The sequence below is a fragment of the Triturus cristatus genome, chromosome 1_1 (genome assembly GCF_964204655.1).
Source record: "Triturus cristatus chromosome 1_1, aTriCri1.1, whole genome shotgun sequence".
Taxonomy (NCBI): Eukaryota; Metazoa; Chordata; class Amphibia; order Caudata; family Salamandridae; genus Triturus; species Triturus cristatus.
The window spans coordinates 11741107-12288736 of record NC_140579.1 but is presented as its reverse complement, the minus strand read 5'-3'; the positions used below and the strand labels follow the sequence as shown (position 1 = coordinate 12288736).

The window sequence follows — 547630 nt, the reverse complement described above, 5'->3', positions numbered from 1 at the left end:
TGTGGTTTTGAAGGGACTGTCGCTTGGTTTTAGGTGTGACTGTGGGTGTGGTTTGGAAGACATATAACAGCTGCGTAAGATTATTCATTTTCAGCACATTAATCCTCCCTAGTCGCGAGATATGTTGCCCCTTCCACTGTGCCAAATCATCAAGGTTTGCGCTTTCAGACGCGGCCAGTTAGCATCAAGAGTCCACCGAGCTAGTAATGTGGATAGCTAGGTAGGTTATTGCCTTTTTGCCCATTTCTTTGGGCAGCCCTCTCTCATACACTTTTCACGTGTGGGGGAGGGGCAGACTGAGATTCTGCAATTTATACACATTCACCTTGAACCCAGAGACCATTTCGAAGTCCCTTAGGCATGGATGGACCCCTCTAAAGGCATCTCTGGTTCCGGTAGGGTCAAAAGGATGTCATCTGTGATGAGGCTAGTTTTATGCTCCTCCCCTCCAAACAGCGCCCCTTAACCTCTGGGTGTGTTCAAATGTGTGCCGCGAACAGTTCTATTGAGGAAGTAAAAAGGAGGCGGACTTGAGGTATCCCTGACGCGTGCCTTTACGCAAGAAGAATTGATCAGAGGACCTCCCAATCACACTGATACGAGCCTTTGGGCACGCATGGTGGACTTGTATCCAGCTTTGAAATGTGTGCCCAAGATTTACTTCGTTTAGGATGGCTTGAAGAAAGTCCCAGCTCACCCTATCAAACACTTTCTCTGCATCCAAAGATGCTGGGGTGCAGGTATCAGCGTTTACCACACTTTTCTATTAGATTGGCAACTTTCCGCACATTATCCGTGCCTTTGATGAACCCCGCCCGGTCCAGTTCCATCAGAGCCGGCAGGACTTTGCCTAATCGTTCAGCCAATATTATAGTGAAAATCTTCACGTCAGTATTTCAAAGTGCTATTGGTCTGTAGGATTTTCAATCTGTTTTCGTCTTGCCCAGTTTAGGGATCACGCCAATGCCGCTTCTGTCATTGTGGGAGTCGCCATTCCCATTTCCTGAAATGAGTTTTACAAGATCGCTAGTTTCAAGAGCAAACGTTGAGATGCTCCCTAAAGAAAGGCCTTCTCGGGCCGTCCGGGCCTGGGGCCTTATGTGATGTAAGGGTCTTAGTCACAGATAGTACCTTCTGGTGTGTTCTAGGCTACTCCAGTCATTGCTTCCACTCCAGTGGAACTTGTGGTAATGGGAGTTGATCGAGATAAGAAGCAATCGCTGCCCTGCCTTCCCCACCTTATAGAAGTTGAGGAGTACCTCTTGTTTCTCCTCCTCATCATGTACCTCCCTCCCCTCAGGAATCCTTTCAATCCTTGCTCTCCAAATTTTCTGGACAATAGTTTATCTGCTTTATTTCCCTTTTCATATAAAGGTTGTGAGAGCTAGTTCTTCTTGAAACAATAATGCTTTGAGTCGGCTAAGCTTGTTGAAGTCTGCCTTCACATTTGGAATGGAAGGCCACAGCAAGCAATCTACATTCCCATGCAGAGGGGGAAACAAGACATTGTTGCAACAAGTGACTAACTAGGAAACGGACAAAATATACAGAACTTCAGCTCGCATTCCGCAACAATCCTGATCACTAAGCACCAAATAACTCCTGTTAGAGAGAATTGTAATGAAGGGGCGAATACGGGAACCGGGATTCCTTTCAAATATTAGGCCAGATTGGGTACTGAAGTGTTACGTGCTCCATAGATCTTAACATGTCTGCAAACACGTCAATAGCCGACAGAAGAGTTGCATTCCTCTCCAGTAAGGAAAACTTCCTTTATTGGCTCAATAGAAAAAGGGAGAAACCATAATTCATGAATGAAGCTGGTTCCAAGGGGTTTAAATCTACCTGCAGGGAAATGTTCCATGCAAGCTGTGAAATGAAAATGTCGAGATCGGCAGTGAAATAACACTGTGTATTAACTACACAGCCGAAGGCGTTTCAGCTATGATGAATGGAAGTTGTTCTAATTTTTCAAAATGCAGCGTTGTGTAGGTTGCGTCATTCATGGCCATCAATTGTTGATTGCGTGTTGAATAAAAGGCAGAAATAAATCACTGCAATTCAAGTAGTGCAATGGTGCACACCCACTTTGAAGTGTTTGAAGCATCCCGCTATCCTGCATAATAGATCTATGACCATGATACAATGGGGTATATTTGCAAGCCCCTATCGCCACCACAACTTCACTTTCCACTAGGTTGTGGTGGCGATAGGGGCTTCTACTTCTTTACAAGGAAGTGTTAAGCCACTTAACACGGCTCAACACTGCCTTGTAAATAAGGTACCCTTTCACGCTATTCTTAGTGTGAAAGGGGTGGGCAATGGGTGTAGCTGTGGGCGTTCCACCGCAACACCCATTGATTATGATGCTGCCCCATATTTACAAGAGTGGGGTAAATATGGGGCAGCGCCAAAATTAAGACCAGGGAAAACCTGGTCTTAACAGGGTGCGAGGAGAATGTTTAATTTCGCCTTGTTTTCGCTGTTTCCATGTGCGCTGTATTGTGCAGCACATATGGAAACAGTAAAACGCCTTTGATTGTTCATGTGCAGGAAGGTGTCCCTCACTCCACATAAACAATCATTTAAAAAAAATGACGCTTTGCAATTTCTATATGTGCTGCATTAAGTAGCACACATAGAAGTTACTAAACGTCATTTAAAGATTGTTTATGTGCAGGAAGTGACACCTTCCTGCACATGAATAATCACTCCCCTCAACGCAGACTATGGTGCAAGGGCGCCTGCGTTGGCAGCTACATTTTGCTAGCGCAAGGGGAAACGCAGGGCTGCACCATATTCTTGTATATATGGTGCAGCCCTGCCTTTCTAAAGTAACAGAGCGCGTCGTTAGACTTCGTGGCTTAACGACACGCTTCCCCACTTTCCTGTATATATGCCCATATGTTGACAGATTGCTTTGCACAATGTAAATAATAGATGATACAATGCTATTTAACCCCTTCAGTGCCACGCCCTTTCCCCGCCCTGTGCCGGGCGTTACATTAGCGGGCGGGGTTCATGACGAGATAGTCTCATCATGGGCACAGCACAACCGTGCTCCATGACGAGATTATCTCGTCATGGGCACTGAAGAGGTTAAATTGTAAATATGAGAAGGCAAGGCATTAATGCTATTGTCAACAACAGCAAGCACGTTATCTAAATTATCATGATCAATCTGTCTTAAACGTACAACAGCTACCATCTGGGACACTTTCCAAATGTAATTATAGGCAGTATATATAAATCTTTTAGAACTAGGAGATTTTGGACCTAAAAGAAAATCTGATAAATTAATGTATTTTGACAGGAGAGAAAGTTGTTGTTTTACTGCAGACAATGTGGAATGTTCCAACCATTGTTGACATAACTTTCCCACCAAATAGGTGGTAACAACACCAGAATGTTGTGACTGGGAATATCGGGGGTTGGGTCTACTTGATTTGAACCCTGTTGTGGAATTAAGAAAACGAGTATGACACTCATTAGTGTCCACTGGCCCCAGTAACCACCTGTCAGAACCTGAAAATGTGGAATTAAATGCACCATTCTGCACCATGCTATTGAGTTGTACTTCAATTTTACACAATAGGAACACTGTCCAACTTCCCCCCAAGTGAGTTCTAAAACCTAAAGAGACAAGTTCACATATTTTACCGGATATGAGACTTCAGACCCCACGTCATATTATTTTTAGTTAGCTCCTACCGTGCCGAAATACTATATGCTTACCCAAACTACGCTCATGTATACTGCTTCGTTTGTCAACCAGTTAGCCTTTAAAGACTATGATCACAGGAAGGACACCATTGATTTTAAATCAATTTGAGGAACCAAATCTTGGCAGGAGCAGTGATCATAAACATTATTTTGAGGCTGTCTAATGCAGTATCTGAAATTAGTGGACCGCGACGATATGTAACTAAACGGACAATGACTTATGAAACAAAATGATAACACCATTCTTGTTGTTCACTGCCGGAGAGCAGAAGGTTTCTCCTACTTATTGTTTACGCAGTGAAGACAGATCTTGTAGACTAAGGTGCGTTTCTTGTAACAATGCAACTTGACATTTCAATCTCGCTAAATGAGATAAAACACGTTTTTTAACAGGATTGCGAATACCTTTAACATTCCAAGAGATTATGTGAAGACCACTCATCCCTGAAAGTTAAATAAGAGTAGGCGGAAGAGTAAAGAGAAGTCAAAGAAGAATAGATAGAGAGAAAATAACGATAAAAAGAGGATTGATAGATATAAATAGTAAGGAAAAGCAAGAAGAGATTGAACCATAAAAATGTAAGCCAGAGCAGGTTCAGGGAGCAGTAGAGAATCAGACGTTGAGAAGAAGAAAAGGGAGATCGAGAATGGAATAAATGATATAAATGTTGCCAGAGCGAGGAGGGGAAAAGGGACAGGAAAGAAGGGAGCAGTGAAAAGAAGATAATGATAGAGGAAGAAAAGTAAGAAAAAGGAAAAGAGAAGAAAGAGGAAGAAAGAAGGGGACATTCTACCCCAAAAGAAGGCATCGAAAAGAGGATGACAGAAAGCCAGATGGCTTTAGCCATAAAGAACAAATCACCAAGAGACATTAATGTGGGAGGGGGCGGCAGGGAACAAGACACCCACACGCACAAGAGACACTGATAAAAGAAGAACAGGTCACCGTGCAATAAAAAATAAAAAACATGCTAAAAAGAGAAGTTCGAAAACGGAAGATGACCAAATGAAACAAAATGAAGGGGACCCAAAGCACACACCATCTACAATAACATCCTCACCCAACCTTCCCCACGCCCCCGGCTCCTCACCCCCACGGGCTGGGATACATTCCTACGCCTGATCTGCCCTCCTTCCCAGGGCTCCCCACACCCTCGTCCAATGGCTCACCTTCCCTCGGGTTCACTCTGCAGTGGCAAGCGCTGACCTCCTCACTCCCCCTCCCCATGCCCTGACCCTCGGGCTGCTCACCTCGCAGCTGGCACCAAAGGTTGCACACTGGCATGCTATCCTCTGCAAGGCGGCCTTTCTTGCCCAGGGTCTCTAGGCGCGCCGGTGCATGGCCTCGGCCGGTCTCGGTGCTGCTCGCTGAACGCCGGGCACAGGTGCTGCCACCCCTCCTGCCGCCAGTGATGCATGGTGCTTCTGTAACCCCTTCGCTGCAGGACTCGTGGGCACTGTGCATGCGCGCGCATGCGAGCCTCCGGAGGTGCCAGATCTGGACTATTAAAACAAGCTCGATTCTCCTGGAAAAAAAGTTCTAAACAAGCACAAGACCTACCAGAAGAGCCCGAAACAAGGCCGACCCCACACAAAGACGAGACTGGGTTAGAATGGAAAAGAGTATAAGAACAACCATTCAGCGTGCATCACATTATATTTAGCACGCCTCAGTCGTTCATGCGCCAAATCCCTGCCAGGGGCCGCCACGAATATGTATTGTATCCGATTCCTCGTGGTGGCCACTGGGGTTTGGTGGCCCTGTGCAGGTGCACAGCTTGCACATGCCTAAGGCCGCCCCTGATCCGGCGACATGCTGTACTAGAGAAAGGCAACGTAGCACACCACCATAGTCTAATAATACCCTGAATTAACCATTTCCTTGGGTATTATCCATGGATTGTAAAGTTCATAGAAAGATGCACATCATTGTCCAATGGAAATGGTTAATTCGGGGTATTATTAGACTATGGTGATGTGCTACGTTGCCTTTCTAGTGGATTTAAAATCTTTGGATTCTCCATAGTTGCAAAGATATTTAATACTCTTAGTGGATGAGTATTTGGCTTCGTGTCAGCACCCAATACTACTGTTTGAATTCAACATTACTTATGTACACTAAATGATGTGCAGATCACTTCAGCATATCTACTAAGTTTTTCTGTAGACATGCTGTACTAGCGTCAGGAGTGCAGCATGTCAGAAAATGGTGAATTGGGGCCTGTCCCTCACGCGTCCTTATGACCCATTAGAAGCCACGATAATGGAAAAGGACCGCCTTCCGTCCTATCTGAGCTTCTGATTGGGCATCAGGGTGTGAGCCTCGCTCTGGCGCACTCTACTGAATCTGGGAAGTTGGGCATGTGCATGTTAGGACTGCATCGGGTAAGTTTCACCTTAGGTGTATGTCTGAGAGCATGTTCATATTGTTGGTGTGTGTCTACATGCCTGCACCAGTGTATGTGTAATTGAATGTGTGTATGCGTGAGATTATACAAAATTGTATCAGCATACGTTTAAAACTTGTCCTTCGTGGCAATGCTACCTGCGTCGCTTCCCCTCGTCCCTTCACCCTGGCAGTGTCGTCTAGGTCCAAATAATAACTTCACAGGAAGCTACAAACAAGCATTTACAATGCAATGGTCTCGGCATTGGTAAAGTTAGAGCTATTGGCATTGCTCATGACATTATTTTTGTTTATGTTTTTGTTTTTCAAACATTTAAAGAAACGGCATTGTTATTTACAATGTCAATAGCTTAATCACTCTCAAATGCGAGACCTTTTGCATTTGCACTCACACACAGAGCCACACACACACAGCCACCCACACACAGAGCCACCCACACACAGAGCCACTCACATAAAGCAACCCACACACAAATAGAGCCACCCACAGAGCCACCTACACACACAGATACCCACACACACACAGAGCCACACACACAGAGCCACACACACACACAGAGCCACTCACATAAAGCAACCCACACACAAATAGAGCCACCCACAGAGCCACCTACACACACAGATACCCACACACACACAGAGCCACACACACAGAGCCACCCACACACACAGAGCCACTCACATAAAGCAACCCACACACAAATAGAGCCACCCACAGAGCCACCTACACTCACAGATACCCACACACACACAGAGCCACACACACAGTGGCTTCCACAAACCTTCCAGCACCTGTGACGAGAAAAGCAATAAATCATCAAAATGCAAGTTGGGCGGCACACTACTCTAAGCACAGCTGTTTAGCTTACGTGTTTGAAGCCACGCCCTTACTTACATTGACGACGCCCCTTTGAGACCCCCCCACGCCCAATCTTTCATCCCACTTAAGGCCCTGCCTGTAACCCTTAAATTTCAACACTGGAGAATACAGGGTTACTTCCTCCTAGAACATAGACGTCACACAGAGTAGTCCAGCAGGCTTATGAAAGAACTTTTGAAGGCACAAGTCGGAAAACAGAGGTAATTGCTGTTTACGACTTGTCCTGTCTGCATTCATTAGGTTACATTTAAAGTTGTATGTGTATATTACCTTTAGACACCTCAAAAGCAAAAAAAATGGCAGAGTCCGCGTAGTTGTTCTAAAAGAGTAAACTGTATTTTTTTTTTTTTATATAAAAAGTATTGTTTTCTAAAAACCCAGGTTTGGCTGGAGATGTAGCTTGTGACACGGCCACACAACAGCTATGTTTATAAGACTGAGACACCTTAGGTTTGTCTACGTGGGCAAGTTGTTATACTGAGCGGGTACTGCGCCCCTACAAGGCAAGTAAGGTAGTAGCCTCAGGGCACCATCTAGTGGTAGCACTGAATGATTGTATGGGGAGCGCTCCAACATGCACATTTGATTTCGCCTGGAGGACTGAAAATTGTTGTAACTTTGCTATGCAATTGGCTCTATAAAACTATACAAAAGTGGATAGCAAGGTCATCTCAGAAATGAGGGTTTAGGCGCTGATGGAATTGGCAAGGACGAGGTTGTGATATTTTTAGCCACATAATTTCAATTATTTTCACAGAGAGAGAACAAAGACCTCGCTCAAAGGCGGCCACTGCGCAACCTTTATTGAGGCGAAGAGGTGGCTGAAGGCCGTCCGAGAACACGCTGCAGGAGCTCAATGGGGAAGGGGGAAAGAGGCAATATTGGTTGGGGGGAGGCCCGCTGGGGCCGCCGATAAGCATCGGGCTCGCCATAGAGCGTCAACCCACGAAGAGGCGATCCACCTTTGAAGCCAGGACCTGCCCCGCTGCGGTGAAGCACCGAACAATTTCCCGTGTTAGGTGAAGCGGAGCTCGGCTGCATGACGTCTCGTCCACCCTAAATGCGGCGTGTCCCTCCTGCGACAGACGGCCGCGGTACAGCAGTTTTTAATTAAACTTAGACAAATGAACGCTTAACCCCACCCTCTGCTCTACTCTACAAGTTCGGATCATGACATAACAGGGAAGTGAAAGTGCGATTGAACGTAGTTTCTAACTGTGTCAGCAAAGAGACGACTACGGTTCTAAATTTGTAAAGTTTTCCTGTTTCGCTCTCTACCGTAGCCCGATTCCCTATGCTCATGGTTCCTCACCGCGCTAATGATTCGGGTCACAGTCTGTGGTTTCCGCAGAAACCTCTTGAGGTTGAAACCGACCTGGCCACCACCTCAACTCTCAACCGCTTCACCTGGAGCGACCAGAATGCAGCCAATCGACTCTTGCGACGTCATGCGACACGCGCATCACGGGACCTCGGGCCAACCAGAGTCACGAGATTTTGGGCTAACCACTACACCGGCAACTTGGGACATGCGGAAAAGAAAAACGTAGCATCATCTCTACGAACCCCCAAACGATTTAAAATTGAATCTTTTACTTGCCAATGAACCTCTGTTCTGCTTTTTTCAAATTGCAAATGAACTTAGTATACGTCTTAAAAATTCCGCCAAGTATATTAGACTTGTTTACGCTTTGATAGTCGCGAAGTCTCAAAGAAGCTGCCATGTTTGTGTCAGGCACAAACTCACCATATCGTCGGCCCACAGGTGGCCAAGTAAAAACTTTACGTGTAACAGGAGTACTAGGGCGATGTTTGAAGAGATTAAACAACGATCATTGTCACATCAAACCTTGTAATGTTTGCGTATGGAGACGAAGTTATACCACGCATATTTAGAACAAAACAAGTGTTTCGGTATAACTCCCGTACCACAAAGAACAGGAACAAGGAAAGTGGCTGCAGTGGTTGCAAATTCTAACGTTACCGATTTAAAATCTCAGGGTGAAACAAGGCAGAGCAAAAGGCACACCACTGCCTTTCTCCGAGGTCAAGAAGAAATGCCTCGGAGAAAGGCAGCGGCATTTTCGGATTCGGGGGCGTGTTTGTCTTTTCTCTCCTCCAGCCATTGGCTGGAGGAGAGAATGAGACTTTCTTTAAAAAACACGCCCCCCGATCCGAAAAGGACGGGGCCTGATCTGAGTGACGGGACCTCTTCTCCAATGGCTGGCCAGCATTCAAGAGGCCAGCCAATGGAAAACAGGGGAGAAGAGGGGCGGGTTCAAGCCCCTCTTCTCCCAGTCATTAAATCTCGCGAGCGAGACTGCGCAAGCGCAGCCTTCGCTAGCCGAGACCTAAAAACATTTCAAACGTCCCCCCCACCTCCCCCAAAACATAATATTCTGCCAATGCATGCACCACGGAGGAAAGTCGGTACCAATGATAAGGGTCATGCATCCGGTTTCGATGGAATGCTACAGACAGATGGATATAAGACTCTGATACCGTTAAATCTCTTATGTGTAAAATTGCAGTTTCACAATGTTTGCTATTTTCAACAACAATTAAATCTGGCTGCAGTCCTGAGCGGAATCGGGTGCCTTATTGAAATGTAATGCTAGGTGACGTAGCAATCCAGCTCAACATAAAATCTCCATTTGCAGCCTCAGCTTTATTTTAAAGTGTCCAATGGGATTGCCTTTGAGTTTAACAATCGTTGACATAGGTGCTGCACTCGGTGATAAAAATAGAAGGTTATCACGGAATTTTTTGTGTATAAAGGTCAGGATAATAAAGGGCATTGGAACCCAGTGAAGCGTGGCCCAGACAGAAGGGCTGACAAAACCAGCAGATCCACGATGTGAAAATAGATACTGCGAAGGAGTTTACTTACTTATTCTGTGTCATAAATGTACATTAAAATGTATTCATGTGTGTGGGGGTGGGAGCGCATCCGGAGGGGGTTACGTTCATGGAGCACAAAAGAGCTGAAAAGCAGTTGCAGAGGCCAGTCTTGCGGTCAGTTTCTTCCTTCCCTTTGTTTCTCCCTCTCCTCTTACTCCTTTTCTCAGCTTTATGTTGTTTTGGCCTTTTTCCATTCTCTCCTTTTTCATGTTCCTTGTTGTGCCATTGTCGACCCTTTCACTTTCTTTCTTGCTCTCTTCACTTTCTTGCTTTAAATCTCCTCTTTACTTTTTTCATAATCGCATGTTAGCACCCTTTTTCCCCGATGCCTCCCTTTGCATCTCTAATGAGATGCAAAGTGGGCGTCACTGGGAAGTACAGCCTTGCACATATCACTGATGTGCACATCGCGATATTTACAAGGCTGCCCCAGCATTTTAGCAGACGTTAGGTTTTTGGAGAAACCCGCTGTTTTCTCTAAAAACTAACGTCAGCTAAAATCCTGACTTACCCATCCCTAACATAGGGGGTGGATTATGCTGCTACGACCACAGGGTCGTCTCGGCAAGGTTATCGCTCTTTTGCAGGGAACATTGCTGGAAAACCAGCGATGTTCCCTGCAAAACGGCGATTTCCCCCGCTATCTCTGGAACTTTTATTGCCCTGGAGCAACGCGTTGTTGATAACGTGCTACCAGGGCGATAGATTCCAGAGATAGACGGCGATGAATAACAAAGCGCTAAGCGCACTTTGCGTTATTCATCGCCGTTCCTTGCTGATATGCCCCTCCCTTTTTCTCGCCTCTCCTTTTGTTTGCTCTCCTCTTTCTTCACTTTCTTTACATGAGCCTCTTCTTTTCACTCCATCCATTTTTCTCCCACTTCTTTCATTCTGCTGTCCACCTTTCTCTACATCTTTCTCCTCTCCCCTTCCCTTTTTGTTTTCTGTCTAATTTTCCTCTCCTACTTTGTTCTCCCTCATTTTCTTTTTCTTGTTTTCTTGAATTTTGCTCATCTTTCCTCTTCTCCCTAAATGTACTCCTAATGCACTTCCCATCTCTTTAACACAGAGCCTCACAGCATATCTAGTTCCACACACCTAAATTCCTCGCATACCTGAAAATAATTGGTCCACCATTCTAATATTCTTGAGAATGTAGATATGTCGCAGCATCACAGACAGCTCCCGCCCATCATCTGAAATCCTCTCTTTTACACCACCCTCATGCCACCCTCCCCATTACTTCACTTCCTCATGATGGCTCCTCTCATCCCCTCTCACATTTAACAACAAGGTCCCCCTTCCTCTCTTCTCTTCACTCTTTTCAATTTTCCCTCCAGTTGTAAACCTCTAGTCCCCCTGTCTCCCTCCCCCACACTCCCCAATTCACCCCATCACCAACTACTATACATGGCTCCTAACAATCTAACAAAACTTCCAACATGGCTTATTTGATTTGCTCCATGCCTGGTTCTTCCCTTTGAAATCTATTCCTTGCCCCTCAAATTTGCCCTTACTCCCGTAGGGACGAAAATTGCTTTCTTTTGCCCCTATGCCTTCCCTTGCTGCCACCATGTGTCTGGTGAAGCCCTCCATATCCTGACAGTCCCACCCCATGATGGGCCACACTTGCATTTTGTCCTTGAAACGTTTGTCGTATCTTAGCCAACCATCACCCTGATACTCCTGCTGCGCCTTGTGTACCTTCTGTTCGTACAAGATCAGTGTCGCTGCGCTCTGGGGGAATTTCTCTATGAAGACGCATGCCAATGTTCTGAATGCTTTTAGCCAATTTTCTATGGACCCCTCTACTCTGGTTTTCCGGGTGACCCTCCTGAGTTGTTAGATCTAGTCCTGCCTGCTGCACTTCTAGTAGCATGAAAATGTCAATGAATTCCTTTCTCCAAATCCTCTCCTTAACTGTTAGTGGGATGAGGTTAGCAAGCCCTAAAAGCTTTGTGGTTGTGGGAGGGTCGCTCAGGGAGGGACGCCAATTTTCACTTGCTGGCTTGCCGTTAGTGTCTAGTCCCCCCATCTTGTCGGCACTTGAGCCCTCCACCCCGGGGGCCCCTGCACCCTCATGTGTGCTTGACTCAATTCCTGCCGCTTCCCCCTGCTGCGCCTGGTTCGCCGCCCATGATTCTTTGCTTGCAGCCCTTTTTATGGGACTACTCTTGTCCGCCCTTTTTTCTGTTATTGTGCTACCCCTCTGGGCCTCTGTGCCCCACGGGGTGTTTCCGGGGAAGGGGGCGCCTACTCCTGGCCACTGCCACCATGGTACCCATGCTTTTGTGTGCGCTGTACCCCCATTCCAGGCCTCCCCTCGGTAATCCTGCCGTCCATGTGCCATGGCCCTTGCATTGCTACATTTTTCACCCGCATCTGAGTACCCATGTTTATGTTTTGGCTTGGGTTTCCCTCCACCTTTTGACCTTTCCCGCGCCCTCACTTGCCGCTCAGTGCGCCCTGCTCACCACTCTCTCTGTCGTCTTTGCCTTTTCGTTTCCCGTGGTTGTCTTGAGGGGCTGCCGTGTTGGCTACAGACCCCTCGTCGTCACTGCTCTCCTTAGTCTCAGAGCTATCCACCTGCTCAGGAGACGCAGCCCTCTTGCTCCTGGCTAGTGGGGGGTTGCTGTCCCGCTTCACTGGTCCCTTTTTCCCTTTGCAGGGGTCGCCATTTAGGCTGCATGCCCGAGTCCCCTGGCTTCCTGGGGGGTGATGCCCGTCGTTGATTTCCTGTGCCAGGGGGGGTGATTGTGCCTGATTGTGGCCCACTGGCCCTCTTTATCCCCCCCGCCCTAACATGCACATCCCCTGATTGGGAGGACCACGCCTGCCCTTGGGGTAGCAATCCTGGTCGCCCCCTCTCTAGCCTTCATTTACATCAAGGGCGGGGGGAGGCTTTCCGCCCCCAAATGGCATTACACCCAGGCTCTCACCGGGTCCGGCTTCGCCTCCCTAGCCCCTGTTTCCATTCTTCACTGATGGAGGCATGGGCATGGGGGTCACAATAGTTCAGGACATTAATAAGATCTCAGAGACCAATCTGGCCAGTGTAGCAAGGGAGTGTCAGAAGCTCATGAAGTTCTGGGTTCACCTCCCTCTTTCCATCTTTGGTAGGATAAGTCTGGTCAAGATGGGGGTGGTACTCCCTAAAATTACCTTTCTTTTTAATACTATCCCACTACACTTCGATAAATTGCTTATAGTCAAGCTTCAGCAGGCCATTAATTCATTCATATGGGCTTATAGAGGAACCAGGATCGCCTGGAAGGAGCTGAGACGTAGAAGGGAGAAGGGAGGACTTTCGTTGCCAGACTTGCAATACTCTGCCTGGGCCTTTCAATGATCCCATTCTAGGATTTTTTTTTTTAAACAAGCTTTATTGGGTTTTTGTTTTTCTTTACTGTATTTTTGTCATACATGAGACGTGATACGTAAAGTAATTGCACAGTAACATTTGCTATGACTTACATTGCCTGTTACATACATGATTACGCCCTCAAACTCGCGTGTTTCAGAAGAATGCTTCATATATTTACTGATGTGGGGCTAAGCTCTCCTACAGTATATTACATAGGTCACTTATAAGAATGATTACACTAAATCAACACCCTCTTGCCCCTCCCGCCACCCTGCTAACACCCACCCTCCTCACGTAAGTGGTTCTGGCATACATTACCTTAACTTAATCAGACAACTCCATACAGTGCAATTACTCTACATACAATTCTTGACCATACTGCACCTTCTGTAACCACCATGGATTACTGCTCTTCTTTTCATACTGTTGTAGGTGTTATTGGGTTCTTGGAACTGTGGAAAAATCGTCCGGGTTGGTATTTGAATAGGCTTCCACCATTGCATCCCATTCCAAGGACATTGGATTTTTCTGGAGGCCGTGGGCCTCTTCTCTGTGCAATGACATGCTTTCAGCTCCTGCCCACCTAAGCAATTCGTTATGCCAGATAGATGTGGTGGGGGCTCTGTCTGTCCTCCAGCGCATAGTGATCGATCTCTTTGCAACTATAAGCGCCAAATCTAAAAAGCGTATTTGTACCTTGTGTGTTTTCGGCTACCTACGAACTCCTAGTATGTGCTCTAGAGCTGTGTCCCCCATGGACAGGTGCGTGACATTCTCTATCTTTTGTTTGACTCCTCTCCAGAACTCCACTAGGCCTGTGCATGTCCACAACATACGTAGGAGGTCTGCTTCCGGTAGTTTACATTGGGGGCATTGATGTGTCGTTTCGGGGTACATTCTGTGTAGTCTGCGCTGGATCAGGTAGGCCCTGTGTACTATCATGCATTGGATAAACATGAACTTGGCATTACGCTGTATTTTCCGGAGATATTCCAATATGTTACTCCATTCTTTTTCCGTTAAATCCCATCCCAGATCTGCTACCCATTGTGCCCTCGCGAGATCTAACTGGACTCAGGCATGTGTGCGGATGCTAAGGTAGAGCCGTTTTACTAAGTGGCTTCCACGCCCCATGCAGTAGAGCGATTTTATAAACGCGTTTGATTGGGGTTCTTCCTTCTGCGGAGCCCAGTGTCTTTTAACATAATAGACTAGGGCAGCATGTGTCACGTAGAATGGGCGCTCCCGTAATACTTGTAAAGGTGTCATGATCCAGAAGTGTCCCATCGCCAGAGAGTGCCCCAATAGTCTCCACCCCCGCATCTGTCCAGGGCGCAAGTGCCTGCTGCGTCAGCCTGCCAGTCGCCAATGGTATCCCCACCAGGGTATGTTGTTGGCATACCCGCCACCCTTAGAAGTGTATCGCCCCGCTTTTCCCCAGCAGTGGAGCGCTGTTTGTAGGAGGTATGAGAGTCCTGGGGGTATTTTTATGTGTGGGAGCAATAAGGTGTGAAGTGTCCCTTGCTCAATGTGCCTAGTGCTATAATCGATCTCTTGTATGTTGCGGCCCTCAGTCCAGTATGATAGCCATTGTGCTTGACATGCATAGTAATAAGCCCTCAAATATGGTGCCCCTAGTCCGCCCTCCCGCGTGTTCATTTGGAGTTTCTTAAGGCTTATCCGGTGTCGACCCTTGCCCCTTATTAAATCTATGAGGATAGTATCTAATGTATTAAAAATTGTATCCCATTCTAGGATGCTTCTAAAAAGTTCGGAAAGTGCCGGGGTCAGTGCAATGTTTTATGCAATGTTAAGGGGTTCTAGTTTGTCTCAAGAGGGCTTCTTGTTTAAATTTGGAGAACCTAAATTCTTCAAGAAGATCACGTAAAAGGTCATATAGGGAATGGTAAGAACATGGGCTGATATCAAACGGTTGACGGGTCTCAATTATTTCTCGAGTCTGGCCCCCTGTCTGACTCTCCCGGTGCACCGGAGTGCCTGAATGACAGACTAGCACTATCACTCACTATCACTGGGTAGAAGGTGTGGGGGGACTTGGCTCAAGAGGGCACCCTCTTATCTTGGCCATCATATCAAAACATGACGGTAGGGGGTTTACCTAAATTTGAGTACATCCAGTTGCAGAGTTGGGCCCAAAATGTGAAAATACCCATTGGCATAGGTAACACCTTAGAGGAACAGCTGGTGGTTAGACCTACAGGGAAAAAGGAGGCCTCCACTTGATACTGGAGCATCGAGGAGTCGATCGATGGGGATTTTAAATTGGCCGAAAAACTGTCAAATGAACCTTGGGAACACCTGTGGGAAACATCCTTTTGTATTTTGTTTGCCACTGTAAAACCAGCATGGCTGAGAAGGAATCATCTTTTTACAGTTCATAGGGCCTATTTAACACCATTTAGGCTGTCAAAGATGTTGGACAGCCCCCCAGTCAGCTGTAAGAAATGTGGCTTGGAGAGAGCCTCTGACATACACATGTTTGTGAAGTGCCCAGCTATGGCGGAATTCTGGGAAAAAGTAGGTAAAACCACCTCAGATATTCTTTATTTAACAGGTTTTATATAGCGCTGACTAGACCCAGAGGTATCAGAGTGCTTTACAGCAGCTAGAAGAGGTACAGAGAATAAAACGAGTACAGCCATGTCAAAACAAAAACCATAAGGGCCAACAAAAACAAAATGATTTAACCTAAGACTTAGCATAAATAACGAGAACAAACTGTATGGGGTGGGAGGGGGGAAGAGGAAAACAAAGGGTGGAGGCTAGGAGGTGAAGGGGGTGGGAGAAAGTGGGAGGGGAAGTTCAAAGAGGCGGGAGAGGGAAGATAGGGGCGGGTGGATGTGGTGAAAGGGAGAGTGGAGAAAGACAAGGGAACTGACATGTAGAATCTGACAGGGGGCAACTGGGAGAGTGTCGGAAGCCAAGCCAGGGGAATTAGGGACCCCAATATTTGTTGAGGTGATTAAGTTTAAGGTCCTTTTTGAAGCTGAGATAGGAGGGGTTGCAGCGCAGGTCTTTGAGGAGGTTGTTCCAGATGCTAGGGGCGTTACCAGAGAAAGAGCGAGCTTGTGTGCGTTTCATAGAACGAGAGCATTGGTACTTCTCATTGGTCAGAAACAGCCCGCTTTGTCGAGTTTATCAGTGAGGTACGAAGGGGAGTTATGGTGAAGGGCTTTATGAGTAATGCATGCAACCCGGAAGGAGGATCTGACTTCGACAGGCAGCCAGTTGAGGGCTTTGAGGGTAGGGGAGATGTGTTCAAAGCGTTTGCAGTCGGAGATAAGCCTGGCAGCAAGGTTAAGCACAGTTTTGAGTGGAGTGAAGTGAATTTTAGGCGTACCGGAGAGGATAGCGTTCCCATAGTCAATTTTCGAAGCGGGTTGCTTTTCGGAGAAAAGAGAATGATTTCGGTTTTATTTGGGTTGAGTTTGAGATGGTTATGGTGGAACCAATATTGGATCTTAGTTAGAGTGTTGTTAAGGTGTTGAACATCAGAGCGGGACTTAATCTTAAAATAGAGTTGCGTGTCGTCGGCATAGAGGTGTTATTTGATACCTGCATTTTTAAGAATGAGGGTTAGCGGTTCCATAAAGAGGTTGAAGAGGGAGGGGGAGAGAATAGAGCCCTGGGGAACACCGAGGGAGATAGGAGTGGGGTGAGAAAGGCTGTGCAAAATTTTGATTTGTCGGGTTCTCTGCTTGAAGGAGGTGAACCATTGGAGAGTATTATGTAGAGAAGAGTAGTTGACAGTGTCAAAAGCAGCAGAGAGGTTGAGAAGGATGAGAAGGCAAGAGTCACCCTTGACGAGGGAGTGGTGGATGTCATCCACTATGTTAAGCATAGCAGTTTACGTACTGCAGCCTTTTCTGAAACCAGATTGCAGAGAGTCCCGGAGATTGAAAGAGCTGATGTGTTTTCCAATTGGAGAAGGGCACGTTTTTAAAGGGCTTTGGAGGGAAGAGGGAGGTTAGAGATAGGTCTGAGATTACCAAGGGTTGGCATTGGGATTTTTGAGAATTTGAGTAATTTGTCCAAACTAGAAGGAGGCAGGGACACACCCCGAGCCTAAAGAGGAATTGATGATAGTGGTCCAGAAAGGAGCAATGATATGTTTAAGATCTTTGATTAGATTAGAAGGGAGGAGGTCTTTGGTGTGGGAGGAAGGCTTAAGGTTAGTGATGATGTCATTTACTTTGAGTTCAGAAACAGGGCGGAAAGTGTTCTAGAATGCGTTGGTTTTTGCTGGGGTTTGTTGGGGTGGATTCTGTAGGAAGGGTGTCAGGAGGGAGAAGTGAGGGGTCAGTGGGTGGGTTGATAATGGCAGGAGAGTCCGAAGTCATGTCAGAGGAGGGTAGAGGGAGAGTAGAGAGGGGAGTTAAGAGGAAGGATTGATCAATTTTGGCTATTTTTTCGGAGAAGAAGTTTGCAATATCTTCACAATTTTCAATGGAAGCCTTAAGATTTGGGGGTGCAGAGGATGTTTGGTTTTTGACAATGTTGAACAGTTCTCTGGGTCTATTTTTGGCCCAATCAAGTTGTGCGCGGAAGTTGGAGGCCTTTCCATTCAGGATGTGCTTCTTGTAATTGGACCTAGTGGATCTGAGTAGGGCAATAATGGTGGGGGAAGGGTGTTGCCTCCACGTTCTTTCCGTAAATCTAAGAGAGCGTCTTTCATTGTTGAGATCTGAGTTGAACCACGATTTGGAAGGGATATTTCGTATTGTTTTAAGCTTGGGAGGGGCAAGTAGGTCAAGCACCTCTTTAACCGAATTATTGAAATGGTCTGTGAGGTCATTAGCGTTATGGGAGGGAGGATTAAGTAGACGTTGAGCTTGCAGCCTAGACTCCAGTTCGCCTGGGGGGATATGATTAAAGTTTCTGGTCAGTTTCTTGTGTTTAAGAGGTCATGGGGAGAGGGAAGAAAATGTGGAAGAGATCGTGAAGAGAATGAGGCGGTGGTCAGACCAATTGATGGAGATGATGTTGGATAAGGTGGCCAGATTGTTGTTAGCGATGATGGCGTCAAGAGTAGCCCCTTTGGTGTGGGTTGGGGAAAGGCAAAGTTGTTTAAGGTCATTGATCTCAAGAAAGTTTGAGAGTAGATTAACTGTGGGGTCCTTAGTATTCCAGTGGAGGTTGAAGTCACCAAGGAAGAGATTATTAGTGAAGGAGAGAGGATTGGGTGAGGAGGTCCGAGAGTTCCTCTGCGAAGGGAAGTGGATCACCAGGGGGATGATAGATGTTATGCAGACGAATTGGGGGAGAACCCTGGGCTTTAATTTCCGCACCCAGGTATTCGAAGGTGGAATGGTCTGAGTTTTTAACCAGAGAGATTTGTAGTACATTTTTGAAGATTAAGGCTAGGCCACCTCCTATTCTGTCCGGCCTGTTTTTCCTGAGAATGGAGACCCCAGGGGGGACGAGCAAGTCAAGGATAGAAGCAGAGTGGTCCTTGAGCCAAGTTTCATTAAGGAAGGACATGTCGACGTTTTCACTAAGGATAGTTTCTGCAATTTCAGTTGCATGCCGGACAGCTGATCGGCAGTTAACCAACATGCAGGCAAGGGATTTGGGGTAGAATTTGGGAGGGGGACATGGTTGGGTAGTGTTACGTTGCAGAGGTGGTCTAGGAGAGACAGGGGAGGAAGGTAATCTGCTAGTCCCCAGAATCACCGGGATGGTAGAGAGGGTGACGGAGGGTCAGAACAAGGGGAGTTAGGAGAGAAGGGGTTACAAAGACCAGGGCGGACAGAGGAGGATAGAGGCCTCGGGTCTTCAGGGGGCCTATGATTGCAATTGCAGTGGGGGGCGTTGTTACTAAATTGAGGATTGGGGTGATTTGTAATTCGGGTCCAGGGGATTAGTGCAGCTAAGGAGGTTCAACGAGGAGAGGGAGATGAGATCTTTTCGAAGTCCGGTGAGTTCCGACGACAGGGATAGGAGATAGTTTTCAATGTTAGATAGAGACTGGGTCAGGAGACTGAACGGGGAGTGGGAGAGAGGGTGGGAGGGTAGAGAGGATGAACCAAGTTAGTTGTGATAAGAGGTCTGAAAAGTGGGATGGGAGGGAGGCCAGGGGGAGAGAGAGTATTGTAGGAGGTGAAGGTCGGAGGGATGACAAAGGGGTCAAACAGGGCATTACTAAAATCAGGATACATGTACTGAGAAGGAGAAGCACAAGGGGGAGAGAGAGGAGGGGAAGCAGCTTGGTTAGGGGGAAAAGGCTGGGGAAGAGGAGGAAGGGGAGTGGTGGAGTTGGAGGTAGGAGAAGAGATGTCATTAGGGAGAGGGAGAATCAGGGTAGTTGCGGGGGGTTTAGGGCAGATTGGAGGAAGGGAAGTCATAAGCAAGAGAGGGGGAGAGGGGGTGTGAGAGGCATGGGTTGGGAGGCAATATTAACAAAAGGCATAGCTAGAGGAGGGAAGGTAGGTGACGAAGGATTGGAGAGGGAAGTGGTGGGATTAAGGGTAGGTGAGTGAATGTGGGAGTGAGTAGGGGAGATCGTTAAAGTTGAAGAGACGTCAATGGGAGGGTAGGACATTGAAGTGAGGTTGGGAGACCTCGTAATCAGTATTACTAACTTGGGGGAGGGTGATCGATGGGGAGGACGAAAGGGAGTGTTGGGAGAGGGAGACTGAAGAGTGAAGGGGTGGTTTAGACAGTAAGAAGGACAAGGAGTTGAAATGTTGTTCGAAGATGGAGTGGTGGTTTTCGGAAGCTTGTATGAGGATGTAGCCGGATTTAAAGATCGATATGTCAATTTCTCCGGGAAAAGCAGGCGAAGGGGAGGTAGACAGTTTTAAGCCACATAGTATTTTTCAAGATTTAGTGATGGGTAGGTGGTGTAAAAAGATGCCTTTCCATTTGGAGGGGCGTTTTGAGCAAAAGATGTAGTTAGTTTTAACTAAGGAGGTGAAGCTGGTGTAGTTGTTGACGAATAAAGTTTCTTGATGACACCTGAGTAGCTTGTGTTTATAGTTTTTTTTGCATCTTGGAAAGATTAGGAGGGTAAAGAATGGACCATGATGCAGGGCCTTTTCTAGATATGGGGGAGACCTGTAGGAAGGGGGATTGGATGAGGGGGGCATGATGGTTCAACTGAGAGGCGAGGGCAGGAAGTTAAGATGCAGTGATCAAACAGTTGCATATAACGAGAGACCAGGATATGCTTAGTGAGCGTGTCCACGAAAGGGGAGGGGGAGGAGGAGGGGCCAGAGTAGTGGGATAATTATAGTAGAGCAGAGAGTGAATAGCAAAGAGAGTGACAACAGAAAGAGATAATATAAGGATAATGCAATGTACAAGTATTGAGAAATAAGATCAACGAGTGGACAGAGGTAGAGCTAATAAGGGGAACAGGAGGATCAAATGAAAGGTCGAGGAAGGTGGAGGTGTCAGGGTTTTGAACAGTATAGGAGATCAGAAAGGAAGAAATAGTCATCCGATAAGAAATAGCAAAATAAGGGAATATGCATAAATTACAATACAGGGAGAAACAGACAAAAAATATCAAAACAGATTACAATTACAATCACCAAACCGAACTCTTAGGCGTGCTGGAGGATCAAATAAAAGGCAGAAGGGAGATAGAGGTGTCATGATTATGAACAGTATAGGAGATCAGAAAGGAAATAATAATCACCAAACAATTAGTAGCAGATAAGGGAATAAGCCTAAATTACAAAACAGGGAGCTAGGGACGAAAGACACACTAAGATATCAACAAATTAAAGTTACAATCACCCAGCAAGAAGAGTTCCTCAGAGCAGCAGCATAGGAAGGACAGGAATACGTAATGTAAAAACACCCACAGACTGTTTCTAGGCCTTCAACTTCAAATGAATCTGGCCTTGATCATTTTCGGAATAGCTAGTGAAGATACTACACCATGTTGCGTTTTGGGACATTTCCTGTTGCAGGCACTGGGCCTAACCACACAAGTGAGGTACCATTTGTATCAGAAGACTTAAAGGACTGCTGGGTGGAAGGTCGTCTGTAGCCCCCCACAGGTTCCAGAACTTTCCATTACAATAATGTGAGTTAAATGTGTTTTTTAGTCAAAGTGTGACGTTTGTAAGGGATTCTGGGTAAAACAAACTGGTGAGAGCCACGCAAGTCAACACATTCTGGATTCCTCCAGGAGTCTAATGGTCAAAATTGTACAATTTTTCCAGGTGTCCTTAGGTGTTGGCTGAGCTAGGGCCCAAAATCTACAGCTAGGCACTTTGCAAAAGAAGGTATGGCTTCAGTGAAAAACTGTGAGGGGTTCATGTTGCGTTTTGGTGCCTTTCCTGTTGCGGGTCGTAGCTCGACACATACAAGGGAGGTACCATTTTTATCGGGAGGCTTAGGAGAATACAGAATAGTAGACAGGTGTTATTACCTATACTTTTTCTCTGTATTTCTGCCTTCTGAATGTAAGCCAGTGTATTAGAAAGAAGACATTTTGAGAAATGCCCTCTAACTGACATGCTAGTATGGAACCCATAAATTGGGAGACGTGCAAATAACCACTGCCTCTAAACTTCACATCGTGTGCCCATTTCAGAAATACTCAGTGAGAGGGGCACCGCTGCTGCCAAGATCCGCAGACTGTAGTGTAGTTCATATATCCCCAATAGGCTCTGTGCATTGGAATAATATACACTATGGTTTTGATATAGGACTGAGGTCAGTGTGTCTCTATCGAGTACATTAAACTTAATTACTTGTGTGTGCCAGCTAACTCAGAGGTCACTAGAAAACTTCTCGAATGATCAAGAAGGGATTAGTTTCTGACAACCGCATAACCATGACAACTTTGTTTCCCTTAGAATCGGAACAATCTCAGGACCGTGGAAACAATAGATAACAGTTTCACTCAGTCAATCGTGCATGCTTCGTTTCTCAGAGTTACACAGAAATAGACAGATGGGCGTTTCAATAAAAAGGGATTATTGAACAGTCTTATTTCTCGTGCAAGAGATATGAACTGCTACAATCGTAAGACAGAATGCAAAATAAAATATGTACAGCGTTAGCAGTAAGATAAAATAATACTGCAATAGCATGGTTTGTAGCTATGACAGATATTCATAAAAATACATACATAAATAACACAGGCTAAAATGTTAATACTCATCTGATGCTTCTAGCAAGTTCTACCCCAGTGTACCTAACCTAAGTGTGGAACGAGGTAAGAAGTAGGTGCTGTTTGTCTATAGTCTAGTTTAGCTATAGTTGTCAAGATTTGCCAAAAGTCCCTCTAGGTTCTAGTCCGCTCCATACCTTAGAATGAGTGAGGTTGGAATCTCTTTCCGAGTCTCGATCTCTAACACCCCGCAAGGGGAGTCAGAAACACAGGAGCTGGATTCTCTGCGAGGAGGATGACAGTGTCTGGTCAGTGCGTCAGCCGGGGACTTGACTTCCTTCCGAACTTGCCGTGGCGAGCCGCGTCGTGCAAGTAGGCAGCCGAACCGTGGTTTGCCATGGTAAGGGAAGGTATATTTATACCTTGAAGGTGTTTAGGAATGCCAGTATTGACGGAAAAAGTCAGGCAGAAGAAGGTCATGAATGAACCCCTAAGGAATAGATGTTCATGCATAATAAATGAGTTCTTGGAGAAATCAATATCCAAGCAAGGGGAAGTCCTAAAGGATTAAGCGTCGGGTTTTCCAAGAACTCGTTGTGACGTAGGTGAACGGATGTAGGTGGCCATGCCTGTATTTAGTTAGCATGGATAATGCCTAAATAAGGGTAGGATTTCTATGCCTAAAGATGGGCAATGCGAATTGTGCCTATAAAAGGACATAAATCGGGAAACCTATATACGGTATCTAAATCGACACACAAGACACAGTGGGAACAGACTGCCTCGCTTATAGAGCGGTTGCGAAGACAGGAGGGATGAGTGCAGGACGTGGATGATTGCTTGGACCTGCGGTGAGTCCCTTCGCTCCTTTCACAGTCTTGAGCGGCCTTGACGGCCGCATGCACTACCACTGTGCCGGGAGGACTGTCTTCAACGCCACTGAGCATCCGCTTGCGATCCTGCATGGGTCCCAAGTCGGGAGATCGCGTTGGCTCCTTCGGACATTCAGCAACAGTGTGATCCTTTTTGTTCTTGTAAGTCACTGATGAGTTGCGTTTGCTAAGCGGGAAGCAAGCAACCCCCTGTATTTGTTTCACTGGTTGGGCAGATTTTCTAGGCTGCGACTTACTATGTGCATTGAGGTTTCTGTGGATGATGTGAGGCTGCCCGCCGCCGCTTGACCTTGGAGGACCTGGCTTCTACAGTCATCCCTGTGCTCTGTGTTGTGTGTGCTCTCGGCGCTTTGAGCTGAGAATGTGATCAGCTGTGAAGTTGAATAACGAGGGAGCTTTTTGGTGGATTGTATCGCGGGCCTTTTGTTCGCCAGGGACTTGAGCGCTGAGGGCTGGTGATTTGTTGAGCTTCACATTGGCATCTGATTTGATGCTTTGGCAGTGCTTGCCCTCCGGGCCGCCCGCCATCTTTCTTTCTTTCTTTCTTTTTCCCTCTTGCAGACCGGCCGCCACATCTGTAGCCCCAAGAGGCTTCATGAGAAGCTCACCCTCCTCCCCCCAGATCCGGGTGTGCAGGCGGGTGTGTCCCCTGCTAAAGAAGCTCACTGCTTTCTCTCTCCAGACCGGAGCCACTGCAGCTACGAGGAGCTCTCTCAAGCAAGCAACAACAATACATTTAAAAAATGGAGGGGTCTCTCAAGTGACAACAACAAATGCTAAACTGGAGATTCTCTCCTAGTGGGTCACCCACAAACAGGCAGCCATTCCATGGCTTGGGTCATTCTTCTCCTCTTTCCCATGACACAGGAGCCCGAATCCCACTACATTAAAAAGTAACAGAGGACTTCCGATTCATGACGGCAAAGGCTTGCAATACCTCCATCAGGCACAATGTGTAAAAACAGCAGCCATCTTGTAACGGCTCTGCCATTCTAGCTCTTCTGCCTACTTAGACTAAACAAACTCTCTGTGCAGCCCCCCTCTCATTCGTCTCCTCTAATTTATCGCCAAACATATTCCCTCCCCACTGGTCTGCTATACTCCCTCTCTTCTCCCCTGGAAACACTTCACCAAAGCTACTCCTCAAAAGGAGAATGAGCCAGCCCTTCCACCTATATCAAGCAATTTCACATTATGGCTGGACCACACATGATACCTGCAGGAAACAACGCACACGCTAGTCAATACCCCAACAATCTTTCTAAAAATGCTTCTAAAATCTTCAAACGCAACCTTCTCAGAAATAACCCTGAAACACTGTTCCTGGATCCCTCCATCAACGCTAACAAAAGTTGCAATACTCAATGACCATATTTTCTTCACTACAAAAATGGCCAAATGGCGAGCTGCCTTCTCCAAGTTAATAGCCATCCATGACAAGAAAAATCTTCCCTACAGAACCAGGATTATTACAACACCCGCACAAAACCTTAGACCCAACCTAAATATAACTTCCTACAAAAATGGCACTGTTCTTTTTCAAGCAACGTACATGGACTTAGAATTATTCGACAAATACTTTCCCACGCTAAAAACCCTCAAAAACACCTCGCCCAATGTCCCCCTGGACCTAACCATTCCCTCTATCCCTATTCCTCCAGATTGTTATCGACCCTCACCTTCACCTAGAACCCTCGAAAGAATTAATAACAACTCACCTCCATTAGAAGTCTCTCCACGAACAGCCCTACACAGAACCATCACTAGAAGTAACAACAACGCTCCACCCTTAACGCTCAATTGCCGACCCTCCTTAGTCCCACATCCTACCACCACCACTATCACCATATCCCCCTCCCCACTCCACAACCCTTCCCCGACCGCCGGAGATATTCACCACGACAAGTCTATCCTAGCAAATCGTAAAAAAAAAAACATACCGAGCACTCCCCATTCATTTTATATTACATCTTCCCCAACCACTCTTACCTACCACACTGCCGTCACAGGCAGCGAACCCTCCAGCAATTCTTTCCCCATCGCCAGCCCTCTCATACACAAATATTTTGATGTCTCAATTATTTTTCTCAAACTCTACTTTCTCACTTAAGGAAGAGGAAATCACCCAAAAATATTTTTATATTTTTGCTGTATGGTAAACTAAATTCTATTTTGATATGTCCCGTCAAACTGCCTACCTCACATCCACCACATCAGCTCCCCCCTCTGGACCAAAATCATCAATGCCTCGCTAGCGCAAGGTCACATCCCAGACTGCCTAAAAATTGGATGTCACCCCTATCTTTAAAAAACGACAGCAAACCCCTCCGACCCTAATAACTTCCGACCTATTACCAACATTCCCATGCTAGACAAAGTCCTGGAAAAATGTATTCAGCAACAACTGAACCAACACATCACAGACTTCAAACTACTGAATGACTGCCAATCGGGCTTAAGACCCGGGTATAACACAGAAACAGCAATTCTGCATATAGTCGATGATGCCCTCCTTGCTCTGGACCGTAATGAAACATGTCTACTAGTCCTGCTCGACCTCTCATCAGCCTTTGACACGGTCAATCATGACTGGAAAATAGGATGGGCTTTTCTGGCACAGTCCTTAAATGGTTCAAATCTTTTCTGGAAAACAGACCACAAGCGTTCATGGTGAACAAAAATCTCTTTGCTGCTTCTACCAACCACTAGGAGCACCTCATCTCCTATCACATGTACGCGGACGACACTCAACTCTACATCAAGATTGAAGAGATAAAGATAATGAATCAAGCTCTCGAAAGACCGTCAACTGGCTGACAACCAACTTCCTCAAACTAAATGCACAAAAAACGTAATTTTTCTTAATCTCTCCTCCTAAAAACTCTCTGAAGATAAAGAAATGGACCAAGATGATCACGGCCCTAAATTGCATGCTGATTCTGGTGGACTCCACCAAATCGCTGAGAATTACACTGGATTAAAGCCTTAACATGCAAATGCACATCAACCTGTTGGCTAAAAAGTCTCGTTTTCACCTCAGATATCTCAGAAAAATTAAACCTTTCATCGAGATCACTGACTTCAAAAAATGGCAGTTCAAGCTTTAGTCATATCGAGGTTAACCCTGGGCGTAGTGGGGCTATGTGGAGCATCGCGTAGTGTGGCCAAATCTACGCACACTCGCACACTCGCACGCTCCGCGTAGACCCACTACGGGCCACCCGCCCTCATTTTAAAATAATTTAAAAGCATTTTAAAGTAAGAGAAAATGCCTTACCTGCAGTGCGGCGTCCCGGGGCTCCCTCTTCCTGGGTCAGCGGCAACTTCTTCTCACAAATGCAAATGCGCGGACGCCCACGCATGCGCATTTCTCGCAAGTTTGCCTTAGGAGCGCCCGTGAGTTAAATCTGTTTTTAGTCAAAGTTTGACATTTGTAAGGGATTCTGGGTAAAACAAACTAGTGAGAGCCCTGCAAGGTAACCCATTCTGGATTCCTCCAGGTGTCTTTTTTTTTAAACATACTTTATTAGTTTTCCATTAACTCCCAATACAAAGCATTATCACATTTCTATGATTACATTGTTACATATCTTATTTGTTGATATAACATCACCAGTCTGCAGTGTATAGTAGACAGTTATACAATCTGTAAATCTCACACCAGGTAAACATGTACATTGGAACACCCAATTTATCCAGATATTTATATTATGAGTAAACTCATAACTAACGTGAACTAACTAAAACCCCAATCCCCCTCCCTCCAACGTTCTAACATTCTGTTCCAGACTGAATTGTTTTTACCGTCCTATGTCATTAGCATGAGACTACCAGCTATTGTGGTTGTGTCCCCTAGCCCGGTAAGCTACACAGTGTGTTCTTGCGTGCTTTGGTGCCAAAATAATCTACTGTTTGTTCGGGGTACAAGATGTGTGATCAGGGGTTATACCTTAGAAGGTTTCCCACATTACATCCCATTCCATAGATATCTTCTTCTTTCGCAACCCCGTGTCTCCTCCCGGCAGATAGCTGCACTTTCAGCCCCCCAGTGCAACATTTCACAGTGCCAGGTGTATATTGAAGGAGGTTTTTGACGACTTCCATCTCATAGTTATGGACCTTTTTGCCAGAATAACTGCAAGGTCAAGGAAACGGAGTAGGACTTTATGCGAGGCCGACCGCCTCCTGAGACCCAGTAGGCACTCTAGCAGCAAAATACGACCGGAATACATCTGGAGGCTTTTTAGCCCCGCAACCGGCATTCTGATAAGGAATAGTCGCTATAACAGAAGCCCTGTGAAAACATTTGGAGACTATTTTTAAATAGAATTTTAACCAGCGCTAGAATTGTCAGGGTTTACATATCCATTGGCCCCTCTAAAGGACAGAAGTGAGAGTTCATCCTTGTTTCCAGTCTATCTATGACTGTTGATTTTGTGAAAGAGACGATACACTGTTCGGGAGGAGACCGATCCCTTTTTATAAATTCTTCATCACCATTTCTGATGAAAGTGTTGGGAGACACCGTATGGTATTTCAAAGCCTGAAGAAGGTGGTCGGACCATTCTATACCACCGAAACGCGTCGCTACTTGTTTTTAGTACCAAGTCGAACTGGTTCTGGCTGATATAATAATCACGGAACATCAATGAGTGTTGAACCTGTTATGATTTTCTAATAATGCACTTGGTGCTCTTCATGTGTTTACATTTTTGATCAATTGTATTCTCCCAGTTTTTCTTAAACCTATTGAAGAATATTTTAACATGCTGTGTTGATACTTGATTCATTGTATATGTTGTATTTTAGAATTCTTTTCACCTTAACTAATGATTTATTTAATACACCTGTATGCTTTAATTGGGTAATGCTCTATAATCAATAACTCCAAGGGTCTCCAGCAGCTCAGCATGCTGAATGCGCGCCTCTTCTAGAGGAGCATGTTTCGCGGGATCACTCGCTGCTTCCTGCTCTAACCCACCCAAGTCATCCTTTAATGATTTTGAATTTTTATGTACTTCTTGTCTCGCACCCACTGTGGCACAGACCGCAGTTTCCCGAATTACTGGCTTGAGTGCATCCCATTCTACTAAGATCGAGGACGTGGTATTGCCGTTCTCAGAAAAGTAGTTCTGAATTGCAGTAGACAGGGTAGAGCGGAACACAGTATCTTCTATTAATTGTGACCATAGCCTGCATGTGGGGATTGGGGTGGGGACTCTACTCCAGGTAAAACGGATTTCTAATCGGTTATGGTCTGATAACGTTTAAGCTAAGTATGTGGCATGTGACACTTGCAAGGGTATGGAAAGGGAGCCGAGAATTCTATCAATTCTTGTATGTAATCGGTGGACTGGAGAGTAGAAGGAGTACTCCTTGTGAGCTAAGTTTTTCAGGCGCCACATATCACATAACGCCCATCCATCCACCTAATTGCAAAGAGCCTCTGCCTGTTTAATGGTTCCTGCGCCGTGGAGGGGGGTGTGTGAGCGATCCAGCTCAGTAGTCATTACTGCATTACAGTCACCGCCTATAATCCACGGGAATGCCTCCCAACCGGCTAAGATCGTATTTAAACCCATGAAGTATCTATTCTGGTCGAAGTTGGGAGCATACAGATTTCCCAATACAATATGTCTGCCGTCTAGTGTCTTGTGAAGGAAGATATATCTGCCCTGCTGTCAACCCGTCGCTCTATTTCCACAAACGGGACCTCGTATCTGATCCAAATTGTGACACCCCTGGCAAAAGCAGAGTTTTTAGTGGAGTATATTTGTCCCTTCTATTTCTTTTGCATTTTTGCAGCTTCTGATAAAGTTAGATGGGACTCCTGTAAGAACACTATTTGCGCCTTGTGCCGGAGCACTTGAGCGTGCACCCTGTGTCGTTTTTGTACTGAGCCTAGACCCCGAACATTCCATGTGATTAAGGTTTATATGTTGAGCTTATGCATCTGGTAATGTAAATAGCATGAGGGCCCAGGGTACGGGCAGGGGACCACAATGTAGGATGTGACATCAGTTGTGTGTTAGAACTCAGTAACCCCCAGTGAACTTCTAATACAGGGCCCAACGGTTAACTATGCCGGGCCAAACCATTAATACATCAAGAAAGATTTTGCTGCATTCAACTAGTGCATGCGCATTCGGGGGTTCATTGCTTTTGCCTGACATGGTGTAGTATCTACCTATAATGGCTCAACAGAGTCCGGTACTAATTTAAAAAATATTACATTGCCATCTTAATTACGGAAAAAGGATATACATGTCCATAAGAGTGTGTGCCATCCCCGCTACTGTTCTATAGCTACATGTGGAGGCAGGACAGTAGCTTCCAGACTTCAACAGCCCAGTAGATCATCTGCGGTCTGGGGCGTCGTGGTAGGGAACAAGGCGAGGCTGCCATCTGAGTCAGAGCGTACAGCGCTTCCTTCCAGAGAATCAGAGTCCATACGCAGGGTAACTTCCTTGAATGTGGTCGCTGTAGCCCGGGATTCTTCTTTGCTTTTCTGCACCTGTTCATGGGTGGGTCTGCGGGCCGATGTGGAGTTGGAGGTCTTCACATTGCGACGCAATCGTCATCCTTGCATTCGAGTGGGATTTCTTGGTTGACCTCGAGGGGTAGTTTTGGGCAATAAGGTTGGGTCCATGACCTCTCTCCACTCCTCCACATCTTCTGGGCTTTCAAAAAAGTAAGCTTTTTGATCATGTATAATTTTAATCGGGCAGGAAATAGCGCATACTTGAGGTTCATATCCCCCAGTTTCTTTTTGACTGACTGAAATGAGGATCGTCGACGCTGGACCATGAGGGTGTAGTCTGGGTATAACGACACTTGACAGTTTTCATAACGAATGTGGGGCTGCTCTCTTGCCTTTTGAAGCAATACATCCCGGTCTCTGTAATTCAGAATTCTGACTATCTGCAGCCTCGGTGGACTTTAGGTATCCCAGTAGGTATTCTATGGGCCCATTCTACACAAAAGAAGTTCAGGCACTCGGAACCACTGTTCCATGAATGTGGCGGTGTCAGGGCCTTCACTGTGCTCTGATAGACCTATGATGCGTGTGTTGTTTCGTCTAGCTCTGCCTTCCGCATCTCCAACTCTATCTAGCAGGCCTGTTACTTGTCGCTGCAATGTTTGTATTTGTGGCGCGTGCTCCTTGTGCTGCGGTATGATTTCTGCCAGTGTTTCACTATTCATTTTCACCTTTGTCGCCAACTTAGTATAATCGGCCTTAAGCAATGTGAAGCCAGTGGTGAGCGAGCCGATCTGTTGCTCTATCGCCCTATGGGACTCTTTGACTTCCTGTAATATTAGATCCAGTTTGTCCGGAGGTGCAGTTTCTTCAGTAGGTGGTATACAGGTGAGTGAGGGGGGGAACGTAGGGTGTTCTTGCTCATCTGTGGACTGCGAGCTAGTGGCAGCTTCCCTTTTGGCCTCCCCATAGCTCTCGATGTATAATCCACCAGGTCGAAGGAGTGGTACTTCCATTGCTATCCCAAATTAGAATTGTGCTAGGCGTGTCTTTGTCGTTGATTGCAGTGCAGGCACCCGGACTATCTTAGTTTTGGATTTGAAACCTCTATTCGCAGACCAATTTACAGTACTATTTGGATTTCTTCCAGCAGATGCAGTTGCGGCCCGTCTCCCGCTCCAGGCTTCCTTGCATGAGTGTGGGCGCTATAGCACAGCTCCGTATTCCAGGCGCTTAGTGTTCTGATCGCAAGGCATTTAATATTTACTGGATTTTTATTGTGCGCGAATGTGACCCAAGGGTATCAGAGCGTTTCACAGTTACATGAGGAAATATTTTAGAATACAGTAGGTATAGCAGCATTAAAATATATATATATATATGATTCCTGTAAATGACTTTCTTAACATTTTAAACAATAACAGTTACCTGAGGTAAATATTTTAGAAGACAGTAGGTATAGCAGCATTAATATATATATATGACTCCTGAGCATGACTTTCTTAACATTTTAAACAATAACAGGTTTAGGATAAGCTTAATTTACCCAAGGTAAAGCAGTGGTTCCGATGTGTCCTTTCGTGTGTTGAACATCATTACTACCACGATCCATTGATTGTAGTATTGTACAGCCTAAGAAGTCTTTGCCTCTAACTGATGAGCTTATCTTTACATTTGTCTTTGGTTAGTATTGATGTCCTTTGTGGTCTTTAAGTGCAGGATGCATCCCTCTATGACAGGGCTATGATACGTCTGTCTTTATACCACAATGCAGATGATGATTCGTCTTGTCTAGGGAAGGAACTTGGGCCCCGATTCACAGAACTAACTTCAGACCAAATCCTAAACTTACTACCATTTTGGTATTCACAGAATGCACTTACTACTTTTGGCATTCACAGAATGAACTTACTACTTTTGCTATTCACAGAATGGACTTACAACTACTAACTTTACGTCTGCACTCGGGCCGGAATTTCCACCGCCGAAGCGGAAATTCCGCATCCGGAGCGGGAAGTCTGCTTTCGGGCTGGAAGCTCCGCTCCCGGGCCGGAAGCTCGCTTCCGGGCCGGAATACACGAACTGTGGCCATTGATCATTTTAGCCAAGAGTAAACACCTGTCCAAGTACCTACCACCCCCCACCATGCATCAGCTGACACACTACAGCCAATCCCAGCCAACAGCTCCAGTTTGCCATGATGTTGCAAGTGCCTACCATCCCTCACAATGCTCCAGCTGAAGCCAATTAACACTAATTGAGCCGCACCAAAAAACATTTAAAAGCAGCACACATTGAAGGAACAGGTTTGGCCGCAGAGAGTTTGTGTTCACAATGCTGACACTGCCGGAGAAAAATGGAACTAATGAGGAGGAAGAAGAATTTCACTGCAGAGGAGACCACCATGCTTGTGGAGTTTATAGTGAGGCACCACAAACGCCTCTATGGACTCCCACCCTACTGCACCAGTGGCACACAAAAGGCAGCCCTATGGCAGCAATTAGCCACTGCTGTCACAGCATTGGGGGAGGAGAGGCGCACAGTCCAGGAGATCAAGGAAAAGTGGCAGGATGAAAGGCAGAGGCTGAAGGAGAAGTACTCCAGGATCGAATTAAACAGGATCCTCCCTGCTGCATACTCTGGACCCCGCATCCGTCTCACCCCACTGGAGGAGGATATCCTGACCACAATACACCCCCACATGCTCCATGGGCTGCCTGTTAGTGACGTCCGCTACGTGGTACCAGGTAAGTGGGATGAAAAGAAAAAGTGCAGAAAAGATTGTCTGTGTTGCACTGTCATTGTGAGTAAGGAAGTTGTCCAAAGTGTATATAAAAATTATAGTCAGTCAGAGACTCATGTGTCACCCTCTGTATGTAGCACCACAAGTCTCACAATCCTTTGCATTAGAAATGGCAAATCCCTCCCCCACTTTTGAAAACATGGGCACTGTACTGTTGCCGTAATACACAACCCTGCTAAGTAGCAATTGACAAATATTAGCAGGGATGCTCCAGTAACAATGCAACACGCAATTCAACTCTTGCGCAACCGCGGATGCGTCACATTTAAAATGCGGTGCACTGTGGCGCAGGGATAGACAGATGTGTGTTGCATCTGATGGCATTAGGGGGGTGCTTTGCTGGAGTAGTGTCGCAAGTTTGACGCAACTCCAACAATGTCCATGGACCGCCCATACCTAACGTTCTGTGCCACTCATTACGTGTGCTTCAAGCAGGCGTAAGGTTGTGTAGCAGCAGCCTATGAAAAGTGACTCCGTGAAATCTCGTCGATTACATCACTTTTACGAGGAATATCCCAAAGAAACGCCCACCCTGCCTACATCTAAGCTGACGCAGGTTTAATGTTGCGCAGTGCTTTACAACGTGACGCATCCCCATGGATGCATCATGTTGTGAATAAGTCGAAATGTGTCACCTGTATTACACCACCGCTTTGTCACAGAAGTGACGCAACGGCGGTGTAAATGTTTTCCAAGGGGCTTGTAAACCTGCCACAAATTATCCAAGAAGTAAATCACCCTGTGCCAGCCTAAATCACAAAGCAGAAGGTGAGAGAATCATCAGATCAAAATTGTCCTACTCCTATTCTGTTAAACATTTCTCACCCTGCCACGCCACTACATCCCCAACGCACCACTGCTCCTCCCTGCCCAGTCTGCGGCAGTACTGCACAACACTGTTAGCATGCAGAAGAAATGGGGAAATGACAGAAAAGTTCCACAAGCACATTTCCCATTTGGTTACTTTTCTCTCTTCTCACCCATTGACACATTCATCCAGAGCACAGACAACTGCAGTAGCAGAGGTCCCTGCATCTACTGGGAGGAATCGACATCGTCCAGAGCAAGGCATACCACCCTCACCAACTGGTAAGTCAAACTGGACAGGAGATGGCCAAAATGCATACATTGTCAGGAGTGACAGAGAGACATGTAGTGCCCACATATGAAAGTCAACCAGAGATGAAAAAATAGCTTCATTACGATTGGAGTTGTCAATGGACATCCACCTTTAGCAAATGATATTTGTGAACAGCGAAAGACAAAATATAACATGTCTTGGCTCATCATACCTTTGTAATTGTGGAACATGACATGTTTTTCACCAACAGTCCCAGACCTGGGAATCCAATCCTGTAATCGAGTGCCACAACTAGTCAAAAGGGTGTCCCCACTATGTTGTAATAGTGTCTGTAGACCTAATCAAGAAATCCAATTTGCACAAATATGGTAGTGATGAACAAGAAGTGAGATATCAGGGTCAGTAGTATTGACAATGCATCCAGTGTCCAACTTCGAATGTTTCCAATATAGATTAAATGCCCAGTCCACACAGCTGGTCATGTACCTCTTACGTTGGCTGGCTTTTTTGTTGGCCATGAACAAAACACGATAGTGGTCCTTACCTCAGGATTCGTAGACATGTCATTGTGATATAGGTTGCATCTAGGTAGTGGGCCCATTCTAAGTTATATGTGGGATCACTCATGATATAAAGTATAACACACTTCTGCAACGCTGGTGCCCCCAACTGATTGTGCTCATCCTTTGTGCCAGAAATGTAGTGCATCACATGTGGCTGCAGAAATGTAAAGTTGCAAAACACACTTATCATTGATCTAAGCTCTGGGAAATAATGGCAAGGATGGAATTGGCCAGCTATAATTTACTTGTTGCAAAGGATGCACTGGGACTGCTTGGTCAGGGTCAGGTTCGGTATCCTGAAATTATATCCTCAATGGTAGTCAGGCAGGGGTGGGTGATGGCCCCCTTTCTGTTTCTCATTTACATAAATGACCTTGAACCGAGCCTCTGCAAAGCAGGGAAACATCTCCCCAAAGTTAAGTCAAGGGCCTTGCCCATTTAATTATACACTTATGATGCGGTCCTAATTTCAAGATCTGCAAAAGCTACAATGTTTTTTAGACTCTTTTTATAGTTTTATGAGTGCGCTCTACCTACAAACCAATCTCAGTAAATCCTTATATTAAGAGTATTGGTCCCAAAAATTTTAAAACCTGAATGTTTCATCTGGATGGTACAGAAATTCAAAAGGTCAAGACTTTCAATTTCTTAGATATCTTGCCTGACCTAAATGTAACTCAGCGCAGTCTATTCTCAAATAGGGTCATCCATTCCCGAACTGCTGTGGGGACTATCCTCACCTTTGCACACCAGCTAGGGCAAAAACCGATGCGCAATATGATTAGTGCACTTATAAAAGCAAGTGCACTTCCTTAGCTTTGTATGGAGCTGGGGTGTGGGGGTACAAAGGTGTAGGCCCTCTTGGGAAGGTTTAGACAAAGTTCCTTAGAAGTCTCCTTGCTGTTCCACAAGCCACCCCCTTTTTAGGTCTCGCCTGGCATGGGCTGCGCACATGTACAGTCTCGCTGGAGAGATTTAATGATTTGGGGTATTTTCTGTAAAGGGCATTAAGCCCTGCCCCTCTTTTCCATTGGCCGGCGTCACCGTTTATGCTAATCGGGGGCCAGCCATTGGAAAAGAGGAGTTTGTGACGTTTTCGTTCAGCTTTCTGAGCCGTCCCATTTGGACGGGCTCGTCTGCCTTCCTTCTGCCGTGAAAGCTTTCTTATCTTTATGGGGCCATGTGTTTCAAACACATGGCCCCATAAAGACAAGAAAGCTTTCACAACGCGTGAAAGCGGACCGTGCTTGTTATTTAAATTCCTAGTTCCTTCTGCTTTCTCAGCGGCCTGCAATTCTAAATATTACTCTCTGTAAAACAGGAAGCACTGGTGTCTGTTTTTACACACAACGCTTGAATTGCACCACCAACATGCATTTAAAGCGCAAAGCTAGGATAGGAAGAGAGAAAGGAAACCGGATGGCTTAGGAAAGAGGTGTGGCACTTAACTAACCACCCCGCGGAACCAATTGGAGCTTAGCTCTTTTCTGTGTAACTGTTCGGATGTCACAGCTGCGCAATCGTGCGTGGTTCATTGAGGCCGCAGGCATCTTCTAGACATGGCTCGCGGGGCTCGAAGGGCTCTAATCTTTGCCTCCCGCTGGCTCAGGTAGGCGCATGCTCTTTATTTGTAATCAGTCCAAAGTTGGCACTTGATTCAGGCCTTATTGATGCTCGCAGACCGCTGGGCTTGGCTGAAAGCTACACTGTGCCTCATATCTAATGCCAGGCCGAGACACAGCACAGGAAGTGGCCTTTCACCACCAAGGCTGCAGATAAGACTTGCAGTCACACCAGAGGGCACTTATATGGGCAAAATTATGAGCCTCGTGTGCTGTATCTTTCATATAATGTCCTTTGAAATGGTGTTCAGCAGATAGGTGACTCAGGCTGTGTGGTCGTGTGTGTCAAGAATGTTTTCATGCAGTTACCATGTCACTGCAGTGGTGGATTGTCAACAGCAGTGGCATTGTCTGTAGTTGATGCATCAGTCTACGAGGGGATGATTGACAACCAAGGTCATGTGTAAAATTGTGCACAGTTGACCACTGGGTCTGCTCGTGGACTGTCAGCATTTGTTGAAGACTTTTGCTACACTTAACGCTTCATTCCACGCGTGGACACTGAAAGAACGGAGCGTGGTAACATGTCCAGGATGTGTGGTGTAGAAATGATGCTTCAGTCTGCTTGCGGATTGTCAACAAGGCTGTATTAGTGTGTGTGGAAGATATTTGCTAATTTTGATACGTCAGCACACTAGTGAAGGTGCTCTTAGAAGGGGTGAAGAATCAACAAAGCCTCGTAGCAAGTAAACGGTCTTTTAGAGACCTGTGAAGTACTCGGGGGCGGCTGTGTGTCAGCCCGGGAAGCTGTCTCAGCCCGGGCTGCCACACAAAGGGGGGGGGGGGGGAGCCCAATGGGTGTTGCGCACCTGGAAGGAAACATTCAGCTTTTCATCCTTCTGGAGAAGATACAATAATAAATCACGAAGATCAGTGATAAACAAATGTTATTAACGGTGCAATGAATTGATAAGATCGTGGATGCAAGCGCATGAAGACAAACATTATTTCCACTGCCCCTGCGACCCCCATCCTCCCCTGTTGCCACCACGGATGCTCCTCTGAACCTCCAGATGGGCGCATGCGCCGGCGCATCTCAAGCCCTCCCCTCCCCCTGCCATTCTACTCTTGGAGTCCACCGCCACAACACTGCTCGGAACTACCCATCTCAAGTCAGTTTGCAGTGTCACAAAGCGACAATCTGGCATTACAAAACCCGCACACAATAAAAAAGATAAATGCAGTTCAGAATAATCTCAAAGGGATTTGACAAATTACGCATGCATATTCATTCAGTTCGAAACCAGGGCTGCTGTGCAAATTTGTTTTATGTGTAAGAACTAGAGCACATCCGTGATCTCTACCTAAACGGGTCCGCGCTCCAGCTTTTAAGCAAGAAGGATGGTGGCGGAGGGTGCATTTGGGCAGTCGGATGTCACTCACAGAAGTGATAGGGAAACTTGGATTGTAAGGCTGTGAGAGGAACAAGAAGAAAGATTCGGGAACCCATGTTCAGAAGCATGGCAGAGACAAAGATCATTACTGCAGTCTCTTTTTGGACAGAATTTACGGGGCATTCACCACTATCCATGGCAGCGCTGAATTTCTCATGCCAATAATTCAATTCCTGCTATTCTCACAACTAAATTGTTTACATTCTGAAGCTAGGCTTCTAAATAGTAGAAATCTCCCCTTCACATGTTAAGTAGCTCATTAATAGCTCCCCAGCAGTAATGGGTAATTAGCTTAGTCAATACTTAAACCTTGCTTTGATGGGTATTAGCTATTTAGCAGATTCCAAACGTAACCTTCAAAAGTAAGCATTGGAAAAGACAATATGTCTGGACTTTGTGACTTGTTAACAGTGCCAATGCGTTTGCTGAAGCTGTGCAGCAAAGGAAACAAGCATTGAAAATGCAATAGGTCTCGCCTTTTATTAAGTTAAAGCCATTTGCTTTGCTATACAATACCATTAGCAAAGCAAATGGTTTTAACTTAATCAAAGGCGAGACCTATTGCATTTTGAATGCTTGTTTTATGTGCCATTCTGAGGGGGCTGTGTACTCCCTGGAGGACAAGATTAAGTTGGCCCCTTTGTTGCTTTGGGTCAGAATTTGGGGTAAAAAGGGGGCTTCACAGTCAAAAGATGATCTGGAAGATGGTCTCTCCTTGGATCATGCTTTGGTGGTCTCCTAGATTAATTATGTTAGAGAAGGGTTTATGGGCCTGAGTTTTGCACAACTCTATTGCAACCAGAGAGATATTAAACCAAATATGGTGAAGGAGGCATTCAGGGAAAACCAGCATCGGCTCCGCCAGGCAGACTTTGACAAACTAAGTAGTAGTGGAAACTATAACTATTAAAACATCACTGGGGTTTGAATTTAATTTGATCTCAATTTCTGATGCAAAAATTAGGTTTTTGCTTATCAGGTTTTGTCTTAATCTTCTTTCTTAGTGACCTTTCCCAAAGATGTTGATCTGCCATACTGCCCTTGTCATGATTTATCAAAGCAAAGCACTGTGCACTTTACTCTATTTTGTCACTTAAATTCTCATCCCCGGTAGCGCTTCCTAAAACTAATTCTTTGCTCATCCAATATTAGATCTCAAGTAGAAGCGTTGCTTTGCTTGCAAAGGCTGTGTGCGATGGATCTTTGTGGAGCTAAACTTTATTTGTTGTGCAATTAGGATCTATATGGGGCTGTTGGATGAATGTTTCTGCTATATGAACTTTGGTGACCCTATGGATTGGAATTGACCCGCTTTCAATTACGTTTTTACTGTTCTTTAATGTAGTTTTATGATTGTACTCTTTCATTCTTGAGATATGGCTTGAGATTAGCTGAATAACAATCTTTCGACTGACTACGCATATATATATGTCATTCATTTAATGTTAAACATTTTTCCCGTAGTTAAATATATATGTGTGTGTGGGGTGTTCTATTTTAAGTCACTGCCTCTATTAGTTTCTATAGGAAGGCATTGCAGTATGATTGGTTGGTCATGTGGTATGCGGGACTTATTGCTCCTTTTTGGCTGCATAAACTTACTTTCATAAATTTGACCCCAATTGACATGTAGGTCTACACTTCTGCATGAATTTACACTTGCAAATGGTGAACAGCCAAAAGTACTAAGTTACTTTAAACTGTAAGAGTAATCCGGTGCACCTTACTCCACTATTCTGTTTAAGCCCCTGTGCTTTTGTCTAAGTACAGATTCGTTGGTAGCACTGATGGGTTTGAAGTACAGTTCAGGAGCCAACAGGCTGGAAAATTTGAACAACTGATTTGTGGGATTATATTGCAGCAAATACTAAGGTGTACTTAGTAATTCTGTTGTCGACAGAGAAGGCATTAGCTGGACATGGGATTTAGAAGGCGTTAACCAGACATATCATTTAGGAGGCTGGTAATTTTGATGAGTAGCGAGTTTCCTGTCTAAGCCCATAGGACAGTATACATGTTGATGTTTCCTTGTAAAAGGATGTAGGTTGGCTGGTCATAAGACCTCAGTTATGATGAGGGGACGCAGGTGTGTATCTTTGACTCTCAAATATAATAACATTTTGAGCGTCAGTTAGTTGAGTCTTCATTTAGAGATCCCATCTTTTTCTTTACCCATATCAGTGTCTCTTTCAGTTCTCTGCAGAGCATCCTCCAAATTATTTTGAAAGAGGTTTTAAAAAAACACATCTAATGACATGGCCTGTACATCACAGCTGAAACTCTGGACTTATAATTGATGGGGATTACTTTTATCTTTACAAATGTGCTTAAAATCTGAGTCAGCAACCTCCGGGTTATGGGTTAATGGCATGCTTAGATGATTATCACATTTGAAGAAGACTTAAAAAGTCTTGAATAAGCCTTGACTTGAAGAACAACTCATGCATCTAATCAGAAAACATCTAAGCTCTTTTGCTACCTAGTTTTGTCTCGAGTCTGGATCGTTCTGAGGAACCTGTTAATGCTGTAAAAACTGTAGGGCTGAACTTCCTCTACAATGAACAATATAGTGGTAGTGAGGATCCTGGCACGTTTCACCTTTTGGTTCTGCCTGAAAAAACACACAAACTCCCTCCTCACGATCAAGCAACTTCCTCCTGCTCATTCGAAAATCCGTCAAGCAGATCTGATTAACTCTTTCAATAAGTCAATTTATACTTCTTTTACAGGGTTCTAGTGACCTTCCATCTGTTTTGTGGCAGCTGGAGTATTTTTTCATGCCTTTCCTTCTTGATTTTTCTCTTTTATTTGATTTTTTTCTTGTGTAATAATGGTCTACTGTTTTTTGCCCCTTTCCCCATTTCTTTACACTTTTCATGAGCCTTTTCTAGTTCAGCTTTTGCTTTTCTTTGTGTGACACGTCAGTGCCACAGTCAATTTAGAAGCTGCAGACAGAGCAGTGGAGAGTGACAGCAGTGGAGAGTGACAGCAGTGGAGAGTGACAGCAGTGGAGAGTGACAGCATGTCACTGGCATCAATGATGAATCAAAGCCTTTGCTGGGAAATTTGCAGATAGTATGTGTGACACAGAAGAGACAAACCCCGACATTGGAAAAGACACATTTCCGAAAGACAGGAACAAAACACAGACTCGGCAAATCAGTCGCGTACAAGAAGACCTAAAAACCTTTCAACATCAGATAACAAAAAGCACCTGCAGAAGACAGCTACTTGGAAAACATTTTGCTCAGTTTCCACCTGGAAGTGGTTTGAGGTTATTTTTCCTAGGGCTGGTCGAAGGGTTGGTGCGACCATTCCTTCTTTGAGGGTACAAGTGTTTGTCTTTGCCCGGCCCTGTAAGCTATTCCCGGTTCAATGCAAAAGACAATCATAGCCATTTTATCTCATGATCCTGGAAGGAAAAATCATAGAAATGGTTGGATAATGCCAGCGGGCACTTTTCTGTGTGTAGCTATCTTCTCTCTGTGTGAATCTTGCATAGCATTGATTTGGCAGAATGTGTTGTTTTCAATAGGAAAATTGTTCAAGTGGAAACATTATCACTCATTTTGAATGAAAATCTGTTAAACAGAGCAAGCGTTCAAGAGACGGCTGATTCACAAATGACATGCTGTGAAGACTCTGACTAGAGTTGTGGCTAGTGGTGCTGTTACTGATGTTGGATTGAGTTATGGGTAAAAACAAGCCCCCCTGACTATAGACAGATAAACCACAGTCTAAAGACCAAAAATATGAAGTATTAATATCCATACATCAACTTACTCTACAGAAGATTGACACTGAAATGTTAGGAATATCTCAATAAACCTGTGAATCTGTAAATCACCCAAAGCTAGAGATGTTAATAAATGAGCAGTACCAACGACGGACTGAGGTCGCCGCACTTCGCTGTCCAGTTTCCTCCCTATTTTAAGGATTAGTGCACAACGAGCCCTGCGCCCACCATCGTTAGGTGCGACTGCAAACACAGAATCACAAAAGAAAATTAGTCCGGCAAGGTATGAGGCCTATGACTTCAGTGGATATCACATCCACGGATCATTGACAATTAGCCCTGATGAAGTGCAAGCAATCAATCTGACCAAAACGCGTTGGCTGGACGATGCTATTTTGTACGTCTGGAACAAAATTGATGATGAAATTGTATACCTTGCCGGACTCATTATCTTGATAGTAGCGAACAAATTACTATCATCGGTGCACCATACCATACATTTTCTAAAGCTAGAGACTTTGTACTTATTCGTTTTACATTCTTGTGTAGTATGCCTGTACTTGTGTGATTATAGAATGTGTTCCAAGACGACTTATAGCTTAAGATCTCGTTCTTTGAGGTTTAATTTAAGATTAGCCTCTACTATTGCTACATTGTTTTGTTTACAGGATAGTGGGTAACGTATGCCCCTCTAAATCTTAGTCTAGGTCAGTAGTAGAACAATAAACAATTTTCATTGTTACCAAGATATGAGCATGTCTCGACATGTTTCATCCATCTTTGTTTCTGTGGTCTTCCTCAGGAGGATGGGCTCTCTGCTGTTGTATTGTGATGAACACATTCAGAGAGCAGAACTTGCAGGCGTGTATTGTACGGAAGTTCTCCAACTATTTATCTTTGGTAGAAAGTGACCACTTCCTTATAATGTGCCCCCGTTACTATTATTTCACTAGAAATAATTTCTTCTTTTTCCAAGCTTCTTTTCTTGTTACTTAAATCGTTCAGATACATCAGTGCAGCCACTTCAGACATACTACCTGTGAAATATTTCGTGTATGCAATTGACAGACACAGACACCACACCATCTTGTTACATCTACTAGTAACCAATATGCCAGTTTTTTCTAGCACTGCATTCAAGCACATGTATGACACAAGCGACCCCAAATGTAATAAAGCAATACAAAAAAAGACGAGAGGGAGAACAGTTAACGTTCATGAAGTCAGTTTTTTTCTTGTAAATAAAATTACATAAATACATTTTTTTCTTCTCAAAATCGCTCACATCTTTAGCATGGACATTGAAAAATAACACAGACTTTATTATGCAAAATGCAAATAGAACATCATGATTCTACATAGGAAATGGTGTGGGTCTTCCCATACAGGGCGAGTGCCCAACTGTGTGGGTGGCACGTGGGAGTATTCTACAAGAGAAGGGGTTTGATTATTTAATAACAGGACTCTTCGGATAGCCATCTGTGTATACAGATTCTCTCTTAATACATTGGGTGTGTTTCCCAAACTGCAGGCACAAAGACAAGTAACATTGGGATAGTGGGACTTTGATATCCTGCATGAGAGACACTGGATATGGACATCCTAAAAAAGCGCCGAGGTCTAAAGGGGGAAGTACTGAAAGGCAGTACAGGAATCTGTATATCACTGGCTTTCGGCAAAACTCAGGTGGGAAATCACCCACCAAAATCTGAAGAAACTCCACTGGCTCCCAGTCAACAAGAGGATCACCTTCAGACTCCTCACCCACGCACACAAAGCCCTGCACAACCTCGGACCAAAACTCATCAACCACCGCGTCTCCTTCTACACTCCTCCTCGCACCCTACGCTCGAGCGGACAAGCCCTGGCAGCCGTACCTCGCATTCGCAAAGCCACCGGAGTTGGGATTTGTTTCTACCCTGAGGCTTAGACCCCATTCCCCGAAGATCATTCGGCGTCGAGGCAGGCGCCTCCGTCAAGGCCGACGTCGAGGCAGGTGCCTCCGTCGGAGTACACGTCGAGGCAGGTGCCTCCGTCCTTACAGGTCTCCAAGGCTTTGGAGAAGCCAATAACGTCGAGGCGAGATTCCTCGTCGGGGTCTAGACCTCCGTTCAGACCAAGCTCTCTGTCGCCAACGAGGCTCTCGACGTCGAGGCAAGAAAAATCTCCAATGATCCACGCGGAGTCAAGTCCCAAGTCTCCGGTGATAGGCCTATCACCGTCGAGGCGGCCCTCTGCAGTGGGTTATCAAGAGGTGTCGCATGTTTGCCTAACTATCAAGCCAGTCTCAAGGTGCAAATCCCCTCATAGACTGGTGTATACTACTTCTGAACATGATTCTCCACGTCCCATCTCTATCTCGCCTTCAGGATCAGAGGGCTCGAGATCAAGATCCGAGTCACCGGAAATTCTACATCAATCTCCAGTGCCTACAATGGAGCATAGTTCACAGGAAGAGGACAATGCTATACCTCAAAGTCCTGAGAAAGAGAGGCCTCAGGACTCAGCTATGTCCTACGCAGTTAAGGCCTCCCTAACAAGGCTGAGAGACATGGTCCTCCCATCGAGAGCGGTCAGATCACGTTCTCGAGAGAGAGAATTTCGACGTCGTTCTCAAACACCAAGGAGACGATCCAGATCCTCCTCTCACAGAAGGGAGTCGACCAGATCAGGGAGAAGGCGCCGTAGGACCCCCTCATCCTCTCCGTCAACTCGGTTATCCAGAAGGGATTATTCGCCTACACTCTCGGATACACCACCTTCTAGGGTATCTCCGGTGGAAGATATCTCTACTTTCCAAGAGGTGTTGTGCAGAGGAGCTACAAAACTAAATATCCCAATGCCGATTCAGGAGACCACCTCCTCCATAATCTTTGAAACCCTGCATGAGAGAGCAGTGTCACTCCCACTGTTGCCATTAGTCCCTGGTTTGCTGCAACCAGTAATGGATATTTTTCTCACACCAGCGGCCACCAAATCTGCGCCGACGCGGATTCTGAAAAAATATCGTCCGGCTCCGGAAGATCCTCGGTTTTTAAAATCAGATCCTCCACCGGATTCTGTCATCACCGCTGCTGCCAGAAAAACGCATGCAGTAGTTGGGTCTTCCACGGTGCCTCCAGATAAGGACAGTAAAACGCAAGACTCGTGGGGGAGGAGAGTTTGCGGCTCGGCATCTTCAAGCTTAAAAGTGGCCAGTGCCTCAGCGCTTCTGGGGCGCTATGACAGATCATTGTGGGACTCCCTCCAGAGGTTTATTGAAAAAGTTCCATCAGAAGATAGACGGGATTTTGAGGAGATTTTACACGAGGGAAGTCTGGTCTCTAACCAGGTAATAAGTGCAGCAGCGGATGGAGCAACCCTGGCAGCGCATTCATATGCCCATGGCATCACGGTCAGAAGATCATCATGGCTAAGGTTAACGGCTCTGAAGCCTGAAGCTCAGGCGAGAATACTGAATCTGCCTTTCTCGGGTAGTTCACTTTTTGGGTCTCATGCGGACGAAGAAATGGCTCGCATGAAGGCAGAGCTAGAGACCATGAAAGCCGTGGGCCTTGAAAAAAGAAAGGAGTTTCGACGCTGCAGGGGGAACGATAGGCGTAACTACCAACAGAGGGTTCAAACCCCTCAGTGGCAGAAGAACCAGGACCAGCAAGGTCAAAAGAAACAGCAATACCAGTCCTGCAGATCATCCAGGGGACGTGGTAACAACAGACAATCAAACGCTGGAAACAAGGCTCCAGGGAAGCAATGAGAGACCGCTTCCTCCGATGCTGTCCACCGCTCCGGTGGGAGGAAGTGTTGCGCATCATCTTCCAGAGTGGCAATACATCACAAAGGACAAGTGGGTTCTAAATATACTGCGTCATGGATACTCGCTTCGTTTCCGAAGTCACCCTCCATCGATTCCTCCTGTTCATTCATCTCAGCATCTCAAACAGCTAAGAGAAGAGGTGGCGACTCTTCTACTCAAATCTGCAATAGAAAAAGTGCCCAAGTCACAAAGAGGAAGAGGAGTTTACTCCAGATACTTCCTGATCCAAAAAAGGAGTGTGAAAGTAGAGTTCAGACCCATATTGGACTTAAGGATACTAAACAAACACATCAGAAGGGAAAAATTTCGTATGCTGCCGCTCCACCAAATATATCCTCTTCTCCGGTTGGGCGATTGGATGTGTTCGCTGGACCTTCAGGACGCATATTTCCATATTCCCATCCTAAGGAGTCATCGAAAATTTCTCAGGTTTGTGGTGGGGACCTCCCACTATCAGTTCAAGGTTCTACCATTTGGCCTGAAGTCAGCTCCTCGCGTATTCACCAAATGCATGGCAGTAGTAGCGGCTGCACTAAGGCGTGCAGGAGTCTTCGTCTATCCCTATCTAGACGACTGGCTAATAAAGGGTCCATTGCCTCAGAATGTTCGATCGCAGCTGTCGCTTTGCCTGAATTTATGTCACAAGCTGGGTCTCAGAGTGAATTCCAAGAAGTCCAACTTCTCGCCAACACAAAGAATTCACTACCTGGGTGCAACTATAGACTCCGTAGTAGGAAAAGTGTTTCCTTCGGAGGAGAGACAGTCATCCATTATCCTCAAAGGCAAACAGATTATATCCAACAATCTGTCAACGGCAAGACAAATCTCGTCTCTGCTAGGGGCCATGGCATCCTTCATTTTCCTAGTGCCCAATACCAGATTAAGGATGAGTCCTCTCCAGCAAGATCTCGAGGACAAATGGGATCAAAGGAACTCCCTGTGGGAGGAGAAAGTTTGCCTTTCCTCAGCGGCCAGGCAGTCAGTCAAGTGGTGGTTGAAGCCACTAAATCTACAGGTGGGGATTCCCTTCCATCAATAACCCCCAACTCAGACGTTAATCACCGACGCATCCCTTCAAGGCTGGGGTGCGCATTTCGGACCTCTACAAACTCAGGGACGGTGGTCCAGCAGCGAGCAGTTGTACCACATCAACATGCTGGGGCTCAGGGCAGTCCACCTAGCCCTCAAAGCGTTCCTGCCTGCGATCAAGACGAGTACCATTCTAGTACAGACGGACAACACCACCACAATGTACTACCTGAACAAGCAGGGGGGTACTCGATCCAGGACGCTCTCGCTGGAAGCTCAGTCCCTGTGGCACTGGATCCTAGCAAGGAACATCTCGTTGAAAGCGGTGCACCTGCCAGGAGAACTCAATGTGCAAGCGGACTTACTCAGTCGTCATTTTCAAGAACCAGAGGACTGGGTACTAAACGACGAGGTGTTGGGGGCGTCCGCAAGTAGACCTCTTCGCAGACGAGCACAACACAAAATGCCGAGGCTTCGCCTCAAGATACTATCGGCCAGGATCCATAGGGAATGCCCTTTTGATCAATTGGTCAATGACATTTGTGTACGCTTTTCCGCCTCTCCCACTAATCCCCAAGGTAGTGACCAAGCTGCAGAATTCATCTACCAAGATGATCCTCATAGCACCGGACTGGCCGAGGCAGTGGTGGTACACGGATCTCCTACACATGTCGATCCGCCCTCACAAACGACTGCCGTGCAGGCCGGACTTGTTATCCAAGATGCAGGGGAAAATTTACCATCCCAGCCTTCCCTCGCTGAGCTTAACTGCATGGCTCCTGAAGTCCTCCAGTATGGCCATCTGAACCTTCCCCAGGAGTGTATGTCCATACTGAAGGAAGCCAGGAGGCCTTCGACAAGACACTCTTACCTCTGTAAGTGGAAAAGGTTTTACATATGGTGTTGTCAACATCACTATGATCCTACAAAATGTCAGGAGGATGTAATTTTGCCCTATCTTCTACTCTTAGCGAGGGCGGGGTTGACATTTTCATCCATCAAAGTTCACCTAGCAGCCATTACAGCATATAGGCGCTCTCCAACGCAGCAGTCATTCTTTAAGCTGCAGGTGATTAAGGATTTCTTGCAGGGTCTCAAGAAAGTTTATCCTCCTGTTAGGCCTCCCTCACCTTCTTGGGAGCTAAACTTGGTTCTGTCAAGGCTCATGAGTTCGCCTTTTGAGCCTATACATAAGGCTACCTTACAGCACCTTACATGGAAAACAGCCTTTTTAATAGCCATCACTTCAGCACGGAGGGTCAGTGAGATACAGGCCCTTTGTTCTAAAGAACCCTATACTATGTTTCATCTTAATAGGGTAGTGATGAGGACTCATCCATCTTTCTTGCCAAAGGTGGTGTCGGACTTTCATGTCAATCAAACCATCTCCTTGCCTACCTTTTTTCCCGACCCCTCCTCGCCAGCGGAGAGGGCGTTGCATTCTTTAGATGTCAAAAGGGTCCTAAAATTCTACCTAAATAGGACTAAGGCTGTCAGGAAATCTGACCAATTGTTTGTGAACTATGGTGTTGTCCGCATGGGTTTTGCTGCATCCAAACGTTCCATTGCTAGGTGGATTGTTTCATGTATTAAATTGGCCTACCAACTGGCCCAGACGCCGTTGATGGCGCGCCCTAAGGCGCATTCTACAAGGGGAAAGGCGGCTACCGCTGCTTTTCTCAATCATGTCCCACTCTCCGAGATCTGCAAAGCAGCTACTTGGAGATCTGTCCATACCTTTACCAGACACTATTGTCTGGATTCGGACACCAGAGCAGACACTCGAGTAGGTCAAGCCTCCTTGAGGAATCTGTTCAATAATTAAACAGTTTCATGTTTTTTCTTGCTCCATGTATAGTACAATTCTTTGCATTTGCCTGCAGGTGGAAGGTGGGCTTGCTATTCTATTCAGTGCTTATGACTATTGATGAGGATCCCCTGGAAGAGAAGGATAAGTTACTTACCTGTAATCCTAGTTCTCTTCCAGGGGTATCCTCATCAAAGTCATAAGCAACCCACCCGCCTCCCCAGGCAAATGAGAGGAGTGTATTATATACCACGGAAAAGATATATCTTTGTCTTTAGGACTACGGTCCCGCAAAGAACAACTGACCCAACTGTCACCCCTGAGGCATGATGGGATACTACAGTCAGGGCTGCCTTAAAGGCACGGTGCCAGTTTTTACCTGTACAGAGCTTTTCAGTCTCTATGGTATTGTATTGCAATGCAGCCTGCAGGCTAACAATGTTTTTGTGGTTCTGTGTTTCTCACAGTGTTCTCTTTTCTTTCTCATGAGTGTTTTTACCTCATTTAAAAAAAAAAAAAAAGATTTAGGTGTATTATTATACCTATATGTTTTATTGGGTGTTTATATATACATTGTCTAGCCTTTTATGGGGGCTGCATTTGCTTGGAAAAAATGATATATGTTAATACATATACAGAGCTGTATATATGTATGTTTTTTACATATATAATTTTATTATTTCCGGGGTCCCCGCACATGGGCGGGAATATTCAGTGCTTATGACTTTGATGAGGATACCCCTGGAAGAGAACTAGGATTACAGGTAAGTAACTTATCCTTATTATGAGTTGAGGGACTGATGTTCCCTACTTTGGCAAAGGGTATTGTTCTTTAGGGAGTGGTAAAAGATGCATGCTATCCGTCCCACGGAAATGAATGGCACCAGGTACATTTTAAAGAGTGCTAGAAGAGAATGCATTATTGTGATACACACCAGCCCACCCAAAAAGCATTTCCCGCCCTAAAATAAAATCATCCACAAAGTATTTATAATTTGTACACACTTACACATTTTAACAGTTGTTTTTTTCATTTGGAAACTGTAATTTATCTGGAGCGCTGAGGCACTGGAGCAAAATATAGGGCACGTTAGCAATAGTGCCTGCTTAGCAGACTGGCACCACGGGCACAAGTGGGCAAATTCTTATGAATGAGCAAAAGACTCTGGCACTGGATGTACAAGGACTGAAGCTCTCCTCTGGTCCTTGGCACAGTTGCTGACATGGCAGATTGTGTCACCAACAGCTTCTGATAACGTGGCAGGCGTGTAGAGGCGTCAGAAATGGCTGCTCTTGCCAAATCCCATAGAAATTCCTTGTTTGAAGCAGATCACAAGTAGAGTTTCTCGGCATTGAAAACAGGAAAATTGAAGTGTGACCTGTTTGAGCATCTGGCAGCCTTATCTTACAACAGGGGTTACAGCCCAACGTGAACTGTTACGGTGAAACTGCAAATTGCTACATTAAAGGCTGTCACATGGCAGAAGGATGGGGTGGAAAGCTGTTGATTCATATTGATCTCCCCAACCTGCCTCTTTGCAGAAGTGATACAAGACTGGATGGTAATTGAGCAGGGTAAAAAAAAAACAGTCATGGTGAGAGGCTGGTATCGGTCTGAAATTGAAAACAACATGCTGATATGGAAATAGTACTTTTTTAAACTAAGAAGACCAGCCATGCAAAGGCCAATACCCTAAACCCAGAGCTTTTAGGGACTCGGGATAGGGGGGGAAAATATAGAGGTTTGAAAGATTTATTGAGATCAAAGAGGTGGTTTTAAAAGTAGTACAGCTACCGAGATAACTGGGCTTGTGTTTTCATACCATCCAGCAAATGGCACTAGACGCAGGCACGCCAATCTAAGATCCCATGCTAGAAACTGGCCAGAAGCATCTTGGCCGAAGGGTGCAGGAGCTGCTAACAGGAGGTTATGATGGTATAAGGAGATATGTTTAGGACCATTGAGAAGTAGAAGGTAGAGGAGGCTCCTCCACCTTCTCTGTTCTTTCCACCCAGATTTCAAACCCCGTTGGGGGGTAAGGAGGTTACAAAGAGAATGCCTTGGAGGTCAAGTGCCACCTCTTAACGAATATAAACATCCCGCCCCCAGTTATCCACGTCATTCTTGTTCCTGGCCATGACATCTTCTTCGTTTTGGCAATACCGGTCTCGGGCTTTGCTGTGCCCCTTTGGCTGCCGGTTGTGATTCTCTTGTTCAGGCCCCACTTCATCCCAGGAACCCTGCCGCTGGTGCCGAACAAGGCCACTATGGTACGCTCCAGGCCCCCGTGGGTCCGGCTCAGGGTCCTCTTGCGGGTCTGTCTCGATGTCCATGCATGAGTCGCCATGCTCTGTGCAGGCTGAATCCCGGCTGCGTTGGGTCTCCGAGTCAAACGTCTCCTGTCTGATTAAGCCACGGGTGACACTGTGGCTGTGTAGCTGCCCGGAGCAGAGGTGGGTGCTCTTGCACAAGGCTTCCTGGTAATCGTGCATGCCCATTCTTTGGTCCAGCGTGTATTCGGGCCGCTGATCCCCGTGCACTAAGAAAGGCCCCTTGTTAGTAGAAGCAAGCATTTCCCACACCATGCAAAGACAAAAGAACAAAGGACAAATCTGTTAGCAGACAATCCGGTAACCAGAGTATCACAAAGCTAAAGCACGTTACACAAACAGTAGCAGAATTCTACTTGGGATACTTATCGCCTCCTTAAATGTTTTTTTAAAAACTTTCAACATTTGCCTCAAAACAACAAAAGGTTCTTGACCCAATCAAAAGCATTTCATGAGCTCCACCGCTGTGATGGAGGGTTGATCCTTTGGTATGCGGATATTCAGAGAAATTAACTGTTAGAACAATTTAGATGTCGCTGAATGTGGTTTTTAGAACCCGTCTTCCTGTCAGGAGATTCACTCAGAAAGAATGAGTGTACTAGTGTTAAGTTTAGTATCCGCCCATTTCTCCTTTTTTGGTTTTATCTAATGGAAATTAACTTTATTGAACATTAGCTACTGAAAACATTGATTTCTGTTGTCAGTAACAAACGTTATTTAGGTTATTTATAGCAGTGAGGAACTTAAATGCAATTAGTCCTTCTTGCTCTTTCGCTCCCTTCTTTTCTGCAGTAATCTGGCAGACTCGACCCATTTGTGGTAGCAGAAGAGGTGGAGGTGGGATAGCAGACATAATTAGATGCTGTGAATAGCAATATGATATGCAGCCAGCATGCAAGGATGCAGAAACATGCAGGGATGTTTACAGTGCCAATTCAGGACAATGAGCACATGCAAATGCAGAAAGCATCTGTAAAAAGACAGTTTTGGCATTGTCTCATCACACAATGACGGAAGCAAAATGCTGTTTACTGATCTTGCAATGAGACATACCCGAGACCACACAGGACATGAGCAAAAGCACTCCATTGTCACTATGCTATCAAAGTGAGATGTCAGATGTGTGAGATCAAACAGTGTAACAGAGGTGGATCCAACAAGCAAGGCTCCTGTGTGCCGTTTTGTAAACACTTCCAGGCTACCCATGAACACAGACTTCTGACCTAACCAGCGAACACATTAGTGATGATTTAAACTGTCAACTATGTGGCATCTGGAGAGGATGGTACATTACCCCAAAAAAGGAGAAACTGAAGACCAGGTGAAAATATGGTGGACGACTTGGATTCAAGTGTCATGGCTCCCGTCTTGCGCCCGGAAGAACTAGCAGCTTACCCCAAACATGGGAAGAATGTTGGTGCACAATGCCCTCAGGACAGTTTTCAGGACAAAAGACCCAGATATTATTTTTAAAAAGTGGGACCAGTGGGGTGGGGGGTAAAACATAACTAGACTTCTTGATGCCAAACCTGGCAAGAGTGTTGGTCTTGCTTTGCCACACAGCCGACAGTCGCAGTGCTGCTTTCTAATTTTACTCGGTTCTAGGATCAAAACCCACCATGGAAATTGGCGCGTCTTTCACATCTTTCTCTAGAGCTTAGCTGTTCAGTGGAAAATGTAAGTTGGAGGCCAGACGCCTACTAGGCTACAACTGATGCCCACAATGCTGCATTGGAGATAACCTTCTTTTCGTTGTCTTAGGTGCCAGCCAGAATGTCCCATCCCAAGCTGGTAATGCCAGCACCACTGGGGCCAGCTTTCTCTAGTTTTGAACTGCACTAATACAGCACCCCAGCACCGGAGACTTTGCCAGGCTTAGCAGGAGCGGACCGAATGTCAAACCCAACACAACAGGGTTATCTCACTGGCAGCAGCAACGAAGGGTAAGGGCAAGAAAGGGTGGGCTTAACTTCCAAAGAGGACCTCTATTTTCATTTGATGCTGGTAAAGAGGCTAATGAATTTCTCCTCCTGAGGGTCAACGACTTAATACTTGATTGAGGATTAGCAGATTTGGTTCCTGTTAGACCTGCCAGCCCTTTGGCGGTTCCCTCCTCATATTATTTATTTTTTCCTTTCCCTTCTCATTTTTTCTGTCCACTAACTACTTTTTGGGTGTTGATGTAGAGGCTCTGGGCGCCTCATCCTTACTACCTGAGGGAGAGGCGCAAGGTGCTTCACTGTAAAAACAGGGAGAGGGTGGTTAGACTCACAAAATGGTGGTTCCAACTGTCACCTCAGCACCTGGGCCATAGGCTGCCATGAGAGGTTCCAGAACCTTCTGGACCACTCTGGCCAGTCAGGCCCCAGGTGATAAATAGAGGTGGGGGCAGGGCGGCCATTTTAGGAGTGGGATGAGCTGTGAGGCAGTCAGGAGTAAGGCACCTGTGTGGGGAGGTGGCTGCGCTGGATAGGGAAGTGACAGGTCTTAGGGTCTGCGCGTCTTCCAAAATCAGCTGATACCACCCCCAACCTTCTGACCGGTCCCTGAACACAGCAAAAGACTTTGGGGGTCATCGTTTCCCTGAGAGCCTCAAAGTGGACAGAATCCCGGAAGATTGGGACCCAGGAGAGAGTCGCCCTCAGGAACTATCTGTCCCTCATACCTAACATTGCCTGGGATCCCTAGACAATCTGGCCCTAGCGACTGCCCACTGTCCCTGGCTATTGGGGAGGAGTCTGGGCTCTATACACGGAGATTAGCTGACCTACCTATCAGCTGTGAGGTGGGACCTGCACCCTTAATTTCAGCCCCATCACCATTCCTTACCAGGAGTATTCACCGCTGCGCCCCCGGGGTCGATAGATTGCCTGTGGCTATCAGGGAGTGATGTGTGGTCATCCGGAGATCTGGGGGGAAGAGACGGAATCTCTCGCAGATAGTTGGCCGGCATCGCGTAAGGCCGCTGAGGAGAATCTCGCAGCAAGGAAGTGCAGGGCGGATCTGGCCTGGAGGTCGCCGCCTAGAGTCACGTGAGCGGGGCCGATGCTGTAGCGCCGCCCCGCTGGTGTCAAGTGTGGGAGGATTTCAGTTGTGTGGAGGCCGCGCCCCCGCAAGCCGCGCTGCTACTGGCGGCTGCGGGAGCCCGGAACTGTGGACGCGGAAGCTACTTGGGCCAACCCCTGATCTGAGGAAACCGCGGAGGAGCGAATCCAGAAGGTGTGGGAGCGAGGGAGTGAGGCCCCCCACCAGCGAGGCTCCCACCAGGAGGGGAGCCCCACTCGCAGGGTAGCTCTTGGGGGAGGCGGGTGAGCGGTGGTGCTCTGTTGTTCACCTTTCCCCCTGTGAGGGCATCTCATCAGCGCAGCGAGCTCCGTCTGCCCCAAAGAGGTGGGCACTCATCCTCCGTCTCGAAGGAACTTCGCGAGAGGAGGACCCCAAAGAAACAGTAAGCTGGGCCTACAAAAAGGGGTGGGGGAAAAGAGCCAAGAGAGGACAGCAGAGCCCACGAGAGCCCGCAGTAACAGGCAGAAGATGTCCAGTTAGCCAGATTGTTGGGCTTTAAGGAAACCAGGGCCCAGGTTGAAGTCAAGGAAATAGTGATTATGCGCATAGTGTGTAAGACAGCAGCCCGAGTTTTGGTAACAGTGAGGGGTTGGGGGTACTGCCTATCTGGAAGGGAATAATCTGGGTGATAAACAACCTACCCCGAGACTGTATAGCTGTCACTAAGCAACTGCCAGCCGCCTGGTCATTGTCTCGCTAGTTTCTGAGAATAATAAGTTAATTGTTAGAGACAAGATAGGAGTTGGAGCATGTTGCCAGTAGGGAATCCAACTGCCAGGCGAACACTGTGCAAACTAAATGATTTCTTGAAATGGTGTAAAAGATAATTGTTGTGTAAAGTAACGTAAGGAAAAGTATTGACTATTTAAATATGATGAAATGTTCTTACCCTGAAATGTGATCCTGAATAACCCTGTTTGAGAAGACAAGATAAAGACTTCTAGTAAACTTTAAATTTAATCAGTGTAGTGACCTTTTTTTTTTCAGTGGTGCTGCGCCAGGTTGTGAGCTGGGTGTGATGCAAGCACGAGATGCCATGTTGGGATGAAAGCCTGTTGGCCTGAGCCAAGCTACCTCTAGGACGTAGGTCCAACAGTTCCATTTTAAGTTTTCAATGAATGAGACATTCAATTAACCCTTGCACCTATTTGCACACAACGTGAAAGACAGAGGTCCTAGTACTCACAGAGATTGCATAAGTGTACGTTTACTTTACGTCCAAACCCAGCCAGATTAACACGTGTCAGCTAAGATGAAGCCTTGTTCACAATAGCGAGTGACATTTTCTTTTAAAAATTAACATCAACAAATTGATCAGTATACATAAGAGAAGTATTCTTTTGCAGATCACTGTGTATTTAAACATTGATCATTTGCACGCTGCATAATTCGCTCTCAAATATGCAAAATACGATATACATTTTTGCAAAATGCCCATTAATTAATTCCTTCACTGCTGAAATTTTGAAACCAGTACATCAAATAAGTATGCTTGTTTCCTAAATTACACCACAGTAGTCACATTTTTTGATACTTGCACTGTTAATTCGACCGTCATCATATCAAATATCTGAATTAGTTCATCCATTGCCAAAAGTGTCATCCAGAATTCCGAAGCAGACTTGGCCGAAGACCGTTCAAGGCTCTACAAAATGAGGTGAAGGCCGCAAACAAAGGAAGAATCTGAACACATTCCACGCCTCCTTCTCCAAAACAGAATGAAGCATTAGAGGGTCTTATAACTGTAATGCGAACAATTGGTGTACATACCGAGTTGCCCATACCCCAAAAGGTATGTAGGGGGCATTATTTTTGCAGTACATAAATGCATACTGCAAAATATCAGGGTTATTATAAACAACAAACCCAGTTGTCCAATGTCTTGACACTTCTATCCAGCACATGGTAGAGATCACAATCTATTGGCTTACTTTGTAATAGATTCTGTCCTGTATAACATTACAGAGGGAGACAGAGTAAGGGCATTAAGAATACCAGACTCAAGGTATATATTGGTGTTAGTTAGCTGACAGCCACATGGTTTGAATAGAGATGCGAAGTTACAAATATATTTATAAAGAAACATAATTCTCCCTTATCTATTTTGGGGGACACCAAGTTTTTTGACTTCAATGTTTTTTATTTGCACAACATTGATGGCTCATATATGGCTGATTTGAAATTTGACTAGTTAGATTGCCCACTTGGGTGTCATTGTGCAATTGATATGCTGAATCGATGAATAGACTGATTTGAAGACTTGATACTCTGGGAATGGATGAACATTTGATGTAAACAGTGCACGTGTCACATAATGTGTCCAGTGTGATGTGAATGAAAAAACAAAAATACTTATTAAATGAAATGGTTTTGAAATGTTGATATTGAAGGAGGTAATTCATGGAAATTTTCATAAGACAATGGAAAATTGTAATTTGCACATTTCAAAGTAAATTACACATTGAGCAAATGAAAAAATGTTTAAATATGCTACGTACTGTAAAACAGTAGGGAATATGCTACTTACCAGTATGCATCTGTTCTTGGCATGTAGAGCTGCAGATCTATACACTGTGCATAGATCGCCATCTGGTGTTGGGCCCGGATGTTTGCAGTTTGTTTTTCTTCTTGGAAAGTCTTTGGAAGTCACGAGGTTGGTGACTCCTCCTTCGGTCCGTATTGCGCATGGGCTTCGGCTCCATCCTCAGATTGTTTTTCGCCAGCAGGGAAAGATGGAGCGTAGTAATAACAGTAAAGAAACTCATGTGTGTTGTATCTAAATAAGATAGACTGTATAGACTGTAACGGATACAGGTAGCCGTGGAGGCGGGTGGGCGTGTATAGATCTGCAGCTCTACATGCCAAGAACAGATGCATACTGGTAAGTAGCATATTTCGTTCGAGGCATATGAGCTGCAGATTATTCACTGTGCATAGACTATATAGCAGTACCCAACCCTAGCGGCGACCACCGGCATCCGTTGCAGTTGTTTGGAAAAGTGTTTTTAGTACAGCCTGGCCCACATTAGCTTGTTGCTTGGTTTGCACATCTACACAGTAATGTTCTGTGAAAGTGTGCGGTGTTGACCATGTGGCTGCTTTGCAGATGTCATCTAAGGGTATGTCCCCTAGAAAAGCCATAGAAGCCCCTATCTTCCTTGTAGAGTGGGCTTTAGGGGGAACAGATAGCGTTCGTTTTGCTTTGTGGTAGCAAATCTGTATGCATTTTACAATCCACCTAGCTATCCCTGATTTGGAGATGGGGTTGCCTTTATGTGGTGGAGAGAACGAGACAAACAGTTGTTTGGTCTTTCTGAAAGATTGCGTTCTTTGGATATAGTAAAGCAAGGCCCTTTTAACATCGAGTGTATGTAGAGCCCTTTCTGCAACAGTTTGAGGTTGCGAGAAAAAAATTGGCAATTCTACTGATTGGTTCAGATGGAAGGGGGAAATGACTTTGGGTAGGAATTTTGGGTTAGTGCGAAGTACAACTTTGTTGTGATGCATTTGTAGAAAAGGTTCTTGTATAGTGAACGCTTGTATTTCACTGACTCTTCCAAGGGAAGTGATAGCCACCAGAAAAGCTGTTTTCCATGTAAGGAATTGCATCTCACATTTATGCATGGGTTCGAAAGGCGGTCCCATTAGCCTTGTGAGAACTATATTTAGGTTCCACACAGGTCAGGGTGGTACTCTGGGTGGAATTACTCTTTTGAGACCTTCCATGAAGGCTTTTATGGCAGGCACCCTGAAAAGTGATAGGTGCTGTCTGTTTTGTAGGTAAGCAGCAATTGCTGCGAGGTGTAACCGAATGGATGTATATGCTAGGTTACACCTTTGTAGATGGAGCAGGTAACATATGATGTGCTGTATGGATACATCTAGAGGGTTGATTGTGTTGTTACGGCAGTAAACAACAAATCTCTTCCACTTTGCGGCGTAGCATGCCCTAGTAGTAGGGCGTCTAGCTTCCATGATAATGTTCATGCAATCAGGGGGAAGGTTGAGGTATCCGAACTCTAAGATTTCAGGAGCCAGATCGCAAAGCTGGGTCCGGGTGCCTGATCTCTCCATGGTTCTGGGTTAGGAGGGATGGTGAGAGGTGTAACTTTTGGTGTGGTACTACCGAGAGTTGTAGCAGTGTGGTGTACCACGGTTGTCTGGCCCATGTTGGAGCTACCAGGATGAGCGTGAGGGAATGCTGTTGTAGCTTCCGCACTACTAATGGAATTAGCGGGAGAGGCGGAAAGGCGTACGCAAATTTGCCTGACCAGTTCATCCATATCGCATTGCCTTTGGACAATGGGTGTGGGTATCTGGCGGCGAAGCTTGGGCATTTTTTGTTTTCGTGGGTGGCAAAGAGGTCTATTTGAGAGTGCCCCCACCTTTGAAAGAATGGGTGAAGAACTTGTGGGTGAAGTTCCCATTCGTGAATTTGTTGCGTTTGTCTGCTGAGCAGATCTGCCATGGTGTTTTGTATTCCTGGGACGTGTTGGGCCAGGAGAAAGGTTTGTTGCGGAATTGCCCATCTCTATATGCTCTGTGCTAGTTGAGAGATCTGTGGAGAGTGTGTGCCCCCCTGTTTTTGAATGTAGTACATGGCAGTCATGTTGTCTGTGCGAATGAGGACTGCCTTGCCTGAAATCTGCATCTGAAAGGATTTTAGGGCTAGAAAGATTGGTAATAACTCCAGATGGTTGATGTGGAGTAATTTTTGTTGTGGTGTCCATGTGCCCTGCACTGTGAGGTGTAACAGATGAGCTCCCCAGCCGGAGAGCGATGCGTCTGTTGTTAGGATTACCTGTGGAACGGGGTCCAGGAACGGTCGACCTTTGGAAAGGTTTGTGGTGTTCCACCACTGCAGAGAGCGATGGGTGCGACCGTCTACCAACACCAGATCTGTCAGTTGCCCCTGTGCCTGGTTCCACTGGCGTGCCAAGCACTCCTGGAGTGGACGCATCCGGAGTCTTGCGTGAGGTACTATGAAAATGCAAGAGGCCATCATCGCTATAAGTTGCATAAACACTCTGGCTGGGAGAGAGTGTTGAAGTATGAACCTTTGACGCAAAGCCTGGATGCTTGCAATCCTGGCCGGATTGGGATAGGCTATGGCTTTTGAGGTGTGTATGGTGGCGCCGAGGTATTGCTTTGTGTGAGACGGTACCAGGTGGGACTTTTGGTGGTTCACCGTGAAACCTAGCTGGTGAAGCAGTTGGATTGTAGTGGCGGTGTGTTGTACACATTGGTTGTAGGACGTGGCTTTTATTAGCCAGTCGTCTAAATAGGGGAAGACGTGGATGTGTTGTCTTCTGAGGTGTGCCACCACTACTGCTAGGCACTTGGTGAACACCCTTGGTGCTGTTGTGACCCCGAAGGGGAGAACTTTGAACTGATAGTGTTGGCCGTCCACTACAAATCTGAGGTACTTTCTGTGCGCAGGGTGTACTGGAATATGAAAGTATGCGTCTTTCAAGTCCAGTGTGGTGAGAAAATCGTTCTGGGAGAGGAGTGGAAGAACTTGTTGAAGGGTTACCATGTGAAAATGGCCTGAATGTATGTAAGTATTTAGAGGCCGGAGATCTAGAATAGGTCGTAGAGTCTCGTCTCTTTTTGGTATCATAAAGTACAGGGAGTAGACCCCCTAAATTTTGTTGATTGATGGGGACTTGCTCTATGGCTTGTTTTTGCAGGAGGGAGATTACCTCTTGTTTTAGCAATGTGGCATGTTCTTGCGACATTGGGCGGTGCCTGGGTAGAATATTTGGGGGGGTAGATTTTAATTCGAGACAGTACCCTGAACGAATAATTTGGGACACCCATCTGTCTGAGGTGATAGACTCCCAGACGTGAAGGAAGTTTTGTAGTCTGCCCCCGACCGGAGTGGAATGGTCTGGGGGGAGCGGGGGGAAGTCATTGGGTAGGCGGTGTGGCAGAGCGGGCAGTGTTAGTTTTGCCTCTGCCTTTGATATTATTTCCTCTATATCCGCCTCTTTGATAACCCCTTGTGAAGGTAGACTGAGGAGGGGATTTGTAGGATGTGGAGGCGCTATCGGAGGAGTAGCCCCTGCCAGTGCCCCGAAAGGACGAGCGGCGAAAGGAGCGCCTAGGAGGATGGGATTGTAAGGCTACCATAGATTTCGCCTTATCTGTATCTTTTTCATCTTTTCGAGGGCCTCGTCTACTTTTGGACCAAATAAATGTTGCTGGTCAAAAGGGTGATTCAATATGGAGGCTTGTACCTCCGGCTTGAAGCCTGAAACTCTGAGCCAGGCGTGGCGGCGAAGTAGTACACTAGTGTTTATGCCTCTGGAGGCTGTGTCTGCTGCGTCCAGTGCACAGCGTATAGAGGTGTTGGTTATGGTTTTCCCCTCTTGAATTAGTTCATTAGCCCTATTCTTGTATTTGTCTGGGAGATGGTGCATAATGGTCTCCAGCTCATCATAGTGCGCTCTGTCGTACCTGGCCAACAGCGCTTGTGTGTTGGCGATACGCCATATATTGGCAGCTTGTGAGGCAGTGCGTTTTCCTGACGCGTCTAGGAACTTGGACTCCTTGTCAGGTGGTGGAGCTTCGCCTGACGACTGAGAATTTGACAGTTTTCTAGCTGTGGATACCACTAAGGAATCCAATGGTGCAGGTCCTTTAATGTAGGCAGGATCTGTGGGGATGGCCTTATATTTTTTCTCTATTCGGGGGTTTAGGACTCTAGCCCTGACTGGGTCTTTAAACACCTCTGTCACATGTTTGACTACCCCTTTGAGCATGGGTAGTATAGCAGTAGATTTATCTGCAATATCAAAGGTGTCCAGTAGGAAGTCTTCCTCAACTGGGTCAGTGTGTAACTCCACCCCATGATAGTGTGCCGCCCTCTGGAGTAGGTGGTGAAAGCCTAAGGAGTCCTCTGGTGGGGATGGCCTGGATGGATAAATGTCATCCTGTGGAACATCTGGGATGTCTGGATTGTGATAATCATCCCATGGGTCTGGGGATCCAGGAGGGGTGGGGTCTTGTGGGACCATAGTATGGGTCCCCTTGGTCATCATGGTCTGGAGAGGGGGTTGGAGAGCGATGAGGCAAGGGTGGAGAAGGTGGAGGGGGCGGAGATGGAGAGGGTGGAGGAGGTGGGGAAGGCACTCTGAAAGGGGAGGTAGCACAGTCCTTCCTCTTTGGTGGTGGAGGTGGAGCTGGTTTTTCCAAATGTCTTTTCTTTGAAGACAGTGCCAAATGTCCAGTCTTTGGATCTTTTGTGAGGGTCTTTTGCAAAGGATCCGGCCTGAATAGTTCCTCCGGCACCGATTGATCGGTCGGCGTCGACGTTTTCGGGGCCGACGTTTTTTTAAGCTTGTCTGTGCCGTGCTTCTTTGGAAGTTCCGATTTTTTGCTCGGTGCCGAGATAGGCTTCGGCACGGGAGTGTCGGTGCCGGGGGCTTTATGGTGTTTGGTCGGCACCGAGAGGCCGGGTTTCGACACCGATGGCTTCGGTACGGAGCTTGGTGTGGAGGTCGATGTCTTCTTCGGTGCCGAAGGGTGTTTTTCGGCACCGCTAGTCGACTGGCTCGAGCCCGAGCCGCCGGAAGGCTTATGAGACTTCTTCACCGGGCCCGAAGGTGGGGTGATATAAGCAGGTTGTTTGGTCTTGCCTAGGCCCGGAGGCGAAGGCGTGACCGAAGCCTTTTTGGGTGTGGGCGCGGGTGTGGGAGGGGGTAGAGTACTCACGACCCTCTGCGCCGGGGTGATGTCCTCCATGTCGGAGTCGTCGGCTTCGGAAGCACTGACGAGGTCGTCTTCATGTTCGGTGTGCTGCTGCCCCGGAGCTTCGACGTCGTCCCCGAAGATGTCGAGTGGAGCCGAGGTCGAGGAGTGCGCCATGCTGCGTCTAGCCCTTCGATCTAGAATGGTCTTTTTCGACCTAAAAGATTTGCAGGCGGGACAGTCTCGAGCCTCGTGTTCAGGGGAGAGGCAGAGGTTGCACACCTGATGTAGATCGGTGTGGGGAAACTTAGCCCCACATTTAGGGCGCTTCTTGAAGGGAGTTCTTTCCATCAGCCGAGACCGGAGTCGGGATAGGCCCGAAGGCCGCCGTCGATGCCTGGAATCGAAGAAGTGCCGAGGAGAAAAGATGATGAAGAAGATTTTATCTGAAGGATCTCGATGAACGAGGATTTTTCGGCGATGGTTTAACTGGAAAAGTTTGGAACCCGATGGCGGAAAAAAACAATCTGAGGATGGAGCCGAAGCCCATGCGCAATACGGACCAAAGGAGGAGTCACCAACCTCGTGACTTCCAAAGACTTTCCAAGAAGAAAAACAAACTGCAAACATCTGGGCCCAACCCCAGATGGCGATCTATGCACAGTGTATAATCTGCAGCTCATATGCCTCGAACATTATGTTATGTTTATTGATCACGATGGGTGTATGAAAACATTGTTGAAACAAAATGGTGTTTGCTATTATGAACAAGACTACAAAGAAGCTTAGATGCTTTAATTTGTCTGTGTGCAGGTGCAAAAAGAAGCTGCTCTCATAAGTACTGGTGCCTCAAGTCTTTTACCTGGTAAAGAGGGTTGTATATATATATATATATATACACACATACATACATGTATGTGTGTTTATATACATTACATAAATGTATATAGATGTATATATAATTATATACTTTTAAATACATCAAGCTCATCACGGTTAAAGGTTTACACGTACTTCTAGGATTCTAAAGTCTTTCCTCTATTTTAATGAATATAAACATTACATTTAGCCCTATGACGCAGGACAAGGTTGGTGCAACGTACAATAACATGAATATTCAAAAGACAAAGCAGTTTCCCTTACCTAATGTTGATAGAAAATGGATCTCAAGTCGAGTAATGAAATGTAAATTTGGCCAGTGAAGGTACCTTTTGAAAATGACAGAAAACCCGACGCCCGGTACCCCCTAACAGCACAAATTTCCAGATCTCAAGTTCTCTTATTAAGTAGGCAATCCTGCACCCCTGCAGAAGCACACCTCAAAAAGAGGTTGAGGACTTTTCATAGTCCTGCATGTATGTATTTTATATTTGTAGGGGATCCACATGAAAATAAAAACTCACAAAATATAATCTGCCAATAATTACACACAACTCTCCCCACAAAAATGTCCACCTGGATTTTATTTCTAAATTCAACCAAACTCAACAGGGTAATTTACTATTCCGAGTCTGATTCCAGCATAGTTGAGTTTAGGTGAAGGTTTTGTTCTGAAAACGTTTATTTACAAAATATCATTGTATGATCTATATTTTCCCGTGCGACTGTCGGTAGAGTCCCAGCAACGGTCTTAAAAATGTGTCTTTTTTAATCCTGTCAGGTTCAATATGAGCTTTGTCTTATAAAAGTGCCCTAGGGCTTGCCAAAAGCTACCCACACTGCAGAAGCAGCTTTACTAGGGAAGCCACTTAGTTGTAGGATATCTTAGAGATTACTTAGGAGTTTTTTTGCCGAAGGTTGGAGCTTTGCCTCCGAGAGAGACAGAAACACAGTCAAAGGACACAGATAACAAAACACAGTCTTAGTATTGTTTTTTTTTTCAAAAGAAACACAAAAAAGAAAGGCATTGTTCGAAACATTCTCTTTTTTTTGCTCAACAAGGGATACAGTACGTCCAAACCACAACTCAAGGGAGCTCAGCATGATTTTTTCATTTCTTTCGGAGTAATCAGGTTGTCCTTGGTAACACAACTCTGTATCAAAACACAGCTTTCTTAACGGACACCTTTCTGCAAGGGACTGTGTTATACTCTAAGAAATGGAATAATTCTATAGACTAGCCTTAAGTAACATAGTTGTTTCAATGCGTAATATTAAGGAATTGAGCCAACTGAGCTGCTTGCCTAAAAGAACGGAGTCCCTCAAATCAACTACCCTTAATGAATCAAATCATGTCATTGGCCTTCTGCAAGGAATGGTGCTGTTCCACAGGATAACCTTAAGGACGTGCACCACCCTATTGGCCAACGTTCGGGAATGGTGCCCACTGATTGACTTAGCGCATCTCAGGTAATTCATGGTTTTTGGAAAGCAATTCTCCTGGATAAAAAGGTGATGAGGTATAGCCTTGTGTTGACTCCTCGCTTAACCCCTCTCTAGCGTGTTCCTCCTGAGCATTTAGCTCGCTCTCCCATCACCCTTACACTGCATGATCCTCCTGGTCTCCCCGCCCACTCCAGAAGCCCAGGTTTCGCTTGAGGGAGGTCAGCACGTGTACTTGGAGGTTGGAGACGGGGGCAGGGCTGGAGGCCAAGGCGGCAGTAGCCATAGTGCGGTTCAAGAGTGGGTTTGGGGGATTGCTGCTGGGGGGATGGGTGGCTTTCCAGTATGCTTCCAGGTATTCGGCCAAATGTTCGCAGGCATCTTCCAACTGGTTCTCATCTAGAATGATGTCAAACATTTCCTGTACGGAAAAAATTATATTGACATCAGAGGGTTATTATGTCAGTAATTTACACTAAATGTGGCAGACCAATAGGGTACATTACTCATACAGAAAGAGTTTCCCAATATAGGTTACACCAAACACATGGACATGTCACACGTATAAAGATATCTCATTCATTTGGGTATATGCCAGTTACAAATGGCTGTTTTACCAATGAAGGCATATGCTCCTTATGCCCGAATATGGCATTCATAATCTACAGTCAAAAACTTTCTGTGGCCACCCACTTTGTCGGGATTAAGACTCTGAGGACGACATCACACAAGCTCTAAAATGCCAGCCCTCCTCCTGCCATTTCAGGTTTCAATTTAAATACCGTTTGAGCAGGATCTGCAGACACCCAGATTTTCACACAGCATAACGAGATTCCTCAAGAGTAGGATATAGTGAACTGTCATGCATATTTTCCTCCATTATATTGCTTATCTTGTCTCTTTTGCATGTCATGGTATCTCCCCTATTCATTCTCCCTTACCTCCCTCCAGTTTCCATCTTTCCGTCCTCCTACTTTCTCCATTTCCAATTCCTTCCTAACACCTCTTCATCTATCACACTTTTTCCTCTCCACTCCATTCTTTCTCCTCTTTCCCATGTATCTCCACTCTCCCTATCTACTCTCATCATTCCTCTGACTCCTTCCCCACTGTTTTCTACTCACGCTTATTTGTTTCCATCCTCTCTCATCTTCTTACCTTTTTAGTTGATCTCTCCCTAGTCCTCTTCTATTCCTCCTTCCAACCTCTCTCTTCTCTCATATCCTGGTTATCATTCCATCTGTCTACCCTGTTGATTCTAGGTTCTCCTCTTTCACCATCTTTTTTCTGCTCCTTCTTCCCCTATCCGTTTCTCTCTGACCTTCATCTTTCATCCTTATCAATCTCCTCTGTTCCTTTGCTCTTCTCTTCCTCCGTTTTTTTCTCATTCGAGTCTGTCCCCATCTCCTCTCTGCTCTCCCTTCTCTACTCCTTGACACGCTCTCTTCCCCCCCCCCTCCTTATCTCTTGCCTTGCTTCCACAGCCCCATGATACTGCTGATTGCCTGATTTAGGAGACACCCCTCCATGACCCCTGTCTGACCTTGTCAAAGCACCACACATGAATCCTCACATGCAGCTTTCATACAGGCTTCTTGGCAGTCTCAAAGCACCACACATGAATCCTCACATGCAGCTTTCATACAGGCTCCTTGGCAGTCTCAAAGCACCACACATGAATCCTCACATGCAGCTTTCATACGGGCTTCTTGGCAGTCTCAAAGCACTACACATGAATCCTCACATGCAGCTTTCATACACGCTTCTTGGCAGTCTCAAAGCACCACACATGAATCCTCACATGCAGCTTTCATACAGGCTTCTTGGCAGTCTCAAAGCACCACACATGAATCCTCACATGCAGCTTTCATACAGGCTTCTTGGCAGTCTCAAAGCACCACACATGAATCCTCACATGCAGCTTTCATACAGGCTTCTTGGCAGTCTCAAAGCACCACACATGAATCTTCACATGCAGCTTTCATACAGGCTTCTTGGCAGTCTCAAAGCACCACACATGAATCCTCACATGCAGCTTTCATACAGGCTTCTTGGCAGTCTCAAAGCACCACACATGAATCCTCACATGCAGCTTTCATACAGGCTTCTTGGCAGTCTCAAAGCACCACACATGAATCCTCACATGCAGCTTTCATACAGGCTTCTTGGCAGTCTCAAAGCACCACACATGAATCCTCACATGCAGCTTTCATACAGGCTCCTTGGCAGTCTCAAAGCACCACACATGAATCCTCACATGCAGCTTTCATACGGGCTTCTTGGCAGTCTCAAAGCACCACACATGAATCCTCACATGCAGCTTTCATACAGGCTTCTTGGCAGTCTCAAAGCACCACACATGAATCCTCACATGCAGCTTTCATACAGGCTTCTTGGCAGTCTCAAAGCACCACACATGAATCCTCACATGCAGCTTTCATACAGGCTTCTTGGCAGTCTCAAAGCACCACACATGAATCCTCACATGCAGCTTTCATACAGGCTTCTTGGCAGTCTCAAAGCACCACACATGAATCCTCACATGCAGCTTTCATACAGGCTTCTTGGCAGTCTCAAAGCACCACACATGAATCCTCACATGCAGCTTTCATACAGGCTTCTTGGCAGTCTCAAAGCACCACACATGAATCCTCACATGCAGCTTTCATACAGGCTTCTTGGCAGTCTCAAAGCACCACACATGAATCCTCACATGCAGCTTTCATACAGGCTTCTTGGCAGTCAGCCTTCCTAGATGCTCAATGATGCCACACAGGAGATGGAGACAAAAAGGTACGGAGTCGCTGTGTCTCTATTGGGCAGTGTTCTCCAGTATCACTGCTGTCCTCCTGGTGTCCGTAACCCAGTATCCTGGACAGTTACGGGTTTGTGGGGTAAGTTCGCAAGAATGATTCCAAGTACAGGGGTTGGATAGGGAGCTGGCTGTTCAATGCAATATTCCATCAAAGTCTGTTTCATTTACTGTGCAGTGATAACAAGGGACTGCAGTGTGGTGATCCCGGTCTCTCAGATAGGGTTTCTATATTCTCAACAGAAAGTATTGGCCAATAATCATGATTCTTCAAGGGCTAGGAGCAAATGTATCGGCAAACTGGAACTAATTGGATGAGCGTTGCTTGGTAAAAGATGGCAGTCAGGCAGGTTGAGAGGGGTCTAATCACCCAGAAGTCCAAGCGGAGGTGTCGCACCCTCATGATTTCTATTATACTCAAGTCTATGCACAGTATATGTACAAATTCTTGTACCTTCCAGCATTACTGGACACTCACCGACGCCAAACAGTTAAGATGAGGCGCACCAGAGCAGCTGCATTTCCAGAGATCAGGGGTCTTGGGCACCTCCGCCGGGTAAGTTTGTTTCACACGATGGGTTCCCTTACCTTAAATCCACTACAGTCAAAAGGAGGGAAACCAATGTCAAGTCATTGTCTCTTGAAGTGTTCGCAAATGCCTTGCGCCCAACCAAATGAGTAATGTGGGATCTATATATCTTTAACCGTAGAGATTACGTACCTTCTCTGCATGTTTCTCTTCCAGAAGAAAACCCAACCTACAGAAGATTTTTGTGGAAAGAACACCGGTCACTGCCCAGAATGTATAAATTAGCCAGCATCATGCCACATATCTTCCTGGAACATTCAATGAAACATTTCCCAGGCACGATTCCATCAGAAGCTCACACACGACACATGGCTGAGCAATCAGAATGCAGGGCTACTGTCCTATGATATTGGGAACTCAGTTTATTAATATATTCATTTCATCCTCAAACAGGCAGTCACTTAAATCTTGTTACTGATGGTGCACTTAAAGACTCAATCTATTTCTCTGACATTTGGCACTCTTATTTCCAAGGTGTAGTGAAAGGATTATGGTACTTAGCCTGTAAGTGTCTATTCTTGGCATGTAGTGCTGTAGATTCACATGCTTTGCATACTCCTGCCATCTAGTGTTGGGTCCGGATGTTTGCAAGTTGTTTTTCTTCAAAAAAGTGTGTTCCAGTCACAAAGTATGGTAACTCCTCCTTTCGGTGATTGTGCGCATGGGCATCGACTCCGTTGTTATATTGTTTTCCCGCAAGAGCGTGCGAATGGAGTAAATAAGTGTAGTACAGAGATGTCCATGCGTATGTAATGTGAATAGTAAGAACTGCAATAACCAGAGGTGTCCGGGGAGGTGGGACTGTGCATGTGAATCTACAGCTCTACATGCCAAAAATAGATGCTTACAGGGTAAGTAACATAATCCGTTCGAGGCACGTGTGCTGTAGATACACATGCTTTGCATAGATTGTATAGCAGTATCCTCCCAAATCGGTGGGTAACCAGTGGATGTTGCAGTTGTTTGAAAACGTGTTTTTAGCACTGCTTGTCCCACATTAGCTTGTTGACATGCTAACACATCCATACAATAATGTTTGGTAAGTGTGTGTGGTGTACACCATGTGGCTGCATTACATATCTCAGCTATGAGAATGTTACCTTAAAAGGCAATCAATGCTCCTATTTTGCGAGTAGAATGTGCTCTAGGAGGTATAATTAAAGTTCCTTTAGCTTTAACATAGCGAGTTTGAATGCGTTTAACAATCCATCTAGAAATACCGGATTTAAAGATAGGATTTTCTTTGTGAGGTGGAGCAAATGCAACATAAAGTTGTTTTGTTTTACGAAAATCTTTTGTTCTAACAATATAGCATAATAGTGCTCTTTTGACATCAAGTGTGTGTATGGCCTTTTCTTCTACTGAATCAGGTTGGTGGAAGAACACAGGTATCTCAACAGATTGGTTAATATGAAAAGCAGAAATTACTTGTAGGAGGAATTTTGGGTTTGTACAAAGAACCACTCTATTTTTATGAAGTTGAAAGAAAGGTTGTTCTGAGGTTAATTTTTTTTAGTTCTCTGCTATGGCACAGAGGTCGATCAGTGTGAATCCCCGTATTTGGAAGTATGGAAGGAGTGCCTGGGGATGAAGTTCCCATTTGTGTACTTGTTGACACATCCTGCTGAAGAGGTTGGCAAATTGGTTGTGCACGCCTGGAAGGTGTTCTGCCAGAAGATGAATTTTGTGATGTATTGCCCAACGCCAACTGCTCTGAGAGAGGTGTGACAACTGTAGAGAGTGCCCCCCTCCCCTGTTTTTGTACATAGTACATAGCTGTAATATTTTCTGTCTGGACTAGGACAACTTACCCTGTGAGGTGAGGCTGAAAAGCTTTTAGTGCTAGATGAACAGCTAGGACCTCCAAGTAATTGATGTGGAGACTCTTGTGTTTGTTGTCCCATAAGCCATGAATTGTTGGATGCTCGAGATGGGCACCCCAACCTGTGACAGATGCATCTGCTGTTAATACGACTTGTAGAATCGGGTCAATGAAGGATCGCCATTTTGATAGGTTTTGTGTGTTCCACCACTGCAGAGAGCAATGAGTGTGTGTGTGTGTACCAACACTAAATCTGTTAATTGACCCTGTGATTGATTCCACTGACGTGCCAAGCATTCCTGTAGAGGACACATGCATAATCTTGCGTGAGGCACTGTTGCAATGCATGATGCGATCATCCCTAACAGCTGCTTGAAAGTTTTCACTGTTAGGTATTGGTTGTTTTGACACTGTAGTAATAAAGTTTGAAAGTTTTTAATTCTGGCTGCTCTGGGAGAGGCTAGAGCTGTCTGCGTGCATTGACTGTAAATCCTAATTGATTGAGAAGGTTATGGTAGCTTGAGTGTGTTGTAAACACTTTTTCTGTGTATTGGCTTTGATGAGCTAATCGTCCAGATATGGGAAGACATGAATTTGTCTGCTCAGATGAGCTGCTGCTACTGCTAGACATTTTGTGAATACTCTGGGTGCAGTAGTCACTCTGACTGGGAGTACTTCTAATTGATAGTGATTTCCTGCTATCACAAATCTGAGATATTTGCAATGTGCTGGGTGGACAGTAATATGAAAGTATGAGTCCATTAAGTCTAGTGTGGACATAAAGCCAAAGTCGCCATGTAGAAGTGGAAGCACTTGTTGAAGGGTAACCACATGGACATGTTCTGACAGTATGAATAGGTTTAATGGTCTGAGATCCAAGATTGGTCATAGAGACCCGTCCTTCTTGGAAGTAAAGTGAGTAAACTCCTTATCCTTGATGTTGTAATGGAACTGGTTCTATAGCTCCTTTTGTTAGAAGAGCTTTTAGTTCTTGTTTGAGAAGCTGTTGGTGTTGTAGAGAGAGTTTGTTAATGCGAGGTGGCATATTCGGAGGATTGCTGGTAAGCACCAGGCAATTACCATGTTGGATAATACCCAAAACCAATCTGTCTGATGTTATTGATTGCCAAATGGGAAGAAACTGTTGTAATCTTGTAACACTTGTAGAATCCTCTAGAGGGAGATGATAGTGTTTGTGTCTTGTGTGAAGGTGCAGCTACATCTGTGGTGTTGGTTTCGGAGCCTCCTCTGTAAAAGGAGCGACAAAAGAAACCTCTGGTAGAAGGAGATTGAAGTGCTCCCATAGACTTGACTACTTCGGTATCCTTTTTCATCTTTTCAAGGGACTGGTTTATTTGAGGCCCAAAGAGGTGTTCCTTATCAAAGAGTGCTTTAAGAATGGTTTGTTGCACTTCTTGTTCGAAACCAGAAATTCTGAGGCGTGCATGTTCTTCTAAGCATAATGCTAGTGTTGATTCCTCTAGCGGCAGTATCTGTGGCATCTAATGCACACCTGTTAGTGGAATTGGAAATACGTCTTCCTTCCTGCACTATTTCCTGCCCCCTCTTTTTGTGTTCTTGTGGGAGATATTTCAATCATTCTTCCATCCCATCAGAGTGAGCTCTATCGTATCTAGATAACAGACAATATACGCAAATGGTTGGCTGACTGAGCAGCTACTCTTTACCCTGATGTATCTATAAGCTTGGATTCTATATCTGGAGGTGGTGCCTCTCCTGAGGTTTGTGAACTTGCCGTCTTATGGGCATTAGAGACCACTAAGGAATCCAAAAGCAACTGGCCCCTAATAAAAACTAAGTCGGGGGGGGGGGAAGGGAGTTTATATTTATTGTCCATCCTAGGTGTTAATATACATGCTCTAACTGGGTCTTTAAAAATATAATTAGTTGCCTTCATCATACATTTAAGCATAGGTAACATCTGTGTTGTTTTGTGTATGTTTCTTAAGGTTTGGAAGAGGAAATATTCTTCCAGTACTTCTTTGTATAAAGGCACTCTGTGGTAATTAGCTGCCCTAGCAGTTAATTACTGATATGCTGTATTATCATCAGCAGGGGAAGGTTTTGCTGGACATAGATCAGGGTCTGTATCTTGAGGTGGATCTATGTTATAGTCATTCCATGGATCTGGTGGCGATTGATTAGAATTGTCGTCACCTTCTTCTATATCAGTATTTGTGTTAGGAAAATCTAATGGTGTAATGTGTAGAGAAGAAGGTGCAGGGGTTGGGGGAATGTGACTAGGGCTGATAGCTATGTCCTTTTTCTTCTGTCGAGGGATTCTGTATTCAGTGTCTATCTTCCTCTTTGAAGGTATAACTGGTTTAGCTGTCCAGTATCAGGTTTTATATGAATCTTCATCTGTTTAGGATCCAGCTTTTCTTTCATTTTTTCAAAAATCGGCTCCGGTGGCTTTTGGGAGAGTCTTTTTGTTTTGGTGCCGAGCTGGATTTGTCTTTTTTCTCTATCGATCGAGATTTTTCGGAACCAAAGGGGTATCATCTAGGCTCGGGCCTGAGCCAGAAGGCTTGACTTGCTGTTTCGGTACTGAGCCAGAAGGCAAGCGTTTGAATTAGAGTCTCAGTACCGACTATCGCCTGATGGCAGTGGTGGTCCAAAAGCTTTTTGGCTTAGTGGGCACTGGTTTGGTGGGTAAAGGGGCTTTGGTACTAACAGCACCCTGTCCAGCCGGAACGTTGTGGGACTCAAGTTCGATCTCCAACTCAGATTCGGAGTTCTGGAGGGAGAAGGCCTTGTCTTCGTCCGCTGCCATCTCTTCTTGCTCAATATCTTAACCGAAGATAACAGGGGTGTCCTCGATCCTCTGCCGCTGCATGTCTCTTTGTCGTGCCTGACGGTCCTGCAGAGTCTTTTTGAATCGGAACAACCGACACATGTCGTAGTCTTCCTCTTTATGGTCTAAGGAGAGACAGAGGTTACAGACCATATGCTGGTTGGTGCGCATATATTTGGAATGGCATAGAGGACAGAATTGAAACGGTGTCCGTTCCATCGGTGGAAGGCTGGGCGCTATGTTTTGAAGTAGAAGCCGATTGACAAAACAGCTAGTGCCGAAGACCGCAGTTAGAGTTTTTTTATTTATATAGTTAGAGTTTTAATAAATTTCTACATGAAAAGGTGGAAGACGCGATCGAAAACAATACAAACGAGGGTAGAGTGAATTGCGCACCGAAGGGATTCCGATTGACAATGGAGTCGATGCCCATGGGCACCGAAAGGAGGAGTCCCCTTACCTTGTGACTGAAAAAGACTTCTTCGAAGAAAAACAACTTGCAAACATCCGGACCCAGCACTAGATGGCAGGAGTATGCAAAGCATGTGCATCTCCAACACACATTCCTCGAACAGTATCTTTTTGCTTAGTCCAGAGTGCTTTCTTCTTTGGGATTAGTTCTTAAATGCTGAACTTTAAATAGTTTCATTGGTCAAAAGAGTGAGAGCTCACTAAGCAGAGCTTAGCTTGACTCTAAAGGAAAGAGTAAACACAGGTTAATTTAAACTGGGAAAATTAAAGCCTTCCAGTAAAAATATCTGTTCTATGCCCTGCTGTGGTAAACTGGTTCCAAGAGGCTGCTTATCACTTTTAGCCAGTCTGAAAAAAGAGACAGTCAACTGACAAGTCCATGAGCTATAAATTAAATGCAGAAGCAGAGTGCAGACTGAGAAAAGGCAGACAGAGTGAGGACATGGCTCCCAGGATCTATTGAACAAGGATCTTCAAGAGCTAACTACCATATAAATTGCTCCCCTCTGACATACAATAAATGGGGCGAAACACAGCTAAACGGAAGCCTTACTTCATAGGTTGGATTGTTTAAGCGTTCCTAGAGCAGTCTCTTTCACATTACCATACGGTATCTCCGCTTTACTCAACAAGTGGTACTGTTTTAAGCTGTTACATTGAGAGGTACTGCTCTTGTCACCAGAGGACACCCCATCACACCTACTGCCATTAAGGTACTTACCGGAGGACATTCCGTCACCATGTCATTCAAAGCAAGTACTACTACCTTTACTCACCAGAGGATCCCATTCAAAAGGAAGAATGCTGCCCTGGCCACTGGAGGACACCCGTTCACAATATCACAGCAAAGCCCTGCGCTACTCATCAGATGACACCATGACACCCTATCACACAGAGCACTGTTGTACTAATTGGAGACATCCCCTCGATCGACACACACACTACTGTGCTACTCACCATACGATACCTGTTCACACTGCTGCCCTGGCCACTGGAGGACACCCGTTCACAATATCGCAGCAAACAGCCCTGCGCTACGCATCAGATGACACCATGCCACCCTATCACACAGAGCACTGTTGTACTAATTGGAGACATCCTCTCGATCGACACACACACTACTGTGCCACTCACCATACGATACCTGTTCACACTGCTGCTCTGGCCACTGGAGGACACCTGTTCACATTAGCAGATGAAGCTGGCCTACTCACCAGAGGATATTCATTCATTCAAACTATGACACGAAGCATTGCTTTCCTACTCAGTGGAGTACAAGACTGTAGTGCTTCCTATCAAAAAAGGACACCAGGACACTCCATCACATGGAGCATTACATCAGACTCACCTGGTCACCTTATCACATGAGTCAGTGGGTTCCTAATCACCGGAGGAAACCACCTTGTTACAACAAGTGCTGCTGCTCAACTCACCGGAGGACACTGGGCCAACTTATCCGCTGCAACCATTTGTACATTGAGGTGTTTGGCCTGGGACTTGCCTCGAGATTTGATAAGCCTGTGGAGCACCTGTACGAAAGAAAGGACAGTGGGCCAAACTGGAGGGCTTCCGTGCTTCTCTTTCCACCTATCACCATCTTCCTTTGGCATGCGCTTTGCTAGAATTGTTGCCCTATTATTCAGAGGGGTGATGTACTTTGTATTTGTTCTGCTTTTGAGACCCCCCCCAACATAGTATTTATTATAAATGTATGGTTTGCTTAATATTTCATTGATTATATTTGCTACCTAGTTTAATGCTTTGATATAAGTTGATAGTGCATCAACGGTGAATATGAATTCAACAACCAAAAGTGATTGATAAAGTATAGTTCACTTAGACAAATTTGCAGGAGAAATCCTGAAACGGGGGTGGAGCCAAATGTTCAGAATTACTACTACCACAAATGAGCAGTAGTACATGCAGCGCCACCTATGGTCAATCACTGGTACTGCAACCGGTACTGCAAGATCCTCCCCTAGAAAACAAGGGATGCAGGGTCTTGAAATAGAACCCCAAAGGAAATAATGATAAATTAAATTAATTTATTTCGACTTTTTAAATAAATATATATATCAGATTACAATGTAAGCATAATTTAAATACAAATACTTTACAATAAAATATGTTATTAGCTTTTCGCATTGAAAAATAACTGCAAGTTTATTTTTTTAATAATTGCATTCTTTTAAATTATTTAGATAAGTAACTTTTGTTTTAAGTTTGAATACCTAGTTAATACATACTTTAGATGGATTATTTTTTTAATAAACCTTAAAATATGGTAATTTAACATATTTAAATTAAATAATTAATAAAAAAATTAAGTTAATAGTTCTGTAGCATTTTTTCTTTTGTTCTACATTTTACATAAATATATCAACAATATTTACTTTAATATTTTACATAAACATATTTTTATTAATTTATTTTAAGTTTAATATATTCTTTTTTTATCTTTTCCCTATTCTTTACCATAGGAAGAGCTCTGTCCCCGAGAGCATCATTTCCTAGGGGTTTTTAAGTAAAGTCTCTATCTCAATTATTTTCTATGGTTGGGTGTTACAATATACGTACGTGATTAGCCATGTGTGGAACTGGACTTACTTCAAATCTCAGCTTAAGTATATTTACTACTGTTTTGGGTCCTTTTTGGCTGTAGTAGCTTTAGAAGTGCAGGTTGTAAATAGCAACGGGCTTACTCTTGTGGGTAGGTTAATGTCCCTCCCTAAAGCTGTCCTTACTCTTCCCTAAACTTCTCCAATTTCACAATAAGTATGCTCCTTCTTTCAGCCGCTCCCCTTGGTTCCTTCCTCATTTACTAATAGGGCCTGACTACAAGTCAGCCATTTTTTTACAACCATAAATAAACCCTTGTTTACGCATGGCTCGGAATTACAAGTTGAGTGTTATTCAAAGCATCTGATAATAAACAGATGTCTTAAATACCTCAACCTTCGTTAAATTTCTGCAAGGTAAACCTGCTGAAATTTAACAGGAGGAGACCATTGGGCAATCACCGTATCAAGTGGATTTTGGTACACTTAACACCAAAATCTGCACGCTATTCCCCAGAAATTCATGACATTTATTGCACTAGATAAATAATGAACCCTATGGTATCGTTAGTTATCTGGGGCCAGATGTATGACCTTTCCATTTTGCAAGTTGCATATTGCAACGTTTTGCAAATCACAATTTGCGGCTCACAAAATAGAATGTACAACAGTGTCTCACACACTATTTGTGATTCCTAATGGGGTCGCATATTATCTGAGGCAGGTCACAATTTGCGACCCATTGGGAATGGCCAGCACTCGCAGAGATGGTGGCCTGCTTGGGTCTGCAGACCACAATGTCTGACTGCTTTTTCCATAAAGCAGGTTTTTTTGTGAAAGCACCTCGTTTTCCTCAAAGTAAAACAGGCTGCATTTAAAAAGTATTTGAAAAATATTATTGCATCTTTTAGACTCGTAAAAAATATTATCGCATCCATTGCCAAAGGGGAAGAGGTTTGTGAGTGGCTTACCACCTACTTGAAGTAGGTGGTAAACTACGAGTGTTTTGCGACTGCAAATGCGGTTGCAAAACAATAGTACATACAATTCTGACTCACTATTAGGAAGGGACACCTGTGAGAAAGTGGCTCTGTATATACTGTTCCTTAATAGGTACAGGGTGTACAGAGTCCACAGACCCCAAGGGTTTAACAGAGGCTAAAGTTAGATATAACCTTACTCTCTAAAGTGGTAGCTTGGTCGAGCAGTAAGGCAGTATCAGAGGACAGTGTAAAGCATTTGTTGTACACACTCAGTCAGCAAATGGTTCCACACACTCAATAACTGAACTCTAGGCCAATGGTTTATATATAAAAAATATATGCTTGTTTTATTTTAGAACCAACAATTGGAATTAAAATATACTTTCTCGACAGGAGATGTTTCATATAAATACTTTTGTATATGCAATAGAGTTTAGTAAGCAGTTACAAGTAGTTGCAGTAGGCAACTCTATTTCTAAACACAACAATACATTGAGCTCAACGATAAATTCAAGATATTTGTAACAGATTACTTTTTAGATTACTTTTGTGATTCCAGGACTGGATCCTAGATTCAGTCCTGGGTCAGTTCTCAGAATCAAGTGATGGAAGTCGACTTAAATACTGTAATGGTTTTTAACTAATATTTAGCTATTTTAAAAGTTGACACTTAGAAAATATTTCAGAGAAAACAACCAATGATTCCCTATGAAAGAAAATGCAGGTTACAGGTACGGTACGTTCTCGTTACTTTGTAATCCAGTACTGGGTGCCTAGACTCAGTACAGGGATATTTATCCAAAACAGGTAAGCAATTACGTTTTCAGATATTATACGATTTTTGAAGAATATTTAAAGATTGCAGAAATCGACACTTAGAAGAAATTTCACAGAAAAACAGACAATGGTTTCCTATGGAAGAAAATCGAGTTAAGGGTAAGTACAGTTGTAGAGATTTTTCAGAGTCAGTGCTGGGCACCAAGATCCAGCACTGGGAGTTCACCTAGGAACAGGTGAGTAAATTTGTTTTTGTCACTCGGCTGATTTTTGGTGAATGTTTGAAGATTTGAAAAGTCCACACTTAGAAGAAATTTCAGGAAAAAGCCAGTCAATGTTACCCTATGAGGAAAATAGATTTTGCGGTTCAAGGGTAAGTACTCGACTGGCAGAGTTGAGATTCTGGGCACAGACTCAGGGGTCTCCCAGGGTCAGGTAGGTACAGTTGGTTCACCCTCAGCGGCTCTAGGGCGGCCGGGTGCAGCGAGAGTTAGGCCCAATGTTATCCTATGAGGGATAGGGGGGCCTTGTTTGGTGGCTGCTGACTGGCAAGCCACGCGGCTGTGGGAGCTGGGCTCATGGTCACTTACTCAGGGCAAGTGGGGTAGTAGGAAGGAATAGAGTTTTCACTGCCAGGGCCACTCGGGTGGCTGGGTGCAGAGTGCTTTTGAGCCGTCGGGCGCTCAATGGAAGTCAATGGGAAATCTCCGGTTAGGAAAAAGACTGCAAGCTCGGGGACGAGGACTCTTAAGGTGCCACCACCACTTCGAGAGGTAAGTTGGGTAGTTGGAGGATAGGTAGGTACCCCGGGTTTGGACACAGAGGGCTGTGGGGCGCCGGGTGCAGGGGTGCCTTTTGGTGTCGGAAACTCTTACCCTCTGTTGATCGCGGTTGGGGTGGCACACGGTTCTGAGGCTGCAGGCTTCGTCAGGATTGTCGAGGGGGGTCCTTGGGTGCCGGACTCGGGGTCGCAGTCGCCGTGGGGTCGTCCTCGTGGGTTTAGTTCACTCCGGCACTGGTCAGGCTTGGCTGGTGCAGAGTGGGCCGGGATCGCGGTTCCGGGCTGCTGCCAGGGGTGAAAGGACGTTTTTGAGTAGAGCCTCTACTCATGGGAGTCCCAGGGGATCAGAGTTCAAAGGTAGCCAGGTCCTCCGGGGTTTCTGAGGGTTCGAGGCATGTGGGCTGCTGAATTCATATCTGTGCATAGATCGCCGCCTAGTGTTGGGTCCGGATGATTGCACATTGTTGTCCTGGAAGAGTCTTCGAAGTATCACGAGATAGGTGGCTCCTCCCCTGGACTACAGTGCGCATGGGCATCCTCTCCATCCTCAGATTGTTTTTTTCCGCCATTGGGTTCGGATGTGCTTATCTTAGCTCAAGTTCGGAAACTTTAGTTTAAGGCCAAAAGGCCTTTAGATTTCGTCGGTATTGTTCGCGTTCGGTATCGACCAGTTTATTTTGTGTTTTAGTAACTTCTTCACGCTTTTCAGATCCGCTTCGGTCCGAACATCGATCAACGCTCGACGATGGAATCGAGGACTCCTTTCAAGAGATGTCCTTTATGCCATGCGAAATACCCACACGTAGATGTCCATCCGGTGTGCAACAAATGTCTCTCACCGGGTCATGATGAGTCAAAATGTATGGCCTGCGCCGGGTTCCGCTCGAAGAAGACTCTACGGAATCGACGGGCAGCAAGATTGGAGGCACAGCAATCGGCGCCTGCCCCGGTCAACATCTTCAGCACCGAGGATGAGGAAGTCGAGAGCGTAGAAGACATCGACTCCAGCCATGCTTCCGAACGTGAATCCCGATCGGAAGACGATGATGAGGTGATCTTCGAGGACGAAGACGTCGCCGGCGAGGTAGGAGACGACGATGAGGCCCTTGGGGCCGAGGAAGATAGCTCCAGCGAAGAGCTAGGCCAACCCGTCGATACGGAGGCCGAGAAACAAAGTCTTCATAAGGCTCAGGTCGAGGGATCGCCTGCGGGCCTTACCCAAGATCAGTCACACAGTTCTTCGGCCCCGCCTCAAGGCCCGGCCTCGAACATTTCACAGGAGCCATTAATATCGAAGACGACTGGATTTCATTCAGTGAAACCGAAACCATCCGTCGCACCGATTACATCGAAACCGAAAGTGAAACTGGTTCCGATCGGATCGAAGGCCTCGAAGCCCTCCACTCCTTCGACGCCGGCGCGGGTCATCGGCACCGAACACACCAAAAAGGACTTCGGTGCCGAGCTCACCAAGACGGGTTCCGGCACCGAGTCAAGGAAGAAGGCCCTCGGTCCCCACAAGGTGCCTCAGCCTATGGCACCGAAGATTGCAGCCCATCCCACCAAGGTCATGGTGGTCGATCTGTCTGCGTCAACATCAAAGAGTGCGGCGCCTACCAAATGATCGGCTCCAAGGAGCATCGATACCAACCTTCGGATCGACGACCCAAAGACTGGGAAAAAATCGGATACCGCATCGACGCCTGCCTCCAAGGTGCCTATCGGTTCCAAAGCGCCATCTGCGTTCACATTGCAACAGGTCTCAGCGTCGTTGCAACGCATCAGGGACCGGGCAACCCTCGAACCTAAGTCGGGTCCCGAAACGCGCAAGGTCGCAAAAGCACACTCGGCGCCGGCGCACATCACATTTGGATTGCCGCCGCCCAAGGCACCGAAGATGTTCGAAATTCGGACACGTGTCCACCAAACACAGACACTATCCGCTGGACAAATCAATATCGAGCCTTCGCAGGAACACTTTATCGACGCCGACACTGGTAGGCTGCTGCTCCGCAAGCGGAAAATTACACCAGAGAAGGGTTTGGACTCATACAAGATTCCTTTGAAACAAAAACTGCCAGCCGGTTCCACACCAGTGCTTCACAAAACCTTTCAACCCTACCTTCAGGACCCACCGTCTTTTTCTCCTAAGCATTCGGAGGCAGAGGCCGGAGAGGACTATATAGGGGATGATACCACTTACCCGGTGGATATCGATCCTGATGACCACATGCAAGACCCAGATCAGGCATGGGGAGACCCCACCAACCAGGGTAACGCACCAGATGCTCCTGACACGCAGCTTTATAATATAAAGACATCTCCCACGGAGGATACTGCTGCCTTTAATGCTCTCATTGAACGGGCTGCTGCCAATCACGGAGTGGAACTCCATTCTGACACTGTAGAGGAAGATTTCTTAGTGGACACGTTCGCCTCCTCTGAGAAAACCGTCAAAACTCTGCCAATGTTGAAGGGGGTTCTAAAACCTGCAAAAGACATTTTTAAAGAAACAACCAGGGCACAGGTGTTGAACCCCAGAATCGAAAAAAAATACAAGCCAGCACCCGGAGACCCTATGTACAATAAGGGTCAGTTACCATTAGACTCCATGGTTGTTTCTAATGCTCGCAAACGAGCACATTCACAAACAACGGGTGATGCTCCTCCCCCCGACAAGGAGTCCAAAGTGCTGGAGACATCAGGCAAAAGGATAGCAGCGCAAGCAGCAAACATCTGGCGCATTGCCAACACCCAGGCACTCCTGGCCCGTTATGATAGGTCACACTATGACACACTAGAATCACTGCTACAACACTTGCCAGATGACTACAAAGAGGCAGCGGAGCTCCTTATCAGAGAGGGCCAACTCCTTACAAATGCGTCCATCAAATGCGCATTAGATGCAGCCGACACTGCAGCGAGGGCGATCAACACTAGTGTAATGTTGAGGAGGCACGCATGGTTGAGAATCTCAGGCTTCAAACCTGAAATTCAGAACAATATCTTAAATCAACCGGTCAACCCAGACTTTTTATTTGGCCCCGAGGTTGACACTACCCTCGAAAAAATTAAAAAAGACACTGAAACTGCAAAATCAATGGGGGCTCTGCAGTCGCAGCAGTTTCGGAGTGGCTCCTTTCGTCGCCCCGGGAATAGAGGAGCAGCTAGAGGTCAGGGGTCCCAGCAGCAGTACAATAAAGGGGGTACACAAAGTACCTATGATAAAAACAATAGAGGTGGATATCGTGGATCCAGCACCAAAGGCAGAGGACGTGGGTACGGCAACACCAGGTCCTCCCCCAAGAACAAACAGTGACGCCTTCTCCCTGCCCCCGACCACATAACACCTGTCGGGGGGAGACTCCAACAGTTCCTGTCAGTCTGGAAGTCCATCACCACAGACAGGTAGGTCAGGGAAATTATCCAGTACGGTTACTGTCTCGAATTAACGTCCACTCCACCCAACATACCGCCAAAGCACCGTCCTATGTCCGTAGAGCACTTGGCATTATTGCAGCAGGAAGTACTAAGTATGCTGCAAAAAGGGGCCATAGAAGTCGTGCCCGTCAACCAACAAGGGACAGGAGTGTACTCTGTGTACTTCTTGGTCCCAAAAAAGGACGGATCTCTCAGACCTATACTAGACCTGAGACCCCTCAACCACTACATTCTGTCAGAGCATTTCCATATGCTCACCCTACAGCAGGTTCTGCCGTTACTTAGTCAGGGAGACTTCCTAGCAACACTAGATTTAAAGGATGCGTATTTCCACATACCCATACACCCGTCACACATGAAATATCTCAGGTTCACTATTCAGGATCAACATTATCAGTTCGAAGTTCTCCCCTTCGGAGTAACAACAGCACCCAGGGTCTTTACCAAGTGCCTAGCGACAGTGGCTGCACATTTACGGAGACAGCACATTCACGTCTTCCCTTACCTGGACGACTGGCTTGTTCAGGCAAAGTCTGCCCAGCAATGTGCCAGCCACATATCCCACACCATTCACCTTCTTCACAGTCTAGGATTCTCACTAAATTATCCAAAATCACATCTTCAACCCGCACACGTACGCCAGTACCTGGGCGCGACCATAAACACTCTGACAGCCACAGCTCAGCCAAATTTAGTAAGGATCAACAGCATGCAACTGCTGATCACAAAGTTCAAACCTCAACACTCCCTTCCAGCGCGAGTGTTCCTGCAGTTGATAGGCATGATGGCCTCCTGCATCTTCATAGTCCCGCACGCGAGACTACACATGCGCCCGCTTCAGGAGTGCTTGGCACGTCAATGGAATCAGGCTCAAGGACAATTAACAGACCTAGTGTTGGTGAGCGGTCGGGCATACAACTCTCTGCATTGGTGGAGTCCACAAAACCTTTGCAAGGGCCGACCTTTCCGAGAGCCTGTCCCACAAGTAACACTGACGGCGGACGCATCTCTCCAGGGATGGGGAGCTCATGTACTCAATTACACCGTGCAGGGACTATGGACTACGCAGCAAAAGAAGATGCACATCAACCTTCTAGAACTGCTGGCAATCTTCCTATCAATTAAGGCATTCAAAGTACACTTGTGCAACAAAGTCGTGTTGACCTGGACGGACAACATGACTGCCATGTACTACATACAGAAGCAGGGAGGAACACACTCTCCACAGTTGTCTCATCTGGCTCAGAGCATGTGGAAGTGGGCCATTCAGAGGAACATATTCCTCATGGCGGAACACCTCCCAGGCAAGGACAACCAGATGGCGGATCTGCTCAGCAGACACAGCCACCAAATGCACGATTGGGAGCTACATCCATCAGTACTCAAACCGTACTTCCAGCAGTGGGGTCATCCAGAGATAGACCTATTCGCCACAAGGGAAAACGCAAAATGCCGAAACTTTGCCGCCAGGTTCCCGCACCCACAGTTGCAGGGCAATGCGATATGGATGAACTGGTCAGGCAGATTTGCGTACGCTTTTCCCCCAGCACCATTAATACCGCTAGTGGCACGCAAACTGCGCCAACACTCACTGACACTCATCCTGGTTGCTCCAACATGGGCACGCCAACCATGGTACACCACCTTTCTAGAACTTTCCGTAGTGCCGCATCAAAGGCTGCGGATCACACCCAGACTTTTAACGCAGAACCATGGCGAAATTCAGCACCCAGATCCGCAACAGCTGAACCTGGCGATCTGGCTCCTGAAGTCTTAGAGTTTGGCTACCTAAACCTACCACCTGAATGTATGAATATCATCAAGGAGGCCAGAAGACCCACAACCAGAGCTTGCTATGCGGCTAAATGGAAAAGGTTTGTCATTTACTGCAACAACAATGACATTAATCCGCTGGATGCATCCATTCAAAACATCATCTGTTACCTATTACACTTATACCGATGTAATCTGGCATACAGCTCCATACGTATAGATCTAACCGCGATAACAGCCTATCTTCAGAACAGGCAGCACCTCTCTTTATTCAGAGTGCCTGCCATCAAAGCCTTTTTAGAGGGACTCAAACGAGTGATTCCTCCAAGACACCCACCGGCACCAGTGTGGAACCTGAATGTGGTCCTCACCAGATTAATGGGTCCACCTTTTGAACCTCTACATTCATGTGAGATTCAATTCCTCACCTGGAAAGTAGCTTTGTTAGTGGCGATCACTTCGTTGAGAAGAGTTAGTGAACTCCAGGCACTAACCATTCAAGAGCCATTCATACAGGTTCACGCAAATAGGATTGTACTACGTACCAACCCCACGTTCATGCCTAAAGTCATATCACAGTTCCACATGAATCAGACTATTGAACTGCCGGTTTTCTTTCCTAATCCAGAAAATGTCGCAAAGAGGATGCTCCATACACTAGATCTAAAGAGGGCCCTCATGTACTATATAGACAGAACAAAGGATTTTAGGAAAACACAACAACTCTTCGGAAAGAGAAACTTTAAGAAAGAAAGAGAATAATAGACGAGAAAGAGAATTTGAAGAAGTAGAATTAGAAGAAATGAAAGATAGTATGTATAGAAAAGCGAGAGAAGAAGAAATTGGGGAAACAGAGATGTGAACTAAAAATCAATGAATTCATTTTCTTATCATAATAAATTTACAAAATTTGAGGTATTGAGGTGATAAAATCACCAAAGGGGAATTGATGGAGCAGGTAGTGCAAAATTTTGAATACCTCCTCTATTTTTGCATGAAAATACTAATTATATAATCTATTAATTATAATATTATTAAACAAGTTTTGCATGTTTACTAATCAACATTATTAATACGAAAATACACATGGGATTTGCAAATTGCATAGCTAAATAACTCTTATAACTAAAATCTGTACGCATATTAACAATAGTATATGTAGTAATAGAATACTGCATGATATATGTTGCTTTTGTGATGTTTGCCTTCCCGATTGGATCGAAAAGGTGAAAATAATTGCTTTAAATATTCTTTTGTGTTTGTTTCGCTTAAGTTGGGCCCGAATCTAAGATGGCCGCTGTCATGACACGCAGAAGTGGCCACTGTCTCATGAGGCGCGAAGTGAGCTGCGCATGAGCAAGAGATCTCCTAAACCTCATAGCGACCTTTGCACAGACTGTCCCCGGTCAAGGAGACAAAACGGGATACCCGCTAAGATACGGGAAAAATCAACCTTACAGTAAACCGGAACAAGCCGATACTTTGTTAACCAATGACCTCACCCCTCGAACTTTACTGAAAATCCTGGGATAGTGGTCGTACGATCTCAACCAGCCAATCACGACTGCTCTAAAGTTTAAATTTGTATTTTTTATGATTTGTTTTATTATAAAAAGGCTAGTAGAATAGGGAGGGCTACCTATCTACCCTTTACCTACAGCAGCAGCAGCGGATGCCACGTTCGTCGTGACGCCTTTTCTGAAGATCTCGATGCTGCCCGACTGCTTGATGACTACAAACTTTTTCTAAAAATCCACAGACTATGAGATATGCTTGCACAATTTCTGGTTCTTTGACAAATTGGGACTGTAGCGTGCTGAGCAGAGGACTTTGAGCTTTGGCCTGCTTTTCGGACAATTTACGACAAATTTTGGTTATGCAGAGCCAATGAATTAGAGGACTTCAAATAGCCAGATTAGGTAAATATGATGTTCTGCGATTTATTTGAATTGATCTAAATTCTAAACTTTGACGAGACAAATGCAAATATTAATAATTATGAACAATTAGATAAACAAATATTGATTATCAAGAAATATGAGTTTGTGGTTTCATTAAGGGATATAAGGATTCTGAATCTTAAATTGTGTTTTAGCTGGTTCTAAATCACCATCAATCAATCCAACTAAAATGGTCCATTGACCAAGTGGGTGGAGTGCCTTGATGTTTGAGATTAGGGATCTATAGTTGAAGGATATTAATGTATATTTTGTAAAATAACTTTTCTCACTCGATAGGTTATATAAGGTATTTCCCCCCACATGTCCAGCGCTTGAATTACTCAACCCTCCTGTGCGTGCAGACTCGTGAGAGAGACGTATGAGTGTTGGTGTTATGGGCCCCACCAATGATTGCGTGTGTGAATGAGTTAGTGTGATGTCGGGTCTGTGACGCAGGGAGGGTATTGGTAAATGTTGATCTCCATTCCTCCCGGTCTCGCGCTGGATCAGTTATCGCGCTGGCTACTTTTTGGGCTTATTTTCACCAGTTGTGCGCAAATTTTTAGCTGGGGCGCCGACACGTTGTCACTCGCAGGGCAGGCAGCATGGACGGGAACCAAGCAGCAACTGAGCCAACCAGTGGTGGGCAGTGGAACGAATGTCAGCAGCCAATGAACGCGAAGCACGCTGCATGGCTGAGACATCATTGGAGGAGGACACAGCATTGGTGTGACGTGCGATACTTTCCAGACATTCTGAAGGCAGCAGTGCGTGTCTGTGCATTGCAAGTGCAAGCGCGCCTGCTGCTGTTGCCAAACTTCACCCTAGCTTAGTGGTGCACAGGAGTGTTGGGCACAGTCTGTGGGTAAGAGTGCCGTCAATCTAGTAGTGCCCGAAAGCGCTAACAATGACGGCCCTGGGAATACTGTTTGCCCATCCCCCGCACGATTTATTAGAAGATCCGGACAGTCTCTTGCGCGCCACATGCTCTCCTCACTCAGGCTCTCACCAGTTTCAGCGCGCGTTACGTAACTGACTCTCTACTCAGGAGGAGCGTCTCTCTCCTGACTCCTGGTCGACGTCGACATGTGTGGTCAGGCTATGTGTTCGCCCACTCGCAGGCCGCATCAGGCAGTTTTGCTCCTTGTAATGTGGGGTGATGTAAAATGCACTCCTCTCTGTGTGGTCTGGTGCCCTGCTGTCACCCACCCGTCCAGTACACTGTTCTGCACCGTCTCTCTCAGGTCAGGCTGTGTGATCGCCCGCCCGCAGGCCGCATCAGGCAGGCTTGCTCCTCTCTGTGTGGTCTTGACCCCTGCTGTCACCCACCCGTCCAGTACACTCTACTGAGTCTGCACCGTCTCTCTCAGACAGTCATAGGCTAAGGCTGGGCTCCGCTGACCGCTCATAGCTGCCTGTACTGCTGCGCACCTCGACGGGCCTGGCCCTGCCGCAGGCTGGCAGTTTTAGGCTTGCGTGCTAATATTCCATCGGCATTTCGAACTATCCTAGTCCTTCCGCACTGATCCCGCGGCCAGCCTGGAGGAGGCCAAAGGCGGACTCAGTCTCACTCACACGGCGGGTCCTCACGGTTGGAGAGAGACTCAAGACTAGTAGTGTCTGTGGCACTGTGACTGCAGTCGCAGACAGTAGCAGGCACTGGTGGTTAATCTTCTCATCGTCTCTCGTGCATGCCCGCGTGCACTGGGCTGCCTGGCCTGGGCTGGCTGGCCTGTGTCTGCAGTGTCTGCTGCCAACAAGTCGTGGCCTGGCCCCAGCCTTCAATCCCTGTCCTTAAATAGCTGCCTTCTTCAACTTCAGGAGAACGCAAGGAGTGGACCAGGATGGTTCGGTTGACTGACTGTGTCCTGCCCTAATCTAAGTAAGTGACATCTCATTTCCTTTTTATCTCTCCGTCCAGGCTATCTATTCAGTAGGAACTTGTCTAGGTTGAGATTCATGCTACAGAGGGAGGGTGACTTTCACCAGTTGTCCCGGCAGATTTCTGCAATTTTGGCTCATGTCCCGCTTTTTAGGTCTCGGCTAGTGTAGGCTGTGCAGACATGCGCGGTCTCGCTAGCAAGATTTAAGGAGTTAGGGTAGATTTCTCTAGTGGGCTTTAAGCCCCGCCCCTCTTTTCCATTGGCTGTCGTCACCATTTATGCTAAACAGTGGCCAGCTATTGGAAAACAGCGTCTAGTGACGTACACTCTTCTCTTTTAGAGTCGTCCCAGTTGGACTGGCTCGGTTGCTTTACGTTTGTGGTAAAAGAATTCTTATCTTACTGGGCGTGTTTTTTTCTTTTTTATTGGCCTAAGGGATTTTTTGGGGGGGATGTTTCTATTTCACTTTGTTTTTGTTTTTTTTGCAGGCGGACTTAATCCTGTTTTCGACTGTGTGGTTTTCGTATATCGAAGGTAAGCGATGTTTGTTTTCGTAATATTTTCTTTCTGTTTTCTTTCTAGGCGGACCGCAGCCCGTATCGGAAGGACCGAGCGGCGACGGCTGACTGCTTTCGCCGGTATGTACGCAGCCCTGCCAGCATCTGTAAGGTAAGCGATGTTGGCTTAGTTTGTTTCTGCTAATGTTTTTCTTTCTTTTACAGGCGGACCGCCGGAAGGACAGAGCGGCGAGGACTGGGTGCTTCCACCGGTATGTATGCAGCCATGTCAGCATCTGTAAAGTAAGCGATGTTGGCTTTGTTTGTTTCTGCTAATGTTTTTCTTTCTTTTACAGGTGGACCGCAGCGGGTGTTGGAAGGGCAGAGCGACAAGGACTGGGTGCTTCCACCGGTATGTATGCAGCTATGCCAGCATCTGTAAGGTAAGCGATGTTGGCTTTGTTTGTTTTTGCTAATGTTTTTCTTTCTTTTACAGGCGGGCCGTCGGGAGGACAGAGCGGCGAGGACTGGGTGCTTCTACCGGTATGTATGCAGCCGTGGTAGCATCTGTAAGGTAAGCGATGTTGGCTTTGTTTGTTTTTTCTAATGTTTTTCCTTCTTTTACAGGAGGACCGCAGCCCGTGTCGGAAGGACAGAGCGGCGAGGACTGGGTGCTTCCACCGGTATGTATGCATCCCTGCCAGCACCTGTAAGGTAAGCGATGTTGGCTTTGTTTGTTTCTGCTAATCTTTTTAGGTCTCGCCTGGCGTAGACTGCGCAGTCTCGCTGGCGAGATTTAATGAGTTAGGGTAATTTCTCTAGTGGTCTTTAAGCCCCGCCCCTCTTTTCCATTGGCTGGCGTCACCATTTATGCTAAACGGTGGCCAGCCATTGGAAAAGAGCGTCTAGTGACGTACACTTTTCTCTTTTAGAGGCGTCCTAGTTGGACTGGCTCGGTAGCTTTACATCTGTGGTAAAAGATTTTCTTATCTTTATGGGGCCATGTGTTTCAAACATATGGCCCCATAAAGGCAAGAAAGCTTTGCGAAGGACGAAAGTGAAGACTGACCGTGCCTTAGCAGCTCAGCGAGGCGTGGCGAGACTCCACCCCCTCTGCCATGGCATTCCCGCACACGCGTTCGCGGCTCCTGACGTGCTCTCCGAGGGAGCCTTGGTGTGCTGCACGTTTGTGTAAGTTATGTGCTTTTTCGCTGTACACTTGTCAAGAGGGTGGTGGGCATTGGTTGGGGGTGTCAGTTGATGAAGTTGGGGAGCGGGGTCACCTGCGTCTGGCCCTGCACGCGCTGTAAGGTGCGGATTTAAGAGAATGTGGCGTAACCGCCAGAGCGGCTGACTTTGACGCTGGAGAACCAAGCTCGAGTCCCGGCGTCAGCACAACATCCTGTGATTCTGGGCAAATCACTTAAACTTTCGGTGCCTACAGAACACGAGTGTGTCCTTGTGTAATGTAACTGGTGCTCATTTAAAACGCCTCGACGCCTTCGGGTCGAGGTAGCACTATACATAACTGCACAACAAAGTGCATGTCAGGAAAGGTGTCAGCGCTGTGCAGGCTCTTGGACCTCGGCGTGCCCTATGCCCCCGCGGTACCGTGTCGATTAATGTCCCTACTTATCCAGTATTGGTGTATCTTTCATAGATTCACATGCCTGAATCATTCCCCGTCGCCGAGGCGGGAGTCCCCGGTAAATAAAAAAGTAGTGCCAAAATGTTAGTAGTAGTAGTAGGCCCAAAGAAAAGGCATAAAGCCTATATCTTAGCAGCCTATCTACCTCATTATGCAAAAGAACCAAGAATTTGGTAACAACCAATCAGACACCAGCACCCTTCTAGAACCCTCTCAGCAGAGCCAGTTCTCCTCAGATTTTCACCGCACGTCGTGTGGAAGGGAGTCTCCCTGAGTGCCTCTCAGTTTTTCAACTTGCTTCAGCATGTCTGACAAGAAGGCCTTGTTTAAGTCCTGCAGGACCTGCGCCAAAAAGAGAGTCCATGTTGATGATCAACATTTAGACTGCATCTACTGCCTCTACCCTAAACATGAGGCAAAAGATTGCAAGATTTGCCGCACCTTCCCTACCAAAACTCTTAGGGATAGGGAGGCGAGAGTGCTTTTGTGGCTTAAATCCTCTTTGGCTGAGGAGAATGACAGACCCTCTACTTCTAGCAAGAGAGCTAAATCGCAGGACAGCTCTTCCAGTGAGGGTAAGAAGTGCCAGAAATCTCATCATTCTACTTCTGATTCTGTTCAGAGGAGTCCCATCATTTCCTCTGAATCAGCGCACTCTCCTCAGGATTCTGCGGTCAAGGCTAGGACACAAACTGTGAGTAAAAGCCTTTCAAAATCTTTGGATTTCTCTCCATCTACGATTTCTGTCACCTCGTCTGCTTCTTCATTGACGGAAACCATCACGACGACGGCCATTACCTCTCCTATTCTGTCAACGAGGATTACTATCCTCACAAAGAAGCCCGTCGTCGAGGTGTCGTCGACGAAGTCCTCGTCGACGCAGCCAGCATCGACGATACCATCGACGAAGCTTTCATCGTCGAAAAGAGAAGCGTCGACGAAGATCTCGTTGTCGGAAGTCCCGTCGACGTCGAGCTCGTCGACGAAGATCCCATCGTCGAAGACCCCGTCGACGTCGGCTCCGTCGCCGTTGAACCCGTCGACGAAGGTTCCGTCGACGTAGAGCCCGTCGACGTCGAGCCCGTCGACGAAGACCCCATCGACGACGAGGATCCCATCGACGACGATCCCGTCGACAAGTCCGTCGACGATAGCCCCGTCGATGATGACCTCGTCGACGATGGACACTAAAAGCCTATTAACATCAAAGGAAATGGCGCCCGCTCATTCCACTCCTATTTCCATCAGGACTTTTCAACTAAAGTCTTTTCAAAGGCAGGAATGTAGCGATATATCACCGCTTACTCCCTCACATCTCCTAGAAACATATGTGCAGGGTGAGGATGATGATTATGAGGATGACGAGGACGAAGGGCCCTTTGGGATCGCTCGCCATCCTTCTGAACTGCATATCAAGTGTCAAGATGACGATGATGATGAGGAGGAGGACAATTATCAGGGGCATTACTATCAGGATCCGCATCATAGACCTCGCTACAGACACCCTCGTCAGAGCGAGATGTCACATCTGCCTCCGACTTTAATTCAAGACCTGCAAGCCATGCTTGCAGATTATAAACAGCGTTTTCCACCGCAACAAGTCATTCCACAGGTTCCGCGGACTGCGCCGCAGCCGGACCCATTGCCTTTGCCTGAAGATCCAGCCGCAACTCCTTAACTGCCTGATCCTCCACAGGACCCGCGTCAAGGTCAAGATTCAACCTCTGAGGAGGAATTCGAAGAGGGGGAGCTACCAGACCCAGCAGACCCTTGGGATTCTTATATAATCCCTATGCCTTCGTCACCCACCCCTCTACCATCTGATTCGCCCCCTGAAGATATAGGGGGGTTCCATAACCTTATGCAGCGCGCTGCGACCAGGTTCCACTTGCCGATTACCATTGAACAGTCTGACTGTTTTCTTCATGACTTTAAAGAGGAGTCAAGAAAGGTTACAAGAGCTATCCCTATCATTGACTACATTTGGAAGGAAGGAGTAAAAATTATGAAAAACCCAGCATCAGTGCCAGCGGTGCTTCCACGGATTGACAAAAAATACCGTGCTCCTGCCAACAGTCCTTCCTGTCTCATTGGCCAGACTCGGTCATCTCACAGGCAGCCCAACAAAAATCTAGGAATCCGGCAGCACCTATCACTACACCACCGGATAGGGAAGGACGACGCCTGGATTTAATTGGCAAAAACTTTCAACGATGGCAGCTGCATCCATCAGGGCAGCCAACTCGTTGGCGATAATAGGGCGTTATGACCGCCAAATGTGGTCAGAAATGGCAAGCTTTATTGACCTTATCCCAGAGGACAACAGGCAAGACGCTCGGAAGGTTTTGTTGGAGGGTGAGCGTGCAGCATCAGAGACGATCGACTGCGCTCTGGATATCGTAAATACTAATTTTCGCCAGTTGGCTGGGGCAGCTGTTCTCAGACGCCAGGGTTGGCTTAAGGCCACCACGTTCAGACCAGAAGTCCAAACAAAAATATTGGATATGGCCTATGATGGCGAATCGTTGTTTGGAAAGCATATAGATGACGCACTCCAAGCAATAAAGACCGATACTGATACCGCAAGATCATTGGGCTCCTTGCAGTACAAACGAGGTACCTTCAGAGGAGCAAGAGGCCGTGGATTTTCATCCAGAGGAGGTTATCACAACCAACAGAATAGGTACCAGCCTCAGTATCGACAATCCTATCAATCTTCCTACAGACAAACCAACACGTCTGGTTTCTCTCATCAAGGCGGACGAAAAAGATCGCAGAATCAGGGAAGAGACACCACAAGGAAGCAATGATTTCTGCAGGGCGCCTTCCAATCCTTTTCCCCTCCCTGTGGGTGCGAAAATTTCAACTTTTGTGAGCAAGTGGCAAGAAATTACGTCGGACCAGTGGGTTCTGGACCTGGTTCACAACGGTCACACCTTAGAATTTGTCACCAAGCCACCCAACACACCACCCAAGGGACCCCCTCCCCCTCGTCTTCACTTACTATTCAAAGAAGCTTTAACGATGCTCCTCAAGAACGCAATCGAGAAGGTTCCTGCACTTCAAAAGGGGACGGGTTTCTATTCCCGCTTTTTTCTCATCAAGAAGAAATCAGGGGAGTGGCGTCCAATCTTAGACCTTCGCAATCTGAACAGATTCCTCAAGAAGCAGGGATTTCGCATGGTCACTCTAGCGGAAATTCTAAGTTGCCTCAATGAGGGAGATTTTCTAGCCTCTTTGGATATGGAAGACGCTTACTTTCACATCCCAATACATCCGAAGCATCGCAAGTATCTTCGCTTCACAGTGGCTGGCGCCCATTACCAGTTCAAAGTGCTCCCGTTTCGGTTAAAATCTGCCCCAAGGATATTTACGAAATGCCTAGCTCCAGTGGCAGCAGCGTTACGATCCCAAGGAATCCAAGTCTTCCCATATTTAGACGACTGGTTGATAAAAGGTCCTTCGGAAAGCTCAGTCAAGACTGCCGTGACAACATCTCTTCGTCTGTTCCACTCTCTGGGGCTTACGGTCAACAGGAGCAAATCTCAATTACACCCAAGGCAGATCCTTCCTTTTCTGGGAGCTCTGCTAGATACCGTCCCCTGCAAGGCATTCTTATCTCACGAACGACAGGTTCGTCTTCAAAAGTTAGCAATCCTGATTTCCAAAAGAAGTTTAGTTTCTGTCCGGATGTTCGTGTCGCTCCTAGGGATGTGCTCCTCTGCAATACACCTCGTCCCTCTGGCACGGCTCCGGATGCGACCCTTGCAGGAGGAGTTACACCTTCAGTGGCAGCAGGCGATGGGTTCCTTCGACGACATCCTCAGAGTCACTTCAGGCATGAAGAGCGCTCTTCGTTGGTGGTCCCACATACCCAACTTAGCAGAAGGGCTCACTTTCATACAAAAGATTCCAGACTTTGTCCTCACTACGGATGCTTCCATGGAAGGTTGGGGAGGTCATCTCCAAGACTTGCAGATACAGGGGAAATGGTCTCCAGAGTACAAGAACAAACACATCAACAGTCTGGAATTGCGAGCAATTTTCCTGTCTCTGCGAGCTTTCCTTCCAAGGATTGCAGGTTCTTCGGTTCTGGTTCGGACCGACAATACCACCAGCATGTTTTACGTGAACAAGCAAGGAGGGACAAGATCAGCAACTCTGTCCATAGAGGCTCAGGAGTTATGGGAATGGGTCACACTCCACAACATAACCTTCAGAGCATAACATGTCAGAGGTCTCTGCAATACATTAGCGGACACGCTCAGCAGATCCCAATCAGATTGCCACGAATGGGAGCTGGAGCAGGCTCAAGTGCTCAGAGTATTCAGAGCTTGGGGAACACCGCCGCTGGATTTGTTCGCCACAAAAGAGAACAAGAAATGCCGCTTTTATGCCAGCAGATACCCTCAACAGGGGTCAAGGGGGAATGCCCTGTCCATGCGATGGTCAGGGATTTGTGCTTACGCTTTTCCCCCGATACCTCTAATACCGAGGGTCATACGCAAAATGAAGTTGGAGGGCTGTCGTCTCATCTTGATTGCTCCCAGATGGCCACGCCAATACTGGTTTCAGGAGCTTCTATTACTATCCCAGGACCAGCCGACCCGTCTTTTCCCGACGCCCACAATGCTGTCAAGGAACAGAGGTCAGGTCCTCCACCCGGACCCTCAGTCCCTACATTTACACGCATGGCTCCTGACTTAGAATTTAAGAACCTGGATATCCCTCAAGACTGTAGGTATATATTAATGAAATCACGAGCCCACAGCACGATAAACACTTACCGTCTAAAATGGAAACGGTTTTGCTGTTGGTGTGAAGCAAACCAGGTGCACCCGGTGGACGCTCCTGCAGAACAGATCCTCCCTTATTTGTTACACCTGGCAAGATCTGGACTTTCTTTCGCTTCAGTCAAAGTCCACTTAGCTGCACTTTCCAGATTCAGAAAGGGTGCTCATGGCAGTTTATGAAAGGACTTTTCCGGGAGTTTCCTCCGGTCAGACTTCCGCCACCGGAATGGGAACTCAACACAGTCTTATTGCAGTTAATGAAGCATCCATTCGAGCCCATCCACAAGGCTGACCTCAAATTCCTTACCTGGAAGGTTGCTTTACTTCTGGCTTTAACATCAGCTCGACGAGTGAGTGAAATTCAGGCATTTACTGTAAAGGAACCTTTTCTACACTTCACTCAAGACTACGTGCACCTCCGAACTAATCCAACATTTATCCCTAAGGTGCCGTCACAGTTTCATCTTAATGAACCGGTGACGTTAAAAACTTTCTTTCCTAATCATCTACTCCAGTGGAACGAGCCTTACATTCTCTCGATATCAAGAGATGTCTTAAATTCTATCTTCAAAAAACAAAGAACCTTAGAAAGTCCGACCAATTGTTCGTGGCTTATGGCCAAACTACCCTGGGAAGGGCGGTGACAAAATCCACCATTGCCAGATGGATAGCATCTACAATCCTTTTCTGCCATGACAAAGCTCACAGGCCATTGTTACGGAAACCCAAGGCCCATTCCACGAGTACAGTAGCAGCGTCTACAGCATTGTTTGCTGGTGTGACTCTAGAAAATATCTGCTGTGCTGCGACATGGAAAAATGTCCACGCTTTTACGAAACATTACTGCCTCCAATCTACGCATCGAGACGATGCAGCAGTTGGACAAGCTGTCCTGCGACATCTGTTTCTTTGAGATATCTTCAGGTACCTTTTTCATATTTTAACATGTAATATGTGGATAGCTTTGGTATGACAATGCAATGTTTTACAATAATGATTTGCTTTCATTTTCAATGTTATTGCATTACATGCTGTTTTCTCTTTATAGATTGCATGTTTCGAATTTTAAGATTCTTTTCTTATACCTCTTGTTAACAAGCTGTGGATGCAACTTGGGAGTATCAGCACTAGTCTCCCGCCATCCGCCATCGACGGTATACTTGGTGTACTGCTCGCTATTCTGATTCAGGCATGTGAATCTATGAAAGATACCCCAATACTGGAGAAGAAAACAAGTTATCCAGTATTGGTATCTTTCATAGATTCACATGCACCCACCCTCCTCCCCGTAGAGTCAGTTCTCTATACTTTGGGACGTTTACTTCCCACTTGTGCTACGAAAATCTGAGGAGAACTGGCTCTGCTGAGAGGGTTCTAGAAGGGTGCTGGTGTCTGATTGGTTGTTACCAAATTCTTGGTTCTTTTGCATAATGAGGTAGATAGGCTGCTAAGATATAGGCTTTAGGCCTTTTCTTTGGGCCTACTACTACTACTAACATTTTGGCACTACTTTTTTATTTACCGGGGACTCCCGCCTCGGCGACGGGGAATGATTCAGGCATGTGAATCTATGAAAGATACCAATACTGGATAACTGTAGTTACAGGTAAGTAACTTGTTTTCTTCCCTGTGCTGCCCACCGCAGCATGGCTGTGCCATCAGAGGGTGCTGTGCCCCCTGCGGTGCCTGGTGCCCCTGCAGCTTTGCCATGCGTGCAGTGCCCTGCGTCCCTGCAGCGTGTGTGCCTCTGCCACCTGGGCAACGGATGCAGTGCCCTGCACTCTTGCAGCATCTGCCATCTTTGCAGTGCTGTCGGTACAGCGTCCTGTCCCTGCAGCCTCTACTCGGTGCAGTGCCCTGCACTTCGTGTCATCGGTGCAGTTCACGTGGCCATGCAAGCTGTGCCATTGATGCACTGGCCTTGGGCACTGCAGCTATGTCATTGTTAGTCTTGCACCAGATGTCTGTCACCGCCATGTTTGCACTTTTAGCTACAAGAAACCCTTGTGCAGAAGGAGGAGGAGCTGGCCCGGCTGCACAAGGAGAACAACAAGCTGAAGGAGTACCTGACCTCCACCTACATGAAGAGCCTGGAAGAGCGAGCCAAGGTATGCGCGCAGGGCCGAGCTGCGCCTCATGCTTCTAGGGTCGAACAGGAGCAGACGCAGGCTGAAGGTGCCTGAGGAACGGCGTGGGTCCCAGGCGGCACCCAGCACATAGACATGTTGTTACCTATACTGAAGTGCTTTACCTCCCGCGGTGAGGGGTGTGTGTGATACCCCGGTGCACCCTGGAATTGTGGGGCCACCCCATGCTCCTGAACATAGATATAGGGGGTTAATGCCAGTGTTGGGGGTTTGCAAGGGGCACAGTTGCCCCGGCCTGGGGAATGCACCTGCTGCAGAAGCCCATTCGCTCTCTGCTGGTACACCTGCCCCTGCCCCCTCCCTGCTGACAGGCCTTGGGTGCGGGGAGGGGGCCCTAGCTTGCAGGAATGTCTGGAACAACAAAGCCTCGCATGTCTTTGAAGTCCTCGGGCCTGCATTGTGCTCTTATCTGCCGCATCTTACAGTGGGGCCATTAACTAAGCACAAGGCCCCCTGGAGGGGGGAGACTGTTCACACATCCGATCGGGCCCCCATAGGCCACTCTCCGGCCCAGCCAGACTCCACTCCAGGCAAGAAAAGCAGCAATTACTGAGCCACCCAGAGCACGCACAACTGCAATCCGGCCCCTGGCTATGCACCTCTTAGGAAGCCGTTACACCCACGGGCACACGAGGCTTTCGCCAGCTGGGAGGAGCCGGCGTTATCCGGGAAGTTGCTTGTATCCCCTGCTAAGAGCAGGAGAAAGTCCCTCTATCTACCTCTGCAATAAGGAATAAACCAGCCTCGGCGGGTGGGCCCTCTCCCGCCACACGTGCCACACTCTGCTTTATAGCGCCTTGTAGGCACCTCTGCTGTTTCTGGCACTTGGAAGAGAACGCTCCATTCACAGAGGGTTTGCTGTGACTTACTCTCGTAGTAAACCTGGCGTACTCCCGTGTTTCAAGAGTAAGCCGGGAGTAAACCACACCTACCCATAGTTAAACGGTTGCTTTATTGCCCAAGTATTAAGTGCCATTCAGGCCAGCGCTACAGTCCCGATGGGTCTGTAATCTGGGGGCGTCCACCCTTGGTCTGTGGAGGCTGGGGATGTTCAGATATCCGGTGACAGCTACAGACAGTGGCTGTGATCCCCACGTAGGTAAAATGTTGGCAAAGTTACTCCTCGTGGGAAAGTGGGAAAACCTGGCACGGGTCCTGCCTTTGTGGAACACAGTTGGCCACTAGGATTGTAATGTGAACAAGCATTGGCATAGCCAATAGGTCTCACTTTTGGGACCTTATAAGTATTTAGTTATGCAGCACAATATCCTTGGTGCAACAACATCAACTGTTGCATGGCTAAACACTTATAAGGTCCCAAAGGCGAGACCTATTGGCTATGCCAATGCTTGTTAGAGTGTGTAGACGGAAACCATTGAGAGGAACTTATTGGGTGTTGTAAAGTTGTACTAGTTAGCAGCTGTTATAAGTAAGAAATTTAATTAACAGATATGATGCTGGTTTTAGAAATAACCTTTTTATTTATTTTCTTAGTGCTTCTCTGTTTCTATGTTGATAGGAGTGATCATTCTGCGGAGCACCATTGTAGGAGAGTAGGATCTGCACTTATGTTGCCCCCACTTTTCTGATGTTTACACTGGTTTCTGGCTATAGTCTGGCAGGGCCCCAGCCTCTCTGTTCTCACTAAACAACTTGGAGTGCATATTAGATGCACTAGTAATTGGATACTGTGGTACCTTATGAGCCCCTAGTATATGGTACCTTAGGTACCAAGGGCATAGGTACTTCACAGGACTACCAGGGGCTGAAGCATGTATTATGCCACCCCTGGGAAGCAGACTAAATCTGACACCACAGGCCTGCTACTGCAGGTAGTGTTAGCACTCCTCACGGAGGTATAGGTTCCCTATATCTCACCTTACACACACATCAGTCACCCCTAAGGCAGGTCCTAAAAGGGCAGGGTGCTTGGTTTCCATGTGAGGGGGTGCCTCTACCTGAGCAGGGCCCCTCTGCAGCTCTCAGAGTCCATTCTCTGTGGCTGTTTGTGGATGCGGTTAAACCATATACTCTTAAGTGCATTATAACCTAGCGGTAAATGCTAACTTTGGGATGGCTGCAACAAAACATGTTGTGTTTAGTGTCAAACGCTTTGGAATCATACCCCCACACCAGTAACTGGTGTGGGAGTATGATCCCACCCTCCTAGAGGGATAGACAAGTACCCACTGTGGAAACACAGTAGAATCCTGAGATGCCACCAGCACCAGCACAGACACTGGGCTGCCCTCCTGCTGCTGACCGAAACTCGCACTGGAGGAGGCCCAACAATAGGCATCCTGTCACAGGGAGGTGTAACCACCTTCCAGACAGTATTTAGTGTACTGGGGCTGGGTGGGTGCACTCCTAGAGTGCTTTGAAGTCCTGCACTGGGGGAGCAGTAGGCTCCTCTGTGCATATGCCGGCTCAAACCGGTTCAGGGGCTACCAGCCCCTGCTCTGGCGCGAAACCGGACAAAGGGAAGTGGGTGTAGCCACCCACTCCCCTGACCCTCCCATAGGAGTGGTCATAGAGCTAGTCCCTCCCTTCCTTTCAGTATAAGTTAGGGAACCCTTGCCATTGCAAACTAGATACCCCTGGACGACGCTCTGACGAAGAATCCTGGACCTTCGACGTTCCACTACCTTTGAAAGACTGAAGAATCTCCCTTAGAGTCAAGGAGTGACTCCCCTGCTTGGCAGGCACCAAAACTTTGCATCATTGGTCGAAAACGTTGCCGCTCCCGCCGGAGTCCGAAGTCCCTGCAGCCCCGGAAGTAGATTTCCTGACTTCTCGATGGCCATTGTGAGTCCCCAGCAAAGCTGAGGCGAGTGGACCCCACGAGTGACGAGGAACAGCAATACCCGGGTACCGTGCACTATTGTTGAGTGCAGCCCCTTCACAACGTTCTACGAACCTGTGCTTTGGACCACGTGTGGCCGAAGCCTCCAGCAGGATTTCCCTCGAAAATCAGAGGTCTACCTCGTCCCGAGTGATCCCTTGCCGGTTGGCTTGTGGGTCTCCTGAAGACTTGTCCACAGACCCAAAGGGCTCCCCTGGTTGCTCCAGGCCTGCCCTGACTTACCCTCGCTGGGTGAGTCCCTCAGACCTTGCTGGTCTGCACCGCTGACTTTCTTCACTTTCCACGAGACTTGCTGTTGCCAAGGCTTGTTGGCTACAATCCGGTTGCCGACACCTCAGTAAGCTGCAGACTTCGTGGGACACTCCGAATCCAGCTCCTGGTTGTCGTCGACGCCTCCTGGACCTCGTGGCTGAAGAGTCAAGACACCCGTGATTACCTGAAATCACCTGACATCTGTGGGCATCCAGCTTCCTTGGCCCGGGTCACTGGCAAGTGACTTTGAACACTGTCTCCTCTGCTTTCAGGTCTTCTTTCTTCAGAATCCAGCCTTGGATTCCACCGGACACTTCTCCTGTCTTCACAAGCAGCAAGTCTTCATTGGCTCCCATGGAAAATGACGCCGCGACCCGACACCAAAAGACACCTATGCACCCGCTTCCCTGGGTGAGGTAACTTGAGTACTCCCGTGCTCCTGTGTGTGTTGGCTCTAGAACTACTTACCCTGTAAGGGACTTGCTTGTAGACTCTCCCGAAGTATCCTAAAACTTTTAAATTCCAACCGCAACTTGCTCCATTGAAGTCTATTGGGATCTGCGGCTGTGTTCTCACACTGCATGCGTCTCCCGTGGGTCCTTTACTTACCTGCCTTGGGTGGATTAGTGAGGCCCCGGTGCTTCTGAAGACCTTAGGCCTTCTCCCTTCTCAAGTCGTTCTTATTATACCTCTTTTTTAGCATATGGTCTGGTATGCCCCTAGGGCCCCAGCCATATAAGTGCTTAATTTGTTGTGAAATGTTGATTTGTGCATATGTCCTTGACTTCTAATCTCATAAAGAGATCAATAGAGTGTGTCTAGTAATAAATACATATATATTTTATATATATACACCTGTGTGGTGTCCTTTCATTTAGTGATTCAAGAGATTATAAGCAAATCTTCTTTGGCTTCCATAGAGAACAGCGACGCAACCCCACACCAAAAGACACCTATGCACCCGGCTTCCCTGGGTGAGGTAACTCGTGCACTCCGGTGCCCTAGTGTGTGTTGGCCCTCGAATTACTTACCTTGTAAGTGGCTTGCTTGTAGACTTCCTCGAAGTACCCTAAAACTTTAAAAATCCAACCGCGACTTGCTCTATTGTAATCAATAGGGAACCCGCGGCTGTGTTCTCACACTGCACGCGTCTCCCATGCGTCTTTTACTTACCTGCCTTGGGTGGATTAGTGAAGCCCCAGCGATTCTACAGGCCCTAGGCCTTGTCCCCTTGCAAGTCGACTTTCCTAAACCTCTTTTTTAGTACATGGTCTGGTATGCCCCTAGGGCCCCAGCCATATTTGTGCTTAACTTATTGTGAAACGTTCATATTTGAATGTGTTCCTGACTTCTAATCTCATAAAGAGATTAGTAGAGTGTGTCTAGAAATAAATACATATATATATTTGATATATATACCTGTGTGGTGTCCTTTCATTTGGTAATTCAAGAGATTATAAGGTGAAACAAGCTGCTTTACATTCCTCTGAGACTTAGCCTGAAGGCTGCGCTCCATAGCTACCACTAGGATAGTTTTCTTTAAAAGGTTGTCAAACCTATCTACCATAAGAGTTGAATTGTACTGGTGCAAGGTGGCCACTTTAACTAGTGACCGGCATATACCAGGCCAACTTCTCACAACCATTGATGTAAAATTGTAGTCCTTCTATTTTTACCAAATGTCCTTGTTTTTAGTTGTTGATCTGGTCACCCTACACACAGGGTGTGTGTGCACTGACCAATTCGTCGTTCCAGCCAACCTCATTTGTTAAATTATTCCAGGGGGGCTGCTTACTTAAGGTATCTCTCTGGTCTGGTCCTATTTTCGTTATGGATATTGGCTGAAAGTTGGAAGGACACCACATGTGAAGATACCCGAAGGCGAGGGGCAGGCCTGTGGAATGCATGTGTGGATGTGAAAGCATGGAACTGCCTTCCCTGTGTTAGTGCCTTTTTCCATGGGACACGTGTGTTAATTTGCCAAATCATTAAAGGGAAAATATGTAAATTGTATTTTTTTTTATATTGGACTTAATGGGTGGTAGTTTTTTGAAAAAGTTGTCAAAGCAGGTTTTGTGTTTGGGTAAAATGATGCCTTCATAAAATGGAAGGCATTGAAGTTGCACCTTTAGCATGTGGGGGAATAACCTAGTTAGTCAGTAACCTAGTTAGTCAGTATGCAAGTGACCTCATGGCGTGTGCCATCACAGCCCATGATGTCACAAGGTGTGGCATCACAGTCAGTGACATCACGTGAAGTAACATCAGATAAGATCCCACACATTTGTTTTCTAGTATATCATGAGTGCATTAAGAACATTATGCGATTTAACAAACTGAGCTTTAGGCTTGTGCTGCAAAAGTGGCGCAATCCCAATGTAAAATGTGGAGCTCAACAAATAGGACTAAAATTGTTTTTAAAACCCTGCCATAAAGAAACTGGCACCAAGGAGAAGCATGGTACTAAATCTGTTATGCTTGATTGGTTGCAAAGTCTGCGTTGTCTTATATTTTATGGGGCTAAGACATCTGCAGAGGTGCCCAGTCAAAAATCGGGGAATAATAATTGGTGAGAACTCTGGAGGTGAATGCATTTGTCGGAGAGATCTCTGCTTTGTGTAGTCTCAGATCTGAATCAAAGTAGTGTAGAAGGTTAACGTGTCTCCTGCAAAGCACATCATGTAATATGCAGATGACAGATTTTTCTTTTAATGTAGCTAGGTTAGTGGGCTACTGCTTTGAACACAGATTCTTTTGTTCCTTGCAGTTCATCATTAGTAAGCCTTTTACTATTGCACAGTGAGCTATGTGTAGCTACTACATCTTTTAACCTTCACAGAGTCACGCGACACATCTTGTACATTGATTTACACTCTTGCATGATTTATTGTCAATGTGTCTGTTATGTAAAGCACTCCGATACCCTGCATTGCGCTATATAAGAAATAAAATACTGCTTTTTAAATTGTGTGTAAATACTGGGACAGACCAACACATCTGACATTCTTATATTTCATGCACTTACATGAAGGGACTGAAAAAAGTCAAGCGTGCCTCTCAAGTACCTGTGAAGAGATGAGCTGTGTACTTTTGTTTTCCTCCATTGCATTTACATTTAAGTGGGAGGTTCCAGGTCATTCGATCATAAGGAGGCCTGATGGTCCCTTAACTTGGCCTTTATCTATAAATGAAAAACTGGGACTAGACAAAACATGGATCCCTCCAGCAAATACATTATCCTCAAGAGTTTTCTTACCAGGGGCATATGTGCAAGGAAAAAGAGCATTCTGGATGTTAAATGAGATGTTGTTTACAAGTCTAATATGCATTTTTAATCTCGATACATCGTGCATAACGCGCAGTCATATCATATGCATGGCGTTCTAAAGGGGTGATGCTGAATAGACTAACTCTGGCCTATTCTGTCGGGTGCATGTTCCCAGCGTGCTAAGTATTGAAATGTTGTACTAAAGGAATGTGCTTTGGGCAACAAACGGTGTAGGATTCATTTTGAGTTCTGTATTGGTTCAATAAAAAGTGCATAACAATCCATTAGATAGGGCTATAGATTAATGTAGGTTAATGATGTAGCAAATGTTAACTTTGCATGTTGGGAGTGGCATTTTATTGGGATTAACAGCACTTGTGGTGTAAAATGCAAAGGGCAAAGCTTGTCTGCTTGTCACAAACTTGAGAATGACATGGAAATTTGAGTAAGTATGAGGGGTATTCCATTAGGATGTATTCATTTTTGCTGAGATCACTAAGCTGTCCTTGTTTATTATAAATAGATTGAAAGCTAGAGCATACCTTTTAATACTCCCTGAAGAAGAGGGAGTCACCACCCTTTGGCCCACCCTCCATTTCAAAACATGACAAATCCCACTCAGACTCAATTGTCAGCCCTAGAGTAGCATTAAGGGAGGTGCCCAGTTAACTCCTTCCCACTATTTTTATATTGAATAGAATGTATATTTGTCCTTAAAATTGTTTCTGATGACTATTACTGCATAATTTGAGACTTGCTACTTTGGGCTGGTTTTTGGGCTGGAACTGGTCTGCGTTGGGCTGAATTTGGGCTTATACTTGAGCGGCTTTGGGCTTGGGATGGGTCTCAAAATCTGGCAACACTGACTCCATATATCTATATTTTTTTAAACCTAAATATCTCTGAAACTACTGAACGGATTTACACCAAATTACAACAAGCATTGGCATAGCCAATAGGTCTCGCCTTTGGGACCTTATAAGTCTTTAGCCATGCAACAGTTGCATAACTAAACACTTATAAGGTCCCAAAAGCGAGACCTATTGGCTATGCAAAGCGGCCGTGCGGCCGCGAAAGTGAAAGTGATCGCGGTAAAGCTGGTAAAGGCTGGCCTGGTAGCACTTTTTGGAGCCCTCTCAATAAGTGTCGCCAGAGCAGCGCATGCGCTGGGTGAGGCGAGACCTAAAAAGGACTCTTTCTGAAACAACATCTAGCTTTTTGCCAAATTTGTGCGATTCCTTGCAGAGGGTCGGACTGTAGTTGTGTTCCAAAAAATGAAAAATCCCCATAGACATAACATAGGGGAAACGTGTTTCGGCCTCCCCCCCCCCCCCCCCCATTTTTCTTGGTGCCCGCTTGACAAATCATCCTGAAACTTTCAACACAGCAGCTGACACAAAAAAGGGAAGTTTTGTGAACATTTCGTGAAGATTCGTCAACCGGTGCCAATGTTATTGGCACAACAAAAACACGTTTCCTATGGAAACATTGGTCCCAACTATAACTATTGGCAGTAGGTAATACACACTTATATATATATATTCCAGAATATATGTGCATGAAACGTGACTGGGGCGCAGATCGCTTCTATTCTTTCAATATGAACCAACTGCCTCCCAAAATTCTGCACCGACAGATGCAGAATGAGTTTAGCTGCCGACTTTAGGACCTGGGCTCCAGTCTCCACCGCACCTCCTTACCTTCGGTGATGTGATCTTGATGTAGACGGTGATGGGGGCCAGCGAGGTCTTGGCTAGCTGTGCTGGGTGGTTAATTGTATCTGCATCAAGGGCCACCAGCTGTAGGGTCCTTGCCAGCTCAAATATCCGCTCTATCTCACTCTGCACCTCGGCTAGGGGGAAAGAAGGGAAAGTTGGGGCATCACAGATCTTCATTGAGAGTCATACATTTTGAATAGGGTAGCAAGCTGAGAGAATAAAAACCACAACACGGCTGTCAGGTACATGTATGCTGTGAATTCGTAATGTGCGTTAGCACAAAAACGTCACACTACAGTAAATTAACAGTTCATGCAGAAAAAAACTTCACTATTTGAACAGATTCCTCGACATTTCTTGCCCAACTTTTGCCTCAACCTGAGTATCAGTGTCTAGACAATAGTGTCGTGTATACGCATGTAAAGATCTCGAAGCAGCTGTCTTACAAATATCTAAGATTGGAACTTGTCTTGCTCAAGCTGTGGTTGCTGCCTTTCCCCTTGTAGAGTGCACTTTCAGCTTGCCTGGCAAAGGTTTTTTTGGCAATTTGTTAGCACACAGAAATACACAAGACTACCCATCTCTCAATCCCTGCCTTAAAGAACCACAGTTTATGGAAAGGTGGTTCGACGTGTGAATACCTTTCGACTTATCAAGATTAAAACACAGCACTCTTAACATCAGGAGAATGTAGAACTCTGTCCACTGCTGTTCTAGGGTTAGGAAAAAAGTAGAGCGTGTGATAGATTGGTTATTATGAAAATCTGATACCACTTTAGATAAAAAGGAAGGGCGCATATGCAGTTCTACTCTAATATGATGGAAGATTGTGAATAGCGCTACAGACAAAACCTGTGACTCAGTAACTCTACGTGCAGATGTAATGGCTATCAAAAAAGCTATTTTCCAAGACAAATGTTGCAATGTTGACTTACGGATGGGTTCAAATGGAAGGCTCATCAGTTTTGATAGCATCAAGTTAAATTCCTAAGCAGGTGAAGGGCTCCTGAATGAAGGAAAAACATTTTACAGTCCTTCCAATAAGTCTCTGACTCAAGGACTCTTGAAGAAGGATAGTTGCATTGGGGGTTTTCTGTATGTGGTAATGACCGCTAAGTGTTCCTTAATAGAGGAGAATTGTAGGCTTGACCCGGCTAAGTGAAGTAAGTACAAAAGGATGACGTTCTCTTATACATTCATAGTGTCATGCCCATTGTTAAAACACAAGATACACAAGTGTTTCAACTTAAGGGCGTAACATGATCATGTGGACGTTTTGTTGATTACTTTAAGCTGTTCATACAAGCTTCAGGAAGGTTTCGATGGCTGTATTGAGTTATTTCAGGAGCCATGCTGCCAAATTCAAGGATTGGATCGTTGGATGCAGAATCTTGTCCTGAAGCCTGGCTAGGAGATCTGCCCCAAGTTATAGGAGTCTGTAACATACCATGGATAACTGGAGGAGATCTGTGTGCCACCACTGTCTCGACCAATCTGGTGTAATCAGTATCATTCGGATGTATGATTTCGGTAACTTCCGAGTTGCTCGTGGTATGAGTGGTAGACAAATGGAGTTGACCAGTTGGTCAACAGGACATTGCCCAGAGACTGCTGTTCTGGTGCCCTGGATGCGTTTTCTCTACATTTTTTGTTTTGAGCTGTGGTGAATAAATCTAGCGTTGAAGCACCCTATTCTTTGAAGATATAATTTACTACCTTGTCATTGAGAACCCACTCGTGATTTTCTTAGTGAAAAAAAAAATGAAGTCTGCTTCTACATTTTGGATTCCCAGAATGTGGAAAGCTGTAATTGATAACCCTCTTGCTAGTGCCACATTGTATGAGCTTGTGATCATTTCAGGAGGCCTGGGGCACGCGGTAGCATACCCCACTCTCACCTTGACCAAGGCAGCACTCTCTCACAGCGCTTAGAGACCGCACGGTGAGAACACGCTTTATAAATAACAATTACAATTACAATTGTCCTAATCTTGTTCCACCTGGTTTGTTGATATAGCACATTGTAGTGCGGTTGTCAGTTTGGATCATTAGGTCTTTGGAAGTGAGACAGGGTAAAAAAACACTTGATAGCTAGATGTACAGCTATTGGTATAATACATTTGTACGATAAGATTTTTCTCGTTTGAGACCAAAGTCCTTGAATTGTGAGGTGGTCTATATGAGCATTCCATCCTATCAGTGAGGCGTCTGATTCTTCTGAAGGGCACTCCTGCTGGCAGATTCTGAGACGCGATCCACCACATGAGGGAATGGCATGCAGTCACTGTTAGATAGATCCGATCTTTCCAATGCCAAGTTCTCTGTGACCATTGATACTCTAGGCCAGGGGTACTCACAAACTTTCTCTCGGGGGCCAAATTTACAGTGTGGTTTGTGGCCGAGGGCCGCACCGGTGGGGGCGGGGTCAGTGGGGGAGGGGGCGGGGCTAGAGCAAAAAAAAAACTGTGACCATGAGGTTGAACACAGGCCCCTATCTATCTATCTATCTATCTATCTATCTATCTATCTATCTATCTATCTATCTATCTATCTAGCTCTGTCTCCCTCTATCACTCTCCCTCTCTCTGTCTCCCTCTCTCTCTCTATCTATTTCTCTCTCTCTCTCTCCCTCTGTCTCCCTTTCTCTCTCGCTCCCTCAGTCTCTGTCTCCCTCTGTCTCACTCACTCTGTCTCCCTCCCTCTCTCTGTCTCAGTACCTCCCTCCCTCTCCCTCCCTCCCTCTGTGTCTCCCTCCCTCTCTATGTCTCAGTACCTCCCTCCCTCCCTCCCTCTCCCTCCCTCTTATTTCCCTCCCTCTCACTCCCTCTGTGTCTCCCTCCTTCTGTGTCTCCCCCCCTCCCTCTGTCTCCCCCCCTCCCTCTCGGTCTCCCTCCCTCTCTCTCTGTCTCCCTCCCTCCCTCTCAGTCTCCCTCCCTCCCTCCCGGTCTCACTCACTTTGTTTGTCTCCCTCTCTCTCTGTCTCCCTCCCTCTCTCTCTGTCTCCCTCCCTCTCTCTCTGTCTCCCTCCCTCCCTCTCGGTCTCCCTCCCTCCCTCTCGGTCTCCCTCCCTGAAGGACCACAGTCTTAAGAATTCCACAAAGTAGCTTGGCAGGGCCATCGCTAAAAAACAGTGCCCTATTACTGGACTTATTGGCCGGAGCAAGCCTCCAGTCTCATTGAACCAATTACTTTGGGAAACTAGAAAGGTAAGGGGCTCCCCATTCTTTTGTCCAGCTTCTTCCAGACAACTGGGACTTTAAGTGCTCAAAGTGTTAGTGTGTTCCCTAGGGCTTCAAGAGCGTTGTTATTCTCAAGCCCCGTCATCGAGTTGGGAGTCCCACAGTAACCAGAAACAGCAGTGTAGTGTCGAACAGAGTCTGAAAAAGATGTACACGTTGTCACTTTCGTAGCCTGCCCAACATATTCAAAATGACCCAAGCGTAGGCCAGAGGCATAGGGTCAGAGTGAACAGCATTCGTCTCCCTAACTTCTGTCTCAGAGACCCGATAAGCTCTGGTCAAATATCTTCTGATTAATCTTTTTTTCTTAAATGTCTTGTTAGGATTCTCGGTCTCGGACACGGAGGTATTCTTTTTCACCTTTCTCTTAGGTTGTCTCTTTAGCTCACAGGACATTTTGCTCCTAATATTTCCTTCTACATGTCTCTCTAGCCCCCAAGAGCAGTGCCTTCCTTAAGACTGTTAAAGATGTGGTGGTCTTTAGGTGGGAGGCAAATTTTGAGGCCCTTTTGAAAACATTGAGCCCTTCGATTACCAATTTTCTGATCCTGACTTTTGGAAACGAAGTCGACAGTTTGCAAAAGTTCCTGAATTTAGGACTGTGTGCCCTTTCAGTTGTACACCTGCACTACCCCCCCCCCCCGCCCCCTGTCCGTCACCTCACCCCGCGCTGAGTCAGCTTCCCTGGAACCCAAACCGCCGCCGCACCCAAGTACTTCACAGGTCTTTTAAAGGCCAAGTCACTTGTTAATGAGGCTTTGCTGTATTTCATCTCTTCTTAGCGCCCCTGCATCTCCACTCTGAATGAGCCGTACTATGAGTACCCGTGCTCTAGGCAAATTTGGAGAGCTCTCATGTAGAGACAGATATTTTGGACTATGAAAACGCAGGATGCCATCTACTGTGGAAGAAATGCTATCTGATGAAGAGTTGGCTGGACATGTTGCAGAAACTGTGCATTTCGTCTGGACTGATGATAATCTCTCCGCCGAAGTAAACACTTTTTACTTTTGTGTGTCTATTGTTGCCCCTAGAAACATTTAGCACTGAGCTGGTGCGGAGATTGATTTTTCTGTATTGATTTGCCATCCCAGTTTTGATAATAGCGTTATGGTTGCAAAGTCTTTTTTTCCTTCCTCTGTTCTTACAGTCTGCCTTTATTAGCCAGTCGTCCAGGTATGGATACAGAAAATTGCCTTTCTTTTGTAGGTGTGCTGCTACCACTGCCATGCCTTTGGAGAAGGTTTGGGGGCTTATTTTAAGCCGAAAGGAAGCACAGCATATTTATAGAGATCTGTTCCCACTAAAACTCTTAGAAATTGTCTGTGACGATGAGCGATTGGATTGCGAACGTATGCGTCTTACATGTTCACTGAACAAAAACCAATCGTTTTTTCTTATGTGTAGATATATTAGCAAGAGGGACATCATCCTGAATCTTTCCTTTTTTATAGATTTGTTGAGGAGTCTGCGGTCTAGGATAGGCTGAAACTGTTTGGAATGACTTTTCTTTTGCACCAGAAAGTATCTTCAGCAGACAGCTTTGCTGACCCGATTTGAGGGGCCTCTTTGTATTTCTCTTGTCTGTAGAAGAAGAAAGTTCTCTTACGATAGGTTGTCTAGATGGGCCATTGTGACATGTAATGGAGGAACTGGTGGTGGAGTGTTTTTGAAACCGAGTGCATACCCACTTTGTATGATATCTAATGCCCATTGATCTGAGTTGATAGTTTTCCACTGTTCCAGAATGAATGTCACTGCTCACTCCACAGACGTGGGAAACTTTGGAGGGGGTGGATGACCCCCAAAGCTTGTTATGAGGAGTTTTTGCCCTTGGATTGAAAAGGCTTGGATTAGGGGATCTCCCTTATTGATAATGGCTTTGATATGGCCTTTGTGATGGACGGTGCTGCTGCGGGTAGTGATAAGGCCACTTAGGAGTTTGAGCCCTATGGTAATATAGCTGTTTGTCTCTAGACTTGCATTGCTGCTTGAATGACTTCTTCTGTTCCTCTAGGCCGACCTCTTTTACTGTTTCTGCCTAATTTTTCAATCCGAGTACCTCCTCTTCAGTATGTTGGCTCAATAAAAAGGAACCTGAAAACAGGAGAATCGCAATCTTCAACTGGGCGACAGGATTCAGTGATAATAGTCTCAGCCATGATGTTTGACTTAGTGAGATGCAGTGACACAATGAAGTGATAAAGAGTTCGACCAGGTCTACGGCAGCACTAATCGACTAATTTGAAACCAAGTGCCCCTCATTTACCATTTCTAGGTAGTCTTGTTGCCTGTGGGTTGGTAAGTCAGACTTGAAGGCCTTCATTTCATCCCATATTTCGCAGTGATCTCTGCCTAGCAATACAGCTGTATTGGCGTTTCTTAAATGGGTGGAAGCTGTATCCACACTTTTTTACCAATGGCATCCATCCACTTGCTCTCCTGATCTGGAGGAGCCATGGATTCAGGAGCAGAAGCATGCCTTCGACTTACCGCCGTTGCGATTATTGAATCTGGTTTCGGATTGGACTGTCGAGAATCAGGATCTTGTTGTGGAGGCCTATACTCCTTTAGGAGTCTTGTGATAGCAGACATAACTGTGGCTGGAATTAGGAACCTTTCCTCAACGATGTCTATAAGACCAGGAAGAAGAGGTCTTGGCGTCGACCTGGTTTGAAGAGTTTAAGATTACCAATATTGTTAGTTGAGGTGTATTCACAGAAAGATTTAGCTTAGATGTACCTCCTACTGAGACATTGTGAAAGGTAATGATATTGTCCAGGGGAGATATCCCAGCCGGAGGCTGAGGTGCAGAAGATTGAGTGTATAATCATTTGGGGTGGATTAAGGTGATCCTGACCTTAATCTTGAGCATCAAGGGGTCCTCAATCCTCTGTTAGAAGGTGTCTGCGGCGACACAGACGTGGCCCTAGAAAATTGTTGCACAGGGGACAGATTCAAAGGACGTAATGGATTCTGTACAGAATTGTCCCCTCGACGTCGAAAGAGATGAAAACAACTTTGTGCAAGCCCTCTTTGTGGGAACTGGGGTATTTGGTGGAGAAAAACGTCTCTTCGATGTCGAGTGATGAGACTTTGACACCAACCAGTGGGATCTTGATGTTGAACGGTGACTTTTCGATGCTGACCTTGAGTGAGATGGCAGCAGCGTCTTAGTCTTCAGCATCGACAGCGTTGCTGGTAATTCCGCCCTCGACTTGGACATTGAGCGATGATGATGATGGCGCATCGATGCCGACCCTTCTTTTGAAAGTGAACGATACGGGCGAAAACTCTCAATGGCGACGTCAATGTGCTTGAAGTTGGCAAATGACATCAAGGAGAAGGGTGTTGATGCTGATTTTGCGAGGGAGATTTCTTGGCCTCAGATCTTCCACCGTGGGAGTCCATTTCTGATTTTTTAAACCTTAACTGCAGAATGGTGGGAGGATGATCTTTCCATTCACTTCCTTTCTTATTCTACCTTCATATCCTGCATCCAACCACGCAGTCTGATACCCTCTCGGTCTTTAAGCATTCTTTTTGACATTTTACAACAAGTGTCACATTCTTTAGTGAGGTAGGTAGGTGACAGGCACACTACACAGACCTTATGAGCCTCAGAGCTCGCCTTCTTTCTACCACATGATGAGCATTTGGTAAAAAGAGCAGGCATTCTGACAACAAATGCTGTTAGAAAATAAGAAAAAACGAATGTACTTGACAGTGGATGTTGAGTACAATGCTTTTACAAGCACTGAATTTGTGATGGAAAAAGATTTGTAGGTGAAGACACCTGAGGTGTTCCGAGATTCTGCGTGAAGGAGACGGAAAAAAGAACGGACACTCTCAGGCAAGTTGCTACTATAGTGCATTGTGGGATAGGGGGCTTCTAGGCGCAGTCCTCTTTTTTAATCTCATCAGTGGTAGCCAATCCGGTTGCTTTTCCTCTTCATGCTGTTTTTGTGCACAGGCACCTGTTTCCATGACAAAGTGTTGAGCATTCAAAGGCTATACAAGAATGTTTCCAACAATCCTCTTACAGCATTCAGGAGGAAAATACATCTCTGACAGACGGAAAATGACTTTCAGTGGTGAACATTCTTCAGGGACTTCTTCCTGAACTGTTAATATATATTGGAGGAGGTGTTCCGGGGTCAGCGCAGGCAGCGGAGAATTATTCTAAGTTTATGACTATCAATGAAGATTCAACGAAGCAGGAGTGGGAACAAAAACAAATATATAACAAGACAAGACATCTTCATAAGAACAGAGGAATGCTGATAAAATTCCATGGTTAAAGCACTGTGAATGAATGAATAGGACACAGATACATACATATGATGCCTGATGAATATACATATATATATATACATGTTGTAGGGTGTACGCACACACAGGGAAGCAGATAGAAGACAGGAGTTCCTATTTTATACCCAAGGAAGGGGTGGGACAAACTCTGGGGTCTGGACTGGGCAGGTTTCCAGTGCCGTCACCTGAGTAACCCCCCTAGATGGTGTGGGCATCCTACGCCGCAGACTCATGGAGAAACCCTTACCCCCAACAATTCCTGTGTCTTTGTTTCATATCTGCAAGTTGTTTTTCTTCCGAATGTTCTCCCTTTATCACCGTTTTCCTATTTTTCTTTTCCTCCTTGGTCCATTTCTATGTCCCTCTTTCACTTGGTCCGCGGCAAAGTCTCCAAAAATAAGTCCATATGCTCACCACCTGCACAAATTAAGCACTGATTACATACTCCAATGGGCAGTGCTTTAAATGGGCCACTGCGGTCAAGTTCTGAGTACCTGCACTTATTTATCTTGAGAGGGAGAGTACCGGCGGAGATGAAACAAGGAGCGACCTACTAATCGAAAGCAAGAAGTGAAAGACAATATGAGAGCAGGGAAGAAGAACGAAATGAAAGACTTAAAAGGAGAATGACAGGGAAAAAGAAGAGAGTTAAAGAAAGAGAGGGAAAGCGTGACCAAATTGAAAGAGAGGAGGAAGAACTAAACAAGAGAAGAAGTGAGAGCAAAAGGCAAGAGAGTGATCTAGACCAGAAGAGGAGACGAGTTAAGATGAACTGAAGGGAGAAAGCAGGAAGAAAAGAGTAAGAGGAAGTAAAGAGTAGGGAATGAGGCGGATCTGGGAGGGAGGAGGGGAGAATGGTGGGAAGTGGAGTAATGAGTTGAAGAAAGGGCCGGATACGAGCAGGCAGCGATCCGCTTAAGCATGCTCCCGCCCCGAGCCCCGGGCTCTAATCCGCCCGCGCGCTCTAATCCGCCCCGAGCCCCGGGCTCTAATCCGCCCGCGCGCTCTAATCCGCCTCCTCCCAGTTGATAAAACACAACTAAAACTGTTTCCCTATCAGAAGTACCTGTTTCCTTCTGTCCCGTGAGCGACGCTCCTGTGTCTGTCTGAGCACCCAGACAAACAGTGATCTGGAATGAGACGGGTCAGTGGCTCAGGAGGGCTCGCGGGGGGAGTGTGTGTGTGCGCTGGATGAAGGTTTCACTGCTACTTAAAGAGTGTAGTTAAGTAGGAATGAAATGAATTATTTAGCACTGGAAACAGCTGCTCGCGGGGGGCGGATCGGAGCAAAAGGAAAGAACGAGGGAATGAGAGCGCGAGGGAGAGAGGAAAAGGAGGCGAGGTGAGGGAGGGGGGAGAGGGTGTCAAGGAGTGGGAGGGTAGGAACGGGCCGGCGGAGGGGGGCTGGGTGAGTAAAGAAAATCAAGAAGTAGATCCCGAGAAAGGGAAATACGCATGGGGGCAGAAAAGAAAGAGTGAGTGAGAAAGAGGGACAGATAAGAAAAGAGAAAGTGCCGAGTGGTGCAGGAAGGAAACCAAAGAGGGACAGTAAAGACAAGGTGAGGGATGAATAGTGTGGCGGAAGGAATGAATTTGAGAAAGAACCGGAGGAGCGAACGAGATGGGGGGAGCCAGAGAAAAGAGGCCGGTGGGTGACAGAGAAAGGGGGGCACGATAGGACAAGTTTGTGGAGTGCTTTACTGCAAAACCTTAAGTTTAGCAATGTCTCTCTTTAAATAGACACATCAATAACACCAATGCTAATCAAAATTCAGATGTATGGCAAGAAAAAATATAATGTAATCCGTGTATAAAAAAAAGTACAGTAACGTTTTAATAAAGTTGCTTTAGGCCCTTTTCTAAAATTCAAAGACAGCTCGTTTAAGCACATGGCCTTCGACTTCCTGATGCCGCACCTCTCTATGAAACCGTGCATGGGCGCGTAGCTGCGGCAGGTTTTTTGTGTTTTCATGTTCAGATGTAATTACCAAACCTCTTGCCATTAGTGAGACCAGACGAGCTGCAGGTCAGAAGCACAATTACAGATGCTCTCTCGGCCCGAATGTGGCTGAGGGACACACACGTGGTCATGTATGGAGAAGCGCAAGTCAAACAGGAAATGTAAAGTGTTATTCAGACCAGTTCCACACACAGCACTTCCAACACATTCCAGAAAGCAGTCACAACAAAAATAATTGAGAATTGGTGGCAGCTTACGGAGGGGCTGATGACTCCCTACATTCTAAACATTGTGTAATGAGAAAACAACACTATTGTCTCGTTCCCGAGCTACAGGGACTAACGAGGGTAAAGAGAATGTCTCCGAGCTACAGGGACTAACGAGGGTAAAGAGAATGTCTCCGAGCTACAGGGACTAACGAGGGTAAAGAGAATGTCTCCGAGCTACAGGGACTAACGAGGGTAAAGAGAATGTCTCCGAGCTACAGGGACTAACGAGGGTAAAGAGAATGTCTCCGAGCTACAGGGACTAACGAGGGTAAAGAGAATGTCTCCGAGCTACAGGGACTAACGAGGGTAAAGAGAATGTCTCCGCGTGCCTTGTGCTCGGCTGGCGCCTCGGGCATGTTTACTGCGGGAACACATGGCAATGCAAAGCCATCAATCAAGCAGGATGGTTCTGTCTCCCTTCACGCCCAGGGAGATGCGAGCAGAGCATCAAAGGGCTGGGTGAGAAGGGAGGGGGGAATGCAAGGGTCAAAGCGGGCGAAAGTGAAAGTAATCAAGCAGAGCATCAAAGGGCTGGGTGAGAAGGGAGGGGGAATGCAAGGAGCAGAGAGCAGCTGTGCACATGCATGCCATCGTGCACTCAAGCCCTAGGCCAGCAAAACCATGTGGGTAGCACTTTTGAAAACCCACTTACAAAATGTCTCAAAGAGACAGCTTTCGCTGTCTCAGCGAGACCTAGAAAGACAGTGCGTTTGTAGTGTAGCAAAACGACCAGTGGAAAAGAAGTAGAAATAACTTACCTGTAGCTTTGATGTCAGTTTTATATGTGCATGTTTGTCATAATCCTGCTATGTAGTGGATTGATCTGTAATCACCTGGAAAAACTTTCCAATAACCAGAAATAGCCTTGTGCACGCCGACTTGGAGGCATATTTGTAATCTGATGTAATGAAATGGAGCCCCACAGTGCACTTCAAGTATGAGGTATCTTCAGACTTTTTTGTAGAGTGGTAAAGTACGACCAGCTAAACATTTACAACTTTTTTTACACTGAGTGGGTCCAAGGAAAGTCTAAACTAGACAAATGCTAAGGGGGCCATCAGCAAAGGGTTGTTCGACTGCTGCTGCAAGCAGCGAAGGTCGTCCCAGAGCCAGGTTGAGTGGGGGCAAAAGGGCACTTCATCGAGGGCGAGAGTAAGCACTAGCCCCGCTTTCACTTATTGGGGGACGGTGGAAATCATGAGGTTCGTTGATAAATCTATAATGGGCATAAACCTACACAACTAGTGTTCCAAATAAAATAACATTTTATTTTGCATCATTCAAAGTAAGAAAGCAGAAGGCTCCGGAATGAATGTAGTACCGCAACCGACTTTTCACCCAGAAGCAATAATCACCTGCTACAAACCCACACAATACTGATCACTCTTCTACAAAACAAAGTCTCACTCCCACCAAAGCCCATTCTCTAAACTGTCTACTAATAACTGCTCGATCCCTCTCTATGAACAAACATCACATCGACTAAGACTTTGTGACTGATGCAAAACCAGACATACTAGTCATAACTGAATCATGGTTGGGCGATGATATGGCTCCAGTCCTGCATGAAGCCGTTCCTCTAGGCTATCAAACAATCACCCAAAATCGTATAGGCAAAAAAGGAGGTGCTCTAGCTGTTTTCAGGCAAACATTACAGATCACTAAAGTTGACGACATCACCATAAAGAATTGTGAAGCTCTTCTCACCAGATGTAATCCTGCACCGTCTTCCTGCATCAGATTGTCCACAAACCCACACACATCGCTGGACATATCCTATATGTCATTTTTGCTAATACCGAACTAGTTACCTTTCAAACTATAACTCCGGTCACATGGTCAGACCACCACTTGCCTGCTTTCCAACATAAAACAACACTAAGTGACTCACCTAAAACTACCTATCGGCCGTGGAACAAACTCAATTTGGAACACTTTGAAACACAACTATCATCCAATACAAGTCTAGACACAATAAATTCTGTTCAAAAACGATATGAGTGGCTACAGGAAGCTTTTGACATCCTGATACCACTCAAATCCACACAATAGAACAAAAGAAAAAAAGCACCTTTGAGAAGCATAGAGATAAAGGACAGAAAACAACAAATAAGAAAGCTGCAACGTACCTGGCTCAAAACAAAGCCAAAGAAGACAAACTTCACCTACGAAAGATTCACAGATTATACAAGTCAGCTATCAAAAAAGCTAAGAAAAGGTTATATTCAGACAGAATTCAAAATGCTAAATGTGCAAATAAAGAATTCTATAAAATACTCAATGAATTTTGCAAACCGAATTGCCTAGAAGGAACTCATCCTGTTACTCAAGATTTCACAGAAAAACTGGCAAACCATTACGCTGACAAAGCAGACACGTTGGACTCTTCAACTGGAATGCCCCTAAGACATTGGAAAATCGCCAATTTTCAGTTGTCTCAGAGCCGTGAATCAGTGGATGACTTGGAGCCATCTCAAATTGAATACTTCGAAAACGGAAATACTCATGTGTGGTGATTGGAAACATTATGACCCGCTTGCCGCCTGGCCTGATGAACTGGGATCACCGCCTAAAGTATCGTAGGAAGTAAGACACCTCGGAATGACCATGGACTCCAAGCTGTCGATGAATGCCCAAGTGGACAAACTAGCAAGATCAGCTTCATCACTAGAAAAACGCTGCCACTAATTTTCCCACATTTGGGATTTCTACACAAGGTCCAAGCTACCATCTCCCTCGTTCTGTCTAAACTCGATTACGCCAAAAGCCTCTACCACGGATCACCTTTAACAACCATGAAAAGGCTACAACGGATTCAGAACTCGGCTGCCAGACTACTCTTGCATATCAAACCGCAACACCACATCTCACCTGCCTTGAAAGCCCTGCATTGGTAACCGGTTGCCAGAAGATCAACGTTCAAGCTGCTTTGTATTATCCACAAAGCAATACATGGGATGGGACCGCTCTTCATCAGGAATAAAATCACAAAATACATTCATCATAGGAACCTCAGCTCTAGAGTGGCACCCCGCCTCAAAATCCCAAAATACAAGAAAAAAACATGGGTGGCACATCCTTCTCTGTTCAAGCAGCCAAACTATGGAACTCTTTGCCCCCAACATAAGATCCACCAACTTATCTTCAGAAAACTACTCAAGAATTGGCTCTTCCCCACACAAGCACAAGACGCAAACGGAAATTTACAGCATATCCCTCTGTATATAAGAACTTATTTTCACTATAGATATATACCTATCTTTGTGTATTGCTTTGTATAAACATGTAGAATAATTATGTTGTTGAAAATAAATAAATAAATAAAAATCATCTTTGGTCTACATGTACATACTTCCATTGTGCATCCATGTACCTTCCATGTACTTGGATCTGTGTATCTGTTACTTTGCTCCTGAAAAAGCATATTCAATAAACTACCCTATTTCTCATCCTGTACCTCTATCAATATCTTTAATCTACATATACTTACCTCCCTTATGCATCTCTATACTTTCAATGTACTTATGGATCTATATATTTATCACTTTCTTCTAATTTAGCATTTCAAATGCACTACCCTATTTCTCAGCCTATACTTCTCTCAATATATCCTCTACATCCACTCTCTCCTTTAGCCCAAACCCCATACGACTACTATGATCCCCAAAATAACCCTTTCTAGACTCTCTCCTACTCTACCCCTCCTTGCATCATCTGACAACTCTTTTACTATACGGATCCCCCAAAACAAACCTTTCTAAACTCTCCCCTCTGACTCTTCCTCTCAAAAAACCCTTTTTACTCATCCAAAAGCCTCCTCCTACTGCTATGACATAAAAATAAATCCTTCTCTCTTCTATCCCTCCACTATCCTTTTCAATCAAAATAACAGACGAACACGCATATTTCACTCTACTAATTCACCACTAATCCATTATGGGCTCCAGAGTAGCGTGCTACTCGCCAATAAAGCGCTTCAACACCCCATTAGGGTTACCAGCGCTATATAAATGCAAACCTTTTTGCTTTTTCTACCCCTCCCCAACTCTTCTCAATCCAAATAACCGACTAACATATCCACCACTCAAATGACTTTCATTTATTTATTTATTTTATTTACAGAGTTTTATATAGAGCCAGCTAGACCCGTGGGTATCAGAGTGCTTTACATACACAAAGGAAAATAAAAATTGCATTACATCACAGGACATGAGGATGCATAAAGATAAAAGCAAAGACAAAATACTTAAGTACCCAGTGAGGGGAGAAAGATGCAGGTGGTTTTCCCCGTCAGATAATCTCCATCCTTGCAGGTCAGAGTGAGGGGAGAGTCCATTATTGATGCCTGGGTTGGTTGACTTGGTCGGTAAAGTATTGGTTGAGGAGAAGGATTTTCAGGTCCTTTTTGAAGCAAGTGAAGGAGTGGTTGCATCTGAGGTCACTAGGGAGTGCGTTCCACATACTGGGTACGTTACCAGAGAAGGACCGGCACCGGGTCGTTTTCTTTCTCAGTTTCGGGGGGATGAGAAGAAGTGAGTTGGTGCTTCTCATAGTTCTGGATTTTCCTGCTTTTACTAGTTTGCAGTTTAGGTAGTCTGGGGATTATGTTTCACTCTACTAATTCACCACTAATCCATTATGGGTTCCAGAGTAGCGTGCTACTCGCCAATAAAGCGCTTCAAAACTCCATCAAGGGGTAGCAAGCGCTATATAAATACAAACCTCTTTCCCTCTTCTATCCGGCAACCTACCCTTCTCTATCCAAATAACTGAATATCATATCCACCACTCAAATCACTTCACATTTCACTATATTATTTTCAACACTAATCCTTTATGGTTTCCGGAGTGGCGTGCTACTTGCTAGAAAAGCACTTCAACACCCATCAGGGGTAACAGGTGCTACATGAATACAAACCTTTCTTCCCCTTTTATCTCTCCGCTATCCTTCTCACTCCAAATAACGGACTAACCTATCCACCACTCAAATTACTTTCATATTTCACCATACTAATTCAGCACTAATCCTTTATGGGTTTCCAGAGTAGCGTGCTTCAACACCCCATCAGGGGTAACAAGCGCTATATAAATACAAACCTTTTTTTTTTTCCTCTTCTATCCTTCTGCTATCCTTCCAAATCCAAATAACTGACTAACCTATACACCACTTACAATTTACTTGCATGTTTCACTATACTAATTCAACACTAATCCTCTATGGGTCCCCGAGTAGCGTGCTACTCGCCGAAAAAGCGCTTTGACGCCTCGTAAGGGGGAGTAAGCGCTATATGAATGCAATTAAAATACAATTACAATCCAATATTTAATTACACACATTCACAATTAGAGGCACTTGAAGATATAGTTATTAAGACCAGAACCACAACATTAATTTGGTTATGCGCCAAAGTGTGTATCCAAAACCAAGTTTCAGGAAAGATGTTTAGCCACCAGACTAGATCTGCTCTAGGAAAATGGCATTTCACCTTTCTAGAGATTGAGACCCGCACACTCTCCAACTCAATTTTAGAACCACGAAATGCGGCTCACTGTTAGATCAAAACTTCTCAGGACCCACATTCTCAAGCCAATTTTAGAACCACTGACAGTATTCCTCATTGAACGCTGCCTATCCATGCGGGAAACAATTACAAAGCTATTTGAGAGGATTCTGACCACAGGCGACTTCAAAGACAGCTGCCACATCTGAACCAGAGGATTTCTTTTCCTCTAGTTTCAGTGACTGCAGAGCTACTGGATTTCTGGACTAAATGGGATTACAGATAAATCAGAAGATGATGCCAAACTGTTTTTTGTTGTTGAAGAGTAGTCCATGTTCTCAAAATGGGATCTTATTCGACATATGCCACTGAGTCAGTATCAACCAGGCCTTTTTCTACTGGAGAAAGCTTAGAACTGTGCAAATTCTGCCTGCATGCTTCAACACCCATGTAATCTTCAATTGTGCTGTGAAAGTCGAAGTCATCACTGCTTCTGCAATACCCATGTTGCAGTTCCCCTTCGCCCAGAGTCAAGGGATGTACAGTGCCAGCAGGTACTCGTATCTCATGGTACCGGACACTTCCATTTCGTCTGAATTGATGACGTCTGAGTTCATTGGTAAATAACTTCCACTCAATCTGTACATGTCAAATAAAATTCCATGTCATCATTTCTTCCCAGTGCTTAAATGCCAGCATTGTTTGTCCTGCGTGACAAATACATGTGGCATCCAAGCATGTAAAGCAGGGTTGGCACCAAGAATCTATCAAAGATTTCCATGCTTTAAGTTAATATGTCATCTAGTGTTTTATTGGGAAATTGCCTTCATTGTACAGATATTTACGAAGGCGGGAAGGAGGACGTCAGGTAGGAAACATGACTGCCACAATGCCATCCTTCACAGGTTTGCACGAAACGCCTTTTGATCATTCGGATATCTCTCGAAAAACGGAGCATCTTTTATCAGCAGATTCCTGTACGTATCACTTGCATGGCTGGTGTCTGAGGTCCTAACCCACCCAGGCGTCAGCAGATTCATGTACGTATCACTTGCATGGCTGGTGTCTGAGGTCCTAACCCACCCAGGCGTCAGCAGATTCCTGTACGTATCACTTGCATGGCTGGTGTCTGAGGTCCTAACCCACCCAGGCGTCAGCAGATTCCTGTACGTATCACTTGCATGGCTGGTGTCTGAGGTCCTAACCCACCCAGGCGTCAGCAGATTCCTGTACGTATCACTTGCATGGCTGGTGCCTGAGGTCCTAACCCACCCAGGCGTCAGCAGATTCATGTACGTATCACTTGCATGGCTGGTGCCTGAGGTCCTAACCCACCCAGGCGTCAGCAGATTCATGTACGTATCACTTGCATGGCTGGTGTCTGAGGTCCTAACCCACCCAGGCGTCAGCAGATTCCTGTACGTATCACTTGCATGGCTGGTGCCTGAGGTCCTAACCCAGGCGTCAGCAGATTCCTGTACGTATCACTTGCATGGCTGGTGCCTGAGGTCCTAACCCACCCAGGCGTCAGCAGATTCCTGTACGTATCACTTGCATGGCTGGTGCCTGAGGTCCTAACCCACCCAGGCGTCAGCAGATTCATGTACGTATCACTTGCATGGCTGGTGCCTGAGGTCCTAACCCACCCAGGCGTCAGCAGATTCCTGTACGTATCACTTGCATGGCTGGTGTCTGAGGTCCTAACCCAGGCGTCAGCAGATTCCTGTACGTATCACTTGCATGGCTGGTGCCTGAGGTCCTAACCCACCCAGGCGTCAGCAGATTCCTGTACGTATCACTTGCATGGCTGGTGTCTGAGGTCCTAACCCACCCAGGCGTCAGGCTGTTAAACACACACCCTCACAAATTTGGCCATGGCATCTCACAGCGTAGGTAACAGAAAACTCATAATAGGGGCTTTTCAGGAACATCTCCACTAATGCTTCAAATGAAAAGTAAATGTTTTCACAGGACAAGGCACCGCTCTCTTTTTCGGCTGAATTCAAGAATTCAGAAAATCAAGCCACAGATTTGATTAAATTATGGGTTATAGTTCCAGAATTTATCATTAATGGGGAGCACATTGAAAGCCTTAATAATGGACAAATGAGTTATTATATACAAGGCTTGTATGACAGTATCCAAAGGCAGAAGAACGCTGATAACTGTGTTCACGAGAGAGCATCAATGGGTGTCCCTTGATGGTTATAGCCATCTCTAATGCAGGAAGTAACCTAGTGCATGCTTCGATCTGAAGGAGGCTGTCATCATTTTCACAAGGAAGACCGTGTGACGTTCAAATGATCAGATGGATGGCACTGCATGGCTGTCATTGCTTCCTGTGTCATGTGGCACACAGGAAGCAGGCAGGTATCCCACCCCCATATGCACACGAGATTGACTGGCATCCAGTGCCCTCACTCTCTACATCTCCCCAGGACCACAAATGCAACATGGCTGTCAAGAACTCAAGCTACACCATCGGGTGGCAGTTGGTGGAATGCACCAGTACAGTTTTATGTGGATATGTGACATCACGGTTTCCAATTACTTCCGTAAACCAGGAGATAGCATTTTAGATACTGGAGAAATCATGTATTTCTGGTTCACAGATGCAAAGAATCCTAGAGAAGACAAAACATGTCCCCTTCTTCTCCTTACCTAGACTGGAGCGGGTGCTGGAACGCTCAATGATGGTATGTTTGCTAGGGTTGTTCAATACAGAGCGATTAGCCAGGGAGATGTCGGCTGTAACACGTGTAATGGAGATCCTAGGAGAGGACATACATAAATCAAAGGTAAATTATTAGGAAGATCATACAACAGAGCACTCAAGGGTTGCTAAGCAGACCCTAGTACTTACCAACTAGACCCCGAAGAATGCGGTCAGCTGCTAGGACTCTCCAAGCGGATGTCAGGAATTGTTCTAAATTGCTACCTTTGAACATCTCGGGGGCGGGGGGTTGTGGTGGTATTTGGCTGACATACCAAAGGAATTGTCCAAATTCTAAGAACCGGTAGAAAGAAGGCTTTGGCGCAACTTTACCAAGGATGCCCGATAACACAGCGTGCGAAGCTAAAGGTTGCTCTGCGGTATACCATACTGATGTCAAACAGTACTTCTTTGGGTAGTTACAAACTTCAACATTTGAATGCCTTTGCCCACCTGCATGGCCCACTTCTGGCACAACTACCATTACATTTCTTGGACACAGTTCAAAGACTATAGCAGGGTTATAAAACTTTTTGGGCATAACAGCTACTTATGGTCAATGAAACTCTTCCAGAGCTACAACTATTTTAGGTTTTGTAATAATGTCCACATCAGACAAGATTACATTATAGGCCACCTTATGCAAGATTACTAGCAGTGATCACCTCAGTGCGTCAGGCACGGCTGCCAGCAGTAATGTAAGAAAATGAGTTACTTACCTGTAACTACGGTTATCCAGTATTGGTATCTTTCATAGATTCGCATGCCTGAATCATTCTCCATCGTCGAGATGGGAGTCCCACTGTAACATAATCAAGCAGTGTTTAAATAATGCCATAGGCTATAATGACCCTGGGCCATGCATTACATAGCCTATCTATGTCCTTTTAAAAAAAGGAGTAAATGTTGAATGCAGCCAATCAGCTGCTTGCACCCTGTAGAACCTTCCCAGAAGAGGCAGTTTCCCTCAGATTTCTCCAGTACAAGTGAGAAGTGAGTATCTTGGTAAATAACAAGGAAACATCCTCTACGGGGAAGAGGGTGGGTGCATGTGAATCAATGAAAGATACCAATACTGGATAACTGTAGTTACAGGTAAGTAACTTATTTTCTTATCCGGTATTGGAGTATCTTTCATAGATTCACAGGCCGGAGTCAGAGCAGCAAGCAGTCACCTCCAATAATATCTTGTCTGTTGAGGATGGTGGGTGACTTTTTTTTTTCTTAAACATAGTGAACTCCAAGTTTGAGGTAATGCCAGAAGCCATTTAAAGGCTGTACCTATGCAAGCTGTTTTTTGTCTTTTTTTCGATAAAAGGGGTCGGAAGAAAAGAAATGCACCGAACACAATCATAAGTTATCGCTTATATACGCACATTTTCATATACAAACCAATAGCAAAGGAAAAAAACTGCTTAACTTGTTATACACTTTATCTAGTAATGCTTCACATCATTAAGAACATGTAAGCATATGAAATCACAATGAAAACAGAAGACTCTTTCTAAATATTAGAAATGAGTCTTACCTTAATGGAAGAAATGGCGAAGTACCGCCTTTCCAACTGCTGCATCTGCATCTGCATCCTGCGCGGACTCCGAGCAATAGTGCTGCGTGAAGGTGTGAGTGGCCCTCCAGATTGCAGCACGACAGATCTTTTCCAAAGTCACTCCCACGAAGAGCTTTTGCTGTCTTTTCCAAAAGTTTGTTAGCTTTGATATGACAGAACTGTATCACAGCCGATATCAATATTGCGATAGTGGCTTTTGTTATTGCAGTCCCTTCTCCGCCTTGGCCATAGGCAACTAAAAATTGATACATTTTTCGAATGTACTTAGTTCTCTGAAGGTAGAACTTAAGGCAACGTTTGACATCCAGCATATGTAGTGTTTGCTCTACAGGCTTTGATGGTTGCGGAAAGAAGGACCGGAGTAGGATCAGCTCACTGAGGTGGAATTGTGATGGGACTTTAGGAATAAATGTAGGATTAATTAGAATCACAGCATCTTCTTTAAATATTAAAAAGGGCTTCCTAATGGTTAACGCTTGGATTTCGCTTACCCTTCCGGCTGAGGTGACAGCCAGCAGAAGAGCGAGTGTCAATGTTAGAAATTTCAATTCAGCTTTATAAATGGGTTTCAATGGTCTTCTCATGATTTGTGCAAGGACCCCGGTGAGGTTCCATTCCAGCAGAGGAAAAGTACAGAACAGCCCCTTCACAAATTATTTGTTCAGGCTTGAGGCACAAAGAGAAGTCCCTCTGGAAGCTCTTCTATAGTGGGAGATGGAAGCTAGATGCACATTAACTGAGGCGAAAGCTAAACCAGATGTTGCCAAGGAAAGGAGATATGGTCAAATATGCTGTGGGGATACTTCAAATAGATGCAGGCCATTTTGTTGGCACCAAAAACAGAACCTTTTCCATTTTATGTTGTACCTTTTATTGGTACTTTCTGCTCTAGATCTCGAGAGGATGTCTCTACATTCCTGCTGAATATTCACGTTCCGAAATTACAGGGACTCAGGAGCCAGGCATGCAAGTGTGGAGACTCTGGATTTGGATGGCACACCTGTCCGTTGTCCCTGGTCAACAGAGAAAGCAGACGTATGGGTCTGGCTTCTGAAAGATGAAAAAGTTCCGGGAACCAATGTTGCCTGGGCCACCTGGGTGCAATCAGAATTAGGCGACATCTCTCCAGATTCATTTTGGTCAGAACTCTGCGATGATAAGGGGATACCGACTGTATCCCCTTATCATCCCCGGTATTGGCCTCCTTCTCCTCCCACTTCTTCAAAAGATTTATGTGGTAGGTCTGCCCTTGGCTATTGGTGTGGGGTACCGCTATTCGATAAGAGACCGGAGTGACCCTCTGGGTCACGGTATACAGTCCTTGCCATGTTGCCAACAGTTTCTTTTCCGAAGAGGGCAACAGAATCAACACTTTATCTCCCACTTTCAACTCCCTCATTTGGCTGGTACGGTCATACTGATCTTTTTGGTTAGCCTGTGCTTTCTCCATGTTTTGATGAACAGTGTCCCACAAAGTCGCTAAGGTTTCTTTCAGGGTGTGTATGTAACCTAAAAGAGGTTTTCCTTCGTCCTCCTCTTCAGTCCACTGTTCTGCTGCCATTTCTAATAACGTGCGAGGGGTGCGTCCAAACAGGAGTTCGAAAGGACTGAATCCTGTGGATTTTTGCGCGTGTGTTCTGATGGCAAATAGTACCAGAGGCAATTTCCAATCCCAGTCTTTTCCTGTGTCCCCAATCAGCTTCTTCAGGATGGTCTTGATGGTTCGGTTATACCTTTCCACCAGACCATCCGTCTGGGGGTGATACACTGAGGTTCGGATTTGGCGTACCCCTAGTAGTTTACAGATTTCTTTCATTAATTTGGCCATAAAAGGGGTTCCCAGGTCTGTTAACAGTTCTAACGGGAAGCCTACTCGGGAAAAGAAAGAAATCATAGCCTGGGCTACGGCTATCGTGGTCATACTGGTGAGGGGAATGGCCTCAGGATAACGAGTAGCATAGTCCACCAGGACCAAAATATACTGGTGGCCCCTTGCTGACTTTATTAGTGGCCCCACTAAATCCATACCAACCCTCTGGAAGGGAACGTCAATGATGGGTAAAGGACACAAAGGTACCTTTTGGTCTTTAGAAGGATTGATCATATGGCACTTGGGACAAGCTGCACAGAATCTAGCGGTCTCTCTATACACTCCTGGCCAATAAAATCGTTCTAACAGGTATTTTAGGGTATGTTCTTGGCCATAGTGACCCCCTCCCGTGTGGCTATGAGCTAACTGCAGGGCCTGTTCCCTAAAAGCTATCGGTATAAGCAATTGTTCATACGTCCGACCTGGATCACTAATGGCCCTATACAGCAGACCTTTTTTTACAAAAAAATAAGGGCCTACCTTGTTGGGGTCAACTTCCTGAACATGCTTCCAGGCTTGTAACAAGGTGCTGTCATCTTTCTGTGCTGTTCGAACGCTGCAGGCGGGAGTGTTGCTGTCGTCTGGGAAAGAAAGCATACATGAAGACACACCAGGACAGGCTTGCGTGTACTGTTCTCTATTCCTTCTTTTCTCACTACGGGATTTCTTTTCCCTGTCTTGGGGCCTAGTTATGGATTCAGTACAGAACGGGGCCTCTTGTAGCCAGTCTACCTCATCCCCTGACTGCATGAGTCCAGTTAAATACTCATGAAAAAGGGGAAGGTCTGTACCTAACAAAACTTTTTCTGGTAGTCCAGGTACTATCCCCACTTTTCTCACTTGGGGGTAACCATCTATCTCCATGACTACTTCAGCTAAGGGATAGGCCCTAACATCGCCATGTACACAGGACACAAGCACCGTCTCCCCATCACACTCTTTTGCCCCCGGAAGCACTTCTTTGGCTATGACGGTGTGGTGACACCCTGTGTCCAGTAAAGCGTCTATTGGTCTCCCATTTATCCTGACAGCTTTCTTATACCTCTGTCTAGTGCCTCCTGTCAATAACACCCTTCATCGGGACCACCCAACCTCCATGGGCTCTGTGTGATCGGTGTTCAAGGGGCAATTCCGGGCTATGTGTCCCCACTCGGCGCAACGAAAACACTGGGATCCCAGATGTGCTGGGGTTGATCTTGGGGTTGGTTTGGGGACTGGTTTTGTAATGGACAATGGTCGTCTGTCTCCTTCACTGGAGGGTTTGGAAAGGGTTTTTAGGGAGGGTAACGGGGCTCTGGCTGTTTGAGCTTTAAAGTCCGGAGACCGATGGTATGCACAAGCCAGTTCAATGGCTGTCTGTTGAGTTAGAGCCGGATGCTGTTTCACCCAGGCTCTAGTATTATATGGTAGGGCATCCAAGTATTGTTCTAAGAACACTTTCTCCACCACCTCCTCTACTGAGGCAGTACTGGGTTGAAGCCAGCGTGTCCCTAAATCTTTAATGCGGTAGAACAAGGCTCTGGGATTGTCTCCGGCCGCCCATTTTTCCTTGCGAAATCGAGCTCTGTAATATTCGTGGTCACATCCCAGTCGTTCCAAAATGGCCCTCTTAATGTCCTGGTAGGGTGTGACACCCGCGGGGTTGGCCGCTTGGTAGGCTGCCTGTAATTCGCCTGACAATAGCGGGGCGATGTACTGACCCCACCTCTCCGGGGGCCAAGCAGCGGTGGTTGCTACTCTTTCAAAGTTCGTAAAGAAAAAATCAGGGTCCTCTCCCTCTTGGAATTTTTGTAAGACGCTCCCAGGGACGTGTGGATGTACCCTGGATGTTGGCTATCACATCCGTTAGTCTCAATATGGCGGTGTCTTGCACCTGTTGGTTGTTAGTTAGTAGCGATGCCTGTGCCGTCATAGCCGTCTGGAAAGACTCCCTTTCCTTCTGGGCGTTTTGATTTTGTTGCTCCAGTACTAACTGCAAATGTCGCTGTCCCTCAGCTAACTGGGTGATGATGTCCTGGAGGGTTACGGGTTGGGTCATCTTCAAGCCTCAGATGACTATCCCACTTCTGACACCACTGTAAGTTTGTAGGTCTCCCAGGACCTACACCTGCCCTCTTAGGATACGAGGTAAGGTGGAACGGACACAGGATTTATCAGGCTGGGTGTTTATTGAAGTTATGGACAATGTCTGGGTAGGGTTAACTTAGAAGTCCGTATAAAGAAGGGAGGGGGGAAAGTAGTCCAGGAAATTATAGAATCAACATAACAGGTCCGGTAACCGCTTCCGTAGGTCTCTCTTGTATGAAGAGCTTCAAGGCAGCTCCTGTAGAGGTTATTGGATTAGCTTGGCGTCCCCCGGGAGGCAAAGGAAACAGAAAAGAATAACCACCCGTCAGTACAAATGGACTTTAGACTCAGTGAGTGTGTGATTGACCCTTCACCGATTCGTCACCAAGGTATGTGAGGGCGGGGAACGTGAGGAACAGGGTGGTTCTGACTAGTGCCCGGTTTTAGTCGTTCTCCCTGCTTTCGCCCTCCCAGTCAATCGTTTTAAATAATTCAAGAAAGGCACTGACCTGGAGCTACAGTCCTCCAGGACCGTAGCGTCGGGTGTCTTGGCGTTCTGACCCTCCGAGGGACGACTGGACTCTGCAGCGGTGTCGGTTGGGGCCTCCCCGCCTGTCGGGTCTTCTTCCCGGTTGCTCCCTTGATGCTGTCCGGTGCACGGTCCTCTCCCCGCTGCCGATTCTCTCTCCGTCGCTTCCTCGCTCTCTACCGTCTTCTTCAGCTCCTCCTTCGCCTCTCCTCGCTCTTTCCCCGGCTCTCTTGTTTCATCGCGAGACGTCGGATCCGCCCCCGTCTGGAGGACTAGACCGCTACAGTCCTCCACTTGGAACTCGGACGCCGCCATCTTTAAGGGCACGGAAGCGGCGTCTTCCGTACTGCCCGTATCACAGACCCTTGGAAAGATGTGGACTGTGATACCACCATTGCATTGCTGCTTTCGTTTTTGGGGTTATAAGAATGATGTCTTCGAAGGATCCTGACGTTTATAGCTACTGTTTCTGAAGCTCTTCTTGCATAGGTCTCATTTTGAGATGGCAACTAGGTCTAGGTCGATTGCTGATGAACACATCCATAGAAGTGACTTGTACCCTCTCACTGAAATGGACTTTCTTCTTGAGATCGTCATAGCAAGCTGCTGTAGACGAGCCTGTTGCTCATCCAATAGGAAGGCCTTGCGTTGGATCGTGTCCAACCTGATACCCAGAAATGGTGCTATTTGACGGGGAAGAAAAGAAGACTTTTTGATGTTTACTGCAAGTCCTAGTCTGTTAAAAAGCTGGTGAAAAGCATCTGTGGTTCTGGCCACTTGATCTGATGTTCGTGCCTTTTGAAGCCAATCGTCCAAGTAGGGAAATACTTGGTGACCTTAAGAACGGAGGACCGCGGCCACTGGTGCGAGTTACTCTGTAAATATTCTGGTGCGGACTTGAGGCCGAAAGGAAGAACCTTGAATTGGTAGTGGGTACCAGCTACTGTAAACCTGAGGAATATTCAGTGATTCCGATGGATGGGGATGTGGAAGTATGTGTCTTCTAGATCGACTAAGGTCATAAAGTCTCCTTTGTTGAGGCATAGCAGGATCTCAGCTAAAGTTACCATCTTGAACGTTTTTCTTTCTCCCAGGTATTTGCTGAGGCTCCTGAGTTCCAGTATTGGTCTCCACTCCCCTGATTTCTTCATTATTAAGACAAAACTGGAGTAGAAACTCTGACCCCTTTTCAGAGGGGGAACTTCCTCGATTGCACCTTTTGAGAGCTTGGTCTTTACTTTCTTGAGCAGTTAGTGAAGACGAGGGGGAGGGGCTCCCTTGGGTGGAGAGGTTGGAGGTTTGCTTGTGAAGAACAAGTAACAATATATCTGTAAGAAACATAGGTTAGTTATACATTTCCTTACCTTAGAATTACCCCCAGGCATCAGACTAGATCCGCAAAGTATTTCATCAGCAATCATCCTGCGCGTCGGAAGGTGACGTCGGTCGACTCCGCGTTCGTCGGCGTCACAGGAATGACATTGCGGCAGCTAAATAGACACTGCCCTCGCGCGCTGTACACGACTTTCCACGCCAGAAGCGCAGAGCCATGCAAGACACTGACCACTGGTGCACAAAACTAGGGCCCCGAAAGGATGTCCTTAACCCTAGAAGTCAGTTCGCAGAACGGGGAGGATGGGTGGGGCAGTAAGGAATCTATAACTAACCTATGTTTCTTATAGATATATCGTTACCGAAAGTAAGTAACTTGTTCATCTGAAAGAAACAGTTAATTATAGATTCCTTACTTCTTACCTTAGAATAGAATAGATTCCCCAGCAATACCAACCCCAGAGGTAGGTCCACGAACTAAGTTCACACCAGAAAGTCCTGGAGAACAGAACAGCCAAAGAAGCCTTCTCTCTGGACTTGGCTGTCCAGGCAGTAGTGTTTGGTGAACGTGTGCAGCATGCCCACGTAGCTACCTGAAAGATGTCATTAAGTGGGACTCCCCGTCCCAAAGCAGTGGTAGCTGCCATCGCCCTGGTGGAATGGGCGCGCAGTCCCACTGGAGGCTCCTTCTTTGCCAAAGAATAGCAGGCTTTGATGCACAGAATGACCCACTGTAGGAGAGTAGGATCTGCACTTATGTTGCCCCCACTTTTTTTTCTGATGTATACACTGGTTTCTGGCTATAGTCTGGCTGGGTCCCTGCTAATCCGGGCCCCGGTCTAACTGATCTCTCTAAACAACTTGGTGTGCATATTAGATGCACTAGTTATTGGATACTGTGGTACCTTATGAGCCCCTAGTATATGGTATCTTAGGTACATAGGGCATTGGTACTTCACAGGCCTACCAGGGGCTGCAGCATGTATTATGCCACCCCTGGGAAGCATTCACAATCTGACACCACAGGCCTGCTGCTGCAGCCTGTGTGAGGTAGTGTTAGCACTCCTCACTGAGGTATAGGTTCCTATATCTCACCATACACACACACATATAAACCTATCAGTCACCCCTATTGCAGGCCCTAACAATCCTGTGGGCAGGGTGCTTGGTTTACTATGTGAGGGGGTGCTTCTGCATGAGCAGGACCCCTCTGCAGCTGGCAGAGTCTATTCTCTGCTGCTGTTTGTGGATTTGGTTAAACCATATACTCTTAAGTGCATTATAACCTCGCGGTAAATGCTAACTTTGGAATGACTGCATCAAAACATGTCGTGTTTATTGTCAAACAACTTGGAATTATACCAGTAACTGGTGTGGGAGTATGATCCCACCCTTCTAGAGGGGATGAGATGTACCCACTGTACTAAACGGTAGAAATCTCCTAGAGCCCAGGCATCACAAAATGGATGCCACCAGCACAGACACTGGGCTGCCCTCCTGCTGCTGACCGAAACTCGCAGTGGAGGAAGCCCAACAAAATGTATCCTGTCACAGGGAGGTGTCACCGCCTCCCAGACAGGATTTAGTGTATTGGAGCTGGGTGGGTGCACTCTTAGAGTGCTGTGAAGTCCTGCACTGGGGGAGCAGTAGGCTCCTCTGTGCATATGCCAGTTCAAACCGGTCCAGGGGCTACCTGCCCCTGCTCTGGCGCGAAACTGGACAAAGGGAAGTGGGTGTAACCACCCACTCCCCTGACCCTCCCATAGGAGGGGTCATAGAGATAGTCCCTTCCTTCCTTGTAGTATAAGTTAGGGAACCCTTGCCATTGCAAACTAGATATGCCTGGACGACGCTCTGACGAAGAATCCTGGACCTTCGACGTTCCACTACCTCTGGAAGACTGTAGAATCTCCCTTGGAGTCAAGGAGTGACTCCCCTGCTTGGCAGGCACCAAAACTTTGCATCAACGGTCGAAAACATTGCCGCTCCCGCCGGAGTCCGAAGTCCCTGCAGCCCCGGAAGTAGATTTCCTGACTTCTCGATGGCCATTGTGAGTCCCCAGCCATTCAGGTGCCCAGGGCCTATGTTCCTTCCCTAAAACAAACCAAACCCAAATTGGCAACCCTTGGCCACATGTCAGCCCCTGGTAAATGGTACCCTAAGTACCCAGGGCTTTGTGACCCAGGAAGGCCTCTAAAAGCTGCAGCACTCATTGTGCCACTCTTAGAGGCCCTGTACCCTTACACACACACACTGCCTTGGCAGGCTGAGTGTTAGGGTGCAAGACAAACACAAAGTCGACATGGCACACATCCCTGTGTGCCATGCCCATCACATACACTGCCATGGCATACATCAGTCACCCCTCTAGCTGGGTGCCTTATGCCAATGGTGTGGGCACAGGAGCAAGAGCCCTGTGCCCCTACAATGCCCAGGTCCATCCCTGAGCCCTGTAAGTGCAGTGCTGCCATTTAAAGAGTACATGGTGCTGGAAGCTTGTCAAACACAAGCTCCACAGCACCATAATGGCAACACTAAAGACTGGGAAGTTTGGTATCAAACTTCTCAGCACATTAAACCCGCACTGATGCCAGTGTGGGATTTAATGTACCCAGCACCCCAGAGGGCATCTTAGAGGTTCCCCCTCGAACCTAACCTACAAATCCACGTCTACTCTGAGGCTGCCTAGGCTGCCACCCAGCAGACATGTTGCTGGACCCCTGGGTAGGAGAGCCCCTGCTCTCCTGGTCCTGCAACAATGCAAATCATGGGCGAGGTGCTAAATCTCCTCCCCCAGGATGGGCAGGGGGAAGCTTCAAAGGCAGGCTGCCTCTGTGAGCTTCCCCAGGCCCCTGCAACCCCCACTCTGGCGGGAAGCTTTGGCCGGAAACCCCAAATAAGGACAGGGGATGTGCCAGCCTGCCAACCCCACCCCTCAGGTGGGGGAGGCGAGGTGAAGCACATCTCCGGGCCCTCGCCATCTTGAAGATGGGAAGCCCTACCCTATCAGGACTAGGCTACTGCCCCCCTCCCACAGGAGAGAGGCAGGATAGGGGGGTGTACCCACCCCAGGACAAGGACCCATTGGTCCCTGCCCTTCACCTCCCTGTAACGCCCCTAAATCTAGTATTTAGGGGCACCCTGAACCTTCCTTCCCCAGATTCCAGATTCCGAAATTACAAGAAGAGCAAGAAGAAAAGAAGACCTGCCCTGCAGCTGCGAAGGAGAGGGAGACACCAACTGCTTTAGCCCCAGCCCTACCGGCCTGTCGACCTCGAACCTGCTCCTGCTCCAATCCCGGCATCTCTTGTGGCCAGCAACTTCAGAAACCCCGGAGGACTTGGCTACCTTGGACTGATCCCCTGGGACTCCCATGAGTAGAGGCTCTACTCAAAAACTACCTTTCACCCCTGGCAGCAGCCCGGAACCGCGATCCCAGCCCACTCTGCACCAGCCAAGCCTGACCAGTGCCGGAGTGAATTAAACCCACGAGGACGACCCCACGGCGACTGTGACCCCGAGTCCGGCACCCAAGGACCCCCCTCGACAATCCTGACGAAGCCTGCAGCCTCAGAACAGTGTGCCACCCCAACCGCGATCAACAGAGGGTAAGAGTTTCCGACACCAAAAGGCACCCCTGCACCCGGCGCCCCACGACCCTCTGTGTCCAAACCCGGGATACCTACCTAACCTCCAACTACCCAACTTACTTCTCGAAGTGGTGGTGGCACCTGAAGAGTCCTCATCCCCGAGCTTGCAGTCTTTTTCCTAACCGGAGATTTCCCATTGACTTCCATTGAGCGCCCGAAGGCTCAAAAGCCCTCTGCACCCAGCCGCCCGAGTGGCCCTGGCAGTGAAAACTCTATTCCTTCCTACTTCCCCACTTGCCCTGAGTAAGTGACCAGGAGCCCAGCTCCCACAGCCGCGTGGCTTGCCAGTCAGCAGCCACCAAACAAGGCCCCCCTATCCCTCGTAGGATAACATTGGGCCTAACTCTCTCTGCACCCGGCCGCCCTAGAGCCGCTGAGGGTGAACCAACTGTACCTACCTGAACCTGGGAGACCCCTGAGTCTGTGCCCAGAATCTCAACTCTGCCAGTCGAGTACTTACCCTTAAACCGCAAACTCTATTTTCCTCATAGGATAACATTGACTGGCTTTTTCCTGAAATTTCTTTTAAGTGTGGACTTTTCAAATCTTCAAACATTCACCAAAAATCAGCCGAGTGACAAAAACGAATATACTCACCTGTTCCTAGGTGAACTCCCAGTGCTGGATCTTGGTGCCCAGCACCGACTCTGAAAAATCTCTACAACTGTACTTACCCTTAACTCAATTTTCTTCCATAGGAAACCATTGTCTGATTTTCTGTGAAATTTCTTCCAAGTGTCGATTTCTGCAATCTTTAAATATTCTTCAAAAATCGTATAATATCTGAAAACGTAATTGCTTACCTGTTTTGGATAAATATCTCAGTACTGAGTCTAGGCACCCAGTACTGGATTACAAAAGTAACGAGAACGTACCGTACCTGTAACCTGCATTTTCTTCCATAGGGAATCATTGGTTGTTTTCTCTGAAATATTTTCTAAGTGTCAACTTTTAAAATAGCTAAATATTAGTTAAAAACCATTACAGTATTTAAGTCGACTTTCATCACTTGATTCTGGGAACTGACCCAGGACTGAATCTAGGATCCAGTCCTGGAATTACAAAAGTAATCTAAAAGTAATCTGTTGCAAATATCTTGAATTTATCATTGAGCTCAATGTATTGTTGTGTTTAACAAAATAGAGTTGCCTACTGCAAATACTTGTAACTGCTTACTAAAGTCTATTGCATATACAAAAGTATTTATGTGAAACATCTCCTGTCGAGAAAGTATATTTTAATTCCAAGTGTTGGTTCTAAAATAAAACAAGTATATATTTTTTATATATAAACCATTGGCCTAGAGTTCAGTTATTGAGTGTGTGGAACCATTTGCTGACTAAGTGTGTACAACAAATGCTTTACACTGTCCTCTGATACTGCCTTACTGCTCGACCAAGCTACCACTTTAGAGAGTAAGGTTATATCTAACTTTAACCTCTGTTAAACCCTTGGGGTCTGTGGACTCTGTACACCCTGTACCTATTAAGGAACAGTATATACAGAGCCACTTTCTCACAGTGAGTCCATCAGACCTTGCTGGTCTGCACCATCGTCAATCTTCAGATCACACAAGACTTGCAGTTGCCAAGGCTTGTTGGCTCCAATCCAGTTGCCAACACCGTCATCAGCTGCAGACGTCGTGGGACACTCCGATTCCAGCTGCTGGTCATCCTCGATCCCTCCTGGACCTAGTGAGCGAAGAGACAAATCACCATCGACGACCTGAAACGACGCGACATCTGTGGTCATCCATCCTGCTGGCCACCGGTCACTGGCAAGTGACTTTGAACACTGTCCCTTCAGTTTTCAGGTCCTCTTCATCTTCAATCCACCTTCGGATTCCAGCGGACACCTCTTCAGTCGTCTCAAGCAGCAAGTCTTCATGGGTCTTCATTGAAAACAGCATCGCGACACGACACCAAAGGACACCTATGCACCCGGCTTCCCTGGGTGAGGTAACTCGTGCACTCCGGTGCCCAAGTGTGTGTTGGCCCTCGAAATACTTACCTTGTAAGTGGCTTGCTTGTTAACTTCTTCGAAGTGCCCTAAAACTTTAAAATACAAACCGCGACTTGCTCCATTGTAACCTATAGGAAACCCGCGGCTGTGTTTAGACACTGCACACGTTTCCCGTGGGCTTGTTACTTACCTGCTAACACTGCAGTAGTGAAGCCCCAGCGATTCCCAAGGCCCTAGGCTTTGTCATTTTGCAAGTCGACTTTGTTAAACCATTTTCTTAGTATATGGTCTGGTATGCCCCTAGGGCTACAGCCATATTTGTGCTTAATTTATTCAGAACTGTTGACATTTAAATGTGTATCTGGGTTATAATCTCACAAAGAGATTAGTAGAGTGTATTTAGAAATAAATACATATATATTTGATATATATACCTGTGTGGTGTCCTTTTCATTTGGTAATTCAAGAGATTATAAGGTAAAACAAGCTGCTTTACATTCCTCAGAGACTTAGCCTGAAGGCTGCTCTCCACAGCTACCACTAGGATAGCTTTCTTTAAAAGGTTGTCTTAAACCTATCTACCATAAGAGTCGAATTGGACTGGTTGAAGGTGGCCACTATAACTAGTGACCAGCATATGCCAGGCCAACTTCTCACACCCACCTGGAGATGGTCCGTTTGTGCACGGCCTGACCTTTCTTAGCGCCCACGTAACTAACAAAGAGCTGGTTGTCCACCCAGAATTGTTTTGTGGGATCCAAGTAGAAGGAAAGCGCACGTTTTGGATCCAGCCGGTGGCGCCTCTCTTCCTCTTTTGAAGGATGCGGAGACGGAAAGAAAGTGGGCAAAGTGATGGTTTGGCCAATGTGGAAAGAAGTAACCACCTTGGGAAGAAAGGAAGGTCTAGTTCTAAGGACGACCTTGTCTGGATGGACAGCCAGGAAGGGAGGCTTGGAAGAAAGAGCTTGTAGCTCACTCACCCTGCGTGCAGAGGTGATGGCCACCAGAAAGGCAGTTTTCAAAGTAAGAAGCCTGACAGGACAGTTATGTAGCAGCTCAAAGGGAGCGCACATTAGAAGGGTAAGCACCAAGTTCAAGTCCCACTGGGGCATTACAAAGGGAACAGGAGGAAAGAGATGAGTAATGCCCTTAAGGAATCTATTTACAACAGGGAACTTGAAAAGAGAAGGATGATCTGGAAGCATAAGGAAGGCTGAAATGGCCGAGAGGTAGCCCTTCAGAGTGCCCAGAGCAGAGCCCTGCTGGGCCAAAGAAAGGAGGAACAAGAGAACCACAGAAAGAGGGGCGGAAAGGGGATCCACAGCCTTTGCCGTGCACCATGCCACAAATTTGTTTCATCGGCAGGCGTATACCGTCTTAGTGGAGGGACATTTGCCTGCCAAGACAACATCGAGGACTTCGGGAGGCAGGTCAAACGACGTCAACTGCCGCCACTCAATCTCCAAGCAAAGAGATGGAGACTGGACAGGTTCAGGTGGAGGACAGTCCCATGCTGCTGTGACAGAAGATCCTCCAGAAGAGGCAGTCGGATCGATGGCCATGTTGAGCAGCTCGGGATACCAGACTCTTCGTGCCCAATTCGAGCCACAAGAATGACCTGGGCCCAGTTGCGCTTGATCTTCTTCAGCACTCTGGGCAGAAGTGGTATAGGCGGAAAGGCGTATAGAAAACCACAACTCCACTCACGACAAAATGCGTCGCCTAGCCTTGGAAATTCCAACACGCAGAACTGCTGACATTGCGCGTTCTCTTCGGTGGCGATTATATCTAACCAAGGCTCTCCCCACTGCTAAAAAGAGACCTTGCACCACCTCCGAGTGAAGACGCCATTCGTGATCCATCATGCACCTGCGGCTGAGTTCGTCCGCCCTGGTGTTCAGGGACCCTGCCAGGTATTGAACCACCAGGGATATGCCCTGATGTTCCAGCATTTCCAGAGGCAGAGGGCCTTCTGACATAGGGTCCACGACACCACCCCGCCTTGTTTGTTGCATTACCACATGGCGGTGGCGTTGTGCATGAACACCTGCATCACTCTTCCCTGGACAGAGGGAAGGAATGCTTTGAGTGCAAGACGAATCGCCCGAAGCTCCAGAAGGTTGATGTGGAGCCAGGACTCCGCTGGAGACCAGAGGGCTCTGATCGGTGCCTCCCCCATGTGGCAACCCCATCCCAGAAGTGATGCATCGGTCACCACAATGAAGTCTGGTTGGGGACGGAAGAGGGATCTGCCACCGACCCAATCCTGGTTCGTGAGCCACCACTGCAATTGGTGTGCAGTGCCCTCTGAGATCTGGACGCAATCAGACAGATTCCCCTGATGTTGTGCCCGCTGGAACTTCAGGTCCCACTGCCGAGCCCGCATATGCCATCTGGCATTGTCCACCAGCAGGATGCAGGAGGCCATCAGACCCAGCAGTCTGAGTGTCACCCTGACCAAAACCTGGGATAGAGGCTGAAAGATCGGAATCATAGCCCTAATATCCCGGACTCGCATTTCGGGAGGATAAACCCGAAACTGCGTCGTGTCCAGAACCGCTCCGATGAAGAGGAGCTTCTGAGAGGGAGTCAGGTGTGACTTCGGCACGTTGATGGAGAACCCCAGCGAATGCATGAGGTCAGCCGTAGTCTGGAGGTCAGTGACCACAGCCTGGGGCAAGCCCGCCTTCACCAGCCAGACGTCGAGATAGGGGAAGACTGGAACCCCTGATTTGCACAGATGAACTGCGACCACTGCCATCACTTTCATGAAAACCTGAGGGGCGCTGGTACGGCCAAAGGGGAGCACAGTAAACTGAAAGTGCTCGTAGCCTACTGTGAACTGCAGGTTAAGGTCGGTGGGCCGGCAGGACGGGGATGTGAAAGTAAGCGTCCTGCAAGTCCAACACTACCATCCAGTCTCCAGGGTCGAGGGCAGACAAGACCTGAGCGAGCATCAACATTTTGAACTTCTCCTTCCGGAGGAAGCGGTTACCTTCTTGGGCACCAGAAAGTAGTGGGAATAGCAACCATGACCTACTTCTGGGGCAGAAACGTGCTCAATGGCACCCTTGGCCAAGAGTGCCGAAACTTCCTGTTGGAGAAGGGCCAGATGATCCTCCGACATGCGATGGTACTGAGGTGGCATGGATGGAGGGGTAGTCTCGAAGGGGAGGGAGTAGCCCCTTCGGACTATTTGCAAAACGCACCTGTCCGACATGATGGTGCTCCAGTGGGGGAGGTGATGGTGAATCCTGCCGCCCACTGGCGTTTGGTGGCCATGAATGGTCAGACTAGGAGGGTTCGGAGGCTGCTGCAGAGGTGGCTGTGGTGGACTGGCCCGCTCGCTGGCGCCCAGAACCACAGCGCTGGTTCCCATGTCCCCGGCCGTGCTGAGGCTGAACAGTTTGCGCTGGCCTGTGACTTTGGGCGGGTAGTGGCGGGGCATCTCTTCGGTAGCCACGAAAGGGGCGAAATGCAGACTGCGCAGGGGGGATGGTGGAGAGGCCCAAGGACCTGGCCGGAGCCCAAGAGTCCTTAAAGCGCTCCAGCGCGTTGTCTGCCTTGTCGCCAAAAAGGTGACTGCCAACAAAGGACATGTCCATAAGAGTGGATTGGACATCCCTGGAAAAACCAGTCTACCGCAACCAGGCGTAGTGTCGCAGGGCTACTAACGTGGAAATCGTCCTGCCTAGTGAGTTGGCGATATCCACCCCACAGCGGATGGTAAACTTCTCTGCGTCTCTCCCCTCAGCCTTTGCACGGGAGAGCACGGCCCGGGCCTCCTAAGCTTGAGGAAGAAAACATTTTCTTCCCAAGGTGGTCCAGCTTTTTGGATTCCCTATTGGGTGGTGCGAAGGGGAATGCGCCCTTAAAGTTGGAGGCTTGGACGACCAAGCTCTCAGGGGTGGGGTGTTGGTCGAGGAAAGTGGGATCGCCCATGTGTTGGGCCTGGACCAGGTGCCCAAAAGGATGTCCGTGAGGGCTTAAACGGCAGCAGGGGCTCCGAAGAGCTTTCTGCCGGTTGAAGCACTTCTGTCAGGAGGTTAGTCCTGACTGCCACCGTAGGTAGCTCGAGGTGGAGAGCCTCGGCCTCCCAAAGCAACACTACTGCGTACGACGCTCCCTCCTCCGTAGCTACGATAGGAGGAAACAACATGCTAAGGTCTGGTGAGGTGTCCAGACCACTGGCTTTCCCCAGTTCCTCCAGTCCTGTTCATACCCTAACTGGTCTCCAGACCCCCTCCCAGTCCTTCTCACCCTCCTCTGGCTGCCAATCTGGTCTCAAAGAGCAAAGGTAGAACAGGGGCACAAAAGTACCCGTCGGCGTCGGATCCGGCATCGGTTGACTCCGGTCCGACTCCGTGTCTACCTCCAGGTGGAGGCCGGGGTCGACGTCGGCTGGGGACAAAGTCGACACCAGTGGCGGACGTGGTGCCAGTGGAATCGGCGCCGGAGGAGGTGTAACAAGGTCGACAAGCCTTGGATCCAGGCCTGGATCCAAGGGGGCCCTGTGGCGCCGAGGCCGAAGCCGCCAAAGGCCAAGGGCCCCCAGCAGAGTTCTTTGGGGCCCGAAGGCGCGCCGGCGGAGTTGGGCTGCCTAAAGATGGCGTGTATTGCTTTGTAAAACTGACGAAGCTGGGCAGGGGTCGCTCCCGGTCCCGTGATGGGAGGGAAACCCGGAGCCGACCCTACGGGCTCCGCACGCTGTGCCACGGGAGGGGCATCACCCGCATCCCCCGTCACATTGGCCGACGGACGGGGAGAAGTCGAAGAGCGACGATGCTTCTTCGACTTCTTCTTGTGCTTCGACTTACCTGACCCCGAGTGCGAAGACTAAGATTAAGAATGGTGTTGGCTCCCCGACCGGTCCCTCGACCTCCTCCGCGACCGGGACCTCGAGCGATGCGGAGCGGACTGCCGGGCCTAGAGTAGCTTTCAGGACCGCTCCCGCAAAGACTTCGGGGCCATGGTCCGGCAGTCGGAGCACGGTTCCGCTCCAGGCAGTAGAGGCACAAGCGGTGCGGATCAGTCACCGACATCAGTCAGTTACAGGAACCACAAGCCTTAAAGCCGGGCATCCCTTGTGCAGCAGGAGTCGATGGACTCAAAAGTGTACAAAAGTCGAGAAAAAATTCAGTCAAAAAGTGACTGGAGGTACCGCTCTCTCTGGATCTGAGCTCGCTGGAATGGAAAAATAAAGTACTGACGTCAGCGTGCGAGGGCGGTGTCTATGTAGCTACCGTGACGTCATACCGGCGACCACGAGGCCGATGACGAACGCGGAGTCGACCAACGCCACTTTCCGACGTGCAGGTGTACTGCTGACCAAAAATATAACAGTCTGATGCCTGGGGGTAATTCTAAGGTAAGGAATCTATAACCCACTGTTTCTTTTACATCTCCAGAGTATGACCAAAGGCAATTAGATCCAACACCCATTGGTCTGATGTTATAATTGTCCATTGCTCGTAAAAATTTCAAATCTGTGCACCCACTTGAATGATGAAGGAGGGGGAAGCTGGTACCCGGCGTTGCTCCTTGTTACCTTCTGCTGTCCTGCCCTTGAGACGGTGTTCTCTTGTGGGCGCCTTGACGGGAGAAACTAGCGGTCACAGATTGGCAGTAGGTGGAGGGTTGATAAGTCTGCCTATATTGAGCCTGATAAGGCTGGTATTGCTGTTGCCTCAGAAAACCTCCTCTGTATGCGGGAAACCCGCGTCCTTTCGACCCCATGAAGGGCATTTTCCTGTATTGGACGGTGGTTAACGACTTTGCTGTGTCAGTGTCCGTCTTCATGGAGAGCAGCGCATCATCAATATGCTTGCCGAATAACGAATCTCCATCGAACGCCATGTCCAAGATTTTTGTGTGAACTTCCGGTCTGAAAGTGGTGGCCTTTAACCACCCCTGGCATCTCCATGCTGCTGCATTAGCCAGCTTTCAGAAACCTGTGTTCACTATGACCATAGCACAGTCAATGCTCTTTCACCCTCTACAAGGATCATCCTCGCTTCTTGTTTCCTGTCTTCAGGGATGAGTTCCAACAAGGCTGCCATATACGACCACATCTGTCGGTCATAACGGCCGATAATAGCCAAAGCATTAGCTGCTTGAATGGTAACAGCAGCCATGGTTGAAAAACGATTACCCACGATGTCCAATTTGCATCCCTCCTTGTCCGGAGGAGTCGAGATTGGGGTAGCTGGATTTTTCAATCTCCTCTGCGCCCCCTGCGAAATGACCGAATCCGGCTTAGTGTGACATGCCAGGCAAGAAGGTGCATCTTCAGGGGCCCTGTACTTCTTGTCTATTTAAGAGAGCACTGGTGTTATTGTGGCCTGTGTTTTCATTAGCTTTACTTCCTCCTGCCAGATATAATGTATTATAAAGATCGTACGAATAGATTTCCTGACTTCCTCCTTAAAATCATAATGAAAGCAATCTGTAGGCTGAACAGCCATGGGGAGATGAAACCTGTTGGACGCACTCTCCATCAAGTTGTGGAACCATCCGATGTCTTCTGAAGGTGAGTCCGCTGGATGATATGCCGGAGGAGATGGTGTAGGGATGATATAGTCATCCCAGGGACCCGCCGGTGGATGTGGTTCCGTGATCTCTCCTTCTATCTCTGTCATGATTGCCGGGACCAGCGGTACCAGGCTGAGAGTGGATTCCCCATAGCGTCTAGCTATCGCGCATGCGCGATAGCATCAAACCAGTAGAAAAGCCTGACGTCCGGAAACCTCGGGGCTTCGCGTTCTAGTGTTGCCCCGCAGGCTGTTCCCGGAACTTCCTGTTTCCTGTTTCCTGGTTGCCCTGTGAGTGGGCGCTTCGGCGTTCGTCTCGTAGGACTTGGACTTCCTCGCTACCCCGACCTCTTCGTGTGTGGTCGTTAGTGCGCCCCTTTTTTCGGGCATACGTATGAGAGCCTTCTCTCATATAACAGAGCTCTGTTTTCCTATTTTTTATGGTACTTCAGTCCGCTTTGTGCGGAGTCTCTTGGCATGGTTTAACTGGACGTGTCTCTTCCGGTTTCGGGATCTTGGTGCTCAAGGGTCAGAGCGCTCCACCCACCTTGCCGGATTTTGTCCCGCGGGCCGGCTGGGTGTCTCTGCCCTGTCTCCTTCCTCCCCGGACAACAGCCGTGGACCTACCAGTTACCCCTGAAATAGGCACCTGTTTAGCTCACGCCGCCTGATCCCTGTCCTTCTTCCTGAGTTCCTCCCCTGCTGCCTCTTCCGGAATCAAGCTGAAGACATCTCTACTGAAGCTTTGTAAGATTCCTCGATCTGTGATGACCTCCGGATTCCCCGTGTAAGATAAGTGATCAAGGGGGAATTGGGGTTCTTCAGAGGTTCCGTGGGTGGATTACTCTATGGTTTCCTTTATCTGTCATAGGGACGACCTACATCCACTACCGTAATGAAGGGGAATTACGACTAGCTTTTGCCTTTCCTGACCTCTTCAGTTCTCCTGTGCAACTCTATAAAAAGGAACAGGCTACTAGCAATAAGGTAACCAAATAGGAGAGCTACACAAAGGGGGGGGGGGGCTTTTCCCAGGGTTATTGTAGGTACATTAGGGCCTCTTATATTGTTCTCTTTACCTTTTGCAGAACCTTGTTTCACGAACACAGACACAGTTCCACAGATAAAGGAAGGAAGAGGACCGCAGCTCCTGTGTTTTCCCCTCTATCCCTGTTTTGTTTCCCCTCTTTCCGCCACCTCCTCTGCGCTCTAGAGATTGATAGAGGCAGTAGGTTGGGGTGGAAGGTTGGGACCTTTCTACATCTGAAGTTGGTATTCCTTGACGTCCCTGCAGAACTTCGACCGGGTAAGATCCTTACAATCTCATCCTCTAAAGAAGAGGGGTTGTACTCAGGGTGTCTGTGTTGGAGGGTGCGGTACTGTAGGTGTTGCTGGTTGTGATAAGCCTGGTGTTGCTGGGAGATGTGGTTGATGTGATGGTGGCTCACTCTGGACATCCTGGGAAGGAAATCTCTACCTATAGTCCGCCAACATGGCTTGAAGATCGTGGATTAAAGACGGTGGTGAATGCACCATTTCCCTAGGACGAGGTTCAGGGGGATAGCTATAAGGCTGAAAATGGCACGGAGGAACCAGATATGGCTGGTAATATTGCTGTTGTTGCTCGGCCTCATAATCGTCCTCCTTGTACTGGCATTTCACATGCAACTCGGACGAGCTATGTGCCATCCCATATATCCCATCATCATATTTCTCCCCATCTTCTGACTGTTGGAAGTCTAATAAGTGTGAGGAAGGCAATGGGGAGATCTTTGCGTATGATGAAACATCCGGGTGGAGAAAGGTTACCCTGGTAACACTGACCGTCGTCGACGGTGTAGTTGACGGTACTAATAACCCTGAAGAGGGAATATTCAGCGTCGACGGTGCTGTCATCACTGGTGTTACCGTCGACGGTGTTGGTTTGTCGACGACAGGGTCACCGATGGGGTGGTTGTTGATAGACCGCTTGTTGATGGGGTGCTCGTCGAGGGCACGTTCTTCATCAACGAGGACGTTGACGATGAAACTCTCGTCTATGGTATGGGTCCAGAAATGGCAAAAATGGCAATCTTCGCTCATGCCATCGACGGATGCACTGTCAAGTGTTGTGTGAACTACTAAGGAATCTGGGACGACCTGACTCCTGCTGAATGGAAGGTCAGTGGGGGAGGATTTATATATTTGTCCACCCTAGGTGCTCCTACCCTAGCCTTTAAAGGTTCTTTGAATGTGTCTGTGGCCGACTTTGGTATCCCCTTGGGCATAGGCAGAAATGGAACTGTTCACTTTGATCTCCACGAGAAAAGTGTCACCCTGATGGAGGACGTGCAGTGCCACCTTGTGGAAAGTGGCAGTCTTTGAATGACCTCATGGTAAGTGGTTGTGTCATCTGTGTGTGAACACTTATCTGGATAGTGATCCAAGTCAGAATCCTCCAGGCGATCGATGTCCTAGTCATCCCACAGGTCATCACTGTGCACCGGGTAAAATGGTTTGCCCTTGGAGTCAACCAGTGAAGGGGCTGCCCATAAAAAGAGTGAGGGAACCCTCTTGTGAGTATGGAAGTGGTGAAATGTGGGCTGGTTCAGGAGGAGGCCTAAATGGGATAGAGCTAGCGCCCCCGTCTTTGTGCTTCTTGCATTTGGGCACCAGGGGAGGCTCCAGGACAAATTCCTCCTCAAAAGAAGGCTTTCACTTGCGAGGCAGAATCCCTACTGGCTTTGCAGGCAGTCTTGTGGTGATCATGCTGTGTTGGGATGGATGAAGGGAAGTTTTTGTCGTGTATCCAATTCTTCTTGAAGGCATTGCAGGATAGGTTGCGCCGAGTCGTCAGTGCCCTGCACCGAGGGCATCTTCGGTGCTGATTTGGGTGTCGGATCTGTCTTCGAGGTCGATGGCTAAGGCACAAAGGATGATTTCGAATCTGAAACTGCTTTGGGCGCTGATGGTGGCTCCGATGCGGAGGCTGACTTCAGTGTTGAAAGGATTTTCAGCTTCTGCTGCGCCTTTGGGCTTGACAGGGTAATGCCCATGGATGGGGGTGGTGGGGGCTTCGAGGTTTTCAATCTGTAATGACCTGTATCTGAAGCCAGTGGGCCCCAGAGAGCTGAGTCTTTGAGGAGAGATTCAATGTCCACAAGGGTGGGGCTCTACCTCGACTCAAGGCTTTCTAGGATGTCTGATATGTGGTTTAACTTCAGCCATACTCATGCTCCACGCTGAGGTCTTCACTCGAGGTCCAGAGGGCGTAGTGTCACTGGGAGCCTGGCGGTCTTGATGCTTGGAGTCAGAGCCGGAGGAGAAGATGGCCTCAGGGCTAGGTGATGGTTGGTGGAGCAGAAGGCCTGAGGGGCTGGCCTCTTCGCCTTCCTCGATGTCAGAGGAAGGCTGTTCCCAGAAGATGTTGGGGCTGTCATCGGGAGACTGCTCCTGTAATTTAAGGGGTGCCCACCGTCACTCCCACCGGTACGGAAGAGTCATCTTCGAAAGGAACGTCAGGAAGGCCTTGCATGTAGTGTTGTCATGGTTAGGAGAGAGGCAAAAATAAACACCTAGTAGTGATCAGTCAAGGTGAACTTTGTGTGACACTGAGGACAGTTTTGAAATGGTGTTCTTTGTATCACCCTATGTAATAAAGGACGTCTAACATTATGGAGGAAAAGGAACATGAGCCCAGGTGAGGCCCGAAGCCCCGCAGAAGTTAATGGTTGGAGGAAAGGCAACAAAGGTCATTTTACAAATGTCAAAGTTGAAAAATAGACTGGTTGGGCCAGAATGAAAGCATGGAAATGTGTGGAATTCGGAGGCCTGGCAGTGCACATCTGAACCCGATGGTGGGCCACAACAATCTAACATGGAGTCGGTGCCCATGTGCGTTGCTAGCTAAGGAAGGAATCACTATATGCCTCATGATTCGAAAGACTTCTTGGAAGAAAAACAACTTGCAAATGTCTTAGCCCAACACTACATGGTAGGAGTATGCAGAGCATGTGTACCCTTTTTGCACTTGACTCTCATGGCAGCGAGGGGGAGCAGTCCAAGGCTTCTTATGGATGTACTGTGGGGGTGCTTGAGCTCAGAGCTCAACAATCAACCAACAGACACAATACCAATTCTCCAACACAGCCCTTATCTTTTGGTTGAAAGAAAGTTCTATAATCCAAAGGAAATTGATATACTACACAGCTTTATTCGGGTTCTCAGTTATAAAGTTGTAATCTTATTTGTAACTTTCAATGAGTTGCTACACCATGGCCAGTTTTCCCTGTTATCAGAGTTTCTTATACTAATTCCAGGTGTCTCGCACGGGCATAGGACCTATTTAGACACTGGTTTAGTTCCCTCCAAAGTATCTTACTGTCTAAATGCACAAATCAGTTCAAACAACTGCCACCTCTTTGAGTTCACCCACCTCTCATCCCTCTCAGTTAGGCCCTGCTTCACGGTAGGTGCAGTTGTAGTGGTGTGGGTGGCACATTCAGTGTATCCGCTCCTATGGCGGCTTCATCTCTCCCCCAAATCCCTCACTCGGGACTTTGCCTCACAGTGGAATCAGCGCAGCAGGCTCACAACGCTAAACATATCATTGGCAGTAGCAGGCCGGGCGCAGACAGGGACTTCGATACAGCAGGCGAGGTCTCAGGGCTAAGTAACGCTTCCGATTTGGTGCCGATGAGGGAATCTCTGACATCGGCATCACCAAATTCTCTGGCACATTCCAGGATGCTGAACACACGAAGAGGGTTGACACCTCAAAGTCTTGGTGCTGTGTGTTGATTTAGATACCGTATATAGGTTTCCCGATTTATGTCCTTATATAGGCACAATTCACATTGCCCATCTTTAGGCATAGAAATCCTACCCTTATTTAGTTATTATCCATGCTAAGCAAATACAGGATTGGCCACCTACATCCGTTCATCTACGTCACAACGAGTTCTTGGAAAACCAGACTCTTAAGCCTTTAGGACTTCCCCTTGCTTGGATATTGATTTCTCCAAGAACTCATTTATTATGCATCAACATCTATTGCTTAGGGGTTCATTCAGGACGTTCTTCTGCCCGACTTTTACATCAATACTGGCATTCCTAAACACCTTCAAGGTATAAATATACCTTCACTTACCATGGCAAACCACGGTTCGGCTGCCTACTTGCACGACGCGGCTCGCCACGGCAAGTTCGGAAGGAAGTCAAGATCCCACCTGACGCACTGACCAGACACTGTCATCCTCCTCGCAGAGAATCCAGCTCCAGTGTTTCTGACTCCCCTTGCGGGGTGTTAGAGATCGAGACTCGGAAAGAGATTCCAACCTCACTCATTCTAAGGTATGGAGCGGACTAGAACCTAGAGGGACTTTTGGCAAATCTTGGCAACTATAGCTAAACTAGACTATAGACGAACAGCACCTACTTCTTACCTCGTACTACACTTAGGTTAGGTACACTGTGGTAGAACTAGCTAGAAGCATCAGATGAGTATTAACATTTTAGCCTGTGTTATTTATGTATGTATTTTTATGAATATCTGTCATAGCTATAAACCATGCTATTGCAGTATTATTTTTTCTTACTGCTAACGCTACTTCGCATTCTGTCTTACGATTGTAGCAGTTCATATCTCTTGCACGAGAAATAAGACTGTTCAATAAACCCTTTTTATTGAAACGCCCGTCTGTCTATTTCTGTGTAACTCTGAGAAACGAAGCATGCACGATTGACTGAGTGAAACTATCATCTATTGTTTCCACGGTTCTGAGATTGTTCCGATTCTAAGGGAAACAAAGTTGTCATGTTTATGCGGTTGTCAGAAACTAATTCCTTCTTGTTTATTCGAGAAGTTTCTAGTGACCTCTGAGTTAGCTGCTACACACAAGTAATTAATTTTAATGTACTCGATAGAGACATAATGAACTCAGTCCTATGTCAAAACTACAGTGTAAATTATTCCAATGCGCAGAGCCTATTGGGGATATAGGAACTACACTACATGGCGCCCAACAGTTTGGTAAGGCACTAATTTAACGCTAGATACTGAAGTAACTCAGTCGTGCTTTTCTCAGAGACCCCTACTCATAATACTCCATAAGACGTCTAGAGTGGGTAGGGATAATATCCGCCATAGCTGCTTAGGACAAAAATCCTATGTATTAGCTGTTTGGTTTGTTCAACGTTGAAGGATACAGTGTTCCAAAATACTGTGCACCTTATCTTTGCTCCCTTGAAACTTGCTCTGCAATTTTCATTAAACAAATGTCCCAAAACGGGGATAATAACACCGGAACCGGTGGAGCTGTACCTGACGAAATGGCAGCAGCTTTTGATTATACAGGTTTTAATGAAACCGATGAAAATGTGAAAATCATCGTCCAAATTTAAGGCGAGCCATCACTCTAAAACTTATAAAACATGGCCTAACACCAAGAGGTGGTAGAGCAGATTTTGTGATAGAGGCACATGAATCTCACCAGACAGAGGTATTCTATTCATGGATAGTATTCCCAGAATCAAATCCAGTAACTAAAATGTTTCACTTCTACAAAGAAGATGAACCACCTGAGGAATATATTCCTTTCGAGGATATTGAAATTCCACTCACATACCAGGAGCATGATCTCTGGTTTAAAGGCGCCCTAAAACATTACAATCACATTACCAGGCTCGGTCCACTAGGTAGACCCGGAGCAACATGGCCGATGTTAGCCGGTTACACACCTCATCCTGACACTGAAGAAATGTCAGACGTAGAATTACTTGCTCAACTCAAGGAGTTAATCAAAATATATAGACAATTGGTTCAATATATCATGCGGACTTTCACAGTCCAACCAACAATGGCCATTCCAAGACAAACTTCTCACCAGGGGAATGTGCTAAAAATCACACCACAGACTTTACATGCAGTCGTGGGTAAAATGCCCACAAAACGTGAACAAATTCCGTTCTGGATTGCTCAAAAAATTACTCAAATTGAAGCGGTATTTCCTAATACCAGCCCTTATGAGAAACATAGAATTCTAACAATCTGTTTACCAATGGGGATAACACCACATCTGGAAGACGGCACCACTTGGGGCACAGTCTTTGCTGCTATCTACACAAAAACACATGGTGTTCCGTCTATGGCGGTAATACCTGACGTCATGAAACCGATTCAAAACGAATACAGGGTAGAGCCTGCTCTGAATTTAGGTATGAAGTTACTGAAAAATTTAGACCAGGTCTCAACAATAATATTATCTAATATTAAAGGGGAAGCAGCATCGGTGGCGATCCGCCAGAAACGAAGGGAATTTGATGTAACAGAACAACCACAAGAACTAGCCAGAATAATTGAAAAATCCTATGAAGAATTAGGCCGAGACAGTTTGGGAGGGAAACCAGTCAAACCACAACTGTCTGAAAGCCCTGAAAAGGCCTTTACTATAAACAATCCTACCTCTTCTAAAAAGAAGCGGGAAAATAACAGACAACATTAAAAAGAGAAAGATTCTGAATCCCGAGGTAGGTCTCCTCAAAAGGAGCCCTCTGAAAGGAGGTATAACCTCGGGAATAGGGATAATTTGAGAAAGCCTGACAGGTTTCAAGATACCGATACACGTTCCTCTCGTACCTTTCAGATATCGACACAGACATCCGAAAGAAGAGGACGGTCAGATCAAAAAGAAGAACGCGTGAAGTCCAAAGACGATCAACACGTTCAGAAAAACAAACCAAAACCTCAATTCTCCAAGGAGAAAGTAGCAGGTCTGAAGATCAGACATGCCGAGGATTCTGAGAACACAACTCAAGAACGGAGAATGGGCTCAGACAATCCTGGACAGCGCAGCAGAAGTAACAATAGCTCGCCAGAACCTGAAGGGACTTCTGGAGACAGTGGACTTGAATGAGGACTTGGAGAGTCTTGTGAAAGTGCTGGTGTAAAAATAAATATATATATATAGGCGTTGACATGTGAAATAAACATCTCTATTATCAGCTTAAACAAGTACACCGACTTTTATAACCAATAAAGATACATTTTTAAATGGAGATCAATACTGACAACAGAAAAGAAATCCTCTAATTATAGGCTCACCTTACTGAAGTAAATGGCATAGTACTGCCTGCCCCAAGGCGGCATCAGCAAGCTGTGTCGACTTCAGGCAGTAGTGCTGCGTGAACGTATGCATCGTTTTCCATGTTGCAACTTTGCAGATTTTTTCCAGTGGCACCCCAGCGAACATGGCAGACGATGTAGAGACTGCTTTTGTGGAGTGAGCTTTCACTGTCCTTGACAAGGGTTTGCCTGCCTTATCGATGCAAAACTTAATTGTGGCTGCTATCCATCTTGCGATGGTAGCTTTAGAAACCGCAGTGCCCTGACGACCTTGTCCATAGGCCACAAACAATTGATCTGTCTTGCGAATAGACAGTCTTTTTCAGGTAGAATTTAAGACACCTCTTGATGTCTAGAGTGTGTAGTGTTAGTTCCGCAGGTGTAGAAGGATCCGGGAAGAAAGTCCTGAGAATGACAGGTTTGTTCAAGTGGAACTGCGAAGGAACCTTAGGGATGAATATGGGATTTGTCCTGAGGATAACCATTTCATCTGTAAAATAAAGGAAAGGATGTTTTATGGTGAAAGCTTGTATTTCGCCATCCCTTCTAGTTGATGCTAGGGCGAGCAAGAGAGCTACTTTCCACGTCAGGTACTTGATGTCAGCCCTATCGATGGGCTCACAGGGTTGCTTCATCAATTGTGATAGGACTACATTTAAGTGCCAGTCAGGGGGTGGAGCTTAAACAGGTGGCTAAGTACGAAACAGTCCTTTCATGAATGGCTGTACAATTCTGTTAGAGCAGTGAGATAGACGTTTCGGGGAGCGCCTGTATCTAGAGATAGCTATGAGATTAACCTTAATTGAAGAGTATACAAGCCCAGATTTTGCCAAAGACAGTAAGTACGGTATGATTTGCTCTGCAGCAGAGAGATACGGATGTACCTTGCTTTGCAGACACCAAGGGCAGAACCGCTTCCATTTCAGTCTGCACGTCTTGATGCTGCTATCCGCACGAGATCTGGCGATAATGTCTTTGCACTCTTGCACAATAGTCAAATCCTTAAATTCGAAGAATTCAGGAGCCGCGCATGCAAAGTAAGAGATGCTGGTTCCGGATGACACATCTGACCTTGGTTCCTGGTCAACAAAGTTGGTGTCGATAGCAGACGGATGGGCAGGGCTTCTGAGAGTAGGAGAAGCTCTGTGTACAAGTGCTGTCTGGGCCATCTTGGGGCTATCAGAAGAAGGTGGCAGTGATCTATTTTCATTTTCGTAAGGACCTTAGGTATCAGTGGATTGGGAGGAAAGGCGTAAGTATATATTCCTGACCAATGCATTGAAAGGGCATTCCTCCGAGAGTTTGGGAGAGGGAATCTGTGTGAAGAACCGGCATTTGGAATTGGTGTGGGTCGCAAACAGGTCCAGCGCTGGTTCCCCCCAATGTGAAAAAATCCTGTCCAGTTGGTCTTGTTAGAGCTCCCACTCATCGCAGTTGTCTTTGGTCCTGCTAAGGGTGTCCGCCAGAGTATTCCGAAGTCCTGGAACATGTTCCGTTGTTAGGGAGATCCTGTGAAATGTGAGCCAGCTCCAGACCTGCTGGGTGTTCTGAAAGAGAGTAAGAGATTTTGTTCCTCCTTGTTGGTTGACATAAGACATGCTTGTGGTGTTGTCTGTACGGACCAAAACCTATTAACCTTTTATCAGAGGGAGGAAAGCCTGCAGGGAAAGAAAAATGGTCTTCAACTCCAGCCTGTTGATATGCATCTGACGCTAGGACAAGGACCATTTCCCCTGAATCTGAAGGTCTTGAAAATGACCTCACCAACCTTCCATGGAAGCATCTGTGGTGACTATGAATTTTCGGGCTCAAAGGCAGAAAGGAAAGGCCCTGAGAGGGGTGTGATTTCAAAGTTCACCATTCGAATGCCTCTCTCATGCGTGGAGTGATAGTTATCACGTTGTTGAAGGATCCTGTAGTTTGAATCTATTGACACTGGAGTTCCTCTTGCAAAGGCCTCATGTTAAGACGAACTAGTGCACTAGGTCGATTGCTGAGGAGAGCATGCCCAAGAGAGATTTGTATGTCCTCACAGAAGTGCACTTTCTTTTTGACAGTCTAAGAGCCAAGGTTTGCAACCATTCCTGCCTTTCTAGCGAAAGGTAAGCTTCTGTGTACAAGTCGGCCCCTAGGAATGTCATTGTCTGACTTGGAAAAAACAATGATTTTTGTTTGTTTATAGAAAGGCCTAATTTGCGGACCATGTGAGAAGTTGGCCTGATGTATGATGTCACTAGTTATAGTGTACACCTTATATCAGTCCAAAGACCCTTATGGTGATTGGTTGTAAAGTCAACCTTATAGACCAGCTATCCTAGTGGTAGCATGGACAAGAGCAGTCTTAGGCTAAACTCTGAATGGCATGTGAAGCCAGCTGTGATACCATATATAATCCCTTGAATACCAAATGAAAGGACACCACAACAGATATATATATAAAATAAAGTGTATTTATTCTAAGCAAACCCTCAGTACTCTTTATGAGATTAGAGGTAAGTACAACACAGTCTTATTAATGCATACAGTAAGTCACACAGGTAAGTAATACAGTTAGGCCCTAGGGGCCACGCAAACCATATACTAAGTAAGTGGTATAAGGACCACTGTCACGGAAATAGAATAGGCCTAGGCCTAGGGAATCGCTGGGGCTACACTAGACTACCAAGGGATAGGAAGTGGGAGGCCCACGGGATTCGTATGCAGAGTGGAAACACTCACGCGTAATGCGTAAAAGTCACTAGCAATAGTACAGTTTAGAAATAGATAGATTTAGGACACTTCCGGAGTAGCTAGGAAGTCGACACTTGAAACTTAGACACTAGGATAGTCACTATCCTGATGAGCACCGGAGTACCCAAGTTACCTAGCCCAGAGGCTGCGGGTGCATAGGGTTGAAGTTGCGTCGGGTTTCGTCGTCGACTCCTATGGATGCCTGAAGAAAGATGCTGACAGGCAGTCAGTGAAGAGTGTCCGGTGGATCCCAAGGCTGGGATCAAGAAGAGAAGAGACCTGCAAGCAGAGGGGACAGAGTCAAGATCACTAGCCAGTGACCACGTGGAACCAGCACGGAACCAGACGATGTCGTGAAGTGTTGCAGGTGAAGGTGGAGCTTGTCGCTGCAGCCAGGAGGACCAGGAAGCGTCGAGGACGACCAGGACCAGGAGACGAGCTGTCCCACGAAGGCTCTTGCTGTCGGCGGCGTCGAAGCTGGGCTAGGACTCACCAGGCCTTGGCAAGCGGAACCCACGAGGAACGGAGGACTTGCTTCAGGATCAGACCAGGAAGGTCTGGGGTGCTTCTTCTTTGCAGGGAAGCAGGAGCCAGTCTGGAGGAGCCAAACCAGCGCAGAAGATTTCGGGATGCGTCGTCACAAAGGCCACTAGCCAGCGGGCAAGCAACCGGACAGACGCGGCAAGCAGGAAAATGCTGAAGGGCCCCACGCAGGACTCGTTGAGTGTGGGGGGCTGGTCTTCGGTGCAGATGGTGCTTGGGGGTGGGGCTTCTCAATCCCCGGTGCACAACTTCGAGGGTACCTCAGAAGCTGCGCTGTAAGTTACTAGCCACTTTTTCCAGGTAGCCGGTCCCACGTCGCTCGTCGCCTCCACGGATCTCAGCTCTGCTGCAGATGTGGATGAGGGTCGGAGAAGTCTGAGAGTCAAGGCTCTGGTCGGGCTCTGCAGTCGGTTCCTCGGGAAACGTTCACAAAGCAAAGGGTAGTCTCTTGATGGTGCCTGTTTGCACAGGGTAGCCACTCCTTGGCCACAAGGGAGATTCTTCAGTCTTCTTCTTTCGTCGAATGTCGAAGGTCCAGAGTTTCTGTTCAAGTTGCAGGTTCAGGATAATCTAAAGTCTTGAGGCCCAACTCCCACTCTTATACTAATCTGGGGGGCTGGGATACCTGCTAGGTCACGCCTTATGGGTGGGACCTGGGAGGGGGTGGTTACACCCACTTCCCTTTGTCCAGTTTCGCGCCAGAGCTGGGGCTGGAGTGCCCCAGCACCGGTTTGAACTGGACTATGCAAGGAACACCTTGTGTGCCCCAGGCATGTCTCATTCCTTTCAGCCCACCCTGCCCCAATACACTAAAGGCTGTCTGGGGAGGTGCTAGCACCTCCCCAAGCAGGAAACCTATTGTCCAGGCCTCCCTGGCTGGGATCACTCCCAGCTGCAGGAGGTCAGACTTGTGTCGTGGCAGCAGCATCCATTTTGTGATGCTGAGGCTTTGGTCAGAGGCTAACAGTGAAGTATGATTTTAACATGTCTTTCCCTCTAGAAGGGGGGAATAATATTCTCATGTCCAGAAATGGCATGGGGGTATTATTCCACAGTGTTAGACACCTTACACGACATGTTTCGATAAAGCCAAACCATAGTTACCATAACCGTCTAAGATTATAAGGCACTTTAAGAGTATATGGTAGGCTATATCATAGAACAGCTATAAGGACATGGTTCCGAAAGCTGCAGACAGGCTCAGCTCATGCTAGAGCACCATCTCACATGTTACCAAGCACTCTGCCTCCAGGATTGTTAAGGCCTGCCATAGGAGTGACTGATAGGTACACATGTGTCTATATATAAGTTAGGTATAGGAATACTACACCTAAGCAAGGGGTGATTACACGACCTTGCCCCAGCTGAGTGATCAGCTAGTTGTGTCAAAATGGAAGGCCAGGCCAGGGGTGGCATAATACATGCTGCAGCCCCTGGTAGGCCTAGGGTACACCTATGCCCTGGGTACCTAGGGTACACTGTACAGGGGCCAATAAGGTGATCCTATCCAAATGGGTTATGCACCTAAAGTACATAGTATTAATTTAGAGAGAGAACAGCAGGGCTGTGGGTCTGATCAGCAGGCCCACAGCCACATCTAAGTCGAAAACCAGTAAAGCAAAAGCAAAAAGTGGGGGTGAACATAGAAAGCAGACCCTACTCTCCTACACAACCCCCCCCCCAAACTTAGGGACATTAAACTAACCTTGACCAGTTGAGTCTTCATGTTCTAAGTGGAAATATCTGGAGAGTCCATCTGCATTGGCATGGTCAGTCCCAGGTCTATGTTCCACTGTGAAGTCCATCCCCTGTAGGGAAATGGACCACCTAAGAAGTTTGGGATTTTCACCCTTCATCTGATTTAGCCACAAGAGGGGCTTATGGTCTGTCTGAATCTTGAAGTGAGTGTCAAACAAGTATGGCCTCAGCTTCTTCAGGGCCCAAACCACAGCAAAGGCCTCCCTCTCAATAGCTGACCAACGTTTCTCTCTAGGGGTCAGCCTTCTACTTATAAAAGCAATGGGCTGGTCTTGACCATCTACATTCAGTTGTGAAAGAACAGCTCCCACACCTAACTCAGAAGCATCTGTCTGGACAATGAACTCTTTGGAGTAGTCTGGACTTTTCAGAATAGGTGCACTGCACATGGCCTGCTTCAGGTCATCAAATGCTTTTTGACAGCTTACTGTCCACTGAACTTTCTTTGGCATCTTCTTGGAGGTCAAGTCATTAAGTGGTGTCACTATGGACCCATAATTCTTAACGAACTTTCTGTAGTACCCAGTCAGGCCCAAGAAAGCTCTGACCTGAGTCTGGGTAGTTGGAGGAGCCCAGTCCTTTATGGTCTGGATCTTGCTCTCCAGTGGTTGAACCTGACCCCCACCAACTAGGTGGCCCAGGTATACAACCTTGCTCTGCCCTATCTGGCACTTAGTGGCCTTGATAGTGAGGCCTGCCTTGTGCAGGGCCTCTAAAACATTCCTCAGGTGGACCAGGTGATCCTCCCAGGTGGAGCTAAAGACAGCAATATCATCAAGATAAGCTGCACAATAGTCATCCAACCCAGTAAGGACTTGATTCACCAGCCTTTGGAAAGTGGCAGGTGCATTCTTCAAACCAAAGGGCATTACCACAAATTGATAATGTCCTCCTGGGGTCGAGAAAGCAGTTTTGGCCTTTGCACTCTCAGCTAGTCTGATTTGCCAGTAGCCTGCTGTTAGGTCAAATGTGCTCAAAAACTTAGCAGCTGCCAGTCTGTCAATGAGCTCATCTGCCCTAGGTATTGGGTGGGCATCTGTCCTAGTGACAGCATTGAGACCTCTGTAGTCTACGCAAAACCTCATCTCTCTCTTACCACCCTGGGTGTGAGGTTTTGGCACAAGAACTACAGGACTAGCCCAAGGGCTCTCTGAAGGTTCAATGACTCCCAGCTCCAACATCTTTTGTACCTCAACTTTTATGCAGTCCCTGACATGGTCAGGTTGCCTGTAGATTTTACTCTTCACAGGCAGACTGTCACCAGTGTCCACCTCATGGGTGCACCAGTTTGTCTGACTTGGGGTCAGAGAACATATGTCTGTAGGATTGCAGAACCTGTCTGCAGTCCTGTTGCTGATGGACAGTGAGGCTGTCAGAAAAGACCACACCATCAACTGAGCCATCATCAGGGTTCTGAGTCAACAGGTCTGGGAGAGGGTCACTCTCTTCCTCCTGCCCCTCATCTGTAGCCATGAGTAGCCCCATGTCTGCCCTGTCAACATATGCCTTCAATCTGTTGACATGAAGCACCCTGTGGGGGCTTCTGGGAGTCCCAAGGTCCACCAAGTAGGTGACTTCTCCCTTTTTCTCAACAATAGTGTGGGGTCCAGACCATTTGTCTTGGAGTGCTGCTGGGGCCACTGGCTCCAACACCCACACTTTCTGACCTGGCTGGAACACAGTCAGCACAACCTTTTGGTCATGCCAAGCTTTTTGGAGTTCTTGGCTTGCCTCAAGGTTTTTAGAAGCCTTCTTCATATACTCTGCCATCCTGGAGCGGAGACCAAGTACATAATCCACTATGTCTAGTTTGGGTTGTCTGAGAGGTCTCTCCCATCCTTCCTTCACCAAACACAGGGGTCCTCTTACAGGATGCCCAAACAAAAGCTCAAAAGGGCTGTAGCCAACCCCCTTTTGTGGGACCTCTCTGTAAGCAAACAGAAGGCAGGGTAAAAGGATGTCCCATCTTCGCCTAAGCTTATCTGGTAATCCTTTTATCATTCCCTTTAGGGTCTTGTTGAATCTCTCAACAAGCCCATTGCACTGTGGGTGATAGGGTGTGGTGAACTTATAGTTAACACCACACTCCTTCCACATTGCAGTCAAGTATCCTGACATGAAGTTGGCACCTCTGTCAGAAATGACCTCCTTTGGAAAGCCCACTCTGGAGAATACTCCAAGCAGGGCCCTTGCCACAACAGGAGCTGTTGTGGTCCTCAGGGGAATTGCTTCTGGGTACCTGGTGGCATGGTCCACTATCACCAGTATGAATCTGTGCCCAGATGCTGTTTGTGGGTCCATTGGTCCTACAATATCTATGCCCACTCTCTCAAAGGGAACCCCCACCACAGGTAGTGGTATGAGGGGGGCCTTTGTGGTGCCACCTGATTTGCCACTGGCTTGGCAGGTGACACAGGAGCGACAAAACTCCTTGGTATCTTCTGACATATGGGGCCAGTGAAAGTGAGGGACAAGCCTGTCCCAAGTCTTGTTCTGGCCTAAATGTCCTGCAAGGGGAATATCATGGGCCAAGGTGAGAAGGAAGCCCCGGAACTTCAGTGGTATGACCAACCTCCTGGATGCACCAGGCTTGGGGTCTCTAGCCTCTGAGTACAGTAGCCCTTCATCCCAATACACTCTATGGGTACCTTGAGCATTCCCTGCAGCCTCAGCAGCAGCCAGCTGTCTGAGGGGTTCAAGAGAGGGGCAGTCTAATTGAGCCTGCCTCAGATCTGCCCTTGAAGGTCCCCCTGTCCCAAGAAACTCAACCTGATCAGGTTCAAGTTCTTCTAGGACAGTTCCTTCAGGGCTCTCAGAATCATCCTCCTGGGAGGGCTGATCCACCACCTGAGGCAGGGGGGAAGGCACAGCCTTAACCCTACTGCTCTTTCTCTTGGGTTGTGACTGGTCCATAGTTTCAGGATCCAGCACTTGTTCAGTGTTGCACTTTTTGGCCTGTGACCTGGTCACAGCAAGGACATGTGCATCTATCCCCAGCATTTCTGCATGGGTCCTATACTCCACTTCAGACCAAACTGAAGTTTCAAGATCATTGCCCAGTAAACACTCTACAGGAAGGTCTGAACTAACAACCACTTTCTTGAGGCCAGTTACCCCTCCCCAGGAGAAGTTAACAATAGCCACACTATGGGAGGTAGTGGCATTGCTAGCGTTGGTCACTAGGTAATTCTCACCTAGTATGATCTGTCCAGGGTCCACAAAAGCAGGTGTCACCATTGTGACACTAGCCCCAGTGTCCCTGTAGGCCTGAGCCATTCTTTGGTTGATAAAAGGAGTCTGTCTGTACTTGCCCAGGTTACTGGGGCCTACAGTAGAGGACAAAGCTAAGTCCCCATCACAGATCAGAACAGCCTGAGTAGGTACTCTGACTAGGCCAGAATCCTCCTCAGTTCCCAGGGTTAACCCTACTACACCCTTTTGCTGGGAACCACCACTTACAGCTGAACTAGGGGGTACAGTTGCCTTAGGGGCAATGGTGGCTGGGGGCTTATCCTTTTTGGTGCACTCACTAAACCAATGTGAGTTGGACAATAGTTGCACCATGGTTTCTTTTGGCCATCTTTCTTTTTGTCCTTTTTGGAACCACCCTCCCCCTGAGCCTTTTGGGGGCCTGGTGAAGACTTCTGGCCTTTTTGTTTCTGCTCATTACCCTTCTGGTCTGCCTTTTTCTGATCACCGCCCTGGTTCTGGTTTTTCTGCTTAACTCTAGTCCTGACCCATCGATCTGCCTTCTTTCCCAATTCTTGGGGAGAAGTCAGATCAGAATCAATCAGGTGTTGATGCAATAGCTGGTTTTGACAGTTGTTAAGTATTTGTTCTCTCATGATCAAATTATACAATCCTGTATAGTCCTTAACCTTACTTCCCAATAGCCAGCCTTCCAGAGCCTTAGTGGCACAATCTACAAAGTCAGTCCAGTCCTGAGTCTGTGTCTTCTGGGTATCCCTGAACAACAACCTGTATTGTTCAGTGGTTAGGCCAAACCCATCAATCAGAGCACTCTTCAGGACAGTGTAATTATCTGCATCCTCATCACTAACTGTGAGGAGCTTGTCTCTGCCTTTCTCAGAGAAGGAGAGCCACAAGATAGCTGCCCACTGACTTTGGGGTACCTGCTGTACTTTGCAAGCCCTCTCCAAAGCAGTTATCCATTTGTGGATGTCATCCCCACTCTTGTAGGGAGGGAAAATCTTGCTCAGATTTCTATTATCATAGTGCCTGTCTCTATCTCTAGGAATGTTGCTGCCACCAGTGGGTTCTGACCCACTTAACTTTTGCTCTCTAGCCAGAGCAAGCTTCTCCTTGGCAAGGGCAAGTTCTTCCCTCTGAATCCTCAGATTAGCCTCCCTCATTCTGGCTTCATGCTCCTTTCTCTCAGGTGAAGTCATTCCCCTGTGAGAGGAAGCATTAGAGATGCTAGAAACATGGGAGTGGATGGATTCCCTTGAAGGGGATCTGTCCCTCCTGCTTCTCTGTGAAAACCTACTTGGGGGTCTGTATGGGGGGACCCCATGCAAACTCCCATGTAGACTTAGGTTAGCCTGGCTAAGTCTCCTTACTTGGCCCTGGCTGTCTACCTCCCCATCCAAAGCCCCATCTGACTCCTCTGTGGTGGGTAGACCCTCCTCTGTACCTAGGGCACCTGCCTGAGAGGCCCTAATAGAATCATACTCCTCTAGGAGCTGTCTTAACTGAAGGAGGGTAGGGTTTGCACCCTGTTTTATTCCTCTGGAGGTACACAATTGTCTCATCTCCTGGAATGTTAAGGTATCATACCTAGAGGGGGTCTTCTGCAGACCTGCCCCTCCTGAGAGAGCATCAACTTGATCTCCACCCAGAGGCATGATCTAGTGAGGGTGTGGTGTGTGCACCTACCTACACTAGTTGTTTCTACTAAACCTCTCTAGTAGTTGTAGTCAGGGTGTGTTACTCCCTTCAACCTACAACCACTAAGTCCAGTAGGACTTAAGTATTATAAACTATGTTATATGTACCTAGACAATATCTGTGTGATCTTTCAATTTAGTATCTCAAGATTACAATGGTATTACAACAGCAAGCTCAGATCCCACCCGCTGCTCACCAATGTGAGAAGTTGGCCTGATGTATGATGTCACTAGTTATAGTGTACACCTTATATCAGTCCAAAGACCCTTATGGTGATTGGTTGTAAAGTCAACCTTATAGACCAGCTATCCTAGTGGTAGCATGGACAAGAGCAGTCTTAGGCTAAACTCTGAATGGCATGTGAAGCCAGCTGTGATACCATATATAATCCCTTGAATACCAAATGAAAGGACACCACAACAGATATATATATAAAATAAAGTGTATTTATTCTAAGCAAACCCACAGCACTCTTTATGAGATTAGAGGTAAGTACAACACAGTCTTATTAATGCATACAGTAAGTCACACAGGTAAGTGATACAGTTAGGCCCTAGGGGCCACGCAAACCATATACTAAGTAAGTGGTATAAGGACCACTGTCACGGAAATAGAATAGGCCTAGGCCTAGGGAATCGCTGGGGCTACACTAGACTACCAAGGGATAGGAAGTGGGAGGCCCACGGGATTCGTATGCAGAGTGGAAACACTCACGCGTAATGCGTAAAAGTCACTAGCAATAGTACAGTTTAGAAATAGATAGATTTAGGACACTTCCGGAGTAGCTAGGAAGTCGACACTTGAAACTTAGACACTAGGATAGTCACTATCCTGATGAGCACCGGAGTACCCAAGTTACCTAGCCCACAGGCTGCGGGTGCATAGGGTTGAAGTTGCGTCGGGTTTCGTCGTCGACTCCTATGGATGCCTGAAGAAAGATGCTGACAGGCAGTCAGTGAAGAGTGTCCGGTGGATCCCAAGGCTGGGATCAAGAAGAGAAGAGACCTGCAAGCAGAGGGGACAGAGTCAAGATCACTAGCCAGTGACCACGTGGAACCAGGACGGAACCAGACGATGTCGTGAAGAGTTGCAGGTGAAGGTGGAGCTTGTCGCTGCAGCCAGGAGGACCAGGAAGCGTCGAGGATGACCAGGACCAGGAGGCGAGCTGTCCCACGAAGGCTCTTGCTGTCGGCGGCGTCGAAGCTGGGCTAGGACTCACCAGGCCTTGGCAAGCGGAACCCACGAGGAACGGAGGACTTGCTTCAGGATCAGACCAGGAAGGTCTGGGGTGCTTCTTCTTTGCAGGGAAGCAGGAGCCAGTCTGGAGGAGCCAAACCAGCGCAGAAGATTTCGGGATGCGTCGTCACAAAGGCCACTAGCCAGCGGGCAAGCAACCGGACAGACGCGGCAAGCAGGAAAATGCTGAAGGGCCCCACGCAGGACTCGTTGAGTGTGGGGGGCTGGTCTTCGGTGCAGATGGTGCTTGGGGGTGGGGCTTCTCAATCCCCGGTGCACAACTTCGAGGGTACCTCAGAAGCTGCGCTGTAAGTTACTAGCCACTTTTTCCAGGTAGCCGGTCCCACGTCGCTCGTCGCCTCCACGGATCTCAGCTCTGCTGCAGATGTGGATGAGGGTCGGAGAAGTCTGAGAGTCAAGGCTCTGGTCGGGCTCTGCAGTCGGTTCCTTGGGAAACGTTCACAAAGCAAAGGGTAGTCTCTTGATGGTGCCTGTTTGCACAGGGTAGCCACTCCTTGGCCACAAGGGAGATTCTTCAGTCTTCTTCTTTCGTCGAATGTCGAAGGTCCAGAGTTTCTGTTCAAGTTGCAGGTTCAGGATAATCTAAAGTCTTGAGGCCCAACTCCCACTCTTATACTAATCTGGGGGGCTGGGATACCTGCTAGGTCACGCCTTATGGGTGGGACCTGGGAGGGGGTGGTTACACCCACTTCCCTTTGTCCAGTTTCGCGCCAGAGCTGGGGCTGGAGTGCCCCAGCACCGGTTTGAACTGGACTATGCATGGGACACCTTGTGTGCCCCAGGCATGTCTCATTCCTTTCAGCCCACCCTGCCCCAATACACTAAAGGCTGTCTGGGGAGGTGCTAGCACCTCCCCAAGCAGGAAACCTATTGTCCAGGCCTCCCTGGCTGGGATCACTCCCAGCTGCAGGAGGTCAGACTTGTGTCGTGGCAGCAGCATCCATTTTGTGATGCTGAGGCTTTGGTCAGAGGCTAACAGTGAAGTATGATTTTAACATGTCTCTCCCTCTAGAAGGGGGGAATAATATTCTCATGTCCAGAAATGGCATGGGGGTATTATTCCACAGTGTTAGACACCTTACACGACATGTTTCGATAAAGCCAAACCATAGTTACCATAACCGTCTAAGATTATAAGGCACTTTAAGAGTATATGGTAGGCTATATCATAGAACAGCTATAAGGACATGGTTCCGAAAGCTGCAGACAGGCTCAGCTCATGCTAGAGCACCATCTCACATGTTACCAAGCACTCTGCCTCCAGGATTGTTAAGGCCTGCCATAGGAGTGACTGATAGGTACACATGTGTCTATATATAAGTTAGGTATAGGAATACTACACCTAAGCAAGGGGTGATTACACGACCTTGCCCCAGCTGAGTGATCAGCTAGTTGTGTCAAAATGGAAGGCCAGGCCAGGGGTGGCATAATACATGCTGCAGCCCCTGGTAGGCCTAGGGTACACCTATGCCCTGGGTACCTAGGGTACACTGTACAGGGGCCAATAAGGTGATCCTATCCAAATGGGTTATGCACCTAAAGTACATAGTATTAATTTAGAGAGAGAACAGCAGGGCTGTGGGTCTGATCAGCAGGCCCACAGCCACATCTAAGTCGAAAACCAGTAAAGCAAAAGCAAAAAGTGGGGGTGAACATAGAAAGCAGACCCTACTCTCCTACAGACCATATCTATGCAATCTCTTGTAGCTGCAGGCGCTGGACGGGCCGATGACACTTTCAGGAGCCAATCGTCCAAATATGGAAATACTTGGTTACCCTGGTTCCGCAAGGCGGCTTCCACTGGGGCCAGAAACTTGGTGAAAATCAGTGGAGCAGATTTGAGGCCGAAAGGCAGGACTCGGAACTGATAGGGGATACCAGTCACTGTGATTCGGAGGAACTTTCTGTGTTTGGGGTGTATGGGGACAGGCAAATAAGCATCCTCTAAATCCCGTGATGCCATGTAGTGCCCGCTGTTGAGGCGCCGAAGGATGTCGGAGAGTGTAACCATTCTGAAGGTCTGATTTTTGAGGAATTTGTACAGCCGTCTGAGGTCTAAAATAGGTCTCCACTCTCCCGATTTCTTGCGTATCAGGAAGAAGCAGGAGTAAAATCCTTTTCTTCTTTGTGCTACAGAAACCCTCTCTATTGTCCCTTTCAGTAGCATAATCTTTGCTTCCTGTTTGAGCAAGTGAAGATGAGGGGGAGCGATCCCTTGGGTGGAGTGTTCGGTGGGTGCTGGATGAGTTCTAGAGTGTGGCCATAAGATATGAGATCCAAGACCCATCTGTCAGTCGCAATATTGCGCCATTGATGGATATAACTGGAAACGTTCGCCCCGGTTGGGGGGTGAGTAGTAGCTGGTACCCTGATTAGGTCCCTGCTTGCAGCCTGAGTTGCGTGCTTGTGATGTTGGTTTCCTGTGTGAGCCTTGCCTGGAGAAACCAGCTGTTGTTGGCTGTCAATAGGATTGCTGCTGGTAACCCTGACGATATTGCGGGTGAAAGGATTGATAGTTTTGGGTGCGCTGGAAAGTACCTCTATAGCCTGAAAATCTACGTCCTCGTGCACCTGGAAAGGACACTTTACAATACTGTAGGGTACCTAATGCTTTGGCTGTGTCTGTATCCGTTTTGATGGCTAGTAGAGCATTGTCTATATGTTTTCCAAATAGACTGTCTCCATCATACGTCATGTGCAGTATCTTAGATTGCACTTCTGGACGGAAGGACGTTACCCTAAGCCATGGGTACTCACAAACTTTTTCTCGGGGGCCAAATTTACAGTGTGGTTTGTGGCCGAGGGGCGCACCGGTGGGGGCGGGGGCAGTGGGGGAGGGGGCAGGGCTAGAGCAAAAAAATAAAAACCTGTGACCATGAGGTTGAACACAGGCTCCTGCAGCGGACGCCTTCGTCCACTGAGCCACCAGACCCGGCATTCATCTATCTATCTATCTATCTATCTATCTATCTATCTATCTATCTATCTATCTATCTATCTATCTATCTATCTATCTATCTATCTATCTATCTCTCTGTCTCCCTCCCTCTATCACTCTCTCTCTCTATCCCTCCCCCTCTCTCTGTCTCCCTCTCTCTCTATCTCTCTCTCTCTCTATCCCTCCCCCTCTCTCTGTCTCCCTCTCTCTCTATCTCTCTCTCTCTCTCTCTCTCCCTCTGTCTCCCTCCCCATCTCCCTTTCTCTCTCCCTCCCTCCCTCTGTCTCTGTCTCCCTCTGTCTCACTCACTCTGTGTCTCCCTCCCTCTCTGTCTCCCTCCCTCTCTCTGTCTCAGTCCCTCCCTCCCTCTCCCTCCCTCTGTATGTCTCCCTCCCTCTTGTCTCCCTCCCTCGTCTCCCTCCCTCTTGTCTCCCTCCCTCCCTCTCAGTCCCTCTCTCTGTATGTCTTCCTCCCTCTGTATGTCTCCCTCCCTCTTGTCTCCCTTCCTCTTGTCTCCCTCCCTCTTGTCTCCCTCCCTCTTGTCTCCCTCCCTCTTGTCTCCCTCCCTCTTGTCTCCCTCCCTCTTGTCTCCCTCCCTCTTGTCTCCCTCCCTCTTGTCTCCCTCCCTCTCTCTGTCTCAGTCCCTCCCTCTCCCTCCCTCTGTATGGCTCCCTCCCTCTTGTCTCCCTCCCTCATCTCTCTCCCTCTTGTATCCCTCCCTTGTCTCCCTCCCTCTTGTCTCCCTCCCTCCCTCCCAGTCCCTCTCTCTCCCTCCCTCTGTATGTCTCCCTCCCTCTTGTCTCCCTCCCTCTGTATGTCTCCCTCCCTCTTGTCTCCCTCCCTCTTGTCTCCCTCCCTCTTGTCTCCCTCCCTCTTGTCTCCCTCCCTCTTGTCTCCCTCCCAATGTATCTCCCTCCCCACTTGTCTCCCTCCCCAATTGTCTCCCTCCCCACTTGTCTCCCTCCCCACTTGTCTCCCTCCCCACTTGTCTCCCTCCCCACTTGTCTCCCTCCCCACTTGTCTCCCCACTTGTCTCCCCACTTGTCTCCCTCCCCACTGCCTCCCTCCCCACTGCCTCCCTCCCCACTGTCTCCCTCCCCACTGTCTCCCTCCCTCTGTCTCCCTCCCTCTGTCTCCCTCTCTCTGTCTCCCTCTCTCTGTCTCCCTCTCTCTGTCTCCCTCTCTCTGTCTCCCTCTCTCTGTCTCCCTCTCTCTGTCTCCCTCTCTCTGTCTCCCTTCCTCTGTCTCCCTTCCTCTGTCTCCGTCTCCCTCTGTCTCACTCACTCTGTGTCTCCCTCTCTCTCCGTCTCCCTCCCTCTCTCTGTCTCCCTCCCTCCGTGTCACTCCCTCCTGTCTCCCTCCCTCCTGTCTCCCTCCCTCCTGTCTCCCTCCCTCTTGTCTCCCTCCCTCTCTCTCTGTCTCCCTCCCTCCCTGTCTCACTCACCCTTTCTCACTCACTCTGTCTCCCTCTCTCTGTCTCCCTTCCTCTCCCTCTCTCCTTCCCTCTCCCTGTCTCCCGCCCTCTCCCTCTCTCTCTCCCTCTCTCTCTCTCCCTCCCTCTATCTCTTTCTCTCTCCCTCTGTCTCACTCACTGTGTTTGTCTCCCTCCCTCTCTGTCTCCCTCCCTCTGTCTCCCTCCCTCTGTCTCCCTCCCTCCCTCTCTGTCTCCCTCCCTCCCTCTCTGTCTCCCTCCCTCGATCTCCCGCCCTCCCTCTCGGTCTCCGTCCCTCTCTGTATCCCTCCCTCTCTCTCAGTCTCTCTCCCTCTGTCTCACTCACTGTGTTTGTCTCCCTCCCTCTCTGTCTCCCTCCCTCTGTCTCCCTCCCTCTGTCTCCCTCCCTCTGTCTCCCTCCCTCCCTCTCTGTCTCCCTCCCTCCCTCTCTGTCTCCCTCCCTCGGTCTCCCGCCCTCCCTCTCTGTCTCCGTCCCTCTCTGTATCCCTCCCTCTCTCTCAGTCTCTCTCCCTCTGTCTCCCTCCCTCTCCCTTCCTCTCCCTCTGTCTCCTTGTCTGTCTCCCTCTCTCTCTGTCTCTCTCCCTCTCTGTCTCCCGCTCTCTGTCTTCCCCCTCTCCCTCTCTCTCTCCCTCCCTCTGTTGCACTCTGTCTTCCTTCCGCTGTAAACTCACCCACTGCTCTCACTAGCTGCTGCCCCCCCTCACCTCACCCTGCTGTCCCTGTCACCTCACCCCACTGCTGAGACAGCTTCCCTGGAACACACACAGCCGCCGCACCCAAGTACTTCACAGGTCTTTTAAAGACCATTCACTTGTTAATGAGGCTTTGTTGAATTTCACCTCTTCTTAGCGCCCCTGCATCTCCACTCTCTCTCCGTCTCCCTCGATCTCTCTGTCTCTCTCCCTCCGTGTCACTCCCTCCTGTCTCCCTCCCTCCTGTCTTCCTCCCTCCTGTCTCCCTCCCTCTTGTCTCCCTCCCTCTCTCTCTGTCTCCCTCCCTCCCTGTCTCACTCACTCTGTCTCCCTCTCTCTGTCTCCCTTCCTCTCCCTCTCTCCTTCCCTCTCCCTGTCTCCCGCCCTCTCCCTCTCTCTCTCCCTCTCTCTCTCTCTCCCTCCCTCTATCTCTCTCTCTCTCTCCCTCTGTCTCACTCACTGTGTTTGTCTCCCTCCCTTTCTGTCTCCCTCCCTCTGTCTCCCTCCCTCTGTCTCCCTCCCTCCCTCTCTGTCTCCCTCCCTCCCTCTCTGTCTCCCTCCCTCCCTCTCTGTCTCCCTCCCTCGGTCTCCCGCCCTCCCTCTCTGTCTCCGTCCCTCTCTGTATCCCTCCCTCTCTCTCAGTCTCTCCCTCTCTGTCTCCCTCCCTCCCTCCCCCTCTGTCTCCCTCCCTCTCCCTTCCTCTCCCTCTGTCTCCTTGTCTGTTTCCCTCCCTCCCTCTGTCTCCCTCCCTCTCCCTTCCTCTCCCTCTGTCTCCTTGTCTGTCTCCCTCTCTCTCTGTCTCTCTCCCTCTCTGTCTCCCGCTCTCTGTCTTCCCCCTCTCCCTCTCTCTCTCCCTCCCTCTGTTGCACTCTGTCTTCCTTCCGCTGTAAACTCACCCACTGCTCTCACTAGCTGCTGCCCCCCCTCACCTCAGCCTGCTGTCCTCTGTCACCTCACCCCACTGCTGAGACAGCTTCCCTGGAACACACACAGCCGCCGCACCCAAGTACTTCACAGGTCTTTTAAAGACCATTCACTTGTTAATGAGGCTTTGTTGAATTTCACCTCTTCTTAGCGCCCCTGCATCTCCACTCAATCAGAGTGGAGATGCAGGGGCGCTAAGAAGAGGTGAAATACAACAAAGCCTTATTAACAAGTGAATGGTTTTTAAAAGAATCGCCCGGCCCCCATAGCTCCGCGCTGCTGCAACCGGCGATATAAAAAACACAGAGGTATGTTGCCTGCAAGGTCCGCGGGCCACCAAGGAAGGCTTGCCGGGCCGCTGGCGGCCCGCGGGCCATACTATGAGTACCCGTGCCCTAAGCCATCCTTGGCGTCTTAAAACAGCCGCACCAGCTAGTTGTCGAAAACCTGCTGTGGCTATGTCCTTAGCACAGTCTATAATTTCGGCCGCTGTGCGCTCTCCCTCAGCCAGGACCTTATGAAATTCCTGGTTATTTTCCTCCGGTATAAACTCCAGCATGGCTCCGATATCGGACCACATTTTCTGATCGTAGTGCCCCAGAATGGCTAGGCTGGTGTATTAGCAGCCCTGACAGGGACTGCGGAGATGGATGAGAATCTCTTCCCAATGGTATCCAAACTGTACTCATCCTTGTCCGGTGGAGACCTGATGGGGTGGACGGATGTTTTGATCTTCTCTGAGCCGCTTTGGAAATCACAGAGTCTGGATTGGGATGACCCATAAGGCATGCAGGGGAATCCTCGGGTGCCCTGTATTTTTATCTAATCTTGGCAGGACCGGCACTACAGTGGCCGGTGATTTCATGACTTTAAGTTCTTCCTGCCAGATATGGTCTATAAGGGGTTTGGATCTTACTGATTTCCTTGATTGTTCTTTAAAGTCATAAAGGAGACAATCGGATTGCTTGGCTATTGTGGGCAGATAAAATCTGGACGTAGCCCTTTTCATCAGATTATGAAAACCTCCAATGTCCTCTGGAGGTGAGTCAGAAGGACGACAAAGAGGAGGGGATGGTGCAGGTGTAATATAGTTGTCCCGTGCATCAGTGGGTGGAGGAGGATCATGAATTACTCCCTCTTCAAGCTCTTCTTCAGAAGAGGATGGTTCTTCTCTAGGTGGAGAAGGGATGATGGGAAGTGGCGTCAACCTAGGAGTAGCAGGAGGAGGCAGTATTGTTGTAAGCGGTGCTACAGTTGGTGCTGATGGAGGCGGCGGCACAGTAATGTATTTCTTGAGGCGAGAACCTTTTCTGTAGTCCTTGAGCATGGCCTGTAAGTCTTGTATTAAAGAAGAAGGTAATTGACCAGGCTGTTGCCTTGGTGGATCAACATAATATCTAAAATGCTGATATTGTGTAGGAGGAACTGGATAGTGGTGGTAGTACTGCTCCTCGTCATATTAGTCCTCATCCTCCTCCTGACACTTGACATTAAGTTAGGAAGGACTATGAGCAGTCCCAAACAGACCATCGTCATCCGTTTCCTCTGTGTCTAGATGGTGACTTGGGAGTAAAGGCGAAATCTTCCCTGGCGACTGGAATCCAGCAGGGATAATCTCGATGGTGTGAACTGCATTTGCAGTGACTTAGTCGACGGGAGCGGCGTTGATGGGTCTGTCGACGATGGGACCGCCGGCGAACCTGATTTTCTTGTTGGCGGCAAAATCGCCGGCTATGTCGTCGTAGAAGCTGTTGATGGTGAGCTCGTCGACGGTGGAGCCGACGGTGATGGTGTCATCAGCGCCGATGACAAACTCGTCACTGAGGTCTTCGACGGCGGTAAGGATAATGTAGACGATATCGGGGCGTTGATGCTCGCTGTCGATGCCGTAGGCTCCGTCCACGGCCTCGACAAGGAGAGTAGTGGTCATCGGCATTGATGAAGAAACAGGCTTCAAAGGTAAAACGGACGCCGACAAGGATCTGTGGCTGGATTTAAGCATGGAATGTCCTGAAGATTTCAGTTTTGCCTTAGAAGTCCCAGAATGATGTGGCAAGACTAGTTCTGAGGATACTTTAGGTTCTTTCTCCTTTTTTCGAGCTTCTTTGGTCTGATGCGAGGTTTTAGGGTGTTTCTTGACCTCCTCAGGCGACCTGGGCCTCTTATGGGATTTAGAGAAATGTCCCTCTCCTCATCAGAAGACGCTCCTTGTGTCTTCTTCAGCCACAACAAATGTCTGCCCTCTCTATCTCTAAGAGTCTTAGATGAAAAGGTGCAGCAGATTTTACATTGTTTTGCCTCATGATGAGGATATAGGCAATAGATGCAATCCTTGTGGGCATCATCAATATGAACTCTTTTTTCCCCACAGGAGTTACAAGGGTGAAATAGTCCTTTCCTACCAGACATTGTCCAGTAAGAAAAATTAGACTTATCTGAGAGAAATGTTGCAGAACTGAGCAGAGCGCAGGGAGACTCTCTTCACACATGAAGTGCGATGAAAAGCTGAGGGATTCAGCCTCTCTTGGGAAGGTTCTAGAGGGTGCTGGTTACTGATTGGTTGTATTTAAGAGTGGTCCTTTTTTAGAAAAGGAGGTAGATAGGCTATTAAAGGCATGGTTGCCTCCATGATAGCCTATGGAGGTTCTTTAATTACTGCTTTATTTATATTACCGTGGGACTACCACTTCGACAACAGGGAATGATTCAAGCATGTTAATCTATAAAAGATGCCCCAATACTGGGTAATATTGATGAAATAATCGGCCAATGGACAAGCCAGCTGGTGGTTTTCTCTGACTATTTGGGATAGAAACAGCAATTATAACATTAAGAAGTCTCCATGGCTCTTCACGTTTTTATGCTTAGTTCGACATATTTTGTTTGAAGCATGGCTTTTGCTAGTCAGAGTCCCACCAAGCATGGTGCAAGTTACCTTTGGGGGAAAGGGCTAGATGTGCATTAATAAATTGAGGCATGCAGGAGTATAAGCCCCAGGAGGGAAGGAATTACCAATGAATTGATTATTTTCAGAGAGGAACTGGTCACGGTGTGTATTGTCTGCTTTTAACATAAGTGTACGAATCACGCATAGCAGGGATCACTCTACGTCCCCCCAGACATGCGTTCTAATTGTCTCGCTATTTAATCCCCGCAACCCCACTGCCATATTGATTCTCAATGCTGCTTACCTGCCATCAAATCTGTGTTTCAGGAAATCAAAGAGGGCTTTCTGCATCATGTCTGTGACCTGCAGCGTGAAAAAAGAATATACAAGAGTATTCAGGGAGAGCAACTAGAGCAAAGAGGTTACTCACAGAGCGAAAAAGAGCGCATGTCTGGACTACAATCCTAAGTGAGCGAGTCACCGGTTTGTTTAAACTGTGCTTTTCCAGTAGAGAGGGGTGGAGCGCTGTCCTTTATCTCTTCATGAGCCTGTCTTGGATATCAATGCTGCCTGCTCTAAAGGGGTCTTATCAACGCCTCTCAAGACAGGATTAAAAGTGTTGCATCTCCCACCTCTTTCAGAAAATCTGGAGAACGGACCCACCGAGAGGAGAAGCACAGACATAAACATTAAGAAAATGATGAGACGTTTCGATTTGGCAGTCTCTGGACACTGTATGATCTAGGGCTCTTCACCTAACCACAGTCCATTTGGAGAGGTTCTGGATACATAAAAGGAAGTTGAAAGGAGAGAAGCACACTCACAGTTAGAGATTGTATAAGAGATATTAGTTGAGTTGATGTCAAAGACAAATGCATATTCTGTGAATGGCTCCTGTGCTTACCCCATACTAGCCCCTCACACAGATGGAATAGTGTGGTGAACCCATACCCTGAACTATCTTCAGCTGATTTTAGAGGGAGTTCACAAGTCACCTCACAGCCCTTCATGAGGCCCTCATGGTGGGAAGAGACGCCAAGGCAGGAGGAACGAGTGAGATTCTGGATAGCCCGCCACTGAATGTCCTACGCTGATATGACGATTCTCGGCCCGTTTCTTATCGCACAGTCCTTTGGTTAGGATTCATGGTAAAGGCAGTCGCTTTCTGATGAGGGGAAGTCCAGACGTCATCTCCTTAAGTCAATGCCTTTCAGAGAAGGCCCCATGGCAGTGTTAGGAGGAGGAAGATAGAGGTGGGCGCTCACCAACCTGCATGTTCCCAGAGTGATGACCATGGAACGGCTATGACACTCAGACTAGCTCCTTACCTCGTAGCCTTTCAGCGAGGGACCCACAAGGATGACGGGTCTCATAGATGGCACTACATCGTATGGTGGCACGTGCTCAATCTGCAAGAAAGAAATGTCAGATATGCAGTGGTATCTACATTCTGCCAAGGGGGCATCTCAAAAATAAGGACCCACCACAGAAGCCCAGAGAGGCAACGAGATGACCAATAGAGACGTGAGATGGCATAATGCAGGAGATATTTTAAACACTGCAGCAAACAGTGTGCATAAAGGAGGGTACATTCTGGGACTAGCACACCGCGCAGTGCATGCATCAGGAAGTATGTAACACTATATATGTTCTTCAAACTCAGGCTTTAGCTTAAAACACATCATATACACTACACGGTGCAACATGTGATAAGGAAAGCAAGTGCCACAGCACAATCTAAATACACAAAATACACACGACAAAGCCTACAGTACAAAGTACAGCACCATACACATACACAAATGTTGTCCACAACAAGCGTGGGTCTCAAGTCTTATGGACCCTCTTCTCCCTATTACATTATTTAAGGTTCTTGAAAGGTTATTGTAGACTCCCACCAATGGGTGTTCTGTGCAGGAACCTCCTTCGATGCAGTGGCCTGCCATGCACAGATTTCCCTGCAATCTGGACTCTCACAATAAATATGTCCAAGCAGTCCCACCTTCTGCTATACCCAGGTCAAACTTTGTGCAAAAAAGCAGGAAGCTACAGCCACCCATGGATGACCAGAGATAACCGCTGTTTGTCCATTAACATTAAAGTGAGGTGTTTTCCTGAAGTTGGGATTTCTTTCTGTATATTTCTCCCAGAAGGACTTGCTGCAGTCCCATCTCCCACTGTGTCTTACTCGAGGCAGAGAAGCTCCTGTTGCAACATGTGCTGGGAGAATAATGGTAGGGGAGGGTCATTAGATTGGGCCTTGCACATTAAAGGGAATTTTCACTAAGTTGAGGCATCACACTGACAGACGAGCAAGCGAAAGGCCCTTTCATGGTCCCTGCGAAGACTAGAAGATTTCCAGGAGGGAATTGGAGTAGGTGACAGTTTGCTGTTTGGATACACTTTGCTCCAAGGTAATGGCGGAGCAGGAATTATGACACCACTTTTCCACTGAGAAGGGGACTGATCAGTTCAGAGCTCTGTGAATCCAGGAAGGATGGTGGTTGGTGGGCGGCGACCCACGTTCAAAGACCCTTCCTTTAGTGACACAAGTAGACCAGGAATTGATGTTCTGATTTCACCTAAAGAATATTCGTCTTTTTTTGTGTTTTTACTTTCTGATCTCAAATGGTGATAAAAGACGCAGCTCTGCAACACCTGGTAAATTCAACTCTAGCAAAGTGGGAAACAAAAGGAAGTTCGTCGCCCTCAAAAACCTGGAAATACTCCGGGCCTCACAGAAGGAACTGAAGGAAGTGCTGTTGTCTAAAGACAGTCTAGGCAGGGCGACTGAAATGATGCGGTTCTACGGCTGCGGCACTTATGGATTCGCGGCACTTGCCACTTACCCATCATCCGCCGCATAAGCTGCAGATTGTAACATTTTGTTTCCGGCTGAAACGGTTCAAAAATGACTCAGCGGACGTGTCCCCGTACTGTGGAAATCCCAATGCCACGGTTCACTGGCCTTCATTCTGTTGCTTATTGCTGTATTTGGATGTTAAACTGGTAGTAATAAGGGGAACTCTTTGCCCAGACAATGTTAAATGTGTAAAAATCACAAAATAAAAAATGACAAAATGTGCCGCATCAATCCGTATAATTTAGTCACCCTGCCGCAGAATGTGGTGCTCCCCTGCCGCATAATTCCAGTGGCCCTGGTTATAGGAAGGCACGGATGCTGCAGCAGTCATTTTATGAAGCCCTGCTGGCAGGATGTGGCTCTATGGCAGGGGCCCTGACTGGCTCGTACTGGCTCTACAGTTCACACTCACTTCCTAGTCACCCATGCAATAGGTCTTTAGTGGTTGGTGTTCTTTAGGGTAGCTGCGAAAGGAGTAGTTAGTCGTTTTAAGGGTTTGCATAGTTCCTCTCAGTCGCCACTCCCAGTGTAGAACAACTCGCTGCTGCTCGTCTGTCTCTAACGTCTATTTTGTGCAGCTGGGACCTCATGTATGTCGGTATCAGAACATCTCACAAACACCACAGCATCACAGCTTGGAGACAGTGTGCAGTGGGGCCAGAAGGTGAGAGGGTCATGTGAAGGTAGGGAGAGCGGTGGAGGGGCTCACTCACCGATTTCTGCTTCTGCGGTGAGGCGGCACAAGGGAGGATAACAAGGCGCGCACGTTATTGACAGGTCACCACTGCAAACACACACACACACCTGAGACACAGTGCGTGGCTGCATGCAAGGGGGAAAGGATCTCGCAGCAGGCACCACTGTGTTCAGCCATGACACTGGCAGGTGTGTTCACAGGCGCGGTCCTTTCTATTGCCTCATCAATGTGTGACTCACGGGGTGCGCTACAAAATGAAGTTACTTACCTGCAACTCTAGCTTTGCAGATTGGTTTCTGTAACAGATTCACATGCCGTGCTTGAACTGCAACTGTAATGTGCATTGTTAGAAAGGGGATCTCTGGTTGGCTAAAGCTTGTGCCAAAGCCAGGCAGAGACCACCACTCTAGTCAGAGCAAGGGAGTTACACACTGAAGATAACCCCTGCTCACCCCCTTGGTAGCTTGGCACGAGCAGTCAGGCTTATCTCAGAGGCAATGTGTAAAGCGGTTGCGCAACACACACACACAGCAGCAACAAACTAGGCACACCACAAAAGAAACTCCACACAAGGTTATATCAAAAATAGCCTTTGTATTATCATAAAACACATTAGAAACATAATCACACATTTACATGGTGCCAACTGGCACTAGGCAATATTCACAGGGGGATTATATACAGGACCGGGCCAATCGGGCCACGGTCAGAACCCTCAGAACAGGTAAGTAAATATAAAACACAACCAGCAACTACTGGCACAATAATGACCTCAGCATTATCATATTAGCATTAGAAACCCTCCTAAGCATAAACACCGTACGCATTAGGCCTCACCCTCATAAACACCGTACGCATTAGGCCTCACCCTCATAAACACCGTACGCATTAGGCCTCACCCGCATAAACACCGTACGCATTAGGCCTCACCCTCATAAACACCGTACGCATTAGGCCTCACCCTCATGAACACCGTACGCATTAGGCCTCACCCGCATAAACACATTATGCAATAACCTCATGAGCATAAACATCATTTGAGGCATAAATCACTGAAGGCATAACATCACGCAAGAATCACATTACACCTGGACCGCATAGCCATATCTGTAGGCATAAACACAGGAAGACTTTTCCCCCATCGTTGGAGCATCCCGCAACGGCGGGTCCGCTCATGGAGAACAGCTTGACTGCCAGGTGCCCTGTGAGCACTTAAAAATCGAGAACAGCCTCAACACCCCTCACCGGGCTATGCTGGGGAAGCTTTCCTCCCGCTGGACTCCTCCGGATACTTCTGGCCGGGCTCACGGAGGCAGGGTAGGCTTCCGCCCTCCTCTACAGGGGCTTCCTCTGGCTTCCGGCTTTCCCTCTGACGTCCGCAAGGCCCTACCCACAACCAGGCAGGCCGCGGTGGTAATTTTGTTTCTCCTTCTCTCTCCTGGGCAAACGCGGGGTGAACTCCCGCTTTTAAATACAAGACTGCGGGGTGGCCTCCCGCGGTCTCAGCACACCACAGTGCGGGGTGGGCTCCCGCCACATACGCACTAATGCGGGGTAGGCTCCCGCCATACAGGAGCATAACACAGCGGGGTAGGCTCCCGCTTTGCAGGATCGAGGCATATAGCGGGGTGAGCACCCGCTCCAAGGCACATACATGCGGGCTGGGCTCCCACTCAGAGGAGCACCGGAGACGCTCCCAACAATAGCGCAAATGCGGGGTAGGCTCCGGCTCGGCTCTGGTGTAGTGTGGGGGGGGAATCCCAACACCGGGATTCCCTCGAGGCACGCTGGCAGCCCAGCGCTGCAGTTTAAAGCCCAAAATGCTCCTCTTCAGGGTAAAATAAAGTGCCCACAAGATGCTAAGTCCATCAGGGTTCAAGGGGCATAGCTGAGCCCAGGGAGGCCAGCACACAGGGCCCTCCAGGAGGGAGGCAAGCCCCCATTGCTGTTCCTCCTGGGCCCCAGCAGCAGCAAGCCCCCGCAGTCCAGAAACAGCACAAAATACAGAACAAGAGCTGAACCGTTTCATGGGGTCACAGCCCCCATACTTATACCACGAAGCTCTTTGTCTGTAGTGCAGGGCATGGGGGAACCAGATGCAACTGGTTCAGGAGAGATTTGGAGCACTTTGTTTTGCAAGCTCCTCTTCCCCTCTGTCAGGTGGGGGCTAGGTGATCAGACACCACAGGGGGCGGAGCCAGCATTGTAGAGGGCAGGCACACTCCTATTCTGAGTCAGGGGATTGCTCCTCCCACTACTCCCAGCACAGATGTCCTATTCAGCCCAGCGCTGACTCACCCTGCCCCTCCTCGAGCCCCACACACCTCCTAGCCCCTGTAACTCACAACCCAGACATGCAATTCACATCAGGCAGGCAGACACATAGCACACAGAAATGCCAACTTCTAAAAGTGTGTCGAAAGGAGTGGGGAACCCAATATACCCTTGGAGGCCTGGGCGATAAAGCAGAAAATAAGGGGGAGGTTGCCTGCAAGGGATTTTGTTTCAAAACTTAGTTTAAAGGTTATATCTAGAACAATACTTTTGTGTTCAACCCTGATTAGTGATGAACTAATGATTAATCAAATATTGAGAAGGGAATACATTTTTGAGGCGCACAATTGTCTCAAATGCATGAATTGGGTAACACGGGGCAGACTTTTCTTCAAAAAAACATATATTTAATATATAAACAAATAAGAAAAAGGGAAATACAATTAGAATCAACCAAACATAGTTCTAGAGGTATCACAAATTTACGTGCAAAGAAACTATGAAAACATCCATTCCCTGGATTAACTAAGGAAAACGATATGACAGATCAGAAAACGATTCCTTTAGGTCAACAAATGTGTGAGGAAATGGACGTTGCAGTCGACGTTTCGGTCTGTGTTGGCGATGAGACCGTCAGACCATCTTCAGGACGTTGGGTTGATTTTGAAACCAAAAAGTATATCCCTATACAATTTCTTTATAAGGAGATGGATTCTGAAGCATCAAGATACATCGACGCGTGCACCATCTGATTTAGAGGATATGATCAGTTTAGGTGTGCTTAGTTCATTGGTCCATACAAGCGGCAGCTAATGTCTACGGCAGCTTTAACTGGTATGATTTTAACTCCTGATCAGTCTTGACCCTGTGCCTCATGGGAACAGTCCAGCCCGAACTGCCAAGCCAAGACTTCCCTGGACCGGAATCAAGTTTCACCCCTCTTCAGCCAGGATAGCTTGACTCCAGTGGCGTAGTGAGCACGGGACCCACGTCTGGGCATACCCTTCCTACATAGGGCGAACAGCAAAACACACAAGATGATGGACGGAATGTTGCACATTGGCAAAACATTCACCCCCATTCACAGATCTGGGTTTAATCCATCGTTATTTTGCTCACCATGCCACCCCAGTTCAGACATGGCCATATGCAAATCAGTCTTGACCCTTTGCCTCATGGGAACAGTCCAGCCCGAACTTTCAAGCCATGTCTTCCCTGGACCGGAGCAGTGTGTGTCATGTGGTTTACCGGGAGATTTAAGGGTGCGGGAGAGTCTGAGGTTCCTGAAACTTAAAAAATAAAAAAACATTAATTAAACAAAAACCGGCGCGGCGGAAACATAAACAAAAGTACACAGCGTGAGCTGCAGTCCAGCTGCCATGACAAAAAAAAAGTCCTCACCCTCTAATTAAAGGAGATAGTAACACGCCGCAAGTAAAGCATCCAGTCCCGGTGGGCAGGGCTAAAAGCAGACAGAGCAGCAACAAGGAGGGATTAAAAACCCTCCTTCACAATAGAAAGGCTGATTTTAGCATAAGCTATGATGCAAGCCAATGGAAAGAAGGGGCGGGGCTTCAAGTACCCTTCGGAATCTGTATTGATTCCAAGAGGCCCTCGCATGGCAAGTGCAGCGCATGCACGCTGCTAACACCAGGCGAGACCTAAAAAAGGGATAAAAAAAAACCTGTGTGCATCAGCAAAGGAGGTGTGGGTAAGCAAAGCCAGAGTGATCACAACAAACCACAAAGTCCTTTCTGTTGCACCCTCAAAATCTTTTTGAGCTACTTCTACTGTGGGGTTGCAGGGTGCAGTATGAATGAATCTATAGCAGATAAGCAGCATACACGTAAATCTTTTACTACACGTATCTGCTATAGATTTTTGTAACAAACTTTATTGAGCCTTAGTCAGAGTACATTACATTGTACCAAATATTCATGGCATTTTCCCTTTTTTGTCTATCAATATCCCATCTTTCTCCGTAATTAAGGTTACAGACTTCAATCGTTTTATCCAACATTTACACAACATAAAAATTATAATGCAAATAAATGAAACATGTGGAATCATCCATATTAATTACTAATGTCTCCAAGGTACCTTATCACGTATTTGTACTTTTAGTCCCTAAACTGAATTAACTACCCCCTCCCTCTCCCTCCCCCCTTCCTGGTCTGTTAGTGTTCTTCCATCTATTCCACCTCGTAACTTTGAGATATCACTGATTCCAACCTAAACCTCTGGTGTACTAGGGGCCGTTCCACATAGTTTGTTCTAGTTGTCGCTGGTTATGTGGTAATTGGTGAAGTTGATCAGGAGATTGGGTCAAGAAATGTAAGTGGGATATCCAATTGTGTGAGTCCCTCTAACATATTTTTTTTTAATTTCAAATATTTTTTATTGAAGAAACAAAAACAATACAAAAACTCTTCCGTGCACCAAGATCAGTACAGTCATGTCATATGTACAAATACAAAAAATGAAAATGAATGACAAAACAGTAAATAAAGAATAAAACCCCAATCCAGCTCGCATCATCAAATACCAATACAGTCTATTACATTGCTTCATGTGTGGCGCGCAACCCCCGGGACTCGTTGGATCAAACACGCCGCACCCAACCACAACCCCACTCAGAGGGAACAAGCAAAATATACCTCTCAGGGTGGGTCATAATGAAAGGAGGATGCATCCAATGACCTCCAGAGCTTTTTGTTTGAGGGGCTCCAGGTAGAAGCTTGAAGCACCGGATTACTTGACCCCCTCAGGAAAGACAACCACTCCTGCCAGATTTTAAAGCTCACTTCAGACGCATTTTTCCATTTGCAAAGAATCACTTTACATGCCATTGTTAACATTAAGTCCATCAATTGGCGATCTTGGTCAGTTGTTATTTGTGGATCCAGTGCCCCCAGAATGACATAAACAAATTCCTGTACAGGTTTTATCTTAAAGACATGGGAAATGCAATCAAATACTCTCCCCCAATAAACCTTTAATGAAGAACAGGAGAAAAGCATATGCGCAAGATCCCCGGTACCTAGCTGACAATTCCAGCACACAGGCGAATCTCTCAATTTACATCTGAACAGCCTGTCGGGAGTCCAATAGGCCCTGTTGAGAAGCATATACTTCGTCTGAAATAGAATGGGTGAGACTTTATGTGTAAGGGCTAACTTATGAATCACCTCCCAGTCAAAGGATATGCCTGATAGATTTGGCTCCGCTTCCCATACGCTTTCCACTCTTTTGTGTTTTTTCATGGGTAGGGGCAACAACAATTTATATACTTTCGACACAAAGTGACCATCGTGTATTAGTCGTGGGATCTGCTGTATAAGCCAAGGGACATACGGAGAGAAGCTGTTTGCTGTCAGAATCGATTTAAGCTTAAGAAAATCATAGAAATCCATCGGACTAAGATCATGCCTGCTCTGTAAGGTCGAGAATGGCAGAGGGGCCCCATCCTCATACAAGTCCTTCACTAAGTTAATGCCCTTCTTGGACCATGACTCCCAAAATATAGTACTACCCTTAATCTTAAGATGTGCATTCCTCCACAGGGACATATACGAGGACCTGGCGACTGTCAGGTTTGTTCTATGTGTTTGATCGAGTCTAAGTAAGGCCCTTCTAGTATTAAGCATGATGTACTTAGAGTGAGGAAGGTGTGACAGGTTCATCGTAAGGAGGGCCTCCAAAGGCGCGTGATCTACCAAAGACTCCTCTATATTTATCCATAATGGTGTGTAAGTAGGGGATTTCAACAGCCACTGTGCGCCCTGTTTGCACAGAAACGCCGTCTGATAGCTCCTGAAGGAGGGGAGACCGAGTCCGCCTTTATCCTTTGCTAATTGTAACTTCTTCAGAGAGACTCTGGCCTTCTTACCCTGCCACAAAAAATTCCCAAACACCTGATCCACCTTAGTAAGAAAAGCATTAGAGAACGTCATAGGGAGCATGCTTGCCAAATAATTGACCAACGGAGTCGACATCATTTTAAGCGTCTCTGCTCTACCCCACCAAGAGAGAAACTTCGGTGACCAACCATCAAGCAGTGTAGAAATCTTTTTCAAGGTCAAGTCTTCATTTACTTTCAGCGTGGAAATCAGGTCCTTGTCAAAATCCAGCCCAAGATACTTAAAGCACTGAGGTTGCCACGTAAGCCCGGAATCTCCAATAATCCCCTTATCCCCAACACTGTTCAAAAGTTTGACCTCCGTTTTATCTTTGTTAAGTTTGTATCCAGATACTCTGGAAAAATCTTCAATGTCAGCCATGAGGGCCGGAATTGCTTCGTCCGCTCTTTCCGACATTATCAGGACATCATCCGCATAGGCCGTTAGTTTTATAGTGCAGTCACCAAATGGTATACCGGCTATATTCGGATCATGCCGTATATGGTATAAGAACGGTTCAATCGCCAACAGAAAGAGTGAAGGAGACAGGGGGCAACCCTGTCTCGTACCTTGTTTTAAGTGGAAGGGAGAGGAAAAGGATCCACCAGCCCTAACACGTGCAGACGGGCAACAGTAGAGGGACATTACCAGTTTAGTGAATGACTCTCCTAGATTGAACTTACAGAGAACAGCTCGCAGAAAGGACCAATCCACCTTATCGAATGCCTTTTCAGCATCCAGTGTTATCGCTGCAGTCGGCGTGTCTAAGAGTTTCGCCTTTTCTAATACATGCGCCAGAATTCTTGTGTTGTCACTGGACAGACGGTTCTTAAGGAATCCAGCTTGAGATGGGTGGATCAGCTTCGGAAGAACCCCCTGCAGGCGAGCAGAAAGTATCATGGCCAGGAGTTTGCAGTCAATATTAATCAATGAGATCGGTCTATAATTTTTCGGTAGCGAGGGGTCTTTCCCATCTTTAGGAAGTACAGCAATTATGGCCTCAGCCAAAGTACCTCTCACTTCACCAGATTCATTAATACCTTTGAATAGTTGGAGGAGGGGGCCAACCAAAAGGGAGGGGAAAGTTTTATAAAATTTTGCCGTAAATCCGTCAGGGCCAGGGGCTTTCCCAACCTTTAAACGTTTAATCGCAGCCTCTATTTCTACAGAGCTAATTGGACCATTCAGATTGATCCGATCCTCCTCCGAGAGCTGTGGGAGATCACACGCATCTAAGTATTCCTTAATTTTAGGTTCCTCTACCGCCTCATTTTTTGCGTAGAGGTCCTCATAAAAAACTCTGAACACCTCCGTTATTTTATCAGGATCCGAGTACGAGTGCCCAGAAGCATCCTTAATGACACTAATCGAGTTCTTCTGGACCTTAAACTTCAAGTATGAGGCGAGGGACTTACCTGCCTTATTAGACTCACAAAGCTTAAATCTCCTGCCCTTGTCGAGCCAAACTCCCGCCCTCTCACTAACTATTTTATTGTACTCATATTTTTTATTCGCCAATGCAGCAAGAGACATCTCATCCCTATCTTTTAGATGTTTGATCTCTAAGTTCCTAATGTCCATCTCCAAAGCCTCCAACTTCTCATTGTAAGATTTATTCATTTCTGACCTAAGTTTGATACACACTCCCCTTATAGTACTTTTTAGAGCCTCCCACCTAATGAGATCGGACGTGTCCCCTTGTTTGTTAATCTGAAGATATGATGTTATAGCCTCCTCTACTGTGGCCCGGTGCTTATCACTAACTAGGATTTCATCATTCAGCCTCCAAGCTGTCTGACGAGAGGATGGTTCAACATTAGTGAGTGTTAAGGAAATGCATGAATGATCCGATAATACCCTGGGCTCAATGGTTGTGGAGTCCAATCTAGGAACGCCATTTTGTGTGATAAAGAGGAAGTCAATCCGTGAGTATGAGTCGTGTGGTGGAGAATAGAAAGTATAATCTCTCTCCGTGGGGTTCTGGAGTCTCCATGTGTCTATCAAATGGAAACGCTTACACATACTACTAAGAAAAGCTTTATGGGCTTTCGTAGATTTAAAGACACAGCGTGAATCCCTATCCAAAATTGCATCTAAAGGGAGATTAAAATCCCCAGCTACTATGTGCAACGCAGTATCCGGAATAGTTTCAAGGTGTTTATTTAGTTTGTCCCAAAATACCAGATCGCTAGTATTGGGTGCGTACACGCTGGTGACATAGAACTCTGTATTATCCTTACTCATCTTGGCCGTGACCCATCTACCATCTGCACTAACTTCAGACGACAAGACCTCCACCTTCGATTTCTTTGCAACAAGTATCAGGACACCATTCTTTTTATTTACAGCCTCTGCACCCACCACCTCATTATAGAATTTATTTCTCATGTGGTAAAACTGCTTTGCCTCAAGCTTCGTCTCCTGGAGCAAGACGATATCACCCTTCAGTCTTTTAACATAATCTAATATCTTCTGTCTCTTCACAGGCTGGTTCAGGCCCTTAACGTTAAGCGACAGTACCTTTAGTCTGTCTAAATTACATGCTCCCCCCGGCGAGCCAAATGAGCTATTTATCATCAGGAGGTTGCAACAACATCACAACAAACACATATTTCACGGTGTAATCGTATTTAAATCCGCAGTAACGCCCAGTACCCCCCACACCCACAAGAAGCAAAAAGATGAGGACCATGCAGGCCGGAGTAAACAACAATAAAAGTAAAAAACAAAGAACACATACCCCTACCCAACAAACCCCCTGCCCCCCACCCTTCCCACCCCCACTGAACGAGATAGACATGGTGACTGGAAGGAGAATGCGTCGGAACTCCCCCGTGCATACCTTATACTGAGAGAAAGCACCATGGACCTGAGGAACTATCCCCCTTAGATTAAGGCCTGATACAACCCATTAGGCAACAACACCCCCCCACCAGCATAACCCACTTGCACCTCATCAATCAATCCGGACCAGTAGTTTAAACTCCCCGACAATCCCTACCAACCCCCATAATAAACCTATAAAACACTATGCATGACCGTTAACTATTTTGGCCCAGTAAACTGAAACTCCTCTATACAGAAGGCAATAATTCTAAGACATCACACATGGCTAGATATCCTGTGCATCATCCACTGCGTACTGCCAATAACACTGTTTTGGAGAAAGCCCGGAGACAGGAAATATGCCCTAGGCAGCCTGCCCCCCAGACAGCATTAGAACGCACAAAGCTATGTTCACCCATATCCTGAGGCTGAGGCCTGTGCCGCCGTCCCCAATGATGCACTTGTGTCCATGTCCTGATCGTCCGGGCCCTCCAGCATGCGTTTCAGTTTCAAAGGATCAGAGAAGAAATGAGGGGACCCGTGGATCAAAACACGGTACTTTGCAGGGCCAGCGAACCCATATTGAAAGCCCCTTTTCTTTAGCATTGGTCGCAGCGCCAAGAACGCTTTCCTAAGCTCCACCGTCTCTTTACTGTAGTCCTGCGAAATGTACACCTTGGCCGATTTCCATAAAATATGATTGTTTTTCCTCATGAAACCAAGAATCTGTTCCACGTGTTGATAACGTAACGGCTTGCACACAATTGCTCTGGGCCCTTTCTGGTTTTTATTTATCTGGCCTGGTACTCTATGAGCCCTATCGAACTCCAGTGGATGGTGGAAGGACAGATTAGTAGCCTGGGAGAACCAAGACTCCAGGAAAGCCCCGCAACTAGCATGCTGATCCTCCGACCCCTCCGGAAGGCCAAAAATGCGTAGGTTCCCCCGTCTGTTCCTGTCCTCCAACTCCGCCAGTTTCCGCATAGTGTGATCCGATGAAATGCATAAGCGGGTGATGGCTGCACACGACTTTACTTCGAGATCCTCAAGCCTGCTGATCCTCGACTCTGCCTCCACCAATTTTGCATTGGTTTCACGAATATCCTGCCTGATAGCCGCCACCTCATCTTTAGTAGCCTTAGCCAGATCCCTAACTTCCTCCAGCTTATTGAGAATCAGATCCGTCGAATCGGGATTACCTTTCGCCCCTTTGCTGGGTGGACTAGGATTTGATTGGTCAGATTTGAGCCTCTTCGTGCTCTTCATCGATTCTTTGCTATCCGCCATGGTAGACCGTCGAGAAGACACCTCTGCCAGATAGAAAGTCTCAAATTACATCAACCTGCTCCAGTGGAGTGACTCTTGATAGCCGTTCACTCTGGCGTCTGAAATGGCGTCTTCCCGTCTTCTAGCAATGTGATTGGAGGAACTCAGAACATGGCGCTGATCACAACATGGAGACCAGTGTAGATGGACAGGAAATGGCCGCACCCCCACATATCGGGACCATGGTGCCAGGCAAAAGATCGCAGGTGAGATCACCCAGTGGCCAGGAAGTCATGCAGGCTCAGAGCAACCCAGTCACGGACAAGAAGTAGCGCTCCGGATTCACCCAGTAGGCCTAGCTCCACCCTGGAGGGAGCCGTGTATTCCATGCGCTCCACCACAGTGACATACACGCCATAATCATATTTACACAGGCCGTACTGAAGGTAGTAGAATCGGTCTCACAACTCCACAGCCCACATCCTCAGGGTAGGCACACATCCCTCGCGGAACGCAGATAGCTCGAAATACTCAAGCGCCCCACAGACTCTACAACAGAAGCACGAGGGCTCTCCTTTCATGTCGCGGTATCCGCCATTTTGTCACTGCGACATACATCAACGACTGTTCATCGGGCTGCGCAGCTCCTCCGTTTCACCATAAGTGCGCTCCAGCACCTACACCAGCTGAGATCCGATAGCCTTCACACTTGACCTCGCTCCACTTCGGCGACCGCCAGCCGCCGAAACCTCTCCCGTCACGCGGTCCCGTAGTCTGCCGAAGTCCTCACAGGCATCGATCGGATCGCTTAAGGCCGTGGCCGAGCCGCTTCCCAGCAGCAGAACGGCTCCAAATTTCTCCTCTCAGGCCTCCTCACCTTCCGATCACATCTTCCGCCCTCCGTTGTTGGAGAGGAGCGGTGAGGCCCGTTCCTCAGCCCTCATTCGTGTGTCGCACGGGCAGCAAGAATCACCGAGCCGCCATCTCCTTCGGCGTCCAAACCACGCCCGTCCCTCTAACATATTGTCCAATTCCATGGAGATGGGATGTTTCCTCAACCCTCTCGCCTCTTCTCGTCTAAGTGCTGCGCTTTCAGCGCTGCCCCATCTAATTACCTCCTCTCTCCATATATGTAGTGGGGGGCTCCTCGGGGACTTCCATCTCATAGTAATTGCTCTGATCGCCAATATAAGCGCTAGATCTAGGAAACGCAGGTGAACTTTCTGGGCTTCTGCCCATTTTCCACGAAGGGCCATAAGGCAAATGGAGGCCTGTGCTCGGATGCCTGTATAGAGCCACTTAACTAGGTGTCCACCCCTCCCCATGTAATAAAGCAGGTGTACCAAGTTATCTTGTGGGAGCTTGCTACGTTGAGGTGCCCATGTCGTCCTGATGTAATGCGCTATCGTTGCATGTAGCAAGAAAAGGCGGTCAGGAGCCCCGGTGTTCCTCACGAATGTAGCATGATCTAGGAGTACACCATTTCCGAAGAAGGAACCCACCTCCGTCACTCCTGCAGCTATCCAATCCTGCAACCGAGTCATCGTAAGTTTACCACCCATTACTGGCAGCCCCAGTAGTGGGATATTGGTCGCGTAGGGGATCGTGGTTGAGGTGTACTGCAGGGCCTTTTTCCAGCACTGTAGTGCCGTCTTTAATAGTGGTGGGCTGTCTGAGGGTAGTTTCATTTTTGGGAGCAGCATATTGTGCAGAGTACCCCTTTCCAGATCTTGTGCATCACAGCCTATTGTAGATTTGTGCCTGCCGTCCAGAAAGACAGCCATTGTAATTGGGATGCATAGTAGTATGCTCGGAAATCAGGGACTCCCAGCCCTCCCATATTTGATGCCAATTGTAATTTCTTGAGGCTTACTCTGCGCCTGCCACTGCCCCATATAAGTTCCAGCAAGAGTGTGTCTAGGATGCGAAATGTGGACTGAGGCACCATCAGGGGCAAATTAACAAAGAAGTATAACAGACGGGGACGCATCACCATCTTGGAGATGGCTATCCTCCCCATCAAGGACAGCGGCAGGGATGTCCAGAAGGAAATGCTGGGGGCGCAGTGAAGCAATGGCTTTCATTAAGTTACCTTCTAATTGGATCCAAAGGGGTCCTGTACACGTGGATACCCAGATACTTAAATGTTGCTACAGATATCTGATAGGTACCGAATTGGATTATGTCTGGGCGTAGACCCTCTTGGAAATAAAAGGCATGTGACTTCCCTGCATTAATTGCCAACCCTGATATGGCCTCAAAAGCGGAGAAGACATCGGGGAGTGGGCCCGCCTCGCCCTCCAAGTCTCGCAAATATATGAGGATGTCGTCTGCATATATCGAAATAAGATCTGTGGTATCCTGTAGTGGTATCCCCAAAGCCTCAGACGAGTGCCTCAAAGCTATGGCCAGTGGTTCCAGTGCAAGTACAAACAGGAGAGGGGAAAGCGGGCACCCCTGCCTAGTACCTCTGTGTACCACGTATTCTGGGGAGATATACCTTCCAGTGCGTGCCCTTGCAGTGGATTCAGTATATAGCAGGTGTACCCACCGCAGAAAATCCGGGGGGAGGCCAAAACGCAGTAGGGCTGCAAACATGTACTCCCATGTTAGGGAGTCAAATGCCTGACGTAGATCTAACACTAGACATCCCGCCCTGATGTATTCACTGGGAATGGCCCTCATTATGCGGTGAAGTCTCCTAGTATTGAGTGAGATGCTACATGCAGGAAGAAACACGCATTGGTCACGGTGTATAAGGGTGGGGAGAGCAGGTACCAGGCGGTTGGCAAGGACCTTACTAAGGATTTTATATTCGGTAGCCAGTAAAGACAGCAGTCTGTAGTTGGACATCTCAGTGCTGTCCCACCCTGGCTTGGGGAGTGACACCAACATAGCTTGCATCGTGGATTGCGGTAGTTTACTGGCTACCCAGGCCGTTTTATATAGCTCCTCTAGTTTAGGTACTAAGACATCTGAGTATGTCTAATAAAATTCAACGGGCAGGCCTGGGGCTTTATTACGGTTAAGGCCTTTGATTGCTGCTCTTATTTCATGTTGGGTGATGGGTCCCAAAAGATCCTTCCGTGCAGCCTCCGTGATCTTGGGGAACTGCAGTCTGTCTAAAAAGGCATCTATTAGGCCATCGTCCGTATTCGCTGGTGCCGCATATAGGGTGCGGAGATAATTACAGAATGCTTCATTAATCTCTATTTGGGTGTGGATCAGACCCTTCAGTGGTGAACGGATGCAGGTGACTAGAGGCGTTTCTAGGTTATCCCTCAGTAACCGAGCTAGCAATGTACCCGATTTGTCTGCGTCTGTGTGTTTCAGTTATGTGTACGCCGGGTAGTCCATAAGCCGAATTGTTTCCAGGGTCTCTGCGTGCCTAATATGAGCCTCTTGAAGAGATGCCCATTTGTCATCGTCCGTTACTGCGGCTGGTTCTAGCTCTGTCATCAGCGTCTCTGTATCTATAAGTCTTTTGTGTGTTTCTTGTCGCGCCCCTACAGTAGCATTAATTGCTGAGCCTCGAACCACCACTTTGAACGCGTCCCAGTCTATGAGGTTGGAGGAGGCTGTATTCCAGTTGTCTGTGAAGTAATTGCTAATGGTGTCTAGTAATGTGGTCTGAAAGGGTGTCTAGTAATGTGGTCTGAAAGGGTGTCTAGTAATGTGGTCTGAAAGGGGGCATCCTCTAGGAATTGGGGCCATAGTTTCCAGGTCGGTACAGGGGTCGGGACTCTGCCCCACGTTAAATTAATTTCCAGGGGGTTATGATCTGAGAATGTTTTGGCTAGATATGTCGATTGGTGTATTTGTGCGGCTATTGTGTGGGAGCAAAGAAATCTATCAAGCCTGGTATGAAGCTGATGGACAGGGGAGTAAAAAGAATATTCTTTGTGTGTAGGATGTAGCATTCGCCATGCGTCTATGAGTCTCCAGCCCTGCATCTAAGTACTCAAAAGTTCAGCCTGTTTGTGTGTACTAGCCCTGTGCAATGGAGGATGGGATCTGTCCAATTCTATGTCTGGGATCGTATTGCAGTCTCCCCCTAGGATCCAGGGAATGGTATCCCACTCCATCTTGGTCAAAATTCGGCACATATATACTACCTAGGATTACGGGTAGGCCATCTAGAGTGCCCCTCAGAAGTATATACCGCCCCTGATCATCTGTACGCCGGTCTATTTCTGTAAACGGGACTCCATGGCGAATCCAGATGGTCACCCCTCTAGCAAATAGTTAGTGGTATACACTGAGCCTCTCCATTTTTTCTGAGTTTTCCCTGCCTCTGCCTCCATCAGGTGGGACTCCTGCAGGAACACAATCTGCGCCCTTCTCTTAAGGAGGTAGGCGTGCACCCTGTGGCGCTTGTGCACAGCCCCTAGCCCCCGTACATTCCAGGTCAACAGGTTGTATGAGCCTAAGGTGGTTTGTTTACGAGACATATATTTGCTACGTGTGTTGTTCTCCGTGCAGTACGGAGCCCGTGAATATGTACAGACCAGGAATTCCACATGCCTTGCAAACTAAACATATATGGCACAGCCAGTAAACAATGCTGAGCCATACCAATAACTAAAACATACGAGAACCATAGAACGGTGCATGCGCTTTGTGGAGAGCAAGCACCGCCAACCATACTACTGATTGTGGCTCTACTGGGCCCGGGGGGAGGGGCGTTACCTCTCATAAGATACTTAGCTGTGCGCTCTATAGTAAGGGTTATCATATGTGAGACCGGGGGTCCACTATAGTATTCTAACCATAAGTACCCGGTATTACAAACAGACTTTTGGAAACCTACTGGTTTAGACTATCGATCCATGCACCATTATAGGAAAAACCCAGCAAAGCGGATCAGAACACATGCATTACATACATTATTATGTGCACAGTCCGATCTTCCCAACAAAAAAAGGATATCGTGCCAGGGTTCAAGCGGACAGCCCCATGTGAGCCTAGTGTGTGAAGGTTTTATTTCTGTCCCTCAGTTGTCAAGCAGGCCATCCCCTGTTTGGGGCGTCGCCGAGGGAAAAAGAGCAATGCTATGCTCAGAGTCTGATTGTATGGTACTGTCCTCTGAGTCCGTCGTGATCTTTGTATTGTCATCACGGAATGATCCAGCGACTGCCAACGCCTCCGCCCTGTCCACCATCTTCTGAGCCGGGGTTGGTCCTAGTCTTGCAGAGTTCCTCGATCCTCCTCCTCGGGGTAGCTGTTGTTGGGACTGCACGGGGCTATGTCTCACCGAGCCCGACGATCTCTCATGACTGTGTTCTAGGTCCATTATCTCTAGCCATTCTTCCACATCATTGGGGCTGTCAAAGAAATAAGATTTCTTATCATGCATGACTTTGAGTCTGGCTGGGAATAAAAGGGCATATTTAAGTTAAGCCGCCCATAGCTTTTTCTTCCCTGCTTGGAAAGAGGTCCGCTGACGTTGTACCATGATAGTGTAGTCCGGGTACATTGAGGTCCGCTGGTTTACAAATTGAATGTTGATCTTTTCCCTTGCTTTTTGGAGTAGCATATCTCTGCCCCTGTAATTCAGGATTTTGACAATCGGAGGGTGTGGGGGGGCTCCTACTTTGGTGCGCCAGTTGGAATCCGGTGCGTCCTCTCCACGCAGAAATATGCAGAGGGCGACATGCTCTCGAAACCATGCTTCTATAGAATCCGCTGGTATCGTACCTTTGCTTCACTCCAACAGCTCAATGACTCGGATGTTATTTCGTCGATTGCGACCCTCCGCGTCCTGGAGTCCAGTAACTTGGTGTTGTAGTTCTTTCTTTTGCATTGCGTGTTCCGTAAGTTGGGGGTCGATGCTCGTCAATGCCTTCTCGTGGTCCCGCACCGTATCGGCGAGCGTCCCATGGTCTGCCCTCAGGAGAGTAAGGCCGGTCGTGAGGGCCCCAATCTACTGTTCCATTATCTTCTTAGAGTCTCGGATCTCCTTCAGTATTAAGTCCAGTTTTTCCGAGTGGGACTCAGCTGGGTCGGTGGTGGAAGTGCCCGGTGCAGGGTCTCTAGCATCAGATTCGGCGCCCCCCCCCCCTCCCCCCCCCGCTGCCAGGCCAGTGTCCAGTATTTTGCCCTTGAGCATGCCCATCTCAGAATCCAGTCAATCCCAAGCCTGGGTACTGATGTTGTGGCCGCCTTCTGGGCACAGTATGTCCACTTGTTAGTGACCAAGCCTGTGATCCCCACTCCTCAGCAGGCAGTAATCTGTGCCCGCGAACCTGCTGACGTTGTCTTTCCCCTCTGCTTTTCCACTGCCGCTGGCTCACAGCTCCCAAGACCCTACAGCAGTGCAAGGGGCCCGTCTCATGGCAGTCCGTCGTACGTGCTACTATGTTGTATGCCGTCACAGCAGTTGGCCTCTTTGCGCTCTCCGATCGTGCCTCGGTCGGCTCAGGTGCAGCTCAGCAGAGATCGGGTAGGTCGTACTTTGTGTCTCTTAATGGGTGGGGGGGGGCTCTCAGACCGCCCAGCCGGGTGCCGCCGTCGAGAAGCCGCTTTTGCGCCATGGTTTCAGCCTAGGCCGGCGCCCATTCTCAGGTTCTCCAACGCGGAGCCCCGCAGAATGTCGGCAGACTTCAAAGGGGAAAGGAAGGTGGAAGGGGCCGCCCGCTCCTGGCCCCACTCACCTCACCGGCGTCTCTCACCACCTAGTGGTGGTGCGTCGCTTCTCGGCTCACTCCGACCCGCCGGCGATCTCCGATCCTCGCCCCAGCAGCCGTCCACATGCAGTCAATCCGGAGCAGTCACCCTCCACTGCTCCGGCCTCAGGAACGCAGCTGAACAGATACGGCGAGGGCCACAGTCCGCCCCGCAGTACTCGTGGAGCTCCACAATCAGGCCGCGCGCTCCACGCCCGGTTCTCAGTGCCAGTAGCCTTCCCTCCACAGTCACTGCGTCGGAACGGAGCTGAATTCCTTGGCAGGGCAGCAACGCGCGAGCATCGGGAACCTTCAGGCACAGTTTATATTCCGCAGCACGGTGATATTTCAGGATGTTTCCCCCCAGGGTCCGGTGCCTCACCAGGTCGCGTCCGCCATCTTAGGCGGTTGACCACACCCCCACGTATTTGCTATAGATGCCCATTCTTTGCACTGAATAACGTGCAGTGAAACACTGTGGGGTTGGGATACTAGTAAGGCTACCTTGTTATGCTGCCTGATCAAAAGTCAGATGACGTGTTAGAACACTTTGTGATATGAAACAATGAAATGGGTCTCACGTGCGACACAATTAATAACTTCTATCTTTTAAAGTGAGCCATAAGAATTGGCAGCAATAGTCTCTTAGTAGCAATATATTATAAATGCTGCTTTCCACCTTGTTGCATATCATTTGGAGAAATTCCTTAACCTACAACACTGTGCAAATGCCTGCACACAATAGCTATGCTGGTTAAGGGTTCCCAGCTTTATCCACACATAAAGGTAAGGACTCTTACCATACAGTGCACGTTTATAAATCTTTTTATTTAAGTTTTCTGTTGCACCGCACATCACATTTGCCACTTCACAATGCTAGGTAGACAAGCGGCACAGTGTTAGAGTCCAGAGGAACTGGACCTAGATTTGAAGTTCTTTGTTTGTTCTTGAGGAGGTAAAATGTCTAGTCGAAAGCTCTACTGTATAACTTGGTTTTGAAGAGCTTTTTGAAATTAAGATAGAGTCCAGTGAAACTGTGGCCAGATAGACTTCCAGTTTCTCAGATATAAACGCTGCAGCCTTCTGAAGGATCACTGTTGGATTACAAGGGTGGAGCGTGGAGGCCAATCTTAAATTCCAGGCTGGCATTTAACACTGTGCCGGGATTTGAAGATAGCTTGGACCTTTGAACCAATAGGCAGACAGTTAAAAAAAGTTATTCAAGACTTCAGAAGAGGCTTGGTTTAATCCCTTTGAGGGTATTCAACTGGTAACTGGATAGAGGAACGAGACAGGAAAGGAATAGTTTAACTGATGACGAAATCAAAGACGGTCATCTATTAAGAAAAAGAGAGCTGGAAATGGCCAAAGAACAGGCTGGTTCGCAAAACCATTTGCAATTTTTCACAAGGAAAGCTTGTAGCACACAGATTCTACACGCCAAACAGATTGTCTCAATAAACACATCTGTTGATGAAGAAATAGGCCAGCGTCTACATCAAAACTTAGCCACACATTTTACCAAGTCAGATAAAACACCCTCTGTTATCCTTCTGAGAGTATATGAACCACTGGCCACTTGATTAATGAAGGTATGCTAGGATTTTTATACTAGAAAATGTAAGCTGCTCAATATTCTGTAAAGGAAGGGCTTAAGAACTAAGCTAACTATGTAGTCAATGTGGTAAAATAGGGTTTTCCAACCTTCACAAGTCTAAATATATCATGAATATCCTGGAGCAATATCATCTACATTGGGCCTCAGAAGCAAAGCTGTTGGATTGACGTGGGAGTTACAAGGATCATCCTCATTTGAGGTACCCTCGTGAACAAGAAAACATCCCGGACTAATCTTCAAGACTACCGTTACCCAGGGTTCTGCACTCAGAATCCACTTCATATTAAGCCTCCAAAATGGTTTGTCCTGGCAGAACAAAAAATCTGAGAGGACAAGAGACTCTTCTCCTTAAGTTCAGAAGATTCAAAAAAATCACCCACCATACGAAAGGCTTTTTCGAGCAAAGCAACTGAAACCTAAAAGGCCCTCTCTTTGGACCTTCACATTGTCCCCTCTTTTACACTGTTCAAATCTAAATTGAAGAAAATCCAATGGACACTAGCTCCTACCCCTCAGACCCATTCCATTCTGATCCTCACAATCCTTGGTTACCCATCTCCCACTACTTCTCTCTTGTTTCTTAGTGGCTTTTGTAGTTGCATATTGGCTCAGCCCATGCCTCTGGGTGGAGATGCCCTGTATAAGAGCCTAATAAAATGAAATCTATTAACAGAGCATTCCCAACAACGTTCTTTTTAGTGAACCTCGATGCAACATTTTGGCGTTTCATGTTTTCTCAAGTTGTTAGCAGATTTCTGGACGGAGTGTGGCATTTTTCGAGAATGTCTCTTAGGCATTATGTTTTTGACCCAGAAGGTACTCTGCCAACAGCATTATGTGGTTGCCAACAATCGACCTCCATGGGTACCGAGAATTGAAAGATAGTCCTGTGTGATCATCGCATCCTGACTGTTAGACCTGGCACCATTGGCGTGGGTCACCCTTCCATTTTGGTCTGTGCCTCAATGTGTTTTTGTGTTGGTGTTAGCTGCTCAGGGCACTGTGCCACTGCCATCCAGTGCCACAGTGCAAGTGCTCCCTATGGTAAAATGTATTATGTGAATTGACTTCCACGTTTGGCATATTTGGTTTACTGTCAGTCCCTAGTAGAGTGCACCAGGGGTGCCAAGGGCTTGTATATCCAAATGCTGCTAGTGGGCTTGCAGCACTGATTGTGCCACCCACCGAAGCAGCGGGGTAAAATGTGTCTAGGATCTGCCACTGCAGAACCTGCGCGCGGTCTGGTACCGTCGCGCTGACTGAGCAAGTGTCCCCACTTGCCAGTCCCTAAACCTTCCCTTAACTACATGTTAGTCACCCCTCTGGTAGGCCCAAGCGCAGGGTGCATTGTAGGCATAAGGTAGGACATGCCCTGATGTGTGTGGCCTGTCTTAATAGTGAATTACAGCCATTTTCGTTTTTCACTATTGAAGGCTACCTGCTCTCCGTAGGCCAGAATGGGCTGCTGGGATCGCTACACGCTGTGACCCCAGTGGACTCAGAGAGCATGGTAGAAAGTCATGTTTAGTATGCCTGAACTCGGGATAATAAAATACATCTTTTAGTAAAGGTTATTTGAATATCCTGGGTTTGCAAATGCTACTTTTAGAAAGTTAGCCTTTGCGGGCCTGACCATCTCAGTCCGCCTCTGCTGTGGGTGTGTGTTCTGCCTAGCAACAGTACAGGAGCAGGGCTGGGGGATTCCAGGAGACAGGTTGGCTGCCAGGTGGTGGGGAGAAAGATCGCACCAGGATGGGTGGGAGGAGTACACCCTGACTCTTGAATAGACCTGTGCTCTGCTACCACAAAGCCAGCTCTGCCCCCTGTGGAGTGGCTGATGTCTCTGCCCTGCTGCTGAAAGGAAAGAGCAGAGTCACCAAAACAAAGTACTCCAGAACTGGACTGAGCCAGGCCCAGGCCCCCTGGCGCTAAAGAACAAAGGAATCACTGTATAAAAGTAGGAGCCTGGCTCCTAAGAAATCAGATCCAGATTGAACCACGAAGGAACTCTGCCCGACTAGAAGGACCTGGAAGAAGCTGAAGGAGGAGTGACTTTCCCTGACCTGAGGGATTGGCCTGCAGTAGGTGCCTTGCTGAGGAAGGAGAGGAAAAAGACTGAAAGAGACTTTTGCACTTTGTTCTTCAACTATCTCCAAGGGCTTGGAAGAAGAGCTTGCCCCCTGAACTGAACCCCAGGACCAGTGGGTTCACCGTGTCTCCGCTCGTCTGAGAACTCGAGCCGTGTGCTTTCTCCCGCCGGAGTGCTCTGCGCACCTTGCCACCCCTCCTAGGGCCGTGACACCCAGAAGCCTGGCCGCCTCCCCTCGCCGAGAGCCCCGCTCTACCTGAGTCGCTCTGGACCCATCGAGGCTGGCCGCCCCGCTTCCCTGTCACCTGCCTGCCACTGGAGCGTGCCTGGTGCCCTCTTGCCCTCCCGCCGGATTTCTAATTGGGAAGTGAAATCAAGCCTCGGACGGCCGCCCGTACGTCGTAACGTATCCGGCCGCCCCGCTTCACCTCCCAGCCTGAGTCTGACCGTGCCGCCCTCCACAGTGACCTCCCGCACAGTCCGTGTCGGAGGCCCTGGGCCGCACCTGTCTACCGAGAGCCGCCCGCTGAATTCTTGATCCGGAGACCCGCGAGGTGCAGAACCTGCATCTCCCCCGAAGACTCGTCCAAGCACATCGCACGTTCCCAGGTACAGTGAACTCTCTATCGGACTCGGGGTCCGCAACGTTCTGATTTCCCCGTATCACTGTACCCCGGGTGCACTGCGCATCATCGTGACTGGACCGACTCAACCGAGCCCTGTGAAGCGCTCGTGATCGAATAAGTTACCAAAGAAAAGAACAGTGCCTAATTATCATCTCGTGGCTTCCATTTCGCAACCGTTATTGATGGTCTTGTACATGCCTGCGTAACAAAGAATCTTTTATATAAAGCATCTGTATTTTTGATACAACTTACGCCTGGTGTCCGTTTGTGGGGGATCGTTGTGATTTACTGTGTGTTATTGTAAATGCTTAACCGACAGCGCCCTGAAGTTTAGCCCTGACTGCTCGCGCCACACTACCTATAGGGTGAGCAGGGGTTGTTCTGAAGGGGTAATTCTCTCGCCCTGAATAGAAGAAGGGACCGCTGCTTGTCACAAGTACCTACCTGTGCCAACCAGAGGTTCCCCATTCTAACATTGGTGGCAGCGGTGGGATTTCGAATTTGCATTTATGATTTACATACAGTGAATTATTGATCACCACGTAGAGCAGACCTATAACGCCGCCACAGATTGATTGACGGTTGTTACTAAAGAAGAATCTCCACCTTAAGAAACCATGCCTAGCTCAGTCAGTGGAGGCGGAGTGTCCTCTGTATTCTCTGGAGTGGATGACATCGATTGGGAGCCAGAGGCACTGAGAAAGTGCACAAATGATGTCCTGAAAGGATATCTCTCCAAGTACAGAATTAAGCAGAGTGGACTTGGCAACAAGGGTCAGTACGTGAAAGCGCTGAGAGCCTGGCACGAATCAAAGTTCCCAGAGAATGCACGGGAGATGATACCCCCCGAAGGTGTTGGTGAGCCTAGCAGAGGCCTGTCGCCAGAGGAGATGGCCGACAGGAGTGCTGCACGAGCACATGAGGTGGAGATGGCAAAACTACAAATGGAGATGGAAAGGCAAAGACTGGCCATGGAGCATGAGGTAAAAATGAGGGAGTTGGATCTCAAGGCCAGGAGTTTAGACAACTCACCCTCTGGTGGCAGCAATTCAACAGAGTGAAGGGTGCACATTCCTAAAGATGTAGTCAAAGAATATTATAAGCAGGATGATATTGGGCAGTGGTTCAGGGCCTATGAAGTAGCCATGTCCTCCCACCGGGTCCCTGAGAAAGATTGGGGAGCGGGGTTGTGGGGAAGGTTCCTGAGTGAAGGGCGGGACACACTGCTGGATCTCCCCTCGGAGGTCAAGACATCCTATCCACACATGAAGGAGGCTCTTATGACAAGGTATGGGTTAACTCCTGAATTGTACAGACAGAGATTTAGGGATTGCACCAAGAAACCTGGTACCACTTATGTAGAATATGTGACCTTTTTTTGCAGAGCGCTGGATGGTTGGGTGAAGGGTAGCAAAGTGAATGATTACCAAGGGCTGTTTGATTTAATTGCATGGGAGCACTTGTCGGATAATTGTTTTCCTGAGCTACGCCAGCACCTGATCGATAGCAAGCTGACTAACCCTAGAAAGCTTGCTGAGGAGGCGGACCGCTGGATCAGCACCAGGGTCCACAAGGGTCCCGTGGGAGGCCCCGCCAAATGTGTTCAGGGTCCCCAGCAGAAGAGTGGGGGGGACAAGGGTAAACAGAAGGAGTTCTACAGAGGGCCCCAAAGTAATTCCCAAGGGAACCAAGGGAAAGGTTCTCAGCCACCCCCACCCACGAAGCAGACCGGGGCCCCGACAGGTAACCCTGTTCAAAGAGGGCCCCTCAGATGTTACAAGTGTAACAACCTGGGGCACATTTCCGTGGATCCCAAGTGCCCCCTGTATGGTAAACCAGCACCCTCTGGTGCTCCACCCCCCAAGCAGGTGAATAGTGTAGCCTTTGGGAGGGAGATAGATGTCCAAGGGGCGGGGGATCCCGTACAGATGACCCTAGTCTCATTAGGAGACAGTGAGATGGTCGCTGAGGCCCAACTGCCCCCCAATACTCAAAAGTATGGGCAGTGGGTGACCATAAATGGCCGAAGGGTGGGGGCTCTTAGAGATACAGGAGCCAGTGTGACTGCTGTCAAGCAACACCTGGTGTCTCAAGAGCAGGTTGTCCCACACGCATTCTGCCGTGTTGTCAACGCCGACAACACAGAGAGTCAGTGTCCAATGGCTCAGGTTCCCTTTGAGTGGGGGGGGGGTCTCTGGTACTCTGCAAGTAGCTGTGAGAGAGGCCATGCCTGTTGATTGTCTCCTAGGTAACGATTTGGAGAGCTCCCCTTGGGAAAAGGTGGAGAAGACAACTCACCTGCGGATGGTGGGTTTACCTGATTGGGCGTGCGTGACCACCCGGTCAATGGCAGCCAGTAGGGGTGGTGAAGGAACCCTGGAGCCTGAGGGAGAGGCCCAGGAACCGGCCTTAGGGAGAGGGCATAGGAGGCACGGGAATCCGGCTCCTGAAGTTCCCACGGCCCAGGAGGAAGCAGACCTTGAGGGGGATGCCCTGGAGCCTACCGGGGAACAGATAGCCGAACTGGGGGGCCTGCCTGAGCTGACCCATTGGCAGCAAAAAGGAGGCCCCACCAGGGAGGAATTCTGCAGGGAGCAGAAAGAGTGCCCCTCTCTAGAGGGTATGCGGCAGCAGGCTGCAGCCCAGGCCAATGGTGATCAGTCCGGAACTCACTTGATCTACTGGGAGAACGACCTCCTATACTCAGAGCCTAAGGTTGCTGAACCTGGGTCAGCCCGTGCGCTGGTGGTACCCCAGAAGTTCAGAGCCTTCCTACTGGGGCTGGCTCACGACGTACCGTTAGCAGGACATTTGGGGCAGGACAAGACCTTTGAAAGGCTTGTCACCCACTTTTATTGGCCCCAAATGCGCAGGAGTTCTGACACTCACTGCAGGACATGCAAGACTTGCCAGGCAAGTGGCAAGAGTGGGAGGAAGCTGAGAGCTCCACTCCAACCTTTCCCTGTGGGCAGTACCCCATTCCAGCGGGTGGGGATTGACATTGTGGGGCCACTGGACCCCAAGACAGCCATGGGCAACAGGTTTATCCTGGTCTTGGTGGACCATGCCACCCGGTACCCTGAAGCCATCCCTCTGAGGACAGTGACGGCCCCCGTGGTGGGACGGGCACTGATGGGAATTTTCTCACGAGTAGGATTCCCTCTAGAGGTGGTGTCTGACAGGGGGACCAACTTCATATCGAAATATATGAAGTCCCTTTGGCAAGAGTGTGGTGTGACCTACAAGTTCACCACCCCTTACCATCCCCAAGGAAACGGGTTGGTTGAGCGCTTCAACCGAACCCTGAAGGGCATGATTATGGGTCTCGAGGAACCCACGAGGCGTAAGTGGGACGTCCTCTTACCATGCCTTCTCTTTGCGTACCGCGAGGTGCCACAAAAGTCTCTAGGGTTCAGTCCCTTTGAGCTTTTGTACGGCCACCCAGTACGAGGACCTCTTAGTCTGGTCAAGGAAGGCTGGGAGCAATCTCCCAGGAAACCTCCCCAGAATGTATATAGTTACATGCTGGCCTTCCGGAACCAGACTAGGTGTTTCAGGCAACTTGCTGAGGCAAAGCTGGAAGCCAGCCAGGAGGAAATGAAGCGGTGGTACGACCAGAATGCCACTCTGGTTGAGCTTCAACCTGGTCAAAAAGTGTGGGTCCTGGCCCCTGTGGAGCCTTGTGCACTCCAGGACAAGTGGACAGGACCCTTTGAGATTGTGGAGCGCAAGAGTTCTGTCACCTACTTGGTGAACTTGCGGTCTCCTAGGAACCCCTTAAGGGTCCTACATGTCAATCGACTGAAGCCCCACTTGGAGAGGTCCGAAGTGGGCATGCTCTTGGCCACCGATGATGGGACGGAAGAGGAGTCCGAGCCTCTTCCTGACCTCTTGGTAGCCTCAGAGCGAGACGGGTCAGTGGATGGAGTTAACCTCTCACCCACCCTGACCCCTGAGCAACAGGGTGACTGCCGCCAGCTGCTGGGGCAGTTTCCTGACCTGTTCTCCCTGGTTCCTGGTATCACAAATTGGTGCGTCCATGATGTGTATACAGGAGACAGCTTACCTGTGAAGCACAAAGCCTACCGGGTAACTGACAGTGTCCGAGCCTGCATCAAAGAGGAGGTCTCGAAGATGCTTGCCCTAGGGGTGGTTGAGTCCTCCAGCAGTCCTTGGGCCAGCCCAGTGGTCTTGGTCCCAAAGGCTGCAGCGCCGGGTGCCACGCCCAAACTCCGGTTCTGTGTGGACTACCGAGGACTCAACTCAGTCACGAAGACTGACGCGCACCCCATCCCCAGAGCTGATGAGCTCATCGATCGGTTAGGGGCTGCACGGTACTTCAGCACGTTTGATTTAACGTCTGGGTACTGGCAGATTGCCTTAACTGATGGGGCCAAAGAGAGGTCCGCATTCTCTACACCAGATGGGCATTACCAGTTCCGGGTGATGCCCTTTGGGATGAAGAATGCCCCTGCCACCTTCCAGAGGTTGGTCAACCAGGTGTTGGCTGGGCTGACCGAGTTCAGCGCCGCATACCTGGATGACATCGCAGTGTTCAGCGGCACATGGAAAGAACACCTGCAACACCTCTGGGAAGTGTTGATGGCACTGCGCAAGGCAGGCCTCACGATCAAGGCAAGCAAGTGTCAGATCGGGCAGGGTTCAGTGGTGTACTTGGGACACCAAGTGGGGAGCGGCCAGGTGGCGCCCCTCCAACCCAAGATTGAAACCATCCTGGCTTGGAAGCCCCCAAAGACCCAGACAGAGGTGAGGGCCTTTTTAGGACTCACCGGGTACTACAGGAGGTTTGTCAAGGGGTATGGCAGCATCGTTGCCCCTTGACAGAGCTGACTTCGAAGAAGCAGCCCAGAAAAGTGATATGGACTGACACCTGTCAGAAAGCCTTCGACACCCTGAAAACTGCCATGTGCACGGCGCCCGTGCTCTTGGCTCCTGACTTCTCCAAAGAGTTCCTGGTGCAGACGGATGCATCAGAGCATGGTGTAGGGGCTGTTCTCTCACAGATCACTGAGGAGGGCTTTGACCAACCAGTAGCCTTTATTAGCAGGAGGCTACTTCCCCGGGAACAAAGGTGGAGTGCGATAGAACGAGAAGCATTTGCTGTGGTCTGGGCGCTGAAGAAGCTAAGGCCCTACTTGTTTGGGTCTCACTTCCGGGTTCAGACCCACCACAGGCCCCTCAGATGGTTGATGCAAATGAGGGGTGAGAACCCAAAACTGTTGAGGTGGTCCATCTCCCTACAGGGTATGGACTTTACGGTGGAGCATCGCCCTGGCACAGATCACGCCAATGCTGACGGTCTGTCCAGGTTTTTCCGCCTTAGTGATGAAGAACTCCCTGGGGTAGGGTAGTTCTTCCCACTTTTCAGCTGGAGGGGACACGTGTTAGACCTGGCACCATTGGCGTGGGTCACCCTTCCATTTTGGTCTGTGCCTCAATGTGTTTTTGTGTTGGTGTTAGCTGCTCAGGGCACTGTGCCACTGCCATCCAGTGCCACAGTGCAAGTGCTCCCTATGGTAAAATGTATTATGTGAATTGACTTCCACGTTTGGCATATTTGGTTTACTGTCAGTCCCTAGTAGAGTGCACCAGGGGTGCCAAGGGCTTGTATATCCAAATGCTGCTAGTGGGCTTGCAGCACTGATTGTGCCACCCACCGAAGCAGCGGGGTAAAATGTGTCTAGGATCTGCCACTGCAGAACCTGCGCGCGGTCTGGTACCGTCGCGCTGACTGAGCAAGTGTCCCCACTTGCCAGTCCCTAAACCTTCCCTTAACTACATGTTAGTCACCCCTCTGGTAGGCCCAAGCGCAGGGTGCATTGTAGGCTTAAGGTAGGACATGCCCTGATGTGTGTGGCCTGTCTTAATAGTGAATTACAGCCATTTTCGTTTTTCACTATTGAAGGCTACCTGCTCTCCGTAGGCCAGAATGGGCTGCTGGGATCGCTACACGCTGTGACCCCAGTGGACTCAGAGAGCATGGTAGAAAGTCATGTTTAGTATGCCTGAACTCGGGATAATAAAATACATCTTTTAGTAAAGGTTATTTTAATATCCTGGGTTTGCAAATGCTACTTTTAGAAAGTTAGCCTTTGCGGGCCTGACCATCTCAGTCCGCCTCTGCTGTGGGTGTGTGTTCTGCCTAGCAACAGTACAGGAGCAGGGCTGGGGGATTCCAGGAGACAGGTTGGCTGCCAGGTGGTGGGGAGAAAGATCGCACCAGGATGGGTGGGAGGAGTACACCCTGACTCTTGAATAGACCTGTGCTCTGCCACCACAAAGCCGGCTCCGCCCCCTGTGGAGCGGCTGATGTCTCTGCCCTGCTGCTGAAAGGAAAGAGCAGAGTCACCAAAACAAAGTACTCCAGAACTGGACTGAGCCAGGCCCAGGCCCCCTGGCGCTAAAGAACAAAAGAATCACTGTATAAAAGTAGGAGCCTGGCTCCTAAGAAATCAGATCCAGATTGAACCACGAAGGAAATTTGCCCGACTAGAAGGACCTGGAAGAAGCTGAAGGAGGAGTAACTTTCCCTGACCTGAGGGATTGGCCTGCAGTAGGTGCCTTGCTGAGGAAGGAGAGGAAAAAGACTGAAAGAGACTTTTGCACTTTGTTCTTCAACTATCTCCAAGGGCTTGGAAGAAGAGCTTGCCCCCTGAACTGAACCCCAGGACCAGTGGGTTCACCGTGTCTCCGCTCGTCTGAGAACTTGAGCCGTGTGCTTTCTCCCGCCGGAGTGCTCTGCGCACCTTGCCACCCCTCCTAGGGCCGTGACACCCAGAAGCCTGGCCGCCTCCCCTCGCCGAGAGCCCCGCTCTACCTGAGTCGCTCTGGACCCATCGAGGCTGGCCGCCCCGCTTCCCTGTCACCTGCCTGCCACTGGAGCGTGCCTGGTGCCCTCTCGCCCTCCCGCCGGATTTCTAATTGGGAAGTGAAATCAAGCCTCGGACGGCCGCCCGTACGTCGTAACGTATCCGGCCGCCCCGCTTCACCTCCCAGCCTGAGTCTGACCGTGCCGCCCTCCACAGTGACCTCCCGCACAGTCCGTGTCGGAGGCCCTGGGCCGCACCTGTCTACCGAGAGCCGCCCGCTGAATTCTTGATCCGGAGACCCGCGAGGTGCAGAACCTGCATCTCCCCCGAAGACTCGTCCAAGCACATCGCACGTTCCCAGGTACAGTGAACTCTCTATCGGACCCGGGGTCCGCAACGTTCTGATTTCCCCGTATCACTGTACCCCGGGTGCACTGCGCATCATCGTGACTGGACCGACTCAACCGAGCCCTGTGAAGCGCTCGTGATCGAATAAGTTACCAAAGAAAAGAACAGTGCCTAATTATCATCTCGTGGCTTCCATTTTGCAACCGTTATTGATATACATGCCTGCGTAACAAAGAATCTTTTATATAAAGCATCCGTATTTTTGATACAACTTACGCCTGGTGTCCGTTTGTGGGGGATCGTTGTGATTTACTGTGTGTTATTGTAAATGCTTAACCGACAGCGCCCTGAAGTTTAGCCCTGACTGCTCGCGCCACACTACCTATAGGGTGAGCAGGGGTTGTTCTGAAGGGGTAATTCTCTCGCCCTGAATAGAAGAAGGGACCGCTGCTTGTCACAAGTACCTACCTGTGCCAACCAGAGGTTCCCCATTCTAACACTGACCATTTATAAGTTATCAATATGCTGTCCATCAGGATCAGCCCTATTACACGAGTTAGGAGTATCATGGAGCTAGTGCCAACAACCTGAGCTCTAGGTAGCCGGTGTGTAGGTTTGTCTTCTAGTGTTTAGCTGGAGTAGTGATGAAAACAAGCTCTCAATCCTTCGACTTATGCATTGGTCAACACTGTGTGATTTAGGTGTTGCTCTCGCTGTGATTTGTATCCGACAAAGTTATGCGACTGCTCTGTAGGAGAGAATCTGTTGTGGTTTTAAACATGCTAGCATGGTCTTACTGCTTGTATCCACCATTCAACGAGGCATCCCTACATGATTCATAAATCCAATACTACGAAAAGTCCTAGGAATATTCAGTGCTCCATCAGCCATAATAGTGCTGAGAGGGCCATTACCCTCAAGATGGTCAACCCCATGAACTTGGGAAAGACACTGATGAAAACTGCATTCTTTAGGAGGACAAACTCGCATGTGCCTTCTGAGGCAATTATGTGGCCTCAAAAACTCTTTCCGCTTTGATATGGATGCAGCCTGCCTTCTGTCTCATTCACCATGAACCCAAGGTGTCCTGCAAGCACACTGCAAGAGTGAAACCCATCGCTTACATGTTGTGCAGCTATATGAAGACGTGAACATGAACCAGCCACAGCAAGATGACCTTCTACAGGGGAGAGACCAGAGTGAGCGATACCGTGCAAGATATGGCCTGATTACATACCACAACTCTGACCAAGGAGATGCCAAGTGGCATTGCTCGAGGACGCCGGTCTAAAGTGGTTTGCTACATGTTTTCAATGTGCTCAGACATTGTCATGGAGCAGCTCAAGAGAGACAGGCAATGCCTGGGAGTTAGTGTTTTCTTTCCAAAGAATAAATTCCCAGAGAATAGTTCTCTATGATTTTGGTTGGTTTTTATTATGAGCACCATGGTTCAAGCCTGATGTAACAGAAAATGCAACCGACACCTACTTCGCCCAAAGTGGCTGGCACACCCAGGGCTTTCACAAAAGCTAAATATCTCGCTTCAGTATACACAGTACATGAAATATAAAGATAGAGCAGGGGGGGCTGGTCAACAGTGGCTCAGGTGACCCTACTTATTGGCAGCGGGTGGTTCAGCATTAGGGATGCTGACCTTTCAGCGACTCCAATGAATCGCTTCTCATTGCAGTAAGTAAACACACTGTTACACAACTGCGGGGGCGAAAGAACGGGTGGGGCACAGGCATGGGATGACCTTACTAGTCAGTGTTCTAAAAACTGTGCTGTGCACAGTGCGAGGTTTACAGGATCTCTTAAACAATATGTACATTTTAAGTGTGATGAGTCCGCACGGGAAGATTCCAAGGTGCGGAATGTTACCACCCGTGCTCGCGCACTGGAGCTCCGTTTTACTTCCGGTTCTCAGGACTTTCGGTCGTGGTCCATGGCAGACTAGGAGGGATGGGTTCAGAAGCGGGTTGGGTTCAGAAGCTGTCTGGCTCCTGGTGCGTTGGTGCCTTGAAGAGCGATGCTCACCTTGCAGGCACTACTTTAGATCAGACTGTCCCACGTGTCTGCCAGCCCACAGCATTAGTGACTTGCGCGTGGCCGTGCGGACTGCAAGAGAGGCCACCGTGCAGGCGCCCGTGCTCAGTGGCACTGCCCTGCCTGGCACAACACTCACGGAGGGAGAGAGGGGGCTAAATGCCAGAAGTGCTGCAATGAGTAAAACCAGGCGGGCAACTAGAGCCAAATTTCGGGGGGGGGGGCTGAAAAAGATTTCGGGGGGGGGGGGGCTAAGTCTTCCAGCCATAGGCAGAGTGGCTGTAAGTAGGGGTGAAAACACAACAAAAGTCTCATTAACAAGTAAATGGTCTTTTAAAGACCCGTGAAGTACTCGGTTGCGGCTGCAATTAGACGGACGCCAGCCCGCGAGGCTGTCTCAGCCGGGCTGACACACACGACGGGGGGGGAGGGCTGAAGCCCGGTGAGCCCAATGGGTGTTGCGCGCCTGAGTAAAACCGAACTGAGGGCAAAGTCACCGCTCGACAGTCAGACCGGACTGACTGACTTACTGACTATGTTCATTTTAGGTCACAGAGCAACAGCGTCCAGAAAACATCACTGGCCGGGTCTGGCCAATCAGTACTGAGCGTACAGGAGTTAATGCTGCTGGCCTATTTCAGGTCAAGGGGCCTTTCAAGCGGCCTCACTGAGGGAATTATAAACTGGTGCCACCTCTCCCTGTAATATCCCCTCTATGGAAACCGCTTCAGGGGAAGAATGTCCCCCCGAAGTGTGACTTAGCTCCGCAGGGTTACAGGGCTCTATTCGGACTAACGACATCAACACTCATTATGCTCCCTGAAGGGCTCCTCACCATCATCTTCTTCCGGGTCACTGGTGCAGACAGGGCCGGACTGGCCATAGCAGGAACCGGGTGGTTCCCCGGTGGGCCGCCAGGGTGGGGGCCGGTTTTGGGTCCCTGGGGGGCGTTTTTTAGGTCTCGCCTGACCCAGCGCATGCGCTGGTCTGGCGAGACATTTAGTAGGTGGGTTTCGAAAGTGCTACCCACATTTTTGTGCTGGCTACAAGCGTCAGTGCACGATGGTGTGCACGCGCACAGCTGCTCCCCGCATTCCCCCCTCCCTTCTCGCCCAGCCATCTGCCTTTCCTGCGCGCGCATCCCTAGCGTGCGTCATCGCGATCGCGATCACTTTCGCTTTTGTGATCGCGATGAGGGCACTGCCACCCAATCAATGGAGGAAAACAAACCCTGTTACACTGCCCACGCGATTCACACTCTCTCTCGGACACGTCTTGTGTATTCGTATCTGGGCTGCCGGGACACCAGAAAGGCTTCCTTTCACATGCAAATGAGCTACATGGGAAACACTAATTCCGGCGCTTGCTTTCATCCTGACCCAGTTCACACTGAAGTCACGTAACCCGGCTGATCAATAGCCACCAGCCTTTCAGCGGGATTCCCAACATGCTGCGGGGCTGATTGCATTAGGGTAACCCAAGTCTAAGTGTAGCTTTCTCTTCGATAATGCACAGAGGGTCCAGAAAATTCGCAGGTGAAGAATACCCGTAATTAATTTGTCACAGAGCAATTTACCCCCATTTCCGTTTCCCCTAAGTGCAACTGAGTACTTTAAGATGAATAACAGATCGTTGTTTGTTATCTGATCTGGGGAGTCCGATGGGATTGAATTTTTTTTTATTACAGCAGATGAAACCTTTTAAAATGTCACCGGTATTGTCATTTCACATCTAACTAACCCTGCATGCTTAAAGACCCCTGCAAAACTGAAGAATGCAATTTATTTCGAAGTACTAATATGAAGCAAGCGCGCCACCTAGTGTCGACCAACTTCAAGTTTATTATGATCGTAAGAATTCCATCTGTCTTTTTACTGCCTATACTGTTCTGCGTTATTTATTAGGTGTGGCCTCGAGGCCGTTTTAGCTGTGTCGTCATTCTAGTTTAATAAAAAAAATCATGAATACAAAAATAAATCTTTACTCTGGGCCAGTCCTCTTTACCATCAGGTGTGTTCGACTGTCATTCACATTTTGCTTTTGACCGTAGAGGCACGGGCAATTAATATATAAACCCATTCCAGCCTCTCCTGTAACATGAGCGATGGCAATTTCGTAATCACCTTTACATCTGGCTCAAAACAAGAACACGTTATTCCTAGGATTGGTGAGACAACAGTGTACTTTGCCATTGCTTTTCGCGCTGCATTCTTTCATAGGGTTGTACGACGGTACAACACAGGGAAATACATCGCATGCCTTTATAATGTCAACTCCTATGGACACGCTTCCGTGTAGAATAAAAGTTCATCAAATGTAGGTAAGTAGAGGGAGGCAAGTAATGTCTCTTAACGTCTTTTCTTTGTCTTAATTCAAGAAAACAACACAAAGTCAAGCCAACACCTGTTTTGTCCTTAGGGAATTAACCCTCGACTTCTTCAGGGCTGTAACATTTTATATAAGGAATTCAACACCTAACTGCCTGTTATAATTCCAACCCGGCTGGTCAATCATTCCAGTATCACAAATCCAAATAATTCTGTGCCGTAAATCTAGAGGAGTAACAACTTTAAAGTAATAACATCCAACGTGTATTCTTTAACAACCAAACACACAACCACGCACACAACCACCCACACACTCACACAACCACACACACACACTCAACCACACACACACAACATATACACACACACACACACCACAACACATACACACCAACACACACACACAACACATACACAAACACACACACCCACAACACATTCACAAACACACACACCCACCACAACACATACACACACACAACACACACACACACAACCACACACACAAACCAACCACACAACCACACACACACTCAACCACACACACACTCAACTCTCTCACACACAACACACACACAATCCCACACACAATCCCACACACACAACCAACCACACAACCACACACACACTCAACCACACACACACTCAACTCTCTCACACACAACACACACACAATCCCACACACAACACACAATCCCACACACAATCCCACACACACAACTAACCACACAACCACACACACAACCACAACCACAACCACACACACAAACACACCCACAACCACACACACACAACCACAACCACACACACACACAAAGGGAGGAGACAACTGCAGCAGTACCTTCGGCTCGATTAGGACAGCAGAACCACCGGAAAAGGAAGCCCTCGGTACAACCTGGGCAGCAAGAAGTTGTCACTGGAGACATCGTGATCCTATGAACAATAGTGTCATCAATGATCTAATCCAAACTGTAAACTGTGACAAATAACATCCCTATATATTGCAGTACCACACAAACAGCAACAAGCATTGGCATAGCCAATAGGTCTCGCCTTTGGGACCTTATAAGTGTTTTGCCATGCAACAGTTGTTGTAGCACCAAGGATATTGTGCTGCAAAACTAAATACTTATAAGGTCCCAAAAGCGAGACCTAATGGCTATGCCAAGGCTTGTGTTACCAGGGGTCGGCAATATTGGCCCCCTGTAACAAAATCGGCCGGAACCGGCCCTCGCAAACTGCTCGGCTGCACCACACCTCACCCCAGTGGGGGCCCGCCGAGCAGTTTGCCAAGGCCGGTTTCGGTTCCCAGTCCGGGCCTGGGTGCAGACCTCTAGATGTGCGAGGCAGGTACATCGATTCCAGAATCTCCATCAGCGTGACGTGTACTCTGAAGTCATCTGTGACGTCGCCACGGAGAGCTGTTTCAAAGTTTTGGAAACGAGTATTTGACGTCAAGGAACACTGACCCACGTATGGAAAAGTCAATGTCTTAGAAACTGCAGTGAAAAGATAAGAGCCGCTGTTGCTGCTGGCGATATCGGCATAAATGAAAAGTGTTTGAGGCAGAGGGAGTTAAATCAGAGAGAAAAGTTTCCTGCGAGATTGAACTCCCCTGGGAGATGCGGACTTCCACCCCAACCTCGCCTTTCTCTTTGCTGGTGGTAGCTTTGTTTTTTTGTAGATTTATATAGCGGGAACTCGACCCGAAGGTATTGCAGCGCTTTACATGAGCACCGGTTACGTTACACAAGGACACATTCGGGGAGATTACGTAATTTGCCCAGAATCACAGGAAGGGAGCCGACGCCGAGGTTCGAACCTGTTTTCCCAGCTTCAGTCGGCAGTTCTGGCCGTAAGGCCACAATCTCTACCTCTCTCCATGGCAGTCTCGGAGAAGAATCTTCGAGCGTCTGGTGTTAATGTTACTGGGTATTTGTAGAGCGCACGGCTACTCCCAGGAGTGTCCCGGCGCTAACAGGGGGGACCAGTGACAAAAACCCTCAGTAGTTACTCCGAACCACCGATCATGCAAACAACACCGTTTTTAGTTTATGACGGAAGCACAAGAGATCTTCTTCACGACGCAACTCAATGGGTAGATTGTTCCACAGCCCAGAGGCCACTACCTGAAAGGAGCGGCCTCCCAGACGGGCGCGTAAAAACCTTGGGGTCTGTGACAAACAAGAAGTCAAGGACCGTAGATTACGAGAGGGAACATACTGCTGACATCTGTTTCTCAGATACGGAGCGCCAATATTGTGAAAAGCCTTAAAGGCCAGTACAAGTGCCTTAAAAAACACCCTCTTACGCACTGGGAGCCAATGTAGCGCTCTAAGGAGTGGGGTCATATGGGTCCTGCGGTCGGCCAAAATAATAGCACGGGCGGCAGCGTTCTGAGTGACCTGAAGCCGGTTAATCAGATACTCGGGAACGCCTAAATAAAGGACGTTCACATAGTCAAGACGAGACAATATTAGAGCTTGCACAACTATCTTCCTATGAGACACAGAGAGTAAAGGAAGAAAGTTGTGCATCATCCTTAGGAGGCCAAAACAGGTGCCCACCACCGTTTGAACCTGGGATTTCATGGACAAATCATTAACCAATTTGACCCCCAGATTCTTGACCGTGGTAGCCAAGGTGGTCGGGGGAGACATGTTAGATGGCCACCATTCTCGCCATTCTTCACCCGTATTACAGCCGAAAGATCATTTCTGATTTCTCTGAGTTGCAGCATAGTTGGTTCTGATTAAACCATCTAAATACTGCGGATAGGCAGAGATTAAGCCTCTTCCTGTTCAGGACTTCGCCCTTACCGCACGTAAACAATAATTGCGTGTCATCGGCGTAGGAAACGATCCTGGCGCCGAAAGGTTCGACCAGCAATGCCAGGGGGGCCATAAACACATTAAACAAAGTTGGACTCAAAATAGATCCCTGATGGACACCCACATTCATCGATTGAATGGGTGCCACAAAAGGGGGAGACCAAACTGTTTGCTGACGGTTTGTTAAGTAGGACCGGAACCACTGCAGGACAGTACCGCCAATACCGTATCCCCAAAGACGATCAAGAAGAAGGTCATGTGGTACGGTATCGAAGGCTGCCGAAAGGTCGAGCAGTATCAAGACTGCTTTCCCACCCTTATCCAATGTAGCTTTAATGGATTCAGATATCTCAAGGAGAGCTGTTTCAGTGCTGTAATTAGCACGGAACCCAGATTGGCCCGGATGTAAAATGCCATTAGATTCAACGAACTCCACGAGAACCTGATTCACATATTTCTCCAAAGTCTTAGAGAGGGCCGGAAGCAGTGAGATAGGTCTAAAGTTACTTGCTGTCCGAGGATCGGCAGATGGTTTCTTTAAAAGTGGGAGAATTTTCTCGTGTTTCCATCTGGCCGGTACTATCCCTTCAATTAATGAAAGGTTCAGCACACTATTTACTGCCGGGTTAATCACCTCGGCTATAGAAGCAAGAATCTTTGCCGGACATGGGTCCACAGGAGAGCTTGATTTCAGAGAGCGAAGGATATTTAAAGATTGGTCTGGAGTGATCGTCGGGAATTGTAATAGACATTTCTCGGTCTTAGGTGTCTGAGAGAGAAACCTCTCCGAATTCACCTGGGAATCAGAACAAACCGCTCCAAAAGAGACTTGTATGGAAGAAATTGTAGTAAAGAAATATTGCGCAATGCTCACTGTCCATTCTTCTGTCGGGTAAAGGGATTCTTTATAGCGCAAGGGTCCGTAAAATCTTTCACAATTTAAGAAAGTTCTTTACTTTTATTACTAGCTTTCTCAACTTTTCTGTTAAGAAAGTTCTTTTTTTCCAAGCGGACTTTACTGTAATAGGCTTTTAGAGTCGCCTTATACGTTTGTTTTGCCAATGGGTTAAAATCCTTCCTCCAGCTTCTCTCTACGCGTTTGCAAAGGCTCTTGCTCTTCCTGAGATCTTCCATAAACCAGGGAGCAGATGCTCTGCCCCCATTAGCCACCCAGAGCTTAAAGGGAGCAAGCTCATTTACGCAGGATTTCAGCCAGCTCTCTAAGGTGGGAGCATCGTACGTGAGACTGTCCTTAAGACAAAACGGGTGCGCCTCAAGAAAAACTCCTAAGGCCGCCTAAGTCATTGATTTAAAAGACCTAAAGCTATTAGTACGCTCCAAATACTGCTTAGGAGACTGAACAGGGGTTTCCTTTATTTTAAAAGTAAGTAGATAACGATCAGACCAAACCAGGGGATGAGGCGGGGCCATTTCAATCATGTCCGAGGAAAAAACCTGATCAAGAATATGGCCCCTTTCCTGGGTGGGAAGGGAAACATAAGGAGTAATATGTAGCATATTTAAGGATTCATATAGCTTCATCGAGTTAGGATCATGGGACAAATCCATGTGAATGTTAAAATCTCCTAGAATTAAACACGGTTTATATTTAGCAACGAGAGGTGCAATGACCGAGTTTAACACATCAAGAAGGCTTTTAGCCTGACCAGGAGGTCGATAAACTAAAACTCCTGCAATTGACTCATGAGGTGACAACTTTAGTAGGAAGCTAAGACTTTCAGCGTCTTCCAGGACAAAGTTAGGTAAGATAGTACAAGTGAAAGTATTTTTATAAATAATCGCAACTCCTCCGCCTCGTCCCCCTAAACGATCTTTCCTTAAAATAAGGTAGTTAGGCGGGATGGCGTTTGCAATGGTTGGATTGGATCCTTCATGAAGCCATGTTTCTGTCAGAAACAGCACATCGGGCTTAGATTCAGAGAGAAGATCAAAAATTTGAAATTCATGCTGCCTCATAGTGCGAGTATTAAGAAGCATCAACATTAGGTCTCTGCTGGCTCGCTGATTAGTTACAATTGGCTGATCGAGGGTATGTTCTCCCAGCGATGACGTTTCAGCTATAGTCGTGGGGAGGGGGAGAGTCCAGTGACACATTTCACAGCTCAATACCCTCATATCACCTATAGAAAAAGAGTGAAGGCAACAGTTTGCGCTACTATCCAAATCTTTGAGATCCCTGCTATTATAGCTAATACGTAGGTCATCTAAGCAAACAGTCCTCTTACCCGAGCTGCCAGCTCCGGGGCAATCCGTCGCATCCGGGACGCGGACGGGTGCAGATGGGCTTGCCTTAGGCGCGCCAGCACGCGCTAGCGCAGCGTCCTGTTTTACCGTCTCCGTAATTGAAGGACTAGACCGCGCCTTGCCCAAGATGGCGGGTCTCAACCAAATATTTTTCCCCACTTCTTGATTCCCTCAATCCCTGGTTCAATTCCCGCACCCTCCTTGAAGCTTAGTTCACCCAATCAGATCGTTTCCTTTTTAAAATACATACATCACATCACCTCAATGTTTTAAAAAATAGTGGCATAAAACGTTTTCCTACAGTACTAAGATATGTGCTAAGAGCGCAGGATCGGCGTTAACAAAGCATGAACAGCTGAGAAAGCTAACACGGGTTCCTGGTGGTGACTCGCTTCAAATACCAGCCAAAGGGACAGGCGAGAACACCTTCAAAATGTGTGGCGTGCGACGTCTGTGTCCTTTCAGCCAGAAAAAAATAGGTTCCGCCTATTCTGAAAGACCACACAAAATAAAATATAATCTCAACAAATGCAATTTTTCCATTCATAGTAACTCCAAATACATCTTCGCAGCCTAGCGCAGTTATACTTAATCGAAAACTTCAAGTAGTGCGACGTAAAACAGAAAAATAATGCACCCCCGTTAAAGTAAAATATGAGGGGGAGAGGAGAAGTCAGAACGAGGAGGATTGGGGCATTTATTTCAACAGCACCGATTGTCCGTGAAATCGACTGCTTAGAGTTATTAGAGATCAAACCAGCAGATGGCAGTAAAGTGTGTTCGCAGCAATGGGAATCTATTACCGACACCAGGCTGAAAGAAGGTTATTCATCCCAGGCCCGTCCCTCTAGTCCAGGGGTCTTCAATCTGTGGGGCGCGACCCCCAGGGGGGGCGTGGAGTTGATTAAAGGGGGTCGCGCCTTCCCGCCGCACTTCTGCCCTGAACTGCTTCCCTCTGGAATCCAAAACGTTTACTCTACGTTTTGGATTCCGAGCAGTGCACCTCAAGGAGCTCTCTGATTGGGGACATTGTCAAAGAATACAACGTCATTGACGACTGTCCTCCAATCAGAGAAGCAGCTGGATGCAAACCAGGAAATGCGCCCGTTAACTTGAGCCATAAATATGCTCCTCTGGAGTGCTTCGATAAGTGCTTGTTCCTGCTGCTTTGCACTCTGCTCCGTTTCCTGGACGCTGCCGTGGTGTTTCAGCTGGTGTCCTCTTCGTGCTTCTTCCTCTGCATTCCGATCTCCCGGCTGTTCCCTGGTTTCCAAGGCGACCGAAACTTCATCCTCGTGGCTGCCTTCTGCATTCCGATCTCCCGGCTGTTCCCTGGTTTCCAAGGCGACGGAAACTTCTTCCTCGTGGCTGCCTTCTGCATTCCGATCTCCCGGCTGTTCCCTGGTTTCCAAGGCGACCGAAACTTCATCCTCGTGGCTGCCTTCTGCATTCCGATCTCCCGGCTGTTCCCTGGTTTCCAAGGCGACGGAAACTTCTTCCTCGTGGATGCCTTCTGCATTCCGATCTCCCGGCTGTTCCCTGGTTTCCAAGGCGACGGAAACTTCTTCCTTGTGGCTGCCTTCTGCATTCCGATCTCCCGGCTGTTCCCTGGTTTCCAAGGCGACCAAAACTTCCTCCTCATGGCTGCCTTCTGCATTCCGATCTCCCGGCTGCTCCCTGGTTTCCAAGGCGACCGAAACTTCATCCTCGTGGCTGCCTTCTGCATTCCGATCTCCCGGCTGTTCCCTGGTTTCCAAGGCGACGGAAACTTCTTCCTCGTGGCTGCCTTCTGCATTCCGATCTCCCGGCTGTTCCCTGGTTTCCAAGGCGACCGAAACTTCATCCTCGTGGCTGCCTTCTGCATTCCGATCTCCCGGCTGTTCCCTGGTTTCCAAGGCGACGGAAACTTCTTCCTCGTGGATGCCTTCTGCATTCCGATCTCCCGGCTGTTCCCTGGTTTCCAAGGCGACCGAAACTTCATCCTCGTGGCTGCCTTCTGCATTCCGATCTCCCGGCTGTTCCCTGGTTTCCAAGGCGACGGAAACTTCTTCCTCGTGGCTGCCTTCTGCATTCCGATCTCCTGGCTGTTCCCTGGTTTCCAAGGCCACCAAAACTTCTTCCTTGTGGCTGCCTTCTGCATTCCGATCTCCCGGCTGCTCCCTGGTTTCCAAGGCCACCAAAACTTCTTCCTTGTGGCTGCCTTCTGCATTCCGATCTCCCGGCTGTTCCCTGGTTTCCAAGGCCACCAAAACTTCTTCCTTGTGGCTGCCTTCTGCATTCCGATCTCCCGGCTGTTCCCTGGTTTCCAAGGCCACCAAAACTTCTTCCTTGTGGCTGCCTTCTGCATTCCGATCTCCCGGCTGTTCCCTGGTTTCCAAGGCGACCGAAACTTCATCCTCGTGGCTGCCTTCTGCATTCCAATCTCCCGGCTGTTCCCTGGTTTCCAAGGCGACGGAAACTTCTTCCTCGTGGCTGCCTTCTGCATTCCGATCTCCCGGCTGTTCCCTGGTTTCCAAGGTGACCGAAACTTCATCCTCGTGGCTGCCTTCTGCATTCCGATCTCCCGGCTGTCCCCTGGTTTCCAAGGCGACGGAAACTTCTTCCTCGTGGCTGCCTTCTGCATTCCGATCTCCCGGCTGTTCCCTGGTTTGCAAGGCGACCGAAACTTCATCCTCGTGGCTGCCTTCTGCATTCCGATCTCCCGGCTGTTCCCTGGTTTCCAAGGCCACCAAAACTTCTTCCTTGTGGCTTCCTTCTGCATTCCGATCTCCCGGCTGTTCCCTGGTTTCCAAGGCGACCGAAAACTTCATCCTTGTGGCTTCCTTCTGCATTCCAATCTCCGGGCTGTTCCCTGGTTTCCAAGGCGACGGAAACTTCTTCCTCGTGGCTGCCTTCTGCATTCCGATCTCCCGGCTGTTCCCTGGTTTCCAAGGCGACCGAAACTTCATCCTCGTGGCTGCCTTCTGCATTCCGATCTCCCGGCTGTTCCCTGGTTTCCAAGGCGACGGAAACTTCTTCCTCGTGGCTGCCTTCTGCATTCCGATCTCCTGGCTGTTCCCTGGTTTCCAAGGCGACCGAAACTTCATCCTCGTGGCTGCCTTCTGCATTCCGATCTCCCGGCTGTTCCCTGGTTTCCAAGGCGACCGAAACTTCATCCTCGTGGCTGCCTTCTGCATTCCGATCTCCGGCTGTTCCCTGGTTTCCAAGGCCACCAAAACTTCTTCCTTGTGGCTGCCTTCTGCATTCCGATCTCCCGGCTGTTCCCTGGTTTCCAAGGCGACCGAAACTTCATCCTCGTGGCTGCCTTCTGCATTCCGATCTCCCGGCTGTTCCCTGGTTTCCAAGGCGACGGAAACTTCTTCCTTGTGGCTGCCTTCTGCATTCCGATCTCCCGGCTGTTCCCTGGTTTCCAAGGCGACCGAAACTTCCTCCTCATGGCTGCCTTCTGCATTCCGATCTCCCGGCTGCTCCCTGGTTTCCAAGGCGACCGAAACTTCATCCTCGTGGCTGCCTTCTGCATTCCGATCTCCCGGCTGTTCCCTGGTTTCCAAGGCGACGGAAACTTCTTCCTCGTGGCTGCCTTCTGCATTCCGATCTCCCGGCTGTTCCCTGGTTTCCAAGGCGACCGAAACTTCATCCTCGTGGCTGCCTTCTGCATTCCGATCTCCCGGCTGTTCCCTGGTTTCCAAGGCGACGGAAACTTCTTCCTCGTGGCTGCCTTCTGCATTCCGATCTCCCGGCTGTTCCCTGGTTTCCAAGGCGACCGAAACTTCATCCTCGTGGCTGCCTTCTGCATTCCGATCTCCCGGCTGTTCCCTGGTTTCCAAGGCGACCGAAACTTCATCCTCGTGGCTGCCTTCTGCATTCCGATCTCCCGGCTGTTCCCTGGTTTCCAAGGCCACCAAAACTTCTTCCTTGTGGCTGCCTTCTGCATTCCGATCTCCCGGCTGTTCCCTGGTTTCCAAGGCGACCGAAACTTCATCCTCGTGGCTGCCTTCTGCATTCCGATCTCCCGGCTGCTCCCTGGTTTCCAAGGCGACCGAAACTTCATCCTCGTGGCTGCCTTCTGCATTCCGATCTCCCGGCTGTTCCCTGGTTTCCAAGGCGACCGAAACTTCTTCCTCGTGGCTGCCTTCTGCATTCCGATCTCCCGGCTGTTCCCTGGTTTCCAAGGCGACCGAAACTTCATCCTCGTGGCTGCCTTCTGCATTCCGATCTCCCGGCTGTTCCCTGGTTTCCAAGGCGATGGAAACTTCTTCCTTGTGGCTGCCTTCTGCATTCCGATCTCCCGGCTGTTCCCTGGTTTCCAAGGCGACGGAAACTTCTTCCTCGTGGCTGCCTTCTGCATTCCGATCTCCCGGCTGTTCCCTGGTTTCCAAGGCGACCGAAACTTCATCCTCGTGGCTGCCTTCTGCATTCCGATCTCCCGGCTGTTCCCTGGTTTCCAAGGCGACGGAAACTTCTTCCTCGTGGCTGCCTTCTGCATTCCGATCTCCCGGCTGTTCCCTGGTTTCCAAGGCGACGGAAACTTCATCCTCGTGGCTGCCTTCTGCATTCCGATCTCCCGGCTGTTCCCTGGTTTCCAAGGTGACCGAAACTTCATCCTCGTGGCTGCCTTCTGCATTCCGATCTCCCGGCTGTTCCCTGGTTTCCAAGGCCACCAAAACTTCTTCCTTGTGGCTGCCTTCTGCATTCCGATCTCCCGGCTGTTCCCTGGTTTCCAAGGCGACCAAAACTTCATCCTCGTGGCTGCCTTCTGCATTCCGATCTCCCGGCTGCTCCCTGGTTTCCAGGCGACCGAAACTTCATCCTCGTGGCTGCCTTCTGCATTCCGATCTCCCGGCTGTTCCCTGGTTTCCAAGGCGACCGAAACTTCATCCTCGTGGCTGCCTTCTGCATTCCGATCTCCCGGCTGTTCCCTGGTTTCCAAGGCGACCGAAACTTCATCCTCGTGGCTGCCTTCTGCAGTCCAATCTCCCGGCTGTTCCCTGGTTTCCAAGGCAACGGGTGGCTGCCTTCTGCATTCCGATCTCCCGGCTGTTCCCTGGTTTCCAAGGCCACCGAAACTTCATCCTCGTGGCTGCCTTCTGCATTCCAGTCTCCCGGCTGTTCCCTGGTTTCCAAGGCGACCGAAACTTCATCCTCGTGGCTGCCTTCTGCATTCCGATCTCCCGGCTGTTCCCTGGTTTCCAAGGCGACGGAAACTTCTTCCTTGTGGCTGTCTTCTGCATTCCGATCTCCCGGCTGTTCCCTGGTTTCCAAGGCGACCGAAACTTCATCCTCGTGGCTGCCTTCTGCATTCCGATCTCCCGGCTGTTCCCTGGTTTCCAAGGCGACCGAAACTTCATCCTCGTGGCTGCCTTCTGCATTCCGATCTCCCGGCTGTTCCCTGGTTTCCAAGGCGACCGAAACTTCATCCTCGTGGCTGCCTTCTGCAGTCCAATCTCCCGGCTGTTCCCTGGTTTCCAAGGCAACGGGTGGCTGCCTTCTGCATTCCGATCTCCCGGCTGTTCCCTGGTTTCCAAGGCCACCGAACCTTCATCCTCGTGGCTGCCTTCTGCATTCCAGTCTCCCGGCTGTTACCTGGTTTCCAAGGCGACCGAAACTTCATCCTCGTGGCTGCCTTCTGCATTCCGATCTCCGGCTGTTCCCTGGTTTCCAAGGCCACCGAAACTTCATCCTCGTGGCTGCCTTCTGCATTCCGATCTCCCGGCTGTTCCCTGGTTTCCAAGGCGACGGAAACTTCTTCATCGTGGCTGCCTTCTGCATTCAAAACTTCTTCCTCGTGGCTGCCTTCTGCATTCCGATCTCCCGGCTGTTCCCTGGTTTCCAAGGCCACCGAAACTTCATCCTCGTGGCTGCCTTCTGCATTCCGATCTCCCGGCTGTTCCCTGGTTTCCAAGGCGACGGAAACTTCTTCATCGTGGCTGCCTTCTGCATTCAAAACTTCTTCCTCGTGGCTGCCTTCTGCATTCCGATCTCCCGGCTGTTCCCTGGTTTCCAAGGCGACCAAACTTCATCCTCGTGGCTGCCTTCTGCATTCCGATCTCCCGGCTGTTCCCTGGTTTCCAAGGCGACCGAAACTTCATCCTCGTGGCTGCCTTCTGCATTCCGATCTCCCGGCTGTTCCCTGGTTTCCAAGGCGACGGAAACTTCTTCATCGTGGCTGCCTTCTGCATTCAAAACTTCTTCCTCGTGGCTGCCTTCTGCATTCCGATCTCCCGGCTGTTCCCTGGTTTCCAAGGCGACCAAACTTCATCCTCGTGGCTGCCTTCTGCATTCCGATCTCCCGGCTGTTCCCTGGTTTCCAAGGCGACGGAAACTTCTTCCTTGTGGCTGCCTTCTGCATTCCGATCTCCCGGCTGTTCCCTGGTTTCCAAGGCGACGGAAGCTGCCAAAACTGGTGAGTAAGCTGCCTCTTCCCCTGCCTTCCTCTGCATCCCCCCCACCTTTAGGAGCCCCCTACTTTCTATCTAGCTATGAAGAGTCCCAGTTACACTACACACGGCCACATACATGTTTTAGGCACGGATTGCAAAACCATCTTTCGCAAAAACACTGACTTCGCTAAACCGAGTGGCAGAATCCTGACCTCGCACGAATATTTCCCTGTAAACAGTTCGACGGCCATTTTATTCTTAAATCCAGCCAAACTCACTTGCCACATATGCTGGGTCTTGGTTAATTTACTCTCCCAGTTCAAATCACAGCATATTTTGAGACATGCGCTTGATAAGTGCAGGTCGATTCTTTTTGAGAAAAGTCTGTTTTCGAGTCTTTTTTTGCATAGGATGTTTTCAAGTGACGTAGTCTACTGAAAGCTACAAACAATGCTACACACCACTGTGCCCTGCATGGTGCCTGCTATGAGATGCCCCCTCGGGCTTGCAGCAGTGGCCACGCCGGCCTGGGCATTACCTTCTTAAAGAAAGGGATGCGCTTGCCATTGGAGGTGGGTGTGGTGACGCTGCTAACACTACTAAGGGGGGAGCGGGGCCCCCCCGGCCCCTCCGCCTCCTCTTCCTCTGGCTCGAGCTCGTCCCTCAAGTGGGTGATATCCAGGGGACCTGCTGGGGGAGGGGATAGGAGCGAAAATAAGCAGAAGGGAAGTGAAAGGTGAGGGTGACAGGAAAGAAAGGGAAAAAGTGATTTGGGGGAAGGAAGGGAATGGGAAGAGTAGAAGAAGTAAGAAAAGAGTGAAGGAAGCATGAGGCACGAGAAGGGAGGGCGGGCAAAATGTGTTAGAAATAAGGGAGAGGAGAGAGAAAAAGGGGGAGGAGATAACGAGGACCGACAGAGTGCAAGGGAAAGAAGGGGGTAAACGGCAGAGAGGTGCGAAGGTTCAAGAGTGGTGAAAGAAGGATCAGGTGGGGGCGAGGACGAAGGAGAAGCGGTAAGGAGGGAGCAGATGGTAAGAGAAATAGAGAGTTGGAGGTGAAGGGAGGGGCGAAGATAAAAAAAACAAAGATGAGAGGTGATGACACGATAAAAGTAATGAGGTGGTGTCGAAAAAGGCAGGAGAAAAGTGGAGTAAATCCGGAAAGACTCCGAAAGAAAATGTGTGGGAGAAGGGTGGGGTGAAAAGAAGGAAGAGAGGAAAGGGCAAGAAAGTCAAGGATGAGAAAGACAAAAATGGGTTTGAGGGATGGTGAAGAGTAGGGAGAGGGTGGGAGTAGGTGAGAGGAGGAGTGGAGAAAGGGGGGAGACAAAAACGGCGGAGGATGGGAGAAAAAATGGAAAAAGAAACCAAGATTAGGATGGAAAAATAAACAGCACAGTACTGATACAACTAGACAGTTTGTGAAATAAAATGTAGTAATAAACAGAAGTGAGAGTGAGATGGAGTAGGCTAGGTCTGGAGAAAGGGAAAGAGACATAGCTTGTACCCAAGAACCAAAGAGGGGGAAGAACACATGTTGTACCCCATCACAAAGCGTGAAGAGGAAAGGACACATCTTGTACCTCATGACTGAACGTAGGGATTGTAGGTAACATCTTGTACACCAAAACCTGGCTTTGGTAGGGAAGGACCCATCTTGTACCTCATGACTGAACGCAGGGAGGGAAGGACACATCTTGTACCCCAAAACCTGGCCTAGGTAGCGAAGGACACATCTTGTACCCCAAAACCTGGGACTGGTAGGGAAGGACACATCTTGTACCCCAAAACCTGGCATGGTTAGGGAAGGACACATCTTGTACCCCAAAACCTGGCATGGGTAGGAAAGGACACCTCATGTACCCCAAAACCTGGCAATGGTAGGGAAGGACACATCTTGTACCTCATGGCTGAAAGTAGGTAGGGAAGGACACATCTTGTACCCCAGAACCTGGCATGGGTAGGGAAGGACACATCTTGTACCTCTTGACTGAACGTAGGTAGGGAAGGACACATCTTGTACCCCAAAACGAGGCACGGGTAGGGAAGGACACATCTTGTACCTCATGACTGAACGTAGGGAGGGAAGGACACATCTTTTACCCCACAACCTGGCATGGGTAGGGAAGGAGACATCTTGTACCTAATGACTGAACATAGGTAGGGAAGGACACATCTTGTATCCCAAAACCTGGCACTGGTAGGGAAGGACACATCTTGTACCTCATGGCTAAACGTATGGAGGGAAGGACACATCTTGTACCCCAAAACCAGGCATGGATAGTGAAGGACACATCTTGCACCCCAAAACCTGGCATGGATATGGCAGGCCTGATAAATCCTGAAGGAAGGGTGCTGAGTATAATATGAAAGGGTGCACCTGCATGAGCAGGGCCCCTCTGCAGCCTTCGGAACCTATTTTCCGGGGTTGTTTGTGATGCAGCCAACCATATATATTTAAGTGCATTATATCCTCGCGGTAAATGCTAACTTTAAAACGGCTGCTTAGAAACATGTCGTGTTTGGTATCAAACAACTTGGAATCACACCTAGACACCAGTAACTGGTGTGGGAGGTATGATTCTACCCTTCTAGAGGAACTTATGTGACACACTGGTACACCCTGTACCAGCTTTCTCGACCTGGGCATCACAAAATGGATGCTGCCAGCCACAGGCACTAGTCTGCCCTCCTGCTGCTGAGCCAAGCTCGAGCAGGGGAAGGCTTGACAATAAGTCTCCAGTCACAGGGAGGTGTGACCACCTCCCAGACAGGATTTAGTGTATTGGGGCTGGGTGGGTGCACTCAGAGTGTTTGAAGTCTGCATTGGGGGCACATTTGGTGTCCCTGTGCATAGTCCAGTTCAAACTAGTTGCAGAAGCCATTGGCTCCTACTCAGGCGCGAAACTGGATAAAGGACATGGGTGTAACCACCCCTCTGTCCTGACCGTCCCATAGGTGGGTCCCCAGAGTTTGCCCCACCCCTTCCTTGGGTTTAAAGTAGGAACCCCTGACTACAGGACTTTAGATTTTACCTGGACTAAACTCTGCTACAGAAACCAAGTACTTCGATGATCTACACTTCACTAGATGACTGAAGAATCTCCCTTGGAGTAAAGGGGTTACTCCCCTGCAGCAGCAGGCACCTAAACGCATCTGACCGGTTTGCATCTCCCGAGCTCCTGAGGACTCCGAAGATTTCTGCAACACAGGAGGTGGGTTCGCGAGATCTCTGAGGTCGATCTGCTCTCTCAGCAATTCTGAGACAGTATCCCTCGTGGGGACCGTGCAACCCGAACCCCTGTGCACCGTATACTTTTGCAGTAGCATATGCTTTTCGGTGATCCCTGAGGCTGTGCTTTGGGCTACTTGTCGTCCTGACCCCGAGCAGTATTTTCACCGAAGATGTCCGGCCTACACTCCACAAGTGTTCCCTGGGCTGGTATTTTGTGATTCAGCTCGAGGTCCCTTTGCGTTCCCATATCCGTTGGCCTGTGGGTCCCTGTGAAGGTAACTTTGACTTTCACTGGGCTTTCCTGGTTGCTGCAGACGTGCCTTGACTCTCCATTGCTTGGAGAGTCCCCAGGACCATGCTGGTCCTTACCGAAGCTGATTTCCTCTGCCCGCGTGGGTTGCAGTTGCCAAGGTTTGTTGGTGTTCAATCTGGACACTGACCCCCCAGCACTCGACATCTTTCGTGGGACAGCTCACCTTCAGACTTTGGTCACCGTGGACATCTCCTGGTCCCCATGGCTGCAGAGTCAAGCTTCACCTCTACTCACCTAAAACACCCGACATCGGTGGGCATTCGTCTATCGTGCCCCTGGTCACTCTGAAGTGACCCAGACTCTGTCCCCTCTGGTTTCAGGTTCTTCTCACCTCGGATCCAGGCTTGGATCCCACCGGAAACTTTTCATCTTCACGGCAGCAGCACTTTTTCGCCTCACGCCATTGAAAACGACGGTTTCCGACACCACTTGACCCCTATGCACCCGGCTCCTCTGGGATAGGTAACACGGGTATCTTGGTACTCTCAAGGGTGCTGGTCTTAGAACCTTCTATGTTCCACGGGGTTTGCTTAAAGTCCTCTCCGAAGTGTCCTTAATCTCTAAAATTCCAACCGCGACTTTCCCATAGAGTTGTACGGAGCTCGCGCCTGTGTTCACACACTGCACCCATCTTCCGTGAGTCTCCTATGTCACTACTTTGGGTGGTTCCTTGGGGTCCCAGCGATTCTACGTGCTCCAGGCACTGTGTCTAGTTAAGTCGCGGTTGTTATACCACTTTCTTAGTATATGGTTCGGTTTCCCCCTGGAGCCCGCTGTGTATTGTGCTATTTACTGTCATTCTAGTGATTTAATATTGTGTGCTTTGTGCTCTAATCTCATAAAGAGGTTAGTAGAGAGTGTTTAGTAATAAATACATATATTGTATTTATCTCCTGTGTGGTTCTCCTTTCATTTGGTCATTCAGGAGGTTCTGATCTGGTAAAACGAGCTGCTTTACATTCCTTCGAGACTTAGCCCGAAGGCTGCTCTCCATAGCTACCCCTAGGATAGCTTTCAATAAAGGTTGTCTTTAACCTAATCATCAGTAAGGGTTCTTTGGACTGGTACAAGGTGCCCACTTTAGTTAGTGGTCAGCATATACCAGGCCAACTTCTCACAAAGGACACATCTTGTACCCTAAAACCTTGGATTGGTCGGGAAGGACACATCTTGTACCCCATGACTGAACATAGGGAGGGAAAGACACATCTTGTACCCCAACACCTGGCATAGGGAGGGAAGGACACTTTTTGTACCCCACAACCTGGCATGGGGAGGGAAGGACACATTTTGTACCCCAAAACCTAGCATGGGTAGGGAAAGACACATTGTACCCCAAAACCTGGCATTGGTAGGGAGGGACACATCTGGTACCCCAAAACCTGGCATGGGTAGGGAAGGACACATTTTGTACCTCATGACTGAATGTAGGGAGGGAAGGACACATCTTGTACCCCAAAACCTGGCATGGGTAGGTAAGGACACATTTTGTACCTCATGACTGAACGTAGGGAGGGAAGGACACATCTTGTACCCCAAAACCTGGCATGGGTAGGGAAGGACACATTTTGTACCTCATGACTGAATGTAGGAAGGATGGACACATCTTGTACCCCAAAACCTGGCATGGGGAAGGAAGGACACATCTTGTACCTCATGACTGAACTTAGGGATGGAACACATCTTGTACCCCAAAACCTGGCATGGGGAGGGAAGGACACATCTTGTACCCCATGACTCAATTTGGGAATAAATTACACTCCTTTACCCCAAAATCTATGATGGCGAGAAGGGGAGAAAAGACATATTGTGTACCCCATGAGTCCGGGGAGGGGAGGCGAAGGCCACACACTGACCAACAGTGGTGAAAGGGTGAATGATGTGCACTATAGCCCGTATGGGAGCGTTTGTACATTAGCACGTTACACCAATGCCTGAGATTAGATGCCTGTATGTGTACATAAGGTGTCTGTCATACATATGCACAATTGTGTGTGTGTGCTGGGCATGCATGTACACTCATGCCTGGGATTGCAAGTGTGCGCGAGGCTTTTGTGTGACATACACATGCTAAGCTAATCTGTGTACAGGTATGCAGCCAAACACCTGTGCTCCTGAGTACACCTGAAGTGTGGAACAGGGGCGTTTTGTGTCTTCACAAACTGTGTGTACAGTGCTCTGAATTTGTGCTTATAAAACCCCCCCATTGGGAGAGTGTCCTGTGTACAATGTGAGTGGTAATGAGACTCCCTCTCAGCATGGTACAGGCAGCAATAATGTTTTCTGGCCTCGGAGCGGAATTATCAGGGGCCTGATTTGAGCCTGAACTCAGGCAGGGGCTCGCACGCGCAGGACCATCCTTCTCGCTTTCAACCGCACGAGCTGTGGGTTAAGTAGAATGTATTTGGATGAGCGAGACACAGACGGGGCACGGTGAGACGACTAGAAGAAGAACCGTGAAAGAATACTTCCAAGGTAGACTTCAGGGGTCAGAGTGCTGTAGGTCATCCGACCCACCCCTAGTGAGCAGGTCGTGGATTATTCATTTACTGAGCACGTGTAGTGCTACATGTAGACACGCACTGCTTTTCAGGGAGGCCACCATTCATACAGCAATGCATTCTATTCGCACCGCCGTAACCCACGGCCCCACTGCCCAGGATCAGCAAGGTCTCATTTCAGGGGTAGATAGGATTCATGTGACTGGTCCACAGTAACAGTGCAATGGACAACAAGTTCTTGCTCCAGTGCGCTCCATGACACTGACCCAGGGGGACCCTGTCCTGGATAGCCAAGATCGGAGTTCCTGTGTTAATGCGCTCCATGTGATTCTGAGTCACAGCGACGTTGTCCTGGATCACAAGGTCAGAGTTTAGGGGTTAATGCGCGCCATGTGATTCTAAGAAACAGTGACGCTGTCCTTGATCACCAAGGTCAGGGGTCAATTCTCTCCGGGTCATCATGACCAACATGGACACTGTTCTGTATAACTGTGGACTAGGTCACGTGCCAGAACACTTCATGAGACTCTTGCTCACAATGACCCTATCTTGGATCACTAAGGTCAGAGTTCAGGCTTTGAAAAGCTCAATGTAACTCATTCTGAGCCAGAGTCCTAGGTCACCAAAGGTCAGAGTTCACAGGTTGATGTGTGCTATGTGACTGACCCACAGTGACCCTATCCTGGACCACCAAGGCCAGAGTGAAGTGTTTGATGCATTAGCGTGACTCTGATCCACAGTGAATCATCAATCAATCAATCAATCAAGGCATTTATAGAGCGCGCTACTCACCCGGAGGGTCTCAAGGCGCTTGGGGGGGGGGGGGTGAGGTGCCGCTACTGCTCGAACAGCCAGGTCTTGAGTTTCTTCCTGAAGGAGAGGTGGTCTTGGGTCAGGCGAAGGTCGGTCGGGAGGGTGTTCCAGGTCTTGGCGGCCAGGTAGGAGAAGGACCTTCCTCCTGTTGTCGCTCTTCGGATGCGGGGGACGGCGGCGAAGGTGTGGTTGGTCGATCGAAGGTGGCGTTTGGGAGCATAGAAGTTGAGGCGGTTGTTGAGGTAGCTCGGGCCTTGGTCGTGTAGGGCTTTGTGTGCGGGGGTGAGGAGACGGAAGGTGATTCTCTTGTTGACGGGGAGCCAGTGCAGGTCTCTCAGATGTCCGGAGATGTGGTTGCGTCGGGGGATGTCGAGGATGAGTCTGGCTGAGGCGTTCTGGATCCGCTGGAGTCTCTTCTGGAGCTTGGCGGTGGTTCCGGCGTAGAGGGCGTTGCCGTAGTCCAGTCGGCTGGTGACGAGGGCCTGGGTGACCGTCTTCTTAGTCTCGGTGGGGATCCACCGGAAGATCTTCCGTAGCATGCGCAGGATGTTAAAGCAGGACGCGGAGACGGCGTTGACTTGTCTGGTCATGGAGAGGGAGGAGTCCAGGATGAAGCCCAGGTTGCGTGCGTGGTCTGTCGGTTTGGGTGCGGTGCCCAGGGCGGGGGGCCACCAGGAGTCGTCCCAGGCGGAGGGCGAGGAGCCCAGGATGAGGACTTCCGTCTTGTCTGAGTTCAGTTTCAGGCGGCTGGTCGTCATCCACTCGGCTACGTCTTTCATCCCTTCGTGGAGGTTGGTTCTGGCGGCGGCTGGGTCGTTGGTGAGGGAGAGGATCAGCTGGGTGTCGTCGGCGTAGGAGATGATGTTGAGGTTGTGTTGGCGTGCGATGGCCGCAAGGGGGCTCATGTAGACGTTGAAGAGGGTGGGGCTGAGCGAGGAGCCCTGGGGAACGCCGCAGATGACTTCCGTGGCTGCTGATCTGAACGGTGGTAGGCGAACTCTCTGTGTCCTTCCAGCGAGGAAGGAGATGATCCATTCCAGTGCCTTCTCCTGGATTCCGATGTTGCTGAGGCGCTGCACTAGGGTGCGGTGGCAAACAGTGTCGAACGCCGCGGAGAGGTCTAGGAGGATGAGGGCCGCTGTCTCACCGTTGTCCAGCAGGGCTCGGATGTCATCGGTGGCAGCGATGAGGGCGGTCTCGGTGCTATGGTTGGCTCGGAAGCCCGACTGTGAGGGGTCGAGGGATCCATTCGTCTCGAGGAAGGCGGCCAGCTGCTTGTTGACGGTCTTCTCGATGACTTTGGCTGGGAACGGGAGGAGCGAGATGGGGCGGTAATTCTTGAGTTCGGTGGGGTCCGCTGTTGGTTTCTTTAGTAGAGCGCTGAGTTCGGCGTGTTTCCAGCTCTCAGGGAAGGTGGCGGTGTCGAAGGAGGTGTTGATGATGTCCCGCAGGTGGGGTGCGATGACAGCGTCGGCCTTGTTGAAGACGTGGTGGGGGCAGGGGTCGGTCGGAGATCCGGAGTGGATAGAGTTCATCGTGCAGATGGTGTCTTCTGTGTTGATCTGGGTCCAGGCGCTGAGGGTGGTGGTGGGGGGCGTTGGCGCGGTCGTTGGGAGCGTTGTTTGTGGGCTGAAGCTGTTGTGTATGTCCGCGATCTTGTTGTGGAAGTAGGAGGCGAGGGAGTTGCAGAGGTCTTGCGACGGGGTGATGTCGTTGTTTCCGGTGTTGGGGTTGGAGAGCTCTTTCACGATGTTGAAAAGTTCCTTGCAGTTGTGTGCGTTGTTGTCCAGCCGGTCCTTGAATGCTGTTTTCTTGGTGGCGTGGATCAGTTGATGGTACTTCCGGGTGGCGAGCTTGAGGTTAGTCATGTTGTCCGGTGTTGGCTCCCTTCTCCAGGCTTTCTCGAGGGCTCGGCAGTTCTTCTTGGAGCTCTTGAGTTCGTCGGTGAACCATGGAGCCTTCTTGCTGCCGGGTCTGCTAGGCGGGTCCTCAGTGGGGCGAGGTCATCTGCGCAGTTGCTGATCCACTTCGTGAGGTTGTCGGCGGCCTGGCTGGGGTTCGCTGAGCTGGCGGGAGAGTGCTGGCTCAGGGAAGCGGCGAGCTGGTCTGCTGTGATCTTGTTCCAGTTTCTACGAGCAACCTGTTGCTGGTGGTGGTGGATCGTGGATCTTCTGAAGGTGAAGTGGATGCAACTGTGGTCCGTCCAGTGGAGTCCGGTGGCGTGGCTGAAGACGATGTCCTTGTTGGATGAGAAGACAGCGTCGAGCGTGTGTCCGGCGAGGTGGGTGGGGGTGGTCACCAGCTGCTTGAGTCCGAGGTTGGCGAGGTTGTCAAGCAGGGTGGTGGTGTTGCGGTCGTTGTTGTTCTCCAGGTGGAAGTTGATGTCCCCCAGGAAGATGTAGTCTGCGGAGGGGAGGGCGTGCGGGCTGATGAAGTCGGCGATGTCTTCGCTGCATTGTGTGCGTGGTCCCGGGGGTCGGTAGATGAGGGTGCCTCTGAGGGTGGTTTTGGGGTCCGTGTGGATCTGGAAGTGCGGGTGTTCGGCGGTTGTCAGGGTGTCGTCGGTGTTGGTCGTGAAGCGGATGGTGTCCCTGTAGATGATGGCGATGCCTCCTCCGGTCTGGTTGCCTCGGTCTCTTCGGGTGATCTTGTAGCCGTCTGGGATGGCGATGGCGGGCGCTGAGGAGTCGTTCATCCAGGTTTCCGTGAGGAAGGCGACGTCAGGAGGTGTGGTGTCGAGGAGGTTCCAGAGTTCGATGGTGTGTCTGTGGACGGAGCGGGTGTTGAGTAGGATGCACTTGAGGTGGTTGCTGCTGGTGGTCGGCTTGGCGGGTGCTGGTGCGGGGCAGGTCCGGATGCAGGAGAACTTGCAGGCGTGACAGCTGAAGGGTCCATGGGTTCGTCTCGGGGTGGCTCGGTAGCATCCCGGGATTCGGCCGGTGTTGAGTGCGTTGAGGGTGGCGGTGTCGTACGTCCGGTGGGTGGGCTGGGGTCTGCGGGGGCCAGAGGTCTTTGCACTGAGGCAGGAGTAACGAGCAAAAGGTCACGCAGGCAGCAGGAGGCGGCGCTGCGATCCAGAAGCTGAGACCACGCCTCGTGGTCAGGGGCACAGCTGCGAGCAGCGGCGGGAACGGCGCAGCTAGGGCACACCCACGGGGAGTGTGCGCAGTGCGTGGAGGAGTGACCGGCCCAGAGGCACAGAGGTCATCAATGTGCTTCAGGTCAACCTGACTCCTGTCCTGGATCACGAAGGTCAAAGTGTAGATGATATGTCTGAACGTTCAATCAAACTTAGTGATTCAGACTAGCGCACAAATGAATTAGAGACATATAAAGTGTTCTGAAATATGAAGTAACATCTGATTTTACTGATCTGGATAAAGGTCCCAGTGGATGAGAGGTCATAGGCTAGTTCACATGTTGGACTGTTGTATCTGACTGATCAACAACTATCCAGTGCTACGGCGCTCTTACCACTGGCTGGTGGGGTAGGCCTGCATGTCCCAGTCACCACGTCACCGAGGCTGGAGCTGGAGTGCCCGCCGCCCGACTTACTGCAAGAGGAAGAAAGACACAAAGGCCATTATTGTTATGTTATGCAAATTTGTAGAGCGCACCATTACAAGAGGGTATCCTGGCACTGAGCAGTTGTGAGTCTAGGCAGAGCACACTATCACAAGAGGGTATCCTGGCACTGGGCAGGTGTGAGTCTAGCCAGAGCGCACCATCACAAGAGGGTATCCTGGCACTGAGAGGTGTGAGTCTAGGCAGAGCGCACCATCACAAGAGGGTATCCTGGCACTGAGCAGGTGTGAGTCTAGGCAGAGCGCACCATCACAAGAGGGTATCCTGGCACTGAGCAGGTGTGAGTCTAGGCAGAGCGCACCATCACAAGAGGGTATCCTGGCACTGAGCAGGTGTGAGTCTAGGCAGAGCGCACCATCACAAGAGGGTATCCTGGCACTGAGAGGTGTGAGTCTAGGCAGAGCGCACCATCACAAGAGGGTATCCTGGCACTGAGCAGGTGTGAGTCTAGGCAGAGCGCACCATCACAAGAGGGTATCCTGGCACTGAGCAGGTGTGAGTCTAGGCAGAGCGCACTATCACAAGAGAGTATCCTGGCACTGAGAGGTGTGAGTCTAGGCAGAGCGCACCATCACAAGAGGGTGTCCTGGCACTGAGCAGGTGTGAGTCTAGGCAGAGCGCACCATCACAAGAGGGTGTCCTGGCACTGAGAGGTGTGAGTCTAGGCAGAGCGCACCATCACAAGAGGGTGTCCTGGCACTGAGCAGGTGTGAGTCTAGGCAGAGCGCACTATCACAAGAGGGTATCCTGGCACTGAGCAGGTGTGAGTCTAGGCAGAGCGCACTATCACAAGAGGGTATCCTGGCACTGAGCAGGTGTGAGTCTAGGCAGAGCGCCCTATCACAAGAGGGTGTCCTGGCACTGAGCAGGTGTGAGTCTAGCCAGAGCGCACTATCACAAGAGGGTATCCTGGCACTGAGCAGGTGTGAGTCTAGGCAAACCATGGCCCTAGTGGGACGACTCAAAAAGCCCGGTCTTCAGCCTCTTGCAGAATTCAAGAACTGAGCAGGAGGCTCTTGTGTGGCAGCAGGTCGTCTCACGCTTCAGGAGTGATGTAGGAGAAGGCTCACCCGCCAGATCTAGTTTTCCATATGCACGAGATGTGTGCAAGTAGGAGTCCAGATGAGCAGATGTGTCTGAAAGGTTTGTGAAAGCAGATGCAATTGTTAAGATTTGCTGGGCCAGTGTTACGTCGAGTCTTGAAAGTGTGGGTGAGGAGTTTGAATTGTGCTCATGTGTGTGTGGGAAGGCAGTGGAGCTCCCTCACGTCTAATGTGAGTGCGGTTTAGGTTGAGAGTGATTCTGGCCACCGAGTTCTGAATGGTCTACTGCTTTAGGTTAGATTTTTGTTGATCTCGGCATAGCCATCTGCAGCGCTTCCTTTCCTTTTCATGCATTCGTTAATAAAACCAAAGCTAGAAGAATCATCACCAAGCTCATAAAGATAGTCAATCGATAGCCAGATGAAAACATTGTGTAGTCTAAGTTGGCACTTCTTGAGGACCTATATCAAGGAGGGAAAGACAATACGCAGCAGAATCAATGTTACAGGTATTTAACTTACACTGCAATAGAATTTAACTTTCATTAATACACATACTTGGTATCATTCTGCCGCCTTGTGGCTGAATCGGCTACAGTGAGCTATACTTTTAAACGTACTGTGGTTATCATCAATCGGATCAATCAATCAGCGTGGCTTATCACCTGGGGGGTATCCAGGCACTGGGGTGCGGTGAGTCTCAGTTGAAAAGCCAGGCCTTGAGTCCCTTCCTGAAGTCAGAGATGGATAGAGAGGCCGTTCCAGGACTTGGCGGCAAGTCAGGAGAAAGAGAGGCCTCAACTGCGTTGGGTGCGTTCAACGTGTGAGAGGGCGAGGTAGGCGGATTGAATTTGTCTGGTCCGTTGGTGGAAGGTCAGGCGGTGGTTGATGTAGGAGTGGGTGACCTTCTGGAGGGCCTTGTAGGCGAGGGTCAGCAGCTTGAACTGGCATCTCTTCGGGATGGGGAGCCAGTGGAGGTTTCTTAGGTGGGGGGTGATGCAGGTCCCATTGGGGAGGTTGATGATGAGTCTGGCTATGGTGTTCTGGATGGTCTATAATCGTTTGAGGTGGGTAACAGATCCGGTGAAAGTTGCCAATAGAAAGCATAGACCTCAACAGGAACCAGTTCGTTCTCACTCCTAGCATTGAAAAATGTGTGGGTTCTGGCTTATTGAACAAGTTACTCACCTTCGGTAACGATATATCTGTAAGAGACATGGTTAGTTATAGACTCCTTACCTTAGAATTACCCCCAGGCATCAGACTGGATCTGGAAAAAGAAACTTCACCTAGCCTATTCCCATTGTTATTAGTTCTTTCTTTTTCCGGATCCAGTCTGATGCCGGGGGGTAATTCTAAGGTAAGGAATCTATAACTGTTTCTTTCAGATCTTAACATACTATTAACAGAGCACTATCCTAATTACTGGGTCTGAGGCCTATACAAGTCGGTAAACGAGGGCAAGCCATCTTGGGCAGCCAGTGACCCCAAAAGGAGCAAACGAGCCCCCAACAGAACGTTTTCTCGATTATTTTAAAACATTATAGCAGGATGTGAGGGTTCCTTTATGCGTTCCAACACAATAAGTAGATGCGTGGCAGTATACATGGAGGACACTCTTGTCACACGCAGCACTCCCATTGGATACACATCCTACTCCGTTTAGGCAAGCGACTCTCCAGGGTCTACACGCAAGGGGGCTGCTTGCAGACCAAGATAGCCTAATGTGGCCTTCACGTAGAAGCCCCGCATATGGTCCCTTTGACTAGACCGCAGCCTACCGAAGAATGGGGCTGTTTTAGATATTTTTTTACCAGTACTGATTTTGGTTTCCGATTATGCACTGTCCAGGGGTAGCAAAGTGAAGCTGCCTAGACGTGTTCTAAGGGTGGAGGTGGATAAGACACTGATATATAGCGTGGTAAAGATATTCAGCTGTGCTAAACTCATTATTCAGTCAGGCCACTAATAGGCCTTTATTTTTACTACAATTCAATTTGTAAATAAAAATAAACACAAAACATAAGCACATTCTTTACCAAGACACGATCTGAACCACTATCCTAGCATTTACAAACAAACTGGTTTTAACCTTGGGCCCAAACACCAATGCTGCCCTATGGAGGAAACCGGCTTCTCTCAGTAGGCTTTGTGAGTCCCAGGCGTAGTAGAATCTTTGTGTGTCTTTGTTAGTCACAGGGCTGGAGGTGCCAGACAGTGTGTATAGATGCATCAAGGCTTACTACAGCATGCTTACCCAAGCTCTTGGGTTTGTAATAAAGAGGATGCACAACTCGGTGGGTTGAGCTTGTCTGGCTGAATCCCAGGAACAGCACAAATATCAATAAAAGCCCAGAACCTACCACTCCAGCAGGAGCAGATGCCCCATCCATGCCCAAACAATGTGTACGGTGCCAAAGTGCCAAAGTTCAAGCAAAAGTGTCTTATAGGTAGGAGGGTAAAGTTGTCAAGGGTTCCGTTTAAAGCGCACAGAAAATAGATCAGTTATCGACTCAACTGGTGTTAAGTATCTGGAGGGGTTCTGGGTGCTGAGAGAGAGAAGAGCCACAATCATATTGTCTAAGGGTACCAAACTTTAGAGGCCTGTATCTTTGCAATCAAGATTCCGGGGTGCCCTGAACATGCACCAGACCTACAGGCGCGCCCAGTCAAATACTGTAAACTGAGACTTTATGCCAGCAGCCAACACAAGCCTTACACATGACATCCCAGGAAGATGTATGCAGTAAAAACTGTTTTTAAATGAGGGAGACACCTTTCTTCTCACAGGACACCACCTCAAGGTATAGGTGAAGGGGAACGTCCTAGAGATACCGCAGGGGCTGATAAGGGGGAGTTAAGGGCTCCCCTGAGGGTCAGAAAGGAACAGGTCAATGATGTGCAGTGGGATTAGGGATCATTTACGTAGAGAGAGGCTGCAGCGCCCACCCATAGGACCACGTGGACAACTCACAAGGATACTTCAGCTAAAGGTGCACATCAATGCAGCTCTGTTTCAACGTGAGCTCCTAAACACAGCATCGCAGACACCCCCACACACACAACATGCCTGCATGCTCTGGTCTGCACTTAAACACACAAGATGAGTGGTACGAGGCCACATAAAAGCTGTGACACACAAAAAAGCACTCGAGATACACTATGGCTGCACGAGGAACCATAAGAATGGTATACCGAAATCCGACAGGACACTGCCAATGTTTCAAGCAAAAAGCGGCTTTATTTACCTGGCCGCTGCCTACAACTGCGCCCACTTTAAGTTAAGCCAATGCGGAAAATACCGTCCTCGTATTTTTTTTCTTCACAATCTTCCTCTTTGCTTTTGCTACATGTTGGCACTTATTTAACGGAGGGGGGTCGTGCCAGTGTTAATAGAGAGGTGATGGCCACCATGGTGGGTAGTAGGGAAGGGATCAGTATTGCAGTATATCCGGCCCTGGGTCGCACAAACCCACCCCTGCCCTACCTGGAGCTCAGCCGGCTCTGCCTCGTCTTCTGCTCCTGCAGGCCCCCCCGCATGGTCTCCAGCTTCACCGGGCTGGGGATGAAGCCCACCTCGCAGCCCTCCTTCAATGTTGTGTCCTGCTGGACACAGTCTAGTGTTTCTGCCAGCCACTCCCCCGAGGGCTGGCCCACACACACACACACACCCCCTCACCCATCCAACACGGACATCACCAGTCAGGTGACCCCGCTAATAAAAGGGCCGGAGTGCACGTGCTTGTGGCTAGTTATTAGTATCACATTCCAGTGTCCGTGTCATCTTTCACTCAACATGTGGGCCTAGGGCCCAGAACATAACACTGGCGACGAGGCGGGTCTGATCCCGCGTGCCTGCGAAGGGGTAGACTGCTCGGCCGGAGCACCGCTGTGGTTGTTTTTCCTGAAGGGGGATCGGAGGCTCCCATGCTGCCATAGTTTGCCCTGAGGAAGTGGCCACACCACCCCGCATGAAAGGCGATCCCTGCCCTTGCCCTACTACTTTTCCTTGGCTCCTGACGGTGGTGCAGTCACGAGAAAGTGGTGAGGAGCAGCGCAACCGCGGAGAGAAGGAGCTCCACTACAGGTGGCGATCACGCTATGCCCCGCGGATCAGGTGTCCGTAAGTGATCCTCGCCCGACACCAGGTAGCCCCAGCAGTAGGAGCGCCGCTCAGCAGGGAGGCACGTCTAAACCGCGCCGGGTGTGGGAGGACAATGAAGGTGGCACCCCGCTAGCAGAAAGGGGCGAAATAAGCCCATACGAGAAGGGAAGCGCCCTGACTGCTCGGGCATGAGGTGGCGCCTGCAGCATACGTGGGAGCGAGAAGGCCGCCACCCGGCCAGCGAGAGAGAAATCCGTAGCGGTGAACGAACGGCATGAAGCCTGTGCAGGTGTGATCTGTGTGGCGCGGAGAAATCCTGGCAGTGAACTCCGTGTTAAAGATGCCTCCTTCACTGCCAGCAAGCTGCACTGAAGACACCCCCAGTAACACCGAGCAAGCAGAAGAGAGGAAAGTGAGCCGCTCCGCCCCTGTGCGCTGCCCTACTGTGCCCCATTACCTTGATTGTGAAGTCCAGAGATAGGCGCGTGGCTGTGGTTGCCGGCAGATATCTGGGCCCAGCTCCAGGTGTCGCCGCAGAATGGCTCCGACTTTCAGCAGCGGATAGGGAGAAGCGTGGCAGCCCATGACCGGTGAAGCGAGGCCCGCAGCATTTGCAAAGCTGCTGAGGCCGATCCATGCTCGGAAAAGCATCCCAGGCAGCATTCGCCAAATAACAAAAGTGTCTGCAGCGTGAAGGCACCCACCACAAATTGCCTGCCCTCCATTCCCCAGTCCCAGCGCCGTCCGTTTTGTCACGTAAAAGGGTCCCAGGCCGCGAGACTGCAGAGAAACGACCTGCGGCATGCAAAGAGTGGCTGCAGCGCCACCTAGTGGTCAGGAGTGGTGCCACATTTAAAGGACGAACTAATTTTTCAAAACCAATGGGCCCAAGGAAACTGACACTGGCACAGTCATTTCTACAGCCCTACAATTATCTATCATGAAGCGACTCCAAAAGAGCTCTCCTTTTTACAGGAGACGAGCTGCCCAACACAAAAAAAAAAATATATAGCTTGACACCCCTAGCAAACAGTTAAAGCACACCAAGAGATAACAGAGTGCTACACACTTACTCCAGAATCGATGAGAGAAGTAGAATAAGCGCATTCAAGGCAGTGCAGCCAAGGGGAGCCTAAACAACTAAGCATAAGAAAAGGCAGCTCTGAAAAGAAAACAAGACTAATCCGGAGAGTATTCTGCACCATTCTCCCTCACTAGACCCAGGTACCCTGAAACACCAAAATATACTTTCACAGTAGTGCAGAGAGCACAAAGAAAACAGAGGGTAAGGAGAGCGTCATGCATGCCCCCTATCAATGGTCTGCCACCTACTCAAGGAAGTTGCCAAGGGTCCCATTTTCAAGAGCAGCCATGTCGCAAAGCCTAAGGAGAGCCAATGCACAACTGCACCAGAGTGAGAGAGAACCCAGACTGTTTTCCAAAAGAGGCAGTGCAGATGAGCTCATTTGGATTGTCCGTAGAGACTACTAACTTTCACGCCTGATTGCTAAGCCCAACGTTGGCAGCCAAGAAAGCTATCCTAGCAGTGAAAAGGAAACTTAGAAATTTTCCCTCCTACACGAGGGGAAGACCACGTTCATGATCCTGATAGCAGGACGTCATCACTGCAACAAAGAACAAACTGAGCAAAAGTGCACATAGACAAGAGAAGTATCGAGGGGCCAAACAAGGTCCAGTGCAGGTGACAGGACTGTGAAATAATAAAGCCCAAGCAGACACGGCGCTCAGGAGAAGCCCCCAAACTGGCGGAGAGAGAAGAAGAGACCCCCCAGGCTGGTGGAGAGAGAAGAAGAGACCCCCCAGGCTGGTGGAGAGAGAAGAAGAGACCCCCCCAGGCTGGTGGAGAGAGAAGAAGAGACCCCCCAGGCTGGTGGAGAGAGAAGAAGAGATCCCCCAGACCGGTGGAGAGAGTGAGAGACCCCCCCAGGCCAGGGGAGAGAGAAGACGAGCCCCCGGGCTGGTGGAGAGAGAAGAAGAGACCCCCCAGGCTGGTGGAGAGAGAAGAAGAGACCCCCAGACCGGTGGAGAGAGTGAGAGACCCCCGAGGCCAGTAGAGTGAGTGAGAGACCCCCCAGGCTGGTGGAGAGAGAAGACGAGCCCCCAGGCTGGTGGAGAGAAGGAGAGACCCCCAGGCCGGTGGAGAGAGAAGAATCCCCAGGCCGGTGGAGAGAAAGAGACCTCCGACCAGGAGAGAGAGAGACACCCTGATGCCACTACCAATGCCTCCAGTCAGAGAATTACCTACCCTGGAAAGCTGAAAGTGTAGTGAACCGAGAGAAGACGTCACGCAACAGTGACAAGATTTAATGGAAAATGCGAGTATTTGCACGCCAACTGGCGGTGAATGGTCCCATCGCAGTAAAGAGAACCTGGCTGATATTTCTCAGAAAAGTGAGAGACAAGTATATACACTAGTTATGGCAAGTGACCACCACAGAAAGAAAAGCAAGTATACAGCACTACTGCTGCCAGAGCAGAGGCAAGGAAAAGAGGAGACGGAAGGGCGATTACCCGCCATCTGCAAAGCACCAAGGAAATTCCCAGAAGGGAGAGGGGCCCTGTGTGGTCCGAAAGCAGGAGGAAGAGAGATCGTAATCACCCAACCTGCATCAAAATCGCCCAGCAGGGAGCTAGAGATTAGTCAGGGAGTGCCCCCGCTATTGCCTTATGGACTGTGGTGTGTAACAGTCCTTTTGCAGGCAGGAGGAGAGTCCAGCACTCCGAGTGGCGCGTCACCACTACTGACGCAAGAAAAGGGAGATATTTACCCCCTACAGCAACCCGAAATCACAGCCGAAACATACGGATCCCTCAAAGCATGCCTACTCCCACTACCGTCCCGGAAGTTGGCGGACGCACCTGAGAAGACGACCAGTTTTTTTTCTGACCGGACCAGACCGGTGAGTGGTCCGTGATGGGAGAAGATGCGAAGCTCAGAGAACACGACGGAGTGAGCAGTAGATCCCTACAGGTTTGTGTGGCCTTCTACCCACATCTTCAGAAAAGCTACGGAGTGGAGAAATGTAGGACGGTAACAGTCCTATTACAAGAAAGCAGACGACGACTGGCGCGCAGTGGAAGTCAACAAAGGGACGCCGTTCACCTGAGTGCACCTTCTAACACACGCCAGCCACTGGGGTGCGGGGTCGTCATTCTTCTCAGTGACCGTCAGCCACCTGTCGCCGGCTGCGTAAAGAAAAGGGCATCCCTGTTCTACTTACACAAATGCCAAATCAGAAGAGCTGCACCAAGTGTCCGACGAGTATCATGACGGCAAAGACCCGCCAGTCATCCCTACTCACTGCCAGCTGTCACCAGATGTGGTGCGAGTCGTCTCATGGCATCCACTCCATATCTGTCATGTGCATCACTACCATCATTGGAGCATCAAGTACAACAACTGGAGTCCTACACCACTTGCCAGAACAATCGACGATCCGAAAATACAGTGACCATCTGTTTAACCGGCGCATGTCCTGATCCTGGTAGCGAGAGCATGTTTCTGACCAAGACACATCTACCCCTGAAGTTTGCACGAGTGACGAGGCGGTGGCTCCAGAGTCAGAGCCCATATGCAGTCCCGGGGCAACTCATCACAACTCATCCAAGGGGCCTCCCAGAGCGTGAGAGATGGATTTTACTGTGCCCCACCAATGGATTCCAGGAAGTACCCAGGCCATCCAACCGAGAATTTCAACAGGTCACAAAATGCCAAGACTGTCGTCAAAGGATCAAGCGACACAATCGTCTGGTGTGTTACAGTGGACTCATCTATACGCTCCTGATGCAACCATGTTGAACAATAAGACAATGATTGCCTCACAGCAAGAGTACGCTGGACCGATGAACATCACGTAGGTGGACCATCCCTCAACTGAAGCGAAGCTGAAAGGTCCGGGTTTCAGCAGCATCGTGTTCATCCCCAGATATGCCTGGTTAAAGTATGGACATGTGCAAAGACGTCCGGGTGCTCCCAGCTGCACCTGTCCACTGCTGTCCTGCGAACTACATCTCTGAACTATGGGACTTCCATTATTTTAGTTGTTTTCTCGTTCCTTCCCATAGGTTGGACTTTGTTTGTTGTTTTTCGTTTTATTAAAATTTGGGAGGAATGTTGTGTCCTGCTGGACACAGTCTAGTGTTTCTGCCAGCCACTCCCCCGAGGGCTGGCCCACACACACACACACACCCCCTCAACCATCCAACACGGACATCACCAGTCAGGTGACCCCGCTAATAAAAGGGCCGGAGTGCACGTGCTCGTGGCTAGTTATTAGTATCACATTCCAGTGTCCGTGTCATCTTTCACTCAACATGTGGGCCTAGGGCCCAGAACATAACATTCACCAGGCGTCCGATCCACCAGTCCTTGCTGTACTTCTGCGGAGACGAAAGGAGTGGCGTTAGCACACCAGAGACTGAATGGAGCTCTGCTGTGTCTCCAGACAGCCTCCCTCCTGCTGCAGACTGCAAATGAGACAGGATACCCCCCTAGGGCTTACCAGTGCACCCCCAGCTGACAGCACACAGTAGAGATCTCCCCAACATTTGCTGGACGGTCACATATAGATACATTTTTTTTTTAAATTGTTGAGAAAGAAACCGCATACGAGTAAGAATTAAGTAAAGCGGCATTCAGCAATAAAACAACTGTACACCCAGGGACTTCTCACATGTTTGGGATTAACAGATTTAGGGATCGAAGTACACCCAGAAGTCAATCATTGTCTATCTTTGGTGCAGGTCAATGAAATGAGGTTTGCTTTAAGTCAGTGGAGTCTTCTGAAGGGAGGCACAGTGCCACCCCCCCCCCCCCCCCCCAGTATCGCGCGAGTCCCCTAAGAGACTCCGTTTTCTTTCATGTAACCTATACATAGCCTATTCCCATTGTTGCGTGTTTTGTAGCCTCCTTTTTAAAGGCAGTCGGGCTTGTACGGCAAAGTCTTCTTCTTGACATAAAGCCTTTTGCAGGAGCGCTGTAAGATTGGTAAATAAAGGGACGGTCGCAGGGAGGCAACGCAGTGCTCAGAAATTACTTTGCAATTCTTTTTGAGCAGTGCAGGGGTTTTATCCCGCCTGCCATTAATCACTTAGTATTTTATCCCAATATCTGTCACCCCCTGCATTCAATCCGCATCAGCGATGACACTGTATGCAATAAAGCACTATTTTTTTACCCGGCTTCGTATAGACCGCTTCTCTGGGGTTGGCACGCTCTTAGTTGCCAATGTATGCCTTTTCTCGGATTCAGTATTAGTTGCAATGAGAGGAGAAACATACAATATTTTTCAATACAAATAAACTCAAATGTCCATCGCTCAAATTAATTTCATATTCTCCTATACTAACTCCCCACTGATCCTGTGTGGGTTCCGGAGTAGCGTGCTACCTGCCAAAAAGCGCTTCAACACCTCATCAGAGGTAGCAAGCGCTATATAAATGCATACACTTCCATCTTCTATACCTCCACTGTCCTTTGCAATCCATATCACATACTAACGTTCATCGTTCAAATCAATTTCTTATTTCCCTATAGTAATTCACCACTAATCCTTTTGGGATTCCGGAGTAGCGTGGAACTTGCCGAAAAAGCAATTCCACGCCTCGTCTGGGGTAGTAAGCGCTAAATAAATGCATTTACAATACATTAAGTATATGTGTAAACTTGAAGTCAGTACCCCATGACTGTGTCTGCTACTCACTTATAGGGAATGTGTATGTTCTGTGTCATTTGTCAGTTCCTTTCTGCACTGGCGTGTGTGTTATGCAATTCTAATGGCCGATTGCGCGTTATGAAAGTGCCAAATAACAACTGGTCAAACCCTAATCCCGTTAAAACTGAGGTGATCATATTTCATATTGATCTCAGAATTATAGCCTTTGTTTTTACAGGAGTTTGCCCAAACCCTCCATTCTATTTATAAATAAATGTCAGCGTTTCGACTCCCAGTTACCACGCGCTCCTCAGGCTGCTGCGGATTTAAAACTAGTTTTTACCAGACAAGACTCTGTATCTCCTCTTATTGGGAAATTCCTTCAGAGCAGTCTGATCTTGTTCTGAGTAACCTTGATTGTTTTTTGTTATTTGTATCTGTGGTTTGTGTATAGTGCCACAGCAGCTCGGCTCAGAGGGCCGGCTGGGGGATCGATAGTAGGACTAAGGCCAGTGAAACAGGCAGTGAGAAGGTATCCGTTGGGTGCAGGTCAGTCTGTAGAAAGTGTGTTTTCAGACATCTGGGGTACTTTCCAAAACACCTTGAGGTGAGCAGAGTTTGGGAGTTAGAATTCAACAGGGACAAGCCCTGTGAGTGGAATGGCCTCTAACCCAAACATGTCTATAAATGCCAAGTGATGAACTGTCCTGGGGCCAGATGTAACCTTTATTTAGGCCCGTCAGTGTCTGCCCTGAGGCAGTGCACCCAGGGTGCGGCACCCTTGTGCACCGACAATTAGATCCCCTCTTTGGCTCCTAGTGTCTAGTGTTGTTGATTTGAAGGAAGGCCCTATACATTAGGCCCTATGCACTAAACCAGTTTTCAGTGTCGTCCACCCCCGGCCCTCCCAGTCTCGGCTTCATCTGTGAATTCGTTCATGGATAGAGATGGGAACTCCATTCCTCATAAAACGACTTGATGCAAAACAAGAGGCAGGCAAGCCACAGCGATAATGTACTTAAATGATCGATGTAGATTTAGAAAGACTTTAAAACTGCTGTTTTCATTTTAAAGCCATGCTGTTCGCAGTTACTGCCCCTCGCTGTTAATTTCTGATGGGCTTAGATGCAATGCCAAGATGCTAGAATCGCAGGACACATCTACCTTCAAATGCATGTTTCCGATCGACCTCGTAAGTCAGGGGTCATCAAGCCTCGCAGATCTAAAATCACCGCATGTCATGAAATGATCAGTTTTATCTGCTGTCCATGTGAAGCTCCCCACAGCTCTTGCAGGATTCTGTCTGAGACTTCCCGCCACAGGCACCGGAAGCTTGGATTTCAGGTTCCTGAGCCTGCTCAAAGGATCCCCGTTGTTTTCAGGGGGTCTTGCATTCAGCTGATTACAACAGAGACTGAGTGATTCAGATGCAGATCATGCGAGGCAGGGTCCGCTGAGAGGGTCTCTGGAACTGTACGTTCCGTGCCTGCCCTGGAATCTCTGAACACCCACGGGTCTGAATGTATGCACTGATGTTTGCACCCCATCACCCCATACTTACCTCTTTGATATGTAGGAAGTCTTTGGGTTCGAAGGAGATAGACATGCCTTGGACAGGAACATCGTCGCTGGGGGACGGACTGTACCCCACATTTGTCCGGACAGCAAAGGCCACAGGCTTGGTCTGTAAGAAAAAGGCGAGAGAGCAGGTCAAGGGTCTCCCGCGCATTTCCACTCGCACAGTATAAGCCAGATGTGACATCACGCCAAAAACCCAATACTTAAGGCCCATCGAAGCCTAACTCCTCACCCACCGAATGACCTCTCTGACGAAATGAGAGGATGCAACAAGTCAGGAGAAAGGGCTCCTGTCTGCAGGAGAATCCAGGCTACGCAGGGCAGGAGCAGAGGGGGTAGAAGAACCCTACAAGAGGAGGTAAGGAAGGGACACCATGCTGTACCAAGGGCCCACCTTCTGTAGGTCAACACAAGCGAGCAATGTTCACGGTCTATCCGACCAAAACAGGAGCACGGTGGGGCGATCATGCCTCATAGTGTTAGAGTGGGACAAAGTGACCCCATACACTCCTGTGAAGCCGATGGAGCCCGCAGCTTACCACTGAAGGCTTTTAGTAGACTCGACCATAGATGGGTCATGTCTCAATCTAAAAGGGGAGGGGGAGAAAGGTGCCACATACAAAAGAAAACACGGCTCAAGGACAACAAGAGGGCTGACTGCGGAATATGACAATACGCATTACTGTCGTGGATGGTGTACACCTGGACCTGAGCCACAGCGGCCAACATGTCAGTACCATCCAAGGCGGAAGACATGGGAATGATGCCAGTGAGAGATCCGGCATCACGTCCCAACCCAACTCCAGCTGAGAGGCCCTGCGAGACTTCCCAAACCAACTCCGGCTGAGAGGCCCTGCGTCACTTCCCATCCCAACTCCAGCTGAGACGCCCTGCATCACTTCCCATCCCAACTCCATCTGAGAGGCCTTGCGTCACTTCCTAACCCATCACCAGCTGACAGGCTCTGCATCACTTCCTAACCAAACTCCAGCTGAGAGGCCCTGCGTCACTTCCCATCCCAACTCAAGCTGAGAGGCCCTGCATCACTTCCCATCCCAACTCCAGCTGAGAAGCCCTGCATCACTTTCCAACCCAACTCCAGCGAAGAGGCCCTGCGTCACTTCCCATCTCTAGCTGAGAGGCCCTGCATCACTTCCCATCCCAACTCAAGCTGAGAGGCCCTGCATCACTTCCCATCCCAACTCCAGCTGAGAAGCCCTGCATCACTTTCCAACCCAACTCCAGCGAAGAGGCCCTGCGTCACTTCCCATCTCTAGCTGAGAGGCCCTGCGTCACTTCCCATCCCAACTCCAGCTGAGAGGCCCTGCATCACTTCCCATCTCAACTCCAGCGAAGAGGCCCTGCGTCACTTCCCATTACAACCCCAGCTGAGAGGCCTTGCGTCACTTCCCATCTCTAGCTGAGAGGCCCTGCGTCACTTCCCAACCCAACCCAACCCAACCTAACCCAACCCAAGGGAACAACCTTTCCCTAGAAGCTTTCGCGGCCGCCTACCATGCCCTGCCCCGGGCTTCTCCAGCGCTCGGCTCAGAGGCTCCAGAGTTGTTGAAGACCTTCTCGACTAATCTTACTACAGTCTTCGACTCTCTTATTCCCGAGAAAAAATTCTGCCCCTCCAAACAGCGAAAATCTGCCCCCTGGTATACAGTAGAACTCAGTGCCGAGAAATCTAGGTGCAAAGCCCTGGAAAGATGCTGGAGAACCAGTAAGACCCCTACGGACCGTTGGACTTATAAACATTCATTATTTAAATACCATCGGAACATACTATCAGCAAGGAAATCCTTCATATTTGCACAAATTGACCAAGCCACAAACTCTTCAAAAACGCTATTTAATATCGTTAAAGAGTTTGTCCACCCTCAGGCTTGTAGGTCGCCTCAAATGGAGTCACAGGAACTCTGCAACTCTCTTGCAACCCACTTTGAGGAAAAAATTAATCTGATTTATGCTAATTTTTCGCCTTCAATAACCCAGATCAAAGTCCCCATCATGAGCCCAGCCGAAACCAATCAAAAGACTTTGTGCGTGCTCAAACAATTTGAACCTCTATCTATAACGGAAGTAAACTCCTTGCTTTCCTCGGCAAAATCTGGTTCTCCTGGTGACCTGTGCCCCCCGAGAATCATGGCCCTCATTGCCCCGTGTTGTGCTTTGGAGGTCCAAGCAATCTTCAACAGTTCCATTAAGTCGGGCATTATCCCCCCGTCTGGAAGGAAGCGTTTGTCCGTCCCATCCTGAAAGACCGACAGCAGATCCCCTCATGCTTGCTATCTATCGGCCCATATCATTATTACCCTTGTTGGGCAAAGCACTTGAAGCAACCATAAATAAACAGCTGAGCCACTACCTTGAACCAAATGATATCTTAGACTCATCTCAATCAGGTTATCGGCCAGGCTACAGCACCGAGACTGCTATTCTAGCAGTTACGGATTCACTGAGGCTAGAAATGGATGCGGGAGGATCAGCCATTTTGGTTCTCTTAGATCTCTCCGCAGCATTTGATACGATATCCCACTCTAAGCTGTCGGAGAGATTGAGTTCCTGCGGCATACAAGATCAAGCCCTGAAATGGCTACAAAACTTCCTGGCAGACAGAAATCAAACTATGCTAGGCCCATTTCGATCGAACAAATATGGCCTGGACAAAGGCGTCCCCCAGGGATCATGTCTCGGCCCTACTCTATTCAATCTATATATGTCCCCTTTAGCAAAAATAGCCGAATCCTGTGGGTTCGAGATTATCTCATACGCAGATGATACCTAGCTCATCTTTAAAATAAATCCTAATGCAACGTCAGAACATCTACGCTTTGCAGCAGGAATGACCCCTATCTCCAACTGGATGACCGAGAATCTGCTCCAGCTAAACCCGAGTAAGACAGAGATCTTATTAGTTGGGAAAGCTTCTCATTCTTGGTCCAAGGACTGGTGGCCACAAAAGCTTGGGATAGCTCCAGTTCCAAAAAAAGTTGTGAAAAACTTAGGGTTTACACTGGATCAGGCCCTCTCGATGAAAGACCATGTAGCTACAATCACCAGCTCATGTTATTTCAGTCTGCGACTTTTACGGAAGATTCTCCCTTACCTCCCCATCAAGTATCGAAGAACGCTAGTTCAGGCAATGGTGATCTGCCGCCTCGATTATGGCAACGCCATGCTCGATGAACTTGGCCCGACCCTGTTAAGGAAACTACAGGTCATCCAGAATACCGCGGCCCGAATGATTTTCGACCGTCCGGCAGGTACGCCTTCAGCCCCTCTCCTATCAGAGCTCCACTGGCTCCCCATCGTGAAACGATCCCACTTTAAGACCTGTTGCCTCACGTACAAAGCCTTGAACGGTATAGGTCCCAAATACCTGGCAAACAAACTAAAAAAAAAGACCTCCACTCTTAATCTTAGATCTAACGCCATAGAATTTTTGGAAATTCCCAGAATCCACCGCCCACGTGCAGGTGTGAAAATCTAGCTTGTAACTAAACATTATCTGCACCATCTTGCCTCTCCCCAGCGCCACGCACAGCGAACGCACGGCCGCCATTTTAGGCACCCCACTCTCTCCCCGCTCATTTTCGATCGCCAGCGCGTTCCCCTGGCGCTGCGAGCATCCCCCGCGCGCCGGCCACTCCCGCTCTCTCATACACAGGCCATAAACCCTCTCATTCTGCACGACCCTGCCATGGAACCACATCCCACGCCTGACCGACATCCCATACATGGTCATGCCTCTCTTTGATAACCCCCTTCCTCTGCGCCCCATTGTCTGAACCGATCCCAGGCCATCACCTAGCCCTGCGGATGCAGTTTATTGCCCCTACTGTAAGGGAAACACCCCACATCAAAGGGATTACAGCGGATCAAAGCCCCTACCCCCTGAGACCCGGCCGGTTGCACACACCCCCGGGAATTGGCGGAATGTCCAGCTGCGTGATAGCCATCTCCTACTGTAGATGGGGTGGGGACTTCCACTGTAGATATGTGTGGGAACGAGTTCGAAGTGGGGATTCCGAAGACATTCTTTTATACATCAAAGTAATCTCAAGAATGTGCCATGTATGATAAACCTGCAATAAAGTCATAAACCTGTGTATAAGAGGCCAGGCCTCAGAGATGCAGTTAGAGCACCTCGTGACGATACCTTGCTGTCTGATCTGATGTGTTCTGCTCCGACGGAATAAAACTTTGTTTCCTGCCTTCCAGTCTCCGGCGCCTGCCTCTTTCATTGGTAAATTATCGAGTGGTATGAGAGGCGATTACCGCCGGGCAATACTTGAAAGGTTATCGACTGAAACTGCCGCTACCATTTAACAATTGGCGTCCCAAACGTGGGGCCCATCAGCGACACGTGGATCCAGTGGGAGAGGTCCTGACGACAGAGTGAACGACTGCAACGATCGGGAGAGCTCCTGCCCGATAGACCCTCATCTGGCAGCCGATCATCCGAACTTCACTGGTTCCGAACAGACCTCTCTCGAGTGATCTACGGTCCTGACTGGGAACCATCAGGAGTGCCGCGGCAAATACGGAGAGTAGAGGACGATCGGGCGCTGGAGGCGGAAGACGAGAAACTGTCCACGCGGTCCGGGTAAGGTCGTGAAACACGACAAATTGTGAAATAATTGATTGATTGTCTGAAATACTAGTATTGCTCATTGATTGTTCTCTTTGAGATATTCGCTGTCTACAAACGGGGAGGAGTAGAAACACTCTCTCTCCCTTTGCAGATAGTGAAGGGTAGGTAACGCAGACTTTTGTCCCCGTTGTAACCCGTCGTGCCTATCTTTATCTCCCCACTGATTGATTGTCCGAACATTGATTGTTTTGGAGAATAGTGCTCTTTGAGATATTCTCTGTTTGCAAATAACGTAGAATAGAAATATTCTGTCTAGTCTTTGCAAATAGTGAAGGGTAGGTAACGCAGACTTTTGTCCCCGTTGTAACCCGTCGTGCCTATCTTTATCTCCCCATTGATTGATTGATTGATTGTCCGAACACTAGTTGTTCGATATTGGTTCTTTGGAGGTATTCTCTGCTTACAAATAACGAGGAATAGAGATATTCTGTCTAGTCTTTGCAAGCAGTGAAAAGATAGGTAGTGCTGACTTTTGTCCCCGTTAAAACCCGTCATGCCTATCTTCTCCCCACTGATTGGTAGTTGGTTCTGCCCGGACCGCTTATTAGAGGTGGACCATCCGGCTCCACTGGAAGGCACCCCTAATAAGGACACGTTCACTAAATATGGACTAGTCGCCGTAGCTTATAGCAAGCTATGGCATAAATATACAAGGAAGGACCCCGAGAGTCAGTGGCCACTGATGGGATCCTTCGACGACCATAAGATAGAAGTGCTAGAAATGGCTCTGCGTAACAATAAAAGGACGCCTACTATGCTTGACAGTATCGGCATGTGGCGCAAAGAAGCAACACAACGGAAAAAGAGGGAAGAAGTAAAAGCAGAAAAGGAATTACGAAGGGCAGCTCACCTTGCCGCTAGAAAGTTAGAAGAAGAAATAAAGGAGAAAAGGGAAACTAAACTAAGACAGGAGCCCGAAACCTCAGGCCAGTACGCTGTTAGGACCCCCTCTATGCTCTACCCTGAGTTGTCCTCTAAGCAACGAACGAATGACGAATTATTATTAGGTCCCCCAATCATTTACATGCCCCCTCCATACGCACCCTCCCAATCGGTAGTGCAACACCCACAACCCCCAAACACGAGCGAAAGCAGTACAGGGGCCTCGGCCCTCACGGCCTCCGCGCCGGCCGAGCCTCTTGTACTGAACACAACGTCGGCAATGACGTTGGATGACCCTGAGATAAGAAAGAAAGATTCCACCAGAATAAATCGACTAACAAAGGACGAACGAGCAGGAATCGACAAGATAGTAAAGACACTAGTGGAGCGTAAGGAAAGTGAGGAGTATATAACAGACGTATATAACTCGTATGCAGACAGCCGCAGACGACACTTTGTCGTGCGACTTTGTTATCATGCCCTGAATGCATATGAGGATAGGTACCACGATAAAGGTCCCGAAGGCTTAGCGGCCCTATATAGGAAGGTAGACATTGGGGAAGAAGGAGGGGGCGATGTGACGAACCTCTTCACTCGTACACTCGAGGTCTATCGACACCTTAAGGAACACGGACATACAACCAAAACAGAAACCCCCATAGCGACTAAGCCCCAGGAAGGAAGGACTGATACCATGATGCCCATCAAAGAGGCCGCCCCCTACTGGGTCCCCCCACGAGGTCAGGGAACACATGACGACATCAACCACCAAGATGCGAAGGGGAGGGTTGTATATAATTGGGTCTACCAGCCATGGGACCGGCAAGATATTTTGACCTTTAGAAAAACTCTACCCGACTTAAGAAAGAACCCGACTGCCTTCTACACCGAACTAGGTACAGCCTTAGGCTCAACAATAATGACTTTAGCAGATATCGACTTGTTCTTCGGATTATGTCTGCCGGCTGATGTGTGGAAACAAATCCGGAAAGTTGACCACGCTGAGCCGTTCGGATATACCTGGGTACAACTCGATACCATAGATAAACAGCGAGAACCAGGACAGAAACCCCCGAAAGCCATATTAGAGCTCCCAGACAAGATTGTACAGAAGCTGAAGACTCTAATCCCAGAAAGAAAGGTAGACTGGTCGATAGTGACGGCTTGCCGCCAGAAACCCCAGGAGGATGTGTCTGAATACTTCTCTCGGTTCGAGACTGTGTTTTCCGATTACAGTGGCCAAGACATGACCACTGCAACCGGACATCACCTCTTTGTCCAAAACTATGTGAAAGGTCTGTCACAAGAAGTCTCCCAGAAGCTACAGACCAGCGAGAGTAGTTGGGCAGCCTCAAAGCCCGCAGCAATCCTCCAGATGGCCCAATACTACGAAAACCAAAAGAACGAGAATGACAGGGCGTCAGAGAGGAAGAAAAAGGAACTGAAGGAGAGGGTAATGATAGCTCAGTTGCAAGGGGGGACCATAGGAAGGGAACCCCCAAAAGGGAATTACCAACCAATCGCCCCTAGAAAGCTACCTCCTAGAGACCACACACCTGCCCCTTACAACGGACGGAGAGACTTAGATGGGAACCAATGTGCGTTCTGTAGAGGATTTGGACACTGGAAATCCCAGTGCCCGGTCCTTCTGGAATTGAGCAAAAATAGGGACCCCAGAGACACCGCACCTGACCCCAGAAATAGAGGACAGAGACGAGGGTACACGAACGACACCGTCAACGACAGGCCAGGCAGACCAAACACCTTTGATCGCCCCCGACAAAACCAGTGTCAACAGTCCGACTATGAAAACACCCATGACTTCGCATAGGACCGCCAGGGGCAAGGGAGGGATCCAGTCGAACTCCGTGTTGACCAGCAAGGTCCTTACGTCACTGCTAAGGTCTTGGGCACAAAATCTCCCTTCCTGGTAGATACTGGGGCGACACGTAGTGCGTTATCTAAACGACTGATTCCTAGGGCACCCTTGTCTGGCTCACACGTAACCTCAATAGGCTTCGATGGAACGCCCTCCACTAACCCCTTATCAGCACCAATCTCCTTTGACTTAGAGGATAACACCACTGACACGACCTTTCTGCTCTCCTCCAACACCCCCGATGCTATTATGGGACTTGATTTGCTAAAGCATTTTCGAGCTACCATCAGATGCTCCCCAGACGGAGTTCGAGTCATCCTGCACGATAACCCAGATCTGTCCAGACCCTGTCACACACGGCGTATGCTCTCTATAACCGATGCTGAAACGTCCCTACTTGACACATTACCTTCACATCTATGGGCTAGAACCGACTCAGATGTAGGGCGCATGGTGATCGACCCGGTACACATAACTGTCCGACCGGACGCAGTGCTCCCAAAGCTTCCACAGTATCGGATATCGCCCGAAGGCGAGAAGGCATTAGTGGAAATCATCGAGTCCCTAGTCGATGCAGGAGTGGTAGAAGAAGTAGTCAGTAATGTTTGTAACAGCCCTATCCTACCCATTGTAAAGAAGCAAGGCGAGGGAGATGAGAAAGCATACCGTTTCATTGTAGACTTGCGAGAGGTTAACAAGGTAGTCATACCTCAGTACCCCGTGGTCTCAGACATCACCACCATCCTCACCCTGATTCCATCCACTGCCACCACCTTTACTGTTATCGATCTCAAGAACGCATTCTTTTCCATCCCCATCCACCCAGACAGCCGCTACCTGTTCGGCTTCACTTTAAAAGGCCGTTCGTACAGATTCTGCAGGGCACCCCAAGGCTACACTGAGAGTCCCAGTATTTATAGCCAAGCCCTCAAGAGGCAACTAGATGCAGTCCAACTACCCGATGGAGTGGTGTTGATACAGTACGTCAATGACATTCTTTTGGCGGCCGACACCACTCCACTTGCCGTCACAGCCACCATTCACCTCCTCCGCTTCCTCGCGGAGAACGGTCACAAGGTCTCCAGGAAGAAATTGCAATTCTGCCAACCACAAGTAACATATCTAGGCCACCTACTATCCAAAGGCGGGAGAAAACTTACCCCTGACCGAATTCAGACCATCCTAGAAATCCCTGTTCCCAAGACTCAGAAGCAAGTACGGTCCCTAGTAGGCCTCACCTCCTTTTGTCGACAATGGTTGCCAAATTTCAGTCTTATCATAAAACCTCTGCTTTCCCTGCTGGCTAAAGATGTCCCCTTCCCCCTCCCCTGGACACCCGAATGTCAATCCTCCTTCAAAGAATTACGAGACGCCCTCTGCTCGGCCCCAGTCCTAGGAACCCCAGACTACACTAAACCTTTTTCCCTCTACACCCACGAAAGGGAGGGATGCGCGTTGTCTGTCCTAACCCAGTCCTTAGGCCCTAAACAACGCCCTTGTGCCTACTTCTCCGCCACTCTTGACCCTGTAGCCAGAGCTTTGCCCGCTTGCCTTCGAGCAGTAGCCGCCGCTGCTGTCTCTATCCGGCAAAGCGAGGGGATCGTGCTGTGGTAAATATTCTTTTACCTAGACTGAATTTCATACGGAATCTAAAATAAAGTAAAATAGCTCAGAATAATAAGAGGCAGAATCCGTGGTATAAGAGGTTTTCTGAATGGGCTTTATTCCAAAATGGCCGACTCGAGTGGCGGCCTTCAGGTTCCGTCACCACGAGGGTTCAGGAAGTGAAGTACAATACTTTATTGACAAGAAGTAACTTTTATAGGTCATACATTACAATGAAACGAATGTAGAAGGCGTAACAATTGATAAGAGAAATGACATAGTAAATATGTAATCGAAACTAGGCGTAATAAGGAGCAAAAAGAAACATGATTGGCTCTGATTATCATACATAGGTGGATCTATAAGATAATACTTAACATAGATGCGCGCGCAGCAGCATGACGTGTAATTGACGTGCAACTAGGGGGTGAAGGGGACTTGACATTTAGCTCTACATGTGGAGACGAGAAGTCTGGGGGGTCAAGTCAACCTAATCCCAAATCATATCTAACATCCTATGTTTAGAGAACTATGTTATCCACAAGGAAGGACTCTCGGACAGAATCTATTCTATACTGACTGTGCGTGTGTGTACAAGCGTCTAAGTGTCTACACTGAATGCGAGAGGATGGGAATATTCCATGGTGACAGGGCTATGAATTACTTGCATGAGGACGGAAAGGCCGAGTCCTTTGCTTGGGAGCTAAAGGAAATGTTTACCTAAATCACTAGACAGGAATGCATCGGCTGAAAAGCAAAGTAGATAATTCGAAGGTGAAATACAGCTTTTTGGCAGGCAGGCGAAACTGGCCGAGGCAGGCACCGTTAGCTGCACAGGGAGTAGGACAAAGTTCATGGATACAGATGCGAGCTCAAGCTGAAGCTGTCAGAGACAGAGAGCAGGGAAAGGCTTTGAGGACAGAATCGGGCCTACTTGCCTGAACTGTAAAAATGGAGTAACTTAGCCATATAAAGTCGGTGGCCTTTCATACTTAGGAATCGAATATCCAGCCCATTGATGGCGGATCTGACAGAGAACATGTTGACGGTGGACGCACATATGTTTGCGTCTTGGAAACTGGAACTGGAGGGAACATACATGTACTTGTGACATGCACATAGAACCGTTGGGGTCCAAGATAGGGGACATAACTGATCAGGAAAATCCACATTTCCACATTCCCTCCTTGTCCCCTACTTGCCCTTCAAGAGATATCAATCTTCATTATTCCATCGATTTGCTCATGGAGCATCATTTCTTCTTCCTTCTTCTTCCGGCATTTTGAACGAAAACCTTGATATGGAATGCACGATGTGGCACACAGACCACAAATCGCTGGTCCACATTGCAGGCATAAACAGCAACTGAAGAGCATAAGAAGGCCAATACCTAGGAAGGATAGAACTCTCCATCCCCAGGCTGATATCACACTCCAAAACCACCCGGACCACGTCCAAGTGCCTGGATTCTCGTGTATCTGGCTCACAATCTTATGAAGGCGTGTTATAGCTTTATATACAGATGGCGAATTTTCTGGTATGAATATGCAGCAGCTGGATCCGATGACCCTGCAAGCTCCGCCCCTATCGGCCAGGATGACGTCAAGGACAAGACGATTCTGGAGAACAACAATTCTCATCACTGATTGTTCCTCTGTCAGATTGCCTAGGGCGGCTATAGTCTCGTTTACTACAGCTTCAAGAGTCTTGGTTAGTCTACGTATCAGCTTACTATTTGATATTGTACCTATATAGGGAAAGATACCTTTATTGAAATCTACATACTTGTCCCATGCCGTCTCAGTATAATCGACAACTGGGAGATCTCTTCGCTCTCTATTGTGTACTAAATGAACATTTCGATAATAATCAGGAGGAGCTAGGAAAACAGGTGGCAAAAGGAATGCTATGTAACAGGTACCATCCCAATCTAGAGGCAGACGCATATATGCCGTCTGACCACATATAAAGTAAGAATGGCGAGAAGCTCTAAATGAAGATTTACCTTGATCACTATATTCTACTGTAGTAACGCATTTGCTATGGCCCATATGTATGGAACCAACTTTTCTCACACATAATTCACCCTTAACTGGAAATACTGACATAGTGGGCAGAATTAGTTCAACTTCGGATTTGACATTCAGAATCATAAGATTAGGTGTAAAATTACCTAATTTATACACTTCATTTTCTAGATCAGTTCCTGTTCTACTGGGGTGACCCTCCTTATTAGGGTGACAGACTTTGAATAAAACTAGATTCAGATTTCCCCATATCCAATGTTGTTGATAAACTGCTGTGTCTGGGTCTATGGAATTTAGTAAACTAAACCATGCTCCACAGGAGCCATTATGTGTGAACGGATGTGGAAAGAAAGGCAGAACTCCTTTGTTATTCTGATAGGGAGGGAGTCGGCCACACACCCAACAATTGGTGGCATTACTAGTCTGATGGGAATGATGTAACATACTAATGAAAGTGTTATTGCGCAGCGCAAGTCTATAAGATAATTCATGTGGCGGTAGGTCACTAAAAGAATGTTCAGCAGCAACATTATAAACATGTCTAGAAATAGGATGATATATGTGCAAAATCACACTCGTAATAATTATTAAAAGACTCAATAAAAACAGAATTAATAATGTCCTCATACAGTAGCTACGCAGTGATTTACAATACGCCTGTCGTTTCAACATTTCTCGGGTATTTTCTCTACTCATATCCAAGGGATACATGTCAGAGACAATTCAACCGCTTCACCTTGGAGAGGACTTAAACAATCAAATTGCTCGACTGTTTGGGCCTAAGCTTTAATTTATAGTTCTGAGAGTCATTCTGTTCAACAAAGGGAAGTTTTGAATCAGTCTGTGAGGGAGTGCAGGGCACAGTGTCTATATCCGAGGATAGTCCATGAAATTTCTTGATGTGGCTGGAATGTATCCAGCCTTTGCGGCCCTCAACTTTCACGGCTGTTCTTGTGGTCAGCAGGACTAGCTTCGGTGCTTTCCACCTGGGCTCCAACTGGGTCTTTCGATCGAAATTCCTCACAAACACCAGATCACCCGGAGCAACGTCATGGGGTTTCACCTCAGTGTTGTCAGGAAAAGCTGCAGCTACCTGTGAACGACAAGATTGTAGTGCAGACATCAAGGAAGCCAAGTAATCTGTCAGCATATTACAATTAACATCAGTTATTTTACGTGGTATAGGCGTCCCCCACATATTTGGTGGTCTTCCGAAGATCACCTCATACGGGGATAGCCCTGTTCGAGAGTGTGCTACCATTCTTATGTAAAATAGTGCAACTGGTAAGGCTACTATCCAGTCAACACCTTTCTCCTTACATATTTTAGACAATCTGATTTTCAAAATTTGATTATGTCGTTCCACGAGACCTGCTGCCTCGGGGTGTCGGACACAGTGGAATTTCCACTGATATCCCAACAAAAGTGAGACATGTTTCATTAATTCGGATGAGAAAGGCTGGCCGTTATCTGAATATACAACACGTGGTAAACCGTACCGTGGGAAGAATTCTCGAACTAACTGTTTGGCAGTAGTCGGGGCCGTGTAATCTGATACTGGGTACGCCTCAGTCCATCGGGAGAGAGCGCAGACAACTACAAGAACATATTTGAATCCTCGACATCGTTCCATCTGGATATAATCCATTTGGAGCACTTCAAAAGGATGATCAGGAGTCTGGAATCCACCCTGTTCTACGGGAACACTTTTTCCTGGGTTGAACTGACAACATATCATACAGGTACGGACTTTTTGTTTAGCTGCTGCTCGTAAATGTTTATTGAACCAAATGTGTTGAATGCTATCTAGCATAGCTTTCTCCCCTAAATGCGCCGGACTGTGAATTGTAGCTATGATGGCTTGGACCATAGAGTCAGGAAGAAACCATACAGATTTCTCCTTCGTCATCCATCCCTGATCTGTCTGGATCCCTCCTAGTTCAGTCCATTTCTTTAATTCTTCTGCAGTAGCATGTGTCTGTATGTCAATTACGTCAAGTGCGGGATCCTTAATTGTCATACACTGTGTTGGTGTCTGAACTATTGGCTTTGTCATGTCTAATGTGCGAGTCTGAGCAGTCTGTTTAGCTGTTCTGTCAGCTAAATCATTGCCTTGAGAAATGATATCAGTAACCTTCGTGTGTGCTTTACATTTCATAATCGATATAGCAGTGGGTAGATGTGTTGCGTCTAACAAGGCATGAATGAGGGGTCCGTGCTGAATGTGGGCACCATGGGAAGTTAAATAACCTCTCTCTCGCCACAGCACGCCGAAGTCGTGTACAACTCCGAATGCATAACGTGAGTCAGTGTATACATTAACTTTCTTATTTGTGGCTTGAATACAGGCTTGTGTTAGAGCAATAAGTTCTGCTGCTTGGGCTGACAAAGTATTTATACAGTTTGTCTCAATAACTTCAGTGTCTGTTGTGACTGCATACGCGGCCACTAAATCTCCTGTACTTGTTCTCATGCACGATCCGTCTACATACAACGTCAGGTCTGGATCTAACAATGGAACGTCTGTCAAGTCTTGTCTAGGTTTCGTCTTTATTTCAATAATTTCAACACAATCATGAGCTAGTGGGTCTGTTCCAATTACAGGTAACAGTGTAGCAGGATTCAATGTATTACAACGTCGGATCTCTATGTGTGGCTGAAACAATGTCAGTTCATAACCGGTAAGTCTTGCTATGGTCAAGTGTTGTGTTTGCGTTCGGTTCACAAGAACTTCTACTGCATGTGGTACTTGTACTGTCAATGGATGTCCTAACACTATGGCATCGCTTTGTCTGATTGCTAAAGCTGTTGCTGCCACTGATTTCAGGCACGCAGGCAAAGCCTGAGCTACGGGATCTAATGTACTGGAAAAATAAGCACATGGCTTGCGTGATCCTGCTTGTTCCTGAGTGAGTACTGACAAGGCAGTACCTTCGCGTTCTGTAACAAAGAGTGTAAAATGTTTGCTATAACATGGTGTTGCTAAAACAGGTGCTTGACATAAAGCTTTCTTTAGGCTTTCAAAAGCTTGTGTATGTTCCTGAGTCCAAGGGAGAACAGTCGATGTGGCTGCCTCCTGTGTGGTTAACTGAATGAGTGGTTTTGCTAGAAATGCGTACTGAGGGATCCACTGCCTACAATATGAAGTGAGGCCTATGAAAGCCCGCACCTCCTTTTGTGTCTGGGGTATTGACATGTTAGCAATTAACTGGATGCGATCTGGTGTAAGCTGCCTTCCCTCCTTGGACAGCGAGTGACCAAGATAAATAACTCGCTGGACACAGAATTGCAGCTTAGAAGGAGACACCTTGTGCCCCTTGTCGGCTAGAAAATGTAAAACTGTCAGAGAAGCCTTTTCACATTCGGGTTCGCTTCTCGCGGTGATCAGCAGATCATCGACATATTGAAGTAGTGCAGTATTGACTGGCATGTGGATACTGTCAAGTTCTCGTTTCAGTGCTTGGCTGTAGATGCTGGGGCTTTCTGTGAATCCTTGGGGAGCGCGTGAGAATTTAAAGCTGCGCCCATTTAAACTGAATCCGAACAAATATTGGCTTTCCGGATCTATTGGGACGCTGAAAAAGGCATTCTTGAGATCTATTACAGTAAAGAATGTTGCTTCGGAATCAATTGCTGTCAATAATGATGATATATCGGGGACCACAGGAAATTGTGGCACAATGCACTTGTTTAGTTCACGCAAATCAATAACCAATCGGTATACTGGTGGAGCAGTAGGATCAGTTCGTTTAAGAATCGGAATTATCGGTGAATTACATACATTGGAGTCTGTTTCTACAACTACTCCTTGGGCAATTAGCTCATCAATGATTTTCAGCAAAGCCACTACAGCATCTTGCGGTAACTTGTATTGTCGCATTCGTGGTAATACCACTCCTGCCTTGAGTGTGACTCGGTATGGTGTAATGTTCATGCAACCAACATCAGTAGGGCCTTGTGCCCATAGATGTGCTGGTAAAGTCTGTAGTCGGGGATCCATGTCTCTAGACACATAGTGACCTTTAAAATCACGTAAAAACAACCTTACTCCTTCCGGAGAACAACATATTATGGCTCCTAGGGCTTTCAGAGTTTTAATTCCTAACAGATTTTCTGGGCATGATTTAGTAAGCAATAAATCTGTAGTTCGTGTCAAAGGTCCTATCGTAAGTGGAAGAGGCTGTGATACTTCATTAACAATAGGTTTTCCTGAAAAACCAAGGGAGATATTCTGAGAGCCTGAGAGGGGTGCCCCTGGAACTTCACTACGTTTTATAGTTGTTCGACTTGCCCCTGTATCGAGTAAGAATTTTCTATCTTGACCTAATAATTCACTATGTACATAAGGTCCTTCTTGATCTACAGGAATCTCGATAAGGGGTAAGTCAACTTCCCTCTCTAGGCTGGTTCATGCGTAACGCTGATACTCAGGATATTCATACTGTGCAGTCTGATACATTTGTCGTGTTGTGGTCTGTGTGGCAGCAGCAGGCAACGGTGGTGCAGCTGGCACAAACTGTATTGGCTGTTGTGCGGCTGGCATGGCCTGGGCATGCTGCATAGCTCCTTGTTCATTCTGATCCTGTCTGAGTGGCCGTGGTCTTTCTTGTGTTTTACCTATGGCGATATTATGTTTTAAAACTGGACAATCGTGTACGTAATGACCTGGCTTTTTGCAATAATTGCATGTCCCTTTTACCGGTCCTGCTGAATCGGACTGTGTCATACCCTTTTTATGTCCTTCAGCTGGTACTGTCTGAGACACTAGCATTTTCATTTTTGTATCTTTCATACGTCTTTGTTCGTGTTCTTGTTCATCTCTAATTCTATTGTGATGATACTGTAACATTTGTAGCATTTGTGACGGAGTGTTACTTTGCCAGGTACTCTCGAATTTCAATATTCTATTCTTTACTGGAGGTAATGCATTTTCTACTAATTTTGTCACAAATAAATGTGGATACGACTCACTACTTGTTTTTATACCACTATTTATTCCAAAACATTTTTCAAATCGGGCATAATAATCACTTGTGTCTTCATCATGCTTTTGTTTACAGGCCGAGATTGCACCCCAATCTTCCTTTTTCGTAGTTAATAAACGTGGCAGTACTTGTACTAGTAAACCTGGTAATGCTTTAACTTTATCCCCGAGCCCTGAACCTGCAGTTCGGGCCTTTTCTTCCGTTTCTAATGCTGTCCAATCTATCTTTTGGTCTCCCACTTCCCACTCTTTTTCTTTCAGTTTTTCATAAATGCCAGCAGGCAAGAGCACCTTTAATATCGTCATAATATCAGGATAGGTATACTCTCCCATCAGTAACATGTCCTTAATTTCTCGGTGGAAACCCGCTGGGTCTTTGTCATGACTGGGTACTACTTTCTTCATTTCTAACAATTCAATTTTTGTTATGGGTGTGTATACAAATACACGGTGAAACTGATTGTCTTCGCCTTTTATTGGGTGCACTTCTCGTAAGGGATTTTGTCTATCCATATGATACGGCGTTCTTTCTTTGCGGGGCAGCGAGAAAGAATCCGGACTTACAAAAAGGACATACTGTTTACGTGACACTAATATTTCTTTAATTAACTTGTTACTAGAACCTCTCCATCTGTTCGCGAGTAGTTCCGTTAATATATCAGGTAAAGGACCAGGGTCAGCATGTTGGCTCTTATATAATATAAGGAGTTGCTGAATCATATAGATTCCAGCTAAACGTTGTTCATCTGCACTGAGGTTAAAAAACGTGTGTGCTACGGTCTCATCACCGTATTTTTCAGGACTGTCAATCCAGTGAACGGCTGATCTGGCTAATTCTTGCTCATCCATGGAATCGAGGAGGTGGTAACCCCTTCGTTCTCGTAGTATTTTATCTGCGGCTTGAAACAAATGTTCAGGAGACTTCAGATTTATTACAGGCGTCGGATACGTTCTGCTATTATTTGGACATACAGAGTGTATGGGATCAGAAAAGCATCTAGTATTATTACAGGATCTTCCTCTGCCTACGTAGGCTATGGTCTCTGACTGTCTTGCGGAATTCCCTGATTCGGACACTTCATCTTGCTCGAACTCGTCTGTTTCCAATCTTTCTTCATGAATACGTTCTATTTCTTTACGGATTTTTCGGCACATGGCTATTATACAGTTTTGCTTATCGTGTCTCCCTTCTGATATATTCTGGCTCCATCTTGTAAGAATAAGCATTGCATTCGGGTCTACCCCCGGTCGGTCTTGATTTCTGATCATACAGTTTATGAGGAAACGTAACAGTTCCCCCTGTATCTCTACTTTCTGGAATTCCATAGCTCTGTTAATACATTCTGGATCTCGCCCTGTTTGAACAAAATGATATATTTTATCTAGATGCGTAGTCATTCCTGGTAACCTCGCTAAATACTCTGCGGCTCGTCTGATACGTAATGATGCCAGGACCATTTCGTCCTCTTTACCGACCACCGGGTCATATCTACAATCTATAAGGAGTTCCTTAAGCGCACGTTCACTTACGAATTTGGGTGTACGTGAATGCGCTGACTCTTGAAAAACAAGTTTATTTATTCTAGGTGGCGTAAAAGTATTGCTAGCACCTCCCGTGGCCCCATCTGGGGCGTCGGGTGTGAATGGATTCGTCGAACGTGACACAGCAACTATAGGTGTCGATACCACTGTAGAATCGATTGCGGAGACAGATGCGGAAACAGATGTGCTTGCCGGAGCTTGTGTCGGGACTTGCTGTTGCACGGGGACAGATACCTGATCCTGACGTTGAACCCCTCCGCCAGACGGTCTATGTGGTGCGGGGTTAGCATACTCGGGAGCTGCGTCATCTAGATATGAGGAAAGAAAAACATCTTCTGCGGTTCTGGGATGCCCTTTAGGATGTACCTTAATGGGAAATAATGGGGGTGGCAAGTCTTTTGGCATCTCTGGAACAGCCTTAGGTAGTCCTTCGGCTAGAAGGGGATACATACCATTCATAAGAGCATTTCTTTGTCTATCTACTTGTTCTGATTTCACTCGGATACCTTCCTCAATTAATAGATTTTCTTGAACTTCCTTTGAACTTTCTTTACTCCTCTCTTCTTGTCTACGTGCTTTTTCTGTACGTCTATGAGATTCTTTACGCCATAACTCAACAGCGTCTTTCTGTGACTGTCTGACTTTTCTTTTCCATAACTCTTCCTCCACTTTCATGATGCACTCTGCATCCCAGGTTCCCGCTGCGGGCCACCTTTGACTTTCTGGCAATCCCTTGGTATAATCTACCCATAAATCAAGAAATAATATGGCATCTAAGCCATGCTTGTGATACATAAAATGCCCTGGAGTGTCCCTAGGAGGAATAGGAACTGCTTCTTCAAGCACCCCTTTTCTGGTAGTAATCTGTCTTAACTTCGAGAAGAGCGGCATATTGACAACTGATCTGATACTTACTCTTGAACTCACTTAATACGAAAAAACACAATAATGAACAGTGAACAATGAACAATCATTCATACCACAATATGCAAGACATTTGAACACTTTAAACATTAAACATTAAACATTTTAAAAATGACCGACAATGATGACAGTCTGCATAACTAATCACCAAGCTGAATTCTTGACAATAACTGAATACTTCGGAATACTTGATATACTGCTAAACAGTACATATACACTGCTAAACAGTGCAGACCGGATTTGTGTACCCAAATCCGTCTTGACCGGCACAACCTATGTGCGCGTCAACACGCCTCCCCGGCGATGGTACTCACCGAGTAGCTCCTTGAAACGGAAGGCCTCAGAGAATGGACGGGACTCGATGACCGCGGACAGCGGACCCTCTGGACATCGGGATTTCGAAAACCTGGTGGGCCTCTGTATACCTCGGATCTTGCTCTCTCAGCTAGGCTCTGGTCGGGATACTTCGCACTTCTCACCGCCTCGTCTGGGTTGATCGCAGCCTCAGTCGCCCCCGCTTGACCGGAGGGAGCTACAGGAAATCCTGCTGGTACGCGTTATGGTCCGTCCAGCTATGGCAGGAGACCGGGCCTGCAACGCACCGCCGGCGCGTGAGATGAGAAAGTGTCCCTATTCGGGCGCCATTATGTGGTAAATATTCTTTTACCTAGACTGAATTTCATACGGAATCTAAAATAAAGTAAAATAGCTCAGAATAATAAGAGGCAGAATCCGTGGTATAAGAGGTTTTCTGAATGGGCTTTATTCCAAAATGGCCGACTCGAGTGGCGGCCTTCAGGTTCCGTCACCACGAGGGTTCAGGAAGTGAAGTACAATACTTTATTGACAAGAAGTAACTTTTATAGGTCATACATTACAATGAAACGAATGTAGAAGGCGTAACAATTGATAAGAGAAATGACATAGTAAATATGTAATCGAAACTAGGCGTAATAAGGAGCAAAAAGAAACATGATTGGCTCTGATTATCATACATAGGTGGATCTATAAGATAATACTTAACATAGATGCGCGCGCAGCAGCATGACGTGTAATTGACGTGCAACTAGGGGGTGAAGGGGACTTGACATTTAGCTCTACATGTGGAGACGAGAAGTCTGGGGGGTCAAGTCAACCTAATCCCAAATCATATCTAACATCCTATGTTTAGAGAACTATGTTATCCACAAGGAAGGACTCTCGGACAGAATCTATTCTATACTGACTGTGCGTGTGTGTACAAGCGTCTAAGTGTCTACACTGAATGCGAGAGGATGGGAATATTCCATGGTGACAGGGCTATGAATTACTTGCATGAGGACGGAAAGGCCGAGTCCTTTGCTTGGGAGCTAAAGGAAATGTTTACCTAAATCACTAGACAGGAATGCATCGGCTGAAAAGCAAAGTAGATAATTCGAAGGTGAAATACAGCTTTTTGGCAGGCAGGCGAAACTGGCCGAGGCAGGCACCGTTAGCTGCACAGGGAGTAGGACAAAGTTCATGGATACAGATGCGAGCTCAAGCTGAAGCTGTCAGAGACAGAGAGCAGGGAAAGGCTTTGAGGACAGAATCGGGCCTACTTGCCTGAACTGTAAAAATGGAGTAACTTAGCCATATAAAGTCGGTGGCCTTTCATACTTAGGAATCGAATATCCAGCCCATTGATGGCGGATCTGACAGAGAACATGTTGACGGTGGACGCACATATGTTTGCGTCTTGGAAACTGGAACTGGAGGGAACATACATGTACTTGTGACATGCACATAGAACCGTTGGGGTCCAAGATAGGGGACATAACTGATCAGGAAAATCCACATTTCCACAGTGCTCTCGAACCCCCTCACAGTATTGGTACCCCATGCGGTTGACACCCTCCTGAACCAAACCAAGACTCAACACCTCACCAGCGCACGACTGACTGGTTACGAACTGACTCTACTTGCACCCCACATCACATTGAAACGATGCACCACTCTGAATCCAGCTACTCTACTGCCTCTCCCTGACGCTGACCCCAATGCGTCCCCTATACATGACTGCGTGACCCTCACCGACGAACAAACCAAGAGTAGGGTTGACCTCCGGGATACTGCCTTCCCGGACCCTGACGGAGAACTGTGGGTGGATGGCTCATGCATCAAGCTCCCCGATGGCACCACCTCAGCTGCCTATGCAGTCACCACAGCCCGAACAGTTGTTGAGACAGCCCGCATCACACAGCGATCCGCACAGGCGGCGGAACTAATTGCTCTCACACGAGCCTGCATCCTGGCAGCAGGGACAACCGCAAACATTTACACAGACAGTCAGTACGCCTTCGGGGTAGTTCACCACTTTGGGCTCTTATGGAAAGAGAGGGGATTCTTGACTTCTCATGGCACACCCATCCTGCATGGAGATCTAGTCTCTGCCCTGACCGAAGCAGTCCTCCTCCCCACACGGTTAGCTGTGATCAAATGCCAGGCACACAAGAAGGTGACAGACATTATAGGACAGGGAAATGCACTAGCTGACATTACTGCCCGAACCACAGCCGAGAATAGGTCCACGACCCGTATGTACGTGACCAGGTCACAAACTGAGAAATGGAAGGATGCTAGGGAAACGATTAGGGATATCCAACTAGCCAGCACACCACACGAATTAACTGAATGGGCCCGGGTGGGATTGAAGGACGATGACGGTGCTGGCGAACTAAAGACTTGAACAAATGGTTGCTACCAGACTCATACTTGATCCCCATGCTGACCATGGCACACTCCCCCGCACACATAGGGTCTGCCCCCATGATCGAACTCATCTCCAAAGTCTGGCACAACGACAAAATCCCAGACTCAGCCAAACGTCTGGTCCAACAATGCCTAGTATGCCTCCAACACAACCCTGGGAAAGGAACTGCTGTACCCCGGGGAGGGTTTGGGGTCCCCAATCACCCCTTTGAAGTCCTACAAATGGACTATGTCCAGTTAGAAAGGTGCCGAGGTTTGAAGTACGTACTTGTCGTTGTGTGTGCCTTCAGCAAGTGGGTGGAAGCCTACCCAACCCATGACAACACCGCTATGACTACTGCAAAAGTACTACTGAAGGAATTCTTCCCCCGATACGGCCTTTGTCGAATTTTGTGGAGCGACAACAGCCCCCACTTCGTAGCCGAAGTTATTCAACTCATCTTAAAAGGGTTGGGTGTAAAACAGAAATTCCACGCGGTCTTCCATCCCCAATCTGCAGGCTTGGTTGAGCGACACAATGCCACACTGAAGCTTAAGATAGCAAAAATAGTCGCCACCACAGGACTGAGATGGCCAGACGCTCTCCCGCTAGCATTGCTATCAATGCGTTCCAGCCCCACCAAACACCACTTAACCCCCTACGAGGTCGTTTTCGGGTGGCCCATGAACCTTTGGGCTGCTCCAAAGCCAACATCCATCCACGACGTCCCGGACGTCCTCATGTCTGACTATTTGTATAACCTAACTAAAACGTTGTCTGTTATCCATCAGCAGGTGCTGCACGCCATTCCCGATGTTTCCAGGGGCCCCGGACACGACATCCAACCCGGTGACTTCGTCTTAGTGCGTAACTTCCAGCGCACCAAGAGTCTGGAGCCCCGGTGGACGGGCCCCCTGCAAGTCCTGATCACCACCCGAACAGCTCTTCGAGTGGAGGGGAAACGCAATTGGCTGCATGCACACCACTGCAAGAAGGTATCATCGACCCTGACGACCACGGACAACATCACCGCCCAGGAAGAACTTCTGGACAAAGATCGACCATCCCTGAGCCGCTACCCGGATACAGAGACACTTGAGTTAGTGAAATATCCCGATCCCACCGTGCCATCCAAGGAAGGGTATAACTTGCGACGAAAGGAGAGAACTTCGGCTAAGCAGACCACAGGCTAAGTGGAAATCTCAGAACGGTAGCCTAGTCACCCCAAAGGCCACCAGGAGAGAAACTAAACAAAGTCTGTGGTTCTGCCCGCTACCGAGTCCCTTGAAGGTGATGGAAGCGCCCGACATGAAGATGATGGAAGCAACCGGACGTCCGAAGATCCACTACAAAAACCCAAAGACTGACAGAATGCACAGCTCAAAGACTATTGCACTTTTCATTACCCTTCTCTTTTGCCTTCTCCTCGTGGTCACCTTCTGGATCATGGAGGAGAGTACACCCGCTCATAAGACATTGCTGACCACCGTTCAACCTACCACCATGAAAGAACACCATCTGATCTCACTTTCACCCCAACTCCGAGAAAGGCGTAAGGAGTTCTGGAATAACTCTTTTGTGCAGTTGCTCCACCAACACAATCTTGCTGCCAACGCCACTAATTGCTGGATCCGTGGATTGCTACCGCATGCCACTGGACACTCTTTCCCTTTCATCCCTTCACCTTTTTCTGTCCATGGCTCCTGCCTCGCCTGGCTAATCCTCCTGCAGGAAAGCTACAAGGACAATACCACTTCCGGCAGAACTATGTCACACTTCTACCATGGGTTCTGGCTGAACAAAACTGGAAGAACTTCTGCCCCCTTCTGTCCTCTGAGATCAAACACTTCCTTTCACATGGACATCCCTGCCAAAGAACGAGTTGAAATGCAAGTATTCAACAACCCAGCCAGACCCACTTTCTCTTACCTCCGGAAACGGACGGCCGCCACCCTAACAGTGGCCATATCCGTCATCAACATCACTGGATTTGTGTGCCTCGAAGGCCTGGGAACGCAGCTGGTGGGCCACAGCTCCTGCCTCATCACCCGAACATTGGACTCAGTTGATCCACCTTCCTTTGTTGCCTCCCCGAATATGTACTTCGTCTGTGGTACTAAGGCCTACACCTGGCTTCCGAAAGGTTGGGGAGGCACCTGCTACATCGCCTTTGTCCTTCCTCCGACATATGTGGCTCCAGAAAACCATCACCGACAGAAACGTGCCAAAGACATTGTGCAAGCCGACTCCGCCGGAGCGCAGTTCATGGACGCAGTAAAAGGTCTTGTTCCACTCTGGGGTCCAATGGCAAACAGCCGTGCCATCCGCCACTTAACCCAGGCAGTCGAAACGGCGATGAACATTACGGCCGGCATCCTCGCCAACAACACCGCCGAGCTCCAGGCCGTCCGCCTAGTGGCTCTTCAGAACCGCCTTGTTCTAGATGTGGTTCTGGCTGATCGTGGAGGAGCATGCCGCATCATTGGGTCCAGCTGTTGCACCTACGTACCGGATAACTCACCCTCAGTCTACAAAGCAATTGAACACCTCCACAGACTATCCGCAGAGGTCCATCAAGAGCAAGAAGAATGGTCACTGGGGAGTTGGTTTTGGGACACTATTAAAAGTTGGGGATGGAGGCTGTTTTCATTTATCCTAATACCGATTGTGATACTATGTGGATGTTGTTTGGGAATTCAGTGTCTGCCACCTTTATGTTCGCTTTTTATGAACTGCATCTGCCCTAAGACTTTGAACTTTGAAACAGAGCGAATGAAAGCTCTGTATGAGGTGGAAATTCGTAGTATTATGGGGATAGATCCGAGCTAGACAAGCTGGCGAGATATGTTAAAAGGGAGGACTGTGGAAATCTAGCTTGTAACTAAACATTATCTGCGCCATCTTGCACGGCCGCCATTTTAGGCACCCCACTCTCTCCCCGCTCATTTTCGATCGCCAGCGCGTTCCCCTGGCGCTGCGAGCATCCGCCGCGCGCCGGCCACCCCCGCTCTCTCATACACAGGCCATAAACCCTCTCATTCTGCGCGACCCTGCCATGGAACCACATTCCACGCCTGACCGACATCCCATACATGGTCATGCCTCTCTTTGATAACCCCCTTCCTCTGCGCCCCATTGTCCGAACCGATCCCAGGCCATCACCTAGCCCTGCGGATGCAGTTTATTGCCCCTACTGTAAGGGAAACACCCCACATTAAAGGGATTACAGCGGATCAAAGCCCCTACCCCCTGAGACCCGGCCGGTTGCACACACCCCCGGGAATTGGCGGAATGTCCAGCTGCGTGATAGCCATCTCCTACTGTAGATGGGGTGGGGACTTCCACTGTAGATATGTGTGGGAACGAGTTCGAAGTGGGGATTCCGAAGACGTTCTTTTATACATCAAAGTAATCTCAAGAATGTGCCATGTATGATAAACCTGCAATAAAGTCATAAACCTGTGTATAAGAGGCCAGGCCTCAGAGATGCAGTTAGAGCACCTCGTGACGATACCTTGCTGTCTGATCTGATGTGTTCTGCTCCGACGGAATAAAACTTTGTTTCCTGCCTTCCAGTCTCCGGCGCCTGCCTCTTTGATTGGTAAATTATCGAGTGGTATGAGAGGCGATTACCGCCGGGCAATACTTGAAAGGTTATCGACTGAAACTGCCGCTACCATTTAACACAGGGGCTAGGACTTTCTCGTGTCTCACAATCTTCAGGAAAAAATTCAAAATATTTCTATTTCGCACTCCCTAGTATTTGTCTTGGGTCTCTTCCACCCTCCTTCCCTCTCAGTGATTAACAAAGTATAGCGCCGAGATGCCCCCGGGTGAGTCGCGCGCTCTAGAAGTACCCTTAACATAACATAACAACTCCAGCGGAGAGGCCCTGCATCACTTTCCATCTCTAGCTGAGAGGCCCTGCGTCACTTCCTAACCCAACTCCAGCGGAGAGGCCCTGCGTCACTTCCCATCTCTACCTGAGAGGCCCAGCGTCACTTCCCATCTCTAGCTAACAGGCCCTGCGTCACTTCCTGACCCATCACCAGCTGACAGGCTCTGCGTCACTTCCTAACCAAACTCGAGCTGAGAGGCCCTGCGTCACTTCCCATCTCAACTCGAGCTGAGAAGCCCTGCGTCACTTCCCATCCCAACTCCAGCTGAGAGGCCCTGCATCACTTCCCAACCCAACTCCAGCTGAGAGGCCCTGCGTCACTTCCTAACCCAACTCCAGCTGAGAGGCCCTGCGTCACTTCCCATCCCAACTCCAGCTGAGAGGCCCTGCATCACTTCCCAACCCAACTCCAGCTGAGAGGCCCTGCATCACTTCCTAACCCAAATCCAGCTGAGAGGCCCTGCATCACTTCCCAACCCAACTCCAGCTGAGAGGCCCTGCATCACTTCCCAACCCAACTCCAGCTGAGAGGCCCTGCATCACTTCCTAACCCAACTCCAGCTGAGAGGCCCTGCATCACTTCCCATCTCAACTCCAGCTGAGAGGCCCTGCGTCACTTCCTAACCCAACTCCAGCTGAGAGGCCCTGCATCACTTCCCAACCCAACTCCAGCTGAGAGGCCCTACATCACTTCCCAACCCAACTCCAGCTGAGAGGCCCTGCATCACTTCCCATCTCAACTCCAGCTGAGAGGCCCTGCGTCACTTCCTATCTCAACTCCAGCTGAGAGGCCCTGCATCACTTCCCATCTCAACTCCAGCTGAGAGGCCCTGCGTCACTTCCTAACCCAACTCCAGCTGAGAGGCCCTGCGTCACTTCCCATCTCAACTCCAGCTGAGAGGCCCTGCGTCACTTCCCATCTCAACTCCAGCTGAGAGGCCCTGCGTCACTTCCCATCTCAACTCCAGCTGAGAGGCCCTGCGTCACTTCCCATCTCAACTCCAGCTGAGAGGCCCTGCATCACTTCCTGACCCATCACCAGCTGACAGGCTCTGCGTCACTTCCTAACCCAACTCCAGCTGAGAGGCCCTGCGTCACTTCCCATCTCAACTCCAGCTGAGAGGCCCTGCATCACTTCCTAACCCAACTCCAGCTGAGAGGCCCTGCGTCACTTCCTAACCCAACTTCAGCTGAGAGGCCCTGCGTCACTTCCTAACCCAACTCCAGCTAAGAGGCCCTGCATCACTTCCCAACCCAACTCCAGCTGAGAGGCCCTGCGTCACTTCCTAACCCAACTCCAGCTGAGAGGCCCTGCGTCACTTCCTAACCCAACTCCAGCTGAGAGGCCCTGCGTCACTTCCTAACCCAACTCCAGCTGAGAGGCCCTGCATCACTTCCCAACCCAACTCTAGCTGAGAGGCCCTGCATCACTTCCCAACCCAACTCCAGCTGAGAGGCCCTGCGTCACTTCCTAACCCAACTCCAGCTGAGAGGCCCTGCGTCACTTCCTAACCCAACTCCAGCTGAGAGGCCCTGCATCACTTCCTAACCCAACTCCAGCTGAGAGGCCCTGCATCACTTCCCAACCCAACTCCAGCTGACAGGCCCTACATCACTTCCTAACCCAACTCCAGCTGAGAGGCCCTGCATCACTTCCCAACCCAACTCCAGCGGAGAGGCCCTGCATCACTTCCCATCTCAACTCCAGCTGAGAGGCCCTGCGTCACTTCCTAACCCAACTCCAGCTGAGAGGCCCTGCATCACTTCCCAACCCAACTCCAGCTGAGAGGCCCTGCGTCACTTCCCATCTCAACTCCAGCTGAGAGGCCCTGCATCACTTCCCATCTCAACTCCAGCTGAGAGGCCCTGCGTCACTTCCCATCTCAACTCCAGCTGAGAGGCCCTGCATCACTTCCTGACCCATCACCAGCTGACAGGCTCTGCGTCACTTCCTAACCCAACTCCAGCTGAGAGGCCCTGCGTCACTTCCTAACCCAACTCCAGCTGAGAGGCCCTGCATCACTTCCCAACCCAACTCCAGCTGAGAGGCCCTGCATCACTTCCCATCTCAACTCCAGCTGAGAGGCCCTGCGTCACTTCCCATCTCAACTCCAGCTGAGAGGCCCTGCATCACTTCCCATCTCAACTCCAGCTGAGAGGCCCTGCATCACTTCCTAACCCAACTCCAGCTGAGAGGCCCTGCATCACTTCCCAACCCAACTCCAGCTGAGAGGCCCTGCATCACTTCCCATCTCTAGCTAACAGGCTCTGCGTCACTTCCTAACCAAACTCGAGCTGAGAGGCCCTGCGTCACTTCCCATCCCAACTCAAGCTGAGAAGCCCTGCGTCACTTCACATCCCAACTCCAGCTGAGAGGCCCTGCATCACTTCCCATCTCTAGCTAACAGGCTCTGCGTCACTTCCTAACCAAACTCGAGCTGAGAGGCCCTGCGTCACTTCCCATCCCAACTCAAGCTGAGAGGCCCTGCGTCACTTCCTGACCCATCACCAGCTGACAGGCTCTGCGTCACTTCCTAACCAAACTCGACCTGAGAGGCCCTGTGTCACTTCCCATCCCAACTCGAGCTGAGAAGCCCTGCGTCACTTCACATCCCAACTCCAGCTGAGAGGCCCTGCGTCACTTCCTAACCCAACTCCAGCTGAGAGGCCCTGCATCACTTCCCATCTCAACTCCAGCTGACAGGCCCTGCGTCACTTCCTAACCCAACTCCAGCTGACAGGCCCTGCATCACTTCCCAACCCAACTCCAGCTGAGAGGCCCTGCGTCACTTCCTAATCCAACTCCAGCTGAGAGGCCCTGCGTCACTACTCTTTCTAGCTCTGGCTCCACGCCCACGTCACTTCTAGTTTCAACTCTATCTCGAGCAGAGAGACCTACCTTTATTTCCTATTACATCTCTGTGGCCAGCTGAGGGCCCCTGTGTCACTCCCCACTCCAGGTCAATCTTCAGTTGAGAGGCCCTTGGCCAGGTCCGTCAAAAGCGAAAGATTGTTTACAGTTCACAGATTTCCAAAGGCGATTTTTACAATGCTTCCACATACATGATGAAATACTATTACATAAGTAATACAAATGTTTTTGGAGTCACCTGCAGCACATGACAGGCACTAGTGGTCTCACACTGGTGCAAAAGACATTTAATAGCTGGATCTCAAAGAACCAAACCTAGCTGGCTCCCAAGGGTGCTGAGCATAGACCCTAGCTGGGTCACACTGGTAATTGCACACCAGTGCAGAGGACTGACAGTAGCTGGCTCACGCCAGTAAAGTGCAGAGAGATTTGGTGGCTGACACAGGGAAAGAGAACAGACCCTAGCTGGCTCACACTGGTGTATAGTACAGACCCTAGATGGCTCATAGAGGTGCAGAGCACAGACCCTTGTAGGTTCACACTGGTGTATAGCACAGACCCTAGCTGGCTCACACTGGTGTATAGCACAGACCCTAGCTGGCTCACACTGGTGTATAGTACAGACCCTAGATGGCTCATAGAGGTGCAGAGCACAGACCCTTGTAGGTTCACACTGGTGTATAGTACAGACCCAAGCTGGCTCACACGGGTGCAGAGCACAGACCCTTGTAGGTTCACTCTGGTGTATAGCACAGATCCTAGCTGGCTCACATGGGTCCAGAGCACAGACCCTTGTAGGTTCACTCTGGTGTATAGCACAGACCCTAGCTGTCTCACACAGGTGCAGAGCACAGACCCTAGCTGGCTCACACTGGTGTATAGCACAGAACCTTGTTGGCTCACACGGGTGCAGAGCACAGACCCTTGTAGGATCACACTGGTGTATAGCACAGATCCTAGCTGGCTCACACTGGTGTATAGCACAGATCCTAGCTGGCTCGCTCACATGGGTCCAGAGCACAGACCCTTGTAGGTTCACTCTGGTGTATAGCACAGACCCTAGCTGTCTCACACAGGTGCAGAGCACAGACCCTTCTAAGTTCACATAGTTGAGGAGCACAGACCCTAGCTGGCTCACACTGGTGTATAGAACCGACCGTAGCTGGCCCACAAGTGTGCAGAGCACATACCCTAGCTGGCTCATATGAGTGCAGAACACATACCCTAGCTGGCTCACACTAGTGTATACTACAGATCCTGTCTGATAACACTGGTGTTACGAACAGGCCCTAGCTGGCTCACAGTGTGCAGAGCACAGATCCTAGTAGGCTTCCACCAGTGCAGAGCACTGACCCTAGCTAGGTCACGCCAGGAAAGAGCAGAGACGTGGTGGCTGACACAGGTGAAGAGCACAGAAATTAGCTAGCTCACGCTGAAAAAGAGGACAGTTTTTAGATAACTACACTGGTACAGAGGACATACACTCACTGGCTCACATTGGTGCAGAAGACATTTAATATCTGGATCACAAAGGACAGAGAGTAATTGGCTCACAATGGCACGGACCCTAGGTGGCTCACACGGGTGCAGAGCACAGACCCTTGTAGGTTCACACGGGTGTATAGCACTGACCCTACCTGGCTCACATAGGTCCAGAGCACAGCCCCTTGTAGGTTCACTCTGGTGTATAGCAGAGACCCTAGCTGGCTAGTCGGATAGGGGTTCTGGGTATTGAGGTGAGTTTTTGGTACACCGCAATTCACTGAGGTCCTGGTAGTAGTGCTTGTATTAGTCCACGACGCCCTCACTCTTGTTTCCGGATAGCGGGAGTGACGGTTATAACCTACCTAATAGTTTCTCTATAGGTTCAATCAAGCTTGTCAATTAAAAGGGTTTTTTATTTTTTGAACCCTTTTTGTGCTACTGTTAATATAGATTGTTTTTCTTCTCTGTGTCCTTATGGCTGAAGTCGCTATTGCAGCGCATAGCCGCGCACCTCTCCGGCGTCATTTGATGCAGTTCGGGGGGCCCGACGATGGGATGGCTTTAATGTTTGTAGTGAGTGCCGATGCATCATATCCCTCTGAGTTCTTTTACTCTTGGGTTACCTTGCCGGCGGTGAATGCGGACGATAGTACGTTTCACTCTTATACTCCTACGCAGGTCCCAGTGAATTATACGCCATATAGGACGCAGGAGACTCCTCTTGGCAGCATCGTATTTGGTTTAATGGCGCCCTCCCCTACATGGTGACACAGGTTTGTTTGGGCCCTTTGTCCATTCTAGGGGCCACTTGGCTGGTACTGGCCGGATTTACACCTCTTCCTCGTTATTTACATGCCACAGTCGATGAGTTGCGTCAATTACATACAGCCCTGATTACAGTACATCGGGCTTTGGTGCAATACGTTTCACGCAATGTACAGGTCGGGGCACCTGTTGTTCAGGGGCAACCAGCTGGCCCGGCCGGGATTGTTATTAGTCCCGTCATGGTTAATTCGGTAATGGGCAAGCGCCCCCAGAATAAGGACGATTTGCCTTATTGGCTTGGTGAGAAATTTGACCATCAGTATTTCCGCACTCTACTCCTGTGGAGAAACACACATGATCATGCCTTTTTTTATCTTTCGAGGGGACAGCACGAATTGAGCACGCACTCCGAGTGTGTTGCACTGATTGTTTCACACGTGTACCACTTGAGTACGCTCGTAAAAAGACAAATTGTACAGTATGGCATGTTACAAGTAACCTCTGGCATGACCAGGTAACAGAGGTTTTCACTAGTGTTACAGCAAATACGAGCACTGGTGGGGGCATGAACGTGATCCACAAATACGGGGTCACTGATGTAAACGCACCTCGACAAACCATAAGAGAAATTAGTGTACACCTATGGATGCGTTTATGTTGTATTTCTTGTCTATTTCTCTTTCAGATTGGGGCCCTTGGATATCCCGGGAGCGCCCGTTTTGGTAAAACCGTGAGTTTTACACCACACACATACTCCTCAGGTTAGGGTACGCCTTAGCGTGCGTATACCGCCGGGGAGTTTTTTGGTCCTGATGAAAGCTTAGCTAAAATAGCAGTCACAAGCAGAAACATGTCGACCACTCTTTCACAGTAAAATCTAGGATACAGTTGGCTCACTGTAAAGGCCAGCACATGTCCGTTTCACCTGTTTTTAACGATTGGAAGCTGCCCTGTTATTAAAATTATTTCTGGGTGCAGCTTGCCATCTTTTAAAATTGCACCTCCTTTTTTTGCACTATCACACTGTCAAAAAAACCCAGCTCCGCTGTAATTCAGACGTTGTAGCACACCAGGGAGACACTCGGTCTCCTTGGTGGGAACCCGATGATGAAGCAAGTCACCAACTAGGTTGGTGAGTGAGGGTTCTTTTAAAAAATAGAGGTTTTTTTCCATCACACCTGCCCCTCTTTTTGTTGTTACTTTATTTCCACACCAATAGTTACGTCTACCATAGTCAGGAGTAAATCGCCAACATTTCTCAGTATGGGAAAAAATTAGAGAAGAGTTGTTGAAAACCCTTAAAACATGCAAGTCAGTAGGTTTGCACAGACTTAAAAGGGCATTCTAACCCTGGAACCATTGCTTGCCACTAGCTTCTGCCCCAGTATATGGATATGCGGAAACGTGGCAACATAAGGGGATTGCAAGTATTCCAACACTTCTATGGAATGAGCCCTGGCATAATCAGAGAGGCCGTATCAGAGCGTTTATATAGCGAGATTGATGCCGCAATTTGTCGCCGCACTACATGGCACCAAAGGGACAAGTGGATTTTGTTACAGGACCAGTAGATTTATGAAGGAACCTGCCCCATGGACAGGTAGATATTTGATTAAATCCCACACCCCTGAGCCGACTACAGCGCTTCAGCAACAATGTCGCTACTGCTTGCACCGTGACCGGCAAGCACCATGACGAGCACCACACCACTTGACACCATCGCAGCACCAATGCAAGTCGTCGCTCGCCGACTTCAACCGCACAGAGTTTAATCTGCAACACATGTGACTTCAAGGGCCTGACGACCCCTCCACTGACCTCCGGAACCGGCGACGCCGGCTCTTCGGAGCTCACCGCGAGGTCCCTGACGCCCTGCATTTCTGAAGATACTGTTTTGTGGGTCTTCCCGTTACCGTAGCTTTACCACGACGGTGCGGTCAGCCAGAACTGTTTGGATTTGTGGTTCACGACACCGTGATATCCCTGGACGGAACAATCGATTTCAAGGAACTGTATTTTAAGCCTAATTCTGCTTATTGATGATTCTAATAACTGTATGGTGGATTTTTATTGTTTTTGGACTTGTTTGCACAGATAAAATATTGTATATTTTTCTAAAACTGGCGTGGTGTCCTTTACCAGTGTTTTCATTGTATTTCTGTTTGTTATGTAAAAATGCTTTACACACTGCCTCTGAGATAAGCCTGACTGCTCGTGCCAAGCTACCAAGGGGGTGAGCAGGGGTTATTGTAGAAGTGTATCCCCCCTAATCCTGACTAGAAAGAAGGGTCCCTACTTGGACAGGGTAACATCCTGCCAACTAGAGACCCCCATTTCCAAAAACTTCAATTTTCCTATCGATAGGGAGATCAAATGGAAATTGTTTTATTCCTGTCTGTTGTATGGATCCTGACATTAACCGTATGACCTGTCTGCTTCTAATTCACATCAAATAAACATGTAGAAATGAAAAGGGCAGAAGTTAGATGATTGGACGAGTTTATTTTCACTAGAAATGTACCACTCCCCTTCTGATAGCTTAGAGACCTTTCTAACTGCCAGACAGAATGCAGTAATCTCTGAGGGAAGGGAGGACCCCGAAGAAGGACTTCTTTTGAAACCAAGATGCAAACCTACTAGGGAATCAAAAGTAACTTTTTTTTAAACCTCACAAAGTGGATATAAAGTGATAGAAGACAGCACAGCTGGACCAGAGGCAATGTCACTAGAGTTGCTAGCTGCCTGAACATCACTGCAAGTGTTGGGCATTTTCTCAACATAGAAATAAGCAAGATGCTGTTAATTTGTGGGCGGCCCCACGGCGTGAGAAACATCCTGGATCACGTTAAAGAGGCTTTTTTCTGACTGTTCTGAGCATCTAAGAGGAAAGTGGAATAAGGAAAATGTGTTGTCTACTGGGCACTTTAACTGAAGTATTATAGACCGATTCATATTTCAGTTTACATTCAGTATGACAAAAAACTCAGGGCAGCTTTGGACCTCAGTATTAAAGATTTTATCTGTAATGGTGTAGATACATGCAGATTAGATGGATCTAATTACAATAGGAACCATACGTAGTGTCAGTATCCAGCTCCCTAAAAATGGGGTTCACTTACACAAAAGATTCCAATAAGTGATCAGAATTCATTCTTTTGTCATTAAGGCTTTCTGTGAATTACGCATAGTCCCCTCGCGGCGGGATGCCTGACTTTCACCTTGTGGATACCCTGCTATCTCACAGGGGAATACCAGGACGGGTTCCCTAAGCAAGCGCCGGGAAACCCACAGCGGGTAGCTGTGCGCTATATAAGCTCAACTACATTTACATTTAGGTATGCCTAATATACAAGGAAAACAGAATTCTATACCAACAGACCACAATACAGGAACTAAAGCATTTTAGAATGATAAATACATGAAAATTAGGGCCGAGTACGTAGATCCAATTACTACGTGAAGCAAACACAGACTCATAAGTTATCAAATAAACATGCTACAGAAAAGGAACCAAGCACAGAATCATTAGGTTGTCAAATAAATGTTTTACAGAAAAGGACTTCGAGGACAGATTTTCCACCCAGAACATTGTTTCAGGACAGATCAAAATTAGCAGCCATTTTGGGCAATTAAATGACCCAAATGGTTCAGCTGTGTTGGTGACAATGTAGAAGTTGGGTTATGGACCTAACCAGTGTCCACTGTGCAGCGTTTAAGAGTAGCCTTGGGGGAGAGATGCTGCAAATTAAGAGGGGAGGCCATGAGAATCATGAAACAGATAAGGGGCAAGGGCTTGCCTTCTGGCATAGTTAGGTTACAGCTTTGCTAAACATGGGGCTATTGATGCACAGAAACAAGGCACTGGATAAACAGCTCCTAAAAATATGATCCAGCAGCAATGTTCACAGGAAACAGACTCTCCAGCTCAGCCCATCCTTGTAATATCACAGACTTACCCAATCTCCTTCCAAATCAAAATAGGTGGCCTCCACCTCTGTTGTAGAGATGATTTCAGGATAAATTCAGAAGTTGCTACAAATTCCCTCTGCTGGCTATTGCATTTAAAATCAGTGTACCAGGGAGCTTTCAAAACATAGTTGTGGAGACACAATGAGGGACTGGGTGCAAACATTTCAAAGAACTTGAATATTGCTTGGAGGATGTACAAACATGGTTAAGAAAATTAGTAAGGGCGTGGCTAGCAGCCGTCAGGAATGGTCGCTTTCTGAACCTGCTCCGCAGACCTCGACTATAAATCCGTTCATTTCTCCGTTTGCCAACTCGGAGACTGCCCCATGATATCGGGGAATTCACCCCAACCCAATCCAACCCGGAGGCGCCGCTCGAGACGGAGGGCTGCCCAACTTTGAGCCGGTGAGAGTGCCTGACTCGCTGAGCCCCGGACGACCCAAAGTGGCAGCCGGGAACTAGCAGGGAAGAAAGCCCCGATAGAGATCTGCGGACTACAGCCGCGTTGCCCTGGGCGCTGCAGTGGGCGCTACGTGACACCGTTGTGCCCCGTTGAGGCCTTCACGACAAGGCGTAGGTGCAATATACCGGAGTGCTGATGCGAACAGTAGCGGGGAGAGGACGCGACTGAGGCCCGACAGACACTGTGCCTGGAGCGGAGAGTCCGCCGAATCGAGGTCCCTGGCCCCAGGGCCTACCCACGGAGTCTCCGGGTAGCGCGGAGTCCTGCCAGATCTCCCAGACGTAATCAGAAGGCCGAGGTGAGAGGGTGCAGATCATGGGCCGCAAAGGGAGGAGGAGCGCTCGTAGACGCCACCGCTGTTCCTGCGGAGCGGAGAGAGGGCGAGATAGCTGCCACTAACTCGAGGCCCCGGACGCGCAGCCTGCTCCCGCAGAGACTGCCTAGGGACTGCTCCCTCTGGCTCTAATAGACCTCCTCAGGAACACGTCCTCAGCAGTAAACACAGCTAACTCAAGACCTTTAATCTTCCGGTCCCTGATCACGCCATACACTGTAGTGGGCCCGGGCGAGGACAGGACACACACGGGGCCTGGGCAGAAAGGCCTATTTACAGTGCTCACAATATAATTAAGCACAGTGTATCCCACCCAGCTGTCATTGCTGCAGCTGAAATCAGACCAACAGACACATCGGAGGGTGCTGCATGGCAGACTGGTCCCTAGTTTCCTATGGCCTTCTTTTAACCCCTCGAGGGGCTGTGGCTGTAATGATCACAATATAAATCCGGGGCTCAACAGGCCTTTGGGGCCCTAGTGTTGACGGAGAAAGGTTTCCCACCTAGAATTGTTGTAGAGTGGGCACCAGACACTGGCAGCTTTGACCTGACAACGCAGCGGTCTCGATCCTCTTCTGGCCCAGCGGAACCACCTGGAACACCGACAGGTCAGCAGAGGACAGTTCTCTCCTCCGCGCAGGCGGCGGCAATTACAGGTGCGTTCCCCCAAATAGCTGAACCCCTGTGTCTCCAGAATTTTTGCTCATGGCTATAACAACAAAGGACTTAAAACTCACGCCCAAACACAACTGGCAAAGCAGGGGGGAGGACACCGAGATGGCATCCGGCGGTGACTCCAAAACCTCACAATCTCGCCCCCCAGCTAAAACTCTCACCTTGGAGGATGTTATGGAGGCCATAGCTGGGGTAAGGACATCACTGGAAACACGCATAGATTCAGTGAATATCGAGATAACCCTCCTACGGGCAGATCTGAAGAAAATGGACTCAAGGGTTAAAGAAGTGGAGACCACTACGACGGCCCTCATGTCCGACACCTCTACCCTTCAGCAACAAGTCGCCCAACTTCAGAACCAGCGTAAAAGAACCGAAGAGTTCCTAGATGATTACGAAGGGAGGGCGAGACAGAATAACATCCGTATTCTTGGTGTGCCTGAACGAATGGAAGAACCGGCTGTTGACCTTTTGTGGAGGACTTAATACTTAAACTCCAGCCTAAACGTCTCTCCGGCTATTTCTCCATCGAACGGGCCCACAGAGTTCCCGGGGGCCGTCCTAAACCCGGAGCTCCCCCACAGCCCATAATCGCAAGAGTTTTTAATTTTTGGGACAGAGATGTCATCTTACAGACAGCGCAGGCCGGACCTTCACTAAAAAATGATAATGCAAACGTCACATTTTTCCCAGACTTCACAGTCAAAGTCCAGGCACAGAGACGCAGCTTTACAGCAGGTAAAAAAGCCCTCCGGGCCAAAAACATAAAATACTCCATGCTATTCCCGGCCAAGCTACGGGTGGAGTCTGATGGAAAGTCTTGTTTTTTCCTGTCCCCATAAGCCTGGGACTGGCTGGAAGGATGGCGCAGAGTGGAGAGGCAAACAGATGGACGCAACAATGGAGGCCCCAACAACGGTCAGCGAGCCCCTCCCGCGGAGAGAGAGAGACATCTAGAGGGGGACTCAAGTGGGGCACACTGACTCAGGCTCTAGGAGCCTGTTGCTTTAACCCATAATGTCTAGTCAAGTGTGTAGTTGCCGGTTCTGGGACTTGCGATTTCCATGCAACGACTCTCTGAACGAGTGCAGATTATACATCTGGGGCGGAACTGTCTGAATTGAACATACGTCTCGAAGCTATCATGAACCATACAGATGGATTGGACTATAATAACTAGCATTTCAATATACCATGAATCTACTACGTGAAAGGTGAGGGACGGAGGTGGTTAGCCGAGCACCTCGCAAATGGGAGGGTGGGCGACAGGCACTCTGCCTTGTTGGGGAGTGGATAGATCAGATTACACTGGCAGGGGGGCTCAGAAAAGGGAAAGGGGCGGTGGTTGAGATTTTGAATGTTATATTTTTCTTTGCACAGAGCATACAAGTAAGTAAGATGTCACCAATCCAAGGGGCTAAATTGCAGTGTACCTCGGCGGACGGCGGGGATGAGAAAGAAGAGGTCCCACTGCCACCCTGGCCAAGTACCATTCTTCAACATGGGGTTCACCATCGGTGCCACCAATACTGGCACACCACTGTGCACATGTTTCCTCTAACTATTAGACATGACAGACTCTAAAGACATAAAATTGTCAATTTTGACGTGGAATGTCAATGGATTAGGCAGCAAAATAAAGAGGGGAGTAGTCCTGCAATACCTTAAACGACACTTGCCAGACTTAATATTATTGCAAGAGACTCACCTGGCGGGTAACAGTTGTAAAGCTCTCCACAGATGGGGGTACAGACTAGTGGCTCATGCCGGATTTACGTCTGGATCTAGAGGTGTAGGTATTCTCATTCGCAGGAGTCTGGCCCTTACACCCACCTGTATTTAGACCGACCCACAGGGGCGATTTGCTGTTCTAGAGGCGACATGGGAGAGCAAATCACTGAATATAATCTCGGCCTACCTCCCACCAGCGCTGGGTAAAACAGCACTACAAGATCTAGGCAAGATACTCATTGATAGACACCCTCAAAAATCATCTTCCCGCCGTAACAATAACATGGCTGACTTCGCCCAAGCAATGGGTCTTACAGACATATGGCGAACGCTGAATCCTGGTGTATCTCATTTCACACATTATTCCAACGCACATAAAAGTATGTCCCGCATTGATTATTTCCTTACGTTTCTCACAGACATAGGTCATTTCCAGCATCCCCAGGGGCCCCCAAGAGACATCTCCGACCATTCTCCCCTCAGGGTTGAACTCACTTTTCACCAACGTTTGGCCCGAGGCCCCGTAATCATCAACCCATGGCTCCTTACAATTCCAGATATCAAAGATGACCTCGCTGAACGCACGAACCACTACTTCACTGAAAATGTTGGCTCTGTTGACTCGGCAAATACTATTTGGGAGGCCTATAAGGCAGTAATTAAGGGACGTGCCCTGGCTCTAAAAATCGGATATATCCAAAATCACAGCGAACAATTGACCCAGATGGACAGTGACTTACTCCTCCTCGAGACGGAACATAATACTTCTCCCACTGAAGCCACAGCCCACAGACTCCGAAACAAACAGCTAGAGTACAAAGCCCTGGCACGGGAAAAGACCCAGGCCAGGTTGCTTCAGACACGCCATAGAATCTACTAACTCGGGGAACGTGCTGGCAAGATGCTAGCATGGCTAGAAAGACGGGATCAGGTGGCTCGATGGGTTCCTGAAATCTTACTTGAGGATGGGAGGCGGATAACTGACCCTCGGGAGGTAGCGGAGACATTTGCAGATCACCTGGAGACCGTATATACCTCTAGGACTGCGTCCTCCTCTGAAGACTCTCGTCAGCTCTTGGGAGAAATGAATCAGCCTACACTCTCAGATACTGACAGAGACACCTTAGACGCAGACATAACTGCAGACGAAATCTGTAAAGCTATCTTTGCTATTAACTCTGGGAAAGCAATGGGGCCTAATGGGATTCCCATTGAATTCCTTAAAGGGATGGCCCTTAAAATAGCTCCCCACCTAAAAAACATGTACGACGAGGGTCTGGAGAGAGGCACTCTTCCCTTGGACCAACAGTTGGCCTCTACAGTTGTCATCTGCAAACCGGGCAAATTAGTGGTTAATTGTGGCTCATATAGGCCCATCTGCCTAATTAGTTCAGAGGCCAAGGTGTCGTCCAAACTTCTTGCATCCTGGCTAATCATTGGTCTTCATGGACTAGAGATGGAAGTACTATCAGGATTTGTACTTGGTCGAAATGCCGCCCTCAATATTCGTCGGGTCCATAATGTCCTGGGTAGACAGCCCAATCTGCAGGAAGATGCGGTTATACTGTCCTTAGACGCCACTATGGCGTTCGACTCAATAGAATGGCCCTTTCTTTTCGAGGTGTTGGCGAGGTTTGGCCCACGATTACGACAATGGGTGGCATTGCTCTACAATGAGTTGTCAGGTCAGGGTGAACAAATATACATCACCCACATTTGCCTTGCAAAGAGGGACTAAGCAGGGCTGCCCCCTATCCCCCTTACTATTTGCGTTGACCCTCGAACCGTTGGCCCACTGGATAGGGCGGGATGTTTCGATACGGGGACTGAGGTGGAGTGAAGACATAGTGGACAAAATATCACTCTACACTGATGACATGATATACCTAGCGTCCCCCGGATCCCCATCAATAGTTTATTTAATGTCATCACAAATTTTGGTAAATACGCAGGGTATACTATTAACTGGTCCAAATCTGTACTGTACGTGCTGCACGGCCCTCCACTTCGCCAACCTCGCGGATACACTATAGAACTGGTCACTGAAGGTTTTAAGTACTTGGGCATATTTAATACAGCCGACCCCAAACTCTTCTATGAACATAACCTTCTGGGCCCCTTAAAGCAGCTGCAGGAAGATGTTAGACACTGGAGGTCGCTGCCCCTATCCCTCCTGGGCGGCCCTATTTAAAATGCTTGCACTTCCCAAATTTCTATATATACTTCAAAACTGCCCATTCCCTACAGCCGACAATTATTTTACCACCATAGAGGGGGAACTCCGTACCCTGCTGTGGGACGGGAATACACCCTGTGTCTCCATCCAGTAGCTCACCAAGGGGTGGTATGACGGAGGAATTGCCCTTCCGGAGCTACGCCTCTACTACAGGGCCTCACAACTGGTGGCCGTTAATCAATGGATCTACGGATCCCCAACAAACCCGGCTTTCCACCTAGAACAATACCAAATGGGGCGAGAGGGATATTTCGGTGCCCTTTACAGTAAAGTTTAAAGAGGTCGCTACTTAGGACCAATGTCACAAACTGTGGCCATTTGGCGTAAAGCCACTAAATGCCTAGGGTGGGCCGATAAATTCACAAAAGCCACACCGTTGTGGTCCTCGCAGCAGGTGGGAACACTGTGCTTCCACAAGGTATTTGACAAATGGGACACCATTGGCATCACTACTATAGGGGACCTGGTCCACAAAGGGAAACTTCTCACCTTTAAGGAATTACAAAGTAGACATACTCTCGCACAAGGAGCTTCCACCCCTGGAGGACCGATTGCTCACAGAACCACTCTTGGCTAATGCGGTCTCCTGCACTTACCATAAACTCTGCAATAACTTACCTGACTCCTTGGACACAAATCTTCACCGAAATTCAGGCAATAACGCAGGTAGATATTAGCCCAGACCCGCTACTAGCATTACTAAGTTACTCCAAGAAGATACAGAAACCCATTAGGCGCCTGGTGGACATGGCGCTCCTTGTTGCCAAACATGTCTTGGCGATGCACTGGTCCAGGCGCCCCCTCCCCACGCTGAAACAATGGACTAGTGACATGCTATATTGCAACACGCAAACAGAAGCATACAGTGAGCTTCTTCCCCCTAGGAGTCGACCAAAGAATTTTAATGGCAGAGGGTGATCCGATGACACAATAAACATAGCTACGTTATCGGGAAATGTGAGTTACATGTTAACAAGATACCTGCCCAGGGCAGCTGGAATGTTAAACCTTTGACTTTGCTATCCCACGAGAGATACACTAATTTGGTTGCACAGTCTTGCTCGCTCCGGTTGTTGGTAGTGATTCGTCAATGTGGAGGTGCATCAATCAACCTATGTTCAGATGGAGTGATCATGTGGATCTTGTTTTTATTATATATGTATCATGTTGCAAAGTGGAAACTGAGCCCTTATTGATGTTATTTTTCTTTCGCATTCTTAATCCCCCTTTTTTTTTTATCATCCTCATTTTTAAGATTTGTTTGTATTGTATTATTGAAATGGAAAATAAAATAATAAAAAAATAAATTTAAAAAAAAACGTACCTGCCTCCTTTCAATCTCTTCGCGACAGATGGCAGACAGACATGGGGCTATTGGAAAATGCGGACTGGCAGGCAGCACTAATGTCCCCCAGGGAAAAAGCTTCCGCCTCATACAACTGAAAATACTTCACAGGTCCTACTTTTCAGGTGGACTCTTGGCCAAAATAGGTAGCCGTAGTAATGCGCTGTCTCAGGGGCTGTGGCCAAGAAGGTACTTTTTTATCATGTCCTGTGGGACGGCCCGCATATACGTCCAATATGGGACAGGACAACCAAGAAAATGACAGACACGTTGGGAAAGCACATTCCATTCTCACCGCGATTAGGGATTTTAAATATATGAGAGGTCATCGACTTGACAGAAGTGGAGCAGCAATGGGTGGCATTGGGATACCTGCTGGTCAAGCAAGCTATAGCAATACTATGGGGATCAAACAACAGGTCACTGACGGTCGGACGGGTGGCGGAGACGGATAGATGTCTGATTGCAGAGAAAGAGGTCTATAAAGAAAGAGGCTGCCCTAAGAAATGAGATAATAAAATGGGGAGGATGGAATGCCTTTGGGGGGGAAACTTGTACTTCTCCAACAGAAGATATGGCGATGAGAAGAAACAGGTTTGGTGACCCTTCAAGTCAATAATTTTTGTAACAAGCAAAAGTCGATGTACTGTAATGTATGTTCTTTGGACTACAATGTGATATTTAACGAGGACTCTGTGCTTTCTCCTTAATAAAAATTGTTTAAACCAAAAAAAAAGAAAATTAGTAAGACGTAGAAAGTATATAGAACTGCGAAGAATCTGCCAGTTTCTCTCTATAAACTGAATTCATATGTAAGAAGGAGGCCAATCAGAATGGCTACCATGAGCCGATGGCAACTCTGAACCATCTACAAGTTGTATAGTCAACAATGGTCATAGTCTGTGCAACAACAATATGCAAAGCACTCCACAAATCAGACCTGTACGCTAGAGTGGCAAGAAGGAAGCCATTACACAAGAAAGCCCTCCTTGAATCCTATTTGAAGTAAGTCATGTGAAAAACATTGTATGGTCTGTCAAACACAAGTGTATCATTTCATCCTAAATGAGCAGTGTTACGTTTGTCACAAACTCAGCAAGTGTAGCGCCAACTCTACTGTGAAGCATGGTGGTGGCATCAATGTGCCATGAAGAAGTCTCTCTTCAAATGAGGCTGCTTTCTGTCCACTGTAAGAAAGAGGAAACTGAGATAGGAATTCACCTTTCAGCCTGACAACGACCAGCTAAAGATACACTGGAATGGCTATGGATCAAAATGGTAAATGTCTTGGAATAGCCTGGTCAGAAGTCGAGGTTCAATCGAATGGGAAATGTGTGGCTCGACTTCAAGGGTGCCCTCCATCCAAGCTCAGAGCAGTTCTGTAGAGAAAACTGGTCCAATAGTGACCAATGGAGGTCTGCAAAGGCAGGAGAGACTGTCCCGGCTGTGATTGCTGCTAAAGAAGCTTCTGCCAATAGCGAGTTCAGAGCGGTGGCGCGTGCGCAATTATCATATTTCAGTTCTGCATTTTTAATATATCATTTCTGTCAAAATAAAAACCGTTTCCTCTTGAAAGCAGAGCATTGTGTGTGTGGAGAAGAGGAAGCGATGACAATGAGGCGATGACGCCAAAACTTGGCGTACACCAATGGGATGTGGACCTTCAATGGGTAGCGCATGTGTGTACTGAGATTAGGAATCGACTTGAGTGAACACTAGATATAGGAGTCCCTGTGTGTGCTATACTGGGAGAGTATCCAGTCACATAGGGTTCTGAAGAGACCTCATGCGCATGCGTGAGGTGCATGTTGTCAAACGTGCTCTCGCTAGATGCCTTTCGCTCAGTATTCTGAGGTATCACCGAGATGGGAGCTTCTCTGGAGGTCAGGAGTCATCGCTCCCACAAAGCGCAAACTCCCTCTCAGGGGCAACGAGGGCCTGAGACTTTACTCTTAAAATGGCGGCCACAGCATCGCACACATGAGAGAGAGTGCCGCACTCACCTTGGCCTTCTCAAGTTGAGCCACAGCCTGTCGCTCGGCCTCCTTCCTGAGGGCTTCACAGTCCTCCTCCAGGGACACATCGGAGTCTGAGGGGCGGCCGGTGCAGGATTCTGCAGACCCCTTCAAAGAGAGACGAGAGGAACACGATCAAACAAGGGAGTACAGATACGATGACCCTCCCACCCCCATCAGAACCTTAGATAACAAAGAGAGCAAAAAGACACATTAAACCCAAGTACCAGCCCCACTTTTACTTCTGGGCTTTTACTGTGCACCTAAGCAACATATCACATTTGTGGGACATCTTATGAGGTCTATGGGGTAACAAACGGGATGCTGGAAGACATCCAGAGACAGAAAAATGTGCTGCAATTGCTGAAAGTAATTACCAAATTGAGTTGCCGCTGGCACACCCTGTAGTCCAAATGACAAACTTGACAGACCAAGCAGGTTTGCTGGGATGATAGGGCCCATACGTCCTATTGGCTACTTACAGCTCGCACTAGCTGGCCTCAAATAATAGGATTTCGGAGTGATGGAAAACGAGTGGGTGAAGCCAGGTACTGCGTTCATCAACACAATAAAACAATATAAAATAACAGTAAAGTGATGTAACTGGAACAAACCCTAGCAGCATCTCATAGTCTAAAAAAAATGCCAAGGGACGTGGAGGTTATGTACGGTCACACACATTTCCTGTCACAAGAGGAAGTATGAGCGGAAGACATTTTGATCTCCCTTTAAAAAAAAACAAAAAACGTGTTTATAAATAACGGATATTCCTTTCACAACACGTGAAAATTCATCTGAAAAAGCAAATTCCTGCAGATTCTAATTCTATAAATGATGGCCTGTAACTTGCACCTGTAGATGACACTTTCACCCAAGCACAATTTCAATGCACAACATTTTTGAGAATAAGATTATAAGGGGCCTGGGCCTGCCTTTTCACCAATACAAGAGTAACATTGTGTGCGGAGATTTAGCTCTGCAACTGAATGTACTTTTAAATCCTCATGGTATCCCCGCCATTCCCAGGAGTCTCTGTGGAAAGCTGCACTGGGCGCAGGTCTCCAGCCTTCCTGCTGGAAATGTCGATCCTGCGACTCCTTTTGCTGCTATGCAGGGTTTACAGAGCACAGAAAACCACGGGGAACGGAACCGCCGGGGCAAATGCACGGTTGCATCTTCTCTGTGGGGGTGAAAACATTGTTTCTGTGAAGAAAGCTTTTCCCTTCTACCCCCAGGAAATCTGGGGGTGAGCCTTTGCCCCTTTCATCCTTGGAGGGGAGTAACAGGCAATTTCCAGCCTGGAAAGGAGTTGGAGAAGTGTTTGAAAACACCCACAAACGCGCGTTTGTGAGCATTCCCAACACCCACCTAACATCACTTGAGTGGGATTTACTCCTATAGCTCTTTCAGGACGTATTGCGCAGAATCTGCATTAGTGAACGTACTTACGTCCACCAGGAATCACTGTGAATTCCTGGCAGGCATAAAAAAAGGTATTTTTCAATAACCCTAGGTCTGCAGTCTACTACTACTGGACAACCCCAACATTTTTATATAACACATCTCCTCTGAAGGACTTTTAATTGGATCATGAACTACACCAACTTCCATTAAGATATTATATTTAAAGAGCTCGGTTGCGTTATGGCTAGCTCCAGGCTATGAAAACAGCTTTAATAAAAAAAAAAAAAAATTAAAAACAGATGCTCTCATAAGTTCAGCTATAATTATGGCTTATCCCACGATGTGCTAGGCAGCTAGGGCATATGTTCTACAGACCAGACCCAGGAGTGGTTTGTGGTACACCACAAACCGAATTTACAACCCACAAGATGCTCACACAAGCCACAGAAAGTATGCACTTTTATATAAGATCTGAAACTGATCAGTCTTTCATTAAATATGCAAAGCTTGAGACACATTAGCTTCCTTTATAGCGCTCCATTTACTCTGGTACCTGAAGTCCAGTTGCATCTGAGATGCATTATATGCATCGAGAGACACAAAAGCTCAGAAAAACGTGCCAGGTCTTAAAGAGCCCTGTAGAAGGGACGGCGAGAGGCGCATCGTCCATTAACAATTTAATATCTAGGGGTAAAACAAAAATAGATGATGTGAAGCATATGGATAAATAGCAGTAAAGTTTAAGAAACCATATTTGACTTGAGCGAATAACGTAAAGTTGCTTACTGTATCGCTTCTTTTAGGATCAGTTCCCTGGGACATGAAGACTTTTTTGCCACACATTAAAGAAATTCAAAGGACAACACCAGCAGCATGCACTGCCAAACCATGCCTAAGTCACCCAATCAAGTCCCCAAGGACTTATTGTCACCATTCCTCCCTACCCTATCGAGAGGACTCAAAAGTCCACCCAAGTGAGAGTGCATTAGGTGTCCTGTCCAGCTAAAGTGGAGGTGGGCTACGGGTTACGAGCAATAAAGACTGCAGGTACTTGGACTCCCGCATCTGCCATTTTTCCAAGAATCACGCATCAACTGGTGCAATATCCTAGTATTGGAGGCGACCAAGAAGGAGCATGATACATTAGGTGATCACCATTCTTGAAGGTGCAGTTACTCCTAAGCTTGCTTGGTAAAAGCTGCTATCGATGCTCACACTCCCAAAGACACATATTAGTTGCTGTCATTCTTGGGAATGGCGGAATATTATGCAAGATATAGTCTTATATCTTCGAACAAGGAAGACAATATTAGGAAGTTGTTAAAAATAGGAGATACGAATGGAACGAATAATGCAAAAAGGAATGCAGTTTGTTAAAGGATGATGCGGCGATAGCCCCATCATCGAGACTGTGTGACACCTTTGCAAGTTGATAATTATGACAAACGCCAGCGGTGTTGATGCAGGGGCTGTTTTGCTTCAGGGTCATAGGGGTCAATCAATCAATCAGGGGATTATAAGCGCACTACTCGCCCGTGAGGGTCTCAAGGCGCTGAGATGGGGGGTGCGCGGCTTCATTCAGCTGAAGAGCCAGGTCTTGAGCGTCTTCCTGAAGGTGTTCAGGGAGGGGGCGCATCTGATGTCTGCCGGGAGCTCGTTCCAGGTCTTGAGGGTCTTCCTGAAGGTGTTCAGGGAGGGGGCGCATCGGATGTCTGCCGGGAGCTCGTTCCAGGTCTTGGCTGCAATGTGAGAGAACGATCTTCCGCCTGCTCTGGCTCTGTGGATGAGCGGGGTTGGGTTAGAAACAGTTGTATTTGCATCTAGGCTGCTTTCAGTTACAGAAAAGAAAGACATGTTCCACGATTAGAAAGAAAGCCCTGGTTTGTTGGTGGGGAGTGGAATTTTGTTGACAATCTGTGTGAGTTCTCAGTGTACACAGACCATCGACCGTTAGTTGAGCTTTTGTCATCAGAAAGGGGAGGCGGGATAACACAGAGTACTTTGTAAGTGGCAAGAGTACAATTTTGATTTACAATATGTTCCAGGTAGTAAGAATGTCACTGCTGTTTGTCTTTCGTGTTTGTCAGTTCAAGGTCATGAACTGTGCAAGTTTGATGCTGAATAAGATATGATGATAGCTGGGCCAGGGAGGTTTCTCAAGAGTGGTAGGAAGCTCCTGATTGGAGGAAACACTTGAGTGGGTGGTGAGTACCTATGTGTGGGTTGGCTCATGAAGAAACATCTTGACAATGAGTTGCTTCAGTATTCTGGTGTGGCGAATGACATTTCACACTAAGCTGGTGTAGTATATTGGGGTGAGCTGTTGGTTGTTCCCAGTAATTTAAGAAGAAGGATTATGGACAACCGGGCAGGAATGGAACCAAACATACATGTCGATCTGATTTTGGTGGCCAGCTGTTGATAGGTGTATGAAAGAGAAAGTGTGAGCATATATACTACCTGCACCTAGATTGATGAATCACAATAAATTCCTAAGACAACATTGTCAGCTAATGAGGACATTGTTGTGCCTAAAACAATCTAGGGAGAAGATAGCACTGGCCATCTCAGGACCATTTCACCTTGGTGGCCCAAACTCTGTGCAAGGCTGGCGGATAATGATGATTGGTTGCAGTGGCTGTGGGTCACGTTTGTCTGCCCACAACGAAAGTCAAGAAGTTGTTGATGGAAATATTTACACAAGGAATTAGCTACAAATAATAGGGGGCAGCTAGATCCATAAGAAATTAAAGAATTCTTGAAGAACCATGGAATTGAACTTTTATGTATTTCAGTATATTTTCTGCAAAGTAATGGCATGGTTGAGAAGTGCGACAGTGTGTTAAAAAAGGGAATACGGTTGCCTGTAAGAGAAGGTAGTGATTGACTTAAAGCTGTGACTGATTTAATTTGGGCTTATCGCGTCACATCTAAAGGTGAAGGAGAAAAGTCACCATTTGAGAAGATGAAAGGAAACCGGCCTTGTTCTTATCTGAAGTAACCCTGGATGATGGGACATCAAGAGGTGACAGAATGTGTGAATAAATGTAAGTTGGAAGACAAAAGGATAATGATGAAAAGTTTTACAATTGGCGATTTGGTGAGAGTAAGGTTAGGTAAAACCGGAAGAAAGGGATTATTCCAATTTTCCAGATGTTTGCTGGTGAAGAAGGTTGGAATATCTGTGACGGAGTTGATTAATAGTCATTCTTGGAATAAAGGAAAGGCTATAAAGGTTTATGAATGCCCTAACGACAAATTAATTGACAGTAATGCAAATGCTACTTACAACCAAGTTCTCTCTCTCGACAAGGCTAGGAGTGCGTATCAAGAAAAGTCCTGCATGGAAGAAGGATTATGAGGTATATCCGTATTCTTTTTATGGTTACCCAAACACAAACCCAACTGCTTATCACTTTTTTGTGGTAGCTAGATGTTTTGTATGCTCATAAATATTTTTGGGGTGAGGAATGTATATTATTCCTGTCCTTACATGATATGATGAGGGTCTAAGAATGTTCATAACTTAGAATCGTATGTTACGGTTTGATCTGAGGGGAGAGTTCCTCCGCAGTTGCTGGTCTTTCCTCCACTATATAGGACTCATATTTGCGTAGAGAAGAAACCATTTTAATATATACCATGAGCCGATCATCTTTACAGATGTCTTACAAGTACTGTATTCTGGTACTGTCCTTGGTTAGATGGCTATGTCATACTGAGCTGTGGATTTATGTTTATGTCTCAATTTGGACCGGGTAGCCATGTTTTTCAAACTGGATGCTTCCCTCTGCACATTTCACACTTCATTATTTCTGCAGCCCACGGTCAAGCAGAGTTCTTGGCGAAACCTTTCCAGCATGTTCACAATACTGTATCTTTTCCAAGGACCTTCCACTAGCTCACTGTGCCCTATTCATTAATAATAGTTTGTTCTTGATCATTAGCATAGAGTAGGCAGAATCAACGTCCATATAGTGGGATCGTGCTTAGATGAGAAGGCAATATGACATTTAATAAAACTGTGCTCTGTTTGGTAATATTTGTGATATTTTTACTCACACTATGATGAATCCACACTTTTTATTCTGTTCTATGAGAAGATTTCCTAAATAAACCAATGATTATGGGGGTGACCCAGGACCTTCCTGAAGACTTTCGAATGCTAATAGTGAGGAAATATGAATTTTATGATCAGTTATGTCCCCTATCTTAGACCCCAACGGCTCCATGTATATGCTACAAGTACATGTATGTTCCCTCCAGTTCCAGTTATGAAGACGCAAATACATGTGCGTCCACCGTTAACATGTCCTCTTTCAGATCCGCCATGAATGGGTCAGATATTCCGTTCCTAAGTATGAAAGGCCACCGACTTTATGTGGTTCACTTTCCTCATTTTACAGTTCAGGCGAGTAGGCCCTGAATTCTGCCATCAAGCCTTTTCCTGCCTTCTACCTCTGACAGCTCCAGTCTGAGCTCGCATCTGTATCCATGAACTTTGTCCTACTCCCTGCACGGCCTGTTGCCTGCCAAAAACTGTATTTCACCTTCAAGATTATCTGCTCCGCTCCTCACCCAATGCATTCCTGTCTAGTAGTTTAGGTAAACATTCTTCCAGCTACCGAGCTAAGGGCCCGGCCTCACTGTCCTCATGTAAGTAATTCATAGCCCCTGTTACCATGGAAGATTCCTGCCCCCTCGCATCTCATGTAGACACTTAGACGCTTGTACACGCACCAACAGTCAGTATAGAATAGATTTCGTCCGAGAGACCTTTCCTTTTGGATAACACAGTTCTTTAAACATAAGATATTAGATATGATTTGGGATTTAGGTTGACTTGACCCCCCAGACTTCTGTCTCCACATGTAGAGCTAAATGTCAAGTCCCCTTCACCCTCTAGTTGCACGTCAATCACACGTCATGCGGCTGCGCGCGCATCTCTGCCAATTATTTCTGCTGACATTGCAGGATTCTCTTATGGATCCACCCACTTGTGACATCATGTTTAATGACGTTTCTAGTTTACGCCTACATGTATGCCTTTTTCATTACGTATGTGTATTCTTATCTGTCTTATCAGCTGTTACGCCTCCTGCATCTGTCTTACTGTAATGCATTTCATATATATATGATTACTTGTCAATAATGTATTGCCTTCCCTTCCTGAACCCTCGTGGTGATGGAATTTGATGCCTATGGTTCGAACCATAATTCCTTTATAGAGGAATAAAGCCTTTCAGAACCTCTAATACCACGGATTCTGCCTCTTATTTTACTGAGTTATTCTTACTAGATTTTACCGCATCAAAAATAGTACAGGTAATTAAATATTTACCACAGAAATTGGCGCCCGAACAGGGACACTTTCTCATCTCACGCGCCGGAGGTGCATTGCAGGCCCGGTCTCCTGCCACAGCTGGACGGATAACAACGCGTACCCGCAGGATTTCCTGTATCTCCCTCCGGCCAAGCGGGGGTGACTGAGGCTGCGATCAACGCCCAGACGAGGCGGTGAGAAGTGCGAAGTATCCCGACCAGAGCCTAGCTGAGAGAGCAAGATCCGAGGTATACAGAGGCCCACCAGGTTCCGAAGTTCCGCGTCGAGTCGAGTCCGGTCCAGTCCAGTCCAGTTCCGAGGCCTTCCGTTCCGTGCTACCCGGTGAGTACCGTTGCCGGGGAGGCATTTAGACGTGCACATAGTTTGTGCCGGTCAAGACGGGTTTGGGTACACAAATCCGGTCTGCACTGTTTCAGCAGTGTATCTGTACTGTTTAGCAGTATATCTAGTATGTCTTGTATATAATTCAGTATCATCTAGTGTTAGTATTATGCCAGTAACTAGCTTCCTATTAGTTATCACTGTGCGTTAAATGTTAAATGTTAAATGTTTTAATACGTTCTACATATTGTGGTGTGAATGACTGTCCATTATTGTGTTTATTGTATTAAGTGTGTTCAAGGCTAAGTAATCAGGTCTTAAAATGCCGCTCTTTTCAAAATTAAGACAGATCAAAACTAGAAAAGGGGTACTCGAAGAAGCTGTTCCCATTCCACCTAGGGACACTCCAGGGTACTTTATGTATCATAAGCATGGCCTAGACGCCGTATTATTTCTTGATTTATGGGTGGACTACACCAAGGATTTACCAGAAAGTCAGAGGTGGCCCGCAGCTGGGACCTGGGATGCAGATTGCATCATGAGAGTAGAAGAAGAATTATGGAAAAAGAAAGCCAGACAGTCACAGAAAGATGCCATTGAATTATGGCGTAAAGAATCATATAGACGTACAGAAAAAGCGCTCAGACAGGAAGAGAAAAGTAGGGAGAATTCAAATAAAGCCCGAGAAAATATATTAATTGAGGAAGGTACCCGAGTAAAAGCAGAACAAGTAGACAGACAAAGAAACACCCTTATGAATGGTATGTATCCTCTTCTGGCCGAAGGGTTACCTAAGGCTACCCCGGAAATACCGAAAGACTTGCCACCTCCATTGCTCCCGATAAAAGCACATCCCAAAACAGCAAAAGATGTTTTCCTTTCCTCCTATTTAGACGATGTAGCTCCCGAATATGTTAATACCACACCACACACACCGCTTGCCGATGGTGTTCAACGCCAAGATCATCCGTCTGTATCCCCGCGACAACAAACTCCTACGCACATTCCCACAGGTCCATCTGTTTCTACCGCTTTTCCCGCATCTACATTTTCTATCTTACATCCGACAAATCCTTTCGTGCCCAGCACCTCAGACGGTGCGATGGGAGGTACGACAGACATTTTTGCCACGCCACCGCGAGGAAATAAATTGTCCCTTAGAGAATTAGCATGCCAACGTACACCCCAACTAGCAACTTCCGACATGTTTAAAGACCATCTTGTGGATTGTAGATATGATCCAGTGCCAGGTAAACAGGACAGACTGTTACTGTCATCACTACGTATACGACGAGCTACAATGTATTTAACGACGATACCAGGAATGGTTGAGCATCTAGACAATATATATCACTTTGTCCAATCAGGGCGAGGCCCTGAAAGTATTAACGAAGCCATGGAATACCAGAAAGTGGATGTACAGAGACAACTGTTACGCTTCTTCATAAACTGCGTGATCAGGAACCAAGACAGGCCTGAGGGAGATCATGATACCATGCAGAAACTCGCCAAATGGGGTCAGAATATATCAGACGGGAAACATGATAGACAGGCGTGTATAGTCGCCATGTACCGAAAGATCCGCAAAGAAGTAGAACGAATACATAAAGACAGATTAGAGGCAGACAGAACTGAATCAGAGGGAGAGGAGGAGCAAGAATCAGAAATGGCCGCAGGACAATTAGAAACAATGGCTTATGTAGGTAGAGGAAGATCTCTTAATAATACTAGATGCTTTAATGATCCAATACGTCCGATACGCCCAGAATGTAACAGAAATTTCCAAACCCCTATGTTAAATATAAGGTCTCCTGAACACCTATTTCAAGCCGCTGATAAATTACTCCGAGACCGAAGGGGGTATCATATGCTCGATTCCATGGATGAACAAGAATTAGCCAGGTCAGCAGTACTATGGGCTGACAGTCCCGGAAAATACAGTGATGATGCACTAGCACACACGTTTTTGAACCTTACCCCAGACGAACAGCGTTTAGCTGGTATATACATGATTCAACAACTCCTTATATTATATAAAAGCCAACACTCCGATCCTGGTCCCCTACCTGACATATTGACAGAATTACTCACGAATAGATGGAGAGGTTCAGGTACTGATTTAATTAAAGAAATTCTAGAATTTCAAAACCAGTATATTGTTTTCGTATGCCCAGAACATGTCTCAGTTCCCATCAAGGAAAGAACAACGTATTACATGGATAGACAGAATCCCTTACGCGAAGTACACCCTATCAAAATTGATGACGATAATTTCAAACGCGTGTTTGTGTACACACCTATAACTAAAATTGAATTATTAGAGATGAAGAAAGTAGTACCTAGCCATGACAAAGACCCAGCGGGTTTCCACCGTGAGATCAAAGACATGTTACTCATGGGAGAGTATACCTACCCTGACATTATGAAAATATTAAAAGTACTAATGCCTGCTGGTATTTACGAAAAACTCAAAGAAAAGGATTGGGAGGTGGGAGACCAAAAGATAGATTGGACAGCATTAGAAACAGAAGAAAAGGCCCGAGCTGCAGGATCAGGGCTTGGGGACAAGACTACAGCACTACCAGGATTACTAGTGCAAGTATTGCCACGCTTATTAAGTACGAAAAAGGAAGACTGGGGTGCAATCTCAGCCTGTAAGCAAAAACAAGACGAAGACACTAGTGATTTCTATTCCCGATTTGAAAAATGTTTTGGTATAAATAGTGGCATAAAAGCAAGTAGCGAGTCATATCCACATCTGTTTGTGACAAAATTAGTTGAAAATTCCCTGCCCCAAGTTAAGAATAGAGTATTGAAATTCGAGAGTACCTGGCAAGGTAACACCCCGTCACAGATGTTACAAATGTTACAATATCACCACAATAGAATTAGAGAGGAACAAGAACATGAACACAGACGTATGAAAGACACGAAAATGAAAATGCTTGTTGCTCAGTCAGTTCCAGCTGACGGTCACAGAAAGGGTACGACACAGTCCAGTGATTCAGCAGGTCCTGTAAAATGGACATGCAACTATTGCAAACAGCCAGGTCATTATATACACGATTGTGCGGTTCTGAAACATAATATCTCTACGGGTAAAACCAAAGAGAGACCACGTCCACCTAGACAAGATCAGATCCAACAACAAGTACCTCAGCATGTGCAATCTAGGCCAGCTCCGCAACAGGCAGCTCCACAACAGACCGTAGCCACATCACAGCAGCAGCCTATTGCTGCCACACAAGCAACAACGCAACAGATGTATCAGTATGCACAAGCAGATTATCCCGATTATCAGCGATACACATGAAATAGCCTAGAGAGGGAAGTTGGCTTACCCCTTATCGAGGTTCCTGTAGATCAAGAGGGACCTTATGTACATAGTGAACTATTAGGGGAAGACAGAAAGTTTTTACTTGATACAGGGGCAAGCAGAACAACTATACGACGCAGTGAAGTTCCAGGGGCACCCCTCTCAGGCTCACAGAATATTTCCCTTGGATTCTCAGGAAAGCCTATCATTAATGAAGTATCGCAACCCCTTCCACTTACGGTTGGTCCATTGACACGAACTACAGATTTATTGCTTACTAAATCATGTCCAGAAAACCTGTTAGGTATAAAAACATTGAAAGCTCTAGGAGCTATAATATGTTGTTCTCCGGAAGGAGTACGATTATTTTTACGTGACTTCAAAGGTCACTACGTGTCCAGAGACATGGATCACCGGCTGCAGAATTTACCTACACATTTATGGGCACAAGGCCCCACTAATGTTGGTTGCATGAACATTACACCATATCGAGTCACACTAAAAACAGGAGTGGTACTACCACGAATGCGACAATACAAGTTACCACCAGATGCTGTAGTGGCTTTACTGCAAATCATTGACGAGCTCATTGCACAAGGAGTGGTTGTGGAAACCGACTCAAATGTATGTAACTCCCCGATAATTCCGATTCTTAAAAGAACTGATCCAAAAGCTCCGCCAGTATATCGATTAGTTATTGATCTGCGCGAATTAAATAAATGCATTGTACCACAATACCCCGTGGTCCCAGATATCTCTTCATTACTAACAGCTATTGATTCAGGAGCAACGTTCTTTACTGTAATTGACCTCAAGAATGCCTTCTTTAGCGTCCCAATCGATCCGGAAAGTCAATACTTGTTCGGATTCAGTTTAAATGGACGAAGTTTTAAATTCACACGCGCACCTCAAGGATTCACAGAAAGCCCCAGCATCTATAGCCAAGCACTAAAACGAGAACTTGACAGTATCCACATGCCAGTTAACACTGCCCTGCTTCAATATGTCGATGATCTGCTGATCACCGCTCGAAGTGAACCTGAATGTGAAAAAGCATCACTGACGGTTTTACAATTTCTAGCCGACAAGGGGCACAAGGTGTCCCCTTCTAAGCTGCAATTCTGTGTCCAGCAAGTTGTTTACCTTGGGCACTTGCTGTCCAAGGAGGGAAGACAGCTTACACCCGACCGCATCCAGTTAATTGCTAACATGCCACCACCCAAGACACAAAAGGAGGTGCGGGCTTTTATAGGCCTCACTTCATACTGTAGACAGTGGATCCCTCAATACGCATTTCTAGCAAAACCACTCATTCAGTTGACAACACAGGAGGCAGCCACATCGACTGTCCTCCCTTGGACTCAAGAACATACACATGCCTTTGAAAGCCTAAAGAAAGCTTTATGTCAAGCACCTGTTTTAGCAACACCATGTTACAGTAAACATTTTACACTTTTTGTTACAGAACGCGAAGGTACTGCCTTGTCAGTACTCACTCAGGAACAAGCAGGATCACACAAGCCATGTGCTTATTTTTCTAGTACATTAGATCCCGTAGCTCAGGCTCTTCCTGCGTGCCTGAAATCAGTGGCAGCAACAGCTTTAGCAATCAGACAAAGCGATGCCATAGTATTAGGACATCAATTGACAGTACAAGTACCACATGCAGTGGAGGTTCTTCTGAACCGAACGCAAACACAACACTTGACTATAGCAAGACTTACTGGTTACGAATTGACATTGTTTCAGCCACACATAGAAATCAGACGTTGTAGTACATTGAATCCTGCCACACTTTTGCCAGTAAATGGAACAGACCCATTAGCACATGATTGTATTGAAGTCATTACTATCACGACGAAACCTAGACAAGACTTGACAGATATCCCATTGTCAGATCCAGACCTGACGTTGTATGTAGATGGTTCATGCATGAGAACAAATACAGGAGAGTTAGTGGCCGCGTATGCAGTCACAACAGACACTGAAGTCATCGAAACAAATTGTATTAACACTTTGTCAGCTCAAGCAGCAGAGCTCATCGCTCTGACACAAGCCTGTATTCAAGCCACAAATAAGAAAGTCAACATATACACAGATTCACGTTATGCCTTCGGAGTCGTCCATGACTTCGGCGTGCTGTGGCGAGAGAGAGGTTATTTAACTTCTCACGGTGCCCACATCCAACACGGACCCCTCATTCAAGCTTTATTAGATGCGATTCATCTACCCACTGCAATATCTATTATGAAATGCAAAGCCCATACGAAAGTTACCGATATCATTTCTCAGGGTAACGACCTAGCTGACAGAACAGCTAAACAGACTGCTCAAACTCACACAACTGACATGACAAAGACAATGGTTCCGACACCAACACATTGCATGACAGTTAAGGATCCCGCCCTTGATGTAATTGACATACAGACACATGCTACACCAGAAGAAATAAAGAAATGGACTGAATTAGGAGGGATCCAAACGGATCAAGGATGGATGACAAAGGGAAAATCTATATGGTTTCTTCCCGACTCCATGGTTCAAGTCATCATTAACACAATACATAGTCCAGCGCACCTAGGAGAGAAAGCTATGCTAGATAGCATTCAACACATTTGGTTCAACAAACATTTACGAGCAGCAGCTAAACAAAAAGTTCGTACCTGTTTGATATGTTGTCAGTTCAACCCAGGTAAAAGCATTCCCGTAGAACAGGGTGGATTTCAACCTCCTGATCACCCTTTTGAAGTCCTCCAGATGGATTATATCCAGATGGAACGATGTCGAGGATTCAAATATGTTCTCGTAGTTGTTTGTGCTCTTTCCCGTTGGACAGAAGCCTACCCGGTTTCAGATTACACTGCCCCGACTACTGCCAAACAGTTAGTTCGAGAATTCTTCCCACGGTACGGTTTACCACGTGTTGTATACTCAGATAACGGCCAGCCATTCTCATCCGAACTAATGAAACACGTTTCACTTTTGTTAGGTTACCAATGGAAATTCCACTGTGTCCGACATCCCGAGACAGCAGGTCTCGTGGAACGCCATAATCAAACTCTGAAAATTAGATTGTCCAAAATATGTAGAGAAAAAGGTGTTGATTGGATAGTAGCCTTACCAGTTGCACTCTTTTACATGAGAATGGTAGCACATTCTCGAACAGGGCTATCCCCGTATGAGGTGATCTTCGGTAGACCACCAAATATGTGGGGGACGCCTATACCTCGTAAAATAACTGATGTTGACTGTAATATGCTGACAGATTACCTGGCTTCCTTGATGTCTGCACTACAATCTTGTCGTTCACAGGTAGCTGCAGCTTTTCCCGATAACACTGAGGTGAAGCCCCATGACGTGGTTCCAGGTGACCTGGTTCTTGTGAGGAATTTCGACCGGAAGACCCAGCTGGAGCCTAGGTGGCAGTCGCCCAAGCTCGTCTTACTGACTACAAGGACAGCCGTGAAGATTGAGGGACGTAAAGGGTGGTTGCACTCGAGCCATATCAAAAAGTTTTATGGACTACCGTTCGATGTGAACACTCAGCCCTGCATTCCCTCACAGACAGACTCAAAGCTCCCCTTGGTTGAACAGACGGAGAACGAACTCTATAAACTGAAACTAAGGTCTAGCAAGTCAGACAATTTGATTGTTTAAGTCCTCTCCAAGGTGAATCGGTTGAATTTGTCTCTGACATGTATCCTCTAGACCGAAATAGAGAGAGAAATCGACAGATACAGCTTAAAAAGCATGCGTACTGTAAAACACTTCGTAGTCACTGCATAGTGACATTATTAATTTTGTTTTTTCTAAGTTTTCTGATCATCATCACCAGTGTATTGCTACATATGTATTACCCTATTTCTAAGCGTGCTTACAATGTTACTGCTGAACATTCTTTTAGCGAATTACCTCCGCATGAGTTGTCTTATAGATTTGCACTGCGCAACAACACTTTCATTAGTATGTTACATCATTCCCATCAGACCAGCAATGCTACCAATTGTTGGATATGTGGCCGACTCCCTCCCTATCAGAACTATAAGGGAGTTCTGCCTCTCTTTCCGTATCCGTTCACACACAATGGCTCCTGTGGAGCATGGTTTAGTTTGATTAATTCCCTAGATTCAAATTCAGTAGTTTATCAAGACAACTGGGTATGGGGAAACCTGAACCTAGTTTTACTTAAAGTCTGCTACCCTAACAAGGAGGGACTTCCCAAAAGAACAGGAACTGATCTAGAAAATGAAGTATATGGATTAGGTAACTTTACACTTAACCTCATGATTCTGAATGTTGAATCCGAAGCTACACCAATCTTGCCCGCTATGTCAGTATTTCCAGTTAAAGGTGAATTATGTGTAAGAAAGAATGGTTCAATACACATGGGCCATAGTAAATGTACCACTGTAATAGAATTCAGTGATCAAGGCAAGTCTACATTTAGAGCTTCTCGTCATTCCTACTTCATATGTGGCCAGACTGCATATATACGTTTACCTCTAGATTGGGATGGTACCTGTTACATTGCATTTCTTCTGCCACCTGTTTTCCTAGCCCCTCCTGATTATCACAGAAATACCCATTTAGTACACAATAGACAACAGAGAGATCTCCCGATTGTCGATTATACTGAAACGGCATGGGAACAATATACAGATTTCAATAAAGGTTTCTTTCCCTATATAGGTACAGTCACTAATAGTAAGCTGATACGTAGATTAACTAGAACCCTTGAAGCAGTAGTGAATGAGACTACTTCCGCCTTAGGCAACTTAACAGAGGAGCAGTCTGCGATGCGGATTGTTGTTCTTCAAAATCGTCTTGTCCTTGACGTCATCCTGGCCGATAGGGGCGGAGCTTGTAGGGTCATCGGATCAAGTTGCTGTGTTTTCATACCAGAAAACTCGCCGTCCGTATATAAAGCCATAACTCGCCTTCATAAGATTGTAAGCCAGATACACCAGAGTCCAGGCGCCTGGACTTGGTCCGGTTGGTTCTGGAGCGTGTTGTCAGCCTGGGGAGGGAGGATCCTATCCTTCCTAGGTATTGGCTTTCTCATACTATTCAGTTGCTGCTTATGTCTACAATGTGGGCCAGTGATTTGTGGTCTGTGTGCCACATCGTGTATTCCACATCCAAGTTTTCGCTCAAGATCCCGGAAGAAGAAAGAAGAACAAATGATGCTATATGAACAGATTGATGGATTGATGAAGATCGATATCTCCTGAGGGTCCGTAGGGGACAAGGAGGGAATGAGGAAATATGAATTTTATGATCAGTTATGTCCCCTATCTTAGACCCCAACGGCTCCATGTATATGCTACAAGTACATGTATGTTCCCTCCAGTTCCAGTTATGAAGACGCAAATACATGTGCGTCCACCGTTAACATGTCCTCTTTCAGATCCGCCATGAATGGGTCAGATATTCCGTTCCTAAGTATGAAAGGCCACCGACTTTATGTGGTTCACTTTCCTCATTTTACAGTTCAGGCGAGTAGGCCCTGAATTCTGCCATCAAGCCTTTTCCTGCCTTCTACCTCTGACAGCTCCAGTCTGAGCTCGCATCTGTATCCATGAACTTTGTCCTACTCCCTGCACGGCCTGTTGCCTGCCAAAAACTGTATTTCACCTTCAAGATTATCTGCTCCGCTCCTCACCCAATGCATTCCTGTCTAGTAGTTTAGGTAAACATTCTTCCAGCTACCGAGCTAAGGGCCCGGCCTCACTGTCCTCATGTAAGTAATTCATAGCCCCTGTTACCATGGAAGATTCCTGCCCCCTCGCATCTCATGTAGACACTTAGACGCTTGTACACGCACCAACAGTCAGTATAGAATAGATTTCGTCCGAGAGACCTTTCCTTTTGGATAACACAGTTCTTTAAACATAAGATATTAGATATGATTTGGGATTTAGGTTGACTTGACCCCCCAGACTTCTGTCTCCACATGTAGAGCTAAATGTCAAGTCCCCTTCACCCTCTAGTTGCACGTCAATCACACGTCATGCGGCTGCGCGCGCATCTCTGCCAATTATTTCTGCTGACATTGCAGGATTCTCATATGGATCCACCCACTTGTGACATCATGTTTAATGACGTTTCTAGTTTACGCCTACATGTACGCCTTTTTCATTACGTATGTGTATTCTTATCTGTCTTATCAGCTGTTACGCCTCCTGCATCTGTCTTACTGTAATGCATTTCATATATATATGATTACTTGTCAATAATGTATTGCCTTCCCTTCCTGAACCCTCGTGGTGATGGAATTTGATGCCTATGGTTCGAACCATAATTCCTTTATAGAGGAATAAAGCCTTTCAGAACCTCTAATACCACGGATTCTGCCTCTTATTTTACTGAGTTATTCTTACTAGATTTTACCGCATCAAAAATAGTACAGGTAATTAAATATTTACCACAATAGGGATGCTGTGTCTTTCAGTATTGATTTTGCTGCCCAATGGGAATTAGAATATTTCTGATTTTGCACTATTCGGAAAGGTCCAACTTGCTGAGATACTTCATGGCAATAATTCTGTACATAATTAACTATATCTTTGATGTGTTGGGCGGTGCCTTACCTTGGGGACACATTGCCTCATCAAACTGAGGTTTAACACCGTCTCCGATTCATCAACCTGTGGGCATTCTGTTGAGGTGAGGTTTTGGAGTGTAAAACCCTTGAGGTTCCCCAAGCCCGCATGTGTGTGATTTCTATTCTGTATGCAGATAGTTCTGTCCTGCCCCTTGAGATAGCTCACTGCATGGTATAATATCAAATCGCTTCATGGTATAGTATCAACTCACTGCATGATATCATATCAAATCACTGAGTGGTATATATCAAATCACTGCGTGGTATAATGTAAAATCACAATGGTATAATATCAAATCACTGCGTGATATCATATTAAATTACTGCGTGGTATAATATCAAATCACTGAATGGTATAATATGAAATCACTGCGTGGTATAATATCAAATCACTGCGTGGTATAATATCAAATCACACAGGCTTTTCCACTTTCCAACATGGCTAGTTTGTATGAGAGATTAGGAAACCATACAAAATGGGCCTGGGAAGATTGCCAATCAGATGCGAGTTTATAGGTCTGTAGATGGAAGTGAAGAAATAGTACTTCTATTAAAAAAAGACACTTGAGTCTTAAGCTCAAGTTCTTCCTTTAAATGGAACATACAAAGACTAGGGGCAAAAGGTGGAATTGCCCGCTGAAATGTCTCACGTATTCATGTCATAGATGAGGGTCATGAGCTCCGGTCACCAATCAGTAGCAAGGATGCCATGGGCCATGATGCAAGGAAAATGGCCCCTTTGACTGCGGTTGGAGTAGTAAACTGTACCACTGCAAGTTTCAATGGGCCCTGGTGCCACTGCACCACTGGTAGCGATGCCACTGTCACCAACCCAACAACTTCTGTGTTCGAGTTGGTGCCAGGTCCAGACTTAGACTCCTTGTGCCTCTAAAAAGCTTTAGTGCTGGAACGAGTCACAATAGGAGCACAGACTACATTATATATATATTTGAAAAGGTTTGCCATCTTGTGAGATGCACTCCCAGGAAGTAAGCAGACTCAGGAACTGAAATGTTAAAACACACTGACCAGCAGTTTAATGCGACGCGTTTCAGGCTTACGCCCTTCTTCAAAGCCAACTGCTCTCCAGGACAGCCAAATATTACTGCCAGCATTTTCCCTCCATTTATTCAAGTCACGCCCCAAGTGGGCCGGCAAATCACACTGCCCGCAAAGCATGATGGGGCTGGTAGTTCCTTACCCATGTGGGTCTGTTTGTAGCCATCACTGTTTTTCAAAGTTCTTTAAATGATGCTTTAAAACAAGGAAACACAGCTCGCTTTACAGGCCGCTCCTCCTGCTCCACCCGCAGTCAATATAAAACAGCAGGCGGCCCCGCTTGGGATCTTGCGGGGGTGCTTCTCTCGACCTAGGCGGGCCGAATTATTTATTTGAAAAGGTTTGCCATCTTGTGATATATATATATATATATATTCACTGAAAAAACCATAGGTTTCACACATGTTATAGTTAGCGGAAATTTTACTGATAAAAAACCAATGAAATTGCCCCGTTATAGTTACTGCTGGCAACTATAACTCACGCGACCGCAATCCTCTGCTGATGCTAATACTGTATTTAGACACTTATTTGCCCATGTCTTCTTCCATACATTTTTAGCTATACATATATTACAAATATTTTTTTTTCATAAAGACACATATGTCATCAGCAGAAGATTGCGGTCGCGTGAGTTATAGTTGCCAGCACTAACTATAACGGGGCAATTTCACAGGTTTTTTATCAGTAAAATTTCCGCTAACTATAACATGTGTGAAACCTATGGTTTTTTCAGTGAATTTGCAAGGTTTTTTAAATGCTAATTCCTAACTATAACGTGTGTGAAACCTATGGTTTTTTCAGTGAATTTGTACGGTTTTTTAAATGCTAAGTTACTTTACGCCATTCGAGGCGTGCGCGCCCACTTAACGCAGTTCGTTCCGTGCACGGTTTTTATCAACTTTAATAAGCCCTGTACATTTGGTGGCCTTCGGCCACCAAAAGCACAGGGGGTGGGGTCAATGTGGATAGTGTTTTTTTTATTTCGATTTTATAATTTCATGTTGCCAAAATTACGTTTTTTTTCTCTATTAATAAGCCCTGCACATTTGGTGGCCTGCGGCCACCAAAAGCACAGGGGGTGGGGTAAGTGTGGATAGTGTTTTTTTTATTTTTATTTTTTTACCGTAAGCGTACGGTAAGCGTACGGTAAGCGTACGGTAAGCGTACCCCGCGAAATTGCCGAAAAAAAAATAAAACCGTTTTTGCTCTTGGGGGATGTTTGGGGACTCCCTCAACATGACTATGTGGGAGGGAGTTGTCAAAACAGCCCCGTAACATGTTTTTGGCCATCATGTTTGATAAACAACACTCAGTGCGAGAGACAAAATGGCGGACGCCGCTTCCTGGTTTCGGCCGATTCGAATGTTTACTAAGATCTAAGAGCCAATCAGAATCGCGCTCGCGCACGCCACCGTAAGCTTACGGTAAGCGTACGGTAAGCGTACGGTAAGCGTACGGTAAGCGTACGGTAAGCGGGCTCAGATATATATATTGATTTAAAGGCTATTTTCTCAGAATCTACTGAACAGATTTACACCAAACCTACAAAAGGCACTTCCTTGACCTAGGGACTACCTCTCTGCCAAATTTCTAGTAATTCTGTTCAGCCGTTCGGGCTGTAGCTCGTTCTAAAGGTCCTATGGAAAAATGCATGGGAAAAACGCGTTTTGGGACCCCCCTTTTATCTCAGCCCCCTCTTGACGAATCCCCCCGAGACTTTCAGGGTAGGAGCGGAGCGTAGCGCCCCACCTATTTTGAGAAATTCGCGAGGATTCGTCGACCGGCGCCAAAGTTATTCAAAATAGAATGTTGAGGTTTTCCTATGGAAAAGGGGTCCTAACTATAACTACCTACTGGCGACCGCCAGTAGGTAATATATATATATATATATATATATATATATATATATATTCACTGAAAAAACCATAGGTTACACACATGTTATAGTTAGCGGAAATTTTACTGATAAAAAACCAATGAAATTTCCCCGTTATAGTTAGTGCAGGCAACTATAACTCACGCGACCGCAATCCTCTGCTGATGCTAATACTGTATTTAGACACTTATTTGCCCATGTCTTCTTCCATACATTTTTAGCTATACATATATTACAAATATTTTTTTTCATAAAGACACATATGTCATCAGCAGAAGATTGCGGTCGCGTGAGTTATAGTTGCCTGCACTAACTATAACGGGGGAATTTCATTGGTTTTTTATCAGTAAAATTTCCGCTAACTATAACATGTGTGAAACCTATGGTTTTTTCAGTGAATTTGCAAGGTTTTTTAAATGCTAATTCCTAACTATAACGTGTGTGAAACCTATGGTTTTTTCAGTGAATTTGTACGGTTTTTTAAATGCTAAGTTACTTTACGCCATTCGTGGCGTGCGCGCCCACTTAACGCAGTTCGTTCCGTGCTCGCACGGTGCGCTTCGCGCACCGTGCGCGCACATTGAGCACGCGGTGCGCTTCGCGCACCGCGCGCCCACTTTACGCAGTTAGTGCCATGCACGCACGGTGGGCACGCGGTGCGCTACGCGCACCGCGTGCCCACGTTACGCTAGATGGGCCATGTACGCACGATGCGCTTCGCGCACCGTGCGCACATGGAGGACATATGATGCACTTCGTTTTGAAAGGTAATATTTTAATTTTTCGCATATGTTATAAGCCATGCACAAATGGTGCCCGTCGGGCATCATTTGCACACGGGGTGGAGAGAGTGTGGATAATTTTTTTTTTTAATATTTTTTTTTTTAATATTTCGGTTTATCGTGTATCTAATATGCCATGCTCAATTGGTGCCCTTCGGGCACCAATTGCACACGGGGTGGGGAGAGTGTGGATAATTTTTTTTTTTTTATAATTGTTTACCGTACGCGTACGGTAAGCGTAATCGGCGAAATTATCGAAAAAATAAAAATTCCGTTTTTGGCCTTGGGGGATCTTTGGGGACTCCCTCAACATGGCTATGTGTGTGGGAGCTGTCTAAACAGCCCCTTTACATGTTTTTGTGCTTTGTATTTTATTCATCACTCTCAGTGCGAGAGAGAAAATGGCGGCCGCCGCTTCCTGGTTTCGGCCGATTCGAATGTTTACTAAGATCTAAGAGCCAATCAGAATCGCGCTCGCGCACGCCACCGTACGGTAAGCGTACCGTAAGCGCACCGTAAGCTGGCTCAGATATATATATTGATTTAAAGGCTATTTTCTCAGAATCTACTGAACAGATTAACACCAAACCTACAAAAGGCACTTCCTTCACCTGAGGACTACCTCTCTGCCAAATTTCTAGTAATTCTGTTCAGCCGTTCGGGCTGTAGCCCTGTCTAAAGGTCCTATGGAAAAATGCATGGGAGAAACGCGTTTTGGGACCCCCCTTTTATCTCAGCCCCCGCTTGACGAATCCCCCCGAGACTTTCAGGGTAGGAGCGGAGCGTAGCGCCCCACCTATTTTGAAAAATTCGCGAGGATTCGTCAACCGGCGCCAAAGTTATTCAAAATAGAATGTTGCGGATTTCCTATGGAAACGTGGTCCTAACTATAACTACCTACTGGCGACCGCCAGTAGGTAATATATATATATATAAGAGTCTGTGTCAGTAATCACGTGCCACATTGGGCCTTTTAACATCACTTAATTTCATTGGTTTGCAGTAGCCATCATAATTCATTGACATAGTTAATGGACCAAATTTCCAACAGTACATCCGTGAAAACATTTCGGCCATACTGGAATGTCCACATCATGGATTGTTAATAAATAAACAACAATTAGATATATAAATACGTTTTAGGTATATGTGCTAGGGCTAGCAGTACGGTCTTCAATTCCAGGTAGTTGATGTGTCTGACCGCATCTGCTGGAGTCCACAGACCCCTCACTCTGAGCTTGTTCATGTGTGCTCCCCATCCTATCTGAGATGCGTCTGTGGTGATGGTCACCGTTGGGCTTGGTGGTGTCAAGGGCTTTCCTATAGTTATGTTCTCCCTGTTCCGCCATGCTATCGCCTCTTGCACTGCGTGCGTAACAACCACTAGATCCTCCCAACTTCCGCACGCCTGTGACCATTGCTGTTGCAGCCATTCCTGGAGTGGTCTCATGTGAAGCCGTACATTGGGGACTAGGTGGATGCATGACGCCATCATCCCCATGATCTTGCTCGCTGTTCTCACTGTCAGAGCTTGCCCCTTCTGGTAGAGGTGCGTCTCCTTCTGCAGGGCTATTGTTCTCTTGTCGCTGGGCATCACCGTTCTGTCTATGGTGTTGATCTGCGGCCCCAGAAATATCTTCACCTGCTCTGGTTTCATTGATGATTTCCCCCAGTGTATTGAGAACCCCAGGGTTCGTTAGTGTCCTTGTGACCCGCTGTGCATGTTCCTTGCATTTATCGCGCGAACTTGCTTTTATTAGCCAGTCGTCGAGGTAAGGATACACATGAATCTCTTCCCTCCGCAGGTACGCTGCTACTGCTACAAGGCATTTTGTGAAAACCCTTGGTGCGGACTTCAGGCTGAATGCCAGGGTTGTGAATTGGTAGTGATCTTTGTGGATTGCGAACCTTAACAGTTTTTTGTGCTGCCTGTTCATTGGGATGTGCAGGTAGGCGTCTTTGAGATCCACTGTGGACATGAAGTCCCCGTCTCCCATCTGTGGGAGTACTTCTTGTAGGGATGTCATTTTGAATTTTTGCGTCCTTACGTACTTGTTTAGGAACCATAGATCCAGGATGGGTCTTAGTGTCTCGTCCACCTTTGGTACCAGGAAGTAGTTTGAGTACACTCCTTTGTTCCTCTCCTTGAAAGGTACTGGTTCTACGACCTCCTTTTGGAGCAGCTGTAGTGCTTCCTCTACGAATTGTGCTAGCTCCTGTCTTGAGTGTTCCCTTCTCTTTGGTTTTCTGTTTGGAGGGCTCCTTTCCAACTCTATGCAGTATCCTGCGTACTGAATGATGTTGAGTATCCATTTGTCTTTAGTTATTTTTTGCCATTCCCGAAGGAAAAGCCTCAGTCTTCCGCCTTCTGGTGTTGCATGCTCGTAGGCGTTTGGTATGTGTACCCCCCCATTTTGTTCTTTTTGTGCTCCACCCTCGGAGGTATATTGTGGGTGAGCCGTCCTCTCCGTGCGAAGTCCCTTTGAGGTGGGTTGGTCTCCCCCTCTCCTTCTTTGTCCTCGTCTGTTCCCCCTCCCGCGAAAGGACTGGCCCCGAGGCTGGTACTGCCAGTTTTGTTACTGCTGCCCCTGTTGCCCCTGACTCTCGCCTTGCTGGCCTTGCTGGCCTTGCTGAAAAGTTTGGTGTGATGTTCCCGGCTGGTTACCTCCCCTTCCGTAAGGTCTCCGTGTCGGGGTACCTCCTCGCATCCCCCTGAATTGCAGGGCCCCCGTGGACCTCGCCGTCTCATTCTCCTTCTTGAGTTGGGTGAGCTTCTCATCCACCGGTGCCCCGAACAGTGTTTCTCCGTTGAAAGGGGTGTTCAGTATATTATTCTGGACCTCTTGTTTGAATCCTGAAATTCTGAGCCAGGCCTGCCTCCTTTCCGTGATTCCTATCGCCATCAGTCTGCTTGACGTCTCTGCCCCGTCCAATGCCGTCTTAAGGCATGAGTTAGCGATATTCTTCCCCTCTTCCACTAGATGGGAAGCCCTTTGTTGGTATTGTTCGGGAAGATGTTTGATTAGGTCCCCCATCTCGTCCCAATGTTGGTACTGGTGCCTGTTCAGTAGCGCATTTGAGTTCGCCATGCGCCAGTGCATTGCAGCGTTCCTCTCAATTTTACTTCCAGTGAGGTCCATCCTTCTGCTCTCCTTGTCAGGAGGTGGCCCCGAGGTCGCTGGGGCATTGGCCCTTTTTCTGCCCGTGGATGCAATAATGGAGTCGGCAGTGACAGATCCCTTGATATATGGAGGGTCCTGTGAGGAGTGTTTGTACTTCTTTTCTGTTCTGGGCGTGATGGATCAGCATGTTGCTGGGACCTTGAACGCCTCTTTCCCTTGGTTCATCACACTTTGGAGCATGTGGAGGAACTGGCTCCTAGTTTGGATGGGTAGCAGTGTTTCGAGTAGGAAATCTGCTTTCGGTTTTTCCTCCTCTAGTTTCACGCCAAAAGCTCCTGCTGCGCTTTTGACGACCATGTTGTACGCCCCAATATCATCTGGCGGCGAAGGCCTCGAAGGATATGTCTCTACGGGCTCTTCTGGGTTTTCGGCGTCGAGGTCCTGCCATTCCAGCTCTTGCGTCGTTGACGGTGCCGAGCCGTAGATCGACTGCTCCTCCTCCTCTTCTTATCCCTCATAATAGAGATCTTCTTCCCCTTCTTCGGGAGCTTTCGACTGCTCCTGCTCCTCGACTTCGACGAGAACCGTCGCCGGTTTCGTTGGGATTGTGAATCTCTTCATCTTTTCATCGAACTCCTTCTCCCTCTGAAGGATGCTCTCCATCTCCGCCTCGAGCCTTCTCTTTTTCTTCTCCATTTCGGAGGTATGTTCGGCGTCGAGCGCTGGTCTTTTTGACGGAGCTTGCGTCGACGCGGCCTTGACTTTCGAAGTCGAACGCCCCACCTCGTGGGTCTGTTTCGACGAACCTTGTTTTTCAGGAATAGCACTAAAGGAAAAGACTATTCAGTCCCAGGGAAGAAAAACAAGCGTAGCATTAACAAACTTATGAACTGTAATTCCAGTCTTGTTGTATATTGTTTGGTCTGCCCTCGTGGTCTCAAGTACATTGGCAGTACTATTCATCCTGCCAAAAAACGTGTGCTGGAGCACACAAGAGCGATCACCGATAAAGATACCTCGTATCCTGTAGCGAGACATTTCACTGAATTCCACAATGCAAAAAATGACAAACTTCGCTACTTCTGTCTGGATCAGATTCTTCTTATAGAAAGAGGGGGAGATAAGGTGAAACTCCTTAGACAGTTAGAATCGAGGTATATTATACAATTGAGGACTCGTGCACCCCTGGGACTTAATACTGAGGAAGAATTATGGTCCTATAAAGGATGAAAAAAAGAGTTTTACTCCTTTTCTGTTCTTTCTTGTACCATATTTGCTTTATCAGAAACTTGTAGTTCCATAATACTGCATGATTAGTTTTCATACTATGACACTGCCCATTCAGGGCGCGATTATGACGAAGGATTGTTGGTTAAAAACATAACTATGGTATATGTTCAGATACAAACGATGTGAATCCGGGCCAAGTTTGGCAATACTTATTGGGCGGTGGGATTTATAGGTATTTACCAATTCCTACAGTATAACAAATGGATGGCAACAATTGAAATCTAAATAGATGATTTCAATGTATAATTTATAATTTTGAACATATACCTAAAACGTATTTATATATCTAATTGTTGTTTATTTATTAACAATCCATGATGTGGGCATTCCAGTATGTTACAGCAAACAAATGATGGACAGAATGCTGACAATGCAAACATTCTCCCCCAGTCAAAAGATCTGGGTTAAATCCATCGTTCTTTTGCCCACTAAGCCACCCCAGGTTTGGACCCAGCCATATGCAAATCAGTCTTGACCCTGTGCCACATGGGAACAGTCCAGACTGAACTGCCAGGCCAGGTCCTCCCTGGACCGGAAACAAGCATCCTGGAGGACCTGGCCTTGGCAGTTCAGGCTGGACTGTTCCCATTGGGCACAGGGTCAAGACTGATTTGCATATGGCTGGGTCCAAACTGGAATGGCATGGTGAGCATAAAAACGATGGATTTAGGCCCAGATCTCTGTACTGGGGTGAATGTATGACATTGTTCTGCATTCTGTCCACCAATAGTTCTTTTTGTATTTGTCACCCAGAGTGGGACGGGTATGCTCAGACGTGAGTCCCGTGCTCTCCATGCCACTGGAATCAAGCTATCCTGGCTGAAGAGGGGTGAAACCCCGAAACCGGTCCTAGGATGCTTGTTTTCAGTCCAGGGAGGACCTGACCTGGCAGTTCGGGCTGGACTGTTCCCATTGGTCACAGGGTCAAGACTGATTTGCATACGACTGTGTCCAAACTGGAATGGCATGGTGAGCATAAAAACAATGGATTTAGGCCCAGATCTCTGTACTGGGGTGAATGTATGACATTGTTCTGCATTCTGTCCATCAATAGTTCTTTTTGACATTCCAGTATGGCCGAAATGTTTTCAAGGATGTACTGTTGGAAATATTTGGTCCATTAACTATGTCAATGAATTATGATGGCTACTGCAAACCAAAGAAATTAAGTGATGTTAAAAGCCCCAATGTGGCGCGTGATTACTGACACAGACGAAGGCCAGGCGGCTGAAACGCGTTTGTCAGTTTTTTGTTTTCACCGAGAGGCATGGAAAAATACATTTTTGAAAATTCAAGGAGTCTGAGTGTGCAGCGTCGTGCCGGGAACTATTGCTGTTAATTGATACACGGGATCGCCCCCGTGGGCTGTGACACCCGCCACGAAAGAAAGCAAGCAACCTTTGGGCTGTAAACATGTTACAATATATATATATATATTGAATACGGATGAGGCTTTATCCGTACATTTGTGAATTTATTTCTGCCTGTCTCTTACCATACCCTTACTCCGTTTTGCATCCCAGGTTTACCCCATTGTATTTTTTAGTTTGTTTAGAATTGTGTGTCTATAAAATTAGTATTCTTAGCCCATGATGACAGACGCTGTGTTTTCTCCGAACCCATAGGAACTCATTAGAGACCACTCTTCTCTCCCCTTAGTTAGAACAGTTCCAAAATTTGGTAGCCAACTGGCCACTTTCTGTTCAGGGAGGTATAGGAAGGCCCACTTGGGCTTTATATCTCAAACAATTGTAGTAATCATGTTTAAATTTGGTTTATATCATTGTCTCTACGAATAATTCACACTGTGGAAAATCTAGATTTTGGGTAATCATGAATTTTATTTTTACTAAATAATCTTTGTTTACAATGAGAATCAACACATTGAATCTATGAGTCTGTCTTCCCTTTCTGGGCTGAAACTACACAAAAAATTGTTGTTTTCTATGTCAGTTGTTTACCGTTGCCATGACGATTGTCTGTGACACACAGTATTTAATGGGAGCCATTGGTATTACCTGGGATATTGACAAAGGCGGCTTGCCGTCGAAACGCGTCTTGGTCTTTGTACGAAATAAAAATTCCTTCTGCTTATTTCTCACGGAGTCTACGCCTGTTTTTGAACTTGGATAACAGGATTGGTTGCATATATATATATATATATATATTACCTACTGGCGGTCGCCAGTAGGTAGTTATAGTTAGGACCCCGTTTCCATAGGAAATCCGCAACATTCTATTTTGAATAACTTTGGCGCCGGTCGATGAATCCTCGCGAATTTCTCAAAATAGGTGGGGCGCTACGCTCCGCTCCTACCCTGAAAGTCTCGGGGGGATCCGTCAAGCGGGGGCTGAGATAAAAGGGGGGTCCCAAAACGCGTTTTTCCCATGCATTTTTCCATAGGACCTTTAGAACGAGCTACAGCCCGAACGGCTGAACAGAATTACTAGAAATTTGGCAGAGAGGTAGTCCCTAGGTCAAGGAAGTGCCTTTTGTAGGTTTGGTGTAAATCTGTTCAGTAGATTCTGAGAAAATAGCCTTTAAATCAATATATATATCTGAGCCCGCTTACGGTACGCTTACCGTACGCTTACGGTAAGCGTACGGTGGCGTGCGCGAGCGCGATTCTGATTGGCTCTTAGATCTTAGTAAACATTCGAATCGGCCGAAACCAGGAAGCGGCGGCCGCCATTTTCAGAATTTCACTCTGAAAAAAAACAGAGAAAACAAGGAAAGGGGGCAATGAGGAGAGTTACAGACCCCCTAACATTTGTAAGGGGGTCAAAGAAGGACAGAAAAGTACAAAAAAAACATTTATTGATTTAAAAAAAAAATCACGGGGTACGCGTACGGTAAGCTTACGGTAAGCGTACGGTAAAAAAAATAAAAATAAATAAATGAAAAGCAGATTTAAGAGTTTAGAAATTAGGGAGCTCTAAAAAGAGCTGTTGTGTTTATGAAGTCATTTTTTTAGTGGTACCTACAAGTAAGTACCGATGCAGAGTCTAAGGTTCAAGAGGAAGACTCTGTTCCCTTCATCATTGAAGTGCACACCATCTCCTCTATAAATGTCTTGCATGTCATAACGCAAGTTGTTGTGGTAAATGGCACCCATACCATAGTCACGGAGGAAAGCAGAAACAGATTTGTTGACGTGCTTTCTTGCTTTGTCAATCTGCGGACAGAAATGATTGGACCAGTTCCATTTTTGCCTTTGGCATATGTTGGAAAACACAAAGGCAGTTTTAGGGAAAAGTGAAAACAGTTGTGCAAAGGTGTCCTTCATAAGCATTTCCAGACCTACCCCAGTCAAAGTGCCTAGGTCATTGCCACCACAGTGCACTATTATGAGGTCAGGGTGTTGGATTTGAATGAAGGATTTCACCAATGGCATCAATTGGTGCCACTTTAACCCTCTCTGACCAATCCATTTAATGTCTACATTTGGCAAAGCAAGGTCTCTCACCATACCTGTTTTCTCTGCAAACTTTTCACTCCAGAAGACATAGCTGTGCCCTACAATCCACACTGTGAACATCTTCAAAGGAGAACTGGATGCACTCAGGAGGTGTCTTTCAGTAGAATGGCAATATGAAAAGAAAGACAGTTTGGAAATGGAGGCATACATATTTTTTTCAAAACAAAAAGAACTGATTGGCTGTTTCATACCATTCTAGAATAAAAACTAGGCTGTATGTGTCAATTGATAGAAGCATGTTTTGTATTGGTACAGAAAAATGTGTAACCAAAGAACAGTACTATGGATTTGCTGTTAGGTTTGAAAAGTCAAGCACTCTTGCTCTGTGGAATTGAAACATTGTTTGGCAAACTTCTGACCTAACTGCACACAGCAGTGTTCCATGAGCTTTTGCTATGGTAGCAGGCAGAAGTCAAGTTGGGGGAAGGGTACTAGGCAGAAGTCAAGTTGGGGGAAGGGTACTTTTGGAAAAGGGTTGGTTTTCAACCAATAGAAATGTGTGATTACATTTGAAAAAAAGGGGGAAGCACTGTGTCAGTCTGTAAAAGTGATTTTCACTTGCCCCGAAAAAAAAAGAGCAGTAAGTGTGCTTTCAAATTGGCAAAGAAATTTCGTTTTGGGACTAATGTGAAAACATGACTCTGTGTGCAGAGAGGAATTATAGGCAGAGATTTATTGCATATTGCTCTGGTGATTTCACAGTTGCATTAGATGGAAATGGGGAGCAAATTTTTGGGGGAAGAAGCAGACTCTTAGCACACACCCATGTACTTGCCATGTATAATCATGTACAGTATTTACAATCGAGTGGGGTTTTCAGGTTTCAGTCTGTAATGCAAATACATTCAGCATCACTAAGGCTGGTTGCCCTTGCTGTAGTGTAGCAGTCTGGACATGGGCTTTTTACAAAATCTGAAAAGTGGTTTCATAATGTGACAGTAGTCTCTCAAGGACCTTGTAATGTGATAAATGATTTTTAGTGTTTTTTTTAAAAAATAAAAAAAAAGTACGCGCACCGTACGCGTACGGTAAAAAAAAATAAAAAAAAGTTTTAAAAAACATATGTAAAAAAAAGATGAAAGATAAGGTTGGCTCTTAAAAGAACCGTTGTGTTCATGCAGGGACAGAGGAAAGGAAGCATGGGAAAATCATTCAAAGCGACAAATGTGCTGATCTATTTTGTTGTTCACTAGGGAAACACTGGTCTCCCTATGGCAAATTAGATCTTTACAAAATGTGCATCGAATATCAACCTTCTGAAATCGAGGGTTCATTTCCAGAGGGCCAGCAAAAGGAGATTCTCCCCCCACAGATGAAGGGCTCACCTGACCTGCAGAGGAAGGAGTCAGCCCTGCAGATGATGGTCCAGGCTGAGCTGCTGTGGATGTACTGGCTCGTCTTTCTGAAGAGTTACCTCCAAAAAGATGACCATGTGTCCTTCCGTGTACATCCAGGAGGTGTCTCTTCATGGTGTGATTCCCAAAGGAATAATTCCTGTCAGGATTACCTCTAGAAAGTAAACGCTGACACAGCCTGCAAGTAACTAAGGGTGCATTCACCTTTTGCTGGCCTTCTGGAAAAGTAAAATAATCCCAAACATAAGAAGGCTTTTGTTTCCTCGCTCTCTGCCTCAAGACAGTGCTGCTGGTGCTAGCCTCACTCTCAGAAGGGCTCTGCTGTTCTGCCATCGTATCCCAAAGACAAACCAGCTCCTTCTCCCAAGGGATCACAAGCAGAAATGAGGGGAATGGGTGTGGTGTAGGAGAGTTCTAGAACTGAAAGTAGTTTCAACCAATCAAAAGTTGTGTTTCATGATCACATGACCTACCGTACGCTTACGGTACGCTTACGGTACGCTTACGGCAAAAAGTACGCGTGCGCGTAAAAAAGACACGCGCTTGCGCGCATGCGCATAACAGTCACTCCCCGACACTTCCGCGTAACGTGCGCGTGTGGCGTAAGCGCGCACGCGTCCCACGCGCAGTACGCGCAGCTACGCAAAGTGCGTAACTATACGCAAGCAGCGTAGATAGATTACGGACGTTGCGTAAACCGTACGCTTACCGTGAGCTTACGGTACGCGTACTATAAAAAAAAAAAAAAAAAAAAAAAGAACTGGAAATAAATTTTACATGTTTATTTTAAAAAATATATTAAAAAAAAATATTTAAGAATTTTAAAAATGTAAGCATAGTCTTTATAAAAGGTAAGAAAATTAAATTAAAAATATGTTAGAAAAAATTGAAGAATAAAAAAAAAATTAGCATTTAAAAAACCTTGCAAATTCACTGAAAAAACCATGGGTTTCAAACACGTTATAGTTAGGAATTAGCATTTAAAAAACCTTAGAAATTCACTGAAAAAACCATGGGTTTCACACACGTTATAGTTAGGAATTAGCATTTAAAAAACCTTAGAAATTCAGTGAAAAAAACATAGGTTTCACACATGTTATAGTTAGCTGGACATTTTACTCGTAAAAAACCAATGAAATTGCCCCGTTATAGTTAGTTCAGCTAACTATAACTCGCGCGCCCGCAATGCACTGCTGATGACGTCACATATTACATCACTCATGACATGGTCAGTGACATCACTCATGACATCACTGATGACATCTCAAATGACATCACTGATGACCTCACTGATGACATCATCCTTGTGATAGAGTGGCAGACCTCCTCTCACCCTAATATAACGTTTGATACACACTTTCAAAAATGGAAACTAACATTTTCAAAACAATGGACACACCAATAACAGTTACAACAACCTATTCAGTAATTCTAAGATCCACATAAACATCCACTCATTCACCAACAGTCCAATACAGTCACTCATACATGTACTCATACACCTATACATCCTGTTACACAATGCCACTCATCCACAGAGTTACTCACACACATAGTCACTCATGCTAATAAAGAATCAAACATACATTTACTAGCATATACAGTTATACACACCACCACCACACTTACTTCTACAGAAACTTACACATACTTAGTCTTTTAAACAATCACTTATAGAAACACATACTTATTCATACAGGAACTCTTTCAATCTCTCACATATACTCACATATATACACCAATAGTCACATATACTAGTTTTAAACATATGTAGTTACTCATAAAGACACTATTGAGACAGTCATTCACTCACTAACACACCCATACACACACTCATCCACCCATACAGTCCTGCACACCTACTGTGTTCAACACACACAAAGAGTGAATCATTCATTCATGCACCTATGCACTACATAATACCCCCCACCGAACCATACAGACACTCAGACTGATACTCAAAAAAACAACTAATAACCTATATAGACACCCATGTAGCTACTCACCAACCCATGCAACCACTTATACACAAAGTGAGAGACTGATACAGATATTTTCATATTTAAACATTACACAGTAAGCCATGTATTCACTATGATACACTTAATCAGTCAGTTACACAATAAATTTTTCAAAAACAAAGCATCCATTTAGACACTTATATACCCATTTATTCTTCCATTGACCTTGAGATATACATATATAAAACATATTTAATTTTCAGAAAAACACACATTCACTGGATGATGTCATCAGTGAGGTCATCAGTGATGTCATTTGAGATGTCATCAGTGATGTCATGAGTGATGTCACTGACCATGTCATGAGTGATGTAATATGTGACGTCATCAGCAGTGCATTGCGGGCGCGCGAGTTATAGTTAGCTGAACTAACTATAACGGGGCAATTTCATTGGTTTTTTACGAGTAAAATGTCCAGCTAACTATAACATGTGTGAAACCTATGTTTTTTTCACTGAATTTCTAAGGTTTTTTAAATGCTAATTCCTAACTATAACGTGTGTGAAACCCATGGTTTTTTCAGTGAATATATATATATATATATATATATATATATATATATATATATATATATATACATACATACATTCCAGTTCCAAAGTCCACCTTGGCAATGTATGCACTCTTGCAGACGGGTGTAGTTAGTATGGAGGTGGGTCCACACAAATATCAAAGCTCCGGTTCCCAAAAGAAACACACCGCACTCACGGGGCCCAAGTTAAAGATGCTTTATTCACAAGGACGCGTTTCGGCGTTCTGCCTTCATCTGCTTGTGTTTGAAAAGCGGCACAACCCATCATGATGGTTTTTAACAGGTATTGGATATGGCACACAAACACCGAAAGAGGACTCTGACCCAGCATTCTTCTTCCCTGATGTATTCTGGGATTCACAGTCCGTTAAAGAAAAAGATTTTCCTTTTTTGCGGCACAATTGCTGTCCTCTTTAAGTGCCCTGTCGATCATACCAGCCATACCACCTTTGCGCCGTGGAGTGCATCTTCTCCGAGGACCCCTCGCCTTGCCACAGGGTCTCACTGAACTCAGCGTGGGAGCAGGTCAGATGGCCCTAGCTTCCAAAGGCATGATTCCTGTCGACAAAAGTCGGTGTCGGTGCCCTGATTCCCTGATGGCGGTGCAATTGCCAATTAAATTCCAGCTCCAAAGTCCACCTCGGCAATGTATGCACTCTTGCAGACGGGTGCGGTTAGTATGGAGGTGGGCCCACACAAATATCAAAGCTCCGGTTCCCAAAAGAAACACACTGAACTGACGCGTTTCGGCGTTCTGCCTTCATCTGCTTGTGTTTGAAAAGCGGCACAACCTATCATGACGGTTTTTAACAGGTGACTCCCATTGGATATGGCACACAAACACCGAAAGAGGACTCGGACCCAACTCGGACTCACCTGTTAAAAACCATCATGATAGGTTGTGCCGCTTTTCAAACACAAGCAGATGAAGGCAGAACGCCGAAACGCGTCCTTGTGAATAAAGCATCTTTAACTTGGGCCCCGTGAGCGGGGTGTGTTTCTTTTGGGAACTGGAGCTTTGATATATACATATATGCATATATATATTTCTGTATGCTCGCATCAGATTCAGAGGTCTGTGTGTAACATTCTAGGCAGGGGTTTCAACACCGACAGCGTAGACTTGAACGTTTATCCTACCATGGTTGATAAAACAAGAACCATTGATCTGAGGAATAACGCATCCTTACGCGCCTAAGGACGGCTGGGTGCGCACTGTGCGCGCATCATTATTTCATGCGTCAGGGCCCGCTGGGGTCTTGGGAGTCAGCGGAGGGCGACGACTGGCATCTCTCTGTGGGTGAGGAATGCATGCTTGCGAGGGTGTGGGCGGCTGGGGCTGTATTTATATCATGTATCACTGGTTAGGAGGAGATGGCACCAGGGACAGGTGGAAGCCCTGCGGGTGGCAGCCAGGCTCACATTCTGACATTCTTTCAACAATGCAGAATTTCAAAGGCAATTCTCAGGTCCTAACACAATTAGAACATCTATTTGGTACAACGAGCTGCATGCCCAGGATACTTGGCATTGATCCCTGATACAACCGCCCCTCTCCTCTGTCAGAGAGGGCAGGACAAGGAGAAATGGCAGCTTTACATAGCGCGGACCAGGGCTTTAACTGAAAAAATAGGTGCAGTACTCCCCAACTTTAACAGAAGGGGCGCGGTTAGGAGACAAACATTTCATTTGAGAGTTTCATGCTGTGCTCCTGTGTACAATAACACAGCAACAGCGCTGCCGTCTGTAGATTATTCTTTTTGTCACTGCGTGTACAAAAGTGTCATTTTAAAAGTAACTCTCAAATTTCCTGTGCAATTTGCCTCTGTACATATAGCACATGAAAGCTATTTGTATTTTCACATTATGTACAATTATGGGTACTATGGGCAATTTGTGAAAGAAACATGCGTAATGATGAATCAGGATTCCTTTCTAGTTAGGAGATTGGCAAATCTTGAGGGAAACAGACAAGTAGCTTCACTGCAGGTTAGTAAAAGGAGTGATAGTTCAGGAGATAGAAAGAGGCATTACATATGGGGAGACGGGTGGGAGAACTATGTTGAGTTCACTCTTCAGTGACATTCAGAGTGAGATGAAGCGATTTGCCCGCATGGAGCTCGCAAAGCAGGCTCTGTGAGACTCGGGGGGTTCTGAACTATTGAAGGGTGCCCAATAGATTGAACTCTCCTTGGTCACACATTTGGCTGTGACCTCAAGCCGAAGCCATACTCACTTGCCCAGTTATGCACACAGTCATGAGCACAGTTATTGGTGAGAATAAAACTCTGAAAAAAAATATGTTTTCTATTTGAAACAGATTTGATCATTCAACCAAACACATCAGGGGATTGTATAGCCCGGCTACTCACCTGTGAGGGCCTCAAGGCGCTGAGGTGGAGAGGCAGGGGAGGGTAGGGGCAGGGGGGCGAGGGGGAGGGAGATGCTGATCAGTCTGTGCGCTGGGGTTCAGTCGCAGAGCCAGGTTTTGAGCCCCTTCCTGAATTGGGTTAGCAAAGGGGATTGCCTGAGGTGGAGCATGAGGGTAAGGCTCTTCCTCTGGCTCTAGTCTTGTGGATCAGTGGGACAGTGGCCAGGGACAGTTGGGCAGAGTGAAGGTGTCTGGTGGGTACATGGAATGAGAGGTGGGGGTTCAGATATGCCGCTCCTGCATCGTGGAGAGATTTGTAGGCATGTGTGAGGAGCCTTAAAGGGATTCTTTTGTTGACTGAGAGCCAGTGGAGTTCTCGAAGGTGTTCCGTGATGTGGCTGCAGCGGCGGATGTTGAGTACCAGTCTTGCTGCAGCGTTTTGAATGTTCTGTAGTTTCCTGAGGAGTTTCTGGGTGACATCGTCATAGAGTGCGTTGCCGTAGTCGAGTCTGCTGGTGATGAGTGCATTGGTGACCATCTTTCTGGATTCAGTGGGGATCCAACTGAATGTTTTTCAAAGCAGGCAGAGCGAGTGGAAGCATGATGAGGATACAGCGTTGATCTGGCCGTTCATTGTGAGCGCAGAGTCCAGTATGATGCTGAGGTTAAGTACGTGGTCCGAGGGGGTTCCCAATGCGGCGGGCCACCAGGAGTCGTCCCAAGCTGATGGGGTGGGTCCCAGGATGAGTACCTCTGTCTTGTCCGAGTTGAGTTTGAGGCAACTATCTTTCATCCATGTGGCAACAGCCATCATCCCGCTGTTGAAGTTGATTCTGGTGGCTGTGGGTTTGTTGGTAAGGGAGAGGATCAGCTGGGTGCTGTCGGCGTAGGAGACAATGTTGAGTCCATGGTTCCTTACAATGGCAGCGAGGGGGGCCATGTAGACATTGAATAGAGTGGGCTCAGGGTGCAGCCCTGGGGCACTCTGCAGCTGATCTCTGTGGGTTCTGAGAGGTACGGAGGTAGTCTGACTTGCTGTGTTCAGCCGGTAAGGAAGGAGTGGATCCAGTCCAGGGCCTTCGTGCGGATGCCGGCGTCGTGGAGTCTCGTGATTAGGATGTTGTGGGAGACACTATCGAAGGTGGCCGTGAGCTCTAGCAGGATGAGGGCTTTGGTTTCGCTTTGGTCGAGGAGGTAGTGGATGTTGTCGGTGGTAGGGAGGAGTGCGGTCTCGGTGCTGTGGTTGCTTCGGAAGCCGGATTGGGAGATGTCCAGGATATGGTTTACTTTGATGTACTCGGAGAGTTGGGCTTTGATGACCTTCTCAATGACCTTGGTTGGGAAGGGGAGCAGGGTGATGGGTCTGAAGTTCTTGTGGTCTGTCGGGTCGGCAGAAGGCTTCTTCAGCAGGGGGTTGATCTTGGCGTGTTTCCAGTCGTCAGGGAAGGTGGCGGTTTTGATGGAGCAGTTGAGGGTGTCGTGCAGATCAGGGGCAATGGACATGGCTGCTCTTTGGAAGATGTGATATGGGCAAGGGTCCGAGGGGGCTCTGGAGTTGATGCTTTTCATGGTCTTGAGTGTGTAGTCTGTGGTGAGCGGAGTCCAATTGATCAGGAGCTGTTGGGGTGCGGCGTGGTTGCATGCAGTGGTGTCAGGCATGGTGGGAGGGTTTTGGGTGTCGAAGCTGTCGTAGATCTATCTGATCTTCGATCTTATAATTAAATCTGTATCCTTTATGTTTGTTTATAAATCAGCATTTAAATAGGAGCTGCAAAGCCTATGACGTGCCTATATTAGGATAAATTGTTTGCACCCCTATAACATATTTGCAGGACCCATATTCAAACACTGAGCCACTCAAAAGGTATGTTAGAGTAGTCAGAAGACTAAGCAAAAAAAAAGAGCCTTTCCCAGAGACTCCCTTGGTGATGATTTGCTACATGGTTCCACACACATTTTCCCCTCACTTTCTTCCTGATCTCTCATCACCCCCTGCTCTCTCCCCTCCTATCCATGAACCACCTCTTTTCTAGGCCCACTCATTTAATCACACCCACTTGCCTTTGGTCTCTCTCACATGCCTAAACCTTTTCCATGCCAATTTCTGGCTCTCAAATCTTGCACCGGCTTTTCTCTGCCATTTATCTGTCTATCCATAGTCCTACTTTCTCTCCTCTGACTTGTCTGCCTTACTCTCCCTTATCCTGCCTCTTCCTCTCCTATGTTTCTCTCCTCCATCACTAAGTTGCTTTACATCCTTCTCTTCTTCTTGTCTTTCTGGGGCTTCTTTCAGCTCTTTGCCCTGTCTTTACCTCTCACTCCATCTTTTTCTGCATCACTGTCTACCTACCACTCTTCCCTTTTCTCTCTCTTTAATCTGAGCAGTTGTGGAGAAGAGCAGGCCCACCCCTTTCTCCTCTGTTCAATATGACAGGTAAGACAAAGATCAATGCAGATTATTGTTGGTTGGAGACCCAGCCAAAACACCTGTGGTTGCTAAAATGCACCCGGCAGGTGGGTACACAATCAGCCTGCTCCAAAGCACACAGATTGTGCATACATCAGCTTGCACATCAAGCCTCATCTTAACATAATTAGGCAATGGGAATGTGCAGTTGTGTGCACGATGGTGATGCAAGACACGATTAATGTGCACACACTGACAAGCAAGTGAAGACACCCCTCTCTGTTGGTTGCAGCGCAAGCTCTGCTTCTCGATCCCATTTCGCAACCAGCCAATCAGGTCACTTATGATTCACTCACAACCTGGGAGGAACTAATAGCTGCACGCTGCTATGCCTTGTGAGTACCAGTACTCTCCTTGTCTAATGAAAAGCGCCTGTACTCAAGGAAAGAAAATTGAAAAGTGCCGGTACTCAGAACCGGTGAGTACAAGCCCATTTTAAACACAACCAGAAGGTATTGGAGCGCTTTACATTAAAATCAGTTACATTACACAAGGTCACAATTTTTGTTTTGTTTTAGGCGACAGGAGATCTAAGGCCAGAGGTACCAAGCTTTTTTGTGTTGGCAAACGGTCCGATTTGCAGAACTGGTCCATTTACGAATACAAAAAGCATTTTGGTATGTATGAAACCCAAACTGTGATTCAGTAACACGTTACAGAATCATAATTCGGGTTTGCGACTACATACCGAATCATTATGCATGCCTTTACATCGCATGCCGTTGCAACGCAAAAGGTGTGCCGCAGTGGGTCGAAGGTGTTGGATTTAACTCCAACACCTTCCCTACTGTTGCACACACTGGATTTGGAATAAAAAATTAACCTATTCCAACTTCCAACTTCCAACCCCCTCTCCGACAGAAAGTCGGAGTAAAAGTTTGCGTTGCAACGGCATGCAATGTAATAGCATGCGTTGTAACGTCACCTATTCGATGTAGAGTACAATGGTATAAAGTGGCGCGGAATGCAGTTGGGCAGAGTAGACTGGCATAGAGTACGGTGGAATAGAGTGTATTGGTTTACAGTGCAGTTGCATAGAGTGCAATGGCGTGGTGTAGAGTGGAGTGGCGTAGAATGGAAGGCAGAGTGGAGTGGCATAAAGTGGAGTGGCATAAAGTGGAGTGGCATAGAGTGGAGTGGCGCACAGTGGAATAGCGTACAGTGGAATAGTGTGGCGTAGACTGCAGTGGCATAGAGTAGATTGTTTCAGAGTAGATTGAAGTGGTGTAGAGTGCAGTGGCATTGGGTAGAGTGGAGTGGGGCAGAGTAGAGTGGAGTAGTGCCGAGTGCAGTGGTGCCGAGCGCATTGGCATAGAGTAAATTATTTCAGAGTAGAGTGCAGTGGTGCAGAGTAAATTAGAGTTGCATAGAGGGGATTGGCATAGAGTGTACTGGCGTACAGTGGAGTGGTATAGAGTAGAGAGCTCTGGTGTAGAGGGTAGTGGCATAGAGTGATGTTTTGCCAAGTCGAGTGGTGCGAAGTGGTGTAGAGTGCAGTGGTGAAGAGTGCAGTGGTGCATAGTAGAGTAGTGTGTGAGGTAGAGTGCATTGGTGTAGACTGGAGTGGTGTAGAGTGGAGAGGCATAGAGTAGTCCAGAGAAGAGTGAAGTGACAGTGTGGAGTGAAGTGGCTTAGTGTGGCGTGGTGCAGAGGCATGGAGTGGTGTAGAGTAGAGTGGAATGAGGTAATGTGCAGTATGCATGGAATGGTAGCATACTGCCATTACAGACAACACATCTGCAATTGAAATGACCATTACATTTGCACTCATATACAGTTTTACTGATAAAAGTATACCGCGCACAAACAATGTAGAAATGTCATCAGCCAATATACTAATTCGATCGTCAGCAGAGTTAATTTATAGACATTTAAATTTTGTTGTGTGCTAGAAAAAAAATGAACATTGGACAACCATCTCAAGCAGACCCCCCAGTTGCCTGCATGATTGTCACATAAAACCACTCACTTTGAAGTCAGAGAAAGAAAAATAAACACCAAGCTCCCTGGAAAACACACTGACATTTGACCTCTGTCTTTGAATGCACAGATAATGTGACAAGATAAGAACAATATTTAAAAGCCTGTTTACAGAAAGCGAGTTCATGGAAGAATACAGTAAACAAGGGTTGGGCAACAGGAGGGACGAACTCGAGCTGGACAGCCTAAACCAAATAAAGACAGCAAACAGAAAGCCAGAAAATGTAAATTACAAACCACAAAGTCAGTGGTAAGCAGCGGACAGAATACATTCCTAGGTCAACTTTCTGAATGTCCCCAAGATGTCTTTAGCAAACCAGACAGTAGGCCGAGACATACAAAGGGAATGGGACGATGTGAGGAGAACATTCAAACACATAAACCAAATCAGAACAGACGTACTGCAGCAGGGATGAAATAATTCATTTGCAAAAAACTGCATGGAAAGAGAAGTACAGGAAGCAAACGGCATGGGGACACAAGGCTAAGTAGAATAATGTTTAGAAACTCTGGAAGAATTTAAATTCTTTTAACTGAACTGGGCAATGCTGCTAACCAGATAACTAAGGAAAAGATCACACCACACTGCTAATTTGACAGCTGAATGAGAACAACAACTACATATGGCTTGTAGCAACTTACATTCCCCCTTCACCGGGAGTACAAACACCATCACATAGGAAAGTCAGTCATCAACACACACAGTATAGGATCTGGTGAGACTCCAAAGCAAACGCCAAAGGCTGATAGCGGACTCTGGGTTAGGTGAAGGATCAGAAGACCAACATCGCCACTGTGACATATCTCACAGAGACAAAACAAATCTACCACTCCACTTGGGTCTAAACGGCAGATATCATCTTTCTTTCTCTCTCTCTCCCCTCTTTTGTCTCTTTTTACCTTCTCTTTCTCGTTCCTTCTTTTTCCGGGTAAGGATATTTTATTTTATTCTATTCTATTCCTTCTCAAATCATCTATTTATTCATTCTTCTATTTATTCATCCACCTACTTGATCATATATTTATTTAATTATGTAACAATCTATTTATATATTTAGAATCCTTAAGAACCTCCCATCATCCTCAATGTACACCATATTTTTCATATTTCATACCTTTGTAAGCCCAATGTTATCGGTTTTATTCGCCATACCCAGGATCCACTCTGTATAACCCATCTTCTAGTAATGACCAACAGGAGTTATGGATTTTTAAGTATACCATGTACAATATCCCTTTCTTCCATTATTGATCTGTTGTCTTTTACTTTATCTCTCATTCTTCCTTCCTTTCCTTCCTCTCTCCTCTTATATGTAGTTCTCACTCCTTTATAGTGCATTAGTATCTGTATTGATATTGACAATGGATTTTTCTGAGTCTATTATAATGTGTTACACTTTTATGTATTTATCTATCATTATTTTTTTATAAAGAATTAAGACACAAAACAAATAAACAGCAGACCTCAGGGAGTCTTCACTCAATCCACACAGCACTTACTCATTGGGCCAGGCATTTCCATGGGCAGCTCGAAACCCCATGGAGCCATTGCTTAGTGAACAAAAACACAACGGCAGCTAAGCTCTCCATCAAAGCGCCAAGAAGCTAAGTAATTGTCAAACAAATTATATAACTAAGTGTAGTAACAAACTGTACGTCATGGACTTGTAGAAGAAGTTTATTACAGGAAAGCTACACAGCAGAGACCGCAGGCCGGACCCAAAGTCAGCTGACAGCAAACTGCCCTGTAAATATTCAAATACTAGAATGTCCAGACTATGCTCCTAGGCAACATAACTAACATTCTTTCTGAAGATGCTAGAGACAATACAGCATTTAGCAAATAATGTATTTTAAAAGATGACACTGTAAAATGAAAAGTGAGAATATAACATATCCCCTTTTCTCAATAATAACGAAAAATAAAATAAAATAAAAAAAACAAATATAATCAACTGAACAGTAAAAACAGATTACTCTTATATGGAACATAAAGAAGGCATACAAGGATCACAACCGATACCTTTTGGGAGTCATTTTCATTCTGGTGCTTCTTCTCAGAGAAGCATGAGATTCAACGATTTTTTGAGATGTAGCAAGATCATCACTGTTAGAACAGGGACCCCCACTGTGAGACGTACTCTTAACTTTAACAATTTTCCCAACATTCCACCAGTTACCACCTTCGACCTGCAGTGCATTTTTCCCAACACGAGTAACAAGAACAGGCGGTTCAAACTTGCTCACCCCTTTTTTTTACATGTATGGAGGATTTAACACGAACCAAATCCCCCATTTGCACTTCCACCAACTTGGCAGACTTCTTCTAATCAAACCATTCTTTTTGTCTAGATTGGGAAGCTTTAACATTGCCCCTTCCAATGTCCATAAGGTTATTAACATCATGAACGGATTTAATCCACTTGTTCATCCAACCCGGCTTGAAACAAGTGTTAGCCTTTCGTCTTCTTAGTAATTCGAAAGGTGAAATCTTAGTTGTTGAGTGGGGAGTAGTCCTATAGAACCATAGCATGCTATTAATAGCATTGTGAATGTTGGAGTTAGAAGATTTCGCCCACCTTATACAGTCCCCTACCACTCTATTCATTCATTCAACTTGACCATTTAACTGTGGGTGATATAACGAACTACATACATGTTTTATGCTACAAGATTTTAAAAATAATTCAAATTTTGTACTGATAAATTGAGTACCATTGTCGGTCACAAGTGTTTCCGGAAACCCTTCCCGGAATGAACACCTCTTTTAAGAATGAGATCACACTTGAAGAAGAAGTATCCTTAACTAGTTTCAATTCAGGCCATTTTGAAGTATAATCAATTAAGACAAAAATAAAACGACACCCTCCTTGTAAAATTTCTACAGAACCAATGATGTCTAGCCCTAATTTAGACCAAGGAGAAGGAGGACATTCAACGGGAAGAAGAGGAGGCGTCTTAATTTTCAAACCTTCATCAGCACTCCTACAGATAGAGAAAATCTCAACCACATCACAAATGTCACTGTCCATAGAGGGCCACCAGCAACAATCACGGACTCTGCGTTTTGTGAGTGTCAAACCTAAATGTGCCTTGACGATGATATTCTTTCTTAAACAGTGTGGAGGAATGAGTTTGTCTGCACGAACTAAAACACCACCTTCAATTGAAATTTCGGACTCCGCTTTCCAACAAGCATTGGCATAGCCAATAGGTCTCGCCTTTGGGACCTTATAAGTGTTTAGCCATGCAACAGTTGATAAAGTTGCACCAAGGATATTGTGCTGCATAACTAAATACTTATAAGGTCCCAAAAGCGAGACCTATTGGCTATGCCAGTGCTTGTCTTAATTCTGTTTCAATATTTCCTCTAAATCTTCCGAAAAGGTTCAGTAATTAAACGTCCACATTCGGAGCCTCTGTGAATTTGTTTATCAGTAAATGTCTTCACTCCGACCCTTTGAAGCATGGCACCCGCCATTGCCAGTCCTTTAGCTTATGATAGCATTCTAGTTCTTTGTTGGAACTTTTACCATAAAGACATGCGTCACGTCGCAGAAGAAACGCGACTGTCACTGTGCGTAGTCATGTTTTAAAGCTTTCCCTAACGAAGTAAACATAAAGCATGAAGATACTGTAAAGAGTTTGATCAGTGTGAAGTGATATCTAATTTTAGCTGTGCGGTATGCAAACTAAAGACTGGTTAGATTTAGCATTTTTCAGCCAAATAAAGCATAACTAGTAAAGACGAAAATAGTTTACAAAACCGTTAATCAATTTAAAGTAGGTGAGCTGGTTCTATTGCGATGTGGAGGCTCGTTTGCTTACAGAGTGAGTCATAAATCGTTTGGAATGGCATTGTGATTACGATAGTGCGGTGGCCATGTTGGACTGCCCCATACCTCATAAACTCAAAGCGTGAGCCTTGGAAAGTAGAAATACAAGCATTTGCAATGCAATAGGTCTCGCATTTGCGTGAGTTTGAGCTATTGGCATTGCAAATAACAATGCCTTTTATTTTTGTTTTTGTTTTAAAAACATAAATAAAAGGCATGGTCATTTACAATGCCAATAGCTGAAACTCGCGTAAATGCGACACCTATTGCATTGCAAATGCTTGTTTAAGCGCTTCCTCCTGGGACTCATGGTACTTTTGTGGACTAGGCTGCAATGGAAACGGATACCAATGCATTTATTCCTGCCAAAAGCGACCTTCATCTCAAGCTTTGGGAAGGTGCAATCTATGAACTATGGAGAGGATGTTTGAATCCACGAATGGTGCCTAGTTCACTAGAGAAAACTGTGGGGAATTTATCTTCCCATTTAACATTCTCCTCTCCTTCAGAAATTACAAGTACTTGTTCAGAACATCCAGGCTTTAAGATCATACCAAACAAGCCTTGGTGGTACCATCCTAATATATTCAAACCCTTGACGGCAATGTAAATCTTGCCACTAATTTTTCTCCCTTTAAATATAAGATCGTCCTCAAAATACCCAATTAGGTCTATTTTCCGACCTTCATAGGATACTGGTGAACGACCAGGAGGTAAAAGAACTCTCTCACCCCATGTTTCTAAAAACAGTTCCTTGGTTAGCATAGTGATTCTTGCTCCAGAATCTACCAGTAGATTTAGAGGCTTTCCACCAACAAGGATCTCAACGACCGGGTCAATACATTCAATAGGGTCTTCAACATAGGAAATATGATCTGACTTTTCGGTCACAATAGAAACAATTTCAGAATCAGACTCTGAATCTGATTCCTGGACACAAGCAACAGACCTTTTTTGATCATTGAATTTTTTCTTAAAACATACTTTGGCAAAATGTCCTATCTTTTTACAGTAACTACACATGACATTCGCGCCAGGACATCTTGCGCCCTTTTGATGTTGTAAATTTCCATATCTGATGCACATCTGCTTGACATTTTGCGTAAAAACAACATTTTTCTTTGAACTTGCTTTCTTCAAATTATACTTCTTATTGTCTGACTTCAAAACTTCACTTTGGTTTTGTTTAGAATTCGATGAAACAATATTAATAGACTCAGGTAGTTTATCCTCTAACTCTTTCAAAGATACTTGTGAAGTCTCAATGCTTTTAGCAATTTTTATAGTTTCATCTAAATCAGGATTTGAAAGAGAAAGTAATTTTTGACGTATTTGTTTGTCACTGCAGTGACACACAAATTGATCTCTGATCAATTGTTCGAGGAATGTTTCAAATTGACAGTCAGAAGCTAATTTGCGAAGAGCAGATATATATGCGTCAACGTCTTCTCCATCCCTTTGCTGTCTCTAGAAAAAATTGTGTCTTAATACCATTAAACTAGGTTGCTTGTGAAATCTTGTTTTTAGTTTTGTAATAGCATCTTGGAAAACATCAATATCATCACCAGAAGGATGTACAATTTCAGGGAGATGTTTGTAGATAGACCTTCCTTCGAAACCAAGAGAATGAAGGAGTAGAAATCTTTTACGTACATTGCTGAACCTAGATGCACCAATAGCACCGAGATATGTTTGAAAGGCATCAAAGCAAACCTCGCATCTAACGGGAGGATCACCAGCAGACTCCAGGAAAGGAGGAGGATTTACAGATTGCATTTTGTCGAAAACTAGAACTCCAAGAAGAGAAGTAAAGAATAAGCGAAGCCAAAAAAAAAGGAAAGAGCAAGGAGTGTAGTGTTATACAGTTAGAGGGCACATGTATCCTATTTCAAACATTTAAATTGAAAAGGCAATAAATGAAGCAAGCTATCAGGAAGAAAAAAAATGATTTGAATGGAGAATGTCCAAATTTCTTCGAAAAGTGAAATATGATGAATATTTGATTGAGCGAATCACTGTGGTAACTCGCTGGGTAGGGAATGCGAAAGCTAAAAACAAATATGAATGTTCTTAAGTGGATAATTTTATTACATAAATCATATGAGTGAGCGGATCACTGTTAATGTCCGCTTGATAGTGCATTGAAACACAGTTCAAATTGTAATTTAATTGAGTGTGCGGATCACTGTTGTTCCGCTGAAGATCTACCAAAATAATGGTTGTGAGACACAATGATGGAAATTTCTGTGCGGATTACCGCTGATGTCCGCAGGAAAGTGCATTGAACCAATCTCCAGATTGTAATATGATTGAGTGTGCAGATCACTGTTCCGATGTATGAACACAAAAGTTGTGAGACACGATAACAGTGTGTGCGAATCATAGTAAAGATCCGCAGCCTTAGCTTTTAGTAATGCTGCGCTAGACGAACAATTTGTTATGCGCACATCAGGCAAAACATCGAAGGTTGCGTTGCTTGGCAACGTTGACAAACGCTCAGACGTAATATGAAATGTCACAATAGAGCTTACGCAATAGTCAGGCAGCCAGGAATTGCTTTGCGCATGCGCTGAATTTACAAGTAGGCCGAATGACGAAAGGCCGAAATGCGCTGACAGCAAACTGCCCTGTAAATATTCAAATACTAGAATGTCCAGACTATTATCCTAGGCAACATAACTAACATTCTTTCTGAAGATGCTAGAGACAAGTAATGTATTTTAAGAAATGACACTGTAAAATGAAAAGTGAGAATATAACGCTAAGTAACATAACAATTAATCTGACTGACGTTGGACTCCGATCCAGTTCCTCCAAGAACTAAATAAATACTGGTTCACTCGATACAACACTGAATGGGAGCCTCTGGCTAGCTGTTTCCGGGCCTGCTGCTGCCCCACCTCTTTCTTTTCCCAGCTGAGTCCAAGCTTGAAGATCTGCCTTGAACCCCACCCTAACTCCCTAATGAAGAGAAGGCGAAAGGACTAGAGGCACCTCCAGTCACAGGAGCCAGTGACTAGTGTGTCGCTGCCCCCAATCATTTTCCACAGCCGGCCTCAGGCCAGCCACACATTTAGTCCAGAGCAGAGGTTCTTTCTGCTGGGCTACCAGAGTGACCTAAGACAGATTTGGAAGCATGATGACCTCTGTGCGGTGAAGTACTGAAGGTTCAAACCCAGTAGCTGCAATTGCCCTCTGAGCAAGATATATTTTTTAAATATCTCCAAGATCCTTGATCTCTAGGGCCTGCAAATTCCTCTCAAATAGTGCAACACGTCTACAGGTCCCGATCACCAGTGAATTCGTTTTTGACTATGACCGGTGCTTCCTAAGGAATCCGCCAACAAAAAAATTCTAATCCTAGCAAACCAGTTTCTGGGGAAACCAAGAAACTTTCCAATTCCAGAAAATGTGAGCTGTCGTCAGCTGGTTCAGAGGTAATGGTCAGTGAACATGTTCTCATACCATGAACATGCTGTCGATACCAGTACCCCGAGACATTTCAGATCATTCAAATGCAACGGACTGACTTTGATTTACTGGCCATTAATCCCTCTGGTAGACCTAACCGCAAGCCAGGGAGGGTTCACTGTATCAGTAGGCATTCTGAACAGCCTACTTCCAGGTGCTCCAAATGCCAACTGCCACCAAAACCTTCCTAACCTCGGCTTAGCAGTCCTTTCTTATCTGTAACCAAACATGCTGATGTACCTAGAATTTGTAAAAGAATAGAATCGGTTGGCGCTGAAAGGTACCTCTTCGCTGTTTGCGGACAGGTAGTAAACACAGTAGAACAATATTAAAGACTTGAGGCGTTCTAATTGCTTCACAAGATTGCCCCAGAGGATAAATTGCCCATATAAAGTGCAGTGGGCAAACGCCATCATGGCGTAGTTGTACTGTAATGTGCAATGCCTTTTTGATGTAATATCTCAAAAACCATAAGTCAAGATGCTTAGTTGTGTCACCAATGCATTACATGTCGGTTGTTACATTCCTTTTGAGTGTTAACGACATTTATTTTTTAAATAACTATACTTTGCTTGTGATTGCTTCTTAATAAATATGAACATCTATTAGTTATATTGTATCGGAAACCAATTCCCACATCACCTGCTCTTAATTAAGTATTTGCTGCTCAGCCACAGCTACCACCAGAGTCAGGCAAGCTGTGGGAGGCAGTCTCTGCAAACATTTGTCAGCAACAGTAGCCAGGGACACCTTGCTGGGCGGAGTTCAAGGAGTTCGGTGTAGTGATTTAAAAAAAATGCCGCGCTACACAGTGTTCCGCAAGCGGCACAGTGCGTTAGGTACGTCATTTGCGCTGAATTTTAGCGTTGGATGTTTGTCCCGAGCTGGAAAATCAGCGCAAACTGCACCATGTGCAGTGTAAGAGGGAGCTGCGTCTTTCTGCCACTCGAGTAGATGTTTTACTCGAGCTGCAGCTCTCTCAACGTGAACGGAAGGTTTCTCAACGTGAGCAGTAGCAGCCATCTGCGCCAGCCCGCATTGAGCTATCTCACCGGGTGGTGGTCTGGAGTAATATTTTCCGAAACTCAGGAGTTTTTGGGAACTCCGCGCACTACGCAGGGCGTGGAGTCAGAAAAACTCCACCAACTCTGCGAGCACAGCAGAATTTCCTGCCCAGGCCTAAATAACTTGTTTTACCAGTCAGAGCTTTCACTTAGAAAACACTGTTTAGGGAGACCAGACCCCAAACGCGGAGAAGGACTAGATGACTTAATTAATAGCACTCGCAAACATAAAAATGCAGACAAAATAAATGCAACTTTTACATACAGTGTTATCTTTGTTAACTAATTTCCTTTGGGCTAGTAAATACTCTCTAACTCTGCACTGGAAAGCATGAAAACTTGCCACTCTGTGTTCTGTCAACCCCTCTGAGAAAGGGGACGTGCTAAATTTAGTGAAATTTTCCAGGGCTGATGTTGGAAATCTGAGATTGTCCCGGTAAATCACAAACACGTTGTCACACTAACAAGGTTGTCTTAAAACCACGCGCTCAAGCAGCACAATCCTTAAATCGATAAAGAAGTGCAGTGACATCTTTATCAGTCAGTTTATTCTGTGACTTTTATATCTATTGTTTAGTCTCTAGAGAGATTAAAGCCTACCTATCAATACCCCGTGGTCCAAGTCTTGGGGCAGCCATGTTGGAAGGCGGGACTTCCTGCGGGACATGTCAGACACACGAGGAGGGAGCAGCAGCGCTCCCTTGACATGACAACTAAACCAAGCCTACAAGGTCTTACTCACTCTTTGCCGCACAAGACCACACCGGACTGGAAGTTGGGAACATATGGCACTAAACTCAGTGTGTTAACCATCAGAAAGCGTTTCAAGACAATTGTGAAAGAATATCGGCGCAGAAACGTTCACTAAAATCATTCAGTTTACAGATCTCACTGAAACGTTCTACTACAGGCTCATTTCGACCATCAGCACAAATCACAATTTTCTAAATGGCAATCTCATAGCACACCTTAAAACCAATTATCAATTAATACACTCCCACAGAGTGCGGTCGCATCCGATGTTTACCTGCGTGCCGCTTAGTGACTTATTATTACTATTACTAAGGGAATTTTGTAAAGCGCTTGGTTACGCTCGGAAGCGTGTCCCCGCGCTGAAACTGAAAAACTCAGAAACGGAAGTGAGGAGTGGGCCCGGTTATCTAGAGAATAGATGTGTTTTTAGTTTCTTCCGAAAGCTAGATTCAGATGGATCCAGGCGAAGGTTAAGAGGTAGAGCATTCCAGCCCTTCGCCGCCAAGTAGCGAAAGGATCTTCCTCCCATGCGGGCCCTTCTCACTTGAAACTGTAGAGACTATATTTGTTTTTTCACTCATAGCTCGATCTTCCCGCAGTGGCCACGGATCAAAGACTGACAGCCAACTTTGTATGTCCGCCATTCTATTGCTATTATAGCAGAATTCAGGCCTGGGGAAGACCCCCCACACTAACAAGGAGAGTAACGACCAAAGTTACAGAACAAGAGCTCTTATTGATAGTAAACTGCTTCCTGTAAAACCAAGCCCCAAGGCTGCATGCAAATTAAAATGAGGTAATAAAAGGGATTATAAACACACTCATACCCGAGAGAGAGAGAGACAGTGATGGAAAAGGCATGCAGGTAGAAAAAAGATACACCAATACAAATACACACATACAAACACAGATGGAAAGGATAGAGAAACAGAACATACACCAACACACATGGTTACAAGGACTAACACGCAGAGACAACATATAAGGAAGACAGAGCTGGACACAGAAGAGAGAGCAACACAGACACAGAGGAAAAGCTAAGACATAGCTACAGAGCAGAAAAGAAACTAAGATAGACAGAGACAATCAAAGCAACATAGAAATGTGTACAGAGTACTACAGCAGACTCAAACTGCCCCAGACACAAGAACTGATACAGAACGGACAGTGAAGAGGGACAGAAGCTACACTGACGGAGAGGTAAAAAAGGACCAACAAGAGATACCAACACACATTACAAAAATTAACACAGAGAGACAATCAGATATGAAAAATATACAGACGGATAAAGAAGGGACAGCAACGGACGCACATAACTATAGTCACACAACTGTAGAAATACACGGCTACCAACAGACATGCTACACTACAAGCATGACATGCCGACAGATTCATGAGAAACCAACAGAGACGTAGATAGCTTAAGACACAGTCACATAGGCAGATGCAGGCAGACTGCTAATGAAAGCAAAGAGACGGAGGAAACGTGGAAACAGACTCACAAAGATACAAAGACATGGGACAGGAACCTGCAGACATATAGATACAAAACAAGATACAGAGAGGACACAAAGATAGTAGCAAAACTGTAGTATTACGAGAGGACAGTGGGACGACTGGGCATTAACCCTACACACACTGACTCCGAAATAAGGGCCATTCCTGGCATGCCCTGCCACCAGGTAGGTCGCTCCCCTCACCGCCACGCAGCCCCCTGTGTGTCCTGGTTCCTGCTGCCACTGCCGCCCTCGTTAGCCGCCTCTAACCCGGCTACGTACTGCGTTTGCCGTTCTTGATTGTCTGTTCGTCTTGGTTGTTGTTGTTATTGTTCCCTTGATTGCCCCCCTGTGCCACTCTTGCCTTTTGTACCCTTTTTTGTACCCCTGTGCGCGTTTTCCACATTTGTGCCCCCTTTCCCTCACCCATGTGCCACTCTTGGCTCCACATTTGTGCCCCTTTCTCGCTGTCCCCGCTGCCTCCGTTTCCCCCGCCGTTTTCTTTCCTGCCGCTGCGTCCCTGCGGCCCCGCCCCCTCTACTCCCATTGGCCGCCCCGCTCCCACCTCCCAGCTGCTCCTCCCTTCGTCTGCCCCTCATATGGAGGCCGCGCAGCGGACGAGCGCAGCGGGCGCGCCGCTGGCGCGTCGAAGGCATGCCAAAGGCAAGCCCGTCTGTGCCCATCCGCGCCTGGACCGCGCCCAGCGCCAGTACCCCTGGCCTCCGCTGGAGCCAGAAGCATCGACTGAGATACGACCCTGCCGCCCTCAACGCACTCAACACCGGACGACCACCCACTTGCTACCGAGACACCCCGAGGCGCACCCAGGGACCCTTCACCTGCCAAGCCTGCAAATTCACCTGCCTTCAAACCTCCCCCCCCCCCTCCGGACCAAGCAACGACAACAACCACCTCACATGCATCCTCCTCAACACCCGCTCCGTCCACAAGCACGCCGTCGAACTTTGGGACCTCCTCGAAACAACAGCACCAGACGTCGCCTTCCTCACGGAAACTGGATGAACGCCTCCTCGGCCCCCGACATCGCCATAGCCATCCCCGAAGGCTACAAGATCACCCAGAAGGACCGCGTCAACCAAACCGTAGGAGGAATCGCCATCGTCTACAAGAACACCATCAACATCACGACCAACACCGAAGACACACTCTCCGCCGCCGAACACCTACACTTCCAGATTCACAGCAACCCCAAGACCACCCTTAGAGGAACGCTCATCTACGGACCCCCGGGCCCGTGCACACAATTCAGCGAAATCATCACCGACTTCATCAGCCCGCATGCCCTAGCCTCACCAGAATACATCCTCCTAGGGGACCTGAACTTCCACCTGGAGAACAACAGCGACAACAACACCACCACCCTGCTCGACAACCTTGCCAACCTCGGACTCAAGCAACTGGTGAACACCCCCACCCACCTCGCTGGCCACACGCTCGACCCCATCTTCTCCGCTAGCAACCACGTCTCCTTCAGCCACTCCACCGGACTACACTGGACCGACCACAGATGCATCCACTTCACCTTCCAAAAGAATACATCCCACCACCGTACGCAACAAATCCCCCGCAGAAGCTGGAGCAAAATCACCACAGACCAGCTCCTCTCATCGCTGAGCCTGAACCCGCCAGCCAAAACCGCTGACACCACCGACGCAGCCCACAACCTCGCACAGTGGATCACCAACTGCGCTGACGACCTCGCCCCACTGAAAAAACCCCTTGCATGACTGGCAACAGGAAAACCTCATGGTTCACAGACGCCCTCAAAGAATCAAAGAAATCCTGCCGTACCCTCGAAAAAACCTGGCGCCACGAACGGACAACAGAAAACATGACAGCCCTCAAGAACGCCACTCGCGAACACCACCAGCTGATCCACACCACCAAAAGGTCATCGTTCAAAGAGCGGCTCGACAGCAACACCCACAACAGCAAGGAACTCTTCAGCATCGTCAAAGAGCTCTCCAACCCCAGCGCCAACAACAACGACATCACACCGTCACAAGACCTCTGCAACTCCCTCGCCACGTACTTCCACCGCAAGATCGCAGACATAGATCGGAGCTTCGGACTCCAGACTTCGCCTCCAGTCACCGAACCAACGACGCCCGCCACCACCCTCAGCGCCTGGACCCCCATCAGCACTGAAGACACCACCTACGTCATGAACACCATCCACTCTGGCTCCCCCTCTGACCCATGCCCACGTCATATCTTCAACAAAGCCAACATCATCATCGCACCCCACCTCCGGAACGTCATAAACAACTCCTTCACGTCAGCCACCTTCCCTGAGAGCTGGAAGCACGCAGAAATCAACGCCCTTCTGAAAAAACCCACAGCGGACCCCAAAGACCTCAAGAACTTCCGCCCCATCTCTCTTCTGCCCTTCCCGGCTAAAGTCATCGAGAAGACCGTCAATAAACAGCTGTATGCATTCCTCGAGGCAAACAACTCGCTCGACCCGTCCCAGTCCGGATTTCGAGCCAACCACAGCACCGAAACTGCCCTCATCGCAGCCACCGACGACATCAGGACCCTGATGGACAACGGAGAAACAACCGCTCTCATCCTCCTAGACTTCTCGGCAGCCTTTGACACCGTGTGCCATCGCACCCTAATAACCCGCCTCTTCAACGCTGGAATCCAGGGAAGGGCCCTAGACTGGATCACCTCGTTCCTCTCCGATAGAACCCAGAGTCCACCTCCCTCCCTTCCGCTCAGAGGCCACCAAGATCATCTGTGGCGTACCCCAAGGCTCCTCGCTCAGCCCAACCCTCTTCAATATCTACATGAGCCCCTCGCCGCCATCGCACGCAGACACAACATCAACATCATCTCCTACGCCGACACCCAGCTGATACTCTCCCTCACCAAAGACCCAGCCACAGCCAAAACCAACCTCCAGGAAGGGATGAAAGACGTCGCAGAATGGATGAAGCTCAGTCGCCTGAAGCTGAACTCAGACAAGACGGAAGTCCTCGTCCTCGGACAATCCCCATCCGCCTGGGACGACTCCTGGTGGCCCACAGCGCTGGGCTCCGCACCGACACCCACGAACCATGCACGCAACCTGGGATTCATCCTGGACTCCTCCCTCATGATGACCAAGCAAGTCAACGCCGTCTCTTCCTCTTGTTTCAACACCCTGCGCATGCTCCGAAAAATCTTCAGGTGGATCCCCACCGAAACCAGAAAGACTGTCACCCAGGCCCTCGTCACCAGCCGACTGGACTTCGGAAACGCGCTATATGCAGGAACCACTGCCAAACTTCAGAAACGACTCCAACGCATACAGAACGCCTCCGCACGACTCATCCTCGACATCCCTCGCCACAGCCACATATCCGCCCACCTGAGAAACCTGCACTGGCTCCCCGTCAGCAAGAGGATCACGTTCAGGCTCCTCACCCACGCACACAAAGAGCTCCACGACATGGTCCCCGAATACCTCAACAGCCGCCTCTCGTTCTACACCCCCACCCTGCAGCTCCGCTCCACCAGCCTCGCCCTCGCCACCGTCCCACGGATCCGCAGAACCATCACCGGAGGAAGATCGTTCTCCTACCTGGCAGCCAAGACATGGAACTCCCTCCCCGCACACCTACGACTGACCCAGGACCATCTCACCTTCAGGAAACACCTCAAGACCTGGCTATTTGAGCAGTAGCGCGCTCTATAAATGTCACTGATTGATTGATTGCCATGGGTGAAAAAAATACTGTAGGAGACAATGACCTAGAGAGGTACAAAACAGGACACCTATAGAAGGCATTGATATGGTTATATTTCCTCCACAGTCAGGAGCCCCCAGATCCCAGTGACCTTTAGATAAGTAGCAGCATATTAAAGCGATGCACAGGCTCCCGCGGTACACAGTTTTGAAACTGTTCAAACCTATAGCGACCTATGTCTAAAGCAACATCACACATCATCTGATGCAAGCATGACGTGCACACTGGTACCAAATGCAGGTGAATTCCAGAGGAAGGGTCAGCCACTGCCACCCTCCACCCACACTTCTTACCCTTCATAGGACCTAGACACACAAGATCCCACACTCACCTCTTCAGAGTCTCCTAGGCCATAGAGATGCATGCTGGAGGGCCTGGGCTGTGTGCGTTCTGCCCACCAGGGCCTGGAATATCGGACGCTACAGATCCGCAGACTTGTATGTGGTCACGGTGTGGGCACGGGTACCATCACACCAGTATGTGTTCACAAGGTAGGGATGCTGGCGCTTCCACACCAGCCCGTGTTCAGAGCTTGTGGCTTGGGCACTAGTGCAGTAGGAGACGCACTTGTGCAGGTGAAGTAAAGTAAGAGGTCCTACTGGTCTTGCCGCTGCAAAGGCTTCATGTGGCACCTTCTGAACATGGCCAGACACACAGGGGAGGAGCAGGAAGGTGTCCCCTGGGTCTCAGAGCTCACTTCGTATCTCGGCACCCCAGACCTTCGAGGGCTCCTGTAGCTCTGTATGGACAATGTCTGGTCCTTTCAACGAGTACCGGGACACAGGTGAGGGGCAGCAAAATGTTCCACTGGTCTCTGTAAATCTTGTATGGGTGACCAGGAAGCCCACAACCAAAGCCCTGCTATGCGCACGCGCAGATGAGTGACAGTGCGATGTCCCGGCCTCAGAATGGAGCCCTGGTGCTGTGGGGCCTTCTCCACGGGGCCTGATGGCTCCAGTCAGCGACACGGTTCAAAGTCCCAAGCGATGATGGTCCATGCTGCAGGGCCCCCACGAACAGGCAACCTCCCTGGACTCCCGTGACGCTCGTCAAGACTGGCACAGTGGCACCTGAAGCTTGGCACACCCCAGACGGGCAGTGAGGTGTTTCAGGGGTCACAGTTCAGTAGAAGTGACGTGGGACCCCCACGAGCACACATGAGCAGACGAGTCCTAAGGGCTCCGCGCGGATGGTGACATCCCTGGGTCATGGGGCTCGGATGGAGCTCCCTTCGGGCCTCGCTCTATGTATGAGGGGCAGCGGGGTGCCACGGTTGAAGCGAGCCCGGGCCACCAAAGCTGAGGGTTACTGGCACACTCCAGGGGGCGGCTCTTGACAAAGGTAATCTGAGGGCTTTGCGGAGAGGCTGCGCCCACAGGTGATCCGCAGCGCTATATTCCAGGCCGGGCAGGAGACGCGCCCCGCAGCCCCTCGGCTAGAAGTGATGCCCGCGGTGCCCACGCAGCGCGGCCTAGTGGCAGCGGCTTTAGTGCTGACTGGCAGAGGAATCTCAAGGCTGGCTGGAAATAGCCGGGCAGGGGTGACTCTCCGAGGCCTCTGAGAGGGCCATAAATACGCGCAGCTCCGTGGCAGGTGCTCGGAGGCACCGCTGACGCCGCCAGACTCCCTGTGTCTGTCGCCCCTCATCTGTCCCTCTTCCGCCTCTCCCCCCTCTGCATTCAAGCGGGCTCCATGTAGTAGTGTCCCTTTCCTTTCTCCCTTTTTTTCCACCCTCCCTTCTGCCCTCTCTCTGTCCCTCACATATTTCAATGTCGCAGTAACTCTCTATCTCACTTCTAGCGCGTCCGTCTTTCGACTGTCTCTCGACACTTGCACCGCACCTTCTATCCTCTGTACAATCGTCGACTGCCCAGTCCAACAGTCTCACCGTGGAAGTACCCTCTCCGTCCCCCCTCTGTCCTCTGCCCAGCCCTAGACTGTCCCCCTGTCTCTCGCTCTCGGTGAAGCGATGTCCCTCTCTTCTATCTTCTGTCCGAGCCTCGACTGTCCCCTGGTCTCTCAACAATCTTACATTAGCCGTGGCCATCTCTGGCCTCTCTCTTTCCTGTCCCTCCCTTGCTGTCCCTCTGCCTCTCAGCAGCACCCCCCTCTCTTCCCCTCCCCCTTCTTTCCGCATCGTTTCCTCTACGGCCCCCCCCCCCGCCCTCCACACTCTCACTGCAGCAGAGTCCCTCTCTGCCCCTCTCCCAAGCGCACACTCCCTCTTTATATAAAAGTCTAGATTGTCCCTCCGTCTCCTCTATGCCATGCTCACCCTTTGTTACTCTCTCAAGCACTTCTCTCTCTCTCTCAGTGCAGCTCACCCTTTGTTACTCTCTCAAGCGCTTCTCTCTCTCTCAGTGCAGCGAGTGCAGTGCTGGTGGGGGCTGTAAAGCTGCCTTAAGTTCCTTGCAGAGAAGCAAGCCGTCCTCACCTCTGGCCTCCTCAGGAATCGCAGTCCCCTTTAATTATCCCGATTCGCCCCACCACTGCCACTCTCTAGTACATTGACAACTGCTGGAGGTAGCTATCTTTGGGTACTGTGCCAGGGTGACCGCAGGGGCGGATTGGCACTGCGGGCACTCGCGGGCACTCGAGCATGGGCCGTAAAGCCGGGGCCTCAGTGCACTCTGTGGGTCCCCCCCCCCGCCCCCCCCTTCCCAGTCCACTGAGAGCGCTGACAGGGGGAGGAAAGCGGCTTCGGCAATGATCAGCTGTGGCCTCTCCTTGACCCCCCACCCTGCCAAGCAATCACGCTGAGGGTGGGCTGGGGAGGGGCGATTGTATCTGAAAACCCTATGCCACCGTCAATACAATGCTGAGTTACTTCAAGTGTCTGGGAATGCACCCTGCATCAGACAACTCACTCCTAATGCTCGCCCTTCACTTTCACGCTCACCCTGCACTCACACCATTCACCCGTTCACCCTCCACTCACAGTGATCACCCTGCACTCACAGCGATCACCATGCACTCACACCATTCACCCGCTCACCCTCCACTCACAGCGATCACAATGCACTCACACCATTCACCCGCTCACCCTGCACTCACAGCGACCGCAATGCACTCACACCATTCACCCGCTCACCCTGCACTCACACCATTCACCCGCTCACCCTGCACTCACACCATTCACCCGCTCACCATGCACCCCCACCATTCACCCGCTCACCCTACACTCACAGTGATCACTCTGCACTCACAATGCATTTACGCTGTTTACTCCATACCTCACCCTGCAGTCACACGGGCACACTACTCATCCTGCACTCATGTGACACTTCACTCACCTGTCCCCCTCACTGCTCAATCTGCAACTCACTCAAAGAAGACAATTTTGAAAAGCGTTTCGTCCTCTACAACAACCCCTTCTCTGGACACATTAATCTATGGAAGAGATATATCGATGATATATTAATAATCTGGAATGGCGATATACCTCAACTTAATTTGTTCCATGAATGGCTCAACTGATGCGACCAGGATATCCAGTTTACCATCCAGTTCAACACACAGGAGATACCCTTTCTTGATCTAAAAATATTCAGCGAAGATGCCAAACTTTTCACTACGCTGTACAGGAAACCAACTGAACGGAATTCCCTGTTAAGGTACAGCAGTTACCACCCACGTGGCTTGCGTGACAATCTTCCAGTTGGCCAGTTCCTGCGGCTCCGCAGGAACTGCACAAAGCGAGTGGATTACATAATAGAGTCCGAGGACCTCAGTGCCAGACTAACCGCTAGGGGCTATCCGAAGCGTTTGGTTAAGAGGGCCCAGAAGAGGGCTTGGTACAACCCACGTGATAATTTGCTCACAACTAAAGACCCTGCCATATCACCAAAGAACAACAAGATGATATGTGTGACAACGTTCTCTACTAGAAGTAATGCAGTGAAAAAGATAATTAACAAGCATTGGGGTCTTGTATCAACTGAGATCGACCAACCGAACTTACCTATGCATTCCTTCAGAAAAGCCATGAGCATTAAGGACCATGTGGTACATTCTTTCCTTGAGGACTCGGTTGAACCAACTATCCAGTCAATTTGGAATCTACCACCCGTCATAGGTCATTTCAAATGCGGGTCATGTAAAGCATACCCAACTACAATTCAATCCAAAAAGTTTGTTTATAAACATCAGACTATCACGTTACACTCACACACCAACTGTAATTCTACTAACGTTATCTATGGGATCCTTTGCCCCTGTGGCCAATTATATATTGGCCAAACACAGCAGAAAATTAAAGCGAGAATCCTACAGCATCAAAGTAGAATAAGATGCAATGTGACCGGAGCACCCCTAGTTGAACATTTCAATCAACTAGGACACAGCCCTGAGCAAATGCAATGGATTGTGGTGGAGAAGACTGAACTGGGCCCCAGGGGTGGCAATATATCCTCTATTCTTATCATCAGGGAGTCCAAATGGATGATTCGCTTTGACACTATTAACATGGGTCTGAACGAACAAGATCCTAGTAATGCCCAATTAGCCATTCTTGGTAACTAGGAAAGTTGGTTACTGTAGTTCTATCCATCCAGCTCTTATGGCGATTCTGTTGCTAATGGAACCTTTGAAGCTTCTGTCTGGTTAACCGTTTTGAAACATGCGATTCATGTATGCAATGTCTATATTTATATGTCACCTGTGTTCTAATACTATGCCTATCTACGATGCCACTCTGTTACTGTCAATAGCACGACGGGTCAATGATTACTCATATAGGCCCACATGTGTGTAAAAATCAATGCACATCCAGATGTTTTCTGTTTGTTTATATTGTGTCATTCATATTGTCTTGTAATACGTTTTTCCATGACTTATTGTAATGTACCCCCCTATGTTAGGCCAACTTTCTGCCCCCTCATGCTCATGAACCGGTCTGCTATACTCACGCTAGTGGCACGAACAGAGATCTGTAGACTTACCAATAATTGTTAAACACACCTTGAATTATTGAGAAACTATATTCTTTTAGCCCTTAATATATCTCACAGAATTAATTTTCATCATCCCCTTTATGTCATCTTGATGGCTTAACCAGCCCACTGCTCCCTTCCCCAAAGAACTACTCGGGTTGTCTTTCTTCTAATACACCGGCGCCGCTAGCATCTAGCTTCTGCGCCCGGTTGAACGTCACGCGGCGCACGGCGTCTCCTTATTAGTGAACTCTCCCAACGGGTCCAGTGCTTTGTCAGAAACCGCGAGCACGACAAGTCATGGCAGCCGCCTAAGGTATGGTAGCCCTTCTCTTTAGCATTTCGTTAAGCCGGTTCTTTCACGCTGTGAGCACAATCCTATTTTTAATGTGTGTAACTTTTTTCTACACTCTGCAGTTTTTATAGCACTTTAAGGTCTATCACATCGCTTTTGAATATTTATACCCGACGTTTGTCTAAGTGTATGACAGTGTTTCCTTTTATCTTGGATGTGTTGCGATTCAACCGCAAATGACATTTATTGATATTTCGGAGAGTTTTCTATAAAGACAGGTTTTAACTTTCTGTCTTCTTCCTTATAATTGATGCACACTTAAACCGATATATTGCATGTCCCACCACGTTCCACGGTGCGGACTTTTCCCTCATTGCGTGAAATTTTTATTATGGATGACAGATTAGGGGACCAGGTCCTAAACTTTACATCCTCTAGGTTTGGATTTCCATCTGTTTTTAAACAAGTACTCCTTTCCTTTTTATTTATAGAGGCCGTTTTCCTCCGTGATTAATTTCGCTTGTCACACCGATGTCTGTCACGGCGTGTGATGATGGAGTAAATAGTACCTCCTTTGTGATTTGATCATTATTAGTAAGTGACATTTATATTTATTTTGAACAACTTGAATCCATTTAGCCGGTTTACGGATCGTTACAATGACACCTAAAATTTGTTACAGGTGTACTCCACCCCTAACCGTCCTTGGAGCCCACCAGGCCCTGCGCCCTCTGACGCCAAGTTCCAAGTGACTAGATGTCCTGTTTCTAACATGGTAATTATGGTGATGCCTTCGCTTACCCAGTCTCCCTGAATGAATCCGCTTGGGACTCGACACAGTTTTTAATACTTACCTAATGTCTTTTTAGGTGCCTTCCCTTTTTGTTCCACCGTTCTGTTTGTCCTGAGGAAGACCCCGCCAGTAAGGACTTAAGCAACCTACCCATGCCTAGGGGTCGAAACATCGACATAAGACTTTGCCAGTACCCACAATAGTGCAATGTGCACTGTGTTCTTTTGATTGTATATGGTTTTTGTCAAATCATCTATTCGTCTGTGAATGAATTTCATCCTGATTATTTGGCACAATATTGCATGCCTAGCAATTGATTTGTACGAGTATTATAAGTATTTATATGTCACTTATCCCATTACCTTACCCAATCCATCACTCCCTTTCCCCTATCCCGTGGCACCCCGCACTGATTGATTATTGTGAATCTATTTCAACATAAATGTGTTCCCATCTAGGTGTGATTAAATAACACTTGGATGCTACTTCATTGTTGTAATATTCATTGCTGCTGATTCAGTTCAGGCTTCAAAAGCATTTTTGTTCTGGGACCATTTCCTTTCTACCATCACTCACCATGCATTCTTTCATCCCACTCTGCACTTACATCCGCACCCAAATTCATATGGTCACCTCACTCACCCTGTTGTCACTCCTCTTACCCTAATCTCACACTGTCGCATCGCTCACTGTGAACTGTGTACTGCTGCCACTCACACAGCGCAGAGGGTTAATGTGCCTGCTACAAAGAACGTGTACCACGCAGATCACAGAACTGAGTGTGAGTAAACTATGAGTAGCGCTATAAAAAAATGAAATGTTTTCAGGAAGGTGCTATAGAGAGACGAGGTGCATTGTTGGTGAGTGGTAGTGAGGGAATTCATGGAAAAGGAGGAGGGAGGGCGTGCCAAAAAAAGACTGTCAGATGCCATCCAGAGACTTTTTGAGGCATGGGCAAAGTGGGCTCTGGCCCAGGGCCCCAGACTTTCAGGGGGACCCCTGATAAAACCAGCTCTGTTCTGCAGAGCCATGCCCTGATGGCATTAAATGGTTCTTGAACAGATTGTTTTAAATACAACTTTCCTTCACTTTTTTTTAATATTGGTGATGTGTGTCTATTACAGACATTTTGTAGAGGAATGTTGTGTTTCATGCAAAATCCATAACATTTTCTTTTGGATCAAATCAGAACCTCACACATATGAGAAATGGGAGAGCGTCTCAGAGATTATTTGCAATAATATGCTGCTGTGTTACAATATTGAAAGCACGCATCACTATCCCGGATTATTGCATGTAAACACATTAAGAATTTGGACTAGTGTGTTTGTGCACTGTTGGACCTATATCCTAGTGGTAGCTTGGCTCAGGCCAACAGGCTTCCATTCCCTCAGGGCATCTCGTGCTTGCATCACACTCAACTCACAATCCAACGCAGCACCTCTTAAAAACAAGCATTTGCAATGCAATAGGTCTCGCATTTATGCAAGTTTAAGCTATTGGTATTGTAAATGGCTTTGTGTTTCATTTATGTTTCAAAAACCAAAACATAAATAAAAGGCATTGTGATTTACAATGCCAATTGCTCAAACTAGGGTAATTGCGAGACCTTTTGCATTGCAAATGCTTGTTTCCGTTTCAAATTATGCCAGCAGTAGCATAATACACAAAGATATTTCTTTCACGAAGGAAGGGTGCAGGACCAGGGACACCTAGTAACAGCCTGTGGTACTGCGCCCATTTCTTCGTGAAAGGAATTTCTTTGCGTATTATTTTTTTTTTTTTTTAGGATTAGCGGTTATGATCAAATACGTTTAGATAATCCAGGGAGGAAAAGGAAACCGCAAACATAGGGAGCAGATGGATGGCTTGTGTGATCAGAGATCCCAACATGCAGACAACGGGAAATAATCGTAAAATAATGGAACTCCAGAGGTTAATTAGTGGAGAGAAAGACATGCTCCCTCGGTGGAGATGAATCCTAAATGAAGCATTGTGTAAATGTGAGCGATTGGCGTTGCAGATGCTAATTAGTTGTTTTCCATTTCAAAGTATGCCAGCAGTACGCAATGAAATTTCTTTCACGAAGGAAAGGGTGCAGGACCAGGGACACCTAGGGACAGCCTGTGGTACTGCACCCTTTTCTTCGTGAAAATAATTTCTTTGTTTATGCTAATACTGGCATACTTTGAAATGAAATAAAAATTTGCATTTGCAATGTAAATAGCTGGCTATTTTGAATAATACGAAAGGTTTTGCACTGTAAATCCTCTGAGCCGCCTCCTGTGTGGCTTCAGCAGTGAATATGTAATTGCGGCAGGAAGCAAAGAACAAACCTGCAGTTTGCCCAATATAAGTTAAAAGGTAGGACAAAGTGAAAGGAAATGCGCATCCACGAGGTAAGAATCTTAGGCAGGCTGAATGGAAGTGAAGTATCTTCTGATACAAAGAAACAGTAGGCTGCAAAGACAAGCGGCCGGAACGAGGGAGAGTAGGCACCCCTCCCCCAACCAGATGGCACACTGCAGGCAATTAAGTGCGAGCAGAAGCGGAAGAAAACTGTAGTTAGGCGCCGCTGCCTCGGGACTACACGGAAGTGACAATAGGGCCAACAGCCAACAGAAATCAAGAAAACAACAGCAATGCTAAATTTAAACCAATCACGAGGGGCAGGAGAAATTACACGGAGGTGAAGCCAATATATAAATTACTTTAAGTCTCGCTGAGACAGCGCATGCAGCGCATGCGCTGCCACACGCGAGACCTAATGACACTACACCGATTAAACTTCAAAAGTCACCTGAAGTCTTTATCTTATTCTTCTCAAACAGGGTTCTTCGGGATCATTTCACAGGATACAAACATTTCATCATTTCACAGGATACAAACATTTCATCGCATTTTAAATAGTCAATACTTGTACATGTGTAATTTTGCACAACAACTACTTTTCATAACATTACAAATGGTCATCTAGCTTGCACAGGCCTCGCCTGCCAGATGGACTCCCTAATATCCACCCCCTCCCATGACTATCTTGTCTTCAACAACTAGCTGATTTTCCTCAGACACTGACGAGTCAAAGACCAGGCGGCTGGCAGTTTCCTAGGGACAAATATGCAGTCTCGGGATAGGTTCGCTGTCACCCAGTGAATTCCCTACTGCAGTACCCCCCAACCCCTCACTGTTCACCAAAACTCAGGTTGCGGTTTGACCCACTTAGGCACAAAAAGCTCTACTTCCTCTGCTGCCATTACACGTGGAATTAGGACCAACAGTCGTTATTTTTAATCTGGGCCCTCGTTTCTCCACCACCCAACACTCGGGTTTACCTGGGTATGTCTGTTCGTTCATGCGGACACTCAGGGCCTTGATGTCCGCTCTTTTCCCTCCCTCTGATTGTAAGCCCCACTTACAGAGTCTCGAAACTCCTCTTCTCCTGTCGACGGGCGACGAGAACCCACCTCCTTCAGGTAGGCGGAGCTCGCTGGGTCGGTGAAGTCCCCACAGAGGTTAGCAGCAATAGGAGTGCAGGGATCAGCTCTCCGTCTGCTAGAATCTTTTTTGGAAGACAGGATACAATTTGTAGCTATGGATACGTATAAGTCCACTCCTTTGCAGCTTTCATGCGGTGTACCGCAGGGCTCCTCGTTGAGCCCCACTATTTTTAATATATATTACAGCCCTGGCTCCAGTTGTAAGATCCTTTGGTTTTGTACGAACCTCTTATGCTGACGACACGCAAATTGTCGTAGCAGTCACAGATCAATCTTACACTGTAAGCAAGCAATTTAATGACTGCATGTCAGCAGTAAACTATTGGATGAGTTTCAACTGTTTAAAGTTGAACAGTAATAAAACTGAGGTTGTGCTGTTTGGTAATGACCCCTCTTTTGGTCCCCTAGCCTTGTGGCCAACGAACCTCGGCAAATTACCCAAGCCTGTCGAAAAAGCTATAAATCTCGGGATGATAATAGATAACAAGCTTTCTTTTGGGAGTCAGATTAATGCCCTGACAACATCCATCTACTTAATTATAAGGGAAAATTAGGAAGATTCTTGTATATATCCCAGAAAACACCCCAAAGCTGGTAAAATCAGCAAGATTGGATTATTGTAATCGACTATGTCTTAATCTTAGGGCCCAACATCTTAGGAAACTACAGGTGCTGCAAAATACAGCAGCCAGAGTTTGAACTCGTACTCCTAAACATGTTTCGTTTAGGAAAACCATCGAGCAGCTGCACTGGCTGCCAGTGAAGGAGCGGATCCAGTTCAAGGCTTTTTGTTTTTGGATAAACAAGGACCTCAGTACCTAGGCCAGAAATGCAGACGTTCCCCCACCGATTTGATTCCTCCTAAAATACTTGTAATGATTTCCCCTGCATTGGTTGACAATATTACTGATCTTTTCAACAAATCATTTTCCCTTAAGATGGAAGACCGCCTGCGTGAAGCCTATTTTGAAAAAGCCCATGGCCGACCCAAGTCTTCTCTCCAACTACCGTCCGATCTCTCTACTCCCCTATTTTGGGAAAGTATTAGAATCTCTTGCCAATCAGCAACTTGTCGCTCATTTGGAGAGTTACAACTTATTAGACCCCTCACAGTCTGGGTTCAGAGTGGCTCACAGCACTGAGACGGCACTGGTCGAGGTCACAGACAACATCAGGCGGGCTCTGGATAGACATCAATCGGTAATTCTCGTACTCTTTGACCTGTCGGCCGCATTTGACACCATCGCTCACAGCACTTTAATACATCGGCTGTGGGAGATGGGTGTCAGTGGTATGGCCCTGAATTGGTTCAGAAGCTATCTCTCAGACCCTAACACCCTTGTTCAGTCGGGACTCAGTATCTCCTCTACAAGATCTGTCACGATGGGTGTTCCGCAGGGTTCCATTCTGAGTCCTACTCTCTTCAATCTTTATATGACTCCACTGGCCCCAGTGATTAGAGCTTACGGATTTGATGTCATATCCTATGCCGATGACACTCAGATCATAGTCACACTGGGTCCTGACCCGAATGAAACCATGGTGCGTTTCAAAAACTGTATGTCCCACATCAACAGGTGGATGAAAATCAACCATCTTCAACTGAACGGTACAATGTCTGAGATCATGCTTTTTGGGAAAGCGCCACAACACTGGTCTTCTGAATGGTGGCCCGTCGACCTTGGTGCCTGTCCTGTCCCCAGAGACGTGGTGCGTAATCTGGGCCTTTACATGGACAATCAATTGTCCATGAGGGCCCAGGTTAACCATATTGTCAGTTCTTGTTTTGGAATAATGCGCACACTGCGGAAAGTTTTCAAATGGATCCCCTTGGAAGCCAGAAAACTGTTGCTTCAGGGTTTGATCTCTAATCGGATGGACTACGGTAACGCACTCCTACAGTCCATCAACGAATCCTTTTTAAAAAAACTCCAGACTTTACAAAACATTGCGGCTAAAATGATTCTGAATCTCCCTCATCGAACTTCTTCTGCTCCATGTCTTAGAGCTCTACACTGGCTTCCAGTGAGAAAGCACATTCTTTTTAAGGTCTTATGCCTTACCCATAAATATCTTTATGGGAAGAAACCACAATACTGGTCCAGAAATCTTTGCTGGTACAAGCCTCAGAGGGCACTGAGGTCTAGTACCAAATCCCTGCTCACCCCCTTCAGAATATACACCACCAGACAGTGTGGTAGATCTTTTTCGTACTTATTCCCGTCTTCCTGGAACAAATAGCCCGCTGACCTACGATCCACCCCCATTCTAGGGTGCTTTCAAAATAAGCTTAAGACGTGGTTATTCGACCAGTAATCTTCCCCAGCTCTTTCTCCGCTTCCAGCCGCTGCAAGCGCCATGAGACTCTTTGGAGTGATATGTTGCGCTATAGAAGTGCCTATGACTTGACTTGACTTGACACACCTAATAGGACACTAAGGTCATCTAATCTGAACCTCATGGTGGTACCAAAATGTAATAGAAGGTGCAACGGGGGATGGTAGAAGTTTCTACCTTGGTACCGTAACAATCTGGAATTCACTCCCATTGCCTATTCGATCTGCCACCTCCCTCCTTAAATTTAGACAGGAGTTGAAAACTTGGCTTTTTTAAATTTATCAGATTTCTGGTAAAGATGCGTGTTTAAATATCCGATCATTGGTTAGCACCAGGACGCCCTTTGGTAACAGTGCGCTTTATAAATTTCACTAACATTAACATTAAATTAAAACCTATAAGTCACCCCTAAGGCAGGCCTTTCAATCCTGAAGGCAGTGTGCTAGGCTATAAGTGTGAGGGTGCCCTGAACGAGCAGGATACCCCCTACAAACCCCGGAGCCAATTTTCCAAGCTTTGTAAGTGCAGTCAGACATTTTAATACAGATAGTGGCCATGCGTCATTACGCAATGGCATACTATATATTGGCTGTGCCGAACCTACAAAGAATATACGGTTCAAAGCCGGAGGGTCCTAGGGAGAGTTTAGAGATCTCACAGGATTTATTCCCCAACACTAGAACTATAAAAAGTACGAAATCCCGGGGTCTATTAAACTGATTAGAAAGTGTGGTAACCCACTACTGACTATTTTATAAAGTGAACAAAACTGAGATATAGAGCTGAACCAGTGACTAAGACCCACAGACCTAACTGTAGGCATTTCCCTTTTTAGGATGAAATCCCTCACTCACCAGAGGTGACATGCTTCATCATATCGGATTCTCCTCCCAGGGGAAACTCCTAGTTCCCCTGGGGGCTACAACCCCCTCTCTGAGCGGGAGGATCTCAGGGATGTTTTGTATGTTTGATAGGATATCCTAAATCCACATATGAAGAGCTAGTCGTGTGAGTGAGGGCGCAGCGCAAAAGAAAACAAAACTGTGAGGATGGTGAGATTAAAACTAGCTCAAGAGCGCAAAAAGGACTTTTATTGGGAAACGCTCTTTGCTAGGAATAAAACTACAGTGCGCCCACGGTATGGATATAAACCGCGATGGTGGAGTGAAGAAAATTGGTCAACATGTTTCAGCCAAATAGCCTATAGGTAGGCGTGGCTTTCAACAGGACCTATGATGTTGCTGCTAAGTGAATGTGAATATGATAACACAAAAAGGATACTAGGACAGAAAACTACTTAATGTCCCTTATTCATGAGGAAAATTACCTACAATCAAAAGCGATATCAGAACATAATTAAATCAGTGAATGTAAATATCCCAAAATCAAAAATATAAAAAATTTACCCGTAATTACTGGGTAAGTGACCATTCTTCTCTCTGGCGACAGCTCAGGAAGGGAGCGCCGCTCTGTAAAAAACGGTGTCAAACATTTATTAGAAATTCATGTCTTTTCATAACAAGCGGGGTATGACAAACATGCCAATAGCCCAGAAAAGCATGTATTTGATATAGCCAATCTAAAGAGGGAGACTATATAAGGTTTATGCACTGTAACCCAGTGCAAGATGTCAGGTATATTAAAAAGACTAGGAGTCAAAGGTGGAATCATAGACTGCTTAGTCATGAACCAAGACTTGCAAACATTACCATTTGATATTAATAAGTACGTCTATTCAATTTCCAACAATGTGTTGATAAGTCATTAACCCAACACAATTTTTCAGCGCTCAAGACGCACCTCATCTGGCAGCCGCAAAATATCTACTATATGTTGGAAAATCACCTATCTCTCTAGGCGAAGGCGTGTTGATCTAAAACCCACCACACAGTGTCATCGAAGACATAGGAACAAGGATTCATAACAACGTGATGAAATCTACACGGCCTGGGTGAGCAGGTGGAAAAGCCTTCTATGTATTTAAAAAGACAACATATCTCTAAGCGAAAAGCATGTCAATATAAAGCCCACATCATAGTATAATTAACCCCTTCCCCGCTCATGACAGAACCGCTCCGTCATGAGCCACGGTTGCCGTGTGCTCATGACGGAGCGGTTCCGTCATGCCACGACCGTTGGCGGCCGCTCCGCCCACGCGGCGCTGTTTCCCCGCCTGTGCGGGGGGACAACGCAACTGGGCGGAGCCATGACGGAACCACTCCGTCATGAGCACAGCTCAACCGTGGCTCATGACGGAGTGGCTCCGTCATGAGCACAGCGCCACCGCGCTGCCCCCCGCACCCCCCAGCGCTGCGGCGGAATTCCCGCCGCAGCGAAGGGGTTAAAGACACTGAAACCAGGCATCATAACAATCGGGTGAAATATAAACTGTCCAGGTGGTCGAGCACAAAAACACGAAAATGGGCTTACCAATCTGTCGGTACGCCGGCGTAGCTTGAGCCTGTGACCTGGAGGTGATTCAAACCAGGAAAGGGTCTTCTTTTATGACCCGAAAAACACCCCTGATTGGGCCGTGTCAGCACTGGCAGTCACGCATGTGCATAAAAGAGAACGCTGTGTTTCACAGTAGCTCACAAACTAGTGTAATGGGTTGACGTGCCTGTTAATATAGGCGCTTGCGCCCCACTGTTCGTTGTGCCGGCTAATGCTTAGTGGGAAAAGTTTATGGAATAGGTCTAAAGTGTCCGCCTGTTCTGATGAAAAGTGAAAACAGACCCCGTTCTACCCTGTAAACGGCGAGACCTTGTAATTGTAAGAATGGTCTCGATGTACAATTCTCTAGCCAAACTACTTTGATGACACGGTTTTTAAATCAGTTTGCTAGAAAGTCTAATGTGATCAAAAGCGCTACCGATGACGGCCCTGGGCATCATTTTTGTCCAGCCCCCTGCGTTTTGCTCCAGTGACGCACGCCACCACCATGCGCTATTGACTGAGTGGAAACAGTCTTGGCAGGGGAGTGCTGGGCGATTTGTAGAACCCTTACCGTAGGGGCCCTGCCACCACCACGGTGGAGTCTACAGGAGATGTAAGATGGCAATGTGAGAAATATACACATCACAGGGCTGCTGATCACATTGTGCAATGTTCCCTGCATGCGCGGGCATGTAAGTATGAAAAATAATGGGTATTGCGAGACAGGTATATTGGAGAGGTGAGTGTGCATCGAGAGAGAAAATGAACATAGGAAAGGGACAGTAGACCTACGTGAAGGGTGCGGGTAGAACTGAAGTAGTATTGGGAAATAGTTACGATTCTTTGTTAAGCTTGCGGTGCCAAATGGTCCCGAGGGCCCCACTAAATGTTATGCAGTCCTCAGCCTTGCAAAAATATTTATACGGATCAGTGACGCTACCTAAACCAGAGGGGAAAAGTGAATGTACAGAACACAGACTACAGGCACATGAAAAGCAAAATAAATACATTCTGAGTCCTTCTGATTCTCTATTGCACGTGCGCCACTTTATAATCTCCATGTCTGGAGCTTCCTTGGTCTCTGTGAATGCGCGTGGGTGCCTTTAACCACCAATGCAAACTTGCATTAACTTGTGACACCTTTACCCACAAGGACGAGCCGGCATCGATGGCTCAATACAGACGGAACCTGATATTTTGATCAAATTTCTAAATCACTACCGCAGATCAGCCCACAGGAGGCAGAATACAGTCTCCCCATTTCTCCAGGACCGCCTCAGACTTACTACTGAGAAGCATCCCTAACACCTACTCTTCAATCACAACCTGGACCAGACCATTCATTGACGGTTACTTCCGCCTGAGGCGCAGCTATTTTTACTTACCGTGCCCTGAAGAAGCCCATGTCTGGGCGAAACACGTTGGCTGTATTGTACCCTGAGCACATCACAAATAAAAGTCAAAGGAACATAAGTAATGACGTGGACTCATTAATTTTTCGCAACTGATGTATTTACTGTAAATAATTTCCTGGAATATTGCCTCTCATACCCCTGTGAAGATTATTATTATTTATGGTCATATGGCAGCTGGCCATCTGAGGCGGGCAATATCGTACTACTTTTTTGTGACCTGTCTAGGCAGCGCAGTCATCTACAACCCAGCTGCTTGTTTTCTTTTCTTAAGTATACTGTTAGATAGATATTTCAATATCATACGGTGGACGCCCTGTTGGTTATAGTGCTATGTCCCCCCTCTTTCCCAGTCTGTCTCTACTTAGCCTCCCTATTGGTCTCAGTTATTTTCCCACTTATCTGTGTCTCTGTACTATGTCTCCCTTTTGTTCTCAGTACTATAACTCCCAAGTTTCAGTATTTTGCCTCTTTGTTCTTGGTGCCATGACTCCCCTGTCTCAGTGCTATGTCTCTGCTTTGTTCTCAGTATTGTTACCCCCTGTTTCAGTACTGTCTCTCTGTTTTTCTCATTACTGCGACCCCCCTGTTTCAGTTCTGCCTTCCTCTCTTTCTCAGTACCATGACTGACCAGTTTTAGTATAATGTCTCCCTGGTGTTCTCAGTACTATGACTCTACTGCCCCATTATTATGTTTTCCTGCTAGTGTCCCTACTGTGTCTCTGTGCTATGTCCCTCCGTCTGTTTCAGTACAAAGCGTCCCCTGTTTGTCCAGGTACTATGCCTCGGTCTGTCTCAATGCTATGAATCCTGTCTCTGCAAGTGCCATGCATTCTACGCCTGTCTCAGTCCCTATTGATTTAAAGCGACTCTCTGTACCCCCATTCCATCTGCTGGGTCTGGCCTATGCATCTGCCGAACCTGTCTGGGAGTATATGTTCAAACATCACGGCAGGCTCTGGAAAGGATGCGCCTAGAAGCGTGATAAAACACCCTACAAGTCTACAGCTCTACATTGTGGATACTTTTAGCACATTGGGTAAACAGATTTTATGCTCCCCAGAACTTTCTGTAAAAGTTCTGACTTGATGTGAAAAGTACAAGCATTCAGCAGAATGGAACATTGCATTTCCACCCAAGCCCAAGCATGACCTTTAGTCTCAGCACAGCCTCCTGCACTCCTTGTTCTCTGTGTTATTTTATATTATTAGCATTTTTATATCTCTCAAGTGCAACTAGAACTTGCAGTCTATCACATTCCTATTTTCCTCTCGCTTCCACCTTTTATTTTCTCACATTTGTTGTTTTCTAGACACCCTCTCGTCCCCTTATTACCCCTTCACTCCTCTAATTGCTTTCTCTTTGTTCTCTTCTCGTCTCCAGTTTTAACTCCAGTTTTCTCTCGTATCGTATTATAGGACGATGTGTTTCTTCGAGTAAGAATGCGCACAATACGAGGCAGAGCTGTTCCGGACCCGCAGATTTAGGTAGTGCGAGCATCACTGTGAAAGACCCATTTATTAATCTCCCGGCATCTTCTTGATTTGTTCCTTTCAGTAGCGGGCTCGAGGCCTCTTGTGTGCTTGATTGGTAATGTAATGCCTGCCAGTCAGGCCTGACGTTCCTGGCACACGATGGCTCGCCTCTCTAGGCTCTGCCGCCGAATGGAAACAGTCGCCATTGTCACCGGCCCAATGACAGATGCTCCAAGTGGGGAAGTTTTGGAAAAAATTGGCAAAGCAGGTTTTGTTTTTGGGTACAATTATTCCTTCCTAAAATGGAGTGCCTTGAAGCTATGGACTTTCTTGCAGCACGTGGGGGGGTCTAATCTAGTTAGTCAGTATGCAGGTGACAACATGGTGTGTGCCATCACAGTCTGTGATGTCAAGTGCTCGTCGACCTTTTTCACCAGCACTCCCAGCCCCCTCCCCTGCTACCTGCCATCAGCGGCAATCCGAGAGATAGTCCCGGACGCCAGGCGCTCCAGCCACGCCACTTCTTGGGATTGTTTTTAATATCATGACATGCAAAATTTAAAAGTACATGTCCTGCATTTTAAATACATGGCATCCTGCCCTGTGGGTCATACAGGGCCTACCTTAGGGGTGGTTTGTATGTATGAAAAGGGAAGTTGTAGGCCTGGCGAGAGGATTACTAATTAAAACTGAACATACAGGCTCTGCAGTGGCAGGCTTGAGACATGGTTGAGGGCTACTTAAGTAGGTGGCGCAACGAGTGCTGCAGGCCCACCAGTAGCATTTAATTTACAGGCCCCGGGTACATGTAGTGCACTTTACTAGGGACGTATAAGTAAATTAAACATACCAAAGAAGGCCTACCCATTGAGTTGAAGGAAGCAGTTAGAGAAGATGTTTGGGATTTCATCGGGAGAGAAATTGGGTTTATTAAGGGTGTTAAACCTCTAAAGAGAACCCTTCGGCCCAATGCAGTATTTCCCCAAACTCATCTGTACAAGATGACCCCACAGGCCATTGCAGTAATCCCCCTTCTCATTGAGAGTGTGAGAGCTGTTTTCTTTAAATGCATTAGAAACTGGGTTTACGCTAACACAGACCGTGTTCTATCTTGAATTTCTGTCTTAATATAACACGTGATGACTAACACTATTATTCATGGTTCTAAATCAAGAACTTGCAAGCTTTACACTGATGAACACACGCGTTCCCAGAGACGTCTCCCAGCGCTGTAACCGACCAATCATGTTCCAACTTTCTCAGGCTATTGATGAACAATGTATCAACTCGCACGCTTGAATAAACTGTGAGAGCCACGAACTCCAATGTAATACTACTATGAGAACCCAGCAGAAAACACTGAATGTATGGAGGAGAAAGTAAACCCTGGGTTGAGTAATATTACACCTAAGGAGGCAAGGATAGACTTCCAAGAACGCAGCGGACACAGCCAGAACCAACAATCCCTTAATTCCGACAGCAGCGCACACAACATTGCTCTGCCGCTGAAGGTGGCAACAAGGAGGTAGGATCCCCCAAACTGGAACACTCAGCCACTCTCTCGGCGAGAAAAGAAAAAATAAGGAAACAGCTTAAGAAAAGCTCATCTGGCAAAAAAGTAGCCCTAGCTTAAAATGCCCGCAAACCCTTCAAAAGCTCGACTAAGTGTGAAGCCATCACTCTGTTCCAATATTTGGCCCCAGGAGGGCTCAGTGAACAATCCGGGAGCCTCTCTACCCAGGCTAAACCATAAGACAGGCGACCCTACCCTTTGGATCAAGGAAAGAGCAGACGCAAGCACCCAATTTAAAGTCCAAAAGGAAGACCCAAGCATAGAAACACCCCATGTTCTGAAGGACCGGGCCTAGTAAGACGTCTCAACCCTCAAACGGACAGCCATCCAACCCTATTAGCGCCTCAGCGGGCCCCACCATACTCTCAACCAGGGGACCCACACCATCTAATGGCCCATCTGGACCCTGTATAAGATAACAAACATAACAGACCCTCCAGTTGACATCTCTGAGCTTGTGTTCACCCTATGCTATCACATAAGTAGCCACAAAGACATACTAAATAGGGGAACATCCTAGGTCTATTCAAAGATGCCCCAACCCGAGCCCACTTGTGCACAGGAGATCTCACCTGGGTTAGATTGCAAAGATTCTCTGAATCCACCCACAGAGGGTCAACTATTGTAAGAACGCGCCAACAATCCCATCGAGACTTAATGTTAGAGGAAGTGACCATATTCGCAGAATTCGGGATAGAAGTCAAGAAAAATACAATCTGAGAAATATCCTTGTGTGCTTTTCACTCAGCCCTCAGGGACAACACCATACCAAGATCCATACACTGTGTTCAACCTATCGATGAACACCAACCTGGACGTGGCAAAGAAACATCTTTTACGATATCATGTGGTAACGTGCAAAGAATGGTGCAGTCCCAGGCCGCAACATATGATTGGGGAGGGTTGGCTCGGTCTTTAACAAACCAAACTCAGCGATATTCCAAACACGCAAAATGGGAACAAGTCAGACGTGTTCAGTCTCAGCCGTCATTTAACAATAATCTCATGGAATGTGGGTGGCATCAAAAGCACCAAGGAGGGCAGAATCTGTGAGGGACTCTCTGGACGCGGGTGACATTCTTTGCTTCCAGGAGACTTGGGCCATAGACACAAGGCCAGTGCCAGGATTCTATGGATTCCTGTCCCCAGCCATCAAACTTAATATATTCGACCACCCATCAGGGGGCCTGGTGGTTTATGTGAAACATGAGCGCGAGCTAGAAGTAACAGCAGTCAGCACCAACCTGCTCGGAGGCAGGTGAATTTGCATGCTTGGCAGGCGAACGGTCCTTGGGTTCGATTCGGGGTAGCTCGGTAGCAGGCGGGTGTTTGTCCGGTGTTGAGGGCAGCGGAGTTGTATCTCAGTCGAGTTCCCTGGCTCCGGCGGGGGCCAGGGGTTCTGGCGCTGGGCGCGGTCCAGGCGTGGACGGGTGCAGACGGGCTTCCTTAGGCGCGCCTTTGGCGCGCCAGCGGCGCACCCGCTGCGCGTGGCCGCTGCGCGGTGGCTGCGCGGCCTCCAAATGAAGGGCTGTGGGAGGGAGGAGCAGCTGGGAGGCGGGAGCGGGGTGGCGAATGGGAACACCGGGGGGCGGGGCCGCAGGGATGCAGCGGCGAGAGGGAAATGGCACAGAAGGCAAACGGGGGAGAGGACACAAGGCAAAACCGGGATAGGGACACAAAAAGCAAACGGGGGAGAGGGGTCACAAAGAGGCACAACAGTGGGGGAATCATAAGTACAAATTAAACAATACCAAAAACGGGCAACAGGAGATAGAGAGCCCAGGCGGGCAAGGGCTTACGCCACAGCAGCAATCACAGGCAGCGGCAGGAACGAGGCAGCAGTGATCAGTGGGTTTCAGCATCCTTGAGCCAAACCAAAGGTCCAGGACCTTAGAGTCACCACTTTGAGGTCACCAACTCACTGCAGCTGGGTCCAGGAGCAGGTGCAGGAGCAGGATGTAGGAAAGTCTTTTATGCCCATAAGGCTCGGATCAGGAGGCCAGCAGGCTAGCCCTTGGAGTAATGCAAGGGTCCTGGGTTCAAGAAAAAGTTGCAGGTCCAGTTCTTGTTCCCCAAACAAGAGGGCAGCAGGCAGCAGGTCCCTTAGAGCAGCAGTCCAGCAGAGTGGCACTCCTTGTGGCAGCACAGCTGTCCCTCGTCCTGGCAGATCATCAACAGGTCCAGAAGTGCACTAAAGAGTTGGTGTCTGAGGTTCATGATTTATACGCAGTTCTGCCTTTGAAGTGGGGAGTAGTTTCCAGAGACCGGTCACAGAAGCTCTGGCTCAAGGACTAACTACAGGGAGTATGTAGCCCTTTGTGTGGAGACAGGACGTAGCCTATTCGAATCAAAATCCATTTCAATTCAATAAATAAGAGAAATAAGTAAAACATGTAGACAATCATCTTAATAAAATCATTGTGCATGATTTGGGCTGTTAATAATTTCATCAGAATCCAATCACAAGATAACATATAATAATCAATGTCTCACAAACGACAGTATTTAAAACATATAAAAACAGAGTCTCAGTCACTGACACAGATCAAATATCTGATCAAATTATTACACAGACCTCCAAAAGTGGGGAAGAGAATTTCTTGAGGAGATCAGATTGAACTCTTTAGCACTGAATTCTATATGTTTTAAAAATCACTGGTATTTTAGTTAAACCTCTATTGCTTTGGGTGATTGTGACTGAGGAAGTTTGACTTACGTATAATTCTGCACCTGCACCCTTGTCCGTCGCGGCAAGTGCCGATTGAACGGAGGGTGGACCTAGGCCATTTTCACTTCTCCCTCACGATTTCCGGCTGGTTGAGCGGTCTAGTCTTCCCGCTTCACAGGCTACTTAAATCTATGCCCGAATGAACGCGCAGCGGAAGCGTGCAGCAGACGCGCGCAGCGGGCGTGCCGGTGGCACACCGAAGGCACACCAAAGGTAAGCCCGTCTGCACCCGTCCGCTCTCCGGACGCGCTCAGCGGCAGGCACGCTGCCGGTCTGGATAGTGATGTTAATGGGACAATGTGACAAGGAGAGCCAAAGCGGCGACCCCGAGAACCCAGTAGACCCCGCGGCAAGCCCACCTTTACCACCTGACTGTAGGAATGTTTTCCTCTCCCCTCTGTCTCTCCAGCACACGAACGCTTGGAAGTCCGAGCCATGTACCCTGAACCAGGTGGACCAAAGCGGACAGTGTTACTTTAATTGGGCCGACGTATCAGCCGGCGCCGCCCCCACCAGTGACGTACACAGCAGGAGGAGTTCATATGCCGGAAGAGCAGAGACGGAAGGCGGAAGGAATCCCGAGGAGGAAGAAGGAGCAACGGAGAACCACCCGGACGAGAGACCAGAGAACGAGAGGAGTAAAGGAGGAAGCTACGGAGTTGACGCCCCAACAGATCCAGCGCCAGGAGGCCAACGACCCAGTGACCCGCCCCGCCACGTTTCTGGAGAAGCGTGGCACCAGCAGGTACGCGCTCTAATCTCTGCTTGGGGTTTTACAAAAAAGCACTGAGAAAGTTAACCATACCTCACGGAACCCCCTCCCTCACTATCGTCACCTAGCCATACTGTACATAGCACTGTGTGACTCCTCACTCCCTTGCCCTCGAAATCGTGTGAAGTGAACACGTTACTGATCTCCGTGTCCCCTCTCTTTTGTTTTGGGGCCTTTTTCCCGAGAGTGGCCGGAGGGATCCTCTTCCCGGTGAGAGCAACACCCTGGAGCAACCCGGTAGAAGATTCACCCGAAGAGCACGGATCCCTACAGATCCTACATCCGAGTTACCCTTGCCTTATTATCGTCCTGTCAGATACCTAAAGAAAGTTGTTAAAACATTAAAACAAGAGCATCACCCCGACTCTGCCTCCGTGTTTCCCTCGCAACCGCGACAGACAACAAAGTATAGTTATTCAGGTATCAATTGAGAGCAATAGAATGCATGGGAGATGGGACAGGGGAAGTTAAGTGGGAAGAGACGGCTGGCCCTGAGTTAGACCATGTTAACATGGATTCATTGAGATGCGGGCTGCTCAATGTGAGGTCGCTGTCGAAACATCACATAGAAGCTCAACTACTATTAGAAACTAATCATTTAGATATCCTGTTTATGATAGAGACATGGATGCAACCTGGGTCCGATCTGGAACTGGGCCTGACATGCCCACCTGGCTATAAGGCTTTACATAAACCTAGAGCTAGTGGCAGGAAGGGGGGTCGGGATTATATTCAAGGAGATATGGGATATTTCATTGATGGATATCGATGAGGTTTCAGGCATTGAATGGCTGGGTCGCCGCCAAAAAGGGCGCAATAGGCTTTGCTGGATGGGTATATTATGCTATAGACCCCCGGGCTATTCTGTCTTCAACTTCAACAGGACATGGTTGATGTACTTAGCAATATGGTACTTACCGACACCAGAGTTATGGTCCTAGGAGATTTCTGTGAGGGTTCAGGTCCCGAAGCGCCTACCCAGCGTTCCAGGACTACGAATCCCAGCAACCCTGAAACCAGGAAGTGGGAGGCTTCTTAAGGCCGCCCAGCACGTCAGAAGACGTGCGTTATTTTGAATCGAAGGAACTTCCTGTTCGCTGCTCGGAGCTCGGCGTCCCAGCGAAACAGGAGGATTACAGAGCCTCTCGACGGGCACCATCCCGGAGAACTCTTCCCCGTCCCTCGGAGCCTGGCGACCAGGCGGGGAGAGACCTGGCAGGATTTCGAAGTCTCGGGAGTCGAAGCTTGGAGGGAGGAGCAGCGGAGTTCGAGAGAGTGACGGAGAAAAAGACCGCTAACTCCGCCTTCCCTGTGATCGGCTCTTTCGTCCTAGGATAACCGCGCCTGCAGGTAAGCACAGCAGGGCGGTAATTACAGGCCGTAGGAAGTCAGCTCGGAGGAGCCGACGTGTTGACTCACGGAGCCTACCCGTGGTTAAAGATGAGTAGAGCGACTTGACTAACCGCTCGGAGGAGCGTAGCGTGATTGGCCCCATGGGACCTACCCTGGACATTCAGCAGCAGGAGGGATTGGTAATTGACCAAGACGCTCGGTGAGCGGAAGTTACCATATTCCATTTGTGTTCTTTTCTTACCCCGCGCTAATTGGGCATGTTCCACAGGCTTGCGAGACTTGGCAAACAGTACAGGGCGCTAGAGTGTGGAGACTAGGGAATTGCGAGCGTGTTGATATCCCCGGTGAAGGAGCGCTACAACGTAGGGACTCCTGGCGGCGGTGTAATCACCGTGGAAGCCGACATACTCTGGAACAAGGCTCGTGACATTACTATCCTAGTCAGGCAAGAAGTCTCTAGGAGAGGTGCATTGTGGTTTTGGTGCTTCTACCGTGATAGTAAGCCTGTACATTAGCGAGACCGACAGAGAGTAGACTGTTGAGATTCTAGAGTGTATTTCCTTTGCCTTAGCGAGACCGACAGAGAGTAGACTGTTGTTCATCGCTGTTTATTTGGTTGTCTGTATTTTGTCTCCTTACAGGACCTATTCTCTTCTGACCCCATCCCCCATCCTTTCCCTCGCCTGATCCCCTCTGGGCTCTGTAACCTTTGGTTGGAGTCCGGGGAGATCTGGAGGTGGAACTCTATTTCGCCGCCCGGATTCTGAGGAGTTTCCCAGATCGTGACAATTTCAACCTATGGGCCAACGGAAGTCTGGACATTGGGTACAATAATTTGATACAGTCATGTGAGAATCTAAATTTAACACAGCAGGTTCTAGAACCTACTCATAAGGGGGGGGGGCATGTTTTGGACTTGATCGTTGCAGAAAAAGACTCTGTCAAGGTGGAAAATATTGTCCCGGTGGGCTGGCCGGACCACTATCTGGTACAAATTCGGGTGGCTATGCCCAAGTTGAGGCGAGATAATGCCTGAAGGGGAAGAAGGGATTGGAAGAGCCTCATGAAGAGGGCTGACCGATCCCCTATATGTAAGGTCAATGGGCTTCAGGATCCCCTAAAATCGGTGGAACAGAACTATACGTCCTTTTGCGGACATATCATTGAAACTCTTGACCAGATCGAACCGGTAAAGAAAATCAGCAAGCTGGGGAGACCCTCCGCCCCATGGTACAAAGAAACATTGAGGATCATAAAAAAGGAATGTAAACTGGCGGAGCGGCAATGGAGGAAGGCATATGCAGAGATAGACAAAGCCGTCTGGAAGGAGAAAATAGCCAATTATAACAAAGGAAATTGTGAATGCTAAGGCAGATTACTACGGCAAAACTATCCTGAAGGCGCCCAATAGCACTAGGGGTATATTCAAACTCGTGAAGGATATTGCTAGTCCCAAATCTACAAATAACAGCACCCCACCTAGTCAGGAGCTATGTACCAGCCTAGCCACATTCTTTGAGGACAAAATAAGAAAAATTATAGAGGGGCTGGAAATTGACGATGCGGTCATATCTGGCGAGGTAGAGGGACGGCCGTCAACTAGTAAGCAAAAGAGCTGGGAATCGGGGGCTGAGACGGATGATCAGGCGGCCTGCCTGGATCATTTTGGGCTTCCCTCGGAGGATGAGTTTCATAAGATAGCCTCAGGAGTTTCTTCTGGCTCTCCTCTGGACACCTCCCTCCCAAAACCTGGAAGGAGTTGGGAGGTGAATTACTCCCAATACTTCGACAGCTGATGTTATACTTTTTGAAATGATGGCTCCTGACAGAATGAGAGAGGCGGTGCGTTAACGGGGTACCAGCAGGGGTTCCAACTCCTCACCCTCACCTTTACTGGTACTTAGAAGAAGAAAAGCGCCCCAAGGCAAATAGGAGTGACAAGAGAAAGGCCATACGGTTTTGCAGTACAGTGCATAGTCTCCATGTCAGTATTGTTTACATAGTGCCTAAACCCAAATTACTCTAGGCGCCAATCCAGGGCATTAAAGCGAATGGACCGGCTAAAGGGTTAGAGTTGAATCTTCCTTGTTAGCTGTCAAGTAACGGGGCCCAGGTGTGGGGCATTGGAGCACAAACTCTGGACTCCAGAACACCAAGTGGTGCTGGTTGACAGATTTTAAGGACCAATGCCTTTAGAAAGACAAGCGTTTGCAATGCAATAGGTCTTGCATTTACGCGAGTTATTGGCATTGCAATTGACAATGTCTTTTATTTATGTTTTAAAAACCAAAACATAAATGAAAGGCATTGTAATTTACAATGACAATAGCTCAAACTCGCGTTGCATTGCAAATGCTTGGATTTTTTGTACTACATTACAGTCTAGGAAAATACTCCCTACAGATACTCTGGATCATCGCCCGTGCGATTACAGGGCAGACTACAGCGCAAAACATACTCCCCTACGTCTGAAGCAACGAGTGTGCAGCCGCGGATTCCTGCATTCACTAGTCACTTGCCTCTGTGGATTATTGGATTATTTTAATTTGTTCCCGGTCAGCATATACACAGCCATGATGGCCCTCACTAGCTCCTACACAGCATCTTGAAGAGTTGTCATATCCACGGAGCCCTTTTAAAGATCCGTGGATAGGGTCTGGTTGCCATATCCTCATCCTGAAACTCTAACGCATCATTCACCAGACGAGCCAAAGATAGTCTGCTGCTGTGAACACCTCCATTAAATAGTTGATGTAAAAATAACACATCATAACAAATACATTTTAAAAACTGGTGAAATGAAACATCATCTGTTCTGATTCTGAAGAATCACTGGGGTTAACAGTGACCAATTTAGTGTTTGGAAAGAGCACAAGCAATGTGAATAGCCTAGACCTACTGGCTTTGCCAATGTTTTAAAAATATATATATTTTGGCTGATGCTGCACAGCAACAGCCAAAAATACTGACCTATTGGCTTTGCCAAGGCTTGTTCTACATTGGGATTTTGGTTGTCCATTGCTTGGTTGGAACAACATGTTCTACATCTATGCATCCATTGTGATGCAATGCTGTGACCATACAAGGGCGGTGTGTGTTTGCCGGGTTTATTACAGACGTTCCCCAGTGTTTGCTGCTCTGGTGAATGGCTGCGCGGCTTGTAAGGCTGGCTAGTCTGTCTGTCTCAAAAGGGGACATCCTGCATATACAGATTTTACTGTTAGAAAGAGGCCCACGTGCCTGTCTTTTTCCCTCTTTAAGTTTGATTTAAACATGAACATCCTCAAGATGTCCGCCTCAAAATGAGGACTCAAACCCGTTACATCACTAGCTTAACACAACAGCATATCAACTGAACAACACACAAATGCTCATTATGAGACATTAGTTCTCCCGTGGAAACGACTTATTTAATAGTTGTTGGACTTGGCCCTTTTTGCAGGGTCATCCCTGAACTCTTTGCCTTCCTCCTATATTCTTTTCTGACCTGTTGTTGGCTGTTTTATGACTCTGGGCACTTTACCACTGCTGACCAGTGCTAAAGTGCATATGCTCTCCCTATGGTAAATTGATGTATGAAATAGTGATTCCATGATTGGTTGGTTTACCTGCCAGACCCTAGTACAGTGCACCAGGAGTGCCCAGGGCTTGTAAATCCAAATGCTGCTGGTGGGCTTGCAGCACTGGTTGTGCCACCCACAGAAGCAGCCTGTAAAAGTGTGTCTAAGGCCTGCCATTGCAGAGCCTGCGTGCAGTCTGGTACTGTCATGCTGACCGGGCAAGTGCACCCACTTGCCAGTCCCTAAACCTTCCCTTTTCTTCATATCAGTCACCCCTATGGTAGGCCCAAGGGCAGAATGCATTGTAAGTATAATGTAGGACAAGCCCTGATGTGTGTGGCATGTCCTAATAGTGAATTACAGCCATTTTTGTTTTTCACTATTGCAAGGCTACCTGTTCTCCATAGGCTAGAATGGGCAGTTAGATTATTACATTTTATAATCCTAACTGACTCAGAGAACATGGTAAAAATTCAAGTTTAGTATGTCTGAACTCAGAATGATAAAATACATCTTTTAGTGAAGTTGGTTTTAACATTCTGTGTTTGAAAATACCACTTTTAGAAAGTAGGTATTATCATGTCTAACCATTCAAACCTGCCTCTGCTAGGTTGTGTATTCCCTGCACCTGGAACCTAAATAGGACAGTGCTGGCTCCACCCCCTGTGGTGCGTCTGACGTCTCTGCCCTGCACTCTGAAAGGAAAGAAGGAGTCATGTCAACAAAGTGCTCCAGGGCTGTGCTTTCCCTCCACAATGCTGGCTCCACCCCCTGTGGTGCGTCTGATGTCTCTGCCCTGCACTCTGAAAGGAAAGAAGGAATCATGTCAACAAAGTGCTCCAGGGCTGTGCTTTCCTTCCACAATGCTGGCTCCACCTCCTGTGGGGTGTCTGATGTTTCTGCCCTGCACTGTGAAAGGAAAGAAGGAGTCATGTAAATAGAGTGCTCAAGAACTGGTTTGGACTGGGCAAAGGTCCCTCTGCCCTCAGAGCACAAATGATTTTGGAGTATAAATATTGGGACCCTGATCCCAAGAAATTAGATCACTTTTGGACTACAAGAAGAAACCTCTGCTGAGGAGAGGAACCTGGAGAAACTGAGGAGAGACTATTTCTAAGCTGAAGTGCTGCTTAGGGGATTGGCCTGCAGTGGTTGACTGACTGCCAAAGAGAGGAGAAAGAACTTTGTGTGCTTTACTTTCAACTTGTGAAGGATCTCCAAGGGCTTGGAACAGAGCTTGCCTCCTGCTGAAGTCTCAGGGACAACAGACTTCAACCCCCAGCTCCCTAGAGTCCTTTTAGAAGTGCCTGCTGCTGTTTTGGGCCTTCTGAGGGACTGCGCGTCGTAAGGAGCAGGAAGCGCGACTCAACGAAGAAGAAGCGTGTTGCCGTCGCTGCTGCTGCCGTCGCATCTCCGAACAAGGGTGTCGCCACTGGAGCTGTCACACTGCACCGAGAGAAGTGTCTCGCAACGGAGGAAGCATGTCGCCGTCGCTGCTGCTGCCGTCGCATCTCTGAACAAGGGTGTCACCGCTGGAGTTGTCGTATTGCACCGCATCGAGAGAAGGGTCTCGCAACGAGGAAGAAGTGTGTCGCCGTCGCTGTTGCTGCCGTCGAACTTCTGAACAAGGGTGTCGCCGCTGGAACTGTCGCATTGCACCGCACGAGGAAAGCGCCTCGCATTCCAAGACAAGCGCGCCGCCGTCGGAGCTGCTGCCGTCGCATTTCTGAACAAGGATGTCGCTGATGTAGTTGTCACATTGTGCGGACGCTTCACGCAAACTGGGAGAAGAGTGTCGCAGCTGAAGCTGTTGCCATCGCACTTCTGAACAAGGGTGTCGCCGCTGCAGTCCACACATCCGGAGAAGCATGCCGCATCTGGAAGATCTACGCGTCTTTATTTCTTTGCACCGGAACTTTGCCGCATTTCCATCGCTGCGACATTGCTTGTCGTGGAAGCACCACGCATCGTAAGGTACATTGACGCAAAATGTCGCATCTTGAGAACTGAACTGAACTAAGCTAAAACTACCATCTTCAAGTAACGGTATTGTGTATTTTTGTCGTCTATGGTCTTGTGGTAAATCTATATAAAGTATACTTAATTTTGATATAAAACCTTGTGTGGTGTCCATCTGTAGTGTTGTCAATTGGTTACTGTATGTGGTCACAAATGCTTTACACACTGCCTCCGAGATAAGCCTGTCTGTTCGTGCCAAGCTACCAAGGGGGTGAGCAGGGGTTATTTTTAGGAGTGTACCCCCTTACCCTGACTAGAGGAGAGGGTCCCTATTTGTCACAAGTACCTACCTGTGCCAACTAGAGACCCCCAAATCTAACAATAGTGATATAGCGCAAACATGACCCTTGCAGGGGTATCAGAGCGCTTTACAAGTGCACAGAAAGCACAGCAATAATAACCACTTGTGGAGGGGCAATAACCCCAAGGATAAGAGAAGCACAATCTCGGGACCAATCAAGACCCCTTTTACCGCAGCATTCTGCGGTCTATATTTGCTACCTTGGCAGACTTCCTTAGGACTGTGCCTATTCATGTTTAAAGATGAAGGCGCATGAACACTTCATGGCAGTAGGCAAGACGGCAACTAACAGAGACCATCCTGGTTGGTGAAACACAGCATAAAGCAGTTGAACTTCATTTGGTGGAAGTATTTCCACAATCTGGCAAAGACCTTGTTAAAACCTTTCAAGGAGGCCTCCCAGCCTGGGTGGCGAGATCCTCTCTGCCCCCGTTGGGAACCCCATATCGGAGAGCTTTTTCTTTGTCGCTTCCATGGTTATTCGCAATCGCACCAGAACGCTACACCGGACGCTTATGGTAAGATTTAATGAAGGGCGGTGACCCACAATCATCCACAAAAAAGTGCAAATGTAATTTCCACCCATGGACATAGCTTGGTCAGTAATATTTGGGGGTGTGGGGGAGTGGAGGGATCTTAGTTTTTCCCAACGATCACGCTGGTTAAAATACTTTATACGAGAAGCAGGTTTGGTTGGGGGGGGGCCTTAAGGAGCAGTAGGAAGGGAGAGGAGTTCAGATTGAGAGGGGTACTTATAACTCAATATTTTTTAAAATAACTATTTAAGACCTTTGAAAAACATGGCAGTGTGAGCTGTTTTTGTCTGAAAATATGCGTTTGTAAAAAAATTCCCTTCCTGGTGAGAAATCGCTGCTGAGCCTAACGCCCGTTTTTAACCCTCATTTTATGTTCCTTGTAAACGCATTTTGGCGCTGGGAGTTGCCTGGCTCCGGTTTTACCCTTCTCTTCCGATTATTGCGCTCATTTCATTTTTCTATTTTCATTTCCTTGTAAGCGCACTAGGCGCTGGGAGGTGCCTGGCTCCCCCGAATTTTGCACAGACCGCATGTTTTTTAATTGTAATCTCACGTTGTGAGTCTTTGTTGTAATGTACTGTATGAGATGTCATGTAAGCAGGCAGCTGCTAAGCAACAGAAGCTTCTACTTCTAGAATGGGGAGGAAGACATCGAAGGGGGAGGAGCGGACGTTGCGGAGAAGCGCTCCTGCTGGAGGTTGTTGTCTACATTACTAATAAACCTCTTTTACAAATACCTGAGTGCTGTAATACTCAAAATATGGCGACGAGTATGGGATGCCCTAATGAAGAAAGAGGACTGTAGACATCGACGTGTCTCGAAGTTGTCTGAAGTTGAGAAACGTGGCAGCGCATTGGAAATTAAAAAAAAATAAAAAAGGAAGATTCCCAATGCAAGCGAAGACCTCTAGCAGTGATTGACAAGTCTTCTCCTATGCAAGTAAGACGATTTTACTTACAATTTTGACTGAAAACTAATCCAGCGGTTGCAGTGGCGCGTGTCTGCGGTGCGTGTTTTGAAGGAAGGCGCGAGCAGAGGCGGCATCGGATTCTCTACTCTGAGGTGCGCGAGTTGCAGAGCGGTCACGAAGGGTAGCGCGTGCAGTGGCGACATCCTTGAAGGCTCGCAACTCCGGTAAGCGCATACAGGAGGAGCGCGTTAACTCTCGCGAGCTTAATCGTCATGCATTAGCCAACGTGACCTTGCGCTCGAGGTCACGTAACGTGCCGCCATTTTGAATTCGGCTGCGGTTTAACATAGCGTTACGTTGCCAACCATTATATCGATTAATTTGCCAACCAGGGATTTAAGAAAGACGGAAACAGCGGTGGCATTCACAAAGTCAAGCGCTTTGGTTTGGATGACTTTGGAGTTGAGTGAGGATCAGCTAACACATATTAAAAAAAAAATCAACCAACATTTCATGCGCTATCATCTGTATTAGGAAACTAATATTAAGCAACATCACCTCGCAATCAACAGTGATAGGCACACTGCCTATCAATTTCAAGCATAATGACGTCTCAAGTCATTGCTCCGCCCCCAACATTTCTGCAAGAACCAGGAGCTCCTAGCATGCCTTGGGAAGACTGGAAAGAGTCCTTTATTACTTACTTGGAAGCAATAGGGGGTGAAGATTATGTTCACAAGAGAAAATTAGCTATCCTAAAACACCATTTAGGAGTAGAAGGCAGAAATGTACTGAAAACACTTCCCAAACCAAATTCTACATTAAGAAATGACGATGCTGATTCTGATGACGAAGAGGATTCCTACGTGATAGCTTTAGCGATGTTAGAAGAAAACTATGGCAAAAAATTAAGCATTGTGGTTGAGAGACACAAATTCTTTTCCCGTAAACAATTACATGATGAAAAAATAGAACAATATGTCGCGGCTTTGATAAGGTTGGCAACCACATGTAGGTTCAAAGATCTCAGGGATGAAATCATTAGAGATCAGATGATTAACGCTACCAACAACAAGAAAATCCAAGAATTTTTTTTAGATTTGATTGACCCTACACTAGAGAAGGCCATAGCAATTGCTAAACGCATTGAGAATACGTCATTGTATGTTAAATAATTGACTGATTCTGAGTCCAAGATGGTTACCAATGCAACAAAAGTGTGTAGAATAAGCGATATTAACAAAAAAGGTAGTGAGGTTGAAGTAGTCAAAAGTGAAAAAAACGTAGAAAAGAAGAAAAATGTACTAAATTCTAACAAAATATGCTACAGGTGTGGCAGTAATAGACATTCATCCGATGCTAATCACTGTCCTGCAGCAAAAAGCAGATGTTACAAGTGCAGAAGAATTGGCCATTTTTCAAGAGTTTGTAAATCTTCCAACACGTTTCACTCAAAACCTGTCATTAATGTCATCAATGAAGAAGTAGCTAACGAGTCTGATGAGAGTGACATAGAAGTATACATGATTGACGAAGTTGATGATATTGGTTGCGTTGAAAATTACAATCCCCCAAAATGTAACATTGGTATTGATGATAAGATATTACCCATGTGGGCAGATTCGTGTTCCCCTTTTACCTTAATTAACAAAAAAAATTGGACACAGTTAGGTTAAAAAAACACTTCTAATTGCTGACGTCAATCCAGTAGGATATTGTGGTCAAAAATTACCTGTCATGTGTGGAAATATGGATTTTTCTGATCAGTTATGTCCCCTATCTTGGACCCCAACGGTTTCATGTATGAATCACAAGTACATGTATGTTCCCTCCAGTTCCAGTTATGAAGACGCAAACACATGTGCGTCCACCGTCAACATGTCCTCTTTCAGATCCGCCATGAATAGGCTGGATATTCCATTCCTAAGTATGAAAGGCCACCGGCTTTATATGGTTCACTTATGCCATTTTACAGTCCAGGCAAGTAGGCCCCTGATTCTGTCATCAAGCTTTTCTTGCCTTCTGCCTCTGAAAGCTCCAGTCTGAGCCTGCATCTGTGACCATGAACTTTGTCTCATTCCCTGCGCGGCTCACGATGCCTGACATCAGCCTGTTGCCTGCCAAAAACTGTATTTCACCTTCGAAATTATCTGCTCCGCTCCCTGCCCAATGCATTCCTGTCTAGTAGTTTAAGTAAACATTCTTCCAGTTACCGAGCAAAGGCCCGGCTTCTCTGTCTTTATGCAAGTAATTCATAGCCCTATTATTATGGAAGACTTCTGCCCTCGCATCTAGTGTAGACACTTAGACGCTTGTACACGCACTAACAGTCAGTATAGTCAGTATAGAATAAGATTCTACTCTAAGAGACCTCTCTTTTGGATAACATAGTTCTTTAAACATAGGATGTTAGATATGATTTGGGATTAGGTTGACTTGACCCTCCAGACTTCTGTCGCCACATGTAGAGCTAAATGTCAAGTCCCCTTCACCCCCTAGTTGCACGTCAATCACACGTCATGCTGCTGCGCGCGCATTTCTGCCAAGTATTTCTGCTGACATTGCGAAATTCTTTCATGGAACCACCCTATTATGACATCACACCTGATGACGTTCTTTAGTTACACTCAGTTACGCCCACTTTTGCTACGTATGTATGTTTTATCTTCACTATCAATTGTTACGCCTCTTGCATTTGCTTCACTGTAATGCCTATTGTATAAAAGTGATTACTTATCAATAAAGTAAGTACTTCACTTCCTGAACCTCCGTGGTGATGGAACTTGGAGTCAACGATTCGAATCGTCCATTGGAATAAAGCCCATTCCGAACCTCTAATACCACGGATTTTGCCTCTTATTTTACTGAGCTATTTTTATTATGTTTCTGTATCAAATTAAGTCCCGGTAATTAAATTATTTACCACAATGGGTTATTTTTTGTCGAAAATTAAGTTTCAAGGTAGAGAAACAATGGCTAAACTTTATGTTGTTGAAAAAGGTAAATCTTTGCTAGGTTGGAGAGAACAAAAAGCTCTGAATATTATTCTAAATCCTAATCATCCAATGCAAGTTCTTTTAACTGATCCATATAACGATTGTGAATGGGTGTCAAAATATCCTAATCTTTTTAAAGAAGAACTCGGATGTTTGAGGAACTTCAGACATCGTATCATACTTAAAGATGGGGTTATACCAAAAGTGCACAATGTTCCATTAGCGTTGAGGGAGCCTCTCAAACTTAGATAGGTTATGCAAAGAAGGCATCATAGAGCCGATCGAAGCCTCTGAGTGGCTTAGTCCAATCGTGATCGCACACAAACCCAATGGAAGTATCCGCATGTGTGTGGATTTAAGAGATTTAAACGATGGTATTTGGGTTGACCGCCACCCACTTCCCCATATCAACGATATGTTAGCCTCTGTACATAATGGGAAATATTTTTCCACTCTAGATTTATCTAGTGCATATCATAAAATTTTACTGCAACCAGAATCTAAACATTTAACATCTTTCATTACGCCAGAAGGAGCATTTCGATTTATTCGTATGCCCTTTGGTCTCGCATCAGCCTCAGCTGTTTTCCAAAGAGTGATGCAGGGAATATTAAAAGAAATGATTAATACTTTAGTAGTTCAGGATGACATTCTGGTATGGGGTAAAGATGTAGCAGAACATGATAAGGTTTTAAATATTGTATTAAAAAAACTGGAACAAGCGGGATTAACCATTAGTTTAAGAAAATGCAAGTTCCGTCAAACTGAAGTGGATTATTTAGGTTACACTTTAACTCAAGAAGAGGTTAAACCCAGGCTTAAATTAGTGGCTGATTTGGAAAACGCACCTGTACCACAAAATAAAGATCAATTAAGATCTTTTTTAGGACTTGCCGAATATTACGCTAGATTTATTTTTAACTTCTCAAATTGTGTATTTCCACTTCGGGATTTATTGAAAAAGAAAACAGCATACCAGTGGTCGGACAAGTGTCAACATGCTTTTGAGGAGGTAAAAAAGGCGATAGCCAATGCTATCTCCTTAAAACCTTTCGATGTTAATGATAAAAGCATAGTTGTTACTGATGCTAGTGGGTATTGTTTGGGAGCAGTTCTTATGCAAATCCACGGGGGCAAGGAAAGAGCAATAGCCTTTGCATTAAGAACACTTAAAGGAGCTGAGAGCACCTATTCCACCATAGAAAAAGAGGCTTTGGCGTGTTGGTGGGGAGTACAACATTTCTGAAATTTTCTGTGGGGTGTTACATTTGAACTCCATACAGACCACAAACCTTTAGTTGACATTTTTTCCACTTCAGGTGCAGCTAGAGCCAGTCCACGAATAGCGAAATGGATTTATCGTTTACAGGAATACAATTTTAGCATTAAGTATGTACCAGGTGTAAGAAACGTAAATGCAGATTGTTTGTCACGTCTTCCTGTTGATAAGGCAGATGGTAGTGAATGTGATGCAGAAGTTGAGGAATGGGTAGTAGCCAAGATTGGTGACGTTTATCAAGCCATAGAAGAATCTGATTGGAGAAAAGCGATTCAAGAGGATGTTGTGTTAAAAAGAATTGTTGAGTGTCTTCCTATGAAGGAAGGATGGAAAGCACACAATGACTTATTAATTTTTAAAGAAGTCTGGTGTGAATTATCTGTAGTGAATGGCATTTTGAGAAGGAGCAATAAGCTGATAGTCCCCTCTTCCTTGAGATCTAAGTTGTTGCAACTGATGCATGAGGGACATGGTGGCATGTCCGCCATGAAGAGGAAAGCCAGGGAAGATTTCTGGTGGCCTGGCATGGACAAACAGATTGAAAGATTTGTTAGGGGATGTGTAGCCTGTTCTCGAAGTGATAAAACACATGATATTCAAGAGACCCCCATCCACCAAGTGATATGGCCTAAACAGGCGTGGGAAAGGTTGGCTATGGACATTTGCGGCCCTTTCGAGATTCTTGGTGTTGGTTGTAAATTTGCCATTCTGTTAATGGATTATTTTTCCAAATGGCCGGAAGTGACCTTTGTACGTGAGGTAAAATCGAATAATGTGATTGAGTTTTGTGAGGAGATTTTCCGAAGGGAAGGTTGTCCGGCAGAGATATTAACCGATAATGGCACTCAATTTACATCTAATGAGTTTAGTGAATTTCTCAAGAGGTGGGTCATAAAACATCTAAAAACTCCGGTTTATCATCCAAGGGGATGTCATGTAAGCAGGCAGCTGCTAAGCAACAGAAGCTTCTACTTCTAGAATGGGGAGGAAGACATCGAAGGGGGAGGAGCGGACGTTGCGGAGAAGTGCTCCTGCTGGAGGTTGTTGTCTACATTACTAATAAACCTCTTTTACAAATACCTGAGTACTGTAATACTCAAAAGTCTTGTTTCTTGTTGCTGCTCCGCAGTGCGGGCCTGTTTCTCTTCCTGCCTGCCCACCATGTCAGTTAGACGTTTCCCATCTCTGGAGTCGGACCGTAGCCACCGTAGCCACTCAATACGTAAAATTGCTGATGAGGGTCAAATGGCGGCTATAGTCATGCTTGACCTGAGTTCCGTCTTTGACACGCTCTCTCCTGGCTTGCTTCTTAACAGACTACGTCAGGCAGGGATAGGCGGTATGGTACTGGGCCGGCTCGCGAGGTTTTGGGAGGATCGCATCTTCCAAACTACTCTTCAACCCAAAAACAGGGGGTTCCGCAGGGCTCGGCATTGAGCCCAACCCTTTTCAACCTATATATGCGACCGCTGTTGGACAAACATGAAGTGCGGACGGTATCATAGGCTGAGGATACACAGCCGATCCTAACCCTGGCCCAGGAAAATGGCAAAGCGGCAGAGGGTTTCAAGCTCAGCCTAGAGGACATGGTAAACCGGATGAAACACGGCTGCCGCAGGCTTAATGCCAGCAAAACAGATATCTTAGTGGTAGGAAAACAACCTCCATATGGTCATCGAGTTGGGGGCCTAGTATGCTAGGGTCTCCACCTTCTCCCAGCCACAGAGTGAAAAACCTTGGAGTCTGGTTTGACTACACACCACATTTTCGTTCTCTGACCAGATTTCCCATGATACGCTCCTACCACCCTGGTACTGGCTCGGTCGCCATTCCAAGATAAAACAGAAAACGCTTTGGGGGTATTTCCTTTAGGTACCTGCCAGCCAAGCGGTGCAATTCTTACCCTCTGCCCCCTCAAACTGGAGACTTCAAAATCTATCTTTAGGAAACAGCTTAAAACTTGGCTGTTTAGGAAAAACCTTCAACCTTAGTTTTTTCACCGCTTACTCGACCTATAGTCTGTATTTAGCCTTGATTGGAATTCAGCACGGGGACACTACGTAATGGAGTAACCAATGCGCTTCTATAAGCTGCTAAAATAATAATAAATAAATCACAAGTGAAACCCGACAAACACCTCACTGTCCCAGACTTAAAGCACGCGTACCAAGCTATTTACTACAGAAAACATTTATTAGGGAGGTGCAACACCCCAAACACCCCCCTGAAGCTACACCCATTTCCACCGCAAACACCCCCCTGAAGCTACACCCGTTTCCACCCCAAACACCCCCCTGAAGCTACACCCGTTTCCACCACACGTGTAATTTGCACTGGAAGATTCTCCAAAATGGAGAATGTTGATTACATCACAATTCTACACAAGCAGTGCCAGTTCCTCTGCTTTTCGGAGGATTAAAAAATATAGTGCTCCCCTCAATCAGACCCTTGGTTTTGGGCTGGTAACAGCCATTAGGTAGCAGTGCCCAGAGGATGCAGTCAGCTATGGCACTATATTGAATCTGTAAAAGTTCAATATTGTCTACAATTTTTTCTAGTCACATAAGGAACATAGGCTCAGGCTGACAGTTCTAATATTATTTTATTAAGTTCGGACAGTTATTGTAAATACTGATATTGCTTCACATATTTTCCTCTGCATTCTTATTCAACTTCCTTTTTAGATTGAACCTGGGCAGCGACTGCGCTGCTCTGCGAGACTTGCTGTATTAGAGATGGACTTAAAGCTTCGCCCACTTTCCGCCTATATTTTTCATTGGCTTGTGTCATTGTGCTTTGTAAATGCCTATTAACGAATCAGAAGCCAGCTTGTTAGTCCCTCCTTAGATTCGTCTTGTCTTCATTTGTAACCTCCCTTGAGGACTGGCCCTTTTACTTCTGTTGTTCCACAGGATGCTTTATTTAGTATGTGAGCACTATTTTCTTTAATGAGTTTTGTCCTCGTGCAGGCACGACGTGCTTTCATGTAACATTAAGCGTGCAATGCGGGCTTTCACTTTACAAGCAGCACGGTATAATGGCGGCTGCTTCTTTGCAATGCGATCGGTCTCACAAATAATGAGAGTTTGAGCAACTGACATTTAAAATGACCATGCTTTTTATTTATGTGTTAATTTTCAAAAAAGATAAATAAAAGGTATTGTCATTTACAATGCCTATGGCTTAAACTCTTGCAAATGCGAGACCTGTTGCATTGCAAATTTGTACCGGGATTGTGGAGGCTCAGATCATGTGCAGCTGCGGCACGGAGTCAACACATCTGAAGTATATCAAACTGCCTGAACGCTAAACCATCTAACCCCCCTATCAAAATCACTGAAGAGGATGGGTATTTAATAAATCTGATTCATTCCGACAATTTGCAGAGGGGAATGAACATTTCACTCGTTTCTGTATTTTACAAAGGGCCCAGTACAAATGTCTAAACCGCACATGCGCTCGCTGTTGTGAGACATGTTGCGGCTTACCACGAACATAGAGAGCTTTTGGAACCAGCCCATTAATTACTACGGGTTGGGTTTCCTGTCACTCGCATGTGCTTGCTTCTTATTCGCCTCACAGCTTGTCAATCTTGTGTTTTCCCCTCCAATTGAGCACTACATCTTTGTTATTTTTAATTTTTAAGTGCTTGATTTTAAAGCACTTCTTTTTTCTTGTGTTATACACTTCATGGAAGTCCTTGTGTTTGGAACCGTCTCCCTCTCCCTGGTGCATGTCTCTCCCCCTGGACTCAATGTTGACCTCTGTAACCCGTGTGCTTCCCCCCACCTCTTCCCTGTTGCACACACACGGGTGCTTTTCTCAATTGCTTCCCCATGCCCTCCTTCTCTCTCTCCTGGGTTGCTTTCCCCCCACACACCCTTCATTTGCTCTTCACCGCCCCATGTTGTCTCCATATTGCGTGATGCTACCAGCCCTCCCTCTCCTGCCCTCTCAATGTTACTTCCATGTCCATGTTGTTTTGGCTTTCTCCCACCTTCCCTTGTGTTGTGTTTCTGTTTCCTCGCTTGTGTCCAGTGTTGTTTCTGCCCCCGTTGCTTTCTCTCTCCATCTGCTTTAAAAAACACATGAACATTTTTGCTTATTTTATTTTAGTTATTGATCCAACTCAGTGATGGAAAACCCCAGCGCCATTTTGTAGGTGCTCATCTGTGGGGCGCGTGCATACATAATAATGTGGGCGGCCCTGTCAAAGGCTTTTTTTTTTGTTTTTAAACTTTTTTGTCATGGTGAACAGTATCTAAACTTATATCTTACAGGCAGCTAAATGGAAACAGGTCCACAACTACAAAGAAGAAAACAGCACAATAAATGCTTCAACAGTAATTTACTTATTTCTTTACATGCTAAAATTCCAAAACTGATGTGAAAACCACTCATTTCACAAATCCCATCTGTTTCTATGGAATGCTACTGACTCCTCAAAGTGTCACTGATGTCTCATGCGTGTATGTATGAGGGGTATTTTGACTTCGATGGTTCTAGCGCGCTTGGTGGTGAAGTCCTGCTGTAAATCGGTGGGGCTCCTGCACGGGCAGACGTAGGAGTCACTTGCCCGATGCAGTTTCAAATAACCCAGCCTCAACTGGCTCTGCTGGTGGGGAACCTTAGAGCTATAGTGAATGTCGCTCCATCCTGTCTAGGGGAGAGTGACCATTACTGGAGTCCCATGCTGGCGGCCGCCATGTTGGAGGGAGCTATGTGAGGCATGGCAGCCCATACAGGGACTCAATCAATGGCCCCCATAAGCAAGAGAACTCCCTGTACATCAGGGGCTGAGCGGTGTGAACATGGCACCGTTCTCAGCATTTTATTGGGCTACAGGTTAGCCGCAGGGGTGGTTGCTCCAAGCAGGCGGGAATCTCTTAATTAAGAGAGATGTTATCCATCTGGGGAGAGGAGTCTATGGGGAGAGCAGACTATGGGGAGAGGAGTCTATGGGGAGAGGAGTCTATGGGGAGAGGAGTCTCTGGGGAGAGGAGTCTAGCACCAACCTGCAAGGCTCTAAATGACCCTCTTAATATTTTTCAGTATAGAGTAAAAGTAGAAACACTACAATCATCCCTGAGGAGAGACCACAAAACTATACTGAGCCATCAGGGAAGTAAAAGGGGTGTGGGGGGGGGGGGAGGGGGAGTGGCGGTGGGGGCAGGAGGAGCGAGGGGGAGGAGATGGGAGCAGGACTTTACCAGTCTACTCATCTGTGGCTCAAGACAAGCTGAGTTACATACACGCGTGACTCCTAAAATGGAATTAAAAAACTAATCAAAATGAGGCACTGAACAATAAATGCGGTTTCTGTTTTTTCAGCACAAAAATACAACTTGCACACTTAAGAGGAATTGTGGTGAGCAGCCACGTGGAATGCCTTGATAAATATAATGACCGCCAATAACTGTTCCGCTCTGGTGCCTTAGAGGGGAGCATACTACCTTCTAAATGGTCACCAGATTCCCAAACTCGCTACCATGTGATATATCTAGTGGTCATGCTTTTAAAAGTCGGGCTCAACAACCAGAATCGGCTAATGCGCCTGCTGCGAGAGCCACCTGGCACATAGGTGGACGTAAGGCCTGAACCCCACTTCAAAAGGTTTGCTTATGAAGAACGAAACTATGTCTGAGCTTTCCTCCTTCATTTGCACTCTTTCACCCTCACAAAAGGGATCAACTGAGCAGCAACCAGTCTGGAAAGAGATCTGACCTTTCTTAAAAAGAACTCATATTATAGCATTTTATCCATAATCACCGAGCTACAAAAAACAGCGAGTCAAAAACATCTGCTGCAATAACATTTAAAATGCACATAACACGAGTAAGGTACCAACTTCAAGCTGAAGAAGTGGGCCTCAAAACATCCAAAAATTCCTTTAACAACTAGATCTGAAAGAAACAATTAGTTTTAGATTCCTTACCTTAGAATTACCCCCAAGCATCAGACTTGATCTGGAAAGTTTTTTCGTCAGCAGTACCTCTGCACGTCGGAAGGTGGCATGGGCCGGATCAGTCGTTGGCATTGTGTTCGTCGGAATGACCTCTCGGTAGATACTTAGTCGCCGCCCTCGCGCTCTGACGTCCGTTCTTTCTTTTTCCGTGACAGCCAGCGCAGATCCGGGAAGAGCGGTACCGCCAGTCACTTTCTGGCGGAACTTTAAATCTTTTTTTTTTATTAGTTGCAAAATACAAAGGAACAACATGGTCAATCAGTAAGCAAATGAGCCGCAGCAGCACCGGTTACATGCCTGGACAGTGTGGAGCTATTGATCTTACATAACCCCATGAAGGAAGAGATCTTTCAGTCCATACTCTCCAATACGGAGCGGCGGGCCTGCGGGGGCTCACATATCTCCCCTCTGTATTCGTTCCACTTTGACCACACCTCCCCCAACTTTCGGGGGCATCCCAACGCCAAGTACACAGTCTTCTCTTGCAGCATACACCAATCCATGTCCCGTTGCCAATCTGCCAGTTTCGGCGGAGCAGGTGCACCCCAAAGGCGGGCTATGTTTCTTTTCGCCACTGTTTGCCCCAGCGTGACCCAGAGTTTCCCTCTCGCAGATCAGTCTGTGGGTTCCCAAATGTTGAGGAGGCATCTTTTTGCCTCCGGACGTAGGTCCGCTTCCCAAACCTCCTGCATGCAAGCCACAACCCTCCTCCAGTACCGCTGTACATACGGGCATTCCCACAGAATATGAAAGAAAGAGCCGGTTACCCCGCAGCCCCGCCTGCAGAGCCCCATCCCCCCCCCCCCGTCCCATCGCCTGCAGTCTTGTGCACGATATGTACACTCTATGTACCACTTTAAGTTGTATAAGCCGAAGTCTGGCCGAGATTGCCACCTCCCTCGGGGAAGCCAGTGCCACCACCCACTCCTCATCATCATCAATCTCCAGTCCGTCAGCCACCCATTTCTCTTTGAGGGAGCCGAGAGGGTCTGGTGGATTATTTATCAATTTCTTATATGTAAGTGAAATGGCGTGCTCGGGCAGGTAGCCATCGAGTAACCTGTCCTCAAGAGGGGAGGCCTGTGGGGGCTTAGTCCCCGGCGGTATGTTGGCACGAAGGGAGTGTCTGATCTGCAAATATCTGAAATATTCAGTAGGAGCTAATTCGAAGGTTTCCTGCAGGTAGGCGAAGGATCTGACCCCCGTGGGCCCCCACAGGTCCTTTTCCTGCAAGATGCCAATAAGGTCCCAACTACGGAACCCTTTCGTATGACCCAGGCTGCCCAGTCTCTCCGACGCCCACAGTGGAGTGGCAAGAGTCAGAGTGCCGGACCAACCCAGTTGCCGATGCGCCGCGTGCCATATTTGCACCGAGTGTTTGGTCGGTCCAGTGAGCTGATGTTTCCCGGGTTTGGAGTAGAGTGCGATTTCGTAATTCCCACCTAGGAGCAGCCACCGATCCATCCCGTACCCTGGGTCATTACCGTCCCTGTACGTCCCGTGGTTAATTGCCGATAAATGGGCGGCCCAATAGTATTTGCGGATGTCCGGGAGGGCAATCCCTCCATCATATCATCCCAGTGTGAGCTTACGCAACGCTATCCGGGGGGTACCCGCCCAGAGGAGAGCGCGCTGCGCCGCCTCAATAGCCACGAAATAGGAATTCGGCACTAAGTCTGGGTAGTTTTGGAGGGCGCAGAGAAACCGCGGAAGGGCCATCATTTTGAATAAGGCCGCACGGCCCAGCAAGGATAATGGAAGCCTCCGCCAGACCTCGGAGTCCCGCTGGAGCCGTCGCAAGGGCGGCAGTAGATTCTGTTCGTACGTTAGTGTCCTGTCCACTGAGACAAAGACTCCCAGATACCGGAACCCACCCTCTGCGACGGTGAGAGGGCAGTCGCTGGGAAGCCTGGGGGGGCAGCCTTGGAGGACATACATTAGGGACTTGCCCCAGTTGATGCGGAATCCTGAATTTTTCCCGAAACTCGTGAAAATATCCATGGCTGCTACAATGGACCGCCGAGGATGGGATAAATAAAGGAGGACATCGTCGGCATACAGGGAGATTTTGTCTTCCCATCAGTCCGCCCACTGTATTCCTCTGATGCAGATATCTTGCCTAATCCATGCCGCAAGCGGCTCAAGGGAGAGCGCAAATAAAAGAGGCGAGAGCGGGCAGCCCTGCCTGGTTCCCCTCCCAAGGGTGAAGACCTCCGAGACCTTATTATTTACCACCACCTGGGCCAGGGGTTCCGAGTACAGGAGACGAACCCAGGCTATGAAGTTGGGGCCGAAGCCCAATTTCCGGAGCACCGCCATCATATAGGGCCATTCTAGGGTGTCAAAGGCCATGGTGGCATCAAGCGACACCACCACCGCGTCCTCCCTTATCGTGTGACATCTCCCCAGTACGCCATTCAGGCGTCAGATATTAAGAGCCGTGTTGCGATGTGGCATGAAGCCGGACTGGTCCGGGTGGACCAATCCGGGTAGAACAGATTGTAGCCTATTGGCAAGAGTTTTCGCCAGTATTTTCGGTTCTGCGTTGAGCAGGGAGATCGGTCTGTAAGAGGAACACAGCTCTCTCGGTTTCCCCTCTTTTGGGATAGCCACTATGGTCGCAATGCGCTGGTCGCGCGGCAGTATGCCTGCAACCTTGCTCTCTTCGAACATTCGTTGGAGATGTCCACTAAGGGCGTCCGGTTTTAGCTTGTAGAGCTCAATCGGGAGACCATTGGGTCCGAGAGCTTTCCCAGGGCGGAGGTCTACTATCGCACGCTCTAGTTCGGCCGCGGCAAGTGGAGCCTCAAGGGCTTCCCTGTCGACCTCCGAAAGGCACGGCAGCCGGATATCCGTCAGCAGGGCGACTGAGTCCTCTTCAGGACGGTCTGATCCCCGACTGTATACCTGTCGGAAATGCCGCGCAAACTCTGCTACGATCTCCCGGGGCTCCGTAACCACTGCCCCCGAGGTTGTGTGTATTTCCGGTATCACTTTGTAGGCCCTCTGCTTTTTATCGAGCCAAGCTATAAGTTTGCCCGCTTTGTCACCCTGGTCGTAAATTCTACCCACCTTGTGCAGTGCCGCTGTGTGGGCAGGCTGCGCGGCCAGCTCCCTGTATTCCACAGTTTTCAGTCGCAACCGATGCTGCACCTCCGGTTCCCGGTCCGTGCAAGTCTCCTCCTCCAGCGCCCGTAGGTCCGATTCAACGGCTGTCAATTGTGCCACCCTGTCCTTACGACTGCCTGATATGGCCGATAGGGCCTCCCCCATAGAACCGTTTTAAAGGCCTCCCACAGAGTTACTGTGGAGCCCACAGATCCAAGATTGTGCTCGAAGTAGTGAGTTATGGAGCGGGTCAGTTTTTTCCTGAGCTCCTCATTTTTAAGGTGCCAGGCATTGATCGGCCGCACACAGCCCTCTCGGCCCGTACCCAGCGTGATGTGCGTCCAAACGGGCGAATGGTCCAAGATGCCACGCGCCAGGTGTGAGGCCTCCCGTATTACCATGTCGTGCTGTAGTGGCGTCAATATATAATCTAGGCGGGAGAAGGTGTGATGTGGCCCGGAGTAGAATGTGAATTGCCTGTCCATGGGATGCATTAGGCGCCACAAGTCCGTAAGCCCAAAGGCATCGAGGAAATCAGCCAACCACTTCTGCCTGGGGGGTGTGTCCCTGGGGGGCTGCCTATCCTGGGTACCCGAAACCACCGCGTTGAAGTCTCCCCCCACGATCAGCAGACCATCCGCAAGAGAGAGGAGTTTGCCCAGGTCCATATAAGATTGAGTTTGCAGACCTGGGGGGATATATGCGGACAGGAGATTTAATCTGCGGCCTTCCCACCTCCCCAACAACGCTGCGAAGCGGCCCAATGGGTCAGTCTCCGTGCGATCAACATGGAGGGGCAGGGAGCGGCGCAGCAGGATGCCCACTCCCCTGGAGCCAGGGTTGAAGCCGGAGTGAGCCGCCAGAGTATACCCCCAACGATTGAGGGCCTGACATGCATTCCCCATGAGGTGCGTTTCCTGCAGGAACACCACATCAGGGAGGTGTCTTTTAACAAACTGCAGAACAATAGTGCGCTTGAGCCCATCCCCCAGCCCATTAACATTCCAGCTGAGGACCTTCAGACTCCTCTCCCATTTACTAGCCATATCCGCTACTGTATGAGCTGTCCTGTCCCTGCGCACCGGCGCCGCCATTGACCCTGATCACTATACCATTACTAGACCATAGAACCTTCCCAACTCCCCCCCCCCCTCCCACCCGCCCCCCCAACATTCCCAAACTTGGCATACAGTTCTTGGGACCCCGAACCACGGGCCCATTACATTTATTTATTTATTTAAACTTGTAACGCGCAACAGCTACCCACAGTGGGTTTCCCGGCGCGGAGGGATAGACTAAAGAAGAAAAACGGACCATTGTTAGCAGCACCCTGAGACAATTAGATACACATGCAAATCAACAGAATAGGAATGTTTTAAGTCGTTTCCTGAAGGCAAGAAAATTAGTCTCAGTTTTCAAGGAGGAAGGTAGCGCATTCCAGTATTTAGGGGCGCGGTGGGTGAAGGCCCGCCCTCCCATTTTAACAAGTTTAAATCGAGGAATGACAAAGTCACAGTTAGCAGACGATCTGAGTGTTCGATTAGGCTTGTAAGGTTGAACGAGGTTACGCAGATACATTGGAGCCGAGCCCTGCTTGATTTTAAAAAGATAGCATAAGGCTTTGAAGTTAATGCGGCTAGGAATCCTAAGCCAATGTAAATCGCGTAGAGCCTGCATAGCTGATTGTCTTCTCGGGATGTTACAGAGAAGACGGGCAGCAGAGTTCTGAACAACCTGGAGTTTATTAACAGTGGCCGCATCAGCACCAAGGTAGAGGACATTTCCGTAGTCCAGGCGAGAAGTTACCAACGCCTGAACAACGGTTCTCCTAGTAGATGGAGGCAGCATCCATAGAATTTTCTGGAGCCATCGTAGAGTAGTAAAACAGATGGCGGCCACCTGAGTGGCCTGCTGTCGCATGGAGAGTTTATCGTCTATGAGGAAGCCAAGATTACGGGCCACTGGAGAAGGTTGGGGGAGAGGTCCCATCTCACTAGGCCAATGTTGAGGGCCCCATAGATCTTTCTTTTTCCCGAAAATAAGAATTTCGGTTTTGTCACCGTTTAGCTTAAGGAGATGCCTTTGCATCCACCCAGGTATACGTGACAGCCCAGTTTTCAAAACCGATATGTCGTTGCTTTCGCAACTGGAGAGGGAGAAAACAATCTGAGTATCATCAGCATATGAAAAGATGGTCAGCCCAGCGTCTTCTGCTATGGAGGCGAGTGGTCTTATATAGATATTAAACAGCAAAGGGCTGAGTATAGACCCCTGAGGAACGCCATATGCCGATGTGTAAGTGGAAGAGGAGGCTTTCGCGGAAAAAACCTGGAAGGTGCGCTCACTTAAAAAGGAGGCAATCCATGCTAAAGCCGGACCGTCCAATCCCAGGGAACAAAGAGAGCTAACCAGAATGGAATGAGACACAGTGTCGAACGCCGCACTTAAATCCAAAAGGATAAGCGCCGATGTTTCACCGCGGTCGACATTGTGTCTTAAACTCTCTGTTACCCCAAGAAGGGCGGTCTCAGTGGAATAATTAGCACGAAAACCAGACTGAGATGGATGCAAAAATCCCGACGATTCCACTAGATTGTATAATTGGGTGTTGACATGCCTCTCCAGCACTTTAGAAAGTACGGGTAGCAACGATATCGGTCTAAAATTGGCAAGATTAGACGCATCTGCTCCAGCTTTTTTCAGAAGGGGGACAACCATTGCGTGTTTCCAGTCCCGCAATACCTGGGATTCACATAATGAGGCGTTTAAAAGTCTCATAAGAACCCTCCGAGGTGTAAGATCTAGTAATTTAAGAAATTTTACAGGAACAGGATCACGAGGTGAGCCCGAGCGTATGCTATTTAAACAGACGGAGAACGAAGTGTCGTCAAACAATTCCCAGTGTGTCAATTTTACCCTGGGAGAGGACAATTCGATATCTCCGGTCAGTTCAGGACGCAAATCTTCTGGATTCAAAGGGGGGCTCATAGAGTCGTAAATGCGTTCAACCTTAGCTATAAAAAATTGTGCGATAGAGTTACACTGGGCCTCGTCTAGTGCTGGGGGTGTTGGGATGGTATCAGCTCCTGTCAGTTTTTTAACGACAGAGAAAAGAGTACGAGGACAGTTCTGAGCTTGTGTAACAGTATCCGCAATGTAAGCCGCTTTGGCGGTTTTACATTTTTGATGGTAATCTCTTAAAGCCTCTTTATAGACAGTCTTCTGAGAGACTGAATAAGATTGTCGCCATTTCCGCTCCAGGGCCTTACATTTAGTGCGCAGGGCTTTCAAGTCAGTGGAAAACCAAGGCGCCGGGGGACGATGTGACCTGACATGAATGGAAGAAGGCGGGAGGAGAGTGGTCACAGCGTTTGTAAGCCAATTGGAAACGACTGTGTTCATCTCACCAACTGAAGCCATGCATTCCTTAGGGCAAGTATTGGAAAGATGGTGATTAAACCGATTAATATCGAGTTTCCCCCAACGATAAGTTGGAGCACCCTTATCTAGGATTCTATTTATCTGATGTTTAGGGTACACTAAAGAGAAGTGAACCGCAAAATGATCTGACCACTCCAGAGGGCGAGCATTCTGAGAGCAGTTAAAAGAAACATTCGAAAAAACAGGATCCAGTAAATGTCCAGCAGAATGGGTGGGACCAATATTCAGCAGGGGCAGGTTGAAGGCCACCAGGTCAGACAGAAAACGTTTACTATTTGTACACTGGGGGTCCTCAAGGTGTAAATTAAGATCGCCGAGAATGGTGAAATTAGCTGCCCTGAGAAGTAAAGGCGTTATAATATCAGCAAAAGAAGAGATCCAGGAGGAAGCATTCCCTGGAGGGCGATATATCAGCAGGCCCGACAAGGTAAATTGAGGGTTGATCACTAATTTGAAGAATGCAGTCTCACTTCCAGGCATAGGAAGGGCTTCAAACTTGCATGTGTATATTGCCTTGAAGATGATAGCAATCCCTCCCCCCTGTCCGGACTTCCTGTCAAGCCTTACCATGACATAGTTGTTGGGGACAGCTACAGCGACATCAGGACCAGAACAATCATGAAGCCAGGTTTCGGTAAGAAACAGAGCGTCAGGCTGCTCTTCAATGATAAAGTCGTATATGTGATGACTATGTTTCGGAAGGGATCGGCAATTAATACTCCAGAACTGAAGTGGGGGGTCCGTCATGTTAACCTGGAAGATGTGTCCCTCCCACCCCTGTGAACCAAACCCCCCCCCACCCTGCCCTCTGCTCCGTAGGTTCCGAACTACCCACTGCCCCAATTAGCAGAGCGCCTGTCGCCCAAGCCCCCCCCAGAGAGAGTGATCTGCCCTTCCCCTGGAGAAACCTCTGTTAGGGGGAACGTTAGCTGGCCCCAACTCCAGCCGCCAAACCTATGGTACCCCCCAACTATAGGTCCCTGGAGTTTGTGATGTGTTCGAGGGTCAGTCACTGCGCCACTTAACTGAGGGGCGGATGGGTCCTCTCCCCCCACCAGTGACACCACCCAGAGCCCCAGTTACATCGCATACATTACTGTTCGGCGAGGCATGGTGTCGCAGTCAGAGTCCTCATCATGTCGCCGTGCCTTGGAGCGAGTCCCAGCGGGGACTGTTAGACCTGGAACGCCAGGACCTTTGGCTCTGCTCGTCGTCCACTTTTCTCTCTGCCGCCGGACCCGGCGCGTGGCATCTTGGACCATTCGCCCAGTTTCGTAAGTTTTATAAGGCGATGCACGCCATCTTTGGGCAGCCCGATCCTGCCAGCGTGCCTTCGGGCCATGCAGTCTGGGTTGGGGGGCCTAGGCTCTGGCCCCTCATGGATCCAGGCCTGGATCCGGATCGGCGTCGGTTTACCTCATTATGCCTCCACCAGCGCCGCTTCTTCTGGCACCGCATCAGCATTCAACGCCGGTCGTGCCCTCGGCCGGCGTCGACTCCGGCCTCCATCCTGATGTGGACACGGAGCTGGACCGGCATCGAGGGGGGGTTTTGTGCCCCTGTTCACTCCTGGGGTCCCTTTTAGGCCAGATTGGCATCCAGAGGAGGAGGAGGACTGGGAGGGTTCAGGTGACCCTCTGACCGACCAGTTGGAGTGTGATCCGGACTGGAGAGAGGACCTGGGGGATGTCAGTGGTCTTGATACCTCCCCTGACCTTGGCATGTTGTCTCCTCCTACTGTGGCTACGGAGGAGGGAGCATCATACGCAGTGGTGTTGCATAGGGCGGCCGAGGCTCTCCACCTCAAGCTCCCTACAGTGGCGGTCAGGACTAACCTCCTGACAGAGGGGCTTCAACCGCAAGCGAGCTCTTCGCAGCCCCTGCTGCCGTTCAATGAAGCCCTGACCGACGTCCTTTTAGGGACCTGGTCCAGGCCCAATACGGGGGCTCCCGTGGATAGGATGATTGCCCGATGCCACCGCCCGGCCCCGGGCAACCCCACTTTCCTCTCCCAACACCCCACCCCGGAGAGCTTGGTGGTTTCCTACTGCCAGCTTGGGACTGAGGTCGGTAAACACCACATGTCTATTGGGCTGGTATTCCCACTCTGTGTGGGACACGGTTGCTCAAGTGCTGCCTCAGTGTCCGGATGAGGCCTGGACAGTACTCTGCCAGGCTGTTGCCGCCAGGAGGGATGCAGCAAAGTTTACCATCCGTTGTGGGCTGGTTACCGCCGACTCTCTAGGCAGAACGATTTCCATGTCAGTAGCCGGTCGACACTACGCCTGGATGAGATCGACTGGCTTTTCTGGGGATGTCCAGAACACCCTTATCGACATGCCCTTTGATGGCCGTCCCCACTTTGGTGACAAAGCGGACAACGCTCTAGACCGTTTCAAGGACTCACGGGCGAAGGCCAAGTCCTTGGGCCTCTCCAGCTACCATGCGCAGTCTGCTTTTCGCCCCTTTCGTGGCTATTGAAAGGGTGCCCTACTACGTTCCGCCCAAAGCCACAGGCCAACGCAAGTTCCCCAACCTTCGCGTGGCCAGGGACATCTGGACCCCCTGAAGGTTCAGGGGGGCCAGCAGGCAGGCCAGTCCACCAACAACCCACCCCCCCCCTCTGCAGCAGCCTCCAAACCTTCCTAGTCTGACATTTCAGGCCCATCAAATGCAGGATCCGCCATCACCTCCCCCACTGGTGCATCATCACGTTGGACACGTGCGTTTTGCTGATAGTCCAAAGGGGCTACTCCCTCCCCTTCGAGGCTACCCCTCCAGACATGCTACCTCAGTACCTTCGTATGTCGGAGGATCATTTGGGCCTTCTCCAACAGGAAGTTATGGCTCTCTTGGCCGAGGGAGCCATCTAGCGCGTTCCTGCCCCAGAAGTAGGACGTGGTTGTTACTACCACTACTTTCTGGTTCCCAAGAATGACAAGGGCCTACGTTCTATCTTGGATCTCAGGAACGTCAACCGCTTCCTCCGAAAGGAGAAGTTCAAGATGTTGACACTCGCTCAGGTCTGGTCTGCCCTCGACCCTGGAGACTGGTTGGTAGCGTTGGACTTGCAGGACGCTTATTTTCACATGCCAGTCCTGCCAGCCCACCAGCGTTCCCTGCAGGTCACGGTAGGCAACGAGAACTTTCAGTTTACAGTGCTCCCCTTTGCCTTACCAGCGCCCCTCAGGTGTTCATGAAAGTGATGGCGGTGGTCGCAGCTCATCTGCGAAGATCAGGGATTCCAGTCTTCCCCGATCTCGATGACTAGCTGTTGAAGGCGGGCTCGCCCCAGGCTGTCATCTCCCACCTCCAGACTACAGCCGACCTCTTGCATTCGCTGGGGCTTTCCATCAACGTGCCGAAGTCACACCTGACCCCCTCTCAGAAGCTCCTCTTCATCGGAGCGGTTCTGGACAAGACGCAGTTTCGGGTTTATCCTCCCGAGCATCGAGTCTGGGATATTCGGGCTATGATTCCTGTCTTTCAGCCTTTATCCCAGGTTTCGGTCAAGATGACCCTGAGGCTGCTGGGCCTCATGGCCTTCTGCATCCTGCTGGTCGATCATGCCAGGTGGCATATGCGGGCTCTGCAGTGGGACCTGAAGTTCCAGTGGGCGCAGCATCAGGAGAATCTGTTTGAGTGCGTCCAGATCTCGGAGGGCACTGCACGACAATTGCAGTGGTGGCTCACGAACCAGGATTGGGTCAACGGCAGATCTCTCTCACTTCCCCAACCAGAACACAAAGTGGTGACAGATGCATCCCATCCCTTCTGGGATGGGGCGGCCACATGGGAGAGGCGGAGATCAGAGGCCGTCTCCGGCGGAGTTCGAGCTCCACATCAACCTTCTGGAGCTCCAGGCGATCCGTCTTGCACTCAAAGCATTCCTTCCCCTGTCCAGGGAAGAGTAGTGCAGGTATTCACGGACAACACCACCATGTGGTACTGCAACAAACAAGGCAAAGTGGGGTCGTGGACCCTATGTCAGGAGGCCCTCCGCCTCTGGACATGGCTGGAACATCAGGGCATATCCCTGACGGTTCAACACCTGGCAGTTTCACTGAACACCAGGGCGGACGAAGTCAGCCGCAGATGCATGATGGATCACAAATGGCATCTTCACTTGGGGAGAGCCTTGGTTAGATCTATTCGCCACCGAAGAAAACGCGCAATGTCAGCAACTCTACATGTTGGAATTTCCAAGGCGGCACTCGCTAGGCAACACTTTTCGTCATGAGTGGAGTAGCGGTCTTCTATACGCCTTTCCGCCTATACCACTTCCCAGAGTGCTGAAGAAGATCAAGCGCGACCGGGCCCAAGTCATTCTTGTGGCTCTGGATTGGGCACGAAGAGTCTGGTATCCCCGAGCTGCTCAATATGGCCATCGATCCTCTGATCAGACTGCCCCTTGGGAGAATCTTCTGTCACAGCAGGAGACGGTCCTCCACCTGAACCTGTCCAGCCTCCACCTCCTTGCGTGGAGATGGAGCGGTGGCAGTTGACGTCATTTGACTTGGCTCCTGAAGTATGTGATGTGATCTTGGCAGCCAGGCGTCCCTCCACTAAGATGGTATATGCCTGCCGATGGAACAAATTTGTGGCATGGTGCACAGCAAAGGCTGTGGATCCCCTTTCTGCCCCTCTTTCTGAGGGTCTCCTGTTCCTTCTTTCTTTGGCCCAGCAGACCTCTCCTCTGGGCACTATCGAGGGCTATCTTTCGGCCATTTCTGCCTTTCTAAGGCTTCCTGATCAGCCTTCTCTCTTCAAGTCCCTGGTTGTAAATCGTTTCTTAAAAGGCATTACTCATCTCTTTCCTCCTATCCCTTTCGTAATGCTTCAGTGGGACTTGAATTTGGTCTTGACCTATTTGATGTGAGTTCCCTTTGAGCCGCTTCACAACTGTCCTCCAAGACCCAAAAACGTGCGCTTTCTTTCTATCTGGATCTCACCAAACAGTTCCGGGTGGATGACCAACTCTTTGCTGGCTACGTGGGCGCCAAGAAAGGTCGGGCCGTACACAAGCGGATCATCTCTAGATGGGTTGTTTTGTGTATTAAAGCCTGCTATTCTCCAGCTAAAAAGGAGCCTCCAGTGGGGCCACGCTCCCATTCCACCAGGGCAACGGCAGCCACTACTGCTTTGGGACAGGGAGTCTCTCTTAATGACATCGGTCAGGCAGCTTCGTGAACATCGTTGCACACGTTCACCAAACACTACTGCCTGTACATACAAGTCCGGGGAGATGGCTTATTTGGCTGTTCGGTTCTCCAGGACTTTCTAGTGCGAACTTGGTTCGCAGACCCACCTCCGGGGTTGGTATTGCTGGGGTACCTATTCTAAGGTAAGGAATTTATAACTAACCGTTTGTCAGATAAATAAGTTACTTACCTTCGGGAACGATATATCTTTATGAAACATAGGTTAGTTATAGATTCCTTACCGCCCTACTCATCCTGCCTGGTCTGCTAACTGATTTCTAGGGTTAAGGACATCCTTTCAGGGTCCTAGTTTTGTGCACCAGTGGTCAGTGTCTTGCATGATTCTGCATTTCTGAAGCGGAAAGTCGTGTACAGAACTGACATCAGCGCGCGAGGGCGGCGTCTAAGTAGCTATCGCGACATCATTCCGGCGAACACAACGCCAACGACGGACATGGAGCCAACCGACGCCACCTTCTGACGCAAAGAGGTACTGCTAACGGAAAGACTTTCCGGATCCACTCTGACGCCTGGGGGTAATTCTAAGGTGAGGAATCTATAACTAACCTATGTGTCTTACAGATATATCGTTAACGAGGGTAAGTAACTTGTTAATTTCGTTCCCAATTATCTATTGTTTACAAAGTTGTCACCTGTATTTTGAAAAAGCTAACTAAAGCTGTTTTTCATTACTAATTTCTACACCTTTACACACATTTCTAATCTTAACTGCTGTTGCCAAAAAGATCATTCCGTAGCTCCAAAAAACATAGGTGCCTAAAACTACAACTATGGCCCCCAATCCTTTGTCATGGGGATGCAGATAGTTACTATTTCAGCTTCTCTTATCCCCCTTACCACAGACCATCCTTGCTACCCAGCCCATATTAATCTTTGGCAGAAAATGTAATTAATCTATTACTGTGTTTAGTCAAAAATTAAGTTGAACATGTTTTTACTAAGTGGGTAAAAAATGAAAGTAAACAAGGTATTTAAAAGTCAACAATGTATTTATAATAACAACTTTTTATTTTGATTAAGCTGTGTGTATTTGTTCTCAACTCGATGTTTTGACCTCATGCTCTTGAAAGTCAAGAGTTACCGAACGCTGTTCAAGATTGCCACATTCTAAACAAAACAAAATTGATCAATGAAAGGCATTAGAATATTCCTCAATCTTCAATCTCCAGGATAAATCAAATATAAAAACATCTTCGAAAAACATTATACAAGACATGCACACAAAATGCACAAACCATTGAATCAAGGAGAATTAACTAACAATATAAGATAGCCTGGTCCTGAAGAGCTGTTGATGTGCAATGTACTGGGAAATTAAATGAAATCCATCCTGAATATATATGTTATATAACAGTGCTGGAATATATACATAAGATAGCATGACAGACATCTCTTTGTGCACTCTTAAAATAATCACATTATAAAAGCGGTCTAGGGGTCACATATTCTTGGCCAATACGCTTGAGTAGGAGATTCCAAGCCTTCTGCACCTGCAAAACATTAAAATATGAGCCAATGTCATCATTACAGTGTAACAACACCACTTTGAAAACAAGCATTGGCAAGAGGTATGACTTGCATATTGAGCTTTTACTAAAACATTTAAAAAGCTTGCTGCAGTGAAAAACAAAATAAAAAAGACTGTTTTCTTTATATAATGCATCTACATAAAAACTGTTATGTTTGAGAATCAAGAGTACTTTTGAGATGTAAAATAGTCCCTTACGCATTGCAACCCAAGCGTTCCATGTGCTACACCAAACAGAGAACAGCATGATGTGAACACAACACAGTAATACTTCTCCGGGTAGAGCTAAAGCCCACTCTTTTTTTAAAGCACTGGTATCAATAGGTCCACAGATAGTAGCACTGCCAAGCTAGAGCTAAAATAGTGAGATCTAGTGAGTGGCGGCCGTTCTCACAAAATTGGTGAACAATTCTGGCAAAAAGTAATTGCAAGCTTCTAAAGCAAAGCAAAGAAAGATTTGTAAAATAACTCACTCTATGTATATTTTAAGGCATAATTAACAAAGGGTAACAGGCAACTGCACCGCTAGATCCAAAAAGTGAGATCTAGTGAGTGGAGATCGTTCTCACAAAATTGGGGAAGAATTCTATTTAAAATTAATTGTAAGCCTTCAGTCCAAAGCAAGGAAAGACGTGTAAAATAACTTACTATATACATTTTCTTATCAGCAGAAGTGATTACATTAGATCTTGTAATCTACTGGCTTTGTACCCTCCCCTCAACCCAGGCAATAAACAGCCACAGAAGCTACACGTTCACACATAAATTGGTTGCATGCACCTTTTTTCACAAACCTAATTTACCGAGATGGGGTTACACACTAAAACAGAAGTGATGTCATTTGAGAGGGTATCAGTAATGTCATCAGTGATGTCACTGAGCATGTCATGAGTGATGTAATATGTGAAGTCATCAGCAGTGCATTGCGGGGGCGCAAGTTATACTTAGCTCAACTAACTATAACGGGCGAATTTCTCTGGCTTTATATGAGTGAAATGTGCAACTAACTATAACGTTCCCTGAAACCTATGTTTTTTTCAGTGAATTGCTAAGGTTTTTTAAATGCTAATTTTTAGCTATAACGTTTTTAAAACCTATGGTTTTTTCAGTGAATTGCTAAGGCTTTTTGAATGCTAATTTCTAACTATAACGTTTTTAAAACCTATTGTTTTTTCAGTGAATTTCGATGGTTTTATAAATACTAATTTCTAACTACAATGTCCCTGAAACATATATTGTTTTTAAGTAAATAAAAAAAAAAATTGTGCATACTTTTTGTAGTGAAAAACTAACTGTAACAGTAGTCTGTTATAAGTTATAATTTAACAATGTTTAAAATTTAATTAGCACTAATTGACATTTAAGTGTAGAAAAAGTGTGACGCAGCAGCTATGATACCTGACTTCGAACAACAGCGTTCAGAGTTCGATTCCCGGCTCCGGCGGCATGTTAGCCCACCACTATGTCACTGTGGGCAATACTTTGCTTAAACTTCCCGAAGCCCCTGAGCGCCGGGACACCTCTCTGGAGGTAGCTGTACGCTTTACAAATACTGGCATTTTTTAAATGTAAAACCATAGTGATGAGAAATATTAGCACGTATTTTTTCTCTTCTATTCTGAACGATATTTTTTTAAATCTTCCATTTACAATTACGGCAATCAATAGATGTTTTTAGTCACGAGAAAGGAAATGGCACGGTTTGCCGGGTAACAGTTTTTAAGCTCTCCAATGTATGTACATATTAAGGAGCTTATACGTGTGAGGATCGAAATCGAAACCTTTACCGCTTCACATATTGTAACTTTTCCGAACACGTGCACAAGTTAAACAGAGAAAACGTGAGCACGTGTTAACTGTAAAACGTGACATCTAAATGGGCAGAGCTGCATGTTCCTTCCATAGACTACTCAATAACCAAAAAGTATATAAACCACACCCGTTGATCGATTAGTTCTGTTTTTGCAAGTTATTTACGCGTGTCCATTCTGTGACAGGTTCCTAGGTTTTCTAGCGTTGGATTCTTCTTTTGCGACAACAAAACATATTACGAAGTTGTAAGTTGTTTGATTATGGCACAGCAGATATTTATAATATGTAGCTATTTGTAATTATTTAAACATTTGTATTTAGAAAAAAGTGTTATTGTTTTTGCCATTTATATGTAACGTCAGCAGCTTGTATTCCGAAACAGACAGAATAGAGAAAACACTGTTCCTTTTCTCGCTCCTTTGAGCTCATATAGTGTGACTTTGTATAATATAATATTGACACTATACTTGACCACAGAGGTGTTGGTGACCAGTGCGCGCGAAGACTAAAGAGTTATATGTAACGTCAGCAGCTTCTGGTTCTTACTCTTTTTGCCCCCTGGGATCATATAGTGTGAGTATGTATATTGTAATATTCACATTAATACTGACCTCAGTGGAGTTTATGAGCAGTCGACGCGAAGACGAAAGATTTTGAAGTCCCGGAGAAAAGAAGCTTTGAACATATTCACCGCTGGAAAATATTTCGTTAGTCACCTAGTTGTGTGTTTTTAAAAACTTTATTTTCCTTTTCCTATTGTCTGGCATCAGTGGCACTGTATATTGTAGTACAGTGTTATTTTTTCAGACAACAAGAGTTGGAGATTTGTTGGCGCCTCGAGTAAACCATCTGAAATACAGCTTACTGACCTTTATAACCTACTTGATCAGATATTTTTACAGTGAGAATATTTTTCGGAATTGCAATTTAAAAAAAGATTGTTTGCATAGATACTTTCTTACTGAATGCCTTTGATAAACCCTATATTTCTGAATGATATTTTGGTATTTCTCTTTTTCTCTGTTGTGGTTCCTATTGTCCTCCTCCCTATAGAAAATATATCATTAGTAGTGTATATTATACTACTATCGTATATGTTCTTAAAGGATTATGTGATCTCTTAGCGGAGCAGTGAGCGACCTCTAAGCACTATGACAGAACTTTCCCAAATTCTACAGAATAGAAATTGTAAAAACTGTGATTTTTTTTGTTGTGGTCCTTATTCTTGTTCTCCTGTGAAATCAAAGGGGTTGGAGATCTATCTGTGCGAGAAATTTACAACATATACTAAAGTTATTTCCGTTGATAACTACCTCACAATTTGTAACACTGCTAATGTTTTCTAAAATAGTAGTTGCTAAAACAAAATTGTATACATAGTGCTTCATTTAATATTTTGATAAAGCGTACATTTCTATGTAATATGACGTCATTTGTGTTTAACTGTTTTTTACTTCTTATTGTTGTTGTGACCTGAGATGATGTAGAGCAGGGGTGTTTCTTGTAGCACTTCTTTTCTACTTTATCTAAAAGTAACTGATGCCCTTTTATATTAACAAGAATATGGGGCAACACTTTTACAAACTATAGGTGACAAAAAAAAGGCAGGGTTTGGCTCCAGGACTGGGCAGAACTGGTTCTGGCTGGGTTCAGTGACTTGCAGCTTCTGAGAACAAAGACTCTTGGGGTATAAATATCTGTGCTGAAACCCCTACAATTTGTATTGCTCCTTGACAACAAGAAGAACCTCTGTCCGTGTACCTGAAGGAATCTGCAGGAGAGGACTGTCCTTGTGCTTGTGTGCTGTTCCTTGGATTGGCCTGCAGTGGTTACTACTGGACTTGGAAGAAGAGGAAAAGGACTTTGAAGGAACTTTTATTTTATCTTGCTACAGCAATCACCCAAGGGCTAGGAGAGAGCTAGCCTCCTGCTGGAGCCTCAGGCACATCAGACTCCACCACCATCCTCCTGTTTCCTCCCAGCGAGGATTTCTATCTGCAGGTGAGGCTCCTGTGAGTTCCAGGGCCTCTAGTTCTACTACAGAGAAGCGAGTGCTGAAAATCGTCGCTAACGCCCGTTAGCGAACCGCTGCAGCTGAAGAGTGTAAGGAAAATCATCGCGCTGCTGCCGCTGGGGGCTCGCTACCGGAAATCATCGCATTGCACGTTTGCGGGCCTCCAAGTGCTCGCTATCCAAAGGTCATCGTATCGAGTACATCGCTTCACGACATCGTATCGCGGACGCCGGGCGTTCGCCATTTTCATCGCCTCGCATCAGGATCGTCGCTCCCTCGCGGAGCGCAATTTCTTTTCATCGCAACAAGATCGCACACGCAACAGGCTCGGCGCATCATCCTCCCTCGCGGCAAGGATTTCAACGCATCGCCAGCTTAGCGTGGAGAAGTTGGTCGCTTTGTCCCACACGCTTCTGCAGATCAGCGCATCATCCTCCCTTGCGGCAAGGATTCAACGCATCGCTGGTCTCGCATGAGGAAAATCATCGCTACAGCTCCTTTGCGACATTTTGGTTGTTTTGCTGCAGAATCCAGGTACTTTATAAGTAAAAGGGTCGCAGAGACCACTGCCTTGAACTGAACTCCTCTTTGCACACTTTGAACTATTTTTGCAGCATTTCAAGAACAATCCTATTTTTCTAGCATTGTGGCTTTTTACTGTTATTGGTCTTGTGTTAAGTCTATATATAATGATACTTATTTTTTATAACTACTTGTGTGGTGTCCCTTTGTAGTGTTCCTCACTGTGTTACTGTGTATGGTCATAAATGCTTCACACACTGCCTCCGAGATAAGCCTAGCTGCTCGTTACCACAGGGTTGAGCAGGGGTTGTCTAAGGGTGTAGCCCGCTTACTCTCACTTAGGAAGAAGGGTCCCTACTTGGACAGTGGCCAGCCTTTGCCAACTAGAGACCCCAATTTGTAACAAGTAGTCTATGGAAGGAACATGCGGGTCCGCCCATTTAGATGTCACGTTTTACAGTTCACACGTGCTCACGTTTTCCCTGTTTTACTTGTGAACGTTTTGGAAAAGTTACAAAATGTGAAGTGGTAAAGGTTTCGATTTCGATCCTCACACATATAAGCTCCTTAATATGTACATACATTGGAGAGCTTAAAAACTGTTACCCCGCAAACTGTGTCATTTCTAAGGTTTTTAAATGCTAATTCCTAACTATAACATGTCTGAAACCTATGGTTTTTTCAGTCAATTTCGAAGGTTTTTTAAATGATAATTTTTAAATGTAATAATAGTTATATGTATTTTTTTATACTGATTTTCTACAGTTTTTTTAACTGTTTATTTTTACATATTTTATTTCTTAAATTACATTATATATTTTTAATATAAATGGAAATAAAAATGTTTTTTAAAATATTGAAACTGAAATATTGTTTTTTTTGTTGAATGTATAAGTGCAGAACTATAAGTGTGTTGGTTAGTTAGGGGACTGCATGCATAGTGAATAGGTTTTTGAAGCAGTCCATGTGCTAAGGCCTGGGTCACTGGATGAGTACTTGGGTACTGACTGAATGATTATAGTACTGCAAGGAGAGTGCCTGGGTGAATTTATAAGTGTTTGGGTTTTGGTGCAGTGAATGGATTAGTACATGGTGCTGAATGGGTCGCTAGAGGAATACAAGGGGGGTCACAGGGTGTTTCCTGGAAGTGTATGGATACTGACTGTGGAATTGAAGGAGTGAAAGACAAGTGTGTAGGTGGTTACAGGACTGCATGCATAGTGGATAGGGGTTTGAAGCAGTCCATGTGCTAAGGCCTGGCTCACTGCACGAGTACTTGGATGCTGACAGAATGATTAGAGTACTGCAAGGAGAGTGCCTGGGTGAATCTATAAGTGGTTGGGTTTTGGTGCAGTTTTTACAATTTTTTCAGATGGGTACTAGTGGTAACTGACTCTTGACTAACCAGTCCTAGAGCCAGTGCTATGCTAAAAGACACTTAGAATACAGTTAAAACACCTACATACACTAGGGAATACTATGCGTTGGGGTAACCCTGTGATTAGCATGACCTCCTCTGTAAGCCCCTAGTACATAATAGGGCAGGGGGATTAAAACTACCTCTTAAAATGTGCCACAGGGTGCGTTTGCACACTGGTGAAGGGGGGGGGGGGCTGAGCTGACGTGTGCAAACACGCCCTGTGGCCGTTTTAATTTGTGGGATAAAGTCCCCTTGAATCCCGAGTGTCCCTTGGGTCCAACTAGCTCACCAGGTACCTCCAGTTAGCGCCACAGAGGTGTAAAAAGTGGCATGGCCTGGACCACCTCTCTGCAACGCAGTGCAGTGGCACTTACTGGAAGCACCTGGTGGATTAGTTGGCCCCCAGGGGCCCTCAGGGTTGAAGGCGAATTATTTCCCAGTCTTAAAACCCGCCACAGGGCGTGTTTGCGCACGTCACCTCAGGCCCCATCTGTGAGAAAGTGCCATCTTTCTTGCATGGTATGCCCCCACTTTTTGCTGAATTGCTGATGTGCTTTGACTGAGTGTGCCCTGGGCTCCTGCCAATCAGGTGCCCAGTGCCGGTGTTCCGTCCCTAAAACTGTATTGAAGCTGAAACCCAATTAGCATCTCTGGCCACATGTCAGCCCCTGGTAAATGGTACCCTAGGTACCCAGGGCATTGTGACCAGAGAAGACCCCTAAGGGCTGCAGCACTTATTGTGCCACCCTTGGGGGCCCTGCGCCCTGACACCCACACACTGCCTTTGCAGACTGAGTGTCCTGGTGCATAACTAAATAAAGAGTCCACATGGCACACATCCCTGTGTGCCATGCCCACAAACCCACTGACCTGGCATACATCAGTCACCCCTCTAGCTGGGTGCCCTATGCCAGTGGTATGGGCACAGGTGCATGAGCCCTGTGTCCCTACAGTACCCAGGGCCATTCCTGGGCACAGTAAGTGCAGTGATGCCATTAAGAGTATATGGTGCTGGGAGGATGTCATTACGAACTCCACAGCACCATAATGGCTACACTGAAGACTGACAAGTTTGATATCAAACGTCTTAGCACATTAAACCCACACTGATGCCAGTGTGGGATTTAAAGTAAAATGCACTACAGAGGGCATTTTAGAGATGCCACCTGAAACCTAACCTACAATCCCCGTCTTGTCTGAGAGGCTGCGTAGGCTGCCACACAGCAGACATGTTGCTAGACCCCCCGCTCTCCTAGGCCTGCAACAATGCACAGCCTGGGCGAGGTGCTAGGTCTCCTCCCCCAGGATGGGCAGGGGGAAGTTTCAAAGGCATACTGCCTCTGTGAGCTTCTCCAGACCACTTGCTGTACTTAGCAACTGGCCCCCACCGGTTCTGACCCCCACTCTGGTAGGAAGACTGGCGGGAAACCCTACGTGAGGAAAGGAGGTGTGCCAGCCTGTGCCAACTCCACCCCTCAGGTGAGAGAGGCAAGGTGAAGCACAACTCCAGGTCCCGGCCATCTTGAGGATGGGAAGCTCTGCCCAATCAGAGATAGGCTCCTGCCCCCCTCCCACAGGAGAGGAGCAGGATAGGGGGTGTACTAACCCCAGGACAGGGACCTATTGGGCCCTGCCCTTCCCCTACCTGTAACGCCCCTAAATGTAGTATTTAGGGGTACCCTGAACCTTACTTCCTCAGATCCTGATTTCGAAATAAGAAAGAAGACCAAGAAGAAGAAGACCTCTCGTGCAGCTGCTAACAAGAGGACGACACCAACTGACTTGGCCCCAGCCCTACAGGCCTGTTGATCCTTGAACCTGCTCCTGCTAAATCCCGGCGTCTCCTGCAGACAGCAACCTCAAGAACCCCGGAGGACCTGCCTGCATTGACCCTCTTAGAGACTGGGACTCCCACGAGCAGTGGCTCTGCTCAAACAGCAACACCCCTGGTGCCAGCCAGGAACCGCGAATCCAGCCCACTCTGCACCCGCCGAGCCCGGCCTGTGCCTGAGTGGTCAAAGACCCTCAGGACGTCCCCCCGGCAATTCTGACCTGGAATCCAGTGCCCAAGGACCCTCCTCGATGACCCAGACGATGCCTGGAGACTCAGAACCAGGGACCCCTCCAACCGCGACCAGCAGAGTTTAAGATTTCCTGACGTCCAAAGAAACCCCTGCCCTGGCGCCCCCCGGCCTCCTGTGCCCAACTCCAGGGTGCCTACCTACCCTCCAAGATCCCAACTTACCCCTCGAAGTGTTCGTCGCTTCAGAAGATCCTCCGTCCCCGAGCCTGCAGCCTTTGTTCCCTTTTAAAGATCTCCATTGAATAACATTGAGCGCCCGACGGCTCAAAAGCACCCTGCACCCAGCCGCCCGAGTGCCCCTGGCAGTGCAACCTTTGTCCTATCCTACTTCCCCATTTGCCCTGAGCAAGTGACCAGGAGCCCAGCTCCCACAGCCGCGTGGCCTGCTGGCCAGCAGCCACCAACCGAAGGCCCCCTGCCTAACATTGGGCCTAACTACCTTTGCACCCGGCTGCCCCTGTGCCGCTGAGGGTGTACCAACTGTACCTACCTGACCCTCGGAGACCCCTGAGTCTATGCCCAGAACCTTAACTCTGCCAGTCGAGTAGTTACGTAAAAGCCGATAACTCACTTTTCTTCCATAGGATAACATTGACTGGTTTCACTTGGAAATTCTTTTAAGTGTCGATTTTTGAAACTTACAAATATTCCTCTAAAATCAGCCGAACTACGAATTCCGATTTACTCACCTGTTATCAGGAGAGACCTCAGTGCTGCATCTTTGAGCCCAGTACTGATCCTGAAAAGTAATTCTAACCGTACTTACCAGTAACTTGAATTTCCTTCCATAGGATATCATTGCCTGCTTTTTGCTGAAAAAGTTTCCAAGTGTCGATTTTTGAAACTTACAAATATTCTCTAAAAATCGTGCCAACGATAAAAACGTCATTACTTGCCTGTTTTAGATAGAGGTCCCAGTGCTGAACCTAGGAGTCCAGCACTGGATTACAAAAGTAACGTGAACATACTTTACCTGCAAATTGAATTTCCTTCCAAAGGATAACATTGTTAATTCCAACTGAAAGCGTTTCTAAGTGTCAACTTTTAAAATACAATAATATTCCTTAAAAATCACTACTGTAACCAAAACGCTTTTACTTAACTGTTTACAGCTCATGTCCCGGGACTGAATCTAGGATCCAGTTCTTTGGTTAGAAAAGCTTGGGGGTCCGTAAATATTTAGTGCCCCGGGGAGGTGGCGGTCCCCGGGGTGTGTGGGGGGCTCAAGCCCCCCTCTCCCCCCCAGGTTTATTTTTTTTTTAAAAGCCCCAGGGGTGGCAGTCCCCGGGGCTTGTGGTGGCCTATGAGCTCCCCACCCATGTATATTAAAGCCCCGGGAGGTTGCAATCCCCGGGGCTGGGGGGGCTGAGAGCCCCCCACATAATTCAGAAAAGCCCTCTGGGACCTCAGTACAATATGCATATTGCCCCCGGGACTTGGCCCCCCGGGGGCTAATTAAAAATGAAGCACGGTAGCCCGCGCTTGGTTTTTTTTTCTCGCTGCGGGATGCGAGGATCCTAAGCGCATCCCGTGATTTATTTTTTTTGGCCTAGGGGGTCAGGGTGTTTCTACCATGCCCCTTTTTGCGAGTTTTTTTTCTGCTTTCTTCAAGATGGCTGCCAACACTTCCTGGTTTGAAGTGTTGACAGCTAATTAGCATAAAGCTCGTGCGGATCGGTGTGTGTGTGTGTGTGTGTGTGCGTGCGTGCGTGCGCGTGCGTGTGTGTGTTTTCTCCAGACAATTGCATTATCCTTCGTCTTTCATGGGTACTACACCCTCACTGTTCATTTCCTGATTGCGACTACTTTGCATAGCCTGGTTTTGCATGTATGGGGACTTTACCCTGCACTCTTGCACAATGACCACACTGACTTACACACACACTGACGCGGACTCCCCGTCTCCATGAACGCGGAAGCTCCAGAGTAACAATGCACTATGTGTCTTACTGATAAGATGCCAGACATTAATGACACACAGCACTGCATAGAAGGCAGATCACTTTAGCACTTTAATTAACCTGCTGGGTAAATACGAATATAACAATTACATATGCGGGACCTGCCGCAATGATACTGTTACCATGCAATGAGGTCAATGCTGGTCTGCACATGGTTTCAAGCGTGTGTCCTTGAATTTGTCGGTTTAAGTTAAACCATGAAATTTGTGATAACTATTTGAACAGAACAAATAAGATCACTGGCAATGAATTAATTGCTCAGATTAAGTTATACTCTGTTGTTTTCTTTATTTTTTATAACACTTTCAAATCCATACAGTCTTTTCACTATTACTATCTATGCTGCACGCTACTTCGTGCAGGACGCTGTGGCTATATTTGTACTTTAACTCGCGAGAGAGGTTGAAACGCGTCGTTTTTGTGCCATTAACCCTTTAACTTTTTGAATCTCTACAATCGGAGTGGCTCGTTCTTCTCATCCAAACCTGCGCGAGGGAATGCTGTTGTGATATATATATATGTCGATCATCGGTGGTTGTGGTTTAAGTGGGCGTTTCACTGTAGATTGACTTGCTTTCTCTCCTTACAATCCTGCAAGTTAAATATATAGCACAATTCTTGGGTTCAAAACATTATTGCCTAACTTGGCCATTAGGCACCATCAGTCCCTCAAACATTTTCAGTCGACATAATCCCCAGGTCAAGGCTGAATTTCCAAAGATAGACACACTCATCTATGAAAAGAAGGTTTGCGCATCTGCTCTTATAAACACATATTCCTGCACCAAACTCTTTCGAAGGTGATAAAACAAATGAAACTCGCATTCAACCTTGTGCAGTAACTCAGAATAATTTGGACCAAAAACAAGCACAGACAATTTGATGATGGGCACCCATGGGTTTGGGCATCTCAAATGCTCTAGTTTTAGTAAAGAACTCACACATTTTCCCATACACGGGACATATACAGATGAAGTATGGGATATTGGAGAGTTGAGTCGTCCTGTTCTCATCTGCAAAAGAAAAGTTGTATACTACAGCGCGGTACCCAATAGTCCAGAGCTGTAACACGGAGCTCGTACCCTGAAAGGGACTTTCACCTAATCCTGGTTTATCAGCCAAAGTTTCTATGCATGCAACTCTTAATGTTGTTGGTTAAAAAACCAGTATTGTCTGGAAGTCAACCCTTTGGCACATGGTCACTTGCTATCTAGGACAACCCAATCAATTTCAAATCCAGTGCTCAAAATAGTGTTTGCTCAGTCATTCCTACCTGATTTTGTGTCACTTCCGGCTCCCAAAGAGTACACAGAACTACATTTGCATGTTCCACTCGTTGGCAGTTTGTCATCTGGTTAGCGAGTCTGTGTTTCGCAGACTCCTCGCTCACGGCATCTCTTTCCATTATCCGTGTAATGGCCTAAATTAAAGCGTAATGAAATTAAGGATGAGCACAGAAAGCCCAGAAGAGATGCAATTACAAATGACCTTTCTTTCTTCCACTTGAGGCATGAAAGGTTCAAGAATGAGCTAGGACCAAGCATTTACGACCTTAGATGCAATTAAACTTTAATCCCTGGTCCTCAACTTCGGACGATCTACATTCTAACGGCCAAATAATGTTTGCAAGTTAAATAAGCACTGGTCTGCCCTCCTTGAAATGGAATTAACAAATCGTTTCCAAATGAATAATCCTTAACATAATAATTACAGTTTGACCGAGTAGAGTCGACCAATTTCTAAAACAGTAGTGCCAAAGACAAGTCAGGCAGGATTAGCAACTACTTCCTCATCCAATAACACCACACTTGATTGAGCACGCACTACCACACTAAATCACAACACACTTACTTGATCACACACACCACCATACATACCCTAGGTCACACCAGAGCAGCCAGTACTCACTAAACAAACCACAGAATGTCAGATAACTTGGTTTGGAGGAGTCAATCTGGCGTGTGCTGCATTAAATCATACATTTGTCCCAATGACACGCATATACAGATTTTGTCGAGGAACACCAGGCTGCCAAGGTGACATCAACCACCTCTGCAGGAGAGTAAAGTTGTTCAGCTGTAGCCCCTCAATCTCCATGCATAAAGGTGGAGATTGTGAAGGCCCTGCTGCAGAACCCTGCCTGGTTCCTGCGACAGCAGGTCCACCCGGAAAGACAGCCTGAAGGGAGGACAGATTGTATTGTAATTGCATTTTTATAGCGCTTACTACCCCTGATGAGGCGTCAAAGCGATTTTTTCGGTGAGTAGCACGCTACTCCAGAGCCCATACAGGATTAGTGGTGAATTAGAATAGTGAAATAAGAGAGTAGTTTGAGTGGTGGATATTAGTCACTTTTTTGGATTGAGAATGAGAGCGGAGGGATAGAAGAGGGAAAAAAGTTAGCATTTATATAGCGCTTGTTACCCCATATGGGGTGTTGAAGCACTTTCTTGGCAAGTAGCACGCTACTATGGAACCCATAGAGGATTAGTGGTGGATTAGTATAGTGAAATATGAAATTTGAGAAGTGGACATGTTAGTCTGTTATTCGGATTGAAAAGGATAGTGGAGGGATCAATAAATCAGGGGAATTGTAAGCACGCTACTCACCCGTGAGGGTGTCAAGGCGCTGGGGGAGGGGGGATAAGCAGGTCCGTTCAGTAGATGAGCCAGGTCTTGAGCATCTTCTTGAAGATGTTTAGGAAGGGGGCGCGTCTGATGTTGGTTTTTCCACCTGTTCTGGCTCTGCGGATGCGCGGGATTTTGGCGAGGGTGAGGTTGGCGGATCAGAGGTTTCTCTTGGGTACGTGGAGGGAGATTCTCTCATTGAGGTATTGGGGTCCGGTGTTGTGGATGCATTTGTAGGCATGGGTGAGTATCTTGAAAGTGACCCTTCTCAATGGGGAGCCAGTGGAGGTTCCGTAGGTGTTGGTGCTCATGTCGAGGACGAGTCTGGCTGCGGTGTTCTGTATGGTCTGGAGCTTGCGGATCAGAGACTTGTTGATCCCGGCGTAGAGGGCATTTCCGTAGTCCAGTCTGCTGGTGATGAGCGCGTGGGTGACGGCCTTTCTTGATTCTTGGCGGATCCACTTGAAGGTCGAGTAGGATGAGGGCTGCAGAGTTTCCTTGGTCGAGGAGGGTGCAGATTTTGTCTGTGGCGGCGAGTAGGGCGGTTTCAGTGCTGTGGTTGCTGCGGAATCCGGATTGGGAGGGGTCGAGTATGGAGTTTTCTTCGATGAATTTGGTTAGTTGTGCATTGACGGTCTTCTCTGTGACTTTGGCCGTGAAGGGGGGGGGGGAAGGAGATTGGTCGGTAGTTCTTGAGGTTGGTGGGGTCTGCTGAGGGCCTCTTGAGCAGGGGTCTGACTTCGGCACGTTTCCAGTCGTCGGAGAAGATGCCGGTCTTGAAGGTGGTGTTGATGGTGTTGCGTATTTCGGGGGCGATGGCGGGTCTGTGGAAAATGGGCAGGGGTCCGTGGGAGCCCCTGAGTGGATGCCTTTCATGGTTGAAGTGGTGTCTTCGGTGGTGACTGGGGTCCAGGAGGAGATGGTGGGCTTTATGGAGTTGCTGGAGCAGGAAGTGGATTCGGAGTTGGGTGTCTGGTTGTTGAAGGTGTCGTAGAGTGCCCTGATTTTCAGATGGAAGTAGGATCTGAGCTTGTCGCAGAGGTCCTGGGAAGGGGTGATGTCAGTAGCTTCGCTGGGGGCTTGGTGAATTCCTGGATGACGCTGAAGAGTTGCTTGGAGTTGCCGGCGTTGGCGAGGATCTTGTTTTGGATGAAGGTCTTTTTGGTGGATCTGATGCATTGGTGGTATTCAGTCATGGCGTTTTTGTAGGTGGTGTGGTATTGTGACATTTTGCTGTTTCTTCAGTTCTTCTCAAGGCATCTGCAGGTGCGTCTCGATTCTTGGAGGTCGGTGGTGAACCAGGTGGCTTTCCTGGGGCGTTGTATGTCGGGGTTGCTTAGTGGTGCAAGCTTGTCTGCCCAGCTGGAGATCCATGTGTGGAGTCCGGTGGCTGCGAGGTTGGCGTCGGTCGACGTGGTGGGTGCGTCGTGGTTGAGGATGGAGTTGAGTTGTTCCTCGGTGACTTTGCTCCAGTTCCCTGCGGTGCAGGTTTAGGCGGCGTGGGTTTGTCGACGTGGAAGTGTACACAGAAGAGGTCTGTCCAAGGGGGTTGCGTGGTGTGGCTGAAATGGATGTTGTTACCTCCTGCAAAGAAGGGGGTCGGGGTGTGTCCTGCCTTGTGGTTGGGCGAGGTGACTAGCTGTTTCAGTCCGATGTTGGTGAGGTTGTCCAGGAGGGCGGTGGAGTTGGGGTCACTGGCGTTGTCGAGGTGGAAGTTCTCCGATGAATATGTAGTCCATGGAAGGGATGATGTGGGGTGCGATCGGGTTGGTGATGGTAGTTGCGAACGAGGCGCAGGGTCCGGGGGGTCTGTTGGCGATGTTGTCGTGCAGTGAGGTTCTGGGCTGGTCTGAATCTGGATCTGGAGGTGTTCAGTGGTGAGGAAGGAGTCCTTCGTGGTGGAGGTGGAGAGTCGGAGGGAGCTCTTGTGTACGATGGCAAGTCGTCCTCCTGGGCGGTTGGGGCGCTCCTCCCTATGGATCTTGTATCGGTCTGGGATGGCGGTGGCGATGTCAGGTGCGGAGGCGGCGCTGGTCCAGATTTCCGTAAATAAGGTGACGTCAGGCGAGAGGGTGTCGAGGAGGTGCCAGATCTCTACGGCGTATTTGTGCAGTGAGCGCACGTTGAGAAGGATGCACTTCAGGGCTTTGGTGCTGTTGACGTTCGGTGCGGGGGCAATGGGGGTGCGGTCAGCAGTGAAGGACTGGCGGCAGTGACAGCAGGCGAACTGGCCGTGGGTAGTGTTCGGCGTCGATCGCTGGCAGTTGGTTGTTCCTTCTTGGGTTGAGTGCGAGGAGGGCTGCGGAGTTGTAGTGTTGGGCGGTCGCAGATCCAGGGTTCCTGGCGCTGGCCGTGTACAGGGGCAGTTGGGTTTGCCTTTGGCGCACCCGCTGCGTGGCTGCACAGCAGCCGCCATTAAGTAGGGGAGGGGGGGGGAAGCGCAGCTTGGAGGCGGGAGCGGGAACCGGCAAGGGGGAGAGGCCGCAGGGGCAGCAGCGGTGGGAAAGGGCATGGAGAGCAAACGGGCACAAAAGGCAGAAAAAACTGGTAAATTAACACACAGGCACAGGTACAATGACAAGACAGGCACAATAAAAATACAGTGAAGAGGCTAGAAGGAAGACAGAACAACGGGCACAGAAAGACAGAAAAACGGCACAAACACAGAGACAGACAGCAGCGGCCAGCAGAAGAGCAAGGCTCTTCGCTGGACCACCAGAGAGGAGGCGCAGGCAGGAGCCTGAGGGTGGAGGAGGACCTCAAACACCTACCTGCACAGTGGCAGCGGCAGCAGCACTACCGCAGAGCTGCTGGGGGGGGGGGGGGGCGGAAGGAGCAGGTCTCTGACCAGAATCGAAGAGTGAAGGGTTTAGATTTTTTTCTTTTTTTTTGGAGGTCATAGCATTAGCAGGAGGGTTGGGATGAGTAAAAAGGGACGTGGAGGGGAAGAGTCAGAGGGAAGAGTTTAGAAAGGCTTGTTTTGGGGGATCAGTATAGTAAAAGAGGCGTCAGGTGGTGCAAGGAGGGGTAGAGTAGGGGATCATAGTAGTGGTATGGGGTTTGGGATGAATGAGAGAGTGGAGGTAAAGGATGTATTGATAGAGGTATAGGGTGAGAAATAGGGTAGTTCACTGGAAAGAGTAGTAGAAAGAGGATTGTGCTGAGTCAGAGAGTTGAGGTAGAAGATATAGTGAGAGAGGTATAGGGTGGAAATAGGCAAGTGCATTTGATATTGTGAATTAGAAGAAATTAATAAATATATAGATCCATAAGTACATGGAAAGTTTATAGATGCATGAAGGAGGTAAGTATATGTAGATTAAAGATATTGATAGAGGTATAGGGTGAGAAATAGGGTGGTGCATATATTTTTTTCTTTTTTTTTTAGGAAAGTAACAAATATGTACATGGTATATAGATGCATAAAGGAAGTAAGTATAAGTAGATTAAAGATGCATTCAATAAACTCTGGTTTTGAATTGTTGTACTTAAACATTTTTTTAACACAATTATTCTACATGTTAATACAAAGCAATACACCTATATAGATACATATCTATAGTACAAATAAATGCTTATATACAGAGGGATATGCTGTTTATTTCTGATTGTGTATGGTGCTTATGTGGGGAAGAGCCAATTCTAGAGTAGTTTTCTGAAGATGAGGTGGTGGTCGGTGGATCTTATGTTGGGGGGTAAAGAGTTCCATATCTTGGCTGCTTGGACAGAGAGGGATGGGCCACCCATGGTTTTCTTGTATCTTGGGATTTTAAGGCAAGGTGCCACTCTAGAGCTGAGGTTCCTATGATGAATGTGTTTGGCAATTTTATTCCTGATGAAGTCCCATTCTATGTATGGCTTTGTAGGTGATACAAAGCAGCTTGAACATGGATCTTCTGGCAACCGGAAATCAATGCAGGGCTTTCAAGGCAGGTGAGATGTGGTCTTGCGGTTTGATATGCAAGAGTAGTCTGGCAGCCGAGTTCTGAATCCGTTCTAGTCTTTTCATAGTCGTTAAAGGTGATCCGTGGTAGAGGTTCTTGGCGTAATCGAGCTTGGACAGAACAAGGGAGATGGTGGCTTGGACCTTGTGTTGGAGTCCCAAATGGGGGAAGATTCTTCGCAGAGTTTTTATAAGTCAGTACCGGTAATGACTACATGTAGATGTTGAAAAGCATGGGCGAGATGATAGAGCCTTGAGGGACCGCAGCTTTTGTGGAGTACGGTTTGGACGAGAAAGGTGTGGTATGGATGACATTAGTTCTGTTTTGAAGGTAGGACGTGATCCAGTCTAAAGCAGTTCCCTCTATGCCAGCTTTATAGAGTCTTTGTTTCAGAGTGTCATGGTCAACCGTGTCAAAGGCAGCCGAGAGGTCCAAGAGCAGTAGAGCAGCAACCCCCTTCAGGTCATCCCAGATGGCAAGGAGGGCAGATTCTGTGCCTCTTCCCAGACGAAGTCTAGTTTGGAAGTCATGGCATTCTCTTCAATGAATTGTGAAATTTGGGCGATCGCTGCTCTTTCTATCAGTTTGCTCAGGAAAGGTCCATTAGTCAATCAATCAATCAGGCGTCACAAGGCTCTGGGAGGGGGAGGTTGGGGAGTGCATCTCCGGATCAGTTGAAGAGCCAGGTCTTGAGGCTCTCCCTGAAGGTGTGAAGAGTGGGGGAGGGTCTGATGTTGACTGGGAGCTTGGTCCAGGCCTTTGCTGTGACGTAGGAGAAGGCTCTTCCACCTGCTCTGGTTCGGCAGATGCGTGGGGTCTCTGCCAGGGCGAGGTGGGAGGAGCGGAGGTTCCTTTTGGGTACGTGGAAGGAGACTCTTTTGTTGAGGTATTTGGGTTTGCCTAACGGGGGAACATGGCGGCCGGAAGCTAACGGCCGTGGCGGAGCTCCCTGACACTCGTTCCCGGTTTCTATGTGAAGCGCAGCAAGATGCATTCTTTCCGCTATTTCGGAATTCCATGAAGCTTTTCCTAGTTTTACCGCGCATACCGTTGAAATAACTATACCTGGATGGTGCCTGCAGATTCTTCGGAGATCTCACAGCTTAGGCTGGGCGGAGCAGTTCGGGAGTGGAGGAAGCGAGTCCCAGAGCTTTGGTTCCGGGTTAACCCTGGCAGAGACAGAACCTGCAAACCCGGTTTCACCGAGTGGAGGAAGTTTCGGTATTCAAAGGAGCTGGCCTGCTGGGGGAGACGGAAGACTCGAGGTGAGGCTGTCCCTGCTATCGAAACCCAGGAAGCTCTGGGAGCTCTGGATCTCGACTCTTTGAAATTCGTTCAGGTTACTCCTAAAGAAGTAAGTGGAGTGTTTTTTCAGCATACTATCTATCAAGATTGTATGGATAGCAGGGAGTGCGATTCCCAGAGTGCCCCCTGTAGTATTATTTCACAGCAGGGGGGTTTGGTGAATATTAATAACATCAGCGACATAACCCCGGTCAGCAGATATACCCTGCGAAATAGAGCAGCAAGGCTGGAGATAAAAACAGACCCGGCCCCCCCTGCTCCCAAGATTAAAGTTTCTGCTTGCCAGACAAAGAAAATAAACACCACGGAGGGTCTTTCCAGTGAAGGAGGGAAAGGTAAAGGAAGGGCAAAGAAAGTTCCTTTGTCTAAAGTCAGAGTGACCCCTTCCTTAAAGTCCTTCTATAGGGTATTATCTAATCCCTCAGACAGAGGTAAAGAATCAATCAACAAAAATAATATGGCTTCCTCGAACAAACAGAACTTACAATCAGAGAAATCACCCTCACTTTTTCCCTCTAAAAATGGCATCCAGTCGAAGCTAGCTGAAGGAGGTGATATAGTACCTCTAACCGACACCCGAGCCATTCACCCTTCGGTTAGCGTGTCAAATAGATATTCGGCTTTAGAAACCTTAGACAGCCCCCTCAGCTGTGAAAATCATGAAACTTCACCAGGGCCAGTCAAAATAGCAACGGAATTAGACCCAGTTGCGAAAACACCGCTGTTTGTCGCAGAAATCCCCCGCCCACCAGAAAGCGGATCCCCTAGTAATAGGAATGAAGGAGTAGGGGGACTTGCGGATATTTTGCTGGCCTTAAAGGAAGACATTGGGAAGCGCTTCTCAATTTCCGAGTCTAACCAAGCCGATATTAAATCCTCATGTGAGGTTCTGGCGCAGAGGATTGAAGAGGTCTCTAAAAGGACTGATACACTGGAAGAGGAAATTCCTAAGCTAAGGGAAGCCTTACATAGTTCCACTGTGGTATTGGATAAGCTGGCCCTCCAAAATAGGGAATTAAAAGACAACATGGAACGGCTCGAGAATCATGCCAGGAAAAACAATCTGAAAATTTTGAATGTCCCGGAAGATTTGGAGGGAAGCGACATAAAAGAATTCGTGATAGCACTTTTGAAGGGAACAATCCTCAAGGACGTATCAGATATGGACCTAGCTACCGATATACAACGAGTTCACCGAGATCCCTACAGAAGGAATCCCACAAGGCCTAAGCCGAGAAAGATCTTGGTGAACTTTCTTACTTATACATCCAAAGAGAAAATCTTATCTCTTGCGCTGAAAACAGGTCCAGTGAAGTGTAACCTATATCCCAGCCCGTTCTCTTATACCATCAGGTCTGATGTTTCCCAAATAACGGCCACGAGACAATGGGAACTGGGTAAAAGGATGACAATCTTAAACACTTTAGGTGCTAAGGTTCAATTAAGGTTCCCAGCTCTCCTCAGAATAATGTGGAATAACCACATGTATAATATGCACCAGATTGAGGAAGTTGATGACCTTATCAGGAAAATAAGAAGTGGAAAAGAGGGAGAAACTTCCGTGTAATGAATTGTCAATAATTATCTCAGCACATAGCTCTTGCAGAGCGCTTTACAGTTTTCTTTTTTCTGCATACACAGTGTCAGGGAGGTCCTGCCCAATGAGCTCATGCTCAGAAGAGAAGGGAGGGTTCCCCAGGGCAGTACGGTAGGGACACTGGGGTTGGATAGGATCACGGGTGTTAGGGGAGGTAGAAGGGGGGTAGGGAGCACAGGTGGGGTTGCAAAGGGAAAAAATCCAATAAAATATCCTCATTCTCATAGAAATTTTGTAAATATGGTACTCAGTAAGCAGCGTATAGAATTCTTGAGTAAAACCCGGTTAAAGGGGTAGCCACAATGAATAGTTGTATAAACTTCATCTCATGGAATGTCAATGGTCTTAGATGTTCACGGAGGCTGGGGTTGGTAATGAAATATCTCGAGCAAACCACAGCTCAGGTTTTTCTCCTTCAAGAGTCGCATTTAAGTCTTTTAGAAAGTAGGGCTTCCTTTAGTAAATTCCGCTGGGTTGAGCTGTATTATTCATCTGAGCAAGTATGCCATACTAAAGGGGTGGTAATTTTAATTAGGAAGGGTACCGGAGTGAGCATTAAATCAGTCTCCTCAGATCAGACAGGTAGATGGATTACTGCACAGATTGAAATTGAAGGGAGAGAGTTATCTATAGCTTCATTCTACGGACCAAATCTCGACGATCCAGCATATATGTATAAACTCCAGGCTAAGCTAACTGAGACCTCGTCCCCAATTATTATTGGAGGCGATTTTAATGTCCTTCTTAACCCTATTCGGGATAGATCTAACAATAGTCATTATGTTGGAAATCCTAATATCCGCCGTGGGATGATTAATATGATGCATGAACTTGGGTTAGTTGACGTTTGGAGGATAAAGCAAGGAGAGAAGACAGGTTTCACCTTCTTCAGTAAGAAATACGGTCATTCTTCAAGAATAGACTATATACTAGCTGATAGGTCTGTCTTGGAGAGTGTCCTTGATATCTCGATTCTACCTACCATCCTCTCGGACCATGCACCCATATTCTTTTCATTTTCATGTTCAGGAGGAAGGAGAACCCCCGGTCCCAGATGGACATTAAAACGGTCAATGCTTTCTAACATAGATATTATTAATGCCCTTAAATCCTCCACAGTAGACTATTTTCAACTTAATTTAGGTTCTACATCTTTAGATTTTGTTTGGGATGCTTTTAAAGCAAACATACGAGGGCAGTTGCATAGTTTGATTAGCTCAAAAAATAGAGAAGAAAAATCAATCTTTAAAAACCTGGAATATAACATAAGTAAGTTGGAGGACGAAAGGATGAATAACCCCCAGTACTCAAATGAAAAAATGATACAAATAAATAAAGATCTTGAACATCTACGGCAGGTCTATAGAGGTAAATTAGAGACTAAAATTAAGGCACAGTGGTCCGTCCAAAACATGCAACATTTTGAATATGGAGAAAAAGCGGGAGCTATCTTAGCCTGGAAAGCAAGAGCAGACCGCGCCAAAAATAATATAAGTGAGCTAATAACAGACGAGAGTGGGGAGAGCTCAGGAAAATGGGAGGATATGCAGAGATGTCTTGTGTCCCTGTTTTCAGACCTATATAGAGAGGAGTCTATCCCTAATGCAGATAGCATTCAGAAGTGGTTACAAAACAAAGAACTACCTACGTTAACTGAAAGCAGTCGACTCACTATAGATGCCCCTATAACTGAGTTAGAAGTAAAACTGTATATTAGTAAGATCAAGAATAATAAAGCTGCAGGGACAGATGCCCTTCCAGGTGAAATATATAAAATATTACAAAATGAGTTAGTCCCTGGGATGTGTGCATTATTTAATTCAATATATAATCTAAGTGGTAGAGTTCCAAACTCCTGGAAAGAAGCTACCATTGTTCTTGTACTAAAACCAGGGAAAGATCCTCGGAAAGCAGACTCATACAGACCAATCTCCCTGCTAAATGCTGATTATAAGATCTTTATGAGCATACTCGCAGGGAGATTGGTCAAGGTAATCCACCTCTTGATAAACGGGGACCAAAAGGGCTTTATCCCTGGTAGATATATTCAGGATCAGACTCTCCAATTAATGGGTAGTATCGACCTAGCGATAGCAAGGTCGGAGCCCCTGGCTATTGCTGCATTCGATGCAGCTAAAGCCTTCGATCGCGTTTGTTGGACCTTTTTATGGGAACTCCTGAAAACAATGGGCTTGGGTCCAATTTTTACTCAGACTTTGATTAATTGCTACCAGGGGGCCTCTGCTACAATTCTACTAAATGGCATGTTAACATCCAGCTTTCCAATAACTAGAGGGACAAGGCAGGGGTGTCCAATCTCGCCCCTGTTGTTCGATTTGTACATAGAGCCCTTGGCTCAAGCCATACGTCTAGAAGAGTCAATTACTCCCTTCAGTGTTAATTTATACAGCAGCAAGGTAGCCCTCTATGCAGATGACCTACTTATATATACTAATAACCCAAGTGAGGCACTCCCCAGAGTAGAATCAATCATGGATGAATATGGTGTCTTTTCAGGGTATCTTACCAATTCAACTAAAACGGAGGTGATGTGCTGGAACGTCGAGAATTGGACTGGCCGTATTAGTAAGGAATTTAGATACCTAGGGGTAACTATAGTGAGCAATTTAGAGGATATTCCGAGGGTTAATCTGAAAAAAGTGTCAAATGAGGTTGATCATCTATTCTTAAGATGGAAGAACTTACCCCTAACTATATACGGAAGGGTTAACCTGGTAAAAATGGTAATCTTGCCTAAACTAACTTATCTATTCAGTACTATCCCTCTCAGTTTTTCTAACAAAGATATTAGTAAAATTCAAGGCAAGATTGGCAGCTTTATTTGGTCCAATAAAACCACGAGGCTCTCATGGAAGAAGCTAAGGCGAAAACTTTTGAAGGGAGGTCTTGGCCTTCCCGATTTGCTTTTGTATTCTTATTCATTCCAATTCAAAAATGTTCGGACACTACTCACCTCCCCGGGAGATTCAAACTGGGGGATGATTCTGAAGGAAATGGCTACTTTTGAAGGTGGAGGAAGGGGTTTCCTATACAAATTCGGAGCCCCGAGGTTCTTCAAAAAGGTGCGCTTGAAGATACTAAAAGCTGCCCTAAATGGGTGGTATAAAATCAGGAAAATGTGGGGAATCTCATACTACTCAGAGTTTGCCCCAATCTGGGATTCCCCAGGTATCCCCGCCTGTCTGAAAGATAGCCTTGCTAAACCCATAAAAGATGCAGGTCTTACGATCTGGGCTGACCTCATTTCTCCAGAAGGTGTCCATCCTTGGGAGGTGTTAAAGTCCCGAATTGGTTGCTCTCTTTCAAAGTTCAAATATTTACAACTGGTTTCCTGGTTTTCCGCTGAGAGAGAACATATAGGTGGAAATTGGGATATTGAGTCTCTTTTCCAAAATACAAATCTTATCAAAAAAGAGGCCGGCTTTTGGTATAAAAGTCTTTTGGAAAATGTTACAACTGAGTCTCCCTCACAACAGATGGTTTGGAACCTGTCAGCCCTGGATAATGTTGCAGAAGAGCTATACGAATCCTCATTGGCTATACTATACAAATCCATCAAACCTGCCTCGTTAAAAAAAAACCATTTCTATGTCATAAACCGGTTGTATTATACCCCAAAGAAAATAGCCAAGTTTGCTCCCCTAGTTTCTGCAAAATGCCCAAGATGTGAATTCTCTCCGGCCGATGATTTACATATCTTTTTTGACTGTCTGATATTGAGGCCCTTTTGGCAGCAAGTAGAATATGCGCTCCAAGCCATTTTCAAAGCTAAGATCAACTTGAGCCCCTCGATAGTAATTTTTGGAATTGATAAGGATTTGATAGACTGGATGTCTGCAAAACAGAAAGGTCTGATTATGTATTTAATCCTTATAGCTAGAAGGGAGATATGCCGGCTATGGAAAGATCCATCACCTCCACTGTACGAAAAATGGCTGCGGACTTCTTTTAGTACTGCCCGATTAGATCTTGGTCATTTTGATGGTATGGAAACTAGCACGTGGTCACCTCTTTTAAGCTGGGGAAGAGATTTGAGATTGATTTAATACCCCCAGGTCCTATGATTACACCTAGCTTCAGAAGAAGCCGACCTGGGTAGGTCTATAGCTAATGCATAATGCAGATGCCACAGGGAGCTCAGGATCATAGTTGGCTTACTGCTCTTTATTGCAGGTGCTATATGGTGAGATGAGGACAAAAAAAAAAAAAAAAAAAAAAAAAAAGAGGTATTTGGGTCCGATGGGGATGGATTTGTAGGCGTGGGTGAGTAGCTTGAAGGTTACTCTCTCATTGATTGGAGCCAGTGGACATCTTGTAGGTGCCGGGTCGTGTGCTCATGTTGTAGGGTTCGGAGGTCGAGTCGGGCTGCGGTGTTCTGGCTGGTTTGGAGCTCGTGTAGCAGGGGTTTGTTGATTCCGGCGTAGAGGGTGTTACTGTAGTCCAGTCTGCTGGTTACGAGTAATCGGTCTGTAGCTGTCAGGGTTCAGCGGGTCCAAGTTTGTTTTCTTCAGTAAAGTGCGTACGTATGACTTTTTGAGTTCTTCTGGAAATATTCCAGTAGTTAAGGAACCATTGATGATTTTTCTTACTGGAGTGGCAGCAGAGGTTGTTAGAAGAATACTCTAGAAGGTTTGGGGTGGACATGGGTCAGAAGGGCTGGCGGCAGGCCTGCTTGCTTTTATCAGGTCCATATATTCCTCATGTGAAATGTGTTGGAAGGAACGGAGGGGTTGAGTTAGATTGTTCTTGGATTGCTGTTTTGTAAAAGGGTTAGTGCTTGTACTTTGTTTCTGTTTTAAGTAGGAGTCCAACGTGTCTGCTTTGTCCGTGTAATGACTTGCCAGTTTGTCGGTGAAATCTTGAATAATGGGATGAGTTCCTTGTAGGCAATTTGATTTACGAAATTCATTGAGTATTTTATAGAATTATTTGCACATTTAGCATTTTGAATTCTGTCGGAATAGTACTTTTTCTTTGCTTTTTTGATAGCTGACTTGCATAATCTGTTAATTTTCTGTAGGTGAAGTTGGTCTTGTTTGTTTTTGTTTTGAGCCAGGCATGTTGCAGCTTTCTAATTTGTAGTTTTATATCTTTTATCTCGGTATTTCTCCAAGGTGCTTGTTTTCTTTTGTTCTGTTGTATGGTTTTATGTGGTATCAGGATATCAAAAGCTTTGTGTAGCCAATCATATAGTTTTTTAACAGAATTTATTGTTTCCAGATCTGTAGTGGATGTTAGTTGTGTTTCTAAGTGTTCCAAATTGAGTTTGTTCCACGGTCGATAGGTGGATGGATGTAAGGTGGTTTTAGGTGAGTCGCTTAGTGTTGTTTTATGTTTGAAAGCAGGCAATTGGTGGTCTGACCATGTGACTGGAGTTAAAGTTTGAAAGGTAACTAGTTCGGAATTAGCAAAAATGACATCTAGGATATGTCCAGTGGCATGTGTGGGTTTGTGGACAATCTGATGCAGGTCAGTGCATCTAGGCCAGTGATTATTGTTTTTGGATGGGTCATATTGGGTTTGTCAAACCAAATGTTGAGGTCGCCCAGAACGCATAGGTTGGAGTGTATTGTTATCAGGTTTGAAACTGTGTCTAGAAGTGCGTTTGGGAATGTTGCCTTGCTAGGTGGAGGTCTGTAAAGGAGCAGGAAGTTACAGGAGGAAGACGGTGTAGGATTGCTTCTTGTTAGAAGAGCCTCACAATTCTTTATGGAAATGTCGTCAACTTCAGTGATATGTAATGTTTCTTAAACACAACAGCTAAACCACCTCCTTTTCTGCCTATACAATTTTCGGTGATCATTTGATAGCCTAGAGGAATGGCTTCATGCAGGACTGGAGGCATATCATCCGTAGCCCAGGAGCTCTGGATACCACACTTTCCATGCACAATCCAGTGCCACTGGGATGACTTGGGTCTAGTCGAACCTGGTCTTTTTATGAACTCGAGTCAGAAGAAGCATCAATGGGAAAGCATATAGGACTCTGCAGTTCCACTCTAAGCTGAATGCCTCTCCTAGCGAGAGATGCACAGAACTGCTGACATTACGTATTCTCGGCGGTGGTTAATAGATTGAGCCAACGTACTCCCCGGACAAACCAGAGGCGTCGTGCCTCCTGGCATAGGACCCACAGCCACACTCTACCCTGTTTAAATATCGCTTGGTGGTGTTGTCAATAAGGACCTGTACGGCCTCCTCTTGATAAGACGAAAGGTTGGCATTCAACGTCAGGGGAATGGCATGAAGCCCAGGAGGTCGATATGAAGCTGTGCCTCAGCCTCTCGCAGGTGGACGCCCCAACCCAGTAGTGACATATCAGTCACTACTGTCAGCTCTGAGTGGAGTAGGGAGAGTGGTCTGACACGTACCCAATTGTGGTCCAATAACCACCGATACTGATTTCGCAGTCTCGTCCAAAACCTGAACATGGTAGGAGAAATCATGTTGATGTAGGGCCTACTGAGACTTCAGATCCCACTGCAGAGCCCGCATATGCCACTAGCATCCTTGACTGACAAGATACAGGAAGCCATCAGTCTCAGCAGCCTCAGAGTCGACGTCACTGAGATCCAGGAGAGAGGCTGAGAGATCAGGCTGATAGCGTGAATGTCCTCCACTCTTCTTTTTATGGGAAAGGCATGAAACCGAACCATGTCTAGAATGGCTTTGATGAAGGGCAGCATCTAAGAAGGAGTCAGGTGTGCCTTAGACACGCTGATAGTAAAACCCGAAAATGATCGGAGGTTTGCTGTAGTCTGAAGGTGGTTGACGACTGCCTGGGGCGAGCTCGCCTTCAGCAGTCAGTTGTTGAGGTAGGAGAAGACTTGAACCCCCAACCTCTGAACGTTTGCTGAGACCACTGCCATCACCTTTGTGAACACCAGAAGTGCGCTGGTGCGACCAAAGGGGAGCTCAGCATAATGAAAATGCTCCTGTCCCACCACGAAACACAGGTAGCGCCATTGGGCCTGCAGGCCAGGTATATGGAACTAGGCGCCCTTCAGATCTAACACCACCATCCATTGTTGAGGGCAGATAAGACCTGGGCCAGTGTGAGCATCTTGAATGTTTGCTTCTGGAGTAAGGCATTGAAATGGTGCAGGTCTAGAATGGGAAAAAGGCCTCATCCATCTTTGGCACCAAAAAGTAGCTGGAATAAAATTCACAACCTATTTCTGGCAAAGGGATCCTTTTAATAGCCCTTTTTTTGCCAAAAAGGCATGCACTTTCTGCTGTAAAACAGACAGATGGTCCTCTGATGGTGATCTGAAATAATGGCAGCTGTGTTTACACCATGAATAAAGGCAGTGCTATGGGAGGTGCTGGTGAGATCTAAGTTTTGTTTGCCACCCCGTGGCGGCCGATTGAAGGTGGAGGTGGTGCATTGAAAGGTTGTTTACAAAAGCGCCCCCATTAATGGCGGCCGTGCCCCTTACCTTACGACTCGTCTGAAGAAAGCCGTGCTGATAAAAATGCCTCATACAGCAGCACAACCCCCCTCTGTGACCGAGGGGGAGTGAAAGCAGAGACGGTGGGGTGGAGGAGCATAAGAATCACACAGCGTGCTCAAAAGTCTCCAATTACAAAGGCAGCTACAGCGTGAAAAACAGATGGCACACTGCACTTCAATTAAAAGAAGTGCAAGCAGAGCGAAATAACACTGTAGTTAGGCGCCGCTGTATCGGGACTACACGGATGTTAGCAAATGGCTAACAGAAAGTGAGAAAACAAGAACACTACCACAAGTAAGCCAATAGCAAGGGGGAAAACAGATTACATTAAGTTTAGGACAACATACAGATTACTTTATGTCTTGCTGAGACAGCGCATGCGTCGCATGCGCTGCCAAAGCGAGACTTAAAAAGCACATCAAAATGAAAAAACCTCCTTCTCATCTGGTGCACTTAACAACGCTAAAATCGTCCCAAAGAACTCTTTAATCTCATTAGACCACAGACATCAAAGACCCCCTCAACTGCAGTGCAGGCTTCCAAAGACCTATGCGAGAGCTTTGCCAATTTTTTTAATGACAAAATCACCAAGATTGAGCTCTCCCTGGATGGCCACCTCCGCCCACCCAATGAAAGCCCGCCCCCCTGCAAAGAAGACAACGACCCACCCAGGCACTCCCCCAACAACTGGAAATCGTTCAAACCCACCTCCAAAACAGAAATCATCTCATTGATTCCCGGATCCAATTCCTCGTCACACATTGAGGACCCGATCCTAGCTAACCTGGCCAAAAAGCTCACCCTCGCCCCTTCTGGACAAAGATTATAAACAGCTCCCTGAAAACTGGCATCATGCCAGACGGTCTCAAAATCGGCCAAGTCACACCACTACTGAAAAAAACGGGCTCTGACCTCAATAACTTCAGGCCTGTCTCCAATCTCCAAATCTTAGCCAAAATACTTGAAAAATGTGTTCTCCTTCAACTCACCCATCACATGGACACCAACCTCCTTCTAGACCCTCATCAATCGGGTTTCAGAAAAGGGTGCAGCACAGAGACAGCGATCCTGAATGTCATAGATGATGTCTACAAATCACTCGATTAAGACCGATGCTGTCTACTCAAACTCCTCGACCTATCGGCAGCCTTCGACACGGTAGACCACAAACTGCTCATCAAAGTACTCCGAGTAAGGGTTGGAACAGAAGAGGTGGTTCTACAATGGTTTATCTCCTTTCTGCATAAACGCTCCCAAAGAATAAAAATCAAAAACTTCACGTCTGACCTACGCATTCATAAGCAGAGGCGTCCCACAAGGATCAGTTCTCTCACCCTCACTGTTCAATATCTACATGGAGCCCCTCAGCACACTCAAAGCCAACTTCCCCTTCCATCTCTATGCAGACGACACCCAGATATATCTAGAAACTTCCTCCATTGGTGACATTCAAAAAACTTAATGACACTCTAAGTGAAGTCCAACACTGGCTATCCCACAACCACCTGAAACTCAGACAAGATAAAATCGAAATCCTACCATATCCAACAGCGAGCAGACCCCCCAAATCACAGAATGGCTAAAAACCATGGATGCTCTCAACTGCAATCTCATCCCAGCCGACTCCGTAAAATCACGGGGAATCACTCTGGACCCTAACCTAGATATGGTTAAACATATCAAGACCACCGCAAAGAGTGTCTTCTTCAACCTAAGACTACTGAACAAAATAAAACCCTTCATCACTCCCAATGACCTTAAACAGGCCACACAATCCCTGGTTCTGTCCAGTTTGGATTACGGGAACGCTACCCTCAAAGGCACGGCAAAATCTCACCTAGACCCCCTCAGATCAACTCTAAATGCAGCAGCCAGAATGGTCCCTGGAGTAAAGCAATACAAACACATCTCCCCAGCTCTCAGAGACTTAAAATGGCTCCCAATCGAAATGCGAGCCAGCTTCAGAACTACTCGTCTCACACACAAAGCTCTGCACACGGGCAAACCTGCCTACCTGGCCTCCAAACTCAACAAAGATGGGCAGACAAGAAATCTCAGGAGCACTAACATTAAACTTCTCATCCCTCCGAAAACTCGCAAACAAAAAACTCTAACACGCTCCTTCTCTAGAAATGCACCCAAAATTTGTAACGCCATCCCAGTCCATATCAGGACTAACCCATCCTTCAAAAAATTCAAAAGCCAACTCAAAGACCTCTTCCTCAACCAAACTCTTCCGAAAGGATAGCTGACGCATAACGCGGAATCTTGCACACTGGAGAGTACAGTTACTGTGATAAGAATGACTTTTACAGCACCTACCTCTTGATTCACTCCTCTGTCCCCTCCGCCCTCCCTGAACAGGACTCGTTGCGAATCAATGTGTTTACTACTGCTATACTTTGTATTAAAAATTGCAAATGACAAATGTTGTAAAGCTATCCTCGGGTCTGGCCAGAGCTATAGAAAAAACTAAAATAAATAAAATAAAGCACTGCGGTTATGCAATAAGACAGATAAAACCCCTATATGAAAAATAGTGGGGCACTCCGGCATGTCCATTGGAAGCACAACAGGTCCAGGGAACGAGGTAGGCATGGACTAAAGGATGTAGGCGAGGACGGAGTAGCCGTCTTGGTTCATTCCCTGTTCTTGACCGAGGGTGATGGATGAGTGTACATTGAGGAGCCATTTCTTTCATCTAGAAAAGTTTGCAAGTCTCTGGGTTCGCTAAAAATGTGTTGTCTGCCATCCACCTGGATTCTGAATTTTTCGGGGGCGATGAAAGAAAATTGTAGGTTGAAGTTTTTAAGCATGAGACAAAGAGCAAGGAAGCCCTTTCTGATCTCGATTGTTGATTTGGAGTAATCTTGTGAAATAAAGATTTTTTGACCTTTCCACAATATATGGTTGTTCTTGGAACACAACTGAGGCTTAATTCTGTGTGTTGGTACCTTAGAGGGTGGCAGACAATCTGGCGAATGTTGTTTTTGTTGGGAGACTTAAATTAAGGCACACAATGTGCTCTCTCCAGTTCAAACTCCTTTTTAAAGGAGATGCCTTTCATTTGTGGAATCCATCTCTCTAGAAAGGAGATGCAAGAATCTGATGAATCCTCTGAACCCTCTGGCAGGACACAATATGCAGGTTCCTCCCTACGATTCCTATCTTCCAATTCTGCCACATCTCTCTGAAGGCCTCTTACTGTGCCTCGACTTACCTGAATGCGAGGACTTAGACCCCGAAGAGCGGTGATGGGTGCAGCTCTGCGACCGGTCCCTCAACCTCCTCCTCGACCGGGACCGTGAGCAGCGCGGAGCAGACTGCAGGAACTCGAGCAGCTTGCGGGACCGCTCCCGCCTAGCCTTCGAAGTCAAGGCCCGGCAGTCGAGGCACGACTCGGCATCGTGGTCGGCCCCAAGGCAATAGAGGCACCGGCAGTGGTGATCCGTGACCGACATCAGTCGGTGACAGGCGTCACAAGCTTTGAAGCCAGGCATCCCTACCGGCACCAGAGTCGAGGTCGATTGGAAATGGAACCAAAAGAGTTCAAAAAAGTTTAGTCAAAAAAGGACTAAAAGGGTTTATGCTCTTCCCGGATAGGCGCTTACTGGCGCGGAAAAAAGAAGAACTAACGTCAGCGCGTGAGGGCGGCGTCTAAGTACTCCGACGACGTAATTCCGGCGCTCACAACGCCGACGACGGACGCTGAGCCGCAGACGACGCCTAGTGACGCGCAAGGGTATTGCTGACGAAAAATCTTTCCCGATCCAGCCTGACGCCTGGGGATATTCTAAGGTGAGGAATCTAACGAACGTGTTTCTTTCAGATCTGTAGTTTCTGTATATCTCTGATTGAGAGGGCAGTTTTGCCTTCAAAGGCACAGATTTGTGTCTCCACATCAGTCGCTCTGGCATTAACGTTGTTATATCAGATCTGATAGCACATAGTTCCTGCTGCATCATATTAGTGTTCATTTTGGTGGATTTTGCCAGGTCATGCACTTTTCAGTTTTTTAAGAATCAGCTCCATGGTATTTTTTATCTCAGACTTTCCTTTACTGGGTGAATCAGGTAGTAATGGTTCCAGTTTGTTGCATTTGTTAGTTGGTTGGTTTGGCCTCTTTGTCCGCCATGGTGATAGATGAAATGCATGAATTAAGCTCAGCCACTGGTAATTGCCCCGAGCCGCATATCAGTCTTCTGTTATTTTGCCCACCATCGCATCTCAATTTGGACCCTGCCATGTGAAAACCAGACTTCACTCTTCTCCAATGAGAACAGTCAGGTCCTCCCTGACCTGGAACACGAGAGACTCAGGACCGGTTTTGCCCTTATTAGGGCTCATCATTCGGGTATAGCTTGGTTCTAGTGACACACTGTGCATGGGACCCACAGCTGGGCATACCTGTCCTACTTAGGGCGATACCCTGAAATATCAAATACAAATGATGGATGGAATGCTTGAATTAACCTCCATCACTGGTAATTGCTCCATCAGTGCTTCAATACTTTGCACACCATGGCACCTCAGCGTGGACCTAGACATATGCAAATCAGTCTTGTCCTTAACTCCTGTGGGAACAGTTCAGCCCAAACTGTCTGGCCAGATCCTCCCTGAACTAAACCAAAGCAACCTAGGAGGCAGTGGCATACTATATACGAGGTATTTGTCATTATATGAGTCCAGCTATGGCGGAGTTTCGACATGCCACCTTTTGGCACTGGAGAGCTAGTAGTAGAGGAAACACACGTCCAGGTCAAGCCTGTGGATATTCAAAAGGCGAGGAAACTGCAGAAAGAAGTATTCATCAGAATCCCACCTCACTCCATGAAGAAAGTTCTCCATGCTGCATCTCGCCAAATGGAAAGTCTCAGGAAATGAGACAGACTTGCACACACCTCCCTCTCTAAAGTAATCTATTGGCTGCATCTGAAGGAGCGTATCTCTTGTAAAATATACTATGTCATCAAGAAGGAAGCCCTCAACAAGATCCAACTTTACAAACCTTCCCCCATCACGATTTCTGGTGGCACAAGCATTCCCTAAACTGCAATATTTCATGACTATAAAATTGTAAAGTGCTAAGAAAAGATCAGGCAGCATGTCTTCTTCTGGAATGCCCCAAAGATCTAGAACATCACAGGACAGTGCATACGAGCCACCACCCAACTATCATCTTTCGGAGTAGAAGATTCCCCTCTTCGCATGACTTCTTTACACACCACATCTCGTTGCTTTCTGAACTCCATGAAGCCACTGCGACCCTACAATGGTCCCCTCTATACCGAATACTTTCTGTCCCTTTCTGATTGGACAGCGTTCCATTGCCTTGCAGTGAAGTACATTAAATACATACATTTAAACACACACAATGCTATCTCCACCTCCATCCCACCTCCTGAAAATAGCAATCAACCTCCAAAGCTGAACAGCAACACCTACATATCAAGAGTCAACTCACTAGTGCTGTATTTTTCTCACTATCACACATACGTCTCACATGTCACTGCCTGAACAATCCATATAAGTACAATCAGACCCACCGAGACCAACGATACACACAACAAACTTGGTTGAAAGTAATGTGAAAACATGACAGAGCTTAATGCCACTGACAGCATGGGCACAATAAACAGCACACAGTACAGCATTTCTGCCCCTCTATGCCACACAGGAAGCCCTGCTTTAGAGAACATGACTAAGTAAGATGTCATGGCTCCTTGAATCCATACAAACATAGAAAGGCCCAGGGAATTCAGAAAAGTGGCACCCACAATTCCCAAACATGAATAGCACTGACGGTCTCAGTAGCAGGAGCGTTAGGGGGTGCTGTAATAGCACCAAATCCTGCCACCATATCTTCAAGGTCCCCGAAAGAACTGAATCTTCAGCTGTGGTCAGTATCTTGGAGGGGTGCATTCTGATCAAATCAAACACTGCACATTTACTGTTATTCTCATTTAAATAAATACCTCTTTCTCTGGAATGATGGTGACCCACACCTCATGGACCATATCTGTCCACCCAGCTTCCAACAGAACAGCAGCATCGATTACACAGACAGTGGCCCCTGCAGGAAACATATACACAAAAAAACTGTGGAGAATGAACAAAAATATGAACATTGACGTAGTACATACACTTAACGCAGGATTAGTCCAGATCTAGAATAAACTAGTTTGATAGAGTGGAGCAGTCCAAGCCAAGAAGGGGATAAGAAAGAAAGCTTCCCTTGTGTCAGATTTCAAAGTACCCAAAGACAGAAAAGTGCATGCCAAACCTGACTCAGATAGGGGTATCAGACATTTTTTGAAACCAAAAGGTGGCTTTATTTTCACTTTCTCCTTCACCCACTCCAATTTTAGTGAACAAGCTTATTTTTAGGTTTGGCTTGGTACATTTTTTACAACTCAGCAGTTCTTACCATTCCAGTTAGCTTGTGTATGGTGGATTGATTTGTACATCTTTACCAGTCAAAGAGAGTCCATGTAATAAAAAAAATATATATATTTTGAAAACTGTGTAAAGAAAGGAGTTTCTTCTACGAACCTTTATTGATTTGCTTTATGGGGATTTCATTGGATAGACATGATCTAGTGCTGTATGGTTAATAGCTTACAGTACGTGGAGGAAAATGGTCGAGGTAGTTTTTTCTTTTACAAGATAGTTTGGAAAAATAGAAAACAATTCACCACTCGAGATTTGAAACAAATTCAAAAGTCAGAAGAACAAAAGTTACTTACCTGTAAACTGTGGTTCTCCAGTATTGGTGTCTTTCATAGATTCACATGCTTGAATATTCCCCGTTGTCGAAGTGGGAGTCCCACGGTACATAATATAGCAATATAGTAATAACATAAGCCTAATAGGCATAAAAGAAAGAAAAACCATAGAGTTTTCATGGATATACAACTTGTCACCTCTATAACATATCACTGTCGTTATGTTCTAGGCCAAATCCAGCCAATCAGGTGTCCGCACCCTCTAGAACCCTCTCCCCAGAGACTCAGGCTCTCAGATTTTCGTAGCACAAGAGTAACATATAGTGATCTGATTCTCGGGCGTCTAAGACTCCATCTGCGCAGTTTTTACCTCAGAAACTGCCTCTCTCGCCGACGAGCTCTTCAACGCTTCCTCTGTCGACGAGAGCTGCCGTCCCCGCATCTACATCGACGACCTCGGCATCTATGTCTATGAAGCCAACTATGATCATGTCGTCGGCGTCTTCACCGTCGACGCTGGTATCAGTTAAGGTGAGACCCATTTCATCGACGCTACCCTTAACTTCTTCGTCGACGGCTATCAAGCATAAGAAGAAGCAGACGTCGTCGACGGGTGCTTCGTCGTCGAAGGGTGCTTCGTCGTCGACGATGGCTTCGTCGGCGGCGGGAACTTCGTCGTCGACGAGTGCTTCTTCGTCGGCGGTGGCCTTGTCGTCGACGGTAGCCTTGTCGTCGACGGTAGCTTTTGTTGTCGGCGATGACTTCGTCGTCGACGGTGACTTCGTCGTCGACGGTGGCTTCGTCGTCGACGGTGGCTTCGTCATCAACAGCAGTTCAACGGCGAATTTCAGCACCAGCAACGATGGCTACGACTCCCAACTCTGGATTTGCTACCATTAGAGACTTCAAACTCTCTGCTTCAACGCCGGCACTCGTCTCTGGATACCCTGATACCACTTAAAACACCTGTGCAGCCTCCTGAAGTGCTGTTTTCATCTGACAATGAGGAATACGAGGATGACGGATTTCGGGCTGCTCGCAGTCCTTCAGAACTTTTAATTAAATGTCAGGACTCAGATGATGATAAGGAGGACTTGCAACAAGATGATTTCTCATCTTATGACACGCATCCAGTTCAGGAACCTCCTATGGCACAATTGCCTTTAAGTCTGATTTCCAATTTACAGTACATGCTGGATGATTATAAAGGCACTCCAATACTGGAGAAATGTAATTTCCATAAGTAACACCAGCATTAAATGCGATTGTCAATCAAAGCATTAATGGGTTGCAATGCATTAGTTCCAAAAACATTGGTAGTGCATAAAGTATTAACAGTGCTCTCAGCGTGACGAAAGAAGGATGGGGCAATGGTAGTGAGTTGGTAGGTGAGGGACAGGGTAAAGGTGTAGTGACAAAGACACAGTTACAATTATGTACACGATGACCTTCCAGCCTAATACCGGTCAGTTTGTTCCCATATATACATTGCTCATAGATACGTTTTTGATTAGATTCTCCCAATCTATGAGTTTGTAGATGTTTAAGTGAAATGGTCTACGTTTCGACCCCAGCAGGATGGAGGATGGAGTTTCTTACAGACCCCGTTTTGATTCACTCCGTTTTCGCATCGGGAGATGGACGACCCCGTATGCGAGGAGAGCTGCAGAAGTGAGCGCACTACCCTTCGGTCTCTTATATATGTGCTGGAATAACTCCGCCGAGACATGAATTTTATTAAACAACATGTCTCCCTTTAGATTTTCAGGAGCCCTTTGAGAGCCCAGTAAGGATTGTACGTTGCCCGTCCTTCCTTATACAAGTAGGTGATAATGCTTTCACCTACCAGACTTTTCACCACTGATACCTACTTTACCATTTGCACTGAACCAAAATTAATTATTCATAGGTGCTCACCTGTAGAACTGTCCTGACGAAGACCCCGAAGTGAGGACACTACTCACCGTCCATCCTGCTGGGGTCGAAACGTAGACCATTTTACTTAAACATCTACAAACTCATAGATTGGAAGAATTGGAACAGTCTTCAGCCATAATTAATACTCAGTCCTAAATAGAGGCAGGGATGCTGCAACACACTGGCGGATCTTGCACTGTCCCTGCTAGGATGCGTGGTGGTGCTCCAACTGGTTGAGTTCCCCAAGTTTATAGTCATGTCCTCCAGAATACACCCAACTGGCTTCCACCAGATGTTTTCAAAAAGATGGAGGCAGAAGTCCGGACGCTACTATGGGATCGATAAAAGCACTTAGGATAGCCCTGGTCACTCTAGCTAAGTGAATATATGAAGATATAGCCCTCCCGTACATACAAAAATATTACTGGTCTGTCCAGATGACCGTCGTTAATGACTGGGGTTTTGCTTCCTTAGAGGAACCATCAATCGGAGTGGATAGCCATTGAGCCAAGGGGTCCTCGGCTACCCTGTATCGAAAGGGGACACAGGGAGACCATGCCGCAATACATGCAAACAATACTGAAAGGTTTGGGATAGAAAGAGATTATTACGAAAGAAACATCACTGTGAGAGAGTGATGTGTTAAATGAGATGGGAGGGCTTTTGGGATTTTACACGAGACATATTATGCATTAGTAAAATAAAAGATGCATGGGGAGCAGATGGAATGCTCACTTGGAAACAGTTGCAAAGAGAATATGATTTGGCTGGCAAAGAGCTATACAAACGGAGACATGTTCTCAGTAAACATATACCAAGTAAAACACCAGTGGCACATTCAGCCGCGTTGGAAGATAGGAGACTGCTTGAAACCCTCCATCAGAAGGCAATATCCACCGTAAATAAAGAATGGCAAACTATGAAGGGGACCCACGGGCGACTTTAAAGACCCACTGGGAAGAAACGTGGGATGCTTTCAGGAAAGCGGATTGGAGACGGCCATTACTTCTCCAAGGGAAGTCGCAATAAAACAAGGATTCTGCTCAGTTCGGTTGAAACCGCTGTACAGGGCTTCGTTAACTAGGACACTTTGGGTATGGTCAAGCACGTAGCTATTGCCACACAATCCAGGACTACTCTGCCATGCAGCCCTTCTAGAGGGGGGAGATGTTGTGCCTCAATTACATTGTTGCAAAAAAGGTACCAACTGGCCCAAAACTATACATCCTAGATACCTGGTGAGAAACAAGTGTTGAATAGGTACAGAAAGATATTCTTCGGACATGGTCTTATGGTATCGAAATGAAATATTTCTGATCGTGGGTTCCACCGGGGTACCTCAGTTGCACCCATGGGATTTGCCCTTGCGCATGTTAGCCAAAAAAAGTATATGAGAAGCAGGGATGCCTAAAAATACCCAGGACAAGATACAGACATCCTGCCTGGAAAACACACAAAGGACTGGCTATAGGATAATAGGTTAATGCATACGAACATGCTATGCGTTGCCTGGGAGGGAGTGGTGTAATAATAATGCTATGTGTCACCTGGGAGTGAGTGGTGTAATAATAATGCTATGTGTCGCCCTGGGAGGGAGCATTGTAATAATAATGCTATGCGTTGCCTGGGAGGGAGTGGTGTAATAATAATGCTATGTGTCGCCTGGGAGGGAGTGGTGTAATATTAATGCTATGTGTCGCCCTGGGAGGGAGTGGTGTAATAATAATGCTTTGTGTTGCCTGGGAGGGAGTGGTGTAATAATAATGTTATGTGTCGCCCTGGGAGGGAGTGGTGTAATAATAATGCTATGTGTCGCCTGGGAGGGAGTGGTGTAATAATAATGCTATGTGTCGCCTGGGAGGGAGTGGTGTAATAATAATGCTATGTGTCGCCTGGGAGGGAGTGGTGTAATATTAATGCTATGTGTCGCCCTGGGAGGGAGTGGTGTAATAATAATGCTTTGTGTTGCCTGGGAGGGAGTGGTGTAATAATAATGCTATGTGTCGCCCTGGGAGGGAGTGGTGTAATAATAATGTTATGTGTCGCCCTGGGAGGGAGTGGTGTAATAATAATGCTATGTGTCGCCTGGGAGGGAGTGGTGTAATAATAATGCTGTGTGTCGCCTGGGAGGGAGTGGTGTAATAATAATGCTATGTGTCGCCTGGGAGGGAGTGGTGTAATAATAATGCTATGTGTCGCCTGGGAGGGAGTGGTGTAATAATAATGCTATGTGTCGCCCTGGGAGGGAGTGGTGTTACAATAATGCTATGTGTCGCCCTGGGGGGGGGGGGGGGGGGGGGGGGGAGTGGTGTAATAATAATGCTATGTGTCGCCTGGGAGGGAGCGGTGTAATAATAATGCTACGTTTCGCCTGGGTGGGAGCGGTGTAATAATAATGCTATGTGTCGCCCTGGGAGGGAGCGGTGTAATAATAATGCTATGTGTCGCCTGGGAGGGAGCGGTGTAATAATAATGCTATGTGTCGCCCTGGGAGGGAGCGGTGTAATAATAATGCTATGTGTCGCCCTGGGAGGGAGCGGTGTAATAATAATGCTATGTGTCGCCTGGGAGGGAGCGGTGTAATAATAATGCTATGTGTCGCCCTGGGAGGGAGTGGTGTAATAATAATGCTATGTGTCGCCCTGGGAGGGAGTGGTGTAATAATAATGCTATGTGTCGCCCTGGGAGGGAGTGGTGTAATAATAATGCTATGTGTCGCCCTGGGAGGGAGCGGTGTAATAATAATGCTATGTGTCGCCTGGGAGGGAGCGGTGTAATAATAATGCTATGTGTCGCCCTGGGAGGGAGCGGTGTAATAATAATGCTATGTGTCGCCTGGGAGGGAGCGGTGTAATAATAATGCTATGTGTCGCCTGGGAGGGAGCGGTGTAATAATAATGCTATGTGTCGCCTGGGAGGGAGCGGTGTAATAATAATGCTATGTGTCGCCCTGGGAGGGAGAGGTGTAATAAAAATGCTATGTGTCGCCCTGGGAGGGAGTGGTGTAATAATAATGCTATGTGTCGCCCTGGGAGGGAGCGGTGTAATAATAATGCTATGTGTCGCCTGGGAGGGAGTGGTGTAATAATAATGCTATGTGTCGCCTGGGAGGGAGTGGTGTAATAATAATGCTATGTGTCGCCTGGGAGGGAGTGGTGTAATAATAATGCTATGTGTCGCCCTGGGAGGGAGTGGTGTTATGTGTCGCCTGGGAGGGAGCGGTGTAATAATAATGCTATGTGTCGCCCTGGGAGGGAGCGGTGTAATAATAATGCTATGTGTCGCCCTGGGAGGGAGTGGTGGAATAATAATTCTATGTGTCGACCTGGGAGGGAGCGGTGTAATAATAATGCTATGTGTCGCCCTGGGAGGGAGTGGTGTAATAATAATTCTATGTGTCGCCTGGGAGGGAGCGGTGTAATAATAATGCTATGTGTCGCCCTGGGAGGGAGCGGTGTAATAATAATGCTATGTGTCGCCTGGGAGGGAGTGGTGTAATAATAATGGTATGTGTCGCCTGGGAGGGAGTGGTGTAATAATAATGCTATGTGTCGCCCTGGGAGGGAGTGGTGTAATAATAATGCTATGTGTCGCCCTGGGAGGGAGTGGTGTAATAATAATGGTATGTGTCGCCTGGGAGGGAGTGGTGTAATAATAATGCTATGTGTCGCCCTGGGAGGGAGTGGTGTTATGTGTCGCCTGGGAGGGAGTGGTGTAATAATAATGCTATGTGTCGCCTGGGAGGGAGTGGTGTAATAATAATGAGGGGAAAAAGGAGCCAAGTTGTTTCCTACTGTAATACAACGATTTACTCTCATGTGCAACACTGTGCACCATACTGTGCACTCAAAGGGTTTGCAATTGTTTTCTTTATTAATTTAAAATACATTTTAAAAAAAGAAGGTGGGAAATGTCTGCGTGAAGCCCTCGGTTATCAAGAATTCCAAATGGATTTTTGTCGGGTAAATTCTCGTCTGCGCGGTTATTCCCAATTCTGAGGGGATCTTACTCGAAATTGCAAGAGTTCTATGCAGGGCCTTCAGCTGCCAGAAATCCCTGCACAGCATTCCTCACAAGGTTTGATCGTACTGCTGCGATGCTTCCCCGAAGCTGCAGGCCTGCCACCCCCGCGAATCTCTCGCCCCTCACAGGCTAGCCTTCTCAAACCACTAGCAGCCCCCCCGCCTCTTGTAGACTAACAATCACAAGCTACTGTAAACACTTTCATCCTCCTCCACTCCTACCAGAAGCACCCTGGAGCTTCCCACACCCTAGCAGCAAAGTCAGCAGGCCTGGCTGAGAACTGAAACTGCCCCTTCAAAGACTGATGACTGTGAGGCACAGTAGATGGACGAGTGGGTGAATGCATGAGTGCACCAAGGGTTGGATGAGTAGATACCAGAGGGCATGGACGATGAACGACTGAGCACATGCACAGGTATATGGGAGGCTGCATGGATTAACGCAAGACCTATTGGCTTTGCCAAAACTAGTTTTCAATGTGGGCCCGACAGATGACACAGACCAGAGCACTATACTTCAGACAAAATAAAAAGTTCCTAGTTCATTCAGTCTGCTGAAGGCCATTCACAAGGTGGGCGATTATCCCCAAGCTTCTGCTGCCACCCTGTGTCGAATGTTAGTACTGCGCCACACACAAGGTTTACCTCGAGCTGCTGCAGCCGCGATCTGCTGCTTGGCCAGGGCGGCGATGGCAGGCCAGACAATGTCCGTCAGGCGCTTCAGCTGCGTCTGCAAACAAAAGGCATCTCAGCAACAGGCTTATTCAAACATAAAACGGAGAAAATACGGAACGTGGACATACAGAGGCTTTGGATAGAACCCATCACATTTACACAGATATGAGATTGTCCTAGGAACATTTATTTGCAATGCTCAAACACCAGTCCCTCGGGGTGACACGATCTCTGGTCACGATCTCAGTTCAGTCCTCTAAAAGTACCGGACATTAGCTTCAGCACATCACGATCCGCGACAGCAAAACTGGTCTGCAAACACCTTTTTAGTTCTCTCAAACGAAAGCACACAAGTGTGTCACCCCCACCGCCAACAAACATTGGGGCATATTAACAAGGAACAGGGAAAATTAACGCTAAGGGCGCTTAGTGTTAATTTTTTTAACGCCCGCTATCGCTGGATAATATCGCCTGGTTATCGCGTTATTAACAACGCTAACCGCCTAGGCGATAAAAAATCCAGCAATAGCGGCATTTTGGGAGGTTATCGCTGGAAATGCAGCGATAAAACTGCAAGGATAGGGATATCCTAGTTGAGAGCCCATGGTGGACTTAGCCATGTAATCCACCTCCCATTGGATTACATGGCTAAGTCTGAAAATTAGCAGATGTAAAAAAGCAGCGTTAACCGCGGTTAGAGCTGCTTTTTTGTCTCTAACAGGGTTAGCGTGAAGCTTGATAATGGGAGAAATGTCGCTTAGCGACATTTCTCTTATTATTTTGCTCTGGAACGCCCCCTTTGCATCTCATTAGAGATGCAAAGGGAAGCGTAGTGAAAAAGTTTGCTAACATGCGATTTTGCATGTTAGCACCCTGTTGTTGATAGGGCGATATTTTTATCTCCGCTTCTTTGGCTTTTAAAGCCAAAAAAGCAGAGATAAAGCCCTTGTTAATATGCCCCATTGCTGTTCCAGAGGAACGTAGCTTGACCCAAGGTTACTCAAGTCTCAGTGGCAACTCGGTCTATTGACCCCCACCCCTCCCCCTACACCCGGCTAAAGTCACTAAACAACATTTGGGGGCTAGTAATGACAGTGACGGGAACAGCAACAAATACTGTGTACGAAGCAGAACTTCTAGTTGGCAAAATCAACAGTAATTTCTAATACTGAAAAGGCCGAAGGAAGCGCCTGGCCATGCAGATAATGGCGACGAGGATGCGGTCTTCCTTGAGGTAAGAGCAGCCACCATGTGCAGTACAATAGTGTCTCCTGCACAAGCAGGAGGACATTTCACTACAGAGCTATCTCCAGGGAGTAGTGTCTCCCAAAGTGTTTACTGTGCATATCTAAACTCCAGGGACGGATAAAAGGGGGTGGCCTCTTTTTTACTTCCCAGCTATTACAGCTCCCGACCAGTGTGAAGAGCAGCATTTCTTCACGGATTTTCCTGCTGTGGTTTCACCTTTCTGCAAGCAATATTTTCCTGCATATCTGTTTTTAAAGTCCTTCAATTTTCCTTGTGGGACTGTATCATTTCTGTTTATCTGTTATTCTAAGTCTGTTTGCTCATAATCATTTCTGAACCAGCAGCCCATTCACAGAGGTAAATTTACAAGTGCAGATTTATTACAAGGACATTTACGCTTACATTTTTAATAACATTTTCTTCTTTTGGCCATTTATCATCAACAAGCATAAACTTATTCAAAAGTGTAGACATGTCACCAGTCCCTAAATGCAGGGGGCGGAGCTTGCTCTAGGATAGTAAAGTTACTAATTGTAACTTTGCACAAATGGGCAGAAGTCTTCACCACCGGAGGGGCGGGGGGGGCGATATCCCTATATTAAATTATACGGAAACATTCATTAGACTCAAAGAATACTAAAAATATGCATTTTAAAAAGCAGAACAAAATAAAACAGCTACAGCACTAGTAGATTATTTTTAATGAAATATCTAATTATTTTTATTTATTAAATTGCATCAAAATAAAATTATTTATTATGTAGTAAAAATTCTTAAATGTTATGTATAGAATGAATATACATTGACTGTGTTTTTCTAAAAATGTAACTTATATCAGATCAGTCAACGGCGAGCACATGCAACGCCTGCATCTTATAACAAACAGAGTAAATTCGCTAGTCTGGATAGAACAGTAGTTAGTATTCGCTAAAACTCGTTTTTGTTCCTAAACACAAGTGCAGAGAGATGCATTTAACCTTTCCTTCCCGTGCATGATATTGTCATACCTTAGGCAAAGCTTATATTCATTCTACTCTTAATTTCCTTTGCTTTCTTCTGGCTTTCCAGTTTCCTTACCCACTCAATATTGTAGGTATAAGACCCAAAAACCTTTTTGGGGTGATTCTGAGGGAGTAGTAGCTCACTCTACGTGTCTGAGTGTTGCGGTATCGCATATCTTTGGTCCAATCATCCAAGATCGGGGCAAGGCCTTTAGCCCACGCATGGCCACGGATGAGCCCATTGCTACTAGACGTCTTCCCTAGTAAAGCGAGTAGTGGATCTGGAGTAAGTGAGAGGCCTGTGATCTCGTTTAATCGTAACCCATCGTAACCCAGAATTGTGAAATCTTTGGGCAGCGCCAGGCTACATGTGAAAACCCAGCCTTGCTGTCCATGCAGCGGAATCCCGCCCCCCATACCTGTACAGTCTCTCTGGTGTATAATAAATCTTGTTGAGCCATTTGAAATGAATTAGTCAGTGTCTATCGTTAAGTGGGATGTGTTTGGTCAATTCACAGCAATATCGCCAGGTGCTGTCGTCTATCGCTATGTCCAGTTCTCTCTGCCAGTCCCGTCGAGCTTTAGTTAAGCTCAGTCTCCTGGCTTCTTGTGTGAGGTTATAAATGGTGGTCACCAACTTTACAGGAGTGGAGGAGCTTATGATATAGGGGAGCGCTGGCCTCTCTACTGGCTCCTGCGTGTCTTCCCCTAGGAGGTTGCGCAGAGCGTGTCGAACTCTACGATACTGGTATTGTGTAAGGGGATGCCAATATATCTTCCCATGTGTGTGCCACCACATCCTGAAAGAGGCCCCCCATCTTAGCGATGCCCAGTTTCTTTAATGCCAGGACTACTGCTCTGTCTTGACCTGTCGGCAACCAGGAACGCCATTCTAAGGGGATCAGACGGGTACAGGAGGGCACCTGCCTGTCGGTTTAGCAGATTGCGGCAGGCATGCACTGTGAAATGTATAGAGTCCAGTATGTCGTGCTTTCTGGAGGGGGTTTGAAGTAACATCTGAGAGAGGGTATCGGGTTCAATGTGTGAGTGTGGTCACCCCTGTGGCCCCTGAATCCAGAAGTGTACGCGAGAGCTCAACGCCGTTCTATAGTACAGTTATAGATCCGGGGTATTTAGGCCACCCATGGAGTATGGCAAGGTGAGAGTGTTCCACTTCACTCTGGGTTGCACACCGGCCCCAGCCAGCTTTATTAAGAGGGAGCGAGCTACAGTTGATCACTGCAAACTCCAGAGGCGAGGAATAAACTTACTGAGACACCTCGCCACGTAGCAAGGTCTGGAAAAGCACCACGAGAGACTGTGTGCCTGCCCGAACTCCAAGGGTCTAAAATGTGCAATGCATGCACATGTGAAATCTACCAAAAGGCACTTAGGAACAGTAAAAATGAAGAAACTAAGAATAAAGGATTGGAGCTTTAAAAAGAGTCTTCAAATGTAGATTTAAAAAAAGGCTCCCATGTGCGAGTCGCGTTCTCCATCTGATCCCTTCAGTTAATGGCACGATTCATGCACAAGTGTCTACCTGCTCTAATCGATAGTTATTAGACAAGCTCTGCCTTTCTGATCACCTGAATTATTTGCTGAACTTTACGTGTTTCAGCTTAGTATTTACAGACCTATTTCCCGTCTTGCTGCGGAATTCAGTGAGCTAATACCAAAACTCACTGGCTCGGCTCAATACCAAGGTTTTACAAGAAAGGCATTTGTGAAGATGTTTCTGAAAGAGCCAGAGTGACAAGCTGCACGCACATCTCAAGAGGTTAGGAAAAGAATTAGGGTCACAGTCACCTTGTCTGCAAATACTTTTTGGCCCAAGATCCTCCGGTTTATCGTCCCATCGTCATTCACAACTTCTGTAAAAAAAAAATAATAATATGTAAAAAAATATCAAATGAAGCAAATAGGATTGTTTTGCATTACTATTCAGAGGCAGCATTTCAGCAGGTCTTTGGTTGAACTTGTGCTCCATGATAAACCGGGTAAAAATATTACTGCAGATGTTTTGGGGTTTTTTCTTTTATTCACTCATTGAGGTCAAGCATTATCTAAAAGGAAGTGAAACACCAAGGCAGTTACTGAATGTGACCACATTCAAGTGTGCAAAGGTCAAAGGAGAAGCATTAAAAATAATTTAGAAGCACTTTTTAGAAACAGTTTCAACGATCAAATGGCGGCGTGACACTAGTTTGATGAATTATTGTCAATTTTGATGCTGATTCACAAGCTTAACAATGTAGACTCTCCACTTGGAATCGATAAACTATCTTTAAGACACAATTTCTTATCTTTTTCATGATTTGTTCATGGAAATTACTGCTAGGAGTCTAAACTGCCTATTTTATCTACCCCGCGTGAGAAAAAAGCACCATCTTCAGTCTTGGGTGACACATATACCGCCCACTGTGGCAGTGCGGCGGTGAATTCAATTCTATCTTTAAGGCAGAGCATTAAGAAAGAAAAACATAGGGCCTCCCTCGAGGCTTTCTTACTGAAACAGGAGTTGTAGAATTGACACTCTTTCTCATGAGCAAAGCATGGAATTTAGCTGCATCATTGTTGTTAATGCAGATTTTTAGCAGCTGTTTTAAAAGTGTAGATGGAAGTGGGCGTTGAACCGATTTTTCTATTTTAAGCCACAAATGACAAACGGATTTATTTTCCCAGCTTTATTCAGCATTCTAGGTTCACATCTGTTTCATCAGCCTATTTCTCTTTTCTTTCACTTCATAATTCTTATACCTTAATATCTCTAAATACCTTTCCATTGTAATGAACTGAAGACGAGTTTGTAAAAGGTGAGGCGGGTATTTACAAATACAACCCGTCTTAAAATGACCTATCACCTGCCTAAATACTTGAGGTGGGGTTTGGCCGCCACTCATCTTTCCTCTTTACATATCCCGCCTCTATTCGTTTTTCCATCTCTATTAATTTTTACCCCTTTTTATCTCCATGAAAGAGAACATACCGGATGAGTGCAATGTAGGAAAATATTGATGCATTTCCTAAATATATTGTCTCTGAGGTAATGTATCAAAGTGAATAACTTATAAATATCTACATTAATTAAAACAGTATTTTAAATAGATGTGGCATTTGTTGAAACAGGGTACACTGATCATGCAGGAAAATGCCTCACTGCATGGCTGAGACACACTGAACATGGACAGGACACTGGTAAGTTGGACCTTGTTGGACCCGGCCTCGTGGCGTGGTCCTTAACCCCGTGGATTGTGCCCGTTCCCCGCCCCGGCCTTCACGGGCCACCCTTCTGAACTGCACCGAGGCCCTTCATCCTGAGCTGCACGAGGTCGCATACCCCTCGTGGCTCCGCCATCTTGTTGGCATCCACGTGACTGTGCACCAGCCAGCGCGACCCCGCTCAACCCGGCCTCGACCCCAGCGAAGCCCCGACATCGAGGCACCACGAACTGGCCAGGGGGTGCCGCAGGAACCATTCATCGCCCCCGGCGGAGGACAGTATCGATGGGACCCCCAACTGTCCTCCCCTCTCGAGGTGTGATCGCCCTGCAACTCCCTTGGGCCTGGCGCCTCTCCTGCTGGGCGTCTGGCCACCTCCACCCGGCCTCTCCGCCCCCCCGGGCGCCTGGGTCCGGACATCAAAGGGCTCCAGACCTATATCTGGGGCGACCCCGCCACAGATCGGCAGTTGTATCCCGGAGTCGAGAGCCCTGCTGATTGAATCGCGGCTGACCCTACGGAGAAGAACTCTTGTCGGAACCATCACGAGCCCTGCGGACTGCGTCGCGGCTCCTTCTTGCGAACCACCTGGAACATCGGAGCCCTGCTGACGCGGTCGCGGCCCAACCTCGCTGAAACCTCCCTCGGAGCCCTGCTGACGACATCTCGGCTCGAGCTGAGCAGAAACCATCTTGAGAGCCCTGCTGATTGGATCGCGGCTCTCCACGAACTGTACGCCGGAGCCCTGCTGACGCCGTCGCGGCTCGACCCCTCCGAGATCCGGAGGTCCTCCAGCTTGAGGATAAGAACTGGGCCCCAGGTACCCTCGTACCGCACTCCTGCCAAAGACTGACCCGCTACCCCTACCCTTCCAAAGAGACACTGAGACTTTTGGTGGATCCCTTGATCCCTTCGTGTAAATATTGACCTCGTAACCTTTTTATTGTTGATAAAGAATTGCTTGTCGTGAGACAACCTCCTTGAGTCCTGTGTGGTGGTGTTACTGTGCTAGTACGTGATAGGAGAAGGATCTCTCAGGGGACTTCTCGGCAGCGCTCGGCTACTTCGTACAGTGTGAGGGCCCCCCTTGGTGGTCTCGCCGACTCCGTGGGGTCCGCCTTCCAACAGACCTCATGCCCATTCCTCTCTACAAGCGATCCAATGAGTCTTAAGCCATAGCCCAGGGTACGCTGATCATGCAGGAAAATGTCTCGCTGCATGGCTGAGACACACTGAACATGGACAGGACCCTGGTACCTTGGACCTCATGCCCATTCCTCTCTACAAGCGATCCAATGAGTCTTAAGCCATAGCGCAGGGTACACTGATCATGCAGGAACATGCCTCACTGCAAGGCTGAGACACACTGAACATGGATAGGACCCTGGTACCTTGGAACTCATGCCCATTCCTCTCTACAAGCGATCCAATGAGTCTTAAGCCATAGCCCAGGGTACGCTGATCATGCAGGAAAATGCCTCACTGCATGGCTGAGACACACTGAACATGGACAGGACCCTGGTACCTTGGAACTCAAGCCCATTCCTCTCTACAAGCGAGCCAATGAGTCTTAAGCCATAGCCCAGGGTACGCTGATTGTTAGAAAGGTTAGACGGACCGGGAGGGTCGGCCGAGGTCAGGGGGAGAGGTCTCCGGGGAGAGCCGTCTCCAGCGATCGTACAGACAAGTAACTTCCCCCCCACAGACAGATACCACACAAGGATAAGATTCAGCGTTCTTTATAAGCACTTCTTAAGGTACGGTTGAATGGTACAAGGAGGTCTGGACTCAGGGGTCCCCTCGATTCAAGTCTCTCAAAGTAGGGAAGGGGGTAGCGGGACAGTCTGTTTACCAGTCAGGTAGTTCGGATGAGATGATGATTAGCTCACAATCCTCGAGCTTGGTGGTTTAGCTGGTACAGGCCGCGGCAGCGCCAGCAGGTCCCGGTCGAGATGGTCGGTACACGGTCCGCGGCAGCGCCAGCAGGTCCCGGAAAAGATGGTCGATGTACGGTCCGCGGCAGCGCCAGCAGGTCCCGGTGAGGATGGTCGTTACAACGGGCCGCGGCAGCGCCAGCAGGTCCCGACGAGGATAGATGTTGCAGAAGGCCGCGGCAGCGCCAGCAGGCAGGACGATGGTTCGCAGGATAGGGCTACGGCAGCGCCAGTAGTCCGTCAAGGCTGAGTTCTCTCGGTGTCTCTCGACTCCAGGATACAACTGCCTTCCTGCTCCGGAGTTGCCCCAGTTATAGGGCAGGCGCCCTTTGATGTCCGGACCCTCGCACTTGGAGGTCGGAGGGCCCGGGATGAAGGTGTCCAGACACCCAGCAGGGGGTGGAGCCAGCGCCTGGGGGAGCTGGAGGCGATCGGCACCTGGTGGGGGAAGAGCTCTTGACGCTTCGTTCTCCCATTGACCTGCCAAGTGGTCCGCTCACCTCCTGGGTGGATGGTGGTGCCGGGATGTCGGGGCCGGCCAGGCCCGGGGTTAGGGTCGGGGCGAGGCCACGCGGCCTCGTGGTGCAGGGCCCAAGATGGCGGCTTGAACCGGCCGGGGAAGCCGGTGGGGCTGGGCCCCGTGATGAGTAGAGGTCCGAGGGCAGAAGATCCGTCGGGAGACGGGGTACAGGTGCTTTTCGTGGGTTATGCCTGGTGGGCCGGAGCTCGGGCCCTGTCGTGCGGGGAGGGAGCAAGCCCTTCGTGTGGCCTGTCCAACATGCGTCCCCCCCAGCTGAAGGCGGGGAGAGTCACCCATCTCCTTGGGGACTCTCTTCGTCGAGGCGGAAAAAGCGGGACAGGCCATCCGCGTTGGCGTGGTCTTGGCCTGGTCGGTGCTCCACGGGAAGTCCATTCCCTGCAGGGAAATGGACCAGCGCAAGAGTTTTGGGTTCTCCCCCCGCATCTGCATCAGCCACTGCAGGGGTCGATGGTCGGTTTGTACCCGGAAGTGGGTACCGAAGAGATAGGGCCGGAGCTTTTTGAGGGCCCACACCACTGCGAAGGCCTCCCTCTCGATGGTGCTCCAGCGCTGTTCTCGGGCCAGGAGGCGTCGACTGATGAAGGCCACCGGCTGGTCATGACCTTCGGGGTTTAACTGAGAAAGAACGGCTCCGATGCCGTGGTCGGAGGCGTCGGTCTGTACCACGAATTCCCGACTGTAATCGGGGGCCTGGAGCACAGGGGCGGTGCACAGGGCGGCCTTCAGCTTCTCGAAGGCCGCTTGACAATCGGGGGTCCAGTTAATCCGCTTCGGTTGGTTCTTGGACGTGAGACCCGTGAGGGGCCCCACGATGCTGCCGTAGTCCTTCACGAACCGCCGGTAGTAGCCGGTGAGCCCCAAGAAGGCTCGGACCTCGGTCTGGGTGACGGGGGGCTGCCAGGACTGGATGGCAGCAATCTTAAGTTGTAGCGGGGCCACCAGCCCGCTTCCCACTTGGTGCCCAAGGTAGGTCACGGACCCTTGGCCAATTTGGCACTTGCCGGCCTTAATTGTGAGGCCGGCCCGCTGGAGGGCCTGTAGGACCTCTTGGAGGTGACGGAGGTGGTCGGACCAGTGGCGGCTGTATACAGCGATATCGTCCAGGTAGGCAGCGCTGAACTCTTCGAGCCCCGCCAAGACCTGGTTCACGAGGCGTTGAAACGTGGCGGGGGCATTCTTCATGCCGAAGGGCATGACCTTGAATTGGTAGTGGCCATCGGGGGTAGAGAAGGCTGACCGTTCCTGAGCCCTGGGTGTGAGGCCGATCTGCCAGTAGCCCGCTGTTAGGTCGAAGATACTAAGGTAGCGGGCGGCCCCCAGCCGGTCGATCAGCTCGTCTGCTCGGGGGATCGGATGAGCGTTGGTCCGGGTGACAGCGTTCAAGCCCCGGTAGTCGACGCAGAATCTCAGTTCAGGTGCGGTGCCGGGGGCAGCGGCTTTGGGAACCAATACAACCGGACTGGCCCAGGGACTGTCCGAGGGCTCGATGACCCCGATTGTGAGCATCTTGGCCACTTCCTCCTGTATGCAGGCCCGTACCCGATCTGGTACGCGGTAGGCCCGGTGTCGGACAGGGGGACTGTCCCCGGTGTCCACGTCGTGCAAACAACAAGGGGTGACCCCGGGGGTGAGGGAGAACAGGGTAGCGAACTGCAGCAGGAGGTTCCGGCAGCCCTGGCGTTGCTCCGAAGTGAGGGCGTCAGAGAGCCGGACCCCGTCCACGGAGCCGTCATTCTCCTGAGTCTTCAGAAGATCCGGGAGGGGTTCGGAGTCTTCCTCTGCCCCACTGTCCGTAGCCATCAGGAGGCTGAGTTCTGAGCGCACAAAGTGTGGTTTGAGTCGGTTGGTGTGGAGGACCCGAAGGGGGTTCCGGGAGGTCCCCAGGTCGATGAGGTAAGTGACGGGGCTTTTGCGCTCGACCACTTTGAAGGGCCCCGTCCACTTATCTTGCAAGGCACATGGTTCGGTGGGGGACATCACCCATACTTGTTGTCCAGGCTCGAACTCAACGGAGGAGGCATTGTGATCATACCACCTCTTCATGTCCTCCTGGCTGGCCTCGAGGTTCGCCTTGGCCATCTCCCTGAAGCGCCGGGTCTGATTGCGTAGGGCCAGGATGTATTTGAAGACGTCTGGAGGGGTCTTTAGGGGGGCCATCTCCCAACCTTCTTTGACTAGGCTGAGGGGCCCTCGCACAGGGTGCCCGTACAGGGTGCCCGTACAGGAGTTCGAAAGGGCTAAACCCGAGGGACTTCTGGGGAACTTCTCGGTAGGCGAAGAGGAGGCACGGGAGTAGTACATCCCACTGGCGACGGAGGGGCCCTTCCAATCCCCCAATCATCCCCTTGAGAGTGCGGTTAAAACGCTCCACTAGTCCGTTCCCTTGGGGGTGATAGGGGGTCGTGAATCTGTAGGTGACCCCGCATTGTTGCCAGAGGGACTTCATGTATTTGGATATAAAGTTCGTGCCTCGGTCGCTGACGACTTCTCGGGGGAAGCCTACCCGGGAGAAGATCCCCATTAGGGCCCGGCCAACCACCGGAGCTGTCACGGTCCGTAGGGGCACCGCCTCGGGGTAGCGGGTGGCATGGTCCACCAGTACTAAGATGAACCTGTGTCCTTGTGCCGTGCGGGGGTCCAGAGGCCCCACAATGTCTATCCCCACCCTCTCGAACGGGGTGGTGACCACAGGGAAGGGTTGCAGAGGGGCTTTCAGCTTCCGACCACTCTTCCCGCTGGCTTGGCATGTGGGGCAAGATCGGCAGTGGTTCAGGACGTCGTTCCTCATTTTCGGCCAGAAAAAGTGGGTCACTAGGCGGCTGTACGTTTTGTCCTGGCCCAGGTGTCCAGCCAGGGGGACATCGTGGGCCAGGTTGAGCAGAAAGTCTCTGAAGCGGAGAGGTACCACCAGTACTCGACCGGCCCCCAGCTCGGCGATTCTTTGCTCGCTGTATAGCAGGTCGTTATCCCAGTAGACCCAGTGAGTTCCGGTGGAGTCCCCTGCGTTCTGGGCGCTGGCTTGTTGGCGGAGTCCCTCGAGGGAGGGACAGGTCTTTTGTTCCTGGCGGAACTGTTCTTGGGTGGGCCCCCCTTCTTGACGCCACTGAGCCAGGTCAGGAAGGTCCTGGGGGTGCGCGTCCCCTTCGGTCGTCGGGTCTGGGAGGCTGGCCTCGTCGTTGTCTTCTACTGGGGCGACCGGGGGCGGAGGTGCTGGCCATTCCGGTTCTTCTGATCGGGGGACGGCACGGGCGGCCATGGACCGGGTGGTTATGCAGGCCCAGTCCGGGAGGCCCAGCATCCCCAGGTGCTCTCTTCTCTCAACGGTGGCCCACGGGGAACTCTCGAGGTCATTCCCCAGGAGGCAGTCCACGGGGGCATCGTCCCGGACCGTCACCTTCAACAGGCCGGAGACCCCTCCCCATTCGAATGGGACGCAGGCCATTTGACACATACTCTCAGAGTTGTCTGCCGAGCGGACGGGGCAGAGAATGTTCGGCAGGATCTGCTCGGGCTTCACCAGGTGACAGCGGACGGCCGTCACACTGGCGCCTGTGTCACGCAAGGCCTCGGCTCGCTGTCCATTAATGGTCACCCACTGACCGTATTTCCTGGTGTTAGCGGGTAGGGGAGCCCGCGGGACCATGTCTCTTCCCCCTAAGCACGCCAGGACCATGGCGGCCGGTTCCCACTCTTGCTGGGCCGGCTCATACTCTTCTGGTTCCTCCGATAATCGCTCTTCCCCCAGGGCGGCGGCAGCTACCTTGCGGGGCTTGGGTGTTTGGTTCTGCGGGCAGCTCGGGTCATTGGCGTAGTGGCCGACTCGCTGGCATCGGTGGCACGTGACGTTGGCTCGGAACCCAGGACGCAACGGGGGGTTGCCCCGGCCGGCCGGAGGCGGGGTGCTGGCCACGGGTGTTGCTGGCAAGGCGTCTCTCCCTCGCCCCTGGCCCCCTCCTCCTCCCCGAGGACGGTGCTGGCCTTGGTTGCTTCTGTTCGTGTGGCCCTCTCCGGCCCACTCGGGTGCTTTCCCATCGGTCAGCTTCGGCGGCGAGCTGCCGGGGGTCAGTCAGCTTACTGTCGAGGAGGTGCTGCCTGAGCTCGACGAAACAGTTGTTCGACAGGTGCTCCCATACCATAAGGTTAAAGAGTTGTTCGTAGGTGGTGACATGGCTCCCCTTGATCCAACCCTCGAAGGCACGGCTGAAATAGTTCACGTATTCTACCCAAGTTGTACCTGGGATCCGGGTGCAATCTCTGAACCTCTGGCGGTACATCTCGGGTGTGAGGCCGTAGCGGGTGAGGAGGGCAGCCTTCATGTGGTCGTAGGACGACATTTGGTGATCTGGGAGCTGCAGCAGGGCATCGCGACCCTCGTTGACGAACCTCCCCCATAGTCCGGCTCCCCAATCGCTCCGGTCGATCCGGTGGGAGGTCATGGCGATCTCGTAGGCTTTAAACCACTGTTGTATGTCGTCTTCTCGGACATACTCGCGGACAACATCCTTGGGGATGTGGACTTTTTTCTCGGTTGGCCCCGGGGTGTGCGGTCGCTCAGGCACCCCCAGGTCTTTACTCTGTTTCCGAAGTTCTATTTCCGCCAGTTGGCGCTCGTGTTCGAGTGTTATTCTCTTTTCCTCCAGCTCTCTCTGTCTCTGCTTTTCTTCTCGTTCTTCTCGGAGCCGCATGTGCTCTAGGTTGAGTTTCTGTTCGGCTAACTTGAGTTCCCCATCCATCTTGAGTCGTGCCATTTGCAACTCGTGCAATCTGGTTCTTTCTCTCTCTCGGATCTCCTCCTGCGAGAGGCCCGTTCCCCGCTCCTCGGGAGCCGTGGCGTTCCCCTCTGGTGCGACACTGTTTTGGTCGGAGGGTCCGGTGATCCCAGTTTCCGTCCACGACTCAAGGGCGTGCTTTAGATCCTCTTTGGTACTCAGGCCGGTGGTAGCAATGCCAAGTTCTATGCAGAATTGTTTCAGTTCGCGGTGGCTGTATTCTTCTAACTTATCCATTTGGAACTTCTCAGTGGAACCGCTATCTTTGGCTGACATCGTGGTTTTGTCGTGGGGTGAGCTACTCTCTGTACGATTACGCGTTGATTCGGATCGCGCCGCTGGCCACCAATGTTAGAAAGGTTAGACGGACCGGGAGGGTCGGCCGAGGTCAGGGGGAGAGGTCTCCGGGGAGAGCCGTCTCCAGCGATCGTACAGACAAGTAACTTCCCCCCCACAGACAGATACCACACAAGGATAAGATTCAGCGTTCTTTATAAGCACTTCTTAAGGTACGGTTGAATGGTACAAGGAGGTCTGGACTCAGGGGTCCCCTCGATTCAAGTCTCTCAAAGTAGGGAAGGGGGTAGCGGGACAGTCTGTTTACCAGTCAGGTAGTTCGGATGAGATGATGATTAGCTCACAATCCTCGAGCTTGGTGGTTTAGCTGGTACGGGCCGCGGCAGCGCCAGCAGGTCCCGGTCGAGATGGTCGGTACACGGTCCGCGGCAGCGCCAGCAGGTCCCGGAAAAGATGGTCGATGTATGGTCCGCGGCAGCGCCAGCAGGTCCCGGTGAGGATGGTCGTTACAACGGGCCGCGGCAGCAGGTCCCGACGAGGATAGATGTTGCAGAAGGCCGCGGCAGCGCCAGCAGGCAGGACGATGGTTCGCAGGATAGGGCTACGGCAGCGCCAGTAGTCCGTCAAGGCTGAGTTCTCTCGGTTGCCCCAGTTATAGGGCAGGCGCCCTTTGATGTCCGGACCCTCGCACTTGGAGGTCGGAGGGCCCGGGATGAAGGTGTCCAGACACCCAGCAGGGGGTGGAGCCAGCGCCTGGGGGAGCTGGAGGCGATCGGCACCTGGTGGGGGAAGAGCTCTTGACGCTTCGTTCTCCCATTGACCTGCCAAGTGGTCCGCTCACCTCCTGGGTGGATGGTGGTGCCGGGATGTCGGGGCCGGCCAGGCCCGGGGTTAGGGTCGGGGCGAGGCCACGCGGCCTCGTGGTGCAGGGCCCAAGATGGCGGCTTGAACCGGCCGGGGAAGCCGGTGGGGCTGGGCCCCGTGATGAGTAGAGGTCCGAGGGCAGAAGATCCGTCGGGAGACGGGGTACAGGTGCTTTTCGTGGGTTATGCCTGGTGGGCCGGAGCTCGGGCCCTGTCGTGCGGGGAGGGAGCAAGCCCTTCGTGTGGCCTGTCCAACACTGATCATGCAGGAAAATGCCTCACTGCATGGCTGAGACACACTGAACATGGACAGGACCCTGGTACCTTGGAACTCATGCCCATTCCTCTCTACAAGCGATCCAATGAGTCTTAAGCCATAGCCCAGGGTACGCTGATCATGCAGGAAAATGCCTCACTGCATGGCTGAGACACACTGAACATGGACAGGACCCTGGTACCTTGGAACTCATGCCCATTCCTCTCTACAAGTGATCCAATGAGTTTTAAGCCATAGCCCAGGGTACGCTGATCATGCAGGAAAATGCCTCACTGCAAGGCTGAGACACACTGAACATGGACAGGACCCTGGTAAGTGGGACCTCATGCCCATTCCTCTCTACAAGCGATCCAATGAGTCTTAAGCCATAGCCCAGGGCGCCACATTCTTGTTCTAATGTCGTGACACAGCGCATCCATTACAGCGAGGCTTGGTGAACGTTTCAAATGCACTTACCTGCATGCTGTGCTGCTGATTGAGAGAGGTAAGTTGCACAGGACTGTCAATCAAGTGCAGCACAGAACAACAATACAGCAAAGGGACCGCATCATGCAAATCTGACCCCTGCCTTCCGGTCCTCGTTGGGCCAATGCCAGTCTTTAAACAAGACTTTCTAAAGCAGCGAAGCCTCTAAACTAGGCCAGAACTGGCGCATCGGATTCTAAAACGTGGCGCAAGAAATGCAGGATGAGCTTCCTCCCAATGCTTCAGCTTCCTGTCCTGAAACAGAAGGATCCCACGGATCTGAGCAGCAGCAGTGGTCCCAGTGCGGGTACATGCAGGGAGCAGGGGGGACACTGCCCTAGTTTATTAGTTCATTAGATCTGGGGCTTGGCATTGTTAAGCTGTGTTCTGACCCTCCATGATTTTTCTTCTACTAAACACAATCAGCGGCCAGCTCCCTGGAACTGACCCTCCTGCCAACAAGAGACAAAGTTTGCCCCCAAATATACTGAGGCGGGGGGCTTCCCCCATCAGCAGGATTTAAGGAGATCAGGGTAGTGACAATGGATTATAGTTTAGGCCTATCTTCCTTCTGAGAAACTACAGATACCCTGTGGCTGGGGAGAGACATGTGCATACCCCCCATTCCCCAGCTCAGTGGGGTAAGACCTCTCCATTTTTGCTAGACTGCTGGCTGATACTGGCACCTGGACTCTGAGGCTCGTTGTTACTGGTTAGATTCCTAGCTATCTTCCTGAAACACCTGCTGATCTGTGGATAAAGGCTACGCTTCACTTCACAAAAAGACAAAGAATTCACCCTGTAAACGATCCACCCCTACCATTGGGTATGTGACCAATGACCGTTGTCCGTTTCCTGGACACTGCAGACTCTGGCTAGTGGAGTTCTGGAGAGATCTCATTTGAAATGTACAGGCAGCCAGAACACTAAATCCCAGTTCTCAGTTAGAACTGAATTTGTGTTTCTCTTCACTGCTTTTTTCTCAGGTTATACAAGTCACTAAACGTGTTTTCTGGAACAGCTAGCACGCGAGGGGTTCGCAGTGAGTACACTTATTGACTGCGTGCAAGAGAATAAGAAAATACATGCATTTATAAATTATTTCGACTGGATATAGGTCTCTACATATTCAGCATAAATAAATGTGTCAGGCTCTCCAGGTCAAATACAATTAGAAATACAAACACTCCCTCACTTAAAGAAAGATGACCTGATATACAAGACAGGATTGGCCTGTTCCTACTGGAGCAGAAACCAAGGCTGGTTTATACATGGCTGGGTCAAATGTGAGATTGCTTGGTAGAAATAAAAAAACAATGGGTTGAAGTGCTGCCCGGGGTGATAGCCAGTGGTTAGACTAGATGCAAGCATTCCTTCCATCGCCTTCTGGGGCCTTTTGTCTGTCACCGGAATTATAGCATTTCCTGCTCAATCAGTCCAGATTTATAAAGCTCAGCAAATCGCCCATGAGGGTCTCAAGGCGCTGGAGTTGCTGCTGCTTCATGGAGAAAACAGTGAAAAAGTAAGCAAAAGCAGGATAAGGCACTCAGAAAAAACGGGGAGAGGAAGGGGAAGAAGTTAAACAAGCATTTACAATGCAATGGTCTCGGCAATATTATAGGTAGAGCTATTGGTATTGCTCATTATTTTTTTATTATTTTTGTATCCCTAAATAAATGGCATTGTCATTTCTATTGGCAGTAGCTTTTTTTTGCATATATGATACCTATTGCATTAGCAGAGAGAGAGTGAGTTAGTGAGATAGAGAGAGAGAGTGAGGTATTGAAATAGAGAGTGAAGTAGTGAGAGAGAGTGAGGTAGATAGAGAGTGAGGTAGTGAGATAGAGAGTGAGATAGAGTGAGGTAGTGAGGTAGTGAGGGAGAGGGATGTTGTGAGGTAGTGATATATAAGCATAGAGTGATGTTGTGATGTAGTGAGATAGAGAGGTAGTCAAAGAGAGTGAAAGTGAGTTAGTGAGATAGAAAGAGTGAGGTAGTGAGATAGAGAGTGATTGAGGTAGTGAGTGAGAGAGAGTGAAGTTGTGAGGTTGTGAGCTAGAGAGTGAGGTAGTGATGTTTTGAGAGAGAGAAGTTGTGAGGTAGTGAGATAGAGTGGAGTAGTGAGGTAGAGAGAGTTATGTAGTGAAAAAGAGTGAGGTAATGAAACAGTGATGTAGTGAGGGAGAGGGATGTTGTGAGGTAGTGAGATGTAAGCAGAGTGGTGTTGTGATGTAGTGATGTAGTGAGATAGAGAGAGGTAGTGAAAGAGACAGTGAAAGTGAGTTAGTGAGATGTTGCAGAGTTCTGATCCCGTGATGAGGAGCACACACGCTGCTGAACTTGGCTCCGGTGGGAGTATAACTTTTGCTTGTTTTCGTGTGCAGTGTTTGTGCAAGGTAAGTTTGCACATTCACGCTGGAGCAGTTTAAGGCAGCAGGCATGATTCTTGGATACTTTGTGTTTCTGACACTGTAGTGTCACCTGTGTGGGAAGAGTTTGGTGTTGCGTATGATGACCCAAGTGGTGCTGTTGTTCTGACATTCAGGGAGACAAGCAAAGAGAATCCAGAAGGTAGGTCAAAAGACAAGGGTACGGTACAGAATGCTATTAAAAGCCCTCCACTGAAAGTGGGACTGAGGGACGAGCGGTTAACAACCTGATGTGGTCTCACTACGAAATAGAAAAAAAAAAAAAAGAAAACATGCCACTAAGCTGTCAGTGCCCCGATGCCGCTTCTCTGCTCACGCCATCACCCTGGGACCTTCATTTGTTTCCATAATTTATATCCTGAAAACATGCTCTTAATTCCTTCTAAGCATTGGCATCCTTCGTCCTATGTGTTCTGAGATGACTGATCTGTGTAGCAAGCACGTTTGGTTTCCCTTTTCCCCAGGGCTCGAGTCGGGGTACCACGCCGGTGGACGGCGTCCCCCCACTTATTTTACCGGGTGGACGCCATCCCCCCTGCCCAAAAGCAGGACTTTCAACGATGGCATTACTTCCCCGCATGGCTGCCCCGTCGATCTCCCAAGTACGGGGCTGGCTGTCAATCTTCTGTAGCGCGCGATCAGAGTGACCCTGCCCCCATCGCCTTGTAACCTTTGTTATGTTGAACCTGGGCAGCAGCGCGTTGACACCTGATCCGTCAGCCACTGTTATGCAACATGTAACCCACCCCCGCACCAGCTGCTCTCTAAAAGCAATATGTACCTCTCTTGGTAAAATTAAAGTCACAATACAAATGTCGCCGCCTCTCTGTTGCTGGCTAACATGTTTACTTGGTTAGATTAAGGCTAGTTTGAAGATAAACAATGGCGATACCTTGCCCGAGGTCTACCAACAGCAGGAGTTCCTCTCACACAACTAAAAACTCACTCTCCTGTCGTCTCCAAGAGAGAACCCACCCGTATGTCCCGCACATTTCAACAGCGGACGCCACACTCTCAGCTGTCTCTCTGGCCCGAATCAGCCCGAGCACCCCGGTATCGGACGGATTACTTGTAAAGTTTCCTCATGTCAAATCACTCCACTTTTGGTGCAAATCGGAGCGTAAGATTTATCTACTGACGCAGCAAAACACATTTGTCTCCGCTCGGTTCTGCGGGAATATCGTCTCAAGGGCCGTTTCTGTGCAGTGACTACAAAGGCTGCAGTTGCCTGTTTTCTCCAAATAATTTCACCTCACGTTTCTGATCCGTGTGGTTCAGTCCGGGCTAAGGTTGCTCGCGAGCGTCTCGGCGCCTCTGTCCTTGCCGAAAATGCGGGCTGTGCGCGAAAGATGTCCAAGGCACGAGGCGAGGAGCCGGCATCAGGGGCGGTTTCGAGCGTCTTTGGTCTGAAGGAGGACTGTCGTACCTGCTGTGACCAGGGCTGGAGTCAGGTCTCCAACGGCCCGGGCACTAGATCCTGGGACTTGCACAGAAGCAGCCTTCGCCATCTCCCGGCAGTGAGCATCATCCCACACTTGCTTGCATGGGGCATGAACACGGCGCCGGACGGATGGATCCTCACGGCCAGACGATAGGGAAAAAATGGCGGATGGAAGCTCCGAAACTTTTTCGGATTCGGGGGCGTGTTCCTGCTGTTCTAAAAGGGCGTGGCTAAAAAGTGGAAAGAACAGCAAGAAACACGCCCCCGAATCTGAAAAAGACGGAGCCTATTTGGAGGGACGGCTCTCTCCTCCAATGGCTGGCCTCCGTTTAGGAAGCCAGCCAATGGAGGAGAAGCAAAAAGAGAGGCGGGCTAAATAGCCACTCTAGAAAACATTAAATCTTCCGACTTCCGGTTCTGCCTTCGGCAGACCGGTAGTCCTCGACCTAAAAATGAGACAAAAGCAGGAGAAAGCACTCAGAAAAAGGGGAACAGGAAGGAGAAAGCAGTGAAAAATGAAGCAAAAGCAAGAGAAAGCACTCAGAAAATCGAAGGAGAGGAAGGAGAAAGCAGTACAAACAAGGCAAATGCAGAAGCAACTCAGAAAAAGGGTGGGAAAGAAAGGAGAAAGCAGTAAAAAACGAGTCACAAGCAAGAAAAGCACTCAGAAAAACAGGGGAAAGGACGAGAAAGCAACGAAATACAAAGCAGAAGCAGGAAAAGCACTCAGAAAAACAGGGGAAAGGACGAGAAAGCAGCAAAATACGAGGCAGAAGCAGGAAAAGCACTCAGAAAAACAGGGGAAAGGACGAGAAAGCAGCAAAATACGAGGCAGAAGCAGGAAAAGCACTCAGAAAAACAGGGGAAAGGACGAGAAAGCAGCAAAATACGAGGCAGAAGCAGGAAAAGCACTCAGAAAAACAGGGGAAAGGACGAGAAAGCAGCAAAATACGAGGCAGAAGCAGGAAAAGCACTCAGAATAACAGGGAAAAGGACGAAAAAGCAGCTAAATACGAGGCAGAAGCAGGAAAAGCACTCAGAAAAACAGGGGAAAGGACGAGAAAGCAGCAAAATACGAGGCAGAAGCAGGAAAAGCACTCAGAAAAACAGGGGAAAGGACGAGAAAGCAGCAAAATACGAAGCAGAAGCAGGAAAAGCACTCAGGAAAACAGGGGAAAGGACGAGAAAGCAGCAAAATACGAAGCAGAAAAAGCACTCAGAAAAACAGGGGAAAGGACGAGAAAGCAGCAAAATACGAGGCAGAAGCAGGAAAAGCACTCAGAAAAACAGGGGAAAGGACGAGAAAGCAGCAAAATACGAAGCAGAAAAAGCACTCAGAAAAACAGGGGAAAGGACGAGAAAGCAGTTCAATACGAGGCAGAAGCAGGAAAGGCACTGAAAAACAGGGGAAAGGACGAGAAAGCAGCAAAATACGAGGCAGAAGCAGGAAAAGCACTCAGGAAAACAGGGGAAAGGACGAGAAAGCAGCAAAATACGAGGCAGAAGCAGGAAAAGCACTCAGGAAAACAGGGGGAAGGACGAGAAAGCAGCAAAATACGAGGCAGAAGCAGGAAAAGCACTCAGAAAAACAGGGGAAAGGACGAGAAAGCAGCAAAATACGAAGCGGAAGCAGGAAAAGCACTCAGAAAAACAGGGGAAAGGACGAGAAAGCAGCAAAATACGAGGCAGAAGCAGGAAAAGCACTCAGAAAAACAGGGGAAAGGACGAGAAAGCAGTTCAATACGAGGCAGAAGCAGGAACGGCACTCAGAAACACAGGGGAAAGGACGAGAAAGCAGTTCAATATGAGGCAGAAGCAGGAAAGGCACTCAGAAAAACAGGTGAAAGGACGAGAAAGCAGCAAAATACGAAGCAGAAAAAGCACTCAGAAAAACAGGGGAAAGGACGAGAAAGCAGCTAAATACGAGGCAGAAGCAGGAAAAGCACTCAGAAAAACAGGGGAAAGGACGAGAAAGCAGCAAAATACGAAGCAGAAAAAGCACTCAGAAAAACAGGGGAAAGGACGAGAAAGCAGCTAAATACGAGGCAGAAGCAGGAAAAGCACTCAGAAAAACAGGGGAAAGGACGAGAAAGCAGCAAAATATGAAGCAGAAGCAGGAAAAGCACTCAGAAAAACAGGGGAAAGGACGAGAAAGCAGCAAAATACGAAGCAGAAGCAGGAAAAGCACTCAGAAAAACAGAGGAAAGGACGAGAAAGCAGTTAAATACGAAGCAAAAAAAGCACTCAGAAAAACAGGGGAAAGGACGAGAAAGCAGCAAAATACGAAGCAAAAAAAGCACTCAGAAAAACAGGGGAAAGGACGAGAAAGCAGCTAAATACGAGGCAGAAGCAGGAACGGCACTCAGAAACACAGGGGAAAGGACGAGAAAGCAGTTCAATATGAGGCAGAAGCAGGAAAGGCACTCAGAAAAACAGGGGAAAGGACGAGAAAGCAGCAAAATACGAAGCAGAAAAAGCACTCAGAAAAACAGGGGAAAGGACGAGAAAGCAGCTAAATACGAGGCAGAAGCAGGAAAAGCACTCAGGAAAACAGGGGAAAGGACGAGAAAGCAGCAAAATACGAGGCAGAAGCAGGAAAAGCACTCAGGAAAACAGGGGGAAGGACGAGAAAGCAGCAAAATACGAGGCAGAAGCAGGAAAAGCACTCAGAAAAACAGGGGAAAGGACGAGAAAGCAGCAAAATACGAAGCGGAAGCAGGAAAAGCACTCAGAAAAACAGGGGAAAGGACGAGAAAGCAGCAAAATACGAGGCAGAAGCAGGAAAAGCACTCAGAAAAACAGGGGAAAGGACGAGAAAGCAGTTCAATACGAGGCAGAAGCAGGAACGGCACTCAGAAACACAGGGGAAAGGACGAGAAAGCAGTTCAATATGAGGCAGAAGCAGGAAAGGCACTCAGAAAAACAGGGGAAAGGACGAGAAAGCAGCAAAATACGAAGCAGAAAAAGCACTCAGAAAAACAGGGGAAAGGACGAGAAAGCAGCTAAATACGAGGCAGAAGCAGGAAAAGCACTCAGAAAAACAGGGGAAAGGACGAGAAAGCAGCAAAATACGAAGCAGAAAAAGCACTCAGAAAAACAGGGGAAAGGACGAGAAAGCAGCTAAATACGAGGCAGAAGCAGGAAAAGCACTCAGAAAAACAGGGGAAAGGACGAGAAAGCATCAAAATACGAAGCAGAATCAGGAAAAGCACTCAGAAAAACAGGGGAAAGGACGAGAAAGCAGCAAAATACGAAGCAGAAGCAGGAAAAGCACTCAGAAAAACAGAGGAAAGGACGAGAAAGCAGTTAAATACGAAGCAAAAAAAGCACTCAGAAAAACAGGGGAAAGGACGAGAAAGCAGCAAAATACGAAGCAAAAAAAGCACTCAGAAAAACAGGGGAAAGGACGAGAAAGCAGCTAAATACGAGGCAGAAGCAGGAACGGCACTCAGAAACACAGGGGAAAGGACGAGAAAGCAGTTCAATATGAGGCAGAAGCAGGAAAGGCACTCAGAAAAACAGGGGAAAGGACGAGAAAGCAGCAAAATACGAAGCAGAAAAAGCACTCAGAAAAACAGGGGAAAGGACGAGAAAGCAGCTAAATACGAGGCAGAAGCAGGAAAAGCACTCAGAAAAACAGGGGAAAGGACGAGAAAGCAGCAAAATACGAAGCAGAAGCAGGAAAAGCACTCAGAAAAACAGGGGAAAGGACGAGAAAGCAGCAAAATACGAAGCAAAAAAAGCACTCAGAAAAACAGGGGAAAGGACGAGAAAGCAGCAAAATACGAAGCAGAAAAAGCACTCAGTAAAACAGGGGAAAGGACGAGAAAGCAACAAAATACAAAGCAGAAGCAGGAAAAGCACTCAGAAAAACAGGAGAAAGGACGAGAAAGCAGCAAAATACGAAGCAGAAGCAGGAAAAGCACTCAGAAAAACAGGGGAAAGGACGAGAAAGCAGCAAAATACGAAGCAGAAAAAGCACTCAGAAAAACAGGGGAAAGGACGAGAAAGCAGCAAAATACGAAGCAGAAAAAGCACTCAGAAAAACAGGGGAAAGGACGAGAAAGCAGCAAAATACGAAGCAGAAGCAGGAAAAGCACTCAGAAAAACAGGGGAAAGGACGAGAAAGCAGCAAAATACGAAGCAGAAAAAGCACTCAGAAAAACAGGGGAAAGGACGAGAAAGCAGTTCAATACGAGGTAGAAGCAGGAAAGGCACTGAAAAACAGGGGAAAGGACGAGAAAGCAGCAAAATACGAGGCAGAAGCAGGAAAAGCACTCAGGAAAACAGGGGAAAGGACGAGAAAGCAGCAAAATACGAGGCAGAAGCAGGAAAAGCACTCAGAAAAACAGGGGAAAGGACGAGAAAGCAGTTCAATATGAGGCAGAAGCAGGAAAGGCACTGAAAAACAGGGGAAAGGACGAGAACGCAGCTAAATATGAGGCAGAAGCAGGAAAGGCACTCAGAAAAACAGAGAGGAAGCAGGGTGGTGCAGCAGCACGGGAGAGCTAGCCTGGGGCCTGCCCAGCATTATGCAGAAAAGCAATTCAGGTAGTTAAGAGGGCTACACACTTTCAGCCTATATATTTCTTGACATCCCTGCAGAACCTTTTAAAACATGTAGAACAATGGCTACGATTGTAATAGTGGTTGGAGTGACATTTCTGTAGTACCTGGCAGCACTTGGCAAACAGCACTGGAACCTTGTTTGACAGACTGCAAGCCGGAACCTGTATGTAGAGTTCTGAAGGAGATCATGTGAAGTGCGGCTGATAAAATGGCTTTGTGATTTAGATGCACACTCCTGCAACCTACTGTGATTTGCAGGTCACAAGTTTGCATCACAGCACCCCAAAACATGGCCCGCTATCCTTCCAAGGTTAATACATATGAAGAACTACACAAACAAGCATTTACAATGCAATGGTCTCGGCAATATTATAGGTAGAGCTATTGGTATTGCTCATTATTTTTTTATCATTTTTGTATCCCTAAACAAATGGCAATGTCATTTCTATTGGCATTAGCTTTTTTTTTGCATATGTGATACCTATTGCATTAGCAGAGAGAGAGTGAGGTAGTGAGATAGAGAGAGAGAGTGAGGTATTGAAATAGAGAGTGAGGTAGTGAGAGAGAGTGAGGTAGATAGAGAGTGAGGTAGTGAGAGAGAGTGAGGTAGATAGAGAGTGAGGTAGTGAGAGAGTGAGGTAGTGAAAGAGTGAGGTGGTGAGGGAGAGGGATGTTGTGAGGTAGTGAGATAGAGAGAGTGAGGTAGTGAAAGAGTGAGGTAGTGAGGGAGAGGGATGTTGTGAGGTAGTGATATATAAGCATAGAGTGATGTTGTGATGTAGTGAGATAGAGAGAGACGTAGTGAAAGAGAGAGTGAAAGTGAGTTAGTGAGATAGAAAGAGTGAGGTAGTGAGATAGAGAGTGATTGAGGTAATGAGTGAGAGAGAGTGAAGTTGTTAGGTTGTGAGGTACGTGCCCAGGTGAATCCCAGAATGCAGCGCTGCTGGCCCCAGAGATCTGACGTACGTCACAACTATTAACTGGCCCGGGGCAGGAGTTTGAACCCCTGCGAATTCAGCTAGCATGTGATGTGTCCGAGGCCCAATTGGGCAATATTAAATGATGTAATGACAACAGCTATTGCTTACAGTGCTTTGAAACATAAGTGAGGCACTATATAACAACAGTTAACTTGCAGGGTGCCCGCTAGGGCCACACCAGGAGGTTGACGGTGTCACAGATGACACAGGAAACACAACCGGTGCTCCGTCTCCCTGCATCACTTTATCAGGGTAATAAAACACGGCGGACTCCGTATCAAAAGCTGAAGAATTCCTTGGAGTACCTTACACCCATAGGGCCGGGAGTGTTCAGTCAAAGAGGTGCGCAAGAACAAAGGCGAGACACTGAGCGTCAGCAGCAGCCAGGATCAGATAGGATCAACGTTGGCTGTGAACCCGGGATTAGCAGCTGAAGCCTGCACACTGCCCCCACAGTAGCCCACAGGTCCAGAGTCAGACACCCCACGTCTGCACCACTCAAGGAGTCAAGACAAGGGGTGGGGGGGCACCTCACTAAGTGACATCACCCGGTACGTGCTCACATTTCCACCTTGTGGTTGGAAGCACGGCCGCCAAGCCCCGCCGCCAGACAACTATATTACGTTTCGGGTTGTTTGCCCCCCACGGGGGCTCCTTCTGTGGCTATTGTTGGGAGACAAAGGCGCCCCTGTGAACTGTCTGCAGAGCCCCGGGGCCAGGAGATACAGGCCTGGGGGCACGGGCGTGTCTCAAAGTCGGCAAATCACATCAAAGACAAACAATGACGTGTAAAAAACTTCAGACGGCGAAAACAAATCAATCAGGTTTACAACTTTGTCGCGAGAGCCTCACATTTAAACACAAATCACAGATAAGATCTGCAGGCTGTAACTAGAAACAGGCAGCAAGCAGAAGGACCCCTTAATGAATGTAAGTGGCTCCTACACCTGGGCTCCCTAAAGGAAGCAGCCTGGACTACCAAATTAGGTAGCTCAGCGAGCTAAGCACTCGCTGACGAGAAACGCAGGTAACAGATTCAAATCACTACAAAGTTGTCCTTTTAATCTGTTAAATGTTGTTAAAATGAGTACAAAGTTTACTTGGGTTAAAATAACTGCATATAAAAAGTTATGCTAAAGCGCTCTACAGACAACGTTAGGAACCATTGAAGCGGCGCATTTCTCTGCCAGTTCCTTCACTGCCATAACTAGTTTTGTCATATTTTACACACGTGGAACTTTTAAATTAACAAAGTAAAGTTTCAGCCATAGGTGCCTGGGTGAACCAGGTCACCTCTAAACCGGTTTATGCCCACGGGGGGCAGATCAGACTGGCAGTGCTGTGAGTGAGGGGGGTTTGTTTTGTCTCGTGGCTTCCAAGGAGGCTCAATTGGACACAAAAAACGCAAGCGAAGGGGAAAAGGCGGAATGCAGGTTTCCTTAAGAACACAAGCCAAGTAAATGTCTTATGGGCCAAATCCCCTAATCCACGTCAGCTGCCCTCTGAAGGTCACCGGTCCTGGACAGGCCGCGGGGAAGGGCAGAGGTGGGTGTGTACAGCCCGTGTGCACCCTGCTAGAGTGCCGGGCGCCCTGCTCCCCTGTAGAGCCAGAGTTACTGGTGCGCATGTCTTTATATGCTAAATAAACCACGCGCAGTAAAAGAAGCGCACGGGGCTAAAACCTCCACCGCGCAGGATAGCAGAAGAAAGCAAAGGTCGCTGCTCCAAACCAAGACGGGAGGTATTACAAATGTGTCTTGTCATCAAAACAAACACGCCGACCATGCTGTTCTCGTTAACTTCCTCGTTAACACAAAAACAGCGCAGGGGAATGGGAGAAACCGCTGGGTAGTTTGCCTACAGCCTGCAACTGAGGTGTGTGGAAGGAACAAAAGCAGAAACACAACAAGAACACCGCTGCCTTTCTCCGAGGCGAAGCAGAAATGCCTCGGAGAAACGCAGCGGCGGTTTCAGATTCGGGGGCGTGTTTCTTTTTCTCTCCTCTTGCCATTGGCTGGAGGAGAGAAAAACACGCATAAAAAAGGGCGTGGCTAAAAAGTGGAAAGAAGAGCACGGAACACGCCCCCGAATCTGAAAAAGACGGAGCCTATTTGGAGGGACGGCTCTCTCCTCCAAAGGCTGGCCTCCGTTTAAGAAGCCAGCCTTTGGAGGAGAGGCAAAAAGAGAGGCGGGCTAAAGAGCCACTCTCAGAAACATAAGATCTCCGGACTTCCGGTTCTGCCTTCGGCAGACCGGATCGTCCCTCGACCTAAAAACAGTGGTACCTAAGGGTCAGAGGTGAATAATATTGTAATTAATACCTGATGAAGCGTTGAAGCGATTTACGCTGGGCAGTACGCTGCTCCGGGAAACCCAAGATTAGTGATTAGCCTACTGTTTACTGGTTATAGGGATCAATCTTGTGCTTTCAAGGAAACCATTCCAGGCATTTCAGTGTTTTGAGGTAGATTCCATTTACTGGTGTGATGTGTGATCATTAGTAGCAGATATGCGAGTTCATGCCGATGGCTGGTGCGATTAATGAATGGGCTGGAGGGGATGCGGCGGTATTAGTTACAAAGGAGTTCGTTATGACAGATCTTTGATATGAGGTGTGGGCAATTTGCTGAAATGCTACAATAGAGATTATGGCAAACACACGTGACAGAGTATGTTGTGTTCAGAGAGAGGAGGTTTGCAGGGATAGAAAAAAGGAAAAAGCCAATTGAAGACAAGCGGAGTGGTGGCAATCAGAAGTAAACTTATCTCATGCAGGGGTTTTAGGAATATACAGGAGGCTTTTGGGATTTATCATGCAATCTGACGTTGAACTTTATTTGCAAGTGACATAGTGCTCTAGTAGGTAATTTGATAGGTAATAGAGTCAGACAAACAATCTGTCCACTACCAACTACCACCAGACTACCGTTTCAGTAAAGACAGCTGATGAACTCGCAGGATTAAGTATAAAGTAATGGCTGGATGCTCATATTAGGAAATATCAAGAGATTTAGGCAGCACTTGAAGGAAGCCATAACCTCATGATCATAGCAACGCGAGAGAATATGTAGGGTAAATATTAAAAACATCGAAAAGGAGATTCTGCAAATGCTTTGTATGTTTTTTCTGTGCGATCCCTCTATTACTCCCCGACGCGTTTGAATCACGCTTTGACATGGAATGCCACATGTTTATTCATCATGCTTCACCTTTATGTACCTGGCCCAAATTCTTCAACCACCTGCTGATACGCAGCACTGCCGGGACTGTAGGTTTCATGGCCAAGCTTGTCGCCGTCTATCAAAGCTGCACCAAGGTTAGTCAAGTGCTTGGCAATGGCGCTCTTGCCACTCCCGCTTCCTCCAGTCAGACCAATTACGTAGGGGCACAAAGGGATCTTCACATTTTCCTACAATGGGGAAAAAAATGATGCACCGAGAGAAAGTGAGAACCACAATCGAAAAGAACCTACAATCTTATAATTTTGGATGGTCTTATTATGCACCATTCCCAGGCAGGTCTATCTTGCATACATCAGAGGTCACCCCTCCTTACCCACCACCGACTAGCTCTTTTTGTACGCCATGTCCAAAAGTCATCATCTCACACTAACATCAAGGAGGAAAGAAAACTGTAAGAAGATACAGAAACATAAGAAGGACATCGGCCGACCTGAGAGGCGTGTATTCAAATATGTGTCAATTCTTGCACAAAGTCGCTTAGGCGCCGAGCACTTCAAAGCATAAACCTAAGCACTCGACCTCTGCTTTGGGATCACTCTACTTTGCTTCCAACCCAAAGCTCTGTGCTGCCTGCAGGGACTGGCATCACATTAAAAATAACTAAATCCAGGTCCAGTCTTTACCGTGGGAGGCTTGAGCAGGGTTCCTAGCTCTCTGCTCCTTAAGCTGGAAGAGCTGATCTTCTCCTCTTCGTTCTGGGCGTGTCGCGGGTCTTTCACGATCTTGATCTCATGCAGGACAAGAGCGGGAAGCCCCTGGAAGCAGAAATAATGCATGTTGGATCATGAAGCGGAACAAGGAAAGAGTCTACAACTGTTAAAAATCACTTCCCACAGCGGATCTTGACACTCATGAATCTCTTAGATCCTGGTCATTCCCCTTTATGTTGGATTCCACTGTGGATGCAACAGATCAAGTCCTGATTTCTGGCACCAGGAACCATGAGGGGGGTTCATTTCTCCTAGTGTGCCAGTGGCCACACGTGTTCAAACTAAAATCAAAGTTCATCATTATCTTATGTTTTTTTCACGGTGCAATGGCGAATTTCACACAATCTTTTCCTAAAAATGAACTGCCTGGCGATCCCAGATGGACAAAGCCATTTCATGAACGCATTTAAAAAACAGTCTTGTCAAAGCTGATGAATGCGATCCAAGGAACACCCATCTCGATTAAATAGACTTTAGAGTTTCTAGCTATGTGATGGTGTGGGCGGGAAGTCCCTCTGCTCCCCTCCTTCTCTACACCGGTCCTTTCTGCCTACGTCTACACTGGCTCGTTTCATCTTTTTCTTGTCGATGGCACCAGCTGCTCTTCGCTTCTTTGCTACTGAGCCCCTGTCCCCCTCAGAACTCCACTTCGTAACCTGCAACAAACCCCCTGTTTCAATAGCTCCCAGTGGAATTCAGTTTTGAAAGAGCCAGAAAAGGCATGTTAAGGGTGACTTGATGGCTGTTTAGTGGGTTAATGCATACATTTAAAAACACATATGCACGTAAAACTCAAAATTATAGCTTTTTAAAATATCCGGAGCATACAAGTCCTCATTCATGACTGGAATTCTCACTGCAACAGTGAAAATCAAAGTGCTTGTCTTAGGGTTTTTGCCATTTTATCAGGTAACTTCTAATTGTTTTCTTGAACTATCTTCACCTGCCTTGTCCTTACTCTGCTGAGTAAGATGAATGGAGTATGGGGAGCATGAGATCAGAGAAGGGCAGAGAGCTATAGCCAAAGATATACTGGCAGATGTGAAGTCGAAGGGATATGAAAGCACACTGATATGAGTTAGAAAGGGTGAAAAGTAAAAATAAAAATGTACGGTAGCCAGAAGAAAATTTGAGAACGGGTAGGCAGAGCCAGGTAGAAAAAAAGAGAGATAGGCAAGGTTTTAGATAAGGTGGGGACAGCTAGAGATATGAATAAATAGAAGAACATATACAAAGAGGTAGGGGGTGTGGTACACCGAGGGATGAGGTAGAGAGAAAAGTTAGGTATAAAAAGATGTGAGTTAGTGGTAAAGGAAGAAAGATGTAGAGGCAGGCAGGTGAAAAAGTGAAAGAAGCACAAAGAAATGCAAGTAGAGAGAGCAGTAAGGGAGTGAAGAGCAAAATGAGAAGAGCAACAGAAAGAAAAGTCAGGCAAAGAGTAATGAGGCAAAGAGAAAGGTACAAAGAATGTAGTGTAGGATAGAAGAACATGAGGAGCAGAGCGAAGAGGTGAAGCAGATAGACATAGGAGAGTTTGGTAGAGAGAAAAGTAGAGGTGGTGAGGAAGAGAGGTGTACAAGGAGCGGGAGACAGAAAGCTGAAATATAGCAGAGGTGTAGAAGCAGATGAGAAAAAGAGTTAGTGTTAGGCAGAGAAAAAGAGGAAAGAGGCAGAGCCAGAGAGGTAGTGAAGAAAGAGTAAATTAGTGAAAGAAATGAGGTAAGCGGAATAGAAGTAGAAAGAGGGAGAGGAGGTGGAGAGGTGAGATAGCAAACAAATGGTGAAGTAAATTCAGAGATTGGGTAGAGAAAAGGTGAAAGTTGTGGGCTGGAGAGGTATTAGGTTGTGGCAGTGACATGATGTAGAAAGAAAAATTAGGTAAGGGTGAAACAGAGAGGGTTGGAAGTAATGTAAGAGGTGTAAAGAGATAGAAGTGAGATAAAGAGGAATAAAGTTGCAAGAATGGTGCTAGTAGATGAAAGAGAGTTGCAGGGAAGTGAGATGGAATCAGAGCCAAAAGATGGGTGAGGTAGAGAAAGAATTGAGGTAGAAAGATGGTGAAGATACATGTAATGGTAGGCCTAAAGTGGGAAAGGGTGAGGATTTGATAAAGAGAAGTAATGAGAGAGCAGTAAGGGAGGGATAAGTTATGTAGCGACGACTGAAACTGAGACAGGTTGGGTAAATGGAGATATAGAGCTAAGTAGAGAGGGAAACAAAGTGTTCAGGTAAAATATGTGAAGAGAGAAGAGAAAAAGAAAACAGATTTGAAAATGCAATTACTACCTGCATGAATGAGAGTGCAAATGTTAGGATTGGGAACCTGTGCATGCTCAGCTGTCAAAATAAAAGTAACTTGTTTGTGTGCACAGGTTGTTTTTAATGGGAGGACTTATGACTAGCCCAATCACTTTAGAAGGTTCCCCTGGAAGGGGCAATGAGGTTTGGGTGGGGAAGGGGTGCTGGGCAATAGGCTACCTTGCCAAGGACTCAAAACTGTTTACATTGCTTTACAGTACTCCATCCCCAGCCACATTTGCGAGGTCTCCAATATCCATGTTGTCGCTGTCCACACACCGTTCTCAGTCCGGTACCACCTCGAAAATCTTTTTGCATTAAATTTCGAGTAATTAAATATTATTATGTCTGGCTGGATAGTGCAGCTGTCAGAAAAAACTATTGTTACCAATTATTTAAAAATTTAAAATGCAGAGTAGTCTCTGGTTCCTCCTAGAAAAGTAATCCTCTCTCGCCTTGCGCTATTGGCTGTTTCGTGTATCATTCGACCACCTAGGGAGTGCTCGCATTGTAATGCATGAGCGACTATGACATCTCAAAGTACACTGAATTGTCACATGTTAAATTGTTTATCTTAGAGATGCATTGTACATAGAAAGTATTTTTGATGTGGTTTTCCACTGTAGCAGCGCTTTCTTAGATTTCCTTCTGAATTCAGAAAATGAAGGAATGCGGAGCCGTCTACAAAGAAAGCTCTCAGAGGAAATTGAGGTATGTCCAACTCATAGAGCAACATCCTCACAACGGCATAAAGCTGAGTGTAGGACATATGGCTTTCCCCCAGATAATATGAACTGGTAGAATGTGAAGCATGTGGATTGTACAGCACATACCCTCTTTCATTACTGTTTTTGTATTATCTAACCCAGCCCATTGACTCTTTCACAAGCTTTACAGAATTACAAAATGATGAATGCAAGCAATTCTGAACAATAATTACATTTTCCTGCCTTTTCCGATTGACAGCCTCTCCCCCTTTGCGGGTCTCTTCACTGACCACAATGCACTTCAAGTCGGCATCAGTTATGGAGAGCCCATAGGGGTCAAACAGAGGCACAATGTCATAGGTCAAAGATGGCTTTATATCAACCAGGAACTGGCTCAGCTTCTCCGCGCGGGACTCGAAGGGCTCGATCAGCTCTTTCAGAATCTTTCCTGTAAGGTTCAAAAAAGAGAAGTCACCAAACTAACCCAACCAGGGAATAGGAATTTTTCAAGCAATTCTTTTTGTACAAGGAAGACTGGGCCAAACGGCTCTCGTTTCATCGAAGAGGCGCATGCTTTATCTGCAACAACAGTGTCTGAAGCCTCTAAAGGTATTCCAAGCTGGATTGCCATGGCTCCTGCAGCCATTTTAACTCTGTCCTTAAATTGTGAGAATCACAGACAGTGTTGGAAAAGTGAATGTGAATTGCAGTTCATCGAGCAGTGTTAGCCTTCTATAGGCACTCCTTTCACATTTGGCCACGTGTTTAAAAAGTACTTCTTATGGATAAAATCCCTATTTAATAAGAAGCAGAAGAGGGCCCCTGAAAGCAAGATAGGGGGAAGCAAACCAGGGGCAAAAGACAAAGTAAAACAAGCAACCAATGCTTCGCCATAGAATATAAAGTAGGCACAGCTCTCAAAATATACACATTCATGAGTCAGACCAATACAATTTATATTTCATTTTTCAATATATATTCATATAAATGTATCTGTTCAACCAAATAAAGAAATTGATGGGTTCCCGAACACCATTTTTATTTTTGCTCAGTGTCTAGTTTTGCTTAAACACTTGTTATTGTCAATAGATGGACCATACCAATAGATGCACTGTTCATTGGAAGACAACGATATCTGTTTATTTATGTCAACAGGATATAGGCCCATTGATCATGCAGTTTTATATGTGTGGCACATGTAAACAATACTTTTAATGTTTGGTATGTATGCTTCCCTAGTATGAGTGGGTATCCGCGATTCTCATTGTTAGTATGGAGTTGTTTTGGGGGTTTGTTTTTGTCTTTTGTCATGTTAGGGAGCACATCAATTTCTTTATTTATGTGAACAGATAAATGTATATGAATATATATAGTCAGCAATGTGACCCTTTCATCCCACGCGCTCGATCACGGGTGCTCAGCGTTGGGGCCGGATCCTGGCCCAATTTCACCAATTTTGAGACAAAGGAAGCGGCACTCACGACTTGGCTTGACCAATAGTCTTGTCATGTGATTCACTCTATGAGAATGTCTCACAGTATGTAGACCGATTCTTGGCACCAATAGCAAAAAATATGAGCTCATACATCAAAGACGCAGGTGACTTTTTTAAATGCATCCTCAATGGAATCACCTGGAGTGAAGGATATCTATTGATTACAATTGATGTAGTATCTTTGTATACCTCGATCAGACATGAAGTAAGACTAGAGGCATGCGGATATTTTCTAAAACAAAGAAATATCAATGAGTTACAACATACTCGAATGCTTCTCCACATGATTGAGATGTGCTTGATGAACAATGTCTTTCTCTTTAATCAACAACTTTTTAAACAACAATGTGGCACCACCATGGGCATCTCTTTTTCGCCGAACTACGCGAATATAACCATGGGCTGGTAGGAAAAAACTATAGCCTGGGACTCAGTGAATCAAGAGGACCTGGAGAAAATAATATTATGGGTTCGCTATATAGACGTCCTTTTTAGGTCTCGGCTGCGAAGGCTGCGCTTGCGCAGTCTCGCTCCGAGATTTAATGACTTGGAGAAGAGGGGCTTGAACCCGCCCCTCTTCTCCCCTGTTCTCCATTGGCTGGCCTCTTGAATGCTGGCCAGCCATTGGAGAAGAGGTCAGTCATTCACATAAGGCCCCGTTCTTTTCGGATCGGGGGGCGTGTTTTTTGCGAGAAGTCTCAGGGAGGAGACAACAGCAAAACACGCCCCCGAATCCGAAAAGGACGCTGCCTTTCTCCGAGGCATTTCTGCTGTGCCTCGGAGAAAGGCGGTGGTGTGCTTGTTCCCTCTGGAGGTGTTGCGCTGACAAGAGACGCTAGCTTCATTGGCTGCGGGAGGATGTGCCCCTACCCATCTCCTTTCATGGCTTTGGAATGCGGTGATGATGTAGCAGCAGCCCCGGCCCCTTCCCCTCCTCCTCCCGCTGTTCCCTTCCTTCTTCCACATTCTCCTTGTACAGATCCGTGCTCTGCTGTCTCCTGCTGACGTGTCTGCCCCTCGCCGCGCATGCGCGCCACCCGGCTCCATCCACACATACACGCTCCAGCCAGCGCTGCTGGCAACATGGCTGCAGCCGGGCGACTACTCTTGCTCCTGGCCGCCCTGCTCTGCTGCTGCCCCATCCTGGGCAAAAAGAAGGACTCTGTGGACCGGAGGTTCTCGGACCTGAAGCGCTGCGTGGACGTGGAGTGCAGCAGTAAGTGCCTTTCCCCTGAGAGCTGAGTGAGTGAGAGAGGGGAGCAGGAACCACAGAGCATCACTCTCTGTTGGGCTTGGTCGGTGGGTTAGTGCCAATGCTCAGAGTTCCTACTTAAAACGTATTTTTATGAAAAATTAAAAGGATTGAGCTGTTTGGATTTCCATCAACTGTTTACTGCGTCGCTAACACACTGGTGCCCCAACTGCCAACTTTGTATTTTAAGTGAAAGTGCTGCGAGAAAGGATGTCTCGTGCAGAGAACACCCGTCTGTGCATTTTCCCGACTGGTGCCGCTCTTGCCCCAGCCTGGTCGGGTGGCATTCTTCCTCGTTATCAGATCCGGAGTTTGCACAAGTGTGGTGCACGACGGGACGTTACTGCCCTGCACTGCCTTTGTTTACCATAGACCCATCGGCGCAGCACGAGAAGGGCAGAAACCTGTTGTGAGCGTGGCATTTATGGAAAATCTGGGTGCAGGACATCCTTCCTCAAAACAGTCCCGAGGCTTATTTTCCATTCGAATCGCCCCCTCCCCCCCGCAAATATTTTGCTAAAAGTCAATAATCCACCAAATAGTTTAAAAGTGATTCAGGTGATGGAATCGCACTTTGCCGGTGAAATGCGGCCTAGAGAGGAACGTCGAAGACACAATAATGCGATGATAAACACATATAACCCGAGGCGGGGATACTCCGCTCCACCGGGACACTTGTAGATTGTCAGTGTTTTTCAAGGGCTTACTGTTGTCTTGCAGGGAGTCTCTTACTGTTACCTTAATATTGATCATTCAGTCTTGGACAGTGACAGCTACACGGGGGAAGGGGGGTGTGTGTTTGTGGTGTTTTATTTTACCTTTTCAGAGGAGGCTCGACCCAAAACCGTCTTAATTTGGCTTTCCAATAGTCGGAGCACGAGGAACCGTGCATGCGTTTGTTGACATATCAGAAGCATCCGCTCCATAGACCACCACCCTTAGGCTGGGTGTAATACCCTATCATCCTGTAAAGAAAAACATATCTCCTTTCTGATTACCATATGTTAACATGTTCCGATGCAGTTTCTTTTTAAGGCAAGCGCTGGTTGCATAATGTGTAGATTAGAGTGTAGGGGGTCAGTGGTAGAATCCTACACATAGGTTAGGGTATGTGCATACTGATTACTACCGTTTGTATAGCACTTCCTACCATTTGCATAGTACTTCTTTTTACCAGTGGTATTATACGTTCAATCTCTCTTGCATGAGGGGCAGGTTAAAGGTGCATTCAAATAGAGGCGCGAGCTTGGAGAGTTATGTGCGTGGATTCGTATTACACTTTTACTGGTGCATCGAGCACATTGGTGAGCGAGTGCAGTAGTGTCTGGGGGATCCACATTCCAGAAGAGTGGTTGGGGGGGGGCTCTATTCAGTGGTGAGCGTCTGGTTCAATCAAGCGTGAAAGTGATGCTTCATATATAGGTTCTTTGATGAATCCACATACAGGGGTGAGTGGTAAAACCATACACAGAAGTGAGTGGGTCAACGTATGGTGGTAGAAGGTAAACTTATGTATGGGGGGTAGCGTTGAATTCATCACTAGGGTTGAGTGGTGGGTTCGAGGGCGTGTGTTAGTGTTTATTTGAGGGAGGTGAATGCAAGCGTATATTGTGTTTATGAGGTCACCCATCTCCAGATACTGAACCTAAGCACTGGAGGATGCTTCATGGTTCATGTTCAGGAGTCAGTGGTTAGTTTTTATAATGGGCCTTGTGGTGGATTCATGTGCAGGGGTGAGTGATGGGTACACAGTGTGGCTGAATGTCCTGGTATGGTGATGCTACTATCCTGCCCTGCCCCCGTTTGATTTTTTTTCTGTCGTACTCTGTGTTGTCATCCAGCTTGCTTGGGAAACAGTGAGTCACGGGAGCTGTTCCTTTTTGTATGTTGTGTTGTTTTAGGGCTGTCTTAACCTCTACGACCCTAATTATAGTCAATGGTGCTACCTCCCCCTCCTACCAGGCTATGTGGTAACTGAATGTTGGACCCAGCATCAATGACCTTTTTGTCTGTAGCCCTGGTAGAGAAAGGGTGTGTAAGTCACTTCCATGTAACATCCACTCCGTCCCTCCTCAGCTGGGCCTTCCCCTTTGGGCTGTTGTTTGTAGCATGTTACTTGTTAGCTGCGTGCCACAGGGTAAACGATGTCCTCTCGAGGACGGTGAGTTCCTCCCAAGGTGGAGGTGTGTGTCCAGGTACTCGTTGTCATCTTTGCCATGCTCCTGTGTACGTGCCACTGTTGATGCACACTGTCCATGAGGCCCTGCCCCAGAGCCTTGCAGGCACAGGTTGGGTGAATGTGCACCTGCTCTTTACCAGCCGGTCTCTGCCTGCTATTGTCCTTCAGCTTCCATAGCCCCTTACTGTGTTCTGTTGGATGTCTCCAACCACCCTGCGATCTTGGCCGAAAGTGCCTCTTATAGAGGGAAACTCATATACAGTGAGTATCTTGACCTCTTGGTACCAGTCCCTCTCCTTGTCGCCTGAATGGCCTGGTAAGATGCCCTCTAGCAACTGTGATACAGGGTTCAGATTTGGAAGAAAATGTGTGCTTTCTTTGGTCCTACCTTCCTGCCACTGCCTCCTAAAGTAAAGTTAATATTTGGCTTAACTAATGAGCAGTGTACAACTTCCTGACCGCCAAAGGGAGAGAAAATACACCAGCCCAGAGAGATGTTTGCCAGGAACAAGACCCTGTTGGTTCAGGTATGTTTAGAGCTGTCATTTTATTTTTTCTTACCTGCATACCTTGCAGCCAGCAGTTTGTGTGTATATATATGTTATTTTTAGGTCTCGCATAGGCAGCGCATGCGCTGCCTCTACGAGGCATTAAGTAATTAGCATTACGATTTAAACTCCACCCATTGTATTTCTCTTTGCCTCCTCACTTACCATTGGTGAAATCTGGCATTGCTCTTCCTAACGTGCTCTCTGTTGGCTGGTGGTCCGTCACGTCATTTCCGTTCTCTTTCGTTTTTGGCGGAAGCAGCATCGATCAACTACTGTGAACTTGCGCTGCAGGACGGCATCTTTGAATGTAGGCACTACTTTGGGGTTTTTTCCATGGCGCCTGGTTCGCGCCCCTCGCTCCTCGTTGTTCTGTAGGCTGAGGTCTTCCAGCCTGTACAGGAAGCCGCGCCGGCTCTGCAGCTCCAGCCGCCTACTCTTGTACTTCTTGTTTTAAACATGCGCCTTTTAATGTCTTATTTTTTTAAATATTTAAATAGCACGGCGCGCGTTATCTTTAGCGGCTGTACCGCTTTCATTCTTTAATTAGCTTGCCTGAGCTTCCTCCTCCCTGCCGTCCCGCCCCTGGATGTGAGCTAATCTTCCCTCATTACAACAACATGGCGTGGGGCGCCATGCATAATATTTCAGCTGGCACCTGTTTGATTTGTTGCTTTATTGTTACTTTCCTCTGATCGCGGTGCAATCTGGGAGTGTGAGCTCTTTACGCGCGGCTCCTTGCTGGCGGCTGCATCTTGCCTGCTCTGTGTTTGCCCCTTCTCTGCAGGACTCGGCGCGTGGACGACATGGGGCAGAAGAAGAAGCAGCTCAGTCCTCGGATCTGGTATCCTTTGTTCGGTGCACGCAGCAGTAGGGGATCACGCGGGGTTTGTCGTTTTGGGGGAGCAGATTGGGCAGGGACTTTACTTGTGAGGGGCAGCGGTGCGGAAGGGAGGCACAATGTTTGATGAGGTACAGTCTTGTTGTTTTAAGGATAAGAAGGATCACCACGTTTAGCAGACTGGTCAGTGTAAGCTTGGTGTACTTACTGGTAGCAGCGAGTACGAGCTTGGAGTATGGCTGTTTAGGGTCTTCCTGGTTGTAGGAACACTGTGGGTGTTAAGGAGGCGAGCGCTTAAGGTGTGACCTGGTGAAAGGAGCAGAAACTGTAAGAATGCTGCGGGCTGTTGTAAGTTGTGGTCTCGGGGGTGATATGGAGATTGGGAACTTTTTGTATGTTGGGATTGGTTTGCTGTGTGGAAGGTGTTGGTCTCGAGATAGGTCGTTTTACCATATGTTCTACTAACTCCCTTTGTTTTGCTGTTCTCAGACGACTTAAGGGTCCTGGAGCAGGCTGCGGCCTTTGTGTGTTTTATGTGGTTCTTGGATGTAAGGCATGAGGAGAAGTGGGATCAGATTCAGGTGTTGGACAGAGGAAAGTTATTTTCTGTGCGAGTAGTGCATGTGGCGCTGTTATACATAGTGCACGTAGCTTAGTGATTATTAAGACTTGTTTTTTGTTGTACCCAGTATTAATAGTTGATAAATCTGCACTTTCTCCTAACCCTTTTCAGGGAATTGCATTTGTTTTCATACTTTCAGGGTTCTTATAATAGCGAGCGTCATATTGATTGTTTATTTTCCTTGTCTTTCTTGTTTTACTCACTTAGGTGTTTGCAAACATCATGCAGCGTGTCTGGCTTTTTTTCTAATATTATTTTGTTTTTATATCGTCAGCGAACTTCTTATTGAGTGATATTTCTTTCCGAAGTTAGCGCACACTATTGGCATACGTTTAATCAAAGGCCATAAAACTCTGTTTTATGAGTGTTTTTTAAAACACTCCATTAATTATTGATGGCTTTTGTTTCATGTTTGTGGACACAGAAGTATGTATTATGTTTGAACACAACCTAACTTGTGGCGTGTGTGTGTGGTGAGCATGAGGGCGGGGCTGCCAGAGTGTGGGATTCACTCCCAACATCTTTGTTTGATGTTTTTGGTTTGCATATGAGTACATTGATATTACTGAATCTATCATAACTTGCGCCCTGTAGGTGTCAGTTGGGGGCCTAGGGGCTGCCCTACATTTACTTTTTGTGTTTTATTTATTGTTATTAACCCACAGCAACTTGACTGCTGTGTGTGTTTATGTGGCAGATATGAAGTTGGGACTGCCACGGCATGTGATTCTCCCACACCCAACTTCCTTGATATGTTTTGTTGGATGTTTAAGAACCTTACACTACAGCATGGCTTGTGTTTTTCTAACCCATCATAGCCTGGGCATGTATGTGTCTGAGGTAGGTGGGACAGTTGGGCCCACCGCTGTGTGAACTTCACCCACACCAACTTTGTCAATATGGTTTATGTTAGTCACATTGTAGTATTCTTTATTTTTGGACCGAATATAACTTGTGTCTTGTATTTGTTTTGTGTAGGTGTGACAGTTGGGCCTGCCTAGGTGTTGGATTCGTCAATTCTAAGTTGTGCTGTGTTTGATGCTTGAAAACATTGGAGTATATTAATTGTCCAACAACCATGACTTGTGGCATATATGTGTGTTTTGGGCGGTGTGTGATTTCGGCCAACCAGGGCATGGGCATTCTGTGTCGTTTTGATTGTTTTGTTTACAAACAGCGATGTTTGCAAACGTTTTCAATAAGAAACAAAGCAACGTGTATACAGCATCCCCAACTTCTGTTGTAAGAGAAGGATTGTCTTCTGTTTGCAAAAGTTTTCGGCCATACTGCGTGCACCCTGGACACAAGGTTTTTGCTTACAAAGCAAGCAAATTAATATTCACTAAGCCAAGGAAAGGCATTTTTACACAGGATTTTGGGTTCAGCGATTTCCATTTGACTCGGAAATGTCACTAGATTTAAGATTTCCCTTTTGACATGTAACCTCTTCGACCAATCTGCAAATCTGAAAGTTTGAATTTTGGATGGTGACTTCTCCCAAGTCTGGTTCACATTGGTCAAGTGGGACCAAAGGTATTTAGGGTTGTCGGACTCAACTTGGGGTGCTACTGGAACAAGCATTTACAATGCAGTAGGTCTCGCATTTGCGAGAATTTGAGCCACTGGAGTTGTAAATGACAATGCCTTTTACTTACGTATTGGTTTTGAAAACATAAATAAAAGGTATTGTCCTTTACAATGCCAATAGCTTAAACGCGTGCAAATGCGAGACCTATTGCATTGCAAATGCTTGTTTTATTTTACACAGTTTTATTTAGTACAAACTTGACCCGAATCGGGTATCAGAGCGATTTACATAGCACCAGTTGCATTACATGAAGACACATTCATTTTCGTTAGGCACGGAGAGATTAAGTGATTTGCCCAGAATCACAGGATGTTCAGCGTCATTGCTGAGACTCGAACCCAGTTCCCCAGATTCGAGGTCGACCGCCCTAGCCGTTAGCTAGCTCCTCTTCCCAATATATAGACCCGTGTTACTGCATGAGAGTGCCTCACACAATTCCAAGGAACTGCAGGCACAGCTAGTGGCACCAGCAATTATGTGTGGCTAGAAAAACACAGAAAGAAGTGATGGGTGCATGCAGAGAGGTCATGTCTGGATTCCTGTAAATGGGTGAAACATTGACTCCTTCATAGAGGTGAACTCTTGAACCGGGAATGTGTGTTTGTGTTGTTGATTCGTGTATGTGAGTGGTGTGAGGGATTCATGTCATGGAGTGTTGTTCATGCACAGGGGTGATACATGGATGACGCACCAGGATGAGTTGTTGATTCATGCGTAGGCTTAATGCAAGAGGGGTGATGTATATGGATTGATATTCAAGAGGTGATGTGTGGTTTCACAGAAAGGTAAGGGATGGATTTATGTACTGGGGGGAATTGTTGAATCATGTACAGGTGTGAGCGGTAGGTTTATGCAGCGGGAATGATGTTTAGATTCATATACAAGGGGTGATGTATTCGGTTAAGTGCTACTCTTTTCGTGGTGGCAGCAGCCCAAGCTGCTTCCTCTCACACTCAGGCCACCTGTTGACCCCTGAAGATAATGCTTAGCTGGCGGTGGTTTGTTAAATTTGGAGGTCTGTGGTCCCCTACCTTTTCTGTAGCAAGAGCTACTTGTGTGCAGTGAAACTCATTGAGAGCTACTAATATTGTTAGTGTTGTAATAGTGACCATATCAGACAAGATTACACTAGTGGCCATCATATTCAGGATCACTACAAGCGATCAACAAGGTGCATCAGGCAAGGTTGCCAGCAGTAATATAACAAGCATTTACAATGCAACGGTCTCGCCATTGTTAAAGTTAGAGCTATTGGCATTGCTCATGACAATGCAGTTTCTTTAAATGTTTTAAAAACAAAAAACATACACAAAAATAATATCATGAGCAATGCCAATAGCTCTAACTTTACCAATGCCGAGACCATTGCATTGTAAATGCTGGTTTTAGTTTGGAATGGCACACCACAGGAATTCAATCAGTACTACTCCAAGCTATGTAACAACGTCATTGGTCTCGAATTCACGTGTACCTCAAGCAAGAAAGAAAAAGATTTTTTGGATATTAAGGTCTACATCGAGAATAATCAAATTAATTCCACCCTATTTCGGAAAACGGCATCTACAAATAGTATACTACATGGGATAAGTTTCCATCCAAGGTCATTACTGGCAAGTATTCCTTATGGAGAGTTTACTCGAATGAAAAGTAACTGCTTGAAACAAACAGATGCAGAGGAAAACATTCAAGAATCTATGGTCAGATTAAGAACAAGAGGTTACAAGGAAAGAATTTTACAGAAATGCAAGAGCAGAATTGATAACAGAACAAGAAGGGAAATATTGACACCAAAAGATACCAAACAGGAAGAGGAATATGGTCCCCCACGCTTTGTAACAACATACAGAAAAGAAAGTGGCATAATAGCAACAAAAATCAAGAAATATTGCCACCTAATATCTGGGGATCCAGACATTGGGAAGATGTTGGGAGAAAGACCGATGATAACTCACAGAAAAACAAACTGCCTCAAAGACACATTAGTTTCAAGTCATTTTAAAACTTTTGAACCAGAGAACTGGCTAAGTAGCCAACAAAAAGGTTTTTAAAAATGTAGTGTCCATAAAGCCTGTAAAATTGGAAAAAACAAGAGTACTATCAATGACCCAAATGGGCAAGTAATCAAAATTGAACAAAATATTCTCTGTACTTCAACTCATGTGGTATATATAATTGAATGCAAATATGAGATGCAGTATGTCGAAAGCACAGTGTGCATGTTGAAAAAACGAATTGTAGAGCACATCAGACCGGTTAAAAACAAAGATATGTCATATGCAACAGCCAAACACATGGCGTCATGCCAAAACAGTGATTGGAGAGCCATGAGCTATTATGGGATACGAATGATACTCCAAGAAGAACGGGGTGGCAACAGGATGAAAAAACTGCTAAAACAGAATCACGGCTAATCATTAGACTAAAAACAAAAATCCCAAGAGGGATGAACTATGATGAGGACCTTTTTGTGCATCTGGATTAAGGAGAAAGACTGTTCCAAAAATACAATGATGTCATAAAACTATTGACACTTGCACTGAAGAACTAGTTGCATGGAATCTAGATATGATAAATAATACACAGATAGTGTCTAAAGTTTGAATGGGGCACTATACCCAGCGATTGCTCATCTATATAGAGAAGCACCATGAATGCAAAAGAATGAGGTCTCGCACTAAGCAGCCTCGGTTTAATGTTGATACTATATCATTTTATTGCAAATGACTTAAAGTGCACACAAAAGAGCACTGGTAAATGCGTGAAAAATTGAGGCACTAAACCATTAAGTCTTAGAATTGATAATGTGGAATCCTAGCAGGGGACACTCTTTGCGCTTTACAAAATGCCAAAGGTAAATATTTATTAGGAGTTAAGGCGTGGGCTCGGGTTTTGGAAATTCAATTAGTTAAGATATTAGCTAGTTCAGCTGCAAGTCTTTGTGTAGCACTGAACCTTGCAGTGGCTGCATATGAAGGTTTCCTTTCGTTATACTGAGTTTGGGGCAGGTGCGTTGTTGCATGTATTTATTTGTTCATTCCGGAGTATAATTTTTCCATTACTTGAGAGCACTAGTTAAGATTAGCGGAATACACATTGGATCATGTGGGGGGGTCCCATTGTCTGAAAAATAATAAATCAACCCCCTCTGCCACCTACATCCTTATCCCAGGTATGTCCAGTGTTCATTTAAAAGGGGAGTATAAAATAGGTGAGCTTAAAGAGAATTCTTGATCACTTGTAGCTGGGTTGGCTTCTCAAGCTATGGCACTCCTCTGGCCTTGTTCCCCGAGGAAGGTTCTACAGGTATTTTGGCCCTGTACTTTAAAAGGCTTGCTGGAGGGTGCAAAGAACCTTAAATGTGATTCTGGCGTCAAATGGAAACCACTGAACGCCTTTTAAGACCGTTTTGAACTGAGTCAGTTTGCATGGATTTATTCTGGTTGCCTGGTTCTGCAATAATATTTGTAGCCTAGCAAGCAGTTTCTTAGGGAGACGTCTGATGTACACGGTTGGGTTTGCTTGCTTGCAGAGAATTAGAAAAGATTCAGTGCCATTGAGTTGGTGCTAAGCATATTATGTGTTATGTTATGTTATGTTATTTATATTTTTATAGCGCACAGCTGCCCCAGCAAAGGGGCGTCCTGGCGCTATGACAGACGCTACAACATAACACACAATAAAAGAAAAGGAAATTAACCAGACACGGGAAACAGTAAAGTTTTAATCGCCTGCCTGAAGGCGAGCAGGTCTTCAAGAGCTCGGATGTGTACCGGGAGCGAGTTCCACAAACCTGCCGCGAGCACCCTAAAGGAGCGGCCACCCATTCTGCTCAATTTAAAGCGCGGACAGACCGCCAGGTGAAGCCCCTCCGATCTCAAAGATCTCAAAGGAACATAGGGTGTGAGTAGGTTAGCAAGTGCCGGCGGCGAAGATTTCAAAATTTTAAAGGTCAGGCACAGCGCTTTGAACTGAATTCGCTGTCTGACCGGGAGCCAATGTAAGGCCGCGATGGTACCAGACACTGAGCAATGTCTAGGGAGGCCCACAATGGCCCGAGCCGCGGCATTTTGCACCCTTTGGAGCCTAGACGCCTCCTCTTGATTCACCCCTAACAGCAGTGAACTGCCGTAGTCCAGCCGAGATAGTATAGAGGCCTGGACCACAAGCTGTCTGGTAGGGGGATCAAAGTACTTTAAAACCGGCCTTATTCCCCGCAGAATGCCATAGCACGTGGCAGCCACCTTCTTAGTGTGGTCCTTGAAGGTGAGCGCAGAGTCCAGCCAGATGCCTAAATTTCTCACTCCAGAAGCTGGAATGGGAGTGACACCCAACTCTGATGGCCACCACTGGTTACCCCATAGCTCAGCATGCTTCCCTAATACCAACACCTCTGTTTTGGTGGCATTTAACTGAAGGCAGTTGGTGCGAAGCCAGCTTGCTACTGCCAACAAACCCGCTCGAAATTTGGGGGCCTCCACCTCAGGGTCTCCACTAAGTGTCACCGCTAGCTGTGTGTCGTCCGCATATGAGGCCATCGTAAGACCCCACTGTTTAACGACACCAGCCAACGGTTTCACATAGAGGTTGAACATTGTGGGGCTCAACGAGGATCCCTGTGGTAACCCCAGCTCCAGGGGATAGGTGGCGGATTGGCCAGGTGGTATGGCCACTTTAAAAGAACGATCTGATAGAAAAGACCGAAACCACTGGAGAGCGAGATCAGTCACTCCCGCCTCCTGTAAGCGTTGGATCAGTATATGGTGGGACACAGTATCGAAGGCAGCGCTTAGATCTAATAGTAAAAGCGCTGCAGTGCGACCTGAGTCCAGAACCTGGCGAAGATGTTCCGTGATGTAAAGTAATGCCGTCTCGGTACTGTGTCCCGACCGGAAGCCGTTCTGACTGGAATCCAATATCTGGTTGCGAGCCAGATGCTCAGACAGAACAGAGTTGACATGGGCTTCTGTTACTTTGGCAATCCAAGGCAGCAGGGATATGGGTCGATAATTCTCTGGCAGCCGGGGGTCAGAGTTGGCTTTTTTTAGTATAGGAGTAACCACTGCCTGTTTCCATGCCGTGGGTACCGTTCCGTTGGACAATGACATATTGATAAGATTCAATATGGGGTCACGGCAGAGTGGGGAAAGTGTGTTGATAAAGGCTGGCTTTAACGGGTCTGAGGGAGAACCTGACTTGACCCTGTGGCTAAGCCTATCAAAGGTCTCAATAGTCAGTTCAGGTAACATTGTAAGGGTCTCATATCCCAACGTATCGGGGACCGTAACCTCTCGGTTCTGGTGGAGTGTGTCAAAACTTTGGTAGATTGTTTCCACTTTCTCCACAAAAAAGAAGGCCAACTTATCACAGTGGGAATCTGTGCAGATCACCTCTGAGGTGGATCTGTTTTTCATAAGATCCTTCAGTACCTTAAAAATCAGTTTTGATGGATTAGGGCTGGTAGCAAATTCTTGAGCGTAAAATGCAGCTCGTGTTCTGCAAATAGCTCTATGATAGAGCTTCAGCTCAGTAAAATACCGAGTTTTCAGAGCAGGGCTGTAGGATCTTCTCCATTCCCTCTCTGTTTTTCGGCAAGCTTTTTTTAGTTCTGCGAGTGACTCATTATACCAAGGACTAGGTGTTTTTGTCCGGCCTTTCGACCACCGTAAAGGTATGAGAGAGTCCAAGGCATCGGTGATCCAGGCGCAGAACTGTTGGTAACCTTGTTCCACATTAATAAAGATGCTCAGAGGTTTCTGTTCCAGTATGCTATAAAACTCTTCAAGCCTAAGCTTGTGCCAAAGCCTTTTTAGAATAGGTCTGTCAACAGCTATAAAAGGCTTATCGTGGACCGGACAAAAGGCTTCTATAAGCAGATGATCAGTCCACCCCATCAGCCTCGGATCTGACAACCTTACCCCCTCAAGTGTGGAAAAAAAGGGGTCCAAAATATGGCCCCCTGAGTGGGTTGGAAGGGTGACGAGCTGAGTGAGTTGAAGAGCTTCAAGGTTCGCCAGCAGAGTGCTCACCGTATTTGATGACCCATTATCAAAATGGATGTTAAGGTCCCCCACGATGTTGAAATTGGCACAGCCGAGTGCTATAGGACCGATCATATCGGCCAGTGCGGACCTGAAGACAGAATCATTGCCCGGAGGACGGTAAATGAGCATACCACTGAAAGTGAATTGATGGGAAAAAGCAACTTTGAAAATAGCACTTTCACATGCAGGTAGTCCCGACGGTTTCCAATCAGCTGGAAAACAGGATTTGACTGCCATAGCAATACCACCTCCTCTTGTGGTCCTATTGGAAGTGAAGACGGTATAGTTCTGAGGGAATGCAAGATTCAATATGGCAGAATCCGAATCCTGAAGCCAGGTTTCTGTCATTAGAAAGACATCGGGGTCCTCTTTCTCTAGCAAATCATAAATGGACAGGTGATGTTTTACCAGCGATCTAATGTTTAAACACCAAATACGAAGATCTCGAGATACAACACACGTTCGCGTGACAGGAATAGCATCTTCCAGGGAACGGATTTTAGTAGGGCTCTTGAGTGACCAGCCTTTGCAGGCACAGCTATAAGGGCCGACTAAAGGGTCCACAGGCTTACAGGCACTTCCTCTGGACATTCGCCCTATGGACAGCAGCTCGGACCGTGTGTAACACACCATACCTACCAGAATCGGTGAGACAACACCGCGACGAGAAACAGAGCCTGCCCCGCCTCGCGCTGCCTCGACGCGGACGAGCGCAGACGGGCAGGACTCTGGCACGACTCCGGCTAAGCGACGGCGTCCACACCTGCGCGTCCCGCTGCGCGGGAGAGGGGAGCTTTAAGTAGGCTCACCAATCCTAGCGCGAGCGCGAGGACGCTCCAAGATGGCGCCCGAAGTTACAATTACAGCCCTACCCAAAATGGCGCCCACAGTGAACCACCCCCGAGATCCAGGCCCGCCAAAACGGCAGTGAGGGAGCCAATTATGTGCGGAATGAGGAGGGGGCAAGACCCAGCTAAAAACAGGGGAGAAGTGCAGCAAGGTAAATTAAAACAAATAGACAAAAACGGGATTTTTAAAAACCGAAGCGCCAGCAGCAGCGCCAGCAACAGCAAGTGCGCAGTAAAGTAAGCGTCTGTCAAGGCCGCCTCAAAACTGAGTCCGCCTTAAGTAGGCTCACCAATCCTAGCGCGAGCGCGAGGACGCTCCAAGATGGCGCCCGAAGTTACAATTACAGCCCTACCCAAAATGGCGCCCACAGTGAACCACCCCCGAGATCCAGGCCCGCCAAAACGGCAGTGAGGGAGCCAATTATGTGCGGAATGAGGAGGGGGCAAGACCCAGCTAAAAACAGGGGAGAAGTGCAGCAAGGTAAATTAAAACAAATAGACAAAAACGGGATTTTTAAAAAGCGAAGCGCCAGCAGCAGCGCCAGCAACAGCAAGTGCGCAGTAAAGTAAGCGTCTGTCAAGGCCGCCTCAAAACTGAGTCCGCCTTAAGTAGGCTCCCCAATCCTAGCGCGAGCGCGAGGACGCTCCAAGATGGCGCCCGAAGTTACAATTACAGCCCTACCAAAAATGGCGCCCACAGTGAACCACCCCCGAGATCCAGGCCCACCAAAACGGCAGTGAGAGAGCCAATTATGTGCGGAATGAGGAGGGGGCAAGACCCAGCTAAAAACAGGGGAGAAGTGCAGCAAGGTAAATTAAAACAAATAGACAAAAACGGGATTTTTAAAAAGCAAAGCGCCAGCAGCAGCGCCAGCAACAGCAAGTGCGCAGTAAAGTAAGCGTCTGTCAAAGCTAAATGCAGATGGTCTCGAGAAGGAAAGATTCCATGTGAGAGACAGTGTTGGGAACCCTGAAAGTCTGTTCACGCAGTTGTTGACCACATAGTAAGATTTTCATAGATGGCCATGTACTTGTAACTCCTTTTATGAAACGGATTGCTCTCTCAACAAGTCCATTTGAAGAAGGGCTGTACAAAGCAACTTGGTAATGTTGTATTTCATGACTTTGTAAGAAATTGGTAACATGATTAGCGAGAAAAAGGTTGACAACACAATTTGGAGTACCTTTAATTTTAAAAATATTTTGTAGAAAAGATATGACTGTAGCAGAATTTGCTGCTTGCACAAAGGAATAGTAAACCCATTTTGAATGGTAATCAATGGCAACATTACAATATATTTTGTCTGATGGCAGCAAAGTGAATGGACCTGAAAAGTTCAAAGCGATTTTATCCCAAGGAAGGTCAGGAAACGGCACAGGAAATAAAGGTTTTTTGTTAGTTTTCCAGTGTTTATCAGAAACAACCCAGGTGGGACAATTCTCTATAAAAAGACGCACTTGCTGGTCTAAGCTCGGCCACCAATAAACACTTTAAGTTCCTTACAAGTTGCAGAAATGCCCAAATGACCCTCATGAGCGATATTGATGATTTCATTTCTTAACGCAGTTGGAGGAACAAAAAGTCCATCCCTGACACAGACCCCATTTTCAAATGAACGTTCCTCACGGATTTGTGCAAAAGATTTTAACTCATTACTAAGACTTTTGGTATTGGGCCATTTAGATTTGATGTATCCTTCTACTTTTTTAAGTGTCTCGTCTAGTGCCAGAGCAGATGCCCATTCATCTTGAGAGATGGTGTTTGAACACATGGCAACAGCATCAATTAAACCAACAACACAGTCTTTGTGAAAACTGTCTTCGCCTTCACTACAATCCGGAAGTGGAATGCGAGAAAGACAGTCTGCACGTACGCTTTTCCCTCCTTGAATGTATTTAATCCTAAGGTTGTGCTCTTGTAATTTAGAGAGTAGTCTTACTAGTCTTGCAGATGATTTACCTAAACCCTTACCTGAAAGTAGAGACACTAATGGTTTGTGGTCAGTGAATACTTCACTAGGAACCCCCCAAATGCATGTTTTGAACTTCTGGACAGCCCAAACAATGGCAAGAGCCTCACGTTCAATAAATAGTACTATAATTGCATTCTGTGGGTGTTGAGGCACGGGATGCGAAGGCAATAGTACTCTCTTTACCATCCACCCACTGGCCAAACACTGCACCGAGGCCTTTCTGGCTTGCATCCACTGACATGAAAGGACTGGCTTTTGGAAGAAAAGGGTGTAATGCAGGCGCATTTATGACTAAAAGTTTCACTTTTTCAAAAATCTCTTGAAGTGTGTCAGACCAAACAAATTTGCAACCTTTTTTAAGTAGACTTCTCAATGGTTGTATTAACTGAGCATAACCAGGAACAAACCTGGCGTAATATTCACCAAGACCGAGGAAAGAACGCAAAGCGTCTTTATCAGTCGAAGGAGGAGCATTGCGTACGGCTTCAGTATTGCGAAATTTGGGTTTGATGCCTTCACTTGAAATTAGATGTCCCCGGTATTCAACTTCACGAACAAGTAATTTACATTTGTTGGCTTTTATGGTCATGCCCTTATTTTGCAAAACTGAGAAAACTTTATTGAGGATAAGTAAGTGCTCCTCTTTAGTTTCCGTTTCGACTAAAATGTCATCTTGGAATGCCTGTACTTGAGTCAAATCACCGAAAAGACTGTCCATGAGCTCTTGAAAAACGCTCGCAGCTGATGCGAGACCAAATGGTAATCTCAAGTATTTAAAGGCACCAAAGGGTGTCACAAAAGCAGTGAGTAGTTGGGAATTAGATGAGAGTTGAATCTGGTGATAGGCAGAGTGTAAATCAATGGTGGAGAAAAATTTAGATTTACCAATATTGGCTAACATTTCATGTATGTGTGGTAAGGGGTGACAATCAACCAGGATATTTTGTTTGAGAGATCTTAGGTCAACACATAGCCTGAGATCGCCGGTCCTTTTTTCCGCAAAACTACCGGAGAAATCCATTCAGAGGCATCCACAGTGGCAATGATACCTTCAGATTGGAGATTGGTTAAGAGGGTTTTTAGATCATCTCTGACACGGAGGGGAATAGGCCTAACTTTATGCACTATGGAAATGGCATTTTTCCTTAATATAATAGTATGTTCAAATCCTTTGACAGTGCCGACTGAATTCTTAAATACATCGGGAAAAGATAGTGCAATTTTATCAACAACGGAGTCCTGATCACTAACATATAATATACTGGAGGGCAGTTCACCCAGTACAATGGGAGGATCTTGTCCAGGACGCAGAGTGATGCCTACAAGAGCAAGGTCCTTCCATCCTATGATGTTTCTTTCTTTGACCGCTACATATACTTTAGTTTTGATCGATCTGCAGAGGCACGCAAGTATGTCCCAAAAATATCCTACTAAATCAATATCTTGCTCGCCAAAAGCTTTTGGGTTAATGTCGGGAGCAATTAGTGGTGCACTGTTAGGCCATAAAATGTAGTGTCCAGGGCACCTGAATCTGCCATGGCAGGAATATTATTATCATCAATAGATATATCAATAAACGGCCCTTTGATAGGCTTGTCACTCAGGGACATCAATCGCGACTACAATATTAGTAAATTGGGAAGTGCAATCTTGAATTTCAGGTGTGTCTACAGAAACATTTGCAATTCTGACTCTGTTGGAGTTGCTTTTGACAACAGTGTTGGTTCTTTTATTGCAAACACTTTGAAAATGTCCACATTTCTGACATCTTACACATTTTTTCCCTAACGCAGGGCAAGAAGGATTGTTTCCTATATGGTTTCTTGAACCGCACTGGAAACAAATTAATTGGCTCCTTGTGGGTTAACTTCTAATATATTTCCTTTCAGAATTTTCTTTCGAATTTATAGCACAAATAGTATTTCCTTCAGAGACAAAATTCATAGTTTGAGGCATATCAGGGGTAACAGTATGTGTGTTATTTTGAGTAGAAAAAATAAGGGGTTGATTACTGGATAGAACTTTGGATGTGACAAGTGACCTCTCAATACTTTTAGCGATACCAATTGTTTCAGCCAAAGTCTGATTGCAAGAAGTAAGGAGACGTTCTTGTATTTTTTTGGAGTTACAATAGAACACAAACTGATCCCTTATATAGGTGTCAACATTAGTACCAAAATCACATTTCTCTGCTAGAACTCTTAAACTTGCTATGTAATCTCCTACAGATTCTTCTGAGGACTGTTTGCACATTGTGAAATTAAATCTCTATAAAAGAACACTTGTTGAGTCAGAGTATTGTTTTCCCATGCGTAACTTTGCTTCAATAAAGACGTTCCATGTAGCATCTTCAGACACTGGTGCAGGAAAATGTGGAGGATTGTCGAAGACCCTGCGACCGGCGGCTCCGAAGTGATTAATTAACGGGGCTAATTTCCTTGTGGAAGAGCAGCCATCTGCATCGATCGCAGTTAAGTAATTTTCAAAATCCTTCAAACATTCTGCCCATTTTAGTTCTGGTTTGCCTGGTTTCTGTAGAAAAGGTGCAGGCTGGATAACACCTTGAGCAGTTGCCATAGTAGTAATTAATTCAAAGAATGAGAGACAAATGAAAAGCAATAAAAATTAAATTAAATGAGATATGCACGGATTAGTAGGGAAACCAAAGTATAAAACAAAGAAGTCACTCACTCATCAATAGTTGGAGAAGGTGCAGGAAATATGTAATATTTAGAAAATCCAGAATGGCCTGAAAATGACTGCAAAATGAAAGGACAATGAGGATGCTGTTGGTGTGCGAATCACCGAGGCGTCGCACAGATGAGGAAACTTTGAAAATAAACGTTGTAATCACGAAGAAACGTTGGGGTGAAGTCGGATATTTTGCAGATAACTTCGCGATTTACCTAAAATGGCCGCTGTGCACTGACTGCAACCTTTAAAATCGTTTACATATATGGCAGCAATAAAGTGTGGCTCACATTATTCATTTGGCAGCTAGTGGACTCAAATATCATCTGTTTTTTGCAATATCAGATCTGATGGCCTGTGTCTTTCTTCATTTAACCCACAAAACGTCCCTCCTTCAGCGCCCAACCTTCACTGTCTAGAATTACTTATCTGTGACGAGCAGCAATAGTGTGTTCGTCACCCGCCTTGTATTTTCATTGTGCTGTTACTAAAGCGTCTCTGTCTGCCTGCCATTTATATGGCCTACTTAAGGGGGGAAGTATCAATTAGCACAGAACACATACATAAAAACACTGCATTTTTATTCTGGTAGCAGCTGCCACATTGGCTTTGAGATTGTGAATTCCATGTACAGAGATCTAAATTGCTTCATCTAAGGACAACAACGAGTGAGCAACATCAGGGACGGCTGCCTGTTCCATATTAAATATTACCCTAATTACCATTCCCTTTTATAAGCAGGGCATGCTGTCGCACTGCAATGCATGCAGACTACGTGTTCGTACATGTCACTGCTATTCAATCAACATCATTTCACTCCATGCGAGACACTTCCGTGCCACACAATTCAACTCCTCCATGCAAAACATTTCCATTCCACACCACATAATTCGACAACAAACCACATAATTCAACTCAACACAATTACACAAGGCATCACATACATCCACTCTACACCGCAGCATTCCACACCATGCCACAAAATTCAACAATACACCACATAATTAAACTCCACTTCATACCACTCCACAGCTCTAAATAGCAATCCACATAATTACAGCTATCCCAAACCAAAACACATGGGTAAAAGACTTTGTCATTTACAACACCAAAACTCTAGATGTGAGACTTATTACACTGCAAACGCTTGTTCCCATTGCGGATAGAAATCGTAGCAGCTTTTCTTCTTCCATTTTCTGGAAAGGAAGTAGTATCCTCCAAGATTTCAATTCTTAACTCTCCCATCTTAAATTAGACTGGTTTATTAATTAAATCTATGTTCCTTCCATTTATTCCAATTCTTTCCCATTTCCTGAATATGCCAAAATGGTATAAAACAAAATGTATAAAAATTAATATTAGGCCATTCTTAGCTTCCTCTTAAAGCAAATCTAAGGTTGAACTTTAATGGGGAAAAGATTTAAGGGTGAAATGGGATGTCTCTTTTTGGAATAACGTTTGGACACAAGTGTATAGAACCTCTAGATCAGCCAGTATCATTCAATCCCAGTATTTTCGTTCTCAAAGACTGTATTTTACTCCTGTACAATGCTTGAAATTTTCCTCAGATACCGCATCTCAAAGCTGGTCTTGTGCATTTCCTATGAGTGACCTTATGCATATGCCGCTTAGTTGTCCTCCTACACTTTCCTTCTGACGTTGGGATGGTCCCAAATCAAGAAGATTTTTAACCTGCAGTACCCTTTCAACATTATTTATATTTTTTTAACTACTTCAACTAATGAGCTAATGACGTCCTTCTCTAAAAGTAAATTACTAGATATTTTACTAGCAATTGCTTTTTAAGCAAATTACTTTGAATTGGAAATCATCTAAATTATCATTAAAGGTGTGGTAGGACTGTGCTTGTTCGCATCATAAATTGGATACTATGTATATTAATCAGCGCTCATTCTCTCAATGTCCAACAACTATGGTTCCCTCTAACCACATTTATTCTTTGGATTGGTAATGATGTTTCAACCACAATTGCTACATTCTCTGAAGATTTTCAACCGGCATGAATATTTTAACTCTCTGTTCTTTATTTCTAATTTACCATACTATTGTTCTTCTGATTATGTGCTCTCGTTTTTTCCCTTTAAAGTATGATAGTTGATAAGAAAGTTATTCTTTGGTTCTCTAAGTCACATATATAATGGGTTTTTTAGGATTACCCCTCCTCTCCTCATAATTATAAAGACTTTAATGTTTCTTCCAATGTTCTCGTGCAGTATACTTACGGATTATTTTTCTTTCTTTTATCAATAATATTAATGCTGAGCTGTACACTGCTGCATCAAATAAAGTCTTTTAAACACAAAAGAAAAGGCTGGATTACTTTACTATAGTAGCTCAGGTCTAGAGTATCACGGAGGAGTCAAGACTGGTATTGGTGAAGTCGGTGCATTCATACCAAATACCAAGTGGTGGGGCGGACATCCTACAATTTATCAGTGTGTTATGCTGTGGTTATTCAAAAGGGACTGAAAATAAAGCTGGATTTTAAATGCTTTTATTCTGGATGGGTTCTAGGTATGTAGAGTAGAGGGGCTGACATTGGGGTTTGCATTTGGGCAGAGACTTTTGTTGGATTCTATTAATCTCCCAGTTAAGAGATGCGTGGATGTGGTAGGGGGTAAGGACATTTTAGACAGTCGAAAAGTGACTGCTTGGTTTATTCAAATACGTGCCACTAAGACATCAAGGGGCAGGAATCTTGAAGTATGCAAAGGATCATTCACAATCTAAGCAAGAAGGGATGTTCTCCCAGCAGCCACATTAGTAAGGCAGTGCTAACTTCTACTGCAACAATGGAGCTGAAGGCCACCACGGAGCCGAAAGATTCAGTGACTTCTTTCAGCCAGTTGCTCTCGCTTCGAGGGTGATCTGACCAGTATTCCACTGGGTGGGTGAGGAGGGCAGTGTCGGTTTTGAACTTCCACCCCAGCCCGTCCTTAATATGGATCAATCCTACAAAGGGTTTCTGTCAAGCAACCAGATGAACAAAAACATTTACAACTATGACAACAGCTACAAAAAAGAAAAGATGCTTTTGATGCAGTTTGCTGACACCACCCATCTGGACTACAAACGCCTGCCGACATTAGGGAAATGCTAAAAGCGCACTTATGCTAACTGAAATGTAGTACCAAAGTACTACTAACAAATGCATACAAAGCCATGAACCAACCCTCCTTATATATTTGAGAATCAATCTAAAGCTATAATGACAAATTCTCTTAACCTATTTGAAATGTTTTTTGAATCCGTCTTACCCTTATATTACACTCGTGGGGCCTTAACAGGCAAAGTTATCAGCAACACAAAGCTCAGCCATTGCTGATTCTTGGGAACAAGATAATGACTCACCTTTAAGAAGATCACGATCCGATAAGCCTATGAGGAGCCGGTGTTCTGCTAAAAGGCACGAGACACTCAGAAAGATCTTGTGAGCATTGTGAAGTCTATCAAAGGTGCCACCCACCACCACATCACTGTAGCTCTCCACCTCGGAACTGGCATCCTCTGCTTCCTCGATCTCAGTGTACTCATCCGGCCTTATGTACTCAGGATACAACAACACTGAAATTAGGTTAGGTTTGCAGCTGTAACAGCTAGTGGCGTAACGCTCCAAGCGTTGTTTTACTGGGTTAAACTGCCCACCATCGCTGGTCTGAAAGTCTGTAAGAACGACCTCTGGAGGGTGAGATAGGTTCTGAACGGAGGACAGGGGATGCAGGTTCACATTCTGGTTCCGGATATTGGTGAGGAGGACTCTAACGTCCAAGTGGCTGTGGACATCAGCATCAAAGTAGACCTTCCGGATGAGGTTGCACACCTCATGCGTGGCAGTGATGTAGGCAGACCTGGGCTGGGTGGAGTCAATGAAGCTGAGGCCTGGTTGCAGATGGACATAAAGCGTATCCTGCACGATCCTGGCAGCCGATGACAGAATGGGTACGATTCGTTGCGACAAACTGGAGAGTGGAGATGTCAGCACCAGAACCCCAGAACGAAATACTGACATTATGAGTACCCTTGCCTTATTTCTGCAAATGGAAGCACAAAGAAAAAATACATAAATGCTCTGACAATACAAAAAATACAGTCTAAGCAAAAGACTGTCATTAATACACATCAAATGTAAAAGTCAGCACTTGCTGATATCTTGCCTGACAGTTCAGTGTTTTGGGGTTCTCAGCAGATCTTTGAGTGAGAGTGGAGTGACATCAACACCTATCTGCAAAAAGACTGCTGCCTATATCCTTTGCTCTGTTCCCGCCCCCTCTTCCCAAGGGAATAGTTCAGTATTAATCATGCGATTGCCTTGTTACTCTTTGATGGTAAGCAGGATTAAAGAACTAATCTTAGCTGTATTTTATTACCAACATGGAACCTCTGCTACCCATTTTGTATCTTTATAATACAACTGAACTTAATTGTTTAGTTTCACAAAGATGAACGATGAGTTAGCCCTGTCAGTATTCAAACACAGCTCAAAGACTACATGGTGCACCTTATAGAACTACACACCCAGGAAGTATAATTTTGCACAGACATCTGCACTCATTGGCCAGTGGAAAATGGCTCTTTCATCAGCAGACATATAAAAACAAGATGTGTATCAGTCATTGTTCTAAATGCAAGTGCAAAACTGGGACATCCAGATCCTTAAAAAAAAAGAATTCATCTTCCGTTGTTCTAAAGCCCGATGGTGTTTTGAAAAGATAGCTAATAATCTGAAGAAGATCAAAAATATCATGCCTTCTTTCATAAAACTGTTTGTGCATGTAAATTTGACTTGTATGCATAAATAAACTTTTAATGAAAAATGAAGAAGTAATTTTAGAATTCATTAACTTTATTCGTTTCATTAATACATTTTATCTGTTTCTTTAACATGGATGAGTCGTAAATAGTGTAAATACATTGCATTTAACATTCTATGGTTGCTTAAGTTAGCATAAGTAAGCCGCAAAACTAACTGATTGGGCCTAGCCTGGATTCAGCTAAAACATGTATTTTAAAAAATTGCACTGTGTTCATGGTTTTGTTTATATAATGTAATCCTTTATTTCATTAAATAGTTGAATGTGCCTTGTTCTGTGGAGATGTAACAATTTGTGAGCTCGCATAGGAGACTTTCCTCTCTTGCTGGAGGAACACACACATATTGGGTCACAGTTTTTGCCTTCTTTGCAGAAGTGTGTCCTATCCATATTTTCAACCAGCTGTTGTCATTTCCACATGTATGTAAGTGCTAATCAACTATTTAGTTTGGGAGGGCTTTAGTAAGTGATGCAGTGAATCTTCTGAATGATGAATGGCTTGTACTGTTTTAGGAGTATAAATCATGGTGTTTTGGGATGTTTGCCATATTCCTTTAGAGGAGACTCCATGTCCGAGTGCTTACTGATTGTATACTTAAAATATTTTTGAGGTGGTTAACCTTGTTCTCCTTTCATTTAACCATTTATTTTGTGCACCTTGGAACACTTGCCTCATGTGGATTTGACTAAGTGAGTTCTCAGGGGTTTTCTTGTGATTTTGTATTTTATGCTTAGGGCTCTAGTTCTTAGGGACTTACACATAGGCGCAATCCATCTAATTGACCCTTTTATTTTAAAAGCTGCAGACGAGTGCAAAACACACACACACACACATATATATATATCACCTTAAAACTCCTTTTCCACATTTCCTTCCTTCTGGATACTGGAAACAAAGAGCACGGACCACAGAATCCTCTTGTAATACCGCTCAGTTTATTGAAAAGTTCACACAACAGGAACGGCAGCCATTACGCGTTTCGTCCCTCCCTGGGGACTTGATCACATGACGCGCCTTTGACAATAGAGATACTTTTTATAGGTTATACACTTTTTTTCAGTTTGGTTTTTTTCTTTTTTGTTTGTTTGTTTCGTTTTTTCCACATTAACTTTATGTGTTATACTTGTGTTTGTATCTTAACATCATCACAAACAATAATTTGAGGCTAGTAAAAGACATCTATCTGCATTGCTCATATATGTTGTCATCACAATTTAAAATCATTTAAATTGAGGTTTCAGATTTTATTTTGATGACACACAGAGGGTACAAGGCAGTATGTGCAAATTTGCAATTGTTTAAATAAATAAATAAATAAATAAATATTTAATAAAATGCAAATAAAACACAATTTTATGTTTAAAATACATCTTTAAAACATCCGTAAAAGCCCAGTTTGTATATGGTGATTAAATGCGTCACGTTGCATGTTAAAATTATTATTATAAATAAATAAATAAATACATGCATAAAAGTTTACATCATTGGATAAATTCTAGTTTGTTCAATCCGCCTTGAATGCTCATTCTATTTGCTAAATTGGAATTTATATTGAGTATTGGCTGAATTCAATAAATGATTTGCTTTTAATCATTGCCATATAATGGGTTACCTTTGCTGGTATTCCACAGGGATATTATTGAGTCTGGGCGTTGTTAATTCATACGCCTTGGTCTGGGACTTTATTCTGAGCAATGTCTAGTGTCTTTGTTTACTATTCAAATCAACTTAGATGATGTTATTGTGTTTATAGAATAAAGAAAACACCCATAAGTGTCCACAACTAAGTGCTGATACAAAAAGTGCTAAGTGCCTAAAACTAATCTAAAAAAGTGGTTCAAAACAGTTCACTAGGGGAGGGAGTTTTTCAGCAGGTAAAATCGTTAGAAAGATGTCAGTAACTTTCATATTGTTCCAAATGTCCAATATTTTAGTTACTGGGGTCTCTTTTTGCAAATATTGTTTTATCTTTTTTTGCAATGTTGGTTTGTTATTTCATTCAAAATGATCCCCGGAGTGTATTTGAGGAGCATTTTTAGTTACTTATTTGGTGTCAATGCTGTTGGACCATATTGATTGATCTTACAGACTAGCATGGAGTTCATCAGAGCTGTTGAGTCCATTGGGTTGTTTGGTATCTAAATTTAAAATGTAGTTCATTTCCAGGATGCGAAGGGTTTTTTCCCTGTTACCTCCCCGTTTGTTTTTAGGGACTGAGTCCAATAGGAAATATTTACGATCCTTTGGATCTCCGTCGTGCTGCTCGTGAAAATGGCGGGCCACCGGATATGCCTGATCATGATTTTTGATGGCCCTTATGTGTTGGAGTATGCGTTTGTGCCCTTGTAAGATGGTACTACCAATATATTTTAACTTACACGGACATTCCAACACATAGATGACAAATTCGGTTTTACAATTTAGGGCCTTTGTAATAAGTTTGTTTGGTCCACCGAAGGGGGTTGCATATTCGGTGGTTGTTACCCCAAACTGACAAGCCCTGCATGTTTTGCATTTGTAAAATCCGGACCTTTGAGCTAGCCATGATCCCTTGGCTGTAAGGCCACAGGGATCGTTGTCCACCAAAGTGCCTTTCATTGAGGTATTTCTTTTGTATGTTATAGATGGTTTTTTGGGAATTGTATCTCCTATAACCGGATCCTGTTTGATTAGATACCAGTTCTTATTGATAATTTTGCGTACTTTTGACTCTTGTTGGTTATATTCCAAGATAAATCTGAATTTGCTGTCTGACATATCCGTTCTGCCCTCTCTGTTTTTTTGCTTAAGCAGATTATCCCTTGTTTTCAAGTTGCTTTCATTTAGAGCTTTAGTCAGACATGTTTTGCTGTAACCTCGCTCTCTAAATCTAGTCAAACATTCCATTTGTGCTGTTTCTAGATCGTTAACGTTACTGCAGATGCGTTTGATTCGCAGTAACTCCCCATAGGGAATGCTTTGCACTAAGTGTTTTGGGTGTGCGCTTTTGGCATGGAGAATAGCATTCCCTGCCGTGGGTTTTCTGTGGAGTCTGGTATCTAATTTATCTTGGTTAACAACAAGTTCAACATCAAGAAACACCACACTGGTTTTGCTAATGTTGGCGGTAAAGTTAAGATTTAGATCATTGATGTTAATAGATTCAATAAATTTTAGTGCTGACTCTTCAGTGCCCTGCCATACCATAAAGAGGTCATCAATGAATCTCCACCAACATTTCACGTGGGTTTCTAGAGTCTCCATATAGTTCATTTTAAGAATATATATATATATTCACTGAAAAAAACATAGGTTTCACACATGTTATAGTTAGCTGGACATTTTACTGATAAAAAACCAATGAAATTCCCCCGTTATAGTTACTGTAGGCAACTATAACTCACGCGACCGTAATCCTCTGCTGATGCTAATACTGTATTTAGACACTTATTTGCCCATTTCTTCTTCCATTAAATTTTAGCTATACATATATTACAAATATTTTTTTTTCATAAAGACACATATGTCATCAGCAGAGGATTACGGTCGCGTGAGTTATAGTTGCCTACAGTAACTATAACGGGGGAATTTCATTGGTTTTTTATCAGTAAAATGTCCAGCTAACTATAACATGTGTGAAACCTATGGTTTTTTCAGTGAATTTGCAAGGTTTTTTAAATGCTAATTCCTAACTATAACGTGTGTGAAACCTATGGTTTTTTCAGTGAATTTGTACGTTTTTTTAAATGCCAAGTTACTTCACGCCATTTGTGGCGTGCGCGCCCACTTAACGCAGTTCGTTCCGTGCGCGCACAGTGAGCACGCGGTGCGCTTCGCGCACCGCGTGCCCACGTTACGCTAGATGGGCCATGAACGCACGATGCGCTTCGCGCACCGTGCGCACATGGAAGACATATGATGAGCATCCTTGTGACAGGTAAAATGTATGTTTTATTTTGGCGTGATAAACAATGCACAAATGCCCTTCGGGCACCATTTGAACACGGGGTGGGGAGAATGTGGATATTTTTTTTATTATTATTATTTATTACCGTACGCGTACGGTAAGCGTAATCGTCGAAATTTTCGAAAAAATTAAAATTGCCTTTTTTCACTTGGGGGATCGTTGGGGAATCCCTCGACATGGCTAGGTGCTTGGGAGCTGTCTAAACAGCCCCTTTACATGTTTTTGCACTTTGTTTTTCAACCCCCTGTCAGAGTGCGAGAGAGAAAATGGCGGCCGCCGCTTCCTGGTTTCGACCGATTCGAATGTTTACTAAGATCTAACGGCCAATCAGAATCGCGCTCGCGCACGTCACCGTACGCGTACGGTAAGCGCACCGTAAGCTGGCTCAGATATATATATTGATTTAAAGGCTATTTTCTCAGAATCTACTGAACACACACACATCTATTCACCGAAAAAAACATAGGTTTCAGAGAAGTTAAAGTTAGAAATTATCATTTTAAAAACCTTTGAAATTCACTGGAAAAAACATCGGTTTCAGGGACGTTATAGTTAGAAATTATCATTTAAAAAACCTTTGAAATTCACTGAAAAAACCATAGGTTTCAGGGACGTTATAGTTAGTTGGGCATTTCACTCGTACAAAACCAGAGAAATTCGGCCATTATAGTTAGTTGAGCTAACTATAACTCGCACCCCTGCAATGCACTGCTGATGACATCACATATTACATCATTTATGACATGGTCAGTGACATCACTGATGACATCATCCAGTAACTGTGTTTCTGCAAAGTTTAAATATGTTTATATATATAATATATACGACGGTGTATTGAAGTATGAGTGGGTGTATGAGTGTCTGAATGGATGATTTAGCAGGTGCGTGACTGACTGTATGAGTGAGTGATTAAACGTGTCTTACTGAATGCATGGGTTAGTGAGTAAACTGTGAAAATGTCTGTATCAGTCTGTCAGTTGGTGTGTAAGTGGCTGCATGGGTTGGTGAGTAGCTACATGAGTGTCTATATGGGTTATTGATTGGTTGTCTGAGCATCTGTATGGGTGCCTGAGTGTCTGTGTGGGTGGGAGGTGTGTGACTCTGTGCATAGATGTGTGAGTGGGTAATTCACTGGGTGTATGGGTTCAAGAGTGCATTTGTGAGGGGCTGTATGGGTGGGTGAATGGGTGTTAGTGAGTGAATGGAGTGTCAGTGGTACATGTGTGAGTAACTACATATGTGAGTGTTGGAGTATATAAATCACTATATGTGAGAGAGTGATTGTGAGAGTGGCTGTATGGATGAGTGTGTGCTTGTATCAGTGATTGTATGAGACAGTAGGTATGTGTTAGTATCTAAACGAATAAGTGAGGTGGTGTGTACAACTATATAGGTGAATAAATGGGAGTGTGAATGATTCTTTGCATGATAGACTAGGTGTGTGAGTAACTATGGATGAGTGGCGATGTGTGACTGTCTGTATAGGTGTATGAGTGCAAAGGATAGTGCTGTATTGATGAGTGACTGCATGTATGAGTGACTGTATGGGTGAATGAGTGGACGCGTCTGTATACCTAGTAATCAGTGAGTGGGTATGTAGTAACTGGTATTGGTGTGTCTATGGTTTCGAAAATGGTAGTTTGCATTTTAGAGTGGGTGTATCAAAGATTATATTAGTGTGTGAGGAGGTGCATCAGATCATCAAGTGGATGATGTCATCAGTGATGTCATTTGAGATGTCATCAGTGATGTCACTGACCATGTCGTGAATTATGTAATATGTGACGTCATCAGCAGCGCACTTCGGGGGCGCGAATTATAGTTAGCTCAACTAACTATAACAGCCGAATTTCTCTGGTTTTGTACGAGTAAAATGCCCAACTAACTATAATGTCACTGAAACCTATGGTTTTTTACAGTGAATTTATATGGTTTTTTAAATGCTAATTTCGAACTATAACTTCCCTGAAACCGATGTTTTTTTTCAGTGAATTTCAATGGTTTTATAAAGGATAATTTCTAACTACAACGTCCCTGAAACCTATGGTTTTTTCCAGTGATTTTCAAAGGTTTTTTAAATGCTAATTTCTAACTATGCCTACAGAGGGAGGACATATGAAGAAACGTGCAGAAAGAAGCAAGAGAAATGCAGAAAGAGGCAACAGACGTCCAAGAAAGATGAAGAAAAGTGCAGAAAGAGATATGCAGAAAGAACCAACAAAGGTGCAGAAAGGGGCCTTGTTTCAAAGTCATCCTGTGCCCCCAACTTTTTACTGACTGGTACTGGTGGTAACTGAAGTTGAAAGTACTTGTAGAGCGCACTGTGACCAAGCGGTTTCCTGGCGCTAATAGATTACGCAGGGCAGAGGGAAAGGCAAGGGAGGTCAGTGAGAAGGAAACGCTCGGGCAAACAAGTGAGTCTTGAGTGCCTTCCTGAAATGTGAGTAGGTGGCAATAGATCTAATAGAGAATGGAAGATCGTTACAGAAGCGGGGGGCAAGGACAGAAAACCTAGTACCTCCTGCTCTTGACTTACGGAAACGGGGGACGATGAGAAGAGCCTGGCTGGAGGAGGGAAGTGTGCGACTGGGGGTGTAAGGAGTGGCCAACGAGTTGATAAAGAAAGGAGCAGTGCGGGCGCGGGCCATGAAAACTATGCATCCCATTTTGAAAAGGGTGCGATGCAGAATGGGAAGCCAGTGAAGGGATTTGAGAAGGGGAAAAGAGTGATGAAATTTGGGGAGTTGGTAGATAAGGCGAGCCGACTGATTCTGGATGGTCTGGAGGCGCCGCAACTCGTAGGCGGGGACACCCACATAGAGACAGTTGCCATAATCCAAACGAGAGAGAACCATGGCTAAAATAATAATTTTAAGGGCATCCAGGGAAAAGAAACAAGAGATCTTACGGATAATCCGGAGGGATAAGAAACAAGAAGAGACAACGGAGCTGATCTGAGGGCGCATGCCAAGGGTTCTGACTGAAACAGAAGGGGCCGGGGGGGAGCCAAGGCTGGGGGGCCAGAAGGCAGAGGACCAAGGGCTAGAGGTCCCACCAGTCAGGATCAACTCCGTTTTATCCGGATTGAGTTTAAGGTGGTTTAAACTCATCCAGTCAGAAATAAAAACAAGTGTAGTTTGAAATTTGAGAAGAGGATTGGGAGAGGAAGAAAGATCGAATATTAACTGGAGGTCATCCGCGTAATTATATACGGAGACCTCCATATTGAGCAAAGAGGCAATGAGAGGGTAGATATAGAGGTTAAAAAGGAGAGGGGAAAGGGAGGAACCCTGGGGATCCACACAAGACACCGCGCGCGGCGGGGCAGAGAAACCAGAAAGCTGGACAGCCTGCGACCGGCCTTGGATGAATGACGCGAGCCAAGAAAAGGCGGTGCCCTGGATGCCCGCCGCCCTGAAACGATCGAGAAGGATGGAATGGTCGACCGTGTCAAAGGCGGCGGATAGATCAAGAAGCACCAAGGCTTGGGGGCAGTTGGAATCCGCCTTGTTCTTGAGCTCGTCCAGGACAGAGAGAACCCCTTTTTCGGTCGAATGAACCGGGCGGAAGCCAGCTTGGTGGGAAGCCAAGAGATGGTTATCCTCAATATATGTTGACAGGCAAGAAGTATTATGGCTCTCAAGGATCTTGCCTAAATACGGAAGCAGGGAGATGGGCCTAAAATTAGATGGGAGGGTAGGGTCGGACCCAGGTTTTTTTAAGATAGGGATGACCGTGGCTGATTTGAATTGAGACAGCACTAATCCCTGAGAAATAGATGAATTTAAGAGAAACAGAGGGGGGTCAGGGCAACCAGCAAGAAGCTCTCTAAGACGCGAGCCGGTCCACAGTCGGCAGGAGAGCCCGATTTGACCTTCATGAGCAGAATCAAAAAAGATTCTTTTGAGATGGGGGGGAAATGGGCGAGAGAAGAGGTCAAAAAGGGAGAAGAAAAAGGGGGAGGTTGAGAAGATGGTAATGGGATATTCAATTTGATATTAGTGAGCTTATCAAAGAAATAGTCATTGAGAGAAAGACAAAGAGTATGTGAAGGGGTGAGATTGGGATTGACTCTATCAGATGCGGCCAGGTTATGGACGACAGAGAAAATCTCCTTAGGTTTGTTGGCCGCAAATAAAATTTTGCCAGAGAAATAATCTGATTTGGCTGAAAGGATCGCTCTCTGGTAGTTGGTTAAAGCGGACCGGTATTGATCCCTCAGGGCGGGACAGTAGTTGCGCCTCCACTGGCGCTCTGACTGGCGGAGAGCCAGTTTACGAATTTTAAGATCGTTAGAGAACCATTTATTGGCTTCATGGAGGCGACAGGCTTTGACCGTCCTGAGCGGTGCAATCCGATCACAAGAGGTGGAGAGCCAGGTGTTAATGGCGTCCACTTGAAGGTCGAGGGGAAGGGCCGATAGGTCCGGAGAAGATTTTGTCAGAGAAGAATGAAGGGAATTGAAATCAAGCCGATTCCAATTACGGGCAAGGACGTTCTTGGGCAGGGGAGACTTGTCAATAACTGCTAAATCAATAGAAAAGGAGATTAAGCAATGATCTGACCAGGTACAAGGAAGAATAGTGGTCGGAGAAAGGACCAGATTGGCTGACCAAATCTGGTCAAGAATGTGACCATGAACGTGAGTGGGGGCGTGAATATGGGGGATGAAATTGAGACAACGGAGAGTGTCGGAGAAGTCTTTGGAGGCGTGATCTTCCCTAGGGTCGCCAGGCCAATAATTAAAATCGCCCAGCAAGAGGACTGACGAATTATTGACCACAAGGGTAGCTAGAAGTTCCTGTAGATCGGGTAAAAAATGGGGCGTTGTGTAAGGCGGCCAATAAACAAGAACTATAGTGAGGGGAGAAGACAGGTTAACCGAACGGGCCACGACAAAGTCAATTTTGGGTATAAGAGGAAAGGGCAGGGGCTGGAACTGAATAGAGGACCGGATAATCAATGCCACGCCCCCACCGACCTTCTCATCAGGGCGATCAGCCCGAAGTATGTAATACGAATCGGGGAGAGCAGATAGAACATTGGGCTGGGAATCGGCGGAGAACCAGGTTTCCGTCAAAAATAGGAAATCAGGGAGCTCGGTGTTCAGAAAATTGTAGAGCTCTAGCTGATGCCTGCCTGCTGAGCGGGTATTGAGAAGGAAGGCAGAGGCCGCCAACGGGGGACAGGTGGGGAGGGGGGGGAGAGGAGAGTGTGCGAGGGAAACAGTAGCCTGCTGACAGAGCAGGGCAATGACAGGGGGGAAACGGAGGGGGCAGCAATGTTCAAAGCCTGAATGCGACTGCACGTGATCGGACTAAGAGACCACGGACCCTGACAAGAGCGAAGCTGGCCAGAGTTGTAAATGAAGGCAGAGGCAGGGTTTGTGGCCCCGGGTCCCGACCGGTCGCGGACGGGAGCAGACGGGCTTGCCTTCGGCGCGCTGCCAGCGCGCCCGCTGCGCCGTCGGGGAGCAATGAGCATTTTATAGGAGGAGAGGAGGGTGGGAGGCAGCCGTGACTAGAGCGCTACCCCTGTCTTCTCCCAAGATGGCGACGACCCTCGTCTCTACTCAGCACCGGATCTACCGGGCGTGGACAAGAGCTGAGGTAGGAGCGGGCAATAGGCAAGTGCAAAATGCACAGAAGGAGCGCTTTTTAAAAGTAAGCGAGCGCGCGCTAATGAAAATAAAGTTGAGCCTTAGCACAGCACACAGCGTCAATTTTCAGTGCAAGAAGAATAAACGTTAAAAACACACTCACTCACTGCCCCCGGCTTCCGCCTCAGGGGTGACACACAAGTAATCTGTGTGGGAGTGGAGGGAGAGGTTTAAGTAGTCCGGGAGGGCGGGAGGCAGCCGCGACTAGAGCGCTACCCCTGCCTTCTCCCAAGATGGCGACGACCCTCGTCTCCACTCAGCACCGGATATACCGGGCGTGGACAAGAGCTGAGGTAGGAGCGGGCAATAGGCAAGTGCAAAATGCACAGAAGGAGCGCTTTTTAAAACTAAGCGAGCGCGCGCTAATGAAAACAAAATTGAGCCTTAGCACAGCACACAGCGTCAATTTTCAGTGCAAGAAGAATAAACGTTAAAAACACACTCACTCGCTGCCCCCGGCTTCCGCCTCAGGGGTGACACACAAGTAATCTGTGTGGGAGTGGAGGGAGAGGTTTATGTAGTCCGGGAGGGCGGGAGGCAGCCGCGACTAGAGCGCTACCCCTGCCTTCTCCCAAGATGGCGACGACCCTCGTCTCTACTCAGCACCGGATCTACCGGGCGTGGACAAGAGCTGAGGTAGGAGCGGGCAATAGGCAAGTGCAAAATGCATAGGAGCGCTTTTTAAAAGTAAGCGAGCGGGCGCTAATGAAAACAAAATTGAGCCTTAGCACAGCACACAGCGTCAATTTTCAGTGCAAGAAGAATAAACGTTAAAAACACACTCACTCACTGCCCCCGGCTTCCGCCTCAGGGGTGACACACAAGTAATCAGTAACTGACTCTGCCTAACCAGGCCTAGAGTCAATGCTATGCTAAAAGACACTTAGAATACAGTGAAACACCTACATACACTAGGGAACACTATGCGTTAGGGTACCCCTGTGATTGCTATGACCTCCCCTGTAAGGTCCTAGTACATAATAGGGCAGGGGGATTTAAACTACCTCTAAATCAGAGGTGCAGATAGATACTTCTTTAAGTAGTAGTCACGTTTGTAGAGTGGTAGAGAAAGGATGCTGGGCATCCGACCAGCGCTCAGGAATTCCGCTGCGTAGAACTTACAGGAGGTACCCCAACAATGGTGAAACGTCATTGTTCGCAGCCAAAACACTTTTCACATTGTGGGCCGAGCCCAGTTCCAGGCTAAAAATCTGAGTGCACTTATGATGCACAATCGCCGAGGATGGATTGGCCATTTAAATCAGCAGGCATTTCCCGGCAGGCGGGGTGGAGATTGGGTCACTGGAGGCCAATTTTTGAAGGTCGACGACCGGTGCCCCCGTCCACAACTCCCCAGGGTATATGGCAGCTGGCAAAAAGAGAATGTGTGGAAAAGACACAGGAAGAGAGAAAAAGAGACAGGAACAGAGAGTAAGACAGGAACAGAGAGAGAGAGAAAAATGTGGGAACAGAGAGAGAAAAATGCGGGAACAGAGAGAGAAAAATGCGGGAACAGAGAGAGAAAAGCAGGAACAGAGAGAGAAAAGCAGGAACAGAGAGAGAAAAGCAGGAACAGAGAGAGAAAGGCAGGAACAGAGAGAGAAAGGCAGGAACAGAGAGAGAAAGGCAGCAACAGAGAGAAAAAGGCAGGAACAGAGAGAAAAAGGCAGGAACAGAGAGAACAAGCATTTACAATGCAATGGTCTCGGCATTGTTAAAGTTAGAGCTATTGGCATTGCTCATGACACTCTCAAATGCGAGACCTATTGCATTTGCACCCACACACACAAAGCCACCCACACAAACAGAGCCACCCACATACACAGAGCCACTCTGCATCAAACGTAAAATAAGATGAAGCTGGAGACAAGGTCGAGAGCAGACGCACAAGACTCCGGTCCTTGGCTCCTGCGCAGCATCACACTCAGAAACTACAGCATCCATCACAGCCCCGGCTCAAACAAACTGCCAAACACTTCCAATGAAGACCTCCAAGGAGCACACAGCCCTGGTCAAGGACAGGTCCAGCTAGCAGAGAGGCGAACACGAGCAACGCCTCGAAGACCTAAGCGCTCTCGTGCAAACACAAGCTGCATTAAAATAGCACTGCAGGGCACGGCCCACAGCGCTTCGAAGACCTAAGCGCAAACACAAGCTGCATTAAAATAACACGGCAGGGCACGGCCCACAGCACCTTGAAGAATGAAGCGCTCTTGCGCAAACACACGCTGGATTAAAATAACACTGCAGGGCACAGCCCACAGCGCCTTGAAGAATGAAGAGCTCTTGCGCAAACACACGCTGGATTAAAATAACACGGCATGGCGCGGCCCACAGTGCCTCGAAGAATGAAGCGCTCTCGCGCCAACACACGCTGCATTAAAATAACACGGCAGGGCACGGCCCACAGCGCCTCGAAGAATGAAGCGCTCTTGCGCAAACACACGCTGCATTAAAATAACACGACAATGTTTGGGTGTGAATAAAATCAATCTGGCCAGTTTGCTACCACTGTTACTTTATTTAATTATTTTTCATATTTTTAACCTTTTATTCCAGATGCTGCACCTTAGAATTAAAATACGACATTTCCAGCAAAAATGATTTTCTTTTTTGGATCTATTTCACAGGGGAGCAAATAAAAGAAAGTAGAGGAAAGAGAGTGAGAACCCCATCTTGAAGTCTAGGTTTTCAGTAAGAGAAGAACTGCTAGACAGAAAGAGAGGGAGGAATGAAAGAGTGGGGGGGGCAGCTGAAGCGGCAGAGCAGAAGCGGACACTGTATTTTCTTCTCTAAGTAAGAAGGAAAAGACAGAGTCCTGTTACTTCTCTGCCGCCCGTGAACCATGTGAAATGCAAGCAGGAACAACATTGTTACCTTAATGCGAAGACAAGAAAACAAAAATAGCGCTTCACTGGCAAACTCTGTAAAAGTAGCGCTAATGTGTTTGGGTGTTAATTAAAATCAATCTGGTCAGTTTGCTACCACTGTCTTACTTTATTTAGTTATTTTTCATATTTTTAACCCTTTATTCCAGATGCTGCACCTTAGAATTAAAATACGACATTTCCAGCAAAAATTATTTTCTTTTTTGGATCCATTTCACAGGGTGCGCAAATAAAAGAAAGTAGAGGAAAGAGAGTGAGAACCCCATCTTGAAGTCAAGGTTTTCAGTAAGAGAAGAACTGCTAGACAGAAAGAGAGGGAGGAATGAAAGAGTGGGGGGGGGGGCAGCTGAAGCGGCAGAGCAGAAGCGGACACTGTATTTTCCTTCTCTAAGTAAGAAGGAAAAGACAGAGTCCTGTTACTTCTCTGCCGCCCGTCCTCGAACGCCGAGCTTGAGGGGTGAGGAGGAGGGGAAAGAGTGGGGGGGGGGGCAGCTGAAGCGGCAGAGCAGATGCGGACACTGTATTTTTCTTCTAGTAAGAAGGAAAAGACAGAGTCCTGTTACTTCTCTGCCGCCCGTGAACCATGTGAAATGCAAGCAGGAACAACATTGTTACCTTAACGCTTTTACTCACCGGACTTGAAACGCCGATCCAGCAGCAAGGAAGAGGCGACCCCACGTCCCGCTCCGACCGCGCACAAATGGACGAATCTTCCGACGCTAAAAAAAAGCAAAAAAAAAACACGCCCACCAAGTGTAAATGGGGCGGAGAGGGACGGGGCTTAAAAAAAGCAAAAGAAGTGAAAACACGTCCCCGAATCGGAAAAAGACGGGGCTTGTTTGGAGAGACAAAGCTCTTCTCCAAAGGCTGACCAGCATTTAAGAGGCCAGCCAATGGAGAAGAGGGAAGAAGAGGGGCGGGCACACAAGGGAGAGCGCCTCTCGCTTACAGCGAGAAACCACATCTGGCGCTGATGGTCACAACTGTGTCTCGAAGCTGCACCTCTGACAGATAAAATAACTTTATTTTGTGTTTCATGAAACAAGGATAACAGGAAATATTATCATTTGCATTAATTGGCTCAGTGAGAGTGTCATGACCTGCGTGAAGTACGGCTACCAACAACCCGGCCTCAAAACTACGCTTCCCAGAACACCCCTTTTCTCTCCCACGCAGCGCCAGAACTAGCGTGCTTACGGATTGGGCGGCTATATAGCCCCGCCTGTTCCAGGAAACGGGGCTTGACAATCTTTCCCGTTCCGATTCAACCAACGCACGCCAGGCGGACGGTGCTTCCCCGCCGGAGGTCGGGCGTGTTTCATCCTTCCAGGACCCCGTTCACTGAGAGGCTTCCCGTTCGAGACATTCTGAACTACGCGCCAGCGCCAGGCGGATGGTGCTTCCCCGCCGGAGGTCGGGCGCCTGTTTCCGAGACTTTCACGAAATAATCGACAAAGGATCAGGTAGGGCTCCTCGCGAGTGCGAGACCCTTGTTTCTCCTTTTTTCCCGGAATGAGCTGGGAACCGCCCTTAGGCCCTTTCACGCGTGCTTTTTAACGCGTTTACCCAGGCTATTATCAGAGAGGGGACTCACTTTGAAGCCATATTGAGCAGCTACACCACGCTGTGCTGAGAACAGCGTGAGTGAGGAACAGACTTCTCTGTTGGGACGCATTCCCCTCCTGGAGCCACCAGTACAAGGAGGATCCTGCACCAGACTTTCTGTTCATTTTCCCTTTGACGACTCCACAGATAAGAAGGGGGTTCCGTCGATCAAACCATCTCGCTTTCAGGTAGGAAGGGTGGGGAAAAGGAATCCCTTGTGAAATAGGGTAGTAGGCCCCACAGGAGAGACTACGTTCTTTCTCCTTAACGCCTGCCTTTGTTCCTTTTCAGTTGGTGCAGTTCTCCCACGACACGCCAGCGGAACCTGAGACTCTTCAGAGCAGCTCTCAAGAAGCGCCTCACAGAGCCATCCCTTGTTATTCCCTTCTCCCCCGGGGGGGGGGGGCGTCTGTCCACAGAGTAGTTTACTCCTCTCTGGGGAACGACGCGCTTTCGGGAAGGAAGGAACTTTCTTCTGACATCGTCCCTGCTGCCTTCTAGTCAGGTTAGTGGATTTTGCACAGTGGGGCTTCTATATCTGTCACGACAGATTGTCAAGCCCAAGTAGTTTAGGCAGCCCGGGCGATGGACACCAATATGGTCCTGAACTCATTGCTTGAGAGCCTTGCGGCTTTACAGCAAGAGGTACATACCTCACGCTTAGAAAATCAAGAACTAAAAAAGGAACTGGGGACGCTGCGTAGGGAGGTGGCATGCATTTCCCGACAGGAGAAAGGAAAAGTGTCGTATATCAAGGAGTGGACGCTTCCCCCTCCACTCACTACCACTTCACCAGCACCCGGGGGTGGGGCACAGGGTCCAGGAACTTTTTCCATGCCCTCTACTACAGCTCCCCATGACGGCACAGTTCTAACGGTCCATGTACTACAGACACAAAGCATTCCTCTTGCTCCTCCGGAGCGATTCTTCGGGGATCCCAAAAAATTCGAAATCTTCTTGAACCAGAGTAGGCTTCATTTTTTATGCCATCCGTCAGTATTCCAGGACAATGAGGCTAAAACCTCCTTTATGATGTCATACATGGGAGGGAATGCCGCCAGTTGGACCATTCCTTTGATGGAACGCAACGATCCAATGCTCCATAATTTTCAAGACTTTTGCAAGGAAATGAGAAAATTATTCGACCGCAAATCCCATATGATGTCTCTTGATAGAGAACTCCTAACCCTTCGACAGGGATCACAGGACTTGCTCACATATATCACATCCTTTAATCGCCTCGTGGTAGAAACGGATTGGCCCCAAGAAAAGAGGACAACGTTGTTCTTCCAAGGCTTAAGGGGCGAATTAAAAGACGTTCTATCCCAAGTTGTCCAGTTGCCAAATACCTGTGAGGAACTGATAGATCTTACGGTCCAGTTGGACCATCGTTTACAAGAACGAAACGGAGAGAAAGGAAGAACCGAGGTACGTTTTCCTCCGATACGCTCCAAGGCCTCGACTGACCTTCCGACAAGACCGAACGAAGGGACAGAGCCGATGCAACTAGGGGGACTGCGAGGACCGCTAACGCTAGAAGAGAAAGAAAAACGCCGGCAACAAAAGCTCTGCTTATATTGCGGGAAGAGCAGACACTTCATCCGAGAGTGTCGTGCCAGAGCCAACGCATCGGACAGACCAAACCCTTCCCTTAAACAAGCCGCAGCCCTTCTCCCACCGACGGAAAACTAGATCGCCCAAGACAGAAGGAAACCTCTGCCTTGGGTCCAAACATAGAAAAGGTCTCAGCCTCTCTTGCCAACACCATCCAGCCGTCTGTAGCGCATCTGAATGTGTGTATCACCTTATGGACCGGACCCACCACTACCGTGGAGGTGGCGCCCCTCCTGGATTCAGGTGCCACGGGGAATTGCATCGATCAACACTATGCCCGTGCCATCGGAGTTCAGTATATACGGAAACAAGCCCCTGAGGTCGTAAAAGCGGTGGATGGGAAACCCCTTACCTCAGGGCCCGTCCGATATCACACCGTTCCCCTCCAGATGCGGGTGGGAAGGAATCACCACAAAACTTTGCAATTTGACCTCATTGATGCTCCTCACTTCTGCCTCATACTGGGAATGCCATGGCTCACCCTGCATGACCCCGTTATCCGATGGCCGGAACGATCCATATCCCTTACCTCAGAGTACTGCCGAGAACACTGCCTTGCGGGATCTGAACTCACAGTGAGGGAGAACGGTCCATTGGCAGGTTTGTTGGCGGAAGGATGTGAAGAAGCCACCTACTGCTGCGCTACCACTCTACCGGATTAATATCAGGAGTATCGAAACGTCTTTGACAAAGAAAAAGCCACACGTTTGCCCCCCCCCCATCGGTCATACGATTGCCGTATTGACCTCCAACCAGGAGCAAACATACCCTGTAGTCGGGTGTATGCCCTCACCGAGCCTGAAACCCGGTACCTGAAGAATTATCTGGACGAAAACCTTGCTTCCGGGTTTATCCGGCACTCATCGTCCCCCGCGTCTTCCCCCCTTTTTTTTTATATCGAAGAAGGACTGCGATGAATTAAGAACCTGCATTGACTATCGGGCAATCAACAGGATTACAGTCAAAAATCGATATCCACTGCCCCTAATACCCGTTCTCTTGGACCAATTAAAAGGAGCGTGTAGTTTTACGAAAAATTGCATCTTCGAGGAGCATACCACATGGTTAGGGTCCAAACAGGGGATGAGTGGAAGACGGCCTTCAGGACCAAATTTGGACTCTATGAGTACCAGGTTATGCCTTTTGGTCTATGCAATGCCCCCGTCGCATTCCAATATTTCATGGACGAAGTGCTGCGGGGGTTGTTGGAAACCATCTGCATAGTCTATATAGATGATATCCTCATCTACTCCGAGACCATCCAGGAACATGTGGAGCATGTCAAAATTGTACTGGACAGACTCAGGCAACATTCCCTGTATGCCGAATTGGAAAAGTGTCTTTTTCACGTGACCGAGATAGCGTTCCTGGGTTATGTCATCAACGCCCAAGGATTTCAGATGGACGCAGGAAAAGTGGAGGCCATCACTCTCTGGAAAGCACCGAGTAATACCAAAGCGATCCAAAGCTTCCTTGGCTTCGCCAATTATTATAGACGCTTTATTAAGGATTTCTCGAGGATTATCCACCTCATCACACGTCTACTCCGAAAGAATACCTCCTTTGTATGGGATTCAGAAGCAGAACGAGCCTTTCAGGAGCTGAAGAACCGTTTCACCCAAGCTCCCATACTACGACACCCCGATCCCAGTCTGCCGTATATCGTAGAGACAGATGCATCCCAATTCGCCTTAGGAGGAATCCTCTCCCAAAGACACCCAGAAACGGGACAAATACATCCGGTGGCATATTACTCCAAAAAACTTACTCCTTGCGAAATCAATTACTCCATTACGGACAAAGAACTCCTCGCCATAAAAAGATGGCGACACTACCTCCAGGGGGCCAGTCATACAGTAGAGATCTACACTGATCATCGTAACCTGCTATTCCTAAAGTCCGCCAAAGCACTCACTCCCCGACAACTCCGATGGTCCTTATTCTTCTCGGATTAAGACTTTGTTATTAGATCCAGACCAGGAACTGAAAATGGAAAGGCTGATGCCCTGTCACGCATTCCCTTCCCGACAGAAGACACACCTGAAAGTACTACAGACGGTCCATCCATTCTCCCGGTAGAAGCCTTTCAACCCGAAACTCTAGCAACAACCTTTTCGGAATCCTTTTTAGAAAACCTGCAAGACTCACTCAAACATGTCGACCAGCAAGGTTGGATCAACGACAATCCTGAGAATCGTACCTATGAGAAAGGCTTTCTCTACCACAACCAAACGTTATACCTTCCAGAAAAGGCCCATCAAGAACAGGTAATATCTTGGGCTCACGACACAACCTTAGGGGGGACACCTAGGAGAAAACAAAACCATCGCATACTTAGAACGTTCCTTTTGGTGGCCCACATTGAAGAACGACACCAAAGAGTAGATCAGAAACTGCTCAGTTTGCGCCCAGAGCAAAACCAGCCATGCGAAACCTACGGGACTGCTTCGTCCCATTCCTATACCCGCACTCCCGCGGCACACAGTGTCGATGGACTTCATTGTGGAAATGCCCCCGTGCGACGGCTTCACCACCATCTTAGTGGTAGTCGATCATCTCACCAAGATGGGACACTTCATCCCCTTGAAGAGATTGCCTACTTCGGCGGAACTTGCAGTTGCCTTACTCCAACACGTGTTGAAGGCCCATGGACTACCCAGGGTTCTTATCACCGACAGGGGCTCCCAGTTTACTTCTCGGTTTTGGAAGGCGTTATGCACCACCATGGGAGTGGACACTAGACTTTCAACCAGTTATCATCCCCAAACCGACGGTAAGACGGAACGCCTTAACCAAGCTCTTGAACAATACCTGCGCTGCTTTTCTCTCCAGAACGCCATGGACTGGTTCCCGTTACTTTGGATAGCCGAGTTCTCCTACAATAACGCTGATCATGTCACTCTTGGTTGTTCCCCATTTTTCTGCTTATATGGGTTTCATCCTAACATGCTTCTGTTCGAATGGCCCGCAGAGTCCAAGCACCCCACTATAAAAGAACACCACGATCATCTCCGAATAGTGCTTAAAGAAGCAAGAAACCAGCTACAGGAAGCACAAACCACACATAAACACTACGCTGATAAAAAGAGAAGCCAGGCACCTAGTTATCAGGTAGGAGACCGGGTGTGGTTGGCTACAAAATACCTACGGCTAAAGGGGGTGGGTAAACTGGGCCCAAAATACATAGGCCCGTATAGCATTGAAGGTATTTTAAATCCTGTAGCCATACGTCTGACTCTTCCCCAGTCCTGGAACATCTACCCTGTGTTCCATGTTTCCTTACTTAAACCCTGTCCCAAAGATGTGAGACTGCCCGTACTCCCTCCACCTGTTGAAATAGACGGACAAGAAGAGTATGAAGTTCGAGAGCTCCTCGACTCCCGCTTAGTGAGAGGAAGGGTACAATATCTAGTGGACTGGAAAGGGTATGGGGTGGAGGACCGAACCTGGGAACCCTTATCAAACTTAAACTGCCCAAGACTAATCAAGCGATTCCATGCCACACACCCAGGAAAACCTGGACAACCGCCGAGACGACGGTCCTCAAGAGGGGGTACTGTCATGACCTGCGTGAAGTACGGCTACCAACAACCCGGCCACAAAACTACGCTTCCCAGAACACCCCTTTTCTCTCCCACGCAGCGCCAGAACTAGCGCGCTTACTGATTGGGCGGCTATATAGCCCCGCCCGTTCCAGGAAACGGGGCTTGACAATCTTTCCCGTTCCGAATCAACCAACGCACGCCAGGCGGACGGTGCTTCCCCGCCGGAGGTCTGGCGTGTTTCATCCTTCCAGGACCCCGTTCACTGAGAGGCTTCCCGTTCGAGACATTCTGAACTACGCGCCAGCGCCAGGCGGATGGTGCTTCCCCGCCGGAGGTCGGGCGCCTGTTTCCGAGACTTTCACGAAATAATCGACAAAGGATCAGGTAGGGCTCCTCGCGGGTGCAAGACCCTTGTTTCTCCTTTTTTCCGCGGAATGAGCTGGGAACCGCCCTTATACCTAGGTACTTAGGCCCTTTCACGCGTGCTTTTTAACGCGTTTACCCAGACTGCCCAGGCTATTATCAGAGAGGGGACTCACGTTGAAGCCATATTGAGCAGCTACACCCATGCTGTGCTGAGAACAGCGCGAGTGAGGAACAGACTTCTCTGTTGGGACGCATCCCCCTCCTGGAGCCACCAGTACAAGGAGGATCCTGCACCAGACTTTCTGTTCATTTTCCCTTTGACGACTCCACAGATAAGAAGGGGGTTCCGTCGATCAAACCTCCTCGCTTTCAGGTAGGAAGGGTGGGGAAAAGGAATCCCTTGTGAAATAGGGTAGTAGGCCCCACAGGAGAGACTACGTTCTTTCTCCTTAACGCCTGCCTTTGTTCCTTTTCAGTTGGTGCAGTTCTCCCACGACACGCCAGCGGAACCCGAGACTCTTCAGAGCCGGTCTCAAGAAGCGCCTCACAGAGCCATCCCTTGTTATTCTCTTCTCCCCCGGGGGGGCGTCTGTCCACAGAGTAGTTTACTCCTCTCTGGGGAACGATGCGCTTACGGGAAGGAAGGAACTTTGTTCTGACATCGTCCCTGCTGCCTTCTGGTCAGGTTAGTGGCTTTTGCACAGTTGGGCTTCTAACGCTGTCACGACAGAGAGTTATCAATGGCATCTGCTAACAGGTTATTATTAACAGGGATAATAATTACAATCTTTCTGCTTCTACTAACAGCAGCATTTCCATTAACAATGACCAATAATACAATTAAACGCCGACGGTGCCCCTTTAACTGCCGATCATTGGACAGTCCGCGCGTATCCAGTGATATTAAAGAGTTTTTGGGTGACTTCATCACGTCTTAAATCGATCGATCAATAACCCTCCTAACACCACGCTCTTTGCAGCGCCACAAAAATCTCAAGAAACATGAAATTCTAAATAGTGAAGTGATACTTTATTTTAAGTTGCATTATTTTTAATGAATATTAAAATATTTTGTGCATCGCATAAAATAACGTCTTCGTCACAAAACCGAAAAAACAACATAAAAATTTAGTGACCATGCAGGTCCCATCTGACGTCAGCAGGGAGCCTTCGCCCTGCGGTTTCATGGTGTTTTTAAATCTCAGGTGTAAAAGTGTCAACTGCATGGATAAAAGGCGGAGTCGGCCCTGCGAGAGTCGCTATTTGACCTGCATCTCACTGCAGACGTCAGCAGGAACCCGTCCCCTCTCTGGCTCTGCTATGCTGTTATGCGGAGGCCTCAGCATTTTTTTATTTTTAAGTATAAAAGGCGGAGTCAACTCTGCAGAGATTCTTTGGTTTGACCTGCAGGCCACTAAACGCACTAGCAGGGACCGCTCACCTGCTGGGCCTCATAGCGCCTTTACTGCACAGGTGTCACAATGAAGGATGAAAGGTGGAGTTGTCTCTGCAGGTTACTTCCGACATCACCAGGGAGTGAGTACACTCATAGTGGCCCAGACTCACTAAGGCTTTGGGGCGGCGCAGAGAGTGAGAGAAGGCAGTGTGTCCTAATTACTATCCGGTGCAAAACATGTTGTGTGCCGATGGGTGCTCTGTTCTCACACAAAACATGCTTTGTGTCGTTTGGAGTCAAGGGTGTGTTACAGGGACGCGTTTGTACACCCACGTTTTTGGCTGAAAATGAATGGCACCGATGCTGTGACAGCCGCGACCCTCCCCATAGCTGAATGATGTAAATGTAAATGTATGTGTCTTGTAAAGCGCACTGCTGCCCTGAGGCGTCCTGGCGCTGTAGACCGCTGGGGAACCCGTCCTGGCTATCCCTGTGAGATGGTCCCTCCTGAGTATCTCCAAGGTGAAACCAGGCATCCCTGGCGAATGTGGGGGGCCGTTGTGGAGATGAGGCAAGCTAATGCCCAGAGTCGCCGAGTGTGATCCCTGGTTAAAGTAGGCACCGAAGCGAGAATTATCGAGTCCGCTGGCCCTGGTCCACGACCCTGCCGCGTCGGGGATTGAACCCTGGTCCCGGGCCGTCCTCTGCTTCTGGGTCTGCTTCCTCTAACCAGTGAGCCACACCTCTCCACTCTCCACAATGAAAGACAGTCCTCCGTTTTATTGCTGCGGAGATAACCCCATGGGCAAGCAAAAAACTAGACAGGCAGCCACGGTTTATTTTTGCATCTCGCTTTCACTTTAGAGTGAAAGCGAGATGCAAAAATAAACATGCGGCGGAGCTTGTCTTTATGGGGGCATGTGTTTTGAACACATGGCTCCATACATGAGCACCAGGTACGTCACACAAGGACACATTTTTTGTTATGCTGGTAGGCACGGGGAGATCAAGTGATTTGCCCAAAATCACATGATGTGGAGTCGACCAAGAGGCTCGAACCTTGGATTCCAAGCTCCAAAGTCGGCAGTCTAGCTGTGGGACCGCCTTGTTCAAAGGGCGGCTGTGAGTGAGCAGCAAAAGAGACTGCAAGATCATTAACCTCCCGGCCCGCGCAACTCCTACAAGTGTCTGCCAGAAGTCATCTTTTGATGGGCCGACCCCCAGCAACAAAGGGGGCACTGCCCGAGAGGCCGCCACTGCCCTGGAGCACCCGATGTGCTCCTCGTCTCTTATGTGCCAATGGTTGCCCCCACCCCTCCACCTGGTGGCACTTTGCCACTCGGCGTTGCCAGGTTTCTGTAGTGCTTTGTTTCTTTGCATGTTGTTCTTCTGCTGGCGCAGTCTGTGTGTCTCACATCAGTGTCTGCAGAGTGTGTCACGTCCCAACAAGACTTGCTTGCAGGAAACGTGTGATTGAAGAGCCCTAGTTGGCCGGGATCCAAAAGTGCCTAGAAGAACCTTTTGCCCGCACATCTCTAGGCCCAAATGCCCACATCTGGAATCTGGCGATGGCCCTGGACCAAACTCCTCTGGACCGACCACCGCTGCATCCACTTCGCCTTCCAGAAACCCACCACACACCACCGCACCCAACAGATCCCCTGCCGCTGCTGGAGCAAAATCACCGAAGACCAACTACATACAAACCTCGCTCTCAGCCCACCCACCGAACCCTCCAACACCGACGACGCTGCCCACAGCCTCAGACGCTGGATCGAGGACTGTGCCAACACCCTTGCCCCGCTGAAGAAACCCCCCCACAGAGACACCAGCAAGAGGGCCAGCTGGTTCACCCCAGAACTCCTTGCCTCCAAGCAAGCCTGCCAGAAACTAGAGAAGGAAAGGCACAGTGAACAAACTCCGGACAGCCACGCAGCACACAAGGATGCCATCCGCAACCACCACCACCTCATCAGGGTGGCCAAGAGGACCTCCTTCAAAGACCGCCTCGACAACAACGCACACAATATCAAGGAGCTCTTCAACATCGTGAAGGAACTCTCCAACCCCAGTTCCAACACCAACAACATCCCGCCGTCGAAAGCCCTGAGCGACTCCCTCGCCACCTTCTTCCACCGCAAGATAGCAGACATCCACGACAGCTTCAACACCCAGACAACCCCAACAGACAGCAACACAACAGACCCTCTGCACACCATCGACCACACCCCCTGCTAGCCTGGGCCAACGTGAGCGTCGATGACACCATCAAGACCATGAGCACAATCCACTCCGGGTCTCCGTCAGACTCATTCCCGCATCCAGTCTTCAACAAAGCAAGCAGCTCCATCGCACCCCACCTACGCAACGTCATCAACCTCTCCCTTGAGACCGCGGCCTTCCCAGAGAGCTGGAAACACGCCGAGATCAACGCCCTACTCAAAAAACCCAAGGCAGACCCAAGAGACCTCGAGAACTTCCGGCCCATCTCTCTGCTCCCCTTCCCGGCCAAGGTCATCGAGAAAATTGTCAACAGACAGTTAACCCGATATCTTAAAGAAAACAGAATTCTGGACCCTTCCCAGTCAGGCTTCCGCAGCAACCACAGCACCAAGACTGCCCGCATCGCCCCCACCAACGACATCAGGACCCTGCTGGACAATGGTGAGACCGCAGCACTCATCCTCCTAGACCTCTCCGCCGCCTTCGACACCTTCGACACCGTCTGCCACCGCACACTACGCGCACGCCTTCACGCCGCAGGGATCCGAGACAAGGCTCTGGAATGGACCACCTCCTTCCTCTTCAGCAGAACCCAGAGCGTCCACCTCCCCACATTCCGTTCCAAAGCCTCCGAGATCATCTGCGGCGTACCCCAGGGATCCTCCCTCAGCCCGACACTGTTCAACATTTACATGGCCCCGCTGGCACACGTCACCCAACAGCATGACCTCAACATAAACTCCTACGGCGATGACACTCAACTGATCCTCTCCCTCACCAAGGACCCCATCACCGCCAAAGCCAACCTCCACGAAGGAATGAAGGCCATAGCCGACTGGATGAAGATTAGCCATCTGAAGCTGAACTCGGACAAGACGGAGGTCCTCATCCTCGGCTCCAACCCTTCAGCCAGGGACGACTCATGGTGGCCGACGGCACTGGGGGCAGCCCCGGCACCCACCGACCACGCACGCAACCTGGGAATCATCCTCGACTCAACGCTCTCAATGACCAAGCAAGTCAATGCCGTCTCCTCCTCCTGCTTCAACACCCTCCGCATGCTCTGCAAGATCTACAGATGGATCCAGACAGATACAAGAAAGACAGTCACCCAGGCCCTCGTCAGCAACAGACTTGACTACGGAAACGCCCTCTACGCGGGAGCCCCGACCAAGCCCATCAAACGACTACAACGCATCCAAAACGCCTCGGCACGACTGATCCTCGACGTACCACGACACGGCCACATCACCTCCCAGTTGAGAAAGCTGCACTGGCTCCCTGTCAACAAGAGGATATCCTTCAAGCTCCTCATCCACACACACAAAGCACTCCACAAGATCAGCCCAGCCTACCTCAACGAACGGCTCTCCTTCTACATCCCCAACCGCCAGCTACGCTCCGCCAACCTCTCACTCGCCAACGTCCCGCGCATCCGAAGAACAACCACCAGCGGGAGAGCCTTCTCCCACCTCGCCACCAAGACATGGAACACCGTCCCACTGAGCCTACGACAGACTCAAGAGAATACTCAAGACCTGGCTGTTCGATCAGTAGCGCCCCCCCCCCCCAGCGCCTTGAGACCTTCCCTGCAAGCATTTCTCTTCCCATCTTGTGCACGGGAGCAGGCTGAGCGCGGAGCAGGAGTGCCGCGACCAGAGAGAGCAGTCGTGGGGGGGCCGTGAGAGAAGGTGAGCACGCGCCATTACTGCTGTAGGAGTGCGCAGGGAAGGAGCGTGCACTCCCTACTGGAGGACACAAAGTGTAGTGCCCGGGAGCACCCGAGTAGGCGCCCCTGGTTGAGTGCAGCCTGTGGAGCTAGGTTGAGTGCAGCCTGTGGAGCCCCAGTGTGCCCTGCTCCTGCCCCCGCTTTTTTGTACTTTACGCCTGTGCTCTTTGCTCTATTCTGCCCTTCTGCTTTGTGTCCACTGCAATATACCGCCATATCCTGCCAAGGATTGATGTGCACATTATCCTGCTCATTCCGCTTTAGGTGTATATAACCACCTGACACCCATTGACCACCAGCGGAGGAGGAAGAATCTGGGAAAGGGCGGCAGCGAGGGCAGTAACAAACAAAAAACAAAAAGACAAACTAGAAGACAAAATCACTGGCTTTCCGGGGGTCAGACTAGTAAATCAAATCAAAAACAGACTTCAGCATGGGCAAACTAACTGGCGCAGGAAATGGTACAGTCTCTAGACCAAAGCCATCGACAAGGGAGCAAGCGCGGTTGGAATCTACCCCCTCGGTGCAGTCATCAACCTCAAACCCACATTTAATAAATAAGTCAATCAGTAAATACTTTATGCCATCGACGCCAACGCCGAAAACGCCGCTAACGCAAATGCCAACACCAACGCTAACGCCAGCGCCAGCGCCAGCAATGCCTGCCCAAAACCAACTAGAAAAAAGTATGTTATACAGCAGGGCATTAGTACATTCAACACCATAAACTTCCCCGGGCCTGAGCTGCGAAACAGGAAGTCCAGATAATGAGACACGGCTACCCTATGGGATTAGCGCCGGAATGGAGAAAGACGGGTTAAAGCTGGGAGACTCAGAAGTCTTTGAATCAGTCACACGGCCAGAATGTTGGGGCACACATGAGAAAAGGCTTGAAGCCTTAGACCCTCCTTTGTTTGGGGAGAAGGAGCAAGACATAATGGGGCAAGTACATCAAGAAATATTGGAAATCTCATTGGTTTTAGAGCACACGGAAGTGCCGTGAGGGTCACAAGAGGATTAAGTCAGGGGAAATTGGAAGTCTTGGAAATATCGTCAACATTGGAGCAGACAAATAGAGACAGCCAACATATTCGCGCAGAGGCTAAAACAAATTTATAGGCAGGGGGGCGGGGACAACCAGCATAATTTGTCTCAATCCCCGGCCCTGATACGGAGTTCATCAATAATTCAAAGCTTTGTTCTGGATAAAAAATTCACTCTCGTTGCAGGAGGAACGGAAAGAGAATAGCCTTTTGGGAAATCAGAATTGGCTTCACTCAACCACAAAACAAAATGTACACTCCACAACGGATGTTTCAACCAAAATTCTCTGCTATCCTCAATAAATTCTACATTAGCAACAACCATCAATGCGCTTACATGGCAAACGCAAAAATTGGAAACTCAAATGGGTAATATACAGGCTCTCACAATAGCCATGATTAACATCTAAACTAAAATTAACACCTTAGACAGAAAAATGGAGTCGTTGAGGCTGCAACCAACTGCTAGGTGCTCATGCCTTCCAATTGTAGAGAAACTTAGCACTTTGCCTGAAGTGCTAACATCCATCATAATAGAATTAAAGCAAAGACAAGAGGCAACTATAGTTCAGAGCCTGCAAAGAATAGTCGAAGGGCCTGCAGAAGATGGCACACAAAACGGTACGAATAGTCCGGCAGGAGTTGCAATCCCCCCAAATGAACTACAAACTGAAATTGGAGTGAGCACTGTAAACAACCCCGAGGAGAAAACTGACTTAGCAGAAACAAATCCGACACTGACAAACACACAAGACAGTAAACCAATTTTGTGCGCAGGCATATCTCCATTAGTTTTGCAGTCGCCATCAGCCCCCCGTCAAAGCAAAACATCGCCTGAGGAATCTATAATCTATGAGAACTCACATGGTAACAACAGTGGGGTCACAAAATTAGAGCACACCACAGAACTGAGTAAAAACCTTTCAAGAAGGGCGAAGAAACGCCTGAAAAAACAGGCCAAAAACTTAAACAACAAAGAAAGGCAAAGGATTTACAACTAGGCGCTAGGGAACCCATCGATGTCCGACATAATAAAAAACTCGCAACACAGGTGCCCACACACAAGAACCTCGAACCACAGAAGGTTTTTCCGATCTTCCAAAGGGAAAGCCAGGTCAAAAATCTAACTATACCAAATAATCCTTTATTCCAAACAACTTCAAACGGACTAGTCAACAATAAGGAAGAGCAGTCACAGCACAAATCAGATGAGTCTCCGCAATTGGCCAGTATAGGCTGTCTGAATAAGGTACAGCACAAAGAAAGCCATAGGAAAATCCAGCAGACAGCACTAAATAGAGAAGTGATAGCATCTACATCACTGAATAATAGTGAGTTACAGGGGTCCCAAGAAGCCAATATCGACCACAAAGTATCTCCAACAAATACGTGACGATTTGCCGCACATTCCCTTACGGCCAGCCAACCAGTACAAGGATATAAAGAGGAGAAGAATAATACAATTATTTTTACACCTGAATACACATCACAGGGAAGTACAGACACATTAAACAGGTCCAACATTCTACACATTTTTCATTACATCCCAGAGCTCTCAACTATCTCCAGTGAAGACCTCACCCAAGTTCAATTCAAAATCCTGGACAACAATACAACCAGAGAGTCAACAATACTAAAATGGACTGACGGCTCGTTTGTACAAAAAATTATGAAAGAAAAAGAAAGGTTTGCAAACTGGGGGATCAATGTTCACAGCGCAGAAGAAGAGAAATAGCCATTTATGCTAAAAAGAGGATTGCATCCAAATTCAACACTGCGCCCACGAAAATCCATTCTAAAGGGGACAACATAAAAATACCGTTTTTGCCCAAGCCACTCAAACAAAGCACGTGTGCTCCTAGCACACAAGGAAATGGTTTCCTGGGCAATAAACCAGGCAACTTCCTCAAGATAATCTCATGGAATGTTGACGGACTATAAGCCTCATTACAGAACACAAGGAAGTATTTGAATTCTTGCAGTCAGGGGACCTGGTATGTCTGCAAAAAACGTGGTCGCTCATCCCAATGGCCATACCAGACTTCATGGAATTTCAACAGCCTGCTAAAAAGTGCAACATATTTAGAAGACCGTCAGGGGGCTTATCAATATACACGCGGATTAGTAGCAACATAAAAATAAAACCTTTATTAAATATGGACATGGTTCAGGCAGTCCTAGTACAAGGATTGAAATTAAACGGATGCCCAATAAAGATCATTCTTGTGAATATCTACTTTAATAGCAATGAGGCCCCCAGACACAGTGATATGAAAACGCTAGTGGATACCCATGAGGAATTACTGAGCAGTCGACCAAACTGTGGGATCGTAATAGCCGGAGATTTTAATACAAAAAACCTTGGAATGAAACCTGACGAAGCTTTGCCCTCAGATAAAGCAGGAATGATGATGAATAAATTCTTACATATACACAGATTAAAATCAATACAAACGTGCCATGGTATTAAATTGGCCTTCAACAGAGAAACACAGGGGCCATCTAAATCACCAATTGATTATATTTTTCCGTGTGGTCGCTTCTATGGGCAAGTTATGTTATGTTATGTTATCGTAATTTATATAGCGCACGATTACCAAACAGGTGTCCTGGCGCTGTCCATTACTCCATAAACCAAAACTCAGGAATTATTTAACAAACAGCCAGGTCTTCAGCGCTTTCCTAAATTGGAATAAATTTTCCATGCAACGCAGGTAAAGTGGCAAACCGTTCCACAACTTGGCAGCACCGTAAAAGAAGCTACGGCCTCCCCAATTAACTTTCCTTGTAAGAGGGACCTTAATCAGACAAGCATCTGACGAGCGAAGATGTCCGGCAGGGACATATCTTCTAAGACTGTTGATAAGGAAGTCCGGGCCTTCTCCATGAAGGGCCTTGAAGACCAAGCAAAGGGACTTAAACTGGACCCTATATTTAATAGGAAGCCAGTGTAGATCCCGAATGGCTTTTGATATCGGCGAAAACTTAGGGATGCCAGTGAGGAGTCTGGCAGCGGCATTCTGCAAAAGCTGCAGTCTAAGCAACAGGCCTTCCCGAATGTTGAGGTAAAGACTGTTGCAATAGTCCAGTCTAGATGTAACCAGGGCCGCTACAACAGTCTGTCGATGCTCCTGCGGAAGCAGGAACAAAATCTTCCTCAACATTCTCAGGATGTAGCCGGTCTTAGAAGCTACGGCCTTTACCTGTAATGCCATGGACAGCTTGGCATCCACTACCATTCCAAGATTCTTGACTTTGTCTACGGGAGTGGGAAGGGTCCCCAGTTCCTGCGGCCACCATGCAGGAGTCCTGAAACTAGGGTTGTTGCCAAACAACATAACCTCGGTTTTGTTGGAATTCAACCTAAGGCAGTTGTTTTACATCCATTGCGCCACCTCGGACATACAAGACTGAAAATTCAGGTCCAACCCTCGTTCCTGGCCGGGTAAAAGAGACACAACAATTTGCGTATCGTCCGCATATGAAGTAACTCTAAAACCGTGGTTTCTGACAATGGGCGCTAGGGAGGAGACGTAGATATTGAAAAGTGTGGGACTCAGCGCGGATCCCTGTGGGACTCCGCAAGGCAGCGAGAAAGGTCGGGAAGCAAAATTTTCCAGGGAAACTATTTGGCTGCGATCGGAAAGAAAAGAGTTTAGCAGGTCCCATGCCTTTTGCTGTATTCCACTTTTCTTAAGTCGGTCCATCAACAGACCATGATGGACGGTATCAAACGCAGCGGAGAGATCTAAAAGAATCAAGTTTGCTCTGCCTCCACGATCCACCGTAAATCTGATCTGATCCGTAGCCGTGATCAGCGCGGATTCGGTGCTGTGTCCTTCCCGGAATCCGTGCTGTGAGGGATCCAGTAGTGAGGTGTTCCTTACAAAAGCTGTGAGTTGGTAATTTAACGCCTTTTCAGCTAGCTTAGCCGGAAATGGGAGACGAGAGATAGGCCGGAAATTGTTTGGGTCGGAGGGATCCAGATTAGGTTTTTTCAACAAGGGGAGGATAGATGCCTTTTTCCAAACTGTTGGGAATATCCCTCCGGCAAACATGCCGTTAAAGATTGCTGTGAGATGGGTGGCAATCGGCCCTGGCGCCAGTTTAATGATTTTCAGTGGACAGGGGTCCAGTGGGGACCCGGAGTTGGCTTTAGCTATTAGCTCCAGGGTGTCCTGAACGGTAAGATGCCTAAACTCCTTGAGGATAACAGGTGGCAAAGTTTCATTGGACTTTATAACGCCCTCCTGATTCCTCTCAATAGGGTCGTTAAGACTGGCGAAGATAGTATTAACTTTATTCAAAAAGAATGAAGCTATTTTTTCACAAAGCTCAGAGCTGGCCGGAACAGAAGCAGGGTTTACTGAGGACAATTTTTTAATAGTGCAAAAAATTTCTTTCGTAGGATTTTTTGCTGCTATAATCTGAGAGGCAAAGTACTTTTGTTTGGCTTCCCTTATCATACATTTATATTTGGCCAAGCACGCCAGATATATCCGTTTTTCTCCGTCCATGTATGCCTTCCTCCAATTACGTTCAAATTTCTTGCATACGCATTTTTGCGATTTTAATTCGCACGTATACCATGGAGCTGATGGCAAAGATCTATTAAAACCTCAGGTTTGGGTGGAGCCAGTTTTACACAAGCCTGGGTGATCCAGTTCGTGTACGACAATGCCGCCTCCTCCATATTACTGGGCATGGGTGTAACCGAGGTGGAAAGAACCCTGGATAAGGTCTCAGCTTCCACCCTGTTCCAAGCTCTGACTACTCTGGCCACTGTTTGGGGGCGCCCGTTGGCTAGATGGGGAGTAGGTGTGATATAAACCGAACTCCCGCGTGGTCTGACCAGGCCAGAGGTAGCAGAGCTGCGAAAGCTAGTTCCGCTGTATTGGAGAAAATCCCATCAAGGGTATGACCAGCCTGGTGGGAGGGACCCGTTACACGTTGTAGCAGTTCTGCAGTTTCCATAATATTAAAAAGACGTGCTGTATCTGGGTCCTCTGGCTGCTCAAGATCGAAATTAAAATCTCCTAATATGGTATATGAGTTCCCCAGCAAGGCATCCTCCAAGAGGGTACCCAAGGTGGGAAAAAAAGATAATTTAGTGACGGAATTTCAAAAACTTCCTATCCCAACTAGTGACCATCATCTCCGTGGGTAATGCCAATGGAGAAGAAATATATGTTTTGCCAAGGAGACTAAAAAAGACAAAAATAGACACAGCAGCCCTAACACGGTGGACAAATAATTGGCCTGGAACTGCCGAAGATTTCACGACAGGTAATATTAATGAGAACTGGACTAAATTAATGACTATGGTATACCAACTTCTGAAAGGTAAAAAACACTCTCCAGTCTCTATAGAAACGTCTTGTCGCCAATTTCATCCACGATGCGATAATGTGGAGGAAAGTAAGAGGTCGCTCAGAACAGCCACACAGATCCATAAGCAAAACGGAGAATACGAAACATATCAAAACCAACTCCTAGCAAAGAAAATCCATAGGAAAAACGTGTGGGACAATAAAAGAAAACAACAAGACTCGGAGTGGCTACATGTCTTTTCCTTGTTAAATCCAAATAAACAGGCTGAGTTCTGGGCATACATTAACAAGCTCTCTTGTCATGGACAAGACAGGTGCAATGTGGTTGCTAGTGACATATGGATAACCTATGTAACAACATTATATTGTGACGCACAAAATCTTACATCTGCGCACAACCATAGAGCTCTCTTCCATCACCGCTCTGCCCGAAACTTCACTAGTAGCCGCAGAAGACAAATCCGGATCGGCAGTGGTAAGGAATGCATCAAATACGGAGATACCTCCAGAAGCCCTGGTCGTAGGGAAACGCGTGACAACAATTAAAAAAAATATTAGAAAGGATGGGGCACCAGGCCCTAACGGGTTACCAGGGCAATTGTTTAAAGAAGACCGCGACTTCTGGAGTAGCATACTCACGCCGCTCTACCAGCATTGTCTGGCAAATTCAACAATTCCAGAGACTCGGAAAGGATCTTTACTACAACCTATCCATAAAAAGGGCAATACCGGGGACCCCTCAAACTACAGGTTGATAGCCCTTTTAGACATTGAGGCTAAAGGTTATGCTAGTCTCCTTCTACAAGACCTGCAGACGTGGGCTGATGAAAATGAAATCCTACCAAGCTGCCAAAATGGCTTTAGGTCAGGAGCGTCCAAAATGGATAATATTTCAGCCCTTGCTTACATGATAGAACAGACTACACAGAAAATGTCTCTCCCTCTATTTGCATGTTTCGTGGACTACTTCGCGGCCTTCGACGGAGTCAATCGGAGTCTGTTGTGGCGGAAACTACAAGGTTGGGGGATACCAGAGACTCTTTTAAAGGCAATAATTAGCCATTGTACTGGAACTTGGGTACAGGTGAAAACTTCAATGAATTCTGCTACTAAAAAGATCCCAACAGACTGTGGTCTAAAACAAGGTTGCGTATTGGCACCTTTGCTTTTTAACTTATACACGGCAGACCTTGCCAAAACAATCCTCAATGCAAATCTTCTATCTCCAAAAATTGGCTCAAACAGATTATTTTTAATACAATATGCGGACGATATGGTGCTATTAGATCACACAAGTAGGCATGCATTGACTATTGGATGCATTAAATCTTTACAACAATAAGAATGACCTAAGAGCAAATGCAGGAAAAACAAAGGTAATTATATTCGGAAAGTATGCCAACAAACTCGGACAACATTTGTTGGGCAACTTAAAGATAATAACAGTAACCAAATATAATTATGTAGGGGTCTGGCTGATGAGTAATGGGAAATCAACAGCTTCAGCCGAAACAAAGGCCAAGGCAGTGACGTTTGCCTTGTGCAAGCTTAATGCCAAACTAAATAGCCCGACAACGGAATCTATTAGAAGAGTTATAAGGGCCAAGCTGCTTCCCTCAATTACATATGGCCAGTTAGCATTCCCTGCGGCTTTTGTTAGTCTTGAACACATCAACTGTCGAGCCTACAAGCGAATTTTCCAGATCCCAGCACATACACGTAATATCTTGGTGCGACTGGAATTTGGGCTGAACAAGCAAAACTACGAACATTGGGCAACGTTCTTGCGGTATCACAGAGGGGTTTGTGCGGCCCCTCCGAATACTATGAAGTCAATCCTGAAAATGATTTTTATGAAAGCCAACAATACATGGAGCAATGGCCTGAAAACTGCCTGCACTGCATTACAGCTTGACATGACCAAATTGCAGGATCTGATCTATCGGCCTGGCACACTAAAATCTATATTAAAAATCAAGATAGAGCACTATCCAGTGAAGAAGACATGAAGGATTTGAATAGTTCCAAAAGTAATATTGGGATACTTGTAAGCTCCTATGAAGATTGGCAATGGCAACCATACCTCGACGCCGCATTAAATAAGACAATTTTAAAGCAAATTTTAACAGCGAGGCTTATGGCCTTGCCGATAAAAGATATCAACAGGCGCTGGAAATCCCAAGAGGCAATTACCAACTGCAGAGTATATCATCAGCATGCAGAATCCATGGCTCATCTGGTCTGCATATGCCATTGCCTAACACACATACGTCGCAATTTACTATGACCATTGTTTTTAAAATATGGGACACGTAATTGCAAGGATGCCATGAAACTCTTGTTTAGCCTGGAGACACCGATGGAACTGGCTAGATTTGCTAAATTTGCACACAAAGTTAAAGAACATTTAAGTAACGCACCTTGCACTTTAGAATTTTAAGACTGCACTTTGGGCATGCCCAGACTTTGATTTGTATGCTGTGACAAGATGTATCAACTTCGTACTTAGTCGAAATCTCTGTTCCAAAATAGGTCTTAGAATGCCTCTCTATGTTGAACTTTTATATGAATTTGCCTGTTTTGTGAAGTTTCTGCCCAGGGTAAAAGTCCCTGGTTTAAAAAATAAATAAAAATAAAAGAGCCAGTGCGTACCCATCTTCCACTTTTTATTCACTGTACTTTTTATGAATTGATAAATGGGTTTTAGTGTTTTTATACTCTATGATCTGTATTTTTTGGATTTGTTTTACTGGATGTAGTACATCAAATTTGTAGTAGTTAATGATGTCTATTGTAGCAAGTAAGTTTTGCGGATATTATATAGGAGACTTTGTGTAACAATTTATGTTAACTGATACAATAATAAAATTCAATCATTCCCTCGCGGGTATGTAGTGCGCTTTACAAATGATTGATTGATTGAAGGACCCTACATGAAACTGCAGAGTATCTGACAGCGCTGCCGATACTTCAAATATTGCGCACACTGGGGCAAATGTCGCCCAAATTTACATGATCTAACAGGAGTGTTTTTCACGAACAAATAGGAAAAAAATCACCTATTTGTGGGGACAATAGCCCAATCTGGCAACACTGAGCATAGGATTTCTGTTGTATCTACATTAAACCTTGAGAAGTTGCTACTTAGCCAAATCGAGACTTCTCTTACACAGTTGTTAAATGTGTCCAATAACTCTGGCCGAGAGTTGTCCAAAGTAAGAATTAGCTGTGTACCATCTGCGCAGTAGATGAAGTGAACGCCAAAGGATCTAATACTGAGAGTTGCAAGAGGGTGCAGGTAGATATTTTAAAAAAAGAGTCGGGCTTGGCGTGGAGCCCTAGGATCCTCCATGATCCACTGCTTCAAATGTGGACCGAGAAGAGAGCTGTGGCTTGCAGTCTGTCCTCTAAATAGGATTGTGTCCACTCAAGCGCTTGAACATTTATGCTCAATCCTGAAGCCTTGAGATGAAGGTCTTGTGATTGACTGTGTTGAAGGCAGCCCGGCAGATGAAGTAAAACCAAGAGCACTGTTTGACCACAGCCCACCACCATCTGCAGCTCGTGCAGTGCCAGCACCGGTGCTGCTTCAGTGCTGTGAGCCAGGATGAAGCCAGACTGCACCTCATCTAATGGAGCGGGTCATCTGGCGTGAACTCGGTTTAAATGGAACTATGCAGAGTTTTTCTGCGCGCACAGGCGCCTCGGAGAGCAATCACACACCGAGGTAAAACCGTATGCGAGTGGGGGGCAGTATTCTCAATTTTAACAATTTATTATGAAAGACAATAATTGTAATTCTGTTGTACCATTGTAAACCTTTATTAGACACAAATATAGATGGTATTCTCTCTTTTTAATGTTTGCCAATTATTTCTCACAAATGTTTATGTATCTATACTTTTAAAACCGAACAAAGGGGCATATCAGCAACAACCGGCGATAATTATCGCTCAGCGCACTTAGCGTGAGGATAATTATCGCCGTGTAACGTGGATTTTTATCGCTGAGATAGCGTGCTATTAGCAACGCTTATCTACTCAGCGATAAAAATCCTCAGGCTAACTGTCTAATGTGAGATTATCGCTGGAAACCCAGCGATGATCTCACGTTAGCTTGTTGATAGGGACTCACAAACTTAGCCATGATATCCACTCACCATAGGATATCATGGCTGAGTCAGTCCTGAAGCAGGCGTAAGGAAAGTAGCGATAACCGGGGTTATCGCGGGGTTATCGCTACTTTTCCTGACGCTATGCTTCATAGCGTGGGGCTGGATGATAGGAGAAATGTCGCTTAGCGACATTTCTCCTGTCATGTCAGGAACGCCCACTTTGCATCTCATTAGAGATGCAAAGCTGGGCGTTAGGAATCCACACGCTAAAGCAAGGTTTCACGTGTTAGCGTGGCCTTGCTAATTAGGCAATAAAATTATCGCCGCTTTTCCGCGGCTAAAGCGGCGATAATTTATTATCGCCTCCTTGTAAATATGCCCCAAAGATACCCGGTGAGGGCGCTGAGCGACAATTATCGCCGGTTGTTGGTGATATGCCCCTTTGTGCATCATAGCCGGTGAACCATCTTACAAAATCCCTTCCGTTCACAGAGAGGTTTAAGACCCGCACAGCGGCGCTTTGTTGGTTTATAAAATCCAAGGAGATTCTATATAGAGGGTTTTGATCGATCGCCAAGTCCCAAGCCGTTCTTACTTGCGGAGTTCATGGCACTAATGAATGTGTTCACTGACCCCCCCCCCCCCCCCCCCCCCCAGGCGCGGGGAGATGTTCACTGACCCCCCAGGCGCGGGGAGATGTTCACTGCCCCCCCAGGCGCGGGGAGATGTTCACTGACCCCCCCAGGTGCGGGGAGATGTTCACCGACCCCCCAGGTGCGGTGAGATGTTCACTGACCCCCCCAGGCGCGGGGAGATGTTCACTGACCCCCCAGGCGCGGGGAGATGTTCACTGACCCCCCCAGGTGCGGGGAGATGTTCACTGACCCCCCCAGGTGCGGGGAGATGTTCACCGACCCCCCCCCCCAGGCGCGGGGAGATGTTCACTGACCCCCCAGGCGCGGGGAGATGTTCACTGACCCCCCCAGGTGCGGGGAGATGTTCACCGACCCCCCAGGTGCGGTGAGATGTTCACTGACCCCCCCAGGCGCGGGGAGATGTTCACTGCCCCCCCAGGCGCGGGGAGATGTTTTGCAGTAAGAGAACGGGGCGGAGCTCAGTGCGCCTGACAGGAGCTCAGCCTGACTAGAGTGGGCTCGCCCGCGTTCGACGGCTGTGTACTCCATCGAGCACTGACCGTCGGCCCACTCCTGACACGGACCGACTGCCCCCTCCTCACACGGACCGTCCGTAAACTCAGCCTCAGGTCCGTCCCCAGCTAGTGTCATGTCATTCGGCCATAACGCTCACCTCTTCCGGGTCGCACAGCAGCCATCCCACTAAAGTGCTGTATGTCGTCTGTGAGTGGCTGCTTCTGCTAATGCGTCATCTGACCTAGAATTAGAGCAGCGAAAGCCTCAGCCACTCCTAGTACGCCAGACAGACATTCGACGTTCCGATTGGCTGTGGAGTTGTCCAGGCCGTGTTCTCACAATCGACTACCGTCAGAAGCAGCCAAGGAGAGGCTTAGCTCGAGTTCCAGGCCAGCCAGTCCTATTCCGCCATACAGACATCCGACGTTCCGATTGGCTGTGGAGTTATCCAGGCTGTGTTCGCACAATCGACTATCGTCAGAAGAAGCCAAAGAGAGGCTTAGCTCGAGCCCCAGGCCAGCCACTCCTAGTACGCCATACAGACATCCGACGTTCCGATTGGCCAGTCGGTCTGAGTCAGTTATGGACTGGGTGCAGACATGCCAACCCTCCCGAACCAAGCATCCACAAACCCCCTTCCCCAGGCTCTCAGCTGCTGAATGTACCAGTCCAGATGATACAGAAAAAGCAAACTCTGCACCATGCCACACATATCAATATGTCCCACTACTTTTCATTGCAAACCAGTATGTGGTTAAAATGTTTAAATCTGCCTCTGTATGTGTGTACTGATATCTAAATATACATGTGCAGCTATATACTCATAAAAAGCCAGATTTATGCATTCTAAACAAACATGTTAATTGTATGTGGGTATATCCAGACAGATAGACACACACATAGGAATACTGGTATTACTAGTATTTTATTATACATGCGATGCAAAAAGTAAAGAAATCACCTAAAGTCATATTTTATTCCCCTTATCAGAACATACTTTAAACAGTTTGTGTAAGAAGAAAACACTTTGCAAGGTGCTCTAGAGCTGCCATAATGACCCAACTGATAATTTGAGTAAACAAAGACAGAAAGGCAACTTTAAAATAAATGCAAAACATTTTAAATAGAGTTCTACTTAAGAATTATGTCGGGCCTTTGCAGAATACTAAAAGGTGAATAGAGGGTCGGTAGTTTTCTCTGGGACGGGTGACAACCTTACTTACCTCTGTCTCAGTTTGTTCTCTGCTGCCTCTACCCTTCTGAGAGGAGCTGTGCCTTTTTTTTTTTTTTTGTTGCATATTTATATAGCGCGAACTCGACCCGAAGGTATTGGAGTACTTTACATGAGCACCGTATTTACATTACACATTCAGGCACGGGGAGATTAAGTGATATACCCAGAATCACAGGGTGTGGACGCGACCTCGAGGCTCAAACCCTGGTTTCCTGCACCAAAGTCAGCAGTTTAAGCCGACGGACCACATCCTCTGCCTTGTCGAGGAGCTCTCACCGAGGGGCCCCACCCACTCTTGTAAGGTGCCTGCTATTCTGGGACTGAAGAGAAACAAATACATTATTTTGTTTCTCTTCACTTCAAGGTCAGCGGGGTCAGCACTGAGCATGTTTCACACTGAAGAGTCTTTAGAGAGACACCACACTGCACAGACAAACTGAGGAGGCCCTCTTCAAGTACAGAAGACTGCGGGCCCCTCAGCATAGCGGGGCTGCGGAGTGCTCATTACGACCCTGCTTCCTTTCACACAATGCAGCGCAGCATGTTTGCTTGTTGTGACGCGTTGCGTGAACCAATAGTAAATGTCCCTCTGGCAGTCTGCAAAACTGCAACTGCAGTACATTGAGTCATGGAGAAAGGACTGACTTATGCAAATAACGCCCATAATGCATCAACCCCAGTCAGAAACAGATCAGACCCTCACATAATCAAAAGTAAACCCCAATGGTAGCTAACAGAACTTGTCCGTCAATGAGATACCAACAGGGTTAGGATCAAAAATAGGCCGGGGCACTCTATTAAAAAAAACAAGCATTGGCATAGCCAATAGGTCTCGCTTTTAGGACCTTATAAGTATTTAGTTATGCAGCACAATATCCTTGGTGCAACAACATCAACCGTTGCATGGCTAAACACTTATAAGGTCCCCAAGGCGAGACCTATTGGCTATGCCAATGCTTGTTATTTTCTGTTCTTGGGGGAAACCGGGCTTAAATGCCTGGTTTGTTTTAGTTTCTAAAACAAATAAAAGGCATCGTCATTTACAATGCCAACAGCTTAAACTCATGTAAATGCAATACCTATTGCATTGCAAATGCTTGTTTAGTACTTGTGCCCTGAGTAAGTCTAAAAGCACAGTGCAGGCCGCAGCGCCACCTGAAGCCTAGTTGAGTAGAGAAGTGCAGTGGCAGACCTGCTTAACAGGTGAGTCCTGACTCAAGGCCAAAGCACGACAGGAAGGAGTCAGAGACCTTGTGCAGACTCCATGTGGCTGCACCACCACAGCAAGGCTGCCAGGGGTAGTGTGAGCAAAGGGCAGCTCTTGGCTCAGTCAAACAGAGTGCATTTGAAATGTGGATTACAGTGCTGTGGCATTAGCAACGCACTGAGTACCGGGCTTAACTCTGTTATGTATGTTGGCAAGCCAGTTGGCCCACTGAGAAAGAGCCCGAGAAATCAGGTGCAGCGGCACTGATGCCCAGGAACCTGCGGGGCAGAGGAAGAACTGTTTAATGCTGTATATTTTCCCCCTTCCAGGAGTTAGTAGGCTCAGTTTCTTAATTTGCTCTAGGGCCCTTATTTTTGCACACTACGGTAAAGTAATTTAAAGAGGCACAGTACTTGTTAAACCAAACCCGCCCCACAGTAGCCTGTCAGGCATACTGCTAGCTTACGCCCTGCCCCAGCCTGTGGTTGTATCTTATTTGAGAATAAATAATATTCGAAAGCCTACTTTGCCGTAGCATACTTCTTAACAATCAGGTTTGCCAAAATTTAACGGGAGGCGACAATCTCACATTCACCTTTTAATTTCTCTAAGACAACGTCCCAGAGGTAAAAGTTGATTGCAGCACCCGATACGCAGACTGCTGGTTGGGAGTGGACAGCGTCCGGCTGTAATTGTGCATAGTGTTTAGAAATTATGAAAAGGAATGAAAAATTGTCTAGCAAGCGCGACAAAGAATTTTCAATTCTATTAAGGACACGGAGGCGAGGATTATGCTTCTCTATTCTTTACTGACATACACAGCAGCCAATAAACAACTTTAAACTGGCATGAACCCGGAAGGACTACCCCCTTCCTGTATATGTACCAATCACAACACAGTCCACAACATAAGAGTGTCCGATAACGTCTGAACTTCCTCTTTCTTTGCCTTTATCTTCAACCATCCAACCAAACTGGAAAACTTCACATGATGTGGAACCTTGCCCGAAGCGACTTCCTCCGTCATGTCAACGAACCGCACCTTGCCGATGCCGAAACCCCAGAAACTCAAGTCTGTTTGTTCTGTTCACCTGAAATGGAAACTGATATCGTAATTTCCATTCGAAACAATGACACTGCATTAAACTTCCAGCATTACAGGGTGGGTACAACATCTTAGCAGTAACACAATATTGTTGTTCATATTAAAGCTTGGGTGGGATAATCCTCGCCTCCGTGTCCTTAATAGAATTGAAAATTCTTTGTCGCTCTTGCTAGACAATTTTTCATTCTATGTCAGTCCACGGAGGCTCCGATTATGCTAGTTTAAAGTTGATTCACCACCACCGAAGCTACATCCACAATAGGTTTATGGTAAAACGTTTTGAATGTGGAATCAGCCGACCAGTCCGCCACAGTCATGATATCTTGCAACCGGGAACCCGCCCCAAAAGACTTTGAGGCCATAGCTCCTCTAACAGAATGAGCTCCAAATATGGAAATATCCACCCCCGCAAGACCCAGTAACCAAGTGACCCACCTGACCAGGGTTGCAGATGTGACCGGGCGAAAAGGTCTCTGAAGAGCAATTAATAATTGTCCTGACACATCAGATCTAAATTCCCTAGTACAATCCTCATAAACCTTCAAACACTTGACAACACACAACTTGCTGTGATGAGGAAAAGCAGGGTATGTGATACACAGCTAGTGCGTTTTAGTACGTCTTGAAATCGTAAAGGAAACTCCCGAAGGAGTAAATACTGTACCTGCCAAATCCAAGGCCCGAACATCCGACACTCGTCTATATGAGATTAGGCACAGCAAGACTGTCAATTTTGCCGATAATTGCTTCCTAGACAAAGCTTCATTATTCGGCCAGTTCATCAAAAAACGCAGTACCACCGAGACGTCCCAATGTATGGTGTACTTAGGCTGAGGAGGATTCACTAGACGAATACCTCGCACCACCTTGCAAACCAAAGGGTGTTCCCCCACCGGTCTGCCTTCCACATGCAGATGGCCCGCCGAAATCGCCGATCTAAAGTTATTCACCGTCCGGTATGCCAAGCCGGATTTGGCTAGTTCCGACAAAAAATTCACAATCAGATGAATGTCGGATCCCACGGGATCACTCTGTCGCTCACCACACCAACTAACCCATCGCTTCCAAGCAGATTCGTATCGTTTGTGTGTGGAGGGTGCCCAAGCCTGAGATAAGAAAAAGAGAGTGTCTTGCGAAACTCCCGGCACCTGCCAGCGACGCCTGAAAGTCTCCAGGCCATGAGAACCAACTGGTCCTGCAACACTAACGGATGTCGAAGCCCCTGCGGGTCCGTGAGAATGTCCGGAAATGATCGAAGTCGAACCGGAGGTGCACAAGCCAATGTCATGGCGGTTGGGAACCATGCTTGTGCTTTCCAACAAGGTGTAACCAGAACAAGTTCTGCCTTTTGTCTGCGAAGTTGTGCCAACACCCTTGGGATCATGGCAAATGGTGGAAAGGCATATAGAATGCCCGTCGTCCACGAGTGAAGAAAGGCGTCCGAGCCGACCGCTAGAGGGTCCGGCCGCCAACTGTAGAACCGTGGAAGCTGACTGTTGAGTCTGGACGCAAACAGGTCCAATACACAAGGTTCCCACTTGAGGTTCAACTCCTTGAATCTGCTGGGATGCAGCCTCCAATCGCTGCTGTCCCGCCAATGTCGTGAGTTCCAATCCGCAATCACGTTGGATGACCCGGGAATATACTCCGCCGTCACCACAAGACGACGGTCCAGGCAATAATGCCAGAAGTCCTTGGCTATCTCCGCCAAGAGGCGAGATCTGGTCCCTCCGATCCGATTTATGTATCGCACCGCGGACACATTGTCCATGCGAAGGAGAATGCAACAAGAAACCTTCTGAGGGGCCAGAGTACGAATCGCAAATGCTCCCGCAAGAAGTTCTAAGCAATTTATGTGCAATTTCAGTTCCTCCTGGGACCACCGACCCCCTGTCTCCAGGGTCCCGCAACGAGCTCCCCAGCTCCATCGACTGGCATCTGATTCTATCACTACGTCCGGGATGGTGGAGAAAATGGCCCTGCCATTCCAGGCATCCATATGGTCTAACCACCAATTGATCTCCGTACGAGCCTCTGCAGAAAGGGTTATCTGTTGCGCATACGAGAGACCCTTGCGTAAATGCAAAATTTTCAATCTCTGAAGGGCCCTGTAGTGTAACGGCCCCGGAAAGATCGCCTTAATGGATGCAGCCAAAAGACCTACCAGGCGAGCTAGCGTCCGTAATGATACTGTCGGAGAGGCAAGCGCTCTCCTCAATTCCTTTCGGATTGCCACTCTCTTCTTCAGAGGAAGCAGTAACTGACTCGTGAGACAGTTGATTTGAAATCCCAAGAAATCCATCGATTGCGATGGGGTCAAAACCGACTTCTCTAGATTCAGCAGAAAACCTAATTCCTGCAACAGTCGGATCGTCCAAGAAAGGTGCATTACCAAAAGATCTTTTGACTGTGCCATAATCAAGATGTCGTCTAGATAAATTATCAGACGCACCCCCCTTTCTCTCAACCATTGCACCACCGGTCTCATGAGTTTGGTGAAACACCAAGGGGCGGAAGACAGACCAAAGGGCATCGCGGAAAACTCGAACCACTGGTCGCGCCAGAGAAACTGGAGAAACCGTCTGTGTGGCGGGAATATAGGAACCGCCAGATAGGCGTCCTTCAGGTCCAAGCGAACTAGTCAATCGTGTTCTAGAAGGATGTCCCGCAGTAAATGAATGCCCTCCATTTTGAAGTGGCGATACACCACCCATGCGTTGAACTCCCTGAGATTCAACACCAAGCGAAACCCTTTGTCCTTCTTCGGAACCAAGAAAATAGTGCTTACAAAACCCCGAGTGTGGGGAGTAGACCTCACAATCGCGCCTTTTTGGAGTAACGCCTCCACCTCCCTGTCGATGAAACTCTGTTCTAGTAGGGAAAAATGTAGGGAGCCGGGCACCTGACTCTGGTTTGGAGTGGCATAGAACTCTATTTGGAAGCCCTGCACTGTTTGTAAAACCCAGGGGTCGAACGTAATCTCTTGCCACCTGTGAAGGAACAACGCAATATGACCTCCCACCATGCAATCTGTGGTATTCAAAATCTTTACCTGAATAGGAGCCATCTCCAGCTGAATTTTGCTGCCCTCTGTAGACTCCTCTGTGGCCACGACCTCGTCCTCCCCGATTGCGGGAGGGGTAAAACTGCGGTTTCTGACCACCTCTGCCTCTTTGCTCGGCACCTCGGGAGGTCTGGTTATAACCTCGGCCGAACCCTCAACCTCTGGAGCGTCCGGCCCTATCAAAAACACCAGTGTGGAAGACCTTCTTGATGTTTGCCTGCGCCTTATCTAGTGCCGAAAACGTGGCCACGTATTTGCCCATTTCTTTGACGAATTTGTCGCCAAACAGCATGCCATTGGCAAGGGAACCCGGTTCAGTCGTGGCCATCTCTGCCAGTTGAGAGTCAATGCGTATTAAGAAGGATCGCCTCCTTTCCGTTGAAAGCGCCACATTGGCATTACCCAAAAAACACAGGGCCCGTTGAGCCCACTCCATAACATCCGATGTGTCCAACGGAACGTTTTGGTTCTTGGCGTTGACCGCCGCATCCAATATTTTGGTAAGGGGGCCCGAAACATCCAACAGTTTATGTTGGCACCCCCGCCAGGCTCTATCCAAACCCTTTTTAGGGTCCTTCGCGAACTTTCGCATAAACGTAGCCATGTTCGGATCCAACTCTGGCGTATCTGCCACCTTGCCAGTCAAAGAGGGTCTCGGGCATTCCGATCGTAAGGTGGCGCGCACCTCTTTCTCAAAACCCTGTCGCAGGTTTACACCCACATAATGTGCCACCTCCGGACAAGGTACCCACTCAGTGGACCGAGGGTGTATAAGGCTCTGGGGATCAAATAATAGATTTTTGGGAGCCTGGCTGTCATCTGCCTTATAAGCAGTATGTTTCGGCTTTTTTGCTTTCTTTTTTGGCATCACCGACTCCACCTCCGAGCCAGAGGTATCTGCAGTAGACGGAAAAGATTCGTGTCAAGAATTCCTGTCATGCGAGGGGAAGAAAACGGTAACCAGCGAAAACGGACTACATCTCCCAGGATGCTTAGCGGTTGAGAGGTTATGTAAACAGGAGAGCTGTTACATAACTCCAGGAAAACACGCCCTTATGTAAACAGGAGAGCTGTTACATAACTCCAGGAAAACACGCCCTTATGTAAACAGGAGAGCTGTTACATAACTCCAGGAAAACACGCCCTTATGTAAACAGGAGAGCTGTTACATAACTCCAGGAAAACACGCCCTTATGTAAACAGGAGAGCTGTTACATAACTCAAGGAAAACACGCCCTTATGTAAACAGGAGAGCTGTTACATAACTCAAGGAAAGCACGCCCTTATGTAAACAGGAGAGCTGTTACATAACTCAAGGAAAACACGCCCTATAAAGGGAGGAACCGGGAGGTACAATGCTGTCGGATATTGTGTTTACACCGACGTACCTGCTTCGTGAAGAGCAGTGTTCCGGAGAGGTGCTCCAGTAAGGCAAGAACGGAGGTAGGTCGAGTCGTTACTCCCTGGGCCGTGTCTTGCCCCATCGTCACCTGTGAAGGACCCGGAAGCTCTACCGGTCAACCATTGAGCTTCGCTTTTTGACTCGGCTGAGTCAAAGCGCAGTGGCGCTTTTGCTGGTTGGAGTCGTAACTCCCAGCCAGACCAGAGATACAGGGACTGCCAGCTGTAACGCACACCAGGAGGTGTTTGCCGCGTTACAGACTCGGAAGTCCACAGGATCGATCGAGCGGCTGCTCTCGGTTCAGTCTTCTTGCTATTTGATTGGGGTATCGGTGACGCATCATCAGGAGGTGACTCCGCGTCCCGGTGCAGTCTGAGGAAGAGGTTGAGCGGCTGCTCCCTTCAGGTAGAGACCCCGGCTGGGTGTTTCCCTGACTCCTCGATTCTCCCCAACACTCTTCGTGCCCCTCACAGCCTACCGATTGGCATTGTCGGCCATTTCATTACTGCCCTCTGTTGGCATACGCCGGGATCGGCGTATATGCAGAGGACGGTTAGGACCATCCGTGCGGTGGGCTGGTAACGTACTTAGCCTGGAGGATTCCAGTGACTATAACTTTTGTTTATCTTTGTATTATTTTTGCCTTCATTAAAATAACTAACCCTTCACAAGTGGTTGCGTCCTCATTATCGTGTCTGTTAAACGATCCTGAGGCGTTCAGGGCGTTACAATTCGTCAGAGGTATATGAAGCCATGGAGCCATGGTCTTTCATGACATTTCTGGCCATGCGCTCCAAAACTCGGGCAGAAGACTGCGAACTCTCCGCGCCACTATGATGAGTTTTCATATTCCTCTTGCCATAATTGTGAAGAGGCTTAGTAAAAGGCTTCAGAGCTTTAATCAAGGCTTTGTTAACTGAACCCTGGACGTGGGTATCCAGGGCTTCAACCAAATTCTCCTCCAATTGTTCAGGCTCCTCATATTCCACATATTCTTCACACTCTACCCACTGATTATCCTCTTCGGCGTAGTACGCCATTGCTTCAAGCAGAGAGGTCTGGAGGAGATTCAAGGGGGGGAGCAGCCCAGGGGTCTGTCAGAACTTATCCCTAACTACTTCACAGAGATGAAACACAAGCTAAAGTTCTGAAAACACAGTGTTCAAGGTGGAAGGAGTAACCCCTTATCAGCTCCCCTAGAGACAAGCTCTATTCCGGCAACACGCTCCGGTAAGCGTTACTTTATGAGGCCAGAGATTTATGCAGTCTCTGAACGTTATGCGCGAAGGGCCGTTCACTCGTAATGAGAGAAAAACGGCTCTTCGCGCACACGCACAGCGTCCGGGGCAACAACGCGACCGCTCTCTGTGCACGAGCGTGTCGTGTCTGCCTCCTCCTGCTCCACCGCCCCCTAGCGACACTCGCGTAACCACAACAAACGCCCGAGCGCGGGCTGTCACTGTGCATATTCCCCTGAGGGACCGGAGCTAAGAAATACCGCGGAATTCCTTACAATGTACGCGCAATGAAACTATCAGCATGACAAACGCTAATACAATCCTGAATACACTCGCTAATACCATCGGTAATACAATCGATAAAATAACTTCCCCACAATCTTTACCACATAAGATAAAAGTAATGGAAAAGCACTTATCTGCTGCTGCAGCAGCAAAGAAAGAGGAAGTTCAGACGTTATCGGACACTCTTATGTTGTGGACTGTGTTGTGATTGGTACATATACAGGAAGGGGGTAGTCCTTCCGGGTTCATGCCAGTTGAAAGTTGTTTATTGGCTGCTGTGTATGTCAGTAAAGAATAGAGAAGCATATTCGGAGCCTCCGTGGACTGACATAGAATGGTGAAGGGGAGGCGGAAAGAATGAGAAGTCACTTACCTGAAACCGGTCCCCCGTTGGCTGCCTCTCAACGCCCGGAGCTCAAAATAGAAAGAGGACAGCGTAAGAAAGAAAGAAAGGACTACAGAAGGGAAGAAAGAAACAAAGGACTACAGAAGGAAAGAAAGAAACAAAGGACTACAGAAGGGAAGAAAGAAACAAAGGACTACAGACGGAAGCACAGGGGAGGAAACGGAAGACGGGGCCACAAACATTACACAAAATGGATTTTGGTTTTGAATTAAACGCGGGTGGAGGAGAGTGAAAAGGTGGATGAGAGTGATTGACCAAGGAGTCGAAGGAAACCTACTCGAAGTCAGAACTTCTCTGAGGTGGGGAGATCCCGATGACGAAGTAAGGGAGAGTTGACCCGGACGCGAAGGGAGAGGATGCTGCATTATGACTATAGATGCCGCCTTTGGAATTGTGGAACCAGGTTCCTGTTTTGGCGCTGGCGCAGCATCCTGTGATTCTGGGCAAATCACATTTTGACTCCTATTGTCTGAAAAATGATGTAACCATTTGTAACGTAACTGCTGCTCCTGTAAACCGTCTATTGTCCCGGTCATTACGTTTGAGCCGGCTTCTGCCAGGAGAGAATAAGAGGAATGAATGAGACATAACTCGAAAGTCAAAATCAACAAAGTTAAAGTTATTGCACATTTACCAGCATTCAAGTAGCAAGCAAGAGACGTATAGGGTGCATGGGCAGAGTTATAAATATGTGACATAGCTAACAAGTCCGGGAGTGGTGCGCGCACGTGCGCTCTCTAAAAGGAATTTAAACAAGTTAAACACAAGCGCGCGCGGGGTAGGGGAGGAGATTCACGCACGCGCTGTAAGGCTTAATGAGCCATTACAGAAAGCCAGATGGCAGCTGTGCACGTCGCGCGTGCCTGTGCGCATAACAGCAAGCTGGTGCTTTGAGTACCTCTGGACACCTGCGACATGCCCCAGCGTATAAACATTTAGAGGCGTTTTTGCATGCATTGATTGTACATAGCAAAAATTTGCAAATTGTAATTGCATTTATATAGCGCTTACTACCCCTGATGAGGCATTAAAGTGCTTTTTCCGAAAGTAGCACGCTACTCGGGAACCTAAAAAGGATTAGTGGGGAATTAGTATAGGGGAATATGAAATTAATTTTAGCGGTGGACATGTGAGTTTATTTGTGTTGAAAAAGGATAAAGGAGGGCTAGAAAAGGGAAGGGTTTGCATTTATATAGGCTTGCTTCCCCTGAAGAGGTGTTGAAGCGCTTTTCAGCAGGTAGCACGGTACTCCGGAACCCAAACAGGATTAGTGGGGAATTAGAATAGGGAAATATGAAATTAATGTGATCGGTGGACGTGTTGGTCTGTTATTTGTATTAAAAAGGTTAGTGGAGGGATAGAAGATGGAAGGGTCTAGAAAAGTTTGATTTTTTGGGAAACTCATAGCAATAGGAGAGGGTTTGGCCTGAGTAAAGGGGAGATGGAGGGGAAGAGTCAGGGGGAAGGGCTTAGGAAGGCTTGTTTGGGAGATCTGAATAGTAAAAGAGGTTTGAGATAATGCAAGGCGGAGTAGAGGGGGGAAGGTCTAGAAAGGGTTATTTTGGGGATCATAGTAGTAGAATGGGGTTTCAGATGAGTGAGAGGGTAGGAGATGTATTGAGAGAGGTATAGAGTGAGAAATAGGGTAGTTCATTGGCAAGAGTAGTAGAATGAGGTTTGAGATAAGTCAGAGTGGAGGTAGAGGATATATTGAGAGAGGTATAGGGTGAGCTATAGGGTAGTGCATTGGCAATACTGAGTTAGAAGCAAAGTAATAAATATAAAGATACATAAGTACATGGAAGGTATATATGTGTAAGGAAGGTAATATATGTAGATTTAAGTTGTATTTAATAAACTCAGACTTTCAAGTGTTGCTGTACTTTAAGTTAATGTATTTGTTTTTATTATTATTTTTTTTAATTCAATATTGAAGTAAGTGTAGATAAATAGTTATGATCTAAGATGTACTTATTTATGCAGTCACCCTTACATTTGAGCCCGTTCGAGAACGGAAGAGACCAGACCGGGCCCCCCTTTACCACCCTCCACATCCTAGTAAGTGTTAACTGTGGTAGTTTTGTGTAAGTGATATATGGCGACACGGGAGCTAAGGAGTAAGGCTGTGGGGTCTAGAGGACATTTAACTGGAACATTAGATAATTTTATCACACGGGCAAATTCGGTTATTGACCAAGGGATAACCCTTATGGAGGGCAGGGTCTCACGGCTCCTCTTTGGGCAACCTGGCTAACGCACGGACACCGAATCGTGATGACCCCAGCATCACAAACGATGTGACTGTGACCTTACCCATCCTGTCCCCTTCTCAGGAGGTTGTGCAGACCTTGTTTGCTATGAGCCCTCACACAATACCTGCTCTGGCAAGCCCTGATGCTCGGGCTCTGAACAAGGCCAATCTAACAGAAAAATCATCAGTTCGCCTCTGCAGAGAAAGTCGCGAGGGTGCTAAACCCAAGAAACACTGTGCAGTTGTCTCCGGTGCTACTAGAAAGTTTAAATCTGCAAAGGGACAGAGTGTTATTGTGTCTATAAATGATCCTAAGGGGTGTACTACTTTAAATGACTCGCTTAGTTATTGTCCTCCAGAACTGATGACTATGGACCGAGGACAATCTGATAAGGTTCAGCACAGAGACGTTATTGGGTTGATAGAGGATCCCACATTAACCAAGTTGGATGCTCTTCTAAAAACCACGCTCGCCCCGCTAGTAGAAAGGCTCGGGCGCATGGAACAGCAGCTTTCTAGGCTCGAGCAGTATTTGGGGGATAACTTATATAACGCAAGGCCATATGGGCCAAATCAGGCCACTGCTCAAGCTAACCGTGACACAACTGGGATTCCAGATCAAAACATCACAGCCTCTATAGGTCCCGCTTGCTCAAAGGGTAATAATGTTCACCAATTTAGCTTACCTATTGCCACTTCTGGAGACAAGGCCACTCTGAGCAAGGCGGAGACTGACCTTGTTCCCCATCCATCAGGCAGCACTCAGCCTTCTATGGCTGAGCTCCCGCTGAGGGAAGTTAGGATTGATCTTCCACCGGAAACCAGTCCGTATTTAGTAGTTATGACTGGTATTCCTGAAATCAGTAATGCAGCCCAGGAATCGTACCAGTCTTTGAAAAACAAAGTGTCTCACTGGCTTAATACCAATAGACCCTTACCGAGGCATATTACCAGTGAGATACTAATGGTGCGTAGGCTTTCCTGGGTGGGTTGTTCATCTAAAACCCTGAAAGGGGACTGTGTGCTAGTGAATTTTAGGAACCCATGTACAGCAGACTATGTTTGTAACTGGGAACACAACTTTAATGGGTCCACAATCCAAACACTTCCCCTATCATTCTTCTACCCCCCAGTTAAATGCCCAGACCATGAAAGTGATTGGTCATTTGTGAAACACCACAGCAGGGGGGGATGGGGAGGGGTTATAATGCTCAGACAGTCCCCCAGAAATATCTACTTACACACAACAGATTCAGTGGTCTCGAGTGTGTGGACTGACTGCAGTTGGATGATGATAGCCTGTTGTCTTGTCCCCATCCTAGGATTGTAGATGCGTTAGTGGGTGGTGAGAATGTGACCTGTGCCAATTCATACTGTCCCATTCCAGTACCCCATAGTGGGATAAAAAGCCCTTACCAGCCGGAGGGGAGTAAAGGTCAAGAAAGTGTAGTGAAGGACCCACCAGCAAGTACAGCACACCATACTGGGATAAAGGCCCCCAAACAGCCAAGGGGTAACGATGTCGAGGTAAGCGTAGTGAAGGAACTCCCAGAAAGCTTCTCATACGTACCTGATATCAGCGGTGTAAAAAGGGATTGTGTTCCGTTTCCTAGAGGGGCTACTACCCCAAAGGAGATGACCATACTCTCTTGGAATCTTGCGGGCCTAGCTAACAAATTAAATTGTACGGAATGGGGTTGTTTAGTGGACCATATTGACATCTGCATATTCCAAGAAACGTGGGCCAGAGAGGAATACCCTAGAGAGGGGTTTGCCACTTTCTATGTACCAGCAAGATGGGGCGGGAAAGGCCAACCATCCGGGGCCTTGCTATTTGGGTAGCCCTGAACTTGGGGTGTTTGGCAGAGATTGTAGTTACAAATTCCAATGATCTCCAATGCTTAGTTTTAAAATGGCCAAGTTGTTTTAGATTGGCAATTGTGAACGTCTACTCTCGTCCTGTGCGGTTGGCATGTGAATCATCTACTATAGAGGAGTTATCCCACTTCCTAACTGAAATGGCCTGTGATTCTAACATTGTGGTAGCTGGTGACGTGAATTGCCACTTTGAGCCACTCACGGGAATGAACGAGGGTGCGCTCATGGACGAAGAGGATTATTGGGCAATCCCATCTTGCCAATCACCGTCCCCCAAAATATGGTCCCCTCTGGCAAATCAGATCTTGGCCCTGACCTTGAACAACTCCTTGAGAGCCTGCAATGGGCGCACCCCGTCCGATACTCCTTCAAAGTGTACCTATAATAAAAGGGGACAAGAGTCTCGCCTAGACTACATCATGGTTGAGACCAAGTTATGGTCTAAGGTCATCGACTTTAGGGTAATTCCTAGAGTTGAGAGTGACCACAATGCTCTCTGCCTGGAAATGGTACTACCAGGTCCTGTGGGCTCCCCATCACCGGAGTCGGATAACTTGGGTGAAGGACTGTTGCTCTCTAACAATAGACGAAGAGTAAAATGGGCTAAAATTATAGATTCCCATGACGGAATAGCCAAACTCTACAATATAGTACTGCCCAGACTCCTACAGATTGAAAGTCTGCACATATGTGGTGCACAGGTACTTTGGCACATGTAACATTTTAAATAATTCTCAATTAAAATGCTCCATTTACGCAAGGGGGCGTTTCATGCTCACTACCACCATGGAAACTTATTAACTCTTGCCTTTGTGTTTCTAAGATAAGCAACTATTTGCAAGGGGTATATGAACACCCAGAATCAGTATTTAGAGCCTGGTGATCTACCTTTCCAAGGTTCCCGACACAGGCGGGCCTACAATCATGCGGTTTTCCCTAAACTTGTAAATAAGGCAAGCAATTTTGCCACCAAGGAGAAATGTCTGTTGTTAGCACTAACACTGGGCGCAGTTCGCAAACTACGCGAGCGTAGCGTAGTGCTTTGCCCAGGCTTAGTTAGCACACTGTATGATACAAAATTGCACCCATCTGGATCCTGAGAATTGCAAATTACGTTTCAAAGTGCAGTTCTGCTTCAGGGCTTGCGCCCCATGGTAGCCCCCAAACTCACATCCAGTCACGTGCGCAAAGGTACTGTTCAAATGTGTATCCCATATACATCATCTCATCGTGGTCAGCGGTGCGCTCCTCGCGCTGCGCCGCGCTTGCTCCGTCTCCACCTCACTGATGAGGTAGGTGCCCCTGAAGAGTGTGGCGGCTAGCAGCCAGCCCTCCTGGTTTTCATAAGGGGTGGTCATCAGCTTGGTCAGGTGTCCTCGCCAGGTGACAAAGTCTCGGTTCCAACAGCTGGAAGGGAAACAATTGTCCAGTGTTAATTCTACTTAAAGGGGCTTTAGTTTGCCACTCTGCTCTCTGTTCCTATGGACAGACACGCCCACCAGGCCGACACCTGGATCTCAGGTGACTGTCAACCACTCGGAAACATGAGAATTGTTCCTGATACGGACTGGCTTGCTTCTGTCTCCTCCAAGACGAGACCACCTCACCTCAAATGTTCCCCATCTTGTATGCGGTGCCCTCAGCCTCTGAGCCCAGCTGTCACCAGCCCATGTCCCCAACGCCCGCAGCACGCAAACCTGTTTTCTGTGGTATGTACCTTGGCATGAAAAGTGCCTGCAGGCGGGGACACTGTGATTAGATGTTGGGTTGTTCCTGCACATCCATTTTAAGCAAACTTTCCTTCCCAACATTTTTTTTTGATATGGTATACTGGTTTCAAAAATCACAGGCGCTTTCGGAGTCATGCACGGTTCTTTTAGAGCGACGTCAGCATTTTTTATAGCACAATTAAATAATTGACTTTGCCCATCATCTGTTTTATTGCTCTCCTGTCACACCGGAAGTAACAAAAGGTAGAAAGAGCAGAATTACCAATAATGTGTAACCACCGTTGCAACACCAATGGTGCAGCGTTAACATAAGAAAGACCGTAAATCCCCTAAAAGCAGCAGTAATCTCTCCATACATGTTCTTATATCCCCACGTGCGTGTGCCCTCTAAAACTGTTTACCAATCTGCGCCTGGCTGTAGCCAGCAACTGTGTGTGTTGCCAAGGTTTGGGTCGCAGAGGTTTACGAGCCGGAAAAGGTTTCTGAAACTGTGAAATGGATTTTGTACAAGTGATTCAAAGTCTGTCATTTACTGACTCTCGGGGTTCGCAACCACTGCATTGCTAAATACACGCGGACCTTCGCCCCAATATAAAAAAAAAAGATCCGCAAATCCTCACATGGAACGCTTACCTTGAAGCTTTAGGGAGGCCAAGCACATGTATTTGGCAATGTCACTTTACACATGACTTACCTCCAAACACCTCTCATAGCTGCTAAGCAAACACAGAGTCGGTTTGCCCTGTTTTGATGTAGTTTGGTAACAAAGCTCGGGTAATCAAAAAAAACGACAAAATAAGAAGGAATGCACCCCATTTGTCACACAATCAATGCTCAGATTCGTCACTACAGGTTTTCCACGTGTGTGCTGTTGTGTCGCGTGCCGGCACGGGGACGAGGCCTGCGCTGACACACGAGGGGTGGCACAGGCAGCTGTCAGTAGGCTTTGCTCGGGGAGTAAATACGCTGGAGCCAGTTGGTGGGGACTACTGGTCTCCCCGACTGCCCTCTTCAGGAATGCCGGCTGCGCGCTCACTTGTTCCTCCATCCTTCAGGAGTTCCTAAAATGAGGCCTGTGTGGAAAGCAAATGGGAGCTTGAACCAAGAGTGTCCATTATTCATTGAGGGCCATATGCATCAACACATTTCCCCATAGACACAAAATGGGCAAAACCCTTTGATGCATCTGGCCCTTCATGTTGAAAGGACAAAGACTCCTTTACTTCCAGCCTATGTGTCCCAGTCTTAACACGTTTGAATCAAAGTACAATGGGGCTCATTTATGAGCCCCTGCGTCACTTTTGCGCCGCCGGTGCGCCACTTTTTGTGACGCACCAGTGGCGTAAAACATGTGCCATGTTGCGCCATATTTACAAAGTGACGCATCTAGGTAGATGCGTCACTTTGTAAACCCCTGCGCCACATTATACCTGCGCCAGGTATAATGTATGCAAGGGGGGCGTTTTGACGCAACAAAGGGTCGTAGAAGTGACGCAGTGAAATCTACGAGATTTCACTGCGCCACTTCTAGGGTGCAAATGCGTCAATTTCTTGCGCCTGCCTCAAGGCAGGCGTAAGACTGACGCAGACCCTTTCACATGGGGCTTGCCCCATGTGAAAGGACACATTGCTGGAGTTGCGTCACTTTTGTGACACATTCCAGCGATGCGTCACTTTTGCGCCTACAGATACGTCAGAAATACTGACGTATCTGTGACTCCTTGCGACATGATGCGTCATACTGTAAATATGACGCATCACTGGAGTCGCAGGGAGGGCGCAGTGAAAAGTGGCGCATCACTGTTTTCACGCAGTGATGCGTCACTTTTCATAAATGAGGCCCAATGTGTGCTCTTTCCAGGAAGACTCAAGGTGCATGCAGTCCTATTCTTGGCAGGATGATTTAGGTCCCTCTGGCTGGACGGTCGAATGCTCTCCATTCGTCCTCCTACCAGGGCATGGATCCCGTCCGATCCATCCTTCTGGCTGGGCTGCTGCTCTCTCCTCCGCTCTCCTGCTAGCAAGTTAATCAGTCGCTGCTACTTTCCTTCTCTCTTCGGGGTAGTCAATGGCTATCGATCAGTACTCATGGATGTTTGGTTGTTTTCTATTTATCCACTTAAATGGATGACTGGTCCCCACCTATGTTTTTATTCTCCTGACTGAGCGATCCATCACCGCCCATTTATGCGTGTGGCTGGATTGCCGATCATTTCCTCTGACCCACCTTCCTGTGTGATCAGTTGCTTTATGCAAACCTCCTGAATAATTATTTGCTCCCTGTGTATTTTCCTGGCATTGTGATCAACGCCACACATCAGCCTGGAGGAGTCTATCCTTCCATTTTCATCCTACTGACTGACTGATCGATCACTCACTATTGTCTAAAATGCATGAATGATCAGTCCTTAATGTAATCAATTCATCTCTAGCCATGAGACTGATTGGTCCTTGTGTAGCCTCCTGCTTGTGTGATCAATCGCTTCCCCTTTAACCGCTTGGTCAGTTAAAGGATTACTTCCACTAACCATCTGGATGGGTGATCTATTAGTATTGATCCACCTAGATCAGTGCTTTCCTATTTAGCATTTTAGCTGCAATCAACTTGGATTTGTGATTGTTTGCTCCCTTCAATTGGTGGAGAAGTGTGGCTCAATCATTGGAGCGGCAGACCCTAATGCAGAGGTCTAGCCCGGGACCAGGGTTCAATTCCCCACCTCGGCGGGTCTTGGGCTAAAAAATTCCACGGACCTGATAAATTCTCGCCTCGGTGCCTATTCTAATCATGGAGTCCTCTGCAACTCTGGGCAATAGCTTGCTTAATCTCCACAACGGCCCTCACAACGCTAAGGATGCCTGGCCTCCACCTTGGGGGTGCCCAGGAGTGGACGCCTCACAGGGAAAGCCAGGATTGGTTCCACAGCGGTATTCGTACAAGCGCCTTGAGACCCTTGCGGGTGAGTAGTGCGCTATACAAGTATCAAATTTACATTTAAATTTACATTCAATTCTGGATAATTGCCCTCCTTCAAAACGGATCCCTCGCCCACAAAAGACCGCATAATTCTCCACTGCGTCATCAATAAGTCCTCGTTCCTCCTCCTGATTGTTTGATCAATCACACCCAATTATCATTCCAGCTGACTGATGGATCGCTCCCTATTACCTGATTTTCTCTGTGAACAAAATTTCACTAGTTACCCTACTAGACGGGGGGTTCATTGCTCTCTATTATCCTGGCCTAGTGACTGATCACTATTGATCCTTCTGGAAGGATTACCTTTATGCCATATCTAATCACTCACTTGTTATCTTCCTGTTCAGATACGTCATTGGTCCATACAAACCTTGGCTGGGTAACCCATCACTTCCTATTTACCCTCCTAGATGGTAACTGTTAACCCCATCTATCCTCCTGGGTGGATGGCAGGTTATTTATAATCCGCCATTTAGTTCTTGCACTATCCTTCATTCTGCAAAAGATTCCCAGATGCATGAAAAAAGGCTTTGATGACTTACGGCCCTAACCAGGTGATCAATCACACTCAATAAATCCTCTTGTGTGGATAATCAATCTTCGCCTTCTTTATTATTTCTAGATGGGCATCCCATTTATCCTTCTAGCTGGATAATCAATTGTTCTTCAGCCACCCACATGACTGGATGATAAATTGCTTTCTACAAAGTTCAGTCGCTCCCCTTGTATCCTTTATTCCTGCATGATCAACCAACCTCCACCCGGCAAGGGGACTGGTACATTTATTCCGCTGGGTGAGAGAACGACGCCCCTTGCCAAGTCTTTAATCACTCTCTAGAATTCTCCTGATGGGATGCGCTGTCGCTATTTACCTTCATTAGTGCATGAATAAATAGCTCTCAATTTATCAACGAGGCTGGGTTGATGGGATATTACTCCTAGCACACTTCCTTCTCTGGAGGATCTATCACTTCCTGTTTAGTATCGCTAGCTCCGTAATTGGTCATTCTCTGTTTTTGCAACATGGCTTAGTGACCGATCAAGCCCTATGACTTTTCTAGTTGAGTGACTGAGAACTTCTTGCTGGGAGACAAACAGAGCTCCCACTGGACCCCAAGGTTTCACCAGTTCCAATTGTTACTATCTATGTGTTCACAAAGGAACGTATATCTAATTAAAGCATTATTATGACACTCAGCAGTACATGCCACTAACAATCACTTTCCAAACATTAATTTAACGGGCAACAGGCACACCCACCAACTGACTAACCATGTAAGCTATTTGGTACAACCCTAGAGCGTCACCCACAAGTCTGCTGACACACCCACCCTACAGGAGACAATTACTTGTGCAAACTGAATCATGCTCTGCTCTGTCCTAGAACTGTTGGCACCATTTGAAAGGTCATCTCTGGGCTAACAACAGTTTTATATAGGCAGCGTGTGCTCTATACAAATGGTAGCTACATAACAGAGTACAGCTGCAAGGTAGACTTTAGGATTAGGGTCCAACCAGGACTTTAAACTGCAATATCACTTGAACTCAAGAGCTAGAAACATGGTTCAACATATTCTGGAATTAGGACCAGCCACAACCAGCGGAACAGAATTGCCATGTCAGTGTTTGAAGCAAAGACCCTTGTTGCCACCTTGGCCGTAGGCTGGGACTGGGCTTCTATGAGGCACCCACGAGAGTCAGCCAGTCCAGGCTCAATCACCATGGAAACCAGGAAGAGTCACAGCAGCTTCACACTCATGGCCATGTGAATCTGTTACCTTTTGTGATCAGACCAGCTGTGCTGCAGTGATCTTGTGTCTTCATGCATGCCCACAGTGAGCGTGCTGCAGTGATCTCGTGTCTTCATGCATGCCCACAGTGAGCGTGCTGCAGTGATCTTGTGTCTTCATGCATGCCCACAGTGAGCGTGCTGCAGTGATCTCGTGCCTTCATGCATGCCCACAGTGAGCGTGCTGCAGTGATCTCGTGTCTTCATGCATGCCCACAGTGAGCTGTGCTGCAGTGATCTTGTGCCTTCATGCATGCCCACAGTGAGCTGTGCTGCAGTGATCTTGTGCCTTCATGCATGCCCACAGTGAGCGTGCTGCAGTGATCTCGTGTCTTCATGCATGCCCACAGTGAGCGTGCTGCAGTGATCTCGTGTCTTCATGCATGCCCACAGCGAGCGTGCTGCAGTGATCTCGTGTCTTCATGCATGCCCACAGCGAGCGTGCTGCAGTGATCTCGTGTCTTCATGCATGCCCACAGTGAGCGTGCTGCAGTGATCTTGTGTCTTCATGCATGCCCACAGCGAGCGTGCTGCAGTGATCTCGTGTCTTCATGCATGCCCACAGTGAGCGTGCTGCAGTGATCTCGTGTCTTCATGCATGCCCACAGCGAGCGTGCTGCAGTGATCTCGTGTCTTCATGCATGCCCACAGTGAGCGTGCTGCAGTGATCTTGTGTCTTCATGCATGCCCACAGCGAGCGTGCTGCAGTGATCTCGTGTCTTCATGCATGCCCACAGCGAGCGTGCTGCAGTGATCTCGTGTCTTCATGCATGCCCACAGTGAGCGTGCTGCAGTGATCTCGTGTCTTCATGCATGCCCACAGCGAGCGTGCTGCAGTGATCTCGTGCCTTCATGCATGCCCACAGCGAGCGTGCTGCAGTGATCTCGTGTCTTCATGCATGCCCACAGCGAGCGTGCTGCAGTGATCTCGTGTCTTCATGCATGCCCACAGCGAGCGTGCTGCAGTGATCTCGTGTCTTCATGCATGCCCACAGTGAGCGTGCTGCAGTGATCTCGTGCCTTCATGCATGCCCACAGTGAGCGTGCTGCAGTGATCTCGTGCCTTCATGCATGCCCACAGTGAGCGTGCTGCAGTGATCTCGTGCCTTCATGCATGCCCACAGTGAGCGTGCTGCAGTGATCTCGTGCCTTCATGCATGCCCACAGTGAGCGTGCTGCAGTGATCTTGTGCCTTCATGCATGCCCACAGTGAGCGTGCTGCAGTGATCTCGTGTCTTCATGCATGCCCACAGTGAGCGTGCTGCAGTGATCTCGTGTCTTCATGCATGCCCACAGTGAGCGTGCTGCAGTGATCTCGTGTCTTCATGCATGCCCACAGTGAGCGTGCTGCAGTGATCTCGTGTCTTCATGCATGCCCACAGTGAGCGTGCTGCAGTGATCTTGTGTCTTCATGCATGCCCACAGTGAGCGTGCTGCAGTGATCTCGTGTCTTCATGCATGCCCACAGCGAGCGTGCTGCAGTGATCTCGTGTCTTCATGCATGCCCACAGTGAGCGTGCTGCAGTGATCTTGTGTCTTCATGCATGCCCACAGTGAGCGTGCTGCAGTGATCTTGTGTCTTCATGCATGCCCACAGTGAGCGTGCTGCAGTGATCTTGTGTCTTCATGCATGCCCACAGTGAGCGTGCTGCAGTGATCTCGTGTCATCATGCATGCCCACAGTGAGCGTGCTGCAGTGATCTTGTGCCTTCATGCATGCCCACAGTGAGCGTGCTGCAGTGATCTTGTGTCTTCATGCATGCCCACAGTGAGCGTGCTGCAGTGATCTTGTGTCTTCATGCATGCCCACAGTGAGCGTGCTGCAGTGATCTCGTGTCTTCATGCATGCCCACAGTGAGCGTGCTGCAGTGATCTTGTGTCTTCATGCATGCCCACAGTGAGCGTGCTGCAGTGATCTTGTGTCTTCATGAATGCCCACAGTGAGCGTGCTGCAGTGATCTCGTGTCTTCATGCATGCCCACAGTGAGCGTGCTGCAGTGATCTCGTGTCTTCATGCATGCCCACAGCGAGTGTGCTGCAGTGATCTCGTGTCTTCATGCATGCCCACAGCGAGCGTGCTGCAGTGATCTCGTGTCTTCATGCATGCCCACAGCGAGCGTGCTGCAGTGATCTCGTGTCTTCATGCATGCCCACAGCGAGCGTGCTGCAGTGATCTCGTGTCTTCATGCATGCCCACAGCGAGCGTGCTGCAGTGATCTCGTGTCTTCATGCATGCCCACAGCGAGCGTGCTGCAGTGATCTCGTGTCTTCATGCATGCCCACAGCGAGCGTGCTGCAGTGATCTCGTGTCTTCATGCATGCCCACAGCGAGCGTGCTGCAGTGATCTCGTGTCTTCATGCATGCCCACAGCGAGCGTGCTGCAGTGATCTCGTGTCTTCATGCATGCCCACAGCGAGCGTGCTGCAGTGATCTCGTGTCTTCATGCATGCCCACAGCGAGCGTGCTGCAGTGATCTCGTGTCTTCATGCATGCCCACAGCGAGCGTGCTGCAGTGATCTCGTGTCTTCATGCATGCCCACAGCGAGCGTGCTGCAGTGATCTCGTGTCTTCATGCATGCCCACAGCGAGCGTGCTGCAGTGATCTCGTGTCTTCATGCATGCCCACAGCGAGCGTGCTGCAGTGATCTCGTGTCTTCATGCATGCCCACAGCGAGCGTGCTGCAGTGATCTCGTGTCTTCATGCATGCCCACAGCGAGCGTGCTGCAGTGATCTCGTGTCTTCATGCATGCCCACAGCGAGCGTGCTGCAGTGATCTCGTGTCTTCATGCATGCCCACAGCGAGCGTGCTGCAGTGATCTCGTGTCTTCATGCATGCCCACAGCGAGCGTGCTGCAGTGATCTCGTGTCTTCATGCATGCCCACAGCGAGCGTGCTGCAGTGATCTCGTGTCTTCCTGCATGCCCACAGCGAGCGTGCTGCAGTGATCTCGTGTCTTCCTGCATGCCCACAGTGAGCGTGCTGCAGTGATCTCGTGTCTTCATGCATGCCCACAGTGAGCGTGCTGCAGTGATCTCGTGTCTTCATGCATGCCCACGGCGAGCGTGCTGCAGTGATCTTGTGTCTTCATGCATGCCCACAGCGAGCGTGCTGCAGTGATCTCGTGCCTTCATGCATGCCCACAGCGAGCGTGCTGCAGTGATCTCGTGCCTTCATGCATGCCCACAGCGAGCGTGCTGCAGTGATCTCGTGCCTTCATGCATGCCCACAGCGAGAGTGCTGCAGTGATCTCGTGTCTTCATGCATGCCCACAGCGAGCGTGCTGCAGTGATCTCGTGTCTTCATGCATGCCCACAGTGAGCGTGCTGCAGTGATCTCGTGCCTTCATGCATGCCCACAGTGAGCGTGCTGCAGTGATCTCGTGTCTTCATGCATGCCCACAGTGAGCGTGCTGCAGTGATCTCGTGTCTTCATGCATGCCCACAGTGAGCGTGCTGCAGTGATCTCGTGTCTTCATGCATGCCCACAGTGAGCGTGCTGCAGTGATCTCGTGCCTTCATGCATGCCCACAGTGAGCGTGCTGCAGTGATCTCGTGTCTTCATGCATGCCCACAGTGAGCGTGCTGCAGTGATCTCGTGTCTTCATGCATGCCCACAGCGAGCGTGCTGCAGTGATCTCGTGTCTTCATGCATGCCCACAGTGAGCGTGCTGCAGTGATCTCGTGTCTTCATGCATGCCCACAGTGAGCGTGCTGCAGTGATCTTGTGCCCACAGTGAGCCAGGGCTTGTGCTGATTTTCCAGAAAATCTTAGGCGCAGTCCAGCTGCTTTTCTTCCACACGTTGCTTCTGGGATCTCAACCTGAGGGAGGACAACCACCACCACGGGTTCTTCCCCTTCTAAATCTTTGCTCTACATTGGTTCGCAGAGCTCATTTGACGTCCAAACAAATAATCAACCACTTAACTGAGAGGACCAGTATTTACCCACACTCTGGGGACATAAAGAGGAAGCCTTGGACATCTAAAGTGATGCAGTCTTCAAAATCCCTCTCTTATCGAAAAGAAATCCAGCGGGTCCTTCTTACCCAGTTTCAGAAGCTGT

General features: G+C 47.4%; 3 protein-coding genes across 11 annotated transcripts; all 3 read right to left on the bottom strand.

Moving 5' to 3' along the window:
• Positions 1 to 62536: 62536 nt before the first annotated feature.
• Positions 62537 to 338436, bottom strand: LOC146869127 (voltage-dependent L-type calcium channel subunit beta-1-like). 6 transcript variants are annotated; one of them, XM_085623729.1, is made up of 13 exons: positions 336252 to 336680; positions 282208 to 282327; positions 239202 to 239324; positions 236328 to 236366; positions 231348 to 231448; positions 226708 to 226787; positions 216911 to 217062; positions 169851 to 169931; positions 168827 to 168885; positions 120770 to 120879; positions 102811 to 102962; positions 72940 to 73035; positions 62537 to 63418 (listed from the first exon to the last, which is right to left on the bottom strand). In XM_085623729.1, the coding sequence occupies exons 1-13, from the start codon at positions 336282 to 336284 to the stop codon at positions 63155 to 63157; spliced, it is 1410 nt and encodes a 469-aa protein (XP_085479855.1). In that variant the 5' UTR covers positions 336285 to 336680; the 3' UTR covers positions 62537 to 63154. The 6 variants fall into 6 exon arrangements, with proteins under 6 accessions (XP_085479855.1, XP_085479954.1, XP_085480200.1 ...); XM_085623828.1 differs by lacking the exons at positions 231348 to 231448; positions 236328 to 236366; positions 336252 to 336680 and adding an exon at positions 338245 to 338436; XM_085624074.1 differs by lacking the exons at positions 231348 to 231448; positions 236328 to 236366; positions 336252 to 336680 and adding an exon at positions 338355 to 338409.
• Positions 338437 to 389849: 51413 nt separating this feature from the next.
• Positions 389850 to 523294, bottom strand: COASY (Coenzyme A synthase). 4 transcript variants are annotated; one of them, XM_085620390.1, is made up of 10 exons: positions 523158 to 523294; positions 484931 to 485610; positions 461714 to 461928; positions 458389 to 458520; positions 457743 to 457932; positions 434546 to 434610; positions 430458 to 430542; positions 423124 to 423221; positions 401474 to 401620; positions 389850 to 390350 (listed from the first exon to the last, which is right to left on the bottom strand). In XM_085620390.1, the coding sequence occupies exons 2-10, from the start codon at positions 485586 to 485588 to the stop codon at positions 390279 to 390281; spliced, it is 1662 nt and encodes a 553-aa protein (XP_085476516.1). In that variant the 5' UTR covers positions 485589 to 485610; positions 523158 to 523294; the 3' UTR covers positions 389850 to 390278. The 4 variants fall into 4 exon arrangements, with proteins under 4 accessions (XP_085476516.1, XP_085477276.1, XP_085476661.1 ...); XM_085621150.1 differs by lacking the exon at positions 523158 to 523294 and adding an exon at positions 523045 to 523065; XM_085620535.1 differs by lacking the exon at positions 523158 to 523294 and adding an exon at positions 506558 to 506665.
• Positions 523295 to 529764: 6470 nt separating this feature from the next.
• Positions 529765 to 530478, bottom strand: LOC146869125 (uncharacterized). Its single transcript, XM_085632258.1, has one exon. The coding sequence runs from the start codon at positions 530476 to 530478 to the stop codon at positions 529765 to 529767; it is 714 nt and encodes a 237-aa protein (XP_085488384.1).
• Positions 530479 to 547630: the final 17152 nt, after the last annotated feature.

What these genes read in the sequence shown, in the direction of transcription:
- LOC146869127 (XM_085623729.1), bottom strand. Translation starts at nt 336,284, where the DNA reads ATGCATCTCTATGGCCTAGGAGACTCTGAAGAG. An exon ending in CAGAGCCGGCTGAGCTCCAG is followed by an intron (nt 226,788 to 231,347) that starts GTAGGGCAGGGG and finishes TTCCTCTTGCAG; the next exon opens with TAAGTCGGGCGGCGGGCACT. An exon ending in TCAAGATCACATCACCGAAG is followed by an intron (nt 73,036 to 102,810) that starts GTAAGGAGGTGC and finishes TCTTTCGTACAG; the next exon opens with GTGCTCCACAGGCTTATCAA.
- COASY (XM_085620390.1), bottom strand. Translation starts at nt 485,588, where the DNA reads ATGTCAGTATTTCGTTCTGGGGTTCTGGTGCTGACATCTCCACTCTCC. An exon ending in CCCTGCTCAAGCCTCCCACG is followed by an intron (nt 457,933 to 458,388) that starts GTAAAGACTGGA and finishes TCCCCATTGTAG; the next exon opens with GAAAATGTGAAGATCCCTTT. An exon ending in CCATCATTCCAGAGAAAGAG is followed by an intron (nt 401,621 to 423,123) that starts GTATTTATTTAA and finishes GCTTTAATTTAG; the next exon opens with GCCATTACACGGATAATGGA.
- LOC146869125 (XM_085632258.1), bottom strand. Translation starts at nt 530,478, where the DNA reads ATGCCAAAAAAGAAAGCAAAAAAGCCGAAACATACTGCTTATAAGGCA.